The 576716-nt window shown below is 45.7% G+C and overlaps 1 protein-coding gene and 2 pseudogenes across 2 annotated transcripts; 1 reads left to right on the top strand and 2 right to left on the bottom strand.

The window, feature by feature from the left end:
* The first annotated feature begins 157552 nt into the window (after positions 1-157552).
* On the top strand, positions 157553-158152 carry LOC147658889 (zinc finger MYM-type protein 1-like; annotated as a pseudogene).
* A 20121-nt stretch (positions 158153-178273) lies between these two features.
* Positions 178274-439094, bottom strand: LTA4H (leukotriene A4 hydrolase). Of its 2 annotated transcripts, XM_086952055.1 has the most exons (20): positions 438837-439064; positions 389767-389897; positions 365708-365828; positions 353967-354035; positions 351768-351872; positions 345743-345795; positions 323509-323581; positions 316015-316155; positions 294928-294951; positions 292694-292764; positions 286226-286337; positions 273237-273381; positions 270113-270216; positions 258048-258118; positions 255405-255459; positions 234730-234825; positions 233037-233057; positions 219727-219809; positions 189940-190044; positions 178274-178997 (listed from the first exon to the last, which is right to left on the bottom strand). In XM_086952055.1, exons 1-20 carry the CDS (start codon positions 438981-438983, stop codon positions 178871-178873), a joined length of 1854 nt encoding a protein of 617 aa, XP_086808181.1. In that variant the 5' UTR covers positions 438984-439064; the 3' UTR covers positions 178274-178870. The 2 variants fall into 2 exon arrangements, with proteins under 2 accessions (XP_086808181.1, XP_086808182.1); XM_086952056.1 differs by lacking the exon at positions 233037-233057 and having other exon boundaries at positions 438837-439094.
* LOC147658888 (homeobox protein GBX-2 pseudogene) lies at positions 228018-228514 on the bottom strand (annotated as a pseudogene).
* Positions 439095-576716: the final 137622 nt, after the last annotated feature.

Raw genomic sequence — 576716 nt, 5'->3', positions numbered from 1 at the left:
GACTGATAGCAGCCTGTGCCAGGTTGGGGAGGGGCTGCTACAGGTCACTGGTCACAACAAGAGTGTGAGCTGCCCCTGCAGCGAGCTACAGAACTCTCAGGCTGCGTGCAGGGGGCAGCTCACTCCAATGTCTGAAATTACAAACTAAAGGCGTCTGTGAAAGAATTCCTCACAGACAACGGACAAGAGACCCAAATAATAGGAAGTCCGTGAAATTTACAGATGGTTGGTCACCCTAGTGCCATGGTGCAAACACAGAAAATGTACAGTATTTGTAATACGGCCCCAGATCTATTGTAAGAATGGTCTCTTGAACAGCGAGTTTAGATTCCTGAGCCTTGTGTTGTTGATCTCCCATGCTACAGGGCCTTCCTACTGGAGCTACCTCACTATGTTCCCCAGGCAAATTATCTAGGGCAGGACAAGACCTTTGAAAGGCTTGTCATCCACTTTTATAAGGCCCCAGATGAGGATGGCCTCAATTGCGTTCTACAGGTCTTACCCAACCTGATAGGCCAGTGGCAAGTCAGAAGGGAAGCGCAAGGCTCCCTTGCAGCCAATCCCTATTGTTGGCACTCTCCTTAAACGGGTGGGTATAAACATCGTTGGGCCTCTGGACCCCAAGGCATCCCTTGGCAAAAGGTTCATCCCGGTCTTGGTGGACCATGCCACCTGGTACCCAAGGGCTATAACCTTGAGGTTAGTGACTGCACCCGCAGTGGGCAGGGCACTAATAGGGATCTTTACTCATGTGGTGTTCTCAAAAGAGGTTTCATCTGACCATGGAACCAACTTCTTGTCTGAGTACATGAAGTCCATGTGCAGGGAGTGTGGGATAACATATAAGTTTGCCACACCCTACCATCCCCAAACTAATGGGCTTGTTGAAAGGCATGGTCATGGCCTATCTGAGACCTTTAGGCAGAAGTGGGACGTCTTCCTGTCATGCCCTTTGTTTGCATATAGAGAGGTAGCGCAGAAGGCGGTTTGATTCAGCCCCTTTGAACTTCCGTGTGGCTCCCTGTGAGAGGGCCTCTCAGCCTGGTAAAGGAGTGGTGGGAGCAAGCTTCCAAGAAAGTCCCACAGGATGTTATCAGCTACATGGTAGTGCTCCATAACCAGATGAAGCGCTTCTGGAAGAAGGTCAAAGTAAATCTAGAAGTTTGCCAGGGCTCATGAAACAATAGTGAAGACCAGAATGCCACTTTGGTTGAGTTTTAGCCTAGTCTAAAAGTGTTGGTGAAGGAGCATGTGGAGCCCAGGGCCCTGCAAGACTGCTGGTCTGCCCCTACAAGGTAAAAGAACACAAGAGTGGGGTCACCTATCTTCCTCAAGACTCTCAGTAGCTCTTTAATGGTTCTGCATGTCAGTTGCCTCAATCCACATTTAGAGAGGTCCGAAGTAACCATGCTCCTGGTCATGTACAATAGACTGGAGCAGGAGAGTGAACCTCTCATGGCCTCCTTTCTTCCAAGGAGCAAAATGGGTCAGTGAAGGGTGTGAGCCTCTTCCCTACCCTGGCCCTAGAGCAACTGAGGGACCGCTCCAGTTTCCAGGCAGTTTGCCTCTCTTTTCTACCTTACACAGGATTCCCTATATGGTGCACCCATGATATTGATGTTGGGGAAAGTTCACCAGTGAAGAGTAAAATCGACAAGCTATCTGATAAGATGAGAGCCGACAAAAAAGAGGAAGTCTGAAAAATGCTGGAGCTGGGGGGTCATTGAGCCCTCAACAGTCCTTTGTCCAGCCCTGTGGTGTTGGCCCCCAAAGCTGCCCCGCCAGGGACCACTCCAGAACGTAGGTTCTGCATGGATTATTGAGGGCTAAATGGTGTCACCAAGACTGAGGCACACCCCATTTTCCGGGCAGATGAGCTCATACATCAGTTGGGAGATGCCAAGTTCCTAGCATGCTTGTTTTAACCTCTGGGTGCTCTTCAGGTTGTAAAATGCTCCTGCCACCCTCCTGAGGTTGCTCAACAAGGTCTTGGCTGGGTTGGAGAACTGCAGTGCCGCATATCTAGATAACATTGTAGTCTTCAGTCCCAGCTGGGAGGACCACCTGAGCCACCGCAGGGAAGTGCTTCAGGCTCTTTAGAGGACAGGCCTGACTGTCAAGGCCAATAAATGGCAATTAGGGTAGGATTCAGTGGTCTACATGGGACACGAAGTAGGAGGAGGCAAGGTGTAGCCCCTCCAAGCCAAGATCAAAGCAGTTCTGGCTTGGGAACCCCCAAGATCCAGACAAAGGTGAGAACCATTGCTCCCTGGATAGAGCAGACATCTAAGAAGCAGCTCAGACAGGTGATCTGGACGGAGGTGTCCCAGAATGCTTTTGACACCCTGAAGAAGGCCATGAGCACAGCACCCATGCTCAAGGCCCTTGACTTCTACAGAGAATTAATTGTGCAGACAGACGCCTCAGAGAATGGCATAGGGGCAGTGCTCGTACATCTGAAGGAAGAGTGCCTAGATCAACCTGTAGCCTTCATTAGGAGGTGGTTACTTCCCAGGGAACAGGCGAGGAGTGGAATAGAAAGAGAAGGCTTGCAGTAGTCTGGGCACTGAGAAAGTTGGCATCATACCTGTTTGGTGCTCCCTTCCATGTTCAGAAAGACCACAGACCCCTCAGATGGCTAATCCAGATGAAGGGGAGAATTCCAAAATGTTGAGGTGGTCCACCTCCCTACAAGGAAAGGATTTTATAACTGAACACTGTTCTGGAATATACCATGCAAATGCTGATGATCTCTCCAGGTTTCACTGTTTTAGGGTTGAAAACTCCCAAGGGGTTGGGTAATTCTCCCTATTTTGAACTGGGGAGGCATGCTTTGGACCCGGTATCCTTGGGGTGGTCCTCTCCTATCATTTTTCCTTCCCTCCTCCTGTTTTGTAGAATTGTTTTTGCTGGCTTTAGGACTCTGCCCACTTTACCATTGCTGACCAGTGCTAAAGTGCTTGTGCTCGCTTCTTAATATATAGTAGAATTGACAAATTCCCAGTTGGCATATTTAGTTCATTTGTAAGTCCATTTTAAAGTGGCACTACCTGTACCCGTAGGCTGTAAATTAAATGCTACTAGTGGGCCTACAGCACTGATTGTGCCACCCATTTATTTATTTATTTACATGCTTGTATAGCGCTGGAATTCGACCCCCGAAGGGGTATCTCCGCGCTTGTGTTCATTACTGAAGCTACATCAAAGTAGAGGACAGTCATGTCAAAAAGGGATTGTCTACTTAGTCAGGAACAGATGTGTCTTTAGACATCTCCTAAAAGTGGCCAGATTAGAATTTTGTCTAAGGGCGAGGGGCAGGGAGTTCCAGAGGGTGGGACCTTTGTAAGATAGAGCTCGTCCTCCTTGCCATTCCTTTTTAATACGTGGTACCTGGAGCAGAGATTGATTCTGCGAGCGCAGCGCACGAGCTGGCTCATAAGGTCTACATTTTTCTGCCAGGTACTTTGGACCAGTGCCAAATAGGCATTTGTGAATTGTGCAACAGATCTTAAATTTCACCCTCTGGCGAATAGGCAGCCAATGTAGCCTATCCAGCAAAGGGCGAGAAGGGGATCTGGAAGGAGCATTTAGAATCAATCTGGCTGCAGTGTTCTGGGCTACCTGTAGTCTGCCAAGTTGCTCCTTATTGGCAGAAATAAGAGCCCATTGCAATAATCTAATCTGCTGATAACCAGTGCCTGGACTAGGGTCTTCCTATAGCTATCCGCTAAGTAGGGAAACACCCTTCTCAAGAGTCCGATGACCCTGAGACAGGATCCATTTGTTTGATTGACATGATCTTTAAGTATCAGAGATTGATTAAGTCGGACCCCCAGATTTTTTACTACCTCTTTGGGGCAAGGGGCAGAGCCAATGTCAGGAGGCCACCATTCAGGAGACAATAGGAGCAGGGCCTCTCCAAAGAGCATGACCTCCGTCTTGCCCACATTACATTGCAGGCAATTGGAGGTCATCCAGTTGGATACAGCTCTCATTCCGGCGGCAAAGGAGTTTTTTACCGCTGGCGTCAATATCTGAAAAGGGAACAAAAGCTGGGTGTCATCTGCGTAAGATATTGCTGTGAACCCATATTCTCTCACAATTTCCGCTAAAGGGGCCACATACACATTAAACAATGTGGGGCTTAGGCACGAGCCCTGTGGAACCCCCTTGGTGAGCTCCCTAGAGATGGAAAACGTGGGAGCCCAATCAAACACTTTGTGAGCGGCCAGAAATGAAACTTTTTAGCCATGCCAGAGCAGTACCGCCTATCCCTACTCTCTTCAGACGACTGATAAGAATGTCATGCGACACCGTGTCGAAGGCAGCGGACAGATCCAACAGCACCAGCATCATGGAACCTCCTCTATCCTGTGCCATCCGGATGGTGTCGGTCACAGAGAGGAGAGCTGATTCGGTGCTTACAATGCTTACGGTGATTACATAGCCCTTTCACACATGTCTCAGACCTGCCATTACAGCCTATGAGTTCAGTTACACTGTCATTTCTACCTGGCAAATGCATCTTTTGCCAGGCCCAAACATTCCTTTAAAAAAAATATGCCACACCAGGGTAGGCCCGTGCCAGCCCAGAGTATTTAAAACGCTGGCGATGTACTTTTTAGTTTTATGTGCCCTGGTAGTCAAAAACCCTTAAGTTCATTCTTCACTGTTTCAAGGCCTATCTCTCCCATAGGTTAACATTGGAGTTACCTTATTACATCTAACAAGGGACAATTTTCAAATGGGAGGAGGACCAGTTTATGTTTGATGTCTTTGGCATTGTAATGAAAACTCCTCTGTCATGGTGAAGTCAGATTTCTAATTAAAAATTTGAAAGTGCAATTTTAAAAGGTTGCCATTTTCCTGCCTTAGCCATTTAGTGCCTGCAGCCTCTTATTGGTTACCTGACTGAGAGCCTAGGTGTACCTGGAATGGCCTTCACTGGCAGCATTGGAGGTCGAGCTGGGTATAGCCCTACGTACACTTGAATTGGCTGTGTCCTGCTGCCACACCTATAGCGGCACACCCGCTGTAGTTAGTCTGGAGTCAAGACAGGGAAGGCAGGATGCCTGGGGACTTCAAAAGGAAACCTCTAGAAGCTTCTCCCACTTGAAAAGGAAGATCCAGGTATACATGTTGGACCCCAGGAACAAACTCATCAGTACACTTCTGGACCAGTAGATACACTGCCAGGTAGAAGGACTGCTCTGCTGAAAAAAGGAATCCCACTCTGCTGGGCTGCAGCCTGAATGACTGCTACTTGCTGTTTTAACCTGCTGCCCTCCTACCTGGGTGGGAAGGACTGGACCTGCATCTGTTGAACCTAGTTCCCCAGAGTAACTCCAAGGGATAGGTGACTGGTCTCCTGACTAGAGCCTCAGGGACAGAAGGCTCCAACAACCTTGAACCTAGCACCTGGAATCTGCCATTTGTGAGTCCTTCCCTACTAAGTGGAGCCACCCTAGTCCTGGACCTTTGGAAGTGGGCCTGAAGGTCTTCTGCTACCCCCCCTCCCCGTGGATCCAGCAGAAACAACGCATCTCCTCTGCTTCGCAACACAAACTTGAGAAGAGTCAACACATCTGCGGCAAGGGTTTTCTCAGTGAAAGCAAATACAAGGAGATGATGGACAGAGCGCTGAAATGTTTCAGACACTCACCCCCAGTCACAGATCTGAGTTTAATTCATTATAGTTCTTTAGTTCACTTCGCCATCCCAGTTCAGACCCAGCCATATGCAAATCAGTATAACCCTGTGCCTCCTGGGAACAGTCTAGCCCAGTTCAGCCTGGCCAGGTCTTCCCTGGACAGGAATAAAAACATCCTGGAACTTGTGTTTGCTTCTCTCAAGAACAGAGATCAGCCATCAAAACCAAAAAGATTACAGCTCCAATTGTGGCCCACTTTCTGGAGAATGGACACCGAGAATCAGACTTTAGCTGGTTTATCTTGGAAAAAATCAAAATAGGCAAGAGAGGTGGTAACATTGTCTCTAGAAGAAAAGAGAGAGAACAATGGTATATCTCCTATCTCGACACTGTAAGAAGAGGCCTTAACTCGAGAGAAGAATGGGACCGTATCATTGGGGCAACATAACTCTGACGTATCGGGTTTACTTAGAAAGATAATTTAGGCTCAGTATAGGCTTAGTATAGATCCATAGTTTATGCTGCTCATAGAAAATTTAGTATTAGTTGTTCATATATGAATGTATATCTGGATATAGATATCCTTCATATGGATTTACTTATGGATTATCTTACTATCTAGGGAGGAGACAGATGTTTGCGTACATGGGGATTTGGAGTAATGCTCTTTATGGCACTTCCCTTTATGTTTAGCAGTGAAACTATCATGGAGCTAGTTAGCTCCTCTTAGACTAACCCTTCCAGGGATCATCATAATGAGGAAGGAAGCGCCATATTATTGGCATACATTTAATATCATTATTAGTGGTCAGCCGACCTGTCTTGGCGGCTTCCCCGTATCTAATCATCTAATTATTTAATCATTTATTAGTGAAATTAGTATGGCTATATTTGCGTGCATAGGCTAACTTATGAGTGAAATGGGCTTGTATAACTTATATTTTAGGTCCCTGTTTAAAATATACACTGTAACTGCATTAAATAATATGATATATGCGGTGTTATTTTATACCAAGACTACATTTGTCCATTATAATCTTCAAAATAAATTTCCATGTAGTGTCCTCTATTTCAATCAGACAGTTTCATATTGGAAAGGCTAAGAACGATATATCTATGCCTTTATATCGGCGTCCTTCATCTCTGTCGACACATAACATTTGTTTATATCGAGAAGGAAGTGAGCATTTTCTGCTTCCGACTACCGCCCCAATAGTCCGTCGTCTATATCCACGATTCACTGTCATGTGATCGGAGCTTCACGCAAATCATTGAAAGGGAGGGTGTACTTAAACCGGCAATGGACGCGGCAGTGCTGTTTGCTGTTGCTGAGTGAAAGTTGCTGACACGCTGGACGCTTTTCATCTTAGCGCCAATAGGTAAGGAAACTGACCAATGTTTGTCAGTTAGAGAGCGAAGACTTTTGTTAACAATACTCTAACTCCTGTTATATGTGTTCTCTAGGGAATGCACGCTTGAATTGTTGCGGGTTCCTCTTACCTGGGAGATTTAGAGTACTACATATTAATTAAGTACTACTAAGGAGTGCTCTATGAATCGATTACGTAATGCTGCACTAGGACTAGTTGGCAAAAAACTGTATTTCGGGCAGTATATAATTATGATTATTCTGCCCACAGATCTACATTGTCCGACACAGGAGTTTAAAATCATATAATATACAGGGGCTCCCTATCCCTGGGATTGCTTACCTACAAGTAAGTGACACTTTTTAAGACCCGGGTCCCATTAATAACAATGGAGTAAATAGACGGAGAGTGAATAATAAGACATGGCTTTTGTTTTCCTTCTCTGTCTCTGCAGCGTAATCTTCGAAATTATATATATACGATCGATTGATACCGTGTGTTAAGATCCATAGCACTACACATTTATGTAAGTACAATTGAGTAGTGTATTATTATCAGCTGGCTATAAGCTGTATACCGGGTGGTATATAATTATGACTTTTTTGCCTACAGATCTATGTTGTAGATGCGAGGTTCAGAAACCATATAATATACCAGCATCGCTGTTCCCCAATTCTCTGCATGGTTAATGGGAGGTGAGCACCCGTTTGCGATTAGCGATACACTTAGCACGTTTATTTATACTAGTTACTAGCAAAGTAGCTGCAGGCATGTTCTCCTTGACTTATAGGAAGATTGGCATTCTATAAGTCTGCCCGTAGCCTTAACATATCTCATGATTCTGTCTGAGATATTTCGAGAATACCGCAAGTATGTGTCAATGTACGACTTACCTATACAGACCATTTAGTCGGTTCTATTATTTCTAAACACTTGTGTATAATATGTCCTTAAGAGGTTAGACATTTACAGAAGCCTGTGGTCCTTTAAATTGATTAGTATTAAAGAGCGATTAGTACCTGTCTTAAACAGTCATTTAGATCTGTTTATATACATGCTGACTATTTATAAAAGGTCTTGCGCTTTGAATATAACTTATGAGCTATTATAAACTTCTTAGTTCGCTTAATAACATCTACTTCAATAGCTAGTTATTTATATTTATTGCTACAAAAACTAGCTGCTCACTTTTGTTCATTTATCTTATATAGGACTATACTATAACTATTAATTTGAGAAGATATCTCGCTGGACGAATATCCTTTCTGACTGGAAAGGAGGCTGAGTACCCCTTACTATAATCCTAACGATATTTAATGATTGAGGTAGGTGATATACCAAGTGTATCTTATTATCTACCTCTCTTGTCTGTAATGGACTAAATTACATCAAGTGAACGGACTAAAAGGGCTCTAGTATTTAATGCAATTGAGTTGAGAAATGGAAGGGCACTATAATGTTCTTTTGATGACTCATGATTAACCTGTACAAGTTATATATGTTACTGTCAAGATAAGGTAGATAGTGATATGATCACCGTGAATGTACTGACTATGAATTCAGTTTCTTATATATAAGCATATTTAGGGGATGTGTCTGACTATTATGTTATGTTGTTACAACAATGTGTAATGTTTGTTTTGTATAACATGGAAGCAGTGCTGATACATTTTGTTAGGATTGCGTAAATCTATACACACTATGTTTTTTTAAGAAGAACTGTATTATGTTGCCGTTATTATCTGTAACTAAGATTGGTTCTGTTTTAAATTCTTAGAACTATTGGGAAACTGTCATTACAATTGTCCTGATGAAGGAGATCTAATCTCTCATTCACCACCGAAACGCGTCGATGCACAAGGAGTAATACTGGGTCAAGAAATTGAGGAAAATTCTGTATCATTGTTTGAATTTAGTCCTCAACCTGTACCTCCTTTTTTTATTGGAATGTTGGATTTATTTATTTTATAGAGTTCCGTCCTGTATGTTTCCCATTTTTTAACAAAATATAGTGTATATGAATAAACTGTCTAGATTTACTTTTATTATAGTGTTTTCACAGTTTTTTTTTTTCACAACAATTTTATTGATAAAGATGAGCATATGAATTAAAGTGGCATCCCACAATCAGGACGATACCACCAGGCATTGTAGTTACAATCACAATATAAAACTGAGCGTCAAAGCAATGAACCAGCAGAATCAAGGGTACATGAACATATTAACCCCATCTTCATTTTTTCAAGAATCTACCCACCCAACTCCCCGAACCCTCCCTCAACCCTCCCTAACCCCATGCATGTGTGTGAGAACCGTATGGATGGAAACTCTTGGCGCATCAAGTGTGTGTGTGAAAGTGGGTTTCGCAGGAGCACGCAGGGCTATATGTCCTCCTCCGGTTCCGCCGGGAGGTCCAGTGTCAAACCTCTGTAGTCCGCCCACCTCTTCCATATCTTGAAATGTTTACGAGGGCATCCTCGTGCCTCAAAGATTGGCCTCTCCAGACCCATACAAAAGTCTAAGCCTGCCTTCCATGCAGTCAGGGGGGGGGGCCTCACCTCCTTCCATGCTCGGGCCATGTCTCTTTTGGCTACCATCAGCCCCAGGAGGAGCAGGTGACGCTTATAGATATTACCACCAACCCCCTCCAGGATGTGTAAGAGGCCCAGGCGGTGGGTACGGGGAAGAGTCCAGCCCAGCACCTCCGACAGACAGCCCCATACACCCCTCCAAAAGCCAACTAGTTTGGAGCACGACCACACTGTATGGAGCAACGTACCCACCTCCGCTCCACATCTCAGACACTCCGGGGACTCAATCAGGCCCGCCCTCCACAGACGCTCTCGAGTATAGTAAGCCCTGTGCAAAATCTTGAACTGTATGAGGCGAAACCGTATTGCTATAGCCGCCCCCCTCGGGGATTCTAATGCCTCCCGCCAATCATCCTCATCTAGCGGTCCTATATCGGCCTCCCAGTTCGCCTTCAGCCGAAGAAGGGTGGAAGAGCAGTGCGTGACCACGGTCTGGTAAATGTGCGATACTTTTTTGTCTCCAAGGTCGCCCATGAACACCTTCGCCTCGATCGGGCTGAACTCTGGGAGTGAGTCAAGATTAGTTATACTGGGCGTCAATGCATGTCGAAATTGTAAATAACGATAAAATTGAGATTGGTGCATATCAAATTCGGCACTAAGAGCCTGAAAGGACTTGAGAGTCGTCCCGGACATCACGTGGCCGAGCTGCGAAATGCCTATTGAGTCCCAGCCATCAAAGCCTGTTAACTTAGAAAGTTCTGGTAGTAAACCGTTGCGCCATAACGGCGTTTCCGCGGTCAGTCTACCCCACCAGCCCATGCGACGCAGGGCCTGCCGCCATACCACAAATACAAGTTTAGTGACTCTCGGCAGTGGCCGACGCAGCCGGGGTGAGTATAGGATGGTGTGGAGCGAGTTGTCCCCCATTAACGCACGTTCCAGCACGTAGGCCGGATCTCCACCGTCACCATACCACCATTCATTTAGAACAAGGAGATGAGCGGCTTGGTAGTACGACCGTATATCCGAGGTGGCTAGACCCCCACAGTACGTGGACAGAAAGCAAGTGCGCAGCGCTACCCTGGCAGCACCGCCAGCCCAAAGGAAACGGCCCAGTACCGAGTCAACCTGCCGAAACCATTGGGGTGGGATAGGATACGGATGGTTCTGTAGTTGGTAGAGTAGGCGCGGCATTGCAACCATCTTAAAGATAGCCGACCTGCCAAAGATTGATAGGGGCATTCTGGACCAAGTTTTGATATCCGTCTGGACCCGCTCCCAGACGGGCAGTAGATTACGTTCCCAGGCCGTGTCCACCGAGTTTGAGAGAAACACCCCGAGGTATTTCAGACCAACCGTGGCTACTTGCAGTTCCGAAGCCCAGGGATCCGTCACTATGTCCCCATGTAGCACCCATAGGGTGGATTTACGTACGTTGAGGTAGAGACCCGACACCTCCCCAAATAGTTGCATGACCTCCAGGACACGTGGGCCGGAGCGCTGTAAATCGGTAAGGAAGAAAAGGACATCGTCCGCGTATAATGCAATTTTATCCGATAGTGTGGCATTCCATTCAAAGCCCCGTACCAACGCATCTCTGCGAACTCTGGCAGCTAGGGGTTCCATTGCCAAGGCAAAAAGATAGGGGGAAAGAGGGCACCCCTGCCTAGTCCCCCGGCCAATGCGGAACGTCCCCGACGCCGCCCCGGCGACTCGCACTGATGCCGTGATGTCTGTATAAAGTAGTTTGATATAGGACCGAAAAACCGGGCCCAGGTTGAGCCACGATAGCAGTGTAAATAAGTACGACCAGCTGACCGAGTCAAAAGCCTTGTTGATATCGGCCAATAGCATTGCCGCCTGGTCCCCCAAGGCTCCAACAGCGTCTAGTGCCGCCTGTGCCCGTCGAATATTGTGTCTTGTTGCCCTGTGGGGCATGAAGCCTGCCTGATCCGAGTGGACTAGATCCGTAATATATGGAGCCAGGCGGTTCGCTAGGGCCTTGGCCAATATTTTGGCCTCTATGTTGATGAGGGAAATAGGTCTGTACGAGTCGTGGCTGCCCGGGGGTCTACCAGGCTTCTGAAATACTACTATTTCGGCATGGCGCCAATCGGGGGGCAACGTGCCCCGCGTCCTCGCCACCTCAAGAACTCGGCGATAGTGTGGCCCTAGCTGTACGTGAAATTTCTTAAAAAATTCACACGGATAGCCATTAGGGCCAGGAGCCTTACCCGCATTGAGCTGCCCCAAAGCGTCTCCCAGCTCTTCCGCTGTGAGGGGTGCGTCCAAGATCTCCTTGGTCTCGTCCGATACCCGTATGGGCGGTAGGTCCGCGAAGAACCGGTCTAAGTCGCCCTCAGGCAAACGGTCGCGTGAGGCGTACTGGGCTTCGAAGTATGTGGTGAAGCTCGCTGCCAACTCGTTAGGGTCAGTCAGGACCTCCCCATTACCGTCTATAATGCCCGGCAGCACGAGGAGTTGAAAGTTGTGTTGGCACAAGCGATGGAGCATGGAGCACGACTTGTCCCCCCACTGATACACCCTACTTCTCGTGGCCAGCCACGCCTGCCTGGCTTCATCCATCAAGAGGGACGCGTACGATTGCTGGCTTGTAAAAGCAGCCTTAGCCCGATCTCATCTCCACCCTCGCGGCGTTCCTGTTCTAGGGTCGCCACTCGCTCAGCCGCCACCGCAGTTTGTTCCCGGCGCCGCCTACGGGCCTCCGAGCACCACGCGATATCCACTCCACGTATGGTAGGTTTCATCGCCTCCCATACCACCTCCACATCCGCCCCCTCTGTCAGGTTCTCCCGCCAGTAGTGGTCTATGGTTTCTCGCAAATGTTTAGTATAGGCTGGCTGTAGCAGATGCCACGAGGACATCCTGCACCTGAATGGTTGCCGTTTCCGCAGGAGGTCTACGTTAACCGAAACTGGGGAATGGTCGGATAGGCCTCTCGGCAAGATGTCCGCGCTCTTCACCCTACTCAGGCATTCACGAGGTAAAAACACATAATCTATGCGCGAGAATGATCCATGGACCGCCGAGAGATAGGTATATTCACGGGTCGCAGGGTGCATATGTCGCCAAGCATCCACCCAGCCCAGCCCCTCACTCATTGCATGCAGTCTAGTGGGTGGAAGGGAAAGGGAAGGAGTTTCAGTCGTCTCCAGGCGCCTCCGACGATCTATACACACATCCATTACGTCATTCCAATCACCCCCAATCACTGCCATCGACTCGGATATATCGTCCCATACAGAAAACAGTCTCTCCGCCAGGGCCCACTGCAGGGGGGGGGGGCGTACACACTCCCAAACACTATGGGTTCCGTGCCCACTTTGCCTTTCACAAACAAGTAGCGACCCTGTGGATCTATCCATTGTTTCTCATGGACATATGCTATTCTACGGTGTATCAATATGGCCACTCCCCTGGATCCCCGAGTAAACCCGGCATGGAAAACTTGTTGATAGCCAAACCTCTGCAGGCCCAGTGCCTTTGTGCCCATCATATGAGTTTCTTGGAGCAATAACACATCTGCCGCTGCTCTCTTGCCCCATCGCAAAACTGCCCCACGCTTGATTTTGTCTAGTAACCCCCTGACATTCCACGTAACCACTCGCATAGAGTCTTCTGGAGTCCGATGAGTCGAATCAGTCATAGTCCTTCGGAGTCCACCACACACGCCCCCCACTCCAGCGCCACCCACTACGCGCCACACGAATCATTATTACGACACACACATGCACTGCACTATCTACCCCAGAGAACATCACCAACCCCCTGGCCCCACAGTCCCCAACAGTCCCAAACCCCAACTCAGCAGCCACAACCCTGACCGCCCGTCTCCCGCCTCCCCCCACCCTATACCTCAATGAACTATGAAGTATCTGTCGCGGTATGGGTAGTCCCGAGACCGAAACAGCGGGCTCAGGCCCACCCATACCAATGGATCCCAACATCCCAAAGAGGAACAGTGAACTCACCCCCTCCCCTCAGTGTCCCTCTCACAACGGGAGAGTGGCAGCCACCATTATGCAGTCCCCGAACCCCCCCCCCACAGCCTCATCTACACTCAGTAGACATTAGCAGTACTGTTACAAGGCCGCAATATAGCCAGCAATCCAGCGGGTCTCAGGCGACCAGGTGTGTCCATCCGGGATTGGCAGCAGTAGTAGCAGAATAGGGAGCCGATGCCCCGGAGACTTCAATGATCTGTGCTAGATTGTTCGGAGTCCTCGGTTCTAACAGTGTGCTGCGTGCCATCGGCCGAGGCCGCTCGCTTGCATGATTTGGAGCGTTTGGTTCGTCCATGTCTAGATGACCGGTCTCGCTGTGGCCGAGGTGAGCCCTCAGGGCAGCCCGGATTGAGCCCTGGTTGCGAATTCGGTCTGACCTGTACTGTTTCATCGGTCCATCTGAACAGGTCCTCCGGCGTATCAAAGAATAGTGTCCGTGATTGGAAGATCACTCTCAAGCGCGCCGGATACAGCAGGGAATACTGTAGCTTAAGGCCCCTCAACTTCGCCTTGGCCGCCATGAAAGAGTGGCGTTGCTGTTGGACGAGTTTGGTGTAGTCAGGGAAGATCAAGATCTTCTGATTTTCACATAAGAGGGTTTCCTTATTTCTAGCTTCCCTCAATATGGCGTCCCTGTCGTGGTAGTTCAGCAGCCGAGCGCTCACCGCCCTAGGTCGCTCACCCTCGGGTGGTTTCTGTGTCAGGGCACGGTGCGCCCTTTCAATAATGAAGCATGCAGACAGCGTCCCCGGGGGCATCCATGATTCTAGCCACTGTGTAAGGAACTGTTCCATGCCACCCTTCCCACAGCTCTCTGGAAATCCAAGGAAGCGGAGGTTGTTGCGGCGCGCCCGCCCTTCTGCATCTTCCACACGGAGCGCCGTAATCCGCTGCACAGTTTCCATCGCCGCCATCCTCTTTTTAAGGTTACTCACGTCGTCCTCCACCACTGACACTCTGGATTCTGCCTCTGTGATCCGCGCCACTGCGTTCCTCAGGTCCTGGCGCAATAAGGTCACATCCGCGCCAATGGCCCCTATCTTGGCGTCTAGCATGTCCCGTGACTGGGTTATGGCCGCCATAAGGGCCGCGTTATCCGGCCCCCCTCCAGGCGGGCCACCCCCTGACGGCCCGGGGCCCCCACTAGGCCCGGTGAATTTATCGATGGTGACTTGCTTAGTGGAGCTGTTACCCCCCCTGTTCATGATGGCAGAGGTATTAGGGCCACTGGACTGCTGCTGGCCCTTGGGAATCTTAGACAAGGCACTTCGGGTCGGCTTATTGTAGGTACAGCGCCGTGTGGACCTCAGTCACTGCCCCCACACCAGCCGCCGATGGTCGTGGCACTCCGTGACCGGTATTGCTCTTCTAGTCGGAGCGTGGACCCACTGCGTCACGCGCCACTGCGATGATGTCCCTTCTGGTCCGTGGGCCCGGGGGGGGGAGGGAAGGGGGGGGGCCCCACTACTCACAGTTGCTGTCGGAATGCCGAGTATTCGCCTCGGCACAGGCACCGCCGATAGGGCTCTCCAGGGCGTCCGTCTCCCCTCTATGCTGCCAGCCTCTGACACCAGGCTGCGAAAATCGAGGTCCCGGCTGTGCCCGGGCCACCAGGCCGCCTCTGCCGCTCCGGTCTGCTTGCTACGCCCACACTGCCCTCAGGCTCAGCCAGGCCTTGGAAGGATGATTTGCCAGCAGTCTCACCGCCCCAGGGCAGGCGGGGCGCCGCTGCCGTCTCCCGGCCGCTACCCACTCCTCGGCTGCTCCAAAATCGAGGCCCCGGCTGCTCCGCAGTCCACCAGGCCGCACCTCGCACCTTGCCGCCCAGCACCGCTCGGGAGCGCAGGATCGCCACCGAACACACCGGATGGTCACTGGCACCTCCGGTAATCTTAGTCCCGTTTTGGCTGCGGGTCAGGGGCTCGGGGACCAGGATAAGTCGTCGGATCAATGGCGGGCCGGCGGGAGCTCTATCAGGCTGCAACCGCCATCGCCGCTTGCGTAGCCACGCCCCCTTCACTGGTTTTTTAATATTGTTTACATTGCTGTTGTTTACTTGTTCAGAAACGGTGTATTTTTATATGTTTTGTTTGTAAGAACTAGTATTTCTATGTTAATTCGCCCAAAGGGAATTACATTTTGACTTATTTGCTTCTCTCAGTGCAAGGACTCCATATCGAACTTGCAGCCACATAGGAAACACCCCTGTGTTCACCGACGCAGGTCTTGCATTGCAACTCTCTCGTCCACTGCAGTCTTGATGATTCAGGTTCTCGCATCGCAGCTTGTCGGAAATGATGCATCGCTTGACTGCACAATGCATCCTTGACGCATCCTCGGCTTCAATCGCAAACCCTCGTCTTTGAGATCCTCAATGATGATAAAATACCTCACATTGCAGCTGTGCAGCTCCTCAAAACCTGGGGCCTTATTTATGAAGGCCTTGCGCCACCGGTGCGTCACTTTTTCCCATGTTAAAAGTGACGCACCGGCGGCGCAAGGCCTTCATAAATAAGGCCCTTGATGTATAACTACAACTGCGTGACACATCCTCAAGGCGGGACCTTGCAATGCTCCACACCTTGGATTTAGGGTAATCTTGTTCAGCTGGCCTAACTGGGTACCTGTGGATAGCACTTGCTCCAACGCAGTGGTCTGAAATTGTGATTATGTCTTGGTCCGGAGCAACAAGATATCCACAGTTGGCACTTTGTACTTTTTGGCTCTATTTTATACTGAAATCTTTAAATGTGTGTATCTCCAGTTCGACTGATTGGATTGTTGTCATATTGGTATTGTTTTAGTTATTAAAATGTGTTCCATTTTTCTAATTATTTGTAACATTTTTCTTGTGTGGTATTTTCACTTTTTTACTGGTGGACGTCCTGCGTAAATACTTTACATATTGCCTCTAAGTTAAGCCTGACTGCTCCGTGCCAAGCTACGAGAGGTTTGAGTGCAGGTTAATATTGGGTTTGCTTGTGCCTCACCCTGATGAGGATTGTGGTTGCTGCTTGAGCAGGGTTTCACCCCTTCAACCAGTAACAACATTTATCACAGACGTAACATACTTTTTCTGGCACAGTATTTTTGGGCACAATCATACAACATTTACCTTCTTTCAGGATATTCAGGATTTCTGCTGCAGGACCAGCTAAAAGCACTTATGATGCATTAACTGCCTTAAATAAGTAGTCGTAGTAGTAGTACATGGGGTGTCCTGCATCCAAAGAGCACAAATCTACTTGCTTTGTTTTGCGCGCAATTCTTATTTGTACGCTCAACTTAGACGAAGGGGCAATTTTCAATTTATTGAGATTACATTTATTTTTTTACATTTCACTTGAAGCTTCTGGAATCTTTACCACTTCCCTGTCAGATCTGAAAGAAAAATATCTGCAAGTCCTGTAGCAGTTGGCTTTTGGAAAAAGAGAACAGCTGCTCTCATTAGGAAAGAACCACCACAGAAGGCTGCAGGAGTTGCATCAGATGCACAATGCCCAAAAAACAGGCCATAAGGAGGAAAGAACTGGGAACAGAGCCCAGCAGAAATGTTCAAATTAAACACTCTGCAAGTACTAGCTGCATACATGCTTGATGAAGAAAGCATTCTTGACACGTTGGCTTGAACAGTGCATCATGGCATGCCTCTGGACATTTGCAGTTGCTTTCCAGAGCTGTCACCGCCCTCTCCAGTGATATTAGCGATTCTCCTTATCTGGAAACGCAATGAAGTTTGAGATCTCCTGACCATGGCTATGTGGCAAGATACCTTGGGGCAGATTTGCTACATTTTCAGGCAAGGCAGCACTGCAACAACTGCTGCTGCTCTACGTTGTGGGAAAGGAAAGAGCAGAAAAGTGGCTTATCTTTGAAGATACGTCACTGTTTCCTCTCTGGCAGCACTGGCGCACTTGTTTGCTGCCTTGTACCAATACACACATCTGGGCGTATCAATAACCCTTGATGGGTACTATCTTTGTACTTCATCAAAAGGTAGGGGGGATGTTGGCCATAAGGAGGCGGGAAAACAAGGCATGTACTTAACGCTGGCTCTAGAAAGGGCGTCTGTCAGTTACTAAGTAAAGCTGGGACATTTCATATTAGCTATCCCTTTGATGCGATTAAGAAAATAATCATCCTTATTTAAAAATGCCTGAAGTAAATTGCTAACGATTACTTCTCATGATTGTAATCAGAATTTAGTTTAAAATGTATTCTTAGACAGGCCGGCCTTGCTGCCAACAACTCCCTTTATCTTTCTGCTGAATGAAACAGGGCACATAATGCATACTCAATTAACATTAATTCCACTGTGTAGCCCAAAGAGTATTTCCTGAGAGTGGTTGTTGAATGGATTTACTCTTCGCTGGTGTTTTTTCCACGTTGATTCTCAAATTATTTGCAGCGTCAAATGTAAAAGTAAATGTGCAACGAAAATGCAACATGTAGGGCTTAAAAAAGAAGCAAAGGACACCATGCAAGAATCATTGGGGAGGACGCTAGCGCAACAGCAGTAAAAGAAACATAGGAAAAGCTGACAAAAAACATCTAAGCGTTACCAGTACCTGTTGGGAATTTAGCAGAAATTCCAACTCGTTCTAAACAAAATTAAAATAAAAAGACAATTGTGACAGATATAGGAATCCATATCTTCCAGGCTTCAATTTCTTCTATCTAGGTCAACTTAGCTCAGGCTGTTGATTGATGGTGATAAAGGGAAACCTTAGCGAAAAGCAGATCGTAGTACAACAATCGTAAAGGCCAACTGAAGTATCATTTCTATGGGCTGCAGCATTATCTTTTTAATCCACATTGTCCATTTCAATATAATCAAACTGTGCACCTGTTCTTAGACATTGACATTGTTTATGTATTGTTACGTTTGTCTTTATTAATAGCTGAAATATCTATTATTGTACTGTTGGTGCTACTTTTTTTGTATCCAGTATTATGGCGAATTGTCCAGGATTTGGTGTTTGGATCATCTTTTCTATATAACATTTTACAAACGGGTGTAATATTTCAAGAGTCTTGTAATCCTTACAAATGTAAATCAAGCAAGCATTGCATAAAGCTTAAAATGCACTCCAAGGAATGTGACGTCATCTCGGCTGCAGGAGAGCAGACTGCTCTTGCACCGAGATGATTGAAAATTAGGTAAGAACTCAGCACCTGCTGCAATCTTTTTAGGATTCGTGATGTTGGGGCTGCATTTTGACGCCCCAGGACAGTGCCCATTTAGGATGACCATCCCCTGTCTTTTACATTTATACGGAATATATTTTCCCATTGTTGTCCTCAAGAAGATAGTTACGTTGATGCAGAAGTTGCACATTTTATGTGGTTCTTGTCAGTATTGCTACTATAATATTTGCTAACGATGTACTTTAAATTCATATTTCAGTAGTGTGTTGCAGTGTTGTGCCATATCTACAAGAGGCAAACATATGGAGAGTGCTTACATTTGTTTGCTTGTACTTGTTCCTGAGCTACGGGAACTTTTGAATGAAGTGGAACACCTTCAAAGTGTGTGCCAACTTGCTGGTAGGAGCAAAATCAAATTGAGAAGTACCTTGGACACAGAATAATATATCTCAAATATTATATGGGTATTCTTCTCATCTGAATCCTCAGATTTCACAAACATAGGCCCATATTTATCTAGTTTTAACGCAATGCAACAAGCTGCTGCATGAAAGGAAAAGGGCAGGAATGTTACATATTTACCATTATACGGCACATTCCTATCCTTTCCTAGCGCTGGCACACTTTTGGCTGCATAGCGCCAATGCAGGCACTCTTGCATCATCATGCAAGAGTGCCTGCATTTTAAGCAGGATTGTTTTTGTGCAGGAAGGGACACATGTGAGGCATTTTACTCTATGTGTGCTGCAGAATGCACCAGGGAAGTGGGGGTCGGTCCGCCCCAGGCAGCACGAGTTTTGAGTGTGGCAGCCTCACCCCCTGCTTTTACATGAGTTTGCAGCAGGGACGCAAAACGCAGGCATCATAGCCAGCACCACCTCCCCTGCTCTTCAGCGTGGCGGCACAGGCAGGGACCGCCACGAGTGGCAAAGTGCTTAGCGACGCCAACGGAATGCAGCACACGAAGGAAGAGGAAAAAGGATTTGCAATGCAATAGATCTCGAATTTACCCAAGTTTGAGCGATTGGCATTGTAAATGACAATGCCTTTTATTTTTGTTTTGATTTTTAAAACAAATAAAAGGCATTTTCATTTATAATGCTAATAGCTTGAACTCTCACAAATGTGAGCCTTTGTCTAAAGCTTTAAAACTGCACATCTCCAGTTCTACTGATTGGATTTTTGTAGTTTTCGTTTCAAATCAATCATTAAAATGTACTCTATTTTTCTAAATTGATGTGGGATTTGTCCTGTGTTGTGGTTGCAATTTGTTACTGTTTAAGTGCTGCTCTATTTTTAGTGCAAAATGCAGCCTCCATACCAAAATGGAAGCAATGACGCATTTCGGAATAAAACACAGAAAAATGTACATACTTTTTGCATAATTTCACTTAACTACGCAACATCAAATAATGCAAATATCCCACATCTCTACAGTCTACCTGATGCATTTTGTACAATTTGCACACAGTGATTCATAATGGTGGATTTTAAAATATTTCTATAACGTCTGCTGAAATCCAGTTAGCGCCCGACAGGGCATACGTTTCCCAAAAAAATGCATCCAAACCAGGTGAAATAAAAGCACCGCGCACCTCACTGAAACAAAATTGGGGTGCTGCCAAAGGGAAGGAGACTTGTTTTCCCTTCGCTGGCAGACACCTGGAATACTTGGCTCTTTGGGTGCACCACAGGGCTTTCTTTGTGAAAATAAAGCCCAGAGACAAACATGCACTTGTGCACTGTGTATTGTTCTTGGGACAGGCATATGTAAACGTTCACGTTCAGCCACCGTCCATTCACTGCTTTCCAGGTAGCAAATCTGCGTCGCTGTTTACTGTGTATCTGTTGTGAGAATATAACATTAGCGCTGGCATTGATGTGCAGAGATCACTGCAGATAGATAGCAAAGTGCATGGAGAGTTTGGTGAAAAAGTAAGGTGTTTCAGCATAATGGACTTTGCTCATCTAGACCCTTCGCTGCTAGGCCTTTTCCCCCACTGTGCTAAGCCTTTTTTGGTTATTTGGGGTAGTTCGCACTTAGGCCCTGTAACTTTTTGACCACATAAGGTATCCACACCAAATTTGCGTCCTTTTCTTCCAACATCATGGGGATTCTAAAGGTACCTAAGGTTTGTGGATTCCTTGAAGGGGACCCACAAATTAGGCAAAATACAACACACTTTTGTTTTTTTGGGGGAAAAATGGGAGAAAGGTGCTGCAAATGAAGTGTCTGTTTTTTCCATGCAGATGGCATCAACAAAGCAATTGTGGAGCTGAAATCAACATTTTCCCAGCTTTTAGGGACTGGCAGATTTTTGTCATATAGCCAACATTTTTCACACCGTTTTGGCATTTTACTGAGATACAGCCTATTGTTGCTATTTTCTGTGTTTCCAACCTTCTTCCAGTTAATGGTAGAAATGGGTATGAAAGCAATAATGGATCCTGGAAATCTATTCATTTTAGAAAAGTCGACAAAATTCTGAATTCAGCAAGGGGTCATTTGTGTAGATCCTTTAAGGTTTCTTTATAGAAACTAACAGTTGAATATAGGAAAAATTGAAAATTAGTTGAAAAAACCAGCCAATGGTGCTAACATTTTCACCTGTAACTTCTTCTAATTATGACAACTGTTCCCCCACGGGTCCCTCTTCGGCGGCATGGGTGGGAGCGGTATGCAAGTGGGCGGCGGCGGAGGAGGACGCGCTACGCAAAGAGGAGGTCAAGGGAACCCGAAAACACCCTATTTCGATGGAGTGTGCCGTGCTGTTACACCGCTTCAAACAAGCAACATGCAAGGAGGCACCAGACGCTGGCCCGTCTAACCCCATCACTCACCACCCACCAACGCAGGCACGACCGCAGGTCTTGAACCCCCCTTGATGGCACAGGTATGCTGCCGACAGGTGTGCCTCACACCAGGCCATATTAGACTATTGGCCCCTGCCAATGGCCCAACGTAGCCCCTTCTCTTCTTGCATAACATTCAGCAAATCGTATGCCACCCAGACCCGGACAATAACTCCTATGCCCGCACTCTGCACTTACATGCCCCTCTCCCTGGTTTACACCCCAGTTTTAAATAATACTGTTGCATACAGCATACAGATCCGCTCCACATGCCACTGTTGTCATTACGGACTCATGTGAATACAGCACCTTGTATTGTTTATATGTCTGACTACATGATCTGTAATGTTTAAATAACGAAATGCTAATAAAAACAAGTTTAAAAAAAAAAGAAAATTATGACAACTGTTTGGAAGCAATGTACAGTTATATCCACTGGATCTTTCTGGTTGTGGGAATATATAGAACTTGTAGGTTCACCAAGAAGCCGACGAACCCATAGTCAATAACTGAGCAGCGTTTTGCAATGGTTTTTTATTATGGACCGGGTATATAGCAATTAAATTGGGAAAATATAAACATGGAAAAATTGGTATGAAAGACACCTATGTATTTCTGAAATTGGAACAAAATATATAGTTTAGAAACAGTAGATATTTGCCCATTTCCGAAATTGTGAGTACCCACACTAGCATGAGAATTATAGGTCATTTTTCAAACTGTCTTCTTTTTTACACATTGTCTTTCATTTGGAAGGCAGCAATACATTGAAAGTAAATAGGTAATAACAGTTGCTCTACAATACTGTGTTACTCTAAGTCTCCCGATAAAAATGGTAGCTCACTTGTGTGGGTAGGCCTAGTGGCCGTGACAGGAAATGGCTCAAAACATAACATGGACACACTTTATTTTTACAGTGAAAACTGACCCTTTTTTAGGTCTCGCGCCTGCGATGCATATGGCGAAGCCATATGCCATCGCGCAGGCGCGATACTACTGTTGCTGGGTCTGCTTCCCAGGAGACAGGAGATGTCACGCGCACGCTCTGGAAAGCGATCGGCGCCGGCCGCGCGCGCGCGTTTCCCAATCTCCTGTCTCTCTGGGAAGCACACAAGCAAGCCCAGCAAGCCCTGCCAAGGTAACTTTGAAATAATCTTTATTTCTTGATAATTATTGCCTCTGGACTTTTTTGTTTAATATTACGGGCATGTGGGTTGTGTGATGCTGCATAAAAAGATGCGTTTGGAGTTTATTTACCGATCCGCTATGGAGGGGCTTTTCTTTAATCTGTTGGTGGCGGGTTTTTTTTAAATTTATATTGCGTCTTCATGTACGCATGATGTTTGACTTTTTTGAGCAATTCGTTACGTTGGGCTTTTGTATAATTTGATACTAGCTGTTATTTTATTTATATTGCGTCTCCCGATGCTGTGTTTGCCTGCCCCGCCAGCTCTCCAAGGTTGCTATTTGTTTCTTTCCCAGCTGCGTACATCACTTGCGGGATACAGGTAAATCTGCATTCTAGAGTTGCCTTTATTGTTTTGAGGCCGGGCGCAGGGGCTGCTCCGATATTATCAAGGCTGCTATCCCACTGCTTAGGCTGTGCTGCACTCACTGCCTTGTTTATATTTGTTTTAGTTCTGTGATGCTCCGATCTTTGCCCCTGCTGTCAACTTCCCGTTCCTTCTCTAGTTTTACAGTGACGGAATCTTGCGCTGTTCGAATGTGAATGACCCTTTCTGAAAGCCTAGGTCAGCGTGACTGTAAAGTAATCATGCCCTCAGGAGGGTTCTCATGACCCCCACGATGGCATCACACTCCACTGATGTATGGTTCTGACCCCAACGGGCAGAGGTAGTGTAGCGCCACGAGATGCTCTTGTAGTTCCCAGGGAGGGGCATGACTGCTTCTAGAGTCATTCTGACGAGCGTGGGCAGGCCAAGAAGCACTACTTTTTCAGACATTTCCATGCACCGTGGGCAGGCCAAGAAGCACTACTTTTTCAGACATTTCCATGCACCTTTCTGTTTAAGTATTCCATGTCTATTACGTGTTGAGTGCAACACAGTGCATCCATGTATAGAAAATCGGCCATTGCTTTTTTCCACTTTCAGAGGGAACTCATTTACACTCTCAGGGTCAAAATATCCAACTCTTTGTTGTGTCTCTGCTCTTCTTTTTTCTTCTCTTACTACTTAAATTCCCTCACTTTTTCTCTTCCCTGTCTTTGCTCCCTGTCCCATTTCCTCCTTTCCATGTAGTGCCTCTTGTTCATCCTTTCTCTTGTGGTCATGTATGTGCACGCTTTCATGTGCTCTTCTCCAATATCAGGCCTTCCCCTTATATGATCTCTTTTGCACTGCTCTCTCTTTCACCCTTCAGTGTTGCCCAGTTTCCGTGTGTACTGTGTCTAGCTTCTTCTTTTGTCTTGTTACACCCTCACGTCTTTATCCCTTCTCTTCTAGTCTTCTCTTTGCTGTCTTTCCTGCCCCACCAATTTATCCTTTCTTTCCCCTTGCTCAAGATCTCCTTTCCCTTATTGTTGACCCCTGTTCTTTTCGCTCCCTAGTCCCCTCCTTAGTGTGTCTTTCTCTGCCATCTTCTTTATGCTCCTCGCTCATCATCAATCCCTTGCCAGTTTCTGCATCTTTCTCTCCCTGGTGGTGTTCTCTCACTGGTGTTCTTTGCCTGAAGAGGTCTTAACTGGAATTCTTTCACCTCCATTCTGTTGACTCTTTTTCATTTAAATGAGCGATGTCCTAGGCAGGTCAGGAGGACCGAAACCATGTCAGACTTAAAAAAATCCCACAGATATTTAAATGTACTCTATATATATTCGGTGCTTGTAAATGCATCCTATCTAGATGTCCCTAGACTCTAAGGAGGGACCTACATCAGACACCAGCGCTTCATATATTCTCTCTCTCTCTTTCACTCTCTCTCTCCTTCTAACCTTTTGTCCCCTACTGCCACTATTTAACTTTCACCACCTGTCTCGTGCCGCATTCCCTCTGAAAGTATGACATCGGGCTTCTCTCATGGATCTTCCGGTGACGTCGATAGTGGCTCTGTGAACATGTGACCTCCAAATTGTCTCCATTGCATCAATCTCTCTGTCTCCTGCCCTGGCGGCCTCTTCTGTCTGTCTCACCTCTCTCTTTTTAGGTCTCGCCTATCCTAATATATCCCGCAGGGATAAATAGGCGAGATTATAGTAAGTGGAAACGAAAAGTCTGCCTCGCCTGCGGATCGCATACAGTTCATGCGAACTATCCACGTGCACAGAGCCAGCCACATCACACACCACCATTTGTCTGTGCCTCGGCATCAGACTTCAAAGGCTGCCGCTCCCCCGCCCCCGCGTGCACATCGCCCACCACCATTTCTCTGAGCCTTGGCATCAGAATTCAAAGGAATGTGCTCCCACTCCCCCTCACCCTCACCCTCACACACCCTCACCCTCACACACCCTCACCCTCACACACCCTCACCCTCACTCACCCGAGAACACCCTCACACACCCTCACACTCACACCCCCTCACCCTCTCACACCCTCACCCTCACACACCCTAGAACACCCTCACACACCATAGAACACCCTCACACACCCTCACTCACCCTCACTCACCCTCACACCCCCTCACCCTCTCCCCCTCACACACCCTCACACCCCCTCACCCTCACACACCCTCACCCCCTCTCACCCTCACACACCCTATCACGCCCTCACACCCTCACATCCTCACACCCCCTCACCCTCACACCCCCTCACCCTCACTCACCCTCACACACACTCACACACCCTCACCAGCATAGCATAACAAAACATAGCATAGCATAACAAAACAAAACATAGGATAGCAAAACAAAACATAGCATAACAAAACAAAACATAGCATAGCAAAACACAACAAAGCATAGCATAACAAAACACAAAAAAACATAGCATAGCATAACAAAACAAAGCATAGCATAACATAACAAAGCAAAACACAACAAAACATAGCATAGCTTAACAAAACACAACAAAACATAGCATAGAAAAACAAAACATATAATAGCATAGCAAAACATAGCATACCAAACACAACAAAACATAGCATAGCATAACAAAACATAGCATAGCAAAACAAAGCATAGCATAATAAAACACAACAAAACATAGCATAACAAAACATAGCATAGCATACCAAAGCATAGCATTTCAAAACATAACATAGCATAACAAAACATAGCATAGCATGGCATAACAAAACACAGCATAGCATAACATAACAATTTAAGCATAGGATAGCAAAACATAGCATAGCATAACAAACAAAACATAGGATAGCAAAACAAAACATAGCATAGCATACAGCATCACTCAGGGGCACTACAACATCACTATGTGGTACCACAGCATCACTGAACACCACAGCATCACTCGTTCACCACCACAACCTCACTCAGCGTCACCACAGCATCATTCTGTGCAACCATTCAACATCACCTGGTTCAAATATGTTCTCTCAATGTTTCAAGCTTTATTACAAATGTAACAAAAATATGTTAATATTTCACTCCTGTTCTTGGATTTTCGTCACAAAAAAATACACTGAACATAATCTTCACAAAATTTATTTACAAACCTTTAAGCTATTGCCATTATAAATTACAATAACTTTTATTTAAGTATTAATTATTGAAAAAAAATTAAAAGCCATTGTTATTTGTAATATCAATACATGTAAGTCACGTAAATACATATTGCATTACAAATGCTATAGGTGTCACATTTGCGAAAGTTATAACTACTGGCATTGTAAATGACAAGGCTATTGATTTCACTATTTTCAAAAACAAACCATAAATAAAAAATTTGTAATTTACAATACCAATAGCTCAAACTTTCCTGATGCGAGACCTATTGCATTGCAAATGCTTGTTTGCATAGTGCCTAGCTGTAGATTTTGAACCCTAGTTCTGCCTACACCAAGAGAAACCTAGCAAACCTATACATTTTTAAAAACTAGACACCCAGGGGGAATCTAGGATGGGGTGACTTGTCTTGCTCTCCCCAGGTTCTGTTACACAGTATCCCTTGCAAACCTCAAAATGTGTCTAAAAATCACATTTTCCTCACATTTCTGTGGTGGAAGGTTCTTGAATCTGCGTGAATCCACAAAATTTCACACACCCCCATACCCCAAAGTCTTCCGAGAAAATGGTACCTCACTTGTGTGGGTAGGCCTAGTGCCCGTGACAGGAAAGGGCCCAAAACACAACGTGGACACACCTCATTTTCACAGTGAAAATAGACCCTTTTTTTGCAAAGTGCTAGTTGTAGATTTTGAATCCTAGCTCTGCCGGCACCTAGAGAAACCTAGCAAACCTATACATTTGTGAAAACTACACTCCCAGGGGAATCCAGGATGGGGTGACTTGTCTGGCTCTCACCAGGTTCTGTTACCCAGAATCCCTTGCAAACCTCAAAACTTGTCAAAAAAACACATTTTCCTCACATTTCTATTTTGGAAAGTTCTGGAATCTGCGTGGATCCAGAACATTCCACCCACCCGGCATTCCCCAAAGTCTTCCAAGAAAAATGGTACCTCACTTGTGTGGGTAGGCCTAGTGCACACGACAGGAAATGGCCCAAAGCACAACATGGACACACCTCATTTTCACAGTGAAAACGGACCCTTTTTTTGCAAAGTGCCTATCTGTAGAATTTGAACCCTAGCTCTGCTAGCACCTAAGGAAACCTAGAAAACGTATATATTTTTTAAAACTAGACACCCCGGGAAATCCAGGATGGGGTGACTTGTCTAGCTCTCACCAGGTTCTGTTACCAAGTATCTCTTGCAAACCTCAACATTTGTCAAAAGAAAGACATTTTCCTCACATTTCTGTGGTGGAAATTTCTGGAATCTGCGTGGATCCACAAAATTCCACCCACCTAGCATTCCCCAAAGTCTTCTTAGAAAAATGGTACCTCACTTGTGTGGGTAGGCCTAATGACGGCGACAGGAAATGGCCCAAAACGCAACGTGGACATACCACATTTTCACAGTGAAAACGGACCATTTATTTGCAAAGTGCCTAGCTGTAGATTTTGAACACTAGCTCGGCCGGCACCTAAGGAAACCTAGAAAACCTATACATTTTTGAAAACTAGACACCCAGGGGGAATCCAGGATGCAGTGACTTATCTAGCTCTCACCAGGGTCTGATACCTAGAATCCCTTGCAAACCTCAACATTTGTACAAAAAAACACATTTTCCTCACATTTCTGTGGTGGAAAGTTCTAGAATCTGCATGGATCCACAACATTCTACCAAACCCGCATTCCCCAAAGTCTTCTGAGAAAAATGTCTCAAGTATCTCTTGCAAAACTCAACATTTGTCAAAAGAAACACATTTTCCTCACATTCATGTGGTGGAAATTTCTGGAATCTGCGTGGATCCACAAAATTCCACCCACCTAGCATTCCCCAAAGTCTTCTTAGAAAAATGGTACCTCACTTGTGTGGGTAGGCCTAGTGTCCGTGACAGGAAACGGCCCAAAACGGATCGTGGACACACCTCATTTTCACAGTGAAACTGACCCTTTTTTTGCAAAGTGCCTAGCTGTAGATTTTGAACCCTAGCTCTGCCGTCACCTAGCGAAATCTAGCAGACCTATACATTTTTTAAAACTAGACACCCAGAGTAATCCAGTATGGGGTGACTTGGTTCTGTTACCTAGAATTCCTTGCAAAACTCAAAATGTGTCCAAAAAACACACTTTCCTCACATTTCTGTTGTGGAAAGTTCTGGAATCTTCATAGATCCACAACTTTTCTACCATGCAGCGTTCCCGCAGGTCTCCCGATAAAAATGGTACCTCACTCATGTGGGTACCCCAAGTACCAGCGATAGGCAAGGGCCCAAAACATATTGAGGAGACTTCAAAATGACCTATCACTCAACGACCTGGTTTTCCAAGGGGGGTCACCTGTGTTTTTGGCCCCGGACTCGGTGGCCATCTTGGGAAACCTACCAAACCCATACATTTCTGAAAACTAGACACCCGGAGGAGTCCAGCAAGATATGGCTTGCATGGGTCTCCCAAGGTTTTCCTATCCAGAATCCCCTGCAAACCTCAAATTTAGCTGAAAAATATCACTTTTTTCTCAAATTTCTGTGTGGGAAAGTTCTGGAATCTGCGTGGATCCACAAATTTCCTATCACCCAGTGTCAATCTAACCACATCCTCCACCACTCCAACTCTAGGAACCTGTTCTACTACAACAAGGCTGCCCATTACAGACTCCTGAAACTTAGCAAAAGTCATCTTTGACTCAGGACAACAATCCTTGAATACAACAAAAGCATTAAAGGTTGCCAAGTGGTAAAAGATGGATCGCCAACTTCTTATACCAAATGTAAGCCTTAGGAAGAGCAGTGTAAGGTTCTAACCTCCGATCTACTCTATCAACACCACCCATGTGCCTATTATAGTCTAAAATGAACACAGGTTTGCGCGCTTCAGCAACCTGACCCCAAACAGTCACAGATGAAGTGCTTTCATCATGGATGGGAGTCAGCATGTAGACAATATTCCTGTCTGAAAACTTCACAGCTACAAGTTCCTCGCTATGCAATGCACTGCACTGTCTGAGCACAAGCGTTTGACAAACAAGTTCTTTTGGGAAACCTTTACGGTTAGAGCGGATTGTGCCGCAAGCAACAGTGTCCACTTTGGCCAATTCAACTACACACCAGTGAAGAAGTTATCTACATATAAATGGTGATCTGTGTTAAAAGTCCTCTACTAAGTTCCCACACAATTTTCTCAGTCACTCCAAAAGTGGATGGACAACCAGGGGGGTTAATATTGGACCCCCTGTACACCCTGAAATTAGAGACATATCCAGTCCTACTGTCACACAGCATATTCATCTTAATTCCGTAGCATGCCCTCTTACTAGGAATATATTGCCTAAAAACCAAGCGGCCCTTGAACAAGTCCAAAGACTCATCCTCTGTTATTTCTTTCCCTGGAGCATAGATCTCAGAAAATTGATCTACAAAGTGATAGATGACAGGCCAAATCTTAAAAAGACGGTCACAATCAGGGTGATCTCGTGGAAACGGAGAACCATTATCGACAAAATGCAGCATCCGAAGCAGAAGCCAATATACCTATCATGACTGACGGAAATATAGCCGTTGCCATCAAGGGACTAGTAGACCAATATGAAGACATTGATGGCATCCTTAGCAAGCCCATCAAAAAAGTTAACCCCAAGAACTTCTTCAACTCATCCAGATTTGTGGAAGTCCAGCGGGTAGCTCTAGAGTGGGGCCTAAGGCTAGCACTGTTGTCGCTCAAATACTGTTCAGCATACATATTAGTCTTCTCAACAATCTCTGCCAAAAATAATATCCATAAACTTTAAAAAATGTATTAGCGAAAAGTTTTCAGTATTCACTCTACACTCTGAAATACCAGTAAAGTCGGGCAATGCCGGCTGCACAATGCCTGGGGCAACCTAGAGGTCAGCACTTCCAACGGGAAACCTTGCAGCCCCAGGCTGCCTCTTGCTGCACTACCGGCACATCAATGTCCTTCTCTAAAACAGGCACTTCATCCGCACTAAGAGTAGCTTCATCTGCACTGAGAGTAGCTTCATCATCCGATGATTCCTCGCGGACAGAAAACTCACTGCCTGAATCTTCCACTCCCTTCTCTGCCTCAGATGCAGAGTCAGTCTCTGAACTATGGTCAGAAGAAGACTTATAAAGCATACCAACAACCTGCTGAGCAGCAATCCTGCAGCCAGCCATTATCCTTACTAAGAAAGGAAACTGCACAAACAAGTCAACAACAACCAAAACTGTGCAAACTAAGAAATAAACAAAGTGTAGCTTTAGCACAAAGATCTATATAGTCAAAAACAGTATGACTATCGTGCCAAAGATAGCTACACTCACAGGCACCTACTCTGCAGACATGGCAAAAAGCAACGATATCCCACTAGAAAGAAAAAACAAAACCAATTCTCATAAGACATCTAGCACTAATGCAAAAAGATTTTGACACTCAAAAAACAAAAGCCAAACGTACTGCTATTATAACACCATTTTCAAAAATCACATTCATGGAGGGAAATTAAACTCATTTAGAATAAATAGTAAAAAAACAAAAAATTATCTTACCAAACACATGCAACTATAGAAACACCAGTAATGAAACCGCAACCTGGAACAGTCTAAAGATCAAAAGCCTTGAACTAGAATAAAACGGAGAAATAAAAAATTACAATTACATTTCACAAAAAATAAAACAATTAAAAAAATTATAACTCACTATGTCACTGCCCAAATGGTCAATCTGCCAGATGGGCCATAAAATAGCGCTGAGAAAAATGGGGATTTTTCCAAGGTGGGGCAGAAAACAGCAGACAGAAATGTGCCCCCTTGGGAAAAAATAGATCCCTGGTGCCTAGTAGGGTTTTCTGCCTCCCCCCTCCCACCTAGGGCAGAAGGGCTAAAAAAAAAGGGCTAGATCTGTCTCCACGGGGGACAGAAAATACATAAACATAATTTAACCCCCTTGGAAGCGACCCTGGCCAAGGGGGTCACTTCCATTACATACAAAAGAAAATCCCTGGTGTCTAGTGAGGTTTTCTGCCACCCCCCCCCCCCACCAGCCCCGCGGGCATAAAAGCCAAAAAAAGGGCCTACTGCCCCCAGGGTGGGGGGGGGGGGCAGAAACAACATCCAAACAATTTGCTCCCCTCTGGAAGCGACCCTTGCCCAAGGGGTCGCTTCCATTTTCATTTGAAAAAAGTCCCTGGTGTCTAGTGGGGTTTTCTGCCCCCCCGCCCCCCCTGGGGTCAGAGAGGCCAAAAACTGGCCGATTTGCACCCAGGCGGGGGGCAGAATACACATACAAAAAATAACTGCCCCCTGGATGCGACCCTTGCCTAAGGGGTCGCTTCCATTTTTATTTTTAAATAGTCCCTGGTGTCTAGTGGGGTTTTTTGCCCCCGCCCCCCTCAGGGGCAGAAAGACCCAAAAAACGGCCCGATCTGCCGGACAGGAAAAACAAACATTGTGCCCCCTTTGGAAGCAACCCTTGCCCAAGAGGTCGCTTCCAATACAAATAAAAAAACTCCCTGGTGTCTAGTAGGGGCATTTCTGCTGCACGATTGTGACGCTGTGCGCGATCGTGAAGCAGAAATACCCTGCACAGAGAAATCAGGGGCGAGGAAAACTCTTCCCTCTCCCCCGATGCCTCTGTGCGTGCAGGAACCCCCTCCCCCAACCCCAGGAGCAGTGAAACCTACCTTCTACTTCAGGACCCTGGAAGCAAATGCCTTCTGGGGCTTCCTGATGACGTTGGTGCGCGCTGTGTGCGCTGATGTCATGGGATTGCCCAGGAGTCGGGTGTGGCAGTGGAAACTATTCCGCTGCCATCCCCCTTTGTGGCAAGATGTTGGGTTGCCCATGTCGGAAGCGCCAGTGCTTCCCCCATGGGTGGGTGCCATGACGAAGTGGTTCCGTCATGAGCACACGCCCACCGTGGCTCATGACGGAACCGCTCCGTCATGAGCACTGAAAGGGTTAACCTGTCATCCATCTAAGGTCGAGTGCTACATAGTTGAGTTATGAAAACAGATATTTCTTTACATTCTGACTACATATAATGACATAAATCTTGACTGCGCAAATCACATAATATGCGCTACACAGAGGGCTGTATTGTAATAATCACGTGTTAACATTTCAGAGTGCTGCATTGCGCATTTACTAGTTATGCCGAGTCATTATTATATTCAGTAACTAACATGCAGAGTGATGCATTGTTTCATATACTTATAATGTACAATAGATTGAGTGCTGCACTGTTATATTCAGTAACTAAGATGCAGGAAGATGCATTGTTTTATTTACTGATTATATCTTAGACTGGGTGCTGCATTGTTATATTCAGTAACTAAGAAGCAGACTGATGCAACTAAGATGCAGAGTGATGCATTCAATCACTGACTATATTCTAGACTGAGTGCTGGATTGTTAAATTCAGCAACTGTGATGTGGAGTGATGCATTGTTTCATTCACTGATTATATCATAGACTGAGAGCTGCATAGTTAGATTCAATAAGTAAGATGCAGAGTGATGCATTGTTTCATTCACTGATTAGATCATAAAATGAGTGGCGCATTGGGATATTCAATCATTTAGATGTCATAGAATAAGAGCAGCATCGGAACAATCCCTATTTATGTAATTACAGAGTACTGCATTGTTGTATTAGTTCATTGTGATGTTACGACCAGACTGTTGCAGTTTTAAAATTTCTCATTATGATATGATAGACAGAGTGCTGCATTGTTAGATTCTCTAGGTCAGATAGAAGTCGGAGACAGACCACCTTATACAGCGGATGGTCCTAGAAAATGATGCATCGTAGCATTCACTAAGTATGTAACGCAGAGTGCTCAACTGCTACATTACACCCACAAAATCACAGTCTGCAATGCTTTTGTGTAATCCAGATTAGAATATGGCAATTTGGCATATCATAATCTATGAACAAAAATATCAGAAATTTACAAAGGGTCCTAAACATCCAAGTGAGAATCATCTTCAATCTTAAATATTTTCATTCTGTCTCACTCAATCTACGTCACCTACACTGGCTTCCCGTCCTGAAGTAAATCAAATTCAAAGCTCGCTCTATTATGTAAAAAGTATTTCACAACATTGTCCCTGAATTTGAGATTAAAAACGGCTGTGAGAAAGGTAGGTTCAAGTTAGAACCAAAACCTGTCGCTGTTTTCCTCGTCTCACTACAGAGAAACAAGGGGAATCTCCATGCACCCACAGATGAAAATTAAAGCAGGTTGGAAGGCTCCATGTCGCTCCTCCTCCCCCCACCAAAGCAAAGTTGTTGATTTGTTGACATAGAGTTGGGAGAGCCGTGCAGCCGCCATTGTTTGTTTAGGTTTCCAGTCAGCCGTGATTACATGCAGCGTCGGTACTGTAGAAAGAAATACATATTACCAGCAATTAACAAAAAAACAATGTATAAAAACGGGCGCCTGCTAAAATATTAAGCGTGTTGTTTATGCTCACAGTTTATCGTAGAGCCTGGGCGCAGGACAGCAATGAGGAGCAGAGTGTAGGGACAACAAACAGCGGGCGCCGTGGTGTAACCTAAAGCGCAGCGCCCGTGTTGTGAAAGTAAAAGCGGAGATGTTGAAGTAGAGTTCGGGCGAGCCATGCAGCTGCCATAGTATCTCTATCGTTACTCCGCCGCCCGCAACCCCACAAACCTACAAAATTACATGGACACCAAGGTTGGGAGATAAAATTGCAGGTTTATTTGTGTACAAATAAAAGGTGGGTTATCTTACAGGCGATCCCGCTCGCCCCGCAACCCCTCACTGCAGGGCACCTGAAGTTCAGCCAAGAAAGACACCTGCGGCCAAAGCCCGGTGTGGTACCTGGGAGGATTTACTCCTCCCACCGGTGAACCTATCGTCCACCGACCCCGCCCGCTGAAGAAAGGAGAGTGACTCACACCTTCCCCAGCTGGGCGGAGCCTATAAAGCAAGCCCCCGGTTGTTCAGGTTTACAACTGCCCTAAAGACTAACGGGGCGCCGTCGTACTCCAAGTTCCCAAGAAGGACCCCTTGTAGCCTGTATGACTTATGCACTTTGCGCTTATTACTGGAGGCTCAGGTCTTGTTCCTGTGCCTTTACTGTGACGGGATAGCCCTGTAACTCCTCCACAGCCCTGGGTGTGGCCCCCGCTGCACCCAGAGCCCCCACCACTTAGCCCCTTGTGACTTATCCTACTTGCACCCGGCTGCCTCCAGAGCTTCACCCAGGTCCAGCAGAAAAATTGCCATGCCTACCTTCGACCAATGCACCCTGTCTGTTTCCCAGCAGCCGACCGATTTTGCGTTCAGCAGGCTGTGTCTTATGAAACCTAACCTTCGCATCTCTGTGAACTTGCGCATAGCCGCGTTTACTCGCTTTCGAGCTATCTCCAGTGCTCCCTGAGATCTCGCCCCGTGCCATATGGGTCTAGGAGTCATCTCAGACCACAAGAGGCCACATGATCCCAGCTCGCCGCTCAAGGTGCCTAAGTCCACCCTCATTGCTTCCAGCAGACGCCTCTTGCCTTCTACCACTAAGTCGTTCCCCCCCAGATGTACCACCATGATATGCGGCTGCGGCCTACCCTCCGTCAGGATCCTACGCAGTGTTCCTAAAAGCTCACCCCAGCGCATTCCCGAGGATATATTGGTGTTGGTGAAACCATGCTGCCAAGGCACAGCTTCCACCCATCTTGCCACTCTTGAGACGTAGGAGTGCCCCATCACCCACACATTCGCACCTGAAATAAATACACAATGGTATGAAAAAGGTTTTAGTTTATTAACACTCCACATGCATGTACAAAGTATCGGTCGCCCAAGATGAAGTCTCACGCTTCCTTCGTAGCTTACATGTTCCCTGGGGCAGTTCTGATAACAGGCTGTATCACGCTTACTGGCCTCACATACCTTTTATAACAGTTGGAGTCCCAGCGCCCTACTTTTTTAATTGATTCTGCAGGAAGGCCCTCCCTGAAGGCCGTGGTGGCCGCCCCAATCCTGAATGAGTGAGAGCTGTACTTAGCCCCCCCTCTAGTGTAACCCACCAGGAACAGGCAACCCTGCATAACCTGCTCTACCTGAAATTTGGTGACCGGTGAACCGTCCTGGTGTATCAATAACAACCCGTCTGCGTGGGGGCGGCTGGCCAGGAAGATGACCAGCAGGGCCACCGAGCAGTAGCTGTCGTTCCCCAAACGGTGCAGGGAAATTTCCTTCCCCCTGCCCGCCTGATCCGTTTTCGAGAAAGGCAACAATATTTCCACTGAGTCAGCTAACAAGCGTACATCCCTCATCTGCAGGGCCAAGGGCCTAAGTTCTGTCTTGGACCGGGCCACCAATTCTCCCATTCGAAATGCCCCAAAGAACGCTAAGCTAAACGTGGAGGCGGAGAGGGATGCTTCGTATGTGGAGTGGGCAACAGAGGGGAGGGCATCTAGCATTCCTTGTAATGTCTCATAGTCAATGGGGGCCCTCAAAATGACTTATCACTCAACAACCTGGTTTTCCAAGGGGGGTCACCTGTGTTTTTGGCCCCGGACTCGGTGGCCATCTTGGGAAACCTACCAAACCCATACATTTCTGAAAACTAGACACCCGGGGGAGTCCAGCAAGATATGGCTTGCATGGGTCTCCCAAGGTTTTCCTATCCAGAATCCCCTGCAAACCTCAAATTTAGCTGAAAAATATCACTTTTTTCTCAGATTTCTGAGTGGGAAAGTTCTGGAATCTGCGTGGATCCACAAATTTCCTATCACCCAGTGTCAATCTAACCACATCCTCCACCACTCCAACTCTAGGAACCTGTTCTACTACAACAAGGCTGCCCATTACAGACTCCTGAAACTTAGCAAAAGTCATCTTTGACTCAGGACAACAATCCTTGAATACAACAAAAGCATTAAAGGTTGCCAAGTGGTAAAAGATGGATCGCCAACTTCTTATACCAAATGTAAGCCTTAGGAAGAGCAGTGTAAGGTTCTAACCTCCGATCTACTCTATCAACACCACCCATGTGCCTATTATAGTCTAAAATGAACACAGGTTTGCGCGCTTCAGCAACCTGACCCCAAACAGTCACAGATGAAGTGCTTTCATCATGGATGGGAGTCAGCATGTAGACAATATTCCTGTCTGAAAACTTCACAGCTACAAGTTCCTCGCTATGCAATGCACTGCACTGTCTGAGCACAAGCGTTTGACAAACAAGTTCTTTTGGGAAACCTTTACGGTTAGAGCGGATTGTGCCGCAAGCAACAGTGTCCACTTTGGCCAATTCAACTACACACCAGTGAAGAAGTTATCTACATATAAATGGTGATCTGTGTTAAAAGTCCTCTACTAAGTTCCCACACAATTTTCTCAGTCACTCCAAAAGTGGATGGACAACCAGGGGGGTTAATATTGGACCCCCTGTACACCCTGAAATTAGAGACATATCCAGTCCTACTGTCACACAGCATATTCATCTTAATTCCGTAGCATGCCCTCTTACTAGGAATATATTGCCTAAAAACCAAGCGGCCCTTGAACAAGTCCAAAGACTCATCCTCTGTTATTTCTTTCCCTGGAGCATAGATCTCAGAAAATTGATCTACAAAGTGATAGATGACAGGCCAAATCTTAAAAAGACGGTCACAATCAGGGTGATCTCGTGGAAACGGAGAACCATTATCGACAAAATGCAGCATCCGAAGCAGAAGCCAATATACCTATCATGACTGACGGAAATATAGCCGTTGCCATCAAGGGACTAGTAGACCAATATGAAGACATTGATGGCATCCTTAGCAAGCCCATCAAAAAAGTTAACCCCAAGAACTTCTTCAACTCATCCAGATTTGTGGAAGTCCAGCGGGTAGCTCTAGAGTGGGGCCTAAGGCTAGCACTGTTGTCGCTCAAATACTGTTCAGCATACATATTAGTCTTCTCAACAATCTCTGCCAAAAATATCATCCATAAACTTTAAAAAATGTATCAGCGAAAAGTTTTCAGTATTCACTCTATACTCTGAAATACCAGTAAAGTCGGGCAATGCCGGCTGCACAATGCCCGGGGCAACCTAGAGGTCAGCACTTCCAACGGGAAACCTTGCAGCCCCAGGCTGCCTCTTGCTGCACTACCGGCACATCAATGTCCTTCTCTAAAACATTTACAACAAGGGGTGGTGAGGGACAGAGTCTCTGAATTAAGCAGAAAGCTCTCACCCAGTCAAGAGATCAGGGCTAGATCCAACACCGTTTTTTAGCTCACTGCACCATCCCAGTTTCAGAACCTGGCTGTATGCAAATTAGTCTGTTCCTGTCCCAGTGCATGATGGGAACAGGGCAAACCAAACTACAAAAGCCAATTCTTACACTGGGAAGGAAACAAGCTCCCGGGGACCGGTTTCTGGCATTACAGCCGTCTTCGGCCCGGTTTGCTTGAATCCTGATGGTGCAATGAGCAAGGGTCTCACATCTGAGAATACCCTTCCACGCTTAGGGTGGACAAAAATATTTACAACAAGGGGTGGTGAGGGACAGAGTCTCTGAATTAAGCAGAAAGCTCTCACCCAGTCAAGAGATCAGGGCTAGATCCAACACCGTTTTTTAGCTCACTGCACCATCCCAGTTTCAGAACCTGGCTGTATGCAAATTAGTCTGTTCCTGTCCCAGTGCATGATGGGAACAGGGCAAACCAAACTACAAAAGCCAATTCTTACACTGGGAAGGAAACAAGCTCCCGGGGACCGGTTTCTGGCATTACAGCCGTCTTCGGCCCGGTTTGCTTGAATCCTGATGGTGCAATGAGCAAGGGTCTCACATCTGAGAATACCCTTCCACGCTTAGGGTGGACAAAAATATTTACTCTAAAACAGGCACTTCATCCGCACTAAGAGTAGCTTCATCTGCACTGAGAGTAGCTTCATCATCCGATGATTCCTCGCGGACAGAAAACTCACTGCCTGAATCTTCCACTCCCTTCTCTGTCTCAGATGCAGAGTCAGTCTCTGAACTATGGTCAGAAGAAGACTCATAAAGCATACCAACAACCTGCTGAGCAGCAATCCTGCGGCCAGCCATTATCCTTACTAAGAAAGGAAACTGCACAAACAAGTCAACAACAACCAAAACTGTGCAAACTAAGAAATAAACAAAGTGTAGCTTTAGCACAAAGATCTATATAGTCAAAAACAGTATGACTATCGTGCCAAAGATAGCTACACTCACAGGCACCTACTCTGCAGACATGGCAAAAAGCAACGATATCCCACTAGAAAGAAAAAACAAAACCAATTACTCATAAGACATCTAGCACTAATGCAAAAAGATTTTGACACTCAAAAAACAAAAGCCAAACGTACTGCTATTATAACACCATTTTCAAAAATCACATTCATGGAGGGAAATTAAACTCATTTAGAATAAATAGTAAAAAAACAAAAAATTCTCTTACCAAACACATGCAACTATAGAAACACCAGTAATGAAACCGCAACCTGGAACAGTCTAAAGATCAAAAGCCTTGAACTAGAATAAAACGGAGAAATAAAAAATTACAATTACATTTCACAAAAAATAAAACAATTAAAATTATAACTCACTATGTCACTGCCCAAATGGTAAATCTGCCAGATGGGCCATCAAATAGCGCAGAGAAAAATGGGGATTTTTCCAAGGTGGGGCAGAAAACAGCAGACAGAAATGTGCCCCCTTGGGAAAAAATAGATCCCTGGTGCCTAGTAGGGTTTTCTGCCTCCCCCCTCCCACCTAGGGCAGAAGGGCTAAAAAAAAAGGGCTAGATCTGTCTCCACGGGGGACAGAAAATACATAAACATAATTTAACCCCCTTGGAAGCGACCCTGGCCAAGGGGGTCACTTCCATTACATACAAAAGAAAATCCCTGGTGTCTAGTGAGGTTTTCTGCCACCCCCCCCCCACCAGCCCCGGGGGCATAAAAGCCAAAAAAAGGGCCTACTGCCCCCAGGGTGGGGGGGGGGGGGGCAGAAACAACATCCAAACAATTTGCTCCCCTCTGGAAGCGACCCTTACCCAAGGGGTCGCTTCCATTTTCATTTGAAAAAAGTCCCTGGTGTCTAGTGGGGTTTTCTGCCCCCCCGCCCCCCCTGGGGTCAGAGAGGCCAAAAACTGGCCGATTTGCACCCAGGCGGGGGGCAGAATACACATACAAAAAATAACTGCCCCCTGGAGGCGACCCTTGCCTAAGGGGTCGCTTCCATTTTTATTTTTAAATAGTCCCTGGTGTCTAGTGGGGTTTTTTGCCCCCGCACCCCTCAGGGGCAGAAAGACCCAAAAAACGGCCCGATCTGCCGGACAGGAAAAACAAACATTGTGCCCCCTTTGGAAGCAACCCTTGCCCAAGAGGTCGCTTCCAATACAAATAAAAAAACTCCCTGGTGTCTAGTAGGGGCATTTCTGCTGCACGATTGTGACGCTGTGCGCGATCGTGAAGCAGAAATACCCTGCACAGAGAAATCAGGGGCGAGGAAAACTCTTCCCTCTCCCCCGATGCCTCTGTGCGTGCAGGAACCCCCTCCCCCAACCCCAGGAGCAGTTAAACCTACCTTCTACTTCAGGACCCTGGAAGCAAATGGCTTCTGGGGCTTCCTGATGACGTTGGTGCGCGCTGTGTGCGCTGATGTCATGGGATTGCCCAGGAGTCGGGTGTGGCAGTGGAAACTATTCCGCTGCCATCCCCCTTTGTGGCAAGATGTTGGGTTGCCCATGTCGGAAGCGCCAGTGCTTCCCCCATGGGTGGGTGCCATGACGAAGTGGTTCCGTCATGAGCACACGCCCACCGTGGCTCATGACGGAACCGCTCCGTCATGAGCACTGAAAGGGTTAACCTGTCATCCATCTAAGGTCGAGTGCTACATAGTTGAGTTATGAAAACAGATATTTCTTTACATTCTGACTACATATAATGACATAAATCTTGACTGCGCAAATCACATAATATGCGCTACACAGAGGGCTGTATTGTAATAATCACGTGTTAACATTTCAGAGTGCTGCATTGCGCATTTACTAGTTATGCCGAGTCATTATTATATTCAGTAACTAACATGCAGAGTGATGCATTGTTTCATATACTTATAATGTACAATAGATTGAGTGCTGCACTGTTATATTCAGTAACTAAGATGCAGAGAGATGCATTGTTTTATTTACTGATTATATCTTAGACTGGGTGCTGCATTGTTATATTCAGTAACTAAGAAGCAGACTGATGCAACTAAGATGCAGAGTGATGCATTCAATCACTGACTATATTCTAGACTGAGTGCTGGATTGTTAAATTCAGCAACTGTGATGTGGAGTGATGCATTGTTTCATTCACTGATTATATCATAGACTGAGAGCTGCATAGTTAGATTCAATAAGTAAGATGCAGAGTGATGCATTGTTTCATTCACTGATTAGATCATAAAATGAGTGGTGCATTGGGATATTCAATCATTTAGATGTCATAGAATGAGAGCAGCATCGGAACAATCCCTATTTATGTAATTACAGAGTACTGCATTGTTGTATTAGTTCATTGTGATGTTACGACCAGACTGTTGCAGTTTTAAAATTTCTCATTATGATATGATAGACAGAGTGCTGCATTGTTAGATTCTCTAGGTCAGATAGAAGTCAGAGACAGACCACCTTATACAGCGGATGGTCCTAGAAAATGATGCATCGTAGCATTCACTAAGTATGTAACGCAGAGTGCTCAACTGCTACATTACACCCACAAAATCACAGTCTGCAATGCTTTTGTGTAATCCAGATTAGAATATGGCAATTTGGCATATCATAATCTATGAACAAAAATATCAGAAATTTACAAAGGGTCCTAAACATCCAAGTGAGAATCATCTTCAATCTTAAATATTTTCATTCTGTCTCACTCAATCTACGTCACCTACACTGGCTTCCCGTCCTGAAGTAAATCAAATTCAAAGCTCGCTCTATTATGTAAAAAGTATTTCACAACATTGTCCCTGAATTTGAGATTAAAAACGGCTGTGAGAAAGGTAGGTTCAAGTTAGAACCAAAACCTGTCGCTGTTTTCCTCGTCTCACTACAGAGAAACAAGGGGAATCTCCATGCACCCACAGATGAAAATTAAAGCAGGTTGGAAGGCTCCATGTCGCTCCTCCTCCCCCCACCAAAGCAAAGTTGTTGATTTGTTGACATAGAGTTGGGAGAGCCGTGCAGCCGCCATTGTTTGTTTAGGTTTCCAGTCAGCCGTGATTACATGCAGCGTCGGTACTGTAGAAAGAAATACATATTACCAGCAATTAACAAAAAAACAATGTATAAAAACGGGCGCCTGCTAAAATATTAAGCGTGTTGTTTATGCTCACAGTTTATCGTAGAGCCTGGGCGCAGGACAGCAATGAGGAGCAGAGTGTAGGGACAATAAACAGCGGGCGCCGTGGTGTAACCTAAAGCGCAGCGCCCGTGTTGTGAAAGTAAAAGCGGAGATGTTGAAGTAGAGTTCGGGCGAGCCATGCAGCTGCCATAGTATCTCTATCGTTACTCCGCCGCCCGCAACCCCACAAACCTACAAAATTACATGGACACCAAGGTTGGGAGATAAAATTGCAGGTTTATTTGTGTACAAATAAAAGGTGGGTTATCTTACAGGCGATCCCGCTCGCCCCGCAACCCCTCACTGCAGGGCACCTGAAGTTCAGCCAAGAAAGACACCTGCGGCCAAAGCCCGGTGTGGTACCTGGGAGGATTTACTCCTCCCACCGGTGAACCTATCGTCCACCGACCCCGCCCGCTGAAGAAAGGAGAGTGACTCACACCTTCCCCAGCTGGGCGGAGCCTATAAAGCAAGCCCCCGGTTGTTCAGGTTTACAACTGCCCTAAAGACTAACGGGGCGCCGTCGTACTCCAAGTTCCCAAGAAGGACCCCTTGTAGCCTGTATGACTTTTGCACTTTGTGCTTATTACTGGAGGCTAAGGTCTTGTTCCTGTGCCTTTACTGTGACGGGATAGCCCTGTAACTCCTCCACAGCCCTGGGTGTGGCCCCCGCTGCACCCAGAGCCCCCACCACTTAGCCCCTTGTGACTTATCCTACTTGCACCCGGCTGCCTCCAGAGCTTCACCCAGGTCCAGCAGAAAAATTGCTATGCCTACCTTCGACCAATGCACCCTGTCTGTTTCCCAGCAGCCGACCGATTTTGCGTTCAGCAGGCTGTGTCTTATGAAACCTAACCTTCGCATCTCTGTGAACTTGCGCATAGCCGCGTTTACTCGCTTTCGAGCTATCTCCAGTGCTCCCTGGGATCTCGCCCCGTGCCATATGGGTCTAGGAGTCATCTCAGACCACAAGAGGCCACATGATCCCAGCTCGCCGCTCAAGGTGCCTAAGTCCACCCTCATTGCTTCCAGCAGACGCCTCTTGCCTTCTACCACTAAGTCGTTCCCCCCCAGATGTACCACCATGATATGCGGCTGCGGCCTACCCTCCTTCAGGATCCTACGCAGTGTTCCTAAAAGCTCACCCCAGCGCATTCCCGAGGATATATTGGTGTTGGTGAAACCATGCTTCCAAGGCACAGCTTCCACCCATCTTGCCACTCTTGAGACGTAGGAGTGCCCCATCACCCACACATTCGCACCTGAAATAAATATACAATGGTATGAAAAAGGTTTTAGTTTATTAACACTCCACATGCATGTACAAAGTATCGGTCGCCCAAGATGAAGTCTCACGCTTCCTTCGTAGCTTACATGTTCCCTGGGGCAGTTCTGATAACAGGCTGTATCACGCTTACTGGCCTCACATACCTTTTATAACAGTTGGAGTCCCAGCGCCCTACTTTTTTAATTGATTCTGCAGGAAGGCCCTCCCTGAAGGCCGTGGTGGCCGCCCCAATCCTGAATGAGTGAGAGCTGTACTTAGCCCCCCCTCTAGTGTAACCCACCAGGAACAGGCAACCCTGCATAACCTGCTCTACCTGAAATTTGGTGACCGGGGAACCGTCCTGGTGTATCAATAACAACCCGTCTGCGTGGGGGCGGCTGGCCAGGAAGATGACCAGCAGGGCCACCGAGCAGTAGCTGTCGTTCCCCAAACGGTGCAGGGAAATTTCCTTCCCCCTGCCCGCCTGATCCGTTTTCGAGAAAGGCAACAATATTTCCACTGAGTCAGCTAACAAGCGTACATCCCTCATCTGCAGGGCCAAGGGCCTAAGTTCTGTCTTGGACCGGGCCACCAATTCTCCCATTCGAAATGCCCCAAAGAACGCTAAGCTTAACGTGGAGGCGGAGAGGGATGCTTCGTATGTGGAGTGGGCAACAGAGGGGAAGGCATCTAGCATTCCTTGTAATGTCTCATAGTCAATGGGGGCCCTCAAAATGACTTATCACTCAACAACCTGGTTTTCCAAGGGGGGGTCACCTGTGTTTTTGGCCCCGGACTCGGTGGCCATCTTGGGAAACCTACCAAACCCATACATTTCTGAAAACTAGACACCCGGGGGAGTCCAGCAAGATATGGCTTGCATGGGTCTCCCAAGGTTTTCCTATCCAGAATCCCCTGCAAACCTCAAATTTAGCTGAAAAATATCACTTTTTTCTCAAATTTCTGTGTGGGAAAGTTCTGGAATCTGCGTGGATCCACAAATTTCCTATCACCCAGTGTCAATCTAACCACATCCTCCACCCCTCCAACTCTAGGAACCTGTTCTACTACAACAAGGCTGCCCATTACAGACTCCTGAAACTTAGCAAAAGTCATCTTTGACTCAGGACAACAATCCTTGAATACAACAAAAGCATTAAAGGTTGCCAAGTGGTAAAAGATGGATCGCCAACTTCTTATACCAAATGTAAGCCTTAGGAAGAGCAGTGTAAGGTTCTAACCTCCGATCTACTCTATCAACACCACCCATGTGCCTATTATAGTCTAAAATGAACACAGGTTTGCGCGCTTCAGCAACCTGACCCCAAACAGTCACAGATGAAGTGCTTTCATCATGGATGGGAGTCAGCATGTAGACAATATTCCTGTCTGAAAACTTCACAGCTACAAGTTCCTCGCTATGCAATGCACTGCACTGTCTGAGCACAAGCGTTTGACAAACAAGTTCTTTTGGGAAACCTTTACGGTTAGAGCGGATTGTGCCGCAAGCAACAGTGTCCACTTTGGCCAATTCAACTACACACCAGTGAAGAAGTTATCTACATATAAATGGTGATCTGTGTTAAAAGTCCTCTACTAAGTTCCCACACAATTTTCTCAGTCACTCCAAAAGTGGATGGACAACCAGGGGGGTTAATATTGGACCCCCTGTACACCCTGAAATTAGAGACATATCCAGTCCTACTGTCACACAGCATATTCATCTTAATTCCGTAGCATGCCCTCTTACTAGGAATATATTGCCTAAAAACCAAGCGGCCCTTGAACAAGTCCAAAGACTCATCCTCTGTTATTTCTTTCCCTGGAGCATAGATCTCAGAAAATTGATCTACAAAGTGATAGATGACAGGCCAAATCTTAAAAAGACGGTCACAATCAGGGTGATCTCGTGGAAACGGAGAACCATTATCGACAAAATGCAGCATCCGAAGCAGAAGCCAATATACCTATCATGACTGACGGAAATATAGCCGTTGCCATCAAGGGACTAGTAGACCAATATGAAGACATTGATGGCATCCTTAGCAAGCCCATCAAAAAAGTTAACCCCAAGAACTTCTTCAACTCATCCAGATTTGTGGAAGTCCAGCGGGTAGCTCTAGAGTGGGGCCTAAGGCTAGCACTGTTGTCGCTCAAATACTGTTCAGCATACATATTAGTCTTCTCAACAATCTCTGCCAAAAATATCATCCATAAACTTTAAAAAATGTATCAGCGAAAAGTTTTCAGTATTCACTCTACTCTCTGAAATACCAGTAAAGTCGGGCAATGCCGGCTGCACAATGCCCGGGGCAACCTAGAGGTCAGCACTTCCAACGGGAAACCTTGCAGCCCCAGGCTGCCTCTTGCTGCACTACCGGCACATCAATGTCCTTCTCTAAAACATTTACAACAAGGGGTGGTGAGGGACAGAGTCTCTGAATTAAGCAGAAAGCTCTCACCCAGTCAAGAGATCAGGGCTAGATCCAACACCGTTTTTTAGCTCACTGCACCATCCCAGTTTCAGAACCTGGCTGTATGCAAATTAGTCTGTTCCTGTCCCAGTGCATGATGGGAACAGGGCAAACCAAACTACAAAAGCCAATTCTTACACTGGGAAGGAAACAAGCTCCCGGGGACCGGTTTCTGGCATTACAGCCGTCTTCGGCCCGGTTTGCTTGAATCCTGATGGTGCAATGAGCAAGGGTCTCACATCTGAGAATACCCTTCCACGCTTAGGGTGGACAAAAATATTTACAACAAGGGGTGGTGAGGGACAGAGTCTCTGAATTAAGCAGAAAGCTCTCACCCAGTCAAGAGATCAGGGCTAGATCCAACACCGTTTTTTAGCTCACTGCACCATCCCAGTTTCAGAACCTGGCTGTATGCAAATTAGTCTGTTCCTGTCCCAGTGCATGATGGGAACAGGGCAAACCAAACTACAAAAGCCAATTCTTACACTGGGAAGGAAACAAGCTCCCGGGGACCGGTTTCTGGCATTACAGCCGTCTTCGGCCCGGTTTGCTTGAATCCTGATGGTGCAATGAGCAAGGGTCTCACATCTGAGAATACCCTTCCACGCTTAGGGTGGACAAAAATATTTACTCTAAAACAGGCACTTCATCCGCACTAAGAGTAGCTTCATCTGCACTGAGAGTAGCTTCATCATCCGATGATTCCTCGCGGACAGAAAACTCACTGCCTGAATCTTCCACTCCCTTCTCTGTCTCAGATGCAGAGTCAGTCTCTGAACTATGGTCAGAAGAAGACTCATAAAGCATACCAACAACCTGCTGAGCAGCAATCCTGCGGCCAGCCATTATCCTTACTAAGAAAGGAAACTGCACAAACAAGTCAACAACAACCAAAACTGTGCAAACTAAGAAATAAACAAAGTGTAGCTTTAGCACAAAGATCTATATAGTCAAAAACAGTATGACTATCGTGCCAAAGATAGCTACACTCACAGGCACCTACTCTGCAGACATGGCAAAAAGCAACGATATCCCACTAGAAAGAAAAAACAAAACCAATTACTCATAAGACATCTAGCACTAATGCAAAAAGATTTTGACACTCAAAAAACAAAAGCCAAACGTACTGCTATTATAACACCATTTTCAAAAATCACATTCATGGAGGGAAATTAAACTCATTTAGAATAAATAGTAAAAAAACAAAAAATTCTCTTACCAAACACATGCAACTATAGAAACACCAGTAATGAAACCGCAACCTGGAACAGTCTAAAGATCAAAAGCCTTGAACTAGAATAAAACGGAGAAATAAAAAATTACAATTACATTTCACAAAAAATAAAACAATTAAAATTATAACTCACTATGTCACTGCCCAAATGGTAAATCTGCCAGATGGGCCATCAAATAGCGCAGAGAAAAATGGGGATTTTTCCAAGGTGGGGCAGAAAACAGCAGACAGAAATGTGCCCCCTTGGGAAAAAATAGATCCCTGGTGCCTAGTAGGGTTTTCTGCCTCCCCCCTCCCACCTAGGGCAGAAGGGCTAAAAAAAAAGGGCTAGATCTGTCTCCACGGGGGACAGAAAATACATAAACATAATTTAACCCCCTTGGAAGCGACCCTGGCCAAGGGGGTCACTTCCATTACATACAAAAGAAAATCCCTGGTGTCTAGTGAGGTTTTCTGCCACCCCCCCCCCACCAGCCCCGGGGGCATAAAAGCCAAAAAAAGGGCCTACTGCCCCCAGGGTGGGGGGGGGGGCAGAAACAACATCCAAACAATTTGCTCCCCTCTGGAAGCGACCCTTGCCCAAGGGGTCGCTTCCATTTTCATTTGAAAAAAGTCCCTGGTGTCTAGTGGGGTTTTCTGCCCCCCCGCCCCCCCTGGGGTCAGAGAGGCCAAAAACTGGCCGATTTGCACCCAGGCGGGGGGCAGAATACACATACAAAAAATAACTGCCCCCTGGAGGCGACCCTTGCCTAAGGGGTCGCTTCCATTTTTATTTTTAAATAGTCCCTGGTGTCTAGTGGGGTTTTTTGCCCCCGCACCCCTCAGGGGCAGAAAGACCCAAAAAACGGCCCGATCTGCCGGACAGGAAAAACAAACATTGTGCCCCCTTTGGAAGCAACCCTTGCCCAAGAGGTCGCTTCCAATACAAATAAAAAAACTCCCTGGTGTCTAGTAGGGGCATTTCTGCTGCACGATTGTGACGCTGTGCGCGATCGTGAAGCAGAAATACCCTGCACAGAGAAATCAGGGGCGAGGAAAACTCTTCCCTCTCCCCCGATGCCTCTGTGCGTGCAGGAACCCCCTCCCCCAACCCCAGGAGCAGTTAAACCTACCTTCTACTTCAGGACCCTGGAAGCAAATGGCTTCTGGGGCTTCCTGATGACGTTGGTGCGCGCTGTGTGCGCTGATGTCATGGGATTGCCCAGGAGTCGGGTGTGGCAGTGGAAACTATTCCGCTGCCATCCCCCTTTGTGGCAAGATGTTGGGTTGCCCATGTCGGAAGCGCCAGTGCTTCCCCCATGGGTGGGTGCCATGACGAAGTGGTTCCGTCATGAGCACACGCCCACCGTGGCTCATGACGGAACCGCTCCGTCATGAGCACTGAAAGGGTTAACCTGTCATCCATCTAAGGTCGAGTGCTACATAGTTGAGTTATGAAAACAGATATTTCTTTACATTCTGACTACATATAATGACATAAATCTTGACTGCGCAAATCACATAATATGCGCTACACAGAGGGCTGTATTGTAATAATCACGTGTTAACATTTCAGAGTGCTGCATTGCGCATTTACTAGTTATGCCGAGTCATTATTATATTCAGTAACTAACATGCAGAGTGATGCATTGTTTCATATACTTATAATGTACAATAGATTGAGTGCTGCACTGTTATATTCAGTAACTAAGATGCAGAGAGATGCATTGTTTTATTTACTGATTATATCTTAGACTGGGTGCTGCATTGTTATATTCAGTAACTAAGAAGCAGACTGATGCAACTAAGATGCAGAGTGATGCATTCAATCACTGACTATATTCTAGACTGAGTGCTGGATTGTTAAATTCAGCAACTGTGATGTGGAGTGATGCATTGTTTCATTCACTGATTATATCATAGACTGAGAGCTGCATAGTTAGATTCAATAAGTAAGATGCAGAGTGATGCATTGTTTCATTCACTGATTAGATCATAAAATGAGTGGTGCATTGGGATATTCAATCATTTAGATGTCATAGAATGAGAGCAGCATCGGAACAATCCCTATTTATGTAATTACAGAGTACTGCATTGTTGTATTAGTTCATTGTGATGTTACGACCAGACTGTTGCAGTTTTAAAATTTCTCATTATGATATGATAGACAGAGTGCTGCATTGTTAGATTCTCTAGGTCAGATAGAAGTCGGAGACAGACCACCTTATACAGCGGATGGTCCTAGAAAATGATGCATCGTAGCATTCACTAAGTATGTAACGCAGAGTGCTCAACTGCTACATTACACCCACAAAATCACAGTCTGCAATGCTTTTGTGTAATCCAGATTAGAATATGGCAATTTGGCATATCATAATCTATGAACAAAAATATCAGAAATTTACAAAGGGTCCTAAACATCCAAGTGAGAATCATCTTCAATCTTAAATATTTTCATTCTGTCTCACTCAATCTACGTCACCTACACTGGCTTCCCGTCCTGAAGTAAATCAAATTCAAAGCTCGCTCTATTATGTAAAAAGTATTTCACAACATTGTCCCTGAATTTGAGATTAAAAACGGCTGTGAGAAAGGTAGGTTCAAGTTAGAACCAAAACCTGTCGCTGTTTTCCTCGTCTCACTACAGAGAAACAAGGGGAATCTCCATGCACCCACAGATGAAAATTAAAGCAGGTTGGAAGGCTCCATGTCGCTCCTCCTCCCCCCACCAAAGCAAAGTTGTTGATTTGTTGACATAGAGTTGGGAGAGCCGTGCAGCCGCCATTGTTTGTTTAGGTTTCCAGTCAGCCGTGATTACATGCAGCGTCGGTACTGTAGAAAGAAATACATATTACCAGCAATTAACAAAAAAACAATGTATAAAAACGGGCGCCTGCTAAAATATTAAGCGTGTTGTTTATGCTCACAGTTTATCGTAGAGCCTGGGCGCAGGACAGCAATGAGGAGCAGAGTGTAGGGACAATAAACAGCGGGCGCCGTGGTGTAACCTAAAGCGCAGCGCCCGTGTTGTGAAAGTAAAAGCGGAGATGTTGAAGTAGAGTTCGGGCGAGCCATGCAGCTGCCATAGTATCTCTATCGTTACTCCGCCGCCCGCAACCCCACAAACCTACAAAATTACATGGACACCAAGGTTGGGAGATAAAATTGCAGGTTTATTTGTGTACAAATAAAAGGTGGGTTATCTTACAGGCGATCCCGCTCGCCCCGCAACCCCTCACTGCAGGGCACCTGAAGTTCAGCCAAGAAAGACACCTGCGGCCAAAGCCCGGTGTGGTACCTGGGAGGATTTACTCCTCCCACCGGTGAACCTATCGTCCACCGACCCCGCCCGCTGAAGAAAGGAGAGTGACTCACACCTTCCCCAGCTGGGCGGAGCCTATAAAGCAAGCCCCCGGTTGTTCAGGTTTACAACTGCCCTAAAGACTAACGGGGCGCCGTCGTACTCCAAGTTCCCAAGAAGGACCCCTTGTAGCCTGTATGACTTTTGCACTTTGCGCTTATTACTGGAGGCTAAGGTCTTGTTCCTGTGCCTTTACTGTGACGGGATAGCCCTGTAACTCCTCCACAGCCCTGGGTGTGGCCCCCGCTGCACCCAGAGCCCCCACCACTTAGCCCCTTGTGACTTATCCTACTTGCACCCGGCTGCCTCCAGAGCTTCACCCAGGTCCAGCAGAAAAATTGCTATGCCTACCTTCGACCAATGCACCCTGTCTGTTTCCCAGCAGCCGACCGATTTTGCGTTCAGCAGGCTGTGTCTTATGAAACCTAACCTTCGCATCTCTGTGAACTTGCGCATAGCCGCGTTTACTCGCTTTCGAGCTATCTCCAGTGCTCCCTGGGATCTCGCCCCGTGCCATATGGGTCTAGGAGTCATCTCAGACCACAAGAGGCCACATGATCCCAGCTCGCCGCTCAAGGTGCCTAAGTCCACCCTCATTGCTTCCAGCAGACGCCTCTTGCCTTCTACCACTAAGTCGTTCCCCCCCAGATGTACCACCATGATATGCGGCTGCGGCCTACCCTCCTTCAGGATCCTACGCAGTGTTCCTAAAAGCTCACCCCAGCGCATTCCCGAGGATATATTGGTGTTGGTGAAACCATGCTTCCAAGGCACAGCTTCCACCCATCTTGCCACTCTTGAGACGTAGGAGTGCCCCATCACCCACACATTCGCACCTGAAATAAATATACAATGGTATGAAAAAGGTTTTAGTTTATTAACACTCCACATGCATGTACAAAGTATCGGTCGCCCAAGATGAAGTCTCACGCTTCCTTCGTAGCTTACATGTTCCCTGGGGCAGTTCTGATAACAGGCTGTATCACGCTTACTGGCCTCACATACCTTTTATAACAGTTGGAGTCCCAGCGCCCTACTTTTTTAATTGATTCTGCAGGAAGGCCCTCCCTGAAGGCCGTGGTGGCCGCCCCAATCCTGAATGAGTGAGAGCTGTACTTAGCCCCCCCTCTAGTGTAACCCACCAGGAACAGGCAACCCTGCATAACCTGCTCTACCTGAAATTTGGTGACCGGGGAACCGTCCTGGTGTATCAATAACAACCCGTCTGCGTGGGGGCGGCTGGCCAGGAAGATGACCAGCAGGGCCACCGAGCAGTAGCTGTCGTTCCCCAAACGGTGCAGGGAAATTTCCTTCCCCCTGCCCGCCTGATCCGTTTTCGAGAAAGGCAACAATATTTCCACTGAGTCAGCTAACAAGCGTACATCCCTCATCTGCAGGGCCAAGGGCCTAAGTTCTGTCTTGGACCGGGCCACCAATTCTCCCATTCGAAATGCCCCAAAGAACGCTAAGCTTAACGTGGAGGCGGAGAGGGATGCTTCGTATGTGGAGTGGGCAACAGAGGGGAAGGCATCTAGCATTCCTTGTAATGTCTCATAGTCAATGGGGGCCCTCAAAATGACTTATCACTCAACAACCTGGTTTTCCAAGGGGGGGTCACCTGTGTTTTTGGCCCCGGACTCGGTGGCCATCTTGGGAAACCTACCAAACCCATACATTTCTGAAAACTAGACACCCGGGGGAGTCCAGCAAGATATGGCTTGCATGGGTCTCCCAAGGTTTTCCTATCCAGAATCCCCTGCAAACCTCAAATTTAGCTGAAAAATATCACTTTTTTCTCAAATTTCTGTGTGGGAAAGTTCTGGAATCTGCGTGGATCCACAAATTTCCTATCACCCAGTGTCAATCTAACCACATCCTCCACCCCTCCAACTCTAGGAACCTGTTCTACTACAACAAGGCTGCCCATTACAGACTCCTGAAACTTAGCAAAAGTCATCTTTGACTCAGGACAACAATCCTTGAATACAACAAAAGCATTAAAGGTTGCCAAGTGGTAAAAGATGGATCGCCAACTTCTTATACCAAATGTAAGCCTTAGGAAGAGCAGTGTAAGGTTCTAACCTCCGATCTACTCTATCAACACCACCCATGTGCCTATTATAGTCTAAAATGAACACAGGTTTGCGCGCTTCAGCAACCTGACCCCAAACAGTCACAGATGAAGTGCTTTCATCATGGATGGGAGTCAGCATGTAGACAATATTCCTGTCTGAAAACTTCACAGCTACAAGTTCCTCGCTATGCAATGCACTGCACTGTCTGAGCACAAGCGTTTGACAAACAAGTTCTTTTGGGAAACCTTTACGGTTAGAGCGGATTGTGCCGCAAGCAACAGTGTCCACTTTGGCCAATTCAACTACACACCAGTGAAGAAGTTATCTACATATAAATGGTGATCTGTGTTAAAAGTCCTCTACTAAGTTCCCACACAATTTTCTCAGTCACTCCAAAAGTGGATGGACAACCAGGGGGGTTAATATTGGACCCCCTGTACACCCTGAAATTAGAGACATATCCAGTCCTACTGTCACACAGCATATTCATCTTAATTCCGTAGCATGCCCTCTTACTAGGAATATATTGCCTAAAAACCAAGCGGCCCTTGAACAAGTCCAAAGACTCATCCTCTGTTATTTCTTTCCCTGGAGCATAGATCTCAGAAAATTGATCTACAAAGTGATAGATGACAGGCCAAATCTTAAAAAGACGGTCACAATCAGGGTGATCTCGTGGAAACGGAGAACCATTATCGACAAAATGCAGCATCCGAAGCAGAAGCCAATATACCTATCATGACTGACGGAAATATAGCCGTTGCCATCAAGGGACTAGTAGACCAATATGAAGACATTGATGGCATCCTTAGCAAGCCCATCAAAAAAGTTAACCCCAAGAACTTATTCAACTCATCCAGATTTGTGGAAGTCCAGCGGGTAGCTCTAGAGTGGGGCCTAAGGCTAGCACTGTTGTCGCTCAAATACTGTTCAGCATACATATTAGTCTTCTCAACAATCTCTGCCAAAAATATCATCCATAAACTTTAAAAAATGTATCAGCGAAAAGTTTTCAGTATTCACTCTACTCTCTGAAATACCAGTAAAGTCGGGCAATGCCGGCTGCACAATGCCCGGGGCAACCTAGAGGTCAGCACTTCCAACGGGAAACCTTGCAGCCCCAGGCTGCCTCTTGCTGCACTACCGGCACATCAATGTCCTTCTCTAAAACAGGCACTTCATCCGCACTAAGAGTAGCTTCATCTGCACTGAGAGTAGCTTCATCATCCGATGATTCCTCGCGGACAGAAAACTCACTGGCTGAATCTTCCACTCCCTTCTCTGTCTCAGATGCAGAGTCAGTCTCTGAACTATGGTCAGAAGAAGACTCATAAAGCATACCAACAACCTGCTGAGCAGCAATCCTGCGGCCAGCCATTATCCTTACTAAGAAAGGAAACTGCACAAACAAGTCAACAACAACCAAAACTGTGCAAACTAAGAAATAAACAAAGTGTAGCTTTAGCACAAAGATCTATATAGTCAAAAACAGTATGACTATCGTGCCAAAGATAGCTACACTCACAGGCACCTACTCTGCAGACATGGCAAAAAGCAACGATATCCCACTAGAAAGAAAAAACAAAACCAATTACTCATAAGACATCGAGCACTAATGCAAAAAGATTTTGACACTCAAAAAACAAAAGCCAAACGTACTGCTATTATAACACCATTTTCAAAAATCACATTCATGGAGGGAAATTAAACTCATTTAGAATAAATAGTAAAAAAACAAAAAATTCTCTTACCAAACACATGCAACTATAGAAACACCAGTAATGAAACCGCAACCTGGAACAGTCTAAAGATCAACAGCCTTGAACTAGAATAAAACGGAGAAATAAAAAATTACAATTACATTTCACAAAAAATAAAACAATTAAAATTATAACTCACTATGTCACTGCCCAAATGGTCAATCTGCCAGATGGGCCATCAAATAGCGCTGAGAAAAATGGGGATTTTTCCAAGGTGGGGCAGAAAACAGCAGACAGAAATGTGCCCCCTTGGGAAAAAATAGATCCCTGGTGCCTAGTAGGGTTTTCTGCCTCCCCCCTCCCACCTAGGGCAGAAGGGCTAAAAAAAAGGGCTAGATCTGTCTCCACGGGGGACAGAAAATACATAAACATAATTTAACCCCCTTGGAAGCGACCCTGGCCAAGGGGGTCACTTCCATTACATACAAAAGAAAATCCCTGGTGTCTAGTGAGGTTTTCTGCCACCCCCCCCCCCCCACCAGCCCCGGGGGCATAAAAGCCAAAAAAAGGGCCTACTGCCCCCAGGGTGGGGGGGGGCAGAAACAACATCCAAACAATTTGCTCCCCTCTGGAAGCGACCCTTGCCCAAGGGGTCACTTCCATTTTCATTTGAAAAAAGTCCCTGGTGTCCAGTGGGGTTTTCTGCCCCCCCCCGCCCCCCCTGGGGTCAGAGAGGCCAAAAACTGGCCGATTTGCACCCAGGCGGGGGGGCAGAATACACATACAAAAAATAACTGCCCCCAGGATGCGACCCTTGCCTAAGGGGTCGCTTCCATTTTTATTTTTAAATAGTCCCTGGTGTCTAGTGGGGTTTTCTGCCCCCGTCCCCCTCAGGGGCAGAAAGACCCAAAAAACGGCCCGATCTGCCGGACAGGAAAAACAAACATTGTGCCCTCTTTGGAAGCAACCCTTGCCCAAGAGGTCGCTTCCAATACAAATAAAAAAACTCCCTGGTGTCTAGTAGGGGCATTTCTGCTGCACGATTGTGACGCTGTGCGCGATCGTGAAGCAGAAATACCCTGCACAGAGAAATCAGGGGCGAGGAAAACTCTTCCCTCTCCCCCGATGCCTCTGTGCGTGCAGGAACCCCCTCCCCCAACCCCAGTCGCAGTGAAACCTACCTTCTACTTCAGGACCCTGGAAGCAAATGGCTTCTGGGGCTTCCTGATGACGTTGGTGCGCGCTGTGTGCGCTGATGTCATGGGATTGCCCAGGAGTCGGGTGTGGCAGTGGAAACTATTACGCTGCCATCCCCCTTTGTGGCAAGATGTTGGGTTGCCCATGTCGGAAGCGCCAGTGCTTCCCCCATGGGTGGGTGCCATGACGAAGTGGTTCCGTCATGAGCGCACGCCCACCGTGGCTCATGACGGAACCGCTCCGTCATGAGCACTGAAAGGGTTAACCTGTCATCCATCTAAGGTCGAGTGCTACATAGTTGAGTTATGAAAACAGATATTTCTTTACATTCTGACTACATATAATGACATAAATCTTGACTGCGCAAATCACATAATATGCGCTACACAGAGGGCTGTATTGTAATAATCACGTGTTAACATTTCAGAGTGCTGCATTGCGCATTTACTAGTTATGCCGAGTCATTATTATATTCAGTAACTAACATGCAGAGTGATGCATTGTTTCATATACTTATAATGTACAATAGATTGAGTGCTGCACTGTTATATTCAGTAACTAAGATAATGAGAGATGCATTGTTTTATTTACTGATTATATCTTAGACTGGGTGCTGCATTGTTATATTCAGTAACTAAGAAGCAGACTGATGCAACTAAGATGCAGAGTGATGCATTCAATCACTGACTATATTCTAGACTGAGTGCTGGATTGTTAAATTCAGCAACTGTGATGTGGAGTGATGCATTGTTTCATTCACTGATTATATCATAGACTGAGAGCTGCATAGTTAGATTCAATAAGTAAGATGCAGAGTGATGCATTGTTTCATTCACTGATTAGATCATAAAATGAGTGGCGCATTGGGATATTCAATCATTTAGATGTCATAGAATGAGAGCAGCATCGGAACAATCCCTATTTATGTAATTACAGAGTACTGCATTGTTGTATTAGTTCATTGTGATGTTACGACCAGACTGTTGCAGTTTTAAAATTTCTCATTATGATATGATAGACAGAGTGCTGCATTGTTAGATTCTCTAGGTCAGATAGAAGTCGGAGACAGACCACCTTATACAGCGGATGGTCCTAGAAAATGATGCATCGTAGCATTCACTAAGTATGTAACGCAGAGTGCTCAACTGCTACATTACACCCACAAAATCACAGTCTGCAATGCTTTTGTGTAATCCAGATTAGAATATGGCAACTTGGCATATCATAATCTTTGAACAAAAATATCAGAAATTTACAAAGGGTCCTAAACATCCAAGTGAGAATCATCTTCAATCTTAAATATTTTCATTCTGTCTCACTCAATCTACGTCACCTACACTGGCTTCCCGTCCTGAAGTAAATCAAATTCAAAGCTCGCTCTATTATGTAAAAAGTATTTCACAACATTGTCCCTGAATTTGAGATTAAAAACGGCTGTGAGAAAGGTAGGTTCAAGTTAGAACCAAAACCTGTCGCTGTTTTCCTTGTCTCACTACAGAGAACCAAGGGGAATCTCCATGCACCCACAGATGAAAATTAAAGCAGGTTGGAAGGCTCCATGTCGCTCCTCCTCCCCCCACCAAAGCAAAGTTGTTGATTTGTTGACATAGAGTTGGGAGAGCCGTGCAGCCGCCATTGTTTGTTTAGGTTTCCAGTCAGCCGTGATTACATGCAGCGTCGGTACTGTAGAAAGAAATACATATTACCAGCAATTAACAAAAAAACAATGTATAAAAACGGGCGCCTGCTAAAATATTAAGCGTGTTGTTTATGCTCACAGTTTATCGTAGAGCCTGGGCTCAGGACAGCAATGAGGAGCAGAGTGTAGGGACAACAAACAGCGGGCGCCGTGGTGTAACCTAAAGCGCAGCGCCCGTGTTGTGAAAGTAAAAGTGGAGATGTTGAAGTAGAGTTCGGGCAGGCCATGCAGCTGCCATAGTATCTCTATCGTTACTCCGCCGCCCGCAACCCCACAAACCTACAAAATTACATGGACACCAAGGTTGGGAGATAAAATTGCAGGTTTATTTGTGTACAAATAAAAGGTGGGTTATCTTCAGGCGATCCCGCTCGCCCCGCAACCCCTCACTGCAGGGCACCTGAAGTTCAGCCAAGAAAGACACCTGCGGCCAAAGCCCGGTGTGGTACCTGGGAGGATTTACTCCTCCCACCGGTGAACCTATCGTCCACCGACCCCGCCCGCTGAAGAAAGGAGAGTGACTCACACCTTCCCCAGCTGGGCGGAGCCTATAAAGCAAGCCCCCGGTTGTTCAGGTTTACAACTGCCCTAAAGACTAACGGGGCGCCGTCGTACTCCAAGTTCCCAAGAAGGACCCCTTGTAGCCTGTATGACTTATGCACGTTGCGCTTATTACTGGAGGCTCAGGTCTTGTTCCTGTGCCTTTACTGTGACGGGATCGCCCTGTAACTCCTCCACAGCCCTGGGTGTGGCCCCCGCTGCACCCAGAGCCCCCACCACTTAGCCCCTTGTGACTTATCCTACTTGCACCCGGCTGCCTCCAGAGCTTCACCCAGGTCCAGCAGAAAAATTGCCATGCCTACCTTCGACCAATGCACCCTGTCTGTTTCCCATCAGCTGACCGATTTTGCGTTCAGCAGGCTGTGTCTTATGAAACCTAACCTTCACATCTCTGTGAACTTGCGCATAGCCGCGTTTACTCACTTTCGAGCTATCTCCAGTGCTCCCTGGGATCTCGCCCCGTGCCATATGGGTCTAGGAGTCATCTCAGACCACAAGAGGCCACATGATCCCAGCTCGCCGCTCAAGGTGCCTAAGTCCACCCTCATTGCTTCCAGCAGACGCCTCTTGCCTTCTACCACTAAGTCGTTCCCCCCCAGATGTACCACTATGATATGCGGCTGCGGCCTACCCTCCTTCAGGATCCTACGCAGTGTTCCTAAAAGCTCACCCCAGCGCATTCCCGAGGATATATTGGTGCCTGAGACCTAGCTGTCCGGATGGCAATATAGTCGTCCGCACACCGCTCGCCAACGCGTTATGTACAGCGGTCCCGTGCAACATGTATGCAGGCAATGGCCTTTTGTAAAAGAAAAGGCCGATCGGACGGGCCCACAATTTGTATCACTTACGTTACATGGATATGTTTACGGCAACATGGTCACAGGTCAATGTCATAGGCCAACAAGGGGGGTATAATGAATGTTAATCGGTTGAAACGGCATACCCACACGTTCACGGTCAATATTGCTCAGCAACGGGTCATAGCCAACATGGGGAGAATTTTCTGATCGAAGTTTGGGTGAAAAGGCATACACATAACACTGCTTCACACTGCGGGACTACACAACCCGCCCAATGATGCTAAAATTCTACTTAGGTAACGAGCTCTGAAAACAGCGGCAATCGTTGTACAAAAGTTAAACAAGAAAAGGCTTATCTTTTGTCTATATTCATTCGCAGATCAAAATCGTAAATGGAGGCCCGTGCTAGGACTCGGCCCGAGCGTCATTCCGCCTGCGGTGTCGGACAATTCCACCGCGGGCGATTCCTCTCCCTGACCCCGCGCTCTCTCAGCCTGCTCGCAGCCCCCCCTCCCAAGATGGCCCCTCTCATTAGAACCCCCACCTCCCATGCACGATGGCTCGACCGACTTTTAACGGGCCTCAACCTCACCATTGGTTATGCCACTGAGCCCCGTAAACTCGGGATTTCCCCCAAGGACAGGGCCCAGGCGGCAATGAGGTCAACGCTTACCTCGGTCGCAGTACTCGACGCTGTGATGGCCCGGGGGCCGGTCCTCGTATCCGACGATGCACCACGCCACGACAGGGGAAGTGAGATGAATAAGGGGGGGGAGATCTAGGGACCGGCTGGGAGGGGGGACCGGCACCGCCGCTGCGGCAGGGGGGGCCTGGTGGCAGCAAAGGATGCGACCTGGCGAGAGAGGGGGCAGCAGACAAAGAGGGCGCGTGAGAGGAGGGGCCTACCTTAAATACCTGGAACCCCGCCCCTCTCCCCTGACCCTCACACCGCCCCCCTCCCCCCCCGGATGCGCTGGCTGCTGCAACCTCGAGCTACTAAGGGGCCTGCCCTCCTATGGGGTCCCCTGCAGGGACCACAGGCATCCTGCATTATTCGCTTACTTTCCCAGTTAGTGGTGGCGTTGCTACTGTAAAAAAAAAAGCTAAGTAATAGTTATTGAAGAGCTGCATGGGATGGTAGTGCCCCGTTGTTGATGATATGAAAGCTGGCGAAAACCAGCTGCAGCAGTGCATGTAGTGCCTGCAGTAAGAGAAACTCATTAAAGAAAATAGTGCTTACAGACTAAAAAAGACGTACCGTGTAACAGCCGAAGTAAATGGGCCAGCTGCCATGGGAGGTTACAAATAAAGACAAGGTGGTACAAAGGAGGAACTAATAAGTCTATTTATGAATCAAAAGCCAGCATTTACGAAGGACAATGACGCAAGCCAATGACAAATATGGGTGAAGAGTGGGCAGGGCTTCCAGTGCATGCTCTAATACAGCATGTCTTGCAGAGCGAGAAGGGCATGCGCGCTGCAGCTAAGCTTGACCTAAAAATGAGGAGAAATAAACATATATTTTTCCTCATTACGTCTCACCTGGGTAGTCCTAGTGTTTTGATGCATTCCCAGGTCTAGCACTAATGGTAAATCTGAGAATGGGGAAAAATCCATGGGTGGATGCGTGGGAACAAACACTCTCCACCCATGGAACGCCTATGTGAGGCAGAGTAACGCAAGGCAGCAATTTGCGCTGCCTTGCGTTACTCTAGATTTATCAAGCCATGCAGGGCCACACAAGGTGGCCTTGCGTGGTTTGGTAAATCTCACTTAGGTTTTGATTCACCCTTGTGCCCCCATGAGAGGCACAAGGCCGTCTCAAAACCTTGATAAATCCCGCCCGTAGTTTCAGAGAGATTTTAGTATAATCAACCCAACCATTGGTAATCTTACCATTCCACAATGTGTCTCTAAATGAACAAATCCCTTAATATATCTCCTGGGCACGTAAGTAGAGATATATTAACAGGGTTAAAGGAAGCACAAGACAGTTGTAGTGCTCAAGCATGATAACTCTACGTCTTTATGGGTGTGTGAAGATATACCCGGTTTTTAGTCGAGCCTGCAGGTAGCGCACATGCACAGTCACTGTGGGGGAAATCACCTTTACAACGCGGTCATTACACTGCGATACCTTTACAACACAGTTGTTACAAAGTACGCGATGCATTTACATCGCAAGTCTTTACAACACATTTTGCTGGGGGGCGCTGAGGTATTGGAAACGAATTCCAACACCTTCCCTACTGTCGCGCAAACTGGAGTAGGAATAGTAAATAATACTTTTCCTAAGTCCAGCACGCCCCCTAGTGGAAGTCGTTGTAAAGACTTGCAATGTAAATGCATCGCGTACTCACAACGATGTCGTTGTAACAACCGCAATGTAATAGCACACAATGTAATGCATCGCGTAGTAAAGTGCTTTATTCTCACTATAGCAATGATCTGATGTATCCCAAAAAAACCTCTCCAAAAAGGGACTTTTACCCGGCCCTATATTGGCACCATTATTACTCTTCTTTGCTGAGTTCTCGTTCGGCAGCCTGTGCGATGCTGTCTTTTCCTTGTATTAGGTGTGAAACATAAGCAAAGTACAGATTAATGTAATTGTATTAGTCTCCCTCCGCTGCAATGGAGGTACTATCCTTTTTTTTTGCATCATCAAATAGCGCAAACATTTTCTACTGGAAGGTTTGGGGCACTTTGCATGGGCACCAGCTACCTTGCACAAGTTGACGTTCATTTTGTATTTTTTAAGGCAGGGAGATGAAGTGATTTGCCCAGAATTGCAGGATATTGATGCGATGCAGAGACCTAGGGCCAGATGTAGGTGGCCATTTACCGACCGGTAACGGGCGATTTTGGTCGTTACCGACCGGTAAATGGTCATTCCTGATGTAGGTGGCCTATTTTACTGATTCGGTAAATTTACCGAATCGGTAAAACACCGAATCGGTATTTTTACCGATTCTGTAACTTCCATATGTAGGTGGGACTCTTCTGAGTCCCAAAGGCCAGTGAGATTCGGTATTTTACCACCCAATCCTATTGGGTGGTAAAATACAGAATACAGGTGTGCATGCACATCTGTGCATGCACACCTGTGCAATGTGACACACAGACATGCACTTAGGGCAGAAGTGGTAAATTAGAATTACCTACATCTGGCCCTTAATCTGGTTCCTCATTTCCAAAGTCAGCGTCCTATCTGTCTACACTGTCTGTAGCACTACATCCTTTTTAGGTCAAGCCTCAACAGTGCTTGCACTGTCTGTTCGACCTGTTGTATCCTCTTCTATGGGCTCTTGAACATCTCCTAATTGCTATTGGTTGTTGTGTATGGCATTTAAAAATGCTGGCTTATAATTGGTGCATTTGTGGAAATGCCCTTCCTTTATGTGCTGAGTTCCCTGGCTGTCGATTTCACTCAGATGATGTTTGTTTTGGCCATCACACTGTATTGTGTGTCATGGCCTCTCCTTGTGGCCCCTCCTTCCATCTTGTAAATTACGTCAGCCAACAGCTCGCCTCCTCCCACTGGCTGCTTCACGCCAGCAACCATCGGCCCTAGCTGTGGGGGCTAGAATGTAAATACTGGCCGCCGTCCGCCAGCAATTAATAATGACCGAGCTCCACAGGCTTTAGTGCTTGAAACTGAATTGAGCCGAATTCTTTTACAGGACCGGAGGCTTCTGATTATGCTGCTCAAACTTTACTGCATCAACATAGCAGCCAATGAAAATGTATTATTTTCGCAATAAACAATAAATTACTACATTTCCCATGAATACCATGGTTATAGGCACGCCCCCATAGTCCATAAGAACCCTCAGCGTGCGTTACACATCCTCTTTCTTTGCTGCTCAAGCCAGAGTTAAGTGCACCTCCCCTTGGTCCCCTCACTCTGCTTGTGTTTGGGTTGTTCCTTTGGGGTTAATCTGTATTGATTTGATATGCGTTTGTATGATTGAGCCATAAGCTCCGAATTGAATTGTTTTATTATTTATGTTGGAATTATTGTTGCACTTTCTCTGTCCGTTCACGAACCACTTCAGAGCCATAGACTTTGGACGTCAGTCCTCTGGTCCGCGCGCTTTCGAGCGTTCAGGACAACGGTCTTTGACCGGCAAGGGGGCTGCCGCGCAGCGCATACAAGCCCGTTACCGGCAGCCGCAAGGCGCGCAGAGGCTTCCCTCATACGCCCTGACGCTTCCTCCGGGTGGCTCTCGGCCGACGCGCGCTACCTTCACGCTTACCAAGTTGGGCTAATTCGGCGGTTTTGGTAGCGTTTGGGCGGCGCGCCTCGTTCTGATTCCTTGGCTTTCTGCGAACGCATTGCATACACGTTCCACACACCGGCAGGACCCCTTGTGTGATCGCCAGCGCTCTTGAGCTTGTTGGTTGGAAAGTCTACGAGGCCCAGAGTGTGCACACGCTCTAGGAATCAAGGGCCCAGGTCTTTGATCTTTGATTACAGCTTTGCTGAGGGGGTTTAGGAAACGTTGCCGTCGAAATTTTGTTTCAGTGTGCCCGGGCTGACCCCCCCCCCGTTACTCCCCATTTGTACCGGCGGACGGCCGGCGTTCCTTCACGATGGAGGGCTGGGTTCGTTACCCAGATGAGGAACATCATGATGAGGAGGAAATCGTGGAAGGACAGCAAGAAGCTGTTCTAGAGGACAATATTGTGGAAGCCTTGGATGCCTCGGTCCAGGCTTCGGTTACGAAGGCTATGGAGACGCAAGTCCCGCAGACGGTGCATCAGGCACTTGCAGAGGCTCTGCGCCCTATTCGTAAACAACTTGAGGGTTTTGCCAAACGCCATGGCTATGGGAAGAAGAAGAAGCAGAAATCGAAACAAGCAGCCACTTCTTGCGAGACGGGCTCGGCGGGTCAGCAGTGGCCACATTCCCAGTCTTTGGCTTCCCTGCCGGCGAAAGGGCCATCGTACCAACATTACGTGGGCGGAAAGGCCAAGTCTAAACTCCCGATAGCTGTGGATACGGACACGGCTACCACGAATACAGACACGGGTACCGACACCGACATCTCGAAGGAGCACCCTCCTCCCTTTAAGAAGGCCAGGATTGACCCGAAGCAGGCGGAAGAGAAAATCGGGACATTCACTTTTGATCCGTCGGATATCGTCCACCCCCGGTCCTCGGACTGGATCCCTCCCCCGGCGGTCGCCGAATATCTGCATGAGAACCTCCGCAAACCTTTCAGCAGGGAGGTCCGGAATCGTTTAAGGTCGGAGTGTCCCCGGCCTGAGATTCAAGATGGCGTAGCAGACACTCCGGAGATAGACGCGAGCATGCTCACGTTCTTACGTAAATTCTCCAAAGACCCGAAGAGGGGGTTGGATAGGGCCTGGCGGGGCTGCCAGGACAAGATGTTGGACGTCGTGGGGCCACTCGCGAAAATATTGGAAATGGCGCTGAAGGCCAAGGAGGGCTCGGAAGCAGTGGACCCGGACATTCTGGCGGGCTGGGCCCAGCGCGCCATTTGCCTCGTGGGTAACGCTAACTGCGCCATCTCTTCCGAGAGGCGAAAATCCCTACTCCTTCGAATGGACAGCAACCTCACGGAACTTGCGGAAGCGGAACCGGGACCCCTGGCGGGGGGTTTCCTCTTTGGCGACAAATTTGTGAAAGACGTTACTAAATACGTCGGCACCTTCTCCGCCCTCGACAAGGCCCAGAGCGGTATCAAGCGGGCCCTTAGCCAGGGGGTTTTCACCAGGGCCGGACGAGGCGGGGGCCGCTCGTCAGGCCGAGGATTCCAGCAAGGCTCCCAGCGTGGAGACTTTGGTCGTGGTCGGGGAGAGTGGGACTCCACCCGCGGTGGAACTTTCTATCCTTCCAAACGGAGATTCTCCAAGGGCCGTTTCCAGGCGGGGAACAACAGGGCCTCCTTCAAGTCCAGTCAGAACTCCGGTGAGTGTCACAGATCTTTCCATTCTTCCGTTGGGGGGACGGACGCAGCATTGCATGGCGCAGTGGCGAGCTTTGACGCAGGATGCGTGGGTGCTGCAAACAGTTCAGGGATTCCACCTGGAATTTTACTCCCGTCCGGCGCAGGGATCTCCCCCTCCGCCTCTCCATTTTTCCCTACAAGATCACAATTTTATAAACGAAGAGGTGGAAGAATTGCTGAAGAAGGGGGCGATCGCCCGGGTTCAGAGGGGTCCTCGGTCTTTCTTCAGCAATGTCTTCCTTGTCCAAAAGAAAGGGGGCGGCAACAGGTTGGTTCTCAACCTCAGAGATTTCAACCAATATCTTACCTACAACCATTTCAAAATGGAGGGTATTCATCTCCTGGCGGATTTGCTGCAGGAAAGGGATTGGTTTGTCCGCCTGGACCTCAAGGATGCATATCTGTCTATCCCGATTTTCCCACTGCATCGCAAGTTTCTGCAATTCATGTGGGGCAACCAATGTTACGAATACTTGGCACTTCCCTTCGGTCTTTCCTCGGCTCCATGGTGCTTCACGAAAGTGATGAAACCAGTGGTCGCCTTCCTCAGGGAAAGAGGGGTACGATTGATCATATATCTAGACGATATATTACTCATGGCGCAAGATCGACTTTGTCTCCTGCGGCATCTGACCGTGACTATGTCCTTACTCCAAGGCTTAGGTTTTGTAGTCAACTCAAAGAAATCGGTTCTGGTTCCGACGCAATCGGTGGACTTTCTGGGGTTCACAATCAATTCTCTGTTGGCACAACTATTCCTTCCGCAAGCAAAATTGCGGGATTTGAAACTAGAGATAAAGAAGTTGTTAGACAGTCAGGTAGTGACTCTCAGGACGCTGGCCAGAGTGGTAGGCATACTGGCATCATCCATTCAAGCAATCTTCCCGGGGCCATTGCATTACAGGGCCCTTCAAAGGCTCAAGATACAACATCTACGGAGGGGCCTATCGTACACGGACTCGGTACCTCTCTCGGAGGAGGTTCGGACGGAACTACAGTGGTGGTTAAGCCACGTGGATGCCTAGAATGGCAGGGCAATTTTCGGATCACAACCAGAAGTGGTGATCGAGTCTGACGCCAGCAGGTGGGGCTGGGGCGCGCGCTGTGGAGAAGTTTCTACAGGCAGCAAATGGTCGGCACAAGAACTAGAAATGCACATAAATTGTCTGGAACTGCTAGCAGGGTCGTTTGCGATTCGCACTTTGTCCCCGAAACAGACGTCTTGTTGCATCCTCCTCCGCTTGGACAACGTGTCAGCGGTGAGGTATATCAACAAGTTGGGCGGCACGAGATCGTCGATGCTTGTTCAAATAGCCAAAGATTTTTGGCATTATTGTCTCCAAAATCAGATCTCGGTGGTGGCGGAATACATTCCGGGTCAGGCCAATCAGGTAGCGGATTGGAATTCCAGACACCTGAGGGATTACAGCGAGTGGAAGCTGCTCCCTCGTGTCTTTCAATGGCTTTGGGCGACGTGGGGCCCGTTTCAGACGGACCTATTTGCCTCCAGGCTCTCGTTTCAGATTCGCCGGTTCTTCAGCTGGAGACCAGACCCAATGGCGGCGGCGACGGACGCCTTCCTCCAGGACTGGTCTCAGGGGACGCAATATGCGTTTCCCCCCTTCCTCTTGATTCCCAGGGTGATGACACAGGTAATCAGACAGAAAGCGGAGATAGTCATGGTGACTCCGTTGTGGACGTCCCAAGCTTGGTTCCCCAAGCTCTTGCAGTGGAGCTGCGATTGCCCACGGATGCTTCCGGACTTGGGATGGTTGTTGCAGGGCCCTCAACAGGAACAGCACCCGTTGCTACTGGAGGGCAAGCTGTTGCTGATGGCATGGAGGCTTTCCGGGAACAGTGGCAGTTGCCGGGAATTTCGAGCGAAACTGCTGAGTTTATCAGACAGGCATGGGTACCTTCCACCAGGAAACGTTATTCCTCGGCCTGGAAAAACTGGGTGGATTGGTGCGTGGGACGACGTTTGGATCCCGTGGGGGCAGAGTTGCCCCAAGTTTTGAATTTTCTGACGGAAAAGGCCGGATCAGGTTTAGCGTACCGATCGGTTAATAATTTTCGCTCAGCGATTTCAGCAGGGCATGCCCAGATAGACGGGAAACCGGTGGGCATGCACCCGATGGTATGTAAACTGTTAAAGGGCATCAGGGCTGCCAAGCCGCCCTCGCCCAAGTATTCAGGATTGTGGGATGTGTCCTTAGTACTTTCCCTATTCAATAATTGGCCGAGCAATGCTCTTCTGTCCAGAAAGCAGCTATCGGCAAAACTGGCTATGTTACTGTGTCTATCGTCTTGCAGACGGACTTCGGATGTGAGAGCTCTCGACGTAACAGGTAGAGTGTTCACCCCGGAAGGGGTTTCCTTTCATATTTCAGGTCACACTAAAACTTTGTCACGTCACATTTCGTATAATGCTTTTCCTACAAATGACAAATTGTGTGTGGTTCAATGCTTGAAAGCTTACGAGGAATGTACCAAGGCCTTGCGGCCACAGGGTTGTAAACAATTATTGATTGCCATTCAAAAACCCTTTAAACCTGTGGTAGCGGCCACGATAGCTAGATGGCTTCGTTATGTGATGGCTGAAGCTGGCGTAGATACTGGTATCTTTGGTGCTCATTCTGTGAGAGGCGCAATGGCGTCGAAATCGTATGGGTTGGGGTCAAGTATCCAAGATATAATGCGTTGTGCAGATTGGTCGTCTGAATCGACATTTAAAACTTTTTATTATAAGCCGGTGGGAGATATTACTTCTGTTGTATTTAATCAAGCGTTAAACTAGCATAATCAGAAGCCTCCGGTCCTGTAATAGAATCAAAAATGTGCTAGCATTCGCGACAAGAATTTTCAATTCTATTAAGGACACGGAGGCGAGGATTATCCCACCCGGCTTAATGTCTGTTTATCATACGCTTGCCCACCCTGTATTTCAGTGATTACGGTGGTGTTATCCTTTTTTCCAGGAGCTGACAAAAAATCTGAATAAGAGACGATGGACGTCAAGCGGTTAAGCTGAAGTTATTCTTCCATGTTGGAGTTCGTTTGGTTCAAGTTATGGACTTTGGCCTCAAAGAAAGAGGATGTGTAACGCACGCTGAGGGTTCTTATGGACTATGGGGGCATGCCTATAACCATGGTATTCATGGGAAATGTAGTAATTTATTGTTTATTGCGAAAATAATACATTTTCATTGGCTGCTATGTTGATGCAGTAAAGTTTGAGAAGCATAATCCTTGCCTCCGTGTCCTTAATAGAATTGAAAATTCTTGTCGCGAATGCTAGCAAATTTTTGATTGTGCTTTGTACACTGTCAGAGGATATGTCACTTCTTCCCCTGCAATTGCTTCCTGGTGGTTGTTGCTCAGCCATGAAATAAAATGCTTCCTCATGACAGGGCACACATCCTATACACGTTAATTTCCTTTATTATTGTGATATAATTAACTTGAATTAGTATTCCTTTTTTGTTGTTATATAGTTTAACTTTAATTGGCATTTAGTTTGTTTCTGATCGGGAGGGACTTAACCAGCCCATTACGAGATACCGGCGTCCCCAGTCCTAAAGTCGGCAGCTTTGTATGTTGCACAGCATTCAACTCCTCTACACCAGCTATAAATTTTGCTGTGTTTAACAGCCGTCTGAAAAAAGCTGATCTACCTAGATTGTTTAATGGCTGGATAAACAGTGGGGGGCAGATTTACAAGCCCCTTGCACCGCTTTTGCATCACTTTTCTCATGTTAAAAGTGATCCAAAAGTGGTGCAAGGGGCTTGTAAATCTGCCCCTGAGTGTTTTAAAATGGATGCTCATTTCTTTGAGAACACTAGATAATGAAACGTAATCCCACATGCTCGGGCTTGTAGCACAGTAGAGAAAGCAATTCTGGTGATACATGATTGGATTGATGCAGATGGAGCCAGTAAGACACTGCGGCCTGTTTCTTTCCCTTTACATTTTTCAGTACAGTGTTACTTTACTGGCCATAGTTCATAGCTTTAGAATAGTGTGCACTGCCCTTCCCCATGTAGAACCACAGCCGGACTTCAGCGGGAGCCCAGAGACAGTTGGCAGTCATGTGTCCGTAAGCGATGTTAATGAACGCTCAGAAGGTATTGGACTAAGTGGGCAACTGGGGGCATCACAATGCGCAAATTAAACTGACTGGAATGACAATGTAATTAAGCGGGCTCCATGGGCCTCATTTATGAGAGCCTTGCGCCACCGGTGCGTCACTTTTTCCCATTTTAAAAGTGACGCACCGGTAGTGCAAGGCCTTCATAAATAAGGCCCCATATATTTTACCAGCGCCGCAAGATAAATCTCCCCTTCCCAACTCGGAGCTATAAAGGATCCTTCATTTACTCCTTTGGTGACACTGCTCAGGCTGCTCTCCTCCTCTGATACCATGCAGAGCCAGCATTGCTCGCTTTTGAGGAAGCACAATACAATGGACAGACACAGCAATTGCAATGGCCTTTAAATATCAGGCCCAAAGCAACTCAATGTATTATGTCCAAATGTTAATGTGAGTGCACACAAGCCTTTATAAGAACCAAAGCAGCAAATGCTATCCTCGGTGTGGTGCACTTCTCTGCTGTACACAGAGGGGGATATTCTCAAGAACGTGTGATAATGAGCACCAAAATCGGTTAACGCAATGTTTCATATCGCTGTCTATCGCGGGAAAATAAGTCTGTGTTAATGTCCTATTCACAACACGGCGGTAACATGCGATAGTCTCACGATAACGTGTCAAATGTCCGCGATAAATTCACCAGGAAGGCGATAAAAATCTAAACCCCACGTAAAAAAAGTTGCGATGGGCCCAACCGCGATAAAAAAATCAGCTATAATCTTCGCCAGGCCTGCAATTCACACACGTCAGGCGGGAAAATTCACTAACAAAAGGAGAAAAAAAAACACAAACAAAAGCAAAGCAACTGCGAAGCACAATGGAGGTAGCCAGAGCAAGTACAGAGGACAACCCGAACCCCACAAGCCCCATGGAGGTCCAGCCGGGGGCCTTGGTGTCAGGGAAGGGCAAGGACAAGAAGAAGAAGAGGAAGAGGAAGACGGGGTTCAGTCCGCAGGAAAAAAGAATCCTGATAACGGAGGTGATAGAGCAGCAGCAACTATTGTTCGTCATCTCCACTGTGTGATTGGCAAAAAAAAATGGAATATGGTAGTCCGTCATTGACAATGTGAATGCAGTCGGAGTGCTGAGGAGGACAATGGAAGAGGTCAAGAGGTGCTGGAATGATGTGAAGCGCAAAACCAAGCAGAAACTCACCAACAACCAGAAGGCAGCAATGCAGACTGGAGGTGGGAGTATAGCGCCACAGGAGGAGCTGGATGAGAGGGAGGAAATGGTGTCCACAGTAATCATTGTGGAGACAGTGGCAGGAGTTGGGGGTCCGGACACGGCTCAACATGATCAAACACAACAGCAACAGGATGAGTAACGACCAGGGACTGGGGGGGAACGACGGGAGACGGGCACAATGGCACACAGGCACAATTAAGTATAGGACAGTGCACACCCACAATGACTATGGATCATGTCCCTTACCCCCTTGGCACACTGCAGCACACCTAGAAACAGCAAGTAGGCCCCGTCAACTATGTGCCCAGAGGGGACCCTTCCCACACACCACCAATCTCATAACTAACCCATGTGCTAAACCCAGCAGAGCAGCGTGTCTGTGAGCAACACTGACAATGTGAGTGACACTGCATGACGAATAGCATTACTGCAGTCAATATATCATGAAATGTTGCACGCCACAACACTGAGGTGGCTGCGTGTGGACCACATCCGTAAAGGAGCAGGTCACATCCTCGTGCACAAACAACCTCTGACGTCAACAACACATCTGCGGACAAACCATGCCCCAGACTCCCAACTCCCACCAAGAGCCCAATATACACAAGTCTGTAACATCTCAGCAATGTGTAAGCACAGAAGTCAAAGGCACACCGCATGAAAGGGATAAGGTGCAGCAAAATCAGAGCTGCAGGGGTGACTCTCCCAAGATGCAGCACACACACATAACATGCAGAGCACATCAACGTTGACAATAATGTGGTACAAACCGCAACACGTTCACAACAGAACAGAGAACACAACTGGCACCGCTTGTGTGTAGAAACTGGCCAATCACATTTGACATAGCAGGGACATGTGAGTTGACAATATACAAATACAAACACACATCTGTAATGTTGGCGAAATGTCCACCGTCCCGCATCAAATAGGCAGCCTCTCCCAAGCAGTCACAATGTACCATGTCATGCAGTCTGTATGTAAACATGTACAATGCATCAACATACATGTGACCACAATTTTAAACTGCATCTCCCCTTCACAATGCAGAGGGAAAATCAACACCTCCTGCAGACCAAACCTCTCTTCACTGATGACGAAGAGGACCTCCACACCTTCGACACCGACGCCCTCCAAGAGTTCATTGACAGCTACGTCAACCCACCTCCAGGAGCAGGGCAGCTCAGCTGCATTGAGGAGACACCACCCTCTGCACAGACCACACAGCAGGCAGCACCCACCACTACGGCTGCCTCCAAGGACCACCACGAACAACACATAGCCTTCCAACACTGTGTGTTGGGGTGCCAGGAGATGATTGCTGAACAGGTGCGGGTGGGGTTCAACCACATGGCATCCAAACTAGATGCCATACGTGGGTGTCTAAGTCCCATCAGGACCACTCACAGTCCCTAACGGACACCCACAGTCGGCTCCATGCTCTCCTATGTTCCATGGCTGACATCGCTGGAGTCCTGACTCGGAGACAAGAACAACTGTCTAGTCAGAGTGGCTCCAGCGATGTCCCCCTGGAGTTGGGACACATGCGGAGGATCATGGAGAACATGGGCGGACGCAGGCGGAAAGAGCGGCTGCCACGGCTGCACACCAGTAAGAGGTAGCTGGGTTCTTCCATGCCCTGCAGGCCCTCCTCATGGCATCGCTGCCACAAGGCCTGGTGCGGATGTATGCTGCTTCTACCACTCCATCCACATCTCCCCCCCTGAAGTGTCAGTGCAGCACAGTGGGGCAGACATTCCACCTCCGGACCCTGATGTGTCAATGCCACACAGTGTTGGAAACAGAACACCACCACCCACATGTGAGGCACATGAAACAGCACAAGACAAAGATGTGGATGGATCTGCCTCACTGGTAAGAAGGAAGCAGTAGCATTCATCTCCACCATATGGCCTGTTTCTTCTTGGTTCTGCCCTCTGCATCATCACCTTCCACTGTCCCCTGATACACTCTGCGACACTCACCTTGGACCTCGACATGGACTGCCATATTCTGTTTGGTTACCAATGACACAGCAATCAGACTGTGGACTGAGCTCTTCCTCTTCCGATGAACTTATCATTCCCTAAAGGACTCTGGCTGGCCCTCCACGGGCCAACAATGTAAAGTGGGGTTTGCATGGCCCTGTGCTGCTCCAGCTACAACACTCGACTGAATGTGCGTTAAACATTCCTATTCGCACAGATGTGTCATGTCTATGATCATTCAAGTGTGGAAGTAGGGATGAATGTAGGGTCAGTGATTCTCCCTTACGTCCATGTTGCTCATGTTGTGGGACTTGAGTCACAGGGTGCAACATTACTGATTGCGGTCCGGGTCGCGCCGACACTACAACAGAGACACACGCATTAGTTACTTACTTGTACAGCCTAGGACGGAACCATGCCCAGAGCCCCGTGGTCATTGTTCATACCCCGACGCTGGACTGGCACACTCCAGGCCAGCCCACTCCGCTTACGCTTACAGGGGGAACAATAAAGCTACATGTCCCAGGTCTTCCCGGTAGTGATCTGCTGATCACAGGTCTAGTTTTCAGCATGACATAGCCACTCCCTGAGGGCTGTATTTACACCCACACCACACCCATACAGCACATGCGTCACAGGACATGTGATCCTGCAAATAAAAAGGACCGGGCACACGTGCCCAAGGCCATTTCCACTCTCTATCTGGGTGTATCTGTGTGGTTATTATGTATACATCACAATCTCCACTGCCGGAGAAGACATGATGGTGTCCGCATCACGATACTCAATCATAAACGGTCCATGACTTACGTTGCACTTTGTTGGGGCACTGGATACACTGCGGCCGGCATGGGCCTACCGCCACGGGACGGTGACTTTCTGTGCACTGAGGTAGGAGCGCCTTAAGTGCTGAGCGTGTGCGTAGCCTGTGATGATGCGCCGTCCAGGCAGTCTGAACTGGTAAGGATTTGTATGAGCCCTGCTGGGCCTCAGTGTAGGCCTGAGCCAGCGGGCAGCGCGGGCCTACCGCCACGTGGCATTGCCTCGCGGTACACAGAGTTAGTGGCACCTAAAGAGCTGAGCGGACGTGCAGCCTGCGATGAGGCAGTGTGCAATTATGTAAACTCTGCCATTCATAAATCTGGACTCAGTTTCAGATAAGGGACCTGATGGACTGCATTATATACCGGTATGTGGTTGTAGACACACCGGTGGTAGCAGGTGAGCAGTGAGGCCTGGGTCCGCAGTGTTAGCACTCTCTCTCCCCATTTCTCTCCCGCTCTCCCTTTCACTGGCTCTCCCCCTCTCCCTCTCTTTCTCTCTCTCTCTTTCTCTCTCTTTCTCTCTCCCTCGTCTTTCTCTCCCTCTCTCAATTTCTCTCTCTCTTTCTCTCTCTCTTTCTCTCTCTATTTTACTCTCTCTCCCTCTCTTCCGTTCACTCTCTCTCTATCTCCCTATCTTTCTCTATCTCTGTCCTTTGATGAGTGCATGACACACCTTCTTTTCTTGCATTTTGTCTTGCAGGCTGTGACTTACAGATTGTCCAGAAAAGACCCGCCATGACTCTTCCATATAGTTGTTTTGAGTTTAATTTGAATAAAAGGATTTGTGTGGAAATTCAAAGATGAATGAATGATTCTCCTTTTTCTGACCACACAAGAATGTTAATTGTTGTAATTGTGCGACATCAGGCGATTTGTTTTGCTCTAGATTTTGTAAAGTTGATGTAAAATGACTTTGCCCGGGTGGGGGGGAGGGGGTTGGGTGCCCAGGGTAGTGTGTCCGAGCTGCATGATCAGTAGGTCCATGGCATCTGTTGTTCTTCAGGTGTGGCTCTGGGCTGGGTTCCCTTTAATGGTGCAGGTTGTTGTCCAACTTTACACCAGGTAAGAGCAAGAGTTAAATCCCTGCTGCTAACTCGCCTTATCGCATGTTTTGGGATCTTATCACCCATCTGGCTGGTTGTTGAGAATGTTGCTAATTTGTGTTGTCGCAGCTTTTTGTACGGGAACGCCTACTCTGCATCACATTAGCGTTAGTTGCCGGTGTCATCTGTGGCAATGTTTTTTGCGGCTGCTATCGCAGGAAAACTGGTGATATCGGCTGTTAGCACCAGTTTGAAATAGTACGATAAATGTATCGCAACTTTGGCTGCGATAAAGTGCCACTAACTCGGCGATAAGTCCTTGAGAATATGCCCCAGAATGGACACATACAGAGAAAGGGTACTGAAGGTCACAGAGTTCATGGTTCATCTCTTAGATTATAACCCTAATGCACTTCCTTCCCAATTACCTACCTTTCAATTGTCTTAGGGCACATGGGCATGCATTCTTGAAAAATTGGAAAAACGTGGAGAAGCAGCTGAACCAGAAAAGGGAGCCATGAGATGTGCAGACAGTATGGATATGGGTGCCACAAGCCAGCAGAAACAGTGATTAAACACCCTTTGCTTTAGAGCCAGGTTATGCAGAGACTGCTGCATGACATTTGTGCAAACAACTCCGTGCTTAGCTCGGTTGTGCTCAAGCCGTCCCAAAACATGCAGCGCCCCATTAAATGCTCCCACCCTCTTATGTGGGAGCGGCGTGAAGGATGCCCTGTCACTCACTCCGGGACTCTTAAATGCTCATTTTTATTGTTTTTATTATATTGGGTTTGATCATTTTAATTTTTTTGTTTTTTTTTATTTTGTAAATATTCCTTAGCATTAGCATATGCTGTAAAATGCTGCCCTGTGTTAGGTGCGAGCATTTCATCCAGTCATGTCTTTTATGCTGAGATACTTAAGTTAATGTACCTGCTGCTGGAATCCTAGTGCATCTGCGCATCACATGATTGAATACCCAAGGAGCCAGAATAGCCTTTCATCTTGTCCAGGTCGATCAGTAAAAAGCAAGCCCATATTGTCTTTCCTTCTCGACCTAGAGAGTCTGCTTGCTCCTAGTATTTATTGTAGCTGCACAATGAAGCACAGTGGGTGCTTCACGGTCACCTCTAGGCCCATTGTGGAGGTGACAGCAGTTCATATAAAATAGAAAGGCACTCAAACAGTTAGGGTGACATTTTTAGCACTTCCAGATTGGGCAGAGCTTAGCTGGCAGCTCGCGATCCTTGTGGCAGGCTGGGGGCTGGCTCAGCTAACGGTTGGCTGCAGTGTTTCACCCAACAGCGCAGAAATTTCACTGACATCACGGCAGTGCCACGAGAGTCTTCAGTTTTAAGATTTGTTTAACAGTATCATAAGGTAACAAGGGCACTAGCTTAGAGCCTGACCATTTATGGTGCTTATCAGCAGTTTTAAGATCTTCCTATCGGGGCGTGGCTTTGGCACCGTTCAGGATGGACGCCTGAGGGAATAGCTCCGCTGCACCGGCAGCTTCTCCCATGATTTACTTCTGTTATTCTCGTCGCTGTGGGATCCTGCAGGCAGCGGTATGCACCGGAGTGCCTGCAGAACGGGGTGAGACTATTTTGGTGCCTCCAGCGCATCGCGCTCAATATTAATTTTATTGCGTCTCCTCCAGCATAACTTGCCACCATTTTGAAGTGCTCCACAGCGCGAGTAAACATGACGGAATTCGCCCACTTCAGAATAAGTACTGCATATGCTGACCCCTCTGCTTCTGTGGTCCTCCAACCTCTTCTTCAGTGACTGTATTCTGCTTACTGCCTCCTAGGATATTTTACCTACGTTATGAATACATTACTCAATTTTCCTCAGGATAACCGCCATTTTAAGAGCCTGTGCACTCACTGTTCTTCAGTCACTAATTTCAGGAGCCTCATGTCTACTTCTTTGATGTGAATCGTCTGGTAGCTGATTGCTGTTTTTTCATACCCTTCAGCGGATTTCTCCCTTATTTTTGCTGTACAGCAGATTATTGAACTGCCTTTACATTTTGTGATTGATGGTCTGCTGTTACTTCCTGCATTTTTACCTTAGGAATACCGCCATTTTGAACTCCTACATCATTTTTCCGATGCTATTCGCCAGGAGGTTCTCCTCAAATCAGCTATAATATTTGGCTCCTTGTGGGTTTTTTTTTCCATTTACCTCCTGTGGATGTCGTAGGCTGCTGCTGGTTATTTTACTATGGTGCTCTCTTCTCATGTGTTAACTTTTTAACACGTCCACTCTTTCTCAGTTATCTCCTCCATCTTCAGCGCTGGGTACCAAGAATCTGCTGTACCTTCTTCTCATGTGGTCTCCTTTGTGTGCTGTATTAGTCAACTCAAACTTCGCGAACAGACCAACGGTCAATTCTTCTTTATTTTTTATCCATTGTTCACTACCTTGACTGTCAGCCCTCATATAATCTAATACACGTCTATGGGAAAGCAGCGCAAGCCAAAATTTGTTTTCGTACCTTCCAACTCTGCCCGAGTGTCATCTTCTTCAATCCCAAACTCTCACACTGCTGACATTCAAATGGCTGGCGTAACGCCTAACCGCTCTTCCTCTACTCAATCTACGTCTACCAAATCCTCTCCTCCTAATACCTTGACTAACCGTTTGAAACAGGATCCTCCTTCTCCTGATTAGTCATCCTCTACTATCTCTATGGAGTTAATTTTGGAGGAAATTCATGCATTACGTCCATTTGTAGAGGATACTAGTAGTGATATGCAGCTCTTGAAGGAAAAATGGTCGTCGATGGACAATAGACTTACCTCTGTGAAACAACAGGTTGTAGAAATCCAAACCAACTCTCAACGTATCTCTGCTTTGGAAAAGTCTGTCCTGACTCTCCAGCAACATACAGAGGATTTAGAAAACAGGAACAGGAGAAACAACCTTCGTATTTATGGCCTACCTGAATCCTTGGAGTCTGATGATATTGTCACTTTTTTCACTTCTTTTCTTCTGAATTTACTGGACATGCCTCCCACTACTTCTCTTAGTATTCAGAGAGCTCACAGACTTGGTCCTCGTTCATCTACTTCATCAAAACCGCATGGAGTCATTATTCTCTTCCTGAAATTTACAGATCTACTCTCCGTCCTTTCTGCAGCAAGAGCCAAGCGTAAAGTTTCCTGGCTTGGTCAGAGAGTGTTTGTATGTCAAGATGTCTCCAATGCCACCGCATCTAGAAGAAAGGAATTCCTGAATCTTCGAGCTCCCTTGAGATCTCTTGGTGCTAGATACGGTTTGTTTCACCCATGTACCTTTAAGGTTACTCATCAGAATCGTACTTAGACTTTTTTGGATCCTGGCGAACTCAAGAACTTCATTCATATTCAAACTAACAGCGGCATGGATACCTCTACTCCTCCTACTGGCTAATTGACTCGGCATTTACATTTGTTTCTTCCCTTGTTGTTTCTTCTTACAGATTTCTTGTTTGTGTTTCTCTTCGAATTTAATACAAGAATTTTTAAGTATTCCGTCATATATGTTTATTTGTTGTTTCCATTCCATTGCTTTCTTCTAATGTTTGTTTTCTTCTTCCTATTTCTCTTCAGAGATTCCAGCGCATGTTCATGTCCCCTGATCCTCTGATCCCTTACCATATGTGAATCCTATTATTTGGTTTCCTTTTTGTGTCCTGGTGCGGTTGGATTCCTGTTCCTCAGACGGTTTGTCCTGTTGAGTGTCACCATTACCCCATTTCTTCTTTTGTATTCCCCTTCAGGTATGTTTACTTCAGTCGTCCTTTTGGATATGTACTGTTTCTTCTCTTCTTTTTCCTCCTTCTTTCCTCTCCTTTCCCCTCCTCTTTTCTCTTGGATCCTATTCTCTTCTTTTATGGCATATTGCTTTTTTTTCTCTTTTCGGCTTTATGATGTTTTCACACTTGTTGCAAATTCTAATGTTATTATGTTTATTTAGTTTACAAAGTGAGTTATTTCGTGGATGTAAATGGTTTATTAATCCCATTTAACAGCAGAGAGTACTTTCTCATTTATCCTCCTATACCCCTGATATTACTCTTTTACAGGAGACTCACCTTAATGATATTGAATCCCTTAAATTAAATTAATTTAAAAAGAAAACTGGGTCGGTACCGTTTTATTCTCTCCCTCTTCCAATAAAAGAAATGGAGTTGCTATTTAAATTCACAAAAAACTGAAATGTAAGGTATTATTAGAAGAAAAGGATTCCGAAGGGAGATGGATCTTGGTTAAATTATTGATTAACTCTATTTCTCTCACTATTTTTAATATTTATGGTCCTACTCAACCAGATTGTTCATTTTGACCTTTAATTACAAGCAAGTGTATACAACACAAAGATGATTTTTTCCTTTTAGGTGGCGATTGTAATCAAGTTATACATCCATTCCTTGATCGTAAGTCCACTGTTAGTTTCATTCCCCGCAAACCTCACAAGCAATTCTTGAACACTATAGTACAAACACATCTCTCTGACTCTTGGAGTCTCACGCATCTAGATACCCTGGATTATTCCTTTTTCTCGCACCCTCATGCTTCTTCCTCTAGAATAGACTATATCTTTCTTTCTCAATCTCTCACTCAAAATCTACGTTCCTCTTCTATTGAGCCTATTGTTATCTCAGATCATGCTCCCATTATAATGGATATGGATTTACTCCCACCTCATCCCAAATCTTCTCGGTGGTGCTTTAATTCTACTCTTCTTAAAGACCCTAATTTCTCTTCTTCATTTCGATCTTTTACTAACGACTTCTTCCAAATTAATTCTACTCCCAATACTCCGCCTTTTAAGGCTACTGCGAGAGGGTTCATCATTGACTTTGTCTCTAGGAAAAAGAAACAAGTTCTTCAAAAACGTAAGTCTTCCCTCGCAAATATTAAAAAATTAGAACATCAGTTCTATACTTCTTCCGATAAATGCATGTCACCAGACCTTTTGCGTGCAAAGATTTCTTTTAACAAGTTAACCACGGATAATGCTTTTTCAACTCTTTTGCGCAGTTTTACCCGCTATTATGGAGGTCGTAACAAGTCTGGGATACTCTTAGCTAATAATCTTAAATCCCAAAAGGAGCGCACTTCCATTGAATCCATTTTTTCTACTGACAATGTTCTTCTCCACACAGATAAAGATATTCTCGAACAATTTCAATCTTTCTATCAACAGTTATACACTCCAGAATCTCCTCCTGCTTTTTCTATGATGCAGTCTTACTTTGACAAATTACCTAAACCCTCTACTTCTCATCTTAATTTTCCAACCCTTGACCTTTCCCTGCATGAACTTTCTACAGCTCTGTCTTCCCTCACTAAGGGTAAAACTCCTGGCCCTGATGGCTTCCCGGTTGAGTTTTACTTGCATTTTTCTGACCTCTTATTACCAAACTTTTATTGCTTTTTCAATCCTTTTATTCTTCTGGCACGGCTGCAGGTACTTTTCAGGATGCCACCATCTGTCTCATTCCGAAAGAGGGCTGTGACCCTAAATTTTGTAAAAACTATTGCCCTATTTCGCTTGTTAATGTTGATTATGAGCTTTTCGCTAAATTACTTGCCTTACGTTTAGACCCTTTCGTGCCCCATCTTATTGGAAAAGAAGAGTGCGGTTTTATTAAAGGAAGGCTTACCTCTGACAACTCATGTCTTTTTCTAAACTTCCTAAATAAAGCCCCCTCTTTTTCAATGCCTTTGGCTGCTATTTCTGTCGGCGCTGAAAAAGCTTTTGACAGAGTAGACTGGTCTTTTTTATTTGCCTCACTTAAGTGGCAAGGCTTTAGTTCCAAATGTATTTCTCTTATTTCTTTATTATATTCTTCACCCAAAGCTTCTGTCCTCGTGAATGGTCAACTCTCTTCTTCTTTCATCCTTCAAAGAGGAGTTCGGCAAGGTTGTCCTCTCTCTCCGCTTCTTTTTGTTTTAGCCCTTGAACCTTTTTGGTCCTCCATTCGGCAGAATACTTCCATTTCTGGTTTTCCCTATGGTGACCATCAATTAAAACTTTCTGCATATGTCGATGACATCCTCTTGTTTATTTCAGATCCGGAATCATCTATCTCTCCCTTATTATCTGAATTCAAAGCATTCTCCCTTGTTTCAGGATATAAGATTAATTCGGATAAAACAGAAATTTTACCTCTGACTAAGTTTTGTCTCCCTCACTTCTTTTCTTCCACTGGGTTTGCTTGGAATAGCACAAATATTAAATATCTTGGTATTTGGTTTTCTTCTATTAAATTAAATATGTCTGCTGTTCTCTCTCGAATTGAGCAGGTATTTTCTTCTTGGAACCCTCTTTTTCTCTCCTGGTGGGGTCGCCTTGATTCCATTAAGATGATGATTGCTCCTATTCTTATTTACATTCTCTCTATGTTGCCTGTCCATATTCCTGCCTTGTATTTATCTCAAAATTTCTTTGGAAAAATAAAAAACCTAGAATTTCTCTTCTTACTCTCCGCATTCCTTAAACGAATGGTGGTCTACAATTTCCAGACTTCCGTCTCTACCATAAATCCTTTTCTCTTCGTCAAGCTTCACGTTGGCTCTCATCGGAATATTTCCCCTTCTCTCCTCTTTGGCTCTGTATTGAACAATCTTTTTTATTGCCTTTTTCTTTTGGGGAGATAGTGCATTTCTCTGCTAAATCCCCTTATGATTTGCTTCCCTTGTTCAAACATACTTCCTCCCTTCTGAAACCTTTATTCTCTCCGTCACTTATTTAGCGCGAAACCTTTCTAGACTTACCCATCTGGTATAATTTGCTTATTCTTTTACACCATAGACCTATTTGTTGGCCCTCTTGGAGATTTAAGGGGATCATATGGGTCTGCCATCTTTTCGATGGCGTAGTGCCTTGCTCCTTCCCCACTTTCAGCTTAAATTTCATTGTCCTCGCTCTTTTCTACAGAAATATACTCTTCTTATGGATATTATTCTAGATCGTTATTATTCCCTTCCTTCTTCAGCTTCCCTTACTACCCCTCCTCATATTCTTGTAATACTCTCTACTCTACCTAAAGCGTCTCTTATTTATGAATTCTTTTCTTCCCCTTATCCGGACCGAGTCAAGTCCAAATTAGAACTCTCCTGGGAAACAGCTCTGGGATGCACTTGGACCATTACACTTTGGGACAAACTCTGGTCCAAATTTTTTTTAAAGTTTCTCTAGCTGCATCTCTTACTCAATCTCTATTTTTTCTATACCACAGACTTTATCTTTCTCCTTTTTCCCTATCTCGTTTCACATCTTCCTCTGACTCTAGCTGTTGGACTTGTAAATCCCCTAATGCTGATCTTCAACATATGTTCTTTTTCTGTCCTACAGTTTCTTTCTTTTGGAAACAAGTTTGGTCTTACATATCCCACATTTTCACACTTTCCATTCCATACTCACCCCCTCTTCTTTTTCTTGGTAGTCTTTTAGATTCTCTAACCGTTCCTTCACATTCACAGGGTCTCTTTGATCTTATGCTCGCACTTCAACATATATCTTCTAATTGGAAATCCCTTACGAATGTTTCCATACAACATTGGTGGAATTCATTATGTCATTTTCACAGACTTGATGTCTCCTTCGCTTCCTCCTGTAAACCACCTCGTAATATAGAACTGTATTGGTTCCCTCTTACCGCATACCTAGATCATTTATCTCAATTCCGAAAATTTTAAACCTCCTTGAAAGTTTTTACTCTCTCTTTCTTGTGTATTTTAAATACTGTTTTACAGTTTTTCTTCATTGCAATGTTTTATATACATTATACAATTTTTGATTACTGCTTGTACCATTTTTTCTTTTGCCGTTGCCTTCTATAATATTATTCTATTATAGCATATTTTCTCTCATCCCCTTCCCCTTTTTTCCCATCCCTATCCCATAAAGTGCTTTTTGTTACTTAGTTTGACATTGGCAATGTTTTGGCTTACATTTTATTTGCCTGCACTATATTCTTCTTTGCTGGTGTCAACTTTATTGTTATCATTATTATTCTCAATAAAGCTTTTCAAACACAAAAAATATCTTCTTATTGTTTTTTGTTGCTCGAATGCATGTAATTTCTGATATTTATATGTGTCCCTTGTTGCTTGATTTTTGTTTGTGAGAAAGTGTCACTCATAGTAGTTGAATGTCACTCATAATTATACTGAATTTATGAAAATGTTACACATAAGCAATCTGAAACCTTGGCAGCTAGGGATAAATCATGTAAAACACGAGCCTCCGTGATCTCATCTCGTGCCTGGTGATGGGAGACGACAGTAAGGATGAAGGCTCGTTGAATAGGAACCGCAGCTGTTTGCCCTTGATCCAAGTTGAAAGTTTTTTTCAGCAATAACTTGTTTTCCTTGTCCCAAAGGACCAACATTTGCCAGCAGGTAATGAGTAATGGTCATTTTGGGTTCATGCGCAAGGTGAGAAGCAGAAGTTTGAGTGTATGGCTGCAGCTAACTGCACCCGTGCTGTGCCAATACCAGAACTGGAAAACTGGTGTCTGGAAAGAAACTGAGGGTTCAGTTTACCGGTGAGCAGTTATTATCCCCAGTGAAAAAAGTGGTAGTGTCCTAAAACTTCGTCTCCCATGTTTTTTATTTCTTTTCAGACAGTCTCATGCTCTTACTAGGATTTTTTTGTACCTGCTGAGGACACTTCTAAAGGGGATGTTGTTAAGCAACAACATAATGTTTTTATGTTGTCCGACAGAATCTTTAACCAGTTTTGCGTTATGTGGCTCATTTGTTAATTAACACCTTGGCTGCTAGGCGTTTCCCCCCCCCTGTGCTGGAAATTGCCATTTTGCTGGTGTCATGACGAGCTCAGCTCGTCATCAGCACAGCTCAACTGTGCATCATGACGAGCTGAGCTCGTCATGAGCATCGAAAGGGTTAACTAATGTTGGAGAAATAGTGCAGTATAGTAGCTCATTATCATTCAGATTGGTGCGCTCAGATAGGATACCAAGATGTGTGCGTGCCTTTGTTATGTAATTTTTTTTCTGTGAATTATTCAGCTTCCTACTTCTCAAGTTTCTGACTCTTGATGGCAAGTGGCTTTGGTTTCAGCACAGGGCCTATAATACAAATTGACCCAGTTTAAGAAACCTCTAAAACTATTTTTAGATCAAGCCTCAGTCAGCGGGCAAGCGCTGTTCTGGTGATGAGCTGTTGTTTTACAGTACGGAGAGAAGCCCCGCCCACTCACTCACCTATATTTTTTATTGGCTTGGGATTTAGTCCTTCATAAATGCTGGCTTATGATTCTTAAATAGGCTTGTTAGTCCTTTGTTAATATGGCCATGTCCTCATTTGTAACCTCCCATGGCTACTGGCCCCTTTACTTGGTTCTTCCACAGTACATGTACTATTTTCTTTATTGAGCCCCTCGATGCAATCTCTGCTGGTTGCGTACACCTGCCACTGACCCTCTCGCTGTACCCTCACCTGGCTGCTGTCGAGCTGCTATCAGGTACCATGCGTTCAGCTGCTCTGAGACCACCCTAGGGCCAATCCTAACTCTATTCTAACTCTTGTGCTGTTTCTGTTGCCCCAGTGGTCCTATGCACTACCCCCCAGGGCCACAGTGGTGTCATTTAGTGTGTATAAAAGTAAACGTAAGCAAACACTTTGTGCTTCCGGTCGAACAGATTCCAGCATAAGATATTGTAATTGCTTGAACAAAAAGGCTTTTGGACCTAGCAAACGGCAGCTGACTGTGGGCAACTGCAGCAGAGGGCGATTTTGAAAGGTCGGAGGCAATGGCCCCTGCCCAGTCTTACCGTGCCTGGGCTTCTACACATTTAGCGCTGTTGACGCATTCTCTCATTCTCAAGAAATTGCATTATGTTTAATTAATATTATAGAGCTCTCAGTTTTACGCATGAGTAGTCCAGGTATTTGATTTGCATTTTAGAAGCTGTAGTCCTGATTTACACTTTCAAGGTCAAAGCAAAAGCCTGGCCTGGAAACACTTTTCACGCAAGAAGAAGCTGGGGAAATTGAGAGTTCCAGCATTACTAAACACATATTACCAGGCGGAATACTCTAGACACAGTACTATTTTGGGACTGATTACACCTTTTCCAATGGCTACCATGATAATTTATCTTGACAGAGAGTTCTAAGTCAGTTTGCTGAGATGACCCTTCACTCGTCGAGCGACTGCTTTTGTCTGCTCATGCGGGAGAGGAGGCTGGGTAAAAACAGCAAGGACTGACAGCAGCTTGTGTAAAGACAAAGTGGGTCCTCGAACAGACAGCGGCAATAAACATTGCATGGGACAACATACTCTTTCTACAGTGTGTGGTTCCAGCTTGTGTCAGCTTGCATTTCGCATCTGTGTGCTGGCGCTAGCTCTTCCTACAAAGCGTAATGTTAAGACTGGACACGTATACCTTGCAACCCAGCAGTCTGAGTGGGTCATGGGCAATCACTTCCGGGTTGTTCTGTAACTTCATGTTTGGAAAGTAGTTGGGGCAAACAATAAGGTCAACGTTTGACAGCCTCTCGCACTGTTTTGGTAAGATCGCATGTAAAATGACAAACTGTTCCAGTGGAACGAGACATTGAGTACCAAGCTCTTGTCTTGTTATAGCTGGATACCAACACACATCTGTAGCTCAAAATCTAGTGCTAAATTTAGGGTTACCATATGGCTCCATATTTCTTGTCTTGATTCCCATTGATAGTGAATCAGTAATATTCGTCCATTTGATTCAAATAAAAACAACCAAGACAACTGCTACAAGACTATTTAGTATTTGACAGATGCAATGAACACCTTTTTTTTCACGTAACAGCACATAAAAGCATTACCTTTTAGGTCAAGCCTGAGCCAGCCCGCAAGCTCTGATCTGGCGAAGATCTGTTGTAGTACAGAACAAGGAGAAGCCCCACCCATATTTTTAATTGGCTTGTGTATTTGTCCTTCGTAAATGTTGGCTTCTGTTTCCTAAATAGGCTTGTAAGTCCCTCCTTAGTAAGCATGGGCGGATTTCGCGGATCCACGATCCGCAAATTTGTGGATTTGCGGATTCGCGGATCCGCAAAATCCGCGTATTTGCGGATTCGCGGATTTTGCGGATTTTTTTAATGGGGGGGGTCTTCTGTGCGAGTTCAAGTGCCTCTTGTGTGTATAAATGGTCAGAGACCGATCAGAGCAGCAGATGAAGAGAAAGAAGCTGCTGGTCACAGGAACAGCATGAGGATTGCGCTCGTGAAAGTCAAGGATACAAAGGCCTCTATCCAGCATCACAGCTGATTTTCGATGGTAGATTTGGAAAGAAGGCACACCTGCCCAGCCTCGACGACGCTCACGATTGTTTTTGGGCTGATGACTGAGTCACTGAATTTGAGCTTCAACTAGTTCCAGCGACCATGTGTGTGTTACTATGCAATCTCCCCGAAGGGCGCAGGGGTCCCTTGAGTGAGCTGTCCACCATAGTGGGTAAATGGCGGGAAGACGGTGCACACCGCGAGTGTGTGAGCGGGGCCTAACGGGCGGGGCTTCCATGCGAGTTCACATGCCTCTTGTGTGTATAAAAGGTCAGAGACCAATAAGAGCAGCAGATCAAGAGAAAGAAGCTCCTGGTCACAGGAACAGCACGAGGATTGCGCTCGTGAAAGTCAAGGATACAAAGGCCTCTATCCAGCATCACAGCTGATTTTCAACGGCAGATTTGGGAAGAAGGGCGGCACACCTGCCCAGCCTCGACGACGCTCACGATTGTTTTTGGGCTGATGAATGAGTCACTGAATTTGAGCTTCAAATAATTCCAGCGGCCATGTGTGTGTTACTATGCAATCGCCCCAAAGGGCGCAGGGGTCCCTTGAGTGAGCTGTCCATCCATCATCCTGGGCTGTAACTATTTTAGGATGGCACCGGCAAGCTGCCAGCGCCATGCTAAAATAGTTACTAAATTAGCTTAATCAGGAAGCACTAATAGATAAAATAAAGCAGGTGCTCGAGCACCTGCTTTATTTTATCTATTAGTGCTTCCTGTTGAAGCTAACTTAGTAACTATTTTAGGATGGCGCTGGCAGCTTGCCGGCGCCATCCTAAAATAGTTACAACAACAACTTCAAGCTTGAAGGCTTGAACTTTTGCCCCCCGAATCCGCCGCTCGCGGATTCGCGGATTTTCGGTAAATTCGCGGGAGTTCGCGGATTGCGGATTTACCGAAAATCCGCGAAATCCGCGAGTGGAACGGATTTTGCGCTTACGCTTACTCCTTAGTATGGCCATGTCTTTATTTGCAACCTCTCATGGCTATTGGCACCTTTACTTGGTTGTTACATGTTACGTATACTATTTTCTTTATTGAGTTTCTCCTACATTAGGCACAACAACATGCTTTGCTTACATTCAGGGGGCCAAGCAAATTTCACTTTCGAAGCAGCCGGGACAATGGCGGCTGTTTGGCGCAGCACCACCACAGCAGCACCACTGCACCAATGCATAAGTGCAGCACTACCTCAACACCATGTCAGCATCGCTCATCACCATTTCAGCAGCACCACTGAAGAGGCATGGGAGTGTCCCTCAGCAGCACCTGAGCACTACCACAACACCACCTCAACATTATTCAGCACCAGCGCACCAGTTAAGCACCACCTGGCTACCCATACAGCACTACCTCAGCATTAGTGCAGCAGCACCACCTCAACACCAGAACAGCACCAGCATCTCCTCAGCATCACTCAACACCACTACCTCAGCACCAGCACAGCATCACTCAGCACCATCTCAGCACCAGCTTCTCCTCAGCATTACTCAACACCACCACAGCCCCACCTCAGCATCACTTGGCACCACCTGAGCACCATCACAGCATCACCGAAGCACCACCAAAGCACCACTCAGCACCACCACAGTATCACTCAGTAAAACCTGAGCACTACCCCCGCACAAGCACACCACCACCTTAGCACTACATCAGTTTAACTCAGCACCACCTCAGCACCAGCACAGCACCAGTGCAGCACCACCTCACTACCAGGACACCACCGCCCCTGCATCAGAGGAGCACACCGATTCAGCATAAACACAGCACCACCACCTCAGCATCAGCGTAACACCAGTGCAGCAATGCTCAATGCCACCACAGCATCAATCAGCACCAGCGCAGAATCTCCTCAGCATCACTCAACACCTCCACACCACCACCTATGCATCAGTTCACCAGCAAAGCACCAATTCAGCACCAGAGCAGCCCCATCACAGGATCAGAGCAGCACCAATGCAGACCACTGCAGCATTAGCACACCACAACAACAACTCAGCACCACCTCTGCATCACTGAGCACCACCTGCACACAAGCGCACCAGCACCTCAGCACCATATCAGTATAACTCAGCATCTCCTCAGCATTAGGACAGATAAACTAGAAGACATTGTAAATGTAATCCTTTTTTTAATAGCGTCATTCATTTGTATATAATGTTTATTAGCTTATATATAAGGTAACAAAAATGCTTATAACACTTTTTTATTACAACTTTTCAACATGCTATACAGCAGCAACACTGCTCTAAAACATAGTTTAAACACATTAACTAAGCCAATAGCTCTGGCTAAACACTTATAAGGTCCCCCAGGCGAGACCTATTGGCTATGCCAATGCTTGTTATTGGAGTCGGTGCTTGCTATCTAGAGAAGCATGTCTGAGGCCAGAGGTAGACCTATCAATTACAGGGGACTCGCCACGTGGGAGGGGTTTGTAATCAGGTCTGATTATGTAGCAATACCCACCTTTCATGAGGTTTTGTGGGAGCACAGCCCTGGCTCGGGCGCATCCACTCTAGTTTAACGAAGAGCTTGTCGGGGAGCAGAGGGGTTTGCTTCTGCTGTAGATCACATCATGTCTGATCTTACGTTTGGCTCGGCGGTGTGTGCGTCCCAGACATGTCTTTAACCCTCTCCATTTCTGGACGTGTTTCGACCCATCTTTAAAGACTCTTGCAGCCTCCGTTGTCTCAGACCACAACTGCCAAAACTTCGAGCCTTTTTCTGGTGTTGCAGAGGCCGCCGCATCCACCCGCAGGGTGGGGGAGGCTCAAGGGCCGGCGCCATAACCCACGCGGTGCCAACAGGGGGATGGAACTGGTCCTGGGCGCCCCGAAGCGGCCAGGACCAGCGGAAACGGGGTGCGCACCAGCCACCCCGACAGGAAGTGACCTTGTGACCTTGGCGCCCATGGGGGGCGACCAATGGCCAACCTTGCTACCTTTGAACCCCCCAATCAAAGGGGGTTCACCTGAAGCCCTTAGGGGGCTCAAGGGGATTTAAGCGCCGCCGCTCCCCAACCAGAAGCACAACGTCTTCGAAGGAGCTGGGAGAGCGGCGCGACAACGACATCGTTTGAAGAGGACCGACTGCGGTAGGAGGCGGCGAAGGACGGCCGAAGCAGAAGGACGACCCCACAGAGCGGCGCGCCGGTCAAGTTCTCCACCCAGCTCCCTGGGAACCCGAAGCGACGGAGAAAGACGACGAGCTCGGCGGCCTTGCCAAGCTCCAGCGCGGTAAGCAATTGTCCAGTTTGGAGCGCGCATTGAGCCGCTTCAGCAGACGAACAGCACACACGTGCAAGGAAGTTCAAAGGCGGGTCCAGAATTCCTTCCGACCCAGCGGCGCAGACCAGCCCGCAGAAACCAGACCTAGGCCTTGGGGACAACATGGCGGAAGATCAGCCAGGAGACATGGCGGAAGTGCTGAAGAAAATCCGCGAGATATCGGCGGCACACGGCGACGAATGGCTCCAGCCCCATTTGGCCAAAGGAAAGGAGAATAGGCCGGACGGCCAGGCGGAGGAGGAAGCAGGCCCGTCAGCACCCAAGAAGCCTAAGACCACGCCGAGGAAGAAGACGTCCAAGAGGAATCCCCCAAAGAAAGTGCGCCAGAAGCTCCCGCCGCTGAGGTCAGACGACAGCAAGCAGGGTGAGACGAACGGCAGAGCGGTTAATGGTGAGCATATTAGTACCATTGTGAAAGAATGTTTGAAATCACTCGCTCCGACGGTACTGAGCAGCTCAAGGCAGGGGGCGGCGGGGCCCAGGGAACAACGCACTGACGAGACGGGGGGCTTAACGTGGCATATGATGGATCCGGGGTGGGCCCGGCAGTCAAGGGTGCAGGAGCAGGTGGGCCTGTCCCCGCAGGGGGATCAGGTTTCCCCCTTACCCAGGTGGGGGTACAATGCTGGGTCCGGGAGCCCGGGGTCGGGGGGGCTAGGCAGTGACCTGTACGCCAGACCATCCCCCGGCCCTGCCTCCTTGACGACGAAAGCCACGGGGCTCGCGTGCCTTATTCCTCTCGCGGTGAAAGAGAGGATATGGCGCAAGGAGTTCATCGATATATTCTCGCTCCTAGAAATACAGCTAGAGGGCCTCGACCTGACCACATGTGACAGGAGAGAGGATGAAAAAAGGGAGAGGCGAGGGGCTAGAAAGGAGCGGAACTTCGAGAATTGGCTAGACGCTTTCAGGATCATGGCGTGTATCATAGTAGAGAGGTTCCCCCATTGCGCAGCTGACCTGTGGCTGTATGAGGCTAACATACATTCTGCGCAGAGGCAATTCCCCGGGGACGCATGGTTGGAATATGATAAGGGCTTCAGGTTAAAGATGCAGAGGCACCCAGAGATGGAGTGGAACGAGGAGGACGTTTCAGGTTTTATTCACAAAATGCTCGCTGCCAAAGAAGTGAGAGCCTGGACGGGGAAATACGACCAGTCCTTTCGGAGTTCGTCCCACAAGGGGAAGAACAAAAGTTACCAGAAACATTCCTCTGGACGGTCCAACTCCCCCCCCCGCGACCAAGGCCATATGCTGGAGATACGATGCGGGGGACTGTTCATGGGGCTCCTCGTGCAAATTCCAACATGCATGCTCAAGCTGCGGGGGGAAACACGCTGCAGCGACATGCAAAGGCTCCAAGCGGGAAGCAAAGAGCGAAAAGAAAGAGAAACACAAGAAGCACTAGCCCGAAGGCTAGTCGGGGCAGGACACTAGTAGACATCCAACAGTGCCAGCTGGCTAGGTCCCCCATTAATACACAACAGCTGCGCAGTTTAGCAAACAGGTATCCAAACAAAGCAGATGCCAGGACGCTGGTGGAGGGTTTTTGAAGAAGGCTTCATTATCCCGTTTCAAGGCCCACTGCCATTGACGGGAGCGAATAACTTACAGTCAGCGAGGCAGCATCCCCGGGTGGTGAGCGCGAAGATAGAAAAGGAGAAGAGCCTGGGTAGAATCGAGGGCCCCCTCCCTCAGGAATTGTGCGAAGGAATAGTCATCTCCCCACTAGGAGTGGTTCCAAAAAAGGAAAAGGGCCAATTCAGGCTAATACACCACTTGTCATACCCCAAGGGGGGGTCCGTAAACGATGGCATCGACCAGGAAGCATGCTCGGTGGGTTACGCGTCAGTGGATGACGCGATCGCACTAGTCAAAGCGTCAGGGAAGGGGGCCCTCATGGCCAAGGCGGACATCGAATCTGCCTTCCGCTTATTACCGGTACATCCGACCAGCTTCCACCTGCTGGGCTTCCAATGGGAAGGGGACATGTACGTCGACAAAGCCATGCCCATGGGATGTGCCATATCTTGTGCCTATTTTGAACAATTCGCTACCTTTCTGGAATGGGCCCTACACGACAGGCATCAAGGGGGCGGGAAACTGCACTACCTGGACGATTTCCTGTTCACAGGACCGGCGGGATCCTCGACGTGCGACAGTACATTGGCGGCGTTCGAGGACCTGACCGAAACACTCGGAGTTCCCTTAGCGAAAGAGAAGACGACAGGCCCAACGACTAGACTGACGTTCTTGGGCATTGAGCTTGACTCCACGGCGGGGACCGCCAGGCTCCCCCCGGAGAAAGTGCAGGAGTTCAGGGAAGAAATAGCCAAACTACGGGGCCGGCGCAAAGCCACCCTCAGGGATATCCAGGGGGTGGTAGGCAGGCTGAACTTTGCGGCGAGGGTCATCCCGCCCGCCAGGGTCTTTTCCAGGCGCCTCACCGCACTAACGGCTGGCGTTACCCACAAGCACCACCACATCCGGCTGAGCACGGGTGTAAGGCAGGATCTACAGGTATGGGACGAATTCCTGCAGGATTTCAATGGTGTGCTGATCTGGAAAAAGGGTTGGGTAACAGCGGATCAGCTATCCCTATACACAGACGCGGCCGGGAGCCTGGGATTTGGGGCGGTCCTGGGGAACAGATGGTGTGGCAGCCAGTGGCCAGACAATTGGCATGCGCAGGGGCTCACAAAAAACATCACGTTCCTCGAACTATTCCCAATAGTAGTGGCCCTGACGGTATGGAAAAAAGAGATAAGGAACCTAAAGCTCACCTTGTGGTCAGATAACTTGGGGGTAGTGCAGGCCATTAACAGAGGCGCAGCAAGATGCCCGGGCATGTTGAGGCTAATGCGAGAGTTGGTTAAATTGCAGCTCGAGGGGAATCTGGAGCTGAAGGCTCGACACGTGCCGGGGACAGAGAACACGGTCGCCGATGCGCTATCCCGGTCCCAGATGACACGGTTCAAACAACTTCTACCCGGTGCAGACGAGGTGATGACCCCCTTTCCACCATACCTGTGGGACCTGGGGGGGTTGACTTGTCCAGATTAATAGGGCACTCGCTCACCTCTGAGGCACACAGGAGATACGGGAAATACGCGGCCACAGTAATGAGAATCGGGGGCATAGAGTCGCTGGAAGACAAAGCAAAGGTGCGCACAGCGGTGGAGAAATTCGTGCAATGGGCATTCGACGCTAAGAAAACAAGGTCTTGGGCACAGGCGCACCTGGCCGCCATTGCATACTTTGCCAGGCTCCACACAGGCGAGGACCCCACGGCAACTGTCTACCTGAAAGCAGCCCTGAAAGGCTGGCGGAAAATTGAGGGGACCAAGAAGGACGCCAGACGCCCCATTGATTATGACAAGCTGGGTCAGTTACTTAGCGCCCTAACCAGCATCATTGCAGACAGGTATGAGCGGCTACTCTTCGGGGCCGCGTTCACCACGGCTTTCTTTGGGGCATTTTGGGTAAGCGAAATAGTGGCCCCCAACAGGTCAGGCCCGGCACAGCGCTGCTTGCAGGCAAGAGACATCAAGCCAATGATAAAAGCTGTGGAGCTCACGCTTAGGCAATCCAAAACGGATAGGGCCCGAAAAGGGGCGACGATACGCCTACATTGTATTCCAGAGGTGGGGCGCTGCGCAGTGTGCTGGCTGTTTCAATACATGGCGGTTCGCCCGGCGGGGGATGGCCCCCTCTTCGTACACCAAGATGGAAGGAACTTGAGCAGGTTCCAGTTCACGGCCGTAATGCGCCAGGGCCTCAGTAAGGCGGGGCTCCAGGCAACATCATTTGCCCCGCACTCCTTCAGGATCGGGGCGGCGACCTCGGCATCGCAGTATGGCATGCCAGAGGACAGGATCCAGGCCGTGGGCAGATGGCGGTCCAGGGCCTACAAGTCTTACATACGCCCGCATCTCATATAAAAAAAAAAAAGAAACAGAAACAGAAAGGGGAGAGGGGTAGTGGGGGGGGGGGGAGCAGCCGCCTTGGGATGCCGCACGGCAGGGTTTTTTGCCCCTCCCTCGTCCACACCCGGTGCGCAGAAAGCCACCTTAATGGAGCATTTTCTCTCGACAGGAGGACGCCCACAACTGGTATGGGTCGTGGGACACTCATTCGTATCCAGAATGGAGTCCTGGTGGAGGCGAGTGGGGCACAAGGAAAGCAGACCCAAGGCGACATACATCCGCTGGATCGGACGGCCCGGCATGAGATGGGAGCAGTTGCTACCGACCCTGGACGGCCTCATGGCAGACTCAGCCTGGCTGCCGGACGTGCTGATCAAACATCTAGGAGGGAACGACCTGACGCGGTTGGGCCGCAAGGCGGTGGGCCAAGCCATCCAGAAGGAAATCGCCAAAGCGGCGGCATGGCTGGGGACCACGACAGTGGTTTGGTCGGAGATGATCAGCAGGAGGCACTGGAGGGGTGCCGACTCCAACAAGGCGGTGGATAACGCAAAGCGCAAGTTAAATACCGCCATGCACAAGTTTTGCTCAACCAACGGCCTGGAATCAATCAGGCACGGCCTCATCCACCCAGGCCGCCCAGAGCTATATGGACAAGATGGGGTGCATCTGTCCGACAAGGGAATGGAGGTGTTCTGGGGCAACTTGTGGGGCGCAATGACGCTCGCGGGTTGTCGTTAAAAAAAAAAAAAAAAAGGAGCAAGAGAAGGGGGAATGTAGGTAGCCACGAACCAAGGGGCAGAAGGGGGGAGCCGCAGAAAGACGTGAGCCTCCCTGCGGCGTGGCGGAAATCCTACAATCGTTGGCTAACCAAACACACCGGTGGGCGGTGTGTAGGAGGAGGGCCACTCACTTTTCAATGCCGCACGGCAGGGTGACGTGGCCGCACAAAGGAGGGGAGTAAAAGACGGAGACGGCACTCGCGGCCCAGACCCGGCCGGACGGCAGGGCGCAAATGGTAGCGAGCTGGGGACCTAACTCCAGGCAAAGAAGCTCCCCTCCATGACACCCAAAAGGGGTGTGGCCAACCAACTACCGGAACACCAAGAAACTGATTAAGAACTGGTTGTACACAAGTGCCATTTACGAACTGATGGGTGCACGAGAGACAGACACCTGTACCAGGGGAAGGTGTCATAAACTGTAATGTGATGTGCATGATTTATGGTTAAAGTTCGCAAATGAAGATTGTACAACCAGTATGTTATTAATATTGTTATTAATAATCATTATTGATATTAATAAATCTGCGGCCAACAATGACCATCACCAAGAACTGAGATTGTTGGCTGACATTATTTGCTAGGATTGTTGGAGAATATGGAGGATGTATGCAGATGCCGACCGGCAAGTAAGTATAGACGGTTGACCCACTGAGTAGGCACATGCGAGGGTTATTGCAGAGGCCGCCGCATCCACCCGCAGGGTGGGGGAGGCTCAAGGGCCGGCGCCATAACCCACGCGGTGCCAACAGGGGGATGGAACTGGTCCTGGGCGCCCCGAAGCGGCCAGGACCAGCGGAAACGGGGTGCGCACCAGCCACCCCGACAGGAAGTGACCTTGTGACCTTGGCGCCCATGGGGGGCGACCAATGGCCAACCTTGCTACCTTTGAACCCCCCAATCAAAGGGGGTTCACCTGAAGCCCTTAGGGGGCTCAAGGGGATTTAAGCGCCGCCGCTCCCCAACCAGAAGCACAACGTCTTCGAAGGAGCTGGGAGAGCGGCGCGACAACGACATCGTTTGAAGCCCACCCACCCACACCTGAGGAACAGCAGAGTCGCAGTGCTGGACAGTGGGGAAGGCGTTGGCGGAAATCCTACAATCGTTGGCTAACCAAACACACCGGTGGGCGGTGTGTAGGAGGAGGGCCACTCACTTTTCAATGCCGCACGGCAGGGTGACGTGGCCGCACAAAGGAGGGGAGGAAAAGACGGAGACGGCACTCGCGGCCCAGACCCGGCCGGACGGCAGGGCGCAAATGGTAGCGAGCTGGGGACCTAACTCCAGGCAAAGAAGCTCCCCTCCATGACACCCAAAAGGGGTGTGGCCAACCAACTACCGGAACACCAAGAAACTGATTAAGAACTGGTTGTACACAAGTGCCATTTACGAACTGATGGGTGCACGAGAGACAGACACCTGTACCAGGGGAAGGTGTCATAAACTGTAATGTGATGTGCATGATTTATGGTTAAAGTTCGCAAATGAAGATTGTACAACCAGTATGTTATTAATATTGTTATTAATAATCATTATTGATATTAATAAATCTGCGGCCAACAATGACCATCACCAAGAACTGAGATTGTTGGCTGACATTATTTGCTAGGATTGTTGGAGAATATGGAGGATGTATGCAGATGCCGACCGGCAAGTAAGTATAGACGGTTGACCCACTGAGTAGGCACATGCGAGGGTTATGACTCTCACCTTTGCCTTTTTCTTCCTCTACTTGTATTACACCTACACCCCACTCCCGCTGGTTACAGTACAGATCACAGACCACGTGCAAAATTACACCACATTGCTATAGTCTATGAAAGATTTGTTTCAACCCTATTAGGAGGAATCAGATCATTATGCTTGACAAACAGTTCAGCAGGTTAAGCGCTCGCTGCTGAGCGCTGCATGTAGTCAGCCATTCATCGTTCAGCAGTATAAATAAAACGAGGATCATTACTCTGTGCCGTAACACTGCCTACTATTCAAATGTAAGGAGACGACTTCGCTTTTGTTGTGCACTACTTAAATTCCCAGCATTGCATTATTTATATTTAATTGCAGTCATCAGTTTTACGGCCTTTGACTGGTATTCGCACGTTATGTCAAAATCATAATCCGTGGTCTACATTCACATGCATCCCTAGATTGAAAAGTGGCCTTGTTATATTCCACATATGCTCTCTTTTAAGAAAACCACCCCCTGTGGAAACTCTTTGTGCATTGCTCCGCTGTTGTTATTTTTTTTGCCCAAACAGATTTATTTACAGTCTTCCAGTTTGCTACTAATAGCGCAGTTTATTTTCGACATGTAGTTTTGGGACAGAAGGCAAATAAATTGCCCGTGGCCTGGTTCTGATGTGATCCATCCACCCAGTGGCGTAACGAAACTTGAGGGGGCCCCCCCTGCAAACTACATGGAGGGTGCCCTCCCCATTCTCCGTGCCAGTCTAGAGCTCTCAGGCCAGCGACCCGCCATACTGCAGGAGATGCGGGTCGATCGTTACGCCACTGTCACCAATCCTGCCGTTATAAGTAACACTGAATGGTGGAGGTAAAGGTTGGGCTTAGTCTGCCCGCAGGCTATCAAAGGTGGTGGTCCATTCATTACAGGGCCCCTGCCATTAGTAGGCCGGGGAAGTTTGCCCAATTTTAGGTGGGTGTCCTGGTGCAGACTCCTGTCTTGATATACAATATCGGGCCCACTCATCGTTCAGTTTTGACAAAATTGCATCCACTGCTCCTTCTCGTTTCCGTTTTAAAACATTAGACAAAGCGACAATGCTGTGTTTCAAAAGCAGATGTAACTGCAGATGTAACAACCCAGGTGTTGGAATGCTTTACCTTTAGAATTACGCTTGGAACCGTCTGAGACCATGTTCAGAAAGAAACTTAAAACCCACCTATATAGTAGGTAGACTTCTTAAAGGGCGGGAGGGGCGGCTATTCCACTAATCATAGCGCGGGGACACGCCGGTGGCGTAACCAGGCGATTTATAAATGTCCAATAATAATAATAATAACTACAAAGAGCACATTTTGATAATACATTTTTATTAGTAGACAATAGCAATCTTAAGAGGCATTGAAAAGCTTCATACACACTTTGACCCCAATTCCATCACAGTCTCTCTCTCTCTCAGTGAGTCAGTCTCTCTCTCTCAGTCAGTCAGTCTCTCTCTCTCTGTCATTCAGTCTCTGTCAGTCTGTCAGTCAGTCAGTCTGTCAGTCAGTCTCTCTATCTCTCTCTTTCTGTCAGTCTGTCAGTCAGTCAGTCAGTCTCTGTCAGTTTCTCAGCCAGTCAGTCTCTCCGTCAGTCAGTATTCAGTCTCTGAGTCAGTCAGTCTCTACTCTCTCTCCACTCTATCTCTCTCTCTCCATTCTCTCTCTCAACTCTGTCTACTCTATCTCCACTGTCTCTCTCTCCACTCTCTCTCCAGTGTCTCTCCCTCCACTGTCTCTCTCCGCTGTCTCTCTCTCCACTGTCTCTCTCTCCACTGTCTCTCCACTCTCTCACTCTTTCTACTCTCTCTCTCTCTCTCCACTGTCTCTCATTCTCTCTACTCTCTCTCCACTGTCTCCCCCACTCTCTCTCCACTCACTCTCCCTTCTCTCTCTCTCTACTCTCCCTTCTCTCTCTACTATCTCTCCACTCTCTTCTCTACTCTCTCTCCTTTCTCTCTATTCTCCCTCTCTCCACTCTCTCTCTCCAGTGTCTCTCCCTCCACTGTCTCTCCCTTCACTGTCTCTCTCCGCTGTCTCTCTCTCCACTCTCTCTTTCTCTCCTCTCTCCCTCCACTCTCCCTCTCTCCTCTCTCCCTCCACTCTCTCCACTCTCTCCCTCTCCACTCTCTCTCCACTCTCTCTCCACTCTCTCTCTCCACTCTCTCCCTCTCCACTCTCCACTCTCTCCCTCTCCACTCCCTCCAGTGTCTCTCTCTCCACTCTCTCTCTCTTCACTCTCTCTCTCTCCCCTCTCTTCCTCTATCCTCCCCTCTCTCCCTCTACTCTCTCCAGTTGCTCTCTCCCTCTACTCTCTCCACTCTCTCTACTCTCTCCACTCTCTCTCCACTCTCTCTCCACTCTCTCTCCTCTCTCTCTCCTCTCTCTCCACTCTCTCTCCACTCTCTCTCCACTCTCTCTCCCTCTCCACTCTCTCTCCCTCTCCACTCTCTCTCCCTCTCCCTCTCCACTCTCTCTCCCTCTCCGCTCTCTCTCCCTCTCCACTGTCTCTCTCCACTGTCTCTCTCCACTGTGTCTCTCTCCACTGTCTCTCTCTCCACTGTCTATCTCTCCACTGTCTCTCTCTCTACTGTCTCTCTCTCTCTACTGTCTCTCTCTCCACTGTCTCTCCACTGTCTCTCACTCTCTCTACTCTCTCCCCACTCTCTCTCCACTGTCTCCCTCCACTCTCTCCATCCACTCTCTCCCCACTCTCTCTCTCTTTCTCCCTTCTCTGTCTCTACTCTCCCTTCTCTCTCTCCACTCTCTCTCTCTCCACTATCTCTCTCCACTCTCTCTCTCCACTTTCTCTCTCCACTCTCTCTCTCCCCACTCTCTCTCTCTTCACTCTCTCTCTCCACTCTCTCTCTCTCCACTCTCTACCCACGCTCTCTCTCCACTTTCTCCACTCTCTACCCACTCTCTCTCTCTCCACTCTCTCCACTCTCTCCCCTCTCTCTCACTCTCTCCACTCTCTCTCTCAACTCCACTCTCTCTCTCACTCCACTCTCTCTCTCACTCCACTCTCTCTCTCCACTCTCTCTCTCTCCACTTTCTCTCTCATTCCACTCTCTCTCTCTCCACTCTCTCTCTCTCCACTCTCTCCTCCCTCTCTCTCTCTCTCCACTCTCTACCCACTCCTTCCCTCCACTCTCTACCCACTCTCTCTCTCTCCACTCTCTACCCACTCTCTCTCTCTCCACTCTCTCCCCTCTCTCTCTCTCCACTCTCTCTCTCACTCCACTCTCTCTCCCACTCCACTCTCTCTCTCCACTCTCTCTCTCCACTCTCTCTCTCTCCACTCTCCCCACTCTCTCTCTCTTCACTCTCTCTCGCTCCACTCTCTACCCACTCTATCTGTCCACTCTCTCCACTTTCTCTCACTCCACTCTCTCTCTCACTCCACTCTCTCTCTCACTCCACTCTCTCTCTCTCTCTCTCTCACTCCACTCTCTCTCTCTCACTCCACTCTCTCTCCCCTCTCTCTCACAAAGTAGTGTGTGTTGCCATGGCCTCCAAAGAAATGTTTCCAGGGGGGGGGGGCACATTTTTAACTTCATCACCATCCCCCTTGCACTCTTCTCACCCTCCCCCTTGCACCCTTCTCACCCTCCCCCTTGCACCCTTCTCCCCCTCGCACTCTTCTCCCCCTAACCCCTTGCACCCTTCTCCCCCTCCCCCTTGCACCCTTTACTACCTTGCACCCATCTCCCCTCCGCCTTGCACCCTTCTCCCCTTCGCCTTGCACCCTTCTCCCCTCTCCCTGGCACCCTTCTCCCCTCCCCCTTGCACCCTTCTCCCCTCCCCCTTGCACCCTTCTACCCTCTGCCTTGCACCCTTCTCCACTCCGCCTTGCACCCTTCTCCACTCCGCCTTTCACCTTTCTCCCCTCTACCTTGCACCCTTCTCCTCTCTACCTTGCACCCTTCTCCCTCTCAACTTGCACCCTTGTCTACCTTGCACCCACTGCTCTCTGCCTTGCATCCTTCTCCCCTCTACCTTGCACCCTTCTCCCCTCTTCCTTGCACCCTTCTCCCCTCCCCGGTGCACCCTTCTCTCCTCTGCCTTGAACCCTTCTCCTCTCTACCTTGCACCCATCTCCTCTCTGCCTTGCACCCGTCTCCCTTCCGCCTTGCACCCTTCTCTACCTTGCACCCATCTCCTCTCTGCCTTGCACTCTTCTCCTCTCTACCTTGCACCCTTCTCCCCTCTGCCTTTCACCCTTCTCGGCACCCCTTGCCCCCCCATGGTGCCTTCTAACAAGAGTGCTTACCTGAGGGCACCATTTTGCAGCCTCATCCCTTCTCATATGAGCTTTGCCCTGGAGAATGCGCTCTCTGGGGGCCCCCACTCCCACCCTTGTCAGGGTCCTGAGCAGTGCTCTTTGCTGCCTCCTGCTCTCTGGAGCCCCACCCCAGGGTCCCAGCAGTGCTCTATGCTGCCTCCTGCTCTCTGGGGCCCCACCCCACCCTTGTCAGGGTCCTGAGCAGTGCTCTGTGCTGCCTCCTGCTCTCTGGGGCCCCCACTCCACCCTTGTCAGGGTCCCAGAAGTGCTCTGTGCTGCCTCCTGCTGTCTCTGGGCCCCCACCCCCACCCTTGTCAAGGTCCCAGCAGTGCTCTGTGCTGCCTCCTGGGGCCCCACCCCCACCCTTGTCAAGGTCCCAGCAGTGCTCTGTGCTGCCTCCTGCTCTCTGGGGCCCCCACCCCACCCTTGTCAGGGTCCCGAGCAGTGCTCTATGCTGCCTCCTGCTCTCTGGGGCCCCCACCCCACCCTTGTCAGGGTCCTGAGCAGTGCTCTGTGCTGCCTCCTGCTCTCTGGGGGCCCCACTCCACCCTTGTCAGGGTCCCAGAAGTGCTCTGTGCTGCCTCCTGCTGTCTCTGGGCCCCCACCCCCACCCTTGCCAAGGTCCCAGCAGTGCTCTGTGCTACCTCCTGCTCTCTGGGGGCCCCACTCCACCCTTGTCAGGGTCCCAGAAGTGCTCTGTGCTGCCTCCTGCTGTCTCTGGGCCCCTACCCCCACCCTTGTCAAGGTCCCAGCAGTGCTCTGTGCTGCCTCCTGCCCTCTGGGGCCCCAACCCCACCCTTGTCAAGGTCCCAGCAGTGCTCTGTGCTGCCTCCTGCTCTCTGGGGCCCCCACTCCACCCTTGTCAGGGTCCCAGAAGTGCTCTGTGCTGCCTCTTGCTGTCTCTGGGCCCCCACCCCCACCCTTGTCAAGGTCCCAGCAGTGCTCTGTGCTGCCTCCTGCTCTCTGGGGCCCCCACCCCACCCTTGTCAGAGTCCCAGCAGTGCTCTATGCTGCCTCCTGCTCTCTGGGCCCCCACCCCAACCTCTTTCTGGCCCTGGCACCTCTGACTGAAGAGAAATAAAGTATGTTGATACTTTGTTTCTCTACAGTCAGAGGGAGGGGGGTTCGGAGCAGGCTGCAGGCAGCCTGCACCTGCTTCAGAGGGAGAGAGGCTTGCTTCAGCGCAAAGCAAGCCTCTCTCACTGAAGAGCTTACTGAAGGGAGTGGGGCCCCCCGCACTGCAGGCCTGCGGGGGCATTTGTTACGCCCCTGCATCTACCAGCTGAATGTTTGTTCATCTTCCTCTGTCCTAGTTCAGCTGTACTTCTAACACTTGTCAGATTCTACACATGACCCCTGTTACTTCACAATCTCCCCTACTGCGGGGCTGTTTCACCTGTGCTGGGGGGCGGGAGGCACGCACAGCACCCCAGTGCTCATGACTGTGGAAAATTGATACGGTTTGGTGAACATTATCTGCGCCATCTTGCCTTTTTTCCCCGATGCCACACTTTTTCGTACACCCCCGCCATGTTTTAGCTGCCTTGATCAGAACCATCCTCTGTACACCCCTGACCCCTAGCACGGCTCTTCACCCTTACAAACACCCCTACGCACTGATCACTCCCGCTCTCACATGCCTCGCGCGTAAGCGGCAGCCATTTTGAGCACCATGGCCTCCCTGCCCTCGCTGATAGCCAGCGCGTCTCTCTCTCCTAACCTCGCAGGCATCCCCCGCACGCTGGCAACCCCCTCCCGCTCTCACATGCTTCGGGTCATAAACCCCTCTTCAGCGCGGCTCTGCCTCGGAATCCCATCCTGTTCCCAGCGCGACACCTCCCTTCATCCCCTTTCATGGTCCCAAGTCCTTTGATACAAACCCCCTTTCCCTGTATACCCGTTTGTCTCCCTTGTTCCCAGGCCGCCACCTGGCTCTGCGGATACTATTTATCACACCCCCGTACAGTAGGAAGCTTCCCCCTATCAAAGGACCCTCAAGTCGATCGAACACCCTTCACCCCATGAGATCCGATCAACCCCACACATTCCGTGAATCGGCGGAATGTCCAGCTGCGCGATAATCATCACCTGTTGTGACCGGGGCGGGGACTTCAACTGTAAATGTGTGGGAACGGGCTTGAAGCGGGGATTCCTAGGATGCTTTTCCGTACATCAAAGTATTGACAAATATGTGTTTCATGTAATAAAGCAATAAACCTGCGTATAAGAGGCCAGGCCTCAGAGATGTGGTTAGAGCACCTCGTGACGATACTTGCTGTCTGAATTGATGTGTTCTCCTCCGGAGAGAATAAACCCTCGTTTCCTGCCTTTCAGTCACCAGCGCCTGCTTCTTCATTGATTAATATTGTGTGGGTAATAGAGGCGACACCGCCGGGCAACACAAAAGGGTCTTTGGTCACTGGTTGTCTATTCACCCTTTTACAATTGGCGTCCCAAGCGTGGGGCCCATCAGCGACTCGTGGATCCAGTGGGAGAGGTCCTGACGACAGAGTGAACGACTGCAACGATCGGGAGGTACCCTGTCCGATAGACCCTCGTCTGACAGCCGATCATCCGAACTTCACTGGTTCCGAACAGACCTCTCTCGAGTGATCTACGGTCCTGACTGGGAACCATCAGGAGTGCCGCGAGGATTACGAAGAAAAGAGGACGATCGGGCGCTGGATTCGGAAGACAAGAAACTGTCCATGCGGTCCGGGTAAGGTCGTGTAGACACGACGAATTAAGAAATTGTTTGATTGATTGTAAAAAAATACTAGTATTACTTTTTGTTAATTTATTTGGAGATTCGCTGTCGGCAAACGGAGAAACAACCGGCTCTCCCTTCGCAAACAGTGAAGGATAGGTAACGCACCCGTCGTACCTATCTTTCTCCCCCACTGATCAATTGCCCCTCCCCATTGATTAACTGTTACGGATTGTTTTCTGGAGATTCTTTGTCTGCAAACAGGAAAGAATAGGTTCCCTCTTTGCAGATAGTGAAAGGGTAGGTAACGCAGACCTTTGCGGGCCTACTTATTCTCCCCATTGACCATTTTATTGACCAAAACATTGACTGTCCGATATTGGTTCTTGAGGTATTCACTGCCTGCAAACAACGTAGAATAGAAATATTCTGTCTAGTCTTTGCACACAGTGATAAGATAGGTAGTGCTGACTATTGTCCCCATTGCGACCCGTCATGCCTGTCTTCTCCCCACTGATTGATAGCTGGTTCAGCCCGGACCGTTTATTAGAGGTGGACCATCTAGCTCCGCTGGAAGGCACCCCTAATAAAGAAATGTTCACGAAGTATGGATTAATTACCATAGCCTATAGTAAGCTATGGCACAAGTATACCAAAGCAAATCAAGAGAAACAGTGGCCACTGGTAGGATCCTTCGATTTTGACAAAATAGAAATGTTAGAAATAGCCCTTCGTAGTAACAAGACAACGCCTATTATGCTCGACAGTCTTGGTATGTGGCGCAAAGAAGCAATGCAACGAAAGGAAAGAGACGAAGTCAGAGTAGGTAAGGAAACGCGACAGACGACCTTCCAAGCGTCTGATAGGCAAAAGGAAGGGGCAGCGGTGACACAGTTCCAAGGATTAGGCACAAAAAGGGAACGGTGTAAAGAGACGTACCGACAGGACAACCCAGAGACACAACGACCCGAAAGTAACCCCCCGACACTACGTGCAGGGCGAACAGACTTAAGGCAAAACCAATGTGCTTTTTGTAAAAGGCTCGGGCACTGGAAATCCCAATGCCCGACTGTACGGAACATAGGTAAGAGCGGAGGGCCGACAGAAATAACAGGCCGGCAGAAAGGGAAAAGGCGCGAGACAAAAACGAATCAGACTAGCACGGGCAGGACAGATAGGACTACAACGTTTGATTATGCCCGATGGCACAGATTTCGTCGGACCAATTTCAACGACATGTTGGAGTTCTGGGACTGATTACCCCCCCCCACTCTGAAAAATAAAAACAATTACAGGCCTGCATAGACAACCCCCCCCTGCAAGAAATCTGTGCTCGTGGATACCCCGCCCCCATTACCCAGGCATAAATACCTACCCCCACTGTAATGAGGTCCTCGTAGTAAAGGGATTCAAGGAGGCCAAATCTCTGTTATATAATTTAAGATTTAATTACAGTAAAGATAACACACAACCAACGATAAATAGAAAACTAGTAAAACATTCTGTAAAGTAAAACCGTACTAACAGGAACAATATAAATAAAATTACGCCAACTCCGGAAGTCCCCAAAATGCAACAGGTCTCCGGTCACGCCCATCCGGAAGGTGAAACACTCAGCACGTGTGGGGCGGGGTCCTGCCGACAGCCAGCAATCACGGAGGTCGCCGGTGGGATGCCCAGAAGGCACCATGGGCCCGGCACCTCCCATCCTCTCCTCCCATATGGTCTAGCGGTTAGGATTCCTGGTTTCCTCCGCCGCGGCCCGGGCCACGAGTAGGGAGGGGGCGGATGCAGATGACCCCCTCCCTCGCATCTTCTGGTCCGGCCATCGCAAATTCCTCCGCTGAACTGGTGCAGGGTGGGCTGGGAGGAAGAGGCGACGCGGACGAGCCTCTTCCACCTCCACAGGTAGGAGGCTTCCCAGGCCCGGCGCCAAAGTCCTCCAGCCGGGCGACGGATATACCTGCGCAGCACAGAACATACAATGTCCGACGGACCTATTTGCGCAGCACAGAACATACAATGTCCGACGGACCTATTTCCGCAGCACAGAACATGCAATGTCCGACGGGCATACTTGCGCAGCACCGGACATGCAATGGCCCTCCAGAGTACTCGCCGAGTCAGGGGTGTAGGGTGGTCATCATGTGCGCCCCTGATTTGAAGGAACGGCGTGGAATGTACTGGGAGAGGGAGATGGCGCGAACGAGCCTCCCTCACCTCCCCAAGTAGAGGCGCCACAGCTGCATCCTAGTGCCCCGAGCCAATGTCCTGCTCCAACGACACGGTGTTCCATTTTTTCTCGCCCCAGAGAAGTCTCTTCCACTCTTGAAGACGCGACGAAGGGCGGCTGCTGCAGGGTCTCAAAATGGCGTCTGGGCCCCCTGGAAGGCGGGTCTAGGCCGCTGGAGTAACTTTGTCCGGTATTGCAACTCGGGCGCTTGCCTGCCTGGGCACGAGCCCCCACCTCCGACAACATCCCTGCAGCTTTGAAGATTCTACCAGAGTCCCAGAAGCCCTCGGCATCCACAGGCTTCCGGTCAGGAACAACTGCCTTGATACCACGACATAGCCACAAGATGGTGGTGCTCTCGTGTCAGTACCAGCTTCAGTCTGAATCATCCAAAAATATTGTGGGCTAACGGATTCGAGTAAGTTCCGGCTGAACCTCAACGTGACCCGGTAAGGAAGGTTCTACCTCCCTCCCCTTTTGATTGACGGTCCACGTTACCAGCCCCTCTGTTAGCACAGGTTTTTGAACTGCCGAAAGGGATTCTGGTGCAACCAGCCCGACATCGCCCAAAATGGCGCCGGTATCAATAGGAACTTACGAACACCTCGTGGTGTTCTTTAGCTAACAAGACTTGATGTTCTGAGATATGTATGTGAACTTTTGTACACTTGACGAAAAAGGGAGGAGGGTTCACTTGGCGAACATTTGAAAGGATCCAGTTAAAATGTTGATTTCAATGTACGATTTATTATGATATTTATTATAACCGATACATAACATAGCTTATGACGCACGCCCACGGTATACATCTAGGAAATGTGATTACAATTAGTCTAACTGTGTTTCAATTTATGAAATAACTACCCTCTGATCCCTCAATTATTAATAGACGTTTTTTAGTTTCTTGCAAATAACTAAGTAGACATTTTTTTCTAAAAAATTCTGCAAAATAGCCCCTGCTGTATGTGCTTCAGCCATCGCCGTGTCCGGCCAAATACGATTGCACTCACATATTTACTCACTGAACGATTATGCAAATGAAGGTTTTCCAAGCTATGAACAGGTATCGCATACTTTTGTAAACGTGGGAATTGGCGGGAGGGCTATTTTGTGCACAACCGTTTTGCTCTGTTTTTAAGGTTATTAGAAAATGGCTGTTCGGCCCCGGATTGATGATCGAATCTAAGGTATGATACGCTGCCTCCAAATATGCGACTAAGCTCAGGAACTAACGCATGAAGAATACCACGACTTCTGAGAATGGGTAAAAGCAAAGCGGTATGAATGTTAGAATGTTATAAAAGTATGATGCTCGAAGGTACTAAGGGACAGGGTTGGCCGAAGAACTGATATGCCTTAGAACATCACAGCGTTGGGAATGATTTAAGGATCCCGATAGCTGGATACATCTACAAACCAGATACCTCGCGCTAGGCGCCTCTGATTTCTTTTTAGCGTTTCTCCCTACACACGATCTATAATGCCACCCTCGGACACCCCCCTCCCCCACGAACAACCTATCACACTGCCCGCCCTCCTTGACTTCGGAAACCATGGCCCTGGGGATTATACCCCGAGGAGATAAGACGAGTATGTGGTAAGTAAAGAACTTTCGTACCCGTACCTTTGATATGCTCGAATGTTGTTCCCCCTCCCTTTCTTCCTTTTTCTCCCTCTACAGGTTACATTGAAATTGCGACTAGAGTATAGTAAGGATCTGGAGCCACGCCATGTCCGATACACGAAGCGGACCTACACTGCAAGATGGCACCTAAAGACACCCAACTCAATGCATGTCCTTATGTACCCAGCCTAATGCTCTTCTGTCCCAAACTGCATGCTTTCTACGTTCTAGCACAGACCCGAAATGTCTCATGTTGGGTAATGCACTGAATAGCCTAAATAGTACACGGCCACTCTCCATGTCACACGTGTACTATTTAGCCTATTGTTGATCTCTCTTTCTCTCTCTATATCTGTCTCTCTCTATCTCTCTCCTCCACACTTTCACTCTTCCTAGCGACTGGTACCTAATTGGGGAACCACTACTCCTGGTGCCCAACCTGATTGGCTCCAAATACCACAAGTATTTGCACAAATTTGTCTTAAATAAAATTACATCGATACCACGTTGCTACCTCTCCCTTTCTGCTAAATACCGATGAAACCTAGATTGGCCATTAAGAAAGGTACAGGTTAGACGACTAAGGTTCCCTAATCTGACCCGTACTAAGGGAACTACTTGTCAGTGGCTTCTATGATAAAACTACCTCAGGTAACGCGACCTTCCCCGTCCCGAAATTATATCAATGCCCAAACAATAAAAGTGATCGAGAAATCCCCGTTTTCCCAGAATGCCCCCCAGTTTTGTATCAACTGCCCCGGACGAGAGTTTTAAAAATGTCCCTTGCCCCAGTTCGCTATATTCCTAGCTGTTTTCCCTTAGACCTCGCTCACCCAAAGGATGAGTTGAATAGTCATCACAAGCCCCGAGTTTTTCAATAAAGTAGCCAGGTTGTAAGAAACTATGTAGAATTTAGAATAATGTCTGTGAAGTTAGAATTAAGTCAAAAAATAAAAGAAATTGTTGCAAGTAAACCCTGTTGAAAGTAAACTGTCTAGCCGAAAGATAGGATGCATTGAGATAATGAAAAATCGTTTAGCCTATGTTCATTCCTCAGAAAGATACTTATCAGACCATGGTGAATAGCACGTTGCACTTTTTCGTAAAATACAAAGCCCTGAAGAACGGCATAAGCTTCGTAGGACTCGTACTAGGAAAGTGGGTCTCTGCCAGAAGAATTGAAGTGACTGTGATAAAATGCAATAAATAAGTATCAGACTTCGTTCCACGACAATGAATGTAGTACCAACAGAACGCCAAAGAAATAGTCACGAAGGAAAGCTGTAGGGAACCCAGCAAACCTATCATCAATTATTTATTTTTTTTTTTTTTTTTTTGAAAACCTTTATTTTCCAGAAACATAGTACACAGCGTCAGCCTACAACCTCTGCGGGCCGGCCGCTATGACAATATACAACCATTCCGAGGTACCTTGCAATGCAGCAGATAAAAATAAGAACACAACGATAGATTTGCAAGGGGCCCAAGGAAAAGGATAACGAGGGTTTCATTTTATAATTTTGACGAATCGTCCTAAAGTCAGACAGGGTAGCTGAGTGGGCGAGCCACATGAAGGATGTCCAACAGTGATTCATCTCTATTGAAATACTAGCGTGAATCATTCACAATAAGGATATACAATCACAGAGGTAGATGTCGCCCCAATTAGCGCCCGCCCAATCAATGTATACATCAGGAATTACATCTAGCTTGCCTACGGTATGACAGGATATAGAAGGGATAATTATATAGCAGTAATAAAGGATCCAATGACGTATAAAAAGAAAAGTCATTACATGCCAAGATTCGTAACAGGATATGCGCCCTCAATCGATAGTGGAGAAAGGAAGGAAGAGCAAGTTCTGTAATCATTCAATGACTATGTATGAGAATCGATATCTAAATCATAGAATCAATAAACCATATGTTAAGGACGTGGACGCAAAACACAGAGAAAATAGACGTTTCATAAAGAACCAAACCCAACCTCCCGTCTGACCCAAGATATATAAGAAGAAAAGGAGAAATAAGAATAAAGATAAAAAGAAGGCCATAGAAACGAAAAGAGAAAGGAAGAAAGCCCCAACCCCCCCACCCTGCACGTCGAAGAGGCTATGGCCCACCCCCCCCTACTAACGTGCCTGTCGCCCCAAGAGTACCCACATAAGGGAAAGACGGGGGGAAAGACAACCCCCGGAGAAGAAGGAAGACCGGAGGAGGGCCAGAGAAAACAAATAAGCAATCAATGGATTCGCACCTCGGCCGCCCCTCCCCAGGCCCCACCTGGACACCGCACCAACGTTCACCTCCCCAGCTGTCCAATGCAAACACCAGCCTTGTCCGCAGCAGAACCAAGAAGAGAAATAGAAAACAGCTTCAGCCTTGTCCCTGTCGTTCCAGCCAGTCAATAAAGTCCAGTAGAGCAGCAGCCATCTTAGATGGGAATCGCAAATGTGAGGACCATGACCGAGCATAACACCATCCACAGTGGTCTGTCCAACGCGAAGCCGAACTGAGCAGAGCTACCCAGTAACGGTGGAAACACGGCAGCCATACCTGAAAGTTGACCGGCCAGGGCCATAGCAGCAACCCCACGATGAGACAAAGGGATCCACTGAGGGGCCATAGAGTAAGCCCTATACATGGCGACCAAAAAGATGCCTCCAGCCGATGGATAGGGTCGAGAGTCAGCAATTTTTTCACATCTTGAATGGATAGCGCGGCGGCCACTAGTTCCTGGGCGTCCAGTGTCATGACATACGTCTGGGTAGAATGGCCGCCTCCGTCGGGCACAGGATAGGGCAAGGCGCACAGAGCATGATGAGCAGCACCGCCGAGCAGTATTGTATCTAGTCGGCCCTTTAGGTCCTGGGCTTGTGAGCGCATAGACGATCGCAGGTTATTCAGAGCGCCGAGGATGACAGCAATCCCAGGAGGATCCTCTGCATCAGTTTCACGCACCCGGAGGGCGCCGCCATATTGTCGTCTTCGAGAAGGTCCACCGGTGCCCATCGCCATTACAAAGCGCCAGTGGTAGATCCACGAAGCACCGCAGCTACGGGGTTAACAGCAGCGAGTCTGGCCCTGGTCACCAAAACCCGGCTACAATGTTGCATGCACCTCGATGGGCTACCCGATCAGTCCTCCGGGGTCGGCCGTTCCAAATATCGGGCGCTCGGTGAAGAAGGCACCCACCGTAGCGCTGAAGGACAATATGGCTCCCAGTGTCAGCCACAGGGTAATTTGGAAGTACAAGAAGGCTTCGGCCACAAGTGCAATGTAGCAAGCGTAGTAGCGCGCAGGGCCGGGTGATACAATGTAGCCAGAAAGGAATTGCTACAGTAGCACGCAAGTCGCCCGTCCCTCCGCTGCAAGCATCCGCAGTCGCCAAGTTCTAAAACAGCGGTCTCCGGGAACAAAGACCCGGTTACCAGCGCGCCACGCCGGAACGAAGGCAGGGACGCATCGACAGTTCTGCCGCAAGATATTCAGCGGGAAGCACACCACCGGAATCAGGATCGCCACCCGAGTCCGAAACGCCGACGCTTTATCAGGATTGGCATCAGGATGAACGGCGTTTCGGAAGGAAAGCGGGCGGGTCGGCGGAGCCGAGGAGTCAGGCGGCCATCATGGTTGCAGGCTAGGCTCCTCCCCCCCTATCATCAATTATTGATACGTTGGCTGCAAACCCTCAATGTAACGGATGCTTACCCAGTTGCTTAGTGTTGGGAGAGAAATAGATGTATGTAATTACCTTCCTCTGCAAAATCCCTAAAGACTGTCTTTTCAAACTCATTTAAGGATACCACTGGCGGAGGAGAAAGAGACCGGATGTGGGAGCGCGCGGCCCGACCGCAGATCGCGGAACCTCAGCGACATTGGCCAAGGCGAGACCGCAACAGTAAGGAGTCGCAGTACGAGGCACTGTTTCTGACGGAATGAAAGGGAAGGGCTGACCTGAAGCCCCTGCTTTATGATCGACATGTGCCGAAAAGTCCCCGCTCTCTGAACCTGGTTATGGACCCACCTGTCTAAAATTTCCGTCCCCTTGGTCTGTTCCCGATCTGGCCTGGCTCCATCCCCTCCTCCTTCGACCTACCATAAGGACTATTTGCACACCCCCTCCCTCCACCTGAACTTTCAACATCCTCTAAATCCTACTGTGCCATCCAGAGAAGGGTATTTCCTGCGCCAAAAGGGAGGGAGCTCCGACTAAGTAGACCACGAACTGTGTTAAATCTCAGAACGATGACCTGAACACCACCAAGGGTCACCCCAAAGAGAAGCTAAACGAAGTCTGAGGTTCTGCCCGCTACCGAGCACCTTGAAGATGATGGAAGCAACAGGAAATACCCACTACAGAGACTCAAGGACAGACAGACTCCACCGCTCAAAGACAATTGCACTCTTCATCACAATCCTTTTCTGTCTCCTCCTAATGACCATGCTCTGGGTTATGGAAGAAAACGCACCTGCTCCAAGACTGTAACGTATTTCTCCCACGAGGTCTGATGAAACAAAACAAAGACATACTCCTGCCCGCAGACCTCCAACGGCAATCCACACGGACATTCCTACTAAAGAACGAATTGTAATATAGGTGCTCAACAGTGCCAACAGAAGACGACAAAGAATGCTGAGAACTCACTAATGATGGTCCACGACCACAAGACACTGGAAACCCCGATTATTGTTTTTACTATGTCTCATTTCTCTCCCAGCCGCCATTGAATTGACTACGCTCCAACTGAGTACAAAAAGAACTTACCTTCGTGGTAACCTATCAGTTCCTATTCCGAATGACTATAAGCATCTATGATCTGTACCCAACGCTCTCACTATATAATTTTTGTCTGATATTGCATTACTATGACTTTTCTGCAACGAGCTTAACGATGAGCCCACCCACTAAGATGAAAAGATTTTAAATGTGATGTTTTTGTACAGTTCCTCCGCCTGGGTTTTCATTTCCTTACTTATGACCACCGCAGTAGACATAGATAGGAAATAGACCAGCAAGATGTCTTGGAAATGTTAAAGGGAGGACTGCGGAAAATTGATACGGTTTGGTGAACATTATCTGCGCCATCTTGCCTTTTTTCCCCCATGCCACACTTTTTCGTACACCCCCGCCATTTTTTAGCTGCCTTGATCAGAACCATCCTCTGCACACCCCTGACCCCTAGCACGGCTCTTCACCCTTACAAACACCCCTACGCACTGATCACTCCCGCTCTCACATGCCTCGCGCGTAAGCGGCAGCCATTTTGAGCACCATGGCCTCCCTGCCCTCGCTGATAGCCAGCGCGTCTCTCTCTCTCCTAACCTCGCAGGCATCCCCCGCACGCTGGCAACCCCCTCCCGCTCTCACATGCTTCGGGTCATAAACCCCTCTTCAGCGCGGCTCTGCCTCGGAATCCCATCCTGTTCCCAGCGCGACACCTCCCTTCATCCCCTTTCATGGTCCCAAGTCCTTTGATACAAACCCCCTTTCCCTGTATACCCATTTGTCTCCCTTGTTCCCAGGCCGCCACCTGGCTCTGCGGATACTGTTTATCACACCCCCGTACAGTAGGAAGCTTCCCCCTATCAAAGGACCCTCAAGTCGATCGAACACCCTTCACCCCATGAGATCCGATCAACCCCACACATTCCGTGAATCGACGGAATGTCCAGCTGCGCGATAATCATCACCTGTTGTGACCGGGGCGGGGACTTCAACTGTAAATGTGTGGGAACGGGCTTGAAGCGGGGATTCCTAGGATGCTTTTCCGTACATCAAAGTATTGACAAATATGTGTTTCATGTAATAAAGCAATAAACCTGCGTATAAGAGGCCAGGCCTCAGAGATGTGGTTAGAGCACCTTGTGACGATACTTGCTGTCTGAATTGATGTGTTCTCCTCCGGAGAGAATAAACCCTCGTTTCCTGCCTTTCAGTCTCCAGCGCCTGCTTCTTCATTGATTAATATTGTGTGGGTAATAGAGGCGACACCGCCGGGCAACACAAAAGGGTCTTTGGTCACTGGTTGTCTATTCACCCTTTTACATGACGAGGTCAGCTCATCATGAGCCCGGTGCTGGTGTGCTCATGACGAGCTGAGCTCGTCATGACCACATCCGTTCCTGTAGAACTCTCGCACAGCAGGGGAATTAGCCCAGGGTGCGAGCGTTCCAACGGTCATGACGAGCACACAAGCACCGTGGCTCATGACGAACTGACCTCGTCATGAGCATAGGAGGGGTTAACAGGAACCCAACTCTTCACCACATTTTTCCTCCCCTCTGTAAACTCCTGCAAGCATACTGATTCACCCATATTGACGCTTCCTATTTACACAAATTATCTGCGGACATCGGGGAAATGGTGGGAGTGCACATACTGAGCACATTCGCGTGCTTCTGGTGACTCTCTCGGTCAGTCCCTGGTAGCTCAAACACTGGCCCCTGATTCAGCCTTTATTGTCAACCTCTAATTCCTCTAATTGCCCCATCCTCGTTTCTAAGTCACTCTCAAACACGGGGGAAGATTTACAAGCCCCATGCGCCGCCAGTGCATCATGTAGCGTGATGCACCGGTGGCGCAGCCTGCTAAGGGATACTTACAAGCACAGGTAAAGTCACCCTGCGTGACTTAACCTGTGCTTGTAAATATCACCCCTGTTCAAGCAACACTTTGCGTGTTAGGGGCGGGACATGGGTGCTGCTGTGGATGTTTCCACGCAACACCCATGTCCACTGATACATTTCCAGATTTACAAGATATCGTAAACCTGGAAATGCGTCAGTTTCCTGCGCCACCATAGGGGTGGCGTAGCCAAGAGAAACGAGGAGAAATGTTTTAATTTCTCCTCGTTTTTTTCTCTTTCAATGCGTGCTGCATTCTACAGCATGCATTGAAAGAGGAAAAGGCCTGCAGTGATTGCTTTTGAGCAGGAAGGGACCCTTCCTTCACAAAAGCAATCTCCCCATGGCGCAGGCATCCTTGCACGCATGGCAGCTGTTTCTGCACCAGCGCAGGGGAGAGCACAGGAATGCGACATATCATTGTAGATATGTCGCATTCCTGTGCTCTGAAAGTGCCGCAGCGTGACGCAGCCAAAGTGCTTGTGGTGCCGCGCTGTAGCACTTTCTTGTAGACCTGCTCCTCTGATTTCAACTACAGTCACCCCTTAAATTATTTTACAGCACCAGTTGCCGCGCTTAGCATTTGCCGCCGAATGCTCACCTAAAGTGTGTAGCAGTCACTTTAGAAGCAGCCAACGCAGCATGATGTATCAATCTCTCTCTCCACTCTCTCTCCACTTGTACAGTGCATCTTATTACTCTTGAGGGTATCCAGGTGCTTGGTTGGTGGGCTTAGTCGAACAGCCAGGTCCTGAGTCTCTTCCTGAAGTCCGTCAGAGAGGGTGATGTTCAGAGATGGGGGGCGATCCAGGACTTGGAGACAAGGTGGGAGAAGGAGCGATCTCCACTGAGGCTTCAGCGGATGCGCACGGTTAGTGCAAGGGTCAGGGAGGCAGAGCTAAGGTTTCTGGATGGTTGGTGGAAATTTAGGCAGTGGTTCATGTATGCTGGTCCTTGGACATGGAGGCCTTTGTAGGTGTGTACCTTTAGTTTGAATTAGCATCTTTTCTGGATGGGGAGCCAGTGGAGGTTCCTCCTGTGCTGGGGTGATGTGGGCCGTTTGGGCAGGTTGAGGATCAGTCTTGCCGCTTAGTTCTGTTTGTCCTGAGCCCTCTCATGAGTTCAGTGGTGGTTCCTGCATACAGTGCATTGCTATAGTCCAGACAACTAGTGATGAAGGCTTGTGTGACAGTTTTACTCGTGCTTATGGGGAGCCATTTGAAGATTCTTCGGAGCATCCAGAGAGCATGGAAGCAGGCGAGAAAAATTAGTTGATCTGTCATTTCCTTGTGAGTTTGTTGTCCAGCATGATGCATGATGCTGAGATTGCGAATGTGGTCTTTTGGTATGGGATGGGTCAAAGTTTAGTAGGCCACCAGGTGCCATTCCAGAGGGAGGCATGGTTACCAAAGATCAACGCTTTGGTTTTGTCAGTGTTGAGCTTCAGATAGTTGTCCTTCCTCCAGGTTGCAACGTTCTTCCTGCAGTTGTGGAAGTTGGTGGTGGCGGGGTCTGCTGAGAGCAAGAGGATGAGCAGGTTGGCATAGGAAAAGATGTTGATCTCCTGGATCCTGACGGTTTTGACTAGGGGCCTCATGTAGGTGTTGAGAGGGTGGGGCTGAGGGAGGAGCCTTTGGGGACACAGCAGATGGTGCTCGTGGATTCAGGTGTGAAGGCGGATTCTCTGCGGGTGTCCCGTTTGGAATGATACAATGCATCTGAGTGATTCTCTTGATGAATGTGTGGTGTGAGTTGGTCTATCAATCAATCAAGCATTTGTAAAGCGCGCTACATACCCGTGAGGGTCTCAAGGCGCTGGGGGGGGGGCTGTCACTGATCGAAGAGCCAGGTCTTGAGAAGTCTTCTGAAGGCCAGCAGGTCCTGGGTCTGTTGTAGGCCGGTGGGGAGAGCGTTCAAGGTCTTGGCGGCGATGGAGGAGAAGGATCTGCCTACGGCGGTGGTTTTGCAGATGCGAGGAACTGTGGCAAGGGCGAGGGTGGCAGAGCGGAGGTTGCGGGTGGGGGTGTGGAAGCTGAGTCGGTTGTTGAGTTATGTTGGTCCGGTGTTGTGTAGCGCTTTGTGTGAGTGGATGAGGAGTTTGAAGGTGATCCTCTTGTTGACTGGGAGCCAGTGCAGGCCTCTCAGGTGGGGTGTGATGTGGCTGCGTCGGGGGACGTTGAGGATCAGTCGTGCTGAGATCCATTATAGTCGTCTCAGGAGCTTGGTTGTTGTTCCTGAGTAGAGGGCGTTTCCGTAATCGAGTCTTGTGGTGATGAGGGCCTGGGTGACGGTTTTCCTCTTGTCCAGAGGGATCCATTTGAAGATCCTCGGAGCATTCGTAGGGTGTTGAAGCAGGACGTGGAGACGGCGTTGACTTGCTTGGTCATGGAGAGGGTGGAGTCAAGGATGAACCCTAGGTTGCGTGTGTGGTCGGTGGGTTCCGGGGCTGTGCCTTGCGATGTGGGCCACCAGGAGTCGTCCCAGGCTGATGGGGTGGGTCCGAGGATGAGGACCTCTGTTTTGTCTGAATTCAGCTTCAGTCTGCTGTCCTTCATCCAGTCGGCGACGGCCTTCATTCCTCTGTGGAGGTTGGCTTTGGTGGTGTGGGGGTCTTCAGTGAGGGATATGATCAGCTGGGTGTCGTCGGTGTAGGAGATGATGTTGAGGTTGTGCTGTCGTGCGACGTGGAAGGGAGGTGCTATGTGGATGTTGAACAGCGTCGGGCTAAGGGAGGATCCCTGTGGTACAGTGTGAGACGGTGTAAAAGGCTGCAGAGAGGTCAAGAATAAGCATGGGCGAATTTTGCGAATCTGGCGTTCGCGAATTTGTGTATTTGCGAACTCGCAATCCGCAAAATCCGTGAATTCTCGCGAATTTGCAGATTTTTTTTTGTGTTCGCAAGGGTTTCTGCCAGTTCGCGAGGGTTTTGTACCAGTTCGCAATTGCAAACTTACTTGTCGGCTCGCAACGGTCGCGACTTTGTTGTTTCTATGTCTGGTTCATGATCACAGGTTCACAGCACCCTCTGTTTCACCACTGCCACCCTCTGATTCACCCATGCCACCCTCTGGTACATCACTGCCACCATCTGATTCATCACTGTAGATTATGGGGGGGAAAAGCAAGCACACCTGCCCTGCTTCAACTGACATGAATTAATTTGGGGTTGATTAATGTGTCACTGAATTTAAACTTCCTGTCTGGCACCTGCTTCCTTATCTGTAATTTGCTTTCTGTTGCAGTGCAATTTTTTTCCCAGGACCTTTGTGGCCTACTTGTAGCTATTCTATGAGCCTGCTGTGAGGGTCAGAGCAGGGTCATAGAATAGTTGCAAGTAGGCAACTGAACTCTGGAGGGGCCCCTCAGGAAGCACTACAGGGAATGGTTACTAATGATGAGTTTGAACTTTTGCACCTGCTGAGTGCTTTCAGTTTTGCAAAACTTGTTTTTCTGCAGAACAGCAACTGTAATGCCCCAAACAAACATAGGCAACTGAACTCTGGAGGGGCCCCTCAGGAAACACTACAGGGAATGGTTACTAATGATGAGTGAACTTTTGCACCTGCTGAGTGCTTTCAATTTTGCAAAACTCATTTTTCTGCAGAACAGCAACTGTAATGCCCCAACCAAACTTACTTGTGAAAGTTGATTTCTAATCCAAAAGTGATCCAAAGAAAGTCAAAAAGGCCTCAAATCCAAAAAAGTGCAGGCAAATGTCAACCTGAGGAGTTATTCTGATAAAAATCATCATTTTCAGAAGGTTTATGCTGCTTGCTTGTGGATTTCTTGTGCAGAATTGCAAATTTTGTAATTTCGCGAGTGCAAGATTGTTGCTGCCCGCCGCATCTACATGTTCGCAATTGCGAACTCTCGCGATGCGTCGCCAAACTCCTGCGGGATCCCGCAGCAAGATCCAAAATGGCGCAGCACTCGCAAAATATTGAGAAAAACAACTCGGCAAACGCTGATTGACAGTAAGTGAACGCTGCACGCCGCAATATTGTATCACCAAGCAAAAAAATCCGCTGCGTGCGAATTTGCGGATTTTCGGTAAATTTGCGAGAGTTCGCGGATTGCGAATTTACCGAAAATCCGCAAAATCCGCGAGCGGAACGGATTTTCCGCCCATGCTTAGTCAAGAAGGATCAGGGCGGCTGAGTCTCCTTTGTCAAGTAGGGTACTGATCTCGTCCGTGGTGACGATCAGGGCAGAGTCGGTGCTGTGGTTGGCTCAGAAACCGGATTGGGAGGCGTCTAGGAGGTTGTTTCTCTCCAGGTGTTTAGTGAGCTGCCAGTTGATGGCCTTCTACAGAACTTTGGTGGGAAATGGGAGGAGCAAGATGAGGTGGTAGTTCTAGAGTTTATTGGGTACCCAGATGGTTTCTTTAGGAGGGGTCTGACCTCTGTGTATTTCAATGCGTCGGTAAAGGTGGCTGTGGCGATGGGTATGTTGAGGATGGTGGTGAGTTGGTGACTGATATCCTTCCTTCCTAGGTTGAAGAGGCAGTGGGAGCAGGGGTCGTTGGGTGCTCCCAAGTGGATGAACTTCATGATGGCAGTGGTTTCCGGTGTGGTGAGGTCTTTCCATCCGGTGAGATGTTGGTTGGGGGAGGTTTCCATTGGAGTGAGGAGACTGAGGAAGTCGGAGGGTTGGAGCTCGAAGTTCCTGTAGATGGTGGATATCTTGTTGTAGAAGTGATTTGCCAGTGCGTCACAGAGTTCCTGCGAGGGAAGGATCATGTTCTCGTGTCTGTTGGGCAGGAAAAATTTCTGATTATGGTGAAGAGTTCCTTGGTGTGGTTGGCGCTAGCCTTGATGCGCTCTGCCAGGGCATCCTTTTTCGTGTTTTTAAGTCGTTGGTAGTTTTTGTTAAGGGCTGTCTTTAAGGTGGCTTGGTCTTTATCGTCATTGCTAGTGCTCCATCTTCTCTCCAGGGTTTTTCAGTTGTGTTTCATTGTGACGAGTTCTGGCATGTACAAGCTGGCTTGTTTGGTGTCTGTGGGTTTTGGCTGGTTTGATGGTGGCAACTGGTCTGCAGCATTGGTGATCCAGGTGTTGAAATTTTTGACGGCCTGTTTCAGGTTGGTTGCAGCATAGGGCTGGGTGGTGTTGAGGGAGTCCGTCCATTGGGTCTGTGTCACTTTGCCCTAGCAGTGGGTTGAGGTGCTAGGAGATTTGGGAGCGGTGTGGGGTGCTGCTGTGATGGTGGAGTGTAGATGGAGTGGTTGGTCTAGGTGGGCTCCGTGGGATGGCTGTATTTGACTCTGTTGCTAGATGTGCGGACAGTGTGTATCCTGCTCTGTGTGTAAGGTCTGTAACCAACTGGATGAGGCCAATGTTGTCCATTCACTCCAAGATATTTACAGAGTTTGAGTCTGTGGGCTTGTCCAGGTGAAAGTTAAGGTCTCTGAGGAAGATTTAGTGCTTGGAGTGGGGCGAGGAAGTTTGTGATGGCGTTGCAAAGGCTGGTGCATGAGGGCCTGTAGGTGAGGGTGCCTCAGATGGTCATTTTGTTGTGTGTGTGGAGTTGGAAATTCAGATGTTTCATGATCTGTGTGGTGCCATCTTCGCTGTTTGTGTGGCAGATTGATTCTCTATGGATGAGAGCGATGCCACCTCTGTGTTTGTTGGAGCGGACCTGGTGTGTCATCCTATATCTGTTGGGCATTGGAGTGGTGATGTCAGGGGCAGAAGAGGGATTGAGCCAGGTCTGTATGATGAAGGTTATGTCAGGATTGGGGGTGGAGATGGTGTCCCAGACTTCGGTGGCATGTTTGCAGAAGGATCTGGCATTGAACAGGAGACATCAGAGAGGTTCTGGGATGCTGTCAGTCGATAGGATGGGCGTGGCTATGGTTACTGTGAGGACAGTGGTCCTGGGTTGCAGGTGAAGAGACAGCAATGGCAGGTGAATGGTCCTGCTGTGGAGCGAGAAGATGCAAGGCAGCAGTTGTTGCAGTGTCTGCGGAACAAGGCTCTGAGATCTGCGGTGGAGTAGCTGTAGATGTCCAGGGGGCAGGGTTCCTGTCATGGACGGACGGAGACAGATTTGCCTTTGCCACGCTTGCGGCCTTTATTCAGTAGGTCCTGGGAGGGTGGGGGACACTCGGGAGGTGGTCGGAGGGGAAAATGGGAGGAAAAATGGTGCTGCAATGCCAAGGGCTGGTGGGAGCCCAAAAACTGCTCACTGCAGATCCTCACTGACTGGTAGGAGGAGGAGGCACTGACTGCAGCAAGGAGTAAGCTGCTGAGGGCCTGCTCAATGGGGTCGCTGCAGCCTCTATTAAGTAGGTCTTGGGAGGGGCACTGGGGAGGTGGGTGGAGGGAAGCGGGTGAAGGAAACAACGGGAGGAAAGCAGCACTGAAATGCAAACAGCTGGCAGGTACCCAATAACTAAAGATTCAGGGGAAAAAGACAATGATCAGAAGCTCACTGACTGGCAGGCTGCCTAGGACGGACCCGCACTAGGTAGGAACAGCCCTAGCAGCAACGCAGGAGGTGGGTGCACTGACTGTAGCAAGGGGGAGCTGGTGAGGGGGTGTAATAAAAGGCATCAAAATATCTGTCAATTTCAAGCTTCTTCCATCTACAGCATCTGCACAATTAGATAAACAGAGAACATGGGCAGGGGATCAAAGATTAAAGAGAGATACTTTCAACCTTTGCCCAAAAATGTTTTAAAAAAGAACACAAACATTTCTTCTCAATATGATGATTCCTATTTTTCATTTATGAGCCTGTCCAATTATTGCTAAAGAGCACCCAATAGTGTTATGCATCTCTAAGAACTGTCCCAAACTAGGCCAGAAAGTATTTGAAAAGTCTATTGGCTGCATCTTCAGGAATGCGTTTCACAAAGTAAGGTTAGCAAAGGTAGCTCTCTAGCGCCAGTGGATCCATTCTTCCTGTATAGCATGAAATACTTATGGCTCAGCTTGACTTACCACAGTTAGCTCTGACTACGAAATGTCTTTTTACGTTATTTTCTTCATTTGGAGATTGGTTACTAAAAGTGGCATTTAGGTTGAGGAGCAATCATTTACCATGGAGATTATGAAGTCAAAGCAACAAAACATTGTTAAGTTGCTTTTGGAATGTCTAGGCGGTCTTCAAGAATCACAAAGTATTTTAGGCAAAAGGTTCCACAGTGTGGAGTCAAACACAGAGAAGGCAATCGCTCCTGCCATGAACATTTTAAATCTTTGGCTGAACAGAGATTTAGTGTTTAAGAGCTGTAGATGTAGAATAGGATATTTTAAACAAATGACCAAAGGAGCATTGTATGATGCATCTACAATAAACAATCTGCAAAAGCAGTCTCTTTTTCTTGGGTCTTGCCTGCATGAGTATGCACTAGTAGAAGTGCTCTCACTTGCAAAACTTCTGTGTTTATTAATGACCTTGGAGCCCGCCAATTGCTTACCATTCTTTGGCACTCTTCTTTGCACGCCTTCTAATTTAGCAGTGGTTGCCAGGTGTCACTTCCTTTTCTTTCTGTGGTGCATGGACCAAGCACAGATTGATTCATGTTAACTAGTTTCCGTTCACTCATCGCGCTTTGATTCAGATACTATTTTTTGCAGCAGCGCTGCCTTGAGAGGGCCAGCAGTGGACGTAAGGTTAAATTTTTCTTTCCAGGCATCAGACTCACAACCTTGTATAAGGCTTTTAATTATTGAGACTGTCACCCTTATGCGCATCTATCAATTTCTATAGATGTATAGAGGTTGGATATACTGTCAGCACTGTCAGCAATCACCTAATCTGGTTTTATCGAATCACCGAAGGATACATTCTGATTTTAACGATTTCCACAATATGATATATGGATTGAGTGATAGTCTTATACTGCTGTCATAACCAAGTATTTGAAAGCCTGAAGAAGGAGGTTGGATTCTTGTAAACCCTTCGAAAAGCGTCGCTTTTTCTTGGCCTATGTATATACATTGTTTTTGTGTTATTCGACAGAATTTAAGCAATTGAATCCACTGCTGTATGCTACTGTGGTCTTATGTCAATGAGCTCTGAACTTTTGACATTGTTGGAAAGTACATTGTATTATAGTTTTTAATTTGTTTTGTCTACTATTGTATATTATGATGTATTATTCCTAATGTGAATAAGATGGTTTTATGAGTATATACCCTCTTGAATTAACTGAATAAAATCAAAAATGTTTATTTTTATTTTTTTTTAAACTGGATTGAGATCTGACTTACTGGCAATTGATAAACGGACCCGAGGTAGTTTGAGTGGTATGTGTGTTGTGAGTGTAGGATTGGTATGGTAACATAATACCCCAAAGGGAGTTATTTTTAGACCTAATCAACTCAGGGAGCCACCCTGATGTGATTAACCTTTTTTACCTCCATTATTCTTGAGGCTGGTTTGCTGTGCTCTGTTCTCGGCACGCAGGTGGTGGGGCCACTTGTACTCTATTCCTTCTGACCTCTCCTAGCCCTGACCAGGATCTGACTATCAGTAAATTCACAGTTGCAAAAACAAAATATTAGCTTCTTAGCTCACTCATTATTATTTTAACAGTACCATGCCTGAACATTTTTTTTTGTATTCAGTAAGCGAGATCTAAGGCATATAGTGGCATGGGCATAAGAAGTGTGGGGACGTGGGGTATAGATCCCCCCAGATTTTGGAGTGGGGCGACACGGGGGACAAGGGTGGGGGGACGAGGAGACAAAATAATTTTCCCTCTCCCTTCTGTGATTTGTAGGGCCACCTATAAAGGCCCTACACTTGACCTGCCTCCAGTCACAAAGGTCACACACCCACTGCCCTTTTTTATGCTGCACCCCTGCAGGAATTCTTTCTCACCTCACCTCACAGCTGCCTGCAGTTTGCGCTGCTCTGTTGATTGCAGTCTGACCATGCCCCTTCTCAGCGCTACCCTATCTTGAATAACAAGAGAAGTAAGGACGTTTGGGAAATGCATTGTTGGCCTAGGTCCTCCTTTACTACTCATGCAGCGAGTGCTGGTTGTCTTCCAAGACCTTTGACTGGAAAACTACTGCTTCCCTACCATTTTAATTTCACCTTTATCTGTTGTTTTTCTGCATTGTCTTTGCTTTTAATGTACTTTTCTTCATTCAAGTGTTGTAGAAACTGTATGCCTGACGCAATATTTGGAAGCAGTCATCAATAAAAAAGTTTTTTTAAAAATTCAAGTGTTGGCTCTTTTCCGACGATCCACTTTATCCATCTGTTCTTGCCAGTGATCAAAGTGGGCGGGATCGGCAGGGCATAGCCTGCCCCTACTTTTTAGTTTAATGTGATCTGTTACCCTACTTTTTTAGGTCTCGCTAGAGTCAGCGCATGTGCTGCTCTGGCGAAACATTTAATAGCTGCTTCAAAAAGCGCTACCTTGCCGGCCACCAGCTTGCTAGAACGCGCACAAGCGCGCGCTACGTGCACAGCACTTTTTCCGATAGCGCGCATGCGTGTGCACAACTGGCGTCACCACTTGCGTTTTTTTTTTCATTTTGCGGCCGTGCGGCCTTACTTTTACGGCTGTGCGGCCAATGCTTGTTTTGATTGCGGTCGGTGGTGTGGAGTAAACAAAGCACACACACACAGCAACACAGGTAATCCAGCACGGAGGCATGCGATTTGAGGAATAATCTTCTGTTTAGTGACAGGCGCTGCTGCTGCTACAAAATGGGTGTGTTAGCTGCTTGTGTGTGTTTCTTGGGAACTCTCTATGCTTGTAGGTTATGGACCCAAAAGAATTCCCGCCACCTCCTCAAATATATTTATGCAGTCATACATTTCTCTGGTGGCATGCGTGACAGATTGTGAAACAATCGATTGTTCCTCTACACCTGGCTGTTTTTGTTTCTCATGCAGACTAATGTCATCCAGTGTACCAGTTCATAAAACCGAATGTTTATCAGCGTAAGGTAATCACACATGGATTTGACGTTCTGTATAAGTTTATGTGCCCTAGCACTCTGCTCAGTGTGCACAGGTGTAGTGTTCCATATTTTGTATAGAAGATGTATCTTTCCTTTGAATACATTTACGAGTGAGAAAAACATACATCACATTGCTCAAATGTCCCTGTGTTTATGCAATGACATTTATTTTATTTTCTATGATGGCATCTGATTCAATAAGCACATTGTCCTCATCTGTGCTCTGGTTTACACTGCATGCAATATAATTTCGGGTAATGGCAGCATCCAGTGAACCATTGTAACATTATGTGATGTAATTTCCAGTGATATTATTACTTGTTATTAGTGGTTTTAAACTAAATATTGGTATGTTAAAAGCCTGGGTGCTGGCAGAGAAGCGTAGAAGTGCACACCCGATTTGTGGCTGTGACACGCTCAACCCAGTTTTATTTAAACAATTTTTAATAGAGTTTCGGGTTTTATCACAAAGCTTTGGCATTCAGCCTTGTAAGGTTGGGTTTGTATCATTCAGTAATGCATTGTGTAATCAAAAGTTATAATCGTTCTTATTTATTGGAGGAAACAAACCAGTTGATTACTCAAAAAATGCTTTGTTGATTCAATCCCATTTTTGTGATGACCTTGTCCGTATGCATCTTCTAATTTCTAAAGCGTGACTGTTACTCCGAAGATGTTATATTATATAGAATATTGTGCTTGTCATTAAACTATTTATTCACCACTATGATTATGATTTCCGAGTTTCGATTAACTTCAACAAGAGAATCAGAAGCAAACTAAAAACGTTAACCTGTTAACTCAAGAAGCTGTAGGTGTAGCTAGTGTGGATTAGCTATGATGAATAGTGTGTGCAGGCAAGATATGTTTCAGGCCCAGTTGTACTTGGTAGCATATTTTACATGGTTGTGTCTCATAAACGTGGTAAGTAAGGACCTTTCCTCCCTCTCTGTTTCCTGAGGGGCATGATTTGCATTGCTTCTGTTATATGCCTCTAAAATGGTCACAAGAATTTCATCCGATTATCCTGATGTTTATTATTTTTTTTGTTTTGTTTTCTTTTCTTTAATGCCCTGGATTCCTATATGTGCTCTGTTTCTATTGCAAATGGGGTGTGATCCTATATAGGCCCATAGGGGAGGCTTAACTATTACAAATACATATCAACTAATGGACTCCCACTGACCATCAATGTAAGTTCTTATTTAAATGGATACAAAAGGCCTTTAGTAGGTGTGTATACATATATAGATTTATAGATTTTACGCATAAACCATTTTTTGTTTTCTGCAAACTGTTTAGGAGTAACATTCTAAATATGTATTTTTAATAGTGCTGTCTGTTTCTGCCCATTTCTGGATTCATTGTCACTTGTTTCAGGGAATTTGTCACCCAATCTTTGCTAAGCACGTGCCTATCTGGTGGTTTCACCCAGGGACCATCTAGTGATAGGTACATTTTCCAGAAGTGAGATAGGTTGGTGCCCACGATAAGTATATAAAATCCCTGGGTAATGAGATCTCAAATTCTGGATTCACATTGTTGATACAGGAAGTACAATACTATCTTATAGTCTTTTTTAGGTCCCAAAAGCGAGCCCTATTGGCTTTGCCACTGCTTGTTTTTTTTATTAGAGTGAGTCTCAGGATGGCAGAAAAAGACCAGGATTGACCGTTCTGGGATGGTGGGGGTGAGCAGAGAAGGAAAATAACTTGGTCTCTTCCTTCCTGCACAGAGAAGACGAGGAGAGTGCCCACTTCTCCCGCTGGCAGCTGCCCCCTCTCTCTTTCTTCCTCTTCTTCTTATTACCTCTCTTTCTGTCTGTCTCATTCCTCCTCACTTGCTGAATGAAAACTGTGACTTCAAAAACCAGCTCTTACTCTCTCTTTCCGCTCCTTTCCTTCATTCGTTCCCCTGTGAAATGGATCCAAAAAAGAATGGAACACTTTGGCTGGAAATGTTGTCATTTTCTGACCTTTTCCTAGGAGAGAAAGAAAAAAAGGATCGAAATACGGAAAATAATTAAATACCTAAATGAAGCAATACAGAGTGGTCGCAGTTAGGCCAGATTGGTGTCATTCACACCCAAACACATTAGCATCACTTTGGAGAGTTTGCTTATGAAAGGCGACTTTCATTTTCTCGTCTTTCTTTGAATTGCATTGTTTGCCCAGGGTGTGGAAGTGCACCATTCCTGGAGGCACAGCAATACCTGGTTGATGCGTATAGTGGAAAACGTTTAATGTGATCCAGATCAGCTGTTTTACTTATTTTAGCTTATGAAATGTGTACCGCAGCATTGTGTTCAGGAATGTGATCTTTCTAAACCAAACTGCTTACGTTTGTTAAGGATATAAGCAATGGACATTGAAATGGGTCCCTTCGTCCCTCCAGTCATGTCCGCAACTTTTCAGGCAAAATCACTCACTGATTTCTGAATAATGAGTGTAAAAGTTTTAAGGTAACCATGTTGTTCCTGTTTAAATTTCACATGCTTTACTTAAACTTGCATTCCCTATGAGTGTTTGCTTTTTCCAGAATGTTGTTACTTTTTTTTCAGGCAGCATATTATTCTTGTCTAGTGCATAATTTTAATTGAGTAGCATCCAGGTATTTATAGCGGGGTACAATTGGGTTGTAGCTGAAGGTAGTGTGAGTTTCTCTCAGTGGGGCAGTATGGTGTTTAGTGGAGGGAAAGGGTGTGGCACTCTGGCCAGAGCTCCAGAGTTTGGAACTGAGGAACCAGGTTCAGCCTTCCTGACCAGAGTTGCCGCATTTGTACCTGGGGAACCAGGTTCAGCCTCCATGACCAGTCCACTCTCCTGAGAGAGCACATTCCTATGGTACACTTTAGAAGGCCCCAATAGACCGTAGAAGCCCAGGGGTCATATTACAGAAAGTGCCCCTGGGGCCACAGATGCTTGTGCAACCCCTTCTGCAATACTGATATTGCTGGTGCACTTAAAGAGCCAGCCCTATCTTCAGAGGGCGTTCCCTCAGTTGCATGGGAGTGTGTCCCATGCAAATGAGGGATTTCCTTTGTGCCTGCATTGTATTACAGATGCGGGTGCAGAGGCAAAGAAGCTCTCAGGGGGCGCACTGTCAGTATGACCCCTGAGAGCAGCCCTCTCATGGGGGGAAAGGGGGTCCTTTAGACTCCCCCACACATCCCCTTGCAGGCGGAAACAGTCACTGACTGCATCTGCCTCAAGGCTATCTCTAATTCCCTTTAAATGTGCATGCAGGTTGCTGACTGCACTGTGAAAACACGGAGTAGCTGTAAAGCAGCCACTCTGGTTTTCAAATGAATGCATTTATCATAATACGGGGCATTTCCCTTCTTAGCGCTGGGCGCACCTTTTAAAATTGGCACCCAGCGCAATGAAGGGAAATGCGCCACATCTATAATGTGGGCCCTGGTGTCTTTTAGCACCAGCAGGTGGACCCTAGTGGTAGAAAGAGTGGGTTAGCCTTGAAAGCCTATCAGCACAATCCATACTGACGTTCACCTCTAGTCTTGCAGGCAGGCCTACGAAGCAGCACACCCTGAAGTGACAGGGACTCTGTAACTGAGGTAACAAGACCCTTGAGGCCAGCCCACTTTACCCATTGGTACCTCCAATGGCCTGGTTTCAGCAGTAATACTGCAACTCACTAGGGATCTGCAATGCATGATTTGCATGCACACCAAACTAGGTTCGCAAACTTCATGGTCTCTCTGCTTAATGCACAAGCACTTTTAACATGTGCTGCCTGTTTTCAGCCCACTGGAATTATGCAGCAATGGAGGATAAAATATGGTTTCAGTGTTGACTAAATTATGCAGCAAAACAAAAAAGCTGCATCGTAATGCAGTATATTATATGATATTATATTATTTTGACATTTGTACACATACTAACAGACTCTGCAAAGATTTTGCCTCATTAGTACCTGTGTATCATACGAATGCAGCAATGAGAAAGGTGACCAGTCAACTTTTGCAAAGGGCCCTCCACTTTGCAGAAACATAAGTCACATTTTTTAGTCATTTTTGATCAGGTTGAGCCACAAAAAAATGTTTTGTTAAAATTGTCAGATTATGCAGCAGATTATGTTGCAAATATGGTACAGCCATAATTATGTGCAAAACATTTGCAAACTAGGATATTTTGCCTTTCATGTTTGAACAGCTCTTGTGGAAAAAGGGAAGATATGTGCTGATGACAGAAACTTCATGGCTCAGAGTCAAATGGCTTGTAATTCCACTTTTTTTATACTTTATTTTGCATTTTAATGATAAACAATACAATACATTTGCTGTATAGCAGTCAAACCCGTAAATGACAATATTTTTCCACAGCTCATCGTTGGTTCTACTCTATCGCACTCAAGCGAGGGGGAAGTGTATATGATCGTCCTCCCAACTTAACATCAATCAGTCATTTATGACAATTAGCAGTCTCAATGTATCTATTGCATTTCAATAACGTGGCGCTTGGGGTAGCGGCATAGTGCTCGTTGTGAAATAGTAGATCTAAAGCGTGCGTAATATGGCATGTGTATTTAATAGAAGTTTCCTACCCCACCCCGTAGGGACAATGCCCTGCTCTTGTTGTGTAGGCGGGTCTTGCTGCTGTTCCTCCAGGTAGGCTCTGAAAGGACCCCAGATGTCTCTAGGTCTGGAGGTGGAAGGGATCGTGCTCGCATAGATTTCGCTTCTCGTGGAGCAGGACGCCAAGCTATTAAGCCAACCCTTGATTGTGGGAGCTGACTTGCCACTCCAGTGAATGGCTACTTCTCGTTTGGCTAATAATAAGCTCATGGCTACAAATTGACAAGTTTTCTGAGGTATCTGGACCACGAAGCCTAGGAGGGCTATCTCGGGCAGGGGGTTATTGTTGTCTTGACCATTGTTCTGATGATCCTGTGCAGTTCTACCCAATATGTGTGGATGCACTGGCATGTCTAGGCCAGGTGAGCAAAATCTGCATATGGGACCATGCATCTAGGGCAGTTATGTGGCCGGGAGGGGTCTATTCTATGAAGTCGGGGTTGGGTGCCGTACGTTCTGCAAAGAAATTTGAAATGGATCAATTTGTGGCGGCTGTTAAGCGAGACATTTTTGGTCACTGCGCAACATTGATCGTCCTTTATTGGGTTCCCGAGGTCTGTTTCCCAGTCTCTGTGGATCTTGGAGACGTCTAGGGGGATGATGTCAGCCCAGTCCTTGTAGAGTTTGGAGATGAGGTGTACACCACTAGTGCTAACTAACACTACCGTTAGTGGGGGGGAAGGACAGTGGTTCAAGGGGGAAATCAGAGAAAGTAGCACGTATCATCAAGCGAATACGTGATAAGATGAACTTATCCATGAATGTGGGATCTGGAAAGCGGTTCTCTTCGCTAATCTCAAACACATGGCCCTCTGTAAGTAGGTCACCTATCTTTGCGATGTTGAATTTTGCGCATGTGTGCTGGATAATTTTTTCACCTGTGATTGACAACCATTTGGGGTTTGGGAGTGGAAGTGAGGATGCATAGAGAAAGGGGGTATTGGTAATCTGTCGCAGTTTCTCCCCGGCCCAGCTAGTGGTAGAGACAGTTTGGATGTCCTTAGGGTCTCTGGATAAGACCTTTGGTAAAATGGATGCCAATGTTTCCAGGGGAACTAGATCAGCTTCTGGTCGTAGTAGGGAATTCTTGCATCAGGGTGGTACCACGCCTGAGCATAACTGCACTGTGCAACTAAATAATACAACTGCAGATCCAGTACTCCGAATCCCCCCCTGTTGCAAGGCAATGTCATGACTTGCCATCGAACCCGGGCCCTTCTATCACCCCATACCAATCTTACCAAATGGGACCAAAGTGTCAAAAAGAATCTGTTGGTGAGAGGAAGTGGGATGTTGCGAAATAAATAGATGAACCTAAGGAGAACAATCATCTTTATTAGGGCAACTCTGCCAGCCATGGAGAGCGGGAGTCTGCGCAATTTTTCTATCTGCTTCTCCAGCGAGAGTATCGCTGGACCATAGTTCAACCAAACAATTTGGTCTGGGTTGAGGTGTACGTGTAGGCCAAATATTTTACAGAGTCGGAGCACCATTCTAGTGGAAACTCCAAGTCCCATTGTTTCGTGCTGGAGGTAAGAGGGAAGATCACGGATTTGTGCCAGTTTATACATAGTCCGGAATACAAACCAAACCTGAGTTGTTCCCTTATTAGGGGGTTCAAATTAATATGGGGGTTACAAACATATAGAATAGTATCATCTGCGTATAGTGATACCAATAATGGGCCCGTATCAAATTGTAGGCCTCTGTGTCTGTGTTTTTCTTGAAAATGCCGACCCAAAGGGTCCATAGCTAGAATAAATAATAAGGGCGAGAGTGGGCAGCCCTGTCTTGTACCTCTGAACAAGGAGAAAGGAGCCGACAGGCTGTCACTCAATCTGAGTCGGGCGGTGGGTTGGCTGTATAATAATGCTATGGTGGCAACAAAGCTGGTCGGCATGCCCATTCCTTGCATGATGGACAAAAAGAAAGGCAATTCTAATGAGTCGAATGCCTTTTCTGTGTCTAGCAGAATCGCAGCCGCTGGCACCTCTGGATTAATTCTGTGGAGGGTGGCATATAGAGTCCGGAGATTGAATGCAGTAGAACGATGGGGATGATACCGGACTGTGCCGAAGAAATTATAGATTCCATTAGCAGAGACAAGCGGTTAAACATAACTGTGGCCAATATTGTGTAATCTAAGTTCAGGAGTGAAAGTGGCCTATATGAGCCACAAAGCCGGGGGTCTTTGCCGGGTTTAGGGTGGAGTATTATGACCGCTTCACACTGAGTAGGCTGTACAGCCTGTCTTTCCAGATCCTCCGCATATACTTCCAATAGCTGCAGGACCAGTAGATCCCTAAATGCCTTGTAAAATTCACCTGTAAAGCCATCCAAGCCGGGGGTCGATAATGACCTCAGTGTAGTAATGGCTTCATTTACGTCTGTATCCGAAATGGGGACTGCCAGGAAGTCTTGCATGTATTTCTCAAGGTAAACAAGTACAATCTCTGACAAATAGGTCTCTTGGTCTGTGTGGTCTGGGCCCAGTCTGGAGGTGTATAGGATCTTGAGATGAGACATAAATTCCCTCTGGATTTCGAGTGGGTCCGTAGTGTGTTGCCCTGCCTGTGTACGCAAGTCGGTGACATACGCCTTACCATATGGTGGTCTGATCATTTATGCCAGCACACGTCCTGGACGGTCACCCTCACCATACGGTTTTGCATTATTATATTTCCCCATGAAGAGGATCTCTTGTTTGGCCATATCCCTGTAATCTGTGAGAAGGGTCAGTCGTCGCTTGTCAAGTTTGGGGTCGTGCGTAAGCAGCTGTCTAGAGTCTAACGTTTTAAGGATGTGTTCTAATTGGGCTAATGTATTGCGTAGGTCACGCAGGACAACAGCATGTTTGGAGATGCACACTCCCATTATGTATGCTTTAAAACCCTCCCACAACATTGTTGCTGAGTCTGCAGAGCCAGTATTGATGGCAAGGTATTCCTCATTGGCTTCACTGATGTCGTGTTGGAATAGATTGGCATCGAGGGCACGACTAGGGAACCTGCATTGTCTTTTGAAGCAATTGGGGCGGGGATCTTAAATATCAACAACACAGGTGAGTGATCAACGTATGTTCGGGGGAGTGTCTGTATAGAGTGCCACCAATAAAATATAACAGGAGAGTTAAGCCAGTAGTCGATTCTTGTCCAGGTGTTGTGGCAGCTGGTGCATTGTGTGTAGTCGGTATGCAGAGGATTGATCTTTCGACTGATGTCTGTTAACAAGAGTTGGGTAAGGAAAGAGTGGAAGGCCTTGCAGGAGCGCGGCTTGGGATCGGGTGCCTTGTACGTGCAGTCTAAGGAGTGATCTGGCGTAATGTTGAAATCTCCTCCGATCAGGAGAGGCATCGGGTTTAGAAGTAGCAGCTGGGACAGCATGGAATAATAAAAATGAGGGGAGTCATTATTTGGGCCATACAAGCATGCCAGCGCTATTTTATGTCCCAGCAGTGTGCCAGTTACAATTACATATCTCCCTTCACTGTCTCAGTAAACCGATTGAATGCGGATAGGGACTCTCTTGTGTATGAGGATGGGGGTGCCTTGGGCATAATTAGTATAGTTCGCAAAATATCTATGGGCTCCTCAGGAGGCAGCAAAGTTGGCCTGGACGGAGGAGGGTAAGTGGGACTCCTGTAGAAAGGCTATATCCACTCTATGCCAAAGTAGGTAATGTACTACCTGCCGCTTCTTACGTGTGTCATTAAGGCCACAAATGTTCCATGTCATCAGCCTCAACTCTGTGGGGCCGGTGTTATGTCCTAACTGGGCCATAACATTAGTGTGTAGCTGAGATAAAAGCAAAACAAACATACATTCCTGCTATTCTTGACTGCATTGAACGGCATGCCTATTCAGACGCATCGTAGTAAAAACAGAACCCCACCCACCACCCTCATCACAGCCTCCCCACCCAAACAGAGAGGCAATACCAATATTAACCAAGAAAAACCAATTGCATCTCAAAGATATTGAAAACGTCTAGTTCCAGGTGCATTCTCAGTTCACAAAACAGATGCAAGGTGAACACCAATGGCGGGGGTGGCAGCGCCCTGCTGTTTCCCGGCAACCATAATGAAACATGTCATTAACGATTTCCCAATGTTAATGGTGGATAGAGTATGCTGGCCAAATATAAAGTTTAGCTGGGCCTTGTTCTGGAGAAGAGTTCCATACTCGCCTCAGAGCCACTACGAGGAGGAGAGAGCCTGCTTTTTTCGTGGGGTGACTTGGCGTTGTGCTTGTATGTGCGACAAAATTCATGTGCCTCTGTGGGGTTATCGAAGACACGTGACCGTCCAGTGATCTCAATACGCCGTCTAGCAGGGTATAGCATGCCGTACTTTAGGCCAAGTTGATGGTGAAGTCTGGAAATAGCGACAATTTGGAGCCTTGCCAGATGGTTTTGCCCCCGTTCACGGTCCATTCTGAGCACGGTGTTTTGGTCTCTGAAGTTCATGAGTCGAGCAATGATGGGTCTGGATGGGCAACCAGGATTGGATCTAGGTCCTAGCGACCGGTGAGCCCGCTCCACCACAAACCCTGGTGTGAAAGAGTCCTTTCCAAAGAGATCAATCAATATTGATTCTACAAATGTGTCCATGTGCCACATGGCTGTGGAGTCGGGAACCCCAAGTATGCGAACGTTATTGCGCCGGCTGCGCGCCCCATATCTTCGTTTTTGACTGCCACCTCTTTAAGGATGCGTTCCACCCTATCGAGATGCTTGAGTGATTGTGCCATCCCATCTTCCAGATCGGAGGTGAGCGATTCCACCACATCTAGCCGCCTTTCATGAGCCTGTATTTTGGAGCTCAAATCTGCGATAATTATCCAGGGTGTTGAAGTGTACGTCCAAGGCCCTAAATCCTGCTCTCATTTCCTGTAGGAGCGAACTCATGGTGCCAGGCGGGTCCTCCAGCGTATTTGCCTGTTGTCTGCCTTCTGCCATGTTGGTGTCTTCTTCCGGGGCTGTGTTGGGGACTTTTTCAAATGGGAGTAGCTGCTGTTTGGGATCTTAATGGCCCAGCCGCTACTTGGGTCAGGAGGCAGGGACTCTGGAGCCGGCAGTGGAGCTGGAGTATGATGTTACGGACAGGCGATACCGCAAACAGCACCACAGGTGGGGTGGGCACCTCATCAGGGGCACAGTGACTCTGTGAAGAATGCATGTTTTGTCGTCCAGGTAGGGCTTGCAGTGCCTACTGAATGTGTGGGCCCATCATTGCATGATTTCCCAGCACTGCGGGGGTCAATTGCACCAGTCTGGAGGCAAGATTGCCTAGAATCTGGGCGGAATGTGGTCGGCCCATTTTCTGACTGCCGGGGCTGCAATTGCCAGAATTTGCAGGGGTGGCAGCTGGGGCCGTCTGTGCGAGTGAACTGAGGAGATGGAGTAGGGGGGCAAAGTCGCAGAGCAACGACCATACGCGGCCAGCCAAGGAAATGGAGCCGCCTTATAAGGGCGCTCTCTCTGCTGTGTGCGAGAGTCCTGGAGAGTATGCACCTCTTGCGTGCACAGGTCCTGTTGCCCTGTGCAGTGGTTGTAGCTCCGGTGTGGCCCAGGTCTCGGAAGACCGTCCGTGCTCCACCCCGGCAGTGTGTCCAATGTCTCCAGGGCCGAACTGCCAGCAGCCGCGTCCGACCCCCTCGGTCTCACCTCTCTCAGATTGCGTGGGGTCAATGCTGCCTGCCTACTCATCATCTGGGCTCCCCAGCTCTCTGATCGCCTATCTCGACCCTGCCGTCATGTTGGAGTCAGCGTCCCCCACACATTCTCAGCATATCTCCGCCCGCGATGCTCCGATCTAGCCGCTGCTAGTTTGGATCGGAACAGTTCAGGCAAACATCGCTGTAGGAATCGTGATCGAGGGCTGTGCTGGAATGCAGGAAATGTGATAATTGCCGGGACGGCTGAAGGAGCTTCAAAGCTGCGCAGCCATCTTGGTCCGCGGTTTGGCCAAGCCCCCTGTGATTCCACTTTTAAGTGCATTTGGGACTTCTGAGATTGGAAACATCCCACTTTGTGAATGTATTTTAATGTCAATAACTCATATTAAACCTTAAACAAGCATGTGTATCTATAGGTTGATTTACAAAACGTAATAAGCTGTAACTGGTCAGTGAAATGGCAATCAAATACAAAAAATAGGGAAGTTTTGCTCTTTTTGGCCACATCTCTGACTCCGCCCACTGACTCAATCCTCGGGTTATTTCACTCTCTGATTCACCGCCCACAGTTCTCCCACTTTCTTCCCTCACTTTGACATGGATTCCCGCTTATTGTGTTTTGAATATTGAGGCCTCACAAACTGAAGTATTATCGGAGCCTGACTGTGGGGTTAGCACAACACAAAAAAGTAAGTTGGAAGGTTCCCCTGGTTCAGTGACAGGGAGGGGAGCAAATACAAAGAAAACAGAGCAACCCTGTGTGTTACCTGGTCAATTTAACTAGACCATTGAGTTCAAAGTATATGGGCAGTGTGTTGTGGGGTTAAGTTCTTATGGCTACTAGGGTTTCTATGCAGTATCTAGATCTTCTTTAGGTTAAATAGCACAGGAAGAAACTGGAAAAACTAAAATATATATAAATAAAAAGTGCAATTTATTGGGTACCTCCCTTTCCAGGGTTACATTCTAAATTATAAAAACGTTTAAAAACCATAAAATCAATGTTTATGTCATTTTCAAATAACATCAGAAGCAAAAAAGTCACACAATGTACAAAAGCATTAAAAAGTCAAAAGACAAAAGTCGACGCGGCGTTTCGGTGGTTGCAAGAATGATTCCACCTTCTTCAGGACGTGTTTTGACTAGGTTATTAACAAAGATCTGTGAACAGAATGACATGTTTTAGATACCCTTTCCTGTACAGCAATATACAAATACATGTGTACTCTCTGTATACTCTATCTGCACTGCATAGCCCTATTCCACCCCTTTATAAAAACAAGGCTCGTGTAGGTTTTAATAAGGCCTTTGCCACTAGAATTTAACGACAGTTGACTTAATTTCTTAGTGCATTCATGTACCTTTAAAATGGAGACTTTGTTGTTGACAAGACCACTCTTATATAGTAGTGTATCCAATCAGATAAAGCAAAACCTTCTGTAAAAATTGAGAAATGACAATTGTTTACAATCTATTTATTGTGAAAGGTACACTGACACTGATGGAAATCAGTATTTACTTTTGCTGTTACCTTGTTATGGTTGCCTTTTCCATTATAACGGTACAGAGGAGCCACCGATGTTTGCTTAATGGATTATTCTCTTTTGGAGCTTTCTTTGTATCCTTTTTTAATTAGGATCACTGAAAAGAATACAGATAGTCTAATATATTTTCAGTCATAAATTGTTTCTTGATTAAGTGCTTTTATCCCTAATTGGGAGTTAGATTCTACTCACCATGAAAAAAACGATTTGTTCTTTGTTGCTTCCACTTTGGTGAATAACTCGAAGGGTGGCTGGTTTGGCGCTGTTTATTCTGTTGGGCCAATATGTTAAAGGAAGCATTAGTCCTGTATTAAGGTCGTACTATGCTTATTATCAAGAAAAGGCCGACCCCTATGTTGTTAATCAGTAGCTTTGGGCACGTGGGCAACAGTAGTTTTACATAGAGACCCCTTGCGTCCCGTTTTTGCTGAGCTATGCTCGCACTATATGCGTTTGAACATAGGGCTTTATACCGCTGCCGTTTTTTTTTTGTTTATCAAGAAGAAGGCTATGCTAAACCCCCCGGTTTCCCTTCTTATTGCGCTCCTCTCTGTGCGTTTAAACTTAGCGCTTACCACTGCTTGCGGTATTTCTACTTGTCAATACTGGGCTATGATAAAACTCCTCGCCGAAGTCGCTTACCTTAGCTGGTTTATTCGGCCTCCCTGCTCCTCTGTATCCCGGTTTCCATCGATGTTGATGGAAGTGCCTTCCTCTTCCGGTTTTTATGCTGTCTCTTCCTGTTTAAACCCGGAAGTACTTTGTAATCAAAGTGTACTTTTTTAATGACTTAATCGATCCTGATTTTTACATAAAGGACCTCTTGATAATATGTATTATTTGCGCTCGGGTTAGATAACCATATTTGATAATGGTTTCTCCAAAATATAACTTTCCGTCGTTGACTCGGCGTATTTGTCCTTTGTTTTAATTAGATGCTTATTTTATCCGAATAATAGATCGTATGTGGGACAGATATTTTGGGCTACTTGTTGGTTTTTGGACTCAAAACGTTGCGGGATCTTCCGTTTGTTATGAAGACTCGTCCGCCATTTTGAATTGGGATAACACCGTTGTATGCTCTGGCTCTGTTTGGGGATTATATTACGCTGGCAATACGTTATTCAATCAAGGTAAATTATATTGCCTGTTAATCAATTCGCAAAGGGCAGTAGTCGTTTTATGTGTCAATGCAGAATCTAGAGTATTCCTTTTTAATAATAAACGCAGAACAGATTCTATTCGCTTATGCCAAAGATATGTTAGAACTATAAGTATAGGACCTTTGCCATCCGAATTGAAGCATCCATTGTGTTCTCTTAAATGATGCCTGTCCCATGATGTTTCTCCCTTTCATATGCTAATTATATGATCGTTTTGTGTAAGCATGCAATGGGACAATATGCATTTTCTGTGATTAATGGACCCATAGCAAGCAAATTCAATTCACACATTTTTTCAACATTTTTCACTGTTTGTGCTCCTTATAACTTTATACAGAATATAAAATGCATATGATGGGCTAGCCTTGTTATCCTATAAATGTTTTAATAAGGCCCAGTCCGTGCAATTCATACTTTACATGATTTTTTAAGTGCCAAATTCATTATCAGACAAAGACTGAGCATAAACGGATTTACTAAATATAACTCAAGACATTCTATATGGTCATTCACTTGCATGTGATACATTACAGACATTTTATTCTGAGACTTCATCATCATAAATGTGAGACAGTATTCAGTTTCTATATATTAAAACAGTATATAAATCATTTGCATTGTAAGCAGTCCGCTAAACATTCTCTTATAATAATCTTTCCCAATCTTCCTTATTATTAAGGCCTGTTCTGAAACTGTTAAACCGGGACATGAAAAACTGTTCTCTTTTCTTTCTCTTTGTTTGCATATTACCACCTCTTAGGCTTTGTTTTACTACTTCTATCCCGCACCACTTTAGGTCTTCTAAGCTGTGGTTGTGGGTAAGCCAATGTTCAACAAGAGGGGCTGTTTTTTTCTTTGTCCTAATTGCAGATCTATGTTCTGTGATCCGAGTTTTTAATTCTCTGGATGTTTCACCTATATATACCTTTTGACAGGGGCACAGAATAAGATAAATTAGATTTTTAGTTTTACAGTTGATAAAGCTCCTTATATTGTGAGTTACGTTATTATGGGTTATTTTGTTAACTTTCATGAGGGTGTCACAATTTATGCACATATTACAAGGGAAATTTCCGGTGGGTAATGGTTTTCTATCAATGGTGGTTTGGGTTTTACTTGTATCTTCCTTGTATGTGTGCACTAAACAGTTCCTTACTGTTTTGTTCCTTCTGAAACTGAACATCGGTTTCTCTAGTTTTGTGCCATCTTTTTCCTCTAAAAGTGACCAATTTCTGTTAATTATGTTCTTCACTTTATTGCTTACAACTGTATGATTAGTGACAAATATCAATTTCTCATTTGTTTTCTTGGGGACCCCATTATCCTTGTTGAAGAGAGAGTCTCTGTCGTAGTACCTAGCTCTCTTGTATGCCTTTTTTATAAGATGGTTTGGATACCCTCTGTCTCTCAGTTTGTTTGATAATTCATCAGCATGCTTATTGAAATCCTGCAAGTTCGTACAGTTCCGCCTGATCCGTAAATATTGCCCAAAGGGGATGTTATCCTTCTGGCTTTTAGGGTGGTTACTACTATAATGCAAAAGAGTATTGCGGTCCGTGGGCTTTGTGAATAGAGTAACCTCCAATGTACCATTGTTGTTTGTAATGTTAATATCTAAAAACTCAATTTTTTCTTTGCTGTATTTACTAGTGAACCGTAGGTTTGAATCACCCAGATTCAACCATGATATAAAATCAATAAGGGTTTCTTCCGTTCCGGTCCAAATAAAAAAAATATCGTCAATGAACCGTGACCAAGAAATTAAATTTTCAAAAAAAGGCGCTGCACTGTTATAGATATGTTTATTTTCGAAATTGGCCACATACAGGCATGCCAAGCTGGGAGCACAGGTGGCTCCCATGCTGGTGCCCTTGATCTGTTTATAAAGGTCTTTCTTAAACAAAAAAATATTGTTTTTGAGGATGATATTAGTGCATTCTATTATAAAGCTTGCATGGTTGTCAAGGTCCCCGTCTCCTGTATTTAAGAGGCCCTCTAACATTCTGATAGTGTCATCTTGAGGGATGTTGGTGTAGAGGGCCTCTATATCTAATGTCACTAACCATTGGCATTGTGGATTGAAAGGATGACCTTCGACCCTTTCTATCATGCTTGTTGTATCTTTAATGTATGATTTCTGTGAGGTGACTAAGGGTTGTAAAAATCTATCTACATATTTGCTCAATGGTTCTGTGGTGGAATTAATGCAGGAAACGATGGGTCGCATTGGAGGGTCCTTTAGGTCTTTGTGGACCTTGGGGAGTCCATAGAGTGCGGGGATGATTGGATTTTCATTTTTTTAAAAACTATATTCTTCTTGACAAATAATTTCGTCCTCTTTAGCTTGATCCAATAGTGTTCCCACCTTTGAGATCAAAGAGTTCCATTCTTCCTTGCTAGATTTGCAATAGTGTGCTTGATTGTCTAATAAAAGCATCATTCTGTCTTCGTAATCCCTTGTGTCCATCAGGACTATGCTGCCCCCTTTGTCTCCTGGCTTTACTGTCAGTTCATGGTTATTTTCTAAGCCTTTTAATGCTTCACTTTCTGCTCTACTAAGGTTGTGAGTAACCCTGTGGGGATGTTTTAGTAGGTCTGCTATGTTTTTTTCAATGACCTGTTCAAATAGATCAACTTTCTTATGGACCATATTAATAGACGGTGTCCAGTCTGATTTGGGTCTAAGACCAGATTTGTTTGAGGACCTATCTTTAGGTTCTTTGTCCTTAAAGAAGTCATTCAATCTGATTTTGCGAAAGAAACTTTGGAGATCTCTCTCCAAGTTAAATTTGTCAATTTTGGTCGTTACGGCGTAGTCTAGTCCCTTTTCTAATACTGATTTTTCATCTTTGGTTAGAGTGATGCTAGAAAGGTTAATAATAGCTGCCTTTCGGACTAGTCCCATTTGGACTGACTCCGTGTCCTCATGTATGGTCTTTTCTGTGGTGGAGGTTGAGGGTAATGATTCCCTCTCCCTCTCCCCCTTCCTCTGTGTTGATTGCCTCTCTGGGGCCGGTGGTCTAAAAAAGGCAATGAACTTACATTTGAAGATGTTTCACCCCCGTTGTTTTCTACGTTTGTTTCGTTTTCTGATTCAGTGCTGTTGTAGGATGAGTCTAAGAAAGTGACTCTTTTTTTGGGGTAGGTTCTTTTGGGATGTTGCTAATGGTTACGATTATGGTACTCCTCCCTAGGTCTATCGAAGAAGTCCTTTTGTGTGTAGGGATATACTGCCTCAAGATTGTAATTGGCTACATCCTTTCTAAATTTGTTGGATTTTTTGTTTAGTAGATAATCTCTGTAGCCTGAGACATCTTTTTGAATATCATCTAATTTTTTCTTTGCATCTTCTAATGCGTTACTGTCTTGCAGTATCTTTTCTAAATCCTCTATTTCTTTTTTTTCAATTATGAGAATTGCACTGGCGGTCTCTATGATTAACAACATCCAGTCTCTACTGCATCGATTTGCAATTAGAGTCCAGCTGTCAATAAATTTTGCATCGCGTATGAATATGCCTGGCTCGTTCTTCACCTGTAAGCCTTTTGGGATTAAACCCTTCTTGCAATATTCAATTAAAAATTCTGCATGCAATTCTGTTCTTATTGCCTTTTTCTTACTATTCCAGAGCTCACGCCATTTTTCTTCATCGCTATTAGAAGATGCTATGGCTGTAAAATTTTTGGAGGTTCCATTGACAATTTTATTAAAGTCTTCCTCCGTAAATCCTTTAGTTTTAAAAGTATCCATTTTCAATTAGGAGTTCCTTCAATTATTACCCCTGATGATGAGGTGTATTGAATTTCCTTCCCAGCTAACAAGCTGTACAATAAACGCAAAAAAGTAAGTTGGAAGGTTCCCCTGGTTCAGTGACAGGGAGGGGAGCAAATACAAAGAAAACAGAGCAACCCTGTGTGTTACCTGGTCAATTTAACTAGACCATTGAGTTCAAAGTATATGGGCAGTGTGTTGTGGGGTTAAGTTCTTATGGCTACTAGGGTTTCTATGCAGTATCTAGATCTTCTTTAGGTTAAATAGCACAGGAAGAAACTGGAAAAACTAAAATATATATAAATAAAAAGTGCAATTTATTGGGTACCTCCCTTTCCAGGGTTACATTCTAAATTATAAAAACGTTTAAAAACCATAAAATCAATGTTTATGTAATTTTCAAATAACATCAGAAGCAAAAAAGTCACACAATGTACAAAAGCATTAAAAAGTCAAAAGACAAAAGTCGACGCAGCGTTTCGGTGGTTGCAAGAATGATTCCACCTTCTTCAGGACGTGTTTTGACTAGGTTATTAACAAAGATCTGTGAACAGAATGACATGTTTTAGATACCCTTTCCTGTACAGCAATATACAAATACATTTATACTCTCTGTATACTCTATCTGCACTGCATAGCCCTATTCCACCCCTTTATAAAAACAAGGCTCGTGTAGGTTTTAATAAGGCCTTTGCCACTAGAATTTAACGACAGTTGACTTAATTTCTTAGTGCATTCATGTACCTTTAAAATGGAGACTTTGTTGTTGACAAGACCACTCTTATATAGTAGTGTATCCAATCAGATAAAGCAAAACCTTCTGTAAAAATTGAGAAATGACAATTGTTTACAATCTATTTATTGTGAAAGGTACACTGACACTGATGGAAATCAGTATTTACTTTTGCTGTTACCTTGTTATGGTTGCCTTTTCCATTATAACGGTACAGAGGAGCCACCGATGTTTGCTTAATGGATTATTCTCTTTTGGAGCTTTCTTTGTATCCTTTTTTAATTAGGATCACTGAAAAGAATACAGATAGTCTAATATATTTTCAGTCATAAATTGTTTCTTGATTAAGTGCTTTTATCCCTAATTGGGAGTTAGATTCTACTCACCATGAAAAAAACGATTTGTTCTTTGTTGCTTCCACTTCGGTGAATAACTCGAAGGGTGGCTGGTTTGGCGCTGTTTATTCTGTTGGGCCAATATGTTAAAGGAAGCATTAGTCCTGTATTAAGGTCGTACTATGCTTATTATCAAGAAAAGGCCGACCCCTATGTTGTTAATCAGTAGCTTTGGGCACGTGGGCAACAGTAGTTTTACATAGAGACCCCTTGCGTCCCGTTTTTGCTGAGCTATGCTCGCACTATATGCGTTTGAACATAGGGCTTTATACCGCTGCCGTTTTTTTTTTTTTTTTTTTTGTTTATCAAGAAGAAGGCTATGCTAAACCCCCCGGTTTCCCTTCTTATTGCGCTCCTCTCTGTGCGTTTAAACTTAGCGCTTACCACTGCTTCTTTGTTAATAACCTAGTCAAAACACGTCCTGAAGAAGGTGGAATCATTCTTGCAACCACCGAAACGCCGCGTCGACTTTTGTCTTTTGACTTTTTAATGCTTTTGTACATTGTGTGACTTTTTTGCTTCTGATGTTATTTGAAAATTACATAAACATTGATTTTATGGTTTTTAAACGTTTTTATAATTTAGAATGTAACCCTGGAAAGGGAGGTACCCAATAAATTGCACTTTTTATTTATATATATTTTAGTTTTTCCAGTTTCTTCCTGTGCTATTTAACCTAAAGAAGATCTAGATACTGCATAGAAACCCTAGTAGCCATAAGAACTTAACCCCACAACACACTGCCCATATACTTTGAACTCAATGGTCTAGTTAAATTGACCAGGTAACACATTGGGTTAGCACAACAGTCATAGATCACAGTTGGCTCAGGTGGGAGCTGGGGCTTGAAATTAGGAATGTCGGGTTGCATAGGGCACTTTTCATGTGCCTATCCACTTCACTAATGAAGCCTAGTAAGGGTACCAGATGACACCATATGAGGAAAAATGCTACCTTGCAGTCCTCGACTTTCATTAAGCACAATCAGGCATTCTGGGATTTGCAGTCTTGCATTACATCAGCTTAACCAAGTGGACAAATACACCTGAGAGCAATATCAGGAAAAGAGTAAGCCCATGACTTGACCTCTGTGTCTCTGATGACATTATGGAATCCTCTGGTAACATTAAAGGTAAGCAACACTTATTCAGGCACTCTGAACCCCGATAGAAATATGAGGGCCCTTTTTGCAGGCGTGCCAATAATAAACCAAGTTGCCCCATTATAAAGTCTGTACCATTAATCACATGATAATGTTCCCAATTTAAAACTCTTAGGCTTATTGTGCTTGTGTTTGTGATTTACAAAAAGGGCAAGAGATTTATTCACAGTATTGCGCCAACATTTGAAATGTGAGAAGCCCTCATGACCCCACTGCACCAGTTGGCGCCCCTTTCACCTTTAGAAATCTGTGCTAAGTGCTGTGTCTCGGACAGCTGCGGGTCTTCTTGAATTAGGGACCCTCAAGTGGACTTTCAAGCAAAAGCGATGCTTTTGAAGACTGTACAAATTAGATTTTCAGAGTTACTTTAAATTTTAAAGCTCCAAGTGGACAAGAATCATAGATAAGGTCATCATCTAGTTGTGGCTCTTTAGCCAGCAGCCCTTTGCATTCTGGTACTTGCAGTTTTATGTGTTCTACTATATGCATGGACTTTGAAATCCAGGAATGCCAAGTACAGCTGGAAGTCAACCAGTGTTGGTAGAGTTTCTGGGTGATTAATGCTTTGTGAAATTGTGTTCTTTAATTGGCATTTCTTCAATGTGTAAAATCTGCACCTGCAGGGGATCCACCTTTCGATCACAAAAAATTAACATATTTGCACTATTTTTCATTTAATTTTTAAGTCCAGAAACTAGGAATTTGGTACTCACCCCCCCTATATATTTTGAAAGCATGGCCCTGGCAGATTAATGGTGGAATAGAGGTTAGAGGTTTGTTCACTGCACCATGTCTGTGCCTTGATGCATCTCACATGCACAGTCACTCTCCTAGTTCTGTGTTTCGCCATTCTCTGTTGCCCTTGAAACTATGTGAAGTTTTAAGCCTGATGGCAGCTTGGTTCCAGGTACTGCTATTGAAGATTAGGTCTCAAGCACCTCAGTTTTATTTCTATGTGCTTGTGCCACTATTTAATAACTGAGTAGGACCATCTTAGTACCTCCCTTGAGTAACCAGCGCCTCTTCCCATTCCAAGTCCACAGACTGAGCTCCGGCTCACCTGAACTTTTACCTGGTGGTATGTTTCCAGAGACCCTGAGCAGAAGGAAACGCAGCACCACCAGCCACCTGAATCCAGTAGTCAGTCCGACCAGCAACTTACAGCCAGTGAGTGGATAAAGAAAATCTCAAAAGAGGGCTGCGGATGCCATTACTACTGCTAATAAGTAAGTGTACTATAGTATTGTGTCTAGAGTAATAAATGAATCATTTCTTGGGCAATCTGTTTGGATACGTTCGGTCAAATTGTAATAACGCACTCCCTTTCTCAGCATCACATCATTTGTGCAATTTCTCTTTCTATGCTGTGTGCTGAACAATTCTGTAGTACTGTACTTGTATTACTCTGACCAAAATCAAAAACCTTACAATGTCATATTATGTTCCACAACAGATTCTTTTTTGCTACAAGTACAATAATACTATGCTTTTGGAAACCTGCTTGGCCACATTGCCGGTCATCTTCAGCTAAAAGAGATTTGTTCACTTAGGTTATTTTGCCACTGTAAAATATATGATGCGGGGGCGTGGCTTGGCGGGCGAAGATGGCGGTCACAGCCTTGTAGAGCTCCCGCCGGCCCGGACTTAATTCGATCATTTATCCTGGCCCCCGAGCCCGCTGTTGATACCCAGTGGTTGGCATCGATCTGGCGAAGTCTCCTGTCTACTTTGGTGTGTCGATCCTCCATTTCTTCCCTTCCTGTGATCGGAGGGAGGCGACGGCGACGTGCGGCCTGGTGACCGGCCGGAGACCGGGGTCCTCGAGTTTCGCGACGCCTGGTGGCGGTTGCGATCTGGCGGGTGTGGGTGGCATCCGCTGCACCGCCCTTGGCTCAACTTTACAGCTACGATCGCCTGGAGATCAGGACGGCGCCACTAGATCCTACTCTACGGGAGGACGACTCTTCCCCTGTGTGACCGGAGAGGGGCGACGACACTGCGAGGCCTCGTGCCCGGCTGGAGACTGGGGTCCTTGAGCTCCGAGGCGGCCGGTGACGGACTGGCGGACGGTGGTGACATCCGCTACACCGCTCTTGGCTCAGCTCGCTGGCTACGGCTGCCCACGGGTCACGGAGCCGCAGCTTATCTCTGAGCTTTGGACGGCCGCTCGTGGCGACGAGTGTGGGTGAGGCCTGTCCCACCTGGGTGAAGCCGGGACCTCGATTTTCGCGACACCGGATCTGTGCCGACCGGCCCGCCTTCTCCTTTGAGTCTTCATTGCTGCCGTTCCATCCAAGACTTGCGACAGTGCCCGACGGTTCCGGGGTGGTGTCCGCCCTGCCCGGCGTGTGCCATGACCAGGGATAGAGGAGGTGGCCCGCCTAAACATGGCCCCATCGACAAATTCACCGGGCCGAGTGGCGGTTCTGGGGCGGCCGGTGGCAGCGGTGGCCCTGGACCGGACAATGCAGCTATACTGGCGGCCATCACCCAGTCCCGGGACATGCTTGATGCCAAAATTGGGGCGGTCGGGGCGGATGTCACGCTCCTGCGCCAGGACCTCCGCAACGCGGTGGAGCGGATCACCGGGGCTGAGACCCGCATTACAGCGACCGAGGCTGACATTGGCGCCCTGAAGAAACGATTGGCGGAGGTGGAGGGAGTTCAAAAGACACTGGCGGCCCGCGTGGAGGATGCAGAAGGGCGCGCGCGGAGGAACAACCTCCGCTTCATCGGCTTTCCGGAGCGGTGCGAGAAGGACGACATGGAGAGGTTCTTGACCCAGTGGCTGGAGAGCTGGCTCCCCGAAGGGGCACTGTCTACGTGCTTCGTGATCGAGAGGGCCCACAGGGTTCTGACCCGGCGGCCGCCGGAGGGTGAGCGCCCACGGCCAGTCATCGCCCGGCTGCTAAATTACCATGACCGGGATGTTATCCTGCGGGAGGCGAGGAACAAGGGCTCGCTCGCCTTCGAGAATCATACCATCATGATTTTCCCGGACTACACGAAGATGGTGCAGCAGCAGAGACAATCCTTCATGGATGCTAAGGCTAAGCTGAGGGGCCTCAAGCTCCAATACTCTCTCCTGTATCCAGCCCGCCTGCGGGTGGTGTATCAGTCCCGGACCCATTTCTTTGATTCACCGGAGGAGGTGTTCCGCTGGACCGACGAAGCGGTGCGACTCAGGCCGCACCCCCAGCCGGGACTGGACCCGGGCAGGTCCCAGGGATCGACGCCGGAGCGGACGGATCGCCCGAACAGGAAGGGCCGCCATCGGAGGTCTCGCTCTAAGAAGAGGTCGGCCTCCGCCAGTGCATCGCAGTCGGGTGGTGCCAGGGACTCGGAGCACTCCGACGCGGGCAGCTGAACATTGCTGGGACTAGACTCTTTTTGCTGAACACTGAGTTACCCTACTTTGGCTGGTGAGACTGTTCTATTCTGTCTTTTGTATGCCGGTCGGTTCCCAGGTGAGGACTCCAGTTGTTTTTCATGGGGCCACAGTGGGGCTCGGGGGATACCGTTTGTGGACCTCAGACCCTCACGGATGTGAGTGTTGTTGGGGGGGTGGTGTGTGTGTCATGGTTGGGTTGTTGGGATCCATTGGTATGGCGGGCCCTGGGTCCTCTGTTTTGGACCCGGGTCTCTCCATGCCGCGACAGATACTTCAAAGTTCTCTGAGGTATTGGGGTGGTGGGTGTGGGGTGTGGGGGGAGGCTCTTGTGTTGCAAATGTTGGGGGGGTTCTGGGTTGGGGGGGGGTTGCTGAGTGTATGGGCTGGGGGGGTGGGACCACACGTGTCTGAGGCTTTGATTTTTGTTGATTTGCGGGTTGCGCCAGGGTGGGACGGAGGGCCAGATTCTAGACTTTGTGATGATAATGGCTGATACTGTGACTATGTCTCCTCAAAAGACCCTGCGGGTTGTGACATGGAATGTGAGGGGTATCCTGGATAAAATCAAGCGTGGGGCTGTGCTGCGATGGGGGAAGAGGGAGATGGTGGATGTGCTCCTGCTCCAGGAGACTCACATGCTGGGTTCTAAGGCCCTTAGCCTCCAGAGGTTTGGATATCAACAGGTGTATAATGCGGGCTTCACGAGGGGGTCGCGGGGGGTGGCCATACTGGTACACCGTAGGGTGGCTTATGTTCATGAGAAACAATGGATTGATCCTCAGGGCCGGTATGTCTTTATCAAGGGCCTGCTGGGTTCCGAGCCAGTGGTTTTTGGTAGTGTGTACGCCCCTCCCCCCCTGCAGTGGGCCTTGTCCGAGCGGCTCTTCGCGCTGTGGGACGAGATTCCGGAGGTTCTGACCATGGTGGGGGGCGATTGGAACGAGGTTATGGATGTGGGCCTGGATCGCCTGAGACGAGCTCCTGTTGTGTCTGACCCCCCCCCCCGCGGCTGCTCCCACCAGATTGTGTGCGACTGTGAGGGGTCTGGGCTGGATTGATGTGTGGCGGCATTTTCACCCTGCGGTGCGTGCATTCACGTATGTGTCGGCGGTGCATGGGTCCTTCTCGAGACTGGATTATTTGTTTGTGCCGGGTGCCTGCCTGAGTCGCGTCAGGGATGCCGTGATTCTCCCCAGGGGCCTCTCGGATCATTCCCCTGTCCTGGCTACCGTGGCCCTCCCCTCTAAACGACAACCTTTTCGCTGGCGTATGTCCTCCTGGCAGCTGCAGCGGCCGGAGTATGTGAACCATTTACGCGAGGCTATTGACCACTTCTGGCGCGAGAATTTGGTGGGGGATGCCGACGCACTGGTTGTGTGGGAGGCGCTGAAGCCTACACTCCGGGGCGTTGATATAGCTTGGTGTGTGGCAGCTCGGCGAAAACATCGGGAGGCCATTGTGACTGCCGCGGCCCGCGTTGAGGAGCTGGAGCAGCGTGGTCGGCTCGGGGGTGATGAGGGCGTCGTGAGACAGCTCCTGCAGGCCCAACAGATGTATGCCTCAGTCCTGTACGAGGAGGCCCAACAGGTGTGGCTCGCCACGCGCAGCAGGGTATACCAGTGGGGCGACAAGTCCTGCACCATGTTGCATAGGCTGTGCCAGGCGACTTTCCAGCCCCTAGTGCTGCCTGGTCTCACGGCGGACGACGGCTCGGTCATGACCGACCCAGATTTGCTGGCGGCTAGCTTTGCCCATTATTACGAGGCGCAATACGCTCCTGGTGATCCTTTGATGGTGGACGAGATTGCCTCATACCTGGATGACCTGCTCCCGCAGGCAGTCCCCGACGAGACCAGAACCGCCTTGGAGGCCCCGCTTACATCTGAGGAGCTCGGGGAGGCCCTTGGTCAATTAAACACTGGCAAGGCGCCCGGCCCGAGCGGTTATCCTAGTGAATTTTACAAAAAGTTCCACGTCCAGCTGGGACCCCACTTTCGCAGCGCCCTGGAGGCGGCACGGGCTCGGGGCGAGTTGCCACCGGACTGGCGTCATGCCGAGATAGTGGTATTCTTGAAGCCGGGCAGGGCGCCGGACCGACACGACTCTTACAGGCCGATCTCCCTTCTCAACATCGAGGCCAAGATCTTGGCGAAGGCCCTAGCGAACCGCCTTTTGCCTCACATTGCTGACCTGGTCCACCCTGACCAGGCCGGATTCATGCCGCACAGGGCCACCCGGCATAATATCCGACGGGCGCAGGCGGCGGTTGACGCCATGGGTGCTAGGGATGAACAGGCAGCACTCCTTCTTGCGGACATGGACCGAGCCTTCGATTCGGTGAGTTGGGCGTATCTGTTCACCTTGTTAGCCCGCCTTAATCTAGGGCCTGTCTTCCTGTCATATATTCGTCTCCTCTACACTAATGTTACGGCTTCGGTCCGCGTGGCCGGCGCTGTCTCTGGGCGCTTCCGCATCGGTCGTGGTACTCGACAGGGTTGCCCGCTATCCCCCTACCTATTTGCCCTCGCCATGGAGCCCCTGGCGTCGCGGATACGAACGGATGCCCAACTACGTGGCTTTGTCTGGAACGACGACCTGGCGGATAGGATTGCACTGTATGCAGATGACGTCCTGCTATTCCTTACTGATCTGCGGCGCTCGGGTCCCCGGGTTTTGGAGATCATGCGGGGGTTTGGCGAGGTCTCGGGGCTCCACCTTAATCTGAACAAATCGACCCTGTGGATTTTGGGTGGCGGAGTGGTTGCTGACCCATGGGCCGCCGAATTGCGTGTGGCGACAGATGGCCTAAAATATCTGGGCGTCTTTCTCTCGGACTCGCGGGCCGTGGCCTGGGCACGTGGTGTCTTGCCGGTGTGGGAACGGGTCCAGATTGATGTTAAAACTTGGTCCAGAATGCCACTCACAATCTTTGGGAGGTCGGCCATCTTTAAGATGGTGGCACTGCCGAGGCTTCTATACCAACTCCAAAACTTCCCACACCCCATTGGCATGGAGTGGTTCCGCCAGGTTAACTCGGTGCTGGGCCGCTTCCTGTGGGATGGTGGTGCTGCCAGGGTGGCCTTGAAGACGTGCTTTCTGTCCACATACTGTGGTGGCTTGGCCACCTCGGACCTCCTCTCCTATTACCAAGCGTCTCACCTACTTGTCCTCAATGAATGGTGGTATGGAGACAGGGGTGATCCGGCCTATGCCCTGGAACGACTGCTCATGGGTGATCGCACGCTTCACACTATTCTTTATTCGGCTCGCATACGCCGTGGATTGCCGTCGGTCACTAAAGTGGTATTTGCGGTGTGGCGGCAATCCCTGCGCCGCATGGGTTGGTGGGGCAAATTAACAGCTGAAACGCTGCTGTGGCACAATGGCCTGCTTCCGGAACTGGCGGCCCTGGCTGGGTTTGAGGGCTGGGAGGCTATTGGAGTTACACAACTGGGCCAGGTCATGTCCGGCACCACCCTCAAGTCCTTCGAGGAACTCCGCGCGGAGTTCCAGATGCCACAGTCCCAGTTCTTCCGCTACCTCCAGCTGCGGCATGCCCTCGCCCCGAGCATTGCCGGCCTCGACTCCCTGCCGGAGTTCAGCCCGATTGAGGCAAAAGTGTTTATGGGAGACTTGGGAGACAAGAAAGTCTCTAGGATTTATCAGACACTTGTTATCCACTGCTCCTCCACTCTCTGCTCCCTTCGGGAGGCGTGGGAGGTGGACGTGGGCGCCCTTGAGGACGATTGGAGGGAGGCGCTGGAGTCCCCGCGCGGCACCGCCGTTGCGGTTCGGCTCCGCCTGATCCAATTCAAATACTTGCACCGTGCTTATTATACGCGTGAGCGTCTGTGGAAGGCTGGCTTGATTGCGTCACCGGAATGCCTGCGCTGTGGGGAAGTGCCTGGCTCCATGATGCATACGGTGTGGTCGTGTGGTCGCCTGACTGGATTCTGGAGGGGCGTGTGGAGTTGCCTGGCTGAGGTCCTGGGTTGGGATCTTCCTCGTACCCACCGGCTGGGCCTGCTGCATATTATGGAGGGGGTTGGGGGCAACATATATAAGCGTCATCTGTTGCTCCTGGGGCTGGTTGTGGCCAAACGAGACCTGGCTCGGGCATGGAAATCTGTGAGGGCCCCCCCCCTGTCTGCATGGAAGGCTGGGCTAGATTATTTCATGGGCCTGGAAAAGCCGGTCTTTGAGGCGCGGGGCTGCCCGCGCAAACATTTCAAGATCTGGAAGCGGTGGGCCGACTACCGTGGCCTGTCCTTGGACCCCCCGGCGGAGCAGGAGGAGGACATTTGATCACAGTGACACTTCTGGCCTGAAGCGGCAAAGCCCTGGTTGCGTTATACCTGCTTATTCTTTGTGCATTTCCTTTTTTTGCTGCTCTTTTGTACACGTGTGGTGGGGGGGAGTGTTGGGTACGGGGGGGTGTAGTTGGGGGTTAGAGTAGGCTGCTGGGGCATTCCTAAAACTGAGCTTATTTGGCATTTGCTTCATCCTTTACTGTCTATGTCATCGTTACATTGATACTGTTGTGGTGATCTTGGTGTGTGGAGATACCACATTCTTGATACTCCTATGCTCAATAAACTTGGTTTTGAAAAAAAAAAATATATGATGCAGTGTCTTATGCATTGCTGAAACTTAACTGTGTTATAAAAGAGCTGGATAGACCTTCTAGGAAGCCTCTGCACATGCATCACTTCCCCTCACTATCACACTACATTGGGAGAAGATCCTCAAACTAGAAGTAGGTTTTGCCCCTAACACTTCCTCTTTTGATTACAAGGGAGGGTACACTCCAAAAATGGTTTGCAACTTTTAAACTGCAGTTAATTATTCTGTATGCTCCCAAATTCCAACTGCTACCAACTTATTTGTTTCTTTTTTCTTAGAATGGACATCCGGAAATTCTTTGCAATGAAACAGCCAAGGGAACCTATATTCAGACAACTCTGAAACTAACCCAACTCATTGCGATGATATGCCGTAGCTGGAGTCTGCAATTCAATATGGAGTTGGGGCTGCAGATTTAGAAATAACAAGTGATCACACCCCAGTACCAGGAACATTTTGTGAAGTTGTCACTGCCTCAGATGAAGCAACCAACAGCATTTATACAACAAATTGGCACAAATTGACGCCCATTTTCTTCCAAGATACCGTCTCCCCACCACAATTTGCTGAGTCCGACAAAGTAGAAACACGTCTTACAGCCTTTCATGCAAGCATGAAATCCACATTAGACACGTTGATACCACTAAAATCAAGTCAAGTCAAGTCAAGTCAAAAAGCTTTATTTCGATAAAAATTGATTACCATAAAAGCAGAACAATAAATGTATAATAGAAAAAATTACAATTTGAGTTTTACTTTTTTTAAAAAGAGGAATTCTATATCTCTGGTCCAAGCAATAGTTTCAGGAATTATTAGCTCAGCATTGCGTAAAAAAAGTGGAAAGTTAAAACGTTACTAGTATATATATATATATATTTTTTTTTTTTTAAAGAATTAAACAGATTGTTTTAGCTTTTTGGCTCGGATAGCCCAAGCCCAAGATAAAAATTTGGCTAGGGCACAGGCATAGGGTACATAACTGTCCGAAACAAGTATCCTGATTGCCACATCATGGCTCCTAGTTCCCAGCTGTCGGCATAGGTTTTTCAGCCACACCCTTCTTGGATTAGCATATTCGTTGCAGACAAACAGAAAATGCGCTAATGTCTCTGGGTTGGCAAGGCACGATGGACATAAATCGGTTTTGCCTATACAGGATTTCCATCTTTTAGTAAAGGTGTTCAGTGGCAAAGTACCCGTTCTGAATCTAAAATACAAGGCCCGGGCAAAGGGTTTCTCAATTGTGTCCAGATAAGGTTCCCGCCTGGGACAGTCTTTAAACATCAGGAAGTCCTCAGTTAGCTTGCCAAGAGACGTGCTGGAATGTCTTTGGGAGCAAATCCAGTCCCGGTAGAGCTTTTTGAGCGTTTGCTTAGGGGGTGAGGTTCTACTTAGCCACGATTCAAGTAGGCCCAACTTGGTCAGTAGAATTTTCATGTCTTTTAGCCACTTGATTTTGTCCCAGTTCGGGGATGCCATAATTTCTTTAAGGCCTCTGGCATATCCGCTGAGTAGCGGACGAAATTTCGCGATTTCGCCAATCTGGGTACAGCCGAAGTCCATAAATAAAGGAAGTAATGGGGTGTTTTGTGGAAGGGACATTATTTGTCTGCAGAAATTGTTCTCAGATCTTTGCAGAGCTTCGGTAGATGAAAAGCCCCAAAGTTCCGCTCCATAAAGGGCAGAGCTGACACCTTTAGCTGCGTAGATCTCAAGGACTGTTCCTATTGGTTTTGTTGAGCTGGATCGTTGCTCTCTTAGAAGGGCACCTGTGATCCTTTTATGGCTCAGCAGCATTTTGTCCAAATGAGGCGTCCAATCCATTTTGTCTGAAAGGCGTATCCCAAGGTAGTCAAAAACTTTTACCCTTTCCAAGAGCTCGGTGTTTAGGGTAGGGGAACGCACATACTGTTTTGGAGGATTGAGGACCAGGTACTTTGTTTTGTTGGTATTTTTTTACCAGGCCTCGATCGGTACAAAATGATTGGAAATTGTCCAAGAGTCGCTGGAGTCCCATTGGGGTTTTGGAGATTAAAAGCGTATCATCCGCGAAGAGGAGGGTCGGTATACGTTCACCCGCCAGGGATGGTTCGTCAGATGGAAATTTGAGAAGATGCTCAACCACCCCATTGATGTACAGAGAGAAAAGGGTGGGAGCCAGAACACCTCCCTGGCGGACCCCTCTCTCGACCGGAATACTGCCCGTTTTCTCCCCTCCAGGGCCCCACCTAACTTGGGCAAAGCTGTCCTGGTGTAGCCTAACCAATAGGGATAGTAGGTAGTGTGGCAGCCCCATGTCAGCCAGAACCTTCCACAACAAGTCCCTGGGGACAAGGTCAAAGGCAGTCTTTAAATCGATAAATGCGAGATAAAGACTGCCCTTGCCTAACACTACAACCTTCCAGTAAACCATCATGAGCCTAAATGCTTGCTCAATCGTTCCAGTACCTACTCTGAAACCAGCCTGGAAGTCGGTAAGGATTTTGTTTTCTTCTACCCAGTTGAGGATTCTGAGTAAGAGAACTTTACCGACAACTTTTTGGCTGATATCTAGCAAGCTGATCGGTCTATAGTTAGATGGATCATCCCTTGGACCTTTCTTATGGATGGGGACCACCTCCGCCCCCTTCCATGATAAGGGAATGGGGGCACCCCTACAGATGGCAACAAGGAGGGAGTGGATCAATTTACCCCATTTGGCACTATCAGATTTTAGCAGATCCCCAGGAATTCCATCTGGTCCAGCAGCTTTTTGTGGAATAATAGAGCTTATTGCATATTCCACTTCCTTTAGTGTAAAGTCAGAGTCGCTGGGGCAAAGCATATAGTTAGTGTAAGGAGAGGATACAACAAACCCTCTCTCATTAGGCCCGTTGTGACAGGAGTAAAGTTTGGAAAAGTGAGCCTCCCACGCCTGACCCGGGATGTTACAAGTTATAAGGTCACTATCTGGTCTATTACGTGCCCTTATAGTGTCCCAGAAGCATTTGGAGTCTTTTTTCATACTTGCTTCCTTAAGGGTTAGCCAGTAGGCATCTTCCCACTCCCTTTTAGCTAGCCGCAGGGCCTTTTTATGTTCACTTCTGGCTGTTTGGATTGATTGAGGGGACTTCCCTTTAACTGCCTCTATTAAGCATGATTTGGCCTTCCTGCAAGTTGCCGAGTACCAGTCATGCCTGCCTTTAGGTTTAGATAAGGATTTAGGTTTCCCTACAGACCCTTGTGCCCAAAAAAGGTCCCCTATGGTTTTTATGGCTGCTTCAAAGATAGTAGTAACCTTGTCTGCTGCCTTGGTTAAGTCAATGGAGCCGATTACATCTTGCGTGCCTTTGACCACTTCATTTATGGTGGATAGTTTGTCAGTGTTACACATAATCTTGCTCCACTTAAGGCGCCTACCACAAGAGGAGACAGTAATCTCCTGTGGGCAGCTCAATGGGGCTGACGACACTTCAGTGGACCAAGAATTTTTTAGAGTTAGAGAAAGTGAGTTGTGATCACTCTCTATGGTAGGAATAACAACCATGTCGATAACCGAACTCCAGAGTCCCCTATCCAGCAGAATATAGTCGATCCTTTTGGAGTGACCAACTCTGTTGAAAGTAGGGGCACCCAGCAGATCAGAACGTGTACGGCCGTTTGCTGCTCTTAATCCGAACTCTAAAGTGAGTGCATTTAGATGTATTGCACTACGAGTCCAGCGCTTGATGGATGGGATAGAGAGGGTGGGAATGCCCCACCTACTATCCTCTTCTCCTAAGTCAGGTATCCCTTCTAGGGGGAGTGGTTCGTATGTGCAGTTGAAGTCCCCTGCTATTATAGTATGACCAGGACCACTATGCACCCCCAGTTGGGCCTCAAGCTCCGTTACTGTTGGTGAAATGCACCCATTTTTGGATCCTCTAACATAAACATTGTAGAGATCAGCAGATATTCCCCCACGTGGGCCCAATAAGGAGAGACCAAGGATATCTGGGGTTCCTGCCTTCTTTGTGGTTATCCGGCAGTTAAGCAAAATGCTTACCCAGATAATAAGCCCCCCTGATGGCCGCCCCTTCCCTGCCTTGGGTTTTACGGCTGGTGTAAAGAAAGTGACAAACCCGACGCGGTGCAGTGGTTCAGTGGCCCATGTCTCTTGGAATATACAGATCTTGTGGGCATCAACCAGGGCATTCCACTCCGGGAGGCCTAATTTCCTAGAAATCCCTGCAAGATTCCAGCTAAGGATTTTTAGCTCACCATGTGTTAGATCACCATCTAGAGTGTCAGATGTTTGGGAATTAAGTAGGTCTACACTGTCCCTAGTTGGTGTATTGGGATGCAGTGTAGGTGGTGACACCACAGGGCATGTGGGGAGGGAAGTAGTTGTCAATACGTCCTCCAAGACGTTAATGATGGAAGGGGAGTAAGTGTCTAGACCTCCCATAGGGGTAAGTCAATCTACCTCGTCTAGTACACAGTACCTATTAGGGTGTGCGAACTGTGAATGTGGAGGGTCAAAGGAAGAAGGCAGGTCCTGCCATGGCTGTTGCCACTGATGGTTGGCAGGTAGTGGAGGCTGAGGGAATTGCTGCCACTGCTGGGCCGGTTGATATAAGGGTGGTGGAGGGTGGAAAGGTTGTTGCCACTGGAGGCCAGCATGTTGCGGGAATAAAGATGGGAAATTTAATGGCTGGTGCCAGTGTTTAGTGGCGTGTTGCAGGGGATATACAGGCCCTCTATTGTTTGAAAAAGTAGGCCGATGAGAATTTAGTCTTGGCTGGTTAGGGAGGAAATAAGACAAGGGGAGTGGTTTAATTTGAGTGGCAGGGCCACTGTTAGGTGTATTGCAAATGAAACTCACTGCCCCTATATCCCTAAAATTGACTGTAATGACATCCCCTGGTATTGTTTTCTTACTCCTACCCACCCAGTCCCCTCTACGCACAGTGAGAATTTCCCCACTCACATTATTGGGTAAGGGTCTGTGTAATTGGAGCCACTGGGCGCATTTGTTTCTTAGCTCTACAAATGTTTCTTTGACACCCTCCTTCAGTGGGGGAACGGCAGTCAGCACAACCACAAAAGGAGAGACTTCTGGTGGCAGGCTGATTGATTTGTAACGTGCCTGCTTAGGCTTAGGGGCTTCAGAGTTGTTTGTAGAGTTAGAAACTGAAGGGTTCGTAGGTTTCCCTGTGGAATCCTTCGCTTGGGAGATGGTGGATTTGTTACCAGCTGCTGGTTGCTGCAAGGTCAAAGTAGCACTCACCACCTTTGGGGTGGAAGGGAGTGGGGGTTGGGCGGAGTTATTCCCTGAATGGGACCGGTGTAATACAGGTGGGTCCTTGGTGGATGAGGGTGTTTTCGCCTTATTGGGTGCATTTTTAGGGAACTTGACAGAGGGTTGAGGGTTAGGGAGTGAATCTTTAGTCCCTTGTAGCTGGACAGACCCAGGCTCATTCATCTTATTTGGCCATTTCGTATTGATAAGCGACATGAGTCTGTCAAGTTTAGAGATCAAAGGTTTTATTTGAACAGCTATTGTGGCCTCAAGGTCCTGCTTAAGGTCTGTAACCATATTTTCGACCCAGCAGGGGATACCTGACGCCAGGTGTGGAGTGGGTGATACCAAGTTGTGGTTCCTGGCTTTGGCTTTAGGTTTTTCCTTAGGCTTAGTCTTGGACACAGCCTTTATTGATGTATTGATAACCTTACCCCCAGAGTCGCTAGGTACGGAGGGTGTTGACTTAACAGTTTGCCCATCCAGGCCCGGCTCCGTCTCTTCAGGTGTCTGACAGGCTTCTAGGTCTGGGGTCGCCTCCAGATCCACAAAGGACGGATCCGTGTCCGAACGAGTGACTGACAAATCGACAGCACTCGGCACTGTAACTGTGCCAATGGTGGACAAGGGTAGGGGTAGGGAGCAGTTGGTCAGGGGTTGTTGGGAAGGTGAGTTTGCGTTTGCGAGGGAGCCCAGGGAAGAGCGCTTGGCATTCATAAGGTCCAAGGAGACTCTTTTCTCCAGCAATACAATACTCTTGTCAATTGTCTCATTTACCCGTGAGATGAAAAGGTCAATAGGGCCAGTCACTTGAGTTACCCCCATGGCTTTTTTAGTGCAGCTTCTAGTTTTGTGACGCATAGTTGACATCTGTGAGAGTGGATCAGATGCCAAATGGGGCCTCAGAAGGGTAAGCGATGAAATGACAGTTCAGCCTACCTTGGCGGTGGTTACAGGGCGAAAATACAGGGGTTCAGGGCCTGGGCCGTCCTCTGCCGTCCTTGAACGGCCTTAAACGGCCCGCTCTTAGCCCGGTCTTCGCCCCGGCCTTTGCCCCGCGCGCGTCCCGCGTGCGCGTTGCCCACACAAGTTATAAAGGAAGGACAAGAGGAGGGGGCGGGAAGAGGACCAGGTGCGGCCGATCCACGCCGCTGGGAACGCTGGTCCTCGCAGTCCCGCCTCTACCCTTGTTAACCAGATGACAGCTTGCAAGGGGCGCGTTGGTGCTCAATGCACGTGAAGGGAGGCAGGAAGGTTATTCCCCGGAAAGAGTCTTAGCCTACGAGCGGCGCCCGCGAAGCGGGTGCCGCGAGTCGTGGCGAAATGGCCAGATAGCAGCAACACAGGAACAGCGCTTCTTTGCAGGAAGGGTCCCAAGGCTCACTCGCTCCACGCAGATTTTTAAGAGGAGGAGGAGGGGGCGGGAAGAGGACCAGGTGCGGCCGATCCACGCCGCTGGGAACGCTGGTCCTCGCAGTCCCGCCTCTACCCTTGTTAACCAGATGACAGCTTGCAAGGGGCGCGTTGGTGCTCAATGCACGTGAAGGGAGGCAGGAAGGTTATTCCCCGGAAAGAGTCTTAGCCTACGAGCGGCGCCTGCGAAGCGGGGGCCGCGAGGCGTGGCGAAATGGCCAGATAGCAGCAACACAGGAACAGCGCTTCTTTGCAGGAAGGCATACAAACACCTTGGTACACCACTAATCTCCATACTGAAAAAAGCCAGTGCAAAAAACTTGACCACAACTGGCGACACACACACAATCCCTGTGATAAATAAAGATTCAAATCGGCCTAACCAAATACCATAGTAACTTGAAAGGAGTCAGTAAACTACATACTGCAAACCTAATTGATCAGGCAGAGAACTCCCCTAAAGTACTATTTCAGAGCCTTGAATCATTCACCACCAAACGCAAATCATGCCACACAGAAGAGGAGCCATCTCAGATCTTATGCGACAATATTGCAGGATACCTCACCCGAAAAATTGATAATATCTACAATAAGATCACAGCGACCAAAAGTACCAACTCTAACAACAAAATCGAATCTCCTCTCCACCACGTCCAGCGCACTTAAATTAAAGGAATTTCCTATGCTTTCCCTTGAGGAAACTTCATCCTTACTAAAACAGCTCCTTAAAGGAAGACAAGCTCCCTAAAGAATGGAAAGCAGCTCAGATCTTGCCCATTAGAAAAAACGCCAAACTGCCCCCAGATGTTGTCACTAACTACACCCTATCTCTCTGCTACCCCTTCTAAGTAAACTATTAGAGAAGAACATAAATAAACATCAATCCAGCTTCATAGAATCTTCCACCTGCCTAGATCCCTCACAGTCAGGATTCCGGCCTAGACACAGTACGGAGTCAGTATTGGTGACAGTCACTGACAACATCCAAATGCTGACAACAATGGTCAGGCAGTGATTCTCATCCTGCTTGACCTGTCTGCAGCATTCAACACATCTCCCATCAGATCTTATTGGAGAGACTCAGAGAAATAGGTATCATGGGGAATGCACTAAAATGGCGGACTAATTTTCTGGCTGAGAGAACCCAAACCATCAATCTAGGCCCTTTCAGATCACAGACCACCAAGGTCACCAAAGGAGTCCCCCAGGGCTCGTGTCTGAGTCCTACCCTATTTAACGTTTATGTTACTCAACTTGCAAACCTACTAAAAAACTCAGGGTTCATATCAATCTCCTATGCCGATGATACACAACTGCGTCTTTCCTTTGATATAAATAACACCAGCATTCAGGCTACGGTTTCAGAGAGAATGAAAAACATACAGGACTGGATGAGCAACAACTTCCTTCAGTTAAACACAGAGAAGACAGAAATCATGTTATTTAAAGAAGCACTAATAGACGGGTCCCCTAATTGGTGGCCAGGAGATCTGGTACCGGCCTGTCTCCAAAACAAGTGGTAAGGAACCTGGGGGTTCATATTGACCAGAAGTTAAACTTGGAGGAACATGCCACTTCTACAGCCAGAGCCTATTTCCAAGCACTAAGTCTTCTGCGCAAAGACTTCCCACTACTTCCCCTGTCCACGCGAAAAACTCTGATACAAGCACTAGTCACGAGTCACCTGGACTACTGCAATGCGCTGCTTATTTCAGCCAAGGAATCCTCTTTAAGCAGAGTGCAAGTAGTCCAGAGCACGGCAGCATGATTAGTAACCAACACCCCCCCAGAACAGCTTCACTTCCCTTCTCCACAAACTACACTGGCTCCCTATTCGAAAAAGGATCAGATTTAAAATCTGCTGCATGATCTACAAAGCCCTTAACAACCTCTGACCAAGGTATATTGCTGACAAACTGGTCCGACATACCCCCTAAAAGATCCTTCGCTCAGGATCCAAAGACCTTCTTCTTATGCCTAGTATTAAACAGGCTAGGTTTGTGGGAAAATCGTACCTAGCCCCGCTAAATTGGAATAAACTGTCAATCCACCTTCGACACCGCACCAACTCCACATCCTTCAGAAAGTTGTTAAAAACCGCACTATTCTGATCCCCATGTTTTGATAGCCATAGGCTGCTGCAGCGCGGATACCCCGGTTGGGATGATTCAGGCGCTTTACAAAGGACATAAATAAATAAACAACTAGTCTTCAGGATACAGAGGCAGTGTCACCGAACTGCACAAGAGCACATTGCCCATTCAAATCATTGTAAATAGTCACAAATGAAGAAAAAGTGGATTCTGCATTTTCAAGGAAGATGGTTCCAGGATTTCCCCTGGCTGCATTACAGCAGTAGAGTTGCAGGAGTGCAATGCTTTCATTGTGCAAAGGCTAAGTCGCTGAAATTAACTGAGCTTTCTAAGAGCAGAGGAAGGATTTTGTGATACCGGTTACACCAACTGGAAGAAGGAAATAGAAAGGTTCAAAAGCACCAGAACAGTTATACTCATTCATATGCACTGCGTCAACTAGTACAGTATAGAGGAGGCCAACCAGTCATTCAACAACTATCACAGCTAGTCCCACAACAGAAAGACGCCTTGCTTTGTCTTAACAAAATCATTCATACCATAGCTATTCTGGCAAAACAATGCCTTGCACTTCGAGGTCATAATAACAGTGATGGGAATTTCCGTCAATTTCTTAGTGCACAAGCAGAGGATGTACCTTCTTTGAAACAGTGGATTACAGCAAATCGAGTAGAATATCTCATCCCAGACATCCAAAATGAATTCCCTCAGTTATTGTCCTATGCAATTTAGCATCAAATCCGTATAAATATTGGTGACAATCCATACGCACTAATTGTTGATGGCAAATAGGATATATATATCTGGTTCGGATTTGATGCTAACTTGCATAGGACAATAACTGAGGGAATTCATTTTGGATGTCTGGGATGAGATGTTCTACTCGATTTGCTGTAATCCACTGTTTCAAAGAAGGTACATCCTCTGCTTGGTCAGTATAACGAATACCGATTTCGTATTCGTTATACTGACCAAGATCTGTACCCTCATGAGGATTCAATTGGATTCTATCAGGCTGATAATACCACTGTTACTGCAATTGTTACAATTGTTGAAGATGTTTTATGCCATGATGGTCTTTCTCTATCAAAGTTGAGAGCACAAACATATGATGATGCAGCAAATATGGCAAGGAAATACCATGGTGCAAAAGCATTAATACGACAAGATCAACCACTTCCTCTTTTCTCCATTGTGGAGCACATTGGGCAAATCTGGTTATGAAGGCTGCAGCACATAAATGTTTCATAATGAAAGTTGCACTACTTTATGTCCCAGAACTTGGTAATCTGTTTGGGCACTCTATGGCATGCCGTACGATATTCTCAGACCCTCATCCAGCACAGTGCAGAAGGCCCTGCAAATGTGTTAAAAATAAAGCCACTGTGTCCAACACACTGGACAGTCCATGTAAAAGCTTTACAAAAGTAATGGAGCATTATGAAACTGTTCTGGAAACCCTTGAACAATTATCAACATCTAAGTCCAGTAGTGATGTGTCTGCTCATGGTATGCTGGCACAGTTTCAGAGAGGAACAACTGTTCTAGGTCTTCAGTCTGCTCTCCAATTACTGCAGCTTCTGGAATGATTGAATGTTGCCTTGCAAGAACTCCAGCAAACTATATCGTGGCTACTAGGTGCTGTGAATGTTGCAAAAAGTGCAGTACTAAATCTCCGTAGTGATGCACCGTTTGGCCTACTGCTCAATGCCTATACCCACGACTGCTAAGTGCCATCTTAATGCCATTGAAGTGCCACGACTGTACAGAATCCCTAAACGGATAGATGATGGAGCAGCAAAGGCTTTTCATCCTGCTATCGCCCTCAGTATTTTGAACTTTTACATACTGTTTCTCTTCATCTCACTCAGCGTTTTGACCAGGAAGGCATCCAAACATATAAAAAACTTGAACAGTACAAAAAAACTGACCCTTTGCTGCTCTCTGCTCAATTAACTATCTTATCAAGTATGTTCAAGTACTCTTCAGTCCAGGAACTAGCAGACATACTCCAAAAAATGCTTCAAAGAGAGAGAGCTTTCTTTTCACAGGTTGAAAAGCTACAACAGATTTGTTTGGTCATTCCAGTATCTTCTTGTGAAGCTGAGAGCAGCTTCAGTGGTTTCAGCTGACTAAAAACTCGGTTAAGATAATATTAGAAATGGGTTTCTGGTTGGCTAAGGCTTGCGCCAAAGCCAGGCAGAAACTATCACTCTAGTCAGGGCAAGGGAGTTACACGCTGGAGATAACCCCTGCTCACCCACTTGGTAGCTTGGCACGAGCAGTCAGGCTTATCCCAGAGGCAATGTCTAAAACGTTTGCGCAACACACACACACACACACATAGCAGCAACACACTAGGCACACCACAAAAGAAACTCCACACAATGTTATACAAAAAATAGCCTTTGTATTGTCATAAACATCTTAGAAACACCTTAGATCCTTCCAAAGTAACAAGCTACAGACCCATAGAATGCATTCCCTACCCATCCAAGATCATTGAAAAAATTATGAATATTCAATTATCTGAATATATAGATACTAACAACTGCTTAGATGCTTCCCAATTTGGATTCAGGAAGGGACACGGGATGGAGACGGCACTAATAAAAGCCTCAGATGAGATAAGAATGATCCTTGACAAAGGAGGCGCCGCGGTGCTCATACTACTTGACCTGTCCGCGGCTTGTGACATGGTCGATCATTCTATTCTTATCGACCGTGTTGGAAAAGCCGGAATCTCATCAAATGCCGTCTCACTCCTGGCATCCTTCTTGACAGACCGAGAGCAATCGGTCTCCATGGGCACATTCTCCTCTGACTCCTTTTCACTACCTTGTGGAGTCCCTCAGGGATCCTCGCTGAGTCCAACACTTTTTAACATTTATGTGGCAGACTTAGCGAGGGTCATTAAAGCTCATTGTCTACAATGGAATGGAAGTTGCTAATAACTTCCAAAAAGGAATGCTTGCCATATGTAATTGGATGAACTCAAACTGTCTGCAACTTAACTCGGATAAAACCGAGGTGATGGTGTTTGGGAAACTCATTCCCGCATGGTTTCCTATCTGGTGGCCTCAAGATCTTGGCCCCCACCTAAACCGGTCAGCAAGGTTAGAAATCTTGGTGTAATCTTTGACAACAGACTCTTGTACATTCAACAAGCCAACTCTATAGTTTCTGCCTCCTTTTTCACACTTAAAATGATCAAAAAACTCCAATCTTATCTTCCCTCAAACACCATAAATACTTTGATTTCAACTTTACTCATGTCCCGAGTCGACTACTGTAATGCCCTCATGCTTAATGCTCAAGAACAAGTAGTCAACAAACTTCAGCTGGTCCAAAACGCGGCTGCAAAACTCGTCACAGGTACACCAAAATTTAAACCCATTTCAAATACCATTCGCAAACTTCATTGGCTACCGATCAGACAGCGAATTAAATTCAAAGCCCTCTGCATCGCTTTCAAAAGCACTCATGAAAAAGCGCCTTCTTTTCTCAAAGATGCCCTTTGTCCCTATCGACCATCACGCAATCTCAGATCTGCTGATGCTAACCTTCTGAAAGTAATCAAAACTAATAAGGCGACTTGGGGAGATAGATCCTTCGCAGTAGCCGCGGATAAACTATGGAACACCTTGCCAGGAGATCTAAAAAACGTTCCAACATTACTGTCATTTAGGAAGCAGCTGAAGACCTGGTTGTTTAATCATTAGATCCCTCCATTCTTGGGTCCACCTTCAGTTTTTCTGTCAAAGCGCCAAGACACCCTTGGGTAAACGTGCGCTCAATAAATTGCATAAAATAAATAAATAAATAAAAATAATCACACATTTACACTGTGCCAACTGGCACTAGGCAATATTCACAGGGGATTATATACAGGACCAGGCCAATCAGGCCATGGTCAGAACCATCAGAACAGGTAAGTAGATGCAAAACATAACCAGTAACTACTCGTACCATAATGGCCTAAGCATTATCACGTTAGCATTAGACACCATCCTAAAACATCATAGCACGACATTAGGCATAAACACATGAGGCCCAAACCTCATTAGCATAAACACATTATGCATTAGGCCTCACCCGCATTGGCACATTATGCAATAGGCATCATCCCAAAAACATCATAGCATGACATTGGGCATAACATTACGCATAAATCACATTATGCATAAACATATTAGGCAGGAACTCAGTAGTGCACCACAGTAACAACACTACAAGTTGCATACATCACCTTAGGGCCTTGCACCCTTTCACCATCCCACCTATGACCCCAGGCCAACTGGCCTTTCACGGGGGCTCAAATGCCCTATGTCCAGAAATGTCAGGGCTCCTTCAGGAGCGTCCACTGGTCCTCTGGCTTCCAATGCAGCAAAAAGCAATGTGCCCCAAAGCCCTGGGTGCGCAAATGCGCTGGGGGCATAGGGTGCAACTTACCTCTTTCTGGCAACAGAACTGGCTCCCAATTTTTGCAGCTGCCCACTGTCCTGCGGGACAACTGTGAAAATGAGCCGTGGCACCACTGTGCCGAGTCCCACCACTGGGACCCCTCCGTGCAGCTGCCCACAACGGCTGTGTAGCACAACACTGGCACTCAGAGCATGTGGGAGCCCCCCTCTGGGGATCTAGAACACAAAATCACCCCATGGTACTGCTGCCTGTAACAGCTCTGAAGGATCCGGAAGCACAAGTGCCAATTGTGCTCTAGGAGCACCAACAAATGCCCCCGTTACAGCCCCACTCACCGGGGCCTTAGATTCCTCTTGGTGCACCTCTGGACTCCAACAGACTTCAGCCTAACTCACCGGGGTTCGCTCCTGGTGCCAGTGATCAGCCCAAACACTGCCTGTTTGAGCCCCACTGGGCTCTTTAACAAACGCCGCCACCCGATCGGCCCCACTCACCGGGACCTTAAAGGCACTTCTCCGCTTCGTCTCCTGGTGGGGGGAGCTCCCTCTTCGTGGCACCTCTCACCGGGCAGGACTCATCTGGTCCAGGCGGGTCTCAGGACTTCCTCCGTCTCCTCAGCTGATGCCGCCGGCCTCTCCCTCGGGCATGGGAGCACCACAGGTCCCACAATGCAGCTTCCGCCCCAGAGGGTGCGTAGCTCCACCCCTGGTCAGGCGGCTGTTGCCTGACTGCTGGGTCGCCGCGGGCAGCCTGTTTGGCTTCTCCTAGATTCCGCGCTAATGCAGGGTGGGCTTCTGCTTTTCTTCCACACACTGGGGAATATCCACGCCGGGGGTCCCTTAGAAAGGCCACACAGCTGCAGGGTGGACACCAGCCAACGGACACAAGCGGGAAAGGCTCCCGCAAGCTGAAATTACGGCAATGCCGGGTGGGCACCCGTTTCTAAAGAATCACAGGGGAATCTCTAGGCTGGGGATTCCCTCACTCTCTCTCTCCAAGCAGCGCAGCGCTGCAAAGCCCACGCGCTCCTCTCCTGTTGGGAAAGTAAAATATAGCGCTCACAGGGCGCAAAAGCAAGAGTCCTGTATTTAGAAGAAATGAGTCCAAGCAAAAGCTCCTCCAGGTCCATGGGGCATAGCTGGGCCCAGGGAGGCCAGCACACAGGGCACTCCCGCAGGGAGGTAAGTCTCCAAGGCGGTTCCTTCTGGGCCCCAGCAGCAGCAATCCCCCAGCAAGTCAGGAACAGCACAAAAAACATGGGGTCACAGCCCCTACATTTATACCAACATTTCCTTTGTCTGCAGAGCACAGGGCTTGGGGGGACCAGCTAGAACTGATTCTGTAGAACTCGGTTTACCATGCTCCTCTTCCCTATTGTTAGGTGGGGGCTCGTCATCAGACACAGGGGGGCGGAGCCAGCATTCACTAGGGCAGGCACAATCCTATTCAGGGACTTCCCATCCCACTACTCAAAATGTAGATGTTCCATTCAGGCTCGCGCGGACTCGCCCTGACACTCCTGGAGCCACACACACTTCACCAGCCCTTGTCACTCAAAAGCCAGACCTGCAATTCACATCAGGCAAGCAGACACATAGCGCACAGAAATGCCAACCTCTAAAAGTGGTATTTCTAAAATAGTTATAATAAATCTGCCCACACCATTGCGTAGCATTTATTATCACTATTCCAACCATACCAAACTTGACCATGCTGTGCCTCTCATATCAGGGAATACCCAATGTATTCTTATGGGTGGGCAGCCCCACAGTAGTGAGAACCAAAATGGCTGTTTATCACTACCAGGACATGTCACACACTAAAGGTACACGTCCTATCTTTTACTTACAATGAACCCTGTCAATAGGGCTAGCTGGGACCTACCTTAGGGGTGACTGACATGTTGTAAAAGGGGGGGGTTCACGGACATGGCACACACTTTAAGTGCGGCAGTAACACTGCGCACACAGACCCTACAATGGCAGAGGCCTGAGATAGGTTTGAAAGGCTACTTTGGTGGGTGGCGCAATCAGCTCTGCAAGCCCACCAGTAGCAAGGCCAGGAAAGAGGCAAAAACGTTCGGGATGACCCTGCAAAAACGGCCAAGTCCAACAGATTAACTATGTCCCAGAAAAGACTGAATCATGTTGCCATGTGCAACATACATAAAGAGATGATAGACTCAGTTGAACTACAGACAATAGTGAAAGAATTTGTCCTCCACATTGAACGGCGCAAGAAATGATTTGGCTTTTCAAATTAAAGTTCATAATTTCATTATAGATTCCTGTAGCAAGAAAAACAATTTCTAATTAGTCCCAATTGCATTTTGAGATGTAGGAATGTTGCAGGAGCATTTAGTTTATATTTCCTTTTTCTATCCCATCTTTGTTTGATTGGTGCATGAAGATGCAAGATTCAGATACATGTTTTTTCACATTTGGTCTAATTACTGTGTCAATGTAAATAACAATAAAGCATATGGGGGTGGGGTCGCACACTACGCGCCGGAGTGGTACTGTACCTGGCAGATATTGGCAGCCATCGGCAACCCCAGAACACTGCCTATCCCTGCTGACGAGGGGTGAAACCCCGAAACACGTGTCAAGGGATGGCGAAGACAGCGAAGATAGCAGAAGATCGAAATATGATGCAACGCGAACACTTTACTACATTGACCAGGGTCCTTAGGGGCGACACCGCCGGTGTGTGAGTAGTGCGCGACCCCACCCCCATTTGTAACTTTAAAGCTCCCTTGAGCAGCGGGCTGACGAGCCTGGGATCCCGCACCTATGCGCCGGAGTGGTACTATACCTGGCAGATATTGGCAGCCATCGGCAACCCCAGAACACTGCCTATCCCTGCTGAGGAGGGGTGAAACCCCGAAACACGTGTCCAGGGATGGCGAAGACAGCGAAGATAGCAGAAGATCAAAAGATGATGCAATGCAAACACTTTACTACATTGACCAGAGTCCTTAGGGGCGACACCGCCGGTGTGTGAGTAGTGTGCGACCCCACCCCCATTTGTAACTTTAAAGCTCCCTTGAGCAGCGGGCTGACGAGCCTGGGATCCTGCACCTACGCGCCGGAGTGGTACTATACCTGGCAGATATTGGCAGCCATCGGCAACCCCAGAACACTGCCTATCCCTCCTGAGGAGGGGTGAAACCCCGAAACACATGTCCAGGGATGGCGAAGACAGCGAAGATAGCAGAAGATCGAAAGATGATGCAACGCGAACACTTTACTACATTGACCAGAGTCCTTAGGGGCGACACCGCCGGTGTTTGAGTAGTGTGCGACCCCACCCCCATTTGTAACAATAAAGCATACTTTCAAACTGTGACTACATGCCTGCCTTTCTCAATATTTCTCTTCAAAACTATGTGATTGTATTCGTTTAACTGGCATACATTCTCACCCGACAGGCGATTTGTATGAGGTCACTGGAAAGTCCCCAAGGTTGTCCCTGTCCCCCCGCCTCTCCCCCCACCCTCAACCAAAGTTTTGTGTCTCCTAGTTGTTGAGCAGTTCAGAAACAACCCCTTGCCAGTGATCCTAGCTGTAGCAGATGAGGCTGATTTCTGCAAGTTCTGCAAGATGGGCGGCTAGGGGCTGCACAAAAACCAGTGAATAGAGGCAGTCTCATGTACACTTTCAAAGATCCATTGTACAATGATCTTCTCCTTTTGATAGTGAGCCCTGATGCCATGGTGACTTCATCAGCTTTGCTCTTGAGTGTGGTTTTCGGTGCAGGTATGTTGCCAGTAGCAGTGGAATGTCTGTTGTATTCGATACGACAGTGGGGCAGCTGCAGGGAGCGGAGGAGCGTTGCCCCACTGCGTTCTTGCAGTGCGAGACGCAGAAACATAAAATGGTATAAATACCATGTTATGTTTCTGCTTCTCACACTGCAAGAAAGCAGAAGAAGGGTTTGGTTGGTGGCACGGGCGTGTCAGGGAGGAGTGGCTAGCCCAATGTTATGGGCACTGACTGTTTTGTCGGCCCCAGGGCCGATCAAACTAGTCCTGAGCACTCTCCCATTCTCTCCATGTAGGATGCATGAAGAAAACAGCCTTCCCATAGACTCCTGTACAGACGGCGTCCTAGCCAATCATAACGCTGCCATTGCGTGTCGCGTCAGAAGAAGAGGGAAGCTGCCTGCTTCTGCATCCTGTGAGCAAAGAGAGAGCAGGAGACGTGACGCAGGACCCGAGGCGAAGGTAAATTAAAAATAAAAATCTTATTAAACGTCCATTTTCACCCTAGGTTTTAATTATGTATATATCTCTTGTTAGTTTCCTAAATATTATTGTTTTTTTAACTTTTTGTAATGGTTTTTATTAACTATACAATAAAAGAATTCTTCGTTTTTATTAAATGTCCAGCTCCCCACGCCCTCCCACCTGCAAGTCATGCCAGTCACTATTGGACAGCTGGGCAGTCTTGTAAAATGCCCAAAGTGCAGATAATAGAGAAAGTCCCTGTTTCTTCTCCTCCGATCCACTGCCATTCCGGTTTCATCTCCCCCATCTGCCCTGTACCTGTTTTTTCTCCCCACACCCGTCCTGTCCATTTCTTCTCCTCTCTCCCACCAGCAAAAAAAAAAGCGCTATGACATGGCTCGAGAACAGTAGTTCATTTTGCATCATCCTGAGCTCCACCAATTTACTCGCACTCCCATTTACAAGCCCCAACCGACTTTCCAACATTGTACTGAAAACGCAAATAGGCCACCCATAGACGAGACCGATTGGCTTTGCCGATGCTTGTTTAATCTTGCAAAAGGTTGATGTAAAAGGTAACATTAAAGATGTATTTAGCCATACACCCACCCATTTTTTTTTACATGAGTAACACCATGGTGTCCCATTACACCCTGGAACAGTGAAACACAGGTGTAGTTCAGCTGTGATTCACCTTACAGAAACAATGTAATTAGGCAAAATCGGGAAGAACAATTAGAAAGGCAGTGCACCACCATTCACCCCATTTATGAGCCGCCAACTTGAGACATAAAGACCACGTTGGCCACCATGCTGATTTAATGTTGGTCTTTGTGTAAGGTGCCAGGGAGGACAATAGGGTTGTCAGTTACCTTATGAACCCGACTACCCTGTGTAGTGGCTCTGAGAGACCTCAATTATCTTGGTGACGCACGATCAACATTTGGCAACTTCCCTGTTGCATAAGGTAAATTCGTACCTGTTGAGAATTGTGTAATCACCATGACATTTTTTCCATTTACGAGAGCTGCAGACAAGGCAGTAATTAGAGATTGGACACGGTCTGTACATGAAGTTTCAATGGGTGTGATTGGAGGTGTGGCTAGCAGTCAGCGTGCCTGATTCTCACAGCCAAATAATCTATCCCGGCAGCAGGGCAGGTCTTCAACAATGCCACTTGCAGAACTTTCATTAAGACGACATTACCAGCCAGATGCTGGGCATAAATACAGCTCTGTAGTTCCATAGTGAGTAGGCAACGTCATTCCCACCCGAGAAAGAAGGCAGAGGCCATCTTCCAGCCACAGCTTTAAATCCTATGCGCGTGGTTTTGTTTTTTTGTTGCGTTTTCTCTCCCTCTCCAGAAAGAAGAAGAGGAGATAGCTTGAACATCCTCCTGCAATATCACCCATGGTTTGATTAAGGAGCCTATACCTCAAGGGCATCTGCAAAGCATACGTCCCGGCCAGCAGTCCGTTAGGACATTTTGCTATTGACAATTATCACTTATCCAGTATTAGAGTCGCTTTTTTATAATTTCATTTCCCTTACAAGATGAATGTCTTTATTAAACAGTTTACTTTTTATTGCACTATACACAGTTTATACTTTTGTACAAACTAGTAGCATACCTGTCTCTTCATTGTACAAATATTACGAATAAGATAAGTTATTGCACACAAAAATAAAACAGACTCAAAAACACATACCGCCAAATTGTTTGCCATACATACATATCGCCTTTCAGAACATTTGACATCTCAATTCACTACTTATCCCTATGTTAGAGCAATAGTAAATTAACTCAGTCTTACAATAACAAAAAACTGACTTTGGCAGGATTTGGGCATTGTAAATAGACTGAAATGTAAGTCGGGATATGTCCATGTATGGATATATGGCAGATATTTTGGCGGTGATGTTTTTAAGTATATTTTTTTGCGTCTCTGTTTTCAGATGGCTTTCTAATTACCAAGTATTAACTTGGACGATCAACAGGCAAAAGGTAAACATAAGTTAGAAAGGACAGTGTTGTAACTTGAATTCCTATAATGCATCCTTTCCCCTGGTTACCATTCCCTGCTGCTCAGCCAGTATGAATGTGATGTGTGTGTGGGAAAAGGACAGGAATGCACCGTATTGGTTAGTACATTCCTGCCCTTTCACTTTGACGTAGGGCAATGCAGGAAGGTGACTTGCTATGCTGCCCTACACCAAATCCTCAGAAATTAGGCCCTTTGTTTTGAAGTCCTCGCGCCATGAATATGAGAAAGCAAAGGCACATCTTTTTCATGCAAATAGTTTCCATCCTCTAAGGGTGCTCCCTGACGTCTTTTGTGTTGGTTATATACCTGCCCTGATTGGCAATTTGTTTTAATCTTTTACAGGGCATGACAGCTAAAGGATTTTTTTTTTTTAATCTGAAAAATTGTGAACTTTAAATATAGCCAAATGTTTTAAAAAAAACACATTTCCTAAAAGCCAAACAATTCACAGTACATCAGTATTTCCCCAGAATACAGGCCATACTTGTCCATATATATATTTATATTAAAACAATGTAGCAAAACCAGTGAACAGAAATTTACCAATTCTTAGCATAAAGGAGACAGTTCCTCCCTGAACACATGAATTTTGGTTCTGATGTTTTTGAACTGTCCAGTGGTAAACATTTAACCTCTATTTTGGGACCTCCTCACTTGAACAACTAGTGTGAAACTCTACAGGATTAAAAGTATTGATTAAACAAAATTTGATTTTTCTCAGATTCGTTAAACAGTGCAAAAAAAAAATCCTCCCCTAATGGGACAGTCCTGATGAACTAAAAAATTACCACTCACAGTCGTGACGAGGATAGATTGTTTCTACTTAAGGATATACAACATGGCATGGATGTAAGGGCTCCATGTGTGCTAACCAATTCAGCCAAAAGCTGGAACTACAAGATAAACTATCAACAACCCCCTCAAGGATCCTCTAAACTTGGATAAGTGATAGCTGTGAAACCCATGCATCATGATGAAGGACAGCATGCTTGTCTTACTCTTGACCGACACGTCTCAGTCCAGAACACGTCTAGAGCGAGGAATTTTCATATGCAGGATAATATAGATACTCATTGCCTTCTGCAAGAAATCCTGGTGCTCCAAGACTGGTGGGAGCAACAGGGGTAACTCATTGACCGAACCATGAAGGGATTCGGAAACGGCATGCAAAGAAAGTGTACCAAGAGTAGCTAATGCAGAAAAACAAACCTGCAACAGCGGCCACTAGCAGAACCCCCGAAAGGGTCAGTAGAGTTGAAAATCTGCACAGTAGTAACCCGTGCTGCGGCACCCCAAAGATTTGTGGAAACCATCTGTCTCACCAAGTAAAATATATTCCAGGAAAGAGGATGAATCAACTTGATGCTAAAGGTCCAATTTGTCAATGGCTTGCATTGCCCTTGCGTCGCGCAAGGCGGGCAAAGGCAATGCAAACCCTCCATTAAGATTTGCTATGCCAGGCAGAGATATCCTATGGCTCTGCATGGCGTAGTAAATCTGAAGTATCGCAAGGCAGCACAAGTTGCTGTCTTGCGTTAGTCAGCATTGGGAAGGCATTCCATGGGTGGTGTGTGGGCGTTTCCATGCATCCACCCATATTGTTTGGCACATTCCCAGATTTACATACACTACTAAACCTGGGAATGCGTTATATTGCTACACCTTCTCAGATGAGGTGTAACAAGGAGAAATAGGTTTTATTTCTCCTGATCATTTCCTCTTTCTAAGTGTGCTGCACTCTGCAGCACATATGGAAAGAGGAAAATGCATCAGAGGATTGTTTTGTGCAGGAAAGTGACCGTTCCTGCACAAAAAACAATCCTGCCTGTGGTACAATCACCCATGCACCATGGCGCAAGGGTGTCTGCATTGGTGCTTGGCAGCCACAAGTGCACCAGAACAGACAGAGCGCAGGAATGCACCATGTGTTAGTTCTTATGGAACACTCCTACCCTCTCCATCTGACAAAGCGCAGCAAGTGGTCTTCCAATTTGATTTTACCTTGCTACTAGTATGTACCACTCTTGAACAATCAAGTTTTGACTGGAGAGTAAAAGGCACACAACAGGTGAGAGGGAAGAAAATTTATTTCACTCAGGATACGTGGAGCAGTGACCTAAACCCAGACTATATGTCCCCCAACAGCAGAGTGGGTCACTTTCCACTCTACGGCTGGTCCTACTCCAACAGATGAGATGGGGCAATGACATTTGGATCCCCATCAAGTCACCTTTTGTGCATCACTCTGAAAGAAAAGTCAACCAGAAAACTGAATATTGTGATATAGGGGGAGCGGGTGGACTGGTGGAGATTGCCGGAAGTAACAAGTGAGTTTATGGGCAGCTTATAATGGTTCACATGAGATATTAATTTTAAGACTTGAGAACAAAATGCTTTTCCCTATTCACAAGCCCTCTAGCTTGTGGTGATACACTTTGTGAACACAAGAGCCTGTGGGAGAGATTCATGCTGAGGCCCATGGGAACTGCTCGCATTTCATCCTTACAACGCACGCCCTGCTTTGCAGACGCCACCTACTGGAATTTCACATAATGCACCAGCAACATGAGAAATGCATAGCCTTGGGCAATTACACTGTCACTGGGGGGTGTCTTGTAGACAACTAACAAGGGGCAGCTGGTAAAAACTGTTGGGTGGCCTTCACTATAGACCGCAGCACCTGCATATTGCCCATAGTGCTTCGGGGACTCTGCAATGTGAGCTTAATGATGTCAAAAATATATCAGGTGAAATTTCCAGGTCAACAATGAGGGGGAATAGTTCTGAAGAAAACTCTCAAATTGTTCTCACCATCATAAAGATAACGGCACCGTTTAAAATTTTTTTGTTAAAGAGTTTTATATAGCACGAACTAGACCGGAGACATCAGGCATCAGTGCGCTTTACATGAGCACCAGTTTCGTAAAAGATGGACACATTCATTTTGGTTAGGCACGGGTGTTCAAGTGATTTGCCCAGAATCACAGGATGTTGAGTGCCGTTGCCGAAACTCAAACCTGCTTCCCAAGCTTCGAGGTCGACAGCTCTAGCCATAAGGCTACATCCTCTAGAAATGCACTTTCAACATGGGGTGCTTTAAGTGAAGCCGACGTCATGACCAAGGTAGAGTCTAGTGACAGGAAGTTCTGTTGAGCATTTTGAGACAAACTCTTACCCTGTGGACTGCTCAATGTATTTGAGGATTGTAACCACCTCAAGGCAGAAGGAATGTCTCAGGATTTATCAATGTTGATAAATAGGTTTGGGACATTAAAAGGCATCTTGAAGGTAAGCTAATACAACACAAGTAAGCATTGCATGGCCATTCTCATTCCTCCTCTGACGCTTTACAATGGGGCAGAGTTGCCCTGATAACTGTGCGAGTTCCTCCAGTGGCAATGGTGCCAGTTACCCTCTGATCCAAACCCTTCCATCTCAGTACCAATACTCCCCTTTAGTAGCAAAGTTTCGTAGCTATGTATGATAGGTATGTAGGTTAGTAATAGTATTTCACTGAATTGTATTGAAATTGTATTTGCATAGCACCTTATTTCCCTGCCAAAGCTTTGAAGCGCTTTACAAGTACCATGTTACTCTGGAACCCAATGTTATTGGTTAGTGAACTGGTTACTGATTAGTGTTAATTATTGAGATCAGTCTGGTATTCGCAAGGAAGCCATTCCATGCATTCACTTGTTTCTCTGTGTAATCAATACAGTTAGGTGTGATCATTAGTGGGGGCTATGTGAGAAGCAAATGGTGAAGGAATGAATAGATATATGGTTAAGCTGCAGGGATATGGTTAATACAGACATCTGTGAAACTTATAGTAGTCTATGTGATCAGGAGCCATGTAGACAGTGGAGGAAACATTGAAATTGTTAAAGTCACGGCCAATTTTTCATGCTGGATTTTAGGAATTGAGCATGCAGTTTTATTTTGAGATAGCATACAATCTGTGGACATAAATTGTAGAAAGAAACAACAAACCATCAACTGCGAGACACAACTAAAGTTTCAAATTCTGCCTTGAAGTTATGTGGCTTGTAGTAGTCTTATTAAAGACAATTCAGCTTTAGAGGTGGCCGATGCTTGCCTCGCAGCAAAAAGCTACCCCATGGCTTGTTGAGAGATCCCTTTAAGAGCGACCAACAAGCAGTGTAAGCACATCCCAGTACCTGCGATTACCATTTTACTACACCATCGAGAAAGCTAAAATCAAAAATGGTTCACGGCTTATAGTATATCACGGCTAGCCTTTGGGCACACCAGCCCCAACCGTATACAATGCAATTAACCCTTGAAAAACCAGAAATACCCTTCTGTGTGTTACAAACAGCAGAACATTCAACACTATGAAGTAGTGTGACAGTTTTTGTATGGTCCAAAATGATTCATATAAACTAGATAAATAACCATCTGGCAAAAACATTTAACACCCCCAGTAGAATACACCAGGACAGCCCATCATTAGTAAATTCAGTGCATGTTTATTTGGTTGATTCATTACCTAGTTTGGAAGGCACCATTCGTTATAGGCAGGTGCTGTGCCCAGCCCCCACCATCGGGCCCCACAGAACAGACACCACGGTCTGCAGAACGGATGTGTATGAGATCACCATGACCCTCCAGGATCCACCTTGTCTCATAAGTGAGGGGTGGTTGGCTTTAGTTAGTAGGCCAAGTGTGGTAGGTAGGTTAGCTTAGGGAGGGCAGATATGTAGGTTTGGTAGGTTGATCAGTGCAATAAATTAGGAATATCAGGTAGGATAGGTACAGTATAGTAGTTTGGGTGGTAGCTTAGGTAGAGTAGATGAGGTGTGATTGGAGAGGCATGCTATGGTGAGTATGCCAGGCATGGGAGGTAAGTAAAGTAGCTCCAATTGTTGGGTTAGGTATAGTAGGTGAGGTACGGTTAGGTATGGTGGTTTCTGGTATACGTATTGTAGGTGGGCTTAATTAGGTTTTGCAGGCTGGCATGGTAGTTATGAACATCAAATTCCTTTAAAAAATAATGTTTACGTCACAACTCCAAATTAAATTTGTTTAGCAGTCATTAGATACAGCGCCCTCAAAAGGTACTGAAGTCACACGGGCTCTGAAGGATCAACTTTCCGTCAAAGCCCGCGTGCTGTAGTAAACAATGTGTCTGACCTCGGAGGCTGCTCGAGCAGTGGAATGTACCAAAAGGTCTGAAGGAGCAAGGTAAAAGAAGCATTGGCATAGCCAATAGGTCTTGCCTTTGGGACCTTGTGTGTTTACAACGTAGCCAAAAGTTCTGGCTAGAGCATATTTTCTGCTGTGCATTATTGTGAAAAGTTATAATAAAAAGTGTTAAGCATTTTTGTTACCTTTATATAACTTAAGACAACTTTATATATAACTGAAAAAACTGATTAAAAATAGATTTTAACATAAAAATGTCTTCTATCTTTTTGTATTTGTAACAGTACAAGTAATGGGGCCGTGCTCACTGGGAGAGAATAACTCACGGAAACGCTGGTCAAATAGGGAAGATTAACCAATTGGAATAAGGCTTTTGAAAGGACACTCAAAGAAACAAATGAAAAGCAATGGGCGGCTAGAAGCAAAAAAAAAAAAAGTATATACATGTCTCGAAGAGACAGCACTAACTATGTCTGGGCGTGACCTAACAATTTACTGTTGCCAGCTGCAATAAAGGTAATCAACCAGGAAAGGGGATCCATCAGCACTGGGGAGGTGGCATCCACCCAGAGCGAATATCCGACAGTTCACCATACAGTGGTGCTGTAGGTCTATTCTTAGGAAGCGCATAGCATCCGACCGTTTAAAATTCAACAAACATCAAAATAACAATACTTCATTCAAGTCATTCTTACAGCTTTGGTGACATGGAAAGGGACTGCAAGCAGCAGGGGCCTGGCACTTATTTTTATACATAAGCACTGCACCCACCCATTGCAAAATACTTGAATACACATGCAACTTCAAATATCCAGTATGAATGAAGCCAAACCCCTGCCACACATGCTCTCCTCCTCTTTTATGAATGCCAATAAGAATCAGTTTTTACAGCTTTCTGGAAAAGAGGCAGATGTTTACCCATGTAGGCAGAAGTTCATAGTCTCCAACATCTTTCCTTATTTGGACAAACATGTTATGCCCATGTTAAATGTTGAGATTTTAGGCTTAAGGAGAAACTACTCATTTGAACAAGAGTCTAATTTCAAGCCAACGCCTATGTGCAGTAAACTCTTTGGGCGAGGGAAGGCAGAAGCCATGCATTCAAAACGTTAACAGCAATAATGTGAAAATTTCACAACGCAGAATTCTACCTTGACCAGGTGACAAATGACTGAGAAGATGAACAAAATTAAAGTTTGACACTAGCTTCAAGGCGCAAACTGATTATTCACAGTTTCGACTTCTTGCTGGTCCTTGGAACTTGCCTGGGACTGGAACGCCCTTCCATTTTACTTTTGATACGGCTGACAAACCTAAGGTAACATCAGATTCACACTGAGGCCAGTGCTGCCTGACTGAATAATGATGACGTATAGCTATGATACTACCTCAGTCACTTGAGAGGAGGGGGCAATGCACTGTATTAAAATGCCTGTGATGGAGCAGGAATCGGTTTCAATTAAAATCTCGGTTTACCATCATCCGGGCGAATTCCTGCGGTCACTGAGGCAATGGATCTTTGCTGCTTATAAGAAGATGAGGAGATGTACATCACAAATTATAAACACAATTTCTAATCAATTCTTAGTCAATATAGGGAGTTTGCTACGTGTTGAGGTTTATTTCAAATCTTTAGTAAATCCTCTTTATTAAGTTCACAAGTTAAATTCATCATTTGTAGAAATTAAAATCTCACTAAATAAATTAATATTATGGCAATCAATAAATCGCATTAATGTGCATTAAGCACGACCCCTAAAGGAAAAAATCCCTTTTCTAGAAATAGGGACAAAAAGATGTCAGTCACAACTCAGAGTTGTAGTTCGAGAGAGTGAGAGTGAGAGTGAAAACATAAAGCTTCAGCATAAAATGAGCTCAATAATCAGAATCAATCATCAAAGCAGAACTTCCCATAAAGAGAAGTTTGTGAAACTCAGTAGAGGCATTGGGCAGAGTGTCAGAAATCTGAGTGGATGAGGGCTAGATGTGTAGGGCGTTCCGAACCTACTCTAGGAACACATACTATTACAGACAACACATTTTTATCAATATTGCAGTTTGTGGTTTCTTCTTTCTTCAGCTAGCCAATCACCTTCAATGCCCTCATGAGAAAGCGCTCACTCCCAGGTTTCGCACAGGAATACAATAGTCCACAGACGGCAATGTTGAGTGAAACATTTATTATCAAAAACAATGTTCATTCGCTTAGGCTTTCACACCAGTAATGTCCTTTAGAAATATATGAACTTCATTACTTCACTGAATGACATCTCTAATCATGAGTTAACAGCTCTCCAAAACATGCTCGTTCAAGCTTCACCTCTAAGCTTCAGACCTATGGTGTGTACAGTTTCTCAGTTGACACACTCAGCCTCCGCCTACCCAAGTATGAAAAGGTCCTTCGCCTCTGCTCCCAGGACAGAAATGCATGGCTTTGGTGCACAGAGCGTTGCCCAGGGTCATGTTGGAGTTGATGAGGAAAAAGCATGAAGGGTTCAACATGTGCAAAGCATTGCTAAGGTAGTATAGATTGTGTCTTAATGTGTGCTGTGTGGGTCAAGCCTATGGAAAGCATGATTGAGGATGTACAGGACATCACAGTGGCAAGACCGAGGTGAAATAAATCTGGCAGGCAAGAAGTTAATTTTTTTCTAGTACTGGATTACTGTAAACTCTGTCGAAGCAGACTCTTCAAAACACTGGTCAAAAGATTGTAGTCTGCAGAGAACGTGGGACCTGAAGTACAAAGATTACATCAGCAAAAACAGGGTGCAAATTGCACATACGTTTTTTGCAAATGCAATCTTCTTTTGCATATCGACCTGTGTACAAATGGGTCAGTTAAAAAAAAAAAACATTGCAGAGGGGCTCAGTACGGCTTGTCTTAAATGTCTGCAGACTGCAATTTGCAATCCCTGTGATTGGCTACAATCATAGTGATGGTGGCCTGCGAGGGACAATAGACCACCATACCTGTGATTGCTTTCCAAAACTGAACTTTTAAGGACAGGCGTTTGCCAAGACCTTTTCATTTTACTAAAATTATATGTATCATATACTTACTTAAAGGGGAGTTCAACCATTTCTCATCATCCTTTGGTTTGGTGTAGTGTCATTCACATGTTGCTTAGACCCACTACAACATACAGCAGGAGGCAAGGGGTTAGCCTACTTCAGGCACTGGTTAACTTCTCTTTGAGTGACTGATTTAGCTCTCTCACAATGAGCACATCTGCACACAAGGTATTTCCTTCAGTACCAGTGTTTTTCTTTACTATATAATTACTTTAGTGTTGCCTTTGTGTTTAAAGCCGGAGGTGAAAGTAGGAGGCTTTAAATCAGATGTGAGACGGCTTTATCAGTTCCTATCTCCTGCCAATACTGTTGTAAATTTCTTTTGGAGTGGCCTTTGTTTATCTGGCTGATGGTCTTTCACAGCACCCATTCGAAAGCATTCTGTACTAATTTAAATTATTTTTACTCCTCATACATTACACAGACGAAAAGCTTCAATATTATATACGTATATGTATTAATAAGCAGACAGTTCTTCAGAACATGTTTATTCTGGTCTAAATTTCACCAATGATTCTTTCATAAACTTTGCCAGGGAAGAAAACCAGCCTTTTTTGTATCTAATTTGCAGCACTTGTGAACACTTTAAATGCATTTCCTTCTTTCTTGCCATATTTCTCTCTTGCCTTCTCTATTACATTCTTTCCTTCCTGCTTTTCATGTTCTTTCTCCTTCTTTAGTCTGTCCTTTCTTTGTCTCTTTTCTTGCTTACCTTCCTGTTTTCTTACCGCCTACTCCATCCCTTTCTTTCCATATTTTTAATTCTTGCCCTTTACCTTTCCCATCCCTTTTCCTCCTTTCTTTCCCATTCCTTTACTTCTTTTCTCCTTTCTTTCCCACACCTTTCCGCCTTTCTTTCTTTCCCATCCGATCCCTTTGCTCCTTTCTTTAAGGCAAAAACTGGCAGTCAATGGCAGAAGGATGGATTTTTTTTTTAGGTCTGTGTTATCCAAGACCTTTTGACTTTACTAAATTAGATGTATGAAATAGTTACTTCTAGAGTTTTCTACCACACTTTTACCATTTGTTTGTGATTGTGCATTCACATTTTTCACTAACCCACTTGAGCATGCATCAAGGGGCAACTTGCGACCCCTCTGTAATTGGCTGACTTCACTATAAGTTACGGCATGCTGCCATTTCAGAAGGAGCATATTCACCCACAGAGTAGTTCCCATCAGTATTTTGGTAATGTGTGTTTTCTTTCAAAGACTTTTTCTTTTTGCCTTTAGTCAATTTTTTTTTGTTTGTGTGTGTTTTTTTTAAAGATTGAAGAGCACCTGCCAGCTTCCCGAACAAAGTTTTGCGAAAACCATGGTAAGACAAAAGAAGAATTGCCAAAAGGCTGCAGGACAAAGCCAGACATATTGTCTCTGCCATTGCTTGTTTTAAAAGGGCCAGAATGCCTTAAAGTAACCCGTTCAGCTTTAAAAACAAAAATGTTTTCAGTTTTGAACGAAATCAGTGCGAGTAAGCAGTGGTTTGTTTACCTCTGCCCATCCCTAAGAAGCATCCAAAAGGGACCCCTTCCCAAGTCAGTTGCCACCCCACCTTGGGAGCCAGTAACATTTCAATGGTTTGTGATTGAAATTATGGTTGCAAACCATTGAAACATACCTGACTGACTCGGTTTGGAATTAATGCACATAACATGCCCCTTTCAAATTGTGCTTCGGTATTTGTTTCAACACATTTTGTCTATTGGAATAATTCTGCAAAATTGTAAAATGAAGTTGTTAAATCAGGAAAAGTGATTTAGTAGTTGCAAATCCCGTAATTTGGGGTTTGAGTTCCTAAATCACCTTTTGAATCAGGCCCATAAACTTATGTACTAATACTGCTTCAATAATGAACTTCTATTTTTACCTATGATGGCATATTCCCTATTGAAAAGTAAACGCTCAAACTGAGAAACTCACCTTTAAAAAATGATTGAGTTAATCCATAGAGCTGAAGGAATTTCATTCGGTTATAAAAGGTGCCAGAAGTTTTTTTTAATCTTTAAAGTTTGCATTAAAACCACTACTTCATTAATGACTTATAAATTGATAAATATCACAACAGTTTACAAAATGCATGATTAAAATCACAACGCTGATGCCACTCATCTAAGAAATTGACATAAATTGAGGAGTTTTTCCAATGTTGCAGGTCACCTCGGGTGCACAAATGCACAACAGGCAAAGCATAACTTTGGGGCACCACTGCATTTAATATCAGGTTTCTGTCAGTTTAACTTATTTTAAACGCTTGTCTCAACGTACGCCTGTGCAATGTATATATAAAAGTGTGTATCGGAGCTGTATTATAAATAAAGGCAGGATAATAACATACTGTTAACAGGGTACAAAAGCTCTCTTCAGGTCTGCTATTTAAGACCACAGTTACACAGTTCCCATATTTGTATTAATCGGATGTTAATGTACATTACACAATGTCAGCTTGTACATTTGACAAACAATATTAGTAGTAGTAGTGCTGAAGAAAGTGAGGAGTCTTGCAGGTGTAAGAAATCAACATTACACAACGGAACTTCATTCGTTGGCGCCATCTTGTCCCTTAAAAAGCAGCTCAGTGTGCGGGATCCACCATTAGATCCTTGCCCACAAGCATGGCCGTCACTGGGTGCATGAAGGGCCTGTGCTTCAGATACGTGCTGACCGCTTGTGCGCGGGCCTTTTCGAAGTTATAGAGGTCCCTGTAAGGAAACAAAGACGCCACACAACATTAATGGAAGGAAACACAAAGAGCTCGAAGAAGGAGTCATAATCTGCGACTTACTAGCGAGCAAAGACATGTAACCGACCACTTAATTTAACGTATGTAAAATGCAGTACACTCTTAGTTGAATCTGTAGCTTGGCTAACACAATTCCCTAAATACACGCCTACAACTAAATGGCAATATTTTACGCGTAAGCCATCCTACATCTGGAAGGGATTAAGGCTGAGCTTGCAAAAATAATTGTAGTGAAACAAAACACACGTATCACCTCCAGTCATCAAGGCAGACAAATCAAGACAAGACTATACACATTACACTGAATCAAGAGCAGACAATCTTAAATCGTGGCACAGTCCATGAAAAGCAATGTAATGAAAAGTGACTAACTATTTCCACTCTGAAGTGATAGCACTGCAAATATTACATTCCAACAGATTTCTTGCCAAACCCGCCTTTTCAAGGTTCATTGACACCGACCGCACCTCGTTCAATCAAAATCACGGGTAAATAGTCTCTTCAAACATACCTCGAAGTAACGTGAGGGACTGGTGTAGGACGGAGAGAGCAGCGTGCAAGAATGAATGAATGCTGGTACATTGCTCTCCTCTCCCTCAGACCTGTACAAACCCCTATTGTACTCAAGGATGCTCATTCATTGAATTCATATTTTTTTTAATCTCTTTGACATTTGTATTTTACCATTCCAGTACAACATGTCAAAAAACCACAACTGCCAAGCGAGAACATTGCAGTAAACCATTTAGGTGTCTCTGATAACAATTCCAATAGTGTACCATAGTGGTTATGGTATAGCGATGGTATCTACGGTTGGGAAACGCTTGAGCAGTGTGGGCAGATGTGTAGACCAAGCACTACTTATTGCTGTGAAGTAGTGTGTGCAATATTGTATTGAACAGTGATAATTGGGTACAACATAATGAGGACAAAATAACTCGACTACAGGAAGGGGAGAACTGCCTGTGACCCAAGGCCCTGAGATGTAACAATGACTGCATGTGCAGCACTTAAAAACTACCTGTGTCCGCGAGATATGCACAGATTGCGTGAGGCAACCCCCTTTTTATGACGCCGCACTAGCGGGATTGGAGTGTCCACGTGGCGCTGAGGTGACCTCTGCTGTTTCATTCGTGTCTGCTGTAGGTGTGATTGACCTCTGCAATTCAATCACCATAGCCCCCCAATCTGTAGCAAGTGTTCATTGAATTCATTCATGGGCAAGATGGCAGCCTCCAAAGACTAGGCAATATATGGGACAGGTTTCATTAGAAAAGCAAGATTGGTACACGTTTTTCTGTACTTCGGAAAACTCAATTCAAATGTTTATGAACAAGCTCGTAGACAGTGCTCTTTACTAATAGCATAATTTAAACAATCCTTCCCTCAATTTCTGTCCAATTTAATAGGCACTACAAGTAGGGGTGCTGAAACACCCCCAAAATGACCATTCTGGAGTTCAGAAGCGATTGAGTAATATAGCAAATGTTAGGCTTTGTCTCCTTGGGACCTTAGTGTTTAGTTTTCTTTTTTTATTACAATGTGAGAGGATTTTTCACCATCCATCTGTGTATGGGAACGTAGGAAGCTGAAGCATGTTATTTTTTTGAGGCACACTATAAATGTAAATAACTTAATGTACTGCACATATATTTCAGAATATATCAGAATCAGAAAAGCACAAATAAAGCACTTTTTGGTACATCTGAAATGTGGTGGAAACAAATATTTTAATAGGATCTAAACAAATCAATACACTGTGATGCGGATTTCCATATATTATCGTTTGAGCGCTGCACAGTTTAATCAGTAAAACTATATGTCTGTGTAAATGTTATAGTCATTTCAATTGAAAATGTGTTTTCTGCAATGGCAGCGTGCTACCACATCATGCATTTTCCACTCTACAACACAAAAAAAAAACAACTCTATGCCACTCTGCACGGAGACCTTGCACCACTCTACGCTATGACACTCCATGATGCTCTACTCCATGCCACTTCACTCTACCCCACTCCACTGTATGCAACTCCACTTAACACACTGCTCCATGACACTACTCTATGCCACGCCACTCCGATTTGCGAATTCTATGCCGCTGCACTCTCTGCCAATTTATCCTATGCCACACTTGTCCACACTGTAGAGTGCTATAGAATGAAGTGGCATACAGTGGAGCAGACTGTCACTCTATGCCACTTCAGTACGTACTGTTCCACTCCACTTTACGCCACTCCGTTCTACGTCGCTACTCCTCTCAGCCACCCTACCCCACTCTACGCGCCTCTACTCCATTCTGGTCTATGACAACAGCTGCGGCCCGTGCAGGTAAGAGCGGTAGGGCGTTGGGTTCGCTGTGGGAGCGTTTTGACAGACTACCATGAGGGAAAATAATTATTTATTTCATTTTCCTTTGTGGTTGTCTGTCAAAATCACCCCCACCGCCCTTACCTGCATGGGCCGTGGTTGCATGACACTCCACTAACCTTCAGCCAGGCTGATGTACATCATGACTAAAACACACTGGAAAAGCCAATCGCTCTTGCTTCGGGAAATCTATTGGCTTTGCCAGTTCTTGTTACCTTTCTGAATGAAGAACCATGATGACAGGTTAGGAGTTAGCAGACGGTGATATCAAGTACTGGAGCATTCTTGGCCGTCTCGTAACAAGCCACTTCCAAAAAGTCCACCACATTCTACAATAAATGTAATCCTGCTGACAAAATTATGTAAATACATAATTACAGAGCTTTCATTAAGTGACGTATGTCTGCCGGCTCTCCTACCCAGCTGGATCAAGGCCAAATTGCTAAGTTCAGTTAATTGTTAGTGGACGGGCCTGTCTGCTCTGCCGGTGTACCGAACTGGATTGGCAGCATCTGTCAAAATCAGAACACCATGTCCATATAAATGCTGCAATAATGCTGGTAGCACCGAGTACATACTAAGAATGGAAAAGCTAGCCTGAAACTAAATTGCCACATAATAATGACACCACTCACACCTTGAGACTCTTGAAATACTCTCCCACAAGTAAACAAGTGTGTTAAGTCCATTATGGAAGTAAGTGATCTGCGCTTCCAAAAGATCCTTATTTTAATACAGTCTCTCTCACGGAAGACCATCACAAACATGAAGGCTATTGAGTCGGCCTAAAACAAGTGCAAAAGGAAATAAGGCACTTTTAATAAGGTAAACAATGTACCCGTCATGTTTGCGACAAAGTACCTGTCCACCAAACTCTAGATCAAGCTCTTAATTGTCAACCTTGAATACTCTTGAAAATAAAGAACGCCTTTGTGATCTTTTAAGGTATTCTGACCTGGAAAAAATACTAAATCAGATTCACAATTTCGAACCCAGGAACTGCAAAAAAATGTATCGACATATTTTGCCAGTTGCTCAAACGAGGGCCTGGTGAAATTTAATAGTGCCAACATCAGGGCTGAAAATCAGTCTCTTAAAATAAGATGCAAGTGTGACTCATCAACCGGCTAATGACCATTCGATGGCCCTAGAAGGGGTGTATGGTGGTCAATTCCTCATTGTTGGGAGAAGTAAAAATCGGGTAAAGCTTTAAAGGACTATTCGTGCTAATTTGACAAAATTAACAAAATGTACTTTGACAACTGTGAAGGTCTTAAGAGTAAAAGATTTGGAGCTGCACTTGGTTCATGCTAAAGGGCATCTTCTCCATGAGGCACAGAGCATACTTGTTGACCACTGCTTGCTTGGTGCATTACTAAATGAGTTTTTGGAGCAGAGTGTCAATGTTCATTCCAAATTATCTTTAAACAAATTTCCTTTCTGAACTGAAGTAGATTGATGCAGCTCACTCAACGCTTAGAAGTTGTTCTTGCATATGCAAGGTTGCTTTGTGCATCTAACCCACAGATCGGACTTCCAAGTTGCAGGATGTGTCTGTGGTGGTGGCAGGTTTTCTACGGATGAGTATTCATGACAGATAAGCTGCGGATCTAGGTCTTAATATCACTCATACGTTCTTCATGATTACTGATAGCAATAGAGATTGACTAGCACAGCTGTGTGTAAATCCTTAACTGCACTCACAGACTACAGCAGCCACAACCCAAATAATGAAACGTACCTTCAGTCGCTTAGTATAAAAGGCAACATGATCACCCATTTGTTCAAAACCAGTGAAGCGTTATTAAGACAAAAAGGCAAGGCTTGGATCAAATAATAAAAGCAGCATTTGCTGCATGAATGACCACACAAGATGTGAAAGTTTGCATCTCCTAAGAAGTGATGGGCATCAAAGCAATCTCTTACTTATACTTGAGAAAATATAAACGAATCATCATTTTGATCCCTATTTTTTCACAACTCTCGAATTTTCTAAGATCAAGAATCCCTTTTGAATTAACTTCTCTTCTATTTCGAGGCAAAGAATGCATTCGCCCATATGAAATTTGTTGAGATAAAGTCCATCTGAATTCCAAAGTGAGGAGCTACGCACGGTGAATAACGGACTCATTTTCTGATGTGGTCAATTGAAGAACACACAATAATTCAACCAAATGGGGAGGGGGGCACACCGCCTGGCATACCAGATGCACTTTGGAAAAATGCAGTGCATTATACCACTCACATTAGTTGAAAGTCTTTAGTATTCATGGTTGTTGGTGCAGCCAGTTCTGTGCATCTCTAGACACGCGTTTCAGGATACTTGTCTAACAATTTAAATGTGGGGGTGCTGGCAATGCTGCTTGCCGTCTTCTCTGGTTTCTATACCACTCGCAAAGTGCAGGTGCATCCTAGACCACCTCACATCTCCACAAGGTGCCAATCATAAAAGTTGGGAGGGAGCACACTGCCTGGCAGAGCAGCCCACCATTCGACCAGATGCATTGTGGTAAATACAGTGCATGATAACCACTTTGAGTCTTCAGTATTCACCATTGTTGGTGCAGCCAATGCATGCTGTGCATCTCTGGACACATTTCAGGATATTTGTCCTTCTTCAGAAGAATGCAACACTATATCTTTGGGGTTCTTGCAATGCTTCTCGGGTTTCTGTTCCACTTAGCACAGGTGCACCCCATTGAGCTGGTCAGTCCAATAACTCAACAAGGAGCCAATCACAAAAGGGGGAGGGAGAGCCCTCTGCCTTGCATACCAGCATATTCCTCAGAGTACCATCTCTATTTCAAATGATCTTTGGAACCAGTTACCCTAATATACATTTGTTATAAAGGAGTGAAGGTTTTCCTGCCCCTGAGGAAGAGCAGGAAGTAACTGCAAGGCTGTGTGCCCCCACAACACCAAGACTACGTCATTGTTGTGACTGAAAGAAAGTGGTCTAAGCCGATTCACTGAGATAACGCACCCTCTTTGGCGCTGAAGATCAGGATCTCAGAGTGTGTCGTTATCAGGAAGGTTCTGCCAAAAGGGACTAAAGCCCGGAAACCAAGACTAATGCTGTGCATCAGGGTATCAAAAGTGGACCTTCTCCTCCTCGCAGGTCCCTAGAATCCCAAGGCTTGCTGGTTCTAATAGTTGCATTTTATAAACATCCCACAATCCTCAAATCTGAAGATTCAAATTTGAAAATCCTATTCAATGGTAATCTTTTGTTTGTGTCCATGTCAATGGTGTGGTCAAGAGTACTCTACTTTCAAAATGTCCTTTAGGGAACTTTACATATCCTTCTCAAAGTAAAGATCTGCAATTGTTCACGTGGTGATTTTTCCAGACTCAACTACTTCAACACTATTATAAAGGAAGGTAACTGAAAAGCTACTGGTAAAAAAGATAGAAACCTCGAAACTTCCTAGCCTAATCTTCAAACTAAAGAACACTAACCACATCAAGGCAGAGGAAATCTTTTTAATGGTCATCTATTAAGGAAAAATCAGCTGTTCAAGCACTCTTATGCATTAAGCTCCACACTTCCCGACTCGTATTACTTTATTTAGCATCGTCAGAAAATATCAAACAACCAAATACATAGGTTTAGCCTCCAAGAACCTGCTGCCATTCTCTAAAATGATAAATTGTGCATGTTAACCCCTTCGATGCTGATGACGAGCTCAGCTCGTCATCAGCTACGGCGCTCGTATGCTGATGACGAGCTGAGCTCGTCATGTAACGCGGTAATTTGAAAAAAGCCGCACACAGCAGAAAAAGCCGCTGCAGCGATGCGGTTAAGGAGTCAATCCCCACACACCAATGCTCCACGCTCTGCAACCCCTACAAAGATGACAATCTTACGTTTAGAATCACTCTACTAGTCTTCCTTGCTTCAGACTAACTGTTAATGGATTACCTTACAATATGCCTCTTCAGTGTATTGTCTCCTCTAGAAGATCATCCATACCACCCTCCTCCAAAATCGAACTACCCAGCAGTGTGGGCACCTTGGAAATCCAATCAATAAGCGTAGGACTTGGCCTTTTTGGCTAAAGTTCCCTAAACTTTTTACTTCCCCCTTAGACCGTTTTCCTGACAGAGTTGACAATTTAGATGTTTGGGGTAATTTGCCACTGCTGATCAGTGTCAAAGTACAAGTGTTCCTTATGTAAAATGTAATGGTGATTGGTTGGCCATGATTGGTATGTTTGCCGTACTAGTAAAGTCCCTACTGATGTGCACTGTGGCACTGTGTGTGCCAGGGCTAGTAATGCAAGGGTGCGCAGAGAAGGGAACTCAGGCCTTCAGTGTAGGAAATGTGCGCAGAATTCCAAGTTAACATGTTGTCCTGACAAGTGCAACCACTTGTCAGGCCTGACTTTCCCTTTCACACACATTGGACACCCCTGTAGTAGGTCCCGGATAATTCCATGGCAGGGTGCAGTGTAGGTAAAAGGCAGGACATTTACTAGGGTGTGTTATGTCCTGACAGTGAAAAACACTCCATTTAGTTTTTCACTGCTGAAAGTCCATCCTGCCCATTGGACAGAATGGGGGAGGCTGGTGTTGTGTTTGTTAGCCTAGTTTCCGGTCAGTTTCTAATGGAGAGGTGAAGTTTAGTATGTATGAACTCAAAGTATCATAATACATCTTTCTGTGAAGGTGGTTTAGTCACAGTGTGTTCAGAAACCACTCTTTTAGAAAGTGGCTGAGTTTTGTGCTTCAAGCATTTCTGTGTGTCTTTGCTAAAATGTGGATTGACTGTCTGGATCTGGAAGGTGAGAGGAGCTGGGAGAGGTCTTGACCCAGGGAGGGATTGAGATGGCACCAGGCTGCCCTGCATCTGGAGAGTAGGGGAGAGGAGAAGCCTGGGAGCTGAAAATGCCTGGGCTGGTGCTATAAACCAATGGACCCATCTCCTGCTGAGTGATTAAGGATCCAGACCCCCAGTATTAAAGGGAGAGAGGCGACACTGGGAGGGAGACACCCAGAACTGATTTAGGGAGGGGTTAGGGACCCCTGAGCACAAACAAACTTCAAAGACAGTAAAGGGTATAACTATGAGAGCTGAAACTCCTGAACGTTGAAATGAAACAGATATCGATAGAGACTGAAAAGGCTTAGACCTATTCTGTGGTCAAGAGGAACCTCTGCTAAAGGAAGAGCAACTGAAGAGACTGCTGTGGAAAGACCAACCCTTGCTTCGTGATCTGGGGCTGGTCGGCAGTTTGCTGTTCTAACTAAGGGAGAGGCTGTTGGGACTGTGCTTGGAGGCGCTGGGGCCCCCTGCTTGAAGAAGACTGCTTTGTGCTGTGTCTTGTAACCCCAAGGGCCCGAGGTGACCTGAATCCCTGTTTGGAAATACAGGATCATAAAAGTTTCCGGAGAAGTCCCAAGCAGCACAGTGTGGGCGTGCTTTTGCAGCTTGTGACTTTCATAAGTTGTGCCTTGTGCTCGTAGGCGCGCAGGCGTGAGCCGAGTCGTGGACGCGCTGGGTGCGTGTCGTGGGACGGGCCAAGGCGTTCGTGAGAAGCACCTGCTTGTTGTGTGCACGGGGAAACGAAGTGAGACTCTGAGGCGCTGGGTGCGTTTCATAGCGCAGGCCATGGCGTTGGTGAGGAGCGCCTAGTCGTGTGCATCAAAAGAAGAAGTGAGTCTCAGACCCGCAAAGTGCGTGTCGTGGTGCATCCAGGGCGTTGGTGAGGAGCGCCTGGTCGTTGTGTGCATCAAAAGAAGAAGTGAGTCTCAGACCCGCAAAGAGCGTGTCGTGGTGCATCCAGGGCGTTGGTGAGGAGCGCCTGGTCATTGTGTGCACCGGGAGAAATAAGTGAGACTAGGACGTGCGTGTCCTGGAGCGCCTGGACATCGCGTGCACCGAAGGAAGAAGTGAGTCTCGGACGCGTGGAGTGCGTGTTGTGGTGCAGCCAGGGCGTTGGTGAGGAGCGCCTGGTCATTATGTGCACAGGGAGAAGAGGTGAGACTCGGACGCGCAGCGTGCATCTCGTGGTACAGTCAGGGCTTTGGTGAAGAGAGCATGGACATCGTGTGCACCGGGTGAAGAGGAGAGACTCGGACGTGCAGGTGCGTGTCGAGGTGCAAGCGGGGCATTGGTGAAGAGCCCCGGGTCGTCAAGGGTACCAGAGAAGAGGCGAGTCTCGGACGCGCAGTGTGGGTGTCGAGGGGCATACTGAGGCGCTGGTGAGGAGTGCCTGGGTAGGGTGTGCACCGAATTTGAAAGTAAAGTCTCCACAGTGCGGAGGGCGGATCTCGGTGTTGACCGAGACCTACGGAAGGAGGGCCAAGTCATCGGGCCCTCGAAGTAAAACAGTAGCAGCCCGGCAACCCCAGAGGAGCTGAGATGCCGGCCAGAGTCCGCCGCACCCCGTAATGGAGTTCTGGATCAAGGTCCAAGTTGCTGAAGTCTGAGAGGAGAGTGGGGTTGTGCCCACCCCAGGTAACGTGGATCGCCACCTGGGGTGGGGTGCGGGCCCGGAGGGACACTATCGGCCTCTCGCTTCTGTCAGCTGCGCAAGCCTGTTGCTTTGGCTCGGATCTCTGCCCGTGCTGACCCAAGGAGTGGCAGTACTGGGGCGGGAGAGGGAAGCAGTACTTTTGTGTCATCTTTGATCCATACGGGGGCCACTGTTAACGGAGCACCTAAAACTGTCGTATTACACTTTGCATTATTGCTGCTAGCGAACAGTCATATGACCCCTGAACTCATTTGTGCCTGACAAACTACATGCTAGGTGGGCTACGCCCTGCGTTGTTTTTCCCTTGCAGATTACCTGATTGTAACGTGGTGCATTGCATTATTTCTTCATTGCACAGTATCGGATTATAACGTGGCACAGTGCATTATTTCTTCATTTCAGAGTACAGAACTGTAGCGTGATGCATTGCTTTTTTTCTTCCTGGTACAGGGCATGCTGGTAGTGATGCACATTGCATTATTCCTTCTATTGCAAAGTACCAGACTGTGGCACTACGTATGGCATGGTTTCTCAGTTGCACAGTACCAGAGAATATCGTTAACCCCTTAAGTGCTGCTGACGGCCAACGGTCGTCAGCAGCGCTACCTCCCCAGTGCTGCGCACGACCATTGGACGTCCATTCAGCTCTGGTTCCAATGGACAGCGCAGCACTGGGGAGGAATGTTTACACGCAGCTAAGGTGTTATGCATGGCAGTTTTTGTTTTCTTTTGCATCATGTGTGATTCTAGCAATACGACTGACCTAACCTTTTGGAAACGGTTAGAAGTGAGCTTAACTGTTTGTTAGAAGCGGTGGTTGGGATTAGAACCTACCATCCCACCGGAAAGAATACTATCCATTCTTATATGTTGAATGTGTATCGTGTGGTCATATTGTATAATTTCGTATATAAAAATTATACTCATTATATAAAAACTTGTGTGGAGTCTATTTGTGGTGACATCATTGGGTTGCTGTGAGGGTGGTTGCACATACGGTACACTTGTGCCTTGGAAATAAGCCTGGCTGATCGTACCAAGCTACTAAGGGGTTCAAGCAGGGCTATCTCAGACGGTGTCCTTACTTAGCCTAACATTGAAGCAAGGGGTCGGCGACTCTCGCCTCCAGAATGGGGGGGGGGGGGGGGGGGGGGGGGGTAAGTGATAACTACCCCCACTTCCAACAATAAGCAACTGGTGACCACTTTTCCACCCTTCTTCCATTTGCTTTGATTCGCTGGAGTCATCCCAGGATAAAGGCCATCATCTCGGCTTCAGGAGCATTACGTTGTGCCACCTGTATAATGTGCTGCTGTTCAACAACTGGAAAACTCTTCGTCATACCTGTTGAGTCTGAGCATTTGAATTAATATTTCCATAACTTAACAGCAACCAGAAAGAGGTGCATCACCAGTATGCCATGGATGTCTCACTACTAGAATGGCCAGTTGCTAAGATGCCCTGCTTGAGATTTTCAATGTTGCTACATGGACAATCATTCATTCTTACAAAGGTGCGCTAGAAAGCCTTGTACTTACTCTATCAATTTCCGTCACACAAATATATAATAGAGGAAAGTCGCCCACGTTTCAATTAACACAGTGTTTAAAGCCTTTGGGTCTACATTTCTCGTTTTCGGTGTAAACTCCCCACCATTTTGGTACATCCTCCGGGAATAAGAATAGTGAAAACGAAGGAAGAGCTGTGCAGCAATGTTCACGTTACTGGTCAATCTGCAATATATGCTATATTTTCCCACATTCCTTTATACAGTGGGAACGCAAACACAATACATTGCTTTTGCATGCTAGACAGGAAGTGACAGGAGGCACGAATTATTTTAAAAAGTTGGGATTCAAAATATTTAAATTACCTCAGTCAATACACTCCCTCGTATGGAGAGAAATCCACCCACAAGGCATAAGGAGGCACAACACATTCATGTAATATCATTTATATTGTTGGTATACAAAATAAATACAATTCGTTTGCATATCCTGGATTCAATCATTTAAAAAAACAAAACTAAAAAGCTAACATTCTTTGTGCACTTACTTAAACAGAGGCCGAGTAAACTTCATTCTGCCTTGTTCTGTGGCCATTTGCAGAGCTAATGGAATTGCCTCTTCCCACTTGGCTCTAATGCAGAGACGAAGCCACCTGAAAATGTAGACAGACAACAAATTGTTGACCTTTACGCAGTATTACTGACATCTAGCAACAATACTGAATACCTAAATTACTTGTAAAGTACCAAATATTAAACATCAATAGGCTGTTTTTTTGTTAAAAAATCATTCATAGAATACCAATTCGAAGAATCAATTTAATCTAAACAGTTTGATTGAGATTGAGGGGAAATGCCATTAACAATTTGCTAAAAAACAATAAATAGAATTCATGATGTTTTTGGCCACACAGCCTTTTACACACTTTACTGTGCTCATGCCAACAACAGCATACAGAACTGGAACACATAGAATAGAGATCTTGGCAGTGCCAATACAAACGTTTGACTTCATGAGCATATGTTGAATAAATAAAACTGCATTACCTGTACCGTACATGTGTTTTAGGCACAGAAAGAAAAGTTAACGTTTCTAGATCGGGCATGGAGGTGCATAAGTGGGCACACTACATACGCCCCTTCTTGGAAGATGGCTTGATTGCCACATCCCCCAGGTTCAATAAATATGAATGCCGTCTGTTGTAAACATCAAAATGTTCTCTCATAGACGTTGGTGCCAAATTCAAAAGCACGGACACTAGTCGCTGCCATATGGATAGTCACTGCCATATGCCACAAAGCGAACCATATCCTATGCAGACAACCCCCAAACAGGAAGAAAGTAACCAGTCTTTTGCCTCTGTCCAGGGAATGATTTCTTCATCTATGGTCTTCTGTCCGAGCCAAAGATGACAGACTCTGCATTATAAGCAACACTGGCTTAGATTGTGAGTGAATATGCCACAACATCTTTACTGCATAAACCTTCAATTTCTGCAGTATTTTTGGCTGCTATACGCAAAGAAGGCTTTGTAGTTCCACTATTAAAAAAATTCCAGCCTATAACCAGTTTTAAAAATACTAATACCAATTAACTCTTATCCGAGTTTTGTTATAAAGCCTTGCATATTGACATTCATACTACAAAGTGGCAAAGGCTTCAGGTGGCCACAACTGCAACCATGAAAGTCTGTAGCCTATAGTCATTAGCAGACTCGTCTGTATCCGGGGTCGAGTCGGCGCTGTCTGGCACTGAAACTACGACAAGCTCCCCTTCCGAGGAAGGAGAAGGCTCCGGAGCTAGGGAGGCAAACCTACGGCGCAGACACTGCCTCATCCATGACATGCTCTGACTCCGGAGAAAGAAGTGGAGGGGGAGCGGGGAAGGCGAGCCTACAGCGCTGGAACGGCGTTGACCCCGGTCCTGGAGAGGCAGCCGCCAGCCCGGGAACCCGGGGTGTGCTCAAGGCAGAAATATGAGCACAGGCAGCCACCTGCGATGCCACAGGGAGCCCAGCAGAGGCCCAGTGGGTCGTAGAGAGGGACCCAACCGGGGCACGCCTTACGACACTACATCTCCGACGTTCCTGGGGTCAAAGGCTCAATTGGCGATGGGGGGCGAACCAGCCTGCGAGTCCGTTGGGGATCCCACAACAAGCGGAGGCCCAGAGGACACCCCAGGAATTGGGAGATGCAAAGCCGCGCCATATGCCTCCATTGGGGACCGAGTTGCCCCCACAGCCAGAAAGGGCGGATAGAGGGGGGTGACCATCGGGAGTACACGTCCGGAGTGTTATGGGAACCAGCACCCCTGACAACAGAAGAAAGGGAGGTCGAAGACCTTTTTTTTTTTTTTTTTTTTTTTTTTAAATTTGTTTTTATTGCAGAATTAGAGACAAGTCATCAAAATTAGGCCAACCATTACACTTATGACATCACAGTTGAAAATGAAGCAAATACTCTACACAGCCATTCAGCCCACATCCGGAGGCTGGGCGGCGCGCCAAGAGCACTGTTCTCCAGAAGCTGCCTCAGTGTATGCCCTGCTCGGGTACTCGGTCGGTCACATCATGTTGTATCTGCTTTTACCCCCCTAACGCCCTCCCCCCCCTTGCACCATCAGAACCCAGAATACTCCCTGGGTACGTTCTTCAGTTCTCGTCCACATCCTAACAGGTCCAGTTGTTTCTTCTTAACTACGCCGCGGTGCCTAACTACCCTTTCAAGAACGCCCCCCCCCCCCCCCCCCCCCCCACAACTGCTGCTGATTCGGGTACTGACAAACCTTGCAAACACCAGAGTACATCCCCCATAGGATCCATTCACCTTCGTGCAATCCACATGGAACTCAACTATCACATCTCCTCCTCTTCATCTTCCGCCACATAGTCACGCAATGCCTGGACCACCATCTCCCACGCCCTCGCCAACTCCAAGCACTTCTCATGGCCAGTCCTAGTGGCCTGCCGCATTCTGATAACACTTTCGCAGCCTGACCACTTCAACAATTCACTCATCCATCTCCTCACTGACGGACCTTCCTTAGATTTCCAGTGCCAAGTTATCTCTCTTTGAGCCAGCATGATTCCCAGGTCTATAAATTTACTAGTAACTTTTGTCTTCTTGGTATGAGGGAACCAGAGGAGCAGACACGCTGCCATATCAAAGTCTACCTCCCTATCCGTTACTGCATTCAGGAGTTCCCCACTGCCGGCCAGTACGCTCCTAACTTCGGGCAATTCCATAGCATATGATCCAAATCTACCTCGGGTGTCAAGCATCTCGGGCACACGGCATCGGGCACTTGGAAATACCGTTTCACTCTCTCCGGTGTCATGTATGCCCTATGGATAATGAAAAAATGCACCAGTTGAAATCGCGCATTCCTCGTTCCCTTCCACGTCCGTCGTAACACTTGGCTCCAAACCGTGTCCGGTATGGGCTTGCCTACGCTGACCTCCCACCGCGACTTCAATGCCAGTAGTGGCGCCAGTCCCTCACTCAGCATTCTAGTATGGAGACAAGACACCGCCTTAACAGTGCCCGCCGCCATCACCACATATTGACATGCCATGGTCACTTCCGGTTCTTCCAACCCTTTCCTCCAATATCGCTGCATCGCTGCCACCACAGCTGCGTGCAGCAGGAAAGTCCCATCCGGTAGGCCAAATTGATCCTGCAGCGTCCGATAGGGGACTAATGTCCCATCAACATACAGATCCCCCACTACCTGCAGGCCCAGCTCCTCCCACCCCAACAGTTGAGACCAATCGCCTCCATGAGGCAGCGCGGTCAGCATTCCTAGCGGTATCTCCGGCGCGTACGGACGGTCTCTTTTTGCTCTTTTCAAGCTCCTGTGCCAACACAATTTAAGCGTTCTTTCTTCTATCGTGAGCTCCCTCATGTCCAGTTTCTGTTGCATTATTATATATGACAAAACACCCCTCTGGATGCCGAGCTCCCGATCACGCTCAAGGCCCCTGAATACTCTGGCGACATTTTGTGTCAACACCTGGAGTTGCGCCGCCAGGTAGTATAATTCAAAGTCAGGAACGGCCAACCCTCCCTCAGGCTTAGGTCTAGTCAGAGTACTCAACGCGACCCTGCGCCGCCCATGGCCCCAAAGGAAGCCAGTCACCAATGTCTTCAGATCTTTAAAAATCTTCTGCGGGATCCATATCGGTAGCGTCCGGAAATAGTAAAGCAGCCGCGGGAGTGCCACCATCTTCAACAATGCCACCCGTCCCAATACCGACAACGGAAGGGAGGCCCAGAAATCCATGCAGCCCTTCAGCGCCCGAATACACCGCTCCACGTTCCCTTCCAAGAGATCCACAGCCTCATGATAAATGCGCACCCCCAAATAGGTGAAACAGAAGGGCTCCCACACCACCTCTCTCGTCAGCGGCGGACTGGGCGCGCCCTTCCGCAATGGAAACACACAGGTCTTGGTCCAATTCACCCGGAGGCCTGATAGCTGCCCAAACCTACCCAGCATATCCACTGCCCCCTCTAGTGATTGCATTGGATCCGCTAGATACAATAACAGATCATCGGCGTATAGTGAGATATAATGCGACTCCGGGCCTTGCGCTATCCCATTGTACATGGTGCCCAACCGTGCCTGTGCCGCCAACGGCTCCACTGCTAAAGCGAACAGCAGAGGGGATAACGAGCAACCCTGCCTCGTCCCCCTACACACTGGGTATGCTGAAGATACAATAGGCCCCAGCCGTACTCGCGCCTTCGCCTGACGTTTTTGCAAACTCGCTATAAGTGTACTGGGGATGCCCAGACGTGGGTCCCAGGCACTCCACACCACTGGAGTCAAGCTAGCCGGGCTGATGAGAGGTGTTACCTCGAAACCGGTCCGGTCCTCGGATGCTTGATTCCGTTCTGGGAAGGACATGGCTTTTGTAGTTCGGACTGGACTGTTCCCATGGGGCACAGGGTCAGAGCTGATTTGCATATCGCCATTGTCTAACCCAGGGTGGTGTGGAGTGCAAAAAAACGATGGATTAGGACCCAGATCTTTTGACTGGGTTGAATGTGTGACATTGATCCTCATTCGGTCCATCACCTGTTGTTTTTGCAAACTCGCTATAAGTGTACTGGGGATGCCCAGACGTGGGTCCCAGGCACTCCACACCACTGGAGTCAAGCTAGCCGGGCTGATGAGAGGTGTTACCTCGAAACCGGTCCGGTCCTCGGATGCTTGATTCCGTTCTGGGAAGGACATGGCTTTTGTAGTTCGGACTGGACTGTTCCCATGGGGCACAGGGTCAGAGCTGATTTGCATATCGCCATTGTCTAACCCAGGGTGGTGTGGAGTGCAAAAAAACGATGGATTAGGACCCAGATCTTTTGACTGGGTTGAATGTGTGACATTGATCCTCATTCGGTCCATCACCTGTTGTTTTTGCAAACTCGCTATAAGTGTACTGGGGATGCCCAGACGTGGGTCCCAGGCACTCCACACCACTGGAGTCAAGCTAGCCGGGCTGATGAGAGGTGTTACCTCGAAACCGGTCCGGTCCTCGGATGCTTGATTCCGTTCTGGGAAGGACATGGCTTTTGTAGTTCGGACTGGACTGTTCCCATGGGGCACAGGGTCAGAGCTGATTTGCATATCGCCATTGTCTAACCCAGGGTGGTGTGGAGTGCAAAAAAACGATGGATTAGGACCCAGATCTTTTGACTGGGTTGAATGTGTGACATTGATCCTCATTCGGTCCATCACCTGTTGTTTTTGCAAACTCGCTATAAGTGTACTGGGGATGCCCAGACGTGGGTCCCAGGTACTCCACACCACTGGAGTCAAGCTAGCCGGGCTGATGAGAGGTGTTACCTCGAAACCGGTCCGGTCCTCGGATGCTTGATTCCGTTCTGGGAAGGACATGGCTTTTGTAGTTCGGACTGGACTGTTCCCATGGGGCACAGGGTCAGAGCTGATTTGCATATCGCCATTGTCTAACCCAGGGTGGTGTGGAGTGCAAAAAAACGATGGATTAGGACCCAGATCTTTTGACTGGGTTGAATGTGTGACATTGATCCTCATTCGGTCCATCACCTGTTGTTTTTGCAAACTCGCTATAAGTGTACTGGGGATGCCCAGACGTGGGTCCCAGGCACTCCACACCACTGGAGTCAAGCTAGCCGGGCTGATGAGAGGTGTTACCTCGAAACCGGTCCGGTCCTCGGATGCTTGATTCCGTTCTGGGAAGGACATGGCTTTTGTAGTTCGGACTGGACTGTTCCATGGGGCACAGGGTCAGAGCTGATTTGCATATCGCCATTGTCTAACCCAGGGTGTGGTGTGGAGTGCAAAAAAACGATGGATTAGGACCCAGATCTTTTGACTGGGTTGAATGTGTGACATTGATCCTCATTCGGTCCATCACCTGTTGTTTTTGCAAACTCGCTATAAGTGTACTGGGGATGCCCAGACGTGGGTCCCAGGCACTCCACACCACTGGAGTCAAGCTAGCCGGGCTGATGAGAGGTGTTACCTCGAAACCGGTCCGGTCCTCGGATGCTTGATTCCGTTCTGGGAAGGACATGGCTTTTGTAGTTCGGACTGGACTGTTCCCATGGGGCACAGGGTCAGAGCTGATTTGCATATCGCCATTGTCTAACCCAGGGTGGTGTGGAGTGCAAAAAAACGATGGATTAGGACCCAGATCTTTTGACTGGGTTGAATGTGTGACATTGATCCTCATTCGGTCCATCACCTGTTGTTTTTGCAAACTCGCTATAAGTGTACTGGGGATGCCCAGACGTGGGTCCCAGGCACTCCACACCACTGGAGTCAAGCTAGCCGGGCTGATGAGAGGTGTTACCTCGAAACCGGTCCGGTCCTCGGATGCTTGATTCCGTTCTGGGAAGGACATGGCTTTTGTAGTTCGGACTGGACTGTTCCCATGGGGCACAGGGTCAGAGCTGATTTGCATATCGCCATTGTCTAACCCAGGGTGGTGTGGAGTGCAAAAAAACGATGGATTAGGACCCAGATCTTTTGACTGGGTTGAATGTGTGACATTGATCCTCATTCGGTCCATCACCTGTTGTTTTTGCAAATTCGCCGACGAGTAAAGCACCCTCGTCCACCTCCGAAAGCCTTCGCCTATCCCAAATTTCAACAGTACTCCATCCAGGTATTCCCACTCAAGGCTATCAAAAGCCTTTTCGATATCAACCGCCAATACCACAGGGTCAAGATCCGACGCCCCGGCACCATCCATAATGCGGATCAGACGACGTATGTTCATCGAAGTGTTCCTAGTCGGGATAAATCCCGCCTGATCCCTGTGTACCAATGTAGTCATGTGCGGCATCAACCTGGCTGCCAAGATGCGACTCAGAATCTTATAGTCCACCGTCAACATGGACAATGGGCGGTAAGATGTCACGTCCAACGCATCTCTGCCCGGCTTCAGCAGTGGCACCACCAGTGCCTCCCTCATTGATGCAGGCAAGCACCCCCTCTGTTTCGCCTCCGAGTACACCACCAACAATCTAGGTGCCAGTATATCAACAAATTTGGCATAAAATTCTATAGGCAGCCCGTCCACCCCCGGGGTTTTGTTTCGCGCCATATGTTTAATTGCCCCCCTTATCTCAGCCAATGTTATGGGCCCTCCCAATTCTGTCGCTTCCTCGCTATCCAACACCGGCAGCGGAATCGGATCCAGGTACTCGCCTATCTCCGAGACCTCAGCCTCCAGGTGGCTTTCATACAGTCCCGTATAATAGGATTGAAAGCGCGCCAGGACTGCTGATTGAGAATAAACCACATCTCCATCTTCCTTTCGTATACTCATGACCAGGCACCCCCTAGGCTCCGGATCAGCTAGTTTGGCCAAGAGCGTACCCACTTTATCACGCTCCTCATGCACCTTAGTAACATATGACTTATAATCATAGCACCGCAGCCGCTCCGTCTCAGTCGCCACCATTTCTTTAGCCTGCATCAGTTGTTCCTGTAAGTCTGGCCGCTCAGGCCTTCGTCGTTCCAGCCCTCTCAACACCTCTTCTGCTTTCGCAAGGTCATTCAGCACTGCTTTTCTCGCATTCGAAAATCTGCCCATGCATACTCCTCTCACCACCACTTTCATTGCATCCCACTCCACTGATCTGGTCGAGGCCGAGCCTCCATTGTCTTCAAAATAACAGTCAATGCCCTGTCGAACCGTGTCGCTAAACACCAGATCTTCCAATGTATCAGGCCGCAGTCGCCATGATGGAACCGCCGATCTCGCCTGCTGCCACTGCATAGAGATCAGTAAAGGGTTATGATCCGAAATGGTTCTAGTTAAATATTCAGACTGGGTCACCACAGCCGCCAGGGGGCCGCCGCATAGCACAGAGTCCAGTCGAACATGCAAGTCATGAAGCGTGGAAAAGTAAGAGTAATCCCTGATCTCAGGATGTTGTACCCTCCACACATCTATCAGTCCCCACCTCTCCTGCCATTCCCTCCTTTGGGTTGCTAGCCTGCGCACCGGGGAATCGACCAATGGCGGATGTGACCTATCCAGCTGCACATCTGTGATTGAGTTAAAATCTCCTGCCAGTAAGAGAGGGCCCGCCAAGAAATAGGCCAGCGAGCTTGATAAACCCTCAAAGAAGTGGGCCTGATCGGAATTGGGGGCATAAATATTGCATAGAACCACCTCTCTGCCACAAAGTCGCCCCTCAACCGCTACATATCTGCCCTCAGGATCAATTCGTTGGCTCGTCATTTGGAACGGCGTGCCCGCCCTCACCCAAATTAGCACCCCTCTGGCGAATGCTGAGTATGTCGTGCCAAATACCTGACCTCGCCACCTCTTCTGTAAAGCCCCGCACTCGGTCTTGGATAAATGGGTTTCCTGAAGCATTGCAATCTGTACCCCCCGCCTCACCAGGTAGGCATGCACCTTATGACGTTTCACCATTGTACGAAGACCTCGGACATTCCATGTGACACATTTCAAACTAGGTAACGTCCCCATGGTGTACCTTTCTGCACAATGGCACTAGCCAACAATTATCCCCCGCACTGCAGCAGTTGTGTACCCCCCTCAAAACACCCCAAACAACACCCCAAACCCCTCTCCCCAGGACAGGACCTAGTAACCCAGCTTCAGCCCCGTTCCAAACCACCAACACCCCACACATTATTCTAACCTGTGGTCGTCACCACAGAAGGCCTTAAGGGCCTCAAGAGGTCGATGGAGCGCCGATCCGGCGTAGGCGGAGCCCCAACCCTACGCCTGCAGTCCCATAGTGCTAGTACAGCCCCGTACCTGGTAGTCCAACAAATGTCCGGAGAGTTTGTACCAGTAGACACCTCAGGATAATCCAGCGTTCTCAAGCCTCACTCATTAAACAAACCGTCCGAGGTTTGCGGTGTGACCGCCGGTCCCTTCACACTTCCCGTGTCTGAGTCGTCGCCTCCGGACTTCTCCCCTTCCTCCTCCGATTCCGACGCACCGGACGCCCTCTCCTGTTGCGATCCTGTGATGGTCGCCGTTGCAGCCAGCGCTCCCCTCCTGTCCGCCGCCATTTGCGCCTCCCGCTCGGTCTTTTGGAGCTTGTTCCGGGAGCGGATGCGCTGTGATTTTCTGATCCGTACAGGTTTCTGCCGCTCCCTCCCGCTTTTGTGTGCACGATCAGTCCCTGCACGATACAGTTCAAGCCACGACCAAGCCTCATCAGGAGTCTGAAAGAAGTGGGTCCTGTCGTCAATGATCACTCTCAGTTTCGCAGGAAAGAGCAAAGAGTATTGGATCCCCTCCTCCCTCAGTTCCTTTTTGACTGACAAGAAGGACGCTCTGCTTTTCTGGACTTCCTGAGTGTAATCCGGAAAGACTGTGACTCTACTATTGTCCACTTGGAAGGGGCCCTGGGATCGCGCCCTCTGTATCAACAGATCGCGGTCTTTATAGTGCAGCAATTTGACCACCATCGGCCGAGGTGGTCGGCCCTCCAGGGGCGGCCTGGCGGGAACCCTATGCGCTCGTTCCAGGGAGAAGAAGGGAGACAACCCCTCCGGCGCCACCACCGTCTTGAACCAGTCCTCCATGTAGGATACAGCGTCCCCCTTTTCAATTTTTTCTGGAAGACCTACTACCCTCACATTGTTTCTCCGGTTACGACTTTCCGCATCCTCCGCACGTCGCTCCAGAGTCGCCAGACGGCCAAGGATATCCGTCAATTTATGCTCCGCCGTCACCACCGCCGGTTTCAGGTCCTGGAGCAGCTGTTCATTCGATTTCACTCGATCCGAGAGCTTGGCGTGGTCGGCTCTCAGTAGCCCCAGCCCCGTGGCTACCTGCTCAATGTCCTTGTGCAGAGAGTCCTTTGTCGCAGTGATCGCCTCTAGGATGGCGTCAAGGCGCTGGTGCAGTCGTTGTTCCTGCGTTGAGGCTTCCGGCGGGGCGCCAGTGCCGCCATCCTGGGTCAGAGCGGCCGCATCGTCTCGCCTCGGCTGCGCAATTGGTACCTCGCCCAGAGCAGCCATCTTGATCGCAACACGCGGAGCACTCGGGCCGCCGCTGAGGGCCACACCAGTCCTCCGTGCGCCCAGTACAGGCCTCACGGTCCCAGACCTCTCTGTGTCACCTAGTCGTGTGTCTGGCCCCCACAATCACAGTCCCAACAAGTCCCTACAGCACTCCTGGGCGCCCTTCCACTCACAGATCAGTTTCGCCAGTCTATGGCCGGGAGCTGCCCGGGGCCATCAGCATTCAGCCCAACCAGGGTAGCAAACCCTCAGCTCCCCGCCAGAAGGGTGGGCGGGCGTTGGTCAGGGCCGGTCACTCCCGCTGTTCAGTCCAGCACACTGCAGACACCAGGTCTGCTGACTCGGCTCACTCTCCTCGGCCGCCCAGTCCCCTCGCTATGCAGGCTCCGAGGCAGGCAGCGCCCGCCGCCGATTTCGGGGCACCCAGGACGACCCCACTAGCTCCAGTCGCTCATACGGGGCCACAGGGACCGGAGGGACCCAGGTCCAATCTCGCTCTCGGGCCCGTCGTGCAAGCCGCCACCTCTCCACTGCGCCCCACGCAGGGCGGTCGATCTCACTAGGACAGGCCCCCTTCTGTGTAGTCCGATCTGTCCTTAGGGCAAAAGGCCACCACCAGATGCCTGTGCCGCCGCCCAGGAGCAGCCCGTTCTCCTCCAAGCTCTCTCGTCGGTGAGCGTGGGAGCGGGAGGGGTGCCGTACTCCTCGAGCTGCGGGGTGCCCAGAGCCCCGCCGTTCCTCACCGCCTTCAGTCCCCGTCCAGTCCCCGCTCCGCTCACTCCGCTCACTCCGCTAAGCAGCCTCCGGTGGATCGGCGCAGAGCCAGGCCATAGCTCTTAGTCCCTCTGATCGTCGATCACCGCCATATTCCCTTTGTTTGCCGTCCAGCGCCTCTGGGCTCCGAGGTCCGAGCCACACGCCGCAATCAAGTGCCCGCTGGGTTCCAAACTCTCCCCTCCGGCTTTACAGCACCCCACACAGCAGGAACGTTCCTTCTAGGGCACTAAAGGGCAAGTTTCCAGGATATTAGTTGGGACTCGGCGCGGAGCTTCAAGCTCACACAACCATCCCGGTCGGCGCTTAAGCCACGCCCCCGGAGGTCGAAGACCTTGGCGACAAGCGTCTCGACTTACCAAGTGACGTGTGACGGCCCCAGAGGGCGATCGATGGCGGAACCGGACAGTAGAGGGACCTGCCAGCGATGAAGAGGCCAGGGGACGAGACGACTCCGACCGGAACAGCTGTGCCGAGAGAAGCTTCAAACAGCGCTCCAGCCGAGACTTCGGCTTCAGGTGTTGGCAGGCTTCCCAGTTCATGGAGTCATGGTGCTCGCCCAGACACCACATGCAAATAAGATGGGGGTCCTTCGCGGACATATGCCACAAACAGGAATTACAAGTTTTAAAGCCCGAAGGCATCACACACTGTTCCTGGCGCGAAGCATCGTAAAGGAGGCCTGAAAACAGGCCAGAGAAACCGCTCACTCTGGATCCACGTTGCACGCGGAAAAGAAGGAAACTGACGTGAATGAGGTGCTGCTGCAAAAAATGTCTGGATCCAGTCTGACGCATGGGGATATTCTAAGTTAAGGAATTTGCGGCTAGAGATCTCTATCAGATGATCACACCGACTAAAGATGGGGTGAAAATGTGGTGTTCCTAGCCCCAGCATAATCATAATATACCTTCAAATCAGAGTGGGTAGGGGAGGTGTGTTGTTTTGTCTATTTACTAGAATATGTCCAACTGATTGGCTTGAAGTTCATGGTTTATTCTTGTAAGTCTCTTTGCAACAGACAATAGTGCTTGGTACAATTAGATCAGAGAATGAGTGGATTTTAAGCATTTCTAAAACTTAAATCTGGCCTAAGATGTCTTTTAATTAAGGTCTAATTTCTAAAATAAGCAGAGGTTTTAGGAGATCAATGGAGTTACTCTGACACTTTGTTAGAATGCCCTCTGGTGTTTATCTCTTAGTGCAGCCTGCGTCCCAGCGGTGCTGTTGTAATGCCTAAATGTTCCTAAAAGAAACACAATCCGTATCAATATGGCAATCTTCCATGGTCTTGATTTGGAACTCAAATTAACAAATTAGTGAAGGAAATCAACAAGTACTTGGTGTCAGACAGCTGATAAATTCAGTCCATTTTGACAGCACATGCAGTAGCGTTCAGGTCGGGGGAAGAGTGAAGGATGGGAGGGGCCTGCAGAGGTCATGAGCCTCACATCTTGATTCTTGGAGCCATGGGAATGCTGAAATCCTCTGTGGATGTATCTGTCTCCCTCTCTCAAGAATGCCCTGGTTTAGGAGTGGTGGTAGTTCCTCGAGGGGGGCTTTCTTCGGTCTTGGCCAACAGCAGCGCCTTGAGACCCTCTGGTTAAGTAGTGCGCTATATAAATGCGATGATTGATTGATTGATTGATTGACAGCTTAGCCAGCTGTTCAACCCAAGCATCCAAGGACGGCAGCGTTACCACGTGACTGAAAGGGTCCTCCAGGTTGCTACCTCAGCTGCATCCCATTTGAGATCGCTCAACCAAAGGAACAATGGAGGCACGCTAGCCGATTTCTTTACTGCAGCTATTCTGACCTTTACGAGCATAGAAGTTAAGTAAAGACAGCAAGCTACATACTAATTCGTATGTATCTGCTGGAACAGGCCCAATAGGCACAGGAACGGATCGCATTGCACGGCGTGGTCCAGTACCTCGGCCAGTGCATGAGTGCCTCCCCCAAATAACCGTGCAATTTATGGGCAATCCCCGACCATATGATAAAAATCTGCTTCATCGTATGGGCATTTTGATGAGTTCCAGCAATATGCGGTGTAAGTGAAATACTGTCAGGTACGACTGGTAAACGTAACTGAATTATGTATATTTCGGGGGGGGGGGGGGTTCCCCAGACACACCCAACATCTGCTCCCATTGTTTATCAGGTTGCTCACACCTAATTGACGGCACCTACTGGTCTTCAAATACCTGAAGGTCGGGGGTACTCGCAAGGCAAGCAAACTGATGTAGAGCAGTGTAATCGCATGCCTCTTGGGGCCTTGCTCCAATAGCATCTGCAGCACTAGAGACAGACTGTTGGCACAATCTGCTCCCCAGGTCGCCCCAACAGCTGCCACCAGCACATTAGAAGTCAGAAATGTCCCTTCAAGTAATTCAAATCGGTTCGCAGGTCCGGGAAGGGCATTAAGAGTGTATGGTCAGAGCTCTCCAAGCATGGTGTTACCTGCCTCGGTCCAAGCTCCTGAGCCAAGATTGTTGGCTAATTTGCAGAATAAATACTGGGAAGAGAAGCAGAGGTGCAAAACGTCTGAGAGCGTTGTGCTTCAGCAAACACCTTACCAAGATTACAGTATCAGGTCACGTTCCTTGAGACAGATGTTTACTCCAAAGTAGCAGAAGCTGACAAACTGCCATAAGAGTCTGCACTAGAGCGGGTACCTGTGTCGGTTTTCAGGAATACCCTGAGGGGGAAATAGGCAGGACTCAATCCAACTCAGGCACAGGACCAAGGCTGGCCCAAAATTATCCAAGGACCCCATCACTTCTTGCAAGTCCCGCCCAAGGTCTCTAATAAATTATACGCATCATCTGCATAAAGTGAGATAATCTCCCACATCACGCCACAGTGTATGCACCAGTGTGGGCTCCACCCCCGAAAAACAGTCAGCAAGTGGCACCTGAGCGAATCGGAGAGGTGAGAGTAGGCAGCCCTGTCTGGTTACTCAGTGTACCCCAAAAGATGGTGAGATGTCTCTACCCGGTCACACTCTAGCAATTGGGTCCTTGTAGAACAGAGGTATCCACTGTAATAGCTCCAGCCCCACCCCAAGCCCCAGCCCAATGCATCCCAGGACACCCTGGAAATAGGACCAGCTCGGGGTAGGAGGGGTGTGGGGGTGGGGGTGGGGGGGGGAGTGGGGGAGGCCTTATTGTCCAGTGAGAGCACCACTCCGGCTGTGGGTGCCAGGCCTTGCACTTCCATAATCCGAACAAAATAGCGAAGATTGATGAAAGTGTTCTTCCCCGGTATGAAGCCATTCTGATCTGGTTAGCCCAAATCAGACATGTAGGGGAGTAGGTGGTAAGCAATGATCTTCTCCCAAGACCTCAGTCGGTATTTAGCAATGAGAGGGGCCTGTAGAAGCTCACCTCAAACAAATTCTTGTTGGGCTTGGGTAGCACTACTATGAGAGCCTCTATCATTGATGGAGTTAAGGGTGGCAGATGACCTGGCGGCTGGGAACAAAGTCAATACCCATGGGGCAAGCGGGGCCCTATATGTTGAACAGAACTCTGCACGGAGTCCATCTGTCCCCAGGGTTCTATTATGTGCCAGTTGAACTTCTTTAATCATCAAAGGGGCATCCACTGTTGGGCAGTGGAGAGGATCCAGGTCAGTGATCTGTAGGGCATCCAAATATGCTGCAAACTCAGCCCTTTATCCTCATGGTTAAGGGCCCTACAGTAATCAAAGAACGGCACCTTGATGGCCAGCTATGATGTGACTTTTTCGCCAGTCAGCCATCCGATAGCCATCAGCTCAGGCTTTTCGAGAGAGTAACAACCATGCCAGAACCTGCGCTGCCTTGTCAGCCTCTGCGTGTTGCTTTGTGGTGTACTCCATGCAGCCTAACTGACCCAACCTATCCATTAGAGGAGCTATAGTCCGCCTGGAGGCCACCATGTTCCTCTCTATAGTGTCTCCGCCCCCCTTCGCGAATGAGACCCCACTGTACGGATTTTTGCCTCTAGAGCAGTTAGCACCCGATGCAATGACAGGCTGAGGCTAGTCAGTTATCATACAACGCCCTTTATGACCACCTTAAAAGTGTCCCACACTACGCCCATACATAACGCTGAACCCATGTTCAGTTCATAGCATTCTATTACTCATGCACCGCCCATCTCCAGAAATAATGTGCCCTGCAGCGCGTGGGCATGCAACCATGTGGGGATAGAGGTCTGGAAGTCTACCCAGTCTCAAGGTGCCCAGAAGGGGCAATGATCGGTCAGTGTTTGACCCAGTTATTCCACCGTCCAAATACAGGGGATAAACCCATGGTTCCCCAGGAAGATGTTAGTTCTTGTGTGGAGCTGATCGATCGCCGAGTACTGAGAACATTCGTGCTCAAAGGAGAGCCTAATATCACGTTGGCTACTGCAGGGTCATCCAGTCCCCTAATGAATGGGCATCGCTATGTGCTTGCGCTCCATGTCCTGGGGATGTGGATTGGTTTAGGCTGATGTCAGGCCCGCAACTGAAGTCTTCTCACCAAAACACTGATCCTGCGGGTCGTGAAGCAATGTAGGGGGAAGAGAGTCAAGGAAGTGGGGTTGATCAAAGTTGGGCACATACAGCGCCACCAGAGAGATTGGCGCACCATCCTTTTGACCTTCAATCAACGTGTAGCGCCCTTCCGGGTCCATATGCCAAATAAACGGTGCCCACTATCTGGCCCCTCCAATGTCACTACAAGTGCTGTAACTCCAATGCTGTTGTGAGTTTCATGGAGGTAGGCCACATGTCTATGCCTGCGACCAAGATAAGAGAACAACTGATGGCGCTAACTAGGTGTTCCCAGCCCCCGCACATTCCAGGACAAGAAATCTTCAGTGTGCTCTTCAGCACATTATTGGGCAACACTGCAAAGGAACCAGTAGAAAAAGAATAACTCTTAGCAGACCATTCTGAGGCTGACACCCTGGAAGAAATGAACAATGGAGGTATGATTTTAGACGGCTTCAAGAATTGTGGGTTAGGATACAGGTATAATGTTATATTAAAACCCACTCGCAAAGGACAAAAACACATCCTGTGCAGCAATACAGAATGGTAGGCAGGGACTTGGTTACACAAAATATAAGAGCTTTTGGTGTCAAAAACAACGTATACAATTTCTGTGGCGCGAGTTTCATACTTGGGCGCGTGTGACTAGGACACCATCTTCCTGGAAAAAATTGTCAATAAGACATTGCCTTCATAGAAAAAATACCATTGACAAAGGCCTTCTGCTTAAATGCATTAGAGCAAGAGGTGTTGTGGAAAAATAAAAAATAAAATGTTTTGATTAGGGGGTACACCCATCTTATCTTCTCACAGAGAGCCTCACCTGTGCCCTTATCTTGTGCCCTTCAATTTCATTACAAGACTGGAGGCTACCATTCTGCAATACCTTTTATTGCTGCCCCAACATGCAGCCCTTTAAAGAACATGTATTACATCACAAGTAAAACATTCTATAGAACTTTGGAAAAACAACATAGCAACAATGTAACTATGCATCCTCCTCTTTTGATTGCTGCTCCTCAACAGTTAGCCTCATAGATGCTATTAAACATTCCTCCCCAGTGCTGCGCTGTCCATTGGAACTAGTGCTGAATGGACGTCCAATGGTCGTGCGCAGCACTGGGGAGGTAGTGCTGCCGTCGGCCAATGCACCGAGGCAGCACTTAAGGGGTTAAGTATGCCTACTAGGTGGCTTTGACTTCATCTCTTTACTTTAATTGAGTTTTTGCAAACAAACTGGGGGGGCCGACCGGTACACATTTTGGTGGATATTTATAAATCGAAATGTGTGTCCACCGCAATATATGAAGCTGGTATATGGGGGAATCGCAGATATCCGTGAAATTCAATCATGTGAAAATGCTTTCATCCGGTTTTTATTAGCTGTTCCTAATTCAACTTCTACATATGTATGCCACAAGGAATTAGGTCTGGATTATGTCTCGGACCTTATTAAAGTGAGTCCTGTCTTGTTGTGGCACAAGGTATGGACCTCTGATGGAACTGAGCTTAACAGGGAAATAATCCAAGATTGTCTAAAGCTTCAGGGGGCCCACACAATTGACGGTTTATATATGTTAAGGGTTTCCTAAAAGAGATTGGACATCCTGAATATTTCGACTCTCCTACTTCTCGAACTTCAATTTCAAGGAAAAAGCTGAAAGAAATTTGCCTTGTCTGGTTAGAGAACAAACGTTGGCAGCTAGAGGGAAAAAGGTGTCCGTCTTACAGAATCAATTAATTCTGCAGGGACATGGTATTCAGCAATATTTAACCCTCATTCAGAGCAGTTACACCCGGATGCTGCTAACACCATTGAGGGGAGAACGTTTTTTTAGATTGATTACATTCCCAGAAACAAATATCTGCTCTAAAAACCTGATCCTGTGCCCCTGCGATGATATATCACAACAGTCAACGATACATTGTATTTTATTCTATAAATTTTACTCGCTTCTCAGGAAAAAATATTTAATATTTCTATTGAAGAAATGGGGCCTTAGACAGTGTAGACCCGCCCTACTGAAACTCCAAATGTTAGAAGATGAAATGTCAATGTATTTAGTATCGATGTTCTTAAAAAACGTGATTAGATGCAGACTAACAATGCTTAATAGATCTGTACCCTGCACTGCTTCGTTTTAACTGATTTTTAAATCTTTCACTGATGATTAATTTTCACTGTATCCTATTGTGTATTTACTTCTGCTTTTGTGATTTTTAAACTGAAATCGAATAAAGCTATCTTTGATTTGACTTGACTTTGAGTACATCTAACTTTACTCGAGACCTTTTCCTATAACAGGCTACACAAGGTAAGTGAATCTGGTTTCTTTCTTCTATTTAAGCAATTATCTGTCCAATTTTTGGTTGGGTTCCTACTCTCATATTTCTTTTAAAACCATTGCAGGGAAACATTACCTCATAAGTTATAACCCAGCTTGTACTCAATAATTAATTGACAAACCAGCATTGTCGTTTCTAACTTAATAATAAATTGTCGTTTTAACTCAATAACTTTCCCCCATTCATGGCGATGGAGCAAGGACTCGTGAAAAAAGCGACTTGCTTGAATGCAATCTTCTCCTGTAACCACTAACCCCGTACTAAACGTGTATTGTGGAAATAACTTGAATTACACAACATTTATGAATAATATTGAAGCCTGCCTATGTATTTTGCTAACCAGTAACCCATGTGTGATTCTAAAAATGGCTGCTAACCGAAATTCTTTTGTGCGCATGCATCTAATGCATCTACGTAGTATGACGTATCTGTCACTTGAAGGGAACTTTTTGCACTTGTGCAGTAGCTAATAAAATGGCTGCTTGGAACTCACATGCTTGCCACCTGCTTGCTGAAAATCTAAACCTAGCTATTCTACTAATGCTAATGCGTAATGCGGGAAGAGTAATAATAAGTAAATGGGATTGGAGTAGGGATAGGGAAAACATTTATTTTTGATTTTAACATTTGCCTTTTTGACTTTTCAAATAGTGCTTATTATGGGCCTCTAGCAATGAACCTCAGTCTATTCCCTCTCGTTCTACTGCTCATGCGCAGTGAATCCAAGCATGAAGACGAAATGTCAACTTGAACATCGGCCAAGGCTACAAATGGTTACTTTCATGGGAACCGGAACGACAGTCCACTGAAATGGATGAGAACTACTGTTTTATTCCCTTAATATGTGACAATTACATTGTGAATACGGATGGGAATAAAGACTGATATATAAAACTTAAGGGGTGGGATTTAAAACTAAGAACTCAAAGAAAGTCATGGGAAATAAGCATGGTGTGATCACCTCCCCTTGCCTGTCCAATCAGAGTTAGGAGTTTCTTAAATTTGAAGCATTAATGGGTGGTACAAGCATACAGAAGGGTATAATTGAGGTAGCTTTAGTTAGTTAGCCTAGCATTGCAGAGCTTGAGACCGGGATGCTGTCCGAGAGTACAGAGAATTCCCAGACGGAGATGCTGAGAAGCATCGAATTGCTGAACCAATTATCTTAAGCAAATTAATTTAGAAAAAGATCGCAGAAGAATCTGGAGGAGGAAGAGAGTGTCAGAGGGTTTTCACACCATTATAGGTAATTAGATCTACATCTGTGTATACGCTTGTGCTTTTCACTCTATCCTCAACCTTTAATCCAGTGTCATTGCATAGTATAAATGAAATGCATCTTGATTATCTTAAGCTTTCTTGTGTGAGAGACTGAGTTTTTTTCTGTACTGTGTAAGTGGTTCACATGAATTTAATCTGAGATAAAACTTTAAAAGACATACCGACTATGTGATCATTTCTAAAGTAAGTAAATTAAAATCTTATGTCATTTCACCATCAACTAGTTCCATCTAATGGTCCATTGACCAGAGGAAAGAACTCTTTGATCAGTGAAAGGTTAGTTAAGGGACCTGAAATAACCAATCTTGACATTTACAAAAACATGACCCCAGCGGATATTGTCAGTGTGATATGAATGAACTTATGGGCCCAGGTGAGTATGTGGTGTTAGATTACCTGTTGCTGGTAACCCGCTGGATTAATGGGGCTTTTGAAGCACTTGCCTGCTTTCCGTTCAATTTCCCCTAATCCGGCCCTCAGAATGCAGTCTCTCCCAAAAACACCTGACTGCAATGGGAGGGCCAGATCGTGCGCCCGCTCTGCTAGCAGTCTCTAATAACCAGACTGCTAGTCGACTAGAGACTCCCCGCCTCATGTCCCCGAACTGTCTAGATGGGGATACCAGAGTTTTGGCTCCGCCAAAGCATTAGAGCGAATGCGCGAGAGGAGCGAAGCGAATGGACTGTGTCCACGGAGACACCTGTACCAAGCCATGAGCTGAGGGGGGAATAATGCATGAGCACGGCAACAAAAATTGGTGCCTGATAACAAAGGGCCATTGGGTTCTCAACACCGTAAAAGGGTTCAAAATAGAATTTACCCACATACCCTACCAAACACCAACCCAGAGAACTGATCTTAGATCAATGGGCTTTAGTGGAATCAGAGAGGATTCAAATGTTACAAAAAGAGGCCATTTGCCAAGTCATAGAACCAAACTATGGGTTTGTGAGTACAATCTTTTTAGTAAAGAAAAAGGACAAGGGCTGGCGGCCCGTAATAAACTTACAACAACTAAACATATTCCTAGTATTCAGGCCCTACAAAATGGAAGGTATCCATCTTCTGATGGACATTTTAAAAGTAAAACATTGGCTTGTGAAATTGGACCTCAAAGATGCATATTTCACATGGAAGGCGACATTTATCATTTATGGTGTTTCACCAAGATTCTAAGACCTGTAGTAGCCTTTTTAAGAAAAAGGGGTTTTTCGAAAACATATTGTCTAGATAAATCTGTAGATAAGGTCACAGAGTCAGAAGAAATTGTCAATACATATGAAGTGGACAACAAACCTTTTAGAGGGACTAGGATTCATTGTCAATACAGAAAAGTCTGTAACAACTCCTACAAAGAACCTAGAGCTTCTATGGTGTCAAGTGAGTGTCAAGTGAATAACATCACGAGCCAATTACAATTACTCCTGAAAACATTGTCCAAAATAAAGAAGGAAGTAGCTTATGTCCTATCAAAGGATACACGCAGTCTAAGATCTGTACCAAGAGTGATTGGCATACTGTTCTCTTCTATTCAATCTATTTCCCCAGGTCCTTTACACTACAGACCCCTACAGAGACTAAAATCCTTGGGTTTGAGGAAGGGTCTGTGGTATTTAGACAAGATTCCTTTGTCTCAAGTGGCACAAGAGGACCTCCTGTGGGGGTGGAATCAGACGCAAGCAACCTGGGATGGGGTGCGACACTAGATATGACAGACAGGAAGGAAGTGGACTCAAGAGGAACGTTTACTTAACATAAATTGTCTAGATGATGGCTGGCTTGAAAGCACTGATGAGTTTCAAGTCCTCCATAAGGAACAGTGTAGTACTTTTAAGACTAGACAATGGTAGACCGGGTTTTCGAGAAATAACACCTGCTTTGATTGAAATCCTCAATGTGTGTATTACTAAACAAATAGCGTGACACTAGTGCAAGACTAAAAGAGGGAAAAAGATGGAAACTGCGCAAGCAGGTGTTGGTAGTGTTAGAGTAGGCCACCAAATGCACATGATGAATACAGAAAATAATTGACAAAAGTCTAGAGATTCTTTTTTCATTACCTGTTAGAAAACATTAAAGCAGTGCATAAGAAATAGGAAAAAGAGAGGGTTTTCAATGAGTGTTTAATAAAATTAAAAATAATGCTTCTATTTGTTCTTCCTAGAAGCATATTCTACTGCCCTGCAGAAAAGGCCCGAGAGATTTTTTAGAATCAACGTGGAATTTTAGAAATATAGAAAGGAGAAACCGTTATTTGTCCTTCACATGTTCCTGATGAATGGCCAAGGTTGTGCAGAGGAAAATAAGATAAAATAAATGGAATTTCCTTGCCGAGCGGAGCATGACAACATTTGTACTACAAATTGATACATGAGTGAGATGGAGAAGCGTACAACAGCAGAAGCTTGATATTAGAGTTTCCTTTGCTGGAAGCAGATTACAATGTGTGAAATTAAAACCAAGGGACATTTAAAAGTTAGACACGTAGAGAGTGGTATGACTGAACACCCCCTGTTTTGGACCAATGAAATTTAATAAATCCACGCGAGATGAGACAATGAGGGTTGGACCTTTAGTAAATTTAGGGTATCAGTTAGTAAGAGGGTGGGATTAGAGCACATTTTCTTTTACTTTGTGAGAGGAGAGAGCAGTCTGGCTGATTCCTAATTCCGTGGGCTGGCTGTTGTGCTGCTGATCCAGACTCTTTGACTTTGCTCCTCGTTTCTTCTTGAGGTAATCAGCTTACTCATGGCCAGAGGGCAGCTTTCCTGATTTCTAGAAACCATGCAAGATTGGTTAGTATGATATTCTGAATTTGCATAAATCTATTTGCAAATATTTCCTTTAGTCTCTACGCCTATCCACTCACTCGCTGACAATTAAGATGTATTATTGCTAATGTTATTCTTCTGTGAGATGACCTATGATTCAAGCTGTATTGTACTTGATGAGCAATTTACAAGTATTTAGATAAAGCATTTTAAACTTACAAAAGGAGTTTGTCTTCATTAGTGACATGAATTTGTTGTAAGAAGAGATTATTCTATGGTGATTTCTGATATTATTTTGTCAATTCCTAATTCACAAAATACGATTAATCGCCAGGAAAAAGGATAAATAGGATGGACAATTTGGTAAGTTTGGTTTAAACTCACCTAGCGTGAAAGGGAAGATTAAGTATTCAATTGGGTCCAGATGACAGAAATTGGTCAGTCCCTAAACGCTAGAGTAACAACTTTACAGCCGTGTCCTATATCAATCGCCTAGTGTGCACAAGGTTGAATGTACACAGACATGGCCAAGGAAATGTGTGTAAAGACTGGACGAGATGTAGAAGTTGAAGCAGGTAGGTCTTTCTTAACAAATGCCCTGACACCAGAAGGGTGTGTAGTCTCGGAGAAGAAGTATGCCTCAACTGTCTTTTCAACCGTTGCCCATGTCCTAGTTTCTATTCCAGAATAGATGTACGTCAGAACCCTGGGCATGTGCACGCAGCAAGGAAGAACGCGTGAGGCACAAAGTACAAAATATCACATCTCCTTTTATCAAACTATGAAGTACATGGTTTAGATTATACTCAAGACTTGCATTATCTTCACTGACTGGTTAATCCGACAGGTCCTCCATATACCGCTGAACATAGGTACATCTTAGACTAACTATTCTTTCCACACAATGCAGGAAGCATGCAAATATGGACACGAACACGGGTCACTGTCGTGTATATACACAAATCCTCTGGTGTTTTTTCTTTATTCTTCTTTTTTCCTATATCTCACGATTGGGTTACCTTTATCACCACTTTCTATTGTTTTCACAAATTTAATGTCCCTCTCTAATGAAGTATAGATTTTCAGTTATCTTTCCTTCTCTACCCTTATGATGTCTCTTTTCTCCTGTTCAATGCATACTATTGTATATCTATTGTCCAATGCAGTCATGATAGAACCATCTTTACTGATAGGATAACTTATATTTCACAGCCTCATCACCGTTTTCTACTGTCGCCCTTTTTCCTGACGAAGGCACTTTTGTTGTGCCGAAACGCACGTAGAGCATCACCTGTCAACTTAATTCGAGCCACACTGTTTCAAATTGAAGTTAATTCACAACATTGAGCAATTTGTTATCATACCAACAATGTTTTTAAATTGCTTTCAGTATGTCTGAGTAAGTATGATGAACATGCAAGGGAATGAATGATTGTTATATTTTTCTTAACTATTTAATACCTAATAAAATGTTCATTTTGTACCTTTGAGAAATAATTTGTTGTCTTTGGTCCGGACTGTTGATAGTCTATTGATTAACACTATATTACTGTGTTTGCGACTGGTTGCCTTAAATCTGTACATTTAATGTGCCTGTGAAACAGGCAGAGAAATTACAAGGAATTAAGCATAGTCCAAATAGCGGTGAGGGGGTGACGGCGGAATGGAGAGGGAAAGGGGTAAGGGGAGGAGAAAACTGACATATAACTAAATAGGAGCGATATAACAATATCTGGAAGATGCAAGAAAGTAACAGTTGCTTCGTGGGTGGGGGGGGGGGGGAGGCTATAGATTTATTCACACACAAAATCTTGCAACTTAGCGGGTAGTCTGACCTCCCTGCCTCGCCTGCTCACGAAGAGTTCTCTCTTGTTTCCTTTCTCCTGTGAGGGAAATTGTGAAAGGAACAGTCATCTTCAACAGCCATCATCCTTGCTTTGTATATTGGGGTCATGCAGTATATCATCCTGAGTCTCCTCACTGATGCAGTCATCATCGTTATCGTTTAGTGCAGGGTCACCACCCTGCACTACTATTCTACTCGAAGATGCACCAACACCACCTTCAGAGTAACTGTCACTCCTGGTATCATCATCCAAAAGGCAATCATATTTGAGGTTGGGAGTAGGCCTATGGCACACAGAACCAGTTTGCTGTTGCATCACCTTTCCTTCTCTACACAATGACAAGGATGAAAATGCCAAATCTTGCCAACACTTAAGAAAGCCGAATTGCAGAAAATTATTTCAACAACCAAGGGCTGTGAAAAATAACTGTCCTTTTTTTCCAAAACCACTTTTTTTTTTACTCTGGCGTTGTCACCCATGCAAATGCTAACAGATTCATCCATGTTTGGAATCATACTATTTCTTACTAGTGATTTGAGTGTAGAAGTTTCTTTTTAACCCCCTCTGGAGACCACGCTGCTATCTAGGGTGCTAACAACTACCCCACATTATCCTTAGTGATAGGGGTCCTACCTCTCAATAACACAAAAGGGCTTAAACCAGTGTATTTGCAAGGTGTAACCCGGGAAGCCCAGAGATGGTTTATTAATTCTTTCCTAAAAGAAAGATCATTGTGGTTGGCAAGTTAGACAATAGGTTTAATGACTCAATTGAATTTGTCATCTGGGTTATGCAGGGAGGTGGTCTTATGAATGATAGCATTATCCCTCGTAAATTTCTTTAAATCAGAGACAAATTGGGGACCATTGTCACTCACTAGGCACTAGGGTAATCCTCCTCTCAAAAATAACTTCTGCAAGAAATTAATAATGGTCTTGGTATCAGTTATATGTACTACTTCCACTGCTGGCCATTTGGAAATCAGGTCAACTAAAATGAGGAGGTACAATTGTTCACCATTCTCCCAAATGGGGCCACAATTGTCAATACCTAATCAGGTCCAAGGCATATTGGGGCTGGAAAGGGGTTATAAGGATGGTCTAAAAGTGCATTGTGACTTGTCGGAATGTTCGCATCCTGAACAATCAATCCCTTACCTTCCTTTCAAGTTCAAGGTCTGTGTAGTCCCTTGGTGGTAAGAATTCTGATGAGGGGTTTGTGATCACTTCTAAGAATGACAAGGTATCCCCAAATGTATTGCCTGAAATGCTCGAGGCCCCATGTGCATGCAAGAGCCTCTCATTCTATAACAGAGTTTTTTTTTCTTCAGTGGGTGTAATAGAATGGGAGGCAAAAGCGATGGTTCTTTTGTGGCCATTCACATCAGTTTGGTAAATACAGCTCCAAGACCTCTACCACTAGCATATGTGGCAATGTAAAGAGAGATCCAACCCTTATAAAGGTGGTGCGTCACAAATGTCGTTCTTAATCTTCGTAAACGCTTCTTCACAGGTATCCATCCATTCAAATTTATCAGTTGAATTCAAATGAAAGTTTTGGAGGAGAAATCCAGCACAAATTTTGTGTAAAACTCAGAGACCAAAGAAGGCTCGAACATCATCTTTATTCTTGGGGGAGGGAGCTTCTTTTATTGCGGACAGTAGTTCTCTCGGGATCAATGCCATCCCCCGAAATTTCGTGCCCTAAATAAGTGACACTAGTTTTGGTATATTTGCATTGGCTAATATCTGCAGTGAGACCTTTGTCTTCAAGGATTTCTAAGACTTTGACTAGCATGGCATCGTATTTAAGTCTGTTTACACACATGACCATAATATCATCCTGGAAAATTAAAAGATTAGTTTTATCCTTGAAAATTACCCGCATTAATCTTTGGAACATAGCAGCTGAAGAGGCTGAAGAGGGGTACGCTCTTGAACCTAAAGCCCCCAAAGGGCATTACAAAGGTGGTGTGACACCTGCTGTCGGGGTGGAGTGCAACTTGATGGTATGCTGTAGTGAGATCGATAGTGGAAAACCATTTGATGCCATTGGTGTGTGAAAGCATCTCGCTGGTTTTGAGTAATGGGAAGATCGATAAGAACATTTTTTTTAAGGTTGCGGCGGTCCACACATAAGCAGAGTTTACCATTAGCTTTTTTAGCAACGGCTAAGGGTGTGACACATTCAACTGATTCGATTGGTTAAATATAGCAATATTTGAAAGATGCATGTAAGTAAAAGTAACAATTGCTTCGGGGGGTGGGGAGGGGGGGGGGGGGGGGAAGAAGAGGCTAGAGATTTATTTACACGCAAAATCTTGCAACTTAGCGGGTAGTCTGACCTCCCTTCCTCGCCTGCTCACGAGGAGTTCTCGGGTTTCCTTCCTCCCTGTGAGGGACATTGTGAAAGGAACAGTCATATTAAACAGTCTCATCATCCTTGGTTTTTATATTTTTAGCTCTACAAGCAACTTGGTCATGCAGTATCCCGTCCCAGTTGCCAAAATTGTAAAGACTGGACAAGACGCAGAAGTTAAAAAAGGTAAGTCTTTATTAACAAATGCCCTGACACCAGAAGGGCGTGTAGTCTCTGAAAAAGTACGCCTGAATTGTCTTCCCAATCATTGCCCATGTCCAAGGTACTATTCCAGAATGGATAGACGTCATAGAAACCTGGCCATGTGCACGCAGCAAGGAAGAGAGTGCGAGGCACAAAGTAAAACATAACAGTTTGGTATTTTTGTAGGACCCAAATGTTTACTGAAAGCAGAATTTATTTTGGTTGCTTTTATATGGGGGCGCACAGGAAAAGAAGTCCAGGAAGATAGTCACTGTGTATATGGAAAAGTTCTTTATTATTGTTCATTCTTTTAAAAGCAATCACCGTGCACTTTACAAATAAATCAGCCAACGCGTTACACTCCCTACCATATGGCGCACGCTTAAGGGCTTTGCCATGCATGTATACCCGTAAACATGTGTTTAAGTTCCCTAAGAAACTGTTTCGTTTTAAATTTCTTTTCCTTCAGGAGATGAGAACGTTATTATTATTTTGGATCATAAATTATTTATATACATTTCTGTAAAGTAATTAACACCTTGAATTGAGCTTCGTCAATGGCTATCACTAAATAGAAAACGTAATCATTCAAATATGGCGCTCAAATACGGACCTGATTGTCGGTTCCATATTTTACTCGCAAAGGAGGTTTTAGAGGTTTGAAACAATGAGAAAACTACTCTGTTTAGGAATACTTATAAAGCAAACCCATAGCATGACTTCAAGCAAAAGCTTGATTTATACACTCTTCGCTACATACTTACACCATGTAAGTATGGCGCCCACATTTGAGCCCTATTTTCGATATAACCAATTTCTTGGCAGAATTATTTAGATCAGGCTTATGTTATAGAACTGTTAACTGCTATAGATCGTGGATTTCGGCAGGACACTCACTAATAAACGAGCTCTGTTGGAAGCGACCCTTTGACCCGCAGAGAAATGAAAGAGAAGACTTAGACGTCCCCCACAGGGCTAAATATCAGTTTCTATGGAACGTTAACCATATCTTAGCCTTTTTTATGTCTTGACTTGAAAAACCTTAGCTCTCAAAAAATGTGGAGTAAGAAGATAAACATCTTTAGAGTTTTATATACTAATGTATATCTTTATTTTTTTTTTGTATAACTCTTGCTCTGATAACTTTACATTTCCTTATAAGTTGGTATCACCCGTTTTCTCTATTTTTTCCCCAGAGAATTCATCACTGTGAAGTTTCTATTCTCATCAAACAGTATCACCAATTCTACAGGATGAAACTGATGGGATTAACTTTTTGTCGCAGCCTTAGAGGACGATGCATAGTTACGTTGTTGCTATGTTGTTTTTTCTAAGTTCTATTGAAAGTTTTACTTGTTATGTAATACATGTTCTTTAACCCCTCCCATGCTGGTGACGAACCCCAGCAGTCACGCCCCGTGGTGGGCGTGTGCTGCTGACGGCTGGGGTTCGTCACGGCCCTGCCCTGTTCTTTTGTTTACCGCACAGCGGTAAAATCGCGGCCGCAGCGAAAGGGTTAAAGGGCTGCATGTGGGGGCAGCAATAAAAGTTATTGCATATTGTTAGCCTCCGTTGTCTTTAATGAAATGAAGATCCTCTCTGTATGTTTATTGGAGAATCGCCATTGTCTATATTATTCCAGTGTCTTTGTGCCAAAGCGACTATTTACTGGAGTTGTGTAATCTCCAGCCATTCTCAGTGGGAGGTGGGACACTACACCAACAGACCTTTTTATTTTTCCTTGTCCAGATAGAGGGGAAATATGTAATATATTAATCAGTTCTTTAATGGAAACTGCCTGCCTTGTTTTTGCATTCATTGACAAACTAGGGTTACCCCAAAACCCCAGCTTTTGTAGCTCAGCTCAACAGCTGTGGTTTACCAGTCTTTCACCTTTCATTTGACTGGGTGCCCTTCATTCCAGATAAGTGTGGACGGGTGTCCTTTTCATGTTTATACCCAAAGTTGAAACAGACCATGTTGTCCAGAGATTTCCTCAGTCACTGACAAAGAATTCCTATTGCAGGATCTTTTCATATGTGCCCTACACAAACCATTATGTTTTTGTGATGAAAGTGTGAGGCTTTTTTGCCATTATCTTGCCATTATTGACACATACCAATTTCACACTTTTGAGGTTGTGGCATTCATCAACGCTCTTTCTTTATAAATACATAATGCTTTAAAAATGAGACTATGCAAAAGCAACAGGGTGATTGATGGAAGGAATGCCTGAATTAAAATCAGTCACTAGTAATCGTCGGCGCTGCATTCCAGACCATAATTTTTTACCCACTGTGCCATTCAAGATAGACCTGCCTTGTGCAAATCAGTGTTGGTCCTGCTCAAATAGGAATGGTCCAGCCTGAACTGCCAGGTCAGGTCCCCTTCAGATGGGAACACAAGCAAATCTACACTGGTCTCATCAGTGAGGTAAAGCTTGAGTCGGACAGCACAGTGAGCACAGGACCTATGTCTATGCATACCCGCTGCACATATGGTGCCTACCTCAACACCCACAGGATAATGGAAGGAATGCTTGAATTAATCCACAGCCACTGCTAATGACTCAGGCAAATTCCAGACTACGGTTTGTGGCCCACTCTGTCATTCTAGAAAGAAACTCTCCTTAAGCAAATTATTCTTGGTCCTTGGCCAATAGGAATGGCTCAGACTGAAATGTCAGGCCAGGCCCCCTTGTGATGGGACTACATGGAACTGCTGATGATTTTGACCTATTAGGTCTTCTGTGAGCAAAAATATGATGGCCTAAGTATTTATGCTATGAATTGTATATTTCCCTTCCCCTTTCCCTGCGCCCTTCCCCTCCTTTTTTCTCCTTAGAATGTCTAATTTTTTCTTGCGATGTATTTTATTGAAGACTGTATATTTTATGATTAGTCTTTTTCGCTTCTTTGTATTTTAATGAAATCCTTCTTCACTTTTTTTGTATGTATTTATGTGATTCATCATTCTTAAAATTTCAATAAAGTCTTACTGAACTAAAAAAAAATATGATGGCCTGGGATACAGCCAGCGTGACTGCCAGAAGCTCAGAATAATGCAGGCATTCTTTCCATCCCCTTGTTATTTTTGCATTTGACACTAATTCCTCTTAAATAGTAGTACTAGTAACCCATGCCAACTTCTTTTGAGAGAACAAAAATGCCCTCCAGACACTGTAGATGCAGCAGTATGGACCTGCATTTATGATTTCTTTAACACATACTTGGCAGAAACTGTTAAAAGATACATCATATCAAGAAACAATAAATGAAAAAGCTGAGAAACTGGGAGGAGCAACTATAAGTCACAGAAGCAACATACTACCAAATGTAACGCTGAGTGGTTAGTTATCCAAAATTCCGAAAATCTGATGAGTTCATACTACAGCGGCACAAAGACTAGGGGCAAACTCCCAATCTCATTATACACAAGGCTTACTCCTGGAGCAAAAGAGTAGGTTAGGAGTGCTACAATAGTAACTCACACCTCCTCACAGCAAACTCTTTCTGAACCGGGCCCTTGATGCTTTGAGCCATAAAAAGATGGTGTTTTCGCCCTGAGGACTTCACTATATAGCCAACATGAAAGGTGAAAGGTGAAATGAGCACCGCGAAATGCTATAATTCGACTTCCCAACAGTATATATAAGAAATCACAATATATGTAGAGAGATACCAAACAAATCTGTATTCTGCGGTTATTAATACTACAAACCTGAATCTTATTTCTGAATTTTTCACGCCGTTAAATTTATAAACTTCTTGCATTCGCTTCACATGAGTCTCTGGAAGTGGATCCTAGACATTTGGAAAAACAAGAATAGGACTTTGATTAAACAAATTGTTTAAAAGGAACATTTATTTATTTCAAACCTATGCACATCACTTCAAGAATAGAGGTCCAAGTTAATGCATAGCATCCTTGCGCTAGAACACATTCCTATTAAATAGCATTGAAAATGTACACTAAAGGCACACACAGTATCAAATACACACGGAGCATGAGTCACAAAAAAGTGTAAAGGTATGAAGAGGCCAATTTCTCAACTTAAACGTACTTTGACACTCTCCAAACCCCTGCACACTCCCTATATAATATAAATTTCAAAAAAGTACACCTGAAAAGCTGCGCAAGATGCAGCATTCCAGGTGTACTACCCATGCTCCCATTTCTGTAATGTACAACTGAATTGCAAGGGGGTTTGGATAGTGGAATGCATGTTTTTTTACCCTACAGGGAAACTGCTCCCTGTGCAGAGCACCCTGTGCCTACATTTCATCCAGATTTGGAGGTAATTTGTTCCCCTTCACACCCTGGAACCGGGGTTTCTCCATCCCTTTAGTGAAGTAAAGCTCTAACCATTTCCTGAACGAGAAAGGATTAGATTAAAGTTTGTCATCTCATCTCTTCATTCGGATAAAAGCCTATCCATAATAGAACAAGCACATTACAATATTTAAAAGCATACAAATCGTGATGTATTAAAAACATGAATAAGAATTAAATACAATGCGAGCTATTAAAATGCAGGTATACAGTATTCATCGCGTCGCACGCACGGACAGCAGTTTTCAAAAAGGCCCGCACACTAATTATTAACTAATTGAGAAGGGTCTTGTATGCTTCTCTATGATCTACATAGGAGCACCTCTTAAAACAAGCATTAGAAATGCAATAGGTCTCACATTGGTTGGAGTTTAAGCTATTGGCATTGTAGATGGCAATTTTTTTTACAATTGCAATAGTCATTGTATTTGTTGGAGCTGGTTTGAGACCTGGCTCCGGCTCAATATCCAATGGGCAATTCATGTAATCCCACTAGTCATAAAAAACTAAAAATAATTAACATGACCTTACGTATTGTAACCTGGTGCTCATGTCAACTGCTCTAATGTCCTTGACCTACATGTGTGCTACATAAGACTGTAAAAAACCATAAAACAAATATCTGAAACCTGGAGACCCACATTCGAATTGGGCTGTTACTTCTCCATAAACTCCATACCCAGTGTGTCTCCTCTCCTTGTGCCTCACTCCTCTAATATAACAAAATTGAAAGTTCTCAGAAAAAAGCATATCATTGTCAAAAGTCGTTTAGAACTAACTTTCATGTTATATTATGCCTGGCCCTTTGTGGGGAAACAAGCCCTAAGAAGCTACTTGTCAGCAAATTACGAAAACAGAACTGTTACTAAAGTTTTGCACAAAGGTTACACATGAAGCACACCAATTTGTGCAGTCCAAATTATCACTGTTTTAACCAAAATTATTCACAGACCAAGTTTCCTTTACAAAAATTTATTAAATACGTAACATATTTTCCAAGCCATAACCTCCTGGTGTATTTTTTTGCAATTTTATCAATTTGTTTTGTCTATAGCTGCACCGGTGCAAAACCATTTAAGTAATTTCGGAAGCCAAAGGACTGGCGCAGAAAGCGGTTCTTCTCCTATTAGTACCAGTTAAAGTGTTTGTATTGTAATACACACATTTACTTAAGGTTTATAATTATTGATATTTCCTGGTAAATATCAAGACTTGGCTCAAAAATTTCATGAAAAGGTATAAAGACACTGCTATTTCCTAAGCATGTCAGGGCTGTTTTCTGAAACCAATAGGTCTTTGGTCGCCATGCCTGGCAGCAACTTCGACTCTGGACATTCTTGCTCACTATAAACTTAGCAAGATCTGCTATTTTATGGGGCCACTTCCTCACCGCTGACTTACATCATGATGTTTACCAAGGCCCACCACGTGATGCAGGCCCGGTTCTAGAGGGTGGGCCGGGTGGGCCAGGCCCACCCAAACAAGAGCCTGGCCCACCCAAACAAGAGCGTTGCCACTTGCAGTAAATCTGCCTCTGATGTACAACAACAATAAAAAAAAAAAAATCGGAGAACTGGTGATTTATGATCTCTGCTGCAGAGCAACCATTTGTCTGTTAGTTGTTTTCAAATGCCGATAAACTGAATTTTATGGGAATAGCTCAGAGGGTTACTGCCTTTGTCAAAGATATCCTTGTGTTACTTGCAGTTCAGAAGTTACAATGCTAACATAGGACAGTGACCTATGAACTGTCATCAAAGAGCTGCATACAAACTTCGCTTTTTTATGTTGTGATATAGTTAGAACTTCTCCAGTCTTTCATTATTCTAATGTTGGTAAAAAGAGTTTGTTTGGGCAGTTATCCATTTTTATCAGTAAAGCCAACCCCCAACCACTGGAGTACTCTTTAAATCCTAAGTTTGTGCTTCTCCAGATCAAACCCTCTTAAAATATATTGCCCACCACTATGGATGACGTGATTTCTACACCTTGTAATCCTCATTGGCTTACGTGACATTCCCCGTAGACTTATTTATTGCCTCTGTATAACGTGTGCTGTTTAGTAAAGTACTGTCACACCCTACACTGATATGAGTAGCGCTATACAACAAATGGAATGGAAATGAGAGAGGGGCAACGGAGAGATGAGGGGCGCGGGTGGAGGGTGGCAGTGAGGGAATCTGAGTAGGAGGTCACAGGGTGGGGGTGAAGCTACGGAGAGATGAGGGGTCCTGGTGGAGTGTGACAGTGAGGGAATCCTAGGAGGAGGTCACAGGGTGGGGGTGGAGCTATGGAGAGATGGGGGCACTAGTGGAAGGTGACAGGGAGTCAGAGGAGGAGATCATGGGTGGGGGGGAACTACAGAGAGATAACGGGCACTAGTGGAGGGTGGCAGGGAGGGAAGCCGAGGAGGAGGTCACGGGGTAGGAGGAACTTTCGGAGAGATGAGGGGCCCTGGTGGAGGATGGCAGTGAGGGAATCTGAGTAGGTCATGGGGTTGGGGGCTACGGAGATATGAGGAGCACTAGTGAAAGATGGCAGTGAGGGAAGTCGAGGACAAGGTCATGGGGAGGGGGGGACCTACAGAGAGATGAGGGGCACTAGTGGAGGGTGGCAGTGAGGGAAGCCAAGGAGGAGGTCACGGGGTAGTAGGAACTACGGAGAGATGAGGGGTACTAGTGGAGGGTGGCAGTGAGGGAATCCGAGGAGGAGGTCACGGGGTTGGGGGGGAACTACAGAGACTTTAGGGTCACTAGTGGAGGGTGGCAATGAGGGAATCCAAGGAGGAGGTTAGGGGGTTGGGGGGGCTATGAAGATATAAGGGGCATTAGTGGAGGATAGCAGTGAGGGAAGTCGAGGAAGAGGTCATGGGGTGGGGAGGAACTACAGTGAGATGAGGGGCACTAGTGGAGGGTGGCAGTGAGAGAATCCGATGAGGGGGGCATGGGGTGGGGGGAACTACAGAGAGATATGGGGCACTGGGTGAGGATTGTAGTTAGGGAGTCTGAGGAGGAGGCCATGAGGGAGAGGGGCTACGGAGAAATTAAGGGCAATGTTGGAGGGTGGTAGTTAAGTTATCTACAGAGAAAGAGGTCATTGGTGGGGCTCCAAAAACGACTTTCACACCAGCACTAAAGTCGGCCCTGTCCTGACATTTCTGTTTTTGTTTATTTAATTAACAGTCAGATGAGTAGGACAACTGTGGAGCATACTTTAAAATGCATGCTAATTACATTTACTGCTACATTCAATGTTGCAAGTTTGAAGGTGATTTTACTATTTTTTTTTACTGGGAATAATGAAAGTGGAACCGAACGGTGGCAGATATGGGGCTGGGGCTCAAGGTCAGCTGTGAGATAAGGTGCAATGAAGAGGGTGGTAGAAAAGTGGATAATCACGCCTGTAGGGGAGTGTGCTGCAGACTCCGGGGTCAGGCGGAGGTAGTAATGAAGAGGTTTTCTCCCTGAAGGCTCGCACAGAGGGATCCCTAGTAGTGTCACTTGCCTGATACTCCCACCTTAGAAACCTCCTCTTCCCATCAAAAGGAGATTACCTGAAAAAAAGTACTTTTTGAGAGCAATAACATTTAGAAAGAGACTTGGAAAAGAGTGTGTTTTACTTGGCCTTGTAAGACTAAGGAGAGATAAAGGAGGGCCCAGAAGCAGGCCTGGCTAGATATATAAGCGATAAATCGGGCCAGCAGTGGCCCACCTGAATGCACCCTTGGCCCACCCCAATAAAAATTCCTGGAGCCGGGCCTGACCTGATGTAAGGAATATGTCGAGAAGGATGAAGCTTATAACCAGGGTAACAAACCGATTAAGTTTCACATACTTCTGCCCTTGAAGTCTGGCTTCTAAAAAAAACGGGGCCGTGTGACAACAGGCAACAGGCTCCTGCATGATAAATACGATCTAAGCCAGGTATCCACTTCACCGCCAGCCTCCCACACATTGGACGTGGAACAAAAATCGAGCACCCTGCAGTGCCAGCACTTTAAACATATTTATAGCTAACAGTTCATATAGTGTTAAGTTGCCTCACATTCCTCTACTGTGATGTGCATTTTTCTAGGCGAGGAGTGCACAGAAAGCATCAGGTGTAGCACATTTCCATCCACATAAGGTCCATGCCAACAACGGCGCGACAAAGCAGTGCCAGAAATACCCCCTGATGCTGAATTCTACCTGTCCATCATGCTGCACTAGGGGGAAACATCATTTACCACGAAGGCATTACCACTACTCACGTTTACCACGTGACACTTACCACACAGGGTGCCTTCCACGCAGGGTACCTTCCACGACGTCTTTACCACGGGCTAGGGGGGAGACGTGGTATTCCTTCAAGTCGATCTGCGTGGGCAGAGGGAGGGGGGGGGGGGGGCTCGGAGGGGGTCTCCCCCCCCAAAAACAACAAGCAGGTTACTTTAACAAAAAAACGAACATAAATTTAAAAGAAAGAGGAAAGAGCCTCCCCCAAAGACGTGCCGTGTACGTCAAAAAAGCAGTCCTTTTTTTATTTTGGTATACGTGTTTTGACGCTTGTTTCAAAGGAGGATGGAAGTAAGGGCTCGTGGAGAAAGACGTGAAGGTTAGACGTTGCAACGCGTAGTGAAATGCTACGTTGTAAATACCAGCGTGGTAAAGCCACTTGCGAGGTAAAATTCGCGTGGTAAAGCCATGCGTGGTAACTGAAATCGTGGTATAATCATATCATAGCCTGGTGCCAGCATCAACGTGCAGACCAGAGAAGCTGCAGGGTGAAATGCTGAACACCGCCCTCACTGCACGGTCACACTAATTATCCAGTGCTCAACATGCACAATGCTCATCTCGAAATACATTTATCCCACCCCCCAGTCCACCGGGCGTTAACTGCACCTCCCTGTAGGGGTCAGGCGCGCAACACCCATTGGCTTCAAAGGGCTTCAGCGCCGCAGGTGCAACCTGACACAGGCATTCGGCACGGACCCCGCGGTGCACACAGATGGGTGGAGCGCAGGTTGCGGTTTACGTTCAAATACAAACAGAAGCAACATCTACAAGCTGACAAAGTTACCCCCACTGCATGTTATGTCAATGCGGTCTTTTCGGGCATGTGTGATAACATTAATATTAGTCTGATTACTGCAAATGTTAAACAACCACGAACCCTTTTGAAAAATGTTCGCAAAACAAGATAAAAACTGCCATGTCATTTCGAATACATTTTTTTCTCTTGCTCCACTCAGTCGCTCTCCTTTTTGTGTTTGCAATCTAACAGTGTGGGCATACAGATTGCAGGCGTTAAGCGGCAAAGTGTAAACAAGTAACGTGACACAAGAATACAAGTTAAACAAAGTGTGGCAAAAGGCGCAGCCGCCATATTTACAGATAAAGCGCTGCTTGACACAACACGCAAAACAGCAGTGGTGGGTCCTTCGAGCAGTGTAGGAACCAAGAGAGCTGAAGGAGCCATACGGTCTCTGCTCCTCGTCCCGGGATCTTAAAACATGCAAATAACTGAAAAGGAGGAGCAAATGTAAAGGAGAGAGAAAGAAGGAAAAGCATTAAATAGGGTAAGAATAAAGTGAAGAATCTGAGGTGATCTTGGAGAATGGGAGGGAAGCGTCAGAGGAGAGGAATAGGAAAAAAATGGAACGAAGGATTAGATTGGAAATTCTAGTTAGAACAAGTGAGTAGAAAAAAAGAAGGGGCATGGAGGATAAGAACTGATAACAAGTTTGATTTGAGTACCTCTGTGCACAGTGAGAGCATGCACCCAGTATGTGCCTGCATTTATTTCTATGTATACCAAGGGTCTGTGTTGCGTGTGTGCCCCGGGCTCTTATTTCTGCGCCTATGTTTGCGTACAGTGAGTGACTGCATCCTAACCCCTTCGCGGCGGCAGCTATTGCCGCCACAGCGCTAAGGGGGCGGGGGGGGGGGGGGGGGGGGGGCCGCCCGGCGCACCCATGCTGGTGACGGACACGCTCCGTCACCAGCTGCGGTCGCGCTGTGCTCATGACCGAGCGGTTCCGTCACGGCCCCGCCCGCTTAATGGAACGCCCAGCGCAGGCGCGCCGAGCGGCCCGTGACGGAACCGCTCTGTCATCAGCACAGCGAAACCGCGGCTGATGACGGAGCCGTTCCGTCACCAGCAGGGGAGGGGTTAAAGATCAGTGAATGTCTGTATTTTATTGAAACAACCTGTACCTCCGTGAACAGTGCTTTAAGTAGGATGAAAAAACCTGGGGTGTTTCTCAAAGGTGTGATCGATGTAATTAAGGGTGGCTTGTTAACACTTAAGCCGAAATCGGTGCTACCATAGTGTGCCGCCCGACTGGCATTTAGCTGCTTCTGCCATTGCATCAAGATGGGTAATACATCAAGTAACATTACAGCTTTAACCCCTTCCACGCTGATGACGAGCTGGGCTCGTCATGGCGTAGCCTCCTCGCACGCTGATGACGAGCCCAGCTGGTCACGTAACATGCGTTTTCGCAAATCACAGCATGAGAGCGGAATTCCGCTAGCGCGCATGGTGTTAACAAGCAAGGACTATTGGCTTTGTGAATAGCTGACAGTTCCATAAGCTAAATAACTAACAACTATGGAGTTGTTTTAAAAAATGTATGCAGTGCCAGTGCCTCTGTGTTCTAGAAGTATTGAGAGTGCTTGTGTCTCTCTCTATGAGTGCCCGTTGTTTACAGTGAATGCTTGTGTATTTGTGTATGGTGGGAATCCGCACCTGTGTGTACAATGAGTGCCTGTGCCCCTGCGTACTGAGTGCTTGAGCCTTTGAGCACATTTTTTGCCCATACCCCGGTGTACAGTGGGCCCCTTGCCTCCGTACACAGTGTCTATGCGTCATTGTACAGTATTTGACTGAATTCATGTGTACACCGCATGTATGTGTCTCTGTGTACCGGAAGTGGTTGTTTTTGTACCGCTTTTTGTCCAAGTTTGCCGCAATATACAGTGAGTGCTAACACCCAAGTGTACCAGGAATCTCGTGCAGCCCCGTTAACAGCGAGTGTACAGTGAGCACCCAGGGCAGCACAGAGCCATGCGGTGTTGCGTGCCTCTGCTTGTAATGACTATGCCCTAGCCAAGGCTTAAAGTGTGCTGGGTACTGCTAGTGCTCAGCAGAGGAAGATGTAAAAAAAAGTAGGTGCTGACTCGTGTTACATGATGAAGAGGTGCAGCATATAGAATACACATGCACAGTACTGTGGACTCCCTGAATACAGGAGACCTTTCCCATGTGATGCGCCCCCACCCCCCCACACACACACACCTCCCTGCAGCCCCTAAAATTCTCGAGACTCCTGGGACCTGTTGAGGGACACGTTACAAAACCTAATGGTAATCTGAACAGGACTCGACCCTCCCCATCCCGAGTCAGGAGACTGATATGGCACTGGGATACACATTGAAAGTTACATATCTGATGTACACAGGCAGTCATTGAGAGTGATCACGGGCCCCGGACGCCCCTTGGATGTTATGTTGAGGGGTGCATCTATGTGATAACCGACATGAACACGCACAGTGGTATTATTTGTGGGCCAGAGAGGGCAGGCGACTCTTTCTGAATTCAGGAGACCCTTTGTGATGTTGACAGTCACTTGCTCAGTGTCGAACACCAAGAACCCCGGCACCCCCCAGCCAGGACCCTGTTAGCCGATGTTGAGGATCACGCGTTCAGAAGTGCTCGCTTACTTACCAAGGGCCGCCTCGGCGGAGCTGAAAGCCAGCATGGAGCTTTCCTTGACCAGGTAGGTGTTGCCCTCCTCGCTATCGCTCTGCATTGCTTCGGCCCGGTCTAGGGCCCCCTACAGGCTCTGGGAGCCGACCTTGCGCAGCGCCTCCTGGTGCTGCTGGGAGCCGGGTAAGCGTCCGGGCAAGGAGGCCATGAGGGTGGAGGTGCGCGCCATGCCCTGCGCCAGGTTGAAGCAGAAGCTGACTGCCAGGCTGGGCATCTGGTGGTGCGCCCCCACCCAGCCTAGGGCAGGCTGGGTGGGAGCAGCACCACCGGCCGGTAGGGCATGAACATGGGGTACCCGATGTAGACTAAGTGCCCGCAGCTGTGCTGCGGGGGGCTCCCTATGAGAGAGTTTAATCTGAAGGCAGATCTGCTTCCAAGAGGGCAATGCATCATCGTCAGGGGAGGGGGGGGAGGCTGCACTCATAGGGGGTCTGGGGTGAGGGGAACTCTGAGAACAACCGGAGACAGGCAGGACCACTGCTTCTGCCCCCGAGATGCCCTGGCGCGCGGGAAGCCAGCAACAGAATTCAGGGGGGGGGGGGGGGGGGGGGGGGGGGCGTGGTCCACAGGACACAAACAAGTGGCGAATTGGGAAAACTGCACTGTTTTGTTGCGCATGCGTACGATGCAAGATATCGTACACATGCGAGATAAAGAATGCGACCTCATCAACCAATCACACGAACAAAAAGCATTTAAAATGCAATAGGACTCGGATTTACCGGAGACCTATTGCATTTTAAATGCAAGTGCGGGCATGAAAAAAAGGCAACAACTGGATGGGGTGGGGGGTGGTTATGGTACAAAGATTTACTGACTGCGGGAGAAATAGGGAAACAAAACTGTTTCCCAATTAAAGGGGCTGATAGCCTTGGAACAGGAAAAATGACGTCATGGCAGCCAGGAGGCGGGACTAAGACGGCAACAACCAATGGAAATGCAGGATTTTTTATTGTAACCAATCAGATGTGTCGCCTGAAAGTGGGCGGAGCTTCCCCCACTATAGTGTATACAGCATCTTTCCCCAAGACAGCGCATATGTTGCCTAGGCAAAACCTAAAAAGGACAGCCGTGCAGAAAGAAAGGTATGTGCCGCAGTTCACAGCCGGCAACGGAAGACTCTAGCACCAGAGCCCAACGCAGCGCTCGGTGAAAGAAGCCCACAAAATCCGAAATAAAGAAGACAGCGGAGTTTGGTTGGCAGAGTACAGCCCTCCTGTTTTTTTATTGCGCTTTTTTCAGAAACAAAGGAGCCAGTTAAAGCAATAGTAATAGCTTCGAGCTTCTTGCACTCTCGAGACCCTCAGCGTACATGAGCATGAGTCGACGACCTCGCCGGGTTTGTGAGCATCGGAGGGGTGAACTTGCTTTGTTTGCACCCTGCCTGCTGGGGAGTTTCACAGCGGCAATTCAAAAGTCTGGGCTGCGGGGAGGGATCTTAAATGCCATCGATGCAAGACGCTGCAGGCGCTGTGCCGAAAAATTAAAGGTGTGTTGCTGCCATAGTGTGTGATGTAGCACGAGACGTGAATCACTGAGCAGGACTACAAACGTCGTCATGCCTAAAGTAGGAGAAACTCAATCACAAGAATAGTGCTTACAAGAGTAAATAACATGTACCCGAGTAACAACCAAGTAAATGGGCCAGTAGCCATGGAAGGCTACAAATGACAAGGCCTTACTATGGAGGGACTAACAAGCCTATTAACCAATCAGAAGCCTACATTTATGAAGGACACAAGCAAATGAAAAATATGGGCAGGGGAGTGGGCGGGACCTCTCTCCCAAACTGAACTAACCAAGATCTTCCCTAGAGCAGCGCAGTTTTGTATATTGCATATGAAGCAAATACAAGGAGATGATGTATGGAGCACTGAAACTTTCCAGACACTCGCCCCCAGCCACAGATATGGGTTTAATCAATAATCGTTCTTTAGCTCAACTAATCACCCCAGTTCAGACCGAGCCATATGCAAATCAGTCTTGACCCTGAGCCTCATGGGAACAGTCCAGCCCGAACTGCCAAGGCAGGTCTTCGCTGGACCAGAAAAGAATCCTGGGACCGATTTCAGGGTAACACCACTCATCAGCCAGGCTAGCTTGAATCCAGTGGCAAAGTGAGAAAGGGACCCACGTCTCGGCATACCCTGCCAACTTAGGGCAAACAAAGCAAACACAAGGACATGATGGATGGAGCACTGACACATTTCAGACACTCACCCCCAGTCACGGATCTGGTTTGAATACATCATCACTCTTTAGCTCACTTCACCACCCCAGCCATATGCAAATTGCTTACAGTACTGGCACAAAAATAGGAAGTGTAACAGGGTTTGGCCTGGACAGGGACAGGGAACAAGGTCAACAATAGTTGAATACCTAAAGGGAAGCATAGTTGGTGCCTGCCCTTAAACGAAAAGGAAAACCAGATTCCCAGCGGCCCATAGGTTTAATCCGCTAACCAGCCAGTTGATAGTCATTCTAGATGTTCATACACAAAGCCACACTCGATTTCCTGGATTCTTTAGCCGCTCTATTCGCGTGAAAGCACTTGTATAGGTCAGCACGAAGCTCCCATTTATTAACATTATCTAAATAGTAAGGGTTGTACAACGTGTCTGTGGCTAGTCTTGCATAAACTGGTCTTCACCTCTGCTAACCATGGGATATCCATACCGTTCTCATATTTAAGGCAATCTGCTATAATGTCTCCGGTATGAGGCACCGCCTTGTTTTTCCATATTGCTAGTCAAAATAGAGCAGGACGGGCTCTAATAAAATCTTCAACGTAGTGTAGATTTAATTCATTATGGCACGCATAGGTTTGTGGGTTTTACGAAAGGATCCCCGACAGGCGTAAATGGTTTTACCACTGTGCAATTCTGCATCACGGTGTGTAGAATTACGGTGTAGAAAATACCACGCAAAGAATGGGAAGTCGTGCGAACAAGGCATGGTTTGCTGCATACATTTTTGAACGGCATTCACTGTGTCAAATGAAATACTCCTATTCTGCTGATTACCTGTGGGGGCGCCCAGGAGCTTGTGGCAGAATCTATTCTCGTTGTTCTGGATATTAAAGCAATCGAAAATACCCCAAACATCTGCCCCATAGGTTGCTGTGGGTGTACACTGAATTTTGTTAATTTTTAAAATAGGTAAAATGCGCCCACCCACCTCGGTTGGAGGAATGCTAAATACTGCATTAATTGACTTGGAAAACGTATTCGGGCAGTTGACAATATGGTCCGTCCATAGACTGTTAGCAAGAAAGACCAGACCCAGATAAGGAAAAGTGCTAGTGATTTGTAAACTCTGGTTGCCGACAGAAAGGCCGTTTATCGTATACTTTCTCAGGCCACAGGCCATAATAAAAGATTTTATAAAATTAGTGTGTAAATCTAAGGAGTCCATAAAATCCACGAAACCCTGTGCTAAAAGGCGCAAGGCTTAAGGAGTGTGGCCCATTAAGACCGCATCATCTGCATACAATAAGGATGGGAGTATAAAGCCATTCATTCTTGGGACGTCACTGGTGTGGGTTGTTACAAACCCATGTAAATTATTAATATATAGAATAAAAAGTAATGGGGCTAAAACACATCCTCGTCTCACCCCTCTAAAAACCCCAATATCATTAGAAACTCCCTGTGTGTATGGGTTCTAACCCTAGCTTTCATATCGCTGTGTAGATAGCCCAGTAAGTGCACTAGTGTCTCATCCATTCTCTAAAAGGATAGACCACAGGCGAGATCGATTGACAGTCAAAAGTTGAGGTCAAATCCATAAACGCCAAATATATTGGTAAGAGTTGGGCGATAGTATATTTCCTAATTATTAAGTTTAGATTAAGACGCTGTTCTATTGCACCTACATGATGTTCAAAAGCATATTGGCAGGGGTGCAGAATGGAATTATAGTCAGCCCAATCTTTAATCTTGTGTACAGGACCCTACCCAGGATTTTCAACGAATATTATTATATATACATATATATACACACATATATATATATATATATATATATGTACACACACCGCATCTTTACTCCATTCGCTCAGGCATTCCCCCAGGCAAGGAAACGCAGACACGGACCAATTTAGTGCAAATTATTTACTCAGTACAAGTTAGCGCATGACGTTTCGGCTCTCAGCGATATGAGATGAGCCTATAGCAACCTGGTTGGGAGTGGTCATCCTATTTAAAAATAGGTACAATAACAGAGGTTGACCATGTGCTGTTGACCATGTGCTTGGTAACCGGGAGCAAACTAGATTATTAAAAACATTAAGAAAGAGCGAGCCCAAATATCTGGCTTATGTTTCATGAGATCTATGGGCACCCAGTCAGGTCCCGGAGCCTTGTTACCCATACTCTGATTTATGGCTTTCTCCACTTCAGCCAGGGACATCATTACTCCTTAATGAAGGGCAGCTTGGATATCTTGTTATCATGAGACAGGGCTGCATATATATCGGTGAAAAATGTGCCTCCCATGCTTCATAGTTATATTACAGTTAATTGGTGTTACCATCTGGCCCATCGCTCACATATCTTTTATGGCCGCCCAGAAACATTCACTGTTGTTTTGGCTTGCCTCATTGGTGATGACACTATTTCCTCACATAGGAATACACCGACTGTTTTTCTATGAAAAAGTTTTTTAAGTGGGGAGTTGGAAAATCTATAAAAGTCTCTAAAACTGTAACCAAATAATCAAAATGCATTTACTTACCTGCTTACAGGAAATGTCCCAGTGCAGTATCTAGGTATACTACACTGTGTAAGAAAAGTAATCTACATGACATCCTATTGAAGAGTCAATACAAAGCATATGTACTATATTTTAAAGCATTGCATTACCAGTGATTCTACTGTAATCAAACCAAAGTATTGATACAACTGCAATTTAAACCGTATTATTACTGCACAGTATAAATCACTTACCTGTGCCAGGCTTTCTTGGTTCTAGGAAATAAAATAACTAAAATAATATTTTTATACAAACAAAATTGGTCTGAGTTCAGTCTTTGAGTGTGTGACATTCAATTGCTGATGGAGTGTGTACAACAAATGCTTAACACTAACCTCTGATAAAGCCTTACTGCTCACCCACACTACCACAAATAGAGAGAAAGGTGCCATCTACTTTTAACTCTGGCTACCTTTGGGGTTCCACTGAACTTTGTGTACGCTATACCTCACTTTGGCATAGTATATACAGAGCCAGCTTCCTACATTAACCCACGCTGGAATATTCACACATATGGCTAAACAAACAGAGGATCGTCCTGTTTTGGGTAAGCCTGTAACCGGTCCTAGGATGCTTGTTTCCAGTCCAGAGAGGACCTGGATTGGCAGTTCGGGCTGGACTGTTCCCATGGGGCACAGGGTCAAGACTGATTTGCATATGGCTGGGTTCCAACTGGAATGGCATGGTGAGCAAAAAACAATGGATTTAGGCCCAGATCTCTGTACTGGGGTGAATGTATGACATTGTTCTGCATTCTGTCCATCAACTGTTGTTTTTGCATGTGCCTTAAGTTGGGACAATCCTGCTAACACCAGAACATAGTGGCAGGTAGCGGAGGCCAAATTCAGCACTTCTGTGTTGAATTTGGAATTAGACCTGTTCGGGGAGTAATGGGTAGTATCTATGCTCCTGCCTGGAAATTCTGTAAGTTGGTTAGATCTAGGGTTAGATATGGTTTTTGGGTTGGGGAGGGCAGACGGACCGCCCCAGACTGAGATGTGAGCGCAATCACTACTTCTTGGATTATTTGTACCGTGGCATTCGAATGTGCTGATCAATAGATCGCATACGTCTGTTAGGGAAAGGTAAAGTTGAAAGACTATCTGGCAAACATTGACCCCACAGGCTAGACTATTTGGGGCTAGAACGCTAGTCAGGTGATTGCCTCCACCTACCCTCGCCCAGGTATCCCTGCGTGAGTCTGCAGGCGCCTTTGTGCGTCTGGGAGGTTCCTCCTCCTTCTGGACAGCAGTAGTGTTGACTGGAGACAGTCCCCCCCTAGCACGGCAGGAGAAGGCAAAACTCGGGCCTCAGTACGGCTCCACAGGTAATCAGCAGATTGGGGTTTTTAAATGGCCACAGTCACACAAGTTTATAGCCGTTCAAAGATGTATACAGCAAACCATGCCTTGTTCGCATGACTTCCCATTCTTTGCGTGGTATTTTCTACACAGTAATTCTACACATTGTGATGCAGAATTACACAGTGGTAAAACCATTTACGCCCGTCGGGGATCCTTTTGTAAAACCCACAAACATGTTGAGGTTCAGGACTGGGTGAACCTGGAATGTATCCCCATGACAAACATTACTTAAAATTCTAAATACTGGTTACTTTGGTGTTTTCACAGGTCGGTTCACAGACATGGCTCCTTCCAAATGTTCCAAACATTGCTACCCATGGATCTCGGACCTCAAACTCTGTACACTGATCATCGTTCGGTTCAATATTTAAAAATATAACCTCATTCTTGACATTCAGTTAACACTCTGCCTACACTCCTAGTTTGTCAAATATATTGGCACCTTTTGTTAAATGCTAAAAGCAATGCTTCTGTGAAAGTAATGTGCACGTCAGTATTTTGGAATATATTCAACCAAACCTACCTCATGCAGCAGCAGTGCTAGGAATTCAATGCGCTGCTGTGAAGATAAAGCGTCAATGTCGGCAGTAGAAAACGTGCCCAAGTCAGACTCTGTGGCCTATATTTAAAAAAAACCAAGAAATAAGTTTGCTTTTCCAAATAGGAAAAATGGATAACTTTAATTTGCGAGACACAAACAGTACCAGAAAGACATCATGACATAAATAGTACCAGAATGACTCTTGCAAGTATTTACCAGAAGCATGCAATGCAAAGCTGCTTTATGATACTTGGGTGTGCTATAGGTTTTCCCAGAGCTCCTCAAGCTGAAGCAAAATGCTGTTTTTCAGTAAATAGATGATCAGTTGGACCTTTCTATATAAAAACGCTACAGGTTGAAAGACAATTCCTAGCAAGAACTTCACACAAGTTCTATTCCTGCCTGCACCTGACATCTCCGATCATCCTAGCTCATGCAGAGGGGGTAACAGTCAAAAAGTCAGGAATGGTGGACTTACTATGACCCAAGACATGCAACAAAGACAACAAAATCTAACTACTTTGGTAAAACAAGGAGCACAACACAGCCTGGGACAAAATACAAGATGTGATAAAGTATGTAGAAATCCAAGTGGGCCAAGCCTCTAAACCATAAGCTTGGGCTGCAATTTTATAATATTCAATGGGAGCTGGCAAACAATATCTAAATAGTCATGCAGATATCAATGGGACAACCTTCACATGGAGAAATGGCAACACATTGCTTAAAACTGTCCAAACAATAAGACATTTCCATTAAGAAAAAGTGTAACAATACTATTAATATATTTACTGAATAGTAAAAGGTTACTAAAAGCCACAGATGAGTTCAGTGACCATATAGAAGCAAAAAGCCAAAGGCTGAGTTCCTTTATATGGTCATGGAACACTGAGACTGGCTACACTATCCTTATAATGCTCGAAGTTTAGAGTATGTTATCCCATAGCATGGCACTAGCATGCATGATTTGGCAGGCTGCTTGCAGGCCCCCTCATGCATGAGATTATGTGGTACTATAGTACATGGTCTCTCTTAAGTAATACGGTTATCAACATTGAAATGACTCTTCTTTCAGTGAGGGGGGCCTGCAAACAGAAGAGGTGCAGTGCAAAATGAGCAGGTGTTGTGCCACAATCCTTCGCTTGTATTACGTCTGGCTACATGCACATTTTGATATCGGAACACATCTATAATAAGAGAATAATCCACAATATTGAATATGGAGCGTAATATCGCCTGCATTTTAGGAATACATGTACACCATAGTTGCATAAATGTCAAATGGAATAATGTGGCGACTAAAGCCCGGTATAAAATGCTAAACTTTGGAAAAAACTGCCCACTTTGACCCAGCAGCAGAGCACACCAACAGGATTGGAAATTGAGATTTAAAAGCAGCGTGTGATGGTATGACATCGAAGGTCATAATGACAAGTAGGGCCATCATTCTACAGTGTGGTGCTGAGGATTTTTCAATGGCGTGGTAAGGTTCTACACGATGGAAGAAAACTTGATAATGTAAGAGACAGGGCTCTACATGCCGTTAGCCAATATTACATTTTTACTGTTTGGGTACAATGTAGCAATTATGTTATGTATCTTTCACTGTGGAAAGCCATTACCCAGAGTTTTAAAAGCTCCAATTAACACATGAATCAAGAAAAGACAGCGGGGAAGTACATTATAGATAGCAATTGCTGTCGACCAAGTGGCAACTCCCCTCAGCCAAAGAACATGCACTTCCAGTTGAAAAACAGGTCCATTAGGCTAGACAACCACCGCTCACAAATGAAAATGTTACTTACGTTTAACAGTAAGTCTGGAGGCTGGCAGTGAGTTAGATTCACATTTATTGATCTAATGAACGATGTAAATCATACAAAACCCAATAGGAATACAAAACAGTTTGTTGCATATTGTTTTTTATATATTGACATCATGGGTCGAATAGTTAGAAGTGCCTTCATTACTATAAAGTGCAGACCCGCTCTTCATCAAACCTGGTTTTTAAAGATCAAGTGGAGTCCTAAGATGTAACATGACACCTGGTAGTGTGTGAGGACATCCCGTCACAATTGTATATGTGTTCATAGATAGACTTGAGGTGGGCAACCACTCAGAGGAATACATTTACATTTATTGGGGTGGCTTTCTAGCGCTTGAAATATGTGGTTGGAGGTCAGCTCACCCTAGATGCCTCACTGCCTCCTGTTCCCTACCTTGGTAAACCTCCGAGGTCTCCGTGGTTTGGGGTGGTGGACATTCAGGTATGCCAAAAACACAAGTGGGTCAAGCAGTTTTTAATAATACATTGTCTTACAAGTCTTCTGCTCCTGAGACACCACTTTGAAAAATAGGTACTGCTTTGCAGTCTATACAACACATGTGACTTATAGTTACACATGTTTCAAACGGAAAAGTTACGTAACTGTACCAATCTGTTTGTAGTTTGTAATATGATATATTTCCATGCACTTTCCAACTTGTCTGGATGTGAGTTTGGATAACATTGTATATTTTGGAATCATTATTACATTACCCCATTTCATAGACATTATACTACTATGCACCTTCAAAAAAACATGCTCATTAGGGAAAAACAGTTGAGGATGGAGAATGTGCCCCGATGCATTGTGGGTTTTAGAGAAAATATCAAAATTCACCTTGAAACCAAAAGAACTTCTTTAAAGAAAATCAAGTTATTATGTTCCAAGTCCAACATTAGATGGGAGGAGCATGCGCACAAAGCATCTGATCTACAGCTATGCATGTTGCAAACATAATTAACAGCATGGTGCCCAACTCTCATTTGAAAGAAGGCTTCCAAAAAAATCCGGACTTAATAACAAGCCCATCAGAGTAAAAGGCCATTATTCGACCTTATCCTTGAATAATAACCTACAAAAACACATTTAAAGCCTTAATAGTGTGAGAGAATTTCAAAGGTTGCAGCTCAAAATGGAAACCTGGAAGATCAATGTGGCGTTAACCAAACCAGAACGAAAACACTAAAATATGAATAGAAGAAATTATGGTTGGAGGAAGAAAAAATGGCAGGCACAGCATTGTTGTAAAAAAATAAAAAATAAAAATAAGTAAGCCTAAAACAAAAAAGTGTAGCTACTTAATGGAGTATTGGTGATTACCTTGTAATCATCTGTAGTTTGTAGTGCTGTAGATTCACATGCTATTTACAGTTTTGCCATTTAGTTGTTTTTCTTCAAAGTATAAGTATTGCTTTCAAGGTGACTTGACTTATGATGATTCCCTGTAACCCACAATGTACCAGGACAAAGACTACACCTGAGATTGTATTTTCACCACCCAACATGTGAGTGAAAGTAACGTGAAACGGGGCAGTAAATGTGTAGAAAAGGGTTGTGAAAGAAACCATAATGTATGTAACAAAGCATATGAAGCATCAGCTTGCGCCCACGGCAGTGTAAGGAGTATGTAAATCTACAGCGCTACAAACCGATAAAGGATGAGTTACATGTTCCTTTTGTAGCATGTGTAACTGGACCATAGACTAGAAACTAGTGGTATCTCCTTAAGGCAGCGACTTTAAAGCAGACAATGTGCCTGGCCAATGCCACTATTTAAGCATGAATGTCCACAGTTTTTGTGAAAGCATGTGAAATAGACCGTGGCGTAAAGAAACTTGAGGGGGCCCTCCCTGCAAAGTACACGGAGGGCCCCCTCCACACACATGAGCTCTCACGCCAGGGGCCTGCTGCCCATGCAAAGTGCCAGAGGGGGGCCCCCTGGACCACCTAACAGCTTTACATAGGTCCGACAGCAGTAGATTCCCAAGGAAAGTCATTTTTTATGAGTAGAATGTGCTCTAGAAACAGTGAGAAGAGTAGGTTTTCTTTAGCATAACATACCTGAATACATTTGCCTGCAAATCTTGATAGGCACAGAGCCCAGCTGACCTTTCCACTCTGAACCCTGACACCCTAACCCAGGTACAGACGAACCTGCTGTTCCCCCTGGTTTCCAGGACCCTTGTGCCCTGAGCCCCCATTGGGAGCTCCCGGACTTGTCGCCAAGTCCCCCCCTGCAGCCTGTTTCTAGGTGGCCCCTCTTTATTCCACCATAGTGCTTAATCTGTAAAATAGTATTGAGGTGTACGTGTTGGAAGGACTTTTTAATCCTTATATGAAGGCAAACTGTGACTTTTGTAAGTGTAACAGGTAGCATATTAGTTGTTGCTCTGTTGGGGAAGATGGGTTAATGTCCATTTTGCTGCATAGCAAGCTCTTGCAACAGGTCTTTTAGCGTCCTTGAGAATAGCCATACAGTAGTCAGGGAGATGAGGTATCCAAATTCTATGACCTCAGGAGCGAGATTGCAAGATTGAGCTGTGGAGGACTGGGACGTCAGACCCTGCCCTTGCTGTGTGAGAAGATTTGGATAGTTTTGTGAGGAACGCTTTGAGAGCCATTGCAATGGCCAGTATTTCTAACCTGTTGATGTGCTGTCCAGTGTCCCTGAACCACAATGTCCTTGAACTGATGCATTAGTTGTGATTGTGAGCTGCAGGATTGGATCCTTGAAGGCTCCCTCTGCCAATATGTTTGGCGTTTAGCACCACAATAGAGCCTGATGAACCTTGGGTGAAATCCACATTAAAACTTCCATATTCCCTCCCGCTTTTGACCATTGAGATGCTAAACACTCCTGGAGGGGTCTCATGTGAATGCGAGCATGAGGCGCTATGGTTATGCAAGATGCCATCATTTCTAATACAAGTTACTGTTTTGACTTGTGGGTGATGACGTGGCTGAAAAAGATCCAGTTGGTTCTGGAGATTGGCTATTGGGGCGGTAGCAAATTCAGAATGGGTCTTATGGGTCCATCTATCTTTGGTATTAGAAAATAAATGGAGTACACTCCTTTGTTTGGATACTTATGTGAGACTATTTTGATGGCCACTTTCTGTAGTAATGCCTTTACTTCTTTTTGGAGCAGGTGTAGATGCTGTGGATTTAAGACATGCTTTGTGGGAATATTTGGTGGTTGCGGTAGTTCTGGGCAATATCATTGTCCGACAATTTCTAAGACCCGTTGGACTGATGCAATGCTTTGCCACAACTGATGGTATTGTAGTAGCCTTCCCCGACTGGTGTTTTGTGGCCAGGATGGGGGTTAAGGGGGGATGGGGTTGGAGTGTGATCAAGTCATTATGGTGGGGGTTGTGGTGGAGATGCCCTTGTTTGGGGGGGCCTCCCCCTCTATTATTTTTGTAGCCTCCACGATCATCATAACACCCCTGCTGGTTGCTCTTGAAGCAGATAGGTATTATTTTCGGAGGGAGAGGCTTTTGCAGCTCCTCTACCTTGGTACCTCTGAAAGATCTGTTTTTGTGTTGTGGTTTGTAAAGCACCTATTGATTTTGCAGTGTTGGTGTCAGTTTTAATTTTTTTAAGCTGAGTGTCTACAGCTGGTACGAAGAGGTGTGCCCCATCAAAAGGGACATTTAATATATGTTGCTGTACTTCGGGTTTGAACCCGGTAATGCTTAGCCATGCATGTCTTCTGAGCATGATCGATGTGGTTATACCCCTACCAGCGGGTCTGCTTCATCCAAGGCACATTTGAAGGTAGAGTTTGAAATGATTTTACCCTCATTGACTAGATCCTCTCCCCACTTTTTACATTATTCTGGAAGATGCTACATGAGCTCCGTATTTCACCCCAGGTTGCTCTATTGTGAAGTGAGAGCAGGTCCACAGAATTGGCAATTCTTCAATGATTTGCACGCCCGGTGGCAATCCTTTTTGCAGTTACATCAATTCTTTCACTCCCCTTATCTTGAGGGGGTGCTTCTCCAGTGCTTTGTGCAGCTGCCCTCGGTCTAGCAGTGGTGACTATGATGAAGTTTGATAGGGGGATGACCACAAATGTATACGGGGTAGGTTGGGAAGATCTATTTTTTCCTCAATTCATGGCGTTAGAACCCTTGATTTGACTGGGTCTTTGAACACCTACTTAGAAACGATAGGAATGGACCCAATCATGGGCAAGTAATGGACTGTAAGCTTTTTGCATAAAAGTGTTTCCACAGCAGTTACTTTCCTCCTCCGCATAATGCATTGGGAGCTTATGGTGCAGTTTTATGTATGACACTATAATAAGACTAAGTGTCATCAGGGGGAGAAGGTTTTGTAGGCACAGGTGGTTCAATATTTGGAGGTGGTAGGATTTCGTCAGTCTTCTCATGGGTCAGGTGTGTGTGATCATGATCTTGTATGCCCTGGGAACCAGTGTCTAGTAATTCTCCCTCGTCTTCTTGCGGAGAAGGAGAGTGATCTTGAGGTGAGGCAGGCAAATTAAAATGTATAATGCTTGTGTTCCTATGGTACTGTTTTTGGTGGAAGCAGAGGAAATTGGTCCTCCTCTGCCTTTCTCTTGGCAGCCTCCATGCATTTCTCCTGCATAAAATGCAGCAGTCTAGCAAATGCTACCCCCTGGTCTTAAGTGGTTTTGTTAGTTCTTGTTTTCTGTTTCTTTGGCACCGGTGGCGTCTGATTTTGAAACCCCGTAGCCAAGGATTTTCATTTGTTTAGAAGAGTGTCAGTGATGTTTTTCAGCCCCTGGTTCCGAAGTGTGTTTCGGTTCCACTTGATTTAACACGTTTATTTGGTTCGGATGTCTGTTTTGTGGAACTCTTTGGTGCCGATGTTTGCCAGTTCCGAGTGATGCCTTAGTGTTGAAAGCTCAGTCAGTGCAGATTTACTTTTAGGTGCCGGCAAGGTGCTAGAATCAAGCCCTTATTGTGGCCTGGCTTCCTGATCAGGATCGGGAATATGCTCATCTCTTCTCGGCTCCGTGGCTTGGTCATGGTGTCGGCCTGAACCTGCAGGTAGCTGCAGTGGAGAGAATAGTATTTTCTTTGCATGGGGGTAACAGTAGTCATGATATGTAGCGTTGACTTGGTCTTTGGTCCAGAGACCGTGGACAGCATCCACAACATGGACTGTACTGGAGCATGTTGGTCCCCAAATGATATACAGGATGCGGTGTAGTGTGGGCTGACTAGGACCATCCCTGCCTCCTGTCGGAGCCCTGTCCTCGCTGCCCACTTCGCTGTCGTGGCTGAATTTTGCCTTGGCTGTGTGCTCCATAGTATGTTCAAGGCATTGATATCGCCATGTCCAAAGATTTTTTTATTCTTGAACAATGCACAGGCTGCGCACTGGACTTGCTTGAGCTCCAGAGACAGGCCCAAATTACATATGTTGTGTGGGTCAGAGTGGGTGTACTTGGTTCAACACAGAGGGCACCACTGGAATAATTCTCTCTTGGTCTCCATCACCCAGAGACGTTAATTCTCAAGGGTCGACTGTTTGGACACCGGGAAGTCTTTCCAAGTGTGTAGTTGATCTTCCGATCTTGGTTGTTTTCCTGTAGCCAGTGTGGTGTTGAATACTGAAGAACTTTGACACACAGTCCGTGAGCCCGATGGCAGGAAAAACTTTCAAAGGAACAAAGCATTCACCATGCACAATGCCTCGAAGGGGAGGAGAGTCGGGCCCAACACTAGACTGCAGGAGTATGCATAGCCTGTGTATCTGTAACCAACAAGTGACATAAATATGTACATTTTTAGCCAAAGTTTGAGGTTTGCAAGGCTTTACTGGCTTCTGGCTAAATTTACCTAGTGCGAGCTACGCAAGTCACGCACACCAGGCCTCTCATGCTGGTCTAGTCTTAAAAAATATGCAGGTTTGCTAGGTTTCTACAGCCCAAAATCAAAAGTTACTCACAGCAAAAAATTGTCAATTCTACAGTGCAAAAATGTGATTTGTATTTTGCATTTTTGGGCTCTTCCTGCTGCGGGCACTAGGTTTACCCACACAAGTTAGTTACCATTGAGAGACTTGGCGGAATGCTGGGTGGTAAGAAATTGCTGGCTCTGTGGATTCCAAAAGTTTTCCTCGCAGAAATGTAGGGGAAAAGGTGTGTTTTCAATCAAACCGAGGATTGCAGAGGTTTTTAGGGTAAAATTACATGTGAGGGCCACACACGTCATGCACCCCTAGACTCCCCTTCTTGTCTAGTCTTACACAATGTACAGATTTTCTACGTTTCCATAGGTGCTGGCTGAGCTACGCCCAAAATACACAGCTAACCACATTGCAAACAAGCATTGGCATAGCCAATAGGTCTCGCCTTTGGGACCTTATCAGGGTTTAGCCAGAGATATTTGGAAAGAAATTGTGTGTGTGCTTGACCGAGAGATAGAGAAAGCGACAGAGAGAAGGAGTGAAACTGAGAGAGGGGAACAGATAGTGCGCATTACGAAGAGAGTGACCACGGGAGGGATGAAAAGAAATAGATGCGGAGTGCTTGGGTGATGGCTAGACAGAGAAAGAGTGACGGCAGAAGACTAGATACAAAGATTAGAAAAAAAGAGCAGCAAAGAGACGAGGGGAAATTGTAAGAGGAAGAGTGGAAAGAGATAAACGGAGGAGCAGAGAAATAAGAAGAGAAAGGGTGATAGAGGAAGTGCAAAAGGGAGAGAAATTAATATATAGGAAAGGGAAAATGAGTAGAAAATACATGAAAACTAGCGCCCATACTCAGCTGAAAGCCCCATGGACCTTCAGACGCAACACAACCTTCCCAGGGACGCGTCATAATCCCACTGTGCTCCGCATGTAAAAGGATATTGTGTGAGGGGAGCATGATGTGGAGCATTACAACCGGTCACCCGCAGGGGAGGCTGGTTCAGTGGGCCGTACAGTCTCTGCCTGGACCCCACAGGCAGTGTGTCCCTTCCTGCTAGAGGACAGCACCAGACGGGAAGCACCATAGCGCGTGGCTTTCACCACAAGGAAGCCCTGCTCATCCGGCATCCTTGGCAGGGAGAGAATTTGCATAGAGAGCTGCCATAAGACGTCTCCCATGCGGGAAGGATGCAAGCTGCAGAAACTGTTCCTCGTATGTTACAGGAAGTGGTTATGCATATGTAGCAGGGAGAGGTGGTTGCACATGAAATGTCCCTGGTGTGTGTCACAAGCAGGTCTGGCGGTTCTTACATGTTCCACATGTGTATAGAGAAGGCTGCTGGACATGTACTTCAAATAGTGGGATCTTCATGCTGCGCCTCGAGGAGGACCGGTGGACATTTCATGTTCCAGGTGTGTAGCTAAGAAGGGACATTTTATGTTCCAGGTATGTGGCTAAGAAGGGACATTACATTTTGCAGGTGTGCAGCAGGGAGGGCGCAGCAGGGCCACTGGAATTATGCGGCAGGAGAGGGCTAAATTATGCGCCAAGTTGAGTAAATTATGGGGCAAATAAAGCCAAATTATACAGCATAATGCCACACATTTTGTAATAGTATTACTTCATTATTTTATTTTTTAATTTGGTAACACTCACTGGGCATTGGTTGCACCTCATTTGTACCAGTTTAACAGCCAACTATAGTAATAAGAAACAAAGGTGACCATTCCAGCATTGGAAAGAGCCTTCCACTGCGGGGCAATTGCGGTCATCACATTTTAGTCATTTTTTAACGTTTGAACTAGAAACAATTTTTCTAGTTAAAATCTGCAGATTACAAGTCAAATTATGGATTATGTAGCAAATCTATAATTATGCTAAAATTGCCACGGCCGCAGAATTGCATAATTCCAGTGACATTACATCACCAGGGAATCAGTTTGCAAACTGTTTCGGGTGTATACCATGGAACGATCAGTGCACGGGGCTGGGGAGGAGAGAGAACCAGCAGGGTAACCCCCGTCTGTAACCAATCAAGGGCGTGGAGGAGCACACGGCGGACAAAGTGTGTTGGAGACACTGTGGCCGACTGTAGGGAGCGTTCACTGCCCCCTCCGCCTGCCTCACGTGCGGCTGCTGAAGTCCCTCAGTGCCCCCTGGGCCTATTTGTCCCAAACTTGGGGGCATGTGTCCTGCATTGCACCTACAAAACTCGCCTTTGTCTAAGCAGGGTGCCCTCCACTCGCAGAAGTGCCAGCTTGTTCAAGTGGTGCCCACTTCCCTGGTACATTTGGACCACGGCCAGCTGCTCGGAGATGGAGGTCCCTACATTCTGCAAACTTTCTTCAGTGCGGTGCGTCAGCGCTTCTTGGCTCCACACTCTTCTGCACCGTAAAGTGCTCAGGACACTGTCCTTCGGTGCCCCGTGCCACCAGCAGGCCTCACTTCACATTTTAAGGTCCCCATCACACCTCAGAGTGGTAAGCCCCTGCGTTTGGCCTGAGCGCTGGAGTTAAGGCTTCCGCCCGCTACAGCAATCAAGCAACCGGTGGTTCGGCGACTACACGGTTAAAAGAAACTACAGTAAACCGGGCAAGACCCAAGGGCGCCCCGGACTGCCGAAGTCTTTGCACCGTCTACAGGGCTCACCATAGCCCTTACACTGTGGCCACTACAGCATATCATGGAATCACACCTCCCACGAGTGGGGGTCATACCTACCGCAGTGTGGGGTCACACCTACCACAATTGGGGTCACGCCTCCCTCCAGACGCCACCTGCATCTTATTAGACATGCGCCCCCACATAATTATCTTTGTTCTTTTTAGACAGTATAGCTTCGGCTGGACTTTGCTCTCAGCTGTCAGTGACAGGCCTGCACCAAAGGAGGCGGGTGAAGCGGTGCACAGCCCTGGCCCTAAAACAAGGTAATGTATCCATGGGCAAGAAAGGCCAGTGCGGGCGAGAGGTGGCCAGTTCACTGTTTCACTAGGATTCCAGTCACTTGCACACACAGTAAACCGTGGACAGCGCAGGCACGCGAGGCTGTAACTGCACGGAGAGGGCGCAGCACAAGGGGTGGTAGCAAGGTTGAGGCGAGAGGGTTTACCAGGACCTGGTGTACTACCCATGTCTAAAAAGCAGCCAGTTGCACTGCAGACGTGCAGATCTAAGCCAAGGCCCCCGGGAAGGTCATGCCACTTGCAGCAGGTTCACAGAGATGGCAGGCTGTCTCGTTCCCCCAGGCCTGGCTCTGGGGGCATCAGTATAGCATTGAGCCTCAAACACAGCAAATAAAACAAGTAGAACGACAAGCCTCGGAATGAAAATAAAATAAGCGCGGCCCGCAGCTGCGAAAGATGAAGCGACGCACATTCTTGTGGGGGTGGGGTGGAAGGGACTTACATGAAACCTGGCCCAAAACACATGGCCCCTGCTAGCCGCTGCTGGCTCCCAGGAGCAAAACGCTCTGGGAGTAAACATTTCACAAGAAGCTGGGACCCCCACACGCCTTTGGCTAATTGCGTGCTAAAGCCAGACGCAAAGACCAATCGCGTGTGAGGACCACAGGCACAAGCTTCTACTGAAGCTGAAGTGATTCCAAGAGGTCGATTTCCTATGCAGCGCATACATGCTGCCATACGCTCAACCTAAAAAAGGGGTCAATCTTTCAGTTAAAAAAATCAGATGTGTCCATGTAGCGTTTTCGGCCCTTTCCTCTAGTAGGCAATAGGCCTACCCGCACAAGTGAAGTAGCATTTTTAAAAGGAGACTTGGCGGGAATACTGTGCAGCAGGAAATGTGTTACTTTCCATAGATTCTAGAAGTTTTCTTAACAGAAATGTGAGGAAAATGTGTGTTTTTACTCAGAGGTTTTCAAGGGCTTCTGGGTGATAAAACTAGGGGAGAGCCACTAAGGTCACCAAACGCTGGATTACTCTGTGTGTCATTTTGGGACTTATCCTGACGCATGCACTATGCCTACCCACACAAGTGAGGTACCATTTGTATCGGGAGACATGTGAAAATACATAACAGTCGAACATTTGTTATTACCAATTGGATTTATCTGCATTTGTGCCTTCCAAATGTAAGCCAGTGTGTAAGAAAGACAACATTTTGAACAACCTTCAATGCAATAGGTCTCGCATTTATTAGAGTTTGAGCTATTCATTAATGTGTTGTTTTTTTAAACAAATAACTAAAAGGCATTGTCATTTACAATGCCGATAGCATAAACTCTTGCAAATGCGAGACCTATTGCATTGTAAATGCTTGTTTAATTTCCAGTTGGGCCCATAACAAAGGACTGAGTTAAATTGCCATCAGCCCTTCTTTCCTAGCCTTTTACCTAGATGCCAATTCAAATAGAGGAAGCAAAGGCAAATAGATGATCACTTCACAGGTACTTTAGAGAGACTGACTTGGAGGTAGTTTTTTTTTTACCTTTTCATACCCCCCCACCCCAATGTAAGAGATGTGCATGCACCATAAGAATGCAATATTTATTTGTGAGTATAAGTAATTACACAAATAATGATTTAAAAAGTGGCACCTACTCATTTTTTATTTAATTCTTAGACAGCGCTACTCATACCAGCGTAGGGTGCCAGAGTGCCTTACATCATACAGACAGAGGCACAATCAAAGTAGATCACTGTGCTATATTAGAAGGATTGCAACTTATGAACTGTAAGTAACGAAATTATCTCAGAGTCAAAAGCACTAACTTACTTACTTGTATACATATCATACAAATCTGTGATCTGCATGTACATGATGTGCTTTTCAGTGGGCTAATTACCTTCTATGTACTGTGAGTCAAAACTGACAGCACAAAATGCAGAACTCTCCCAGAGCGGCATTAACCGCTAGAGTTACCTACTATATCCCCTCTAAATTGATGAGCACAAACAGGTCTGCAGCAGGTGTCTTAACCCTGTAAGATATTTTAAAATGCTGACTCTTTGTGGCCGATTGAAAGCAAGCTGGAACAGATTTACTGTCACGTATCACCATGTTGCCAAATTATTTACAACAATTTTTTATTGATTAAATTGACTGTCAGACTGATTTCCAGTCTCCACCACTCGTGACTTCACCCCCTTTCCTCTCCCACACTTTGGCCTCCAATTTATGGGTTGGAGTAAATGTTATACAAATCCAGCATTATTCTCAGTCTCCCAGAGACAGTTTGAGGAAATACAGAAAATAGCTAAAGATCTTTCTCGTTGACAGATGTTCGGACTAATGACTGCCTTGCCCTCCACTTGTTTGTTTCAAGAGTTACTGTCTCCCATACAGTGCTCAAAAGCAACATTGGGGCAGTATAAATGCTGTACAAAGCAAATGAAACTAGCCTGTAAAAGCACGCTGAATCAATTGCAAACTAATGAACATGGAACATTCTGCTGCAAAGTTACCACAGATTAGAAGATACAATAAAGTGCACACAGTGCACAAAGAGAGGCCTTGAAGTCTCAATTAGTTCAACACAGGGACAGGGTCAAAATAAACTGTGTGCAGCATTCATACTCAGGGGGACATTATGGCATCAGCAAGAACTGAGAAGGGGGAGAGAGAGCAAGGAAACAACACAGACAGTTGGTGGGAATGTCTGTTGTGGCTACTTGGAAACTTAAACAGCAATGGGTTCCTGTTGAACTTGGCCCTTTTGGCAGGTTCACCCCTAAACTTTTTGCCTGTCTCCTAGCCTTTTCCCCGTGTAGTGTTGGTGGTTTTAGGCCTCTGGGCACTTTAGCACTGTGGTCCAGTGTAAAGTGTGTGTGCGCTCTGAATGAGTGCGGCGAGACTGGCCTATCCTCCCATAGGAATGCATGGGGGATATGAGTGTCCATGGTAATTCCTGGTATGAGAGGAGCGCAGGGGCAAGTTTAGTATGTATGAGCTCGAGAGAATAAATGCTGCGCAATGGTGTGCGCAGATTTATGGTGACTGGTGGAGAAATGCCACTTTTAGAAGCTGGCATTTCTGTGCGCTATGAGTCTACCTGACTGATGTGAATTACATGTCTGACTTGTGAGTGACAGGAGCGGAGGGGTGGGGGTGGCTCCTTGGAGACAGGTTGAGACAGCCCAGTGGTGTCTGATCACTGAGCCCCCACCTAACAATAGGGAAGAGGAGCCTGGTAAAGAGAGTGCTCCAAAGCCAGTTGCATCTGGTTTCCCATGCCCTGTGCTGTGACACAAAGGAAAAGGCTGTATAAAAGAAGGGGCTGTGGCCCCATGAATGTTGTTGTGCTCTTCCTGACTTGAGGGGGGCCTGCTGCTGCTGTTGGGCTCCCACTCCGCATTGCCCAGATCCAAAGAAAAACAATGCCGCGACCTGGGTGCTGTGGAGTGCGAAACCAGAAGTCAGACGTCTGTTGCTTGAGCCAGGCATCCTATATTTTATGTTACAGGAGCTAGTTCTCAGTTCAATATTTCACCAGTAGTTACTGGTTGTGCTCTATATTTACTGGTTGTGCGACATTTACAATTGGTGATGTTGATGGTTGTGACAGTGGCCCCATTGACCTGGTCGTGTGTAAATAGTCCCCTGTAAATACTGCCTAGTGCCAGTTGGCACAGAGTACATTGTGTGAGTAGGATCTATTGTGTTTATGACAATAGAAAGGTTATTTTTTATATAACCTTGGGTGGAGTTGCATTTGTGGTGTGCCTAGTGTGTTGCGCAAACGCTTTACACATTGCCTCCGGGATAAGCCTGACTGCTCGTGCCAAGCTACCAAGGGGGTAAGCAGGGGGTTATCTTGACGTGTACCTCCCTTGCCCCGACTAGAGTGATGGTCTCGGCCTGGCTTTGGCGCAAGCCTTAGCCAACCAGAGATCCGATTTCTAACAGTTTCTGAATAACTATCCTTAGTATATGTAACTACTGAAAACAGCTTTCTCCATGTCATCACCACCTTTCTACTCAGAGACAAGTGGAGCCTGTACTCCTATGAACTTAGATTCCAGCGATAGGAAGTGCTGCAACAGAAAGTGCTGCAAGCCAGTCCCTGGTCCAAAGGCCTTGAGGCCAACACATCTATGTTGTATCTAGTCCAGGTCCATCAGTGGTCAACCCATGACAAACCGGCAGGTTGTCAGGATTATATAGTCAATGGCGACCCAGAAACTCCAGGGGGAAATGTCACTGATGGATGCTTATGATCCGAATGGAACGAAAAACGAGGGGACTTTATAAAGAGCTGCAAACCACATGTGCATGGTAACAGTTCTGCAACCCATGGTTAAAAGGGTGCTTTCAAGAGAAACATGTCGTACCCTTGTATCGAGGTTAAGTTTATACAGGATGCTGGGTGCTGCCATGCGGTTTAGCACATTAACAGCAACATGAAAACTACTAAAAAAACAGCTAACACAGATCTACAAAACACCCAGTGTGAGCGCCCCCCCAAGTCGAAGTAGCTGGGTCGACTCCAAGGAGCCAACAATAATCACACTGTGCGCCTGGAAGGCAGATCTCCTTGGCGCTGAACACTTCCACGGGATGAGGTAGCTGCTTGGATGCTCAAGTGCTTGCGAACAACAGTGTGGAAGTGTTCACCTCACCGCAGCATTAGAGCGCGAAATGCAAATTAAGTAAACCGAAACATCCGGACTTAATAAAAACATACACTATTCCAATGTTGGCATGACAAAAATTCAACATAGCCCAAAAGAGCGATGCTCCTGTCCGCTATCATCAAGAGCACCACCAGTTTGACTGCATTGTACAGTAATTGTAACTCTATCCACTGTTTTCACGTCAATGATTTAATGTTCTTCAGTCGTGGGTTTTTCTTTTACAAATGACTGTTTTCACATGTGGCGGTTCAGTTTTTTCAATGAGGAGAACCAGGACTACAACTCCCAGAGGGCATTGCTTCTTACACGAAAACCCGGGACCGAAGCTCTGTACCCTTGGCGCCATGGAGTGATCGGTGACCTTTCCTGTAAATGTTTTTCGGACAACAGTCAAGTTGGAAAGCTATGGTCACACTGCCTGGTGCAGGGCGCAGACCAGCTTTCACCCGAGGGTCTACCAGGTACTATAAGAATGCCAACACAAGCCAGGCTAAGAGGACGTGGATTCAAACTTTCAGTACTGCAGTAACCCTTCATGGGTGGTCATCTGGTTCCATCTCACCGGCTGAAGCAAACACAGACAGTGGAGATACAACTTTTAAAGAGACTAGTGGACTGGTTTAGAGGAGAGACTGCACCCCATAAATATACTCTGGACTCATATTCCACATCGCAGAAAAGATCGGAAATCACATCTTTTCTAATAATATTTCTTCCTCAAAACTCCAAGAGCCAAGAAGTATCTTGAGAAACGTGCACTCAGACATCAAAACATTAGAATTTTTGATCCTTGCACCACCATGATGATGATGCTTCATAATCGGGCAAAGTTCTTGGAGAGCAGCCACTTCCCACAAAAAAATGGGAATATTGGAGACATACGAAGTTACCAAATTTTATGCCAGCAAATTGCGTAACATTTTTAAAAGTGCTGTCAGTAAGAAGACCCTGATAACGCAGTGTGCTATCTATTTCTTTAGTTTTTAGGGAGTCGGCCAGTATGTTCGCATTAGCTACGCTTCCTAATGGAATAAAGCGGTCCTAAAATTTGTGATTTGGTAGGGAATAAGCTCTGCATGAAGAATAAAAAGAAAAGAAACAAGTACCTTTTCAATGTCTCCTACCCTCTTGTCTGCTTGGTTCATTCATTTGGAATTTACATAGCTCGAGCAACAAACCCGTGAGCAAAAGAGATGCTGCGCGGTGTCCGCACACAAACTGAAAGCTAAGAGGAGACACCATGCTTGTGTACACCTTCTGTTTGTGTGCGCACATGGTTTGTCTCCCTACGCAAACCAAAGTGACGACAATAGTCTTGTCAAGGCGAAGCAGCGCATGCGCTGCATTCGCTAGGCGAGACCTAAAAATGACGTAAAACATATGCTAGTATGGGCATTGACAATTTCAGACACAGGCAAACACCCACATCTCCTAAACTCAATATCTGATGCCCATTTGAGAAATACTTCGGTTTCCTTGATACTTATTTTTCACTCTGTATTTACCACATGAATTGCTCTATTCACAGTACACAATGAAAAACCATTCATTGTAAGGTGCAGCTCAGTGGTTCGCTATGGGTGCCTTGGATTCTTGGACCGCCTACAAACCATTTATACACCCGCAACGAGAAAGGTCTATTGGACGCAATGATATACTTCTTTTATAAATCCGCCAGTGTGACAAGAATCTATAGATTAAAAGGGAGGGTGGGAGCAAACCAGGCCTGTTCAACACTACAGATTTCATCTTCAGCAGACACCCGCTTTCCCTCTAGTATATAGTTGTCTTGCCAATTCGGATCTGAATTTGGGTACCTCCTGCACAAACACACAACTCAGAGAATGCTGAATTTAGTACACATTGGGGGGGGGGGGGAAGCAAATGTGGCAACAAACAGTCATCACAAGGGGATCAGAAGGTTTCTTGACACATCTCCTGAAAAAACGTATCCTGAGGTTTGAAAATCTGTTTGGGTTCTTCAGATCAGTATTGATGTCTGGGAGTGCAAGGACTGGTTCATTCTGCCTTGCTCAGGCCCAGCCACATCTGTGTTGACATCAGTGAAACCAACCCACTGAGCAAAGGCAAGAATACAATGGATGTTACACTTTCTGAATGGTTTTGTGATTAAATCTATGCTGAAACAAAAGAAATCAACATGCTCCATTTTTCATGAAGGGACACACAATACATTACTGTCAATGGCTTGGGCTAGTTGTTTGTCTTGACAGTAGTCCGTTTAAACCTCCTGTCTGAACCTCCTCTGTTGTATTGCCAATGCTCTCTCCTTAACACCAGATTCCTCTGCAGACATTCCATGGACATCTGGAATGTATTGTCTGACTCCAAAATATCCTGTCTATTTTTAACAGAGACTTGGCTTGGTGAGTGCTCCGGCCCTGATTTGGCTACTGCTATACCTCCGAATTACACCATCTTTAGGAAGGATAGAGTTGGGGGCAGGGGAGGAGGCGTGGCTTTGATTGTGGATAAAGGTCTCCCGTGCACTACGTTTCCGGTTGATAACATCGCAGGCTGTGAAGCCTTAGGCTTTACAATTGGCCTATCGCCGCGTCAGACGTGCACCGGGCTCCTTATCTACAGAGCTCCTGGGCCCATTGGCTCTTTCTTTGACGATTTGCAGGTGGCACTCTGTGCCCTGCTTGAGAAATCGGAGCATTGCATCATGCTGGGGGATTTGAATTTTCATATGGATATGGCAGCGGATCATGACACAATTAAGCTGCAGGATATTGCCTCTTTACTAGGGCTGGTTTCTTATATTGCCAGCCCTACTCATAACAAAGGCCATACTATTGATCAAATCTTTTCTACCAGGCAGATTCTTGTGTCTTTGTCGCTTCCAGTGCTATGGTCTGACCATTTTTTAATTAATTTTAGCATTCCTTTCTTGGCTATGACTGGCCAAAGAGTACTGAAAGACACAAAACGACCAACGAGATCATTTCACTTAGTTACGGCGGAAATGCTATCTGATGCTCTCCGCCGACATCCCTGTGCGCTAACGGATGACTTGGAAGAAAACCTTGACTCTGTTCAGAAGTGGCTAAGAGCCAGATTTGACGAGCTAGCCCCGGTTAAGCCAGCTAAATCTGCGGCTTGGCATGTCTCTACCCCCTGGTTCACCCCTTCTTTAGGGAAAATGCGTCAAGACTGTAAAAAAGCTGAAAGAGTGTGGCGGCGCAAATATGAGCCGGGTGATAAACTAAAATATCGGGAAGCAATCAGGCTTTATCATAGGCACATCTCTGAGGGGAAAAAAGTTTATTTGGAGCGCAGAATTGATGAAGCGGAAAACATCAGTAAAGAACTTTTCAGAATAGTAAAGGAGTTTGTTTCCCCTTCCTCTTGCTCGCCATCTCACTCTCATTCCGAAGTTTGGATCAGCCAACTTGGGGATTTTTTTGTACATAAAATCAAGGCTATCCAGGACTCTTTCCCGGCTAGGGGCCTTATTCCATCGGTTTGTAAACCGATCTCTTTCCCCTCACCATCGAACGAGAATTGTCCCGTACTCCCGTTTTTTCCGCCCCTGTCCTCTGCCACCTCTCTTGATCTTTTGTCCAAGCTTCACTCTGGCTCGCCACTGGATCCTTGTCCAGCGAAATGCCTGGGTGGAGTAGCGACGGCAGTTAACATCTTGATTAACCCACTGCTTAATCTCTCCTTAAACACGGGAGTGGTTCCTTTGGAGTGGAAACATGCTCTGATCTTGCCGCTACTCAAAAAGCCCACTTTAGATCCCCTTGTGCATGCGAACTATAGGCCGATCTCCCTTCTCCCTGCTCTGGCGAAGGGGATTGAGAAACATGTACAGTTCTCGATTACCAACTTTGAGACCAACAACATCCTCCATGATTCTCAATCGGGCTTCCGCGCTAATTATAGCACGGAGACAGCCTTTCTTGAGGTCACCGAAGCTATCAGAGAAACTCTGGATCTCGGGGGAAAGGCTATCTTGGTTATGCTTGACTTGTCGGCGGCTTTCGACACTGTCCCCCATGACCGTCTCCTTTTAAGACTCTGGGAGATCAGGTTTCGTGGGACGGGGTTGGACTGGTTTAAATCTCTTTTGTCCGGCCGTCGACAGGTGGTCTGGGCACCTCCTTTCTCCGCTGAAATGCCGCCGCTAGAGGTGGGGGTTCCTCAAGGGTCCATTCTGAGCCCCACCCTCTTTAATATCTATATGGCCCCTCTGGCGGCGGTGGCGGAGGCCTTTGGTGCCCAGATCATATCTTACGCTGATGACACCCAGCTCCTTTTAACGTGCAAGAAGGGAGAGGCTTTCGATGGCGATAGGATCAGAGATTGCCTGGGTGCTGTCTTCGACTGGTTTCAGCAGCATAGCCTGAAATGCAACTCCGATAAGTCTTGGTGTGTTGTGTGATGTTGGCCTCTCTTTCAGACCCCAGATTATTGGGCTGTCTGGGAAATGTTTTGGCATTTTGAAAATGCTTCTGAAGTTTCTTCCGCTGCTGTCCCTACAATAAAAAAAAAAATCATTGTCCAGGCGCTAATAGGATCGCGATTGGATTATGCCAATGCCCTTTATTTAGGGCTGCCTAAATATCTGTTGGCTCGTTTGCAAATTGTGCAGAATTCAGCGGCAAGAGCCATTTTTGGCCTTCCACGTAGGGCAAAAGCATCCAAACTGCTCTATAGATTGAATTGGCTGCCCATCTCTAAAAGAGTCACATTTCAGATCTTGACCCTGGCTTTTAAGGCCTTTCATTCTAGTGGCCCGAATTATATCAGGAAGCGCATGTCCTTTTATGCGCCAAGGAGAACTCTGCGGTCGGCCTTGCTGGCCAAAGCCGATGTTCCGCCTATCAGATTCGCCAGGATCGGAGGGCGCTTCTTCCGTTATCTGGCTGCACGTTGCTGGAACGAGCTTCCTGTCACCCTAAGGAAGGCTAACAGTCTCCTTTCCTTCAGAAAGGAGCTGAAGACTTGGCTTTTCTCTGTATGAGTCTTGTGACCACTGTGAGTTGCTGCGTTGTGTTTCTCTGCCTCAGTTCTTTGCCAAAGCGCCGGGACACCCCTCGGGGTAGCCGTGCGCTATAAAAGAGACAGAGGTGAAGAGCAGAGGGAAGCGAGGGTACATGAGGAGTCTTCCTCTTTAAGAGAAAAAGACAAAAATAATTTTCCAAATAAACAGCAATTTGTGAGATTGCAAAAGAAAAGCAGTTAATATTAAAAGTGGTATCTTTAAAAAAAACTAAGAGTCTGAATATCTGTTTTAACAACTTTCATAATGAGAAAACAAAATGGCAGACCAAATGCAATTTTTTTTTACAAACTTACTTTAGTCCATCTTTGGCTCAATTCCATGCAGGCATTCGCCAGGGTCATGTCATAGCTGAAAGAAAAAAAGGGATGCGGAAACTCATTTGCAGCTGCCATATTTAACTAGTTAACTTGAGAAGGTTTTTCAGATTTTCTTTTGTTCTAGAGTAGTACTGAAAAGCTTTCTCGTGTTGCAATACACACAACTGTCCATTGAGTCATACGCATGATTCTTTAGGCATCCTATGCCAGTTCCTTTTGAACAAAATAGAAAATAAAATCTGGCAGAAGCGCTGGTTTCACACATGTACTTCTGAGGCAGTGTCAGAGTAGATACAGAGTACCTCGTTTGTGGTCAAACTACACAGAATCAAGGACAAGTTTACCAAGTCATACTCTCACCGCTAGAGCAAGCCTCATGAAATACCTGAAACAAGGAAGATCACATCATACCTATAGGTTCCTCCTTCAGTCTCAACGGGTAGTCAAGTAAGGAATGATCATCAATATTTTTAACTGGGTGCATACAGAACAGATTTGAGATGTGGTAGGAGCAGCGAGTATCCAAACTTCCCATTTAAAGCGGTCAATGAGGGTGACTGGCCAATCATTCCAGGCAGAATCCTGAAACCAAGTTAGTCTAGGGAAATACCAGCAATAGGTAGCACAATTAACAGTGCATTTTCTGTCAGTAAACATTATCAACTATTTACTTAGATTTACTTACCAAAGACAGGTGGCAGCTGGAATCAGTAAACTTTCAACCAGAACTGCTGAGCAAAACCTTTAGGTAGGAATTCTGAAGTAGACAGAATCCATTTGTTAAAAGAAAGAAACTAACAGTCTGTATACGTGGTGACCCTCAAAGCACAAGGAGTAAAAACATTAGTTTGGCAAGCTCTTGCCTAGTAGGTGTGGGGAAGAGAATCACTGGGTGTCAGTTACGTCTTCAAGACGGTTGCATGTGCATGGCTGACTGCCTGGTCCGGGAACACTGGTGAGCAGGTGGAGCTTTCACTCCCAACCAAGGAATAAAATGGCCTGTTTTCTCCAGTGCGTGTTGCAGGGGCTAGTTGGTGGGGTTAGAGCAACAGCAGAGGCCAGACACAAAGGTGACCAGGGACAGCCAACACTATGTAGAATGAGAAGCAGCATAAAATAGGCTGCAAATGGGACCAGGGAAGACCACCTGAAAATTCCAACAAAAAGCTCCAGGGGCAGCAGACAACACAGATGAAATGAAGCCATAAGGAGTATGAGGGTGGCAGCATATGCAAACTACTCGCAATTAAATACAGGAGCAAGACAAAGAAATTGGAGAAAAGACAGAGGTCATTTCAGAGATAAGACCCTGCCATGGGCAACAGTATAGCATACATGCAACCACATTACATTTAGAAGGGAGAGCATTTATAAAGAACCTCCTACGCCGGACAGGTCTCTTTGTGCTAGCAAGCAGGTGAGACTTCAGCTTTTTCTGAAAGTTTAATAGTGTCAAAGTGAAACTTGTACTTGCAGTTTCCTACAAGGAAGGGGCCAACAGCACAGCCAATACAATCTCAAAGGATTAGTGGGCAAAAGTCAGAGCAGTATCACATGGAGCAGGCAGAATGTAGGGAACAAGATCTGGGAACTTGTGTGCCTCAAATTTTGTACTACAAGCAAGTGGGCAGAACCCTATTAAGTCTAGGGAGTGGGTGGTGGTGGTGATGTAAATGTTTTCAAGATCAAGAAACTGATGAGCCTTTCCCATTTCCTGTAGAACAATCTCACATAATCTGCAATGGAGGCAGGCTGGTATTGCAGGGCAGCATGAACACTGGCATACACACTGGATGGGGACACTAGAAGGCTCTAGGTTTCCCAGATGCTAGCTAAATGCTAGCGGATTTAGTGTCAGGTGTCCCACCAGTGTCTCAGGAAATTTCAGTCCTACTCAGGATATTTCTGACATGTGAATGACAGTATTATGTAGCATCCTGAGCCTACGGGCAGATGTCTCATTAGAAGACCTTCCCATCTCCCTCAGTGCATGAGAAGTGGAAGCTTCAACAACCCTCCTCTGAACAAGGAAACATCCCATGGTGACAAAAATGGTCAGCTATATTTGAAGCCATGTTCTGGATTGTTATGGCGATGTATCCAATGTCAGATGTCAGTGAGGTTTAGTTGAACTTTCTCCTACCCATGCCCTCTGTATATCTGTAGTAAAATCTAACCACGTTCTAGGCTTTTCCCAGACCAAGCTCTCGGGGGTTTTCCTACATGCCAAACTCTGGAGGGCAACAATATTCCCTCCTCCATGGCAGGGAAGTATGGGTGTGGCAAAAGGGACAAGGTACACTCTGAATGATGTTAGATAGACCTAAGACAAATTGGGGGAAGCAAGAAGCGCCATCGACCAGTTTTTTTTTCTAGAGTGAGTTCAGATTGGCACAAGGGAAAAAATTGCATTGTGGGACACATGCTTTTTGTCAGTGGCTAGCTTTGTGTGTATGTGTTCAAATCTTAATTTGTACTCTTCAGTAAATCCCCTCAAAAATATGTTAATGTATTGAATATTTTCAGACTTATTATTATGTCAATCAAGTGTTCATCATGCTTGTCAATTAAAGGTACTGTGCATATATCAAAGTAGTAGATACTGTACTCTGTACTTACACTGGCTTGACAGGTGGCATTCCTGGTGTATGCATCCAAGCCTTCCAGTCAACTTTGTCAAGGATATCAATCTATCAACAAAACACAGTTACCATAAAGTACCTCTCAGCCTTTTAAACATACTTTCAGTACGCAGAATAAACATAATTTTGCGGCTTTAGGTCGATTGGGCCTTTTTTTGTGAACAAACAGCTTGCTATGCTGTACTAAGTGTTCGAGACAAACATAAGAGTACAGAAAAGTAGGTAGCTGGATAAAATGGTAATTAACAATGTAACTTAATTTCAAATCCTTTCATTCAGAGTAGGTAGTCAACCCTCTGGGACTTACGTTTTGGATATCTGGTTGGATATACTACACTTGGAGACAATAAAGGCCCATCGTGGAAATTGGTGTTATAAAGAGTTGGTAAATGTTAGAATGGTCAGCCTTAGGGTGGTCCCCTTCCAGACCTTTTGGCATCCTCCTTTTTAGGTCTCGTCAAAGCAGCGCATAAGCGCTGCTTTGGAGAACTTTTGGAATCACTCCAGGCTTTTCTTCAAACTCGTGCATGTTTTGCACTGTTTGCTATTGGTACTCGTGCATGTTTGGCATTTCCCTTGTGAGAGCGAGCATCGGCTCCATCTGTAATTATCGCGCTCTTGAAACAAATTTCGCAGCTGCTCGCTCCTGCAAGGTAAACACTGGACAGGAGCATAAAAGGCAGCTGGAACCATGATTACGGCCATTAGACACTGTATTAGCTGCACCTTTAGCTTTCCCCATCCACAGCTAGGGATGTGTTGCCACCTTGTGGCCGTTAACAGCAACATGCCGAAACCATATGCATTGTGTTACTTTAGCATGTGAAATTCCCCGACAGCGTTGACAGCTGCTGAAGCCATTCCCTGACAGCACAGTGTAAAAAAACCTTTCTTCTCAAGCCTACCAACAAAACCACTGGGGTTAAATGACACTGCTCCGCTGGCTCTTGCCTGTCACGGAGGCCAGGAAATAGCAGCCCGTCTCTGGGATGGTGTTTAGACACATTCTGAGATTAATGGTTTTGCATAGACAGGCTGCACTCTGAGTGATTTCGAGACAAACTCCGCTATGGCAATACTTCGACTTTAGCGTCACTCTATATGTAACTCTACCGCCGCCCAGTAATTACGCTGTACACCGTGCCCTGTGGCTGTACAAGATGCACAAATTTGTACCCTGGCGTCGCTAATTCTGTTTTCACAAAATTAAGGAAAAGTTGTTGGCGCCTCAGCTGGATCGTTAGCTTACCTTTCCTGTGTTTTTTTATTAACATTCCAAGGTTCGTTTTTTATCTAAACAGCGTTCACGCTGCAAGCAAACGTTTGCAAGAGTTTGTGAGGGAGCATCATCAAAATCTTAATCAAAAAGCGGCAATGTCTGAGCCACCGCGGCAGCAAAGCTGTATAGACTGTCCTTCATATACGTAATAGTAAGCATTGAAAAAGTTGCTGGTTTCCGTCAGCACTCCACTACACGCAAAGCTGTGTGCATGGGGGAGTATTGAGTCTCGTTTCTGCAGTCAGAAGGGCAAGGAGCATCAGAAAGCCAAGATGCCCGTAGAGGTGTCAATCCCGCATCCAACATTTTCTAAGGGTAGCGTAGAGTCTCAACAGCATATACAAGTTTAAAATAAAAATAGGAAAATAAAATCGCCTTTTTTACTGTATAAGGGTAGCATTTCAAACTGCCCCATACTTCCAGCAGGGACAGCCGATAAGTTACCGCCTTTTCAACAGGAGTAATGGAAATACGCCATTAGGTTGGGTACGATTTTCATTTAAAATTGAATGTGCAGTACAGTAGATATCTACCCATGGTAGTAATTAAGTCCGCTTTTCTTTGTCAAATAAATGGGCTTCCTCACACCAGCCATTGGCAATTTCACTAAATTGTATGCCTGCCTTATTGGCAACATGAGAATTCTTAACTTACTTTTGTTCAAGGCATATTAGTGTGATAAGAGAGCAAATAGTGGTACCACAAGTGTCTGTGAAAACTAGCCTGAATGAACTAATTAGCTCCTCCTTGTTCCTCTTTCGGTCTCTCATGCTCCTTCGTTGTCACCCCTCAATCTCTCAACGTTTGGGTGTTCCGCTCTCTTCCTACATATTCCGCCTTTCGGCTCAACTCTCCCGCACACACACCATACTTATCGCTCTTTTCCCTGTTGCCCTAGTTTCTTCTCCTGTGCCCTTTCTGTCTGCACCTCTCCCTGTATCTTAATCTTTCTCTCGTCTGTTGTCACCCACACTGTCTCTTAACCTCTCTCTATTTCTCCTGCACCGCTCTCATTGATCTACTCACTCTAGTCTCTATTGCTCTACCACCACTAATGTGACTGCGGAGCATAAGTGATGCATGTTGGATTCCCGCCAACAATGTCAAGGTAACACAAACTGAGTTTACGTCACATCATTATCAGAAGTTTCTTGGAATCATCCGAGGTGCAGCTGGATGGTTGATCTCTGGTGATTACAAGTTGAAACCTTTCGGCTCAATCATACAGAGAGAGGTCATGATTCCCAGGTCCATGCGCGAGTAGCCCTTACAGTCCAAGTTTCAGCTTTGCACTCGGGAGCTTGTAATCCTGATTTTATAAAGTGCTAATCAGGACTAGAAGTCCCAGAATGCAAAGCCATGAAAATAGACTGGATGGCTTACTTAGGAAACAGGATATCTGGAGCTCCGCCTTCACGGTCTATTCCCGTTGCTTGCCATAGCACCTAGGTTGGTTTGAAACGCTACACAAAAGCCGGTCATAAAATGAAAATACCAATTGTCAAAATGTATCTCGGCGTCCATTTTACGATAGGTGGTCTCAAAACACAGACAGACCCAAAGTGTTAGTAAGCCTCCTTCTCTGGTAGAAAGGTCACGTTATCCAGATAGGCAGAAACATGGCAAGTTTAAAAACTGTACTGTGTGGCATGCAATTTATCTCTATTCATGCCCTGCTGTACCTGTCAGCAAACAAAGCGTCGTCTTCAGAGGGAGATCTGCGGACTTCCATGTAGGGTAGTCAGCTAACAAGAGTATGATTTAAGCTAAAGTAAGGGGGCAGGCTCAGAAATGAGCTGTCTTTAGAGGTGTCCGCGTCAAAGAGGTGGAGAAAGAGAGCTCCTCATCAGACAGTACTAACTAGGGCTGTTATTTGCAGTGCCAAGATGGCGAGGGCAGGGTTCCAACGCAGCTGGAATGCGTCAGAGGACTGATGCAAGGGGAAGTGCTACGGGGAGCTCGCCACAAGCATTGCCATCAACAGTGCAGCAGGTGCAGTGGCACCGGGGCCTACGGGTGTCTGGGGCCACTACACTCAGTGGCGGCTCGTTTCTTTAACAAGCACTGGCAAACAATAGGTATCGCCTTTGGGGCCTTATAACTGGTTAGTTATCCAGCACAATATCCTTGGTGCAACAAAATCAACTATTGCATGGCTAAACTACCTCTCCCATAGGATAACATTGGAGTTGCCCTCATTACATTTTATAAGTGTAATTTCCAAATAGGATCAACTAACCAGTTTATACTTGGTGTCTCTGGAATTGGAATTTAAAATCCTAACTTATGGTGAAGTCAGACTTTCAGCGACAACTTTGAAAGTACCACTTTTAGAATAATCCTCGGTACTCTTTATGAGTGCAAAGGCACAAGCGTTTAAACAAAAGCACAGTTAAACATTCAAAAGTTGCACAATTTTGGATAGGCCCGGTGGCCACTTATACCACTATTTTAGTATATGGTTTAAGTACCACCTCTCGAACAATGGTAAGGCCTAGGGCATTGTGAATCGCTGGGACTACTCGGGACTAGCAGTGATGAAGTCGGGAGAGGGCCGCAGGACACGGGTGCAGTGCCTAAAGCACACGCATGCACCAATGCGAAGTCAATGGCGCGTAAAAGTTTAAGAGTTACTGTTTTGGAAGTCTTCCGACTGGAATAGAATTACCCCACTTCAAACTAGGACACTAGAGGTGTAAACCACTACAGGAGCACCGGTGTTAGTTCATTACCTCACCCACAGGAAGCGGGTGCATAGGTGCCAAAGTGTGTCGGGTTTCGTCGTGGTGATCTATGGAGCCTGGAGATGAAGATGCTGCAGGCCGCCAGGAGAGAAGAGACTGGTTAGATCCAAGGGTGGACCGAAGATGTAAAGTACATAAAAGCAGAGGGGACAGAGTCTGGGTCCCTAGCCAGTGACCAGGATGGAACCAGGAAGGAACCAGGCAATGTCGGGTGCAATCAGGTGGTGGTGGTGAAGCTTGTCTCCGCTGCCACGTGGACTCTGGGGCATCGACGATGACCAGGAGTGGAGCACGAGCTGTCCCACGAACTGTGGATCGGGCTGTTAGAAGTCAGGGAAGCTAGGTCTTGTCGATCTCCGTCGCTTGAGTTCCGGCGGGAACTGCAACAAAGCAAACCGTTGGGCGCTGGATGGTGCCTGTTTGCACAGGGTGGTCACTCCTTGACCACAAGGGAGATTCTTCAGTCTTCCACGTCGAGTGGGATGTCGAAGGGTCCAGAGTTCTGTATCAAAGTTTCGTTCAGGATCATCTCCTGCTCCTGGGCACAGCTCCTACCTTTATTCCAAATCAAGGGGCTGGATTACCGGCTAGGTCCCTCCTATGGGTGTCCCAGCACCGGTTTGAACTGGACTATGCATGGGAAGCTTTGTGCTCCCCAGGCAGTGTTTAGTTTCATTCAACCCTCCCTGCTACAATCCACTATCTCCTGTCTGGGGTGGTGTAACAACTCTCTGTGACATGATATCTATTGTCCAGGCCTCCCCTGCCGGAGTTTCGGTCAGCAGCAGGAGGCCAGACTCATGTCTGTGGCAGCAGCATCCATTTTGTGATGCTGGGGCTTTGGTTAGATGTGACCGCGTTTAAACAAAGCAACATGTCTTCTCCCTCTAGAAGGGTGGAATGCTACCCCCGTCGCCAGGATTGGCGAGGGGGTAGTATTTCAAAGCGAATGACACCTTACCCGACATGTTTTGATAAAGCCAAACTAAAGTTAGCAAATAACCACGAGGATTATAATGCACTTAAGAGTATATGGTATGGCAATATCCCGGAACAGCTAAGGGAGTTGGTCCCGACAGCTGCAGACAGACTCAACTCATGCTAGAGCACCATCTCACATAAAACCAAGCACTCTGCCTCCAAGATTGTTAAGGCCTGCCATAGGAGTGACTTATAGGTATATATGTGTCCAGATATAGGTATACTATATCTAAGCAAGGGGTGATTACACGACCTTGCCCCAGCTGAGAGATTAGCCAGTTGTGTCAGTTTGGATAGCCAGCCAGGGGTGGCAAAAGATATGCTGCAGCCCCTGGTAGGCCCTGGATGCACCTATGCCCTGGGTACCTATAGTACACTGTACAGGGGCTGATAAGGGGACCCAATGTCCAATTGGAGATGTACCTAGGGTACATGGAGTCCATTTTACAGAGATAGCAGATAGTTGGCCTCGGATCCTGCTAATCAGGGTCCCAGGCTAAGTCGAAAACCAGCTAAACACTAGGTAAAAAATCTGGGGTAACCATAGTCAGGTATCCACCTTCCTACACTGTGCACTTTCGAATGAGCCTTGGACATGCTTGGGAACGCAACCGGTTAAATCTATGGACATAGAAATGCTGGTAAGTCACCTAACGGCCCATTTATAACGATGCTATGAGGCTTCCTGGGATGCTTCAGCGCATGGCGATTTTGATCCTGGATGGCCATCTGTGGACTTCGCACTGGCCGTTCCTCCTTTAGCGGCTGATGAAGTGGTTGGAATGGACCAAGTTTGTTCTATACAGCTGGTGTAATGGGTGACACGCGAGAGATATGCAGATGCTGGGAACAATCTGACCGTTTCAAGCAGTAAAGAACGAGTTACTTACCTTCGGTAACAATGTATATGTTAGAGACATAGTCTAGCCACAGATTCCTTAACTTAAAATATCCCCAAGCGTCAGACTGGATCGGGAAAACTTTCCGCAGCAGCACCTCTGCGCGCCGGGTGGCGGCGCTGCACGACTCCGCCGCACGACTCTGCCCTGACGTCGTCCACGGACATGTCAGCGAAGCCATATATGCCCCTCCCGGCGTGCTGACGTCAGTTTTCTCTTTTTCTCATGGATCCTGGAAAACCAGCAGTTCCTTGGCCTGGTTTGTAGGCCTTTTTGACACCTTTGGTGCCGCTGGAACAGTGTGCAATGCCTTCGGGTTTTAAGGCTTATGAAGCCTGTGCGAGTCAGATGTCTGGCATTGACCAGCACCTCATCTGTATGTGTTGCCTCGGCGTGCACCACGACTCCAAAGAGTGCGACCCCTGTAAGAGGATGAAGCCCAAGTTACTGAGAGAGTGCCGTATGAAAACTGCTGGCAGCATGGTTGTCTGGTCCTGCACCTTCGCGTCGCCGCTCTCCCCCTCCAGATCGGGCTAGTTTCAGAGCGGCAAGCAAGGAGGTCTTCCTCCCATTCGCGGACTGCTGGAGGCAGCTCCTCTATCTCTCTATGCCAGGTAAGGGTATCTGGCAGTTGCTTCCTCCATTCCCTCCCTTTCCAGGGGTTGGCGCGATGCGTGCTCAAATGGAGGCTTATTCTTTTGCACTTCAGTTGTACTTTGGGTCCCCCACCTCCCCCTAGAGGGCCTTCAGGTCCCAAACAGGTTGTGGGCACTCATGTCTGGTCCTCGCTGGTGGATTCTTCCTCGGCGCCGGCTATGTGCATCGACTCCGGTCCTGGAGACGATACGACGCAGGCCCATTGGGTCCACCCAGTCGCCCACCCAGTCAGTCTTCGCATAGTCCTGAGCAGCTGCCTGCGCTGACGTCAGAGGCAGCGCCAGTCCCGACGCCCAGCTTGTTGCCCAGCTTGACGCCCGGCTCAACACTCGGCTCGACGCTCGGCTTGCCCATATGTGCACATTTTGCAGTGGGATCGACGGACGGCGTCCCTCTGGAGGTCGTCGACGACCAGACGACTCCAACCTGGCGTCCATCGACGCCGGTGCCGACGTCAAAGCTTTCTCAAGACGTTGCTGCCCCCCCCCCCAGACTCCTTGGACGTCGTTGCGACCTCCACGCAGTGTCGATCGTGTAATTTCAGCATTGAGCGCTGCATCTTTCATATTTTATGCTCTTTAGCAAGCATTTGAAAAGTCAGCAGGTGTTTCCCGCCACACATCTCCCTTATACTGTAAAATAAACAATAGTATTACGTTTTCATCCTTGCCTGTGCCACCAGAGTGCCAGCAGACCAACTTAATAACAGTATCAAGTTCTCAGACTTCCTGAGTTCTCCCACTGTCAAAGAGTTGCTCTCCATCTTATGAGGAGTCCTTTCCTCCATCACTGCAAGTGAACTCAATCACAGTGTCTAAATACTTAAAATCCTTTGTAACAGACGAGTGTCCTTAGATACTAAGCTTCTGTTGATGTTTTGAAAAACTGCTGAATGTCTTCCAATACTACACCATAATTTGAAAGGGGTACAAGTGGCTTAGCCATCTCTATCCCCCCACGAGCACTAGCAAGCGTTTGATGAGAGCAATAAAGTGCAGTTTTAAGTTTGGCCTTCCTTTCTTGCGCACAAACATGGATCCTAAATAAGCACGGTACTAACCCTCAGAAACATTCTTCCTACTAGATAGAGCTCCTCCTGCAGGTTCATTGAATGAACACTATATAGTTGTCATAATGCATATGGAAAACTTTTCCAGCCACTGGCTGCTATCAGCACTTTTTAAAGGTAGAGCCAATGAAAGTATTTCAAAGGAAGACAGGATATCTACAGAAGCGGACACATCCATGGCAAAGAACACTACCACTGGTAATAAATTTACACTCCGAAAGATGAACCACCACCATCCGGATGGCAGCTCCGGATGTGACATGACTAATGCCTAGTAACTCTGCTGAATGGAGACCGGGCACTGTTTTGTTGTTTGATGCAATATCTCCATGTGTTGGAGTGCAAGAAGCCTACGCAGCTGCCTGGCAAATGGCCTAAATAGAAACATCCCATAATAAAGTGGAATTGCTGGTTTTCCTCCTGAGTGAGAATGGTAACCCTGAGGGAGTATTTCCGAGCCAGTTCGTAACCATGCACAACAAGGCTTGATGCATAAAGAAATCCATCTAGAAATATTTTGTATATGCACAGCTTTTCACACGGAGACATCAAAGTGAACAAAATGTTTATTGTGAATGCAGAAATAAGCAGTCCTGTTAATAAGACTCAAAACATTTCTGTCATCACATCAATTGAGTTGAAAAGAATGTCAGTAGAGAGATAACCTAAAACAATGACCCTCGGACACTTTAGGCAGCAATCATTGTTTCACTCACATTGTCACTAACTTTGGAAAGGACTAGAAAGGTTATGTTATGATGCAGATGAAGGGACTAAATATAATTCGAATTGCTGGTTTCACAGATAATGGTGAATCGAATCAGAGCCTCCGGATATGGGGTTCCTTCTGTTTTCAGGCGTATCTGGAAACAGAAGGAACTCCATATCCGGAGGCTCCGATTTGATTATCTGTGAAACCAGCAATTAGAATTATATTAAGTCCCTTCATCTGCATCATAATGTAAATAAGATCACTATATACTTCTTTCAGCGCAGAAAGAATAGAATGTGACATCCGTTTACCTACAGACATTACTAATCCTTTTTGCGTTTCCAGAAGATGCATGTCCTTTGGACAATTAGCATACCCTTATTGAACTCACATCAGGATATCTTTCAGTATTTTGCGGCATAAACAGATGTCCCATCGTCATTTGTTTTTGAGATGATCTTCAAAATATCGTATTGTCCTTATTCGACTATGCACATCATATGTCTTCTATCTAAATTAAGAATTCATCAATTGCTTTCACTGTGGCCATCTTTCTGACGAAGGCACTTGGGCAGTGCCGAAACATGCGTAGAATTCCATCAGTCAATTGAATTTGTGCCACTCTTCTGATAGCGTTTTACAAATTTTGTTCCGATTAATTAATTCATGATAATATGTTATCATTATAACAATGTTTTTAATCTGTTTTCAGTATGGTTGTGAGTTTGTATGATGGATATGAAAGTGAATGAATTATTTAATATACATTTTTTTTCATGGTTCAAAAACGTAATAAATATTAACCTTTTGTATTTTTGATAAAGTGATCGTTGTCTATGGTTCTTTCTGACAATTATTACATATGCAGGAGTATCAAATGGTCTGCATTGTGGTTGCCTTATATCGGTACACTCATTGACTTTTTCCCTACTTTAAGGAACCTTATTAGGAACTGTGGGGGTCCTGTTCTTTACACTTGTTCTAGAGAAACAAACCAGCCGTGCTCTTACTGTGCTACCAGAATGAAGGTAATAGTTGTCCTTTGAACCGCGCTTTTTTCAGGAATTCTTTAGAAACCTCAGATGCAAAAATTGTCCACAAACCTTTTGCTTTCATGGTAACTGTGAAGTATCTGGATTATTTACCCGAACCTCTCTGGTGTGCAAGATCTTTTTTAGATTGTAATTTCCCCAGCAAGGAAGAAACTTCCTTTAGCAAGAGGTTTTTGTGGGGGGTGGTAGGTGGCAGATTTCTCCAGAAGATGTAGAATCTGAAGCACCCACTCATCACAAATGATCACTTTCCAACCCCAGCAAAAGTGGGAAACCCATCTCCAGACAAGAAATTGGAACTCAGAGTCAATTTTACACATTGGGCGTAGAGGATAAAAATGTGGTAGCCTGAACCTGGCCTTCTCTATAAACCCACTGCCTCATGGACAGTGAAGGTAATTAAAGCAGATGGATGACCTGATGGTATAATCTTCAAAACTTTCTGAATTTATGGTGAAATCGCCTTGCTGGAGAATCCAGCACCTGAATCAAGGCTGTAGCCGGCTCAGCAAGATTCGCTCTACAGTGCCAAATGCTTTCTCAGCAAAGAGGTGTTCCCCATCAAAAATCATCCCTAGCAACTTTGCCTGGATGTTACTAGGGGAGCCAGTGAATTTAAGGGTTGCACCTGCTGATCATAGGTATACATATAGAGTTACCCAGGTTATTTGTGGTGTCCATCCCGGTCTGGAACGCTTTGCTGTATCATGGTCGTCTTAAACAAAGGGACAGGGATTGCCACATGGATATGCTCTGGATGACTGAAGACTGCTAAATAAGTCACAGCCCAAAGGACACAGGAGTATCAAGCAAGCCAAGAGAAAGTTGGCATTTTTAGCTCAGAGGGGAAAAAATGCATCCAAACATTTGGATTCCCTGTTGAGGGTATTACAGTACGGTGGGTAGTAGGCTTATGCAGTGGAATAGATGCCTGAACTACTAGGTTCTTATGCACCAGTACCTAGCAAGTAAGTCCTAGGATCACTTAAGTTTCCTAGAAGCCACCAATACAACTCCTGGGTGGAACGGTGTTGTTCTCAAGGTGCTTTGTGTTCAATTAACAATGCATTATTGGAGTTGAAAAATACATCTGCTGACTAGGTGCCAGGGAAGACTTCAGTAAACAAACTGGACTGAGGTTACTTAATATGCAAATGTATCTGTAATGCCTCAGATGCCCTTTGAGTTACGGCCTAAAAACAAGATTGTTCCGCTGCTAATGGTTCCATCCACATTTGTGGTTTTTCAAAATTTGCTATTGGGTGAGGAGTCTAGCACACTGGTATTTCAAAGTACCATGAAAAGTGAGGCACCAATATTAAGATAAGGTGTCACTGTCAACATCCACATCCCTGAGAAGTACTCCTTGGAATAGCAGGGTAGTCAACTCTGAAACGTCACCAAAGTTGGAAAAATATCAATGGTTTCAGTCGGAGTGGTGTTCACCACTAGTGGCATTGCGGAGGAATACTATTGAAACGCTAAAATAACCATCTTTTTGACCTATGGCTTGTGCACACGTATCCTTCTCTGGAGTGAGTAGATACCAGTGGTGCTCTGGAACGCCAGGGGTAAAGGTAAGGATACAGCAAGGATCATGGATGTCTTCGCCATATAGGTTAGTGAGGCACTTTTTTTATATGTTCCTAACTCTGTTGCAAACAAACATTTCTGAGAAGTGGCTACTTTGCAGCTTCACAAATAGGCAGGTTAACGCTAGGAAACGGAATCTGTATATATGTTATTACAAAAAGGTAGGCAGTAGCCCTTTCTACTACAATACGACAATGGTTCTCAAACGTTTTAGAACCACAACCCACTTATAACAAACTTTCACGAATCGCCTACCTTTAAAAGACATGAGGGTGATTTTTTTAATGTAAGTAAAGCATCGTGTGATAGAGAATGGTCATTTATAGACAGCAAATCTTCAATTGAAATATCCACTACATTTGTACAGACCTGCAGTTTTACTGATAAAACTATATAGGACACAAATGATAATGTGTGGAAATCGGGGTTCTGTGAATGTTTATTATTTGTGCATCACAAACTGTGATTTTTTCCAATATACTTCAGAATTACACAATAAGTGCTTCATCATTATTTTCCGCACTGCAGGATAGATAAAAGTTAAATTACAGGTATTTACATTTGGTTGTGTATTGCAAAAAACAACATCCTAAATTGTCACATAATTCACTTTAACAAACTCATCTGACTTTGCAGTCAAAGAAAGAAAAGTAAACACTGCTGCCAGTGTTAAAGGAATAAAGCAGGCTGACATTTGATCTGTCTTTAAATCCCTAGCAAATGTGAGATTTTAAAGACAGCATTTTAAGGCATCTTTATTTATTGCTCTGACTTCAGGAACTCACCAGTGGGTTGTGATCCACAGTTTTGGAAACACTACTATAGTGAATTTTACTGACTATACTTATGTGTATGTTAACTGGTGCGCCAAAATATGCCACTACTGTTGCCCTCTACCACAAAATTTAATTCAGTATGTATGGAATGCAGATTAATATTTGAAAAAAGTTTTGCTATGAAATAGATTAGTAGTTGTGTTTTCTGAACGAGATGGCCAAGTTACTTTCTAAATGTTCTTTCTATACCAAATAAACGATTTGACGTCAACAGACCTACCTTGTCTTTAAAATATGTATACAGGAATGTCTTCCAATCATCTGTCACTACACTCCTGTAGGCAAATCTCTGAATGTATGCCTTCACAAATCCCAAAAAGACATCTAGAAACCAGAGCAACAGACAGAAAACAAGAGTACTTACATGTCACATACATCTGAAGCATAAATTCTGCAAGTGTGCAAAACAGCATCAAAGAATATTTCATTCAAAATAATCACGTCATCAGTGTGCACCCAAATGCACATCAACAGAAAACTAAACATTTTACTTTTATTATTTCCTGGTTTTAAAATGCCTTACAACTTCAGTTGGTACAACACTTCAGTAAACTAATGCACCCACTGCAGCAATCATTTGTAACCATACGGTCATAAGTTGTAGTTACAGCTTGCCCACTTGATCTCACACTCTTAAGAGTGTGAGACAATGGATCTATGGGGAAATAAAGAAAGTTATTACCTAGACCTGGTTACAAAAAAATCGTTTTTTCATTTATAGAGGTCACCACTGCTACGTTTACTGTTATTTGGCAGAGTGTCCTTTTTTGGACCCCTTCCCCTTCACCACACAAAATGTTTGATTGTTTTGAATTCCATTTCAAGGTAATATATTTCTTGGTTAAAGTGTTGAGCTTTTTGCATAATGCCCGATACAATGAATATGGAAGAGTGAAACAGGCAGTCATTGCAGCAATATAGGCTTAAGTTATTTACTACAGCATTGGTAATAACCCCGTAAAGCAGAGATCCAAATAACAGATTCAATCATAAAATGCTGGAAGTTTTAATGGATGGCACTGCGTCAAGTGGTCAAGGGTGGAACGGATAAAAGACAACGTTCGGAACAGTTTTATTGAAGAGGATTTGGTAGGTAGACGTCTGAAGGGAGGAGTTACTGTTACCATCTATTGGTGAGGAATGCAGGACAAACCGCTTTATGAAGCAATGTTCATCCTCAATGTGACCGGAAATATGCTCTAGAGCAGCTTTATCAACCAGGCACCTAACAGGTCCTAGGAGGGTCAGAAGTGAGAGGCGTTAAACTGAGGGTTTGGAAAGCTATAGCTTTGGCCATCAGTTGTGTCATCAGGGTGTCGCAGGCATCTAGCCTCAGATGGGGTGGCATATAGGGAAATTTGAGCCTCACAGACTGACTAGCCATACCCTTATGTCTGCAGTTCTTTGATACAAGTGTCTATGGCCAACTAACCAACAGAGAACCCCAATGTTTGAAGCCGATGGTTCAGTGTCTCTGTTGATGCCAGGGTGCGTCAGAGTTTACGAACATTTATGTGCGCATATACTTTATAGCTATCTTCAGTTCTTTAAAATAAGTGCTTATAACTGCATTTTGTTCTGAAATTGTTTCATCTATCTTTGCCATTTTTCCACTCAATTCTGAGGTAGCTCTATACTGCCTCCTTTGAATTTTCAGTATTGATTGTTCCAATACATGAAAAGGGAAGGAAGGTGAAGTTTCTCTACCTTGACTATATCTGGCCCTCACTGTAGACCTTAAGGGTAGTTTCTCTTTCAAATAATAGAAAGGATAGTGTTGGAAGATGTATGGAAACTGCACAGTGAGAGATAGTTATTGGTGCTTTTGTTACTGCAAAGCTGATGAGCGGAATAACTGCCTGTGTATTAATTAGTATCATAGTATCTGGTGTTTCTGCTTCTCTATTACAGGGGATACGTCCACACCCTTTTCTTTTATTGGGTTTGTCAGATTCAATTGAGCTGCCAGAATTAAAAATATATTACATTTAATGTTATTGTAAGGTATGTATGAAAGACTAACATTTTAATAAAGGGTGTCAATTAAGTATGTGATACCATTATATCAGCGCCATCATTATTTAAAATGATTTTTTATTAAAAAAGATATTTGTGCGACTATGAAGATCCTAAAGAAGAAAGAAAATGAGGTTTTATTTAAAAGCTTCAGTATGAGACACATGGACTACATTTACCGTAATGTACGCATTGGTCAATGTGAAGATCAGATATATGCATTAGTTCACAATAAATGGCAATTTATTTTTAAATTATGTTTACATTACATGCATAATTGGATTCAAATTGTTAACATGTCTGAAGCACTTATTTATTATAGGCATTTTGTTATTCAATTATAATATTATGCATTTACATAACACTTTCAGTAACTTTAGAGTATAAAATACAGAGGCTAAAGTGTTTGGTGGAAACTTCACACTATTTCGGGCTAGAAGGTGCATTCAATTAATTCTGCCATGGGGTAAGCTTGTTAAGCAGTGGCTCAGTACTTTCCCCCCCCAACCTGTAGCTGCAGCCTCCTGTCTCCTTGTGGCCAGATTTACATTGGTGAAGGAAAGTCTACAACTGCTTCCCAATTTCTTCCACGGAACGTTCTGTCGTACATGTATTCTTTGCTGTATCCTGCACCAAAGTTGGTTTTGGTAGCCTCAGGGACATTCATGCAGGACTTACCAAACAGTCTGCCATGTTATCTAATTCTCCGCAAAAACGTCCAGTGCTTGGTCACTAAATTTATATTACCCCTTCCCTCCAACCTCCTCTTGTGGCTCCTTGGAAGACATTGTGGCTTCTATTTCCCCTACCTTAACAGATAGATTTTCCCAGAGCTCTGCAGCTGAAACTTAAGTAATTTCCTGGAATGTATGAGGTCAACGTTGGCTATCATTACAGCAATGGCTATTTGGGACTCTAGCGTAGTCTGAGTTTGTGTTTTGGTGCTTAGGAATTGCCAATGGCAACAAACCATTATTTCAAGAAATTAAAAGGTAGGTAAATCATATTTTGCGTTTCATAATTTGAGATTTGGTATTTGTCCCACATTACGAAATAGCAAAAAAAAATCTCACATCAGGCTCATTGTTTTTTTTTTCAGTGCAATTTCAACTCAGGAGAAAAAGGCGGAGGCATAATCAATGCACATATCTTATTAAACCCACCACAAAGGAAGTTCTTTTGAAAACTTTACCAGCTTAGACTGTCTTGTAAAGTTATTAATCAGTTCCCAACTTAATAAGGAAACTTAGACTTCGAGACTAACATTTTGCTAATTTGAGTTTGTTCTAGGTAGACAGACAACTTAAGTAAATCTGAATAGTTCTTACCTGGTCCACCAAGAAGCCCTTCCAAGTAAAAGAGTAAAGCAAACCCTTTCTCGTAAGGGACAGAAGAATATGCAGCGTCTGGGTCGACATCCTTTAGATCAGGGATCAAATTAGTGACAGGATTGGTAGCTCCAAATGTATTTATCTGTAGCAAAAATTGAAAATAAGAACATACCTCGAAATCAGACACAGCTTGATGTGTAATTCAAAACAACTTAGCCATTTGAAACTAGAGATATCTACTGCCCTCAAAACACCCCAACTCCATCCATTCTGGTGTAGGGTGTCTTATATGTGTGATGTTTCAGTCAATGTGTATGCAAAAGGTCTCTTAGGGATGGTCATAATACACATTATTCCGGCTGAATGACAGGTTTGGTGCAGAGAGGGATCATCCGATGAAATTTTCGGCATGTGAGCCTGACCGTTTTTTCTTCTTAGAGTTAGACGTTGACAACTGAGCCAGAGAGGCTTAGCTGAAAGGAGCTCCTGATGAGTTACATAAAGGTTTTTCGCTTACTGAAATGGTGGGCCCGGGGCACTACGATGGCTTATGTATACGATTATTATATAGTTAAAAACTATGCAATATTCAACTGCCTATCATAACCGGCAGTGTTGGCACACATGTGTATTTTGATTAAAAGCCCAAAGGCACACAAATGATGCACCAATTAAAATAAGGCCATAAAGTAGCTTTACTTTAAGGTTGCTCTTGGGATCCAAGGCTGAAACAAAGCACAAAATATGAGATAGTGAACGTACACCAAGGATACAGTTTAATATTTAACTTCGTATAGCAGGACATATTTTACATCGAATGATTAAGTTACCTATACTGTGAAAGAAGAAAGACGTACTTTTTCATAACATATGGTCAAAAAAAGGAAAATCATTCAATAGAATTTGCTCAATTCTTTGCACTAGTAGAGAATAAAAAGCCCTGAAAGGTAATAAAAAGAAGGCAGCATGTATTTAAGCACAAACAGATGTTGCAGAATTAGCACGAGAGTAGAAGAAATGGCATTATTCACATTTTAATGTCAGCACAATGAAGGGTTCTGGGACAAACAGCAGATTTGTCCCAGGGCATGGGAGGAAAAGTAAGAGTTATTAGAATTCACAAAGCTAATAGTCATACTAAAATAGTTCCATTAACACAACCAACAAAAATGGCATAAGGAGAACGTAAGCAGAAAGGAGTAAAAGTATTATGCATCCACGGGATTTGTTATTCAAATAGACTTGTTGCTGTGGGCATTGTCAGAGTGGATGGGTACTATTAGTTTTGGGGTCTTGCCTTAAACACGTTCCCGTCTATCTCTTTTACAAGTTGGTAAACCAGCAGGGGCATGGCTTAGCCAGCTGCAATATGGCCGCACCTTGAGTGGGCTCTGCCGGCCAAGCCTTGAATCCGCCATTATCCTCTGGACTTGCGTGTTCCCGCGACACGCACAACGACCCGCTTCATCAGCGGTTACTCACGCCACTGTGCAGAGAACGGGCGCCCGGGACGCTGCCGGGGCCTGCAAGAGCGGGCGGAGCCGATCGGGTGGAAGACACAGCGGCAGTGAGACGGCATTGCAGCGGGTCGCTTTGGCCAGGCGTATGCCCCTTCTCTGGTGTCCGGCGCCGACAGACTGTCTGCAGTGGCCCTCACAGACGGCAGGTTAGTGCGGCACATACCGTAGTGGTTGTCTATGGCAAAGCGGGGGCACATGTGCACCGTACCAAGGGCCCGAGGGCCGCGCTTTGTAGCGGGGGCCTTGGCCTCCCCCTGGGGGTCCAGGGTCTCCCTCTGCGTGCCCTGGGCTCTACAACGGGGCGCTGCATCCCCTTTGTCTCTTTGCTGCAGCTAACCTTCCAGGTTTGGCCCACTCCTTAGGGCCTGTGGCAGCGGCCTGGTGAGACATCGGAGGTGGAACCGGGCGCGCTCGGAGGCCTTTCAGCGACTGGCCTTAGGGTGGCTCCGCACCCCTCAGGGCACATCCAGGGCTGGCGCTCGCCTCAGCCTTGCCCCTCATTACACCTCGTGTTTTGGCCAGCAGGGGGGAGTAAAGTTTTATTCAAACAGTATTGTTAGATTTCAAGTTAGTGAGGTCCTTACCTGCTGCAGTCCAAAGTGTGGATTGAGCCTGTCTGTCTCCTAGGAGATTGTGAACAGGAGAAGCAGCTTCCAACTCCCTGGCCAGCAAACCTTGTCCGAGGTCGCTGGAACTTTATATGGTCTGCTAGTGGTTGGCACATGTGTACATTGATTGGTGGTTGTATCTGGTGTTTCTAGGTTTGAGGGTTCCGATTGGTTTCTGGGTCTGTGTCTCAATCATTGTAGGGTTGGGACTAGGGCTAGGGTTAGGATTTCTATTGGAAGTAGGGACTAGGGCTTCCTAGGTTATTGGTTGTTGGGAGTAGGGTGGGACTAGGGCTAGGGTTAGACCTTGGTTGCTCGACTAGTTTTGGGACTAAGAGTAGGGTTAGGCTTTCTATTGGAAGTAGGGACTAGGGCTACCTGTGCCATTGGTTGCATGGACTTGTTTTGGGACTACTGGTAGGGCTAGGGCATTGGACGTAGAGATCAGGGTTTTTGAAATGATTGGGTGCTTGGACTAGGGCTAAGGTTGGCTGTAAGGTCCTGGTCTCCTATTGGTTCTAGATTTTAGGGCTAGTGTTGTGATTGGATAGTGTTAGGGCTAGGGTTCCCATTGGCTGAAGGGGTCACCTGATTACTAGGGCTATAAAAAAGGCCAGGCTTAGGGCGTCTCAGCCCGGGCATCGAGGCTAAGGGCAGAGAGGACAAGGGAAGTTGCCTGTAGAGGCTGTTCGAGACTGGTCGGGACTAGGGCCAGAAATGCTGCCCTTATTCTCATTTAGCAATACCCAAAACTCCTTTTTACTCATCCAAAAGCCTCCTCCTATTGCTAAGATCTAAAAAAAAACACAAAAAAAACACTTTTATCCCTCCACTATCCTTTTCAATCGAATTTAACAGACTAACATGTTCACTTCCAAATTCCATATTAAACTATACTAACATACTACCCAAATAACTGAATAACAGATCCACTACTCAAATTACTTCATATTTTTTTACTATACTAATTTTCAACAGTAATCCTTTATGGGTTCCGGAGTGGCGTGCTATTCGCCAGAAAAGCGATTCAACACCCATCAGGGGTAGCAAGTGCTATATGAATGCAAATCTTTCTTTCCCTTTTATCCCTCCGCTATCCTTCTCACTCCAAGTAACTGACTAATATCCACCACTGAAATTACTTCATATTTCACCATATCAATTCACCACTAATCCTTTGTAGGCTTCATGAATAGCGTGCGTCAACAAGCGCTATGTAATACAAACCTTTGTCCTCCTCTATCCTTCTGCTATCATTCCAAATCCGAATAACTGACTAACCTATCCACCACTTAAAAAGTACTTGCATGTTTCACTATACTAATTCAACACTAATCCTCTATGGGTCCCGGAGTAGCATCCTACTCGCCGAAAAAGCGCTTCGGCACCTCGTCAGGGGTAGTAAGCGCTATATAAATGCAATTACAGTGCCTGACAATTCTTTACTGGAAGGGTGGCGACGTACATCTTGATGGGCGTGAGGGGACTTGTGTTTCCGGCTCTCGAGGCTCATGGTCTCATATCGACCTATGGCTCACCACTAGAAATGTCACATCCTGGACCAGGTTAGTGGATCATATGGCCCATACTGTCTTCGACTAGTCCCCCGTCCGATTTCGGTTGCGTCTCACACTGCACCGGATTTATCTTGACCCTTGCTTCCAAACACTGTTCGCGACGCGGCTTTCCCCAAGGAGATTTGAGCCGCCATAATCGCCTACTTTGAAAACATTGGCTCGGTGGATTCTCCCTCAACACTCTGGGAGGCATTTAAGGCTGTAATCCGGGGGAATGTATCGCCAAGCAGTGTGGGGTGCTGAGATCCATTCACCGCACCCTTGAGCATCTTGAGAATGAGATAAAACCTTGGACCACATGCAGTCCCAAGATCCCAGCCCAACCACCCTCTCACTGATCAGAACCAAAATCACGGACTTCCACTAGGAGGCAGATAGAGAGCTCACTTTCCTGGACAGAGGAGCGTGCTCGCCGCTACGGCGACACCCTGCAAACACTTGCCAACCTTCTTAGGCAACCACATGCTTCTTCATATATTACGTCCGTGCAAGACAAGGACTCTGGCAGGACGACGTCCCCCTTGGAGGTCATTGCCAGTACCTCCACCTTTTACTCGCAGTTGTACACCGCTGGTGAGGCTCCCCGCGTGAGGTCCTGATCCAATATTTCGACAATATTTAGCTCCTTTGACTGAGTAACAATCACCAGGCCTATCTTGATGAGCCGTTCACTCAGGAGGAGATATACGCAGTTATCGCTGGACTCCCGGGTGATAAGGCCCCCGGATGGCCTCAGCCCAGCATTCTATAAACAATATCTCTCCACGTCCCACACTTGGCCGCCATGTACAATGATTCGCTTAAGAGCGGTTGCTGATCTCACTCCCCCCTCTCTGTCTCTGCGTGAGGCCCTTCTCCCCCTTCTGTTGAAACCAGACAAATTTCCAGAGAGCTGTAATTCATACCGTCCTCTGTCCCTTAGTAATATGGATAATAAAATCGACGCCAAGCTGCTGGCCACCCGCCTTCTCCCGCTCATGTCCCTGATCGCTCGTCCGGATCAGTCCAGCTTTATCCCTGGGTGCGCCACCGTCCACAATCTCAGCACCATTTTTCCGTCCTCCACAAAATAAACCCAACCTTCCCAGCTGTGGCTGAATTGTTAGATGCTACCAAGGCTTTTGACACTCTTGAGTGGCCCTTCCTTTTTTATCTCCTTCCCAGTTTGGGCTTCAGTCCAGATTTTGTTTGCATGATTCGCCTGCTCTACATGTTCCCCACGGCCCGCCTCAAAATAAACGGGCAGGTCACTGATTCCCTCCCCATTTCAAGAGACCAGGCAGGGGGTGTCCTCTTTCCTCCCTGCTTTTTGCCACTGCCATGGAGCCTTTGGGGGCTCGTCTCCGTCAGAACCACACCCAGCGTGGCATAGGCTTCTCGGCTCGGGCCCTTGTCCCTTCTATGTATGCGAACGACGTCACAATCTACGTCCGGGATCCCCAGGTAAATCTTGCACCAATTACGCGGGTGGTGCCTCAGTTCGGCTGTCTGGAGTCCAAGTCAACTGGAGCAAGTCAGTCTTTTTCCCCCTAACAAATGCTACAACACCTTTTACTCTGGATTACCCCTTTGTCTGGGCTTCTGGACCCACTCGTTGCCTCAGCATATGGCTAAGTAGGGATGTGGACGAACTTTGGAGGGCGAATTTTGGTCGGACGATGATTTGGCTGGAGCCGAAGACCCGTGTATGGCATAAACTCCCCTGGTCACTGGTGGGACGCATCACCAATGACAAGATGGTGGTGCTCGAAAATTCTTATATCTCTTTCTAAACATTCCGGTCTCTCAATTTTTCCGCAAACTATGCTTCAACATTACAACTATGATCTGGGCTCGGCGCCAGCCTCGTATTGCCTACTATATTCACTCTACCCGTGGTTCGTGGCAGAATGGGCGCACCGGATTTTAAACTATGCGCTGTGTGCCCAGGCTAGCTTCCTCCACTTCTGGCTCCATCCTGTGCCCTTCCAGCCCCACGTGGTGGTCGAGGCGGACCTAGTTGCCCCCTGGCCACTCCACACTTTTCATCCAGCCTCAGCCCCCAAGGGGAGAGATAGACACGGTGGAGTGCCTGCGATGTGCTTGGAATGGGCTGCGCAGGTACACTGACGCCGCCATACTTTATGCCCCGCCATGCCTCTTGTCAATAGCCCGGCAGTTCCCCCACTGCAGACAAATGGAATGGCCCGCCACGCTGCCTACTTAGGACTCCACACCCTGGCAGACATATACCGGGACAACACATTTTTCGGTGCCCGTGACAACGCTACATCAATGGATAGGTTACTATACTAACAGATTAGAGGGACCTACAAGGATGCCAACCCCGCGGTCCCTCAGGCCCCCCCAGCCAATGCCGCCCTCGAAAGGGTTCACACCTCCACCTCTCCGCGCAAGTTGATCACTCGACTCTACACTCTCATTAGTTGCTTCCTCTATTAGTACCGAGCGCGCCCGTGGAGCGCAGACTTCGGCACGGATATCCCCCTAGTCCAATGGCTGTACTGTTATAATCAGAACACGCACCTCTCTCCCAACTAATGTCTGCGCCTCATTCATTTTAAAGATCTGCATAGGCTCTATCGCTCTCCCATGTCTTTATTTAAGATAGGTCCCAAGGACCACGATAGATATGCACACTGCTCTGCTCCTGGTGCAGATTTTGCCCACTAAGCCTGGTTATGACCCAGGGTCTCCTTTTGGGAGGGGGTGTGCGCAACCATCAGCGATATTACACTCTAGCACCTCACTTCGGACCCCCCTGGTTTGCCTCCTGGGATATGTCAAACCTACTTCTGATGCCGTTTGTAAGCTCACGGCAATACTATTGGTGCTGGCCAAGCGAAGGGTGTCCATTCACTGGAGGCGCAGACCGGCTCCCACTGTCAAGGTTTGCTGGACAACGCGGCCCACTGCCAGACACTGCTGAGTGAGTTTTGGGACCGGATGCCTGCCGACAGTAGATCCCCAGACATATGGGCTCCACTTACCTCCTATTTACATCGTTTAGCTGCCCTAGACGATTAACCAACGCATTCCCCCACATCTTTAACACCTACTGCCAGGGACAGTTCCACTCAACGTTTCCCCTCAATAAGTCCGCCCCCAAACCGTTCTCCTGAAGCACTGTGATCCCTGCCATCTGAGCCTGTGCTATGTTATGTTACTATAGGTGTGGTGTCCGTCTTCCTCCTATTGTGATCTATAATTGTGATTGCATTTTATGACTGCATTTTTGCTCCCACTCTTATTTGAAATGTGTCATGATTTCCTTTTCAATAAAGGTTTTGAAAGAAAAAAAAAGTTGGTAAACCAAATATTCGAATTACTTTAATAAATTACATAACCAAATATTTATGGAACATTAGTGCAGAAATGCACGTTTTAAATATTTACTATTTCTCAGATTCAAGTCGGCGTGTATTCGAATACTTGCATAGATTATACCGCACACCTGCTACACCTCACAGAACGGGTCTCATCGCTAGCGACAGAGGTTTGCGGTGATGCTCCCCAGCGGCTGATTTCTCCCACCCTGCCTGGCTGGGCCCTCGTATTTCTGCCTATTGGCAGGACATTTGTGCCTCTTGGGCTATGTAAAACACTTCCCTAGCACAGGTCGCAAACCTATTGCCATGCTACTATTTCTTGCATGGTGCAGGCTGTCCATGCACTGGGGACGGAGACCGGCATTCAAGGTCCGGGCTTCGCTGGAGCACTCCGCACATTGTTAGACGCTACTGGGAGAATATTGGGAACTGATGCCAGCTGCTAGCCAGCTGCCTGAAATTTGGGACCCCCTCATCTCCTATTTACGCGCCAAGACACTCCCTCCACTCCCCTGCTCAACGGAAGTGCGGTGTCCGAACTGGACAGTGCGGCTAATTAGCCTCACACGACACTGCCGCCGCCGAGTCCTTAAGAAACTACGCACTGATCCTCGATCATATTTTGACTCCACAGGGTGTTCCATTTCTGCTCCTCTGCGCTAGATCTCTCCCTGCTATTTGGTTCTCTGGTGGCACCATCATGCTCACCCTCGATGTGTATATAACGGGTACGAAATGTGACTTTGCCTGTGTCTCACTGATGGTTTGAAATGCAACATGTGGTTGATCTTCAATACAGGTTTTCAAAAAACCAAAAAAAAAAAAAAGTCTGTGTGTATTGTTCAAGTATCTAGGTTATCAACCTTAAAGAAGTCAGAATGTGCACAACAAACACTCCCTGTTTAGGAACTACCTAATATGACAACATTGAAGGCAATTTGGACATTATATTTGGGGGTTAGAGATATCAATTCGGAAAGAATTACAGTTAAAATGATCCAGGACCCCCCCTCTCCCTCCCTAGTTTCCAGGTCTCTTGGTCACCACATGATATCTATGGGTTTCTGTAGAGGTAACAATGTTAGGCTCGATTCTGGTACCAATCACTTTAGTGGAAGTCAATAGCCTGAAATGTACTGATCATGAATGAGGCAAGATACAGTGCCCTTGTCCGTTCCAGAGGGAACATGGGTATAGAAGTCCTGCTTTGTAGAAAGGTAATGAGTTCAAAACATTGATTTCAACTTTGAGGAGTTATCCAACGCCTTGTTGGAAACCAGCCAATGTCACTTTTAAATGTTGATACTAATGATTAGGATTTCAAATACACCGGATGAATTTTCAGTAAGATCTATATTAAAACATGCTTCTCTTCCTATGCCTCAATGCTTTACTCATCAAGCATCCTTACAAATAGCTAGCGGCTGCAATATACGTGTGAATCTTCTGAAAAGATGGAACCTGATTAGTCATAAAATAGCAGAATATATGTTCTAGTAGCAAAGGTCCTTCGCCACGCACGGAGCACTAATGAAGGAATATGAAGCACTGGTGAAGGAAATAAATTACATCCGCCAGCTTACGTAGGGATAAAGTATCAATGAGCTGGAGCACAGAATATTAAGTGGACTCTGAAAAAGTCTACTTCCACCGACATGTTTTCTTAAACAGGTCAGACGGAAATAATTTTGAAGTATTCTGGAAAGACAGTTATATGAACTAAATTGATAAAAAAAATGCCAAAGAACTCAAATATTTAATTATTGCTCCCGTAGCAGGTATAAAGTTGAAAGATGAAAACAAATGTATTGCTGGGATTCACAAAACAGGGGTCAGAGCAGTGGCAAGAGGACGAATTCAGAAATCAAGATTGTGATTGGGTTTATTAATCATGGAAACTTCGAAGTCTCACACGATGAACAAAATATTATGCTGGCAAAGCAGTGGTTTTGACAATGTAAAGGAGAAGAAAGTTTTTTCCTAGGGTGGAGGTGTGGATTTAGGAAGGACGTTTGACATTTTACATATTGCAAAAACATGTGCTTTTCATTAGGAAAAAGGCTCAGTATACAAAGTAGAACAATCATGAGGAGAAGGTTAAACGTAAGAGCCGAGGCTAGGGAATAATCAGTTTTTGGTCTCCAAAAAGAATACATCACACAATACATGTATAAAACCTCTTGAAACCACTCCTATTCCTTTGCTTGCATTTGCTTACTATATGTGAATTAGAAAGTACCTTTTTGAGTAATTAAGCCATGAATATCAAGATGTGGTACCCAGTAAGGAGCAGCACTTCATTTTAGGACCCTCTGTAAACTTTGATAAATGCTTAATAACTACCATCTGTCAGGAATTCTTCCTTTTAAAAATGTATAGGTAAGTTTCGCTACAAAGGACACAATAATGCATACATAAACTCGGCACAGTCTAGATAAAGAAGGCTCAGAAACCCCTGGTAGCTGTAGCTACAGTCCCCAATAAGCTCTTATAAAAAAAGCAAACAAGTGTTGGCAAAAGCAAGAAGGTATAGCTTTGGCTGCCTTACTAATGGCTCTGCCAATGCTGGTTTCCTTCCAGTGGGTGTACATGTGTTTGAGTGCACTGCTGCCCATCTTTGAACGGCTTTTACTAAAGTATAGAAAAACAAATAAAAGATGGCCGTCTCTACATCCACAATCATGCACATGAATGCAGATGGACAGGCAGCCATTTTGGAATGGTTTTGAAAGGCTATTTTCAAGATGGCTGGCTACGGTGCTCGCACAGATATGGAACACTGGGACAGGAAGGAATAGGTAGAATATCCTACTAGAAATCTGCAGCTTTCAGACGTGAATAAAGAAAACAAAAGTAAGTAAATTGGAAATAAATTAAAGGAGACTGGTCGACTAGCCCTGCAAACTAGGGTACTATTTTTGGAAGATGTAAACATTATGCAGAGGCTAAATGCCCTCACTCATAGTGAGTGGAGTCAATTCTGAAGTGGGCTGAGACACTGCCCCATGCTGTGGTAAGCAGAAGTAAAACGTGAACGACACTACAACCACTTTTTAGTTTGAAAAAACAAACAGTCAAGGCTTACACCAGACCTGAAGTATCCTGAAAATAGTAACAAACGCACTTTGGATTTATAGAAAGAAAATCACTTTCAAAAGTGATAAATTTTGGATAGAGTAAAAAAATGAAAGTGCAATGACTATTCTAATTGCAAAAAACTTGATCTATTCTCACATTAACCTAATGTAAGCAGTCTTCAATTATATTGAGTAGATAGCCCATCGGGTGGGCAATATTTGTGACAACCTATGGTAAACAATTACGGTAATTTGTGTTGCTTAAGCTATTCTAGTTGCCTCCATTCGGATGGAGCAGGCAAATTTAATTCAGTAGTTGATGGTATTTTCCACCCTACCATGGTGAGTACTTTACATCAAAGACTAATCGTTTTTTATCCTCGCAATAGGTATGGGGTTCATGGCTACCAAAACGCATTGTAGGGAAGAGTTTTAAAGTGCATTTTTCTTTGTGTTTGAAGACAGGTTTTTTTTGTAATTTTGGAGGTATTCTGAAATACAGTGGGAGAAGCTATAGGACTGTTTGAAAAGAAGCCACAGGAACGGGTGATGACAGCAGACTTTTTTTTAACAGGACAGCTAACAGAGGCTTTTTGGCTTCAATATTTCATCTTTGCTGACAACGGAAGTCTGCAAGGTAATCCTACTCGAAGACATACGAATGTTGCAGTACAACCCCAATCATGCAGAGAAGCCAACAAAATAATTTAGATGCAAAGTCTGATGAACAGATTTTTAAAATGCAATATTTGGGAAACTCCTAGTTGTGTGTGGATCTATATCAGGTTTTACATGAAATTAACACGTCACGCACACCTTTAATACCCCAGCTCTTTTAGACCAACCCCTCTTCCCATTCCCACAGACCACTATGGGAGTGAACCGAAATCTTATGACGTTGTAAAAGCCTGCTGTAGACCAACTGGTAAAAGATGTGAACTACATTTTAAAAATGTAAACAAAGAAACTTTCCAGTAGTCTAATGTGTTATTAATTACATGGAGGTTCAAAGAGACACAATCTCAAAACATCCTCGCTATACTGGGAAAGAGACAAAAGGGTAAATATCAATGAACCCCTGTTTGACAGATCGTTTGAATTTTCGGTAGCGTGAGCGAGAGTGGAAATGGAGAATAGGACAAAAAAGCACAATATCACTCTATTATTTGTGTTTTATCCAGAAATGGGCAGTCCTGTTACAAATTGACATTGGCCCTACTAAAAGAAGGGGAAATGTCCCTACCTCTTTTTATTCACCGGTATTTACATGGACACTCAAGTTTTGCGGCAGTAGAGGACCAAATGAAGCACCAGGGGTGACTCAATGATGTTGTAAAAAAGGCAACGTAATAAAGAACATTTTGTGGTAGAATTATTCCACTATTTTGACACACATTAACACCACCTGTTCTCAAGATTCATATCATTACTTTGATTTTAACAACTTTCGATAGCAATCACCAACTAAAAATTGACCAGTTAACCTTAGTAAAGGGCCCGCCACTATGTGACACAATGTTTAATACTCATTTTTTAGCTAAATAAACTTTACTTTTCCCTAAAATTTATCATATGGAGGCTCCACAGCTGGGGTAGAGCTTTGCCTATGGTAAACTATAGGAAAAATGTAAACCATTTAGAATATATTAGCAAAACTAATGGTTTAATATTACTGCAAATTAATTTTCCATATCTATACATATTTATTTTAAATATATAAAGAAGGAAAAGCTACATTAACGTATTTCTAATTAAAATCGTTAGAATAATTTTTCTGAAGTTGAAATTTAAAGTAAATTCCCTCAAAGTAAAAACTTGTATGCAATAATCACATTTAAAAGTGACGTTTAGAATTAACAGGGGCTCAATAATATATACATTTTAAAAAGTTACTTTAAATTTATGAATTCATTAAGGTAGCTAAATATTTCATAATGTAAAAATAAAGGTTTTATTTGTATATCTATTTTTAACAATAAATGATATTTACTGGTATTTAACTATTTTAAATAATGCTATTTAGCATTATTTCCTATGCTTTTTTTGTTTTAAGTCCCCATCTCCTCTATTTCCTTTGGGGGGGTTTAGCACTATCAGTGGTTGGCCATGTGTGGTGCGGAACTTACTATTGTTTCTTTTTGGCAGTGATAACTTACACTCGTAAATTAAGTCTACACTTATGAGTAACTTTACACTACGAGTTTGTAAATAGCCAAAAGTAGTAAAGTTACTCAAAATTGAAAGGGCCAATTACACATATAAATTACTCACAAGTGTAAACTTCCTTTGTGAATAGTCCAGTTAATTTTGAAGTGGGTTCTCTCTTAGACGGCCTTTGTAATGATCAGGGTGTGGCAGTGGTGTGCTCTTTGCTTAGAGCACATACAAGCCATTTTTGCTTGATTTTGAAGTTTCTCCATTTTGTTTACCGATTTCTCAGCCAGACCTGAAGGAATGCTTTTGCAGAAAATCAGGCAAGCGTGTACCATGGGAGGACAAGCGAAATCTAATGAGGTGATTGGAGGAAAGAGAAAACCCCCTGGATTGCGAACTATTGGTAAAATGTGCTTATTGTAACAACGTTTTGTGAAGGAATAATGTAACAATTTTGCTGAAGACCACGCCTAAATGATAGACCTTGTGAACTGGCTGCAGGGCGTCCCATTGAGTTAGGAGACGAGAGAAAGGTGCTGAAGAGTCAATTAGCCCCAGAAGTTCAGATGCCTGATTTTTTTCAGGCAACGCCAATTAAGGTGTCAATGTTTCGACTGCTTCAGATAGCTTGCATTCATTCCAGAAGAGATGATAATATTTTGGAAGATAATAATAATGTTAAAAAAAACAACAAAAAAAACAATAGATTATGCATACTTACTGAGTTTTGAAGGTCCTTCCAGCCTCCCAGAGCTTGAAAATGCCTAAAGTTTTCACTGAACAGTCGACCCCCAATCCTTCGTTCCAGGTAAACCGTGTGACCTTCATTTAACCTAGTAAGATACATAGTATTAGGTGTTTGCTTCTGTGATACCAATCAGTAGAAAGGAAAGCTGCAGTATGGCAGTCCAAGCTATTATTAGCAAAAAGCAAATCTGTGTTAGACAATGGGGGTTACAACATGGCAGACTGCCTTCCTTACTAAGAGTTAAAGTCTGCACTGGTGGTTGATTCGGGATGAAAGTGCTTCTGCCAACACGCCAAGAGAACATTTGTCTGAAATGAATGGCAGTGGAAGCACTTCATGCAGAAGTTCGCTGGCATTTTTATTTTGGTTTTTCAGAACCAAACCCCCCAAAGAGAGGGTTTGTTTCAGAGAAAAGAAAAGCAACAGCTCTTTACAGGGCCAATTATCCCTGCAAAATGAGTTTCCATCCCCTCGCATGGCAGGCCCGGGGGTGGGGAGAGTATGGCTACGGTGTGGAGGGTAAATCTGAATTGTAAAGCTCCCTCTAAAAAGTGTAGGCTTCAACTCTAAATGAGTCCACGAACACTCAAACCGGATCTTTCAGAAGTGAAATGAGTGCTCTTATTCATAGTATTAATATGAGTCTATTTAAATTGGTCAAGGGTTTATGAAATGAAAACTAAGCATACCTAGTGTCAAGCCATCAAATTACCTTGTGGGAAGTGAAAGCAACACGGAACAAATTGACTGCCATCTATATCACTACAATCAAGATTTCCAAGCTCCCATTTTGAACAAGAAACATCTCAAAAGAACTTGCCATGCTCAAAATCTAGGAACAATGCTACTGTGTAAGTAATACTGCACGTGTGTCAAAGCTATTAATACAGAAGCCAGGGTGCACGTTTCTTGAACTTTCCATCCACTTGTCCAACAGATGCTCACAGAGTATCTCAACTTGCAGGACAGATAAGCAAGAAGAAAGGTGGAGATCACACTTGACACAAAGAATGTATCGTAATACAACCAAGTCCATCTAAAGGACTGAACTATTCAAAAGCGCCTGGTCACCGTCTGATACGCTGCCCAGAACATTTGTAAAACTGAAAATCAATGGTAGAGTAGGCTATATCAATGTAATTCCTTTTTTTTTAGTTAGGCTGTAAGTGAATGAAAAACGAATATATTTAAAAGACCACAAGTTTTTATTTAGTTCAATTACTAATCTACAAAAGCTATTTGCTACTATATTTGTAAAACCTTCACAACCACTTTTAAAAATAACCATATTTTCAGTAGATGTACTAAAGGTGTTGCAAAGGGGTCTCTTCCCTAACCAGACTTAGAGGATCATGTGGTTGAGGAGAGGTGTGGAGAATGGTTTACTCCTTCTGAGAGACAAGGTCTGAAATTCTTTAGATGAAATGTCCTCCCTATGCTCATGCGCATAGTAAAAGATAAACATTTGACTTGCTGGATTTGGGAGTTTTCAAAATGAAATTCTTTTAACAAAATGAACGACTGAGAAATGCAAATGAGGATTGCGGAAGAGGCAAAGGAACATCCCTGACCAGCCAATCAGATATGTGATCCATATGGATACATTATTTACTCTTCAGGAGGGCAAGGTGATTTATCTGTGGGTGCTGTTTTTTGTTGAGTGAGTGAGGTACTGGTCTTCAATGCTTTCCTGCAGGGCATGATGCAACTCCGGACCTGAATCAAGTGAAACAAATAGCACAAATAAGGTAAGGCCGACCAAACTTTTTCAGCTGCAGCATTAAAAAGGATGTAAATGGGGGGCGTAGCAAGATGGCGGACGTGCTCTAGCAAGATCCCAGCCCCCTGGAAGTAGAATTAGCCTGAATCCTGGTTGCTTCATGGCTCTGGAAGGAATGTGTCCATGTGGAGGAAAATCCCGGGTGCCCCCCTGTTTGGTGGTGCTGGTAGAACGAGGCTGTGCAGCTTCCTCCGCACACAAATGATTCAGGGCCTTAGGCCAAGCAGAAAGCTGCCACATGAGGCACTACAAATAAGCGTGAGATGGAACCAGATAATCAGACAGGAGAGAGGAGCCGTACCAGGCATCTGGCCTTCGGGAGTTGTGGGTTGTCCTCGATGTTGATGGCGTAAGGGAGTTAGGAGCCCATGAGGTATACCACAGGTATGGCCATGAAGCTGCCAGCATAGCCGGCACAGGAGCCTGGCATTCACCGAGATGCAGAGGGCACCCAGAAGCAGATCTGCTGGGGCCCAGAGACAGAACAACACAGGGAAAACACACTGCACAATTCCGCTCACCACCCGCCCCATCCCAGAAATCCTCATCCGAAGGTCTGGGTTGCAATTTGGACCTCGAAGTAAAAGATGTTGCCCCGTATTGTTATTAGATAGGCCACTGCTCACTGACGGCAAAACCCTCCCACACGGTGCCCCCCACTCAATGATCGCCAAAAGCCGCGATCCTCAGGGCGGCAAGAGATGGGGATGGGGTGCAGCTCCAATCCTCCAGGATTCTAATCTTTCCCGATTACACTTGGCGAGTTCAATAGCAATGCAAGTCTTTTGATGCTGTTAAAAACAAACTGAGGGCACAGAGGCTGCAATATATGCTGCTATTCCCGGCCAGACTACGGGTTATTCACAATGCCAAATCGCTCGTTTTTGATACCCCAGAGGCAGCCTGGGTTTGGGCAACAGAACGACGCACACAGTGTCTCTCTGCTTCTGAGTGGAGTTATTCAATGAAGGGTGTGGAAGGAGGGACCAAAGCCCGCCCCCGACATGGAACATAAGGGCTTTAGACTCTGAGCCAACTGTGCTGTGACCCACTGGGAAGCTAAAGGATGAGGCGCTCAATATGCTGCAGGACGTACCCGAAGAATGTGCCTTGTATATCCCGAACTCCCTCATTATTAGAAGCGTTAAATTATATGCCTAAATGTTGGTGAATATGCTCTTCTGGGTTATAAAAGTACTAGTACACCTGAGCCAGTGTAGTTTATGCCTTTGCTTAGTACAGGATTGCATTTATAGGGTGCACACAGTGGTAGAATATTGATGCCACCCGGCAGACATGTGGCCATTCTTGTGCCTAGATTTTGAAATGGCCTTCCACTTCCTAGAGTGGGATTTTCTTCTGGGACATGCTGGGCCATAAGGGATTTGGGTCTAGATTCATCTCCTAGATACAGGCCCTCTCTAACAGCCCCAGAGTGCAAGTGCGAGTTAACTGTGTCCTATTGCAGGCCTTCTAGATACAACAGGACACCAGACAGGGTTGCCCATAGTCTCTTATTAACTCCCTGGCAATGGAGCCACTGGCGACGTGGATGAGATGGAATGTGAGGGTGAGAATGGCATGAAAGACCAAATAGCGCTTATGCTGATGACGTGTTGCTGTTTATGGCACTTCCTGAATGCACAGCGACACAGCTTCTCCAGATGTTAAAGTTGATAGGAAGGCCTCCGGTTTGCTGGTTAATTGGATCAAGTCCCTCTTGGAGCCCTTGAATGGGTAATATGGAACCAATGAGCGGGTAGACCTAGCTCGCTCGCAGGCTGAGCTTCCAATATCTAGCCATTCAGGTCTCTCTGCTGATGTCACCAACATAGACCCTTAACCTTGCCGCCCTAGTCACTAGGATGCATTGGGACATTGAAAAGCGGGCATGGCTCTCAAACAAGATCTTGAGTTGCTCTCTTTAAGATTATGGTGCTGTCAAGAATTGTATACGTTCTCCAAAACTTTCCACATGCAAGCTCGCTGGGGTGGTTTAGAAGTTCAGGTCATTGTGCGTCCTTTCTATGGGACCCCCAGGTCCCACATATTGCATTTGAGAAGTGTACTCAATCCACATTCGACGGTCAATAGTGGCAGAAGACCTACGGCTCTACAACTGGACCTCGGAATTGGAGATTCTGAATGGCTTCAGGAGAGTGGAGCGGGGGTCTAGGCAGATCCAGCCTTCCGCAATGAAGTGGCTGCTCTGGGGTGTGACAACATCACAAGTATGCTTTACGATGTGCTGATCCCGTGTGCCCTGCCAGAGGCTTCCAAGGCGGTTTTGCAAGTATGGAGGTCAACGCAGGATCGGACCAGGTGAGGCAAGAGGTTCACACTGCAGACCCTTCCCCCATGGAAGGGTAGTTGGTTGGGACAGACGGCATGATTTGAGGGGTACAGTAGGTGGGATCTCATATGCATCGCTAGGTTGGGGGATATATGGCAGGGTTCCTACATGCAGTCATTCTAGGAACTTCAAGAGGACTTAAACCTTCACCGATCCCAAATTTACAAATTTTTTACAACTCCATTATGCTTTGATGGATTACTCTATTGGTGTAGCCCCAGAGTTCACCGCCCCAGAAGCAAAACTGATCATGTGCCTGCTCTCTGGAACAGGTTGGGAAATCTTACCTTTATAAATCTTTAGCAATCATCTCACTGGACCTGTTCGCCAGTGTAAGATTCAACTGGGAAGTTTAAGTAGGCACCCTGGAGGACAGTGAATGGCACCAAGGGAGTTGGCGATCATTTTCAGGCTTCGTCTGGTACAAATGAATGTTGAGCATATCACCTACTGACCCTGATGTGCCTGTGCAAGGCAAGATGTTGCACAACCTCCGCCTGTTCGAGATGCAGTACAGAGGGGGCAGACTTCTTCCATGTGGTTTGGTCCTGTCCAGCAATCATGAAATATTAGGTAGCCATATTCTGCACCCTCTCACAGGTACTGGAGCACGCCACAGACCCTCAATTGAGGTTGCTCTCCTTAATTTGTTGGAGGATCTAGAAGGCACATGGGGTGGCGTACACTGGTTGGACTAGGAACACGGATTGAAAAGAGACAATGTTCGAGCGTGAAATAATAAATGTAATGATGATACTTGTAAAGCGCACCTCGGGGTGCCCCCATCTCGGGGTGTCCTGGCGCTGAAGACCGCTAGGGAACCCGTCCTGGCTTTCCCTGTGAGATGTTCCCTTCTGGGTATCTCCAAGGTGAAACCTGGCATACCTGGCGTCTGTGGGGGGCCGTTGTAGAGATGAGGCAAGCTTAATGCCCAGAGTTGCCGAGTGTGATCCCTGGTTAGAGTAGGCACCGAGGCGAGAATTATCGAGTCCGTTGACCCTGGTTCACAACCCTGCCGCGTAGGGAATTGAACCCTGGTCCCGGGCCGTTCTCTGCTTCCGGGTCTGCCGCCTCTAACCAGTGAGCCACACCACTCCACAGAGCGTGGAACTCTGTGAACCCTCTTCTGTTAGCAGCTTGGCATAAGGCAATGGTCTGGTGCACCAAAATGGAACAGATGTATGTAACAAGGGGGTGTCCACACAAGAATAAGAAAATCTGGGGTAAACGGCGAACCCAAATTACAGGCTGGAATGACTTGTATGCTAGCATTGTATGTGATGTTCAGGAGTGTGATGTACTTAGCCTGGAATGGTGTATGGGTTATCATTTTTTATCTGTTTCAATAAAAGCAATAACATTTGGTTTACAAAAAAATGGTGAGATGGACAACCATAATCACTGCAAAGGTATACTGTATCTTACGCTCTCAATATGAAGACACCAACAATAGAATGTTGGCGTTTTTGAAATAGTAATAAGCTGGAATATATCTAGAGATGCATTTACACCTCCAGTTTCCTTCTCCAATAGAAGCATACTTTTTCTCTGATGCACTACATGACTTCTAGGCCAATGAGCTTTAAGCATCCCTTAAAGTTCATAATAAGTATACCAGATGTCAGAGTGAATGGCTGGGAACTGGGTATAACATATGCAACCTTGTTGGAACATCCATTTCCCCAGAACATAGGCATGACAGGAGAATAAGGGGATGTGCTGGCTGAGCTTAAGAAATCAAACACATATTTCAATCTAGATTCAATCTAGATTAAACAAAGCATAGGTTTTTGGAACATCTGTTTGAGATTTCCTTTTTGCCAAATGCAGTACTGGTGCAACCGTTGATTGTGTATGTTTCTGAAAGATTGAAGATTAAACAGAAGTTTCAGTAGTAATGGCGAGGAGGAATTCACAGTCACTGCTTCCATATTGCACTATGCGAGTTTACACATCTCTTGCAAAATCGAGGGCTATGTTTGCTACTGTGAGGTTGACCATACAATACCGTGTCCTTGCCATTTCATTTCAGTTACAGAAAATATTCACATCTCACTGGAGTGGATATAGGAAATGTTTAAATATTTCAAGTTAAGAAGTACCAGAAGGTACATACCCAAGATCAAGGTTTATTAATCAGCCCAAAAATATTAGAATAGTTACTGATTGATAATGAATTGTACTGCACCTTGGATTCGTCAAAACTAAGTTACTACTGTACAGTACTTTTTAAAATGAAATGTAACAAGAAATTCATAATTGCAAACTATATTTTACATGGATGTCTAAATTTCAAACATCAACATACCAAAAGTGTTCCCATGTTTTGTTTGTAACTAGGTTTCCTGTCCAGCTATGTGCAATTTCATGAGCAATTACCTAAAGTATAAAAAACAAAGAACAAAATGTAACTTTAAAAAAAGTCAATTAGCATTTTTTGATAAAAACAAAATAAGAAACAAAACAATGATAAATACACTTGTGCTCGGTTAGCTTGCAGAATAATTTAATTTCCAGCAGAAGTTATAGGGACGAATTACTATCTTTAAACAACTAAGGACTTTTAACATCTTCTGAATACCCTGCATGGTTTACGCAGTTTCCTACTTTTGGGAAAGAAATAATTATTGGGAAACTACTTGGGAATGTAGGCAGCTTCGCCATACTGTGTATTAACCATGTTTGCTACCAAGAAGGGTTTCATTCATGGATTAGCACTAATTATGCTGACAAATAATTATCACAAGTTTAAAACTGTGTAAACCTAACAATACAGTCAAGTGTAACCAGGGATTGCCTCATATAATCTAACAAACTGCACTTCTGCTCAATTCTGTTTACAATGATATTATAGAAGTCATTTTTGCAAAACCAGTCATTCTACTTCGGAATGCGTTGCTTGTCTTTACAAACTCTGACATCTGCACTTGGCTACAAAGCTCAGCTCTATATGGTTTTGCAAGCAGGGAATCTCACTCAAGAGATGTAAGGTTTTTTGGTTCAATAAATTCTAACATTATATGAAATTTTAGAATAGCAAACATATACATACTAGAAGTGCTCTCTTCAAAAATCATTAGCTGAGTGTTGCTACACTGACCACAAGTCTTCTGCAATAATCTTTTAAGAACATTAATAAGCGAAAGCGGCATCCTCCACACAAGGCAAGAAATCCTTTACATACTACAGTTGCAATGTGTGGCCCAATCACCACCAAGGATTCTCTGACTTTAGTCTACATGTGAAATCTGAAATCACATTCTCCAGATAAACCAAGGACCTCCTATCTCTAGACTTGTCTCACACTAACTCAGGACACATACTCCGCAGAGAACAACTGAGGCATTATAAACTACACTTGTACACTGCTAAGACCTCCTTTTAGGCACCCTCTTCAAACTCTTTTCAGACCTATTTAATCGGTTCAATAATTTGCAACTCTTGGCTTTCTGGGGATTGAGTCATCCCTCCCCAAGCACTTTTAATCTACCATCTCTTTTTAGTGGTAATATTAAAAATATCTATGAACAAATTGGTCACATTTTTCCTATAGCCTCTTGTTTACTAACGTCAGAATCTCACAACCTGCCATTTTTGCTCAGCTCTTACGTCATAAGACATGGTCCTTGCACCACTGGACAATTTAAAATGTGGCTCTTACAATGATTTGTGGTCACTGGGCATCTTGCTGTCCCTGGCACCTGTGCTCACATCAGTACTCTGCGGAGCAATTAACAACTGATTTACATCAGGGACAGTTCCCATTTTTTGTAAAATGAGCATGGTCGCCCCTTTGCTTAAAAAGGCCAGTTTAGAAGTAAGGACCTAAAGAACTACAGACCAATCAGTCTCCTCCTTGCGTTTGTCAAAATGTACTCTCCTCCTTGCTTTTTTCAAGACCGTGGGAAATTTCCTAGCTAAGTGGCTTGCTATTAGGCTGGTTAGTATCGCCTTTTTCGTACAGTGTTAGATTGGGATTCGTGCAGACCCAGTACTGAGAGCTCTCTGGCAGCAGCTCAGGACTCTTTATGCAGCTCATATTTCGTGGGCCTACCTGCAGGTCTCATGTACCTTGGGCAAGAAAATTCCCTGGTGTCTCCCTCACAATAACTGTCCGACTGTGCTCACTGTCACCATCCTCTTCTATATGGACTACAGGAACACTATAATAGACTTCCGGAATGCCAGACTGCTAATCTACATGTTTTACATCCTTAGGCTCCTCTCTTTGGAATAACTTGCCTCAGATGCTTCAAGAGATCGGTTCTCATGCCTGGTTTCATAATCCAGGAGAGTGGCCTATCGGATCATTTCCATTTCCTACTTCTTAGCAATCTGGATAATGTTTCCCCCTCTATGAAGCAGTAGTACAAGAATGTTTCCGGGAACAAATTTAACGAGAAGTGTCTGCTATAGGGGGGGGGGGGGGGGGGGCAGGGGCGGCTCCTGTCAATCATTACATTTGCCACATCCCAATGCGTTCTGTTTCAAAGTCAGATAAACTTGAAGCCACTGCCACCAGATGCAGAATGACATACTTACATTTGATAAGGATCGGTCACCTGCCTGTAGAAGAAAGTAAACAGTTAGTTTCATGCAAACTAATTTCAAAGGTTTCACATAATTTGCACTGGTACAACTTCCTAGTAAAAGAATTGCAAGTTAATCGCGCTTCAAGTTACCGATCATCCTGCCTGGTTAAGAGCATGGTTTTTTGATGATTCAGTTTTTCCGCCACGTCATTTATTGCCAGTCTATTCTTAAGGGTCTATTTGTTTAAAAAAATAAGTAATATTCAGTCCTGAATAATCCAGCCACAGAGATCGGTGACTTGAATCGCTCGTATAGAGAAAAGTGCAGATAACCTGCACTGTTGTTAATTTAGTTAGTGCGCTGTTCCCGGACACTCCAGTGTATTTGCAAAAAAACTAGAACATCCCACCTCTCCGCCCATTCAAACCATCCTCTTAAGAGATATTCAACAAGGATTATAAATGCCCAGCTAGAAAGCGAACCACAAGAATCAACACCTCAAGATCCACATGTTTGCTTCTTCTGCCACCTACTGGCGTGATCCTGAAATTAGACATTAGTGGGGAAAAGGGCCTAAGAAGGATTGCAAACATTTCAAGGAAACAGCTCGAACGGGGGAATGATATGTTGTTTTCCATTGCTACAAGTGATACAGAGAATAACAGCGTACCATTCCTTCCTTCTCTTGTCGACGATGCCTCTAAATCTGATAAAGACACCCCAGCTAAAACCAGTCACGGGTAAGTAACTTTTTCGTTAAATAGTCGGGATAGCACTCGGATGCGCCGGACTGAAAAGAGCAGCAAACAGCAACACTCTGAGGAACATCAGAGGGAGCAGAGGAGGAAATGTGCACTTCAAGACTTTACTTAAGGTGTCTCGGCTCACCTGTAATTATTCTCCGGGTGCCAAGCTCGTGGGCCGAGTTACAACCCCGTGAAGGGGGCTGGAGAACCACGGCTGGCGAGGCCATGTTTCAGCCAGGCTACGCACTGCAGATCTAACACCCACATCCCATTTCAAGTGGTTCCTGCCTACCGGCTGAACCTCGACATCATCTCAGAAAAGGGGGCAGGCGTTCACTTAGTTATGGAAAGTGTCTTAACAATCTGTGCTTTCCATCTCTGGTCAAATGGCAGGAACTCTAGAGGCGTGGCACAGACAAAGCGCCCCTACCGAAGGGGGACTTTCAACTTCGCACACTCAATGTCCACCGGCAGCGATGGCAACTGAAGGATTTTGCCACCGCACATAAATGTTGATTGAATTACATACTTCTTATGCGCACTGCTGCTGACGGAGTCCTCATGCTGAGCACATTAGACCTGTAAGGAAGGACATAGCAGCAGAGACTGGTGGTCAAAGGCAAGGCTTGGAGTCTGTATGCGGGAAGAGAGGCATACACTGGAGATAAACATGGAGACTATTCCAAAGACGACCCAGAAGTTTTACGAGGGTTAAGAAGGAAGATCAGAGTTAGCAAATAAGCATTGACAAAGCCAATAGTCGCACATATGTGAGATATTTATTTTGTTATAGTGGAATGAAGTGGCATTGTATGAGGTGGCAGGGCACTGTGTGGCATGGAGTGGAATGGCATTATGTGGTGTGGGGGTGTAGTGCCATTGTGAAGTGTGGAGTAGCATGTGGTGTGGAATGAAACTGTTTGGTGTGGAATGAAATAGCATTCTATGGTGTGGAGTGTAGGGCCATTGTGAGGAGTAGAGTGGCATTGTGAGCAGTGGAGAGACACTGTGTGGCGTGGAGTGGCACGGAGTGGAGTGGAGTGACACTGTGAAGTAGAGTGGCTTTATACCAGGCCCGGACTGGCCGTTGCGGGCACCGGGCAATCCCCCGGTCGGCTGCATGGGTGGGGGCCGGTTTTGGGCCCCAGGGGGCCGTTTTTGTTACAGGGCCGTTTTTTGCAGCATAGCTGCAAAAACGGCCCTGTAACAAAATCGGCGAAAACCGGCCCCTGGCAAAGAGCACGGTCGCACCCCAATCCACCCCCTGGGGGGGGGGGGGGGAGGGGGAGGCCGGCCGAGCACTTTGCCAGGGCCGGTTTCGGTTCCCAGTCCGGCCCTGCTTTATACAAGGGGTTGTCCGCAAAGTGCTTTTACGCCTTGGAGTAAGGATTCAAGAAAACAAAGCTTCTCTCATTAACAGTATTAATTATTAGAAATAGTAAAGAAAACGAAATTAGTATGCAGGCACAACATTTACATATGGGAATAAGAGCTTAACTAATGAAAATAGAATGCAATGCAACTAAAACCCGCTTTATACTGGAAAACGCTTTTGCGTGTGTGCAAATTAGAACTACGTAGATAGTAACGTGATTAACCCGTTTTGAGAGGGAAAACTTCTGCATGCACAGAAGTTACTAACATTGGGTCTTGAGGCACCGCGTGCTTGACATATGCTTGCCTAAATTTAAAGAGCTGTCGCTGCTAATGCTTTTTCTTAACAAAGAAGAAAATAACATGGGATAGAGTAGAAATGAGTGGTGAACAGTGAAAATAACTTTCTTGAGAAATTAACATTTGTTTATTATTCCTTTATTAAAAGTGTACGTTTGGGCCTCATGTGGCACACAAGAGAAAAAGATGGCGTTGAAAATCGGTGCGAGCTAGACATGCGCAGTATAATAGTGATGTGACCTGATGACAGTCACTGACAGCCTGCCAAGGACAGTCACAGTGTGAAACTTGTTCTCGACTGAAGAACTGAATTGAAATGTATTTTGAGTTGTAACATTAAACAAGTGAACGGAAGTGAGACAAAATATTAAATGAGCTAAAAGGGATGGGTTTGGTTAGACAAAAGAGTTATTAAAAATTAAACAGGTCAGCGAGAGGCGATGACAACTCCCCTGTCCCTGCCCAATCAAAGTTCGTATTTCATCAAGATTTGTAACTTCTGAGGGCGGGACATGCAGAAATGAAAACTATAACTAGAGTGACTTAAAATTTTAAAGTTGGCATGCATGCGAGGCGAGGCAAGCACGAGTGCGAGGGAGAGGCAAGAATTAGTGCTGCTGAGTAAAGGAAGAACCGACTGGGAAGATTCACCTCTGAACGATACCGGATTAAATGGAAGACTCCAGAAGAATATCGAGGAGGGAGAGAGTGTAAGTAAGGGATGCGCCCGATGTGCCGGGTCTATAGAGAAGTATTACTCTGTACTGAGCCTGTCCTATAGCCTTTGTCTCCAGAGTCTTAATCAGGAGACCACCAGCCCCTTTGGCAGAGAGTTGGGTTTCCATAATCACTTTTGGGTAATTATTATTCAGTCTCAAATTGGTATACCTTTGTTGAATGAGTGGGAATTGAATGTACATTGTTAAAGGAATTTTCTCTCCCATGAACATTTGATGATGTTTGCACTGTGAATTTGTATTAATGAGCGTTCATTTTATGCCTGAGATTTAGATAAACTTAAATGAATCTCACCCAGAGTCTGTAGTTATTTCACCAAGATCTGTAAGTTTAGTTAGTTTAAATGTACATATCACCATCAACTACTCAACTAATGGTCCATCGACCAAAGGAAGAGTAGTGATCTGTAAAGGTTAGTTAGTCCCGGAGTACAATTTTATCAGAAGTAAATTGAATCTCCAGGGAGTGAACTATTCAAGATGGAGTAGTTTCTTACCTGTAACTCCAGTTCTCTTGTAGGGGTATTTCCGTGATAGTCATAATCAACATCCCGCCCATGTGCGTGGACCCCGGAGCACTTCATTAGATATATCTTCTTAAGTTGTCATCTTCTGCCTTTCTTCAGGAAGGCATGCATAGACAGAGACCCCCGGTATCTCATGATGCAGTTATAGGCAGTTATTTTCAGTTCTTTTTGAAGGCGTAAAGAGGCAGTGCCTTCTGAGTCTTGGGTACGTCTGTGTCTGCCACCGGGAAGGCAGGCGGGTTGCTTATGGCTATCACAGAAATACCTCTACAAGAGAACTGGAGTTACAGGTAAGAAACTACTCCTCTTGTAGGGGATTTCTGTGTATAGTCATAATTAAGTGAAAAGACTAGCCCCAGCGGTGGAAGAAACAGAACAACCGCACTATAGTGCAAATAGATTCCGAAGTGAAGCCTGCCCAACCTGAGCATCTGCCCTAGCATCAGTGTCTAGGCAGTAGTGCTTTGTAAATGTATGGACTGACTTCCAAGTGGCAGCCTTGCAGATTTCCGAAATAGGTATGTTACAAAGTAAAGCCGCAGAAGCTGCTATACCTCTAGTAGAGTGAGCCCTAGGTTTACTAACAAGAGTCTTGTTGGCTTTCTGATACCACAGCTAAATACAGGAAAGAATCCACCTAGAAATAGATTGTTTGGAGGTAGCTACACCAGTTCGGACGAGCCATAGTTTACAAATAACTGGTTTGATCTACGAATATCCTTAGTCTTGTCGAAATAGAACTTCAAGACCCTCCTGACATCAAGGGAATGAAGCGACTTCTCAGCAGGAGAAGAGGGATTCTGAAAGAATATAGGCAATGTAATAGTTTGGTTCACATGAAACTGAAACTACTTTAGGGAGGAACTTAGGCTGAGTCCTCATAACTACCTTAGAGGAATGAAAAACTGTATATGGCTTTTAACAGCAGAATGCCTGAAATTCGCTAAATGTTAATATTTGACCAGAACCTCCTGAAAGGTGTATCAACGGGAGACTGAGGAGGGGAATCTGTTGGAGTAGGCGAGTACCTCCCCATACTCGTGGAAGACTTATCCCTGGTATGCTGGGGGCGAGATCTCTCATAAGGATGGCGATGAGATTGTGTGAAAGACCGGTGGTGTCTATGGGAACAATGTCTCAGCTGTGACCGTGACCTTGGTCTTCGAGGCTCTGCAGGACACGTTTCCTGAGGAGCTTTGGACACAGACTAAGGCGGAGGAGCAGGAGGAGGAGGACTTGGTAGAGTACGACTTGGCGGTGTCACTGGCAGGGACACCGGTTGATGATCAACCTCCTCCGTTTTCTAGCTGGCTTCAAGAAGGTGCCCTTGACTCAACTTCAGACCTCCCCCTTGACGTCGATCTACTGCTAGACGGCGAACAGCGACGCCGTCATGGTTCGTGAACTACCGGTTGACATCAACAGGCTCACTACGTAGCGAGTCCCAGAACGGTACCTCTACGTCTATAACATCGGTGATGACCCCCGACGTCGACAGTCTCCTTGACTTAGATCTTCTCGTAGATGTCGACCGCCGTTGCCTGTGTGACTCCGATCGATGACTGTCTCGACGTTGAACGCGGGGACACCCGCGATGGCGATCTCGTCCGAGACCTCGCTGTCTTCTCCTGGACATGGAGCGTCTACATCGCTTTGACCCAGAGCCCTGAGTCGACGGAGAGCATATAGTAGTCATACCTGCTCTCGACGTTGTCGTCATCTTATACGTCAATCGGGACCGGAGTAGTTTTTCGACCGGGGAGCCCCCGGAGCTCGAAGCATGGGTTTTAGTAGAGGACTTACCCACACCTTGCCCAGAGGCTGTAGATGCTGCCTTCTGTCTTCTCTGCTCCAACCCTTGGAGCCGAATCTTCTCCCCCTCACGCAGGGTGCGCCTAGAAAAGTTCATACAAATAGAGCAGGTGTCAGGGACATGAGAGACATGCAAACACAGAATACAGACTCTGTGTGCATCAGACTTGGCCTTTTTACTACCACAGTCAGGACACTTGTCGAACAGAGAAGGCATCTTGACGAGAAAACTGTAGAACTTCTGCCAAAAAAGTACAGCAGAAAGTACATAAAGGCCAAAGACGTCGAATGAAGCTCTATACCCAATGATGATCCACCACTGTTAGCATTCTTTATTACTGTTACTAGCGAATGCCCTTCCGAAACCAAAATGGTGAGAAGTTTTTTAAGTGGCAGTTATCTCCTGTGGTTGTATGGATCATGTCTAGTCCGGCGATGCAGACTTAATGTCTTGCATCTTAGATAGCACACTGACATGATTAAATCTATGCTAAGGTCAATACCCTAGACCCCATACACATGTAAGCATTTCCAATAAACAAGGGACTGTGTCCATATTCCCCTTCGACTCATCATTGGGTATAGAGAAATTACTCTGGTTGAGGCTTACATGGGCCGTCTTAGGTGTAGTTCAGTGTGAGGTTAATGTCTGGTCATGTTTAGGCCAATCAGACGCTTTATTTAAGGAGCTGCATAAAGCTTTGATTTAAAAATGGATGAGCAGCCTTGAAACCACGCATCAGACAGTCTACTAGCTATACGTGAGGGTACTTAGCCCACAAGACTAGATCATACTGCGAGATAACACGATAAATCATAGGTTCTGACATCGAACGCGCATCGCATAATCAAGGTCTTAACGGGAAACATTACTGATTTAGCTTTGCCCAATCAGCAGCGCTATCATGGGCTCTTATCCAATCATAAGGTCTGTGATGTAAAGAATACCCTGTGTCCTAGAACACGTCTTTTTCCCATAGTGTATACTGAGCGCCGTAACGTGAAAGCCCATTGACTCCCCATGGGCCAATCAGCGGTCTCAATTTGGGCTCCTATCAAACCGTAGAGTCCCAGCAACGAAGAACACTTTCTGTAGTAAACCATCCCGTGTGTCAAAAACGGAACGGTGTATCGGTGCTTGAAATGAAATGACACTGACAGAAGACGGTTTATAAATTATCAAGAAGCAGGCTTTCGTTTCAACATTACGAGTCTGCAGAGATAGTATTGCAGCCCGGCCTCACAACATTCAAACTGGAATCTGATTGGCCATTAGAGGGCCAATAATGAGCATCGGCTTGTCCCGCTCGCAGTTGTTTCACTAACAACAGCGGTTTCCAACAGGGTCCTCGGGTCATATGAGCCAGTATGGCCTGATGATTGGTCAAAATTGGACATATTAACTGTGAAGCTTGGTCCAGTCGGTACCTCCCCCCGAGCCTCAGGAGAAGGCCAGAGGTACCGACGGACAGGTAAGGAGCAACAGTGCGCTGCATTACTCTGCTCTTTTCTTTGTTTTTGTCATCTAATTTTGGTCCATGACTACCTAGACACATTGTAACCACTTTAGATAACCTTTAAGATGATAATTAAAAAGTCAGGCTATGAGAGAACGGTTTCTAACTATGTACCTTAAGTTTAGTGAATGATAAAACACAGGTTCACTAATACTGAGTGTCAGGACATGTACACCTGTTTTTTGACAATAGCCCTTAAACTTGTCAGCCACCTCCAAATTATAAGTGATTTAATACCTATGTTGTCTATGTGCCTCCTTGTGGAAGCACACGTAGTGGTTAAATTATATGAAGGGCTCTACTTTTTAGGATAACCCTCAGATTTGTAAAAAAAAATTCTCCACTGATACAGAGTGGGGCCTCCATTTCCTGAGCTGTGGCCAGGAGAGGTGAGGTTTACTCCCAAGAATTTTGGGTGAGTAAAACGTATTTTCCTTAAATTATCGTTATCCGCTATCACTGTTAAGGTAGACTTTGAAGCAAAACTAACATGGTTTGAATAATAGGCACACTGTGTTTGTGTTAGATATAGCTGAGAAACAGAAATATCTATATGTTTTGAATTTCTTTCAGGAAAGAATCCTTTGGAAAAACTGGAAGTACCGACGCAGTGAGTAACTTGCGGACGGCACAGTATCTAGTATTATAATTTGGTAACATTAATTTTGATTCAATTTTGATCTCAAGTACGTTATTGCAGTAGTGTATCCTAATTGGTCCTGATGAAAGCCTGGTAGGGGAGTGCCCCTGCATAGCAGAAACATGTTGACCATGATATCCACTATATAGGACAGTCATTATTTCAGACTGTTATACACTTTTTCTTTTAATCTTGACACCATGATCTGTCCCTAATAAATATTTCCCCACATCATGGTAGCCAATTTTAACTAGCACTTGTTCTGATCTTTGTTTCACATTTTTCTTCACTGCAATTTATTTTCCCACACCATCATACCCACGCATAGTACTTTGAGTCAGATCCATCTCGGGTGGTCTTGGAGAATTGGAGAAAAACACACACAACATCATCAGGTGTGTCTCCTTATCTGGACCATGACCTTACTCAATCCCAGATGATGAGGCTCCGCCATATGGGTGGGCTGATGGGATTCATTTCCTCCCATTCATACACTTGTATGTCCTAACACTCATGCACTTTCCTCTATCTATTTGCTCAGTCTTCAGTGTTAAACACAGACCGCCACCAGTCTTTATTTCTTGAGGCTGTACAGGGTACCTAGACAGACTAAACCTCACAAAGATAACTAATGAAAAAGCACAGACACTAGGACGAGAAATAAGCCCAGCATAGATTGAGATGGCGGTTAAGTCTCTCAAAGACAATAAGGTACTGGGACCAGACGGGTACACAGCCACTTTCTTTAAAACCTTCCTAACACACCTGCTCCCAACCATGAAAAAAAAGTGTTCAACCACTGCGAGGGAGTGGGAGCGGTTTCACAAACCATGACAGAGGCAAATATAATAGTTATCCCGAAGGAAAGCAAAGACACACAGCTACCCCAAAACTACAGGCCCATCTCACTAATCAATGTAGACTGCAAGGTTTACGCCAAAATCATGGCCTCAAGGCTAAACGCGATACTCCCACAATTGATAAGCAGCTCACAGGTAGGATTTCTAAAGACCTGCATGTCACATGATAACACCAGACTCCTGTGCCACATACTAGAATGGGCCTCCAAGATTGACAAACCAGACGTGACTATCACACTAGACACAGAGAAAGCGTTTGACAGGGTATCCTGGTACTTTCTAGAGCAATGAATGCGGTTATACAACTTGGGAGAATTGTATGCAAGGAAAGTAATGGCACTGATACGAAAACCCCAGAGTCCGAATAGTAGTCAATGGGGCGGTCTCAGAATCCTTCACCCTGCACCTTGCTCTATCCTTTGAGGGTTGAACTCGAAATGATTTACAGCGCTAACAAAAACGTTTGTTTGAACTGAAGCACAATGGGGGACTTCATGTTTATAAATCGGGGAATGCAAATACCACATGTTGACAAAGACAATCGTAGGATAGAGCAAAAGGCATGTAACTTAACAGTGGGGTAATGCAGTGTTTAGGTACTAAGGTGATGAACAGTTTTTAATGTACTTATGACGCATTGTTGAGGAATCTGCATTGATTTTTGTTTTGTCATTTTTCTAGTGACCCCTGACGAAGGGCAATTCTAGCCCGAAATGCATTGGGTTTTAATTTGAATAAACGCTGTTTTTATGAATAGCGCTTCCGTCTTGTTCCTCATTGAAGTCCGGCTGGGCACTTGGTGAACAAAAGAAACTTGGGAAAATGGCGCGCAATTCCACGTGTGGACAGGAACTGCAGATTGAGTGGAAGAATAGAGAAAAAGTAAAAGGATAAAAATGATTAATTGCAAATTAACGAATAAAGAGTAGAATACGCCGAAGGGCAGAAATGGCTGTGCACTGGTTTGGGGAGAATGGTCTCCCCGTATATTGTGTCTTACTATTGAAAGAGCCATACTAGACAACCTGAAACCAATAGCTCTCCTCACAACCAAAAACAGACACAGGCCGCAAATCCAATACTCAAAACACCAAAAATGCCCTGCTTAAAATAGACCAAAAATGGAACACAGCGTAAAAAACTCAATATGGGAATCACTGGAGAAGTGTGGCTCACTGGTTAGCGGCGGCAGACCCTGAAGCAGAGATCAGGCCCGGGACCAGGGTTCAATTCCCGACGCGGCAGGGTCTAGGATCGATGTCCGCGGACTCGATAATTCTCGCTTCGGCGCCTTCTCTAATCATGGGCCCCACGCTGCAACTCTGGGCAATAGCTTGCTTAGTCTCCACAACGGCCCCACCAGCACTGGGATGTCTGGTTCCGCCCCTCACAGGGAGAGCCAGGAAGGGTTCCACAGCCTAAGCGCCGAGATACCCTCATGGGTGATTCAGCACTATATAAATCAATAACTATAACTGTGGGCAAACACAAAGATAAAATACAGGGGAAAACCTCTCTCCATAGATACATGGAAAAGGATAGATATCGCATACCCAGCGCAGCTGGAAGAAGGGGGAAACCCCTCCTCCTTCAGCATGCTAACAACAAAGCACAATCTACCAGACATAGAACTGCACAACTTCTTTAAAATCAGAACAGCCCTGTCCAAAGCGAAACTCACAAAGCAGCCCTCAATCATCCAAACGAATCTCAACAGAATAGGCCACCACGTATCACACCTCTACAAACTACTACGACCCAGCTCCACCAGACTTAACGACAAAACAATTACTTACTGGGAGAAACTCCACCTCCTCTGGGCCTCCCCCACGCTAAACAAAATCTCCCCGGTTTTAGGGCAGACAAAATTCTGGCTCTTACACAAAACTTACTAGACCCTGGCTCACCTGGCGACTCTGGGCCTGAGAGAAAATGACCAGTGCAGGAATTGCGACAAGGAAAAGGGGGACCTGGCACACCTATCTACCACTGTTCCAAAGATGAAAAATGTTGGGAGAAAATATTCACCTTCATAAATAAAACGTTAGGATGCACACTAAAAGCAGACTTTGCTACCCTCACCACCGCATTTATGACAGAGTTAGACTCACAACAGGACAGAGACCTACTGGATCTCCTACTAACAGCGGCAGTTAAAATAGTACTCACCAAATGGAAAGACACCTCCAAGGCAACTTTCAAGGGTTGGCTCAACTGCGTGATGTACCTTAGAGGCGCTGACAATACTGCCCTGCAAAACTCACCATGGAGAAAACCCTACAGGGGAATGTGGGCATCCTTGGGCGAGCTCCTAGACCCATATGAACCACCATGAATAGTACTAACAAAATGAAACATTCAGCTTTGTATCACCCCACCACAGGATCAAGAAACTAACGTGAAGAAAGTAAACCTCTGTATGCTACCTCTTTTTCTCCCTATCTTAATTCCTGTCCTTTCCCCTTTTCTCACATTCCTTTCCTCTTACTGAGACAGTGGATAGGTGGGCAGCCAAGCTTATATAATGTGAACTGTACTACCATTCACACAGCCGGTGTTAACTGCCACCCTGTAACAACAAAGCGTTGATTATAGGTTATATGCTGTAAAAAAAAAAAAAAAACTATATTGAAATTATAAAAAAAAATAAATAAAAAAAAAAAGAAACTCAGTAAAAATTAGCTACATTTAAAAGTTAAACTGGCTATTTTTTTCACTTCCAAGATGAAGTAATGGCCAGTGTGGCCTAGTTGGTTAGGCTGCATTATGGTCTTTTCATCTCTTAAGTGTTTATGCAGGCCTTCCTGAAGAAAGGCAGAAGATGACAACTTAAGATATATCTAATGAAGTGCTCCGGGGTCCACACACGGGCAGGACTATTCACATGATTATGACTATCACGGATATTCCCTACAAGAGAACAAGGTGAATTATAAAACTGGACCCCCAGTGAAACAGCCAGAAAAATCAGATTGTTGTATGCGGGACCATTCACTTTTTCAGTTGTTTGTGAGGGGTTCGACCTTGGCTTTCCGCTAGAACAGCCTCATCAAGGGTAGTAAGCACTAGATACGGATTATGTTACTTCGCTCATGAGAATCTATTTGTGGTGTGTAGTGCTACAAATTCACATGCTATGCACATTACTGCGATATAGCTTTGGGCTCAGACTCTACAACTTATTTTTCTAAAATAAGTCTTTTGTTGCTTACCTGGTGTTAAGACTCCTACTCTTCGAGTCCATGTTCCAAGGTTGCATTGTTGGATTGGTAATTAATTTCCCCCCACCATTATGGGGGAGTGAGGATGGAGCTAGCGGAGACATAGAAATGGTCAAGCATTATATGTGTAAGACTAAAATATATGTACATAGCTATACATACACAATGTATTATACATGAATTCTGACAACAGTGAATACCTGCTGAGGAGGAGGGAGGGTGCACGTGAATCTGCAGCACCACAGGCTACAAATGGATGCTTGCAAGGTTAAGTAGCATACTCCATTCGAAGCATGTGTTGGCTTCAGATACTGTGAAGCAGTTCTACTCTTGCAGTGGGTTTTGGCATCAGATGGTGAAGATGTATGGAATAGGGTCCCACAAGACTTTATTCATCAAGAGCTTGTGGTGTTGCCTGAAAACCCCACACAATAGCGCTTAGCAGATGTATGCAGATTCGTCCATGTAGCTGCCTTGCAATTGTCTGCTAAGGTAACGTTACCCAGAAGAGCAACAAAAGCACCTTTCTTTCAAGTAGAACGTGCTTGTGGAACAGTTGGTGATATTAGTTTGACTTTTATGTAGGATATCTGTATGTATTTGACTATCTCACAATTCCTGCCTTGGAAATTGCCTTTCCCTTTCTAGGATTTGAGAAAGCAAAGAACATCTGTTGTGTTTTCCTAAAAGGATTAGTCCTGTCAATCTTATACATTAGCACTCTCTTGACATCAAATGCATGAAGTGTTATTTCTGCAATTATGTCCGGCTTTAGAAAAAAGACAGGTAGATCAAGTGTCTAATTTAAATTAAAAGACTTTCGGAAGAAACTTTGTGTTTGTTCTTAGTCGTACCTGATCTTGAAAAACCTGAAAGTAAGGTTCTTGTATGGTAAGAGCATGCATCTAACTGACACATCTTAGCAATACTGTGTCTAACTTTCATCACCCGTAGCAGAGCATTCTCAGCAGCGTAGAGGAAGGGGTACGCACAAGGCAGCCACCTCAGTAGATGTAACAGTGGAAGTTACCGGACACAAATTCAATGGTTGATTAAGTCAACGGAGGATCGTCATTAAGTACCTGTTCCAGGTTTGTTTCGCATCGAAAAGTCCCAAAACACCGAAGACGCACAAAGCTCTGGCCCTATCAATCCGAAGGCGGAAACATTTTATCTAATAATCGAGCCGTTGAACATGCACGTTAACTTAACCCCTTCTATGCTGAGGACGGCCCCCGGCCGTCATGCAACGCGGTGGGCGTGTGCTGATGACGGCTGGGGGCCGCCATGAACCCGCCCACTTTGAAAAACGCCACACAGGCGCAGAATCGCGGCCGCGCCCAAGGGGTTAAAGAGTCTCGGTGTCAAGTCCACAAAAAAGAAGTTCTTTAAGAAAAACAAGTTGTAGAGTCCGAGCTCAACACTAGATGGCAGGAGTGTGCATAGCATGTGCATCTTCAGACAACATATCCTACGAATATACAATTACAATTCAGTGGATTGAAGCAAGGTGGCATCGAGTGGAGTGACATTGTGTGGTGTGGAGTAACACTGTGTGGCATGGAGGGGCATTTTGTGGAGTGGCACGGTGTGGCGTGGAGGGACATTGCGTGGAGTGGCATGGTTGCATGGAGGGGCATTGCGTGGAGGGAGACTGGAATGTAGTAGGGCGGCTTTGTGAGGCGTGGTGTGAAGTGGCATTGTGTGGCTTTGATTGGAGCAGAGTGTCATGGTCTGGAGTGGGCTTGTGCAGAGTTGAGTGGCACAGCGCCAAGCAGAGTGGCACAGCGTCAAGCAGAGTGGCACAGCGCCAAGCAGAGTGGCAAAGCGCCAAGCAGAGTTCAATGGCATAGTGTAGCGTGGACTGCTTGTGTGAGGAGTGGAGGGAGATTTGTGGACAGGATTGGGATTGTGTGGCGTGGCATTGTGTGGCGTGCCACTGTGTGACATGGAGCGGCATTGTGTGGAGTGGCATTGAGTGGGGTGGAATGGCATTGTGTGGAGTGGCGTGTGTGGTGTGTAGAGATATTGTGAAGAGTTAAGCGGCCCTGTGTAGCATAAAGGAGAGTTGCATTGTGTGGAGTGGCATTGAGTGGGGTGGAATGGCATTGTGTGATGATTTGAGAAACTGTAGAGTGAAGCAGCGCTGGGTGGCAGAGGGGAGCGGCATAGTGTGGCATGCAGTGAGATTGTGTTAAATGGATAGGAGTGGCACTGTGTGGTGTTGCATTGTGTGGAGAGGAGCGGTATTGTGTAGCAAGGAAAGTTACCCAAGTTGCCACTGAATTGCCCTATAGCAATTCAAAACCTTGTGCTATGTACATGCAATTATAACACAATAGGTTACCAATTATCTCGACCTATAATCCATGGGCCACTACTTCACTAGGCAAGAAGCCTTTTAATTGCTTCCTCTAGTTCCTCTTATGGGCAGCCTAACACTTATCTGCCGTCAGAACGCGGTAGATGCTGTTGCCATATGATAAGTCTATACATTTTTCTGAGCAGGTTCGGAAATTAGTCGAAACGCCTTTCTGATCATTTCTGATCATTAGCCTGAGTGGTTAATAGCAGCTGTTCCAGGTGACGGGTATTTCCAAGACCACTTGGAAGCTGTAGGTGCAAAGGCAAACCAGGATAGAAAAAATACCTTCCCGGATGAAAATATGTCTTTTGAAAAACGTGGGGTAGATTTTCCTCTTCCGTGACTCCGTTGTCTCTGGTGCTTCGTTCGGATTGGGGTTGGCCACACAAACCCGTTGTCAACATATCGTCTAATGCTTACAAATCATACATGTGCGCCTGTCAGACGGGATGCCATCTGTGGACAGTGCCAGGAAATTGCGCCAATGCGCCCAGCTGTAGAAACCGGCCAAGCAAGGAGCGAGGCAGACTTGCTGTTCGCCTCCCGTGGCATGCAGGGTGCTGCCAGTGAAGCAGGGCCAGGGTCTGTGGTCCAGGAACCAGTTTTACAACTGTGCGCGGACATCATCATTTCAAACCTCATAGTGGAAACCCCTCACGGCCTTCAAAGAAATAGTTCAACGATGTATGCCTTAATTATTTGGCAAAACAACACAGACATCAAACATTGGCATTCCAAGGGACAGCTGCCAGGTGGGGAGGAACTCCCTCACATTCGACCCACTCCTCACACCCAGCAGCATGTTGTATTTTCTGGGACGCATATATTTATTTTTACCAATATGTGACTAGCCACCATTTGCTGCTGGAGACTGGCTGGTGTAGAATCTCGTAAAGATACCTAAATGCGGTTGTTTTCTCTTGGCAGGGTGGTAATGTAAGTGGTTTGAGGCTCATCTCTGGGAGAGACTTTCACTTTTGCTCCGAGCCCGCATGCCACATCAAGTAAGCAAGCAGTGACAACGCGTCATATAAAGCATGATTTTTCGAGCGTCATCACTTCCTATGAATCACCCTGTTCGCTCCTGTCAGTGCTTCCCTGCTTCTTCTGAACTCCGCTGTGCAGCCAGTCAGCGGGGCTGCAGGCCGCCCCTCAGGAAGTGATGCATCAAGAGAGACTGACGGATCTGGCGGTAATTGGTGACACATGGGCATCATTTCCTGACAGCACATGGCACCATTGAGAAATTTAGACCCGCTCTGTAGTTAGCTGTGGGTCCCCGGATTTGTGTTTTGCAGCTGCGCTGTAAAGGGGCACGCAATAGGACGAGGTTGTGCAGCAACAGCCCCGGCTTATTAGAGAAATACATTAAATAGGGTTTGGTGATCGATTGGGTGCCAGAGCTAGGACATTTCTTCACACACCTGATGGTGAATTAGCTGTCACGCTACTTTGCCCATATTTACTCTGAAAAATCTATTTTTGGTCCTTGTTCCCATTAGAAAGCAGTGCAAAGAAGCAGTGAGACCTGAATCTGAAATTTTAATTGAAATTAAAGGGGACACTGCCTATACCACTGAGGGTATTTATGAAGGGGATTGGTTCTGTCTCCTCATGTTCCTCCAACTTTCTGCCCGTGTGGATCAACTTCCCAAAGACGTTCCCAGCGCTCCACATCCCAAACAAAGGGCCATGCATCACAGCTCCACACACAACCATACACTGCACTGATGGGACTCATCCTATAAACCTGTGTGAAGCACAAAATGTTAAATAACCAGGCACACAATTTTTTTTAAACGTAACCCCTTCACTGCGGCGGCTATTCCGCCGCAGTGCTAAGGGGGCGGGGGGGCCGCACGGCAGGCGCATGCTGGTGACGGAACCGCTCCGTCATCAGCAGCGGTTGCGCTGTGCTCATGACGGAGCAGTTCTGTCACGGCCCCGCCCGCTCAATGGAACGCTCAGCGCAGGCGCAGAATCCGCGCCGCGCAGGCGGAGCGGGCAGTGACGGAACCGCTCCGTCATCAGCACAGCGCGACCATGGCTGATGACGGAGTGGTTCCGTCATCAGCAGGGATGGGGTTAAAGAATGAAAGTCATTAGGGCGTCCGGTCTGCTTAATTTTAGGAACGACCTAAACTTTTAAAGACATCTTGCACCAAACCTGTAAAAATACAATGTGTAAAAATACCGCAAATTCTCCTCAAAATAATTTTATTTTTAATTTCATTTACATACAGAACCGTCTCACCTTAGTACATAAGATGCCAGTGCATTAAGTATTTTTATAGAGTGGTCGTTTTCAAACAAGCATTTAAAAACATTCTTCCCCCACCGACAACAATGCCAATAGTGAGACGTCAGTGGTTATGTGCACGCTTTGCATACCTTCCAGCAGACCAGATTCAGGTAAGAGAATCGCAATATTTGAAGCCCAAAATGGCTTTACTTTGGGGGTCTCCTACTAAAATCTCCTACTCTACAATGTATGTCAATGGGGAAAATCAGCCCCTGACTCCCCCGGATTTGTTTTTCAAAATCGCCCTCTAACTACATTCAACATGTTGCCATGTATGCCTTTGAGTGGCCTGGGTTGCTCTTGTACATGAGCCACATTATGGTTTATGAAATCAAACACAGGAGAAGGTTTTGTACAGCACACATCCTGAAGTCATTTATTTTGAGGTTTATATGGGACTAGAAGCCCGTCCCGACGTTGTCCGGGTACGAATTACTGCCGGCCAGTATTATATTGTTTTGTAGGATTTCGTTTCAATAGCATTTCTTTCTGTGACAGGCCTGTGAAACGCTCCGATTCACAGTGCACTGCTGATGCACTTAAGAGTGCGCGCTCAGTAGTGTGTGTGTGAACTCTAGTTTCCCTACTTTATTTTTCCTTGTAATATTATATAGCGCAAACTCGACAACATGGCATGAGCACAATTTACATTACAGAAGAACACATTCATTTGTGGTAAGCACGGGGAGACAAAGCGATTTGCCTGGAATCACAAGATGTTGAGCTGATGCAGAGATTCGAACGTAGCTCCCCACCTTAAAGTTCGCAATTCTATAACTTGTGGTGGGAGGTGTGTCTAAAAGTGTATGTCGGTGCTGGCCATCAATGAGAGAGACCTGTGCATTTTTCAAATGGGTGGTGAAAAAATATGAGTATGTTGCTGGAGATGTGGGCCGCCGTGCCACCAATGTACTTACCGGGGGAGGGTAAACACCCATTATTCCGCAACTTTCTTTCCGCATACCATCACTCCGCATACTTTCATTACGAAAGTACCATGACTCCGTAATGCCATTATAACGCAAGGCATTACATTTTATATGCTTTTACCACGCATACATTTACAACGAAATTCGTTGTAAATGCATAAATGGTAAAAGCATGTTTTTTTTAAATGTTTGGATAAGGTAAGTATGGGTATAGAGGTATATGTTTTGGGGTACTGAGCTATATGTTTTGGGGTGTTTGGGTATTTTAAGGGTTCAGATATAGTTTTGGGTTATGGGGTACAGGGGTAGTTTTAGGGTGTAGGGCTAGGTTTGGGTTTTGGGGTATAGGGGTATTTTTAGGGTTCAGGGGTAGGTTTGGGTTTTGGGGTACAGGGATATTTTTAGGGTTCAGGGCTAGTTTTGGGTTTTGGGGTACAGGGGTATTTTAAGGGTTCAGGGCTAGGTTTGGGTTTTGGGCTACAGGGGTATTTTTAGGGTTCAGGGCTAGGTTTGGGTTTTGGGGTACAGGGGTATTTTTAGGGTTCAGGGCTAGGTTTGTGTTTGGGGGTACAGGGGTATTTTTAGGGTTCAGGGCTAGGTTTGGGTTTTGGGGTGCAGGGGTATTTTAAGGGTTCAGGGCTAGGTTTGTGTTTTTGGGTACAGGGGTATTTTTAGGGTTCAGGGGTAGGTTTGTGTTTTGAGGTACAGGGGCATTTATAGGGTTCAGTGCTAGGTTTGGGTTTTGGGGTACAGGTGTATTTTTAGGGTTCAGGGATAGGTTTGGGTTTTGGGGTACAGGGTATATTTATAGGGTTAAGATGGGTTAGTGTTTAAGGGTGTTGGGGTATTTTAAGGAGTACGGGTGGGTTATGATTATGGGCTGCAGGGGTATTTAAAGGGAGCAGGGTGGGATTAGCACACAATATGAGACATGGCATGAAGGGCAGGACGTACCACACGCCCCCAGCGTTTGTCACGCCCCAGCACACGACCACAGCACAACGCAGACACGCCCACAAGGGACTACTTCGCTGGCACGGTTCTTTTACCTTTTAAATGTATATGGTGGGAGTCTGCATAGCCTATGTCCTTCTGCTGCAACTGCCCTTTCCAACGCTGTATTGGGTGTTGTGTTTGTTGCTGTGGTTCCTGAGATTACCCGCCTCAAAGGTTTTGGCTCTCTTTAATATATTAGTATAGATAATGAAGTACAAGCATTGGCATTGCCAATAGGTCTCGCCTTTGGAACCTTATAAGTATTTAGTTATGCAGCACAATATCCTTGGTGCAACAACATCAACTGCTAAAAACTTATAAGGTCCCAAATGCGAGACCTATTGGCTATGCCAATGCTTCTTTTTATTCTAACAATTAGTTTCTTTGGTAAACCCTAAAGGGATTTATCGACACAAGTGACTGCTAGCTTTCTAGATTCACCCATGCATTCCACACCGGTTTTCACCAAAAACTGAATTTAAGTTGAAAGCACAAACATTAGGAAAAAATAGCTACCTCTTAGAAAAAAAGCCAAAACTGGTAAAACAAAAATATTCGACATAGATCTGCATGTTCCAGCAAACTTGGAAGATGGGGATTTCAGCACAGAAAATCTTTCCTTTATGTAATTTTTAGTAAGGAAAAACGAGACATTTTGCAGAGCATTATTCTCCCATTTTCCTCAAAATACAAAAATGCAGCTATGTACCTAATGCGTGGAAAATAAATTATAGAGGCCTTAGTAAGAAACGAGCTCAAATAGCTAGAAAGTCAAAAAGGGATCAGCACTGAGCAACAAAATCCTCAGCAGTTAAGTGGTTAATGATCCTTTCCAAATAAGAGTAGCAGATCTGCTCAATAATCAATCCTGATCGAGAACAAGATCATCACGTTGCTGTAAAAAGAAGCTAACAGGCTGACGATACTTAAACAAAATATATATCCTAGTTGAAAAGCGGTGAGTTCTATGATGAGTCCCAAGAGCGTGTGCAGGAGGTGGGAAAAAGCACCCCGGAGGAGGGGCAAAAAGCAATCCGGAGTTGGGGCGGGCGAGGCAAAATGCAACCTGGAGGGGGGGCGGGAGGGGGGAATAAGCATCAGGGAAAAGGGGCAGCCAGGAGGGGGAATAAGCAGAGGGGGAATAAGCAACAGGGAGAAGGGGCGAGCGGGAGGGGGGGGGAAAGCAACAGGGAGAAGGGACGAGCGGGAGGGGGGAAAAAGCAACAGGGAGAAGGGACGGGCGGGGAGAGGAGAAAAAGCAACAGGGAGAAGGGACGGGAGGGGAAGAAAAGCAAAAGGGAGAAGGGGCTGGCGGGAGAGGGGACAAAGCAACAGGGGGAAGGGGCGGGCGGGAGAAGGGACAACGCAACAGGGGGAAGGGGCGAGCGGGAGAAGGGACAACGCAACAGGGAGAAGGGGCAAGCGGGAGTGGGAAAATGCAACAGGGAGATGGGGCGAGTGGGAGGGGGGGAAAATGCAACAGGGAGATGTGGCGAGAGGTAGGGGGGAAAATGAAACCGGGAGAAGGGGCGAGGAGGAGGGGGGAAAATGCAACAGGGAGAAGGGCCAAGTGGGAGGGGTGAAAAGGCAACAGGGAGAAGGGGCGAGTGGGAGGGGTGAAAAGGCAACAGGGAGAAGGGGCAAGCGGGAGGGGTGAAAAGGCAACAGGGAGAAGGGGCGAGCGGGAGGGGGAAAAAGCAACAGGGGGAAGGGGCAAGTCGGAATGGGCAAATGCATCAGGGAAAGGGGGATAAAGAAACAGGGAGAAGGGGCGGGAGGGGGGAAAAGCAACAGGGAGAAGGGGGCGGGGGGGTTGGAGAGAGGAAAGGAACAGCCAAAAAGCGGTGGGTGGGAGACCGGGAATAAGGTGCAGGGAGAAGGGGGAAGGAGGGGCCCGTGCAGGTAAGAACAGTGGGGCAGAACTCGACAGATCAGAGAAAATTAAATAAAATATTAATTTCCCCTCATCATCTGCCGAGTCCCCCCGCCCAACCGCTTTTACCTGCACAGGCCACTCCTGGCGGGAGAGGGGAATAAAGGAACAGTGAGAAGGGGCTAGAAACGAACAGGAAGAAGGGAGGGAACTGGGAGAATTTGGGAAAAAGCAACAGGGATAAGGGGCAGCATGTGGAGGGAAAAGCAACAGGAAGAAGGGGCAGGCGGGAGGAGGGAAAAGCAGGAGGGAGATGGGGCAGGCCGGACGTGGAGAAAGCAACAGAGAGAAGGGTCTGGCAAGAAGGAGAAACAGCAGCAGGGAAAAAGGGTAGGAGGGGCAAAAAGCAACAGGGAGAATGGGAAGGGGGTCAAGCAGTCCTGAAAAGGGGCAGGCAGAAAGAGAAAGAAGAAATAGTACCTCAATCACAGCATGAAAGGTTAATGGACACTAATTAGGATGAATTAATCTGTGTTTTGGCACACGCTCCAAAGAAAGAAGAGGAAGTTACACGTGGTTAATTAGGAGGCAGCAAGAAAGAGTGACTATGATGCCAATGAAGGGTAAGCAATGGGCGGGTGGGGAAATGAGCAAAATAGCAAGCCTCAAAACCCCTTGGGTAGCTAAAGAGAACGACGAGAGTGTGAAATTTAACAATGATAAATATGAAATGCCAAGCTCAATAATTAGATAATGGCAATCCTGGAAACCAAACTACAGTTGTATTACACATAATTTCTTTTACAATAACCTTTCATTTGACAAGCTCTTGAAAACATCTTAAGGCAAATATCTAAGTGTAAGCTTTAAATGGGCCATAATTTCTGCATAACTTACCAATAGAGTGGGAGTGACAAACGTCAAGCAAGGATTCTCCATGCCGCCATAAGGAAATGAGGGTGGAAGGACCAAGAGGTCGTACTGCCCCCACACATAAGGTCCAGCGAGGCTTTCAGCCACTTTCAACATAGCTTCTGCCTGAAAAGTAAATTTTTAAATTACATTGAGGTCTCATTTAGTTTGTCATTTTAATTACTTCCAAATAGAAATGTCGGGTTTAAATAAGTGTATAAGATGAGGGGTCTTTTGTTAGTTTACATCTAACTCATTCAACAAACAGAATGAACTGCAAACATATTTCAGGAAAAGACAAGCACTCAAATGACTTTCACCCCCCCCCCCCGCTTCCCAGAGAATTAATTTGTTATGGCCTTCTTAGTTGTTTACTTTGTAAAATAGGAATATGCAAGATGCTTTCAACACAAGCGCAAGATAAAAAGTATTTTACATTTTACTCAGAGTATTTCACTCATACAAATTTGCTGAGAAATTAGCCCTTTCTCAAAACCATCTGTAACTAACTGGCAACTGAGTTTAAGAAAGAGGACAATAGCTGCTATAATGAGATAGAGAAAGGAGCCCATCACACACAATAAATACACTGTCTGCCTCATTCCTCTATATGATTATGGAACTCCTCAGTGACTTGTGATATCCTTATCTCAAGTATGGGTGGGCACGCACTTGGGTGTCAGGGCTGTACAAATGCCAACTAGTTCCCCAGATTTTCAGTGTGTACTCCTAACCCCTCAAAATATGCAGCAGGTGGCCATACTAAATATTTATTCAAGGTCAACTACGAGTGGTCGGGAGTCTGTCGCAATTGATGTATTAAAAAATGTTATGCAGTGTTTTGACCCATCAATGGTTTTGGTCCTTGGAGGCGATTTCAATTGCCAGTTTGAGCCCCTTATGAGCCCAGAGCTGGGTGAACAGGATGATGATCAGTTCTGGCGCATTCCCGACCCACAGATCTCTTCTGTCAGGGCACGGACTCCATTGGTCCTGCAAATAAAATCACTCTCCCTTACAACGTCTATGCCGGCGTGCAATGGGCGGGTGGAGCCTGACAGACCAGGGTTAGTCACATTTAATAGGCTATCTCAAACTTCCATCATTGATTATATAATGATGGAAGCTAAATACTGGGACAGGTTGCTGGAATTTAGGGTTCACCCAAGACAAGATAGTGACCATAACGCCCTTGTTGTAACGTTGAAACCTGGGAGCTTCGGGCTGACTAATCCGGCGCCCGAAGTAACCAGTGCAATTCTGACTCTCATAATAGCTAATAATAGGCGAAGGGTAAAATGGCCCCATCTACAGGACTCCCCTACTAAACTGGCTAAAATATATAAGATAGCTTTACCATTGATCTCGGATATGGGCGACCTAGCCTCCCAGGGAAGAGCTGTGAAAATCCACAAGCAGTTGGTAGCTGAGCTAGTGGATGTGTTTTGCCCTGTGGGTGGGGCAAACCCGCCGCAGGCCAAGACACATCCCTGGTATGATGAGTCTTGTAGGAAGGCAAAGAAAGAACTGCTGGCTGTAATTAAAACTCAAGACAGAGTAGGCATAAAGAAATTCCGACTGCTCTACAGAAAGGCAATCATGGGGGGGTAAGAAGGATTGGGAGAAGATGTGGGAGGAGTTAGGATCCGCACTAAAACGCAAGGACCCAAAGTCATTCTGGGCTATTGTTGCAACGGGCATGAATGGGGCGGCCTGGCATGCACCCCAAATATAGCATCCTCAGTGTGGGAAGCTCACTTCGGAGCACTATATGCTGATATCAAGCCAGGGACTATAACTCTTACAAGCCCTAAATTATTCCAAGAGTCAGGATTGTTGGGGTGGGTTGACCTGGCTCAGGGGGAAGTTGTGGTGCCTCCTCGGCTGGATGCCCCGGGATCCCACCATGAGTATCGACTGGTGGGGACCATGGGCGGCGGGATTCAGTGAATGCCCTGGATGTATGCCATCTCGAATGGCACGAGGTTATCACTATGAAGGAGGATGAGTCAGCAATAGGAAGGTTACCCACCAACAAGGTCCCCGGGTTGGACAAACTGCCTGGAGATTTATTTCGCTCCGAACCTAAAATATGGGCTCCATATCTTGTTGTCCTATTTAACGAGGTCCTAGCGGGGGCTAATCTGCCAGGGACTTGGCTTGGGGCCGAGATTGTCCCAATCTATAAGAAATGGTGCCCGTTAATCCCATCCAACTATAGGCCCATTAGTCTTATTGATACAATGCAAAAGCTAATAGGCAGGATCATTCTGGATAGGATCTTGGGCTGGATGGAGGAAAATGAGATATTAACCACACTCCAGGCTGGGTTTAGGTAAGGCATTTCTACCCTGGACCAAATATTCCGCCTGCAGGTTTTATTTTGGAAGACGGCAAGTGTGGAGGGTGGCAGCCTCTACCTTGTCTTTGTTGACCTGCGGGCCGCCTTCAACCTGGTGCCCAAAGATAAGCTGTGGAAGGTCCTGGCAGATTTGGGTCTCCTGCCCTACCTACTGGCCATACTAACCAGATTATACACCGGCAATTATGCCCAGGTTAGGTGCGGGAGGCATGGGGACCTTTCTAAACGCTTTCCCGTCCTGAAGGGAGTAAGTCAGGGGTGCGTCCTGGCCCCAACGTTATTTAGTCTTTACATTAATGGCCTTATAGACCATTTATCTGGTGTACTAGACAATGACACTCCTAGATTAGCGACTGGGAGAGTGCCCGCTCTGATGTTTGCGGATGACACCTTGTTGTTATCCAAAACATCATTGGGCATTCAGTGTATTGTGGACGGCTTTGCAGCGTTTTGTGCTTCGTGGGGATTGGAGATAAACTTGGACAAGACCAAGTTCATGATCTTCAACCCCCCCGAAGCAGACACGCCCAAACCCTATCCTTAATGGTATTCCCAGAGAGAGGGTCAAGGCCTTTGTTTATCTTGGTTTCACTATAACCGAGGACTTTGATTGGGGCTCCCAAATTTCTAAATCTGCTCTTTAGCTAGCCCAAGTAACTGGGGTATCAGTAAAGTCCACAAAATATCTGACCTCAAACAGGCAGCTCCGGCTCTTGAAATATATCGACTCCAAGCGAGAACGGTCTCAATTTATGGTGCTGAACTTTCGGGCCACAAAAATACATCTAAACTCCTGATGGTGGAGCAAAATTTCATGAGGAATTTGGTAGGTTTACCTCCAAGTACACCACTTCTCCCTCTGCGATTGACCTGGGGTTGGAGTCAATAGAGGAGCTTGCAGCTGCCCGGCCAATGCTATATTGGAAGAGGTTGTGGTCAGTCCCAGAACTGCCCTCTTATAGAGCAGAGTTCATGGAGGTCTGGCCTTTTCTAAAAAGCAAAAACATCCCATGGCTGCTCCACATTAGGGCTCTCAGTACACGGATTGGTCTGCCACAGCTCTGGGAGACACCTGGGCTTTGTTGCCCGGTGAGGTCTAAATTGGAAATAGAAACACAGATGAGGAGAGAGAATTTACTGGCCCTACATAGATTGGCAACCCTGGGTAGGCTGTCAGCAGAGTTCCTCCTAGTAAAAATGGAACCTCGATTTGAGGAATTCTTAGATGTAATACACCCACCCTTAGCGAGGAAGTTGTATCTACAGCTAAGGCATGGCAGCATACCAGTCAGGGCATTTACTTGTAAATGGGCAAAATCAGATAAGGAAGCTTGTCCTGCATGTAACTATAAAAGAGAAGACGTCCCACATGTTATGCTCTTTTGTCCTGCGTATGCAATAAGGAAATGTTGGCTAGCCCCGCTTTGCAGGAACCTTGGATTTCGACATTTTGCACAGGCCTGTCGGATTTTAATTTCAGATACCCACCCCGCTATTGTTTTTGCTGTATCCCGTTTCCTATTTGGTATGTGGTGAAGAAGGCAAACTTTTTTATAATATACGAGATTGAGTATGAATTTTATACTGTTGTTCTTGATAACTTTGGAGTTTAATTCATCTTTTAGTAATTTGGCCGCTATTTATTGTCCCTAATGCACTGTGCTTTGTATGTATTTTTCAGTTTAAGAAATGTTTATTTGTTTAAAGAAAGTACAACACAAAAGATAATATAATAGTACAGTAGAACCAAGTGATATACATGTGATACATATGAAAAAGTAGTAAAAAAAAAATATATATATAACGGTTAATTTGTAACAGAAGAAATAAGAAGATAGAGAGATAGAAGAGATAGAAAGAGAAAAGAGGGGAAAGAAAGAAGAAGAAAAAGGAAAGGGTAAGAGAGAGTAAGAGAAGAAGAGAAATAGTAGATAGATAGGTCCAGAAATCAGAGATCTGATCTTCTTTGGCTCCCCTTCTCCAATTATCTCTCATCACCCCCTTCTCTCTGATTTCTGGACCTATCTATCTACTATTTCTTTGTATGTATTTTATCTGCACTTTTATGGTCTTCGACCGAAATAAAGTTATCAAATGAGAATGATATCCTTATGTATGGCACTGGGTACTTTATTCCATATATCCTGTACATTTAACTCCTTGATACTGCATCTGCAATTCCATCAGCGCTTGCGGTCTACCTCGGTTGAATGAAATCCTACAGGTTCAAACTTTAGTCTATTGTTTAGGAGGATGTTTTGGCAAGTTCTGTGGCATTTGTGAACTAGGTTTTGCATGTTTGAGGAGGCTGTTTGGTTCCTTTTGTTTGGGAGTTGCTTGTAGAAGTTACTCTCCATGTCCTACACGTTATGCAGAATTCCAAACATGCATTGTGCAATATTGCTTTACTTGCTGCAGAATTACAGTTTGTGTGTTCGCTTGTTACAGCCTTTCGCATGGTTTCTCAGCTGTTCAGTTGGAGACTGCTAGCTGGACAGCAGAGCTTGTGTATAGTAATGTAATGTGTACCTTTGCAGGTCCAGCCATTTTACAGATAGCTCACACAAATGAGGAGGACAATACACATCTGTGCGAGATTCAGAGTGGCTATCTTCTGTCTTGATTGAAGAAGGCACATGTTCTGCATGTAGAGAAGCCAGGGAGAGTTATTGCAAGCTACGAGTACCATGGCTGCCTTTGAGTTTAAATAGGTCTCCACCCTTCCTTTTTAAGTTTCCTGCAAGAACTGGTGATCTCCAAGGTGGAGAATTTGCATCACAGAGGTCTTTGTTTTGCCATCATCCGCTGTGTGAGTTCCAACACTGAAAGTCTCATTTGTGTGGTAACTCTGATGAATGGGTGGAATTTGGTTTTGAACTCTAAAATCAGCATGCCAGAGAAAGTTTGTAGGTTTGGCTGAGTTTCAAGTGATTTACTTTAAGACGAAAGGGTTATGAGTCTCATGAATAATAAGTGTGAACAAAGCTTAGAGTTGCTCGCTTAACAGCCATCCACAGCCTTCTGGGTTAAGTGATCACACATGTAAAACTTTCTCAAGGAACATCTTATGTTTAAGCGGCGAATGTTGTAAAAGGTGAAGAAAATAACCTACAGAAAGAGAAAACATTGAGACACGATCGACAGATCGGGAACGCGTTGGCTTCTTTTAGTAAAGACAGAGGGTGCAAGAAGGGCTAAATTAGCAGAGAAGGAAACATCCATCATGTTATGCGGAAGTATAAAGAAAGAAAAAGGAAACCTACGTTTTGGATTGTAAAAATACTCCAAGCACGCATAAGATGAGCATCAGGTCTTACTGAGGATTTGAGACAGAGGAAGGGAATGAAAAGGTGGACACAGATGCTAAACTAGAAGCAGTGGGCTTCGATACAATCACCCAATTAAAGGTTTTACCACTTGAAATAACACCACTGGGGGATCCTCGTTTGAGCAGAATTCAACAGGTTTTTTCTGTGGACTTTTCCACTCAGAAATTATGCCTACTTTTAACAGGCGAAATGAGAGAGTGAAAACTCTAAGGAGCAGCTTTTCTATACACCTCATGCCAAATTCAGGTGTAAATTCTTCCAGTTTCTGCATGAATTAGGAGAAAATCCATTTCTTGCTCAATGGGTGCCAGCTACGTTTGTGGAATATGTAGTGGCATAAATGTATAAAATGCCTCTAAGAGAGGATGACCAGATTAGGCCAGCTACTCGGAGATCAGCATTGGTGTCAAAATGGGAGACTGTCAGGCATACCTTCAATCTTGCAAAATAATGGTCTAAATTACATAAAGTAGAAATGTTGTTTGACATTTTGTTTTCATAACACGGCACTCGCAGCCTAGGTTTATTATTTTTGTAATTGTTTTTGTTCTTTTTACATCTTCGTAACACATTCACTCTTGTGGTTTCAAAATAATGTATTTGTCAGTCCAGGTTTCGGTGTAATGGCATAACCTCAAGGAATATGATCAGTTTGTAAAAATAAAAAATCTTAGATCGAGAAACCAGAACAGTTGCTTCAAATAATTGCCAACCAAAGTCTAACACGGCTGCCTCAACTCCTACTCATATCTACATTGATCTGTTTGGACAAAACTCACTGCACCGTGTGAATGTTTCAGAGATTAAAAAACAGAAACTTTAAAATCTTTTACTGCATTTACAGCTAAAATGGATGTTAAGTCCAATAGCATGAGAGCTATGGAACTATGTTTAATATAGCCTTATAGCTGGCTGTAGCAGGCTATACCAGCCATTAAAAGCCCACTCCAGCATTAAAGGCCTGAGTCAAACCCTTTAATGGCCAATATAGCCCACTATGGCAGGCTATTAGAACATCCCACCCATTGAGGGCAGAATGTTCTAATTAGAAAAAACAAAGGCCGCAGAGCTCAAGGGAGTTGAAATCTGAGGATGGGATGCCTTTTGTTTCACCTTGTTTGCTGTCTTTTCTCAACTGCTAACAGCCACACGCAGGGCCACGGCTGGCTGGTGGTACATTCACAGCGATAGCTGTGAAAGGGGGCTTAAGTTAACCCCTGGTTCTCCCTGGCCTCGGCTAAACTGCCTTTTCTCATTTAGCAGTCAGCCGAGTCAGGGAGACCCAGGAGCTGAGCAGCATTCCCCCCCCCCCCCCTCCTTGCAAGTCTCCAGTGACACTGAGCTACACAGGAGGCTAGAATCTCCAGTGTGCCCTACAGCTCAGCCTCTGACTTTAGCTTTCCCCTGCCTACTCCATATATTTTTGAGAGGCGGAGAAAGAGTTTGAGGCTTTGTATTAGAACATTGAAATGTTGTGAGCAGTGTGCCTATACCAGTTTTATATAGGTCTCTGCTGCTCCATTGTCTTCTATGGAGGTCTCAACATTCCAATGTTCTAATATTTACCTACAACAGTAAATGTCATTTTGCTAAAAAAAACTATTGTAGGGTTGAGACTCCACAGAGATTACTCATTGCCTTAAGAGTGCCCAGCAGTTCTCTTCTCTAGAATGTAAAAACATTTGAACACAGTTTTTAGTCAAACAGTGAGTAAACCTAGGTTGTGATAACCAGTTTTATGCAAAGAAGTGTATAAATACTGGACACAATTTTGCTTTGTTGACCAACCTCTGCAAATTCATAGGCAGCCTCATCCACCAGCTCACTCTCAGACCACACTAACGTCCTTGGTCCGATCTTTCTGTAGGATAACAAAATACAATGATTTACAGCATACAATCACACAAACATTAGAATGAAAATTCTGAAGCGCTCTAAAAATCAGAAAAAGATGGCTAAATCCAAAACAATAATAGAACCTTAAAAATGCTTCCCTGAACGCTTTCATATTTACAGGTCTCCAAAACATTAAACAACATTTTGCTGAAATATTAACCCCAGATGAAACATTCCAAAACAGAATGCAATCTCTTACCATGCTAATTTTGTGCTGCAAGGAAGAAAGAAAATTGCAGAGCCACCTTAAATTCTGCTCTGTCAGCAAACATTTGACCACCTGCAATGTATGTTTAACAGTTACATGGTTCCTTTAGTCTGCTTGGGGCTTCAAGCGAGCAGAGAATAGCCTTTTTTCTCAAATACGTATTGAGTTTTTCAGTTACATACAGGCAACATGTCAGCAAATGTAAGCATCAACAACACCAATCTCCTACCTGGTCTCTCCTGCCCCCCCCCACCTTCTATTATATTCATAATTGCTCACACTGTATATTGAAAAACTGTTACACCATGGTATGGCCATTATTTCTCCATTATATGCTAAAATTAACAGGATTGTCCATGGCTAGCTCGATTTCAATCTATCAGGAGATTTATAAGGCACAACAGCTACTGTAAGTGTCCCGGGGTTAAGAAACTGCAACAGTTCGTCCCGTTCACAAAGTACTTCCCTTCAAAAATCCAGATCGAACAGCCAAGACTTCATTGCATTCCTGAGAATATTGACCTCCCCCCCCCCCCGAAACTTGCAGCAATAGAGCCTGAGCTGATTCCGTGCTTGAGCCGCAAAATAAGATAGTTGTGCCCCTTCCCCCCCCCTTTTTTTTAGATAATCCTCAAAACCGACAATAGATTGGAATCTGACGAACGAGTGACCTAGTCAGTTGATAGTGTTGTAATACCGTCAACAGATTTCCTTCTAGTCTTGTGATATTAGTCCAGGTTCGATTACTTATATTGTACAGATATTAAAGCATATTGGCTCCATTGTTCACAATTTCCATCTTTCTCTCGAGCTTTCTCTGTCATCTTCTCGATATTCAACATCCACAGATCTTAGCGCTTTTGAGAAAAGGCCAGGGGGGTTAAAGATTAATAAAGTTTAAAAATCCACCACACTCCAGGTATGGTGGATTTGAATGTCCGCCATCTGTCCAAATTAAAGGGATACCTGGAGAGTGTGGTGGATTTTTAATCTTTAACCCATCTGGCCTTTTCTTAAAAGCGCTCCCTGAAATACGGTCGAGCCCACCCTGGCCTTTAGGAGCCAGGGTGAACCGGATGAGGAAGCATGACACGATTGGAGTGTGTGAGGGTTACAATACATAGAGGTATTGCTCCCAGTACTGGTAGAAGCATAATATCACTCCTCTGACAAAAAACTGTGCCTATATTCAATATTTCAGTTTCTTTTGGGCAGGATACCTATTGATATTGAGTGTTTCTTGTTCCCCCGCGTGTAGCTCCACTAGTTAGCCCTCATTTGTATACTGGACCACTGTGTGGCATCAAGTCCTAGCCCCAGTTCCTTTTCCCAGGCAATATGAAATGGTAGCTTTTAAGGTTTTCCTACTGGACATTAAGATGACAAATGTGTGATCTAATATATTTCTCATTATCGGTATATGATCTTTGTGCCTAAGCATTCTTGCCAAAGGGCATTTTGCTGCCTGCACTGAGGTGCCCAATTAAACAACATAGGTGATGGGAAGGGGATCTGGGGTACCACTAAAAAAGGGAGGGCAGCAATCAGCAGGCAATCACAGTCATCAACAGTGAGGGAATTGCTGCTTGTGTCACTCCTCTAATTTGAGGGTTTAGTACACAATGTTTTACTTTGGTACATCTATTATGTTACGGTTTTGGAAACCTAAATTGGACCTGCACCGGCTCAAAGAGCTTGATCACCCTGGCACTAAAAAAAATCTGTATTTTGCACTCCCTTCCACCCAGCTCCGGAAGAACTGCCAATCTTTCCCTGGTATAAAATCTTTATTCCTCACAGTGGGGTGAAGGGTGACCAACTTGGCCCCTACTGCATCCCAAACTCTCAATGTGGCACTTTGTGACAGGTGAAATATACAGCAGTGGATTTCTAAATGTCCTGGGGGAACACAATATTTCCCATAAATAGCCTCCCCCCAGTGTATGTTCTATTCTAAGGAAAGTTATTCCAGTCCCCTCCCCGTCTACTCCAAAGCTATCTCAGGTAGATGCCTGGTAATATCTAAGCAAAATGGGACCTCCCCAAACCTCCTTGCTTAAATGGGCAAAGGAAAATGCCACTTACCAGTATGCATCAGTTCTTGGCATGTAGAGCTGCAGAGTAGTATACTATGTATTAGATCGCCATCTGGGGTTGGGCTTGGATGGTTGCACCTTGTTGTGGTCTTGGAAGAAGTCTTTGGCTTCACAAGATAGGAGACGCCTCCCTTGGACGATAGTGCGCATGGGCATCAACTCCATCCGTAGATTGTTTTTTGCCATGATGGAGTTAGTAGAAAAGAAAAATGTCCTTGTGTATATCTATGTAAGATAGTACTGGACAGAAACAGGTTCTGGGGAGGCGGGTGGGCGTGTATTACTCTGCAGCTCTACATGCCAAAAACAGATGCGTGACGATTTGAACCCGTGTTTTCAACATTGTCGTAAATACATAATTTTGGTATCAGTGAACCGCAAATGATCCATTTAGCATATCCTGGTGTTTTCGCTATGCTACGAGCAAGAGCACTCCTGTTACGAGCACATTTCTGATCTACCCATGGCATCCATCTTAGATCATGGAAGCCATTTTGTGTTTCTTGCCCTCACGTAGACAATGGACACGCAGTGACCTCTTTCACTTAAGGACACGTAAGCTTTAGCCGGAGATTCACCTTGCTAGTGACACGTGCACCTTAGAACAGAACACGCCATGGCTGCATGACTCGACAGAAACTGCCTCCTCTGCCCGAGGCCAGTCCTGCTATACTGGTTCTCGTATTCGTTGGCCTGATCATGATTAGGCGGCCGAAGCTGGTAGCCTTGCCCATTTACGACCCACAAACATCTCTTATCCTGCTTTTCTATCTTCTGCACCTGGCTCTGCTCCTTTCCTTCTGGGCCTTTATTAGGGGGAGGTAACGAAATTTACGATGAGGCGGTCCGGCTCTTGAATGAAAAGTTGACATGGGATTATGATGGAACAGTGGGAACCCCTCGTTCGTAATGTTTTGACATCAGATAATGTTGACGATTCCTGTGCAACGCCAAATATTTATTGTTTAGGACACAAAGGTTTAGGAATGTACTAACATGTAAAGAATTTGCCCGAAGCCCAATATTCAGTATATAAGGAGCAACCCTTTTTGTACAAATCGAACAGGCTCCTAGATTCTGCCCGTGTGTAGTTTCTGTGACTTCTGTGTCCCTGCAGTAATAAACCTTTGGTCTTTGACGCCACCATCGAGAAGCCAGTGTTTCTGTTTATTTGTGCACCGAGACAGGTAGAACTCCGGGGTCTTCGGGTGTTAACCCTGACACCTCTGGACGGAACCAAAAAGTCCAGAACTCCAATTGGCGCCCAACGTAGGGCGACGTCATTCGGTACCGGTCCAAAAGCCTGAAGAGTTCGAGAAGCTTCGTGTGAAGATTCCTGAGGGAGGCGCCCCACTTCATCGATCCCGGCATATCGCAAAAGTGGCCCGACGATCTCTTCCACGAGGGTTCCCGTTCGGACGGCTGCAGTGGTCCGTTGCCTTGACCGTCGCCCTGTCTTGGACCCGAGGTGCAGTCCTTAGTACGGCGAGACAAGACGCGTTTCTCCTTGGTGACGTCTTCAGTACCTCAGTTAAGTATTAAGTGGTTGCTAGCTGGTTATTTTGTAAGGGTTGTTCCTGTTTGGATAAAATCCTTTTAGTTCTTGGCTTGGTTTGGTTTCGTAAGATTATCACTGGTTGTTCTAGTTACGATAATCATTTGGTTTAGTTTTGGGTATCGATACATTTGTTCGCTTTGGTAGGCCTAAGTTCTTGGTTCGAGTGCGCACCTTTGTTCGTGTTTTTGTCTGTTCTGTGTTCCTGGTTATAAAATGGTAAGTCGGAAAAATTGTATGTTGTCGTGTTTTGGTTGCAACAGTGATTCCCGGTTGGAGGATTCATGTCTGGTTCCTCCGATTGGAACTCCTCTTTATGATCTATATTGTAAGTTTGGAGTGGGTCCTATATCTTATAATGAGGTGTGGGTCCGATATACGGAGAAAGACGGTGTCCTTAGTTGGCCACTGCATGGTAGTTTTGAACCCCAAGTTATTGATAATTTAGAAATGAAATTGTTTAAGAAGAAAGCCCGGCCGGCAATATTTGATTCTCTTCGTTATTGGCGAAAAGAATCTAAACAGAGAGAAATTAAAAAGTTGAAGAAAGAACAGAAAGAGCAAGAGTTGACTTTAGAACAGTCTGCTAAGCAGCTGCAACTCAACAAGTCTGAGAAAGCAATGGAGGTGGCCAATAGAGAGCGTAATTTAGCGATAGACAAGTGCTATCCTGCTTTGCCATCGAGTACAGCTAAGATAGTAGAGGACCCCGAAAATGATCCTCTGTTGTCTTACTTGTTACGGTCACCCACCCGGTAGCAAACAAGGTGCTACGGCTCCACCTTTACCGGTTGCTGGACAGCCTGGTATTCCTGCTCCTGCTCCCCAGAATCAAGCTCCTGTACCTCCTGTGGCCAATGTTAATGTTCCTTCGGCACCCCCTCTTCCAGGGTTGCCGGCTTCTCTACCTATACCTGTACCGCTTACACCTGCGGTTTCACAAGCTACTTTGCCTGCTATTCCTACTGTTCCTGTTCCATCTGTTCCAACTGCTACTTTATTCTCTGCTTCTGCTAGTGTTATGACTCCACTTTCTGTTCGTCGGAGAATCACTGATTCTGTCTCTAATATTCTATCTCCCTTCTATAAAACTCTGATTAAGACTCCTACCTCTGACTCTGTGCAGAGACGTAGTCAGCTTCCCAGTACTGAAGAACGGGGAATATTAGATTCCACAGCTCTTAGATGGATTTCGAAAAGTGGAAGATATAGTACTAGAGATGTATTAGATACATTTATGCAGTGGAATGAACCAACACAACGATATGTGTTCGACGAAATGTGCTCTCTTTTGCGTGAGGAATTGGAAGAGGATGACTGAGTCAAATTTAGAAGAATTAATTAATGTTCAGAAAGAATTTGCTGCAGGTATGATAGTTGGTCAAAATATAAAAGAAGCGATGGAACTGATTTTAAGTTATAGGAATGATCCATCCCTTCGTTCACCGAGAGAGTTAGAGAAACGTAGTACGAAGCAGAATCGCCAATATCCAATGAGGGAGGTTCCTCCAATTTGGCGCGAAGCTGTACCAGCTGACGTACTGAATGGTATTGCTGCTGCTCCGGCCCAGTTCCAGAGAGTGTGGATACACATTCCGTGGAAGCGAGCCGAAGTGTTAGCAGTGAAACAAGCCTTGCCTGACCCGCGTAAGAATCCAGACGGATATTACAAGGAGTTAGCACAGACAGTTGAAGCTTGTGTAATGAATTTAGCGGACATTGACATGTTATTTGGGAATGTAGTTCCGCAACCAATTTGGGCTAAAATTCGTAAAGAAAATCATCCAGTTGCTCTAGGTGGTGATTGGGCAGCTATAATTGCAGCGGATGGTCAGCAAATAGGTGGTTCCAAACCCGAACCTCTAATTGCTAATTTACCAGGTAGAATAATTGACTTAATGAAGACCTTGATGCCAGCATTGCGCGTTAACTGGGACAAGTTGTCCGCATGTAGGCAAAAGAAGGACGAAAGTGTTTCCGACTTTTTCACAAGGTTTGAAGAGAATTTCGTGGATCATAGTGGTCAGGATATGAGTACGGAAGGAGGACAGAGACTATTCGTTGATAAATTTGCACACAATCTGTTGCCAGAGCTTAGTAATAAATTGAAAGATTCCGAGAGTGCGTGGGCTATCTCTACGACTGCGCAAATACTTGCGACTGCCCAGTACTATGAAAATAGGGATAAAGAGGAGAAGGAAAAGTCAGAGAAGAAGACAAAAGATTTAAAAACTAAAGTTCTTTTACAGCAAGCATATCCGCCTCGCACGAATCAGACTAATACGCAGCAAGGGTCATATCAAAGGACAGATTATAATTCTCAGAGACCGCAATACCAATGGAATCAGTGTGCATATTGTAATAAAGAAGGTCATTATAAAAATGAATGTCCAGTTTTAGCTCAGAGTAACGCTGCAGCAGCTCAGAGAGGTCGTGGTGGTTTTGTGCAAAATTCTAGGGGTCGAGGACGAGGTGCTATGCCTCCACAAACGAATGATCGTCCTTCTAATCATTTTGATCAGCGAAATGGACAGTCTGCTCAACAAAATAGATCTCAACAGTATCATGTTGAAGACTATTGTGAAACTGGTGAAGGATTTCAGCAAAGTGAGTACTAGGACAGCCATGGACAAAGAGAGGGAGTAGTATCAGTTCCAGTAGATCAGAGTGGGCCTTATGTCGCAGTAGCAACATCAGGTGTAGTCGAACCGTTTCTGTTGGATACTGGTGCAGCACAAAGTCTATCATACATGAGAAACTCCCTGGCGCACCTTTGTCTGGCTTAACAAATGTTTCTGTAGGTTTTTCAGGCGCCCCTGTTTACAACCCCGTATCTGGTCCTTTGTCTATTTCTGTTGGACCCCGTCAATTGAAAGCACCCTTGATTTTGACGACTGGTTGTAATGAAAATCTGCTTGGTTTAGACTTGTTAAAACGACTATATGCGACATTGTACTGTTCTCCGGAAGGAGTACAGCTTACGTTGGGTAAAAGAATCACCTCTCCAATGTACTTGTCGATGGATGCGCTCCCACCAGAGCTGCGTTCTCTCCCTGATACTCTTTGGGCGACTGGTCCTAACGATGTAGGTCTTTTAGAAATTCCACCATATGTAGTCACTTTGAAAGCGAATGTCAAATTTCCACGAATCCCACAATACAAAATCTCTAGTGAAGGTGAACGCGCACTTTTATTAATTGTGCAAGACTTAATCAAGAAAGGTGTAGTAGAAGAAACTAGAGGAAATGTCTGTAACAGTCCTGTCTTGCCAATTCTGAAACGTACTGATCCTTCAAAGCCTCCAGTCTATAGATTTGTAATAGATCTTAGGGAGGTTAACAAGATTGTGATTCCACAGTTTCCTGTGGTTCCAGACATAACTGCATTGTTAACGTTGATTCCTGCAACAGCCATATGGTTTTCAGTTATCGACTTGAAGAACGCCTTTTTCAGCATTCCGATAGCCGAGGAAAGCAGGGATATTTTCGGCTTCTCTTTAGGAGGTCGAAGCTTCAGGTTTAAACGTGCTCCACAAGGGTATTGTGAGAGTCCGTCCATTTACAGCCAGGCATTAAAAAGTCAGTTAGATTCATTTGTACTTCCTCCTGGTTCTGCTTTAGTGCAATATGTAGATGATCTTCTAGTGACCGCCGATGACAAGGAAACTTGCAAAGCAGCTACAATTTCCTTATTGCATCATTTGTCTAATTTGAATCACAAGGTGTCACCTTCGAAAATGCAATACTGTTGCCAAGAAGTGACCTACCTAGGTCATCTCTTGTCAAAGGAGGGAAGGAAGTTGACCCCAGAGAGAATAAAAGCAATTACGCAAATGAATGTTCCTAGCACACAGAGAGAAGTACGTGCCTTTTTAGGTATTACCTCATACTGTAGGCAGTGGATCCCAAATTTTTCTCTTTTGGCAAAACCGTTGGTAGCTTTGACTGGGAAAAATGTTCCAAGTCCAATGCCATGGTCTGCCGAATGTCAGGAGAGTTTTTCTGAGTTACGAAATGCATTGTGTTCAGCTCCTGTGTTGGGTACACCTGACTACAGTAAGCCATTCACGCTCTATGTTCACGAGAGAGAAGGTTGCGCGTTGAGTGTTCTGACACAGAGATTTGGTGATAAACAACGCCCTTGTGCGTATTTCTCATCAACATTAGATCCGGTAGCTAGAGCGTTGCCTAGTTGTTTGAGAGCTACAGCGGCAGCTGTGGCTTCCATTCGACAATCTGCTGGTTTGGTGATGAACAACATGCTAGTGGTCATGGTTCCTTATGCTGTGGACACACTCATGAACCGAACCAAGACGCAACATCTTACCAGTGCTAGGTTATTTGGCTACGAGCTGACACTGCTAGCGAGTCATATTTAGATCAAAAGATGCAACGTATTGAATCCAGCAACATTGTTGCCGACTAGTCAAGAGTCGAGCGATTCCGAACCTCATGACTGTTGCTTCAGAACCGAGGAAGAGACAAAAGGACGAATTGATCTTAAAGATACTCCGTTGTCAGATCCAGATGGCACGTTGTATGTTGATGGGTCCTGCTTTAAGTTGGAGAATGGTGATGTGACTGCTGCCTATGCAGTAACGACTTTGAGTACGATTGTGGAGACTGCAAGAGTGAGTCAGAATTCTGCCCAAGCTGCGGAATTAATTGCGCTAACGAGAGCGTGTGTTTTAGCTAAGGGAAAGAGAGTGAATGTGTTCACAGATAGTCAGTACGCGTTCGGCGTGGCCCATAGTTTTGGCCGTTTGTGGAAAGAGAGAGGTTTCATTACGTCCCATGGGACTAAGATTCAACATGGTCAGCTAGTTAACGACTTGTTGGAATCTCTAACCTTGCCGACTGAAGTTGCGATTGTCAAGTGCAGCGCTCATAAAGCAATCACGGATGATGTTGGTCGTGGGAATGCTTTTGCTGATGAGACTGCTAAACAGACAGCTAGAAATATGATGAGTAGAATGTATGTTGCTACGTCTGCAAGATGGATTTCTGAGTCTGGAATGTGTGAGGACACAGTGGAAAGTGTGAAAGAAATTCAGAAGGAGGCGACTGAGGAGGAAAAGCTTGCATGGAAAGAGAGTACGGGTAAATTGGACTCGAGTGGGTGTTGGATTGATTTGTCGGAACAACAGCGTTGGATGTTGCCTGATGCGTATGTGCTTGCAGTAGTAACGATGGCGCATGGAGCAGCGCATATCAGTTCTAAAGGGATTTGTAAGATGTTGGCTCCAGTCTGGAAGAATGATGGGATTAGTAAATGTGCAGAGAGAGTGGTGAGAAATTGCATGGTATGCCTGATGCATAATCCTGGCAAGGGAATCCCCACAGCCGCTGGTCACTAAGCTCCTCCTTCTTGCCCCTTTGAAGTGATTCAGTTAGACTTCATTCACATGGATCGTTGCAACAATCTAAAGTACGTCCTAGTGGTAGTTTGTGCTTTTTCCAGATGGATCGAAGCATATCCACTGAAGGACAATACTGCCTTGTCCACTGCCAAAATCCTTCTCAAAGAATATTTCCCTAGATATGGCATGCCACGGATTGTATGGTCAGATAACGGAAGTGAGTTTGTAGGGAAAGTTATGCAGAGTGTGTGTGCCGGTTTAGGGATTAAACAAAAGTTCCACAGTGCGAACCATCCCCAGTCTGCTGGTTTAGTTGAGGGTTACAATGGCACCCTCAAGCTGAAACTTGCTAAAATACAGGCATCCACGGGTTTGTCCTGGCCAGATGCACTACCCTTGGCTTGGTTATCAACGAGAGCAACTGTACATTCTAGAGTAGGGCTTAGTCCATACGAAATAGTTTTTGGTATTCCCGCCAATGTTTGGGGGGTGCCTAGGCCAAAGGAATTTAGACAGCTGGAATATCCAATGTTGATTGATTACCTTTTCGACTTGACTGCTAAATTGAGTCTTATTCACCAACAGGTTTTCGATGCATTGCCAAAGCCACCGGAGAGTCCAGGTCATCAGCTGAAACCAGGAGACCAAGTGGTTCTACGTAATTTTGCAAGGACGAAAAATGTTCACCCCAGATTCGTCGGCACATACCAGGTGTTGCTAGCGACGAGAACTGCTATTCGTGTGGCTGGACGAAAAAACTGGATTCATACGACACACGTCAAACGTGTGCCCTTGCCACTTCCTTACGATAACTGGGTGAAGAAAGGAATCGGTGCCTCTGAAAATGAACAAATACCCAGGTTTATCCCTTTCAGCGATGCAGAACTAATCACTGACACATCGAACTTTGACTCTCCTTCTGAAACTGCTCTTTTGAACTCTGAACATTTGACACCTGCAACAAAAGAACATTTGCCATCTGCGAACCTGAACATTGCAACGTCTGCTGAAAATACACTGTTTCCAGATCAAACAGCTCCTGCTAAACTGAGATACAATTTACGATCTCGCAATATGGACAAATAAAGCAGGAAACTGCATATTTTTCACATTTGAATTTTGATACATTGCCTCCAGCCAGGAAGTTTGCTAATACTTTGTATTGTTTTGTTGTTTTAAAAATTGCCTTGCCGTCTGGGTAGCCGTAGGGTCGTGGCTGTGTGCCTAGTTGAATTTGCGGGGGTCAGACACAAGGTCGATCTTTCTGTTAGTTCTGGGAACTCCCAGGGCTGATAGAGGCATTTTCATCTACGTACACATCATCAGTGGTCGCGAGCGGATTGTAGAAAATGGAGCTTCCTGAGCTGCAACGAGAGAATGTAATTTATGTTCGCAGAAATAGATTGTACAGAATTCTTCACAGCAAATGCTTTCTAATGCAATGTGCAGTTACGTTTTAAATTGTTTTAATAACGTTGGTGGGTGGAATCGTCTTTGGTGTGCATTTGATTTTTATGCCGGTAACTACAGTACCTCCCCTTGATCCTGCTACTTCTACTATTTCTCCTATGCATTCTTTTCACTCGTTTCCTGAACATGAGCAAGCTCGACGCTCAGAATTTATTAATAACACTTTTGTACAGCTCTTGCATCAACACCAACTGGTAGTTAACACTACAGACTGCTGGGTGTGTGGCTTGATACCCCACACTATGGATAAAGGCATTCCCTATCTAGTCTTGCCTTTTAGCTATAATGGATCATTTCAGGCCTTTCAGACCATTTTTGCCTATGCCCTTGAGAACTATCCTCCGCGTCCACCACGTTCCACTAAATACAACTCAGCCAACAAAGCTTTAGTCCAGGGAATTATTGACATGATTAAAGACGTCAATAATACTCCATCTTACCCTAGAGATGAATTACGGGTATATTTGAGTTGGAACTCTACAGAGTATCGCCTTAGTTTGGGAGAAAGCAAGCGTAAAAGCTCCACTCCAGTCTGGGTCGTGCCTCACCGAGGTCAAGTCTGTTTGCAAGGAAATGGGAGAAATCCGAGAGCTCAGCTAGGGAGGAGTGAGTGCGTTGAGACTTGTGTTTCCGTCTAACTCTTCCCCTGCCTTCCTTACTGCTAGGGGTACCTACTTCATCTGTCAAGACAGAGCATATACATGGCTGCCTGCTGTCTTCTCAGGTTCATGTTATATTGCTCGATTGTTGCCTCCAACATACACTGCTTCTTCAGATTATCACAAGACCAGAGTAGCAAGAGGTGTTTTCAGCAAGGAAGATACCCCTGGTCAGGAAGCTGGAGACTTCTTCAAAGGTTTCCTTCCGTTTTGGGGGCCTATGGCCAATAGTAGAAATCTACGTCAGCTAACACGGGTAGTTGAATCTACTATTACAGAAACTGCTGGTACCCTTAGTAACTTAACAGCTGAGCTTCAGGCGGATCGACTCATGACGTTGCAGAACCGGATGGTTCTAGACTTAATACTTGCAGATCGAGGTGGGGTATGCAGAATGATCCAATCGAGCTGCTGTGTTTTTATTCCCAATAATGCTCCGACTGTCTATGAGGCGATCTCTAAGCTACACAAGATTTCCGACTCTATACACGTAGACAAGGGAAACTGGTCCTTCATGGAGTGGTTTTGGACTCGGATATCAGCGTGGGGATGGAAGGTTCTGATGGTCATTGGTGTCATCCTAGTATTTCTATTCTCATGCTGCCTTATTATCCAGTGTGGTCCCGCTTTGTGTAGTCTCTGTGCTGCAACATGTTTCAGAAAACCACCTGCGTTTGGAGAAAAGGCGCGAGAAAGAATGATGATGCAACAACATGTCACTGACCTAATGAGCATAGAGATAGACTCGGACATAGAGTAATTGCCTACGTAAGGGCAAAAGGAGGGTCTGAGGTTCCGTGACGATTTGAACCCGTGTTTTCAACATTGTCGTGAATACATAATTTTGGTATCAGTGAACCGCAAATGATCCATTTAGCATATCCTGGTGTTTTCGCTATGCTACGAGCAAGAGCACTCCTGTTACGAGCACATTTCTGATCTACCCATGGCATCCATCTTAGATCACGGAAGCCATTTTGTGTTTCTTGCCCTCACGTAGACAATGGACACGCAGTGACCTCTTTCACTTAAGGACACGTAAGCTTTAGCCGGAGATTCACCTTGCTAGTGACACGTGCACCTTAGAACAGAACACGCCATGGCTGCATGACTCGACAGAAACTGCCTCCTCTGCCCGAGGCCAGTCCTGCTATACTGGTTCTCGTATTCGTTGGCCTGATCATGATTAGGCGGCCGAAGCTGGTAGCCTTGCCCATTTACGACCCACAAACATCTCTTATCCTGCTTTTCTATCTTCTGCACCTGGCTCTGCTCCTTTCCTTCTGGGCCTTTATTAGGGGGAGGTAACGAAATTTACGATGAGGCGGTCCGGCTCTTGAATGAAAAGTTGACATGGGATTATGATGGAACAGTGGGAACCCCTCGTTCGTAATGTTTTGACATCAGATAATGTTGACGATTCCTGTGCAACGCCAAATATTTATTGTTTAGGACACAAAGGTTTAGGAATGTACTAACATGTAAAGAATTTGCCCGAAGCCCAATATTCAGTATATAAGGAGCAACCCTTTTTGTACAAATCGAACAGGCTCCTAGATTCTGCCCGTGTGTAGTTTCTGTGACTTCTGTGTCCCTGCAGTAATAAACCTTTGGTCTTTGACGCCACCATCGAGAAGCCCGTGTTTCTGTTTATTTGTGCACCGAGACAGGTAGAACTCCAGGGTCTTCGGGTGTTATCCCCGACACCTCTGGACGGAACCAAAAAGTCCAGAACTCCAGTGAAGGTGTGTGTTGTAGACCACGTTGCTGCTTTACATAGGTCTTCTAGGAGGATGTTCCCTAAGAATGCCATAGAAGCCCCTAGTTTACGTTTTGAATGCGCCCTAGGGGGAAATGTTAATGTGTGTTTTTCTTTTTGGTAGCATATTTTTATACATTTAACAATCCACCTTGCAATCCCAGCTTTAGAGATGGGATTCCCTTTATGCGGCCGAGAAAAAGCTACAAACAATCGTTTTGTTTTCCGAAAGCTTTTAGTTCTGTCAATGTAATAAAGTAGGGCTCTTTTGACGTCTAGCGTGTGAAGAGCTCTCTCTGCTAGAGTCTGGGTTTTGAAAAAGCACTGGTAATTCTACTGATTGGTTAAGATGAAAAGCAGAGATGACTTTAGGGAGGAATTTGGGATTTGTCCTGAGAACTTCCTTGTTACGATGTATTTGTAAGAAGGGTTCTTGAATGGTTAAAGCCTGGATTTTACTTGCTCTTCTAAGAGGTGATTGCGATAAGGAAAGCTACTTTCCATGTGAGGAACTGAAGTTAACATTTATGTAAAGGTTGAAATGGGGGTCCCATGAGCCTAGTGAGCACAATGTTGAGATTCCACACGGAGAGGGTGGTAATCTAGGAGGGAAGATTCTTATAAGGCCTTCAATAAATGCCTTAATTGCTGGCACTTCAAAAAGTGACAAGTGTTGTCTATTTTGTACGTAAGCGGCAAGTGCCTAGATGTAGACCTATAGAGGAGTATGCTAAATTACATCTTTGCAACTGTAGCAAATGATGTTCTGGATGGATGCATCCAGTGGATTGATAGGATTGTTAGAGCAGTAAATGGCAAATCTTTCCATTTTGATGCATATCAAGCTCTGGTTGTTGGTCGCCTGGCTTCTTTAATAATGTTCATAGAGTCTGGCGGAAGGTTAAGGTAACCGAACTCTAGGACTTCAGGAGCCAAATTGCTATATTCAGCTGAGTTGGATCGGGGTGCCTTATTTCTCTATGGTTCTGCGTTAGTAGTGATGGAGAAAGACGTAGTTTCTGGTGTGGAACTAGTGAGAGTTCCAACTGTTTGGTGAACCAGGGGGGACGTGCCCATGTGGGAGCTACTAGGATCAACTTTAGAGACTGTTGCCGTAGCTTGCGTACCACTAGTGGAATTAGTGGGAGTGGTGGAAAAGCGTACGCAAATCTGCTTGACCAGTTCATCCATATCGCATTGCCCTTGGACAGCGGGTGTGGAAACCTGGCGGCAAAGGTTGGGCATTTTGCATTTTCGTGTGTGGCAAACAGATCTATGTCTGGTTGGCCCCACATTTGGAAAAATGATAGAAGAACTTGTGGATGTAGTTCCCATTCGTGAATCTATTGTGTCTGTGGACTTAACAGATCCGCAATCTGATTGTGAACTCCTGGCTATCTGTGGAACTGGCTCGATGAACGGCCGGCCCTTGGATAAGTTTGTTTTGTTCCACCACTGCAGAGAGCAGTGTGTGCGGCTGACCACCAACACCAGATCTGAAAGTTGTCCTTGAGCCTGATTACACTGAAGTGCTAGACATTCCTGTAAGGGAAGCATTTGAAGTCTTGCCTATGGTACAATAAAGATGCTAGATGCCATCATGCCTATTAGTTGCATGAACACTATGGCTGAGAGAGAGTGTTGTGTTTGAAATTTGGCTATGAGGGTTTGTATGCTGGCTATCCTGACTGGATTGGGATACGCTAGAGCTGTAGAAGTATTTATTGTGGCCCCTAGATATTGCTGTATCTGAGCGGGCTGAAGATGCGACTAAGTGTAGTTGATTGTGAATCCCAAGTCGTGGAGTGTTTGTGCGGTTTGGTGAGTGTGTTGAACACACTGGTTGGATGATCTGGCTTTTATTAGCCAGTTGTCTAGATACGGGAAGACATGAATATGTTGTCTTCGGAGGTGTGCTGCTACTACTGCCAGGCATCTGGTAAACACTATGGGTGCGATGGCTACCGCGAATGGAAGGAGTTTGAACGGATAGTGTTGTCTGTCTACCATGAACCTTAGATACTTCCTGTGAGAAGGATGTATTGGAATGTGGAAGTATGTATCCTTGAGATCTAGTGTGGCCCAGAAGTCGTCTTGTTGGAGCAGTGGAAGCACTTGTTGGAGAGTGATCATGTGAAAATTATCTGAGTGTATATATAGATTGAGGGTCCTGAGATAGAGTATTAGTCTTGGAGTCCCATCCTTTTTGGGTATTAGGAAATACAGGGAGTAGACTCCTGTTCCCTGATGGAGCAAGGGGACTGGCTCTATGGCTTGCTTTTGAAGCAACAAGAGAACTTCTTGTTTTAATAGCGTAAGATGTTCTGTGGACATGGGACACTGCTTGGGTGGCATGTTGGGGGGGGGGTAGCTGTAAGTTCTAGGCAGTAACCATGTTGGATAATCTGTCTTACCCACTTGTCTGTTGTGATGGAATTCCAGACAGGTAGGAACTGTAATAATCTTCCCCCGACCGGAGTGGAATGGCCTGGGGAAGTGGAGGGAAGTCACTGTTTAGAGGAAGGGGAGGTACAAGTGTTTGTTACCTCATCCTCTGCCTTTATTTTTATTTCCCCTATAACCTCCTCTAAAATATCCTCTGTTAGGGGATGTTTGAGTGGTAGTCTTGATTACAGAGGAGTCTGTACTGATTTTTTGAGGCTCCTCTGTAAAAGGAGCGACGAAAGGAACCACGTGTTTGTGGAGACTGTAAGGCTCCCATGGACTTTGTAGTCTTGGTGTCTTTTTTTATTTTTTTAATAGTTGTGTCCACAGCCAGTCCAAAAAGATGTTCCTGATTGAACTGCGGATTTAAAATTGTTGTCTGGACCTCTTGCTTAAAGCCTGAAATGCGTAGCCAGACAGTGGTGTTAATGGATCTTGAAGCAGTGTCTGCTGTGTCAAGTGCACATTTAATTGATGCATTTGTTATCAATTTGCACACTTGAATGAGGTCATTTGCTTTGGCTTAATATTGGTCTGGCAAATGCTGTAATAGGGTCTCTAATTGGTCATAGTGTGCCCCATCATATCTAGCCAGTAATGCCAGAGTATTAGCTATGCGCCAGTGATTGCCGCTTGCGCTGCTACCCTTATGCCTGATGCTTCTAGCAGTTTGGATTCTTTATCTGGGGGTGGTGAATCCCCTGATGTCTGTGAATTAGCATGCTTCCTAGTATTAGAGACTACTAGCGAGTCTAGAGGCAGCTGTCCTTTAATATAGACTGGGTCTTCGGGGGCAGGGCTATATTTTTTATCAATTCTAGGATTTAAAATCCTGGCTCTTACCGGATCTTTAAATACCTCAGGGGCATGTTTAATGACCCCTTTGATCAGGGGTAAAATTTTTACCGATCTTTGGGACTGTTCAAACGTATCTAAAAGGAAATTTCTTCTGGTGTGTCTGAGTGCATAGTTACACCATGGAAAACAACAGCTCTATTAATGAGTTGGCCAAAACCAATATGATCATCTGGGGGAGATGGTTTTGTTGGGAATGGCTGTGGACTTGGGAGGTTTATGGGGTCTATTGCGTCATCGAAGTCCCAGTCATCCTGTGGTACAGGTTGTGGGTCTGTGAACGGATCCATAGGGTCGCCCCCTCCCTCTAAATCATCATTATCATTATTTTGTGGTGGTGTATGTGGTGGAGAAGGTACAGGCTGTAGTGTAACTGGTTTAGAGAAAGGAAGTGGATTAGAAGGGTGTACAGGAGAAGAAGGATGCATACGTGAAGTGGCACAGTCCTTTACAGGAGTATGTGGTTGCTTGTTGTTGGATGGCACAGCTATAACATGTCCTGTTTTGGGATCAATGAGGATTTTCTTTTGTTTAGGATCGACAGGATCTGGATGAAACCGTTCCGCTTCCTCGATAACCGCTTTCCGTGCCGTTTTTTTTCGGTTCAGAGCGTGGTTAGTCTCATGATCTTTGGCCTTAGGAGACGTGGAAGAATCCTTCTGCACGGTTTTCGGTTCCGAAGACATGGGTTTCAGAGCCGGATGGTGATGTTTAGGCTTGGAAGTGTTCGAAGCCATTTTATCACTAGGCTGGTTCCGGGCCGGTTTGTCTTTCGGCGCCGACGGAATCGAAACTGGTTTCAGAGTCGAGTGTCCTATTGGCTTTGGTATCGAAGGCACCTGTGGGACTATCACATGTGGTTTAAACCGGAAGGCTTATATTTTTTCTTCGGTGCTGGGCTCGAAGGTGGGGCTTCTGAAGTATGTTTTCGGTCGCGACTGGGGCCAGCAGGCGAAGTCTTGACCAGTGCCTTTTGTGATGGTGGGGTTGGAGCAGGGGAAGTACTAGTCACTAGTAGTAATGGGGTCATCCGAGTCGTCCGCCTCTGCCTCTGACACGATTTTGAGTTCTTCGGAATCTTCTTCAGGGACATCTGCGCCTTCATAGAAGATGTCCACTGGTTCCGGAGCTGATCTTGGCGTCATGATGTGCCGTTGGGCCAAGCAATCACGAATAGTCTTCTTCGATCAAAAAGAGGCGCAGGCTTGGCAGCTGGACTGGTCGTGTTCCGGCGAGAGACACAGGTTACAGACCTTATGGTGGTCGCTGTGAGGGAATTTTGCTCCACATTGGGGGCATTTCTTGAACGGTGTCCTTTCCATGAGCCGTAGGCCCAGCAGCGTCGATAGACCCCAGGGCCCGGGTCCACAACCGGAATCGAATAAATGAAGGTTGCGTCGAAGTTTAGAAAGGATTTATGAAGATTTATAGATGTTTTGCGCGTCAAACAAGTTATGAAACCCAAGTTTCGAATCTATGCGCAAAAAGTTGCATCCAAACCCAATGGCGGAAAAAAAACAATCTAAGGATAGAGTCGTGCACTATCGTCCAAGGGAGGAGTCACCTATCTCGTGACTACAAAGACTTCTTCCAAGACAACAACAAGGTGCAACCATCCAGGTCCAACACCAGATGGTGATCTAATGCACAGTGTACTATCTGCAGCTCATATGCCTCGAACATTAAGTGTGCTTAGATCAGCCTGGCTCTGTTTGCAATATGTTTCAGCAATATGGTCATTTTAAGTGAGGCAATTCAAAGTAGCCAAGAAAGTGCCTTATTTTTCCAGCTCACAAGTTTAGCCTACTGCACCTTAGTCAGACCCCACAGATTGAGATATGTGGTTACAGCTATTTTTGGGGACAAGTCCATCCCCAAATTTATAAGCGAGTTAAACGGCTAGTGTCTGAGCAGCGTCTTTGGAAATTGAGATGGCCTGCCTACTTTTTATTGAGGTTAATTTTAAAGCCTGATATTCACTAGTTTTCCCAGAGTTCTTCCATCACACCCGTACAGATGTTTTTGGTCCATTATGGAGAGCAAAATGTCAACGGCAAACCTTGACCTCCTTTACTTGGATATCATTTCTAATCCTTTGTACCAGGGGTTCTAAAGGTAGGGCAAATAAAAGCGGTGATAGAAGACATCCCAGTTAAGTTCCTTTATCAGGGTCCCTCAACATTAAGTGTTATTTAGGTACACTCTTGCTGTGGGCTTTCAGTATCCTTCCATTATTCAGCTTGCCACTCTTCTAGGCACAAATCACATCCCAATCTACCCTGTTGAATGCTTTTTCAGCATCCAGGGAGACCAGCATTATTTAAATCCCCTGAAGCTGTAGTGCGGCCATCTTTGACACGTCAGTATTAGGTGATGATATAGGCTGATATGAGGTACAATCGACAGCAGGATTACCTAGCTTCAAAATTAGGTATATCACCGACTTAGACAATGTTTGCATTACTTGCCCCTTGTAAGGATTTTGAGGTACACCTGGTGCATTATTGGCAGCATACGACTCGAAAATAGTTAATAAAACGTCATCAGAAAGGCATCAGGCCCAAGTACTTTTGGTAGGTGAATACTACCTATCCTTTCAAAATGTATTATTTGGCTTTTAGTGGCTTTTCACGTTCCTCATGGACTGCTTGTGAAATTTTTGGTAGGCATTGCTGTCATAGATATATGCCCTTCCGGCCTTTGTGCGTGTGGGGGAAATTCCTCAGCTATTAGGCATATGGTGTGGAATAGTAATCAAAACACTGTGTATATTGAGGCAAGGGTGAGGCCCGAAGAGTATAGTAACCCAGTCTAAGGGGGCTGCGGGGCCAATTGCTCTGGACCAATATTTGGTGCACTTTTGCATGCTGAACCAAACATGTGCCTGAGCCTGCTGCTCCTGCTCCTCCTCCTCCTCCTCCTCCTCCTCCTCCTCCTCCTCCTCCTCCTCCTCCTCCTCCTCCTCCTCGTCCTCCTCCTCCTCCCAGAGTAGCTCAATAATACTTAATTTTTAACCAGTTTCAGCGTTCACCTGGCAGGCTCCCCATTTTAGCATCGTCTTCCACATCCCATGCGGCGGTCTTTCAGCTCTACCGCTCCTTCAGGTGTTACCAGTCATGGGCGCTTCCCCCTGCTTAGTCATACACCAGAGGCAGCGTTCTCATCATTTAATCAAGCCACGATACAGAACCCCTAGCTGATATTGGTTCCTGCACTCTGGGGCAAGCCACCAATCATTAGGTCTGTATCACCGCCACTTTGACTGAATCAATGCATTAATTATCCTGCAGCCGTGCAGCTAACACTGCGGCTGCCATTTTGGGAATGCACACAATTCATTGCAATATATTCTCCTGATACCACTGGGAATTGAAACCACAGGCTGTCGCCCATATCGGGCTTCACTTCACTTCAGATTCCCAAATCTACAATTCATTGGTGCAGGATGCAGTGGGAGGTCCGGCCAGGCCTCACATCGGAAAAGAGCAACAGAGTCACATTCCCACCAACTCAAGTTTAATCTTTAAAGACAAAGTTACATAGGAATTTGCCCTGCTTTAAATGATGAACTTATCCTGATCCCTGCGAGAACATAGTGATACAAAAGTGCACAACAGAAAACAGTGTCCAGCACAAAAAGTTCACTGTCATGCTTTTGGGAGAGGAAGAAGGAATCCAAGACAATAGACAGTGTAATTTACAATAGAAGCATTCAGATGCATTCTACACTCCCTTCACAAAGCTCAACCACACTGTGTACCACTAGATTTGAGGTCCTGTAGGTAACCTGGTAGACAGCAAATGGTTACCCATGTGAAAATAAGTAAGCAACATGCAAATTTTTTGCTGGATGATTTGTAAACCGACACACAAAAACCTGCTGAGACCCTCCAAGAACTGAATAAAAGTGGAGCAGGCAATGGGCATAGGCTATACAAAAAGGAATGCACCGAAATTATCTTCAAAAGGAAGAAAAATCACACAATTTTCCACAAAACATCAGGAAGGCTAAAATAGGCTTTTACAGCCAGATCTGAAAAGGATCATGCATTGGCTCCGACTCATTTCAGCCTTGAAGGAGCTAATATACACTTCTACTAGCATCTCAGCATCCCAGCAAAATGGTACAGATGCAATCCCTTTTAGAGAGGGAGGTTCCAAGCCTCTCAGAATCAAACGTTAAGGTGTAGCCAATATTTACACCTGCAGTCAATGCATTTGCTGGAGAATGAGTCATAAATCCACCCTCATGTTGCACTGACTATGTTAGAAGCCATTTTACATACAATATGCAATCACTGTAGCGACCTTTTGAACAAAACCATTGAAAATTCATTGCAAAAAGAAATTAAGTTTGGTGCCAATTATAGCACAAGTTTCTGGGGCAAGATGTTTAGAAGATAGGCGTAGGCAACCATTATGAACAGCCTGAGATTTGTAAACTGAAAACAATACCATTCAATGTCTCCTCTAATGAAACTGCATCTGCTTAGTCGATTCACACACTTGAACGTCATACACTCTTTCATGTTAGGACAGATCTTCTCAAACTGGCGCACACAAGCATAATTGAACCTGCAGATAATCTGAGTGTTGTCTCAGACATCAAGATTTTTGTGGTACTTCTGGACATTAGTCTTAAAACAAAGGAGGTGTTGGAAGGTAGGATCCTTCTGCATGGTTCCCCCCACTTTTTGCCTGGTGGAAAGCTGTGTTTTGACTAGTCTGACTGGGATCCTGCTAATTAGAACCCCAATCTATCTGCCTTCTCCCTGAACTGTAATGCTTTGTTGGTCCCTAGTATATGGCACACATGTTCCCAGGGCATAGGTACCCCAGAGGTCTCCTATGGGCTGCAGCATGCATTATCCCACCCATGTGAGACCATTCAAAACGGAACTACAGACCTGCCATTGCAGCCTGTGTAAATTGGTGCACACACCACTTACGTGAGATATAGGTTTACTATATCCAAGGGTCACTGCAATTAGAACCACGCACCCTGCCTTCAGGATTATAAAGGCATGCTCTAGGTGTGACTTATAGGTTTTAAGTTAGAGGGTTCCCCTGCATGAGCAGGACATCCCTGCAGCCTACTGGGTCCATTCTCCCAGGTGGTCAGTGAAGCAGACATAGTATATAGAGGGGTATTACGCGAGCGTGTGATGACCATCTCGAAAACGGCTGCAACTAACCTTATGGTTTTGGTGTCAAATATTTTGGATTCATACCCCCACACCGGTTTCCGGCCCGAGTGCGGACGTAAAGTTAGTAGTCGTAAATCCATTCTGTGAATACCAAAAGTAGTAAGTGCATTCTGTGAATAGCAAAAGTAGTACTTTTAGGATTTTGTCTTAAGTTAGTTCTGTGAATCGGGCCTGAAAATATTAAATTATATAGGATGCCAGAGAGCAAACCCATTTCCTTAATGTTCAAAATACTGGTTTGACTTCTACTGCTTGCTGTTACTTTGAGGGATATGGGTAATCCCAACACCAGTAGAGATCCTCATGCTATTAAACCTCCCTTTGCAAGATATGACAGAGCTTAGTTTGACTATTTAACATCTACAAAAAAAATGAATGTCAAAGCATGGGTTGTAACCACAATACAAGCATCTGTAGTACACAGGTTATTTTTGGGAGGCAGTTCAGCAGCTTTTAACATATGATATTCGGGTAATCTGAAAGGTAAATCCTAATGAGCATGAAATAACTAACCTGCTTTCCAAAGCCCCAACAACCAAAGCAATCAAGTAGCAGGGTATAGGTATCTAGAAAGACAGAAATAAACACAAAAGTTCAATAACAGAATAGGACATCAAGCTGTAAAAAACAAATATATATGTATGAATGTATGAGTCGGCAATTGGACTATTAAACACTTCATAAATCAGATAATTTACATCTTTGAAACGTGATAGTGTGGAACATTGTGTGTTGTGAGGCGGGCATCTATTGGAGTAAACTAAGTGTTGTTAATGAATTGAAAGTTGATCCTATTTTAATTCAGTTTTTAAGACAGCTATATCTCGGCGCCACCGCAAAAGTTTGTTATGGTATAGAGGGTAAGTGTACCGCCCCATTTAGAATAGCGCGAGGCGTAAGGCAGGGTTGTGTTTTGGCACCACTCCTTGTTCTCCTTATATATTAACGCTTTGGAACAGGAGTTGGTGTCACACACTAGGGATCCACCATTTTTAAATACTCGCCCGATAGCCTCTCTCCTTTATGCCGACGATGCAGAGCTTATGGCTCGCACTCAGGTTGGTTTACAAAGGGCTCTCTCCTTCTACACCACATTCATGGATAGGCTTGGTTAAAACTGAACGGCAAGTAACGTTTTGGCATGTCATGTGGGAGAGCGAAACATAGGAACAGACGTTTTCAGGCGCGGGAGAGCAAGGTGGAATCTATCACCTCATTTAGCTATTTGGGTGTCCATTTTGATAGAACCGCTCTAGGGCTTCAGCTGTTAAGGCCAAGACCTTACGTTTTATGAAGTCTATTGCGGCTCTAATAAAGTTTACAAAAAAGTTAGGGAAAAGGCCACCCGAAATATTGCTAAAGATGTATCAAGCAAAGTGCGTGAGCATAGCAATTTATGGGGCAGGCATCTGGGGATTTCATGACTGTACACCAATTCAAAGCATGGAAAATGTTTTTGTAAGGTTTATCTTTGCCGCTCCAACTAATGCACCGGTTTTTAATGGTCACTCTGAGCTAGGAGTTGCATATATTTCTGATCTAATTAAGGCCCAGCCGGTATTGCTATGGCATAGAATTTGGACCACAGATAGCACGGGCCTCAACAGGGAAATAATAAGGGATGCAATGAGACTAGACAAAACCCGCAAAATGTTATGGCTGAAATACGTTGAACATTTTATGCAGGACATTGGCCACCCAGAATATTTCACCTTGTCTGACAGTATGAACCTTAATAACCGGAAGGAGTTTAAAAAAGTATGCATGCCCCACCTAGAAGGAAACATGCTAACCCCAGAGTTGAATAAACCAATGGTGGTTAAACATCAACTAATTAATATTACATGCAATATCTAACCATATTTGTTATACGTCCTGGGAGGATACTACAGATACCTTCTGACAAGATTCAGGTTTGAGGCCTTTCACCATTTGATTACTTACTCAGCCACTAACGATTGGTCAGGGGAACTCTGTCAATGCCTCTGTGACAATATCTCGTCACAAAGTACAATGCACGTGGTCCTAATCTGTAAGTTTTACACTACTGAAAGACATAGATGGCTAATACCACTTTTAAGACAGGGAGGATGGAGGCAATGTCGTCCTGCCTTTGTGTACTTACAGATGTTGGGTAATTGCTATTGTACCGGTTCTATGGTGGGTTTTTTAAAGAGCGTATTCAGGACTAGAAAAGGTCTCAATAACTGAACCGCGAGAGACGTAATTGGGTAGGAATTAATTAGTATGAGATAGATTGTCCAGGGAATCACAGAAGGTCTACATGTATATTATGAATTTATAGGAATTTATTTACGAAAGATGTGAACTGACGAATTTTAAATGTAAATGATGTACTTTTTTTTACATGCTTGCTTTTATGATTTTAATGTACAAAATCGAATAAAGCTCGCTTTGATTTGAGTAAACTAAGTAGGCAGTGCTGTGCAGGAAAGCATCACAGGAAAACATTTGCAGAGTCACAGATGCATTAATTATGGCTGTAGAAAAACAGTCCAGGGACAATCGATTCTGCGCAACCTGTTAACCTCTTACCCAACACAGTCACTAACTTAAGCCTTTCTCACCATCGCCAACTGCCTTTATAAGTAGATTAGACTGCTTTTTGAAACAGTCTCTTACCTGCCTACCATTTTTACGTAATGCATTTTGCCACATTTAGTATTTTGATTTTTCTATTCATTTAAATATCTGACCATGGCAATGACTGGATTAACATTTCCATGCGAAGGTATGGCAGCCTTACCACCAATTCCTCCTTTCTGCTGCCCCAGTTTCCTAGGCACTACAACAGCACATTTTCCTCCAATTAATTTCTAAAATGTGGTGTGTTCCACCATACATGGGCCTTGCTGCCTTTTGAAAAACAGATGGTAGGGTTCCTGCCTAGAAGAGATCTTGCTTCTTTGTCCTAAACAGGATACAGACACGCTTGCACAGATAGGCCAAGTGAATGAGCTCTAAAGGGTCATCTGAAATTGTCCATAAAGTGGAACGAACACCATCCAAAACAAGAAGTGTCTGTCACCAAGAACAGATGATGCATTAGTATGAAAAAGACAACCCCATTTCAAACTCCTGATTCGCCTGGATCAGACATTTTCAATGAATTTGTTAGGTCGATTCACAATGAGGGTTGGAAGGGAGGCTTCAGGCCACCTTTCAAGTAGGCAACAATTTTTTTGAAAACATGGGATATATAGAAATCTATAACCCACCTTAGCAACAAAGTTAATTATGTCTGAAAACATGTACATATATGGCATCCATGCAAACAGTCCTTGCATATTTAGCTGATGTGTACACCTTTAAATCTCTTAATCTAAATGTATTAAAAGGTTTACTCTGTGTTCTATCTAGCCATTGCCCGCCACCTAATGTTTTTGCTGTGTATTATTTTCTGGATTACTTGTAATCTTGATCAATGCATTTTCAAAGTTTATTCTAAATAAAGTGCTCTTCTCATTGGTTTACCTTGTACGTGCTTTATAAAACTCTAAAGCTAAAACAAAAAAATATTTAGATAGAGTTATATAAAAACAAACTGTATACATATTCAGGAATGGACAACAGGCAGGGACATAATTATGCAGCAGAGTGCCACAGCTATGTTGGAATACCCACAATGCGTTAGGAATGAACGCCATTATGCAAGTGATAGAAAAAACACCCCACATTTGGAAAATGTGCCAAAGAAGGGCACCGTAATGCTGGATATAGCTTGGACTTTTTTGTCTTTTTAAAGCATAATACATCAAAGATGGACTCCTTTTAGCCTTTACCACTGTTGCGTGTTTATCTAGGTTCCTGATCGATACTGTGACCTTATGCCCCTATTCGGCTATAAATCCATTTATTCCCTATATTGGCATAACCGTTCAAGTGCGATATTCAGAAAGTCATCTCTGGCCTCACACGAACAGAGCCACATTCCAGCATAGTTCTCTGCCACTTCCTTTGCAACCAATTAGTGCAATGACAGAGCAGAAGTCACTATCTGATATTCCTAGATTAACACTCCGAGTTCTTCAACAAGATAAAAACTCAGCAAACCTGGAAATCCCCGCTTGCTGTGTTTTGATTAGTAATGGAACTCTAATGAGCAACTGATAGCTATCACTTCCTAGTGACATCTTTAATTGACGTCTTATGTCCAGCAAACTTGCGTCAAACCAGGCACCTGTCAGGTATAAATACTACCAACGTTGCCTTAAGCAATTGCTGTTGTGCACCCTGTTGCTGGTGTCCCATTGCTGCTGCATGCAGTACGCCGATGCTGCTGCTGCTGTCCCCTTGGTGGTGAAGCTACTGATACCATTATCGCTGCTAAAGCGCGAACGATGGTGTGGTAAGCTTAGGAGCTGAACAGCCGTCCCTCTGCGAAGAGCCCAGCAGATTCCAGGCTGCCCGCGGACGCTGTCCCCCTCCTCCTCCCGACGCGCTGAAGAGAGACGCTGCCTTTCTTCTGCTGAGAAATCCAGCTCCAGCGTTTCCGGTCTAGCCTCGCGGGTGACTGGGATATTGAGTGCCCCCTGAAGGAAATACCAGACTTCCATCATTCTATTCAGAGGTATGGTGTTGACTAAACCCTTAGATGAGAATTCTTGAAGCAAACCTTGGCAAAACCAACTTAACTTAAAGCTACTTACTTACTCCCCTTCCACGTGTTAGGCTTAGGTCAGGCACACTGGGGTAGGCTTAGTTAGAAGCACCAGTTGAGTATGTTAGCCTAATGTATATATGAATGTTTATATGTTTTATTACTTTTAAACCATTGTATGGCTAAGAAACCATATCAATGCTTTTACAGTATTATTTCGCAATACTTATCTTACTGTACGTACTTTTTATAATAACAAGTCTTGCAATTGTGGCAATACATTTCTCTTGTACGAGAAGAAAGACTGTTCAATAAATGTTAACCTTTTATTGACAAACGCCCGTCTCTCTATTCTCTACATATCGTGAAAGTAAACTGCACTAACCTGACTGAGTGAAATACAGGTCTATTGTTTCACACGACCCTAGAGATTGACTCTTGATCTGAGGAGCAAAGTTGTCATGTTGCACGGTTGTTGGAAAGCTGAATCCCTTCTTGTCTGTGCCAGGGAAGCTGATCACTTCCTATGCAGAGAAGAAAGTTTCCAGTGACCTCTGAGCTAGTTGGTAACAAACCCAATTAAGTTTAGCATAGTCAGTGGAGGCCTGGAATATCCGCAGTTCCACGTCAATACTACTGTTGATGTTATTCCAATGCGCAGGGCCTAGTGGGAAACTAGGAACTACACTACACCACCACGATCATTATGACACCTGGTTAATGTCTAGGACAGCTACAATGTTGCCAATAATGTCAGCAATACGTGAAGAATGAACCACAATTAAAGGTTAGGCAGAATTGTATCAATTATGCCAAAACAATGTGTGGCTTCCACTATGCCGGGGAGAATGCCTGCAATATATCAAGGATTGGTTACTATTACATCAGGCACGGGCACCATAAGGCCAGGGCGAACCTGCCCAAGACCAAATCCCCAACCGAAACAAACACCTGCATAGACACAAGCTGGTTTGGGCCCTCAGAGCAGGAACAGTCCTTCAGCCAGGTTCCTGGATAAGGTGAAAGCGGCCATTTCTCGCTGCTTATGGCTCAGACACCCAAGCAGTCTCAGCTCGTTAGCAGGGGAGATTGGGGTGTGGGGGGGGAGGGGGCTTTTTCTGGGAGAGGGCCCGCAAATTCTCCATCCTTCGATCATCTAAAACGGGTTAGTTTTTCACAAGCATGCTGCATGTTGAAGAAGGGCTATTGCCCAACTACTCTCCAGACACATGCAATGCACATGTTCGAGGTAGACAGTAGCTAAGTGGATGGCCATACTTTAATTAGGGAGGATACACAACCTCTACAATATGGAATCCGAAATAGATGTAATTCAAGATTATTTACAATATAATTTTAGTAGACTTAGTATTTATTATTTCAATAAAGACTAGTTCTGGGATGGCAGTTCTGCATCCAAGTGGGTTGAGTTGTGGATCAAATGCTGGTACTCATAAATATGTCCCAATTGTTCATGCTTTTAAAGTGATACTGTAAAAATCTCAATCATAATTGTTAATTAAAAAAAAACTTGAAAGAAAATAAAGACAAATCACTTACGAGCGGTTTTACAATAGTTTCAAGGTTTTCTATCATCAGCAAATGCATGGTTTGCTTTTTCAATTTAACAGGGAATATACAAAGATATTATACTAAGATATTACACATCCAATGTAATTCTTAAAGGACACGTTTGCTAGTTCTAACAACTGATGGCAGTAGTTTACTTGAAACACAAACTGTACTTTCAGAAGTTTTAAATGTGCAATATTTGAGTTTCAAGGAAGTAAAAAAAGAAAAAGGATTTCCACTTTATTACACTTGTAGCCTTTCGAATAATAAGTCATATGTTCTTCATTTTCCGAGTGCCCTAGTGTTGAACAAGTGCTGTGATAGATCTAGAACTTGAGACCTTACATTTTGTCGGAAACTGTACACGGTCCGATTCGAGTCTGCTGGATCAGATGCTGCACCATCTTGAATAGCACTCATAAGGGCCACCAGCCCTTTTGGAACAGATACCTAATAGAGAAAAAACAAAGTTATTTACAAAAGATCTTAAACAGACTTATCTGTTCTCCTTGAACACGACCTGCCTATCTAAGGTGGGCACCCATCTGCAATTGTTACCCTGAAATCTTTAAAAGGTTAATGTAGGCCCCTTGCATAAAAAGTAAGACTATGCCATTTTGCAGCTGGTAGTTTACAGTCTACTGCGGTCAGATTACTTGAATAAACACTCTACTTGACCAGCTCGAACCCATCGTGGCATAGTTTACCTACCAATTGCCAATGTGTCTAAGCACTCCAGGTTTAACCAATATGTGGTTGGAACCTCACAAACATGGGACATCAGCATTACAGAGCATCAGATTGCCAGACAACAGCGGAGAAGATGGCCAGATGATCGAAGATTGGCTAACTTTGTCTGCTCGAGGACTAAATATGTATTCATTTATTTCACATTTCTATATAGCACCGCTCGAAATCAGGTGTCAGTGCTTTAAAGAGACTAAAAACAAAAGGATCCCTGTGGTGCTAACTTAAGTCAACCTATCGTCAAACAAAATACATTGTGTCAGAGGTATACCACGGAGTATAATAATCTAAAAAACATACATAGTTCTGTTTCCTTTATATATAAAGGAATATATATATAAAAGTATGTGTCAATACATTCATGAAATGCTGATTTCATATTTAGTACATTATCAAAATAATAACATATCAGCATAAGATAAAAAAATCTCGGTTTAATTAAAAAGAATGTTAAAACCACCTGAAAGATTTGGAGAAGTGGTGGTATATGTGCTAAAGAGAAACTAAGTAATGATAATAAAACAAAGAATAAAGAAAAGAACCATTTTCCAATTAAATAAGTCCAGGTGGTTGTTTATAAAACAGAACATTTTTTATCCATGTTGGAGGGAAGGATACGTACAAAACGGATTGTACATGCGCTCCTTTCTTCAATAAAACTTAAAAGGATTACCCTTTAAGTGGTTACTTATGGCTACAGCACACATCAGTTTCAAAGTATCTGCAAGACACGTTCTACCTTTAACCAGACTCCAATTGCAGAAAAATTATTCAACAAACATAGCAGCTAATATTATATGTGGATATAAATATATATGCAAACTAACAATCAGGAGTTAAGCAAGATTAGCTTCACACAAACATATTTGAATGAAGGTACACTGTGTTCCATAACATTTGATAATGACAATATTCAAAATGGAAAATGAATGTGCCATAAAGAGCTATAAAAAAAACAACTAATTTTTATTGTGTTTTTAAGAGAATGTATTACTTTTCATGTTTGCCATTTGGGCAGATTTAGTGGAATCTTTACCTACTCAAAGAATAAGCAGCACAGGGTGTATCACAGGGAGCAAAAGAGAAGTTTCGCTTGAAAACTGATACCAAGCAATAACTGGTTCCCAAGTGGCGTAATCTGGCACCTGAAAATGTTCAGGAGCAAAGTAGTGTGTAGGGACTTCATCAGCTAAGACAGGATCAAACATTATGGAAATGTTAGCACGCCCGAGAAATTGGAGATGAACGAACCCCTGGACTTCTTTCGACATCTAATGGAGGAATGTGAACGTAGCACACACTAGTTTGCTTGAAAGTGGAAAACCTGACCGCAAACGCTTTGTGGGACAACCACCACAATACAAATAGATGAGTGCAGCACTAGAGAAAAAACCTGGAACATAATAGTATTACTACTCCAACTCTTTCCCCCTTTCCTCCGTTAGTTCCTAGATAGTCACTGGGTAGCAGATTTCTGTCGTGTATAAAGAACACGTCTCATTGCTTGGATGTAAATGTATGATCTGCTCTGGCTTTACACTGCTGGTTTCATTCAACAGAACAACCTTGTTGCAATTAATGCTTTATATAACAAGTGGCTTCCCTCCCACAACTTCATACTTAAAACAGTTTGTTGTAATGTCTTGGTCTCAGAAACTGATTATACTCATTACAAGGGATATGCTATGTTAGTTCTTGCACCTTTATCCTTAAATACTGTACTGCAACGTGAAACTATTAACTGGGAATACAGCTGTATAGAAAATAAATGCCCCCATTTTTCACGGTTTCATTTACCTGAGCATAGTAAGTTAGTTTTGCTGAAGGCGTGTCTTGGCAAGGGATAATCGCTCTGCAATGGGTAGCCTGAGGATGCAAAAAAACAAGTTCCACATTAAATCATCCTGCGATTTAAAATACACCAACTAAATTTATACAGCAATAAAAGTGGCTGAGGAAAATATTGGGCAAAGGTAAAGACGAAATGTAAAACAAAAAGTACAAACAAGTCAATCTTTCATTATTATTGTACAACAAAGAATAAATGTGGTGTTCTCAGTGTGATGTAAAAAAAAAATTACGTAGACGTTTGACCAGATTAAGCCTTTTTCTCATCCAACTGTGCATCAGAAAATTTTACAGTAGGGAAACCTTTGTATTGTGAAGAAAAATAACTAGAAGATACCAAAATAACTCCAGTCATGAAGTACCAATAGGGAGGACAGAGGAACTGGTGGGCACCAGGAGTGTGTGAGAATAAAAAGGTGAGACGAAGGAGAGTGTGAGAGGGCGGAGAGTGTGAGAGGGTGGCAAGTGTGAAAGTGATTAGGCGACTAGGGGGAGAGAGAGAGTGGGTGAGTTAGGTGGTAGGTGGGAGAGAGTGGGTGAGTTAGGTAGTGGGTGGACGAGCGGGTGGGTGAGTGAGTTTTTTTGAAAAACGATCCTTTAGCTTTTGGTTAGCCATTACAGAAGTACATGTAGGACTCCACACAACACAATAAGAGGGGAGAGCTTGCAACATTCCTTCAAATGTGCCATTACGATTGTATGTCAAAAAGAAGAACTGGGAGCAACCGCACAGTGAAAGAACTACAGTAGCTGCATTCTTCTCTCTCAAATGACAGACTCTGTGGTCTGTAGAGGATCTGCTTTACGGCAAAGACAAGCCTCCGACAGCTAGTTCAAAGAATCGTCTTTCTATATTGAGGCATGAGGCAATGGAGGTTGAAAAACAACATTCATCATTATCAATCGACATTATGAATGAAATGTTGAAGCCCCGAGTAAAATACTTGAAAGCAACCAACATTCCTTTTAGATTCTCAAAGCATTCACATTTTTACAAACAGAGTTGACGGACTGACTGAATGAATGGGGGAAAGAACTTGGCAAGTTGTGGTATGGTGCTTTATTTCTATGCATCTTCTTAGACATAGCACCCTGTGTATAGATTTGAGTAGCACCATGGTAATGGAACCTGGTGATGAGTATTAGGAGTAAAAATGATCAGTTGACCTTACACAGCCTGCTAGATCGATGAGACCCTTTAACTTGGATTAAATCTTACTTCTTTATCAACAGAGGATTCCTCATTATTTAAGAATCATCTATTTTACACTGGCAACGAGGATGGGATACGAACCCAGCGTATTTCGGTCTTCAAGGATTTAATAAAAAATAAAGAAAATCTAGGGTCTCAACATCATAAAAGAAGTTCCTTTTAAAAAGACAGAAGTCCATCGTGGAAAACTTCACTGCACTCATCACTTTATTGTGTATTTACTGTGGCATTCGCTTCACTTGCAGGCACGCACACTAGTTTTATGTACAGGGGCACCACGCTTTGTTGCAGCATGGCACCCGCTTACGTATACACATGTAATGCTTGGCAGCAGGGGCTCTCCACGGCGCACAAGAGAAAGGGAAAATCCTTCAGCTGCATTTGATTTGATTTTACTTTGTAGGGCGCAGCTTGCCCACCTCCATTTTTTTTTCAAATAACTTGACTTAACTATTCAGTGCGGTGCCCATTTCACAAACACAGTGCTTCCTGCTTCAAAGCGCTATCTCCCCAGGTTCTCTCCCTCCCACCACCACAAACAGACTGCCGGTTTAATTCTCATCCCACCCCAGCTGCCAGTTCAGGAGTTCCTTATCAGCGTCAAGTCTCTCTACACACTCCGTGTCCCCCCCAGTCATGTCTCCCTATTTTGTTTTGCAGGGCGTGGCTCCATTTTTAAAAATAACTTTAAACTATTCAGTGTGGCGGCTGGGTCTGGTGTCATGTCTCGGTAAGTGTTGAATCTGTAACTGTTATGATTGTGTAGGATTTGGGGAGATGAGGTGATTTGCCTCATGTCTGCTAGTATTTTTGAAGTGGACAGAGGGGCCAGAACGACTTGTTACTCCAGTGAGGGCTTGGAGTAATCATCATGCATTGAGCAAACATTTTGCATCCAGTAAAGTTTGTGGTAAAACCGCTTTTCAAGTGCAGGCTTACAGCATCAGAGATGACGGTAAACAAAAATATGTTGTAAAACGGAAATAAACGACAAATGGTTTCAAGCCAACAAAGGTAATGGCCAATGCTCATGGGAGGGCATACATGTAAATGCTGGAAGGCACCTGGTTCTTGTGCTGCTTTAATTCCTCATTTTAAGAGCAGAACGTGTGCACTAAAACACATCTGTAACGCCAAGGCTGCTAGAAGGGTTCACCTTCTAGTTCTGCGCTCTACCAAAAATGAGCCCTAAAGTGGCAGTGTTCGTACCCCAATAATTCCTATGGCAAACCTCAGCCCTGAGTCATACTTGGGGTGGTCTCCCTACACTGCTGGTGCTTGCAGCCTGACAGTGTTTGAGGGTCCCTCGATGCACCCCTTAGAGAGGTTTCATGCAAGTGGTCGAGCTGTCATGTGATTAAAGATTGTGCATGAGTCCATGTTTCTCCCCTCCCCCCCCCCCCCCGACAAGCTGAATAATCCTTGCATACAACCACTGCACTCCCACAATTGTACAGTTTAAGGCCCTCAAAGCTCTTTTTACGATCTACAATTTTAACATATTCTTGCCGGAGCAGAGCGATTCACTTCTTTGACGGTTTACTTAGACATGAAATGCGCTCGGTTTTCTATGGGTGAAGCCAGCCGTGAGAAATCTACCTTTTTACCTCGCAAGAAAGGAGTCTTCTCCGAAAAGGATTCTTTGGGCACTCTTGCTGAAGGAACGGTACAGGCTTTACTAGGGTGCAGAAATAATGCATTTCCCGTGCTCATACCATGCCCACTCTAGTTTAGAGGCCCTTCTCAGAAAACTTTGTCAGAAGTGATGCTAGATGAAATCGTGGTCTAATGCTTTTTATTTTTCTTTCTTTCACTCTTAGCTTTACCTGGTCCTCATCTTTCGGTTACTCTCAAGCTCTGCATTTGTTTTTGACTGACCTTCTCTACTCTCTGCTGTGTGTGGACCGATCTATACTCTGCTACAGTACGAGTATTTCTGTATGTTAAACATTAATATACGCATACGTAAAGGTTGCACCCCCACATATGTGGGGGTGTGTCCCCCGGGCTCCAATTAATGTCCTTCTACTAGGAAGGTTACTTCAAGGTAATCAATAATGTAGATGAAAGTTTTTTCTGTTGAAACTTTTGGTGTTTATTTCATCTTGTTGTCATCACAAGGATATCGGGTTCATAGTTCTTCATTGCATTTCATGATTAAACATTTAAACATTCCCAATGCATTTCGGCAATGAACTTGCCTTCTTCCAAGGGATCTCTACAACAAAGGATATTATACGACATTCAATGTGGTTCTTGAGGAAAAAAAATGTTCATGACGGATGTGCTTCAACATAATCAGTGATAAAAGTGATGGTGAATTGTATACAACTTATGCCGGTAAACATGAATCCAATTCCAATTCCAAAAATTCTTTATTTCGGCCACAATGGGCCATAAAAGATACAGTAAAATATAGTACATAAATACACAGTAAAATGGAATGCATATGTTACAGAAGTATTTCCATATAAAAGGCTAGAGGATCTGCATGGGGTAAGGAACACAATGGCACCAATTCAGGGGGACATTTTCTTCCTTATTAGCCAAGCTGCCATTAGGAATTTTGACACCGCAAAGACAATATGTCCCAGGGTATTGGTTTTCATAACCCTGTATGCTTGTAGGTAATCACGAAAACCCAGGTTCCGACACAGCGGAGCAATCCAACGCTTCCTGGGATTCCGGTATGCGTGGCAAACAAACATTATGTGCAAGTCATCTTCGTTCTTGGTTTTACAGGAAGGACAGAGTTTGTCACCCCCAGGGCGCCATTTGTGAGTAAATACTTTAGTGGGGAGTGTGCCAAACCTCCATTGCAGGAACAATTTCCTCGCCAAAAGAGGAAAGATAAAATCCATAAAAGGTTCAAAGAGGTAAGAATTTTTGGACTCCATAAAACAACTCGTAAGGGTGCCGGTGCTGTGAGCATTATCCATATCAGCCAAATTTTTGCTTTTGTACAGCTGGGCAAGAGTTTTGCGTGTGATCCTTTGGCAGCCCTGAACTGGATCATCCCAGAGGTCTGGCAAATTCAAGCTGGACAATTCTGATTTGATAAAAGCCAGCCAGGGGATTTTGTTACTGCCATTCAACCTCAGTACATGGATAAGGTCCTGCCTATAATGATGCAGTTCCTCGGTGGACCATATCCGATGCCAGAACTTCACGGGTTTAGATGAAAGATCTTCAGCGATGGAGTGTAGGCCCAAATCCAATCTTAGGGGGAGCAGTGGCGTTCCCTGCGGGAGAGCAAGCAGGCGTCTCAAAAATGTATTTTCCACCGCTAACAATGCCTTCCCTGCTTTGAAACCCCACAGCTCACTGCCATACATGGCTGCTGCCTTCGCTTGTGTTCTATAGGTTTCGAGAGCCGGGCTTACAGGTTTAAAGGTGGATTTATTTGCCACCTTCAGGAGTGCGCCCGCTAACTGGGATAGCTTCAACCTTGATCTCGCTATCTGGGAGTCCCAGGCCAGGTTTTCTTGTAGTGTTACCCCCAGATAGACAAAGGTCGAGACCCTCTCAAGGCTAACTTCCCCCAGTTTTGGGTTGGGTCTGGTTCTGGCTGGGGGATTAAAGATCATAAACTTAGTCTTTTCTGTGTTGACCTCCAACCCATGTTGCTGACAGAAAAGGCCAAAACCATTTACAATCCTCTGGATCCCCATGGGGGATTTGGAAAGCAGGAGGGTATCATCAGCAAACATGATTGCCGGAACCCTCCTGCCTGCCAAAACCGGGGCGTCATTGTCCTCGACAGTGTCAAGATGTTGAATGACACTGTTAATGAAGAGGCAGAAAAGGGTTGGCGCCAGGACACAGCCCTGTCTGACTCCTCTGAGGACAGGGAATTTGCCCGAAAGCTTGCCATCCCTCCCACACCTTACTTGGGCATAGTTGTTCTCGTGAAGCCTGATGATAGTACTAAGAAGGTGTGGGGGCACTCCTAGCTGATGCAAAACCTCCCAAAGTTTCCCTCTAGGGACTAGGTCGAAGGCTGACCTCAGATCCACGAAGACCATGTACAGTCTTCCACCCTCTATGGTGACAGTCTTCCAATATAGGAGAAGAAGGCGGAAGATCTGATCCATGGTCGACGTGTTCTTTCTGAAGCCAGCCTGAAGGGGGGTCATGATGTCATTTTCCTCCACCCAGTCCAAGAGGTGATTAAGGATAAGGCGCGCAAAAAGCTTCTGGGGGACATCTATTAGGCTAATGGGCCTGTAGTTGGCGGGGAGCAGAGTAGATCCCTTCTTATGGATCGGAACAATCTCTGCCCCCAGCCACGACCCGGGGATTGACATACCTCCTATGATGGCATTAAAAAGAACAAGAAGGTATGGGCCCCAGATGTCCAGGTGGTGCCTAAACAAATCCCCAGGTAGCCTGTCTAGACCCGGCGCCTTCCCCGGTGGTAGTTGCTTCAGGGCTGCCTCCACTTCCCCCAAGGATAATTCCAATTCACGGTCCTGCATGCCAGGAGGCGCATCCAATGCTGTAACAGGACAAGGATTGGTTTCTTTATAGAGTTCCCCAAAATGGGCCTCCCAGACCTCGGGGGCAATATTGGGTTCTACTGCGTTCTTAAGTTCCCCTGTGCCATTGTTAACAAGAGCCCAGAATTTACGGGAGTCCCTAGTTTTTAGGGCATCACAAAGATCGTGCCAGTGGTTCCAGTCCCACTCGGTCCTGGCAGACGCCATCACTGTTTTATAGTGTTTCCTATGGGCACGCACCTCAGCCTTGTTTGACCCCTCTTTTATTGCAGCAATGAGCTCAGACTTTGCTGCCCTACAAGAGGAGGTATACCAGGTGGGAACACGGGTCTTTTTCTTTCTATTTGGCACCAGCGGGTGGAATACCTCAGCCAAATCTCTTACAAGACCCTGGTGGATGTCACCCAGTTTCTCATTATATTCCGGGGTTCTTGGTGCGTTTAGCAGTGCATCCACCTCCATAAACCTTGGGATTGCCAACCCGTATAATTTACTGATGGCCTCTTCTGAGCTCACCAGTTTTCCCCACTTAACCCGTCGCCTACTGGTTTTGAGGACCAAATCCCCCTCCTCTCCCCCTGAATTTCCTACAACTTTTCCCGCTACATGGGGAGGCCACTGGATATTTAAACACAGGGCGTTATGATCGCTATCCGACCTGTTTATTACCCTAAAATCGTGGACTTTAGGCCAAAGTGAGATATCCACCATGATGTAATCTAGCCTCGACTCATGACCCCTCCTATTAAAGGTACACACTGAGGGAGTATCGGAGATGGTGCGCCCATTACAAGCCCTCAGTGCGTAGTTCAGGGTAAGGGACATAAGTTGTATTACAAGGGGGGACCAGGCTTTAGGATAAGGGGAGGACGAAGGTGGGACTCCCCAATAATCGTCTTCAGCCGTGAGGGCACCCTCCGACATGCCCTCCAGGGGTTCAAAGTGGCAATTGAAGTCTCCTCCTAGCACCACCTTGAGGTCTCCCGGCAGCTGCCCCAGGAAGGAGGAGAGGTCGTTTAGGGTGGGGGATTCGTCAGGCGCGGCAACCGGACGAGAGTAGACATTCACAATGGCCCATGATGGTTTACCAGGCCATGTGAGCCGAACACACTGGATGTCCCGCGAGGACGTAAGTACCTGTTCCGCCTGGCATCCAGTGTGACTCGCAATCCAGATCGCCAGCCCGCCCGACGGCCTCCCCCTCCCACCCCATTTGGCAGGAATCTCAAATACGTCAAACCCATTCCTGGTTACAGTGTCCCGTGCCCAAGTTTCTTGAAGGAGGAGGATGTCGCTACTGGCCAGTAAATGGTCCCACTCCGGTGTGCCTTCCTTGTTTGCAATACCCGCTACATTCCAAGAAACAATTCTCAGTCCCTGGTCTGTGGGTAGAGCACCTTGACCATCAGTAGGGGATTGCATATAGTCGGTAGGTGGACCAGCCAGCTCGACCCCCCCGGGTTTCAGGATGTGGCCAGTCCCAGCGTTGTGAGAAGTCCCCTGTAAGCCCAAACTGTCACCGCTGTTAGGTGGTCGATCACTAGCGTTACCCTGCGGGGCGTATTCTGTTGCGGGGGCTGCAGTCATTCCCACCCGACTTTGCTCTTTGCCTTTAGCATTAACCAGGGAGCCAGGTTCAGCTACGGTGGTTCTGCTCTCACCCACCCCCCTGAGAACCTCATCTACCATCTTTCCCGCGCCCGACGAGGTGTCACTGATTTGTAGTCAGTCGACCTGGTCTAGGCAGGAGAATCTGTTGTAATGTATGAAACTTGCCTGGGCATGCGAAGGGTGGTGCCTTGGTCTGTAGCGTGAGCCATCCACAGCATAGCCCACCCTAGTCCACCCCTTCTCCCCCCTTGCCTCTGTGCTGCTTGCATTTGGGTAGAAGTACGAGAGGGGGACTAGTTCTATGTTGGACTTGTCAGGCCTAGCAAGCCAATTAGAAATATAGTTGGCTACATGGGGGCTTTTAAAACTTATGATGATACAGTCCCCAGCCTTGTTCTTTGGGGTGTAGCCAATCCAAGGGATCCTCCTAGCCATCAGGACCTCGCCTTTCAGGTTAGGGGGCAGCGGTCTGTTGATACTAAGCCAGCTTATCACCTTGTTACGTAACGAGTCTTGGGGCTCCCTCATATCACCAGTTAGCTCAGGTACTCCCACCATGATTACCGTATAAGGGACCGCTTCTGGGGGCAGGTTGACCACCCTACGCCTGTCACACTGGGGAGCAGGACCATCAGTAGTGCCATTTGTAGGGATCTCGGCTCCCCCAGTCTGTGGCGCTGGGAGTTGCTTTGATCTCCTTGGGGCCGGGACAGGGGGCCTGGGCGCCGAGGGCAACAAAGGGGGCGCCTGGGGAACAGGCGCCCCGACCGTGCCCAGCAGTACCACATTAGCCCCCTGTGATGGTGTACCGGACCGCAGGCTATTCGCCAGGGAGGCCCGGGGCACCGGAGTGGGATTGGTCATATTTCTATCTATCCCGGGGCTTTTCCTTGGGTGACTGCTTTCCAGGGCCTTCAATCTGGACTCTATGGCGTCCAGTTTAGCTGCAATAGGAGTTAACAAATTCCTCATAATGTCAGTGAGTGTATTGACTAATGAGTCAGTGCTGGTAGAAGTAGAAGTCGCCCCACCAAAAATGAAAGGGCCCGCGTGCAAGGGTAGGGAAGCAGGAGCTGGAGAGCCCGTGCGAATCGGCCTGGACCCTGATAGGTTGAGGTCAGGGGAGGCAGAAATGTCTATGCTATCAGTCTGATTTAGCTCTACTATGTCCACTTTGGCCCTCTTTGCCTTCTTTGCTTTCCTAACCCTTTTCCTTTTGGGGGGGTGCTGTACTATGCTACCTACATCATCTATGGGCAAGTCAGCCTGACCTGCATCTTGTAAGACTGTTCCTCTGCTTTCCGGGATAGTAGTGTGATCAGAGATCCCAGATAGCCGGGAGGAGTTCCTGTCCCTCTGGCTCAAGGGAGTTCTTAAGGGAGTTCTTAACTGCTGAAGGACCGACTCAATCGTCTGATCGATGCTGTCCATTAGTGACATGTGGGTGGCATCCAGTGTGAGCGGTGTACTTGCCTCTGTAGAAAAGGTATCCCCCTGATCCAGGAACACACTTTCCGGGCCCATCTCAAGGTGGGCCTCAGGGATTGACGAGCACTTACTAGCTAGATTACTCGTCTTTGGGAAAAATTTGTCCAGAGTGCTTGTACCTTGTTGGGCAGACTTGCTTCGTGAGGTTCTGGTCGCCATGATGGATTTTGTAGGGGGAGGTGAAGAAGACCCGAGGCGTCAGAGGGGTGGCCCGGTCCGGTCTCTGCCGGCCTCTAACGGCCTAGAACGGCCCGCTCTTTGCCCGGTCTTCGCCCCGGGCTACGTCCCGCGCGCGTCCCGCGGTCCGCGGTCAAGCCCAAGCTCATATAGAAGGGTTCCCAAGGGGGCGTGGCACTGGGAGGGGGCGCGGCTCCCCCGGGAAGAGGACACAGCTGTAGGTGTTTCAAGCTGGACCTCGCAGTCCCGGGGCCGCGCCTCTCGCCTCCTCTGCGGCCTCACGCCTCCCTCCTCTTGCTGGCAAAGGTGTACAATGGATTCCCAGGGCAAAGCTACTCCTGTAGCGGGACCACACAGGCAGGCTTCTTGACACACGGAACTCCTCTCACGAGCGGCACCCGCGAAGCGGGGGCCGCAAGGAGTAAAGAGCAGGCAGATGGGGGCGGGCACTGGGAGGGGGCGCGGCTCCCCCGGGAAGAGGACACAGCTGTAGGTGTTTCAAGCTGGACCTCGCAGTCCCGGGGCCGCGCCTCTCGCCTCCTCTGCGGCCTCACGCCTCCCTCCTCTTGCTGGCAAAGGTGTACAATGGATTCCCAGGGCAAAGCTACTCCTGTAGCGGGACCACACAGGCAGGCTTCTTGACACACGGAACTCCTCTCACGAGCGGCACCCCCAAACATGAATCAGTGTAAGTGGATACATTCATAACAAGGTGATTGTACGGGGAAAAAAACGTGCCTGACATTGGTTACTAAACAACGGTTGCTGGTGCTGCTAAATGGGCTCGATAAATGAAAGTTCTGTGCTCGGGTTTAGCAATGTCTCAATGAGTGTGTTCCTTCAAGTAAAAAACGTTTGTTAAGTCTTTTCAAAGAAGTGCATTGAAAACGTGCATTAACTGGCTATCTTTTAGTGCTGGTTAGTCAAAGTAACGAGGCTTAGAACGCTTGAGTGCGGGCTCTGGGTTCTCTGTGTGACGTGGCATGGGAGGACCTTCCCCAATTTGGATTAGAGTAGGAGACGGACCAGTTCCGTCATGTAAAACAGCAGACAGCGCACACTGCGGGAAAACATTATGAATATTAAATGGACAAGATGTAGGATGTTACCACGCGAACAAAAAGATCGCGGTACATCACAACGCAGCTTTTACAAAGCAAGTCGTTACCACGACTTGCACTGTAGGGTGCTGGACTTAGGAATAGTATAATTTCCTATTCCAACTCCCGCCTACGTACAGTAGGGAAGGTGTTGGAATAGTAAATCTACTATTCCATAGTCTAGAGCACCCTCCAGTGCAAGTCGTGGTAACGACTTGCGTTTTAAAATCTACGTTGTGATGGCACTGCGGTGTTTTGACCGCGTTGTAAAAGTTGTTTACCAATGGGCAGAGTTTTAAGGGGACTGGAGGAATGGGTGTGCTTCTGGAACACCCCACCGCTATTATGTGAAGTATTGCAATAGCTAGGATGGTAATGCTACCCAGATGTCTATATAATTTGCAATATACTTTGTCACTTGTCACGTTCTACACTTAAAGCACTGGACAGCCTCCTGATCTCATGGTGTGGGTGGGAAAAAAGAAGCAGAGCATCATTGGAGGTACTCAATAAGCATAAAGAGGAGAATGGAATGGGGTTACCTGATCTAGAGTTATATAATATGGCGGAAAACTTCAACAAGCTGTAAAATGGTGTGATGAGACATAAGTGGGAGAAAAGATAGCTAAGCAGCAGGCTAGCCGGAAGTAATCTGAAAAACTGCTTATGAGGGACAGAAGAGCCTTGGTACAGGCTTCGTATGCGGTAGGGCACACAGCAGTCATATGGGAAGACATGGTTAACCAAAGTTTACCTGCTAGAGACTTGAAGGTATGGTGGGTAGTCCTTTCATAATCTATCAAGAGAAATGTCAGTAGCTGATTGGAAGGTCTTTTGGCTCAGTGGACTAAAGCAGCCACTGCAGGGGCCTGTGTTCGACCTCATGGTCACAGGTTCAAATCCCAGCAGGTCCCCTCAGCCTTTCATCCATTTGAGGTTGATAAAATGAGTACCATTGAGTTGGGTAATAATAAACATCTGTTATTCAGCGCCAGGACACCTTTGGGTAATCGTGTGCTTTACAAATACACCGGTTATGTTATGGAGAATGTAGAACCCTTTGAGATTTATACCCTCAGGACAAATTTACAGGCAAAAAGGTCTGGGATGGACTGACAGTTTCTTCAATATGCCAAGCTGGCATGTATGGCTAAGGGGATAGGGCAGGGGCTTCCTAAGACACCAGATATAGCTGGAACTGCAGACAGGAGTGCCAACAAATATTCTCACATGTATACACAACCCTTATACAGGATAGATGTAACACATCACAGGCAATCAGATAGCACTGGGATACAGGTCTGGAACCCCCACTAACTGATAGCAAGTGAAGGATAGTATGTGCCTATGAGCAGGAGGTATCTAGCAATGCACGCTCCAAGGTAATACAGTTTCATTTTGGGTACCCGCACATTTGTTCACTCTGCGTGGTCATCCTCAAGATTTAAACACACATCCAATAGTCAGCACTCTTGTTTTACACTCATTTAAAAATATCGATCTGAAAATGTTCCTGTTGATTACATGCTCAATAACAATTTAAACTATGGAGTGCTTATATTTCTTACCATTCTGTAATTGAATAGAAAAATTGTTTGTCACCTGGCACTGGCTGAAGAGATATGGATGCTTCTTTCCAGCAGTAAGTTCTGGAGCAAGCCACTGCAGCGCAGATGATTTGGGTGACGTGTCATATGAAATTTCCACAATGGCATCTTGTCCCCTGTATAAATGACATTACTACAATTAAATACACAGCATTAAAATGTAATAAATATATTGCAGCTATTTAAATGGAGATGAGATTTAGGCTCAATTCTGTGATCCACAGGTCACAGAAAATGTACTACCAACACTTTGGAGTAAAAGCAACAACTCTTAGACTGGCATGTGTGGTATGACACACAACAAAAAGTTCGCCAATAATTAGTATGCAATTATCCTATTTTCTTCTTCTTAGGTCGAGCCTAGGCAGCATGCATGCATGCTCTGTCTGCAAGACCTGATGTAAGCAGTATGGCAAGAGTAATCCCGCCTGCTGCTTGCAAATGGGTCATTTATGCGTCACTCTGGTTTCCGAGCTCCCTATTGGTTGCTCCTCTGATTCATCACTTTCGTTTTTACGGAAGCAGCACCAACCAACTACAGTTTTTGCGCTGCACTGTACGTATGTTATGTTTAGGGACTACTTGTTTTTAATCATGGCACGTAGCATGGCGCCTTGTTTCGTCATTTTTTTTCACTTTGGCACCCGCTTCACGGGATGCCATGCACATAAGCCCGTAGCTTCTGATTCCGGCTATCACTCCACCTGGTTTAATTCACTTCCCCCACGTGAAAGAATGGCTCCTGCTTCCATGACACTAGCACAGACAGCTCTACAATGTATGTGTTCACAATGTGTTAATACTATCACGTATAGCGCTGCATACAAAATGTATGTTCAATGCTTATAGACAACTATCATTCGCTGTGGCGGCTGTTAGGGTCACTTTTGCAATGAATTATGGATGTGCCGGATTCACCATATTTTTTTTTCAGATTTCCTTCAGATTAAAGACTGAAATTCTACTGATGACCGACAGATAGCTGCCCTCTGCATTAGGTTGTCATCCCTGCTGTTAGGATGGCTTCGAACAGCGCCTTGGACAGCTGTGACGTCTCCCCTGGAGCCCCGCCCAGTTTAAGGAAGGTGACCCTTCACAGCCCTGGTTTGTCATGGACAGAGCGAAGCAGCAGAGCAACAAGCTGAGCTGCAAGTAAAAACAAGCATTTACAATGCAATGGTCTCGGCATTATTAAAGGTAGAGCTATTGGCATTGCTCAAGACATTTTTTTTTTTAAATCATAAATAAATGGCACTCTCATTTACAATGCCAATAGCTTAATCGCTCGCAAATGCATGACCTATTGCATTTACACCCACACAGAGCCACACACACAAAGCCACCCACACACACATACAGAGCCACTCGCACAGAGCCACAGACACACACAGAGCCACAGACACACACAGAGCCACAGAGACACACACAGAGCCCCACACACACACACACAGAGCCCCACACACACACACACACACAGAGCCCCACACGCACACAGAGCCCCACACGCACACAGAGCCCCACACGCACACAGAGCCCCACACGCACACACAGCCACACACACACACAGAGCCCCACACACACACACACAGAGCCCCACACACACACACAGAGCCCCACACACACACACAGAGCCCCACACACACACAGAGCCCCACACACACACAGAGCCCCCCCCCACACACACACACACACACAGAATCCCTCCCCCATCCTCCTGATCAAGCTCGCCCCTGGAGCCCAGATGTTGATGGTTTGGGGGCAGAGTTTGGGGATACGAGCGGGGGTTCATGCTTTCTGTTGTTTCTACCTCGTGACACAAACTTCATAAAATCAGAAGGAATAGAAATCTCCCACCACCAGGTAAGTTGATCCCCATAAGAGACCCCTGGGACGAGAGCTTTATAACCCCCATGTCCCGGGATGGGTTGTGATGGGATAGCTGTGTTCAGACCACTAGAAGGGGATTCAAACAGACATCTAAGATAAAGAGCGGCACAACCTGCCGTGCCACCAGAGAGCCGAGCACTGAACCACAGATGACACAGGTACTCCAGGGCATTCGCACGTCATTCAGTAGTTATCCCTGGCGCCCCTAATCAGCAACCAAGTGCATTGCGAAAAGCACGCCTGCCCTCAAGCGCCTTACAGAGAACCTGGGTGCCCCAGAACCCATGCAACCCAGAGAGAGTGGCGCAGGGCCCACAGCAGGGATGCACTCGCGAGAAGAAACCCCTGTACTTGGAGCACATTGACCCCCAACAAGCGCAGGAATTAATCTTTCCAAAGCACTGGATCACTTTCGTCCATCGATGTCTGGGTGGGCTCTGTGTTGACCGCAGTGCTAAATGCGTGTACATTGCCAGCCTTGCGGTACAGGTCTATGTGGCTGTGTGCAGTGCCCTCGCGGTCCTCATTCTAGTGCCCTACTGTGAGCAGTCCTTCTGGAGAGCCCTGTGAGGGGCAGCCCTTGCCATTCTCAATCTTACTAGCATGAAGTTCGTTACATTGGCAGCCTGCTTTTGACTCTGCCGGGAGGTCCTAGAATGCATCGTTCCTTCTCTTCCTTGGGCCTGGAACTATTGAGGCTCGCGCCACAGCACTGCAGAAGGGAACGGGGGTAAAGTGTGGGTGCTGACGTACGGTACTGCTGGTGCTTTCAGCATTGGGTGTGTTTAAGGGAAGCCTCTGCTGCTTCTGCTGTGTTATGTACACCGGGTTCACACCTGTGCCAAGACTCCCGTGCTGTTGCTCTTGTCATGAACCTGGATGTCCTGCTTCATGCCACTTCTGCAGCTGTGAGGCGCGTGAGAAGAGCTTGTCTTGTCCGGTAACTGTACTTTGTATGACCCGCAGTGACGCTTGTATTGTCACATGCTGCACCCGAGCTCGTTGCGCTACGGAAACTTCCCTTGTCACATAGAGTACCAGTGCTGTGTTCTAAAGAAGCTCAGGGCTTTAAGTGGGCCGGGTTCGGGCGGTGCTCAGCACTGGCAGTTTTTAAAAGATGGTACTGTAATGAAATATCCTGTTGATCAGTGTCACCCTTCACTGCCTTTGATTAATAGTTCTTTAATAGTCTCTCGTGTCAGAACTGAAGCTTTTCAATGTTATGTACAAAGAAGCTGTAGTTGGTGTTTATTTACCATATGCAACTCACAACCATTGACAATAGTCTTGGCTTGTTGTAGGTGTATGGTCACTTGTAGTATTATATATATATGGATGCAATGACTGAAACAACAAAATTCCAGTCAGGCAGCACACGATGCTGAGCAGAGATTTTTAGTTTAGGTGTTTTGAGCTACGCTTCTTCGAGAGTCTCTACCGCCCCCAATACTTTTTTAATTCCACTTAAAGCCCCGAGAAAGCTTGTCCTGCGTCATGCTACACTTGTGCTGAATTTTAGGGAAACAGATCATATCGCTTATCATAGACCATGTGCGAGCTGTGTGAGTGCACTGTTCGAATGAGCGCTCTGTGCCTGTGCTGTGTTTTAGAGGTTTGCCCGGCCTCTGCAGCAGCTGACGGTAGCAGACAAACCAACCACGCAGTCCATGGCCTCGTTCTTTCCAACCTATAAACTGACAGGTAGCTCAGCATCAGAAACTACCCAAATGACGAAACTAGCAGGAAACCCAGGCTCCATACACCAGCTCACACGCAAACTTCATGCAGTTACTACCACACTCCATGAACACAACCGTACGCTTACGCAAACCATCCAGGCTCACACCCGACACACGTAGGGTTACAAAACACATGCTTTTTGGACCTCTTGCACGAATAGATAAACACTCCTCCTTATGGCATGCAATACGTTCTCCTCAAACAGGTAGACTCGCAGCATTGTCTCGTTTCCCAGGACAACGCTTAACTAGCTTCTCCATTCCATGTTTTTGCTTTGCATTCTGGGGCTTGTAGTCTTGTTAGTCCCATTTTAAAACTAGGACTACAAGTTCCAGTTTAGAAAGAAAGCCCAAGAAAATAGGCAGCTATTTACTTGCACCGTCTTTACATTTCCTGATCAGTATTTCCACGCACACACGCATTGCTAAAGTATAAAGAACCTGAGCCTCTGTCTTCACCGAGACTAACAGATATGCTAAACTTAGCGAGCACGCCCACCAAACACATTACACCTTCAACCATATGGAACGAATTCCACTCCTACGCAAAACCAGAGATGCTTCATTCTCTGCAGCCTGTTTCACCAATGGACAACCATGTGATTCCGTCTCAAATCAGTAGTAAGACCGGATCCCCTTAATATCCACAGCCCACCCATGCCTAAGAATCCGCACCGACTGTTCCACCTCTCTTCAGAAGAGATGCTCCCGGTATTAACTCCTCCTCCACACCATCCTGAAAAAAAAAATGAGGCTGGACAGACAGACTCTTCCCCTCTTTCACAATTCAGAGCAACACCCTCCACTTTACAAACATTCGTTTTCCGTGCCGCGCGCTGCCTGCAGAAGTTTCTGGGCACCCAGAGTCTCGTGCTTTGTTTTCCGGGCTTGCGTGCTGTTGCCTGGAGCAGATTCCGATAAGGGAAGGGCCCGTGCAGCGCCGTACCAATGGAGCAGAGGAACGCCAGCACCGCCTTGCGCGCTTTGTTAAACTGAAACCTGTGTGAACACCACAATTTAAGGTGTCTTCCCTACGTCACAACCAGTTTAATTAAAAAAAAGTTATAAAATTACCACGCTTGGACTGCTTCTTCGCGAGAATGAAAGCCTACGGGGAGCAACAGCCTCTTCCTCGTTCCTCCAAAACGAAAAAATGGCGGCCTCAAGCTTTCCGAAATTTTTCAGATTCGGGCCGTGGTTTTGCTGTTTTGAGTGAAAGACTACGTCACTGTCTAAAGAACCGCAAAACTTACGCCCCCGAATCCGAAAAAGACGGGGCTAAATCGGAGTGACGCATCTCTTCTCCAATGGCTGGCCTCCGTTTAGGAAGCCAGCCAATGGAGGAGAGACAGGGCAGGGAGGCGGGTTCCAAAGCGCTACTAAGGGACATTAATTCTCCGACCCCAGACTGCGCAAGCGCAGCCTTTAGGTCCTCGACCTAAACACACCCATCACCAGGAGCCCCAACACCCTGGGTATTGAGCACCGCAGAGTACAACACAGCCCTGATATGCCAATTACTTATTTAGTTATATTTCATTGAGATCCCACATCATGACGAGACCTGCCAAGAATTGACATTTTCTTTCTTCAGTGCCACACAGAGTACAACTAATTACAGAAGATGTACATTACAAGTGAGCTAGTAGATTGCAATCGTCTTGTTATATAGTTTCTAACAAGACAATTAGGACAAAATGCAGTAAAGATATCTTGCATGAAAAAAAAAATGCTAACTCACTTGGTAAAGGACAGATAAAAGATTTATGTTCTATGCTTATAGAACACTAATATTCGCTGTGGCGGCTGTTAGGGTCACTCATGCAATGCATTATGGGTATGCCGGATTCACCATATCTTCTTTTTCAGAGGGCCTCATTCGAGATAAAGACTGAAATTCTCCTGACGACCGACAGAGGGCAGCCCTCGGCATTTGGTTGCCATCCCTGCTGTTAGAACGACGTCAGCATGGGCGTAGGAGACACTAAATTTCTGGGGGGGGACAGGGTCAACCTTGGGGACTTTCCAGGGACCCTATACAAATCGCCCATTGTGCAAGACCGTACGCGCGTTAAACGTATACAATCGCATAGTTATGAAGAGAAATATTGAGAAAGGCAGGCAAGTAGTCAGTCTGCAAGTATGCTTTATTTTTATTTACATTCACAATAAAGACCAAATGGGAAAAAAATATGTATATGAATCTTGCATCTTCATGCACCAAGAAAACAAAGGCGGGACAAAAGGAATAATAAACTAAAAGCTCTTAGCGACATTCCTACATCTCAAAATGCAATATGACAAATTAGAAATTGTTTTTCTTGCTGCAGGAATCTGTTTTAAAATTATGAACTTTATTTTGAAAAGCCAAATAATTTCTTGCGCCGTTCATTGCAGAGGACAAATTCTTTCGCTATTCTATGCAGGTCAACTGAGTCCATCATCTCTTTATGTATGTTGCATATGGTAACATGATTCAGTCTTTTTTGAGACATAGTTGATCTTAACCAATTTTTCAATCGGCGGAGACCACTGAAACTTCTCTCAGCCTCACAAGATGATACTGGTATAACTAAAGTGAGTGATGTCTGTGTGAGCAGTGTGCCTGTGTGATTCCTGGGTGAGTGATGTCTGTGTGAGCGCAGGGTCAGCAGTGTGCCTGTGTGAGTGATGGGTCTATGAGTGCAGGGTGACTGTGCCTATGCGAATGCAGGGAGAGAGATGCATCTGTGCAAGTGCAAAGAGACTTTGTGGTAAATTTAAATTACCTATACGGAATTTCTATGCGGTAAAGTTCAATAAGAATAACTCAATCACAAATGAGAGGCAGAGTCCGTGGCGTCTGAGTTTATAAGGGTTCTATTCCAATAAATGGAATTGGTTCGAACCAGGTATCGTGTTCCATCACCACGAAGGTTCAGGAAGGGATAGACAATACTTTATTAACAGGTTACAATATATATAGTAAATGCATTTAATGGTGATGGATACAGAAGGCGTAACAGCTGAGAGAAAAGAGATAAGAACACATGTACGTAACAGAAGGCGTACATGAGGGCGTACACGAGGGTGTGTGCTAGACAACGTCACATGAGAGTGTCACAGGTAGGTGGATCCTTAGAGGAATCCTGCAGTGTCAGCAGAAATACATGGCAGAGATGCGCGCGCAGCAGCATGACGTATGATTGACGTGGAACTGGAGGGTGAAGGGGACTTGACATTTAGCCCTACATGAGGAGACAGAAGTCTGGAGTGTCAGAACAACCTAATCCCAAATCATATCTGATATCTTGTGTTTGAGGAACTGTATTATCTTGAAGGGAAGGTCTCTCGGGCAGAGGCTATTCTATACTGACTGCTAGTGCGTGCATATGTGTCTACGTGTAATGCGAGGGGGCCATGGGCCTACCATGGTAACGGGAGTAATGAATTTTCTTACACGGAGACAGAAAGGCCGGGCCCTTTGCTCTGCAGCTGGGAAGATGTTTTCCTAAATCACTAGGCAGGAATGTATTTGAGGAGCGGAGCAGATAACATGAAGGCAAAATACAGTCTTGGCAGACAAGCAGGTCGAGCCAGGCACCGCTCGCCGCACAGGGAGTAAGGCAAGGGTCACGGAAGCGGCAAGCTGCAGCTTTCAGAGACAGAAGGCAGAAAGGGCTCGATGGCAGGAATCAGGGCCTAACTCACCAGAAAGACGGTGGCAAGGCATACTTAGGAACTGAATATCCGACCCATTCATGATGGATCTGAAAGAGGACATGTTAACGTTGGACGCAAATGTATTTGCGTCTTCATAGCTGGTTGTGGAGGGAACATACATGTACTTGAAGCACGTACATGGAGCCGTTGGGGTCTACGTTAGGGGACACAATTGACCATAAAAATTCATATTACCTCATTCCCTCCTTGTCCCCTACGGACCCTTCATGATATATCGATCTTCATTAGTCTATCAATTTGTTCATATAACATCATTTGCTCTTCCATTTGCTGGCGGGAATTCGAACGTGGACTTGAATGGGGAATACATGATGTGGCGCACAAGCCGCAAATTGCTGGCCCACATTGTAAACCTAGGCAACAACTGAATACTATGAGAAGGGCTATTACGAGGAAGGATAGGACCTTCCATCCCCAGGATAACAACACACTCCAGAACCAACCGGACCAAGTCCAGGTGCCTGGATTCTGGTGTATCTGACTTGCAATCTTGTGGAGACGGGCTATGGCTCTATATACTGATGGCGCGTTTTCTGGAATGAAAACACAGCAACTCGATCCGATGACTCTACAGGCTCCGCCCCTATCGGCCAGGATGACGTCAAGGACAAGACGATTTTGAAGAACAACAATCCGCATAGCAGACTGCTCCTCCGTTAAGTTGCCCAGGGCGGAAGTAGTTTCATTCACTACTGCTTCGAGGGTTCTAGTTAATTTACGTATCAGTTTACTATTAAGGACAACACCTAAATAGGGAAAGAAACCTTTATTGAAGTCTGTATACTGCTCCCATGCCGTTTCAGTGTAGTCGACAATCGGGAGATCTCTCTTGGATCTAACATGTACTAGATGGGAATCCCTATGATAATCAGGAGGGGCTAGGAAAACAGGTGGCAGAAGGAATGCTATGTAACAAGTACCATCCCAATCTAGAGGTAAACGTATATATGCGGTATAACCACAAATGAAATAGGAATGACGTGAAGCTTTAAATGTAGACTTGCCTTTATCACTGAATTCGATCACAGTAGTACATCTACTATGACCCAGGTGTACTGAACCATTCTTTCTGACACATAATGCACCTTTGACTGGTAATACTGACATTGCGGGCAAGACTGGTTCGGTTTCAGACTCAACATTCAGGATCATGAGGTTAAGTGTAAAGTTACCTAATCTATATACTTCGTTTTCTAGATCAGTCCCTGTCCTTTTGGGAAGACCCTCCTTGTCAGGGAAACATACTTTATGCAGAACGGTGTTCAGATTTCCCCATACCCAATTACCCTGGTAAACTGCGGAATGGGAATCTAAAGAGTTCATTAAACTAAACCATGCACCACAGGAACCATTGTGCGTGAACGGGTACGGAAAAAGGGGCAGAACTCCCTTGTATTTCTGATAGGGAGGGAGCCGGCCGCATATCCAACAATTGGTAGCATTGCTGGTCTGATGGGAATGATGTAACATACTAATGAATGTATTGTTGCGCAGCGCAAGTCGGTAAGACAACTCATGTGGGGGCAGTTCACTGAAAGTGTGCTCGACAGTGTCATTTGGAGAAGAATGTGCACGCTTGAAAATAGGATAATATACATGAAGCAGTACACTTGCAGCAGTAATCATAAGACTCAGAAAAAACAATCAATAGCGTTACAATACAGTGACTACGAAGTGATTTACAATATTCACGTTTCTTGAGCTGTTTCTGTCTATCTCTCTCTCTCTATTGGGGTCTAGGGGATACATGTCAGAAACTTGTCTAACCGATTCACCTAGGGGAGGACTTAAACAATAAACTGTCTGACTTGCTAGACCTCAACTTTAATTTATACTCTTGAGAAGAAGTTTTCTCAACCAGGGGGAGTTTTGAGTCAGTCTGTGGAGGAGGGCAGGGCTGGGAGTCTAAGTCTGGCGGCAGTCCATGGCATTTTTTAACATGACTCGAGTGAAGCCAGCCCTTACGACCCTCCACTTTAATCGCAGTTCTTGTAGTCAATAGCACCGGCTTCGGCGCCTTCCAACGGGGCTCCAGCGGACTTCTCCTGTCGAAGTTCCTCACAAATACTAAATCCCCCGGAACAATCGCGTGTGGCTTCACCTCGGTGTTGTCGGGAAAAGCTGCAGCAACCTGTGAACGACATGATTGTAGTGCAGACATCAAGGAAGCAAGGTAATCTGTCAGCATGTTACAGTCAACATCAGTAATTTTACGAGGCAGAGGCGTCCCCCACATATTCGGTGGCCTACCAAAGACTACCTCATACGGGGATAGCCCGGTTCTTGAGTGCGCTATCATTCTCATGTAAAAGAGTGCAACTGGTAAAGCTACTATCCAGTCGACGCCTTTCTCTCTACAGATCTTGGCAAGACGAATTTTCAGAGTCTGATTATGACGTTCCACGAGACCTGCTGCCTCGGGATGTCGGACACAGTGGAATTTCCATTGATAGCCTAGCAGGAGTGATACCTGCTTCATAAGCTCGGACGAGAATGGCTGACCGTTATCTGAGTATGCGATACGGGGCAAACCATACCTGGGGAAGAATTCACGAACCAGCTGCTTGGCAGTGGTCGGAGCAGTGTAATCTGGGACTGGATATGCTTCTGTCCAACGGGAGAGTGCACATACAACTACGAGGACATATTTAAATCCTCGACAACGTTCCATCTGGATATAATCCATCTGGAGGACTTCAAAAGGGTGATCGGGAGGATGAAATCCACCTTGCTCTACGGGAATGCTTTTACCTGGGTTGAACTGACAACAAATCATGCAAGTACGCACTTTCTGTTTGGCTGCTGCTCGTAAATGTTTATTGAACCAAATGTTTTGAATACTGTCTAACATGGCTTTTTCTCCTAAATGTGCTGGACTATGTACTGTGTTAATGATAACTTGAACCATAGAGTCGGGGAGAAACCATGTAGATGTTCCCTTCGTCATCCATCCCTGTTCTGTCTGGATCCCTCCTAATTCAATCCATTTCTTGATTTCATCTGGTGTAGCATGTGTCTGTATGTCAATTACATCTAGGGCGGGATCCTTAACTGTCATACAATGTGTCGGTGTCTGGACTATTGTCTTTGTCAGATTAGTTGCGTGAGTCTGAACTGTATGCTTGGCTGTCCGGTCTGCCAGGTCGTTACCCTGGGAAATTGCATCTATGACTTTCGTATGTGCCTTGCACTTCTTGATGGATATCGCTGTAGGCAAATGTATTGCGTCTAACAGAGCTTGAATGAGGGGACCGTGCTGAATTTTGGCCCCGTGAGAGGTCAAGAAACCTCTCTCTCGCCAGAGTACACCGAAGTCGTGTACGACTCCGAATGCATAACGTGAATCTGTGTATATGTTAACTCTCTTGTTCTTTGCTTGAATACAGGCTTGAGTCAGAGCGATGAGCTCTGCTGCTTGAGCTGACAGTGTATCAATACAGTTTGTTTCTATGACTTCAGTTTCTGTCGAGACTGCAAAGGCGGCCACTAACTCTCCTGTGCTTGTTCTCATACATGAACCATCCACATAAAGTGTCAGGTCTGCATCTGGTAATGCAGTGTCTGTCAAGTCTTGTCTAGGTTTCGTCGTAATGGTAATGACTTCAATACAATCATGCGCCAAAGGGTCTGTCTCACTTAATGGCAGAAGTGTAGCTGGGTTCAATGTATTACAACGTCTGATTTCTATGTGTGGCTGAAACAATGTCAATTCATAACCTGTCAGTCGTGCTATAGTCAAGTGCTGAGTCTGTGTTCGGTTTAAAAGAACTTCCACGGAATGTGGAACTTGTACTGTCAATTGGTGTCCTAACACTATGGAATCACTTTGTCTGATTGCTAGAGCTGTTGCTGCTACAGATTTCAAGCACGCAGGCAGGGCCTGGGCTACTGGATCCAATGTACTAGAAAAATAAGCACACGGTTTGTATGAACCTGCTTGATCCTGAGTGAGTACTGACAATTTATTTATTTATTTATGGGCTTGTTACGCGCCGGCATCACACCCGAAGGTGTATCTCCGCGCGGTACTGTGAGGTGAACAGGACGGAAGGCTCCTCCTAGAATAGTACAGTCTTTAGTCGTTTCCTGAAAGCTGTGTGGCTCTGGCATTCTCTGAGGGAAAGGGGGAGGCTGTTCCATAGACGAGGACCCATGATAGATAGGGCACGGCCTCCCTGTCTGGTCTTATAATGTCTAGGAACCTGAAGCAGATGTTGATTAGAGGACCTGAGGCTACGGGATGGACGGTGAAAAACAAATTTGTCTGTCAAGTAATGTGGTCCCAGATTGTGTAAACATTTATGTATCACACAGCTGATCTTAAATTCTATCCGTTTCCGGATAGGAAGCCAATGAAGGGCCTTAAGGAGGGGAAGGGACGGAGTTCTGGGGGGGGTGTTGGTCACCAGCCGTGCTGCGGTGTTCTGCACCACCTGCAGTTTATTGAGCACTCCCTCATTGGCAGCTAGGAGTAAGCCATTACAATGCAGTACCTTCTCGTTCTGTGACAAAAAGTGTAAAAGGCTTACTGTAACATGGTGTCGCTAAAACAGGTGCTTGACATAAGGCTTTCTTTAATTCGTCAAAAGCTTGTGTATGTTCCTGAGTCCAAGGGAGAACAGTCGATGTCGCGGTCTCCTGGGTTGTCAACTGTATGAGCGGTTTGGCTAAAAATGCATACTGAGGAATCCATTGTCTACAGTAAGAAGTGAGGCCTATAAAAGCTCGTACCTCCTTTTGTGTCTTGGGTTGTGACATGTTTACAATTAACTGGATACGGTCAGGTGTTAGCTGTCTCCCCCCTTTGGACAGCAAGTGCCCAAGGTAAACCACTTGCTGAACACAGAATTGCAACTTCGAAGGGGACACCTTGTGTCCCTTGTCAGCCAAGAAATGCAAAACCGTCAGTGATGCTTGCTCACATTCAGGTTCGCTGCGGGCGGTGATCAGTAGATCATCGACATACTGTAGCAGGGCAGTGTTATCAGGCATGTGTATGCTGTCTAGTTGTCTTTTCAGTGCTTGGCTATAGATGCTGGGGCTTTCTGTGAATCCTTGAGGTGTGCGGGCAAATTTGAAGCTTCGACCATTTAAACAGAATCCGAAGAGATATTGGCTTTCTAGATCAATTGGGACACTAAAGAAGGCGTTCTTCAGGTCAATTACAGTAAAGAACGTTGCTTCGGAATCAATGGCAGTCAATAGAGACGAGATATCTGGGACCACGGGATATTGTGGTACAATGCATTTATTCAGTTCTCGTAAATCAATCACTAATCGATAAACTGGGGGTGCGTTTGGGTCAGTACGTTTAAGAATTGGAATGATAGGGGAGTTACATAGATTCGAGTCGGTTTCTACAACCACTCCTTGTGCCATGAGCTCGTCAATGATTTTCAGCAAAGCCACTACAGCATCTGGAGGTAACTTGTATTGTCGGATTCGTGGTAGTACTACTCCTGGCTTGAGTGTGACACGGTATGGAGTAATGTGCACACAACCTACATCAGTGGGGCCTTGTGCCCATAAATGTGCAGGAACATTCTGTAGTCTGGGATCAATATCTCTCAACACATAGTGACCCTTAAAGTCACGCAGAAACAGTCTTACTCCTTCCGGAGAACAACAGATGACAGCTCCTAGAGCTTTCAGTGTCTTGATACCCAATAGATTTTCTGGACATGATTTCGTGAGTAATAGATCCGTAGTGCGAGACAACGGACCAACTAAAAGAGGTACTGGTTTCGAAACTTCATTTACAATAGGTTTGCCTGAAAATCCAAGGGAAACATTCGGTGAGCCTGAGAGGGGTGCCCCTGGAACCTCGTCGTGACTTATTGTTGTTCTGCTTGCCCCTGTGTCAATCAAAAATTTTCTATCTTTTCCTAACACTTGGCTATGTACGTAAGGACCCTCTTGATCTACAGGAACCTCAATAAGAGGCAAGCCAACCTCCCTCTCTAGGCTGTTTCATGTGTATCGCTGGTAATCAGGGTAATCCGTTTGTGCATACTGGTACATTTGTTGTGTTGCATGTTGTGTTGCGGCAATGGGCTGTGGCTGTGATACCGCTACGGTCTGTTGTGTAGTCTGCATAGGCTGGATATTCTGTGGTACTGGTTGTTGGACCTGGTTCTGTCTAGGTTGACGCGGTCTTTCTTTAGTTTTACCTGTAGCTATATTGTGTTTCAAGACTGCACAATCGTTTATATAGTGACCTGGCTGTTTACAATAGTTGCATGTCCCTTTAACAGGAGCTGCTGAATTATTGGGCTGTGTCATGCCCTTTTTCTGACCGTCAGCTGGAACTGACTGGGCTACTAACATCTTCATTTTCGTATCTTTCATACGTCTCTGTTCGTGATCATGTTCTTCTCTAATTCTGTTCTGGTGGTACTGTAACATTTGGGAAGGCGTGTTTGCTTGCTTGCCAGGTGCTCTCGACTTTCAGTACACGATTCTTAACTTGGGGCAGGGAATTTTCGACTAACTTTGATACAAAAAGGTGTGGATATGACTCGCTACTTGCTTTCAGGCCACTATTAATAATAAAACATTTCTCAAATCGGGAATAAAAATCACTAGTGTCTTCATCGGGTTTCTGTTTGCAGGCTGAGATTGCATCCCAGTCCTCCTTTTTCGTTGCTAATAAACGTGGCAATACTTGTACTAACAATCCTGGTAATGCTTTAGTTTTATCCCCAAGCCCTAGGCCTGGGGTTCGAGTATTTTCTTCGTTCTCTAATGCTGCCCAATCGATCTTTTGCTCTCCCACCTCCCATTCTTTTTCTTTGAGTTTCTCGTAAATACCGGCAGGCAATAATACTTTCAATATTTTCATGATGTCGGGATAGGTATAATCACCCATGAGTAACATGTCTTTTATTTCACGGTGGAAACCTGCAGGGTCTTTATCGTGACTGGGCACTAGCTTCTTCATTTCCAATAATTCCATTTTAGTTATGGGCGTGTACACAAACACACGTCTAAAGGTATTATCATCATTCCTGACTGGGTGCACTTCTCGTAAGGGATTTTGTCTGTCTATGTAAAACATTTTTCTTTCTGGGGGTGGAGCTGAAACAAACTGTGGATTCAGAAAGGCACCATATCTGTGTCGATGTTCTAAAATTACCTTAATTAAATCGGTACCTAGGCCTCTCCATTTGTTCATGAGTAGTTCTATTAGTACATCAGGTAAGGGACCTGGATCAGAATGTTGGCTCTTATACAGAATGAGGAGAGGCTGTATCATGTACATACCAGCTAGTCGCTGTTCGTCTGGGGAAAGATTCAAAAATGTTTGTGCTAATGCGTCATCGTTATATTTATCCGAATTGTCAGCCCATTGTACTGCTGACTTGGCTAATTCTTGCTCATCCATGGAATCGAGTACATGGTACCCCATTCGTTCTTGTAGTATTTTATCGGTAGCCTGAAACAGATGTTCGGGAGTCTTTGGATTTGACATAGCAGCATGAAAAAGTCTCTTGCTTTCTGGACGTATCGTTTTATTAAAGGATCTACCCTTTCCTACATATGCTATCGTTCCTCTATCTTCTGGCTCATCCTCCTCTGAGGATTTATTTGCATCTGATTCTGCTTCCCTTTCAGCTTTCTCTTTGTCATGAAATTCTACTATTTCTTTACGAATTTTTCTGTACATGCTCTCTATACATTTCTGTTTATCATGTTTTCCGTCTGAAATATTCTGACTCCATGCAGTCAGTACCTTCATCTCTTCTTCATTTACACCAGGCCGGTCTCGTTCTCTTATGAAACAGTTTATGAAGAATCTTAATAGTAGGCTCTGAATGTCTACTTTCTGATGCGCCATGGCCTCCTGAATATATTCCTGACCCTCCCCCGTCTGAACAAAATGATATATCCTGTCTAGATTACTTATCATTCCTGGAAACAGAACTACAAAATCTGCAGCACGTCTTATACGTATTGAGGCTAATAACATGCAACCATCTTTGCCTGGTATGGGGTCATATCTACAGTATGTGATAAGTTCTTTCGCCTTTTCACTGGTAATCGGTTTCGGAGTACGTTGCATTGCTAGTTCTCTAATATTTAATCGATGTACTTGTGGCGGGGTCTGATAACCTCCTGATGCACCTCCTGAAGCGGAGGCTTGAGCATGATCTGTCGGTGGGACCGTGTTGGACCCAAAAGGATTAAGCGGATTAATAGGGTTGATGGGGGGTGCAGGAAGTGGTGGAGGAGTGGCCTGTCGTTGGGGAAGGCTGTTATTAGTGGGTGGTATAAGTGCAGGTGGAACATTGGTGTATGCGGGTGCTACATCATCTAAATAAGAAGAAAGGAAAATCTCTGCTGCGGTCTTGTGACGTAATTTAGTCGGAACCAATGGAGGGGGGAGATCTTTCGGTACTTCCGGGGTTGCCTTCGGCAGGCCTTCGGCCAGGACTGGATACAGTCCTGTCATAATGGCATTACTACGTCTATCGTGTTGTTCTATCCTAACTCGTTCTCCATCTTCTAGTAGTTCTTTTTCTTTGGCTTTTTCGGAATCCTCTTTACTTCTCTCTGCTTTTCTGAATGCTTTCTCTGTCCGTCTGTGTGATTCTTTACGCCATAGTTCAATGGCATCTTTCTGTGACTGTCTGGCTTTCTTTTTCCATAACGCTTCCTCTACTCTCATGATGCAATCGGCATCCCATGTCCCCGTAGCGGGCCATCTCTGATTCTCTGCTAAAACCTTGGTGTAATCCACCCACAAGTCGAGATATAATACAGCGTCTAAGCCGTGCTTGTGGTACATAAAATACCCTGGAGTGTCCCTGGGTGGGATGGGAACAGCTTCCTCGAGTATCCCTTTTCTAGTTCCTATCTGTTTCAGTTTAGAAAACAGCGGCATTTTTCAGCCGTGATACTTGGTACTTGATACTTACACGTATTCGGACACCACTAATACAATGAACACAGTAATGAAAATCAAACAATCACTCATACCACGACATTAAAACACATTAAAACATTTCGGAAATCGAGCAATAACTTGATAGCGGAATACTGGATATACTGCTAAACAGTACAGATACACTGCTAAACAGTGCAGACCGGGTCTGTGTACCCAAACCCGTCTTGACCGGACACAAATTAATGTACCCGTCTAGATGCGTCCCCAGCAACGGTACTCACCGGGAAGCACGGAACGGAAGGCCTCGGAAACTCGACACTAGACTGGACCGGACTGGACTCGACTCATGACGTAGGTACTTCGGAACTTCGGAACTGGTGGGCCTCTGAACACCTCGGACCTTGCTCTCTCAGCTGGGCTCTGGTCGGGATCCTCCGCACTCCTCACCGCCTCGTCTGGGTGTCGATCGCAGCCTCAGTCACCTCCGTTGGCCTGAGGGAGATACAGGAAATCCTGCGGGTACGCGTAATTGTCCGTCACGGCTGTGGCAGGGGACCAGGCCTGCAACGCACCGCCGGCGCGTAAGGTGGGGGAGGGGTCCCTATTCGGGCGCCAATTATGTGGTAAATTTAAATTACCTATACGGAATTTCTATGCGGTAAAGTTCAATAAGAATAACTCAATCACAAATTGAAGGCAGAGTCCGTGGCGTCTGAGTTTATAAGGGTTTTATTCCAATAAATGGAATTGGTTCGAACCAGGTATCGTGTTCCATCACCACGAAGGTTCAGGAAGGGATAGACAATACTTTATTAACAGGTTACAATATATATAGTAAATGCATTTAATGGTGATGGATACAGAAGGCGTAACAGCTGAGAGAAAAGAGATAAGAACACATGTACGTAACAGAAGGCGTACATGAGGGCGTACACGGGGGTGTGTGCTAGACAACGTCACATGAGAGTGTCACAGGTAGGTGGATCCTTAGAGGAATCCTGCAGTGTCAGCAGAAATACATGGCAGAGATGGGCGCGCAGCAGCATGACGTATGATTGACGTGGAACTGGAGGGTGAAGGGGACTTGACATTTAGCCCTACATGAGGAGACAGAAGTCTGGAGTGTCAGAACAACCTAATCCCAAATCATATCTGATATCTTGTGTTTGAGGAACTGTATTATCTTGAAGGGAAGGTCTCTCGGGCAGAGGCTATTCTATACTGACTGCTAGTGCGTGCATATGTGTCTACGTATAATGCGAGGGGGCCATGGGCCTACCATGGTAACGGGAGTAATGAATTTTCTTACACGGAGACAGAAAGGCCGGGCCCTTTGCTCTGCAGCTGGGAAGATGTTTTCCTAAATCACTAGACAGGAATGTATTTGAGGAGCGGAGCAGATAACATGAAGGCAAAATACAGTCTTGGCAGACAAGCAGGTCGAGCCAGGCACCGCTCGCCGCACAGGGAGTAAGGCAAGGGTCACGGAAGCGGCAAGCTGCAGCTTTCAGAGACAGAAGGCAGAAAGGGCTCGATGGCAGGAATCAGGGCCTAACTCACCAGAGCCAGGAAAACGTGAAAGTGCACCATGTAAAGACGGTGGCAAGGCATACTTAGGAACTGAATATCCGACCCATTCATGATGGATCTGAAAGAGGACATGTTAACGTTGGACGCAAATGTATTTGCGTCTTCATAGCTGGTTGTGGAGGGAACATACATGTACTTGAAGCACGTACATGGAGCCGTTGGGGTCTACGTTAGGGGACACAATTGACCATAAAAATTCATATTACCTCAACTTGTCTGGCTACTCCCAGAGATGTATTGGCCAAGATACCTCTTTCTCAAATGTGCTTAAGAATGCACCATTTGCCCACTCTTTTTTCAAAATGTTCTCGTGGGAGAACCCCCGAATCTCCCATAGGTGGTTGGGCCTTGCTCGCTGCGCGCGTCACAGTGCAGTATTTACGCCCCCACCACTTACAAATGTCACCAGCCGCCCCTGCCTTTTAAATGAAAATACACTATGAAAATTACAGTGTAGGCATAAGGTGATCACATCATTTCACAAACTGACAAATCTGAATACACAATGTAATAAAGCAATGTCTAGCACCATCCCCTAAATGAATATAAAAAAAAAAAACCTTTTGACCTAATGTCAGATGTGTCAGTACGAATCTAGTTATACTGAAAACATTGACAGTCTTAACTATCACAGTAGTTTAAGGAACAAAGTCTTGAAAATTTCCAAAAGGCTTCCTCAGAGTTCTTAAAGAACACTACAGCACGTCAACACAGAGCATTATATAAGTGTCCAATCTGCGGCTGGGCTGCGCCGCGCCGGGCCCGAGAAGAGACCTGCACCTGGTGTGCCCAGAGAACCAAAGGTGTGTGCGGAGCTGCGGCTGTGTGAGGTGACCTGGGGCCGTGATGTATACACTCACTGCGCTGACTGCATGCCTAGAACAACGGTGCGGGACGCTGCTCACAAATGGACAGTGCCAAGAATGACAGAACAGAAGATAGCGCTAGCAACCCCAGCCTATGCGTTAAAAACACACGAATGTCCATTTTCGCACAACAATCTCCAAAATCTTTACCCATCTTCCTACCTCGCAGATATTTCATTCACCCCTTGAAAGCCTTGTAAGCGGCCCTCTGATTAATTCCCAGTCCTTATGAGGTTAGATTTCTCACGTCCCCGCTCATAAAACTAAATCTACTTTGTAAGCCTCATTCAGATAATTAGAAAAGTATCACATTTAAGCAAGAATATTGAGCCACAATGCCCGTGAATAGCCGAATTTAGAGACAGGCCTGCAAACACTAGTCCACGGTGACATTTACACAATTCCAATCTAATAATTACTGGAACACGGCGTGAAAGGGCCCTTTGTTATCAGGAGTTATTCAAAGTGCGGAATTAAGACAGAACATACTGGGCACAATGTAAACAAAAAAGCGACGAGGAGAGGGCTTTCACGCACTATAAATAAAAAAAATAAAAAGCAGCACTGGCAGCAGAGGTGAGGGCGAGGCTGCTGAGCAGAGGCTCAGGCTGCACTCCAGACTCAACTCAGTCACAACTTGTAAACCCCACACCCCCACCACTTTCAAATGTCACCAGGCGCCCCAGGCAATGCAGTGTAACAGCCCTTGCCCCTACTTACAAGTTACCGAGCGTCAGAGCGTGCTGCTGCCTGCAGCCTTTCCTTCAAGCCAGCAACAGACACAGGGCGAGGAGTCCGACGACGAGGTCAGGTCAGCCAGCAAATCAACCAGAGTACTGGCTACAGGCAGCGGAGGTGAGAATTAAATCATTCCTGGAGCCTCAGGGGTGCTGCGCCACACATAGACTTCAAAAGGGCAGAGGCGAGTGGCCTCTGACATCACCTTTTGCTGTGACTATCGGATCATTGGCGGCTCACAGACAGGTAACTGGAGAGGCGCCAGGTCAAGTGCAGGGCCATTTATCCGATAGTCACAGCATAAGGTGACGTCAGAGGCCACTCGCCCCCCTGCCACTGCCCTTTTGAACTCTTTGTGTGGCTCAGCGCTGATGACCTGCCAATCTCCCTCTCAGGAGGTAGAGGGGAAATTTGTTTGACCCCTCGGACCCCCACCCTTGTCCCCTGTGTCCCCCCCACTCCAAAATCTGGGGGGGGATATGTTCCCTGCGTCCCCCACAGTTCCTACGCCCATGGACGTCAGCCTGGTCTAAGCTGTGCACCCCTGGAGCCTCGCCCACTCTAAGGGAATGCAAGAGGTCTCGCATTTACGCAAGTTTAAGCTATTGACTTTGTAAATGACTATGCATTTTATTTATGTTTTAAAAACTTAAGTAAAAATAAAAGGCATTGTCATTTACAATGTCAATAGCTCAAACTCGCGTAAATGCAAGACCTATTGCATTGCAAATGCTTGTTTCACATGTTACAAGACTATCTAGGAGTGGACTGTCAAAACTTAATAAAATAAAGCAGCATATGTTTTCAACCCAAAAGTCGATGGTCAGTGTTAGCAAAAACCGCAAAAGTTTGTCTCTACAATTTAATTACACACACTATAAACCTCTGGAATATAAACGTTTGCCATTTTTGGCAAGACAATGAAAGTAACTTCCATCACAGCAAAATACAAACTTCACTTCTAAAAATCGACAGGCACACTTTAATGTGACAAAAATATGCCCATAAGCTACAACTTGTAATAAAATATCGTGTTCAGCAGCTGAGAAGCTTGGATTCTATTTTACTGTTAATAGGCCAAGTGAAATATTGTAAAGGAGCCCAAGGGAAACCCATTACGGTCCCTAAGGTCTGATATAAGGTAAGAAAAAAAAACAGAAGTTCTGCCAGTAAAAGAAATGCTTTAGTATATAATGAAATATTTAGCATTTTTCATCTAGAACAATTCTGCTTTACCATCAAGTCTCCACTGAGTCACAAAAGAAACCACTAGAGCTGTAGTAAAGTATGGAGCACCAACCCCTGGGCAAAAAAGCGGCACACTTTTAATTAGGTGTGCTGTCACAAACAAGGGACAGCGCATTCGTGACAGGCTGTCTAATTGAAGCAGTTGGACTTTTTTTCCGCAGCGTGGGCGAATCCCAGCCCGCCCTTTAAAGAGGGACAGAATTCCCCCTGCAGGCAGGTTCAGTGAGACACTTCACCCACCCGCAGGGGGTGGGGAGTGGGGAACTGGGGTGTCCATGAGAACCACTTGCCCCCATTGCAGCTGTAAGCCTTGGGGGGCAAAGCGTTTTCCTCAGTAGCACAGTGCCATGCTAATGAGTATTCATAAAGACCCACAAGGCACCATTACACCCAGATATTTTAACTGATGTAAAATAGCCTTTATATTGCAATTAGCTTCCGTCCTCAAAAGGATACTGAGCCTGTACCTATGGCTCAGTCCTTAAGAGCATCTCCTGTGGAACAGATACTTGGTCCCATCCGGCCTGATTTCCATACAACACAGAGGTCAGTTTCAAAACCCAAATGCAAAATTCAAATGCTAATTTTCCCCAGTTTCTCAAGTACTAAGGAGGAAAATGCTTGTATTATCATCATCATCTCCTCACTGAGAGCTGCTTTCCTTATAAAATCCGGAGGCTAGTCATTCTCTGCAAGAATGAGGTCCTAAGCATCTGATAAACGAGTTAGGAATATGTTGTTTATCTTTGTGCATTAGATCACCCACAATTTGTATTGCTACATCATAAACCCTACATGGAGGGTTTACGTGCCCATACTGCGTTTCAACTTGCATGTATTGTTTAGTTGGGAGTTACCACCAGGTGCTCCTTGAGAATCTGGTGAGCTATTGCCTCTTCTGCTGCGCTATTCAGAAGCACTAACACCCAAGTCCTTTTCTGCAGACGTGTCTGTAGTTTGTAGAGGCATCCTTTTTTGATACACCATCCAGATTGTTTTCCCACTTCTACTGCATTACTGTGTTGAGAAAGATCGAGTTCTTGTTTTCGGTTTGGCTTTCTGCTTTTCAAGTCTTGCGCCTAGCTGCAGTGCCCAGCACTGCTTGCGCAGCGAGACTTCATGTAGGGGCTTCCGAACACTGACCACACGCTGGTGCATGTGCTTTTGTTATTGTTACAGGTTATTGGCTTTTGAGTGCGTCTTTTTACCAAAGACAGCACGCAATTGGTCAAAGGCCAGTGCATGTCCCACCTTTGTCAACAAATGTAACCGCCCATGGCCTATTGGTGTCTGTTACGCGCAGCAGCGGCAAATGGTTTTAATTATAAACATGTGTTTATAATTAGCGCGCGTTCGCTTTGCAGCCGCACTCCCTCGCCCCTCTGTGGTGCGCGCGCACCACTGGTTTCCATTCCGTGCTTGTTTAGTCAGTAGACATTTAAAACCGGAGTAATGCCAAAATGCTTTTCGCTGAGGATGGCGTTACACAATCGACAGACAAATCTATTTCATAGACGTACGGCGTTTTTTAAAACTAAACTATAAAACAAGCCTCCAGACACAATCGTATGTTTCTCAACTTTTGCCAACCTAATTCCTGCAGCATGCACCTGAAGGGATTCCACAACCCGTCAACTGTATTAGACCTGCCTGTTTACCAGCAGCGCCGTCAGGGGGGCAAGGGAAGGCACGCAGCGTTGTTATCTGAAACCAGCATTGGCGGATGTCTCAGCAAAGGAATGTGTCAATTCTACCTGTGCTCGCGCTCACGTGAAGGGTGCTTTACTCAGTACAGCAATGTTTGCATCCATTTCCATCCGCGAACTCTGTCGCTCCGATTAGGAGTTGTACAGGGCTGCGAGGTATAAAATGCACAACCCACCCCTCCAGTACCATGCAATTACAAGGCAAACTCCTTTGCAAAAATGTGAGTTAATAGAAATACAATGTATAGTACCACACAGAATGACCTGTTCTGCAGGTTTTTACACACACACAGATGTACCTTCTTCAGCTTAGAAGGTAGTAAGCGTCTGCAAGGGACCGGATACGAGGCAAGGTGGGTGGAAAGAGGGCTGCGGGTTTGAGTGTCTGCTGCTTTTCCAGAAAGGCTAAACAAAACACGCATTTGAAATGCAATAGGTCTCACTTTCAAGCGAGTTTGAGCTATTGACATTGCAAATAACAGTGCCTTTTATTTTTGTTTTAATAACATAAATAGAAGACATTGTCATTTATGCCAATAGCTTAAACTCGCGTAAATGCTGAGACCTATTGCATTGCAAATGCTTGTTTTCTCTTAAAGAGTAGGTGCCGCTCTATGTTTCTGCATTAGTTTTAGCACTTTGGTAACACAGCTTATGAGAGCATGCCAGGAGTAGTAAGCTAGATACTCACAAAATATGCCTCAACAATTGGCAGTCTTTTATGGGTGATACCAAGCCAATAGGAACACACACAGGTAAAATCCTAAGCCTATCCTAGAGTGTCACATGAGGACAGACCGCTTCAACGGATTGGTCTTGCAAGCGCCCCAAAATGGAATTTTGTCTCACTTTGTGGGTGTTTTGAAAGTGTTAATAGTCTGCAGACTAATTGCGTGCACTACGGCAGGCACATATTGTGCAGCTCCAGTGGCAGATGTTTGTAAGACATACTGTCAAAGTCGCCTATAATCAATCACATTTAAGAACGGTTTTACTTCTACAAGTGTTAAGTTTGATGTGTCTGTGAGTGGGATATATCAAGCCAACACAGATCAGGAGGTTCCTTCATTACCTGTTCTGATGACTTGCACGACATGGAGTAACTGAGTGAGGGTCTCCCACTGTGTAACAAAAGCTAATTGGCTCCTGTCAAAAGCAGTCTTTCCAGGGACGGAATGTTCATTGGAAAAAAAATATATTTAATGGTGGTACGGAGGAATACTATGCACACAGATACTCAGGAAAACCTAACGGTTAACATTTTCATGGAGTACAACTAGGATTTGTTTGTGAATCCATGAAGAGAAATGTTTTCCTCAAATTCCTTTTTCATTTATTAAAGTATTTCTATAGCTATGACCATAGTGAAATATTACAACTTAAATACAGGACCAGTGCAGACTATGAAGACAGCAATGGCAAGCCTGGATACCCAAGTAAATTCTTAAAGTGTAAATGTAAAGCTTCAACCCCTACCCTAGTCGACAAGGACCAAAGGGAATCAAGAGCATTTGCCAAACGAAATGAATAATCGTCACATTAGTATAGTTTTCAATTTAAATAAAAAGTACACTCCAAACATATGAGAAATGTGTTGCATTATCTGAACAAGTCTTCATGAATTTAATCCTGCTTTCTAAATAACTAATAAAAATATAACAAAAACACACCGTGTTAGTTCAAATGGAAGAGTGATTTTCAGAGGTGTTCCTTTGAAGCTGTGAATCTCTCCAAGAGCGAAGGTAACATTTTGGCCATTAACAGCAACCTTGTGGATTTTAAGGTGTTTTGTATCCAACACCTGAAAGAAAAAACATCACATCTTATGAGGAGGCTGCAACAAACACAAAAGCTTGGGTATATTAATGTATTTAATAATACTTTATAAAGTGATCCTTCAACACAGAGCTTTAGGGCCCTCTATAGAGAACTAGTTTAGAGAATAGCAGTCAAAAGAATAAACACCTGGAGTTGGTAAGAATGTACATATCTTGTAGCGGAAAAGCAAGACAGTAATTCAAGAGTCAATGGAGAATATTACTTTTTACATATTATCTATAAGAGTAGGAGGGGGATTGAGTTTTGATGTCATGAGGTGTGCAGGTTACAACTTCTGTCATTACATTCATTTTCTATCAAATTTATATCTGAACTATGCAGGTCTCTCACACTCATCAGGATTTTTCTTTGGCTCCAACCTCCTTGTCTTCCTATTCCCTTTTGTTTGTACGTATCATCTTTGACTTTCTTCCTTCTTTCACTTCAATTTTCTCTCCTTTATTTTCTGCTCTCCATTTCTTGCATATTCACTTCGTCTTTTTAATCTCACTTCCATAGCCCATCCTCTCCATAGATGCACACTTCTCTTTATACTCAAATCATCCCTCTTCCTTGTTCTCTCCTCCAAATATACTTCTTCCTTCCCCATATCTCTATTACTTGTTCCTCCCTGCTGTTTGAACCGTTTCTTTGTTGGCATTCCCTGTTATCTTTTGCTTCTCTGTACTCTCCCATCTGTCTTTCCATTCTGCCTTTCCCATCTCCTTTGTCCATTTTCTCGAGTGGGCTCCTCTTCCTTTTTGCTCTCTACTTCATATCCAAATCTCAACCACCTGTCCACATCCCTCTGTAATGTTCCCCCTAAATATCTCGTCCTCATAACTGCCTTCCTGAAATCTGGTTCAGCTCGAATTCCTGTTAGAACCTCAAGTTCATAACGAGCAAAACTTTCATGTGTCTTCTGCCTACCAATCACCCTCTACCTACGATGTGGCGTGTTCGATTTTCGGTGTCGGCTCAGCATCACAGCGAGTCTGGGACATCAATTAATCTTCCAGTGCCTAAAAAAAATGTATGTGATCCTGTGTAATGCAACTGGTGCTGTAATGCGCTCTAATATCTTCTGTTGAGTTCGCACTACACAAATGTTGCACAAAGAAGTCAAAGAAAAGCATTAACATAAAAAAATAGAGACACAGATAGATAATCATTTCGTGACTGATTTGTACTAAATTAAACCAGAAAGCCTGGATAAATTGTGGCTTACCGATTTAAATTGTGTGATCGTAGGCAAATATTTTATTTTTACCAAAACTCCTTTTTCTGCATTATAGTGTATGAACGCGCTTTCAAATATGTGACTTCAGAGTATTAGTAGCAAACAAAACAAAACTATTGTATTTGATTTAATATACTATTATGCTGCTCTATAATGAGCTGGTTCACTTAGCGAGTTTACATGACCATTGTTTTGCCTCTTAGTTCACGAATGCTTCATGTGTAAAAAGAAATGTACAGTGCTATAATTTGAGGTATTCATGTCACAGCTTCCACATGTTAAAGAAACACACATTTTTGGATTTTGAAGAGATCCTACCTCATTTTAACGCGGTTTGCTGTATGAATAATACAATCATTTTCAAGGGTCTGATCGTGAACAGGGTTTAAGAGAGGACTATGCAACTGGCATCTAAAGTTGAAAGTGGCTCAGCATTTGAAAAAAAGTATTTTTGACATGAGCAAAAGAGTCTTTATGGGCACATAAGGTTTTGAATCTTGTTTCAAGCACAAACAAACAGATAAATATATATTTATGAGCATGTGCTGTGTTATCCCCTTCATATTTAGACTTTGGTGGATGGGCTACTTCATCTGAATGTGACGAACATCCCACCTACTCTATTACAAGTGCCATAGGCACTAACGCACATGGCTGACGGGACATACGCCATATGGGCCAGAATACACCATCCGCCAAACACCAAATAAAGCCCAAAGTCAACTGCTGACCAGATGAAGGCAACGACGACACAATTAAGGATATTTCCACACATGTACATTTAGGTCATTCGGAAACGACACAAATCACAGCTGCCTGCTAAAAACGCTGAATTATTTTATTCAGAGGGTGAGGGGGGTAGAGGGGGCGGCGAATCACAACATCCAAAACAATTATTTAAAAAAAATCTAAGACAATGCATCATGGGAACACATAAGATGTCCTAAATTACATCTGTGAAAAATAACATTTTAAGTGGAAAAATACAGCTTTCGCACAACTCTGACTTCAATACACGTTTTCGAAGAACAGAGCTATAAATAAACATCTTCGATCCCCAAGAAGGTGACGCATAATTGTGAATTTTGTGATGATTTAAGTAGATAAGATGTGCTAAAATGGAGAGATTTAAAGTTGTCTACAACGAATATTAATAATCTCACATGTGCAGTCTGCAAATACTTCTTTTAACAAAACACAACAAACAAGTAGCACAAATCTCTGCGTTTTAATATCATAACATTCCGAACATACTTTGTGGATCATAAACTGGGGTTGTTCACTTCTTTGGTGAACAATTTAAAGTCTCAAAACTATTCCACAAGAAACATTCAGTTAACTTCTGATTTTTAAAAATTGCCAACATGTTTTCCAATAAATGTTTGGTAGGGTAATGTTGGCATACAAGAATAGTCACAGCAAAACTGAGCAAATTATTTGGAGGAATTAAAGTCCAAAGGGTTACCTCTGCCTTGGTGGCTTCTCTGTACTTATCACTTTTTTGCAGAGTCTGTAGTGCCCCCTAATTTCAAAGTACCCCTAAACAGTATATCTGTTGCTTATTCGGGACAACTTCAGTGAGTTTTAAAACTCGTAATTTTCCAACATGGTTTTTCCATCCTGAAGCCTTGAGGCAGTAGCTACCCTAGTCCCCTCTGTCCACAGCCCGAGGGTGGCAGCAAGGTTTGTTTTTTAAGTGCAAAAGCATATACAAAGATGAAATGCAATCCCCGCCCCTATGGAACTTCAGTCCAGTGACCTTCGAGAAAACTGTCCAACAGTGTTTTTTAGGTCGAACCTAGGCAGCGCGCATGCGCAGTCTCCGAGACATGAGGTATTCACTTCTATGGGCTTAGAACATGCCCAATACTTTCTATTGGTTCTTTCGTCTGCCTTTACAAATTCCTTAATTTTCATTGGTGAATAGTATACATTTGTTCTGACTTTTGGTGGTTTTGTTTCACCTTGCAAACCGCCCCTGCTACATGGATCCATTCATTATATTGGCCATATGTTTTAGTTTCAGTGCTTTTTTCATTCAGCTCTCTCCTCGCTGGTGCAAGGTGCTGCACATGTTTAGCTACTAGAATAGTGGTAATTTTACTAGGTTTTGGCGCCACTGAGGGATGTACACCTGTCCTCAATACAGGTAATCAATTACAATATTTCAACGGTGCTACAAGGAGAAGAGAACCACTTTTTCTCTTCTAGTTAGGCAATTGCCACAAGATGCTTGAGACTCCTTAGCACACGTTTAGTATATTATGTTACAACTATATACATGTGTTTCCACCATACAGTTCACACAAAATAAATTCTCATTCCTTTTATTCAGGGTTGGTTGTTGTTTATTTCAGGAGACGTCACAGCCGACACGTGTTTCGTCGTTTTTGGGGAATGTAACCCCCAACTTTTTCAAGGCTGTTAGAAAAAAGGGGTAATGTTGTTGTAATACATCACTACTGTTCTTAACATTTTTTCTCGTCTTATCGTCATCATCATTTAGTGACTTATATAGATATTCTGGTGGTGTGATAATCAAGTTAAAACAATTGGTGCATGTTTGTTTTTAGTAAAGCACAGAGTATTTACAACCTGTGGAAATTATTATTTCGTTAACATCTTAAAAGAGTATATATGAGCCCATTTAGTGATATGGAGAGACCGGTGTAATGCAGATTAAAAACATAACAAGACTAATTCTGACCTTAGCGCAACCGCAGAGAAAACCCCAGTCGGAAAAAGATACCATAAGATATGGTCGGCAAAGGAGCATGTTCTGTTGAATGAACAAGAGCAGAAGAGCTCATTTTTAGATTGATCTATTTTGAGCACATTTTGAGCATATTATCGGTTTGAATGGCCACTAATTAAGTTGCATCAGGTAAAAGGTTCATTATATGTTGAACACTTTGAGGGTCGGGCTGATGTCTGCTGCCTCTGCTGTTTTTTTTTATTTACTTTAGGCACTGGGAGATCACAGGCTAAACGAGTAACAGGCTTTAAATACAGCGAAGTGAGAGTGGTGACTCAGGAGGGATTTATTATGTTAGCATATAGTATTAAGATTTTTTTTTTAAATGCTCTTCCCTTGTCAATGATACATTGGTCCATTCATCCATAAATGTATTCATTAATTTATTCAGGGGACCCGCTGAACCCACTTCTGACATTTTCCAACCTGCTTGAGTCAGACATAAAAAGCCTGTTCTTTTTAATCAGCTCTTAACTGCATTGGTCTGCTATCGTTTTTCTCTGTGTTTGCTTGTGTTAGAGGAGCGGGGCGGGGCTTGCTGTAAATGTTCACTTTTACTGGAAATTTGTTCAAAGTTAAAAAAAATGATTTTGTATTTGTTATATATAAAGTAATTAAAATGCTTATAATTTATGATTATACATTTTCAACATGCTGCACACAACCCATGCAGCTATGCAACCTAGCATAAAGACATGGGCCACGCAGATACCTCTGGCAAAACACTTACAAGGCCTCAAAGGCGAGAGCTATGGTCTATGCCAATGCGGGTTGTTTTTGTGAACCTAGATGATTGAAAATATTATGTGCACTAGATCTTCACTAATGATCATAGCCTTTGGAACTAGCACTACAGAATGTTCCTTTGGTGTGCTTGTGATTAAGGTCATGCTTTGATCATCACAAATATCCTTCCTACCTCTCCCATTTCTTTTGTCTCTAGTTCCTTTCCAAGAAGAACATACAAGGTTTCCTGCTATATCAAGCTCTGGAAATTTGCATCTGTGTAGTGTTATGTACCCACCAGTCCCAAAGTGCATTCTAGGAGCAGAAAAAGGTGTGACATTACCTCAGTGGAAATCCCAAGACATTGATGCTGAGCACAAAGAAGTCGTGCAGTACCTCAACAGAAGCAGGAGGAAGAATGCTCAAGTAACTAAACTTAGATTTGCAGCTGGGTGCCCTTCTGAGAACCCTACCTATGTGAATATTTGCATATGTTTGGTCTACATTGTATGCCACCTCCCCATCTTGTCCATTCTTGCTACACACTAGCTTCCACCCACAGTACTATAAATGTGAGCTGATCCCACGTCTGAAATTGTGGGTGCTGAAATAAGTATATCCAAGTCCACTTGGGAGTCTCTTGATCATGCTTTGCAGTGCAAAGGCCCAACCTCCGGATTCCATGATTATTCAGACAAGTGAAAGGCGGCTCTGGAAGAAAAAGGATGTGGCCTCCCACACGGATTACAGTTTTGGGTCAGACAGAAAGACACCCATCAGTCCCCCCCTTCCCCGCCCCCGATTTAGTCCAAGACTTTCCCGAAATGAACTATCCAGCTAAAATGAGCACAGAAGGCCGAGATCTAAACCAGAAGATATGAAAGTAAGACACTTGGAAACTTATTTTCCTATGAAAGTTGCACTCTACATAACCTGCATCATTCAGGCAAAAGGGTAGTGGACTGACCCTTCTTATTAAAAACAATGTAAACTGTATAATGTTATATTACAATTATACCATAGCACGAGGAGCCATCAAAGTAAAAATTAAAGAGTCATGGGTTTGCTTACCGTCCGTCTCATAAGGGGCACAAAAGGCCACAACCTCTTCTCATCTGTTCGCTTTTAAGGTGCATCAGACACAGCCCCCTTAGTGCTCTTAAGCAATTTAAATTCTCATTTAGAAATAGTAGACTATCCGCTTACTGGAGCATTTCGTGAGATTATTCCATCTTTTGGTTTGGTATTTTAGCACCCCTATTATTTTATTTATACATAATCTCATCCATGCTGTAGGCTTTATTTATGCAGATAACAGAGAGATCATGATAAAGATAGAAGGAACTGTAATGTCGACAGCCACACGGTTAGGTGACAAAACAGACTGTTCTTCCGGGCCACCACCGTCTAGGATCAACCTTTTGGTCAATCTGTTAGTATCATTCTTTGTACACACCTTGAACAATCTGCTGGAGGAGGTTCAGTTTGGATTTCCGTCGGCTCATGGGACCGAGACGGCTCTGGTGACCGTCATGGATGAGCTTCAGAGGCGGGCAGACAGGGGACAGGCAGCAGCATTAATACTGCTTGACCTGTCTGCCGCCTTTGATAGGGTCAATCATAAAATCCTGCTGAGAAGATGGAGTGAGGCCGAGGTGAAAGGCTGAGCCTTACAATGGTTTCTATCTTTTTTGCAGGATAGACAGCAGGCGGTGTCCCTCCTTAAAATCCGCCTTCTCCAACGTGTTCCATGGTGTACCCCAGGGATCTGCAATCAGCCCTATTTTATTTAATGTTTACTTAAAACCTTAGATTGCGGTCATCAAGACATACAATATCGACATCATAAATTATGCTGATGACACACAGCTGATCCTTTCCTTTGAGCGAGAGGATTCGACATCAGTGGCGGTGTTTCACAACTGTCTGCGGGACACAGCCCGCTGTCTGCAGGATAATTCTTTACAATTCAATGCAGGAAAGACAGAGGTGATCTTTTGTGCCGCAAACAGGATCCCTCATCTCCTTCCCTGCAATTTCTGGCCTCCTGGAACTTCGTCCACAGTTCGGCCGGCAAAAACTGTCTGTAATCTGGGGATTATATTTGAAAATAAGCTTACTCTGGAAACTCAGGTTACTAAAACAGCCTCTTGTTTCGCGATCATTAGGTCCCTTCGAAAAAAAAAATCTGTTATTACCTGCTCTGGCACGTGTCCAAGTAGCAAGGTGTACGATTCTCAGTAGGCTTGACTACTGTAACACTCTTTTGCTTGACTCTCCAAACTTCCTGCTGGATAGACTACAAAGGATCCAGTCAGTAACCGCCAAATTAGTCTTAGGGTGGCCTATAAGATCCTCTGCAGCTGCTGCTTTTGCAGAACTTCATTGGCTCCCTTTGAGACAGAGAGTGCAGTTTAAATCTCTCTGCCTTGTTTTTAAAGCCCTTCATGGGATTGGGCCTGTGCTTATGCGAAAAAATTGGATTGGTACACCCCTACAAGAATGCTTCACTCCTCATCGGCGAGATTGGTGAAGGTTCCTAAATTTAGGAAGGTTAGGTCAGGGGGTAGATCCTTTGGGGTGGCAGCGGCTAAATTGTGGGATAGACTCCGGTGGGAGATCAGGCAAATTAGGGAGCTCCTTCCCTTCAGAAAAAGTGTAAAAACCTGGCTGTTCCCCAAGACCTTGTTCTGACTCACCCCCACCTTTGAGCTACTTAGCGCCAGGATGCCTGTAAGGTGATAGTGCGCTCTACAAGTTGAATGAATAAATAAATCTCCCTGTGCCCAAAACCAGCTTTTTCTGCAAGAGTTATAAATCTTGGGGTAAAGTTAGACCCCGCTGTAGCCATGATCGACCAGGTTGATGGTAATTAAGGTCGAGCCCCAATCTCGTCGAGCCCCAATCTCGTCCTGTTTCGCTTTTGGCTTGCTGCCATTTTGTGGTTTGTTGTTGTGCCTCCCAGCCCGGCTCTCCACCCCGCTCCCGCCTCCCAGCTGCTCCTCTCTCCCACAGAGAGTGTAGGCCCTACCTTCCAGCTATAGCACTGTGACCGTCCTGAGCCTCTCAGAAACGGTCGCTCCCCTCGCTGCTCCCTGCTCATCCACACGTGGTATCGTAACGCTCCGATTGCCTCGCATTGCTCGCACAGCCATAATTTTGCTTTGTGATAATAGTGCTTATTGCCAGCTGACTGCCACGCATTGCTCGCACTGCCATAATTTTGTTTTGTGATAGTAACGCTTATTTCCAGCTGATTGCCACGCTCGCACAGCCATAATTTTGCTTTGTGATAGTAGCGCTTATTGCCAGACTTGCTCGCACTGCCGAATATTGAATCATCGTAGCGCTTTAAGTATCAGACCGTGATTTGTGATTTACTGTTCCATTATTTGCTGTGCCACTCGCTTTGCCTGCTGTAATAATTGTTGCCTGACTGTGCTGCCCAGTGTTCATAGCGCTTAATTAAGGTCGTGCCCCAATCTCGTCCTGTTTCGCTTTTGGCTTGCTGCCATTTTGTTGTTTGTTGTTGTGCCTCCCAGCCCGGCTCTCCACCCCGCTCCCGCCTTCCAGCTGCTCCTCCCTCGCCCCACCCCCCTCCTCTATCCACTTATGACAGATGCTTTTTCGCGCAGCGTTCACGCGCAGCGGTCGCTCCCGCGCGCCAAAGGTAAGCCAGTCTGCGCTTGTCCGCGCCTGGACCACACCGAGCGCCAGTCCCCCTGGCCCCCGCAAACCCCTCTCCACCCGCATTACGTACGACTCCGCCACCCTCTCAGCACTCAACTCCGACCGTCTTATACCAAGCCGCTCCAGGACTCAGCCATGGACCCTTCACCTGCCACTCCTGCAAGTTCGACTGCATCAGGACCCACACCAAATCCACTCACTCAAAACAGAGCTCCGACAACAACCACCTGAAGTGCATCTTACTCAACACCCGCTCGGTCCACAGACACGCCATTGAACTTTGGAATCTACTAGACACCACATCGCCGGACGTCGCCTTTCTTACAGAAACCTGGATGAACGCCTCTTCAGCGCCAGACATCGCCATAGCCGTCCCGGAAGGATACAAGATCATTCGAAAGGACCGCATCAACCAAACAGGAGGAGGCATCGCCATCATCCATAAGTACACCATCCGCATCACGACCAGTTCTGATGACAACCTCACAACGGCCGAACACCTTCACTTCCAGATTCACACCGACCCTAAAACCACACTCAGAGGCACCCTCATCTATAGACCACCCGGACCCCGCACACAATTCAGCGAAGACATCACGCCCTCCTGTCCAAGGACTACATCCTATTGGGAGACCTCAACTTCCACCTGGAAAAAGAACAATGACAGCAACACCACCACCCTGTTGGAAAACCTGGCCAATCTCGGACTCAAACAACTTGTCGACACCCCTACCCACGTTGCTGGGCACACGCTCGACCCAATCTTCACCTCCAGCAAGCACATCTCCTTCAATCACACCACAGCTCTCCATTGGACAGACCACAGTTGCGTTCACTTCAACTACAAAAAGACCACGACCCACAACCACCCACAACCAATTCCCTGGAGAAACTGGAATAAAATTACCACCGACCAGCTATTCACATCACTCCACCAAAACCCTCCTGCAAAATCAACGGACCCAAACCAAGCAGCCACCAACCTCACACAATGGAGAACCCACAGCGCCAACGAATTAGCACCCCTGAAAAACCACCAAGTCAAGCATGGCAGCAAAAAAGCCCCATGGTTTAACGATGACCTTAAGAAATCCAAGAAAATCTGCCGCACACTCGAAAAAGCCTGGCGAAAAAACCCAACCAATGAAAACCTGACCACCTTCAAGAACGCCACCCGCAAACACCACCAACTGATCCGATCCACCAAGAAATCAGCATTCAAGGATCGGCTCGACAACAACGCCCACAACAGCAAGGAACTTTTCAACATAGTCAGAGAGTTTACCAACCCCACCGCCGGCACCAACGACATCACTCCATCCCAAGACCTCTGCAACTCTCTAGCCTCGTTCTTCCACAACAAAATCGCTGACATCACAACAGCTTTGGAGACCAGCCCACCCCACCTACCTCCGAACTAATAACCCCCTCCAACAACCCCTACGCCTGGAACCCAATCACCACTGAAGACACCATCTGCCTGATGAACACCATTCACTCGGGGTCGCCAACCGACCCTTGTCCCCACCACATTTTCAACAAAGCAGACTCCATTATCGCACCCCATCTCCGAGACGTCATCAACTGCTCCCTCAACTCCGCCACCTTCCCGGAAAGGTGGAAACACGCCGAACTCGGCGCCCTCTTGAAGAAACCTACAGCAGACCCCACTGAACTTAAGAACTACCGCCCCATTTCGCTCCTCCCATTCCCGGCCAAAGTCATTGAGAAAGCCGTCAACAGTCAACTCGCCGCCTTCCTCGAATCCAACAAATCCCTCGACCCTTCACAGTCCGGCTTCCGAGCCAAACATAGCACCGAGACAGCCCTCATCGCAGCAACAGACGACATTCGAACTCTACTGGACAACGGAGAAACAGCCGCCCTCATCCTACTTGACCTCTCCGCTGCCTTCGACACAGTCTGTCATAACACCCTTATACAACGCCTCAGCAACGTCAGAATACAAGGAAAAGCATTGGACTGGATATTCTCATTCCTCGCCGGAAGAACCCAGAGAGTCCGCCTCCCCCCTTATAGATCAGAAGCCACCGATGTCATCTGCAGCGTACCCCAAGGATCTTCACTCAGCCCCACCTTCTTCAACGTATACATGAGTCCCCTCGCATCCATTGCGCGCCAACACAACCTCAACATTATCTCCTATGCAGACGACACTCAGCTGATCCTATCCCCAACCAAAGACCCAAACACCACCAAAACCAACCTACACGAAGGGATGAAAGAAGTAGCCGAATGGATGAACAGCTGTTTAAAACTAAACTCGACAAAACGGAAGTCCTCATCTTAGGATCATCCCCCTCCACCTGGGCCGACACTTGGTGACCACCGGCCCTGGGAACCGCACCGAAACCAACGGACCACGCACGTAACTTGGGCTTCATCCTGGACTCCTCCCTCTCGATGACCAGACAAGTCAACGCCGTCTCATCATCATGCTTCAACATCCTACGAATGCCCACCTAAACAAGAAAGACGGTCACCCATGCACTGGTCACTAGCCGACTAGACTACGGAAACACCCTTTACGCCGGAACCACAGCCAAACTACAGAAAAAACTCCAACGCATCCAAAACGCCTCAGCCAGACTCATCCTAGACATCCCCCGCCAAGCTCACATTTCCGGTCACCTGAAAGACCTTCACTGGCTCCCCGTCGACAAGAGAATCACATTCCGTCTCCTCACCCACGCACACAAAGCCCTCTACGACCTAGGACCCGAATACCTCAACACGCGCCTGTCCTTCTACACCGCCCCCCCGCCTACTTCGTTTGTCCAATCAGGCCCTAGCCACAATTCCACGCATCCAGACATCCACCATGGGAGGACGATCCTTCTCCTACTTAGCAGCCAAGACCTGGAATTCCCTCCCCACCCACCTCCGCCTCACACAGAACCACCTCTCCTTCAGTAAACAACTTAAAACTTGGATATTTGATAAGTAAGCTCCCCCCATCCCTCAAGCGCCTTGAGACCCTCTGGGTGAGTAGTGCGCTATATAAATTTAAACTTGACTTGACAAAACATTGTTTTCAACTCACTACTCTCATCTCGGTCTGTATAAGCAGTCACTTGTCCTAAAATCTCAAGACAAACTCTTGATGAAAGTTCCTAGGTCCTTTCTTAAAGCCTTTTGAGGTTGTGGCACTTCTACACAGTCGATTTGAATTCTTTGCCACAGGATCGGAGACAGAAACCTGACTTGTGTAACTTTAGAAATGCCTTAAAACTATGGAGGTTCTCACAATCGAGAGAGTTCTAGGCTTCTGTATGCTTCTACTCTTGCTTGCTTTTCAGCACCAGGATAACCCTCCGATTTGAAGGCTGCACTTCAGAAAAACAACAAATACAAACACTATTTACATTCCACGAATTCTTCAGATTACTAGTGTTTGCAATTCAATGACTGAAACCCGTTTTAAGTCAGTTATCGTATTTTACCAGGAGGATCAGCATTCTTGGCGTTCCTCCATGAACTGAAATGAACACAAGACTACCTTAGAGGTGTTTCGATCCACCAGCACCAATGGAAGGACGCATAGAGAAGGAGGATTTGTAAACGGGTACAGTGTCCAGTAATTAGAAATGAAATGTGTTTTGTCAATGATGATCCGTGCAGAGAAGCCAGAGCGAGGGAGAAGGGTTGCCACCTATGGATGGTCACTTGCAGTATGTATGAGGCTTTAGATGGGCATGTGGAATCCATTTCTCAGCCGCTGCCAGGGCTTCACTTAGTTCCTTTGACACTCTTTGAATAAAGAAAAACCAAAGGAAATGATGGACGGAGCGTTGACAATACAAGCACTCACCCCCAGTCAACTGATCTGGGTGTAATCCATCACGGTTCTTTAGCCCACTCTGCCACCCCAGTTCAGACATGGCCATAAGCAAATCAGTCTGACCCTGTGCCTTGTTGTTTTTGCTACACTCTTTGAATAAGCCTGGGGGTTTCTCAGCGTTTGGTAATTATACATTGATAATCTTAATGCTTTATTTCCTGGTCCCTACCTGCGCCATCTTTTCTTTTCCCGGTCTCATGCCTACATTTATATTCCATGTTGGGACGCAGCGCATTTTGAATGCTTGGTGTTCTAGACAGTTGACTCGGCTTGCCTCCTTCTGTTCCAGGGGTTCAAAATAAAGGAGTTTTTGTGTACTCTTCAACTTTCAAAAAAATTAAACAAGTACTGCCAGTCCCCATGAAGAAGCTTGGAAGGCTGCATATTACCCAACCACAGGAATTTAGAGAAAACGAGAGGGAAATAATCTGACTAATAAAAGGGCACACTGGCCTACTAAAAGTCACGGATACTTAAACATATGAAGTTTTCATTTTCTTTATGCTGTGAATTGTTTACTAGTTTGTTTTGGATTTTACCATTCGATGCATTAAGTGAACGAGTTTTTAACCCGCGTTACTGGCACTTGCTTTTTATTCAATTTTTCACATCAAATCAAAATAAAGCACAAGAATGATGCCGTGTGCAGTAAAAAATAAAGGCGATAATCTCGGTGATTAAGCATAAAATTACCCATTTCATGACCTGCGACTTGCACAAACGTCTCATGACTTTTTTGATTAGCAGGACGAACTCAACAGCTTAGCAGTCCAGCACTCACAAAATGCCTTCTCTCCATGAAAGGTTTGCAGAAGTACCCTCGGACAGTTCTTCCAACAACTTGAGGTCCAAATATAGTCTTTGATAAAATGGAAAAAAATTAACTCAGGCCGACCAATAGGAGGAGCAGCATGTAAACCCTCACTCTAAACACATTTTTCTTGAAAATCGCGTTTCCTGAAGGAAAAGATTTACATTTAGCAGTCAATACAGCAGTAATAACTTTTAGGACGACTTCTGAACTAGACAAGGTGTTTACTAGGATAGTGCTGGCTGCTTATACTCCCCCTTCATCCCTCACTTCGCCTCAAAACCCTCCTCTTCCCAGTCTCTCGACTTATGCTTTTAGAACTTAAGAGCAGGTTTACTGCAAAAAGTTCAGAAAGATGGGGGCCACCTTAAGTTGAGGCGGTCAACGTTCCGAATATGGGTCCAGATTTACAGACGCATTTACTTGTCGCACCCTCTTCAATTCAGTAGACCGGAGGGTTTGCAACTGGTAAATGTGTTTTTTTAATGTACTAAACCTATTTCCTGATTCTGTGACAAGTTACTGAATCAGTAAGTGGGTTTAGGAAACCATATATAATCAATATTTGAAAGGCATGTATTTAGGGCATCCCTTTCAAATACTGTATCAATGTTGTGTCCATGGGTCTACTACTAAAAACAGTTTAAAACTTTATTATTTAATTATTTTTTGACTAAACAAAAGTAAGAATCACAGACATGGTGATCTGATGACTCCGGCAGTCCCATCCATGTGAGGGCAACAAATTGCATTGACTCAGAATTTGTGGCGTACCTCAATAATATCCATCTCACTATGAATCCGATTGTTGGGAACTAACCTATTAATACATAGGTCGGTTCTTAAAAATCTTTACTAGTTGCAAATTTCATCAAGTATTGTGTTTCCGGATTTTAGTACATAATGGCCCATAGTTACTTAAGAATCACAAAGGTAAACTACCACATTTGTCTGCTGTTCACAAGCAGTCGCTTACGGATACAAACATGAGATACCCATATTCTTTACCCTTGGTTTTTATTTTCTAGCTAAAAATCACATTCCTTCAAAGTCTCTCAAAAGTATTTCCAAAGTATAACCAAGTATGCAGCATGAAGTACACAAAAAAGTAATGGATGGAATGCTTGAATTAATCTCAGCCACTGGTACTTGGGGTTGCATTCCAAATGCATAATTATTTTGCACACCATCTTACCTCTCACCTCAGTTTGGACCCAGCTATGTGCAAATTAGTCTTGCGCCTGCTCCAGTCAGAACAGTCCAGCCCGAAATGCCAAGCCAGGTCCTCCCTGAACCCAAACACAAGCAACCAAGGACCATTTTCCTCCTTAATTATGGGCTCATCAGCCAGGTACAGCTTGACTCCAGTGACTATGGATGACTACATTAATTCAAGCATTCCATCCATCACTTTCAGCAAGTAAGTAGAAAACATTGTAGTGGAACGGTGCCTACCCAAAGTTAATAAATGTGATACAACTGATCTTGTAGGCTTCCGTACATAAGCACTTGTGTTTCACTTTTTAAAGGAAAGGCTGCTGTTTCCAGCCACGGTGCTTATTTTCTTTGAAGGTAATACTCTTTTTCCAACCTACAGAAAAGCACCCTCCATTTTGAAACGGCATCCACGATGTCAATATGCTATTATATGCAGACATGAAGCAGCCATGCTGATACTCATGTTTCAAGTTGCCAGATTGCAAGCCAAAGTTCGCACTTTATATACGGTTTGACATGCGAGCAATGCAGTGATGTTGCTCCGCTTGGAATCAGTAGGAGAAGTTTCTGCATCACCCATCCAAATTCTGCATGGAGCGATAAAGTTACACACGGAAACGCATCATAGATAATGGAGTACAGCAAAGTCCAAAAGTCATTCGCACCTATCGTGCCAAGGCTCAGACAACTAAGGCTTTATCACTCAGTCTAATCCCTTCTACGCTGCTGACTCAGCAAAGAAACACACGGTGTCAGCTGATCAAAGTTCACTGGGAAAGACTGTCAATAATCAAAGTCGATTTCACAACGGCAGCCAATGGAAAGAATCAGATAAATTATTAACTTAATATGAATGAGGTGTTCAACATCTAAGCCAGGTTATAGTGTTTTAATCTGAAATGGTTTGTATTGTGGCATCAAACGTGAATTGCCAGACACACATCCCAAAATCAAGTGCATTAGCCCGTTAAGCTGAATTTTCTGACACTCATCTGTGCAGCTTGAAACGAGCATATGTTTCCGCTCCCCGATGAGCAGGCGAAAAGCACATCTTTGGCCGATAGTCAAGGAGGAGCCGGTTTTTGAAGATGGAATGAACAATATTCCATGACCTCACGGTCATTTCACAGAAGGAGTTTTCAGAGAGCTGGTGAAAAAAAGTCATTCTCATGAAATAACTTTGCGAAAACGGATCCTAAAGTGCTTTGTCACTTGAAATCGTAGAAGCTGCTTTTTAGTTGTCAACCTACTCATTTCCCTTATTAAAGTTCTTTGTCAGTAGCCTATAAACATTGCCAAATCCACTAGAAAAGCGTTTCCGAAACTGTGGTCCGCGCCGTGACACATTCCCAGGGGGTCCGCAAGACTCGAGTGCCTTCCGTCATAACTGTCATAGAAAAACAAAACGTCCATGCGCCAAAAGAGCTGTGAACGACAGCGCAGATGCAGAAAGACCAAAATAAGATCTGGGCAATCATCCTTCAGCTTTAGGTGCAAGTTGAAGGGTGTTTGGCCTTCATTTAATATTGGATTCTGCCTGCGAGTTGTGCTCACACAGCAGTGCGTGTCTCCTTGTGTTTATGCCAGGCCCAGAGCGTTTTGCGGCACAATGTCCTCTCTCCACTTTCTGCCCCTACGCAGCATTCGCCACCTAGAGCCGGCAGGAGGGCACTTCACCCTGGAGATCAAAGAGAAACACGAGTGTTAACGGCTACACAAGGGGAATTAGCAGCAGCCTTTTGATATGAATGATTCTGAACATGTGATGAGCGATCAGCTTGTTATATGCTAGTGTCAGTGATGTTCATTTCTGCCGTCAGGGTTGGTTTCTTGGAAAGTGTATCTGCCCTCGAGGTATAGTCCAAATTATTGAATTTTAACATGGTTTTTTCATGGCACATTTTACTATCTATGAGTGTAAGCATCATTCTGAAAATCATATTTACCCAAAGCGGCTGCAGCGTGATACTCCTCCCTTCATAAACTAAAGTACTCCCCCCCCCCCCCCACGCAGGATACCCAACCCTGCCTTGATGACATACGGATAAGTTTAAAGCGAACGCACGCACGCATTAAAAAAAGTGTTTCATATCTATGTTATCAGCCTCAAACTGAAAGTGAACAACGCTATAAAAACCCAAGTTGCTTTTCCTAGAAGTGCTAGAAAGGGTCTTGTTATTCTACCTCCTGCTCCGCCCCACCCTATCACTGAATAAATGGAACCCATGACTTCAAGGAGCTGTATGCGTATTGTTATTTTGCTCGCTGTGGGTGACTCAGTCACTGAGGTAGATTTGTCATTCCTGAATAATTGCCGTTCATAGCTCATGAAATAAAAACATGAATGCTGCTCCTTGAATAGGCAGAAACCAAAAGCCTGCCACTAATGCCAAAGTGCTTTGTCTGCCATGAATGAATTAAGTACCTCATGTTACGACTGGAGAACTGTCAGCCGGTTTACTAATCTGTATTGCTTGTATTTTGCTAATTTACGGGTACACAAATGCGCTTAAAATAACTTAATACGCTGCACTACACAAAATCAGTGTCTGATCTCAAGAAGATGTAAATCTGTCATTGCTGGCATGGCTTCTCACCTACAGCCAGAAAATGAGCAAGAAAATGGCGCATCAGGGCTGAATTATGGGTTTTTTTGGGTCTAAGGCAGCTGCAGGGGAAAGGCACAAGTTCAAAGTGTCAGTTACTGTTACTTGGCAGGCGGGTAACAATAGATGTAGCCAGGATCAGCAGTAGGGTTTTCACCCTGCTGTCCGTTTGCCCACTTTCCATAAGCCCTTGGGTGAATTATATGTGCTTGTCAAGCTTTCATCCTGGCTTATGAGGGGTGAAACCCCGAAACCGGTCTTAGGATGCTAGTTTCCAGTCCAGGGTGGACCTGGCCTAGCAGTTCCCATTGTGCGCACGGTCAGGACTAATTTGCATATAGCTGGGTTCAAACTGGAATGGCATGGGGAGCAAAGAAACAATTGATTTAGGCCCAGATCAGATTTACTTCCTTTCCCCACCACATATTTACGTTAACAAGCTTTCTTAGATCTTGTGTATCTAAAAATTAAATACAGAAATCGTTTGGAAAACGTAGATTCAGACCTGAGGATTCAACTTTCCGAAATAAAACCAAACATTGAAAAGTTAGTCCCCGAGATGCAGGTCCATCCGTCCCATTGAAATATTTTGATTTTTGCATATTTTTTCAATATAAAATAATAAACGCTTTAGTAATTTGAGTATTTGATTGGTGTGAACTGTTAGGTGTACTTTTTGCTTATTACTGTTTTAATTTTTGAAATTTATATCGTACAAATTGCTTGGAGGTCCCTGGCTTCCAGTAGTGATTCAGTGGGGGTCTTCAGGATTCAAAAGTTTGGGAACCACTGCACTAGAACATGTTTTTTGTAATCATATTGTCTTACACCAATATGTTTACAATGCACAATTTTCTTGTATAGCTTGAAGGGTAGCTCAGCCACATTTTTTGAAGTGTTAGCCGCGCCTCCACTGGATGACCCGTCAGCCCCCTCAAAGTTCGGGTCTAGTTGCATCTCTGATCAGGACCTACTAGGTCAGGTCAAACGACGTGCACCTTCAGCAAAAATCCTTCATTTTAAAAATACCTTACAGTTATCTTGGTATGGTGTACGTCGGATGCCCTCCTAATCCTACCATTTATTTGGGTTAAAAAGCACTGAAAGATTTTTTTCTTCTTAGCATTTGTGGAAAAATTGGTTTGTTTTTGCAGTGATATTGTAAAACATTTTTCTGTTCATTGGGAGGATGATCTGAACACACAATGCTGGAGAATTTATCGAAAGGTTACAAGTCTTGATGAAATATCGCTGCCTGCAGCCCTTTGTACAGTCTGTCGCTAAAACGTACACTTTCAAGTTCTTAGCTACTTGTGCTAAAGCAAGCAAACAGTGTTTCTCTAAAAGTGGAACGCCCAGATGTATGTCACAAATAGTTGTAGCATTAGTGCTCAATTAGGTGTGTGTCCTGCACAATAAACCTTAAATCATACTTGTTGATTCTGCGAGACCAAACAGTGCGTGCTCTGATGAGTGTCTTTTCATAAGTGCAGCTTGACCCACATTCCCGAAATCATTCATTCACGGCGCTCCACAAAACATGCAGCAATGTTTTCTCAGTTTTCTACTTTATAGTCAGATGATTTCATCACGATAGATATAAATATAGAAAAGTGTGCCTCCTTATAAGTGAAATAAATACAGAGGATTATGTTGATACTTGGGACACTACATATTTAAATAATTTCCTGCAGACACTAATACACCATTTGAAAGAAACTGGATTATTAAATTGGATAGGAGACTACTCACCACAAGGAATAAGCACAACCCCTGCTAGGGTGAACAAAGTCACTAAACTAACCAGAGTTTAACCCGTGGTCGCTATGGAACAGAGTTAACAGACTTAACGTAAAGCAATGTGTAAAGTATTTATGCAGTAGCGAAACAGTAGGTCAATGCAAAACAATTCAAATTCCAAACCAAATTAGAAAAATAGAACCACATCTATTAAACAAAACTACACCAAAATTCCAATAAGGAGAATGGGAGAAATTAATTTTAATTTGAGTAGAAATAGCACCAAAAAGCACAAAGAACCAATGATAGTCATTGATTGCAGTAGACCAGGACCTGGGGGCAATTTGAGACTGACTGCAATGGAGCATAGGTCACATACACCAACCAGGTTTGTCATGGTCAAAGATTTTCTCTTCTGACTTAGTCCTTTAAGTCCCAATCCACCACAGCAGTACACTTCTATAGCATCCAAGGACATCAGAAAAGACACTCAGACTCACATGGTGTCAGGCAGAGGCCAATAGAGAGTTTGCTCCACAACCAGTTAGAACCAGTTAGCTGGGTAGTTGCAGGAAAGGCGTGTTGTATTTTGTTATATCCCTGTAGCTTGAACAGGACGTCAGGCTTATGACCCTTAAAATCCACTTCTTTGTCCTCAGTACAAGAGGAAGCAGGTCCAGTCCTTCAGGGCTCCTCTTAGAACACAGACAGCAGGCAGAGTCCTCTTCTGTTTTTCATGGGGTTCAGTAGTGTTTGCAAGTGGGTGCCTGGAGGTGCCACACGTATTCCTGGCACTAGCTAGTGGATGGAAATGACTCCTGGACATGCCCCAACAAATGGGATAAAGGTTTCCGGGCCAACCCTACCAACTTAGGCATATTTTCAATATGTCAAAAGTCTTCAGGCACACTGAACTTGGGCTTTGAGGGGGGCATTTGGGGAGTGAACTATGGTAATCCTATTGTCCTTCCACATGTAACCCTAAAATCCTGTTTGGGACAGCCACCGTGCTCACAATAAACCAGAAATTCGATAGAACAAAAGTGGAGGTTTTTCCCCAGCCCGACAGTGAATACACAAAAATTGTCTTGGAATCTGCTTTCCTTCCTTTTAAGTGTGCCCCAAGTGTTGTGCGAACCCGGTAGACCTGCCAAGCATGACTTGACACTAGCACAATTTCACACTGTAGGGTCAAAAAGAAAGCTCACCTGCCCCGCCTCATTCACACCTAATCAAGGGGTAATGCCTTGCTAGGATCTAGCAGAACATTATGCAAGTTAGCCTTCTGACAGTTCAGGCAGTTGAAGGCGGACTTTAAAAAAAACTTGCTTTTCCTGAATATAAAAAAATCTGACTTTAATTGATTTGAATATTGATAGGTTTTACAAACTGAATCATAGTTTTTTTCCAAGCTAGTCCCATTCTGGAGATACAGTATTAAGATTGCACTCTGAACTATAGTTTTCTCTGTAGGCCAGCCAGCCTTCCAACAGTCAAAATAGCTTCAGTGTGCAAGTCACAGGGAGGACGTTTCAACTTTACCTTTCTTCATGTCCTACTTTTAAATTCCATCTACCCTGCCTTGTGGACTATAGGAATGACTTAATATTTAAAAGGGAGGTTTTGACCTGTCAAAGTAGTTTATTTCAAGAGGCTGAATTGCAGTTTTCACACCGCTACACTCATTCTACACTGCTGGTTTTGAAGCCATGGTCTACACTGTAACTGTAGTGGATGGCACAATAGGTGATGCAGTCTACTAGGGACTTAACTTGCAGGCCCGGAGTACACTTTCTACCACAGAATATGGACTTCTATGCAAGTTAAGTATGGCAATTAGGAGTATTCCAATTACTTCTTGTTAGAAGTAGGAGCAAAGGCACTTTAGCACTGGCTAGCAGGAGTAACGTGCACATAGTTCTAGATCTAGCAAAAATGTAGGGTCCAGCAAAAGCAAATCATTTGGGGTGAAAATACAGAAAAGGCGGATTTCCTATACCACTGTTGATGAGAAGATCTCATTATATTCAACTCAAAAAATGAGCCAATGAAGACACTCTCCATCAAATGTGTGTTTTGGGGGCAGTGGGGGCGAGGAGTGTTAGAACTTTGCTTGACATTACTTTTTTCTTCCAACACACAAAGTGATCAAATTATTTTCTTGCCCACTCTGCCTCCTACCCTTTTGCAATGGATATTATATACCTTGCATAGTTCAAGTGTACTCCATAACCCAGATATGACTAACTCGTCTTATATGGAACGTACCTACACAGAGAGACATCCGCGTTTAGTTGAGTCTCTTGCATAGGAGAGGAGACCACTATCACCATGCCCAACTGAGGTCTTCCAACTGCTTTCCAGTTTCCAATAGCTACACACTCCTCTCAGGCCATTTCTGACAAGTCCTTGAAGAAAAGCAACACCATTCAGGGCTACAGTTGCAGACCACAGTGGCCAAGAGTATTTAAGCAATACAATCAATACTGCAGTTTGCTTGTTATAAAAGGATTATAGTTCACTTTTCAGTTGCTTACTCTATTTATTGAGGTCTTATCTAATTCCATGTACGTTTGCTACTACACTTATGACAGTCTGATAACTTTTATTGCTCTTCACGAGCACTTCGCCCTGCAATTACCTTGTAATTTATTTGAAGTTCGAAACTGCTTTAATACAGAGAACCTTGCACTCCCCTTGATAATTATGTGACCATCATTCTTATCTATATTTCCCTTACATTGTAGTAATGTTTCCATAAGCTTAGTAATTACACCAAATAAATACGGACAACTATTTCGAACGCCTCTATTAGCACATAGCGATTGTGGTGACTCAAGGAACCTACAAGGGCGGTCATCCAAAGTGTTTCAAGAAAGGAAGCCAAAACTCCTTAATAAAACTGTCTGACGTGTTTCAGTCCGGAAGCAGAAGTTGAGAAGTAAAATTCTAGATTCATGCGCTTTTTTCTTAACACCAACTCTGTGACTGCCAGATAACAAAGAGCAGGTCACGTGCCAGAAAATGGTTTGTGTTAAAGTGCCTCTAAAGTGTGACATTTCCTTCTGTTTTAGTACAAGTAGGAAAGGGGGGGGGATGAAATCGCTTTCTATCATTTTATAAATTGATATTATGCTGTTCGCTAATGTGTGTACCAACAAGAGAAAGGAAGAGACACCCACTGGTTTAGCTTTACTCCACAATTTAACAATTCATTAGATGAAAACAAAAATATAATCTTGCAAAGGTGGACTCGAAAGCAGGAATGGAGTTGGGAAAGTTAGGAGTGGCATGTGAGTGCCAGCCAATCCAGTCTTAACAGCCACACACGTTTTTCGGTGCAGTTCTTTAAATTGGGCTAGCATTCTAAAACACATTTTCATATAGAAGAGCCTCATGGAGCTCTAAAAAAGTTAATTGCAGAGTAGAAATCGTTGTATTACAGTAATAAAACTACACTTACAAAAAAGGTATATAAGACCAGACTGGCACAAGTACAAGTTACTTCTAAATGGTAGAGGCAGTCCCCATGGAGAGGCCGACTGGAGAAAGATGGAGGGTGTGAGAGAGTAGATGCAGATGGGAGAGTGGATATAGGGCAAAACAGAGTATGGTAAAGAGTGGATAGGGAGGTGATACATTGATGAGGATGGTACGGAGAGTGAGGATGAGTTTGTGTGCAGACTGTATGGAGTGGATGGGGTGAGAACCGACCCATGACAAGAAAGATGAAGGGAAGAGATGCTAAGAACCAGAAGCTTTGTTAGTGAGTTACAGACTTCAAAAATCAAATATAGTTAAATATAAAAAGCTGAGCACAGGCCAGTTCCCTTTGTTTTCACGCCACAAAATGTATTGCTTTTATTGGGGAAGGTATTTTGAATTCTCATAGAAAAAAAAATGAGGGACGGAGTCAGACTGTTATCCACTCAAACATAAAACTCAATAGACTATGCCACTGAAAGCCAATCTCGTCTTTTGTTTTCAAACTTGTTTTTTAATAAGATATGGACAAGGGTTAGCGAGGAACGAGACTAAAGTAAAACAGATTAGGGAACCATGATTTTGCTAAACACTTGAAGTTAACAAAGCACTAAAATGTTTTATATTTTGAAGATCCATTTTCAATTGTCGTACGTAAAAAAAAAAGACACTTACATTGAAAACCAACAGCACATATAGTTTTGTTCACTTTATATTTACATTTTCTGAAAAGTTATTAGTTATAACCTGCCTCCTGTATTATTATTTTTTTTTTTTTGTTTTTTTTTGAGTAAACGGTGCACATAAAAATTAATGAAATGGACAAAGAATTCAAAGTCTGGCCCTTCATTTTCCTTTCTCCGGCTCCCCTTTACTTTCATTCTCCAACTCAAATTCCAAAATGACAAGTTATTTCGTTTTACCATATTTCATCTAATTACAACAACCTCTAACATACAACATAAAAGGTAAAAAAATAAGTATCACGTTGGGAAATAATTTAGGCCCTGGCCATCTTAAAATTAGATGTAATCTTCTATTTGTTAAGTTTAAAAGCTGCAACCAACCTAACTTTCAGAACTTGGTAAACACTTGGTCTTATTGCACAAAATATGTATGCCCCACAATCTCTACTGGCACCATCTCAAATGCCAAGCTCCGTTCAGTGTTGCCCAAGGCGTGAATAGTACGGTTAGCTGCTCTGAAGTCTAGCCGTCTTCAGAGCAGAGTTATCATGGCGTGACCGGTTTCAGAAGTAAGTTTCCTTCCAGGCACTGAATACAACCGCCTCCTGCAACCCAGATAGACTATCCCGGAGGCCACAAGTCTTTCAAACAGGGGCCGCCTTGTCGCTGCGCTGTGACAGGGAAGGCATGCTGCCAAACAGATGTTCTCAATACAAAGGCTGGTTCAACTTTTATGTAGAAGAACTTCATTATTTTCCAGTTCTCCAAATCTACTCACGAGAAGCCATTTAGTATACTCACTGGCAGAGCTCTTGCTCTGGTGCCAAAGAACTTTTATTGAAAATCTAAGCCCCCCCCCCCCACCCCTCCACCCCCAATACCGCAGCCAGGTCCCTATGAACTAATTTATCGGTGCCACGACAGGCGTTTCATTTAAAATGAAATACTATCAATTAACTTTACAACAACAATTTTACATTATATCCTGTCTAAATTAATACTGCTAGCATTTCTCCAGTCAGCAAACAGATTTGAAGAAAAATGCAATTGTCTCTGGTTGTTCTGTTTTCATAGATAATGACATTGTTAAGTCATGTCATAGTAAAGTCTTATTTGCCCCAGGGTCTGCTCTCCACGCCTTCCACTTTGTCCAATGGGCTCCGTGTACAGAGAGAGCATAGGCCGGTTTGCAGTGCATGCTCCGGGTGTTCGGGGCACAGGGTATAGAAGTAATACCCGCTCCTCTGCCCTGCAGGCCCATTAGGTACCACCTTCAGTCACAGTCTGCAAGCTCTGCGCATAGGGGAGGACACAGTATAAACCCCGACCAACACACGTGCTGGTTGCAGCCTACAGCTATACTCAATGGGCACAGAAACCCTGGCCATAGGTTTCAATCTGAAATAAATCAGGTTCAATATTCTGCTGTAGCTGTAAAGACCAACAACGGAAAATTAAATTTTTCTACACTAGTTCAATCATTTTTGTTATCATTTTCAAACATGTTTATTTACCAACTTTAAATAAACCACTGCTAGGTTATCCCTCACATAGTTTACAAAACAGTGTGACAAACTTGGTCTAGATTTTTCGGATGATAGAAGAGACTTCTGTGGGACAACAAGAGGCAACTAGGTCTCCCCGGTGGGGTTTGGATGAGCAGTGCCTTATGACAGAGGAAACACAGGGAAAGGTTAGTTAGGTTAAGGTTGAGTTAGGCCAATGTAGTGCTAGGATGCTTTGGTGGCCCATCCTCTTTGCTTGTGTCTCTGCGCACCAGGTGTTTTGATAGTTATAAAGCAAGTCTACAACCTTTTCAGCAACAAGATGAGGACAACCTAAAGTGGCCAGCCAGTTCAGGCACAGCCGGCATGGGAATGAAGTGACCTGTCTATGATTTTTAAAAGTTAGAGAGGTAAGAAGGCTGTAATATTGGGATAAAGAAAGGTTAACCGCAGGTGACCATAGGACAGTAGAGGACTATGAGTGTTGAGAATGGACAGGTTGACCCCATAATACATTTGGGGTTTTGCTTATTTGCAGGAGGTTCAAGGGTGGTCTTTATAGGTAGAGACAACATATTACGGAGACAGGATTCCTCCTCTGGCTGTAAAGCGATTGCAATGGTTGTATGATGTGATGTGTACGCCTACTGAAGACGGCCTTTTACATTTTTAAAGGAGTTAGGATTAGCGTCATCTCGATTGGTGAAAATCCTATTGCATACACATGAGTTTTCTAGTTATATGTTCCTTCTTGCAATTGCTTAGTGATGGACAACAACATGTATTCGACTGGATAATTTTGAGCCACATTACTATGGATGGATCGGGAACCAATTCAGCACACACAAAAAAAAAAATCTGCTTTAAATAAAACGGATGGAGCAGTCGGTGCTCTCAGTGGGCCAGGTCGCTAGGTTGGGCCTTAGCAAAGTAAAAAAAATGGACATATTATTTAGGGGTCTTATTTAGCCATGTATTAGTCATTCAATACCTGAAGGAGAAAACAACTTACCATCCTGCCTTACCACACATGCTAGTGTTGCAACGCAATGTCACCAGAAATCTTTGTGACACAAGGACTGCGTGACATGTGGCTATTGTTTACCATTTCTTTTCCAGGGCTGAAAGCATCATTTTATTTCAAATGAATAACTAATGCAATGCCACTTACTCTTAAACTTACCTTGTCAGTAGGTCTAGCCTTAACCAAGACCTTTTGGTTTTACTAAAATGATAAGTATAATGTACTTACATTTAAGTGACATCTCTCTTCATCGATTGGAGTGCTGTTTTGTCATTCACAGAGGTCAACCCACTTCGGCTACTGGCTAACTTCTTGGTCAGTGACGGTTTTCTGCCCATTTACTACAGGATTCCACATCCAAAAGGGACAAATGCAGACATGCAAAATAGTCCATTTCTGGAGTCACAACCAACTTATTGAAGACCAGTCTTCCGGAAAGCTCATATCTGCAGGTCAGTGAGGTTGATAACATGGCTACAGTTCATCCAGCACGGATCATAGTTGCTGTTTTAATATGGTGCTCATCATCACAGAGTGGCTTCTAAAGCACGATCCATTGGCAAGAGCCATCCAGTATGTAACACGTCACTTACAAGCACACCTCCAATAAGCTGATGCTTCTTATTTTATACTTCCTTTAAACTGCCATATTCTTTTTTGTCCCCTTATTTTGGACAAATGTGTCGCAGTAGAAAGGAGACAGCAGCACAACTCTTTTGCCCAGCTTAAATTATCACACTTAGCAGCACGATAGGCATGCTCCCTTGAGCATGTGTTATGACATGCAGCTTCAAACACGTCACTGCCACAGATATGACTGGATAGACAGGTGGATAGCGCTAACTTGGCACAAGGGCATGGGAGCACTTTGCATGAGCACCGGATTACATTACACATGGCGATACATTTTTTTTTTCTTTTTAGGCACGGGGAGAATAAGTGATTCGTCCAAAACCACAGGAAGTTCAGCCTAAACCGGAATTCAAACCTAATAATTCCCCAGCTCCAAAGTGTGGAGCTCTGGCAGTTAGGCACATCTCCTCCCCTCCCTGCAGGCCACAAGTCCTAAAAAAAGAAGCAGGGGACTAACCAAGTTAAGCAGTATGCAAGCGACATGGCACGTAACATCACAGCACTTGATACCACAGAACGTGACATCGTACGTGGCATCACAACCCAGGACATCTCTGGAAGTGGCATCACACAAAGTGATATCAGAACTTAAGACCTCACGTTTAGCAGGTCTATAGAATTAATATATATATATATATATATATATATATATATATATATATATATATATACATACATATATACTCTAGTCGACGCACCGCCAACACAAAATCTGGGCCTCAACTTGTACATACATTTTTTTTAAAGTTCTGCCACCAAGAAATTGACAAATCTGTTCTGCCTAATTGGTTGCAGATCTGCATTTTAAAACATCTTATGGGGTTAAGGCACCTGATACATAGATATTTGTGTGCCCAGTAAATCTCTGGGAATAGTAATGGTAAGATAGATCTGTCCAGCAAGTGCATAAACTTCCAGGGTTGTGTTGGGTCTATTCCCAGTTTCGTATCAAAGATCATTTTGTAACCTGCAGTTCATAAATTGTAATACTTCTAATATAGAACAGTGAGCTATTAAGGACATGTGACTACTACACCTGGTAACTCTCACTGTCTTAAGTAACACCTCCAGTACATTGATTTTTTGGGGATGACTAGCAATATAAAAGAAATAAAACAAAATAGTGATATTTAAATTGTTTGTGTAAACAATGGGTCAGGCCAACACATCTGACATTCTTACAGCACATGCACATCTTTTATAGGCAGGGAAGTCAAAAGCATGCCTCTCTTAAGTAGTGTGAGCCTGTGTTTCCCCTACATTGCATTCGCATCAAGGGGTGAGGCTCCAGATAGCTCCCAGCCAGGATACTCCAAAAAAAGGAGCCTTTGTTTTGGGCCCAGCTGGAATTTAAAACAAAGGTCTCTTGCCTGCACAATGCTGCGCGGACTAAAAGTAGACTTTTTTTGTACGTAAACCTAGTATATAAAAAGTGACTTGTTCACCAAAAGAAAAAAAGAAAAAACATCTGCATCCATAGAAATAAGTACTCCTTGAATGGGTGCAAAATGTACTACTTTTTGGAATTCACAAATATTAGTAGGGATAGGTTTGGAAAGTCGTGCCAGTCTCAAGCTTCAAGGATTAGCACCAGCACCAAAAGGTGACAGGATTAATGCTTGCCAATAGCCTAACTAGTGGCAGTGGTCCACCTAACGCAAATCAGTACTGACTCTTTCCTCGTGGAAAGAGTACACCCTGACCCTTGGCCACCTCACTCCTCTACCATTGAACCTGCTGCTCTCTTGGTTGGGAAATTTGAGATTAACACCCAACCTGAATCTCAATGAGCAATGCCCATGAAGGGAACATTTGAGTTTTCTGAGAAAATACTACTTCCAGTCCAGGTCCAGCTTTTTGGGTTAAATTGTACCTTGTATCTAATCCACACCTCCTCGACTTCGGCAATTTGACTTAGTCAAGATGAGCGAACCTGTGTAATTATTATATGCTGGTGTCCTGTGCGTTTGGGAAGGACTATCTCTGTGAATAGATCTAAATGAATTGGGGACTGTGTTCTATATAGGCTGTAAGGACTTCTCCACAGCAATCCCACTCATGGGAGCATTATCCTCGTCTCAACTCAATTTAACCGCATATGGAACCAGTGAGATGAGATAGAATAGATAGATTGATGTATTAGATGGAATGTATATATTAGGTAGAATAGATCTACCTTTTTCTTCCATACAATCTGTTCCACCCAATCTATATAGATACAATTGGACCGAATTTTTATTCTCACTGCTGGTTAAAGACAGGGCAGCATACAGTTACAGTTGCCTTGACCCCCACTGCTTGAAATTCAAAACACACTGATAGTCTCTTCCTGCCCAGCGCTACACGTTCCAGCCTCCTTGTAGTAGCCTCCCTGTTCTCCCTGGCTATCCAATAGAAGTTTCCCCCCTCTTTACTCTCCCTTAATCTTTTACAGTTCCTGTCGATAGGCTCTTTGCTGCTTTTTCTTCCCTCTTTCTTTGTTACAGAATTAAGTTTGTTGATCAAAGGTCTTGAACCACCACCATAGTTCAATCCTATGAGCCACTCACTGTAAAACGCGGCCGTCCCAATGTGGGTTGTAGGCAACTTGCTGTCTAACGCTTGCATGATGTAAGTCACAGTCGCTGTACGTCTTTTTATACAACGCGGCCGGCCCTACGTATGGTTGTGGGCTTTAAGCTGTGTCAATAATGACCCTCCTTTTGATGTCTTTGCAATCATAACAATAAAACAGATTTAAAACAAAAAAAAGTAAACAGTTAAGAAAGATCAAGACTCTTGTTATGTATTTGGTTAAAACTGATAAAACACGAACATTTCGAACAGAACATAATTTTGTGCTTTAAAACAAATGCTTTTTAGACTGCTTGTGCAATGTGACTCTAATTCTCCGAAGGTTACATGATATGGAAGCCTGGGCATGGGACCAAATGTGGCATGTTCAAGCAAGATACCTTTTAGTGGTCACAGAGGCAGTGTTCGGGCCCTTTCCACATCTCCATAAGCAGACACAGATGTGTTGCTCTTCAGGTTTCACAACTACACGGAGTCCCGTTTCCAAACAGTTGCAAGGTATACGTGGCGCAGGTATAATTATAGTTAGAGAGGTTCAAGCAGTGGACGCTCATGACAGCATTGAACGCCGCATTTAGCCGCCGTTGGTAACCACCCATTCTTTCTCACACGATCACCTTTATATTATTGGATTCTAGCCATGGGAGCTATGGAGATGCCAGAACAGAACGATGCTATCAGTAGTGCAAAAAGAGCAGTAGCACCAGGGCCAATGGGTGTTAACTGATGTTAAACAAGCATTTGCCAGGCGATAGGTATCGCAATTGCGAGATTTTTATCCTTTGACATTGTAAATGACAATGCCTTTTATTTCTAGGGTTAAACAGCCTGCAATAATAGAAGGCAGTGTCATTTACAATACCAATAGGTCCAAGTTTCTAAAATGCGAGACCTATTGCATTGCAAATGCTTGTTGATTACAAGTGCCCCATGCTGCGCTTTCACGTTAATAGAGGCACGCTCCTTTCTTTAGGTGAGCCGTGTCTTAAAGGTCAGCGGCTGCTATTTAAAGTGCAATATGGGGCGCTTTTGCCCAAAAAACATTTGTCAAGTTGAAAAACAAATGTTTTTGGGAGGAAAAGCGCCTCGTTAAAACACACATGGTGCGCTGAATGTTGCGGTAAAGCATGTAGTGCCTGCAGTAGTAGAAAACCATTAAACTGGATTTAATCTTTGCCTACCCCCAGTTAGTACACCTGGGCGACATCCTGCCCATGTGCTGGACCGACCACGCACTTCTTAAATTTCACATCTTCTGTGACAAAGCTAAAAGGCCCCCACGTAGCACTACTTCCGATTTTCTGTATAGAGATTGGAAAGCCCTTGACAAACTAAGAGCGGTGGGCACTGTATTCAATGTTGAAAACAGTTTTTCCCCCACTAACTCGGTTGAGAACAACTTTAAAGCCTTCTGTTTAGCAATTTCCTCCACCTCAGACTCTCTTACCCCCTAGAAGAAATGCAAAGCTAAAAGCAGAGCTCCAGCCCCTGGTTTAACGACTCCCTCAAACTAGCCTGCAGACAATCAGAGAGGAAATGGAGACAAGGCTACTCCGATACGAATAAAGTAATCTGGAAAAACCATCTCCAGGCATACAAAACCGCTATTGCTCAGAGCAAAGCCAACTATTTCTGCACCACGATTAGCAATGCCACTAACAGCTCAAAAAGCATATTTCAGATTCTCAAAAACCTTACCCACCCTGAATGTGCCATAACAACCACTCTTCCCACACAAGCCCTCTGTGATAACCGTGCGCTATTTTTCAAAAACAAAATTGACACCATTATCCTTAATCTGAACTCCTCCCCTCCTTCAGGTGGTCCCATTACACCTAGAGCCTGTACCAGTGACCCGGTCTCGGTGCACTCAGGTTCTCCTTTTGTGGAAAAGCTGCGGGAGTTCCCCCCTATCCCAGAACCGGAATTTGAAAGGTTGGCACTCGGGATCACCTCTGGATCCCCTCTTGACCCGTTGCCTCCAAAAATTTGGAAAAGTTTTGGTACCGACCTCTTTGTCACCCTCCGCAGGATCTGCAATCAATCCTTACACTGCGGACTTGTGCCATCCCCTTGGAAGCAGGCCCTTATCACCCCACTATTGAAAAAACCTTCCTTGAATCCTGACTGTTTGTCTAATTACCGGCCTATTTCCCTCTTGCCTTTCCCAGCAAAAATTGCCGAACGCTGGGTAAGCACCTGTCTCTCCACTCATCTGGAGCAAAATCAGATCCTGGATGATTTTCAATTTGGTTTTCGTCCTGCTCACGGGACCGAAACAGCTGTTCTGACAGCCATGGAGGACCTTCGTATGCGGGCAGACAGGGGCCAGGCAGTAGCCTTGATCCTGTTGGACCTGTCTGCCGCATTCGATACGGTCAACCATGGGATCCTGCTGGAGCGACTCCGGGTGGCTGGGGTAGACGGCACAGCCCTACTTTGGATCCAATCCTTCCTACGGGACAGGAGACAGGCGGTGTTTCTCCCCCCTTATCAATCTACCTTTTCTTCTGTCCCCCACGGGGTGCCCCAGGGCTCCTCCATCAGCCCCATCCTTTTCAACGTGTACCTTAAACCTCTGATCAGGCTAATAAAGGCCCACAGGTTAAAAACCATAAATTATGCGGACGACACCCAGCTCATCCTCTCTTGGGAGGGAAAAGACTCTACCCCCCTTGCAGCCTTTCATGACTGCTTAAGGGAGACGGCTGGGTGGCTACATAATAACTTGCTGCAATTTAATTCCTCCAAAACGGAGGTTCTGTACTGTGCAGGAAGTCGCATTCCTCGGCAATTCCCCGGCGACTTTTGGTCCCCGGAAACACCCGATAAACCTCGGCCAGTTACATCGGTCCGCAACCTAGGGGCCACACTGAACAATAAAATGAACACAGAAACCCAAGTTGCTAAAACTGTGGGAACTTGCACAGCTCTCCTGCGCTCCCTGCGCAAAATTATGCCATTGCTTCCCGCACAAGCTCGGGAGCTGATAGTCAGGTGCACCATCCTCACTCGCCTGGACTATTGCAACGCGCTGTTACTTGAGTCCCCAGTTGCTCTACTTGACCGACTTCAAAGAGTTCAGTCCGCCGCAGCCAAATTAGTTCTGGGCTGGACCAGGAGATCTTCAGCCTCAGCGGCCCTAGCTAAATTACACTGGCTTCCGCTTACACAACGAGTGGCCTTCAAGTCCCTCTGCCTTGTCTTTAAAGCGCTCCACGGAGCTGGGCCCAAACCTCTACAGGCCAGGTTTACCTGGTATACCCCTACCAGAACTCTACGCTCAGCCTCAGCCTGTCTGGTAGTTGTTCCCAGATACAACAAAGTCAGGACGGGGGGCAGATCTTTCAGAGTCGCAGCAGCTAAATTGTGGAACAGTCTGCCTCCTGATATCCGTCAAATCTCACAACTCCTCCCCTTCAGGAAACGCATCAAAACGTGGTTATTCCCCTAGAAAAACCCCAACTTCCCTTGCTCCTCGCCGTCTGTTCCCCTTAGTTAAGAGTATTCGCCAGCGCCAGGAAACCTGCAAGGTGTCAGCCGCGCTTTACAAATGTCTAAAATAATAAAATAAATTAAAGAAAATTGTTTTTCCAGACTAAATAAGAGGTACCCTTAACCGCATCGCTGCTGCGGTCATTTTTGCGCTGTGCAGCTGTTTTCGCAAAACCGCGTTACATGACGAGCTCAGCTCGTCATCCGCACAAGCCACCCGTGGCTGATGACGAGCTGAGCTCGTCATCAGCATCGAAGGGGTTAACCTACCCCAGAAAGAAACACGACCCAAAAATACAGGGAAGAAAAATAGTACCTAGATAATCCCATGTTAAATTTTACAGAAATAAGAAGTCATCATATTCCTTTGGAACTTTTGAGTGGAATTACAATTGAATAGTTGCACCTCAAACCTCCACCACAGTTCGACTTTTTTAATCAGTTGTTTAAAAGCTTGGTTTTGCTGATAAAAGTAAAAGGCAGGCAAAAAAGCAAAACGAGGTGTTGGACAGCGAGCAACTCCAATGCAAAAAAAATAATTTTATGGAGCTTATCCCACCTAAACTAAAAATGTTAATTGGGCACAGAAGGTTTGCCCTGGCCCATTGTAATGTTTTTCTCCTACTATTTTCCCACGATTGCCCGTTGGGTGCGGTGGATGATGCAGGAGGCTGGGATTAATCTTCGGGCCTTGGGTGCCCATTCTACTATGGGGGCCATGGTCTCTAAAGCATTTTCCCTGGGAGCGACTTTTTAGGTCTCGGACGGTAGGCTGCGCTTGCGCAGTCTCACTCCGAGATTTAATGTTTCTTAGAATGGGGGCTTAAACCCGCCCCTCTTCTCCATTGGCTGGCTTCCTAAACGGAGGCCACCCATTGGAGGAGAGGGGCATCACTCCGTTCAAGCCCCGTCTTTTTCCGATTCGGGGGCGTTTTTTTCCCGCTTCTTTCTTGTTTTCTTTCTCTCCTCTTCCCATTGGCTGGAATTTTACCTTCCAGCCAATGGGAAGAGGAGAGAAAGAAGACCACGCCTCCGAATCCAAAAAGGACGCTGGTTTCTCCGAAGCATTCCTGCCTCGCCTCGGAGAAACGTGGTGGTGTTGGACTGCCTTCCGGATGGCTTGTTACTCTGTACATTCCCAGATTGACAAAACGACTGGTAGTGAAGAACTGAGTGATTGTGTACCCGTCTCTAGTCTAGGCCGTGACGACAATTCTCGACGGAAACCGTCCCTCCCCCGGCCGCTGAAAACAAGATGGAGAAGAGACTGAGCATTCGGAAGCGCTGCAATATCTTCACCCCTCTGTTCTTCGTGTTTTTGACAAGAAATCCTGGCGAGTGAATCTCGGAGCACCCTGAAGAGCCAGCAAAGGAGCACGCTGATGTAGCGGTCTTTTACCGGTCAGGTGAGAGACGCGCGCACAAAATTCCGTATAGTCACGCACACTCCACCTTGCTACGGTGTCTGAGCAGAGCTGGGGTTACAAAGGCAGCTTGGGGATGGCTCAAGGACTTTCTCTCTGACCGTAGTTTCCAGGTTCAGAGAGGTATGTTCCTCTCCGACAGTGTGGCCTTAGAACAGGGGGTGCCTCAGGGCTCTGCCCTGAGTCCCACCCTGTTCAACCTGTATATGGCTCCATTGGCAGCGGTTGTTCAGTCATACGGCATAGATCTTGTATCTTATGCCGATGACACGCAGCTGCTCATCTCCCTGTCACAGTCCCCGAAGCTAGCAGCAGCCAATTTTAAATCTTGCATGCAGGAGCTTGCTGGCTGGATGAATCAACACTGCCTTAAGCTCAATGGGGCTAAAACGGAGGTGCTAGTGATAGGGGGAGATGGGGCGAGCTGGACTCAGGAATGGTGGCCGCCATGCCTTGGCTCTCTGCCCATTCCATGCAGTGAGGCCAAGAACCTGGGGGTCTGGGTAGATCCTAAACTCTCGTTTGAGAGTCATGTGGACAAAGTGGTGGGGAAATGCTTTGGGGTTATGAAGACCCTAAACCGCACTCTGGACCTATTGCCACTGGAGGCCAGACGTATTATGATCCAAGCTCTGGTCACTTCTCGCATGGACTATGCGAATGTGCTGCTATTAGGGACCACGGAGAAGAATCTGAGGAGACTGCAAGTGCTGCAAAATACGGCGGCCCGGTTAGCCCTCAGACTCCCTAAAAGAACAGCATCCAAGCCCACTTTGGCTGCCCTTCACTGGCTGCCTGTGAAGAAAAGAATTCTTTTTAAAGCTCTCCTTTTTTGCTACAGGATAGCCTCTGCAGAAGCGCCAGGGTATTTGAAGGATCTTGCCATCCCCTATCTTCCCCAAAGAGCACTTCGCTCTGCAGGTATGGGTCTCCTGACAGTTCCTCGTGTTAGAAAGGCTAGGATGGGAGGCCGCTCCTTTCGGGTGCTGGCTACCACCCAGTGGAACTGCCTCCCACTTGGAATCAGACTAGCCAACAATGAAACCACGTTTCGGAAACTCTTGAAAACACATCTGTTTGCCCTAGAGTGATAGGTGCTTCTCCTCCTTTCTGACTCTTACTCCACAGCGCGGGGACACGCCGTGATGGCGTCACCAGGCGCTTTAGAAATCCCTTTATTATTATTATTAAATGGAAGCTGCAGCGCAACCTAGGTCATTGTGTGTGATATACTGTCTTTGTTACCCATTTAGTTTAATTATTGGTTGTGCTGCTTTGGGGTAGGGCAGTTGGCACAGACCGAGTTCTGCTTATTACCTAAGTTTGCAAAGACAGGGGGTTTCAGTGGTCTGCGAGGAGACGTGCACATTTTTTTTATTGCAATGGGCGTTCCTTTTCCTTACTGTGGTCCCTGGTAATGGTCTCGGTCACTCACGAGTGCGATGGATATCCATTCACCCACTCTCCACTTTTGTTACATGGATTCATCATACTTTGACACCGCGCCTGATGTGGGTGTTTTTCGCAGCGTATAGATGGAGAGGGCTATTTCAATCCGCCGCCTTTATTTTGTGGGGGCGCGGTATTAGGGACAGGGGAATGCTACCTGTTGCGCAGGGAAGGGAGCAGTTTGGAAGACAACATATCGGGGTATCGGTGTGAGGTAGTGTGGGGGCCATTTTTCAGGACTCCGCGTGAGAACGTTGAGGCAGCACAGAGGGGCGTGTTTAGGGACTGTGTGTGCAGATATGTGAAAATATTCAGCCAAGAGGAATGTTTTGGATCCGCAAAAAAACCCACAATCAATTGTACTGTGGCATCGACTTGTTTTAGAATGAGGGGCTTTTTCAGAAGGACAAAGTTTATAAAGAGTTGGCACATGTCCATTTTATGGTATAAAAAAAAACGGTAATATGTATATACCAATGCGAGTGGAGAAGGGGTCTTCAGTGAAAAGGGTAGGTGCCAGCTCGGAGGGGCTCGAACACTAAAGAGTGTGGGTCACTTGAGAGGCCAGTGTGAAGGAAAACACATGCAACGTAAGGTGCCATAACAGCCCTGCGAAGGGACAGCCACACTCCCAAACCCTAATTCCTCAAGTAAATGCCTCATTTGCTCTCCCCTACATTTCCTCCCAAATATCACCCTCGTCACTCACGGGCATGTCTTTCAGGGAGCTCTGCTTCCAGGCGCTGAGTTGGTCAGTGAATGAGACACAAAGCAGTACATGCGGAGCTTCTAAATTACACGGGAAACCGAGCAATGTGTACACGGAGAGCACCGCCCACTAGAGCTAGTCCTCAGATGCAGAGCCAGCCCTCAGTGACACTGCTCCCCTCATAGCCTAACCGCAGAGCTGGGCCATGTGTGTGTGGCTGTCTGTCTGTGTGTGTCTGTCTGTCTGTCTCTGTGTGTGTGGCTTTGTGTGTGGCTCTGTGTCTGTCTGTCTGGCTCCGTGTCTGTCCGTCTGTCTGGCTCCGTGTCTGTCCGTCTGTCTGGCTCCGTGTCTGTCCGTCTGTCTGGCTCCGTGTCTGTCCGTCTGTCTGGCTCCGTGTCCGTCTGTCTGGCTCCGTGTCCGTCTGTCTGGCTCTGTGTCCGTCTGTCTGGCTCTGTGTCCGTCTGTCTGTCTGTGTGGCTCTGTGTCTGTCTGTGTGGCTCTGTGTCTGTCTGTGTGGCTCGGTGTCTGTCTGTGTGGCTCGGTGTCTGTCTGTCTGTGAGGCTCTGTGTCTGTCTGTCTGTGAGGCTCTGTGTCTGTCTGTCTGTGAGGCTCTGTGTCTGTCTGTCTGTGAGGCTCTGTGTCTGTCTGTCTGTCTGTCTGTGTGGCTCTGTGTCTGTCTGTCTGTGTGGCTCTGTGTCTGTCTGACTGTGTGGCCCTGTGTCTGTCTGACTGTGTGGCCCTGTGTCTGTCTGTCTGTGTGGGGGGCTCTGTGTGGGGGGCTCTGTGTGGGGGGCTCTGTGTGGTAGCTTTTTTTGTAGGTGGCTCTATGTGTGGGTGGCTCTGTCTTTGTGAGGGTGGCTGTGTAGGTGACTCTATGTGAATGACTAGGTGGCTCAGTGTGGGTGGCTTTGTATGTGTGTGTGGGTGGCTTTGTGGGTGTGCGTCTCTGTGTGTGGGTGCAAATGCAATAGGTCTCGCATTTGCGAGCGATTAAGCTATTGGCATTGTAAATGACAATGCCATTTATTTAGGTTTTAAAAACAAAAATATAAATAAAAATAATGTCATGAGCAATGCCAATAGCTCTAACTTTAACAATGCTGAGACCATTGCATTGTAAATGCTTGTTTTAAAGTGCAATATGGGGCGCACTTCTTATTGGCTCCCCTACGGTTTGTTTTAGAGACAGCTGTCATGGGACAGTTCATTCAGACAGCTGAGAAGCCTCAGCTGTATTGGAAGGGAGCGATTCTTCCGTGCTGTAAAGCCAGGGAGGGTTAGACAGCTAAACAAGAAACAAGCCTTCATGTCAAGGTGCCTACTGCCTGAAAGGAATTTAGGTGTGTGCATCTGGTTAATCTACAAACGTAAAAGGCTGCTTGGAAGCCTGTATTTGCTATAAATGACGGAGTAATCTGAAGCTTCATGATGACAAAGATTACCTTGTTTTGAGAGGGGCTGCAGAGTGCAAGCTTGTAATGCACAGTAATGAAAGTGTATGTTCTACGTAGTGTGTATTACTAAGATCTACAGTCTGGAAGCATTATATTGAACCTAAACCTTTTTGCGCATTTTGTGCAGCCTATCTTATACTGTGAGTAACACGCCCCCCCCCCCCCATTCGATTAATTTAGCTTGCATGTCATTCAAAGTGTGTGGTATTTTGTACGCAGTTACCGGTAGGAAAAGGAGCAACAAAATTGTTATAGAATATTTTGTTTATTTAGCCACATCTTCGAAACCACCTCCACACTTCATTCCCCCGAACCCGTTGCGTTCAAGATCAGTTTTTTAATGCTCTGTAACCGGTGCCTGTAACTAGCAATGTTCAGTGAAAATACACAAGTTCCATCCGTATTCAAGTTTCTTGCGAGCCAACTAAAAGTTAATGCAGTGAGCGGACTACTGGAAAATCGCCTGAAACTTGCAAAGACCGCACCTTTGGCCAGCAGCCAACAAAAACCTCACAACCCAAGTGTCTGGGGCTCCTTCCGCAAATTGCATAACAGCAGTAAAATGGGAAACCGCTACGGCCGACAGCAGCTGGGTGCATTCCTTCAAATAGAAACAAAGGGAGACTTTCAAAATCCGATTCGTCAACACTGAAGACAAATCTGAGTGAGAAGGAACCGTGAAAAATCTAAGATGCACCTGGGGAAATACTGCTGAGGCTCGAGCTCAAGTACACCAGAGAATGTCGCGCCCATGAACGCTACATTCGTTTAAACCTAGGTATGGCGTTAAAAGTGTAGTGAACTCCTTATGGAACATATAAAACGCCTTTCTTGCACTAATAAGTAAAAATTCAGTCACTCACATAGGATCCAAAGATTGATTGTACATTCAGTAAGCTCATCACACACCCATACCGGATTCCGAAATACTGGATTTCACTGTGGTGAGCTAGCCACTATTAATGTATTCGGTTTCGATATTTGTAGATCGCCGCATAATAAATGTATGGCTCCAGCCCCTTTTCGTAATATTGCTGCACTTTTCAGGCTGTTGTGGGACGTCCATCGATTGGTAGTGTATGGTTGGATGCCCGATTGCTTGGGTACGGTTAATAAAGATTTATGAAATGTCTCGTTTCGCAATGGTTTGGGTTGGTTATTGCGAAGGTGAAATGAGTTTTAGCCTGCAATATATCTTTGCAGTGTGTTATGGGTATGGATGGGTGAGGCAGAGGATTCTGCTCATTTTCATTGAGCCGAGTGGTCGGTTCTCCTTTGCTCGGCCTATAGAGATTGGAGGCACCACAAGGCAGTTAATGATCTACGATGTGATTCGTTTGAGACTAGAAGCTGTAAAACAGCAGTCAGCATATAGAAAAGAGAATATATTTTCAAGCCAAGCTTCCTGTTTACAGGAACGCCAAAACAAATTAATTGGGAATGGATTAAAGCATCATCATCTTCTTGAGATGGGTGTTTTCTGCCCCCAGAACTATTCATTGAGGATCTCCTGGTAGAATAGCCCATCTTTTGGTATTGTCTGAAGGACTTACTTCTGACCTACTGTGTTGTATAAATAAAGAGGATAACAGTTTTTGCTCCCTGTACTGCTCTTCACAATCTAAAATCAAATGTATCTAGGGAAATTGCCCCATTCCCATCAGCAAGTTCTCCACCAACAAAGTTCAAAGTAGCAGAGGGTTCCTTACTAGGCCAGCATGCTGAGAAGTCCCCTCTGTCTGGGGCACGCAGCGGAAGGCTGAGCAGCTTTCCCCCCATTTATCAGGATCATTCAATGTAGGCCCAGGAAGGCCTGACCAGTGACCGAAAAACAAACTGTGCACAAAACATAATTACAGTTAATAAAGTCATTTTCCTAGAAATCTGGCACAGATCTAGGCACCCACAAACTAGGCTGGGCATGCCAGCACCGCATCAACTAGCAAGTCTAGCAGTTATCCCTGGCTTGTAATGCAATAAAAAGAAACCTTTCGATGTTCTGTCACTGCATGCTGTGATCGTGGCATCTATTTCTCTGGCACTCATTCTATGGTGGCAAAGAGAAACTTCTCAATGTTCATCTTTAGGCCCGTGATGATTCACTGAACAACCCCTGACCTTGACCAATCACGTTGACTGTTCATAGTAGCCGTGAGGTCCTAAGTCAAGCGTGACAACTTCAGACAGTCCAGGCCTTTCAGCCAACTTAATTTTGCTTGCTGAGATTTTTTTTAAGTGCATGATTAAATAGGGGGTTTGACAATGTAAGGCCCATATTGCAAAGTGTTCTAACCTAAAAACCGGACTGGTGAAGGTGTCACTTAGCAGATAGTATGCCTACTCTGCACACTTATGCAGAAGCAAGGCATGGGCTACCAGGGGATTCTGTGGTCCGATCTGAGACTGCTGGCACTACTCAACTTCATCCCCTTGGTACAGATAAGCCTGCCTCTTAGGGGTCACCCGCTCATGCTTTCTCACTCCTGCAAACCCGGCTCCCTCTTCTATTACAAGATAACAAGCCTTTGAATCTGCCATACTCATGACTCTAATATGTATATTTATAGAAATTCACCACAGATTCACCTCTACAAATTCTCGAACTCCAAACATTTACAAATAGAGGGGGGAAGGGGGCAAACATGTTCATACATTCAAACAATAAGGTAAAAGTGTTGTTAAATCTGCCCTACAATTTCCCTGGCAGCGTATCCGAGCAGACCAGTTTATCACTTACCACCCTCCCATAACATGTTTGCATTTGTGAATGCTCTAGATTTTGAATCCTAGATTCAAGCCTGGAGGTTGCTGAACGTGTAAGATACTTTGGCCTATTTAAGATCCTAAGTACAATTTTCTCGAAGCAAGCAAAGTTGTCTTTTGTCATTTTACTGAGTTTCTCAAACCTTTGAACATACATGTTACAAAGTGCAAGAACATTAGAGAAAAAAAATCTGGGATATATTCTGCAAAAAAATGTATTTTAAGGGGGGAGAACAAAGCAAACAACTTTTTGCATTAGTCTCCCGCCAAAAAAGAATTTATCCCAAAACTTTTCTGCAAAGGTTATTATTTTCATAACCTTGTGCAGTGACAATCGTTGCAACGCTTTAATGCGAGAATTATTGTTTTTCTACTTTACTTGAGGCTACAACTAAAAAAGTAATTTTTGGTGCTGATTATGTTAGAATCCAGAGGCATATTTATGTCTCAAGAAATATGTTACTAACTGAAAACTGGAAAGAAATCCCCTTCTTCGAATATATATATACACGTGAAGCCAAACATGCCATATGGCTCTAAAAACATGAATATCGAAACGTAATCTTTATGGAATGTTATATGTAAGACTTTGAAGATGTAAAATGAAGCACTTAAAAACTGCTGCAAACAGGTTACACTATTATAGGGGCAGAAAGAATGTTGAAAAATAACAAACTGCATATTTCCGATAGGTCTGCCGACATGAGAAACAAACAATTGTAAATTACTGTCATATGTTTGGTTAACATGTCCACGCTAGCAATTCCAGGCTCCGGAGAAAGAAAAAAAAAATCGCAATTCTGAGGAACGCAAGAATGTTAGCAGATGGGGGAAATGGAGCGGACTCAGCGGCTCTACGCAATTTCATAGTTATTTCATTATTCGTGGGCTTTTCAGTAGCGATATAGGCAGGCCCACTTGATTAACGCAGTAGGCAGGTCCATTTAAATTATGCAGCAAGGGAGGACCAAATTATGGGGGAGTGTTAACTTAATGATGCGGCAAGAAAGGGCACATTATGCGGTCTATTGCACCACATTCCGTGATCGACCTGCTTCAGGATTGTTATTTTTACACATGGTAACAGTGCCTGGGGAAAAATGTCATTTGATTAGTAATGGTTTAACAACCACATACAGTAATAAACAAAAGATGACCAGTCAATCTTTGCAAAGGGCCTTCCACCACATGGGAACTCTTCAGCATGTTTTTGGAAACCTTTGATCAGACAGCTAGAAACAGTTTTTTGTTGTTACAATCTGTAGATTATGCAGCAGAAAATGGATTATGCGGCAAATGTGACAAATCCATAATTATGCAGAAAAACCTAGAATTGCATAATTCCAGTGGCCCTGGCAATAGGTTATCTATCCCAAGAGCTCAACCAATGTGTGAGACATGTCAACTGCACTCCAGTGTTTCCGTTCAGACAAGTACTTCCTTCAAGAGGTCTTTCCCAAGATGTTTCCTGCAAGAGAGGTAGGTAGGCTCTCAAAGCAACGCTTGGTGAAGGTTTGGACCCTGCACTTGCCTTGTCCCAGTGTCTTTCCATGATGTACCTCTATTAGTAGATTGGGTTAGACCAGGCTCAGCGGATAATTCTGGTGGACGCGCCCCGTGGGACCCACTTCTCAAGTTAACCAAGTGACATATTCTGCATCACCTGTGCAAGCCCACGGGTCCCGCAGGCTTCTGCTGGAACTACAAGCTTCATACAGCCATCTTGTTCAGACTTCAAGTCACTCACGTCCTGAATCTGAGCTCCTGACAAGCTGCCTGCGAGTTTTACTGGTAGGCTAGTCTAGCTCTTCTTGAGTTAGTCCAATAGTGCCAGTGGTCTTGTCAGTTTCACACTGTGATCCACTTGCACCACTGTTTTTTTTCCTTGCCCGGTACTCAAATATGAAGGTTTGCTGATAACACTGCTGCACTCATGTGGGGAGAAAACGAGCCAATGAACAACTGAGTTGCACACAGCTCAGGAATCGATTGCTGCAATCTTATGTTTAATGCCCTGCCCTAAGAAACTTAAGATCCAGAGTTCAGCAGTAGTTACGATGCCATGGTTGCATCATAGTTCACCTCTCAGAGAGAGGCTATCACTGGCTGCAACAATTAAGTTAAAGGCAGCATCGACCAAGCATTAGGCAACTTAGGGAAATGCCCTAAAGAGCATTACTCAAGCAGAAACTAAGTCTTTAACCTACACAGCAAACCAGAGATCCTTCAACAAACGTTCTGACATTTAGGGCCCAAATATGATGTCAGGCAGTCAGTGGTGGTCCGTCTGAACCTTTGAGGCTGCGGTCCGACCGCTGCATAGTGATGCGGTCAGTCGGAGCGCAGAGGGTAAACCGATGCCTCCAAAAGGCTCAAGGAGCCCATCGGTCGGAGAGTAACCCCTACAATGGGGGCGGTGCCTGTAGAGGCCCTGCCATAGGGATTATGATGTCCCTTTTCCCGCTGTCTTTACATGGGGGCGCAACCACCATGTCAATACAGACTGAACAGGACTTCGAGGGGCCCCCTAGCAGGTCCCTTGTGGGCCTCCACTATGGGCCCAGGGGGGCATATGTAGTGCCACCCCCCAAAAAAATCCATGCTCCATGCGTCAGGCCTGCATGCAGTGCATGGATGTTTGAGAACTGCCCTTTTCCGCAGAGGCTTGTGCTGCAGCCCTTTTCTAGAGACACAGCACAAGACACAATGGAAAATAGCAGTTTACCGACCGCCTGCACGGCAGCCGCATTGTAATTAAGCAGGTGGGACCACTGACATATAGTCTGCCAGACACCAGCCTGAGGCAATGGTGGACAGATGATTCTCAAACTGCCATCGTAATGAGGCCCCTAGTCTTTTTGCCCCATGCTACGAATCTATGCTGGCAAGAAGACTTGTATTCATGAGTCAGCATACTAAAATAACAACTGAGAAGAAATGAAAGCAAAAACAGAAAATAAATAAGTACTGCGACAGTATTATAATACTTTATTTACTCAATACTGGGGAACCTGCCAGGTGCCACATTTAGTGGTTAACACCAGCTTCCTTTTTATAGCACTTTATAATACAATCCTGAGACACCATAGTGTACATGCTAAAACTTGTGTGGCACAAACACCATCTCCATAAATACATGAGTTTGTTTACACACAAAACTCCTCGGGCTTCAAGTGTGCCAGGTACACAGTTGGCAAAATATCAACAGGGCGCATGTAAAAGGAAATACAGTGATTACAGGTGAGTGGGTGCATTGTGTGTTTGGGTGGTGAAGTGAAGGCGATGTGAGCGAGGTAGTGCATTCAAGAGATAGTGAAAAGAGGGTGCTGAAAAGGAAAGAGATGAGGTGGAATATAAGTCAATGGAAGAGATATGGAGAGATGTCCAACAGAGTGAACAGAATGGGAGTGATTGAGACACGACATGCTGAAGACTACCCGCTTCCATAAGCCTCAGTGATGTTTAATTCACAGACTCAAAATGTCAGACTTCAAACGCTTTCAATATTGTTTACAACAGAATCATTGTTACTTGTTTATCTGAAACTTCTAACAAACATTGACTACGCCAATTGTCCGGGCTGGCTTTAAGTGTATGTCAGTTGTTGTGTAATATACCTCAATGCAATAACAGAAAGCTCAACCTTGCCTCTCTCCCTGTAGATTACTGGCAGCCCTCAACATTTTGAACAGGTCCAGAACTGAGGCAGAGGCTGGGACTGCATAGCGCATGAAGTCAAACCATATTTTAATAGATAGACAGGCATGCAGCTGCCAATAACATTGTTTCGTAAGCTGCTCCAAATAACAGTTGGCTGCTAGGTAATGGAATCTCAATACATGGAAAACCAAATAACTTAAATCCATTATTTTGTTAATAACCACAAACTTTTATATTGTTCCAATTTCCCCAACTAAATATCCATGTTTTATCTAGAAATCCTCGCTGCATTTATTAAAATCTACACTTCTGCATAGGATTTTCTCTTCAGACCTCAGTCGGGCCTCTAAGTCAAGGTTAACAAATTATGGAACACACCTTTGTTTTCACCAGCGTAATTTAAAAAAATAATAATATAACATTAAAACTGGTGATAAGAAACAAAAACATAGCCATCCTAGAGTGTCTGCATTTGTGCAAGGGACTGGGCAAAAACAGAGTGCCTGTGAGAAACAGGAGCCGAGAAAGATGATATGAGCAGAAGGCAGTATATGGGTGATTGAGTATGTGTTGGACTTGGCCCTTTTTGCAGGGTCATCCCTGAACGTTTATGCCTTCCTCCTGCATTTTATCTGACCTGTTTTTGTTGGTTTTATGACTCTGTGCACTTTACCACTGCTGATCAGTGCTAAAGTGCATATGCTCTCCCTATTGTAAATTGATGTATGGATTAGTGATTCCACGATTGGCTGATTTGGTGTACTTATCAGGCCCTAGTACAGTGCATGGAGTGTGCTCAGGGTTTGTAAAGCAAATGCTGGTGGGTTTGCAGCACTGGTTGTGCCACCCACAGAAGCAGCTGTAAAGTGTGTCTCAGGTCTGCCATTGCAGAGCCTGTGTGCAGTCTGGTACTGCCATGTTGACTGGGCAAGTGCACCCACTTGCCAGTCCCTAAACCTTCCCTTTTCTGCATATTAATCACCCCCATGGTAGGCCTAAGGGCAGGGTGCATTGTATGTATAAGGTAGGACATGCCCTGCTGGGTGTGGCATGTCCTAATAGTGAATTACAGCCATTTTCGTTTTTCACTATTGCAAGGCTACCTGTTCCCCATAGGCCAGAATGGGCAGTTTGATTGTTACATCTTATAATCCTAACTGACTCTGGAAACTAGGTAGAAATGAGAGTTTAGTATGCCTGAACTCAGAATGATAAAATGCATCTTTTAGTGAAGTTGGTTTTAACATTCTGTGTTTGAAAATACCACTTTTAGGAAGTAGGTATTTTCTTGTCTAAACATCCAACCCTGCCTCTGCTATGTTGTGTATTCATTGTCTGGAGTTTGATTGACAGGGGCTGGCTGGGGGATTCCATGAGACAGGGTGAGCCAGCACAGGGCTGAATAGAGAGATCTACATGCAGATGGTAGGGAGGAAAAGGATTTGAAAGACTGCATGTGTTTGTGAGGAGCATGCCAATGAGAGGAGAGGGGGTAAGAATGAGTGTGAGTGAACTGGGTTGGTAAGAGTATTGTGTGGGACAAAAAAAAAAAAAAAAAAGAGGGGCTTTGAAAGAAGGGTGTTAAAAGGTTAGACCAGAAGATATGCGAAAGCAAGTTGTGAGAAGGGAATGTACGAGAGACAATAGTGAGATGATTATCAGATGAGCAGTGTGTGGTGAGCCCCCACACAGGAAGCATGTAATGCCCTCAGCACTTTATTTATTGAAAAAATCGTATTGATTAAGGACACCATCCCTGTCACGTCTCCTGGCGCAGGATCTCTCTCCCCCCCTCACAATACTTCCTCCTTTACACAATTTCCTCTTCTAGACTCTACTTCTCTGGCCACTCTTGCCACCCGCGTCAAGTCGGGATCCCCAGATGACTGCTGCCCCCCCTCCATACTTAGGGACATTTGCCACACTTTACCCGACTGCATTCTCCCCTTGCTAAATTCCTCGCTTTCCTCTGGGACGGTGCCGGGCTCCTTCAAGGAGGCCGTGCTGGTGCCTCTTCTGAAGAAGCCGGGGGCTGACCCCGCTGTCCCGGCTAACTACCGCCCCATCTCTCTCTTACCTTTCTTTTCAAAAATCCTGGAAGCCCATGTCACCACCTGTCTCTCACAGTTTATCGAGAGTTCCAACTTCCTCGAGGCCAACCAAGCTGGCTTCAGACCCGGCCACTCTACGGAGACAGTGATCCTGGCCGTGCTGGACGCCCTGAGAGACGGTGTTGACAAGGGTACCCCCCAGGCCCTGGTATTACTAGACCTGTCAGCCGCTTTCGACACGGTGGATCATAACATTCTTCTCCGCCGTGTCGAGCAGGCTGGCATCCAGGGCCTGGCACTGGCCTGGGTCAGATCCTTCCTGACTGGCAGGTCTCAGACCCTAAGCCTGGGCGCCTTCAGGGCCCCTAGAGAGCACTCGCTCTGTGGGGTTCCCCAGGGTTCTTCTTTGTCCCCTCTTCTTTTCAACCTTTATCTTCGCCCCCTTCTATTTTCTTTGAGGCAGTGGGACGTCACCGTGTTTAACTACGCGGAAGACCTGCAGCTCATCTTCTCTCTTAATTTCCCCTCTGCTATCCCTAACTTTCAGTCGGTCATGTCCCACATTCTCCAGTGGATGGGCCTTAACCAGTTAAAGCTGAACCCCGGTAAGACGGAGCTCCTCCTTCCCGGTAGGAGCACCACCTTCTGGGGGCCTCAATTTTGGCCGGTGGAACTGGGCCCCTCTCCCACTCCCGTGGTTTCGGTGAAGAGCTTGGGGGTCACTATTGACTCCGCTCTATCCCTAGGGCCGCAGGTGGGGACCGTGATCTCGTCCTGCATTTACCAACTGCGCAGGATCAGGAAAGTGGCATACCTCCTTACACCTGATGCCCTCCTGCAGGTTATCATGGCCCTCGTCCTCTCCCGCCTAGATTTCTCCAACTCGATCTACCATGGTCTGCCTAAAACATCGATGGGCAGACTGCAGGTGGTCCAAAATCAGGCGGCGAGATTGGCCTTAGGGATTCCGAAGTGACAATCCGCCAGGCCCCTCCTCGTCAAACTCCACTGGCTTCCTGTCACCTTTAGGGCAGCCTTCAAGATCGGCTGCCTTACCTTCAAATCTGTGGCTGGCCTCTGCCCCAGCTTTGTAAAATCCCTTATCAGACCCTACTGCCCGTCCCGCAACTTGAGATCCTCCCACCTTCATTTCTTGACTGTTCCTTCTTACAAGCTCTGCAGATCTGGAGGCCGGAGATTTGCATACCTGGCCCCCAAGCTCTGGAATTCTTTCCCCCTTTCTCTTAAAACTTCTAATTCTCTGACCCTCTTTCGTAAATCTCTAAAAACTTGGCTCTTCTCCCAATCTGGCTAGTCTTCCTGTCTCCTCTACTTCCAACCAGCGCCAGGAAACCCATGGTGTCAGTGCGCTATACAAGCACCCCTTACGATACGAAAGGAGGTGTGAGGGACAGGGAGCAGGGTTTCAGGCGTTGGGCAGAAATGGGTGTGCGAATGAAAATCGAGAGAGGGCGGATTGTTAAATAGGGAATGGAAAGTGGAGGCTTGAGAAGAGAAAGTGTGAGGCGCACGCGTTTAAAAATAAAGAAGGGGCTGGATGATAAACTAGTAGTAGTTGCGAGAATGGAGGACAGTCAGACATGAGAGCAGTGGAAAATTTTAAGGAAGAGAATACTAGGTGTATGCAGGTGTGACCGGTACAGGTAAGAGGTGGGGTGGGGGACGCCAACATATGACAGGATAGGGAAAGTAAAATGAATAAAACCACTTACCTCGTGGTCACCTACTGTGCGATGTGGCAAGCATAAGGTAAGTGGTTTACATTTTTTTTTCCTATACCACAGGAGGTCGGCTCGAAGCCCGCCCCCCCCCCCCCGGGCTTACCTGTACCTGCCGCGTCTGGGTGTATGACTAGGCTGCCATCAGCAAAAGGAGAGTGGGGTCATATTAGTTGTACCAGTCCTCTGAAGGACTGAATCTTACAGTGTCTCTGCCCAAGAAGTGTCTGTTCTATGAAGAGGAGCCGTTTCCCCTCCTGTTGCCCCATCTTAGAAAAAACAAAGGATATATGGACTGCACTTGCAGAACATGCCATATCAATCAGGGATTATTTCACAATATTGGATGTGAGATAACAAGATAGGTAGTCTTGAGGAAGGCACCTAACCCTGTAGGAGTAATAGTCAAACGCCAACTGATGAAAAAGAGAAGCAGTGTCCATTACTTGATCCTCCTGCATATAACTCATCATGCCCACCCTTTCGTGGGTTAGCCACCTGAGCTGTAGCTGTTCTGTATGTTTGAGACACCCAGGTGAGGTCCATCTTTCTTCAGCCACCTGTTCTGAAGGAAACGGTTTCCCTGGTGGTGCCCAAGTTGTCAGGGGCATAATTTCCATTAGTGCAGAAGTTGCAGGTTTGAGTGGCCCCTGGTTGCTGCTGTATTTCATAATTCAAACATCAGCCATGGGTCCCACTTCCTTCCTTGCACCATGGCTCATGAAACACTGGCCGCAATAGTGCACGTTTGCACCTTTTTGTGTTGCGAGGATAGATATTAAACTTTCCACTATAGAAAAGTCAAAATGATTTTGTATTGTCTGCTTGTATTAATGTATGATGCGAATAAAAGAGTTAAGCCTCACGAAATATGTGAACAGAATTTACTGATCGTTTTAAATATGACTCAAGCAGGTTTTAACATGGGATTAGATTACTTAGTAAATATTTACAACATAGCTGAGAAGGGGCTTAATGGCATGCATGAGCACCATGGGCCACTTCTGTATTATATGCAGCGCTACTGGAATTATGCAGCAGGGTCAACAAAATGATGCAGCTGGGAAAGGCACCTTAGTCATATGGAGTAATGCAGCATAATTTCTAATCAGTATTATTCCTTTATCTTACCATGTTAGAAAAGTGTCTGACCAATGCTTTGCCACTTGAAAGACATCTTTTGCCACTTACCTTTTTTACACATACATGCACTTACCATGTATGCTTTTACAAACCATGATAAGTATATATAAAAGTACAATTTGCAATGGGAGGTTATTTTAGTGTTCAGAGATGGATAGTGGTAAAGGGAAGTGAACGTATGAATGAAAAAAACTTTTAAAGCGCTACAAATGGCGAGATAAGGTTTATTTTTGGAGGTTTAAGTGATTAAAGGTATGCTGTAAGGGGAAGTTTAGGAGTGGGCAGTAGTGCTTTTTTCTATGGTCCCTCTAAAACACATCCCACCACTCCTTCGGGGATTACCAATAGAACTTCTGTACAATCTGGCTGCTCCCTCCCAGCAGTGTAACTGTGCTGCACACCCGTCGCAGCAGGGTCAGAGGAGTGTCTCGCAGAGCAGCAGCACTAACAATGCATGCAACAAAAAGCAGATCAGACGTTACCAGTGTGGAAAGACCATCCTGCAGGGACTCCACGGTCAGGGACGCATCTGCCCGGATGACGCTGCAGCTGAAATCCACGTGGAAGCGGAGATGCAGGTGCTTGGTGATGAACTGCTCGGTGTCGGAGAAGGAGCTAGGGTCTGCCATTGTGGCTGCCGGGCAAACGAACGCGACTGGCTCGCAGGAAGCGGCCAGGATATATTGCTGGAGCCTCGGCCGCGCGACGAGCACGTGACCGGCGCGGATGACCCGCCCCTCCACTCCAGCGGCCTCCATTGGCTCCAGCCTGGGTCCCAGTGGGCGGGGCCTCGCCGGCGCCGGAGACCCGTTGAATTTTGATAGTGACATCAAACGAGTCTTAAAAATTACCGAGTCACACACAGCCCAAACCCTCTCAGTCGATGGGTGAAAAAGGGACGTAAACGCAGGGCCTTTCCCTCTGTCCTCTTTAGTAATATGACATTTAGGATAATTGTCATATCTATAATTTTATGTAACTCATGTAATCCGAAATCCTTATGTATCGCAACTGGTTCTTATGTAAAGCGCTCTGACACCTTCGGGTAATGTTCGCGCTATATAAAATCGCATTAAATAAATTAAAAAAAATATAGAAGTAGACGAGTGAATAGGAGAATTTAGCAAAGTTCTGCTTGCAATACAGAACATTTTATTAGCAATCTGAGCTTTGGCTTGTTTGCTGAGGTCTACGTGTAAAGTACAAATTAACGATTTCCTTCCTGGTGGGTTACTGTAGCGCTCTAGTGCTCCGAGGGTCTCAGGTTGAGCCCCCGGAAGCACTCCCCACAATGTATCACTTTCTGGCCAGGCGTGGCCAGAAAGCTTTAAATAAAGGGACGGAGGTGGAACGGCACTTCCTGTCCACACCAGCGTAGCAGTGTGTGCGTGTCCATTACTTCGGCTCCGCAGGCAGCGCAGCGCCAGAGGCCTAGTCAGGCCTTCGCACCCCCACACTGGCGACGAGGGTGGGATGCACCTAGATCGAACAGCACCAGGCCACAACACCGCATGCCCGAGCAACAACTGCCCACACACTCCGGCCGCAGCTCTGGAGCGAGGCAGGGGCGGCAACAGAAACAAGCCCGTCACCCACTACAACGACCTCCTTACCGGTAAGCAGCGTATGCAAGAAGCTGCGTGTGGCACCGGCAACGGCAGCGGCAAATCGGCCCACGCGCAGGAACACACCGAAGACGGCGATCCAGCAGCAGGCCCGGCAGCGCGCGCATGCGCAGAAGTGAGGCGCTGACGTCGTCAAGGAGGCCCGGCCCCAGAAGAGCACGAAAAGAGAAAGAGAGCCTCGGTCCTAACGAACGCGGGGCCCAAGCAAACGCCAACAAGCACAAGCAAGTGCAACCAGCACTCCAACAAGCACTGGCTCAAGCAAACACCAACAAGCACAAGCAAGTGCAACCAGCAATCCAACAAGCACTGGCTCAAGCAAACGCCAAGAAGCACAAGCAAGTGCAACCAGCAATCCAAAAGAAAGACGCCTAAGGGGAAAGCGCCAAGCCACCTCCCAACACCAAAATGACCACGAACCCAGGAGGGGCGACTGGTGGAGTACAGCAAGGAGCCGGCCAGGCTCAGCCAGCAGGACCCCCAGCACAGGCGATAAACCTCGGAACACAGCCGCCAGTACCGTCAGTTCACTCACAGATCCAAGCGTTACCACCCTTCAGCGAACTGATAGACCCGGGCACAGCAGCTCCCAGATGGGCCGTGTGGCTAGGACAGCTCAACAACTACTTCACTGCTACCAGGGAGAAGGATAACGAAGTAAAGAGATCCCTGTTGTTACACTTTGGGGGCACAGAACTATACAAGTTATTCAAACACCTACCAGACACGGGGGATGACGATGACTATGACGCAGCTGTCAACGCGCTGAACGCACATTTCGACCCCCAGCTAAACCCACACTATGAGCGGTTCAAATTCCGCCAATCCAAACAGAGGGAAGGAGAAACTATGGACGCGTTCCATGCGCGATTGAGAGATCTCATAAGCACGTGCACTGATGATGACGAAAAGAAGGAAGTGACCGCACAGCTCATTCAGGGTTGTCGCAACAAGCACCTGAGGACATTGATCCTAAGGCAACCACGCATTACACTTGAAGAAATACTGATCCTTGCCAGGTCCCACGAGCTGTCGGATGCACGTGCGACAGCAATGGAAGCAGCCCTGAACCCACGGGCAGAAGCAGGAACCGTGGTGAAGACAGAAAGGGTAGACGCAGTCCGCGGCGCCGGTCGGGGAGGCAGAGGAAGATGGCCGACCAGCACGCCACGCCGAACACCATGCGGATACTGTGGCAGAGACGAACACAACCAAGATGGCTGCCCGGCACGTGGCAAAACATGTTCAAAATGCGGAATACCCAACCATTTCGCAAGCGTGTGCAGGGGTGGCTCCCGAGGAAGAGGAGCGTCAGGAAGAAAGCCAATCACAGGAGCCGTGAGGCAGCTATCACTAGACGAGGCAACGTCGTCTCGTTCAAACAGATCACCGAGGCAAGCCCAATTCGACGAATCCTCCACAGAGGATGAAGATGAATGTTACTACGTATCATTCGTAAGTGAACTAAAGAGACGGCGAAGGCCTCAGCCAAAATGCCAAATACAAATCGACGGATCTCCAGCGACTGGCGTCATTGACACGGGAGCCACCGTGAATGTCATGGGAATCCAACACTATAAAGCACTGAAGCCAAGACCCAAGCTAGTCCCCTCGAAGGCACGAATACTAACATACGGCAGCCAAGAACCCCTCCCGCTGCGAGGGAAGATGGTAGTCCAAGTGAAAGCGGAAGACAATGAAGTGACGACGACCTTCCATGTAATAGACAAAGAAGCAGATCTACTCGTAGGAAGCAACACAGCGGAAGACCTCCGCCTCATTGCGTTTGCAAACGCCCTCAAAGCACTCCAAACGGAAGACATCCTGGAAATGTTCCCCACACTCTTTGAAGGCCTCGGTACCATCAAACGACCGCCGATCAAACTACACATCGACCCCACCATTCAACCAGTGGCACTGAGGCACAGAAGGATACCATTCCACCTGCGCACCGCCGTAGAAAAGGAACTTGACCAACTTGAAGAACAAGGTGTGATTGAGAAAGTATCAGGGCCGACACCGTGGGTATCCCCGATGGTAATAGCCGAGAAACCACGCCAACCAGGTAAAATCCGCATCTGCATAGATATGAGGATCCCGAACAAAGCCATTCGACGGGAACGGCACCTCACCCCAACAGTAGATGACATCCTGACGGACTTGAATGGGGCCCAATGGTTCTCTAAATTAGACCTTAACGCAGGATATCATCAGCTGAGACTAGCGGAAGAGAGCCGCTACATTAAAACATTCTCAACGCACCTGGGGCTGAGACGATACAAGCGACTAAATTTCGGCATATCATCCGCTGCCGAGATCTTTCCAAATACAATTAAAGAAATCTTATCCGGACTTGAAGGAGTGCTGAATGTCAGCGACGATATCCTAATCCATGCCAAAACGAGTGAGGAACACCACCAAAGACTGAAAGCTACCCTACAGAGACTCGCACAGTATGGTGTCACATTACACAAAGACAAATGCCAGTTCTTCAGAAAATCAATAGAATTCTTCGGATACGTGTTTGATTCAGACGGAGTGAAAGTGGACCCCCGCAAATCCCACGCTATCAAGAACGCTCCAGCACCCTCAACCGCGTCCGAAGTGAAGAGTTTCTTAGGGATGGCACAGTACTGTGCAAGATTTATACCCAATCTAGCCACAATCGCAGAGCCCTTGAGAAACCTGACGAAGAAAGACAGCTCATGGAAATGGACGGAATCTGAAGACAAAGCATTTCACCGAATCAAAGAGGCACTGCTGGACAGCACAACAATGGCATACTTCAACACTGCGAGACCCACCGAGGTATTGGTAGATGCCAGCCCAGTGGGCCTAGGAGCCCTCCTGTCACAAGAATCCGAACCCGGGGTGTGGGCCCCGTTGGCATTCGCAAGCAAGGCCCTGACAGCGACAGAGTCGCGATACTCGCAAATTGAGAGAGAGGCACTGGCAGTAAAATGGGCCTGCGCCCACTTTCACCTCTACATATCTGGCCACCCGTTCAGAATGGTGACGGACCACCAACCGTTAATTCCCCTATTCCGAGGCACCGCACCTCACCCACCACCAAGGATTGAACGCTGGGCAATCCAAGTTCAACAGTACCAAATGAACCTTCTGTACAGACCTGGGGCGAAAAACCCGGCAGATTTTCTGTCACGCCACCCCCTCACAGAAGGGTCACACAATGCAGACCAAGAAAGCCAGACCGAAGAGTTCATCAATATGCTATCAACGGGAGCATGCCCCTGTGCACTAACCGCCGATGTCATCACCTCCCACTATGACAGTGATGCAGTTGTCGAAAGGGTGAAAGAAGCAATACACTCCGGAACGTGGGCAAACTTCCTGAAAGATACCAATGGGTGGAACGAGGCAGACAGAACACGCCTACACCAGTTCTGGAAGATCCACAATGACCTCAGCTGCGCTGACAATGGTCTAGTACTGAGAGGAGCTCGCGTGGTCATCCCCAAGGCACTACAAGAGAGAGCAACCACCCTGGCCCACGAAGGACACCAAGGCACCCGCAGGATGAAAGCGAGGATGGGAGAGAAAATATGGTTCCCCAACATGGAGGAGAGCGTTGAGGCCCTCGTGCGGGAGTGTCGAGCATGCCAAATTACCAGCAGCCCTGAAGTGCCAGCCCAAGTGATCACGGAAGACCATGCCCCATCGCCATGGGCATGGCTAAGCTTAGACTTTGGAAGCTTCCCAGATGGGAAGATCACAGTAGTACTAATGGACAACTACACCAAGTACCCCATAGTAGAAACAGCAGCATCAACCAGCTTCGCGAACATTCGCCCCATCCTCAGCAAAGCATTCGCCTTATTCGGCATTCCGATGGTCATCAAAACAGACAATGGGCCCCCATTCCAGGGGAGCGAATTCAAGGAGTTTCTGAAAAACCTGGGAATCAAACACCGCCGAATCACCCCTCAATGGCCACAAGCCAACGGCGAGGTGGAACGCTTCATGAAGACAATAAACAAAGTGCTGCGAATATCATCCGCAGAAGGGAGTGACCCAGAAGAAGCACTGCAAGCCTTCTTAAGAGAATACCGTAGCACACCACACAGCACCACCATGCAGTCACCATGGGCGTTGATGCTGGCCGGACCACGGAGAGACCTACTACCAGGGCAGAGCCCCGCGCATGCGCACACGCAGGCCGACGCCCCTGAAAGCCGAGCACACGCGGAGGCCTCGTGAGAGTCCCAGCGCCGGCCCAGCAAGTAACAAAAGCGTCGGCAGAGCCGACGACAAGCGGGGGAAGGTCGCATCCACATAACAGGCCCTAGCAGGGGACGATCAAGAAAAAAAGAAAGAAAAACAAGCATTGGCAAAACCCAATACCATTACAGGGGACAGCACAAAGACACGATCAGACGCACACAAGTCAGCAAGCAGGGGCAAAGCACAACAATACAAGGAACAACGCGAAGAAAAGCTCAAACCCCATCAAGCCAACAAGCATTGGCAAAACCTAAACCTAAACAAGTGGTACTTCAATATAGTGTATAACACTGCACACTGCCAATCAAATGTCCAACACACAGGACAACAATGCAGTGCAACAACAAGCTGCAGCAGCGCAGCCTCCACCCCAGCAACAAGTAGCAGCACCAGCACCACTAGTGGGAGCGCATGTTTAACACTCCGCACACGCACAAGTGCAGGCATTGCCACCTTCAATGGACTAGCAGACCCTTCAACTGCCGCGCCCAGGTGGGCTGTATGGCTAGGGAGATTAAACAACTATGTCATAGCCACGAGGGAGAAGGATAACGAGGTGAAATAATCCCTGCTACTTCATTTTGGGGGTGAAGAGATATACAAAGTGTTCAAGCACCTCCCGAACACAGGAGAATCCTATAACTATGACGCAGCAGTCCAAGCACTCAATGCACACTTTGATCCTCAACTAAATCCACATTACGAAAGGTTCAAGTTTAGGCAGTCCCGACAACGAGAGGGCGAAACCATGGATGCATTCCACGCCCACCTGCGTGAGCTCGTCAGCACGTGCACAGAAGACGACCAGAACAAGGAAGTCACCGCCCAACTGATTCAAGGATGCAGAAACAAACCACTGAGAACGCTGATCCTCCGTCAACCCAAGATCACGTTAGAATAAATCCTCCTATTAGCAAGATCACACGAGCTGTCAGATGTGCGATCATCAGCAATGGAAGCAGCACTAAACACCAACACAAGCTCTGGAATGACGATCAAGACAGAGAGAGTCGACGCAATCAGCACGTCCTCTCGGGGCGGAAGAGGCAGATGGCCGACCCGGACACAGAAGAAATCACAGTGTGGCTACTGTGGACGGGAAGCATATGACGCAGAAAGCTGTCCGGCACGTGGAAAGACCTGCTCAAACTGCGGGATTCCGAATCACTTCTCCAGCGTGTGCCGAGGGAGAGCCAGAGGACGAGGATCATTCGGAAAGAAATCACTGTCCGGAGCAGTCCGACAACTAGAAATCGAAGAAGGGCAGTCACAGCGAAACATGAGATCACCATACCGACGATACGACAGACTCGATGATTCATCAGAGGACGAAGATGACGAGTGTTACTTCGTCTCATTCATGAGTGATTTAAAACGACGGCGAAGACCACAACCCAAGTGTAACATCCTAATAGACGGATCCCCAGCCGTCGGAGTGATTGACACCAGTGCAACAGTAAACGTCATGGGGATTCAGCACTACAAGAGTCTAAACCCAAAGCCAAAATTGGTTCCATCCAAGGTCCGCATATTCACATATGGCGGGAAAGAGCCCCTTCCACTGCGAGGCAAAATGGTGGTCCAAGTAAAGGCAGAAGAACACGAGGTCACCACGACGTTCCACGTGGTGGACAGAGAAGCAGACCTCCTCGTCGGCAGCCACACGGCAGAAGACTTACAACTAATCGCATTCGCCAACGCGGTCAAGAGCACCCAGGTGGACGAACTACTGCTACAATTCCCAACCCTATTCCAAGGGCTAGGCATGATCAAGAGGCCGCCAATAAAATTACACATCGACAAAGCAATTCAGCCCATTGCTCTCCGGCACAGAAGAATACCGTTCCACCTCAGAGCGGCAGTGGAAGACGAGCTAGAGAAGCTAGAACAACAAGACGTGATAGAGAAAGTCACTGGCCCCACCCCATGGGTTTCACCAATGGTGATCGCCGAAAAACCCCGTCAACCGGGAAAAATCTGCCTCTGCATAGACATGCGCATGCCCAACTAGGCAATCAAACGAGAACGACACCTCACACCGACAGTGGATGACATCCTAGCGGACCTCAACGGAGCACAGTGGTTCGCTAAACTTGATCTCAACGCCGGATACCACCAACTCCGACTAGCGGAAGAAAGCAGGTATATAACGACATTCTCCACGCACCTTGGCTTGCGAAGATACAAGCGTTTGAATTTTGGCATCTCGTCAGCTGCTGAAATTTTTCAGAACACGATCAAAGAAGTGCTATCCGGATTACAAGGGGTACTACATGTCAGCGACGACATCCTCATTCATTCAAAAACCAGTGCGGAACACCACCAGAGGCTACGTGCAACACTGAAGCGACTCTCGGAGCATGGTGTCACACTCCACCGAGAAAAGTGCAAATTTTTCCAAAAGACGGTGGAATTCTTTGGTTACATCTTCGATAGCAATGGAGTGAAGTTAGATCCACGCAAGTCACAAGCCATCAAGCATGCGCCAGCCCCGTTAACGGCGTCAGAGGTGAGGAGCTTCCTAGGGATGGCGCAGTACTGTGCACGTTTCATTCCTGGCCTGGCAACAATCGCAGAGCCACTCCGTGCCCTAACAAAAAAAGATGCACAGTGGAAATGGGGTTCCGAAGAGGAGCAAGCATTTGCAAAGATCAAAGCAGCGCTGTTAGACACCACGACTCTTGCATATTTTGACACAGCCAGAAAAACTGAGATCCCAGTCGATGCCAGCCCGGTGGGGCTTGGAGCACTACTTACACAAGAAGCAGAGCCGGGAGTATGGACACCCTTGGCATTTGCCAGCAAAGCGCTAACAGGCACCGAAGCTCGATACTCCCAAATCGAGAGAGAGGCGCTAGCAGTAAAATGGGCCTGCAACCATTTCCACTTATATGTAGCAGGGTGCCCATTCCGACTGGTCACCGACCATCAGCCACTGATACCCCTATTCAGAGGAACAGCTCCACATCCACCTACCAGAATTGAGAGGTGGGCAATTCAAATACAACAGTACCACATGGACCTTGTCTACCAGCCAGGCAAAAAGAATCCAGCAGACTTCCTATCCCGTCATCCGGCAGCAGAAAACGTGGAGTCAGAGGAAGAAGAAGCTCTGTTTGATGAAGAAATCAACCTTCTGGCCCAGAGTGCGTGCCCTCAAGCCATGTCGATCCCATTGATATTAGAACATTATCGTCAAGACAAGGTGCTACAGAAGGTGACAAATACCATCCAGACTGGAACATGGCAGGGATTTTTGAAAGACAACCATGACTGGTCAGAAGCAGATCGCACCAGAATAGGACACATATGGAAAATCCACAACAAACTCAGAATGGCTGAAAATGGACTGGTCCTCAGAGGACGCCGAATAGTAATACCCCTAAGTCTGCAAGAGCATGCCACCACACTGGCGCATGCGGGGCACCAAGGGATACGACGGATGAAAAGTCGAATGAGGGAAAAGGTGTGGTTCCCAGAGATGGACGTCAGTATCGACACATTAGTAAAAAATTGCCGAGCATGCCAACTCACCAGCAATCATGAAACTCCAGCACCCATCGTCACCGAGGAACATGCCCCAACACCTTGGTCCTGGGTTAGCATGGATTTTGGGAGTTTCCCTGATGGACGTACAACAGTTGTGCTCATAGACTCATTTTCTAAGTATCCCATTGTGGAGCTAGCGGAATCCACCAGCTTCAGGAATGTCCAGCCCATTCTAGACAAAGTGTTCGCCATGTTTTGTCGCCCCAGATACTCAAAACAGACAATGGGCCCCCATTTCAGGGAGGCGAATTTCATGACTTTTTGAATAGCCTAGGAATCAAACATCATCGCATAACACCGCAGTGGCCGCAGGCGAATGGTGAAGCCGAGAGGTTCATGCGGACCATTAACAAAGTGCTGAGAATAGCTGGAATAGAGGAAAGTGACCCAGAGAAAGCGTTGCAACATTTCCTCGGGGAATACAGAAGTACGCCCCACAGCACAACACAAAGAACACCGTGGTCACTGATGTTTGCAGGAAATCGACAAGACAGTCTCCCGATGACCGATGGTTGGACAGCAGAGCCATACAAGCCCGAGGAGACCCAAAGGAGGAGGAAAGTGAATTACGACAGAGCGAACAAAAAGAGGAGAACATGTAGTCGAATCCTAGCACCAGGAGACACTGTGTTGCTGAGAACCTGACGACCGGGTGGCAAGTTCAGAACACCATATGAGCCCGACCCATGGGTCATCAAAACCACAAAAGGCACCGCAATCACCGCGCAGAGGAATGGAGAAGAGGTAACTCGCAATGTGTCCTGGTTTAAACGGATCCCCGCAAAGTCAGCAGCAGCTGAAGGAGGCCTCGAAAACCACACGGACATTATGCCCACTGATCGATGCGAGGATCATACCCAGGAAGCACAACATGAATGGGAAACAACTCCGTCGGCTGCAGTGTCACCAGCGCAATCCCCGATGCGAGTAGTGACCCCAGCGAGAGGAAGGAACATGTACCATCTCAGGCCAAACCCCAAGCCCAGTCAGAAACTGGCGGATTTTGTGTGCTATTCGTGAGCAACTCTGAACTTTGAGAAACAAGAACTAATTTGGGAAGGGATGAGCCCCGGAACCACTTCCACACATTGTTGCACCTTCAGGCCAGGAGTGGCCTGAAGGCTATAAATAAATGGTCGGAGGTCGCTCGAGACTTCCGGTCCGACCAGAGTTGCCCTGTGTCAGTGTCCCCTCATTTATGCTGCGGCGCATTAGGCCTCTGCGCAAAGTTAGCCCCTACTTTGCCAGACTCTGCACATGCCTGAGAAGAAACCTACACATAGTAAAAGTCTATAAAAACATACAGTGCCACACTCAGCAGAAAAAGAGCCTACACTACTTGCAATAAAAGGTCTGCCTCTTTTATTCTGCTTATTCCCGTTATAGTATACAATGGGGCCTAGATTTGCAAAAAGTTAGCATCATGGTTGGGTCACTTTTTTGACGCAGCCTAGATGCAAAATAATTTTTTGTAATTACAAAGCCACACAAATATTGATTTGTGTGGCTTTTTAAGAAAAAGTAACGCAACACAGCACACTGCCTTGCGTTCCTTTGCGTCAGGGAGGCGTTCCTTTGGTGGTGCATAGGTCTTCCCATACATCCACCCATTTATTTTGACACAAAGCCATATTTACAAAGAGAGGTAGACACTGGTTTGCGCCAGGGCTTTAAGTGGGCCGGTGTAGTGACTGGGTGTTTGGCTCTATTTCTGAGTGATGGTGACTTTAAGCTTGCTACCATCCTGGATCCCTATTCTTGGCTTCTGTTGGTCCTTTTCAGGCCTTTTTCCAGACCTAGAAGCATAAACTAGAGGATAGCTGCTTTATATGATGATAGATCCCTTATTCTTGATTCTAATCCATCTATTGCCTATTGGCTTTGACATAATTATGTGTCCTTTCATCATCCTACCTATAGTAGAGGGTGGATCCTGTAGTTCTGACTTTACATTACATATTGGTATGGTTTGTGTATATATTCTGATAGAGTTAAGTCCTTTTCGGGCCTACAAGGCCCAGAACCAGAGAGACTCCATTTTGCTTTCTGTCCCTGCAGACTGAGATGCTTGCAGGGTAAAGGTGATGTTTTAGTTATGAGGTATTGTTCGCTCTTTGGAAACTGAAGAGAACCGGCCGGAGATGAATCTTATCAGGAAATATCCCTGGGCTCAGGTCTCTAGACGAAACAAGCAGTTGATCACTGTGGGGGCGTCTGGAGCAGGGAGCCTGGTGCATGGATTCGGTGAGAGGAGGCTACTGGCTGGAACTTTCCACTAGGAGAGAGCATTCCATATTAGTGAAGTGCAGAAGAGGCGGAGCAGTCAGTTGGTATTTGGAACAGAGAGAGGTCAGCCGGGTCTTGGAGTGAGAGAAGTCAGTCAGTGAGTTGGAACCAGCGAGAGAGCAGTCAGTTGGTTGCTGGAGTTGTCAGAAGCAGTTGTGAGCAGATGGTGTTTGGAGCTGAAGAAAGCAGTCAGAAGCAGTTACTTATCAGAAGGAGTTGTGATCAGCTGGAGCAGGCAGTTAACAGCTGGAGTCTGGAGTGATGCCTTTTGGAAGAGACTGAAGTTATATCGTGGATTAGTCTGTGGGAGCAGCTGGAGTGAGTTGGACATTGGAGCTGGGATGATCAGACAGAGTGAAGAAATTAGTGGAGCAGACGGTTATCAGAGTGGCAGAAACTATATCATTAGACTGAAGTTTGAAGGTGAAGACAGTTCGTGGGGGAGAGGAATCCAGTGCAGAGTGATCAGCGCAAATGTGTGTCCAAGAGTGCAAGGGAGAATCTGAGATGAGCCAAGGCACAGACGAGAGAGGAACCCAGATGACAGCTAGAGCAAGACTTCATACTAATCAGGTGATATCTGTCCTGTTATATTAGTGCCCATATACATTAACCTTGTCTTTTATTTCCTAGGCTAGATTCCCTACTGTATTGCTAATCCTTTTTCTTTCAGCGGTGTGCAGTATAATCCATTCCCTTTTTAGCTATCTACAGTCATTGTCAGTTACATGTGGATATGTTATAGTAATAAAGCTTTCCATTATAATAAAGAGACCCCGCAGATCTGTGTATGTGTCTATTCCCCTTTTACTTTTCAGGCTAAGTGTTATGATATGATAAAATTCTACTCTCCAATTCTACTTGTAGAAATGACAATGAACCCACCCTAAATTCCGATATACCACTTTCTCTTGAGAACTCCCTCTCTGCATTCCCCCCATTCAGACTGAGGAAATATTGGCACTCACGTCCCAAATAAAGAGTGGTTCCCCCACAGATATTATCCCTGCACGTGTTATGCCCACTCTAGCTATGGATCTGGGACCCACCATCCAGAGACTAATAAACCGCTCGCTAAGCACGGGGCAAGTCCCACGTGGATGGAAAAAGGCATTGGTCAAACCGCTCAGGAAAAATACCACCATCTCCTGGAACGAGCTTAGTAATCTCAGACCAATATCCTTACTCCCCTTTCTGGGTAATATTACTGAAAAACACGTAAACAAACACCTGTCGAGATATATTGAATCTGCAGCAGTGCTGGACCTTTCACAATCCGGCTTCAGGCCCAAACATAGTACGGAGACCACTCTAATGTCAGTCGCAGACGATCTGCATATGTACCAGGATAGGGGCTTCTCTGTTATCCTGGTACTACTAGATCTGTCTGCGGCGTTTGACACAGTATCTCACTCCATCCTCATGGCCAGGCTAGAGAACATCGGCCTGAAACATGAAGCCCTTGCATGGTTGAGAAGTTTTCTAACCAATCGGACCCAGCAAGTAACCATGGGTAGTTTTCGGTCAGAGGAAGTTGAGATCTCCAAGGGGGTGCCACAGGGCTAATGTCTGAGCCCAACTCTTTTCAACATATATGTGGCACCCCTGGCTAACATCTTGAGAGCATATGGATTTGTTCCAATATCCTATGCGGATGATACTCAACTCCTCTTTCCTTTTAAAACCTTGACTTCCGAGGTTAAGAATTCCTTCTCCCTGGGGATGAAAGCAGTGGCACACTGGATGTTTTCCAACTTTTTACAATGCAACGTTGGAAAGACGGAAGTCATGTTGTTTGGTGAGGTAAAACGTCTTTGGACTCCGGACTGGTGGCCACAAGACCTTGGCCCAGTACTGGAGCCTAAACCAACTGTTAAGAATCTGGGGGTCCGACTAGACCAGGAACTTACCCTCAAACAACATGCCAACCAGGTGGTGGGATCCTGCTTCCACATAATTGGCATGCTGCGCAAAATCTTTCCCCTCCTACCAGACGCCAGTAGAAGGACGCTGGTGCAAGCTTTAGTCATGAGTCGTTTAGACTATTGTAACGGTTTGTTGCTATCTGCCAATGAGGGAGTCATGACAAGACTGCAGGTGGTCCAGAACACGGCTGCCCGTTTGGTCTTGAATGCTCCTTCCCGCACACCTTCAAAGCCCCTACTGACAAAACTCTACTGGCTACCTGTTAGACAGAGGGCCAAATTTAAGGTATGCTGTACCATACATAAAAGTCTTAATGGTATGGGACCTGCATATCTGGCAACCAAATTTGTCCCCTATAAACCCTCCCGCTCACTTCGGTTGAGCGAACAAGGCCTTCTACATGTACCTAGAGCCAAGAAGGCAAGACAGGGTAGCAAAGCCCTCTCAATAGCTGGCCCGTCCCTCTGGAACAGTCTCCCTAACACCCTTAGGCTATGTACGGACCACCTTCCTTTTAGGAAAATGTTAAAAACAATCTTATTCAGTTTTTAGACAGCTAACGTTCTCCTGAACTCAATGTGGTAGAAGTCAAAAGCGCGGAGATACTCCTCTGGGAGTCGAGGCCAGCGCTATACAAGCCTGTAAAAAAATAAAAAAAATAAAAAAAATTATATTGTTGATGTTATAATAATAAAGATACCCCAGTTCTTAGTGAACTAATGTGTAACTGTTGCTTTCTTACAATAAAGTTAACCTTTCTTCTAGTCAGATGCTGTTATGTGAACGGATGCGACTCATGTCCAGGTAAATGGTAACTGAACAATGAGGGGGAGAGGAGCTCTTGAAATAGGGAATAACTCTTACACAGTGTGATTTGGCCATTCTTGTGTACCACATAAAATATAACAATTACATCCCCAGTAGATATTAGATGTATGAGAGAAACTTCCCAACAGAGAGAGAGAGAGCTGAAGGTATTCATAGGAAAGTGATTGTCGTTGTGTAGCGGCATTATACCCACAGGATTGTGGCTTGCGAGAGCACCAGGAGCACCTGGTGTGTAACGAAAGCACTGACGGAAGTCAGTGTGTATACCCACCAGATTGTGGCTTGCAAGAGCACCAGGAGGACCTGGTGTGTAACGAGAGCACTGAAGGAAGTCAGTGTGTATACCCACCAGATTGTGGCTTGTGTAATATATACCCACCAGATTGTGGCTTGTGAGAGCACTGATTGCGGTCAGTTTATATACCCACCAGATTGTGGCTTGCGTGAGCACTGATGGTTATCAGTGTGTAATGGTAGATAATCGGAACTGCCTCAGGGTAGTCTAGTCTGGGCCCCTGTTGGCGCGAGACTATAAGGTATGAGTGTGGTGTTGTAGAAGATCTAAGCTTGTATATTGCTAATTCCCCATCCTTAGGTAGGTACACAGGTGCCTTTTGTAAGTAGGTCCTGAGGAGGGAGATGGTTACGTTTCGGCTGGTTTAGAGGTGTTCTAGTCTGATTCTATCTAGTCCGAAAATCCGGTCGTTACATCTGGCGTCACGAACCGTTTACCAAGCCTGTGTGCGCTGTATTGTTTCTATCTTGTTGGATTGCACTTGGCACGTACGGTGTTCATTTTGTATATTATTTGTTTATAATTGTATATATCTTTTTGTTTGTTACAAAGTTTTTGAGAAAGTCGAAATCTACTTTTAAATTGACCTATGGGCTTGAATAGATGGAGTGTAAGGAGATTGCAGTACATCATGGCATTTGACTTATGCAGTATGGAAGAAATGCTTTTCATCTTGGTGTTTGAACTGACAGGCTTGAAGGGTAACAGTACGTTAGGGAGCCAATTACATCTTGGTGTTGATGCAGTTGTAAATATGTGTATGAAAGAGGCTTGTAAATTGCCTATTACATGGCTTGCTGCATTTGCTTATGCTGTGAAATGTGAAATGTATTCAGTGTAATATGACTTGTTGAGCTCCTTGTAAATAGCTCCTTGTAAATATGGCTTGTGAATAGCATTTCATCATTATGACTTGTTGAGTTTCTTGTGAATAGTGCCTTGTAAATATGGCTTGTGAATAGCATGTCATCATTATGACTTGTTGAGTTCTTTGTGAATAGCGCCTTGTGAATAGCGCCTTGTGGATATGGCTTGTAAATAGCATGTTATCATTGAGTTATTGAGTTCCTTGTGAATAGCGCCTTGTGAATATGGCTTGTGAATAGCATGTTATCATTGAGTTCCTTGTGAATAGCGCCTTGTGAATATGGCTTGTAGCGCCTTGTGAATATGGCTTGTAGCGCCTTGTGAATATGGCTTGTGAATAGCGCCTTGTGAATATGGCTTATAGCGCCTTGCGAATATGGCTTGTGGCGCCTTGTGAATATGGCTTGTACATAGCATGTTATCATTACGTTAGGCAGGAGAGAGCTGGATCTCTTTCAAGTGCTTGGAGAAAATATTTTGAAGATGTGCGCACGTGTTATATGAAAACGTGGAGAGATAAGTTCTGGAATTTCCCATGTATCTGCAGACATCGGGGAATGATTGTGTTTGAGCTGCCAAAGGGTTAATATCTTGAATTGAGACAGCAGTATTTATTTCAACATGCTGTTTAACATGCATTGTTACATGAGCTGATACTAAAAGTCAGTGACTGTTTGGATTAATGATGGTTTGATTTGACTTTTTAATTAGTTACAGGGTTCGCCTATGTACTTTGACAGCTAGCTGACGGAAGGGTCACATCTTGCACAGAGAAAAAGCAGTGTTCATTAAATATACAGTTTGATTTGCGTCCACGAGTTTGGAATGTCTGACATAATATCGACAGACAGAATATCGAAATGCAAACATATCGGAGCAAAAATATCGACAGCAAAAATATCGGAATCCTATCTTCATTAAGGTAAGTACAAAAATATCGAAAAAATAATATCGTAGTACAAAAATATCGGAATAAAAAATATCGTTTTTTAAAATATATTAATAATAATGTAAAAATAATATTAAAATACATATAATTTTACAACTATTAAATAAAAATATTAAAACAAAATTAAAAGTAAAACATATACATTTAAAATAAATAAAACACTTAATAATTTAATGTAAATTTAATTTTTTTCATGTAATTTATTTGATTTAATGTAATATTTTTTTGTTTTTACCCTGTACGCCTGTACCCCAAAAACCCAAAACTGACCCTGAACCCTAAAAATATCCCTGTACCCCAAAAACCCAAAACTGACCCTGAAACCTAAAAATACCCCTTTACCCAAAAACTGAAAACTGACCCTTTTCCCTAAAAATACCCCTTTACCCAAAAACTGAAAACTGACCCTGAACCCCAAAAATACCCCTTTACCCAAAAACTGAAAACTGACCCTAAACCCTAAAAATACCCCTTTACCCAAAAACTGAAAACTGACCCTGAACCCTAAAAATACCCCTTTACTCATGAACTGAAAACTGACCCAGAACCCTAAAAATACCCCTTTACCCAAAAACTGAAAACTGACCCTGAACCCTAAAAATACCCCTTTACTCAAAAACTGAAAACTGACCCTGAAACCTAAAAATACCCCTTTACCCATGAACTGAAAACTGACCCTGAACCCTAAAAATACCCCTTTACCCAAAAACTGAAAACTGACCCAGAACCCTAAAAATACCCCTTTACCCAAAAACTGAAAACTGACCCTGAACCCTAAAAATACTCCTTTACCCAAAATTAATTAATATTATTTAATTACCAATTAATTATTAATTAACAATAACAATAAAGTAAATATATTTGCTGTAATTAATTTAATTTAATAATTAATATTATTTTTCCCAATTAATTAAGTAAGAATAACAATAAATTATATATAAAAAAATTACTATAATTAATGTAATTAAATAATGAATATTAATTAATTACCAACTAATTAATAATTATAAATATGTAAAAAATTATATTAATTAATTAACGAATTAATAGAAATTAATTACCAATTAATTATTAATTAAAATATGTACAAACATATATCAATTAATTAATTATTATTAGATTACTTCCCATCCTATTCCCCTATAAACCCATAACCGCTACAGAACATATTTATCAATTAATCAATTAATTAAAAATCATTAAAAATTCTTTCTCAATTAAATAATTAATAATTCCTACTAATTAATAATTAATTTAACATAATTAAATTACTTCCCACCCTATTCCCCTATAAACCCACAACCCGCTACAGTAGTAAAAGACAATATTTAATTAAATTACATTAAAAATAAATAATAAAACATAATAAATACAATATAATATACACTAAATCTATTTAAAAATTGATATTAGTAACATCGAAGTTATTAATTTCGATATTATTGACATCGATATTTACAACTTCGATATTACTGATATCATACCAATATCGATATTAAGACTGCCGATATTACTTACCTTCGATATTTTGTCCCATCGATATTTAAACTTCGATATTTTTGTATATCGATATTTAAAAATCGATATTTTGTCTGTGTACCACGAGTTTGTATGTATGTATGTATGTATGTATGTGTGTTCTTATATAGCGCTCGACTTACCCTAGGGCATCTCGGCGCTTGCATTGGGAACCCGTCCTGGCTTTTCCCTGTTAGATAACCCATACTGTGCATCCCCAAGGTGAAGGCCAGGCATCCCGCCGCGGGGGGGGCCGTTGTGGAGATTAAGCAAGCTTAATGCCCAGAGCTGCATAGTGTGAACCCGTGATTAGAGTGGGCACCGAAGCGAGAATTATCGAGTCCGTGGACAGTTGGGCTCAAGACCCTGCCGCATCAGGAATTGAACCCTGGTCCCGGGTCTGACCTCTGCTTCAGGGTATGCCTCCTCTAACCAGTGAGCCACACTTCACAGTTTGTGTGGGTTTGCCTTTGAACACATGATTTAATGTGTCTGACTCGGAGGTCGGAGTGTTATAAATCAACCTGTCGGACTGCGAGAGGGTGTTTTAAAATGAGCATTAGCAGTGGGTTTTCAGCTGAGCACGGACGGTGCAATTAGTGTTCACCGGTTGTGGAAATAAAACATACCCATCATAGAATGTGCTTTAATAAGTGATATGCAACCGTGTGCTTTTAAAAAATGCTTTGTACTGTATTTTGCACATGTAGAAAATATAAGTGACTATTTTCCCTAAAGCAAGCTGCCCCTTTTGTTTAAAGTTCAAATGCAAATGATTCTGTATTTTGCGCTGATATGAAGCAAACCAGCGTGAGAGAAAACCCACTCAGTGAGGAAAAAAGACTATCTGCAAAAATAAATCTGACTCTTTTAATAATTAGAATAGAAAAGCTTGCGCACCAAATTATGAATTCTTGGTTATGCAGTGCAAAATTACATGTATAACTTTTTTTCCCCCTTGTTTAAATTGATGGTGTTTCAAATGTTATTTTAAGAAATGTGTCGTGATTTCCTATGTTGCTGCTTAATATTTTGCTTTTCAGCCAGTAACAGTACATTATGGGATATAGTTTGTCTTAGATTATTTTTTCATGAGGTTATTGAAATATTTTGCTTCCTACTTGAGAATGCTAGCATGTGTCTAGGTTACAAAAAATTTCTTTATTAATTCGTGTTTTCAGGATGCTTTTCATTATGTCTGATTTGCTTAAATTAGTGAGAAATAATGGTGCAGTGTTTCAAATTAAAGGCAGGATTTCTTTGAAGCCTGAGAACGGGTATGTTTCAAGTTAGAAGGAATTTGTTTTTTGACCTTGGCTGATATGATAGCTCAGCCAGGCCCATTTTGGAAGGAGGGGCCCTTTTTTGGAGCGAGGAAGACTTGCCCTTGCCTTGTTTTTTATTTTATTTTTGGCAAATATTCAGCAGTTCTCCGCTTACAGAGTTTTGAAAGGGTGGATGACCTGCCCCGTGGGTGACACCACGATGAGGGGAAGGCAGTGTAGAGAAAAAACTTGGCAGGAGCTTCACTCCTGCAATGAGATCAGCATTTGGCAGTGATTCAATTTTAGATCGCAATGTAGCCCGGCTCCTGCTTGTTATGGTTGGAGCTGGTTCAAAACTCTGAGCGCGGACATCTTTAGTGACAGAGTAGCTAGGCCCAGCCCTTATGGCTGTGTATGACAAAATTGGATTTTGCCCAAACAAATTTAAAGAATATGGTATAGGTAGAATGCTTAAATCATTCCTTGGATTTAGAAGAGTTCTTTTCATGAATTAGGAGGTTTCTTACAGAAATGAAAAGCAATTGGGGTGCTTTTGAATGGAAAATTTGTTTTTGGAAGATTGATGATGCTTGTGTTTCATTTCAGATGGCTGATATGTGGGGGCCCTGTATGAGTGTTGTATTTTTCTTATTTTGGAGTGGTGTGTGTTTATTATTTTCGGATGAATGCCCCCCTCCCCAAAAAACCCCGAGCCTGGACCCAGACCGGAAGCTGACGTGCCTGGAGCTGATGACCAGATTGGAGGGCGTGCTTCCTTGGCAAAGGATACAGATGAAGATGAAGGGTCGTGGCCTATACGAATGAACTGTTTTCCTAAGGAGAAACCAACTATGGATCCCTACAGAAGAGAACTTTTTATATTTACTGACCTTTTAAAATTGGCATTACAATCTACAGTTGGCTGCCTCAGCAGTCAAGTTAAAACTACCTGGATTTCCTAAACAATTTTTTTTTCTTGACAAAGTCAATAGTTCTATTTTTGATTTTTTTTTATTAATTGACTTTTGCAAGTGATGATCTAAAGGAACCCATTTTTATTTGGTTATAATGATGTTTCTTTACGAAGGGAGTCTGAAATGAAATTCCTTGGCCTGCATTCTTGAGTCTTGCATTTTTCCCATGTTTCTATTTCAGATGGACATTATGCCACTTTTGCAGTTATTACAAACAGGCCCCAATCCAATATTTCTCAGTCCTGTTCATGGTCTTGAGTTTCCAGTTTAAAAGATGCAGTGCCACATTCATGATTTGGCCTTTGGTTTATTGATTCATTTTGGTATATGCAAATGATGTTGTTTGAAAGTCATAGGGTGCAGTATATAATTAGTGAGCTGCTTTAATAATCTGATGCCCTATGATACATGATATTTTGATTTTAGTATGCTACGCTATTTACACTTGTTTATCTTTCACCTATTTTATAGTTTTCCTGATTTCTGTAAAACAGTTTTGCCAATAAAAGGAAAGCAATGTTTTAAATGATGGTGCACACATATGTTCCACAGATTGATACAGAGGGATTAGGTGCAAACTGTTTCCTGAGTTAGATGACTTATGACCTTTGCCTATTGCCTTTGGCATGGTCTCCTATCACTTAGTTTTCCAATTTTAAGTCTATGATTTAGCTATTTTAGCTATAGGGATTTCTGGACAGACTATTTATGTCTGAATTATCTTGTAGAAGAATATATACACCACACTTAGATAACATTTTTCTGATTTATTGCTTGATATGCATAGTGCTACACCAGCTATTTTGTAGAGATGGGGTTGTCCTTGTTTTCCTATTATTACACTATCACTTTGATCCATCAACTCTTAATTAGAACAGTGGGATTAGTTCCAAGGGTGGTCACCTTAGACTTTAAGTTGTCCTGGGAGGTGTGTCTTTTAGTCAGGTTATGCCCTAGATCTATTAGTAATAGTTGCCCAGACTTTGAGGACCCTTTGTTATGTTTATTTGTCAGATTTTCCCAAATCCTTTCTTAAGTTGACCGAAGTAGGTAGGCCTCATTTAGGCCCTTTGTTGTTTTTCTTCCACAGACATGTCCCCACATCATTAGATTTCATGAGTTATCACTAGAAGTTGAGGCACATTTGGTTTACTTTAGTCACAATATATGGTTCCACCGATGATGATCCTGATGTTTGGCAGTTCATGGATACGGAACTTGCCCAGTGGCCAGAACCCATTGTATGCTGTGGGGATTTCAATATTCATGATCCAGATAGTTCTTTCACACAACCGAGTGGGAGATATGTAGGGAGAAAGAAAAAGACATACAGTGCATTACCTAATATGGCCCAGAACAACTCTCTAGCTGACCCTTGGGTGAAGCAACATCCTTTGCTCGATGGTAGTACTTTTTTCTCAGCCCCGCATAAAATTCTGGTTAGATTAGATTATTTTTTAGTTTCTAATTCTTTAATTCCGGCTGTGCAAGTGGGAAAACAACCTAGGACCATCTCAGATCATAGCCCCCTGGTATTAACACTTAATATGCCTACGGTTCAGAGTAGGAACACACAGTGGACTTTCGAACGTGTTTTATTAAACGATGGGGCTTACCAGAGACATATGGAAACCTGGATAAAGCTGTTCTGGGATATAAATAGGGGCTCAGCATCTCCAGGGGCGGTTTGGGACTGCTTTAAAGCTGGTATAAGAGGGGAGACGATGAGTTATGTGTCGGCAAGGCGGAAAAGGGAAATAAATAAAATTGAAGACATTCGACAAATGCTAATGGTAGAGGAAGAAAAATTAGCCACAGCTATAAGGCAGAATATCTCATTGGAGCCCTTCTTGCTTAAAATTATAGCCCTCAAAGGGGACACTATAGAAGGTTTTAGTAAGAAAGCAGCTGAGAACTATTTGGTTAAAAAGCAGGATGTGTAAGAACTGAGTGAGAGAGTGGGTCACATCTTGGCGGTGCGAACCAGGCAGCGCACAGCTGCAACTGATATAAAGGAGATTCTAGATTCACAGGGGGTTTCTGTTACAGATCCAGACCTGATAAGGAAAGTTTTTAGGACATTTTATGATGATTTATACTCTTTGGGTGTTGCAACGAGCCAGAACGATATAGATAGATATCTTAGCGATATTCCTGCTCCTTCTTTGTCATCTGAAGAGAAGGAGATATTAGATGCCCCACTGCGTTTGGAGGAGCTTATTGAAGCTCTGGGAAGCCTCCCCTCAGGGAAAGCAGCTGGCCCTGACCAAATCCCGGTTGAATTTTATAAAGTGTTTCAAAATGTTTTATTGATTGACATGTTTGATATTATAATACGTACACAACGGGGTGGGTCACCTCCGGAGACCTGGGGCGGTGCGGATATTATTGTCATTGCAAAAAAAGGGAAACCGGCAACCCTTCCAGGTTCATACAGACCTATTACTCTGATGAACTCAGACGTCAAAATATATTAAAAAATGATGGCAAAAAGGCTCTCAGGGAGTATTGAACAGCTGGTAAGCTCAGTACAACACAGCTTTATACCCGGGAAGGGCACAACCCAGCATGTTAAAATGGTTGTCACTATGTTTGATGCTGCAGGGGTCTTGGGCAACCCTATCGCGGCACTCTTTTTAGATGCCGAAAAGGCCTTTGATAGGGTCGCCTGGGAATTCCTCAGGGCAGTTCTGAGGTGGAGTGGCGCTGGCGAAGGTTTTATAACAGCTACTCAAGCCTTATATAATGATCCAACCGCAAAGATCAGAGTGAATAGGGGGCACTCAGAGGCAGTTAAAATTTTAAGGGGGACGAGGCAAGGGTGCCCGTCATCCCCATTGCTTTTTGCATTATATCTGGAACCATTCCTTAGAAGATTAGAAATAAATGAAGGTATTCCACCAATTAAACTGAATGGCTACACAGTTAAATCTTTAGCCTATGCTGACGATGTGGCAATACTAACTCCGGACCCAGACACATCTATAAGGGGGGTGGAAATAGAAGCTCATTTGTTTGGCCAAGTCTCAGGTTACAGCTTAAATAAATCTAAGACACAAATTGTTAGGAACCATTTCACTATGAGTACTGACAACAGGGTGGTTAGTTCTGCAAGATATTTAGGGATTTTAATTTCTGCAAACTTGGATACTGTGGTCGAGATTAATATGGTTCCGTTATTGGCTAAAGTTAAAAAAGATTTAGTAAGGATGAATAATTTGCATCTGTCTTTAGTGGGGTGTACTAATGTTTTGAAAATGATGATTCTACCTAGGTTTCTTTATTTATTCAGAACAATTCCCCTTTTTTTTTAGGCCAAATGGTTTAATATCCTTGAAGGCATTTTAAATAGGTTGCTTTGGGCTCACGGAAGAACTCGAAGGGCGTATAGATTTATGACTATCAAGAGAAAGAGGGGGCTGCGGCGCGCTGGACTTTAGGCTGTATTTTTTAGCGGCTGCACTGCAATATATGCAGGGATTGATTGGAGGGGGTGGTCAGCTACAGAAGATCACAACTATGTCCACAGAAATGTATGCAGTAATACTAGGACAAGAGGCAGAAAATTGTTTTTTATATTATACTGAGTTAGGTCATTTTAGAAGGAATCAATCGAAGACTGTTAGTGCGGCCCTTAAAATTTGGAAAGCCTTTTTGAAAAAGTTGGGTCTGGGGAGATACAATTGGTATATTAAATTATATAATAATAAATCCTTTCCTCCAGAAATTTTTTCTGATTCAGTAATGGCTGCTTGGGAGGTTAAAGGAATTAGACAGATAGGTGACTTAAGGAACCATGAGGGAATAATGCAGTTTGGGGACCTTGTAAGTAAGTACGGTGTAGATAGAAGAGATTTTTTTAAGTATCTACAGGTTAGGAGTTTTCTGAGTAATAAACAGGGGGGTCTGGCAGGGTATAATTGCAACGATTTTCTGGACAATATAATTAGTGGTGGCGAGTCCACGATTAGGTCAGCGTATGCGTTTTTAGTAAGCGGTAAGCTGGATGATATGGTTAAATACAGTAGTAAGTGGATAGAGAAAATAGGGGCTGAGCCTGAAGCCTTCAAGGAGTCATTGGATCTGGGCCGTACTATCCTGTGTTCAGCACCCCTGCAATCCCAGCATTATAAGACCTTATATTCACTCTACTACACGCCAGCTAGGATTGCTAAATGGGGGGCTCTGAGGGGACGACTTGCCCCAGGTGTAACTCCTTTAACACAGATATTGTTCATATGTTCGCCACCTGTCCACAAATTCACACTTTAATTAAAGACATAGAGGGGTTTTTGGACAGATCATTAGGGATACAGATAACCTTAACTCCCATTTGGATCCTGTTGTGAATTAGATCAGAAGGAAGTAATTATGCACAGGCTGACTTTTTGTTCTTAGTTATGGCAGTCTACAGATTAACGCTAGCAAGGGCTTGGCTCGATAGGATCCCCCCCGACGATGCCAATTTGGTTGGCTAATGTAATAGCTGCATACAATTTGGAGAAACCTAGGAAGGGTAAGATAGGGAGAGCCAGAGGAATAAGAATTTGGGAGCCTTTAGCTCGTTGGAGGGAAGGTATAGGGTAGAAATGTATAATGGGGTGGTTATAATTTTCTGTTTTCATATCCCCTTTTTCTTGTCTTCTCTGTAAATTGCGTGTGCTGTATTATCATAATGAAGTTCTGTTTGTGAAGTTAACAAAATGTGGAATGTATAATGTGTGTGAACTGAAGTATAATAAAAAAAAACATTTAAAAAAAAAAGAAGTTGAGGCACATTTAGTTCAAGGGTGCTTTGGTTAGTTTCTGTTGTTATCAGATCAATCTTAGTTACATTTCAACATTCAGGTCAAGGGTGCTTTGATTAGTTTTCAATTGGTTGTCAGATTTACATTCCCTACATTAAGTTTTAGGTGGTATTTTCCTTACTTGTCATTCATTTTAGGGAGTCTTTTTGTTTTTGATTTTGTTGATAGATTATGTTGATGTTTGTTTATTTGTTTCTTGTTGTTTACGGATGTTAGCAATATAAAGTCAAGGGTGCAGTGTAGTGACCGGGTTTTGGGCTCTATTTCTGAGTGATGGTGACTTTAAGCTTGCTACCACCCTGGATCCCTATTCTTGGCTTGTGTTGGTCCTTTTCAGGCCTTTTTCCAGACCTAAAAGCATAAACTAGAGGATAGCTGCTTTATATGATGATAGATCCCTTATTCTTGACTCTAATCCATCTATTGCCTATTGGCTTTGACATAATAATGTGTCCTTTCATCATCCTACCTATAGTAGAGGGTGGATCATGTAGTTCTGACTTTATATTACATACGGGTATGGTTTGTGTATATATTCTGATAGAGTTAGGTCCTTTTCGGGCCTACAAGGCCCAGAGCCAGAGAGACTCCATTTTGCTTTCTGTCCCTGCAGACTGAGATGCTTGCAGGGTAAAGGTGATGTTTTAGTTACGATGTGTTGTTCGCTCTTTGCAAACTGGAGAGAACCGGCCGGAGCTGAATCTTATCAGGAAATGTCCCTGGGCTCAGGTCTCTAGACGAAACAAGCAGTTGATCACTGTGGGGGCGTCTGGAGCAGGGAGCCTGGTGCATGGATTCGGTGAGAGGAGGCTACTGGCTGGAACTTTCCACTAGGAGAGAGCATTCCATATTAGTGAAGTGCAGAAGAGGCGGAGCAGTCAGTTGGTATTTGGAACAGAGAGAGGTCAGTCGGTTCTTGGAGTGAGAGAAGTCAGTCAGTGAGTTGGAACCAGAGAGAGAGCAGTCAGTTGGTTGCTGGAGTTGTCAGAAGCAGTTGTGAGCAGATGGTGTTTGGAGCTGAAGAAAGCAGTCAGAAGCAGTTACTTATCAGAAGGAGTTGTGATCAGCTGGAGCAGGCAGTTAACAGCTGGAGTCTGGAGTGATGCCTTTTGGAAGAGACTGAAGTTATATCGTGGATTAGTCTGTGGGAGTAGCTGGAGTGAGTTCGACATTGGAGCTGGGATAATCAGACAGAGTGAAGAAACTAGTGGAGCAGACGGTTATCAGAGCGGCAGAAACTATATCATTAGACTGAAGTTTGAAGGTGAAGACAGTTCGTGGGGGAGAGGAATCCAGTGCAGAGTGAACAGCGCAGATGTGTGTCCAAGAGTGGGGGGGAGAATCTGAGATGAGCCAAGGCACAGACAAGAGAGGAACCCAGATGACAGCTAGAGCAAGACTTCATACTAATCAGGTGATATCTGTCCTGTTATATTAGTGCCCATATACATTAACCTTGTCTTTTATTCCCTAGGCTAGATTCCCTACTGTATTGCTAATCCTTTTTCTTTCAGCGGTGTGCAGTATAATCCATTCCCTTTTTAGCTATCTACAGTCCCTGTCAGTTACATGTGGATGTGTTATAGTAATAAAGCTTTCCATTATAATAAAGAGACCCCGCAGATCTGTGTATGTGTCTATTCCCCTTTTACTTTTCAGGCTAAGTGTTATATTGTTGATGTTATAATAATAAAGACACCCCAGTTCTTAGTGAACTAATGTGTAACTGTTGCTTTCTTACAATAAAGTTAACCTTTCTTCTAGTCAGATGCTGTTATGTGAACGGATGCGACTCCCGTCCAGGTAAATGGTAACTGAACAATGAGGGGGAGAGGAGCTCTTGAAATAGGGAATAAGTCTTACACAGTGTGATTTGGCCATTCTTGTGTACCACATAAAATATAACAATTACATCCCCAGTAGATATTAGATGTATGAGAGAAACTTCCCAACAGAGAGAGCTGAAGGTATTCATAGGAAAGTGATTGTCGTTGTGTAGCGGCGTTATACCCACAGGATTGTGGCTTGCGAGAGCACCAGGAGGACCTGGTGTGTAACGAGAGCACTGACGGAAGTCAGTGTGTATACCCACCAGATTGTGGCTTGCGAGAGCACCAGGAGGACCTGGTGTGTAACGAGAGCACTGAAGGAAGTCAGTGTGTATACCCACCAGATTGTGGCTTGTGTAATATATACCCACCAGATTGTGGCTTGCGAGAGCACTGATTGCGGTCAGTGTATATACCCACCAGATTGTGGCTTGCGTGAGCACTGATGGTTATCAGTGTGTAATGGTAGATAATCGGAACTGCCTCAGGGTAGTCTAGTCTGGGCCCCTGTTGCCGCGAGACTATAAGGTATGAGTGTGGTGTTGTAGAAGATCTAAGCTTGTATATTGCTAATTCCCCATCCTTAGGTAGGTACACAGGTGCCTTTTGTAAGTAGGTCCTGAGGAGGGAGATGGTTACGTTTCGGCTGGGTTAGTGGTGTTCTAGTCTGATTCTATCTGGTCAGAAAATCCGGTCGTTACAGCTGGGCAGGAGTGTACCTTCGGTGAGGAGAGGGGGGGGTAGGGTGTTACACACCCTTAATAAATGTATTCTCTAATAAATAGTACGGAACAGGTGCTTTAAGCCGGGTATGGTGAGGGGTTTGTCGGATTTCACTTGGGATTTTCACATACACACAGAGACAAAAACACACACACTGTCAGTTTTGAAGGTCTTAGAATGGTTATTTTACAAAATATTGAATTTTAAGTACCCCTAACAATCTGTACTCTTCTCCCTTTTCAATATCCGTAAGCCCCCTTCATGCCCTGCCCTGCCCTGCTTCTCCTTTAATGTATTTTAACAGCTAGGCCTGCATGATTGGTGAAAAATCTGAAGTTCACCCCCCCAAACAATGGGCCTTATTATCAAGGGGGTTTATCTCCTCTTTTTTGGCTTTAAAAGCCAAGAAAGCGGAGATAAAATTATCTCCCTATTACCAAGCTGTCGCTAACACCAGTTAGTGACAGCTAATAGGAGATAGCGACCATCTTGGGCTTTGCTTTGCATGTCAGTGATATTTATCACTAATGACATGCAAAGTGGGCGTGCCAAGATGTTAGCGACTGGAAACAGTCCCTAACATCGCTATCTCCTATTACCAACTTTTGGAGATATTCGCGCTAAGCGGGAATATCTCCAAAAGCTAACACCTGCCCTGAGCAGTTCTTAGCCATGTTATCCAATGGGAGGTGGATAACATGGCTAAGAGCATTTGCTCGATAATGCATGAATATCGCTGACTTTTCAGCGATATTCATGCATTTCGGCCGTTTTTTATCGCATTTGCGATAAACCTTGTTAATAGCAAGGTTTATCTGCGATAAAAATCGCCGATGTGCGGCGATAATTTTTGTCTCTAAACAAGTTAGAGACAAAAATTATCTCTAGTTGTTGGTAATATGCCCCAATGTTTCTTCTAATTCTTTTAATCTCTGTGCGGCAATAAAAGGTGCCTGTGCACACCAGTCAATGCTCCGTGCACTGAAGAGGTGCAACAATTCACTGTACAAGGGCATTGTTGAAGCTATCTAATTTAGCATTGTTTGACCGTCCCAAAAATTTGTTTCACAATAAAGATAAAAAGGTATATATTAACTCACATTTTGCTGGATGCTGCACTCATTATGGAGGCTCTTGTACCAATCTCTGCATGTGATTTCCAATTATGCATACCACCATTAATTGCTTCACAGTGAAAATAATGTTCTTATACCATCCTGCCCATTTATGCGCAGACCTTTCCTAGATGGCTACTGCCTTCATATTTCATATATCCCAAGAAGGCATGATGTACAATTTGGTTTCATATGAAGTTTAATTTAATTTGCTCTACTTCCTACAGTGATTCATTATGATATTAAAGGTTATTCCTTGTTTCAAGGATAAGCTTGGCCAAAGCAATCACCCAATGGGGCTTTACATTTATTCGAGGGATTCGGTGTTGCTATTGCGGAATGGGAGATTAACATGAACGTCTCTCTATTCTCATAAGCCTTGTGCATCAAATCAACACTGAGGTGCATCAACAAAGCCCCAGTGTGTCAATAGTTGGGTACTAGTTAGGTATTGCATTGCCACAAGAGTTCTGCAGGCCATGAATGAAGCCCAGTAAGAAAGTCTCATGTCTGCTCGCAGTGCCTCATTGGAATGACGGAGAGCAGGGTACGTTACACCAGTACTCGGTTTCTCTTTCTACCCATGCATACACAAAACTCAGTTCACCAACCAGGTCCAAAGAAAGCCAAGGTACAAGAGAAGTGAAAAACTCCAAACCCAGTACATCACAGTTGTAGTACACCATCAGTAACAAGTAGGCACCACTATGAACAAGTAGCAAGATCCTCAAAAAGCAAAACTGTTTTATGGCCCTGTGTTGAAAAACAGGCCTTTTTGCAGGTGTCTCCCCCCACCTGTTGTCCCCATTTCGACTACTAGTTGCTGGGTTTTGACTCTGACAGTGCACTGAAGCCTGCTAACCAGGTCCCAGTGCCAGTGCTCTCTCCCTAAAACTAACACATGTGAAATGGCAACCCCAATTGGCAAGGACTTTACCCCCCTTTTAAGACCCTAGTATATGGTACCAGTGGTACACAGGGCATGGGTGTTAAAGGGGTTACCTGGGACTTGAAGCACTGTTTGTGTCACCATGAGTGGCCCAAGTAAACTGATGACAGCAGTCCTGTCCGTGCAGACTGCAGGAGCAGTGCAAACTGCTCTAACTCAGCTTTACCATCACCATGTTTGAGAAAGTCGGTGCACTATTTGTAATATATGTCCTTCACCCTTAAGGAAGGCCTACTGAGCTCAGAAGGTAGGGTGCATTATATTGAAGGTGTGTACATGTAAGTGCAAGCTTAATGGTCCCTATAATGGCCATTTCCATTAAAGTTTACTATAAGTGATATGCGGTCCATAGGATAACATGGGCTGGCACTCAGGCAAACTCGAGTTTGCCAGCTCAATTATGGTACCAACAAAATATATCACATTTGGTTTCAAACAATATGCTTCATCACCCGACACGATTCTCGTGTCTACAGCGATATGGCATGAACCCAGGTGGCTACCTTAGAGGTTGCCCACATGGTTTCTGCATCCGTTCCTCGGCTCTGGCTGGCATTCCGCAGCTGCTGCTGCCAAGGCAGGAATTTGACCCCCTTCTGGGAGGTGTGAACCTCTTAGGAGTCAGAAACAAGGGCCTGGATGGGAAGAAGGTCACACCCCCCTCCCTGGAAGAATGGCTAGTGAAGTGGCACATCAAGACGCTGACCTTCAAACCTTACACCGCCTGTGATATGCAACCAGACTGCCTCCCAAAGGAAGAAACAACCCTCTCACTGCCCTAGGCACAATTGCACCTGGGCAGGTGGGAAAATCATATAGTCAAGAGTGGTACACCCCCAGAATACTAGCCACACCTCAAAGGTGGACTACCTGGTCTGTACAGCTAAGAACGGTTTCTGTCATTTTTAAAAGTGGCAGAATAGAGGGTTCTGGGTAGAAAGGGTGACACAAACACAGGGACCCTTTTGACAGCCAAAGGCAACTACAGACTCCCCTGGACTAGTGGTACTAGTTCCCTGCACACTGCAGGTAAAACCAACATACTGGCTGAAAGAATGGCTGGCTTTCAGGCCCTCCTAGGGATTGCCCAAAAGTAGATGGTCCACAAACAAAATGTGATTACAATTGATATCAAGGCTGCTTCACTCTGTAACATATGTAACTTTGTAATGCCAAATATTGTTCCTCAGAATTCGTGTATCCATGCTGTATGTTTTATTAATATTAATAAAAACAGTTAAAACAAAAAAGCAGATGATACAGTGCATTATGGGAAATGTCCTGACCTTCAGCAAGTTTCAGGTGTCTACCATTTTCCCCCAGACCTCCGGATGTCAAACAACTTCTTGCTGACATTACTGCTGCCAGAGCTTGTTGTTGGCCATTCCAGCAACCACCATCTTTACTCAACGCTGCACCTCGAGAGAACACAGCAACACCTTCATCCGACATCAGCAGTGGCCTCGTTGTTGACTTTTTGCACTCTTTCCCTCACCAGCACCACATAAGCGGAATAATTAGCTTCCCACTGCTCCCGCTTCAGCATTACAGACAGCTAGAACAACTTTGCCTCCGGGCTTCTCGAGCCAGGTAAAATCATGTTGAATGTCATGGTTGGGTCCTGGAACCAGCATCACCTTTACCCTCCTTGGGCTCCATGCAACTTGATGTGCGAGTGACCAATTGTTACTAGTGCTTTTTACCATTGACCGTAATGCTAAAATTTTGCAGTACTGATTTGCAGTGATTTATTATTGCTTCTAAAACCCATCTCTCCGGTTGTACTTATCTAGTTTACTTTATTTTGGTGTCTAAATTTATACAAAAATCAGTTTTATTTTTATAAACTGGTGTCTGAATTTTCTCGAGTTGTGTCAATTGCTTATCGTCCATGTTGGTATTCTGAAATGCTTAACATATGTTCCTCTAGTAAGGCCTAACAGCTCATTGCCACACTACCGGGACAGAGCTAAGGTTTTCTTATTGTGAATCCAAGGCCCATCTTTGGGGCATTTTGAGAATATTGCATAGTAAAGCATAATCAGCATCACCATATCATGTTCCACCTTCCTACATTGGTGTTACAGCTCTGAGATCCTGAAATTGTGCTTTGCAGTATCACTTGGTCATGAGTGATTTTTGCACAAGAAATCCACTATTGACGTTAGACTCAAATTAATTTTTTCAAAATAAATTAGATTTTTGTACATTTGGAATTTCAAAGCCCTGTGTAGATCCCCATTACAATAGTATAACAAAAGACTTAAAAAATTAGGAAAAAGGTTAAAAAAAAATTGCTATGTTTTAAAAAGGTCCGAACTTTCAAGTGAAATGTTAGGCGCAATGGAGGCTGGCAAGAGTCTCCATCTGTCAGTCAACCGAGACCTGAAGATCAGTGATCTAAGAGTACTGTGCAAAGCTAGGGGCATTAGCTACAGAGTGACAGCTAAAAAGGAGGAACTTGAAAAAGTCATCAGCTCCTCTGAGAAAGTGAAATTAGAGAGGGAGGGCCATTCCTCAGAGGAAGACCTTGAAGAAGGTGAGGATGATGCCTTAGCCTAGGTTGAAGATGATGGGGAAGAAGGTGAAGACCAAAACCCTCCACCCTTTCCCAGACCTCCTTCCCCAGCAGGAAGTAACAGAAGTCACTTTAGCAAACCTCCTATTGGTAAGGATGTAGTAAGCCTTGAGGAAGAGCTTGGCCTCCTCTCACTAGAGAAGGGAAAACCTGAACTAGAGGAAACAAGACTAACCCTTGAAGAAAGAAGGGTTAGGATGGGCTTGAAGCCCAAAGATAATAGTGGCAACAACTTTAATAGGGAAAAAGAGGAATCTTTTGACCCTAAAGTACCCAAAGGAATTGTCCCGAGGTTTAGTGATGGTGATGACATCAACAAGTGGTTTGCAGCCCTTGAGAGGGCCTGCAACATGAGGAGGATATGTCACCAGCACTGGGGCTCTCTAATGTGGGAGTCATTCTGAGTGAAGGGCAGAGATAGACTTCGGACCCTAATGAGGATGTGGCTCAGTCTCATTAGCATATGAAGGAGACCTTGATAGAAGGATTTGGACTCACCAGGGAGGAATACAGATTGACGTTTATGGCCACCCAAAATGTCAAAACCAGACATGGGTGGACTTTGTGGACTCTTCAGTCAAAGTACTAAAAGAATAGATAGAAGGCAATGAGGTGGACAATTATGATGGTCTATATAATTTAATTATGAAAGAGTACATTTGATCTAATTGCATCTCAGACTAGTTACACCAGCATCTGGTAGATTCAGAGCATTCTAGCCCTAGAGAGTTGGAAAAGAAGGCTGGTCAGTGAGTAAGGACAAGAGTACCCAAAAAGACCCAGGGGGTGACCTTAGAAGTGAGTTAGGGAGAGGGGGTTATACCCACAAAAATTAAAGGAGGAAGTTGGTGAGCCCACCAAAAAAAGGTTCCCAGGATCCCAGAACGCTAAAAAGGAAGAGATACAATCCCACCCCCACCTCTGGCAAGCAGAGTAAGAGGGTTCCAAAGTTTAAAATAAACTCTTGGATAATAGGCTTTGCATTGACTGCCAACAGGCAGGGCACTACAGAGGGGATGTAGCCTATCTCAAAAGGAAGTTTAACACTGGGGTAGCCAGTGTGGCCTTTAGGGAGGACACCTCCGACGAGGAAAGTCTCAAAGCTTTTAACTGGGAGAAGGGTCGAGATGGTAAGCTGGTGATCCCCGAGTGTGGTAGTAAGCGCTTCCCCTCCATTCAGGTAACCAGGATCCCTCCCACTGCCCCGATAGACACAGGTGGTGGACATTCCTTGGTGATTGACAGGTTAGTGTCCCAAGACCAGTATGTGCCAGCAGAAGCAAGGACAGTGAGTGTAGTCCCACAGGAGGTAACAACCAGACAGGTAGCCTTTAGTACCCTAGAGCGAGGGGATACTCTTAGCTGGTATAGGGTGGTAGTCAGTCCCAACCTCCCCTTAGATTGTATCCTAGGCAATGACCTCCCAGAGGTTGGTCTGATCCCAGAAGGGGTGATCGCCCAGCATGCTGCCCAACTGAAGTATCCTGGAGGTCCTGTTTCTAAGATTAGGAGACGTAGGCCCAGCAGGAAGAGAAACAAGAGTAAAGGAAGGTCACTCTTTATGAAAGATGAAGTAAGCTTAGGTCATTCTACTCCAGTAAGGGGGAACCCCAAAGTTGGCACAGGTGAGGCCTCTCCTAACCCCCAGGAAATCCTGAAGAGTCAGGCAACTGCTCAGAACCAGGGTGTCACCCCTGAACTGACAGAAGGAGGAGTGGAAGAAGGGTGTCTGCCACAGGAGGTGGTAAGCACCTACTCTAAACAGCTAGAGAGGCTCCAAGAACCCACAGGTGCGAATAAGGTAGCCCAGCTACCTGTCAGTGGAGAGTTCAGGATGTGGTTCTGGACACTGACAATGTCAGTAGCCTCTGTTTGGTGCTAGCCTTCATGGCAGCACTTTATTTGGTATGGGAGGCAGACCCCATGGCCGGGAGTAAATTAGGCCCACCAGACCCTGTTGAGCATGGTGGGGTTAATCAAGTGTTGGGTGACCTCTGTGGGTAAGCTAGGTTTCGCCCTAGATAAGATAGGGTTAGAAGAGTGTGCACCTCACTACCCTCACTACCCCAAGTAAAATAGGGGAGGGTAAAAACACAGCTTTATTTAAGGTCCAGTTTAAATTGTGTCCCATTGCTGCTGAGGTGGGCCAACTGCCCAGAGGGAGTGACCCTGGAAGAAGGAAGTTAGGTAGAGTAGGCGCTGCAATAGTTCAGCCAGTTGAATAGCAAGTCCCTTTCATGTTGTCTGAAATGACATGCATATACTCGGAAAAATCCACAGTATGTGGTGAGGGGAAATAGTGTGCGTCTTACAGTCTTTGTAGTCATAGATAACCACCTATTGCATATACTGTCCAGCAAATGGTATATCAGTTTCATTTGAGTCTTGGCTAAATCAGTGTGAGGCCCATGCATGTCTGTTCTGTTTTTAGCTGTGCAATTTCATGTATGTCAACACTAATCATTAGCCAAAGACAAGAAAGAAATTGTGGATAGAACTACATTGTCACAGATTTTCAAAATTTCATGTGTCTCCTTGAAGAGTGGCGAAGCTCCTAAAGATGGTCCCAACACTTGTGCTCTGTAAGAGTTTTCGATTCATTTCAAAGGCTATGCTACCACCAAAGCAATGATCCCTAACCACCACAGCTACAGGAGCACGACCCCTAACCACCACTGCTGCAAGAGCATTTCGGTTGTCACATTCACACTCTCGATACCATGAGATACTGCCATCCTTAGATACTGTTGCTTCTCTGACCACTCACCCTTATTTTGTATCTTCTTCACTCTCGACCTCTCAGGAAACAGTTGAGAAACAATTGTTCACATAGTTCCAACTATCTCTAACAAGCAATGCACTGAGCAACTCGTAAACAACAAAACTCCTGTGGGTGCTTATGATATGGTTTAAAAGGCATTTTTGAAGAAAACACATCTTTGTTAAATTTCTCTCCCAACTTTTCCAACAATTTTATTCTCTTCTGACTTTGAACAGTTTATTGCGCTAACATTGAAAACCTGTGTGTTTTCCTACTGTCATTAACTCTAGAAATATCTGTTCATATGACTGGTGCTTTGGCTCAAAGTAAAATCCAAAGTTAACCACTACAAGATTCAAATATGTAACTTATGGGGATGGCAAGTTCAGCATATAGCATTGGCAATCTAGCTCAGGTGGCTAAAGCTACAGAGATCTGAATACAAACTGGCTATAGGACTGGAATATCACAAACGTTTTAGAGGGTTAATGTTGCTGTAGAATAGTGCTGCATATAACATGCAGGTCATGCGTTCGAATGCTGAATGCATAGCCTGTAGGATTCCATCTTTTTTTTAGAGCCCCTTTTCTAACCTGCAGGTCAGAAGTTCTTACACAGCTCAGATGACAGCTAAGTGCCTCCTGCAAACATTTACATTTAATAAGAGGGCAACTGGAATTATGTGGCAGGGAGTACCAAATTATGTGGCAGGGTTGACTAAATTATGCAAGAAAAGGTAACTTATGCAACATAATGCAGCACATTTTTTTGATAGTGCTACTTTCTTTATTTTATAATGTTTTACATATGGCAATACTTTTGGGTCAAATATTTTAAATTATTAGTACCAGTTTAACAACTAAATATGGAAATAAGCAACTGAAAAATGACCAGTCAACCTTTGTCAAGTGCTTTTACAGCGCATGAACATGTCCCAACATTTTTAGTAACGTTCGATCCGTTTGAGCTCAAACACATTGTTTTGTTAAAATCTTGCGATAATGCAGCAAATGATGTATTATTTGGCAAATACAGCAAATCAATAATTATGCTGGAAAAACAGAAGCTGCAGAATGGCATCATTCCAGTGGCCCTAGGCATAATTGTGAATCATTGTGGGTCTAATCGAAGTTTCATTTTTCGGAATATTCAGTTTGTTAGTAATTTAACCATAGTCTTGAACTCAAAAAGACAGCAGTTTGTGTTGTGTACATATTCATGTTGGTAGGAGTTCACACACACACATACATGGATACATTGCAATGATTTGACAAATCATTAAATTTCACCAAATGTGTATATATTTTTCTATACTTATTCTGACAAAAGACGTTGCGCTATATATTGCACCAAGCAATGCTCATGTCTCTCCTACTTCCTTTTCTATCCTCAGACACATTTCCTTCCAAATTCATTAAAGAGGGGAACTTGTGGGTAGGGTTTATGTTTCACTTAGTGGCTTGCTTTGTTAAGTAAGGTGTGGTGGTGTGTCTTGCTCCACTGATTTCTCACACTTACTGAATAATGAAAGTCTTGTTAAATGACACAAATAACCCATGAACGAACTCAGTTGAAGCCTGATTCCTACTTTTCTTTTAAGAAAAGATGCTCATTTGCACTAAATAGCGGGTTGAAGTTTTAAGGGACCGAAACTAGTTAAACCAGCATTGGCAATGCAACAGGTCTCGCATTTGCGAGATTTGAAGCTCTTGGCATTGTAAATGAAAATGCATTTTATGTATCTGTTTTGCTAATTAATACATAAATACAAGGCATTGTCATTTACAATGTTAATAGCTCAAACTCTTGTAAATGCGAGACCTATTCAAAGAAGCGGCAGCCATTGTCCCAGCTGCTTGGAAAGTGAAAGCACGCATGGCACGCTGAATGTTGCAAGAAGGCAAAACCAAAGGGGATGATGGACGGAGTGTTAAACAATGCAAGCACTCGCTCCCAGTCAACTGATCTGTGTTTAAACCATCTTCTATTCTGCATTCTGTCCATAATTGTTCTTTTTGCATTTGTCACCCTGAGTGGGACGGGTATGCTCAGAAGTGAGTCCTTTGCTCTCCATGCCACTGGAGTCAAGCTATCCTGGCTGATGAGGGCTGAAAGCCCGAAGCCGGTCCTAGGATGCTTTTTTCCAGTCAGGGATTACCTGGCCTCGCAGTTCGGGCTGGACTGTTCCCATTGGGCGCAGGGTCAAGACTGATTTGCATATGGTTGGGTCCAAACTGGAATGCGATGGTGAGCAAAAAAGCGCTGGATTTAGGCCCAGATCTCTGTACTGGGGTGAATGTATGACATTGTTCTGCATTCTGTCCATCAATTTTTCTTTTTGCATTTGTCACCCGGGGGGGGGTATGCTCATACGTGAGTCCTGTGCTCTCCATGCCACTAGGGTCAAGCTATTCTGGCTGATGAGGGCTGAAAGCCCGAAACTGGACTTCGGGTGCTTGCTTCCAGTCCAGGGAGTACCTGGCCTGGCAGTTCGAGCTGGACTGTTCCCATTGGGCGTAGGGTCAAGACTGATTTGCATATAGCTGGGTCCAAACTGGAATGGCATGGTGAGCAAAAAAACGATGGATTTATGCCCAGATCTCTGTACTGGGGTGAATGTATGACATTGTTATGCATTCTGTCCATCAATTGTTCTTTTTGCATTTGTCACCCCAAGTGGGACGGGTATGCTTAGAGGTGAGTCCTGTGCTCTCCATGCCACTGGAGTCAAGCTATCCTGGCTGATGAGGGCTGAAAGCCTGAAACCGGTCCTAGGATGCTTGTTTCCAGTCCAGGGAGTACTTGGTCTTGCAGTTCGGGCTGGACTGCTCCCATTGGGTGCAGGGTCAAGACTGATTTGCATATGGCTGGGTCCAAACTGGACTGGCATGGTGAGCAAAGAAACTGTGGATTTAGGCCAAGATCTCTGTACTGGGGTGAATGTATGACATTGTTCTCCATTCTGTCCATCAATTGTTCTTTTAGCATTTGTCACCCTGAGTGAGACGGTTATGCTCAGATGTGAGTACTGTGCTCTCCATGCCACTGGAGTCAAGCTATCCTGGCTGTTGAGGGCTGAAAGCCCGAAACCGGTCCTAGGATGCTTGTTTCCAGTCCAGGGAGTACATGGCCTGGCAGTCTGGCTGGACTGTTCCTATTGGGTGCAGGGTCAAGACTGATTTCCATATGGCTGGGTCGAAACTGGAATGTCATTTTGAGTAAAACAACAACGGATTTAGGCCCAGATCTCTGTACAGGGGTGAATGTATCACATTCTTCTGCATTCTGTCCATTAATTGTTCTTTTTGCATTTGTCACGCCGAGTGGGATGGGTATGCTCAGACGTGAGTCCCGTGCTCTCCATGCCACTGGAGTCAAGCTATCCTGGCTGATGAGGGCTGAAAGCCCGAAACCTGTCCTAGGATGCTTGTTTCCAGTCCAGGGAGTACCTGGCCTGGCAGTTCGGGCTGGACTGTTCCCACTGGGCGCAGGGTCAAGACTTATTTGCATATGGCTGGGTCCAAACTGGAATAGCATGGTGAGCAAAAAAACGATGGATTTAGGACCAGATCTCTGTACTGGGGTGAATGTATGACATTGTTCTGCATTCTGTCCATCAATTGTTCTTTTTGCATTTGTCACCCCGAGTGGGACGGGTATGCTCAGAGGTGAGTCATGTGCTCTCCATGTCACTGGAGTCAAGCTATCCTGGCTGATGAGGGCTGAAAGCCCGAAACCGGTCCTAGTATGCTTGTTTCCAGTCCAGGGAGTACCTGGCCTGGCAGTTCGGGCTGGACTGTTCCCGTTGGGCGCAGGGTCAAGACTGATTTGCATATGGCTGGGTCCAAACTGGAATAGCATGGCGAGCAAAAAAACGATGGATTTAGGCCTGGATCTCTGCACTGGGGTGAATGTATGCATTGTTCTACATTCTGTCCATCAATTGTTCTTTTTGCATTTGTCACACTGAGTGATATGGGTATGCTCAGAAGTGAGTCCCATGCTCTCCATGACACTGGAGTCAAGCTATCCTGGCTGATGAGGGCTGAAAGCCCGAAACTGGTTCCAGGATGCTTGTTCCAGTCGAGGGAGTACCTGGCCTGGCAGTTCGGGCTGGACTGTTCCCATTGTGCGCAGGGTCAAGACTGATTTGCTGATGGCTGGGTCCAACCTGGAATGGCATGGTGAGCAAAAAAATGATGGATTTACGCCCAGATCTCTGTACTGGGGTGAATGTATGACATTGTTCTGCATTCTGTCCATCAATTGTTCTTTTTGCATTTGTCACCCCGAGTGGGACGGGTATGATCAGATGTGAGTCCTGTGCTCTCCATGCCACTGGAGTCAGGCTATCCTGGCTGATGAGGGCTGAAAGCCCGAAACTGGTCCCAGGATGCTTGCTCCAGTCGAGGGAGTACCTGGCCTGGCAGTTCGGGCTGGACTGTTCCCATTGTGCGCAGGGTCAAGACTGATTTGCATATGGCTGGGTCCAACCTGGAATGGCATGGTGAGTAAAAAAATGATGGATTTACGCCCAGATCTCTGTACTGGGGTGAATGTATGACATTGTTTTGCATTCTGTCCATCAATTGTTCTTTTTGCATTTGTCACCCCGAGTGGGACGGGTATGATCAGATGTGAGTCCTGTGCTCTCCATGCCACTGGAGTCAAGCTATCCTGGCTGATGAGGGCTGAAAGCCTGGAAACGGTCCTAGGATTCTTGTTTCCAGTCCAGGAAGTGCGAGGCCTGGCAGTTCGGGCTGGACTGTTCCCATTGGGCGCAGGGTCAAGACTGATTTGCATATGACTGGGTCCAAACTGGAATGGCATGGTGAGCAAGAAAAAGATGGATTTAGGCCCAGATCTCTGTACTTGGGTGAATGTATGACATTGTTCTGCATTCTGTCCATCAAATGTTCTTTTTGTGAATGTTGCAAGAAAGCATGACATGCCTGCAGTAGGAGGAACTCATTAAACAAAATAATGCGTAAAGACAAAAAAAGACGTACATTGTAACAACAGGAGTAAAGTGGGCCAGTCCTCAAGGGAGGTTACAAATCAAGACAATGCGGTACTAAAGAGGGACTAGCAAGCCTACTAACGAATCAACAGCCCGAATTTAGGAAGGACAATGACACAAGCCAATGACCAATATGGGTGGAGAGTGGGCGAGGCTTTGAATCCATACTCCAATACAGCATGCCTTTGCACTTGATATGTAACCAGTGCTTAAATCACCTCTATTACACTTTATGACATGCATATTTCTTGGGGCTTCAGAAGCATCGACTTGTGGTGGAATGGGACTTAAAAGACTAAGTTAGAAGGTAAAATGTATGACCGAGAAGAATCTGTTTGGTGTATCCAACTCAACTCCACCATAGTCAGCCTGAAATTCTGCTTTTTGGTGCTGTTTTCCCATAAATCGGTAAAAATTCCGTTATCTGCTTCCCCTTATTGGATTTTTGTCATTTTGGTATTATTTTGTTTTTTGATTTTATTACTGTATTCGTACTGCATAAATACTTTACACATTGCCCTAAGTTAAACCTGTCTGCACTGTGCCATAATACTGGAGTTGGACATTTGTGTAGGGCCATCTCAGATTTTTGCCTTCCTTTGCTGAACTCGGGTTTCTTGGACTTTTTCCTTATAATTAGGGGTACATTATTTGTGCTCTCTCCCCAAAATATGGCAATTGGCATATTTGAGTCCCTAATAAATGTTTATTCATGTACCCAGGGCCTGTAAATTAAGTGCTTCTGGTAGACAGCAACAGTCATTGCGTGGCCCACTAAGGTAGTACTGCAAAACATGTCTCAGGCCTGCAGTTGCAGCCTGTAGTGCAGTTTTGAACTGTCAATTCGACCCGGCAAAATAAACCTTTTGCTAGGCCTAAACCTTCCTTTTTTTAAATGTATCAGTCACCACTAAGGTAGGTCCTATACACTGGTAGGGCAGGTTGCACAGTAGTAGGAAATGTGAATTTGAGTTCTACATAGCCTGACAGTGAAAAGCCCATAACGTTGATTTTCACTGTTCTAAGGATATCTCTCCCATAGATTAACACTCGGTTACCCTGTTACATTTAATAAGTCCTAACTTCAGATTGTAAACAGATAGAGGGATCATATTTCCTCTTAAATTAATTGTAATTTAAAATCATCTTTAAATGGTGAAGTTGGGTTTTAATATACAATTTAAAAATTGACTGCAAGGCAAAGTTGGTTGAGTAATTTTTTGCCCCAACCTACTTTGCCTTGCTGCCAGTGTATACTGGTTCACATGACTATGAATGGCTCTGCTGTTGGGACTTGGGTATTGCTTCCAGACATGCAAACAAAGAAGGCCTAGTTGTCAGGGAAAAAACTCTCATAATAACACTCCTTGACTTGTGGAAGATTCAGAAAAAAAGGACTCAGAGGATCCCCCCCTGCTGCTGGAAGGACTGCCTGGCTGTCTGAAGAAGGAAGATTGGACCTGCTTACCTTGATCCCAGGCTACCCAGAGTGACTCCAAGGGTCAGTGGCTTATTTTCCTGTGTCTGCTACAGTAACATGACAAGCTTCCAGAGGCTACCTGCAACTGCCCAGCACCAACTGAACCTGCCTGCGCCATGCTGCTCGCCTCTGCTGGAGTGCTTCCTGATCCCCTGAAGGTGCCTCCTAGGTCCTGGACCCTTGCCTGGCATCATTGAGTGCACACCTTGAAGAAAAGGTAAAAATCCTGAAGTTTTGGTTTCCTTGTGTCAGCAAAGTGACTTCTTTGTGCAAATGCAAAGCCCCAGCAGGACCTGTTCTTCACACCACCACTAACCGCCCATGACCACCAGCAAAGCAAGACCTGCACTTTGAAGCAACAGCGACAATGCGCAATGATCCACCAATAGGAAGCTTCAGTGGCGACTGGATCTTCGTGCTACAGCAATGACCGTCTGTGATGCTCAACCTGCTCCTTGAAACGAAAGCCTCCTCCTCGCGGCCCCCTCCAAAACAAATGAAACTTTAGAAGGTAACTCTTTGCCAGGTCTAACCTGGTCCCTGTATCCCACCCACACTCTATTGCAGTCGGCGTGAAGTCGTGACTTTCCTATGGTCTAGCGCAACATGATAACAGTGAGTGGAGCTTTGTGCTTCTTGGTGTTATTTTCACTAAAAACGTAATAAATGACTAACTCCGGTTCTACTGATTGGATGTTTGTTGTTCTGATATCATTTAATTTATTAAAATTGACTTTATTTTTCCAAATTTGTATGGGATTGTTCTTGGGTTGTATTGGTGCAGTGTGTGGGGGTTTTGTGCACTTATATGTCTGAACCTACGTTGGGGGGTTCAAAATCATTCTACGGGCCATCAAGTTTGACTCTAGATCTGACTCTGGATTTTAATGTTATATGATTAGATTTAGATTTATCATTAGAACCCACAATACAGTCAGACAATATGCTGATTCGCTGTATAACATACTTTCCTAGAACTCCAATTAAACCAGAGTGGAAGAAAAACCAAGTTATGTGTGGGTTTGTGATATCAAAGCAGTTAGAAAAGATGCATTTTCAGAGCAGTGTAATAGGTCTAAATAACTTTGTATAATTTCAGAGTGTCTGGAGAATTTGTTGGATCAATTATCTGCACAAAAAAACACAGCATTAGCTGTAGTGGAATTCAACTGCACAAAATGATAAAAAAAAGAATGTTATAGCAAGCCGACAAGAGTTCAGCTGATAGTGGATCAAGGACTCCTACTCTAGACTTGTATAACACCCAGCTAGCCTTTGTGATTAAAAACATCTTAGTCATGTTGCTGCAGAAATAAACATTTACTGTCTCCTGTTATAGCTCTCTCTATTCCTACCAATTGTGTCCATTATTTTGCTTTATTAATCAAGACATATGTTTTGACCAGCATTAAGTAGGAAAGCTTTGATCCAGAAGATCATTTGTCTCATTTATCATTTAAGGAAAGTATGAAATCTTTATCAGAAAATATCTAGGAACGCCTTAGTACCCAGATTTAGTGAGAAAAACAAAAGCACTAGCTTTGCTACAAAGAACTCTGATCTGATCCCCTATACCTGCATCTCTAAAAGCTTCCATATATAGGACCCATAATGGAGGCTTAGGTTACAGTTTACTCACAGGAATTTCTAAAGACAATTTGTTTTCTGACTTTCAGTCTGGATTACGGCATTGCTGGAGAACAGGGATATCAGCAATGAGAAAATACTTGTTCCAAAAAAAAAGTAAAAAAATTCAGGGTTATCATTGCACATTTACTGTTGGCTTTTGATACTGTAGACTACTCAGTTGTCTGGAGTGGGAAACAGGAATTAGGACACAATCATTTTTAAATATATTTTTATCATATTTTGCATCATAACAATAATGACATTGGACAATTCCCACCCCTTCTTCTTCCCATTTCCATAATACCATGGGAGCAAGTTATACATATATTCACAACTATACAACATTAGTCAATAACATCATTTTGAATGCAGATATCAATCCATGACATTGACAGAAGCGGTGACATAATAACTGGCTTAAAGCAATAAAGACTCAAATTTCAGCTGTTACAACTTCAGGTGTCTATACTGAGTCATCAATGATGTGCTGGAGATGTATTTCCGCTACTTCCCAAATCATCCTACCATCTTGACCTTGCTCAACCTGAATTAATTTACGCCTTACCCCACATTCAGCCTGTAACAACCATATGTATTCCTGCAGCCAACACTTATTTTTAGAAATTTTGGATGTAAGCCAGCATTTTGCTATACATTTCTTTGCAGTTACTAACCCCTGTTCAGCAATTTTTAAAGCATGTTTAGTGCGATATTAAACCTAGTAAGCATACCAGAATAGACCATTGTTTAGGCAGCTTTGTCAAATCCTGCAGAGTTCTAATGACATCTTCCCAGAACTCCCCTATCCCCTGGCATTCCCACCACATATGTATACACGTTTCAGCATTGTGCCTACACTTTGGGCAGGTATCTGGTTTAGCAGGATCCAGCCTATGTAACAAATTAGAGGTAACATAGTCCCTATGCACACATTTATAGTGGATCAATTTGTGTCTCGCATTGCGGGAAACTCTCCTACAATTTCTCAGTATAACCTTCCATGCCGCATCTCGCAATGGTTCACCAATGTCTGCCTCCCATTGTTTTCATAACACGCCTGTACAAGGTGTATCCTTTGGTAAGAGTAGTAGTGGTAGTTTGGCAAGGAGCTTACCTTCCCCTTCATGTCTGGCAAGGCCTGGTTAAGAACACGTGTGTCTGTTTCCTGCAGGAACCCTTCCAGGGCGTATGAATAGCTGCTGCTAAGCCAAGAAACTGACCCATGCCAGATCCCATTTGACAGAAAAGGTGGCATAACTCATCAAACGTCCATCCTCATATAAATCCCCTGTGATACGTGGAGTGCTATCCTCTCTTCCATGTCGTAAGAACGTCAGCAGCACAGGACTAATATCAGTTAGCCATGGCATTAGCTGTTGTAGGTATATATAAGGGTCATTCTTACTTTTCGTTACTTGTTCCCATATATCCAGCAATGTACAAATTTGTAATGGGAGTATCTTTCTTTTTTCCTATAAGCCAACGGTAACGCTCACAATTCATGTGGTTTAACCAGCCTAGCCAACGTGCCAGTCACAGGATCAGTATGTGGGTCCATGGACCACTCGGTCACATACTTTAGATGGGACGCCTGATGATCATATCTGAAATGAGGGGCCTGCAGTCTGCCACTGTCCCATGGTAGCTGCAGCACCTTTAGGCTAATACGTGGTCTTCATGTACCTCGGTACAGTGAGTGAATGTTAGAAATGGGGATTTCTGGTTGGCTAAGGCTTGCGCCAAAGCCAGGCAGAAACCACCATTCTAAGTCAGGGCAATTAAGTCACCCGCCAAGATAACCCCTGCTCACCCTCTTGGTAGCTTGGCACAAGCAGTCAGGCTTATCTCAGAGGCGATGTGTAAAGCATTTGCGCACGCACCCACCAGCAACAACATCCCAGCCCCCCCACAAAAGGAACTCCACACAAGGTATATGTAAAAATAGCCTTTGTATTACAAAACACATTAGATAGTAAACACACTGTGATCGTGTGGGTGTGGTGGACCGGAATAACAGGCGTGGAGGCCGTATATAGTGGGCAATGTCTTTTTATTATGTGGTACAACAGTACATCCGGGCAAGGTGGAAGGAATGGGTGTTCAGGTCTTCTCCAGATGGTACACCGGGATGTCTGGTCTCGGGGAGGGCTGCTCCGGATGGCGTCCTCAGAGGTTATAGGGAGGAGAGAAACAAAAAGGGACTATTAGTCCAGCTGGACTTAAATAAGCGAGTACTGAAACCGACACCAGGCGGTGGGTGGAAATTAAATTAAAAAGACCGTGAGGAAGGTGGGGTTTGAGTAAGATAAGGGAGGTTGAGAGCTTAAAGATGGGGGGGGGTTGTTTAGCTGAGGGTCTGTGCACGGGTATTTACACTAATGATCAAGTGAAAGCTCCAGCGATGCTATACAGGCTCTATATACAGTGCACTTACGGTCCCAGGGTGATATTTTCAATATACACTGCACGTAAGGTGCTAGAGAAATTATTATCGAGATTCTGGTACTCACATGCCCCGCCGCAACTCTTCCGTGAGTTGCGGCCGCTCCCCAGCTACCTCCTGCGGACTCCACCAGTCCTCACTCCACACGTCTTCCTCCTCATCCTGGATCGCCGTCTCTAGTGCTGTGGTCGTCCGAGCCTCCTGCCACGAGTTCGGCGCATTTCACACCTCTCTCCCTCCGGTGCCGTCTTTTCCGGTTTCGGGGTCCGGGATTAGGGTGGAACTTCCGGGGTCACGAGAATGTACTTCCGGCCCTGCTCCGGTTTTGATTGGCTCCTGTAACGAAGGGCAGAGGGGTGGAGTCCAGGTTGTCAGGGACGCTTCAGGGTCGGGTTCCGAGAAAGAGGATTGTCCTGGATGACGCTGTGCTGGAGAGGTAGGGGAGGTCGCCGTATCACACACACACTTTACAATGTGCCAGAGGCACGGGCAGAATTTACAGGGGATTAAATACATGGGACAGGGCCACCGGGACCATTGTCAGGAATAAGCACTTTTAGAACTGGCTTTTGGTAGAATTAGCACTTTGTAGAAGTAACGCTTTTAGAACATAGAACATATAATAACTGGTGGCAGATACGGACCGTACCTTCCGTTCTGGTTGCGCGGGATCTCCTCAGTAGGCCTGAGCGGGCAGCCGGCGTGCTACAAGCGTTTGACTGGGGCGACCAAGATGTGTGGCTCAGAGGAGGAGGGGGGCAGGGTGCGGGCGGCCCAGCGAAGCAGACGCGGCTCAGAGGAGAGCGGCGCGACTCAAGGCATGAGGGCGGCCAGGCACGAGCTGCCGAGGTGCAGGATGCGGGCGGTCCGGGCGGAGCAGAGCACAGCTTCACAAGGAGCGGTGCGGCTCTAGGCAGGCGCGGCCAGGCACAAGCTGCAGAGGGAAGTGAGCGAGGCACACTTCAGGCGAGGCCCCAGCGGCCCAAGGAGATCAGACAAGTCCCAGCAATTTGTCAGGGAAGGCACAATAGAGTCCACTGGTCCTGGGACTCTGGTCAGGGGGCAAGCTCAGTATCAAGCGCAAATAGCAAATGTAGCACTCAACCAGTAACCACTAGTTTAGGGGTATAAGTCAGGAGCATTACACATGATGCATAGAAACACATTCAGAGGTGTAGGTAAGACACATAATGCATAAAAACACAATCAGTGGTGGCAGAACACAGGGTGCGCAAAACATACTACACACAGTACATTTCCTAACACCTAAAGCATTTGGGGAATTAATCATAATATCACATAAGTCACATTTAGCGCAGAAATCACATTTCGCACATAACTCACATCAAAGTCCAGGTTGCGCCACTGCGCCAAACCCTAAACGTAGCAGCTGCCCACTACTTGCTGGGCAGCTGGGGACAGGGAAAGAACAGGGCCTAAACGCTGCAGCTGGCACTAAGTGCTGCACAGCTGGGGAAGGCCAGGGTAGGGATGAAGGAGTGCGACACACTCCTAAGTCCAAAGTACAAGTCCCCTAAGAAGCAAAACCTAAACGGTGCAGCTGCCCACCACTTGCTGGGCAGCTGGGAATGATAACTGCGGCAGGGGCTCTTGTTAGCCCTCCAGAACAAAACTGCGCCAAACTGGGGGAGCCATCTGGGCTCTGGAACATGAATACCACGTTGGAGCGGCCCACTGCCATCTGGGGGCGCTCAGGACTAAGCACGGTGCCCTCTCTGGCACCTCACGGGGCTCTGAGAAACAAAGGTGGCCCCCTTTTCGAAATAAATGCCCCATGGAGCGCACTAGCGCTCAGAAAATAATCAGGCCCCAAAAATGCTGGTGCTTTAAAATCTGGGAGCCACTCCTGGGCTCTAGGGGAACACTGGCCCCCGGGACCTCCTCGGGGCCCTAGAAACAGAAGATGGCCCATCGTTGGAGCGGCCCGCTACCAGACGGGGCCGCTCATGAGAACTCTGTCCCTGTGCCTTCAAGGCACCACGATGTACATTGGAGCTCCCTCCCCAGCCCTTTAACACTCACCGGCTCGGGGAAGGGGGGGGGGGCAGACGTCATTCACCAGCGGCGGCACGCGGGGCTTAGAGGCGAGCCCTCGAGGCTCGGGCGGCTTCTCCTCCGGGGCTCTCCCGGGTGCCTGGGAGCCCCCACAACACTTCTGCCGCTTCCGGCAGTGGCCGGCAGCATCCCCCGGTCTCCCTCTCCACACGGGAGACCGGAAGAACATGCAGAGGCTTCCCCCAATCGGCGCACGGCGGCGGGCGGGACTTCCTTCGGCAACCCGGAAGTCCCGCCTACAGCCAGACAGGATGCCGCCTGACTTCCTGTTTGCGGCCCGGCCACGGCGGTGATCTTGCGGAGGCAATTACGAGGGGTGGGCACCCTTGCAAGATAAAATAATAGTAGAAACGGGGTGGGAACCCGTGAAATAATTAAATAAATGGGGTGGCACCCGTAATAAAAATAATGAATCTGCGGGCAATATGCAGGGTAGGCTCCTGCCGGCAAATCATCAAACAAGCGGGCATAATGCAGCAACAGCGCCCTGGACAGCGCTGCAAGAGTTAAACAGCGCTCCCAGACGCTAAATGTACCCAGGGGTCCTGAAATAAAGAGGAAAGCACTCCCAGGGTGCAAAAAAGATGCAGCAAAGTCCTGGGGCCAAGAATTGGAGAAACCAGCTCATCAGCAAAGAAAAGTCCTCCAGTTCTCCAGGCAAAGCAAACAGGAAAACAAGAACATTTTACAAGAGGTCACAGCCTCTTTTTATACACAAAAATCCCTTTGTCTAAAGGTGCAGGGTGGGGGCAAAACCAGGCGCAGCTGGTTTGGGAGCACTCTAATGGGTTCAACCCCCCTTACTATTCACTGGCCAGACTAGGGTCATTAGATGCACCACAGGGGCCGGAGCCAGCATTGTGTGGGGAAAGCCCAACCTTATTCAGGTCCCAGGTGCAGTCCTCCCTCACATCACTCATGCAGATCTCCCATTCACCACCGGGGCAGACCCATCCTGACTCCTTGAGCCAGGCTCACCAGCCAGCTCCAGCCAATCATACGCCAGACACAAATTACACAAACATGCCAACTTCTAGAAGTGGCACTTCCACACTAGACACAATCACGCCACATACATCATTGCGCAGCATTTAATCACACGAGTCCGCACATACCAAACTCAACCTTGCACTCCCCACACATCAGGAACTACCAGGGGCACACACATTCCCCATGCATTCCTATGGGAGGGCAGGCCTTTCTCACACACGCACTCAGAGAGCGCACGCACTTTACACTGCGCCACAGTGCTAAAGTGCGCAAAGACCAGAAATCATTATAATTAGGTAACACTAAAAGGCAAAAAGTTCAGGGGTGAACCTGCCAGAAGGGTCAAGTCCAACAGTGAAGTAACTCACCAAGTTGTTTAAAACATGCGCCTGGAACTCGCATTCCGCAGAAGCTATAAAAAATACAACACTCAGGAAAGAAGACTCATCTTACTGACTGTTATTCGTCTCATATAGACCAGAGGAAACTTTAACCATTGTTGAATACCACATTCTGCGCTTTTCAGTAAATTCCCTACATTAGTCTCATATATTTCCCTAGCACTGGAGCTCAGGTACACTCCCAAAAATTTAATAGGTGTTCTCTGCAACCTAATGTCACTAACAGCCTCCTCTCTTAGTCGCAGTGCCCGTACTGGGTAAATGACTGATTTGTCTGTATTTAACATACATCTTGAGTGGGTGTCCATTTCTTTAATAGTATTATATACTATGGGCCACGTTCGTTCAGGGTCCCTTCGAGTCAACAAGATATCTTCAGCATACAAAGATATACTTTCTCTTTGCATTCCTACCAATAACTCCTCTCCCTCCTGTCGAGCTCGTATCATCCCTGCTAGAGACTGGATAACTAATACAAACATCAATTGAGACATGGGGCAGCTCTGTCTCCCCCACCCTCCACCATCCGTCAGAGAACCCATTACCTACTTTCACCCTGGCTCAGCTTTCAGTGTAAAGTAATTGTACCCATTTAAATAAGTATCAGCCAAGTTGTATCGCTTCAGCACATTCATCATATACTGCCAGGCCACAGCCCAGTCAAACGCTTTATGTGTGTCCAAGCTTGCAAATGCACACGGTTCGTCCCATTTTCGCGCCTGTCCCAGTAGAAGAATCACTTTCAGTATATTAGTAGTGGTAGTATGTCCTCCCACAAGATATGCTTCATCAGGGTGAACTGTTGTCCCAGCCACCTTAGCCAAACGATGAGCCAAAATCTTCCCTAACAACATAGAGTCCACGTTGATCATGGATAATGTGTGGTATGATTCCCATTCAGATGCATCATGTCCTGGCTTTGGCAGAATCACAATATATGCACTTCTCACAGGTTCAGGTAAAACCCCTTTATCAAATGCCTCCCACTATATATTTAAAGTGGCCTTCAGAGCAAATCAGCATATTCCGTATAAAACTCAGTCCCGAGGCCATCATGCCCTGGTGTTTTCTGCATGCTCATTTGTACAATCACCCATGATATATCTGATTCATCTATCGGGGCACTTAAATGCCTCTCGCATCTCAGCATCTGCTTCTTGCAGTCAAGCTGCATCTAGAAGTGCTGTCACACCCGCCTCATTGTACACTCCCTGCTGAGTATATAATTCTCAGTAGAATTCCTCAAGTCACTTTAACATGTCCTCAGGAGCTGTGAGAGTGTTTCCCTGTATATCCTTTATTGCAGCCACTGCACTTCCAGCTCATTCTCTGTTTACCAGCCATGCCAGCAGCCGACCTGGACTATCCCCCTGTTCGTTTTGTATCTTCGTATGTGTTTTATAATCAATGCAGCCTAGAGTTTCTCGTGCCTTATCTTAGTCTCCCTGCAATTTACATTGTTCTTCCCATACCTCATCTATGTGAGGTGCCTGTCGGTCAATGTCCCCAATATGGCACTCCAAGGTTGTCACTGTGTGTGTTAATGAATGCCTCACCCCATATGTGGTCGCCATGCACTTACCCCTGATAGTAACTTTTAAAAGCCTCCCATAGCGTTCCAGCTGAGGCGACCATGCCAGTATTAAGTTAAAAGAACTCCCTCACTTCCATTCTGATTGTTTCTCAGTATACCTGAGCATTTAATGCACGCCTGGGGAATCTCCATAATGGAAGATGATTGACAAAGGTTTGAGATTGCATCATGGCTATCAGCGGGGCATGGTCTGATAACGTGTGATCAAGGTACCGTAGCTTTTCAAACTCAATTGTTTGCTCAGGGTGTGTCAACAAGTAGTCAATCCTCGAAAATGTACCTTGGGGTGGGGAATAATACCCCCTATTTTGACTATGAGCTACCCTCCATAGCTCAACTAAATGTAGCGTGTTCATAGTTTTCAATAGTGCCTTAGATGCTCTACCTAACAACCGCTTCATCTACCTGGAGCTATCCAGCTTCCCATTCAATGTACAATTATAATCCCTGTTAGAAATGGAGGTCTCTAGGTGGCAGAGGCAGGTACATTTGTCCATGTAGGAACCCTTCTTCCTAGTCAAGGTAAGGGGGATACACTTCTAGAATAACCCCTGCTCACCCCCTTGGTAGCTTGGCACGAGCAGGCAGGCTTATCTCAGAGGCATAGTGTAAAGCATTTATGAACACATACAGTGAAAACAAAATGGACACCACACCAGTTTATAATCTTTATATAAACCAAACCAAAACAAAACCAAAATGACAAAAAGCCACAATACAGTAATTAAAATATAACGTTCAAATGGTAGAAATAGGTCAGTAAACGTAGATCGCAGATGCAACACTTTTCACAAAAAGTACCTTGGATGCATATGCTCACAAACAAAAAGGGTCACAGGTAAGGTGATGCGTTGGTTCCTTACACTCAGGGAAGGTGATGCATCGGTTCCTTGCTACTGGGGAAGGGATGCGTTGGTTCTTTACTGCTGTGCAGGGGAGGTGACGCTTCGGTTCCTCATCGGAGATGAGGTGATGCGCCAGTTTCTTACTGCGTGGGGAGGTGATGCATCGGTTTCCTACTGAGTCCCCAAAGAATGCAACAGACCTAGCGCATCGATGCGATGCGACCATCCGGGACGATGCGTGGCTTCTTGCAGCCGCACAGCAGGGCTTGCCTCATAATCGGTTTGGTGAGCTTGGACTTCGGAGACCAGTGTACTCGATTCCAGTGCAGCGATTTCTTGTGCTGCGGACAGGCACTGCATCAGTTACGGAAACAGGTACGATTGCGTCGCACTTCTCATCATTGCTTTTCCATCCCCCAAAAGCCAGAACTACCTCCAGAAGCCCAGGACAGCTACAGGCACCTCTTGGCAGGTCAGAACTCCCAGCAATGGAGACCTTCCTCAAGCAGGGTACACAGCAAACAGCAAAGTCCTTTTCCCTTTCCTTGGCAGAAAGTAGCCACTGTAGGCTAACCCAAGACAGCAAACAGCACAGGGGCAGTATTCCTCCCCAGTTTCTCCAGCTCTTCTTCTTGGCAAATGCTCGTCTTGATTCTAAGGAGTGATCTAAACGTCTGTAGTCTGGGCCCCTCTTTTTATAACAGAAAACCCTTTGTTCTCTATGTCAGAGAAGCTCATTGCCCAGCCAGAACCAGTTCTGTCCTCTTTGGTGCAGCTTCCTGGCAGGAGGCGGAGACAGCATTGTCCTTGGCAGACCAGGCCCATTCAGATGTGAAAGAAATCTCCTCCCCCTACTCTTAATGCAGCCCAGGTCTATTCAGCCCAGCCATGACTCACCCTGGAAACGCAGGACACACCTCACCCCCCCCAAGGGCTGTCTGAACAGAATGCACATCACCAGCCTCTTTCACGCCAAATCCAGACAGCCAATACACAACCTAGCAGAGGCACACTGGATGGTTAGGCAAGAAAATACCTTTCTAAAAGTGGTACTTTCAAACCCAGAATGTAAAAATCACTCTCACTAAAAGATGCATCTTAACATTCCAAGTTCAGGCATATCAAACTTTATTTTCCTATCTTGTTCCCCTGGTCAGTAATGCTCATAAGACGTTATGGGCAAACTCCCCATGTTATCCTATGGGACAGATAGCCTTACAATAGTGAAAAACGAGATTGGCAGTATTTCACTATCAGGGCATGCCACACAAATCAGGGCATGTCCTACCTTTCACATACACCGCACCTGGGTATCTTGGGCCTTCTGTAGGGGTCACTAACATGTAAGAAAAGGGAAGGTTAGGGCCTGGCAAGTGGGTGCACTTGCCAGGTTGACATGGGAGTACTAAACTGCACACAGGCACCGCAAAGGCAGGCCTAGGTTACATTTATCGGCTGCTTATATGGGTGGCACAATAAGTGTTGCAGGCTCACTAGCAGCATTTGATGTACATGCCCTGGGCACACACAGTGCACTGCACTAGGGACTTACCAGTAATTCAAATATGCCCATCATGGAATCACCAATCCATAAACGCAATTTACAGGGAGATCATATGCATTTAGCACTGATCAGCAGTGGTAACGTGCCCAGAGTCATAAAACCAACACAAACAGGGTCTAAAACAGGAGACCAAAAAAGCAAAATGTCTGGGGCTAAACCTGCTGGAGAGCCAGGTCTAACAGTCCCGCCTCCAGATAATATTGCATTGAGCATTGGGGGCCAAAATACCAGTCAGTCTCTCAAAAAGATTAGGAGTATCCAGATTGGGCAGTGAAGGGCACTGTAGACCTGCCCCCCCATCTCCCCCACCACCACCACATACCTTCCAATTGAGGCTTTCAATTTTACACGAACCCACAACAGAACACTATTATCCACCAATAGCAGTACTCCTTGTGCTGAGGAGGTAAAGCTTGAAAACCATAACCTCTCACGCCACTTAGCTCGCAGATTGTCTGCTTCCTGGGGTAATAGAGGTGTCTCTTGTAGCATGATTATTTTTGCTTGCTGCCTGTGAGTGTGAGACCATATTATTTGCCGCTTAATAGGTTTTTGAATCCCTTTACCTTCCAAGATAACATTGTTACCACCATATATAGTTGTAGATATCAGTTCACTTATCTGCATCATTAATTGCATCAAATTATTTGGACTAAATTGTGGTCACTCCCCTACATCTTGGATAATAATAGTTACATTTTCCCTCCAGCCACCTGGGTGGCCTACCCCAACTTGGTCTCCACATTTATCACAATAAGCATCACCCTTCCCATGATGTTAATGCAAACTAACTTCCCTTTAACAGCTCAATGTTCCCTGAGATTCCTAATGCAGGATCTCTCAACAAACATTCAACAGCAGAACACTCAGATTACCCGTCTCTGCTCAGCCAACACTCACCCTGATCATAATCGTATGTCTTTTCTACTCCCTCAGTAATCTAATAGAGCATCAACCCCCCTACCTGTGTCCAATCTTATTGTCTCTCACAAGTTATATAACAAGCGACAACTGTAGGTTATTAATGATTTTCAATAAACTGCATAGCCTACTCTGGTTGTTCTAAAAAATATCTCTTTCCCTTCCAATCAATTCTTAATCATACTGGAGAGAGCAGAGCTTAGTCCCACTCCTTATCTTTCAGTTTTATTTTAACTTCTAGGAATGATTTCCATTTTTTTGGGAGTAGCCATGCCATAATCTGGGTAAAATGAAAGTGTGTTACCATTGCACTCTATTTTCCCCTCTGTGCGCACCGCCGCCAAAATCTGAACCTTATCTCTAAATTGCATCATATGTGCAATCAACATATGGGAAGGTGCACCAGGTTTAGGCCTACCACCAGAAGTTCTATGAGCTAGATCCACATGCAATTCTCCCTCTGCATTTAGCCCTGGTAGCCCCTTAGGAACCCAGTCCTCTAAAAACAGTTCCACTGGTGTCACCTCTGTTCCCCTCTGGCAGTCCAAGAATATGCATGTTATTTTTCCGTGATCGGTCTTACATTTCTTGTTGTTGTATGTGGCATCCCTGATCCCTTAATTGACTCGTATGTGTACCCAGTAGCTCCTCTGCAGTATCAATCCTTGATCCCAAGTCCTTTACTCATTCGCGTAGTTTGTCCATATCTTGATGCAGTAAAGTCACTGTTATCGCCACACCATCTATCTTTTCAGTGATAGTTTTGTTCCCTTACAATATCAAATTCTTAATGTTCATATTGTACGGCGGGACAGATTCTCCTTTCATATTAGTATCATGTGTGGCCCCAGTCTGTGCCATCTTGGCAATTCTCTACTCTATGGTATTGTGATTTATGGAGGCCGCACCTGAACCTCCCTTGAGTTTGGCCGGCATACAGGCAGGGGAAAACCTCTGTTCCGACCACCTACAGTTCAATTCAGTACTCAATCCTATAGGATCCAGTAGGCATGATTATTGGAGCAGGTTAAAAGCTCCCACCCAGCCCAGTTCATTGCATATATTAAATTCTCACTAAATCCCTTCTTCTTCCTTAGCTGATGCCAATTACAAGACAATCCAACAGTTCAATGGAGGGAAGAGCATTCAAAATGTAGTCCGCCTTAAAGAGTAGCCACTCTGTATCACTGCCTTGATAGCCACTTATAGAGTATATGTGTCACTCTATGCAACATTCCAGTGTTAGTCTTATACCCATAGGATTAATTGCAGGCGGTCCCGCAGTTTCAAAGATCTCCAGCAGCTGTAGCCTCCACATTTTAAATGCTCACTGTACTATTGCTAATGGCAGCTCATGGAGAATATTATGCCATCCAGTTAGGGGGAGGCGCAACTCTCCTACCGTACTTCCTCTCGGTCATCTCTCGCTCAGGTAACGGGTCTCTTGATTTTCTGATGCTGCTCAAGGCCCCAGCATCCCCGCTCCAATCAGTCCCAATTATGCGCAGATTTGGGGATGTCCACCACCACTATCCGCACCGACCCCCAAGCACGCCTTCTCGATGTGGAGCAGGTGTCTGTCCTCTGCGGCATCTGCAGCCTCCGCGCCGGCCCAATCGCACCAATGTCCACACTCAAGGTCCCAGCTCAGTAGGCTGCTATGGGCTTCCACAACTCACCAGCCGGCGTTATAATGGCCTTCAAGTACTACAGAGCGGAGCATCTGGTGGAGGCCACAGCAGGGCAGTCGCTTGGACCTCAGGGAAAGCTAATGATGTTGAGGGGCGTCCCACTGTGTTCTTGTTGCCGGAGCTCCGATCCAGCACGCCCGCTCAGTCGACCGTCTTGCCTCCACTGAATTAGGACACAGTCTTTTTTTTTGTTTCAATTTTTTTTATTTGGTTTTCATATATCCTCACATTGAGTAAATCGACAAAGTAAAACATTGCATCTCGCAAGTACATTGATTTTCGACTAGTAGTTGGCAAGAATTCACAACCAAAAGAGAAGGAAAAGCTCTTGTACATGTTTTCATATTTTGGATACAGCATAACAATCGCCTTGAGGTTAATTTATGATCGACCCCAGGTAAGGTGAAATGGCATGCATGAGTCCATGACTGTATACAACAGTGTCTGGGTTAGAGGCCTGCCTATGTCCTCACTGTGTTCCCTTATGGTGTGTTCTCGCTGGGTGTTGAGTATTCATGTTTCCAACTAGATGTCGTCGGATTTTAGATATTCGGTGTGGAGAAGAAACCATGAACCGTAGGGGTGAACTGGGGGTATCTGGTGCGCAGTTACTGGTGGAAGACAATTGGCTGAGATCATTGCCCGTGGCACTACATCAGCCCCCCGGGCGGGGACTGTGGACGTCGCGCTGTATGTAATCTATTGGGATCCATGCCCGATTTGCCGTGTTGTTCGTCTTATGTATCCCTGCCTGGGCCTGCGTTCTCGTCTGCCCACCTCTGAGGGGATACCAGTGTGGACTGTGAGGAGAGAGGTGTCATTGAGGGTGGTTGTGCTGTTTTGTGAGTAAATTGATACATCAGTTGCGCTCACTCTAGGGAAACGGGGTATTTTCGTGTTCCTCGCACTTCTTCCTCCCGTAGCGACTCCTCGTTCTCCGTGCTCCATTTCCTCATGGCCCCTATCCAAGCTGCCTCTGGGGGCCCTGCTGGGGCCCGCCAGTGCATGGCTATTCCTCTTTTTGCTAAGAGAATGGCTAAGGAAAAGCAGCGATATTGCACCTTCTCGGTTTTCCGCCTCCGGAACATACCGAGGGCGCTAGCTTCCCATGAGGAGAGGGTTACATTGTTTGTTGTCTCCCAGAGGATATGGTGTACCCGGTCCCAGTTCTGGAGCAGAATTGGGCAATACTAGAACATGTGTTTAAAATCTGCTTCGGGGTGCTGGCATCGGGGGCAAGCAAAGTGTGTGTCCAGGTAGAAGCGTTGGTGGCGCTTTGGGGTGAGGTATGCTCTATGTAGAAAGTCAAATTGGATGTTCCTAAAGCGAGAATTTCTGGAGACTTTCTTGGGATACTCTAGGGCTTTTTCCCATTCTTTATCATTGAATACGCAACCTTTCATCCTCCCACGTATGTCGGAGTGTGTCTAGGGGGCGGAGGGTCAGCTCCCTAACAGCTTTGTACATCCAGGTCATTAAGTGTCTGCCCCCCTCATGTGAAGTATAGTATGTATTACAGAGTGCGTAGGGGGCTCTCCTGCATGTGGATCCCAAGAAGGGCTGCTATCGTTTTTCAGCTGCCGATGTAGGAGGAATTGTCCTGGGGGAAGGTCGTACAGTTCTGCTAAGCGAGCATATGTCATTAACTGTCCATCCTCATACAGGGATTCCATTTCCGTAATGGAGGAATCGCTCCATACTTGTAGAGCATGGGCAGTATAATATCTATGGGCATGGGGAAATCCTACCAGCGGAAGTAAGCGCGAGTATGGGGGTTTCCCTTTGGACATGCAGTGTATTTTCAACATACAGGAGCGTGCTGTCGTCACCTGCAAAGGGTATGTGCGGAGGGGTTTGGTGCCCGGGAGAAGCATTCTCCGTATGGCTGGGAGGGGGATCCCTCCCTGGTCTGTGATCGTCTCCCCCATGTACCGTTCTGCTATCCAGTACGACAGCAATTGGAGCTGCGCTGCCAGGAAATATGCTTCAAAGGATGGAGCTCCCAGTCCTCCTTGTGTGGTGGGCAGGTAAAGCGTGGTTAATGCTACCCTGTGTCTTCCTCCACCCCAGATCAGAGTGGTCAGAAACGTGTTTAGCTCTGTGAAGAAAGAGCGTGGCGGTATCACTGGGAGGTTGGTGAAGTAGTAAAGGAGCCTCGGGACCATGATCATCTTTGCGAGAGCCACTCGGCAAAGGTAGCGTCTTCCAGAAGTTTACTGATGTGCAAAGCCCGGCCACTACCCTGTGGTGATTCCCTTCATATAGATCTGTAGGCGAGTGAAACAATTGTACCCCGAGGTGTCGCTGCGCAGTGGTTCTCCAGGCGAGGGTGTGGGCTCCTATCGTTATGTCTCGCGGTGGCAGATGTGGACTCAATGGGTATGTCGTGGACTTGGCCCAGTTAACCTTGAGGCACAAAGCCATCTCGAAATCCTCCAATGCTGACCAAATGGGGGTGAGGTCACTATTGATATCTCTGACATAGATCATGAGGTCATCGGCATACAGGGACACACAATGCAGTATGTCCGCCGAATTAAGCCACAGTATTAAACTGGATTCAATCTTTTGCCACAAGAGGAAGTGTGGCATGAGTTGACAAAAGTTCAAGTCTTTCATTCCACAATATCTTCATTGAAGAAAGCACAAGATTCTGTTTGCAGCTGAGGGGCAGTTGCCCCAGGGAATGTCGCTTCTCTTGGAGTTCTTTAGCTCAAAGCAACACTTGACTTGCCTCATGGAATTCCACAATGTCACCACATTTACTCACCAACAAAAAGCATTGCAAATAGAATTATAAGAATACAAAGCAATAAACTCTAAACACTACATAACATATGAAAGCAACAGTGCATGAGAAAAATACCTGCATTTTAAAACCATATATGGACTTGCAAACTGAAAAACAAATGAGAAATCCCAAAATCATTATAAAAATAAGTATGACATAACCTCTAAGTTTGAAATATTTCCTTTTGGAGCGCAAACTCCTTTTTGCACTCATGCAGTCCTTACCATAAGGCATATTCTTGATTTTATTGACTCATTCTCATATGACCCAACCTATAACTGATTCTCTCTTGCGCCTTCACTTGGACACCCGGCAATGACTTATGCACCCCTTTCTTCCCTTTGGAGTGCTAAAGTCACACACAAAACATCTGACCAACCACCATCCAACACTCTCACGGAATTCCTCTGAATTCTTGCACCCATACAAGAGACATCCTTTTCTAAACCAACACAGGGTTCCTGAATCTTACACAGTCATCAATCTGCATTGATGTCCTTTCTTCTCCTTTTTGCACATTACATTTCTTCTCACAACATTTTACATCAGCTTAGCCCCTTTCCACGTACCTTTGGCACTCTCCTCTTGCTCCACAGCCTTTACCATCCAAGAATGGACACAACTCTGAAACCACTCTGGGCCTCATTTATGAGGGCCTATCGGCACTTTTGCGCCCCGGAACGTCACTTTTATGACGTTCTGGTGGTGCCATGTGCCACCGCATAGCTATAAGGCCCTGTAACGCCACTTTACGTGGCTTTTCATGTCCTCATAAATATGTGCCCCGTTCACGTAGAAAACTGCTTGAAAGGGGTGTTCCATGGGTGTTGCTGTGGGTGTTCCCACGCAACACCCATGGAACCGGACACATTCCCAGATTTAAGAGGCATCGTAAAGCTCGGAATGCGTCCGAACCTAACGCCACCCCAGGGGTCTGCCCCAAGTTTGTGCCATGCTCTGGCAGGACATGATACCATGCCTTCCACAGGTACCTCCATGGCCAATCTCTTATCACTGCTTCTGCAACTCATACACCCTTTGATGATCCTGTCTGCTTCTCCATCCATTCCAGGCCACTCAATCTTTTTTAACCCTTCTTCTGGTCACATTAATGCCTAAATGTCCAGTATATACATCTTCAACAATTCTTTTGCAAAAAGGGGAAGGGGTAGCCAGCGTATAACCTTGTACTAATCTATTATAGTCTAAGGTCATCTCATCAGCCACCTTCTAGTGTGATTGCAATTCTACATGCAGGTTTCTGTCTTAGGGCCAACCATCTTTGACAACTTCATCATGTCTTGTAACAACAGATCCTTTTACACTTCATACACCTGCATGCTTTTTTCTCCACACTTAACTGTCCCCCCACACCCGCCACAATACATTCTTCAGTTTCACATTCCATGTCTTGTTCATCCTTATGCTCCACTGGTAATATTGACAGACCATCAGCCATACAGTATTTTTCAACACTGAATGTGTTCAAACCGGAAGTTTTATGCTAATAGTTTTGCCAATAATCTGGAAAGTCGTGTGTTGGATTTTTCATCTTAGATCTTGTCAGAATATCGAACAAAGACTGATAGTCCATATGTACGTGGTATTTGGATGGCTGAAACAGAGGAGACTTTCAAGTAGAGTTGAGTATCATTGGCATTTTGGTGAATCTTGATGCAGGTATCTGTGAGTAAAGAATTAAGTGGCTCCTTGTAGAGGTTGAAGGAGACAGGGGACGTAAGCCTAAGGCAAGCAATTTCTTTGAGAGAAAACATATTGGTCTATTGATGCATATAGAAGTGTGCTCCTGTGTCCAAATCTACATATCTGAGTATTTGGATACCTCCAATAAATTATTATTTTGGCTACAAACCTTTCAAAATCCGCTGTTAAGCACATTTTTTGGGTAGTGTAGCAGGGATTCCATTCTCCTATAGAACTGTGCATAGAGATTTGGAACCTCAGTGAATTAGGATGGCCCACAACTCACCTTAGTACCCAAAATCCCCTTACCGAGCTAGCTACAGTGTCTCATTGGTCATAACAAACTCCCAATGTTTAGACAAACCAGAACATGAACTTAGAATACCTCAGGTCACGTGGAACACATAGACACTCTTTCGTTATATAATCATTTCAAACCAGAACGTGGAGTAATTGAGGGCGCGTGCATATTTGAAATATTTATTTACTAATGCAGGGTTCTCAAAAGCAGTATCTTAGATAATACAAGCAAACATATTATAACGAGCAAAGTTATCAGCATAGTTATTAGTCCATAAAAAGCGAAAGGTGACAACATGCTAAAATGTTGAAATGAATAGGAGTTTAACAACACCTAATTCTCACCCTCCCTAAGTAGCATATTATATTATATCTAAGAAGGTCTCTTTGGGCTTTAGCAGGGCGACCCCATACCTCAATCTCTCAGTGGCAGAGGATCACATCATCTTCCACTAGCTCTCTGCATGCGAAGCACCATCAAGTGTGTTTATCTGTTCTTGTGCAGAGCAATATAAAACGCGCCTAAAGCCAGATTTGCCAGCAGCTGCATTTATGTTATGTCCAGGGAAGTGCGAAGATCAGACCTTACAATAACACCGTGTTTACTGATCCTTCAAGGCTTCAGCACTCACTGTACAGACACCGTTATGCTAAGCAATGTTATCAGAGCAATAACATATTATTCTCGTATAAATCACAACGCTCTTCTAGGCTGAAAGCTAAAGCAACAATTATGTGTCGTGTGCAGAAGCAGCAAAAAGGTAAAATGGCGTTTAAACATTTAATAAGCTCATGCTAACTTAACACGGTATATAGGTAAGCAGTAACAATATGACACTTTCCCCCATGATCGGAGCACGGCTAAGATAAGATAAGATAAGATAAGACAAGCCACGGGGCACATCAAGAAGACAGAGTTTAAGAACAATGAGCCAGGTCAAATTACAAAAATTCAATGAAAAATGCACTTGTAAGTCAATTTAGAAAAAATCGAACTCGTCAATCCCAGTTTTTATTTCTGCTCAAGTCAATAGGTCTGGGCAACGAAAAATTCATGCATAATTTCCAAAAAAATTTCAAAAATCACTGCAACCAAAGACAGGGCAATTAATTAATAGTCTTGAAGTTAACTCAGGACAGGACTGAATATGCAAAATATGCAGCAACAGCCTCCAGCATGAAGTCACTGTCATCATCCGAAAACAGTTCAGCCATCCAATTCAATAGTGGGAAAGAACATACGTGCTCTTCAAGTACCGGAGCCTCTAGCATCATCAGAGGAAAACTCGTGGGTTTTCAATAAAGCTGTGTGCCAAGAAATCTTGCGCCGCTGCGAGTATGTTCCAACGACCCATTAGTCCATGCATCGCTGCCATGGCCATAATCCCTCCGCCAAAACAAACCACCTCGTGAGCAACTATGAGACTCATCAGATGATTAAAATCGACGTCAGGAGACACCGTCTTGCAGAGACACAAATCAAGGGCCCAGTCGAAATCGCAGCTCAGGCAATGAAACACAGGCTGGACACAAGTAAAACAGGAAAATCGAAACGATAATCCATATGCCGTGCTTAAAGTCGCAAGCGGCAACGTGCCATAGTATTCAAGCATCCGGTTGCGGAACAGCGCCAGGTGGGGCTGTGCGGATGTAATACAGGAAGGGCATCCACTTTTAATAAAACAAAATATAACCAAAACGCCTGCAGCTAGTGCCAGTAAAATGGGAAAGCCACCAAATAAGCTTGAGAATATGGAATGGAAGAAAGCAGGAATGACTCCAAATATCTTCTCAAATGAAGTCACAAGACCACTGCTAACTATTTTAAAAAAGTGTGCAAGGCCAGAAGTGGAGTACGCATTAAAGATTGAATGTATCAATTCGCTGAAATGCAATGGTAAGTCAGTATTCAAAAGGGCCTGCACCTCTGTGCGGGTGTTAGCGATGTGAAGGACAAATGTTTCACGACCTGAACTCAGGGCCACTTGTTTTTGAGACAAAAGGGCACTTATTCTACTCATTCCATTGAACTCTGCTTTCAAGGTTGGGATTCCCGGCCAGATGGAAACATCTGAATTCCCATGTGGAGGAGGATACAGAACGTTTTTGCAACACACCACATGTTCAGATACAGTTATCACATAAGCGATGCCTCGAATTAACTCACAACAATCTTCATTATGTAAAAGTAAATAACTCCTGTTCGCCAGTAAAGTGAAAGTAGGGACAATTGCTGGGACCGGAGTACCATTTAAAACACAGGCTAAATTAGGACGATCCTGATTACAGGAACCATGTAATTGGATATGTCTACACATAAAGGAGTGATCTGGTGTTTCGGTGCATTCTTCACCTTTTAAATAAACCTCCTGCTCATCTTTAAGACATCTATATGTAAATGGGAGGGACCAGGCCTCGTGCAAAAATGCACTACCAAGGGGTTCATATCGGCCTATTGCAATATATTGCATACAATTTGTAAATTTAAATAAAGCAAATGGGAGCGTGATTAACCCGTGGATAAGCCACGTTGCAGCAGCGGCTTCTGCCACAGAAAACGGTAAGGACTCCAGCCCCTCTATGTGTAGCATAGAAAAAGATGCATCCCTCATTGAAAGTAAACGTTGCTTTTCAGTCAAATTAAAAGGGGCAAAGAGGGAGGACACGTTCATGTAATTCCAAGGCACTTTTCCAGACTTAAGTGTCTGCAGGGTCCACGCAAATTGCATAATGGAACGTAACTGATTCTGGCCATGGTATAACACAGATAATTCATCTTGTACAATATCAACAACAGAAGACACAGTATTATCCAGCGTGTAAAAGCGGGAAGAAAGCATATTAACGCTATTACCAACAACTGCAAGCACTTTTTCCAAATTAGCCTGATCAATGGCCCTAAGGCGTTTCGCCGCCTCAATCTGTGAAGTCTTCCAGATTTCATCACAAATTGCATATATCCATCATTTAGACCTACCACTAGTAGGGCCTTTTATGAAATCATTCAAATCTACATCATCTGTCAGCCTGGATAGATGCAGTTTAACTGATGCCAAAGTAGAATGTTTGAGCAAATTCTGACATAGTTTGCCTACTGAATAAGTGGTGACCGAATGGTCAGTTTCAAAACGAGGATCTGGCCTAACATGAGTAAAGCCATCAGTCAAACCTAGAAAACGACGTTGGCAGGAATCTGCACTTCTGTGCCACACTAGCCAACCCCTTGGGTTCAAACTGGATATATTAAATGAAGAATTTTGCAAAAAGGTATGTAATTCTCGAATTGAAAAATCAGTAATATTGCCCCAACCAGAAAATTCTTCCAAATCAGGTAGGGCAGGAGAATTTAACCTTTTTGAAGTAGCCAATCCAAAGCATGTGGTTTGAAAAATGGTAGAATTTAAAAACAACATATGATTTGGGATGAGACATGCACGGTGTAAAGCCTCAGTGCCTTGTACCTGCCAGCTCTTAGAACCCCAAACTGATTTAAGGTCAATGGTTTCCTTCTATAACTCGTAGCCTTCTACAGCCAACTTGTCTAGAAAGGACTTCGAATACAACAATTTAGTATCGGTAAGTCTAACCTTGGACATGGACTTCTGTGTCATTTTAAAATAAAAGGACTCGGGATTGGACTGATCAAAGTCAGTAAAATAAGTGTACTTTTTCAAAAAAGTACCCGAAATGCCTTGTAAAGGAGCCGGGCAATGTTCCCACTGTGTATAATTAACAGAACGTCGTCTGGAACTTGTTTTATGCAAATAATGATTATCAAAATGTTGGAAGCAAAATAAATCACCATAATCAGCAGATTCTAAGTACAAATCTTCAGCATCAAAAGCAGCATAATATTTTAAATCAGAAAACAACGTTTCTACGGCCTGAATATCCCAATCATCAGAACGTATGTTTTGTTTCACTACATCCCCCATGTTCACTCTGAGCACATTAGGAACATTAACGACTTCAGTTGGGCCATGGATTTGAAATGTAACCGCATCCCACACAATTCCATAAAGGACAGGCCAAGCAGTGATGTTAACAAAAGTTAAGTCTCTCTTCAGTCTGTGTGCCGAATGTGATGAGGAAAGGGGGGCCAAAGTTCCATTCAGATGCTGAATGCATGTTCTTTCCTCGACATAGTGTCCATTGACAATTCGAAAAAAATTAAATACAAAACCAATTGACATAAAAAGGTAAATTGAAAAAAGCACCAGCCAAATATATGTCCCAGGGGGAATTAAAAAATGTTTTTTAAATAGGGTGGCATAAATCACAAAACGTGAGGGCTTGTTCGAATTATGTGAAACTGTGTCAAATGAAAATCTGGATTCTGTGGCCAAACATGTTTGCAAATCAGGCATAGATAAGTCAGTTGGGTAAGTGTAATCAAGTTCAACGTTAGTACCAGGCAAAGTACTTAATGAAGGACTGGAAATTGTAGGCATCTCGATGGCCACCTCTGGCTCAGGATCAGAAGTGGTGGCCGAAACAGAATTTCTCACAATCGAAGGACAGGAGACCGCCGGTGTCATACTATGAAGAATCGGCCACTCTGTGTATCTTGACATTGTCAATTGAGATAAACCTGTTTTCCTTACGACCTGGAAGTGGTGGTAAAACGACCGTTCTTGTGCCCTTCACTCCAAGCACTGGAACCGGAGCTCGATATGAGGGACCAAATTCTTTCTTGTTATCGATCTTCTCTCGAACCAGTTCTCCAACTTGGGGTAGCCAGCCAACTACCGGGATCTGCAACGCATCATCCGATGTGGAGGGCAAGTGTTCCTTTGCAAGACTGTCTCTCGTCTTTTGTAGATCCTGTAAAACATTGCAATGTTCATCCATGTCAAAGGCCGTGGCTTGGGCCATGCAGTCTAGACCGTCAAGGTCAGGGACATACATCTTGATACCAAAGAGCATCTCGTAATGGGGTCCGCCCACCCAGATACCTTCTAGGGAGATTATTAAGAGCACGCTGCACGCCATTGAGATGGGCCAGCCAGTGTCTGCCAGTGCCTATAACTCGAGCTGTCAATGATTGCTTTAAGTCACGGTTCATTCGTTCCACTACACTATTACCCTCAGGTCTGTATGGAGACGAAAACTTGACTTGGACCCCCATCGAAATAATTGTATCCTTGTCAGCCTTAGACACGAAAGCCGGACCCTGATCCGAATGGAAGGTACCACAGGCAAAAATCCCTACAAAGACACGCAAATCTCTTATGACAGTCCGTGAATCAGCGCTGCGATGGGGCCAGACCACACAAAGCGTGTGCATGAATCAACTGCTACTAAGATGTACTTATACGCAGTATCAGAAGAAAAAGGACCGCAGTGATCTAAATAAACGCATCCTAGTGGTTTATTAGATATGTACAACTGTGTCTGTGGCGAACGCGCAGCAGTCGAAGGCTTGATCTGCTGGCAAATGTCACATTGAAGGACATAATCGCGCGTCTGTTTGTACAGTCCCCGCCACCAGAAACGTTGTTGTAACTGTGAAACAGTGGCCGAGACGCCCGCATGCGCAGACGCCACACCTTCATGTGCCGCTGTAATCAAGGTATTCCTGAGGTCCGAGTTAGGATTCAACCGATCCCCGACTCCAGGAAGTTTCACATAAGGAACCTTATCGGGACTTAAGTGGTATGTGTACTTCGAAGGGAAACCCGTAGGAATTTTACCTCCCTTCTCAGTGGCAGCCACCGCCGCCAAGATGTCATCATCTATCTTACTTTTGTACCGTGTAACTGCTGCAACTAAATATGTAGATACCGCTGATTTCGCCGCTTCATCAGCAAGCGAGTTACCCACAGCGTGAACTCCAACACGCTGGTGGCCAAGAGTATGAATTACAAACACAAGTGGCAACCGCTCTTTAAGCTCAGTCACTTGGACCCAGATCATTTTATGTTTTATTGTGCTACCTTTGGAATCGCGAAAGTCATTTTGAATCCAAAAGAACAAGTTCTCATTGTAAGACTGGACACAGTAATAGGAATCACTCACAATCAGAGTCGTCACACTAGGATCTGCGTACTCTAATGCAAGCAAAAGAGCCAGAAGTTCTGCTAATTGTGCAGTGCAGTCCCCTAGAGTCTGCGTATGCACGACTCCGGACTTGAACTCATCGTTCACCATGGCACCGACCACAATGGTGCATGCGGAAACGTAGGCATGTTTAGAGCCATGCGCAACCTGCGCCGAACCATCAGTGTAAATGATGCAATGGAAATACTCCAAAGGCCGCATAGCTAATGGAGCCGGATGAACGAATTCAAACTGTAAATACTCCTGCGACCGTAAAGAGGCGTCCAAAATAAATGTGACATCCGAGGACGTCAAGGAAGCAGCCCATTGTATCCACCGAGGGTGCAAAGCTTTCGAATTTGGTACACTGGCTTTCGTAACTGCCTCCAAGGCAGGACACGGGGTAACAACCAACATGCGCTTTCCCTGTGACAGAGCACGTTCCTTGAGAATCGCCATCTGTACAGCCGTCAAAACTTTCTCCACAGTGGAAAATCGCATTTCAGCCGAAGTGTACAAGTGTGACTTGTAAGCAATAGGTACTGTGTCTCCTCCGTTAAAAGTAAGGTACGTGAAACCCACCGTCCCAGGGATTATTCTTATCACCAGGTTGGTGTGGTTGTCACGAGTCTGTAAGAATTTAGAAGCGAGCAGATCAGCATGCAAAGATTACAGAATAGCTGAGTGCTCCGGCAGCCAGCATGATTTGGAAAAAGTTGGTTGTATCAAAGCATACAAAGGCTTGATACGCTGGGCATATTCCGGAATGTATGTTCTCCCGAAATTGAGAAAACCCAGTAAAGACTAATTTTTTCAGATCTGATGGAGCGCGCAGTTGTGCGCATTTCTCCAGAAAGCGAGGAGCCAAACCTCTACCTTCATCATTGAGCTCGTAGCCCAAGAACAACACTGTATATTCTGCAATGTGCGATTTTGCAAAATTAAATTTTTAACCCATGTCTGCGAAGCTACAAATTAAGCGATCAACGCGACACAGATGCTCCCAAAGTTCGTCGTCTGTGAGATAAATGTCATCCACATACGAGCATGCATCCGGGTCCACTCTCTCTAAAAGAGAGAGAATGCGGGCAGTGAAAATCCCAGGACTATTCTTATAGCCCATAGGCAAACGTCGAAACTGTTTTTTGACACCGCCGCAAGTAAAGGAGGTCCACTGGGAACTTAGACCATCCAATCGATGAGCATAAAAACCGATGGAAATGTCAAGCGTGGTCTTAAAACACTTACGCACAAGACTATCCACCAAAGCAGAGCTGTGACTATTCTGTACTGCACAGGCACGGCAATGCGAGTTTAAATACCGGTAATCCAATACCAAACGATATGAACCGTCTGGCTTGGTCACAGTAAAAAGAGGGTTATTCATAGGTGACACACATGTTTCAATTGCACCTTGATATTCCAATTGTTCAAGGATTGCCGCGACGGAAGCCTTTGCTTCACGTCGAATGGGATATTGTGGTTGAGGCTGTGGCTGAGACCGTAAAGGAATCTCGTGGTTTGGGGAAAATGTATCCCAACCACAATGTGTACGGTACAGAGCCGGCGCGAGTGCCTTAGCCCACTCTTCTGCAAAATTCAGCGCATGCTCCTTCAAGACTGTGTGCGCGAAACTGGGGAGGATTACCTCCTCCCCTCGCGGAGCTGCGAGAACAAAAGGTGGGGGCCAGTCAGCCTCTGAAAGCAAAATGTCATACATAGACGAAAGATTTTCCCAAAATACCCCTTTTATGGTACGTTGTATGTCACCTTCAATTTGCAAGACTATTTCATAAAGCCTGTCAGGGGGAGCAACTCTAGTATCAGCTGTTTCGATCACAACATAACGATCAGTCGCTGTCACCTTCAGTAGTGGACGCAGGGCCTACCGCACTATGGTAATCTCCGCCGCGCTGTCCAGCAAGGTCAGAGCCCATGTCAGATTCCGAAGCCGCGTTCAATCTATCTGTGGCATATTTCGCTGTCAAGCCGGCGACTCTCTTCTTTTGAAACTGCGGTCTTTTCGGCGTAGAGCCGTCCTGCTTTCCTGCACCTTCTTTCGGGCGGGGCTGGTCACGTCCTTGTTGGCCACCCCAACCCCTTCCACATCCTCCTCCACCGGTTGTTGAGGCCGATGGGTCCTGAAAGGAACGAGGAGAGCGTTGATCAGAAAACTGAAAACAATCAGGTGTTTTAATGGTCGCGCGATCGCGCAAGTCATAGACACGTTCTGTAGGCGCAGGCAATGGAGACGCAGGACGAGATTCCTGTTTCTGTTGCTGTTGCTTTCCCTGTTTCAGTTTTTTAGGACAATTTTGTTTTTGGGAGTTGGGCTGAACGTCCGTTTCAGACTTCTGCCCTTGGGGTTGCGATTTTTCTTTAGTCGAAAAAGGTTTTAGTCCCCTACTATTGCGACCCACGGCTTTATAAGCCGCCACAATAATCCTCGCTAACTGACGGGGTTTCTCGGCATCGGGAAGCGCGGCCAAAGCATTGGCAACTTGAAAGTTCACTGCATCCCCCTTGACATTAGCAAGAACGAGATCGCAAACCACATCAAAGGAGCCACACAGGCGCATACCCAATTCAACCGCAGACTCCGGTCCGTGGTCATCTTGAACACGTTTAATGACCGTAGGAAGGACAGCCATTGACGGAGTGCCGTAACACCTCGCATAGACTGCCGCAAATGTCTTACCCCAGGATTCACAGTCACCGAGTTCAGGGGTCAAGTATTTGGGAATACTAATCGTCATAATCCTGTGTTTCTCACTAGGAGACGTATTAGGAAATACTGCTTCCAGCTGGTCAAACTTCTCGGCAAGCCAGAATGGAAAATCATCCTTATCCTGGGGGCGCTTGCCCATCACGGCGTTGACCATCACGGGACTGAGCTTCATACTGCCCTGTCCAGCCGGAAGCGCCGCACCCCCCGGGGGCCCACCCGGAAGGTTGCGGGTTATGTACTGCACCAAAGCTCGAATAACGCTAATGGAGACCATATGTAGTCGTCTTAACTCTGCCACGTTACATGCACCGTGCAGAGGATGAGGCGTAAATCCAGCCAAAACAGGCCAACTAGCGCCTGGAATGGGCAACGGACCTAACCTCGGAGCAGTCAAAGAATGGGGGAGGGCGCCACCAAACCAAACTCTATGCTGCCAAGCATCAATAGGTACTTCCAGTGCCCTGTACGAAGTATATTCATTCGGTACAGGAGAGGGAGTGTAATTGTGGAACACACCAGAATTCGCGTCCACAGCCGGAAACGTCACCCACGAATAAAAAATTTTGTATGGGTAAGCTGTGTCCGCACTCACCACCATTATCACGGCCATGCCTTCAATTGGGACTTGGTAATCCAGCAAATGATTGCACACCGCAATGCGACTATGCTGCGGAATGTCCACGGCAGCCATGATGGCACAGAAATACAGAAGAACAAAGTAAACTTTGTAGCACAACTGGGTAGTAATTCAAGAAAACCGTTTAGTAAGAATCAAGCTTGAAAAGGACCTATTTCATAAATAGGTAGGTTTTTCCGACACCACCGTTTTCCGGAAACAACAGCGAAGGGGTTAAGGAATGAATGATAAACTACTCAAGTGTCATGATATAAGACCACCAGAAACGTTGGGTGCCATGTAGCAGGGATTCCATTCTCCTATTGAACTGTGCATAGAGATTTGGATCCTCAGTGAATTAGGATGGCCCAAAACTCACCTTAGTACCCAAAATCCCCTTACCAAGCTAGCTACAGTGTCTCATTGGTCATAACAAACTCCCAATGTTTAGACAAACCAGAACATGAACTTAGAATACCTCAGGTCACGTGGAACACATAGACACTCTTTCGTTATATAATCATTTCAAACCAGAACGTGGAGTAATTGAGGACGCGTGTATATTTGAAATATTTATTTACTAATGCAGGGTTCTCAAACGCAGTATCTTAGATAATACAAGAAAACATATTATAATGAGCAAAGTTATCAGCATAGTTATTAGTCCATAAAAAGCGAAAGGTGACAACATGCTAAAATGTTGAAATGAATAGGAGTTTAACAACACCTAATTCTCACCCTCCCTAACTAGCATATTATATTATATCTAAGAAGGTCTCTTTGGGCTTTAGCAGGGCGACCCCATACCTCAATCTCTCAGTGGGAGAGGATCACATCATCTTCCACCAGCTCTCTGCATGCTAAGCACCATCAAGTGTGTTTATCTGCTCTTGTGCAGAGCAATATAAAACGCGCCTAAAGCCAGATTTGCCAGCAGCTGCATTTATGTTATGTCTAGGGAAGTGCGAAGATCAGACCTTACAATAACACCGTGTTTACTCATCCTTCAAGGCTTCAGCACTCACTGTACAGACACCGTTATGCTAAGCAATGATATCAGAGCAATAACATATTATTCTCGTATAAATCACAACGCTCTTCTAGGCTGAAAGCTAAAGCAACAATTATGTGTCGTGTGCAGAAGCAGCAAAAAGGTAAAATGGCTTTTAAACATTTAATAAGCTCATGCTAACTTAACACGGTATATAGGTAAGCAGTAACAATATGACAGTAGAACATACATGAATATCAGTGTATCAGCTGAAATTGTTAACTCAGATTTGTGTTCTGTGTCTCATGTGGAAACGGTTAATGTATAATCTACCACCTACTTCGGACAGCCGCTCTTACTCAATGCTCCCAGGAGAAATTTGAGATTGAGGGCCATCTTTATCACGTGTTCTGTGTCACCCTTATCACTGGCGTAACGAAAAGTGAGGGGGCCTCCCTGCACAGTACTTAGGGGGGCCCCCTCGGGCTCAATCAGGAGCTCTCCAGCCAGATTGCAGTGCCGAGGGGGCCCCTTGGAGCTAGGGGCTCCCCCGCACCACGTGGCCTGCGGGGGCCTGTGTTACGCCCCTGACCCTTATGGCATAAGGGCGGACAGGGTGACACAAAACCAATAATGAGATTTACCAAGCCATGCAAGGCCATCTTGGTGGCCCTGCATGGCTTGGTAAATCTGGAGTAAGGCAAGGCAAGTCGCTTTCTTGCATTACTATACCCCATGAAGGGGATCCATGGGTCGAGCGTGAGTGTTGAAAAACCAAAGGAAATTATGGACGGAGTGTTGACAATACAAGCACTCACCCCCAGTCAACTGATCTGGGTTTAATCCATCACCGTTCTTTAGCCCACTCTGCCACCCCAGTTCAGACATGGCTATATGCAAATCAGTCTGACCCTGTACCTCATGGGAACAGTCCAGCCCGAACTGCCAAGCCATGCCTTCCCTGGACCGGAAACAAGCTACCGAGGACCGGTTTCTGGCATACCAGCCGTCTTCAGCCCGGCTTGCTTGAATCCAGTGGCAAAGTGAGCAAGAGACTCACATCTGAGCATACCCTGCCAATTTATAGCGAACAAAGAAAAACCAAAGGAAATGATGGACGAAGCGTTGACAATACAAGCACTCACCCCCAGTCAACTGATCTGGGTTTAATCCATCACCGTTCTTTAGTCTTTAGCCCACTCTGCCACCCCAGTTCAGAGCGTGAGTGTTCCCATGCATCCACCCATGGATTAATGAGCATTCCCAGATTTACCAATACTAATAGACCTCGGAATGAGTCGGAATGCTAAACCTTCCCAGTGGAGGTGTAACGAGGTGAAATATTTACATTTTTGAAATGTTTTCCTGTTTAAAAATCCTCAGAAGATTGTTTTAGTGCAAAGAGGTGCCCCTTCCTATGCAAAACTACCCTGCCTGTAATGCAGGCACCCCTGCACCATGGTTGCAAGGGTGCCTGCTTTGGTCCTAGGCAGCAGTTTATTGACCAGCACAGGCAGAGAGAAGGAATGTGCAATATCTTGATAGATATGGCTCACTCCTGCCCTCTTCTTTTAATGCAGGTCTCTTGCTGCGTTGCATAAGAATAATGATACAAATGGCCCTGAATGACAATTCTAAACGTACGTTTTGCACAATATGTCTGTGAAGTACATGGAGGTTAAACTTTAAAAGTTGGAAAGGCTCTTTCCTCTCATGGATTAGCCTTCCAAAACTCAACTTCTAAACGTGTCTATTTCCTTTTGAGGGAGTTACGAATCTCCTTTGCCAATTGCATCTCTGTATGTCTCTCCCTGCACCTCCCGAGGACACCCACCCTCTGCCAGGCCCTCATAATGAAGCATGCTGCTTTTCCCCTGAGCTTAGACAAGTCATGAGGGCAGGATATGTTGCCCCACTCATGTCCTACTTGTGATAACAGTACCCCCAGCCCTAGGGGTGATTGGGCAGTCGAGCCTCAGCCCCTTTTCAGAATAGACAGGCCAGAGGGAGCTGAAGTTAAAGACCACACAGAATAAAGTACCCACTTGTACTGTGTTGCAAGTCAGGTAATCTACCATGGAGGTTGGCATCCAGACGCCGAAGAAAACTGATTATTAAACAGCTTAGATCTTTGGTAGTATCAATAGGACTAGGGTACACAGGCCCAGTCGTGATTTGTTCCAGATTCAGGAGAACCCCCCACCCCTTCACCAGAAGACTATCGAACAGTCTACCATCGGAAAGGATGTTCTCTCTGATGAGCTCAACTGTCTTGATCTGGGCAGCCGACCTTTCCTGCACATTGGCTATTCTTCCTGAAAACTACACAAAAAGGGGGATAACTAAATGTGAAAATGATGCACTTTAAGAGATTTACCCAGAGGATAAACTGGCTCCTTCTCTGGTCCTCTGTGGGCAGGGAGACCCGCCTCTAAGAGCCCATGCTTGGTGCACGCGGCAGGGCATGATGGTCTGCAAACTCAGCTTTCCTACTTTATGAGCACCCAGCGATTGCAACCTTTTCAGATTTCTGTCTTCTATGTGAAGGAGGGCTTAAAGAGGAACCTCTTTCATGCTTGCTTATGAGGAAACGGCTCTCTGTCCTAGAAGGGAACCGAATACCTCAAAGACTTCCAAACTGCTGGATTTTCATCAAGCATTAGTTTGAAGATTGGCACGTTTTAGACCTTTTTGCCTCATTCCCTTTAGTCTATGCTCCTGAATCTCAGTCAGCTTCAGTGACACCGTCAGCTGTCTTAATCTTCGCATCATGTGGGTTGACAGTTTGCACATCTTCTCACCTCTTCCCCTAAATCTTTCGAGTCTTACAACTCTTTTAGGCCTGGGTATCGGGGCGCTGCACCTTGAGGCAGGCGCATTGAGTAGATATGTCTTTATTTCTCCTCGTTTTTTCCTCTGCATACGTGTTGCATTCTGCAGCAGACTTACAAAGTGGAAAACGCCTTAAAGCATAGTTTTTATTACTAGAAGGAATCCCATTCTGTACAAAAACGATGCTTAGCACACTGCAGACACCTTTGCACTCTGGCACAAGGGTGAGTGTGTTAGCGTTTGGCACCAAGAGTGCACCAGCCCAGAGAGAGAACAAAACACCTCCATATCTTAGTATATATGATGCCGTTCTGCTCCCTCCTGTTCATACAACGTAGCGCAGTACTGTGATTTTACTTGAAGTGCTGCATGTTATGTATTTTTTTAGTAAACCTGGGCTCTGGTGCGCATCATCTGCACACCACAGAGCTAGGTGTTTTGGTTGGAGCAGGAGAATTTGTATTGGGCCTTGCTTGGAAACATTTTTCGTTATTCTAACCATCCTTTGTCCCATAAGGTTACTAAAGTGTTTGTTTATATTCATAGAAATGTTTGTTTATAAGTCAGGTTTTGCCTCTGTGTTGATTCTTTCATGAATGGACAATGGGGTTATTTAGAAACATTGCCGGAGGTCGCATTCATCCTATTCAGAGTGTTTACATAAATACTTACTCCAAGTTTGGCATTTGCCAAGCTTTAAATAACCCCAGTGTCTGAGCACTGGAATGTGTCCAGCATGATGTTTTGTTCTTCCTATACCCCCAGGTTTACGATCCAAATAAGAGTAAAACAACCTTAATTCGCAACAGTGCCATGTTCTACCAGAAGAATCTCAAACCATGAACCCACAGTATCTATATAGCTTCTTCACTGGCCACTATCACACCACTCCATACATTTTGAAAGACTCAAGAAATTATGCTGAATTTTGTATTGTCTAATACCCTCTTCAGAGAGATTTCTGTCCAGTGAAATATTTAGGAGCATTGATGATTGATTCACTAGTCTCTCGTCGATTCGCAACTCTCTGGCAAAGAGGTGTGTAGGGAGTATCATGTATAACGCTGCATCCTAGAGTGAATGGATCAGTGCTATATTGATGTGTGCTGTCTCAAGAGCATCTATTAGGATGCAGGACGCTCGACCATTTGAAGAGAAAGGGATATCCTACCATGGCAGAAGAGAGGCTGACGTTTTGTGAGAATATAAAGGGTTTCTGACTATTTTTCTATTTGTACATTGGTCTTTTAAACCGTCAGTGAATGAAGCAATGTTCCAAATTACAGTCCTATCTTCCCCAATAGTTCCTCCTTTAAATTAATAAATAAATCCAGGATTTGTAAAAGCGGCAAATCACCCATGAGGCTTTCAAGGCGCTGAATTGTAGGCAGGGTGAGATTAAGTGATTTGCCCAGAATCAAAGGATGTTCAGCCGACGCCGAGACTTGAACTTGGTTCTCCAAGCTCCAAAGTGGGCAGCTCAGGCAGTTGTGCCACACCCTCTCTACTGCTGGTTCCATTTCAGCTTTCTTTGTACTTTTGGTTGTGATGTGGGTTTTCAAGTTATAATACATCACATTAGAAGAAAGGGACATTTTCTGTATGTATGATGCTCCCTTCCTTCATTCAGCACATAATGTTAGTCATTCATTGGCTGATGCACTAAATGGCCTAGATTTACTAAAAAATCATATAATGCAGAAAGACAACTTGTTGCACTGCATGACACGGAGAATTAAATACATTTGATTATAAATAATTATACACATGATTATACATTCCTTCCTAGGACCTAGTGGTTGCTACATAATTCTAAGCAATCCGACTACGAGGTAATCCAATGCACACATGAGGTTAACAATTCAACCTCTGAGGTATGCTGTGATGGGGAAATGATCTGGGTTGCTAAGAGGGGGTAATATGAAAGTGTTTTGTGGAAAAATGGAGAGTAATGAGATCGGAATGGGGAAAGTATAGATTATATATGAGTGAGTACCAGGCGAATATAGTGGCAGCATTTTAGAGGGAAAACGTTGTTCAAAAGGGTAACTTGCAAATATGGTTTGGATCTGCCAGCTGGACATGTTTAAGTGAAACAGAGGGTTTAAAACCGTATGCTAATTGTGATTTCTTTTTATTTTTAGTGAAACCATGAAGAAGGGCTTTTTAATTAGCCCGAAATGCATTGGGTGTAATATCAACTAGCTACTGAGGGTGTTTTTCTATGTGTTTTGGCGTGTCTGGAGAAAGGCCCGGATGGGCATATCCAAGGCATGTGAAGCTGTAAAAAACCCATGAGCATCTCACGTGTGAAAAAAACGAAGAAAATAAATTGTTTGACTGAAAGTTGGAGGACTTTGACTACTCATTGATAACATTTAAGAAAGTAGAAAGTTATATAGAGGGTTTGTTCCCTTTTCAAAGCTGTGCACCGGGTTTGGAGTGAGAACGCGCTCCAATTGTTTCTTGATGTTTCATTTGGCGTGAGACAAGGGTGGATCACGCGTCCCAGGGAGCACGCAAAAAAAGGAGAACGTTTGAAGATAAAGAACCAACACATAAAAAGCTGAAAATGAAGGTGTGCACTGCAACTCTTGTGATATAGTGTTAGCAAGTCAACATGAAGGGACTTTGTACCAAAGAGTAGGATTTAATTTGTATGTGACCTATTGAAACTTGTGCTGTATTGATTCCTTCGCATCATTTTTGTGTATAGTTAGATATCTTTTAGATACAGCGCATTCCTGCCCTATTCTTTTGACATAGGGCAGCACAGCTAGAAGGATTGCGGCGCTGCCCTATGCCAAAATATTGTAAATACACCCCTCTGATTTTTATGTGCATAGTCCCATCTCTATCACAACTTCACCCAATATCCGTTTCATCTTCCTGTTTTTGGCTACTAATTTGGTACCATCTTAAGTTTCTCCATTCTTATCTTTTGCCTTAGATCACCTTATGTTTCACCCTATACTACAGTTGTGTCCTCCCTTGTACCCAAGACAACCCTTTCTTATTGCAAAAACTCTTTCTATTGTCCTTTCAATTGACAGGGAGGCTCCCAAACCCCCCTTTCTCAGTGGTGGCTGGTGAGATTTGAAAGTGGTGAGGCGTAAAAGTTCGGGATACATGCCTTATGGCGAGAGACCGAGGTCGACTGCCATTAGGGGAGTTTGGGGGGGTTCTCCCCCAGGTAAAATTTTGAAGAAAGTGTGCAAATGGTGCATTTGCAAGCAACACTGAGAAAGCAAGAAGGTTAATAAAGCAATTCTTCTATAATGTCAAATAAGTGCAATCATCCTCGCAGCTATGATGATGGGCAAACATACAACATGTACCTATAGAAAGAAACACACACAGAAGCGTGCGCACACAAACATATAACATACACACAAATGCAGATTTATGCACATAGAAATGCATACACATGTCCACAAAACTCAAATCCACAGACACATGCAACCACTCAAGCACGCAATCAAGGACATATCCCCAACAATGATGCAGAGTGCGGTTCCAATCAAAACAGCAAAGTGTCTAAAATTCCACAGTAATTGGAACTACACAGCCATAAAGCATGCCACAATGCTAGGAGCATATTAACAACAACAAGGGGCCCCAATTCAGTCAGCAGGGGACCTCGGGGAACATACTCATTCAAACAACAGTGGTCCCATGCATTCCATAATGTATGACCAATAAATATAGACAAAGTCAGATCTATATTTGGAGTGACATGTCCAGCCGGACAGAGGTCCTTCAAGTTTACTTAATAAACAGTAATTCAATAGAGCAAAGATACCTTCCACACTTCCAAAGACCGATCAAACGGCTTACCCTGGCGTCGCCCGATTACGATTGTGTAACGCGGCAACCCACCTCTTATTTGGGGCTGCTGGTCCGGGCCTTTTGCTTATCCTAACAGCAAAATAATATCATTACGATGCCTTGGCATTTTGAGGTTTTAGCGATTAAGGCAATTATTGATTGTCCTGATGATGGTCCCCATGAACCTTTAGGGGGACCGAAACGCCGTTGACTTGTCTAGCGCCTTATACAAATACTTGATTGCTAACTACTGTAATGGTACTTTTTGACATTTTCTGTATAATTTGAATGTGAACAGAAAAAACGCTTGTTTGCCTTAAAAACCCTTCTAATTCTCACCATCTGTAACCACCCCGCTAGTGTTGGGCACAGGCTTGTGTACCACACGGGTGTACTGTGGAAGGTATCTTTGCTCTATTGAATTACAGTTTATTAAGTAAACTTGAAGGACCTCTGTCTGGCTGGACATGTCACTCCAAATATAGATCTGACTTTGTCTATATTTATTGGTCATACATTATGGAATGCATGGGACCACTGTTGTTTGAATGACAATGCTTGGAGCTTCAAAACCTGATCGAAACTGTGTCAGAACTTACATCAGGTACACAAAGCAACTCATATTGCATGCAGATAAAAAAATCAATAACTGCAAATACAAGAATGTTGACAAAATCATTAATTGATGATTTACATGCACCATTCTAAGGAGAATGAGATTTGGGTATTCATACACACCTATAATGCAGTCTCTAAGGTTGTTATGTCGTGTGACAGACACTTAGCCAGCATTCTTTGCATTCTGGAACACGTAGTCTATCCCCAATTATAGCAAAACTACTTGAGGTGAATATGCTCCGGCTTGGAACCTCCAGCCAAAAAACACAAGGCAAGGCTCCATATGGATTCTATTACCCACTGCCTTACCTCAATTGCCATTTTCCAGAAGGTGTCTGTAGTATCCTAGGTTATAGAATTGTCGTGGTCTATCCGTGGTTCTGTAACCTAGGAGTTTTGTGTCAGATAGCAACCTAACCTAGTTTTGTGTGAGTAGAATAATGGAAAACTTGGTTGGCAGCAGTTGCTTGTAGGAATGCTTCATCTGTGGATGGGGTCTTAATATCCAGATTCTTCAATAATCATCTTTAAAGCTTCTCGTGGACTGATTCTCCTATTTTACACAGGCGACAACCTACCTACGTGTGTTTTCATTCATCACCTCGGACATTAACTAAAGAGAGTTGATGAAAACGCTCCTTCAAACTTCCAGAGGAGAAAGGAGAATCTTTTCCTACCAAGACCCCAACACAGCAACCCGACACAGCAAGTACTTTTACTTTTTGATATGTCAGTATTGAGAGTGTTACAGTTACTAACGCGCAGTTGCGCTCGTGAAGCCTTTTTCATTCGATGCATCTTGAGCACGATCTTCAAGTGCTTCACGCGCGGTCTCCTTCCATCTAGCTGCTCTGTGGGTCACTGTAACGCAGCGTTATTCAAACTGCGTAAAAAAAAGCTTAGCGGACATTTTGGATCAAGGCTCTCACCCTGCAACGCGGTGACACACACACTGTTAGACCTGGTCTCCCTTCCATTTTTGCTGTTGCCTCATGTGTTTTCGCTTGTGTTAGATGCTTTGGGCACTGTGCCACTGCTATTCAGTGCCACAGTGCAAGGGCTCCCTATTGTAAATTGATGTATGGATTAGTGATTCCATGTTTGGCTACTTTGGTTTACTTGTCAGACCCTAGTCTAGTGCACTGAGTGTGCCAGGGCGTGTAATTCAAATGCTGCTGGTTGGCCTGCATTATTAAGGCAACAGCAGTCCCTTACAAATAATAATGCTTAATCAATAAATATAGACAAAGTTGTTGCTATATTTGAAAACGACATGCCCAGCCGGGCAGACGTCTTGGTATGTACTTTTCCGTCAATGTAAAACATGAATAACACACAATATACAGGACCCGGCACAAGCCTGTACCCAGTAAATCACACAAGAAATATCAAGACAGGGAACAAGTAAAGGGAACAAACAAAAAGACTTAGGAGAGAGCTTAACGTTCTGTAAACTTGTTAATCGCACAGTTTTGATTATAAAACAGAACAATCTTAACACCTTCACACTTTTAAAGGGCAAATAAATCATTCCATGTGTGTAAGGTGCTTATAGTTGTCGACGGCGTTTTGATCCGTTTAACACATTCTAAAGGATCTCATCAGGACATTTAATGTATGCCTAATAGTAATAGTAAAGCAGCCTCATTTGCCAGACACCCGCGATTGAGCAGCACTGCATCCTATCTATCGGTTATCGTACCGCACTATCTTGAACGTTCCTATATTGCCGATTGTGGTCCCCCTGACGTTCTTTGACTGGCTAAACCTTGGCCTCTCTTCAGTCTTACACAAGTACATTGCTAACCGGAATCGAATCCAAGTTGACCCCAACAGGTCACAGCAACAGCCCGCCCAAAAATTCCTGTGATCGGGTACACAATAAGCCTTGAACCCCTTGGCTTCCCTCTTGGCAAATGAGGCTGCTTTACAAATCGGCTTATGTTCTACTCCCAACATTATTAATGGCAAGCTAATTTTTATGTTGGCACATAGAATTTCATTTGTAGCCTTTTCCACTGTGGACCAGTAATCCTATACCAGAGGGCATTCAAAAACATATATACATATGTCTGTCATCAGCACTTAGCGCACCACATCTAAGCCATCTTGGGGCCACAGCTGTTACTAACTTTGCTAATTTATATGGTGTCCAATAGAGCCTGTTAACCATAAAAAAGTATTCCTTTTTAAGTTTGATGGTTTAACTACTTTATAAAGCAACTTAAGGAAAGTTGTCACAGTGTGTGTGGGTCCGACAACTGGATTGCGCCATCCCAGATCTCAAAGGGTGCTTTGATTTTTTTTCTCTTCAAAAGACACCAATGTTTGATACCAGTCACTTACTTCCTTCTTCATTGGGGCTTCATTCTGTAGTTTTTTTTCAAACTCTCAAGATCCTTCGGTCTCGTTCCTATTCGCCTCCCCCCGGGGGCAATAACTACAGATACTTAAACCTTGAGAGGGATCCCCCTGTCTTCGCGCACAATATTTCCCATGGCACCACCCCTTTCATCATCATAAGATCTCCTCAAAACTCTATTCCTGCCCTCCTAAGTGGAATACTTAATTGATCTTGCAAAATTCTGGTGTGCCTGGTGAATCCCATATTGGCGCCCCCCCCTGAATAGTATCCAATTCCTAGTATGTTCCTTATTCTGACCCGCAGAATTAGTGCTGCCCTTAGCATCTTCAATTTTAGGTTATTTTTTATTTCTTTACCCCGAATTTATACAAAACCCTTTTGCGCCCCACTCTTTAACCACCTCCTCTAACAACCCACCCACACCCCGTGCCCCGGTGTACATAGTAACACTCTACAATTCTTAAACTGTAATGCCATGCAATGCCATGCAATGTAACCTTAGGTCTGGTAATGCTAGCCCTCCATCTGCCAATTTGCGCCGCAATTTCTTCCAAAACATACGTGCTCCCATATCAGCCCACACAAAACTGCCCAATTTGCCCTGTATTTTATCTATCAGGCCTCTCAGGAAGGTAAGAGGTATTCAGTTAAAAAGAAATGTAAGCTTTGGCAATAATACAATTTTTATATGATTAACCCTTCCGTATAACGTTAATGGGAGATTCTTCCACCTAGTCAGTACTTTCTCAATATCCTTAGCGACCCTCTCTAGATTATGTTGTGGGATATCCTGCAATGTATTGACAATACTAATTCCTAAATACCTAATCTCTCTCTGGACACTCCCCCTCCAATCTGGAATATTCCAGCACATAATCCAATTTTTTACCTTATTTACTAGGTATCCTGAATAGACCCTGTATTCTTCTGCTAATCGTTCTACTCTTGTGATTGTGTTAGCAGGGTATGCTGCATAAACAATTAGGTTGTCCGCATACAAAGTGATTTTCTTTCCAAATGCTCCCACACGGAAAGCCATAATCTGGTCATCTTGACAGAGTGCCTGGGTGAATTGCTCAATATATATATTAAACAGCAAGGGAGAGATGGGGCAACCCTTTCTCGTCCCTCTGAAGATCATAAAACTCTTAGTAAGACCACCATTAAGAAAAATCCTAGCCATGGAACGATGATATAAGGCTTTTAATGTAGTTAAAAAAGAGGGCCCAAACCACATAATCTCCAGTAATGTCCATAAATATTCCCAGAAGACTCGGTGAAAAGCCTTGGCGGCGCCCAATGTGACCACTGCCAAAGGAGCCGACCTCGCTGTAGCTATATCGATACACCCTATTAATTGCTGAGTCAATTCATGCATTTGTATCCCAGGAATAAACCCCTTTTGTTCTTCATGTATCAGCTGAGATATAACTCTAGACAGCCTCCCTGCTAAAATGCTGACAAAGATCTCATAATCTTTATTCAGCAGGGATATCGGCCGATACGATTCCGCCTTTACTCAATCCTTAGCAGGTTTTAAGATCTGGACTATAGAGGACTCCCTCCAAGATTCTGGGACCTGCGCCTCCTCCCTGTAAATCATATTAAACAGACTTTCCCAAACAGGTAATATTTTTTCTATTACCATTTTATATACTTCTGAAGGAACAGTGTTGAGCCCTGCGGCCTTCCCATTTTTAGATCTTTTAATTGCTCCCCTGATATCTTCTTCCGTAATTGGGACTTCCACCGTCTCCTTCCCTTCCTCGTTCATTATCGGAAGGCCAAGCGAGCTAAGCTAGCTTTTAACTTTGGAGAATCAGGAATGATAGTTTCCTTATAAAGCTGCGAAAAAAACAGTGCTACTAAATGTCCCTGCATAGTTTCCCTGCTGTCCAGCTTCTCCCCTGAATCACTTCTCAAATCCTTTATATCATTTCTTGATCTTTTAACCCTGGCTTTCAAAGCTAGCAAGGCCCCTGGTTTCTCGCCATACTCAAATTCCTTCATACTCGCTGCTTGTCATCTTGCCTTACACTTTCGTTCCAGCCTGATTTTAAATTCTAGTTGGACCTCTACTAGCCTCCTTTCGGTCTTCTCCCTTTCCTCTCCCGTACCTATAGTGTGCAAAACCTCCTCTAAAATCCCAACCTTCTTTTCCAAATTCACTAGTACATCCCGGTCTTCTTGATTTTTTGCACAGGTGAGACTTTATAGGATCCCTGCATACATCCCTTAAAGGCATCCCATACAATTCCTGGGGAAGCAGTATCTTTAATGTTGACAAAATACTCTGTTGCTGCTTTTTTCAGAGCTGTCTCCACCCCCTCTTTTAAAAACAGGGCACTCTTTAGCGTCCATCTCTTATTGGCTGCGGTACAGGTGCTTATAAGGTTACTATTACAGCAGGATGATCGGAAATGTGAGCTGGGAGGTGTTTGATCTTTTTAATATTCGTTGCAAAACATCTATCAACTAAAAAATAATCTAATCTAGAGAAGTGATTTTTACTGTGATACATGTACCCCCTCATCCTCCCTTTCAGATATTTCCACACATCCAATAGATCAAGATCCCATATCATTCTTTTCAGGGTGTTCCTCGTTCTAGGGACATATGAACTTTCCCTTCTTGTTGAGCGGTCCAATACAGGATCCATCAATACATTAAAGTCCCCATCCACAATTGCAGGAGCCGGAATTCCCACCTGCCTCAGTTCTAAATCTACAATGTGCTGTGGATTATCCTTATTGGGCCCGTAAAAGCCCACACGTATGAAATCCCTATTCACCCACTTCAAACGAGCTAGAGCCCATCTTCCCAAGCTGTCCGTACTCGACTCCTTAAATTCTATGCCACATCCACTCCTAACTAGGATTGCCACTCCCTTAAAGCAGTGTGGTTGATCTGAAGCAATTACATTTTGAACCCATCCACACCTACCAAAGCTCCATACTTTCATTCGCTAATAAGTGTGTATCCTCTAAAATCATAATTTGCGCTTGTCTATTTTTAAATATTCCTTCACTTTTCTCTGTCTGGGTTTAGACCTAAGACTATTCACATTCCATTTAACAATGTCAATACATGGAATGTTAACCATAATGCTTCCTAAGATGTTCTGTTCCTTGCTTCTTTACTATGTTATTGAAATTCTCCTGCATAAAAGGTTCTGAGGACTTTTTTTTTATCCCATTGCTCCCCACCGGTGCTCCTCCACCACCACCTTCCCACCCCACCCTCCTACACCTACCCTGGGAAACCCGCCCTATCTTTTTAGGCATAGCAATGCTTATGGGCGTACCACTGCGGTAATTCCGCTAATACATTCAAACTTTCAAACTCTAGAGAGAGCGATCTGTCCTATAGTCCGATCGGTCATTTAGAAGTATCTCCCTTTCTGATTCTGCCAATTAATGATTCCACATCTTCAACTGTCCGAAAGTTATACATTTGATTATTCCACATGATACGCAGCATTGCGGGGGATTTTAGCTCAGTTCATGTTAGGGTACAATTTAGAAAAAACAAAGGAGGCTTTGTGGGATAAAAACAACCCATCTCTACATGAGGTATTATCTCTAGCAAAGACTTTACAACATTCAAAGATGTGTGTGGAAGTCATGAAGAAAGACGCCTTAATGACAAAAAAAGAAAATGATATGACTGTTAAAGTAGTAATGGAGAAGGAGAAGGATATCAAACCAAGGCAAAGCAACATCAAGTATGATGTAAAAAATAGATCATCACCAAAGCCTTTGGTGGGAAATGTTTTCGATGTGGGGATGCTGGCATTTTTAGCCTAATCTACGTTGCAGAGAGCACATGCGCAGCAATTTCTCCCGGTTATTCAATTTTCGGGATTGACAGCATTTATTCGCAAGACGACAGAGTGGGATTTTTATACCCTGTGTCTCCCTGTAGTGTTATAAAACATCTATCCGTCAGGTAAGACTTTGCATCTTTTGAGGATTTGATAATGATTCACACTTATCAACCACAAATCTGTGCAGTCTTTCAGTCCGTTAGTTCAAAAGTTCCTTTTTTTAAACCGAGGCTAGAATCTAAAGATATCCGGGCAAGGAAAGAAGAAGTATTGTATTATATTATAATATCTTTTGCAGCACTGACTCTTGTATGCTAAGTAATAGCACATCACCAATCTGCGGTGAGTGTAGTCATTTGTTATTTTGACTAAATTGATTGAGAGCAGTGGGGTGGTATGATATGACCAGGTGTGAAAGAAGTACGTGAGTAAGAAAATGAGGGTCTCACTGTAAACCACCGTATCCAATTTATGAATTGAGAGATGACCTAGGTGTGGTATTCATGTCCGTTTGGCTGTAATCATGCCATGGGCTTGTTTTAAAATCCCTTTAAGAGGGTTAGATTTTGATATGGGCCACACGATTGGGAACATATTTTTACATCTCTTCCTTATATTTCTCTCTTTCTAGATTTATCAATTTCTAGTCTCTCTAAAAGGGAGGTTTTTAACCCTCATAAATCTTTTTAGCACTGAGGAAGGTGGGTCTCATAGTGCTAAGACCACCGAAACCCATTGACGGTGTGTGTTATTACTGAATCCAACCACGAGAAAGGATGTTGCATAAACAATGATGGACAGCAACAAAGATATAAGTTCTACGCAATAAGTTGGGTCAGGCAGTGCAACAGTATGCCTCTACACTGTGCAATAGGGTCTCCCTACTATGTTTTTTACAATTCTTTCACTGAAAAGTTTGTTCTTGATTGATTATTGTATATTTTTGTTTTATATGTTTTATTTTATTTTGACACTTTTGTTATAATTGAATGCAAATGTGTCACAATATCTGGATTAAGTAGGCCTCAAATGTATTTTGGACACATTGTGTACAATATGAAATGTTTTTAATGTATATTAGAGTTTATGTCTTGTTGGGATTGTCAGACAATTCAAGCTTTTAATTTACCCTGTGGTACTTACAATAGGAATTGGCTTTTAAGATGTTATAAATACAGACTCTGCCACTACAGTCTTGGGCTTGGTAGTGTTTCATTCGAGTGTTCTGAATAGATGTGCAGTCCCTATTGTTCGGGGACTTTTGTATACAACTAAAGTGCTGATTACGTGAATCCGAGTTAATCTTTCTCCCTAAGGGATATATATATCTCTTTTTCACTGATGCTGGGCATTTGGCCAGCAATAAGTTGTGTCCTGGCTGGAAAGCCATGTGTAAGAATTGTGGGAAGAAAGGGACATCTCTCAAAATGTTGTAGGTCTACTACAAAGAAAGTCAGGGAAATAGACTGTGATGATGACTCAGTAGAAGAAGTAATTATTCTGGAGAATTTTGTAGAGAAACTTGATGGATCCCTAGAACTGTGTTTGTGAATGGTCAAAATGTTCTAATGTTGTTTGACTCCGGGAAAAAACAATGTTGATACCCCTCGCATTTTATGAAGAAAAACTCAAGTGTGAAGTAAAGCTCTTAAAACCGGGTATAAACCAAAGGCTGACGGTTTGAAGCTAATAACCTTGCCTGGTTATATTTAGGGTTCAAGAGAATTTAAAGATAGGATCATTTCAGAGAAAAACCATGTTTCCGTCAAAGAAGACTCACTGATAAGTTGGTTACACCAACTTGATCTATTTGTTTTTCTTGAACCTTTTGCTAAACCCATGGTTTGCTTGAGAGATAAACCCACTGTTAACTGTGTTCAAGTTGATTGTGATAACATCCTGGAAGAGTTCTCAGGAGTTTTTAAAAATTAATTGGGGTGCTTAAAGAATTATCTTCACGAGATCAGGTTTAAGGAGAATGCTTGCCCGAAAGCAGCCAAAGTCAGAAATGTTCCCATGGCTATTAGAGGCAGCATGAAACTAGAGTTAGACAAACTAGTTGCCAATGGAATAATTGAAGAGGTAGAAGCTTCACAATGGGTTTCCCTAGTTGTGATGGCCCGTAAGGCCAATGTGAGGCTCGCTTGTGTGTGGACTTGAGGGAGCTAAACAAAGCTGTTGCAGTTGATCACTACCCCTTACCCAACATTAGCAAAATGCTTAGCATGTTAAATGGAGCAAAATATTGTTCATCCCTAGATCGCAGTTCCGCATATTACCAAATTAGAATTACTGAGAAGTCCCAAGATTTCACTACTTTCATACCCTTTGGTACTTTCTAAGAATGCTGTTTGGCCTCATATCAGCTGCCTCCGTTTTTCAACGGGCTATGGAGAAAATGTTGAAGGGTGTGGTGGAAGTGAAGATCTACCAGGATGATATTTTGGTTTCAGGTTCAACTGTTCTAGAGCATAATACTAGATTGTGTGAAGTTTTAGAGAAGTTGTTAAAATGTGATCTAACTCTCAAACAAGGAAAATGCAAGTTTGTGGTGCAAGAAATAGAGTAATTAGGACATCTAGTTACAAGCTCTGGAATCCAGCCTAAACAATTGCTAGTTGACACCATAAATAATCTGGCCTTTCCCAAGAACAAAGATGAATTAGTAGAAATGTTGGGGATGGCTAAGTTCTATAATGAGTTCATCCCAAATTTGCAGAAAGAACGTTGGCATTAAGATCCTTGTTGAAGTAGAACACAGAATGTGTCTGGTGTAACATTTGCGAAGCAGAATTCAATGATATCAGATCAGGCTTGCAGAATGCATCAAACCTTGGGAGCTTTGAAGTAGATGATGATGTGGTTGTGATGACAGACACTAGCCCAAGATCAGGAGAGGGGTCCACGCACACTTGCGATGGCTACAGGGAATATGCTCCCGAGCAGGATTACGGCCATGCAGTCCAACATCAAGACCACACACCCTATTCCTTCTAAGGCTGTAAGTAAAGTGATTTCAAATGCTCCAGCCTTAGAAGGGGCCGTCACCCCGAGTAGTCAGTCACGCCCAGTAAGTTGCCTACAGCATAGTAATACTCAGCATGTAGGTGTGACGCAAATACATTCTACGGATAACCCAACAGGTACAAAAAAAGTGCTTCCTTGTGGAGCAGATATCCAAAAGCAAGCTCGTGGGTTGAAGCCAGCAGTAGATGTTATAAATTTACCACCCGCATCGAGTCCCTTGGTGGTAGTCCTGACAGGCGTCCCCTCATTAAGGGAAGACCAACCTGAGACTTGGGCAGAGTTGAAAAATAAAACAGTGGATTGGTTGATTAAGCATAAAAGCTTCAAGTCCTTTCTTGCAAACCACATCCTGATGGTTCGGAGAGTGGCTTGGTTAGGGAATTTGTCTAAAAACATCAGGGGTGATTGTGTCATCGTTAATTTTAATAGATGCGATTTTGTTTTAACTTTTTTGGAAGCACAGGACTACTCTTTTACAACTACATGTATTGCTGCATTACCATTGGGCTATTTTTATAAACCGCAAGCAAGAGTGGAGGGAAGGATTAATCTGGACACCCTTATTTCAAACCGATATGAGGTCTTATCAGGTCTGGATGAACAAGGCTGACTGTTGAACAGACAAGGGTCCGAAACGCCACAGCATGATACTATTAAATCATTGGAGGGTAGCGTAATGTCCACCATAGCTGAGCTAGAGGAGCATTCCACCAGCGAGCTGGTCCCGTCTAATCCAGTGAGTATGCTGACCATGGGAGAAAACATAATAGGCAAGGTTGCTACCATGAATAAGAATAATATAAGGCTACTCTCTTGGAATATCGCAGGGTTGCGGTCTAAAAGAGGGAATAAAGCCTGGGAGGATCTCCTATCCGCAAGTCATATTATAGCATTGCAGGAAACATGGGGGGCGAGAGATCGCTAATATTTAGATGGTTATCTGTCCTTTAATAAGCTCGCCTTACCGTCCCAAATGGGAAGACCTAAGGGTGGTCTTTTGTTACTGTTTAGCTTAAAATTATTATACAGTCCAGTGTTGGTGGTGTCCAACTCCCCCCACATCTTAGCTGTTAAGTTGGAGAGCAAAAATAGCCTCCCAACATTATTGGTCATACATTTTTATAATTCCTTTACCAGGGAAGACGAACTAGAGCACCTGAAATCCTTGAGTGCTTTTTTAGATGATTTTGAAATAAGTAACAAAGCACCTTACTATGTCATAATCCTAGGCAATTTTAATATCCATGGTTGTCACTTAAACTGTTTGCAAAGCACTGAGCAAGAGTCCGCTTCGCAGGGGCTCATCCACTTTGAGCACACGAGAAGCGGTGTGTATCTAGAGAGTCTTTTAGCTGCCCATTACTTGTTCTGCACTGAACAATCGGATCCTTTAAATCCGTTCCCAACTTACACAGGTCAAGGACATGACAGCATTATTGACTATATTCTAGTGTCATGTCCCTTAATGGACCGTGTTGGTTATCTAGAAGTTGGGCAGGTTGGGATGAGCGACCATAACCCCCTCAATATGGCTATTGAAATTGAGGCCCTCATTTTAGCGACACCCCTGGCCCCCATAGCTAATACCAATTTGGTTACTAACTCTCAATGACGAAGGTTGAGATGGGAGGTTATTACTCCGTCCGACTTCCTTGGTACTCTATTAGACAGTAAACGTGAAGATTTTAGTCTCTGCTCAGATCCGGGTGTGGATTCTATAGAAATCCTAGGTGCCTTTGACCGTATTACAAATCAAATAGCGGCTAATCTAACTCGGCGAGGCAAACCACGGCCCAAGAAGTTTAAAAACTGGTTTGACCAATTGTGCATTACTGCACACAATGCTTTAATGGTGGTCTTGAAAGCCCCTCTAAGGGATGTAACTAGTATCGCTGAGGCTGGGAGGACCTAAAAAAAAAGCAATCAAGGCCAGGAATACTGAGCTTAAAGAGATGGCTTGGGATGACTTAAGTCAAGCAAGTACTCTGAAAAGTAGTACCCACTTCTGGAAGGTCATAATTAGCCTAGTCTTTGATGAGGCGGATAATACCAACAAGGACTGCCTCATCGCCCCAGAAAGATGGGTGGAACACTTTAGTAACCTATACTCTGTGAGTACTCAATCATCGTTTACCGGTGAGAGGGACGTTAATCACGTATCAAAATTGTTTTTTTCGGGAGGAAGAAGTAATGGTTGCAATCCTATCAACCTCTAAAGGGAAAGCGCCGGGATCGGATTAGGTCCCGGCGGATGTGTACAGAGCAGATCCTAGTTTGTGGGCAAAGATTTTAACTAGAGTTTTTAATGCCTCTACCAAGGCAGGGTTCCCAAGAACCTGAGCCAAAGCAGTCATAGTCCCAATATTCAAAAAGGGTTCAAGAGAAGACCCGTCCTGTTACAGGCCAATCTCTCTCTTGGACTCTGCTGCAAAAATAATGGGGAAAGTCATTTTAGCACGGTTGACAGAATGGCTGGATAACAATGACATTGTCTCTGATTTGCAGTATGTTTTCAGGCAGGGTGAAAAGTACGGTGGGACAATGTCTGAATTTACATTTGGTTATAGGAAAATACACGGTCACAAGGCAGGGAGATATACACTTAGCTTTTATGGACCTTTCAACTGCTTTCGACCTTGTAAATAGGCAAGTTATGGGCCTCTCTTTCCGTCATTGGGCTTGATCCCACCTTGATAACCTTTCTGTCTGAAATACATGAGAATAACACTGCTGCAGTACGTTACAATGAAAATGGGAGCCAAACCGAAGCATGGTACGTTAAATGTGGAGTAAGGCAAGGATGTATCCTTGCCCCTCTGCTGTTCTCACTTTTTTTTTTTTTAAATTTGTTTTTATTGCAGAATTAGAAACCATTGCATATAATAAATCAACCAGCACACTCATGGTGTCCCCCCGCATGGATCAAGTAAACCATAGATCGTACACAGCCATTCAGCCCGTATCCCGGAGGCCGGGCGGCGCAGTAATCCAAACTTCCAGCAAGAACATCACAGTGAGCATCCCTGAGGGACAATTGGTCAATAACCGCTTTGTGTATCTGCATTTTACCCCCCTATACACCTAACCCTCCCCCATCACCGTCTAGCATACCCTAACAGTCCAGTCACATAGGCGATATTCACAATCCTAACCCCCAGTCCGATCTGTGGTGGGCCCCTATCTTATCAGTTCCATGTGTCCCTGTCTCTACCCCGCCATCTATCCAAGCTCTCCCGTCACGCTAGGACAGTTCCAACCCCGGGGATCACTACTGCCTCCCGACCTGGGTCCCGGAGCCTAACCCCCCCCCAACAATCCCAAAACAACCCCCATCCCCTCCCCCCCCAGCAACCGCTAATGATGTGGGCCATGCTCCTAACGCTACTATGGGTCCCGCTACAGATCAATTGACACCTCTATACTCATAAGCCTCATGGAGTCCTCATACACAATCAATTCAGTCTTCGTCCTCCACCATGGAGTCACGCAACGCCTGGACTATCATCTCCCACGCTCTCGCTGTTTCTAGGCTCTTTTCATTGTCAAGCTTGATTGCCTGTCTCATACGGAGCACACTCTCACATTCAGACCACCTCAGCAGTTCATTCACCTATCTCCTCACGGACGGTCCCTCCCTGGACTTCCAATGCCAAGTGATTTCCCTCTGCGCCAGTATCAGCCCCAGGTCAATGAATTTACTCGTCACCTTAGTATTCTTCGTGTGTGGGAACCAGAGCAACAAACACGCCGCCATGTCAAAATCCACCTCCCGATCGGTCACTGCATTTAGGAGTTCCCCAACCTCCGCCCAGTAAATCTCCAGCTTCGGGCAGCCCCATAACAAATGATCCAGATCAGCCTCCAGTGCCAGGCACCTCGGACATCTCGCCTCCTGCACCTGGAAATACCGTTTAATCTTCTCCGGGTCAGGTAGGCCCTGTGCAACACGTAAAAATGTACCTGCTGAAAGCGTGCGTTCCTTGTACCCTTCCACGTACGCTTAAGGATATGACCCCACACCGTGTCCGGTATGGGCCTACCTATGCTAAGTTCCCACTTCGATTTCAGGCCTAGGAGCGGATCCAACCCCTCATGCAACATCCTATTATGGAGGCAGGTCACCGCTTTAAAGGTACCTGCGGCCATCACGACATACTGGCAAGCCATAGTCGTTTCCGGTTCAATGAGCCCCTTTCCAGTGCTTCTGCATAGCCGCTACCACAGCCGCATGCAAGAGGAAGCTCCCCTCCGACAGCCCAAACTGTTCCTGCAGCGTCTGGAAGGGGACCAGCGTCCCATCAAGATACAGATCCCCCACCACCTGCAGTACCAGCTCCTCCCACTCCAGTAGCGGAGACCAATCGCCCCCATGCGGCAGCGCAGTCAACATTCCCAACGGTATCTCCGGCGCATACGGTCGGGACGCCTTCGCCCTCCTCAAACTCCTTTGCCAACACAACCTGAGCGTCTTCTCCTCCATGGTGAGGCCTCGTAACTCCAGTCTCTGCTGCATGATAATGTAGGCCAGGACATGACGTTGTATACCATGCTCTCGTTCGTGTTCTGGCCCTCTAAATACCCTAGCCACGTGCTGTGTGAGAACCTGAAGCTGCGCGGCCAAGTAGTACAACTCAAAGTCGGGGACCGCCATCCCCCCCTCAAGCTTGGGTCGAAGCAAGGTGTTCAATGCTACCCTACGGCAACCGTGCCCCCAAAGGAAATCGATTATCATCGTCCTCAGGTCCTTAAAGATCCTCTGAGGGATCCAAATGGGCAGCGTGCGAAAGTAATACAGTAGCCATGGGAGCGCTACCATCTTCAGTAGAGCTACTCTACCCAACACTGACAAAGGGAGGGTGGCCCAAAAGGACATACAGCCTCTCAGTGCTCTTATACATCGCCCAATATTACCCTCCAATAAATTCGCGACCTCGTGGTAGATTCGGACTCCTAAATAAGTGAAGCAAGATGGCTCCCAGATCACCCCTATATCACGAGAGGGACACGGCGCGTCTGCCCTGAGCGGAAAGACACAAGTCTTCGTCCAGTTAACCTTCAGGCCCGACAACCGACCAAACTCGGACAACATATCCATCGCCCCCTCCAGAGTCCGCTCCGCGTCCGCCATATACAGCAGCAAATCGTCTGCATACGAAGATATATAGTGCGACTGCCCGCCTCTGTCGATCCCCGCTTACATGACTCCCGACCTGGCGCGCGCCGCTAACGGTTCCATCGCCAGTGCAAACAGCAGTGGGGAGAGCGAACACCCCTGTCTCGTCCTTCTACAAACTGGATAATCCGCGGATACCAGAGTGCCCAGGCGTACCCGCGCTGTAGCCGAAGAATACAACACCTTCGTGCATCTACGAAACCCCTCGCCAATGCCAAACTTTACCAGGACTTCTTCTAAGTAGACCCACTCCAGACTATCAAAGGCTTTCTCAATATCCACAGATAACACCGCCGGGTCACCATCCGCTTCCGTTGCGCCGTCCAATATCCCAATTAGACGACGAATATTAAGCGCCGTGTTCCTCGTAGGGATAAACCCCGCTTGGTCCCTGTGCACCAGCCTGGTCATATGCGGGGCCAACCTGGTGGCTAAAATACGGCTCAATATCTTGTAGTCCACTGTCAACATGGACAACGGCCTATATGACCGTACATCAGACGCCTCTCTGCTGGGTTTCAACAATGGCACTATCAACGCCTCCCTCATTGATCTGGGCAGACTCCCCAGCCTGTGAGCCTCCCCATACACCACCAGTAATCTAGGCGCCAAACTATCTACGTACTTCTGATAAAATTCAATCGGCAGGCCATCTACCCCGGGCGTTTTGTTCCTCGCCATATGTTTAATGGCCGCCCTGATCTCGGCGAGCGTGATAGGTCCCCCCAAGTCCTTCGCATCGTCGTCATCCAGCAGCGGAAGCTGCATCGATTCCAAGTAATCACTGATCTCCCAGGCCTCCACCCCCAGTTGACTCTCATACAACTCAGCATAATAGGTCCGAAAACATTCCATCACCGCTGTTTGTGAATAAACCATCTCCCCCAGTGCATTTTTTATGCTCAAGATTGGGCAGCCTCTGAGTTCAGGATTAGCGAGCCTGGCCAGTAACGTGCCTACCTTATCCCTTTCAGCATGTGCTTTAATGGCATATTGTCTGTAATCATAACTCCGCAGCCGTTCCGTTTCGGTAGCCACCACCTCCTTGGCTTCCAATAATCGGGCTTGTAAGTCCGGTCGGTCCGGTCTACGCTGTTCCAGATCCCTCAACTTCTCTTCCGCCCTAGCAAGCGCATTCAACACCGACGTTCGGGCATTCGAAAACCTACCCATGCACACTCCTCTCACCACCACTTTCATCGCGTCCCATTCAGTGGACCTACAATTAGCTGTCACCTCATTCTCATCAAAGTATTGGTCTATGCCCCGTTGGGCCGTGTCACTAAACACCGAGTCCTCCAAGGTGTCGGGCCGAAGCCGCCATGTTGGAATCGCGGATCTCGCACGCTGCCATTGTACGTGCACCAACAAAGGATTATGATCCGAGATGGTCCTGGTCAGGTACTCCGTATGAGTGACCAATGTAGCTAGGGACCCACTGCACAGGACCGAGTCGATCCTGACATGTAGAGCATGGAGGGCCGAGAAAAAGGAATAATCCCTACTACCCTGGTGTTGCTCCCACCACACATCCAGGAGTCCCCATCTTTCCTGCCAATCCTTCCTGTGTGCAGCTAGTCTACGTACTGGGGAATCGACCAGCGGTGGGTGAGACCTATCCAATGCCACATCAGTGATCGAGTTAAAGTCCCCTCCCAGAAGCACAGGACCCGCCAAGAAAGAGGCCAGTGAGCACGATAAGCCATCAAAAAAGCGAGCCTGGTCAACATTCGGAGCATATACACAGCACAAAACCACACCCCGGCCATACAACCTTCCCTCCACCGCCACATATCTACCCTCAGGATCCACCATCTGATTCAACATCTGGAACGGTACCCCCGCTGGGACCCATATCAGTACCCCTCTAGCGAGCGCGGAATAAGTGGTTCCAAAGACCTGACCTCGCCATCTCTTCTGTAACGCAGTGCATTCCAGTTTAGTTAAATGAGTCTCCTGCAACATTGCAATCTGGACCCCCCGCCTCACCAAATAAGCATGCACTTTGTGGCGTTTGACCATAGTTCGCAGTCCTCGGACATTCCATGTTAGGCATTTCAAGTTAGGTAACGTCCCCATGCCAAAGCATAACGATCCAGTTCAGGTGCAGCCATTCATTGCCCACATCGTAGCAGTTGCCCCCCCCCCAAAAGAATCATAGAAAAAACTCCCCAAACCCCACTTCCCAGGACAGAGCCTACAAACCCAGTTTCAGCCCTGATCCAAACCTTAAAAAAAACACACATCCGACTAATCTGTGGTCGCCACCACAGAAGGCCTTAAGGGCCCGAGGGGGTGAGTTATCGCCGACCCCGGGCAGGCGGAGCCCGCGCCCCGCGCCTTCCATCCCGCAGTGCTGATGCCACACCCTACCTGGCAGCCCTTCTATTACCAACTGAACATTTCCCTGCGAGAAGTACAGTGTCACAAGTCCCATATATGAGTCAGCCATTAAAGATCTCGTCGGATGTCTGTGGGGTGACCGCCGGGCCCTTCGAGCTCTCCGCCTCCGATAATTCCTCTCCTGTCCTGCCGCCGTCCTCGCCAGAGTCCGATACAGCCAGGTCACTCTCCTGTTGCGACCGCGTGATGCTCGCCGTCGCTGCCAGCGCCCCTCTTTTGTCCGCAGCCATTTGAGCCTCCCGTTTCTCTCTCTGAAGCTTGTTGCGGGAGCGGATCCGTTGGGATTTCCGGACCTGAAGCGGTTTAGGCCTCTCTTGCTGACTTTTGCCAGTCCTGTCCGTGCCGGCACGATACAATTCTAACCATGACCACGCTTCATCAGGAGTCTGGAAAAATTGAGTGTTCCCATCCAGGATTACTCGCAGCTTAGCCGGGAAGAGCAATGAGTACTGGATGCCCTCCTCCCTCAGCTCCTTTTTCACCGCCAGGAAGGATGCCCTGTTCTTCTGGACCGCCTGTGTATAATCCGGGAAATTCGTGACTCGGCTATTTTCCACCTCAAATGGGCCTAATGCTCGAGCTTTCTGAATTAACAGGTCCCGGTCTTTATAATGGAGGAGCTTCACCACCATCGGTCTAGGGGGGCGGCCGAGCGCCGGTGGGCGAGTCGGCACCCTGTGTGCCCGTTCCAACGTGAAGAAGGATGAGAGGCCCTCCGGTGCCACCACCGTCCGGAACCAGTTCTCCATGTAGGCCACCGCATCATCCCCTTCAATTCTCTCCGGCAGGCCTACGACCCGCACGTTGTTCCGTCGATTACGGCTTTCGGCATCCTCCGCACGTCTCTCCAGCGAGTCCAAACGGTTGAGGATGTCCGTAATCTTATGTTCCGCGGTCACCACCGCCGGTTTCAGGTCTAGAAGCAGCTGCTCATGGTCCTTTACTTTGTCCGCCAGCTTGGCATGATCCGCCCTCAGGAGACCCAGCCCCGTGGTGACCTGCGCAATGTCCTGCTGCAATGCCTCCTTGGTCGAGGTGATGGCCTCCAAGATAGTATCCAGGCATTGGTTCAACCTCTGCTCCTGTTCCATCATCAGCGGGGAGGCCTCACCGACCTGGGATAGCGCGGTCGAGTCCTCCCGGCCCTGCTCCGTAATGGCTGCCCCTCCCACAGCCGCCATCTTAGGTGCCTCTGTCGTCGTCACACGGACACGCCCGATCTTCACCAGGGCCCAGTATCCCCTGCCCGGGGGACGTGCGCACCAACAGTTATTGTGGTAGATTACCTCTACTGTGCCGGCAACTCAAAGAACCAGGAGTACCAGGGCCTCCCACTCCACTGTCGCCAGGACCGGGGGGAGGGGGGGGGGAGGTATAAACGAGTGCGTACAACTAGGACACCAGTCCAATGCTGACCTCCAAACCCCCAGCTTTGCCCCGCAGGTCCGTGCCAGCACGCCCCCGTAACTCCAATCTCGCAGAAGGCGGGCCACCCCGCAGGCCGACGCCAATCCTCCTCGGTTTCGGTTCAGAGACCATCGACCCTCTCCGCCGCCATTTTCTTCGCACTCCGGGCAGCACCTCGGGCGTCGTCTCTTAAGGTCTCAGTGGCACTAGCGGTCCCCCAAGAGCTCTCAGCCGCTCTCCAGTGGTTCCCCAACACCTCGCAGGCCAGTTGCGCCGATCAGGGGTCTCCCCGGGTGTAGTTTTCAGGAGAAATAGCGGGACCCTGCGCGGAGCTGCAAGCTCACGCCGCCATCCCGATCGGCGTTCAAGGCACGCCCCCCTCTGCTGTTCTCACTTTATATAAACAATTTGGGCGATGCATTAACAACAGTCTGTGAAGATATTCCAAGGGTGGGCTCCAAGAGAATTCCAGCACTGTTATACGCTGACGACGCCGACTTGGTGGCTAGAACAGCAACAGGACTACAATTGCTTTTAGATCGTTTTATTAGTTTTATGGACTCTCTTGATCTTATAACTAATTTTAAGAAGTCACACTCAATGACGATAGGTGGAAAGAAGGCAAAAAAGGCAAGATTTTTTTGTAAAGGTCTGGAACTGACCAAAGTCCTAATATTTCCTTATTTAGGGATAGTATTTGATCATAAAAGGTCATGGGTGGCGCAGTGAACCATAAAAAAGAATGGTCTAGCAAGGTCCATGGGGGATGTTCTGGGGTTCGCTAAGCGAATAGGTTCTAAGCCTCTCCCAGCCCTTATGAAAATCTACAAAGCGAAGTGTGTCCCCATGGCTCTATATGGGAGTGAGGTATGGGGCTACACTGACCCTAGAGAAATACAAGTAGCAGAGAACATTTTTCTACGGAAATTATTGTCGCTCCCAGCTTCTGCTGCTAACTTTAATGTGCATGAGGACTTAGGAGCTGGCTCTATTCAAGATCAGATTGCTGTGGCACCATTATTAGGCTGGCTAGAATTTGGGCCTAGAAACCGCCCAACTTGAACCAAGTTATAATCCAAGATTGTGAGGAACCGGAATTGACTTTCGGTTCAGCGAACCATATAGCCGTTGCTTGTAATTAGCGTGATGCATCTAGAATAATAACAAAGAAACACAAATACTAATATATACACAAAAAGCAGTAATCTAGGAATTAACATACACCATATTGCACGTTTTTTGTACCTCCTTGACTCGACCGACGCCATTTTGTGGCCTCGCTCGATCCCTACATTAGCAAGCCCTATCCTTGCATTTTACTAAAGCCGTTCCCCGGAGAAATAGCCCAACTGTTGCAAACTGCTGTTCCTGCACGTTAGGCCTGTCAAGGTTATAGGTAGAAGGAGGAGGCTGTATAAGCACATTCCGAGGGGTGCTGCGCGGACTCTCTCGGAGTTAGCAGAAGGGAGTCACCCTCGCGACCTTGCTATAATGAGATGAGCTAAACCAAGAACACTTCGTCTTCCCTCTGCACCAACCTGTACCAACTTGTATTTTTCCATCTTGGGTAATGGTTTCGAAATGTAAGAGTATATATGTGATGTTCTGACAATGTGCCAGAAGTCTTCTTGGCGGACCTCGTGGGGTTAGGTCGCAAGGAGCTCCTCTGGCAGAGTTTGTTTGTTATAATAAACGATTATACCTTCTACACTGCCAACCGACTGATTATTGGTAATTGGTATTGGGCTAGTTGTAAGTATGACTCTAAGAGGGTTGTAATAATATTTTTGGGTACTTCAGTTGGCGACTCCGCCGGGACTCCGCGTTGGGGTCGTCCCTCTGTAATCAGAAGAACAACGGGACATTGAAAGGGGCGATTTTGATCGGGGGAGTTGAAGAATAGACCAAAGAATTTGGGGTCTGCTCCGCTCTCCCGATCGAGAGAACCTCAGCTGCTAGTGATCCCACGCCGGAGTCCTTCGGGTGTAACCCGAGACTGATTATTGGTAATCGGTATTGGGCTAGTTGTAAGTATGACTCTAAGTGGGTTGTAATAATATTTTTCGGTACTTCAATTGTATGTCTCTAGACCGAGCCTTGGATATTTCCTGGCTCAGATATGTTAAAACCCAAGTGGACATTTTAGGCAGCCCAGACCTGTTTACAAACCCAAGGGCGTTGAGTAAGGTGGCTATTAAAGCCATCAAACTCCAGTTCCTAAATAGGTCCATGTTAACGAGGGAACAAGGTGAGCTGGTCAAACCCTCAGTTAGAAGTTTTGTAATCCTAAATTCTGGGAGAGAAATTCAGCCGTACTTAACACATATAAACAAACCATTTCATTTGTTTGTACTGATAAGATTTAAGTACGATATGCTTCCCTGGCTACTTTCTTTCCCAAAGGGCTTTTCGAAGGAGGGGGCTCTTGGTCCATGCCCCTGTGATAATTTTTCAGACCAGAACACCTTACATATGATTTTTTTTGTGATTTTTATGTTACTATATGCAAGAAATTCATATTGCCACTGTTAAAGGGCTGTAATTTTGAACAGGTCAGGCCAGCCCTGATATATTTGCAATGTCTAAGGTCCCCGATGGTATGTTTTGGAGTGGCTAGTTACATCACAGGGGCAATTAGACGAAGAAATAAGATGCAGTTATTATGATATGGGCCTTTTATCTTTGCACATGTGGCGACTTCGTGATTGAGTACTTATTTACATGAATTCTTATTGTCATGTAGTTTTTAAAAAAATGTAAATTCAGTGGGTGACAATCTTTTTAATTATTTATTGAATGCCAAGTATTGTGTTTGTAGGGGTCAAGTTACTTAAACGGTCTTCTCTTATTAATCATGAAACATGTATGTTGGAATTAATTGTTTTTTATGACCGTAGTGAATATTATTATGACCTTTGTGTGGCACTGTGCTTTGATGGTTTAAAAAACTTTTTAACCGAATAAAGCTTATTGTTGATTGCTTGATTGCTTGGTTTAGGGGGAGTTTTGTTGCAAAGATCTGTTGGTGAGTATAGGACGATTGCTTTTATCTCACGAGGGCTGAGATGTGCTGAAATTAATTATTCAGTTATTGAAAGAGAGGCCTTAGCTGTATTTCGGGCTGTGAGAAAACTAAGAAAGTTTCTTTGGGGGTATAAATTTGAAATAAAGACAGACCATAAGCCTCTCAGGGAGGTCTTTACAGAAAAAGGTGTGATCGGATTTCCAATCGCATACGCAGATGGGTGATTGCTCTTCAAGAGTATGATTTTGAAATAAATTATGTGCCAGGTGCTAGTAACCTGCAGGCGGACTGTCTATCAAGATTGCATATTGAGTCAGAGTGTGACGTATCGTCACTGGAAGAGAGCTTTGCTGGTGAAGACCTTGATGAAGACTTAAATATTTGTGTTGTAACTGAAGGCAATATACGAGAAAGCGAATGGAGAAGTTTGTTGGAAAACGGTTTTTGCTTGCAGAGTGTAATAAAAATGGTGTTGGAGGGCTAGATGGCCAGTAATACCTGTGGAGAAGATATACAAGGATTCTGGGAAGTTCGTAATGAACTTTCTGTTGTTGATGACATGCTTATGAGAGGAAGCAAACTTGTTCCTCCTGTGGACTTCAATCAATCAGTCATTTGTTAAGCGCAATACATACCCGCGAGGGTCTCAAGGCAGTAAGAGGGGAGGTGGGGGGCGCTACTGATCGAACAGCCAGGTCTTTAGTATCCTCCTGAAGGTCAGCAGGTCTTGGGTCTGTCCTAGACTCAGTGGGAGGGTGTTCCATGTCTTGGCGGCGAGGTGGGAGAAGCATGTCCCGCCGGTGGTTGTTCTTCTGGTGCGCGGGATGGTGGCGAGTGAGAGGTCGGCGGAGGGTAGTTGGCGGTTGGGGTGTAGAAGGAGAGGCGTCTGTTGAGGTAGGCTGGGCCGGTCTTGTGGAGTGCCTTGTGTGCGTGGATGAGGAGCTTGAAGGATATCCTCTTGTTGACGGGGAGCCAGTGCAGGTTTCTCAGGTGGGGTGTGATGTGGCCGTGTCGTGGTACATCGAGGATCAGTCGTGCCGAGGCGTTTTGGATGCGTTGTAGTCGATTGATGGTCTTGGTCGGGGCTCCTGCGTAGAGGGCGTTTCCGTAATTGAGTCTGCTGCTGATGAGGGCCTGGGTGACTGTCTTTCTTGCATCTGTCGGGATCCATCTGTAGATCTTGCGGAGCATGCGGAGGGTGTTGAAGCAGGAGGAGGAAACGGGGTTGACTTGATTGGTCATTGAGAACGGTGAGTCGAGGATGATTCCCAGGTTGTGTGCGTGGTCAGTGGGGATAAGGGCTGCTCCCAGTGCCGTTGGCCACTGGGAGTCATCCCAGGCGGACGGGTTGGAGACAAGGATGATGACCTCCGTCTTGTCCGAGTTCAGCTTCAGACAGCAGATCTTCATCCAGTCAGCGACGGCCTCCATCTCTTCATGGAGGTTGGCTTTGGCAGTGATGGGGTCCTTTGTGAGGGAGAGGATCAGTTGAGTGTCTTCGTTGTAGGAGTTTATGTTGAGGTTGTGCTGTCGGGGGACGTGTGCGAGCGGGGCCATGTAAATGTTGAACAGTGTCAGGCTGAGGAAGGATCCAATTGCTACTTGTTTCCCTCTGAGGCGGAAGCCGGAGGTCTGTTTGTGCTCCCTTGCACCTTTCATTAATTCTACATAGGCAAAAACGACTCAGACAACAATTTGTTTTTAAGCTTTGTAAATATTTTAATTACTTCGTTTTTACCACATTGTCTTTCTGAGACGAGATTACCTCGCCTAGTCTCGAACTGCCCTCCCTTAGTGCCGCTGTAGTCAGGCGCAGGGAAGCTTGGAACTGAACTTGGCCGCCATCTTACTTTGGGAAGGCTGGCCGAGAGCTCTGCGCCCCTCCCACCCTCCTCACGCCCCGCCCAAAGTATGTATAAAAACAACACCATCGCCAAAGGCGGGCCCGTCTGCGCCCGTCCGCGCCGGGACCGGGCCCAGGGCTATAACCCCTGCCTCTCGCATCTCTTACTCCCGCAGTGAGCTCATGGAGTTGCGCCCTTCCTACGCTCCGCTATGTACCAAACTTGATGTATCGCTCACACTATCGGCATCACACACACGGTGTTTACACTGTAATTCCCCGTCCATGCTTGTTAACCCCACGTTGCATATCAAAACCCGAGCTACGGAGGCTGACACGCATATTTCCATGGCACTTGTTAATGCGCGGTCCCTGAGTAAGCACTGCCAGGATATAGCCGACCTGATTAGTGATTTTAACTTAGATATCCTTTACATTACAGAGACTTGGTCCGACGAGGCATCTGCCCCTGACTATGTTACGGCAGTTCCCCCAGGCTATAGTGCCTATCGGCAGGACAGGCCCATAGGAAAAGGAGGTGGAATAGCCATCATAGCAAGAGACCAATACAAAACCCGTTGTTCGCCTATCCCCATCAAAGCATGCGAAGCCATGCATTTTGATATCAATCTGGCCCCCACGTACAATTTTAAGGGATCACTGATATATAGACCCCCTGGTACTAGATCTGCGTTCCTTGCAAATCTTACCAATATCACCGAATCTATAGCAGCAGAAGAATCTACCACGATATTAGGTGATTTTAATTTTCACTTAGAGCTTCACAGTGATAGGGACACCACAACCCTCGTATCAGATCTTGACTCGTTGGGCCTCAAACAGTTGGTCACTACCCCTACCCACCAAGCAGGCCATACGCTGGATGGAATCTTCACAAATGTGGAAGGACTGTCCATTACTTCTGTTCTCCCTATGACCTGGACAGACCATTCAGTCATCTTTAGCAAACTGACTATCAAAGGTCCGCAGAGGAATAAAGTGAACCCTGCGACAAAGGGCACTTTCAAAGTTTGGAAGAACATTAACCCCAATGATTTAATGTTGCTTCTCAACACTTCAACCCCGGAACTATCCACCGACCCAACGATTGCCACTAATCAATTCCAAAAATGGTTGGGTGAAGCTTCAACTCAGTTGGCACCCACCAAATCAATTTCTAAAAACAGAAATACGCCTAAAGCCCAGTGGTACACGAAAGAACTAAAAGACCAAAAACAACTCACTAGGAACAAGGAACGACAATGGCGAAGAACCTATGACACTGAAAACAAGGATAATTATAAGAAAGCCCTGGCTACTTATAAATCAATGATAATAACAGCAAAAAAGGATTATTACACTCGCCACATAGAAGCTGCAAAAAACTCTAGCAAAAAGCTTTATGACGTTGCAAAAACCCTCGCGGGAAATGCCCCAGATCTCAACCCACCCCCGTCACAAACATTATGTGATGCCTTGTCAGACTTTTTCTTCACTAAAGTCAACAATATTTATCAAGCATTCAGTCTTGACCAGGTCCACAGTAGTGCGTCCACCCCTCTGATCACTTCTTTGACTAATCCGACTAGTACTACTATGACCTCCTTCAATGCCCTCACCACTGATCAAGTTAAGAGCATCTTCAATACGATTAAAGCTGGATCAGCTTTGGATCCCTGCCCCACCTCTGTACTAGCCACAGTACCAGACACAGTCATCCCCATCATAACCACCCTCTGTAACATTATTTTGGCATCCGGATCCTACCCTGACTCTCTGAAAAATACACTGATCAAACCTCTGCTTAAAAAACCTGGGCTAGATAAAAGCGAACTGAAGAACTACCGTCCCATTGCAAGTCTCCCTTTCCTAGCGAAGGTCATAGAAAAGGCCATGAACCAGCAGTTATCAGCCTATATAGAGAACAATCATTTGCTGGATGATACCCAGTTCGGCTTCCGCAAATACCATGGCACGGAAACCGCTCTCATCAAAGCAGCCGACGATATAAGAGTCATCCGTGACCAAGGAGGTACTGCTGTATTAGTCCTCCTTGACCTGTCAGCTGCTTTCGACACGGTCGACCACAAGATTTTGGTCGACCGTGTCGAGAGGATGGGCATTCAGCTCACTGCTAGAGATCTTCTGGCCTCCTTCCTGGCCAACAGAACCCAGGCGGTTACACTGGGCCCCTTCCAGTCGGCCGACCTGTCGTTACCGTGTGGGGTCCCACAAGGCTCATCCCTGAGTCCGACACTATTTAATATATACGTGTCGGACCTCGCTAGTGTCATCAAAGCTTACGGGATGGGCCTGACCTCATACGCCGACGACACCCAGTTGGTTCTGGCCATAAAGGGCGACGGACAGAAGATGGCGGAGAGATTCCAAGATGGGATGACTGCTATTAGTGAGTGGATGGCAAGAAATTGCCTGAAACTTAACTCCGATAAAACGGAGGTGGTTATCTTCGGTAATCTCTCCCCAGCCTGGTCGGCAACTTGGTGGCCAGCGGCCATGGGCACTCCTCCCTGCCCCACGGCCAAAGTTAGAAACTTAGGTGTCACCTTTGACAACCAGCTCAACTTCATGGCCCATGCGAACAAGGTAGCTGCCAATGCTCATTTTAAGCTGCGAATGGTAAGGAAAATCACTCCTTACTTACCAGAATCAGCAGCAAAAACACTAGTTTCCTCGCTAGTGCTGTCTTCATTAGACTACTGCAATGGTCTGTTGCTCAATGCCCAGAACAGAGTCATTAAAAAATTACAGACCGTGCAGAACGCCGCCGCCCGCGTACTCTCAAAAAAACCTAGATTTGCACCCATCTCGGACACGCTTAAACAATATCACTGGCTGTCCATTCACAACAGGGTCAAATTCAAATCCCTGTGTACTCTCTTTAAATCACTTCAGGACCTAGGACCCCGATTCCTCAGAAAGCAACTGATTCCTTACAACCCTCCGAGAATGCTCAGATCTACCTCTCTTAACCAATTAGTGGTTCAACGCAGTCGAACAGCTTCCTGGGGCGATCGCCGCTTTTCAACTGCGGCCTCTAGACTCTGGAACACCCTACCTATTCACATAAGAACCAGTCCCACTCTTCTTCAGTTCAGAAAAAAACTGAAGACATGGCTCTTCAAGCAGTAACTCTCATTTCCGCTCTTCCTGTCTAGGGTGAGACTTTAATGCAATTTCAGCGCCGAGACGCCTAAGGGTAATTGTACGCGCTCTATAAATGGCATTAAATAAATAAATAAATAAATTGGGGTACGCCGCAGATGATCTTGGAGGCTTCGGAACGGAACAGGGGGAGGCGGACGCTCTGGGTTCTGCCAGAGAGGAAAGAGGTGGTCCATTCCAGTGCTTTGCCTCGGATCCCTGCAGCATGGAGGCGTGCGCGTAGTGTGCATTGGCAGACGGTGTCAAAGGCAGCGGAGAGGTCTAGGAGGATGAGTGCTGCAGTCTCCCCGTTGTCTAACAGGGTCTTGATGTCGTCGGTGGTGGCGATGAGGGCGGTCTCGTGCTGTGTTTGCTGCGGAACCCTGACTGGGAAGGGTCCAGGATTCTGTTCTCTATCTATTCTATTAGCTATCTGTTAAAAAGGTTCTCGATGACCTTGGCCGGGAAGGGGAGCAGAGAGATTGGTCAGAAGTTCTTGAGGTCTCATGGGTCTGTTTTGGGTTTTTTGAGTAGGGCGTTGATCTCTGCGTGTTTCCAGCTCTCTGGGAAGGTCGCGGTTTCAAGGGAGAGACTGAAGGGGGAGCTGCTTGCTTTGTTGAAGACGTGGTGCGGGAATGGGTCTGCCGGAGAGCCGGAGTGGATTGTGCTCATGGTCTTGATGGTGTCATCAACGCTCACGCTGGTCCAGGCTAGCAAGGGGACGTGGTCAATGGTGTGCGAAGGGTCTGTTGTGTTGCTGTCTGTTGGAGCTGTCTGGCTGTTGAAGCTGGCGTCGATGTCTGCTATCTTGCGGTGGAAGAAGGTGGCGAGGGAGTCACACAGGGCTTGCGACGGCAGGATGTCGTTGGTGTTGGACCTGGGGTTGGAGAGTTCCTTCATGATGTTGAAGAGCTGCTTGCTGTCATGTGCATTGTTGTTGAGGTGGTCTTCGAAGGAGGTCTTCTTGGCAGCCCTGATGAGGTGGTGATGGTTGCGGACAGCGTACTTGTGTGCTGCGTGGCTGTCTGGAGTTTGTTCACTGTGCCATTTCTTCTCTAGTTTCCGGCAGGCTTGCTTGGAATCTAGGAGTTCTGGGGTGAACCAGCTGGCCCTCTTGCTGGTGTCTCTGTTGGGGAGGTTTCTTCAGCGGGCGAGGGTGTTGGTGCAGTCCTCAATCCAGCGTCTGAGGCTGTGGGCAGCGTCGTCGGTGTTGGAAGGTTCAGTGGGTGGGCTGAGAGCGAGGTTTGTGTGTAGTTGGTCTTCGGTGATTTTGCTCCAGCGGGGGATCTGTTGGGTGCGGTGGTGTGTGGTGGGTTTCTGGAAGGTGAAGTGGATGCAGCAGTGGTCGGTCCAGAGGAGTTCAGAGGTGTGGCTGACGGAGACGTGCGGGCTTGAGGAGAAGACGGGGTCGAGCATGTGGCCGACGGAGTGGGTGGGCGTTGTGACAAGTTGTCTCAGTCCAAGGTTGGCGAGGTTATCGATCAGGGTTGTGGAGTTGTTGTCGTTGTTGTTCTCAAGATGAAAGTTCAGGTCTCCGAGGATGATGTAGTCGGTGGAGGTCAGGGCGTGCGTGCTGATGAAGTCGGCGATGGAGGGCGGGGTCCGGGGGGGTCAGTAGACGAGGATGCCTCTGAGGGTGGAGTTGGGGTCTGTGTGGATCTGGAAATGCATGTGTTCGGCGGTGCTGAGCGCGTCGTTGGTGCTAGTCGAGACCCTGATGCTGTTCTTGTGGATGATGGCGATTGGTGACTCCATTGGTGCGGTCTCTGCTGGTGATCTTGTAGCAGTCTTGGATGGCAACGGCGATGTCGGGAGCGGTGGAGTTGTTCAACCAGGTCTCTGTCAGGAAGGTGACGTCTGTAGAGGTTGTGTTGAGCAGGTACCAGAGCTCGACGGCGTGTTTGCGTGCGGAGCGGTGTTTAGTAGTATGCATCGGACTTGAGAGTTGTTTTGGTTAAAAATGCTAATGCCAGTCACAAGGGTATTTCTAAAACCAAGGAAAGGATCAGGGAAAATGTATAGTGGCCCTCAATGGATTTGATGATTGAGAGGGAAGTTAGAGAATGTTTGGACTGTGCAAGGAGTGACAAGGTATTAAAGTATAGAACGCAGCCGATGATTGTAGGAGAAGGAGCAGCTGGTCCATGGGTTGCCATTGCATTGGACATTCTCAGTCCATTCAAAGTCAGTTCTCATGACAGATTTGTTATGTTATATATAGACAAGATTTCACAGTGGCCAGAGATCAAAGTTGTGAGTTCCATTGAGTCTGGTAATGTGATCAATTTTTTAGAGGAGCTGTTTGAGAGAGAGGGGGGTTTCCCTTCAGTATCCTGACAATGGGGTTCAGTTTACCTCATGCATGGTGGAAGAGTTTCTTAGAGAAAGAGGGGTGAAGCATAAAAAAGCCTAACTTTATCATCCTGAGTCCAATTGTGTGGTGGAGCGTTTTATAAAGGTGTTGAAAGAAAGTTTGCAGTTATCTCGTGTGTGCGAGTCCAGCTGGGTTGAAGGTTTGAGGAAGAAAGTGAGAGAATACAGGTTGACTCCTCATTCCATGACCAGTGTGTCACCTTTCCATTTGTTTAAAGGAAGGATACCCTGTTGTGAGATCAGCCCTGGTTGGGTCATTAAGAAAATAGTGAAGGCTGATGATCAGGTTGGTGTACCATTAGGTTGGGAAGCCAAAGAAGAAGGAAAGAAATTGAAGTCTAATGTGTTGAATGACATGAGGAAAGCTGTTAAGGAAACAAGAGTCCAAGTAAGTGATTGGGTGAAAATAAAATCTCAGAGAAAGTGTGGAAAGTGTTTTAAATTCAGTATGCCTTGTCAACGTAAAATGTTGTTAAAAAATGCAGTGAAAACCTATGATGATAGGATTCGGAATCCCAATAGAATATCCAAATGTAGCCCGGAGCTGGGATCAGTTCCTTTGTCTTCAAAGGAAAAGGCTCCTGAGGGAATTAGAGTCAGATCTCAATGTGAAAGAAGAAAACCAGCTTGTTTTCATGATTTTGAGTAAATGCATTTTATTGACAGTTGTTTTATGACCATTTACTCTTTCTGTATCTTTAACTTTGAGGTTTTGTTCATAATGTTTAACTTATTTTGTTATTTGTTCTTGTTAAATATAAATGCGGAGGTGATGTGGTATCCTAGATTATAGAACCATTGTGTCAAGTGACAAGTAACCTAGGAGCATTGTGTCAGATAGCAAGCTAACCTAGTTCGGTGTGAGCAGAATAACGGAAGACTTGGTTGGCAGCAATTGCTTGCAGGAATGCTTCATTTGTGGATGGGGTCTTAATATCCAGATTCTTCAATAAACATCTTTAAACTTCTCTTGTGGACTGATTCTCCTATTTTACAGTGTCCTACTATGAATGTGATTTAACAAAAGCACCAGTTACATTACACAAGGACACAAGCATCATTTGTCCTGTCAGTTTTTGAGAGAATATGTTTCAGTTCCACAATACACATGACATCACACAAAATACAACAGTAACACACAGGACATCACACAGAGCACAACAGTAACGCACAGGACATTACACTGAACACAACAGTAACATACAGTACAGTGCCCAGAACACAACAGCATACAAATTACTCACAAATTAGCAGATGTGCCTATTATAAACTGGAAGAAGACTAGTAATGAGGTTGGGAAATTATTGAATAGATGGGCAAATCTTCCTCTGAATATATATTGGCGGGTCAATTTGATTAAAATGATCATCCTTCCAAAGATAACCTTTATTTTTAATAACATACCCCTTCCATTGAAAAAGAGTGAACTTGTTAAGATGCAGGGTAAGATTAGTAGTTTTATATGGGCATCAAAGGGAGCTTGTATTTCCTGGAAAAGGCTTAGAAGGAGGTTGGAGAAGGGGGGCTTGGCATTATCGGATTTATGGGTTTATATTCATGTTTTTCACTTTAAAAATTTCAGGATGTTGTTAAGCAAGCCTGATGATTCAGTATTGGATTCAATTTAGGGTGAAATGTTGAGTGGACTTGGATATGACCAAGGTCAATTTTTGTTTACGTTTGGGGATTAACATTTTTTTTAAAAGGTCCGACTTAAGATTTTGTTGCAGGCAGTGAAAAATTGGGTTTTTGTACGGAATAAGATGGGAGTAATGTATTATTCTGATTATTCCCCGATTTGTGGTTCACCAGGTACGCCAGAATGTTTGGATGATGTCCTTAGCCTGCCATTGAAGCAAGCAGGCTTTCTCTGTTGGGGAGACTTGAAATCATGTGGGGGCTTGATGACATGGGAATCCTTGTCACTATGTACCCAAGGAGAATTAACCTGATATAGCCCCTTCGCTGCTCATGACGAGCTCAGCTCGTCATGCAGTACACTGGTCGTGTGCTTATGACGAGCTCAGCTCGTCATGAAACAATGGTATTCATATAAGCTCAGCACCCAGCGGGAATTGCCTTAGCAGTCAAGGTGTTAAATATTATCAACTTTCAGCCTGGTCGGCCAGACGGCAGTGGCTAGAATATCAGGATGATGAGTAGTTAATTCAGGCTATGAAGACCGAAAAAATTAATAAGGAGGTTGCCTGTTGGTACCGAATGTTAATTCAAGCGGAGGATAATTGCGATTCTCCTATTAACATGCCTAGAGAATCTAGATTTCATTAAAGACACGGAGGCTCACATTATGCAATGACTTTTAATTGCAGATCCAAGCCAGTCGCATCACAATACAAAGGTTCCAATAAGAACACTGAGATATATCAGGTGAAAGAAGATCCAGTAGATTCCAGTAGATTCGAAACGAAAACCAAGCAAAATTGAAGAAGGCAACCAGTCAGTGATAAAACATCCAACGTAGCTTAAGTAGAAGGGTTACCTGAAAAGAAAGGAGACAATGAAAATTGTATCCTAAGGAACAAAGTAGTCACAAAACATATCAAGAGAAACGAATTGAACAGCTGTAAATTACATGTCAAAGCAAATATATATGAAATAACATCTCAATGAAAAAACATGAGCAATCAGGTTATAAGTGAGACACCCAAACCCAAAGGGAATGGGATGGGCGGGATAATGTTAGCCTCCGTGTCTTTAATGAAATCTAGATTCTCTAGGCATGTTAATAGGAGAATCGCAATTTCATTACAAGAACGGAGGCTACATTATGCATGTTGGTAGCCTTGTAAAACTACATTAGACATGTGCTCAATTGGTTTACAATAATGTCTTGCGAAGGTATTAGCATTAGACCAGTCGGCAGCTTTAAGGATATCATCCAACTTACCTCCGGACCAAAGTGACTTACTTGCCATAGCACCTCTGAGAGAATGAGCTTGAAATTTTGTTATATCAATACCTGCTAGAGTCATAGCGGACTTAACCCACCTAGCAATTGAAGTGGAGGAAATAGCCTTATGAGGTTTAACTAAGGAAAGGAGAAGCTGATTCTCATTCAAAGGTCGTAGGTTAGACATTATCAGGTCATAAGCTTTCATACATTCAACTACACAAAGTTTCGGACAAGGGTCGAAACGAGGATAAAAGATTGAGTCAGACATGGTCTTGGTTGTTCTGTAGACCTCAAATTTGACTCCAAACAAGTTATAGGACCTGTTAGAGATCTCCAGAGCTTTAACATCAGAAACTCTACGACAAGAGATAAGGCAAAGAAGAGTTGCGAGTTTAATAGATAGAAATTTTCTATTCAGAAGCAAATTATCCGGCCAGGAAGTGAAAAGATCAAGAATCAAATTCACATCCCAGAGTGTATCATATTTCGGTCTCGGGGGTCTTTTGAGACGGATACTCTTCATAACTCTACAAACAGTCACAATTTTACCGACCGTTTTGCCATTAACAAGAACATGACCCGCAGAGATCGCGGATCTATAACAATTGATCGATCTATAACACAAACCTTTATCAAAAAGTTCGGCCAGAAAGTTCACAACATCAACGATAGGTGTCTGTAAGGGATCCAAATCCCTCCCAAGGCACCAACAAAACCAAGATTTCCAGATATTATTGTATCTGTAGTGAGTTCCCGGCGCCCAAGACTCTCTGAGGAGAGTAGAAGCTGATGTCGAAAGTCCTGAGACTTCGTTGGATCTCCTGACACTCTCCAAGCATGAATGTTCAAACTCCCGGATAGGGTCAGGAGGTGAGGATCTCTGTTTACGTCTGTAAGGAGATCTTCCAGAGAAGGTATCAGAAAGGGAACTTTGTAAGTTAGCTCCAGAACAGTGGGGAACCAGCTTGTGACGGCCAGAAGGGAGTTATCAGGACTGGAGAGCATCAGTCTTGCCTCACTTTCTGCAAGACTCTCTGGATCATTGCAAATGAGGGAAAGGCATATGCATTGATCCCTGACCAGGGTTAGAGAAATGCGTTCACTGCTAGAGCACCGGGGTCCGGCATCCAGCTGAAGTAATGCTCTAGTTGAGAGGTGAGAGGGCTTGCAAAGAGGTCTATTTCGAATGAACCCCAGCAAGAACTTAGTGAGTCGAAGACAGCGACGTTGAGTTTCCAGTCGCTGAAGTCCGAAAGGAATCTGGAATTCCAATCGGCAGAAACGTTCGATTTCCCTGGGTAGTATTCCGCTTTGAGGGCAATTTTATGTTCTAAGCAGAACATCCAGAGTCTCCTTGCTAGGTTGGAAAGGTCGGCAGATTTCGTACCTCCCAATCAATTGATGTAGGCCACTGCCGAAACAATGTCCATCTTCAGGACAACCAACCACCCCTGAATTGAGTGCTTGAAACTCATAAGGGCTTACAGGCCAGCAGTAAGTTCAAGGAAATTTATGTGGTGAGATGACTCTTCCCGAGACCATACGCCACCCGTATTTTGGTCTAGGAATCGTGAAGTAGGCGTCCTTCAAATCTAATTTGACTAACCAGTCTTCTTATTGAAGAAGATCTTTCAGGAGATGTATTCCTTCCATTTTGAAATGCCTGTAAACAAGAAATTTGTTGAGGCCTTTTACATTTATGACCGGTCTCCAACCTTTTCCTTTTTTCTCCTCAAGGAACAATGTGCTTACGAAGGTTAAAGAATCCAAAGGAACTTCTATTATCACCCCTTTTTGAAGCATAGCGGAGATCTCTTCCTCTACTATTTTCTCTTTTTCTATTGAAACAGGAATGTCCCTTGGTAAGGAAGTTTGAAACGGAGTTTGAACAAAATCTATCAAAAAGCCTTTCACTGTGGACAGAACCCAAGGATCTCTTGTTATTTCCCCCCATCTTTTCGAAAAAAGCTTGAGTCTGCCTCCTACCTTTAGGGAGATAGAAGGAGTAAGTAAATGAGCAGGACTTACTTGGAGGATTCGATGAGAATGAAGCTCGTGATCTTGCCGCTCTGGCTCGGTTTCCTCTTCCACGATTGAAGGTGTTGTTATAATTATATTGTTGAAAGCCTCTTCCGAAGGGGTGTGATTTCTGGTAGGGCCTCTGGTTAAATCGGCCGGAAGAAAGGCCCCTTCTTCCGGCCCTCCCAAAAACACTATTGTTAAATACTCTTGATATTCTGCTGGTCCTTATCAAGTGCTGTGAAAGAGGACACGTACTTTCCAAGCGACTTTATAAGCTCTTCACCAAAAAGGAGTCCTTTTGGATTTGACGTTGGCTCTTTTTCGGCCATGTCAGAGAGTTTAGGATCGAGTTTGTAAAGAATTAGCCTACGCCTTTCAGCATTAATGCTGGCATTGGCGTTGCCTAGAAGAATGAGGGCTCTTTGACTCCATCCCCTAATTAAATCAGTATTGAGGTGGGTACCGGGAAGATGACACACTTCTGCGGAGTCAAGAATTCTAGTAAGTGGTCCGAGGACATCCAATAGGCGATCTTGGCACCCTTTGAAAGATTTTTCTAGGCCTTTTCTAGGGTCACGTCCAAGCCTGAAAAGGTACTTAATCAATTCTGGATCTAAATTAGGAGCATCACATGCTTTTTCATCAATTGAGGGTCTTGAACACTCCGCCCTTAGAATGTTCCTCGTCTCCCTTTCAAGAGGGAAGTGTATCCATTTTTTAATAAATTTTGAGACATGCTCCTGCCGAGACCATTGCGATGAACAGGGGTGTTTTAGATTTAGGGGGGGAGAACATCTCCTCACCCAAGGGATTTAGAATACTGTCCTTTGAAGAAGAAGGAGGTTCATCCTCCGCATCAAATATGCCTACATCCCCATCATCCAAATCCAGAACATACTCATCTGGATCATCAGAAACATCCTCATCATCCGAGTCCTCTGTGTAACGTTCAGCACTATGAGATAGTGAGCCGCTAAGGGCATCCGAGATATTTTGGCCGTGAAGGGCACCCAATGGTGGTGTGTCACCAAGGACAACCCATTTATTTGAGGTGCGAGGTCCTTCCAAATTATTTGTGGTGCTAAGACCACCAATATTCCCAGAGGTGCTAGGACCTCCTATGCTCGCTTGGGACTCGGTAGAGATATAATTAGTCTTCTTTGTACGTTTTGCGCCCACAGGTAAGTTATAATCCCATCAAACCGATCTTCCTGAGAGGGAAGGGGTCTTTATAGGGCACGAATTGAGCAAAGGTCTCCCGCATACAAGATTTCATCTCGTTATGAATCAGAAGTCGGAAGTCTTCTTTATCAAAATTAGGGAGTGTAGCATTGTTTAAATCTGACTCAGAATCAGATAAATTCTCCATCTTGACTCCTTTTTTTGTTGTTTTTTTAGATAGAACCAAAAAACTATTCAAAACTATTCACCCTATTTATACACAGGGTATTCCAATGGACTGTGAATTAAACACCCTATTTATTCAAGGATATTCCAATAGACTGAATTTAAAAGGCTTAAAAAGGAGAAACCTCTCTATTTAAATATTATTTATACTCGAGGGGTTAACACTATCGATGAAGAAGTCCGTGCAGCTGATTTCAACTGTCGGAGCTGGTAGAGGAAAGTTCCTTAGCTAGACACGCACAAAGCGTGCCCTCTGCTAGGGATCTTTCCTCTAATGAGGGGAAGAGTGTGTCTGCGCGAGAAGCGCCTCTCCGTGAAATTGTCAGAAAAAAGCGGCAGAATAAGGCAAGAAGTGTACCTAAGCGTAAGGATGAACGAGATGCTCATTAACGGTGAGTGAAATGAAACGCTTTCAACGCGCTTTCAACGCGCTGCATGAAACGCGTTGGGCTTTTCAGCCTTAAACCTTAAACCCCCACCCCCTCTGCGAGCGAGGAGAGATGAAAGCGCTCACGCACAAAGGACCCAAAAGGAAAGGATTAAGGGAAATAAAGGAGAGGTAGGATCTCCATAAACACATTAAAATAGAAGGAGGTGGGGATAAAACCACCTCCACACATAATCTCCCAAATATCAATTCCTGTAAAGATAAAATGACAACATAAGAGAGAAAGAAGCAAGCTACTTATCTGCTTGGAGCCGCATTTAAAAGAGCCAGATGGTTACTATGTCTTATGTCTTAGTTTATCTTAGTGTTCTTATTGGAACCTTTGTATTGTGATGCGACTGGCTTGGATCTGCAATTAAAAGTCATTGCATAATGTAGCCTCCGTTCTTGTAATGAATCTTGCCAATGATATTCAACAGTTATGGCAAAATGATTTAGAAAATATTGATTTGCACAATGCCTCTAGCGAATGATTACCATATGTTTTTAACCTGCCCAGGGTTAGTTAAATTTATGGTTGATACTGTTGAATTTTTGAAGGATGTCACAGCTAGAATTACCCGGTTGCTTATTTTTTATGGTTTATGTCAGGATAATGTATCGACATTTGATAAGAGGGCTACAAGATTAATTTTTTATGTTATTCTATTGGGAAGACGAGAAATAAGTAAAGCTTGGAAATCAGCTGCTCCACCCCTCTTCTCTGAGTGTAAACAAAATATCATACAAACCAGCAAATCAGATATCGCATGTGACCCCAAAAGTCAGGATAAGGTTTGGGCTTTGTTAGTTGACTGGTGTCAGAGAGCGGGGTCCAATGATTAAGTCAATTGTAGTTGTTGGTCCTGTTCCATCTCATTCGTGAGATATGAGGGGTAGGAATGGAAGCAGCTATTTCTAGTCTGGAAAGACTCTATTTACACCCAGCCCACAGTTTTGGAAATCGAGTATTGCATACAAGTTAATTGACAGGTTGAGGACCACAAAAGAAAAAAAAGAAAAGAACACAACAGCATCCTCCTCCAGGTTTGGCTGTTGGGATAATACATGTCAGTCAGTCAGTCAAATACTTCTATTCGATTATTGAAAATCAAAAAAAGACACAGATACAAATACATCGCAACAAATAAACAACATCAGTCCATTGATTACAAATGTAGAATAAATATATATTTCACATAATTTACAACAACATATATAAACATTTTCTCAGTATTTCTTTTAAAAACAGCCAATATGCAATTAATTCATATGCTAAAAAGGAACACAAGCCACTAAGGGATTTGTCATAAGAAAGAAGTGTACTAAAGATTAAGGCTCTTCATTCTAAAAAGAATAACTATGTGGCTAGGGTAATTAAATTTAAAACAGGAATACCCCGTAAGCTAAGACGCTTCTTATTAATACGGACACACGCTACCAAGTAACTTGCTACGTAAAAAGTGACACGTGCGCTGGATAGGAGTTGCAAGAACAAGAGAGCGGGCATAACCTGGATAAAACCCGCCTCCCTCAGAATAGGCAGCAGATATGTTTTCCTAGTCTCTGCTTAATGATCACAAAACATCATAAAATGTTGCGTATCTTGTATTGAAAAATTGTCACAATCACATGGTTTAGCCTTTTCTTGTGTGTCCCAGTTTGAAAAAAGAGCCAAGCATAAAATTTATTAAATTAAAACGGAGTCTAGTTAAAAGAAACCAATGGTACTGTCTCGTAACCAAAGTAAGATAGGGTTCAGGCCCAGGGGCAGTTATTAGTGCATAATTCCTTCTTACAGCTCAGCGGTAAACAAATTTAGCAGGGCAGATACATGTCATAATGCAGCGAGCTAGTTGTTGGGGCACCAGGGAAACAAAAGACGCCCTGTAGCTCCTGACACGCCATTGCTGAATTGACTCCTGAGGCGGAAGCCGGGAGCCCGTGTATGTGTGTGTTTGTTGCAGGAAACAGCTCGTAACTTTTTTAAACCACTCACCTGAACTTTTAAAACGTGCACTGAGCATCACCCACTGGCCAGACGATTTTGGAGCTGACCGGGTGGCGTTTGTGATACACGGAGGACGGCCGCCATATTGGGGGAACCGAGTAGGCAGCGGGCTAGTTGTTGGGGCGCCAGGGAAATAAAATGGATGCCACAAAACGTACACGCAGCGGATGTGCGCAGCGGGCACCCGAAGGCGCGCCAAAGGCAAGCCCGTCTGCGCCCGTCCGCGGCGGACCGGGGCTAGGGGCCAGGACCCCTGCAAGTTTGCCTCCTAAAGTGAAGTACAGCGCCGAGGAGCTTAACGTCCTTCGCCCAATTATTGGGGATAAATGTAAGCACAGCATGAGTCTTGAGAACTATGATAAACAATGCATGCACAGCTCGTTTGCCGTTAACCGCCGGCGGAAGGTCAGGTGCAGGGAACAGACACTAAATCTCGCCCTTATTAATTGTCGATCATTAGGTAAACACAGGGTGTAAATCTGTGATTTCCTTATGGATGGACAGGTGGATGTCCTTTTCCTCACCGAGACATGGCTTAACAATACTTCGGCACCTGACATTGTTGCCGCTCTCCCGCCGGGGTATGGAATCAACAGAATGGACAGGCAAGAGGGGAGAGGGGGAGGGATCGCCATAATTTGCAAATACAAGTTTTTGTGTACCCTGGAGGCCGCGGAAATTGTGGACTGCGAGACCGTTTTTTTTTCCATCTCTGCATCCCATAATCACATCCTTAAGGGATTTCTGACATATAGACCCCAAGGCCAGCGGCGCAGTTTGCTGCACACCTGATTGAGAGTCTAACACAACCAGCCCTGAGGTATGAGAGACTCCTTCTCCTGGGTGACTTGAACCTCCATTTCGAGGATCCCACGAATGGGGAAGCACAGGAACTTCGGCAGGAGCTAACAGGAATCCAATTAATGCTGAAATCTGAACTGCCCACCCACTGCCAAGGACACCCTCTGGATCCAATTTTCGCAAATTGGGACATGCTGGCTTTTACTCCTCCAATTCCCGTGATCTAGTCGGACCATTATTTGGTCGTATTTAGAGCGGTAGTACTTGAACTCACAGCACAGGGCAAGATGAGAATTAAAAATAGACGCAGGAAATGGGCAAAGTTCTCTACGTAGGCATTCAATAAGGCCTTCGATAGGGGCGGGCCCCCCGGAGGTCTGGGAATAGAATCAGCCTGTGAGGAATTAGATAGGCGAATCATAAAAGCTCTGGACTGCCCTGCACCTTAGTCGCACAGTGCACTGCTGAGGAAATCTAAATCCGCCCCGTGGTTCAATGCTGAACTCCGGGGTAAGATAACTGAATGCAAACATCTGGAGAGGCTGTGGAGGAGAAGTTTCTCTGAGTCGGAGAGAAATACTTATAAAACTAGCCTGAGGGAATACCATGCCCTAATTAGGAAGGCCCGTAAAGCTTACTACTGCAGTATAATTGAGGAAGCTGATAACTCTATGAAGGTATTGTTCTTGGTATATAAAGAGCTATCAGACCTCTCCAGTACAGCGACCCCTATGATCGGTTCAGGAGAATCTTGCAATCATGTGGCAGAGTTTTTTGCCAATAAAGTGGACAAGATCTACTCCGCCTTCCCGGACACAGCCAGGGTAGGCTGCAGTAAAGATGCTACCCCCACGAATCTGGATAGGGACTGTCTTACAGCATTTTTGGTTCCCCCTCGAAAGACTCTATGCCAGATTTTAAGTAGTATTAAATCAGGTTCCCCTACAGACCCGGCACCTCCAAAAGTACTACAAGGTAGTTTGGAAATCCTTGAGCCCCATATCAGACATTTAGTAGAACTCTCCTTTGACTCAGGACAGGTGCCTAAATCTTGTAAAAAGGCAGTGGTCCTCCTGCTGAGAAAAAAACCCAACATCAGTATGGAACAACTTGAGAACTTACGCCCTGTTTCACTTCTCCCGTACTTCGCAAAGATCGCGGAAAAGGCAGTCAATAAACAGCTATCTGCCTATATTGAGGCTAATGGCTTGCTTCATTCCACCCAATCGGGTTTTCGTGCCCTCCACTCGACCGAGTCAGCACTTTTTTTTTCAACTGAAAACCTGCAGAAATATGCGGATGAGGGTCAAACAGCGGCACTGATCTTACTCGACCTTAGTGCCGCCTTCGACACCGTAGCCCATCACACACTGCTACGGTGTCTGAAAAACGGAGGAGTAGTGGGTAAAGCATGGGAGTGGCTGGAGTCATTTCTAGCAGACCGCAGTTTCCAAGTGGCACAGGGACCTTTTCGGTCCAAAGAAATTGGCCTAAAACAGGGAGTACCACAGGGATCCAGTCTTAGTCCCACTCTTTTTAACTTGTATGTTGCACCTGTTGCAGACATCACAGATAGATGTGGGGTAGAAGTAGTGGCCTATGCAGACGACACGCAATTGGTTGGGAATCTGACACAACCAAAGGAGCAATGTGCCACCAACGTCACCGCGTGTATGCAGGAACTTGCCGCTTGGATGGCTGATAATTGCCTCAAGTTAAACGGAAATAAGACGGAAGTGCTGATTGTGGGCAGGGCTCCTTCAGTCTGGACTTCAGCATGGTGGCCTTCCACGCTGGGTGTCCTACCCACTCCCAGCAATCCAGTGAAGAACCTGGGGATCTGGCTGGATAATAAAATCTCGTTTGAGCACCAGACCAAACAAGTGGCAGGCACCGGTTTTGGAATGCTGAGGGTCCTCAGGAAAACACTGGACCTCCTGTCACTGCCTGCTAGACAAACTTTAATCCACGCTCTAATTACTTCCAGATTGGATTATGGAAATGTCCTGTATTTGGGAGCCAGTGCAAAGTGCATGCAGAGGCTGCAACGCATACAAAATGCGGCTGCCCGCCTGATTCTGATGCTTCCCAAGAGAGCGTCAGCAAAGAATGCGCTCAAAACTCTTCACTGGCTGCCAGTCAAGGTATGTGTGGTATTCAAAGCCCTCTGTGTAGGCCACCGAATCTTACAGAGGAAGGGCCCCACATACTTGCACAACCTGCATGACCCATACCTCCCTACCCGACAGCTGCGATCAAGTGGGACCGGGCTAGTCCAGGTCCCAAAATTCAACAGAGCGAGAATGGGAGGGCGCTCTTTCAGAGTCATGACCTCCACCCAGTGGAACAGACTGCCTCAGAGGTTACGACTTGAAACATCAGAAGGCGCTTTCCGTAAGGAGCTAAAAACCATCCTGTTCCCCAAAGATTAACTTAGGGACCATGGGCTGCCTAGAATATATGATCGTTGTTAAACACAACAGAGAAAAAGGGTCAGAGGGAAAAATGTTTAAAGACCTACCCAGGGTGAATTCCCCCTACTATGCAATGTAAGAAACAAAAAACACACTCTGGGGGTCTGTAGCTGGGCCTAATGTGCTCCAGAGAACAAAACAAACCCTACTAACCAAGTCAGTGAGCGTTGCTAAGGTTATAAAACATATAGCTTGCTCATAGCGTGCCAAACAGAGCAAACCATATGTTGGGATTCACTTTAAATAAAGAGTAGACCCATACAGAGAGAAGTTGGATGTCCATCAACGTCATATGTAGATCATGTATTCTCATTTTGTCATCCAGATAGGAATGGTGTGTCCCATGATCATTGAGACTGGTCCATAACCTAGATTTGTCTGGGTCTTATCTTCAAATACAGTGAAGACCATATGAGCAAAAAGGATCGTGATGGGGTCCAGTGCAGTGCAAAATGATAACAAGTGGACCATTTCTTGAGGCCTCTAGTTTCAAAGATGCCAACCTACCTCAAAGATACCACTGACGTGTTACGAGCCCTACCTGATACTATAACATCGAGACAGACTACCTAGTCTCCTTTGGCGTGGAGTCTTTATACACGTCAATACCCCAGGATGAGACTCTGGAGACCATCTGTAATATCTTAAGCCAAACTGAGTTGGATTCCATAACACCGGTCTCTTTCATCATGGCCTTGGCCAAATTGGCTATGAAAGACAACTTCTTCAGATATGAGGACACTGTGTACCTGCAAACGTCAGGGACCAGTATGGGCAGCATTTTCGCCCCTAGCCTGGCGAATCTGTATGCCCATACTTTCGAGCAACAACATGTCCTCATGCCGACTAATCCCTTCCACACTTATATTAAGTGGTGGAAGAGGTATATAGATGATATTTTGGTGGTCTGGAGAGGAGACCGGGACTCTATTCTTTTGTTTCACCAGTGGTTGAACCAGCAGAACCAATTTTTGAGGTTTACTGTGGAGATCAACAAAGAAAGGATCTCCTTCTTATATCTATCTATCTATGCCACAGAGTTGGGGCTACAAAGTGAGTTATTCCGTAAGCCGATGGCCAGGAACTCTCTCCTGTTATATCAGAGCCAGCACCCCAAGGCGCTTAGAGATAATTTGCCCTTTGGGCAATTTCTCCGAATTAGGCGCAATTGCTCAGAGAGAGAGCCTTTTTCTAAACATGCCACCGAGTTATGTCACCAATTAGCAGAGAGATGTTACCCAAAGAAATTAATCAAACGTTCTCTGAAACGGGCCTCCAACAACAATCGGCCGAGCCTACTAGATACTCCGATGCCCAAACCTCCATCAGAACGTATTACTTTTGTTAGTACCTTTAATACAAAGTCTAACACTATACAACAAATAGTGAGGCGACATTGGAAGCTCTTAAATGCTGGCGATAACAAAATTGAGCCCCCGCTATTCGCCTTCAAGAGATCAACTAGCCTCCGCGACAAATTGGTCCATACGCGACCTAGAGATACGTCTACCAGATCCATCGGCCCTCTTTGGGATCTTCCATCTGTAACAGGGCACCATCCCTGTGGTGCTTGCTCAGTGTGTCCCCAGACTGCTCGTTCCCTCGAGGTGGACATTGGCACTAGCCGCCCATGGGTGCAGAAACAGTTCACCAACTGCAATAGCTCTAATTTGATCTACCTCCTTACTTGCCCCTGCAAGAAAAACTATGTGGGGATGACCACCAGGAAGGTACGCACCAGAATACTTGAACACAAAAGTGTTTTCAGGTGCAAAAAAACGGTATAAAAACTGTCTAAACATTTCCTTGAGTACAATCACCAGGAAACTGACTTCACGTGGACAGACTTAGAGAAACCTTACGTTGCACCACACATTGCTGACATTTCCAAGTTCCTCCTTTTTAAAGAACAGAAATGGGTCTACAGATTGACCACGGATGTTAGTGGATTAAATGATGAGATACCCTGGACAGCTTTGAGCTAATGTAGCTATTTTCTATTTTCCGCCCACGCCAGTTTGGGAACTCCTCCGTGCACAGGGCGATAGAGTGTTACACAGCTTACATCACCAGTCCATTGTGGTTGGTTCGCTACTGATTAATCTAGATACCCTCTGTCCTTTAAAATACAGGACTGAACCTTCACCCGTCAGCACACATATCATCACACTCCAATCTGACTGGGTTGCTTCTGAATTACAACCGATACAGTCCCATCACGAGACAGAGGTCGCCTTATGTCCTTCATAATCGTTAAGCTCTAAGACAAGTTTCTCTGTCTCCCATTTATAAACTCTCAGATCGGCTCCTGACCGGATGATACTGTCCGATCGGTCTTGGGGGGGTGTGAGACATTTGCGACATTTGCTACTTTTAAAGAATCAGACTTTTGCTCTTTCCTAGCGCATTGACCACGTAGAAGAGGGTGAGCGTGTCTCCCTTATACCCCTTTCATTCCCGTTCTCGATTTAATACGGGCTCTACATTGGAATCATCTTGCGAACTACAATATCTCGCGCTATGACGCGTTTTTGTAGTTCTCCGCTCTCACGAGAGAGCGCGCCCAGACGGTTCCATTTTGGAACATTTCCTGTAACCGCGCGAGTGACAACAGCGCTACGGAGGCAATCTAATTGAGAATATCATGACTCGCGAATAAGGTACGTTTACCTATGTACACTTTGGCCGACCTGTATAATAGGAAGCGCTGACCACAAGGCCAGACCCGCCCACATGGAAACCCTCATAAGTGGCTGACCAGCCTGCCGGCGTTGCCTCCCTCTGAGCTCAGTTGGAAGCTACGAGGCAACGACGGACAGGTGAGGCTAGAGCCCTTCTCTCTCCCCCTCCTCCTTTTTTTAGTCATCCCCATCAACATACAAAAACGAATACTTAAGGGGACTTGCCACTAAATTCCTTTAGAGAGGGTCTTCTGTTTACTCTGTATTTAAGACACCCCTGGTTACAAGGCTAAGGGGCATAGTACCTGTATCGTCTAATATTGAGTAGTATACAGTCGAAGATGGCTCGGTCTGACTGTTTCGGTGAGGGGACTTGTTTGTTCCACTGTTGGAGACTGGTCTTATGCTCGAAAAGGTACAAAGACTATAAGGGTATCAGTGTAGGTTTCCGGGAGGGAGACTAGGCTACTTCAACCTTAGGCTTCCCCCCTTATCCCTTTCTTTACCTTTTCTAGAGCGGGGCCTCAAATTATCCTGAGCAAGGTTCCAGGAGAGGTGAGGTTTGCTCCCTGTACAATACAGGTTAGTACATTAATATTTTGCAGTAGCATTAATATGGGCTAGTGGTTTACAGGCATTCCTACTGCTGGGATTCATGTAAAATATCTCTGTGGTTTTTTTTGTGAACAGATATAATTGACACTGATTGATACAGAGGATTGAAAGAAGCTTCATTATAACACAGTCAATCCTTTGATTGATTTAATCATTTTTCACTTTTGTAAATATGCAGTAGCAAACGTTAAGAACTGTGGCCCTGATGAAAGCCGCGGGATTTGGTTCCTCTTAGGCTGAAACATGTTGGCCGAATTTATGCAGTTATATGCTTAAAACTGCACTTTTGCACTGTTCTTGTTTTTATTAAGGGAGTGATCAAGTTATATTAAAGTTTTGTATTTCCTTTTTTAATCTCACCACACGTTATCATTTTGCACTGCACTGGACTCCATCACGATCCTTTTTGCTCATATGGGGCCTCATTTAGGACTTTTTGCCGTAGGGAAGCGCAGCAGGCCTTCCTGCTGCGCTTCCCTACGGCAAAAGAAAAGGGCAGAAATGCGCCGTATCTATAAGATACGGCGCATTCCTGTCCTTTTCCCCTGCGCCGGCGCACAATGGGCTGCCTGCGCTGGGCGCAGGCAGCCTTGCACAATGGTGCAAGGGTGCCTGCGTTGCGGGAAGATTATTTTTGTACAGGAAGGGAAACCTTTCTGTACAAAAATAATCAAAAGAGGCTTTTCCTCTTTCTATGTGTGCTGTAGAATGCAGCACACATAGAAAAAGGAAATACGAGGAGAAATAAAGACATTTCTCCCTGTTGCGCCTCCCTTACGCCTCCCCTGGGGAGGCGTAAGCTTTTGGCACTGCTTCAGAGTTACGATTTCTCGTAAATCTGGGGCAGTGTCAAAAGGCCATGGATGTTGCTGGGAATGCGCCCAGCAACACCCATTGCACGTCCCTTTAATGCAGAACACTGCGTTAAAGGGACTGATATTTATCAGGCAGCAGTACGCCACAAATACTGCCGTACTACTGCCTGATAAATACCACGCAGGCTTCTGCGCCACGGAACTTCATGAAAAGTGAACTTCCGATGGCGCAAGGGGCCTCATAAATGAGGCCCATGGTCTTCAATGTATTTGGAGATAAGACCCAGACAAATCTAGGTTATAGACCAGTCTCAATGATCATGGGACACACCATTCCTATCTGGATGACCAAATGAGAATACATGATCTACATCTGACGTTGATGGACATCCAACTTCTCTCTGTATGGGTCTACTCTTTATTTAAAGTGAATCCCAACATATGGTTTGCTCTGTTTGGCACGCTATGAGCAAGCTATATGTTTTATAACCTTATCAACGCTCACTGACTTGGTTAGTAGGGTTTGTTTTGTTCTCTGGAGCACATTAGGCCCAGCTACAGACCCCCAGAGTGTGTTTTTTGTTTCTTACATTGCATAGTAGGGGGAATTCACCCTGGGTAGGTCTTTAAACATTTTCCCTCTGACCCTTTTTCTCTGTTGTGTTTAACAACGATCATATATTGGATGGACATCCGAATTCTCTCTGTATGGGTCTACTCTTTATTTAAAGTGAATCCCAACATACGGTTTGCTCTGTTTGGCACGCTTTGAGCAAGCTATATGTTTTATAACCTTAGCAACGCTCACTGCCTTGGTTAGTAGTGTTCGTTTTGTTCTCGAGAGCACATTAGGTCCAGCTCCAGACCCCCAGAGTGTGTTTTTTGTTTCTTACATAGAATATATGATCATCAGGTCTTTCATTCAGTTCTATCCAGCGCGGGGACACACTAGCTAGTGTAACCAGGCGCTTTATAAGCTTTATATAAATAAATAAATGCACAGAACATCACCCAATACTGTCCGCAGCTGACTGCTTCAAAGATTCTTGGCAGCCATGCGTTTACGAGCAAACGCCCAGAGGTTTTGAAGCGCAATCCTCCTGGGATAATGCAGGAGGGCTTGTGACTCAGACTTCACCGAGAAGCCACACAAGGTAAATCACACAGACTTTTCTCTCCTGCCCTGGGGGCCGGGCAATGTGAAATATCACACTCAACCTACTAGCAGGGGGCAAGACACAGCAGTGGGCCCGCAGCTCGTGCTGCTCCATTCTCGCGGCCATTACAGGAAGTTTGACAAACCTCCCCAAACTTTCTTAATTGTGACCCAAGCTAAAACCCACCACCACCCCCAAGCCATGATGTACCATAGAGTAAGGTAGAAGAACCCAGCTCCACTCCATAGAATTGTTGCGTAAAAAGCACAGCATTGTGTCCTTACCTCCACACTGAAATACAGCTCCTCTGCGCACATAGCCCATCCAATCCACAGCAGAAAAGTTGCCCGTGCCACTTAGAGGGCCCTGTCCTTCACAATGAAAAAATCCTAAACTTCCAAACAACTCACTATTTGAGGATCCGAACTTTAGGAACCACAATGACGATCGAAGGCGGCAGCTCTTTTTAAAGCAAGCAATGCAGCCTCTCTTCATGCCGCACAGCGGAGAGATTGAAAAGAGAAACACAACCTCCTCCATGCTGTGTGACTTCACAGGTGTACACTGCCAGAGGCCCCTGCAACTAACGTACTGAGTCTCTCAGCCAATCCAGACACTGCTCATGCAAATACAGCAGAGTCTGTATTGGCTAGGCTAGACAACCTCATTGCTCCTTATGAATAGGGTGACCAACTGGCATAGGTTCAAATTCAGGACGGTGAGTGTAAAAATTCAGGACAAAGGGTCAAAATTCAGGACAAAACTTCGGGACAAAAGGTAAGTTTTACAGATACGTCAAAGGTGGTCGAGCAATAGTATATATGTAAGTAAATGGACAACCATCTAAGTACAAGTCAAAATAGGTTTATATTAGGTTGAGACAATCGTGCACTTCACGGTTTTTCAGTATGGCTGCAGCTTGCTGCCTTAGACAATTCAAAATTCGTAATTCACTCCAGCAGGTACATTAATCACCAGACAATGGTGAACCACACCTGAATATAAGTGAAGCCGCTTTTATTGTTGATTGAAAACTACTGGTTATATAAGGAACTTTGGAGTGCCAGCCCCCTGTAACAAAACCCGCCCCGCCCTTTCCAGCCTCCCAGGGAAACACCCGATGCCCAGTCCGGCCAGTCCTGCCTTGCTATCACCCTTCAATGGTGCCCCTTATCTTCACTTAGACTGTCTCTCATGTGTATTTAATTTCTCTTATATTGTTACTCATCCCAATTATGTAGGGCAGGGTGTCAGAGTGCGTTACATCACACACATTATATAGAGACAATGACTCATATTAACGTGAAAGTCAATGTATAGGAAATGCTACTTAAGATAATGGGTGCTACAAGGTGTAATCATTCTTTTATAAATTATTCAGTCTTTCACCATTCGTTCTGTCCTTTCATCTATGTGCCCATTTATATCCAAACATATTCAACCATTTGCAAACCTATGCACCATATATCCTTCCATCCATCATTACACTCATCCATCCCTCCATCCACCCTTTCAGTCATCCATCCATTATTCATCTATCCACCCTTTCACCCCATCCATCCGTGCAGTCATCCATCCACTCTTTCACCCATCTATCTATTCACTCATCCATCCAGCCATTTACCCTTTCACCCATCCAGCCATTCATTCAGTCACTTACTCATCCATCCGCCCAGTCACTTATCCTTCCACCCATTCACCCTTTCAGTCATTCATCTTACCTTTCGCTCTCCATCCCCCTTTCACTTATCCATCCATCCATCCATCCATCCATCCATCCATCCATCCATCCATCATCCTCCCATCCATCTACTCATCCATTCATTTATTCCATCCATTGATCCTATTACTCATCCATCCTTTCACTCAACCATCCATCCGTTCTCTCATCCATCCACCCTTTCACTTCTTCACTCATCTATTCATCCTTAGTCCATCTACCCCTTTCACTCATCCATCCATACATTCACCCTTTCACTTATCAATTCAATCCATCCATCCTTTCACTCATCTATCCACCCATTCACTCGCCCATCATCTAAGCTTTCACTCATCCATCCCTCCATTCATACACCCATCCACCCTTTTAACCATCTATCTACCCTTCCACCCATACATCCATCTATTTGCCTTTTACCTCATCCATACATCCTCTCATCCATCCATCCTTTCTTTTATCTATCCATTCACCCTTTCATTCATCCATTCATCCTTTCAGTCATCCATTTACACATTCCTTCACTTATTTATTCACCCACCTTTTCACATTATGAGCTGAGCCTTTGTCTACAGAGTTGCAGACAGAAGAGGCCCATCAAGAACTTCACCTTGCTGTAGTTCCTAAAGCATGGGGTGGGGTGGGGTGGGGGAAAGTTCACTATGCCCCTGCACATAGGCAGTCTGAAAACGTAGAAGTCATGAGTCATGCATGATGCACAGTGCCAGGATGTGAGGTGACTGTGACATGGTGTTGTTTCCAGGGCTTTAAGTGGTGTAAACAAACTGTTGGGTCTCTTCAAAGGGGGTGTTCGAAGTAATTAAGGGCGTAGTTTAAAACACCTAGGCTAAAAATCAGCGCTAGCGTAGTGTTCCTCCCGATTGGTATTATGTTGTTTATGTCTTTGCAACAAGATATATATATATATATATATATATATATATATATATATATATATATATATATATATATATATTACAGCAAGTATCATTACACCAACAAAAACCAGGACTATTGGCTTTGTCAATGGTTGTTAGTTACTTAAAATAAGGTTGACTACTGTAATGGATTACTTCTAAATGCCCAAGAACAAGTTTTGAACAAGCTTCAGCTTGTCCAAAACGCCGCCGCCAGAATTCTGACTAACACTCCAAAATTTCTCTCCATTTCCCCCATTATCCGACAACTGCATTGGCTTCCAATCAGGAGTCACATCAAATTCAAGGCGTTATGTATCACCTACAAGGCCAAGAATAGCATGGGGCCAGAATTTAAAAAAAATGCCTTGTCAGTCAAAACGCCCAAAAGAGCTTTGCGCTCCGCTACAGCCAATCTACTACAAATTCCGCGCACTAAAAAAGTGAACTGGGGTGACAGACGCTTTACGGTCGCGGCCCCCAGGCTATGGAACACTCTTCCCCTCCAAATAAAATCTTGTCCTTCCTTGATGAGTTTCCGGAAACAATTAAAAACATGGCTTTTTATTCAATAGGATCTGATCTCTCCTTGCACTTGATCTGTACAGCGCCGAGACACCTCAGGGTATTTGTGCGCTAAATAAATAGCATAAATAAATAAAATAAATACATTAAAATTTAAAAAAAGCATCAACCATGGCTTTGTTGGATATAATATTGAAAATACTTCAGTTAAAAAATTATGAGACAGTGAAAGAACGATAACCCGTTCTTTTTAACTTATTTTACAGGCTTCTTTATATACACTGTTTTCTCATGTTGCTAAAGTTGCAGCATTAGCGTCTTGCCTTTTATTTTACAGAATGATGCTGCACACAAAGCGAGCAGTGTAGTCGCTATAACAAGTAGACTGGCTACTGCTCAGATCCCCAGATGCTCTTCCCAAAGAGGCCCGCACCATTCCCGCTCTCCTCCCCTGGGCCCTGGGTCGGGAGCTAAAGTGTCGGAGCGTGCCCAAACCAACGTTTCGGGACAAACCCCCTGGCAGCCGCAGGCGGCAGGAGATGGCCGCAATCTACTCCCTTGCCACCCTCCCCGCCCCCTATGGCTGCCCGAGGCCCCCAGGGACACCCGACACCTCACCTCCCGAGCCGGCCGCTCGTCTTAAAAAATTGCTCCGCTCCCCTCACGAGGCTGACAAGCCGCTCGCCGTTGACTCCATCCTCCGGCAGCACGGGTTTGGACGACTACGGGAGAGGGAAAGCTACAGATTGCGGGGCCAATACTTAGATAACAAGTTAATAATTGCTTCTAAGGGATCAGGCGAGGGAGCGGGCACGAGCAGGGTGTGGCGAGGTCCGGTGCGGGCGCAGGAAGAGGCCGAGACCACTGTGCCCTCGACCTAAATAGGTCACGGCCTCTGACCCCCACCGGACATACGTCACAGCTGCCCCGGAAGTACTTGCTCGGGCCGGCCGCCCATAGGGCTGCTGGCCCTCTCTATTCAACAAATGGCGTTGCATGGGCCGGGGGGCCGGGCCCTAAAGGCGTGCTCGTCGAGCCTCGCTGTTTGTATTTTAACTTATTTTACAGGCTTCTTTATATACACTGTTTTCTCACGTTGCTAAAGTTGCAGCATTAGTGTTTTGCCTTTTATTTTACAGAATGCCCTGCTGTACACTGATATATAGGAAACAATGTCCCACTAGGTATCAATAACAGAGACAGTTTGAAAATTGCATACAGTACGTATTGCAGAGAAGGAACACAAGGAGTCTCAGTACATTTGTGAAAAGGTTATTAATCACCAATTTTCATGGAAATGGGAAGCACAGTTAAAAAGCAGCACTGTACATGAAGGACATTCATGGAGCAACCCAAATGGCACTTGGTGACAAGGTGATAACAAAGTGAAGGTGACGACGCAAGTGAACGTGGTGAACAGCGTGGTCGGCGCAAAGTGATAAAGAACAATCAAACATAGGCTTCACATTGAGTCTACAGAATTAAAATGTTCAAATTCGGCACAGTTATGAGCCTATTGATAATGCGCCGTGAAATCGCGCTGTGTTTGTCGACGGCGTTTCGATCCTCTATCATTTGGGATCCTCTTCAGGACAGGGTTGACGTTGATTTGGAGTGCTGCATGGAAAAACAAATGTGTTCAGGAGATCGGGCATGGAAGAACGGTGGCTTAAATAAGGGGCACGAGTGTGAGCCGGGTGATCGGGCCTTTGACCCGTATTCATCATGATTCCTAAAATTGCCAGTTAATTGGTGGTCTCATTAAGACTCCTACCGACCACCCATGCGGTTTTCCTTGTAAATTATTCATACCTCACTGCGCTTCTATTTCTTGGTGTAATTTTCCATGCATTGTCATTTTACTGTGTTCTTGATTGTTGAATACATGTGTTATTGTCACTCTTTCTGCAGTTAACAGACCACATCGCAGTGGTCCCTCCCCTTTCCCATTCCTCCTATCCCTCACGCTACCAGAATCAGCCCATGGGCGTCGCCCTTACCCCTGCTCTCCTCCCACTCCCCGTTCCCACCCCCTCCAGTACCCTGTGGCCCCGCCCCTCCACTTGGTTACTTCCTGGTTTACCTTGACAACCTCATTCAACCCGCAATCCTTCGCGGGAAACCATTGCCACAGATTTATTCGGCTCCAGCGCCAGATTAACTCAGGTAACCTACCCACCCCATGCCGATCCACCACCACTTCGGAGTCACCAGGTTTTCTTGCCTGATACCCCGTTCTAACCTAGACCTTCTTTCTAGGTGCTTTACCGGCTCGACTCGCCGAGACCTGGATCCCCCAGCTCAGATCACTGCTTCTCCTCTGATCGCCTGGGCCCACTACCATTGGACGACTGACCTCCCCTGTCAGCGCTCCCTGACTTCAGGTACGCCACTGCTACCCCTTTCCTCCCTTGTCCCCTTCCTCCACCCTAGCCCAACCTTCCTACTCACGTTCCCTAACTGCATGTGCCCTACCACCGCCAACACTGTTAGATCCTTTGATTAATCTGGCTCCCTTTCATCGTGAACGGCCCGATCACCCGGCTCACACTCGTGCCCCTTATTTAAGCCACCGTTCTTCCATGCCCGATCTCCTGAACACATTTGTTTTTCCATGCAGCACTCCAAATCAACGTCAACCCTGTCCTGAAGAGGATCCCAAATGATAGAGGATCGAAACGCCGTCGACAAACACAGCGCGATTTCACGGCGCATTATCAATAGGCTCATAACTGTGCCGAATTTGAACATTTTAATTCTGTAGACTCAATGTGAAGCCTATGTTTGATTGTTCTTTATCACTTTGCGCCGACCACGCTGTTCACCACGTTCACTTGCGTCGTCACCTTCACTTTCTTATCACCTTGTCACCAAGTGCCATTTGGGTTGCTCCATGAATGTCCTTCATGTACAGTGCTGCTTTTTAACTGTGCTTCCCATTTCCATGAAAATGGTGATTAATAACCTTTTCACAAATGTATTGAGACTCCTTGTGTTCCTTCTCTGCAATACGTACTGTATGCAATTTTCAAACTGTCTCTGTTATTGATACCTAATGGGACATTGTTTCCTATATATCCTTCATACCCAGTCCCAGTCTGGTCTATGGGTTTCACTCCTGTTCCTTTTCACTCTGCTGTACACTGAGGCAGGAGGAGGCCGCCACATAATTTACCAGTCCAGACTGCCCATTGACATTCTGTATGTGGCAATCAGCCCCACACAGAATGACAATGGGTGGGGAGGGGCTGCTCTTGTGCTTGAGGAGGAGCGCGCGACGCCCCATCAGGAAGGTGAGGCCTCTCACAGGGGAGCAGTGCTGCTCCCTGTGATGACCAAAATTACGGACAAAAGGCGTCCGTAAAAGGTTTCCTCACGGACAACGGATGTGAGCCCCAAATTACGGACTGTCCGTGAAATTTACGGACGGTTGGTCACCCTACTTATGAAGCCTGGGGGCTGCAGCTTTGAGTCACCTCCGGCTCCAGTATCAAGTGCTGGAGAGACACTAAGCGGCCTATAGTGCGCATGTAGGGTTGGCCGAGGAACTGTAGACATCCAACCCGATATGTACACTTGGGACCCCAGTGCCCTGCCACTGGCTAACACTGACGTGCTAGTCAGTCAGTGAAGCCCCAACCCCACCTCAGGCCCGCCGCCCGCACTGGCTTCTTCAGGCCCCGCCTCGGCCCTCAATACTTTAACCGGCCGGCCTTGTTAGAGCAATCCAAAATAAAGGTTTACTATTGCATTAAATTGGGTGGCAAGGGGGTCAAAACTTAAGTGGGTCACGCCCCAAAGAAAACACCGTCCTTGCCCACTTTACTCTCGTATTTTAAGCAGCCTTAGATTATTATAAATGTATTATTTTTTTTTACCACCCCTTCAAATTGATGTCCTAGCCATTAGGGGAGTATTGGAACCCTCACAGGCATGTCTACATTTTCTACCATTGTATTATTGTTTATATTGTCTTTCTTTGTAGTTCTTGCCTCATGGTTACTAACCTGCCTACTTGGTCTTCATAACCTACAAAATGTTGAACTTTGCACAAGCGAAATTTAGGGCATAAAGAAACGTCTTACTAATTAAATAATGCAAATAATATATACTTCCATAACTTTAACAACCCACGCGAAACTGCATTTTGCAGCTTTTCCCGGGAGGGATTACCCTGTCGGGCGTGGAATGTAGACTCGCCCTTCCACTACTCCATGGAGTTTCCTGTTTGACGCATTGTTGTTTATCTGGGTGTGAATGTCTCGGATCTCTCATTTCACATCCTGGCAAGAACACACAGCTTAATTTGAAGAATGCTGGAAATTATTCCGCTTACTTAGAGCACCTTGTTTTTTGGGTGTGGTGCTTTCCCTTCCCCGCTGCCGAGTGCACATGCCGGTGCCATGCATGCAGTTCCTGGAAAAATCTGTTGCTCAATTTCTGAAGTTTTACTAAAATTGTTGGATGTGGAGTTGCCACCGTATCCTTAAAAGTGATTAAACAACATATCTTACCAAATGCATGCTTTAATAAGCCATTACAAATCCGTGTACATTGATGTATCGTATTTTTCTCTCGTCGGAGGAGAGGGGATTAAAATTTTCTTCTAAATAATACATGCCACTATAATTTAAAATCACTTATTTGAGTAAGAAAGATACAAGTACCTATTTTTTAGGATTGGCTGTGCAAGACATGTTGACATTTTCCAAAAACAGACATAACTTGAATCTTGGCATCACTGATTAGGAGGCACTGTCTGTGCTTTCGCTCTGCATTGAAAAGATTCAAAGGTGCATGCTGAACAGAAAGAATACACACCGAAAACAGGAAGTGGCGTCAGCACAACACATCTAAATTAATTTGAAACCACCACCCAAAACTTGAGCTACACAACTAACATCACAAGTATGCTCAGTATAATTAAAAATCACCGTGATAGCAATGTGAAAAAATAAGAATACGTGCATGTTTTAGTTTAATTAAAACCTAGAAAACAGAACATAGTATTTTGGTGTCAACCAATGCTGTTAAGTAAAAGCAAATAAAAGAAAGAGGAAATGAGAGATGCTATTGGGATGAGAGATACCACTATATGATGTTAAGTTGTAACCCCGGCCGGGGGGCGGGGTAGGTGGAGAGGGGGGGGGGTCTGTCTGTCTGACTGACCGACAGCCTGCCCATTGATAAGAGCCTGGTCCTGGACCATACCTGTAGGCGTGCAACAAGTACACTCTCTGTAGTGGCAGAGCTGCAATACTGTCACCCTCATAGGTTCATGTGTGTAGCGCGGTGGTGGCAGTATGCCTTATCTTTGGAAAACCTAGTCTGCTCAGACCTTTTATGAAAGTCACCATAGTCACCATTGTATGCATATTGATTGTGATCTGCATTTTACACACAAAAGTGTCTGAGTTAGCCAGAGTGACGTAGGTCTGCGTGTTCTATTCTGGAAACCCCAGGCTTGTTTGTATGCAAAAGATGGAAATTCCTTTCTCAGACAGTGGAAATGTGCTGCTGATATTCAGGACACTAGAGGGAGGTAACCTAGACACTGAAGTGGGGAAAGAGAAGACAGTGTTCCCCTTGAAAATGCGAATAGGTCTTTCTGATTCAGAGGCCTGCTGATTAGTCTTCTTGAAACTGCAATGTGAGCCCAGCTCTCCTACGCCGAGGTCCCCCGCACCAGAAAGACCAGATCGAGAGGCCGCTCCTTCTCCTTCTCCTTCCTCGCGGCCAAAGCATGGAACGCCCTTCCGCTCCACCTCAGACAGACAACATCGCTCCCCATCTTCGCAAGAAACCTCAAAACCTGGCTCTTTGACAGACCCCCTCCTTGATGGAATGGAACCTGCAAACCCCCCCACCCCTAGCGCCTTGAGACCCTTACGGGTGAGTAGTTGCGCTTTAACAAACTCCTGATTGATTGATTGATTGATTGATGGATGGCAGGGATGAAGGATGGATAAGCAGTTTCTGTTATCTGAGAGTGAAAGGTCCTTTAGATCCAGCTGCAATGGGTGTCACGGTGGACAGCAGGCCGAGCACTGACAGACATCAAACAACAAAGGAGCGTCATTGCTGAAGTGACTGTAGGAACAAACCGATTAGTTTGTCAGCAAGTGTGCAAGTACAGAAGAAACCATGTTAGGTTCTTAAAAAGGCCCTCACTCACCACTAGTTGGTGACATGCTTCATCATTGGGCCCCACCGGGAGTGGCCGAATGCCACCCCAGTGTGCTACAACGCCAGAAATACTGCGGAGCTGGTTCGTGAAAGTGAAGTGGGAGGTTTAAAATGTCACAATTAGGTCAAAAATAAGTATTTTATTAGTTTGGCAATTGGACAGTATAAAAACAGTGAAGGATATAGGACCAAGATTCAAAGTCCGAGTTTATCCCTATGTGTAGTGATTTAGGTCAACATGAACATATTTCAGCCTATGTGATGTAGTTAATCAGGACCAATGTGCAAGTGAATAGTGTCATGTAGGAACCCTGGCGGTATGGGCGCGCTAAGGTCCACCCTAACCAAGGGTTACTGGTGTGAAAAAAGGTTAAAAATTAATTACAAGGGTTTCTGAGATTCCAACGTATTGGACTGGAACCAAGTTTATTCTGAATAAAGACATAGACAAATGACAAACATAACAAATATAGAAAAAAGACAGAAAAGAAATAATGATTAAAAATAATGTTCATTGTCATTTGTGAGTACACGTACACATTTGTGGTGACATATAGGTCATATGTAGAGTACGAGTGGAGATACGGTGAACTCGTGCCTGGTAACAGCGAACTTGTGGAGACACAGGGACCAAGTCCCTCATGGCTCATATCGTGATCAAAAAATAACACGAACGAAGAAAAACAGTGACAATGCCCGTAAATTTAGGTCTTACAGGTGGCTTAGTAGGACTATTTAGCTCTGAGGGCGTACTTGGGCTACTAAGTAATGTTAAAGCACTCTCACACATTCAAACATGCTCTTACATTAGGCGCTACAGTTCTGAGCGCCATGGGTCACGGGGGGAGGGTGGATAGCGAAATGGCACACCCTGTAAATTAAAAAGGGAAAAGAAGGAAAACAGGTCATGGAATGGGTTAAGCGTATAGGCGAAGTACTTATATCATGTCCGAGTTACTCACGCCTCCTTGGCGAGCACTGACAGAGACACACACGATAACAGGGCCTGTGATAGCCCCTGTTTTACACGCATGCTATTACCAGGTGCGGAACAGATACCAGATTGTCCACTCCAAATAACAGTTGCACGGCATGCCTAAAGCGGGTACTTAAAATGAGCTGCACAGCCCCTCTCTACTCACCCCATACAGCCGCTGGCAGGGTTTCCGAAAGGCCGAGCTCATTCCACGGAGCGCGTCCTGCGTACCTGGACCGAGCACGCGATCACAGAAGCGGATGCCCTATACGAAAATGAGCAATTGCAGCCATTCACTGAACTCACTGCCGGCCCGGGCCTCCCAAATGGGCAATTCCTCACACATAGGCAACTGTTGATGGAGTGTAGGAAGCTATGGCACACAGTAGACACAGGACCACCCATACACCCAGTTCTACACACTATATTCAGGATGGGACCCGGACAACACTTAATAATGTGGCTGTGCTGTACAAAGCAGTGCGCAAGCTAAGTACAGTCTCTTTGGTTCCTCCACGGCAGAGGTCTTCAAACTTTTGTAGGTTGAGCCCCCCCAGCTGAATTTTTTTAGATGTTGGGCCCCCCCACCACCTGACAGAAATTTCTGGAATCTGGTACATTACATAATCAACTGCCATGTGCATATCAAGGGCCATATTCAGAAAATAATGTTTAACACAATAAGAGTGTTTAGTAAACTGCAGGTTTGTGAATGGGTGTGGTGAAATGACAGAGGCTTATTAAGCAGCTCAAAACACAATTTTCCAAGATAAAATGTGCGCAAATTCTTTTTACTAGGATGCTTTGTTTTACACATGACCTAGATTAACCCCTTTCCTGCGGCCCCGATTTTCCCGCAGTGCGGCACTTCCGCAAAACAGGCGGGGCCGCGTCGGCCATTGGCCGACGGCAGCACTGGGAAGGTAGTGCTGCCGTCGGCCAATGGCCGACGACAGCAAGGAAGGGGTTTATAATAACACCACCACTAAAATAAATGTGTGGACCCGTGTTGATCTAAATAAACCTTTTTATGCTTGTAGCATGAAACAAAAATATTTCTCTGCAAATAGTAATAGACTCTCTCACATCAATCACATTAAAAAGAAATTAAACAAAACAGTATTTTACAAGAATCTGTGTAGGAATGATTCCAGGCCATCAGGGCAAAAACAGAGCTGCCTCTATCAAGGGAACCCCTGAAAGGCTGGATTGCAGTGCATGTAAAAATTTCCTTTTGTAATTTAGGACAAAAACCTTGATGGGGCATGACATTCCCATACTTGTGTACAGGGGCGCAACTAGACCCGAACTTCGGGGCGGCTAATACTCCCATCCAGGGCTGGTCCTAGCGCTTGACACACATAGTGCAAAGGTCTGTTTTGGCCCCCCTCCCCCATTTCCTCCTCCCTGAATTTCCTCACAACCACTCACCAACAATGCACGCCAAATCTCTATAGCACCTTTCTGGCAAACATTTAATTTTTTATAGCACTACGCATAGTTTACCCACACTCAGTTCTTTGATCTGCATGGTACACATTCTTTATAGCAGGCACATTAACCCTCTGCACATTTTGGGTGGTAGGAGTGCCCATGTGAGTGCATGGTGAGTTATGCGACAGTGTGAAAGAAGGGTAAGAGGAGTGACTGCAGGGGGAGTGAGGTGACCATATGTATTTGGGTGCGGATGTAAGGACAAAGTGGGACAAATGAATGTATGGTTAGTGGTGGTCTTATTTGAGTGAGTATGCACATTGAGCAGAAAGGGAGACATGTGAGTGAAGTGTTTCATGAGTGCAGGGTGAGTAGTGTGCTTGTGTGACTGTAGGGTGAGGTACAGGGTGAGGTACAGGATGAACAGCACAAGTGCATTGTGAGTGCAGAGTCATCACTGAGTTCAGGGTGAGCGGGTGATCAGTGTGAGTGCCTGGTGATCAGCGTGAGTGCCTGGTGATCAGTGTGAGTGCCTGGTGATCAGTGTGAGTGCCTGGTGATCATTGTGAGTGCAGAGTGATTACTGTGAGTGCTGGGCGAGCGTGTGAATGGTGTGAGTGCATGGTGATCGGTGTGAGTGCATGGTGATCAGTGTGAGTGCATTGTGATTGCTATGAGTGCAGGGTGAATGGTGTGAGTGCATGGTGATCGCTGTGAGTGCATGGTGATCGCTGTGAGTGCAGGGTGATCAGTGTGAGTGCAGGGTGATCAGTGTGAGTGCAGGGTGATCAGTGTGATCAGTGTGAGTGCAGGGTGATCAGTGTGAGTGCGGGGTGATCAGTGTGAGTGCAGGGTGATCAGTGTGAGTGTATGGTGATCAGTGTGAGTGCTTTGTGATCAGTGTGAGTGCATGGTGATCAGTGTGAGTGCATGGTGATCAGTGTGAGTGCATGGTGATCAGTGTGAGTGCATGGTGATCAGTGTGAGTGCAGGGAGAATGGTGTGAGTGCATGGTGATCAGTGGGAGTGCATTGGGATTGCTGTGAGTGCAGGGTGAGAGGATGAATGGTGTGAGTGCATTGTGATCAATGTGAGTGCATGGAGATCACTGTGAGTGCAGGGTGAGCATGCAAGTGAAGGGCAAGAATGAGGAGCGAGTTGTCTGAATGCAGGTTGCATTCCCAGACAGTTGAGCTAACTCAGCAGGTTATTGACGGCAGCATAGGCTTTCAGATATGTTAAACTATTGCTATTATGGCATTAACGAGGGATCAGGGTGGAGGAAATAAAGGTGCTGATCTTGCAACAAACTTCCAGTTTTTTGGTTAGGGTTGCCCGCTCATTATTTTGATGGCCCAGTTGGTACAAAAATAACAGTCACCTAAAGCTTTATTGTCAGCACTTGTCTTTGTTTACTTCGAACAGCAAATATAAATAGGATCCCTTTTAATTGTGTTCTATAGCTGCCTGAATGGTCCAGGACTGATAATAAAATGGAACAAAGACAGAAACATCACATTACAAATGTTTCTTTATAAGCATATTTGATGTCAAGACAAGCAGGCTGTTTAAAATACACATGGCTCATTTTTCTGTTGGTAACTTGAAGTCCTGTGAGTATTAAAGCGCCTGCCTGTGTAAATTTAAAAGAAACTTTATCTCCTTTCTACTAAGCGCTTCCTCCTAGGACGGGGATAAACTGGTAGAGCTGAAATGTTTCAGCTGCCTTGGGAGGCAAGATGTCTCCTTTGCTAAAACTGAAAGCAAGAAAATACTGTCCATTCAGCTCCAGTGTGAGGCAAGGAGTCTACTCTGCTTTGAAATCAAACGCTGTCTGTTTGTTTGCTTTCCTTTTTAGGTTTTGCCTGGCGAAAGCTGCGCTCTGCGCAGCTTTTTCGCGCAGGCGAAAACCTAATGACTATGGTAGGGGAGACAGGAACGGCCCCCGTCTTCCATTGGCTAGCTCCATAAATGGAGGCTAGCCATTGGAAGACGGGCCTGTCCGTCAATGCCGGACCAGATTTGGGGGCGTTCCCGAGAATTTTTGGCTTTTGGCTACGTCACGCTACGTCAGCCGAAAGCCGATTCTCGGGAACGCCCCCGAATCTGGTCCGGCATTGCCGGCACCTCCCTTCCATGCGCAGACGGCTATGCGTACTTTACCCAAATCAAAATTCAATCACTGCATTGATATAAATGCTCCAGACACCCCACATCACGCCACACGAAGAAAGCACCAGAAACCATGCGTACACAACACAAGACACATATACACTGGTCATAACCCAGGCACATCAACCATACACTTATACACTTCTTATAAGCCCCTCCCCCGCACACACACACCAGAAAGTCGCAAGCCTTAACACACTGTACACAAATCTTACAGATCACGATTCAGCAGTCTTTCATAACAACTGTTTCTGTACCACTGTGTGGAACTCACGTGTCCCCGTGTAACATGTACACATAAATAACACACATGCAC

This window comes from Lissotriton vulgaris, unplaced genomic scaffold (genome assembly GCF_964263255.1).
Source record: "Lissotriton vulgaris unplaced genomic scaffold, aLisVul1.2 SCAFFOLD_1587, whole genome shotgun sequence".
In the NCBI taxonomy this organism is placed as follows: domain Eukaryota; kingdom Metazoa; phylum Chordata; class Amphibia; order Caudata; family Salamandridae; genus Lissotriton; species Lissotriton vulgaris.
This window is presented reverse-complemented; position numbering and strand designations above follow the sequence as displayed.

Coding starts and splice junctions, on each gene's coding strand:
- LTA4H (XM_086952055.1), bottom strand. CDS start 438,983: ATGGCAGACCCTAGCTCCTTCTCCGACACCGAGCAGTTCATCACCAAG. Junction 270,217..273,236: donor AGGGCTTCTTGGTGGACCAG/GTAAGAACTATT, acceptor TCTGGTTTCTAG/ATGTCTTTTTGGGATTTGTG. Junction 190,045..219,726: donor AATTCAGAAATAAGATTCAG/GTTTGTAGTATT, acceptor CTACATTTTCAG/GTGGCTTCGTCTCTGCATTA.